Source organism: Talpa occidentalis, unplaced genomic scaffold, assembly GCF_014898055.3.
Source record: "Talpa occidentalis isolate TD23 unplaced genomic scaffold, MPIMG_talOcc4v2.1 talOcc4.16, whole genome shotgun sequence".
Taxonomy (NCBI): Eukaryota; Metazoa; Chordata; class Mammalia; order Eulipotyphla; family Talpidae; genus Talpa; species Talpa occidentalis.
In genome coordinates, this window is record NW_023601653.1 from 38,778,550 (window position 1) to 39,355,265 (window position 576,716).

A 576,716-nucleotide genomic window follows, 5' to 3' on the forward strand; every position below is an offset into this window, starting at 1 on the left:
AGCAGACTTTCTTGCATTCTGAAAAAGAGAAAACAGAGAGCAATATGGAGTTACTTACATTTTCAAAGCAAACAGCAGGCATGTGTTTATTGATGGAAGTAGTAAGGTGTGATGGAAAGAACCAGACTTTGATGTCAGACTTGCGTTAGCACCAAAATTGTGTGGAACTGGACAAACGACCAAGCCCTTCTGCGTCTCCCTTTCTTAATTGGTAGCATGAAGATTACAGCAGATAAATTAACCACTTGCTTGTAGTAGAAGCTCAGCATACATTCATTTCTGTGAAAGAGAGTGACTCTTGGTAGCAATGATCTTTTTTTTTTAAGATTTATTTATTTATTTATACAAGCACTGGGTACAGTCAGAAGCGCGGGAGGGTGAGAGAATTCACCAGAGCCAGAGTGGGGAGCAGAACAGGCAGACTGACGAAATACACTGCTGAGGGAAGTAGTGGGTGAGGCAGGAGAGGTCTGTGAACCATGGGGGACCCTCACCTGGTGACCGGGGATAGAACCGGCGCTGCAGAGGCTGCGGGCAGCTTCGCAACCAAGCGCTCAACCGCTGCGCCACCGGGGAGGCCCAGCATTAATCTTATAAATGAATTACCCTTAGAATGTGTGATATTATAAATATTCCTGCAATAAGCATAAATAATTATATAATTCTCCAATTTTTTTCTTACTATGTTCCTATCTGGGCATCCCTGGTGGCACAAGGGTTAAAGTCTCGGCTCTCTCAAGGTATTGCCAGCCACTGCAACATGAGTTCAATCCCCAGCCAGGGAGCTGGCCCACATGGCACAGCAGACCTCTCCTGTCCTGCCCCCCTCAGCAGTATATTTCAGTAGATCTGCCTGTTCTGCACCCCACTCTGTCTCTGGTGAATCCTGTTATCCCCTGCACCTCTGGCCTGTACCCCAGTTCTTATGTGCATAAACAAATAAAAATAAATCTTTAAAATATACGTGTCTATCAGAAAAATCATGGGATCAAGCATACAAACTTTTAAAAACAGATTTTAATACATAAAAGCTTTTCTCGAAATTGATAACTTTCACTGAATAAAAGAAAGCCTTTCTAACCTATAATTCACAGGCATTCCACTTAATTGTTCTTGTTTAATACCATCTTTTATCTTATTTTTTTGTTTGACTGGCCTTTTTTGATTACCTGTGAAACTGAACTTTTTATTCATTAATCATTTGTATTAATCATATGTTTTCATGAAAGATTGATTTGTGATGATTCATTTCTCTTATGTTATTCTTATACACAGTAGGATCCAATTCTGAATCAACTATGTCTCCCATTGATATGTCTTTCTTTCTTATACCAGTTTCACATGGCTTTAATTATCATAGCTTTACTCCACATTGGAACATGTTTGGAAAAGGCTTAAGATCACTGAGCTCAAAAATAGCAAAGCATTGTAGGATGCTAAAGAAAAAGCAGCAGGGGGAAAAAAGAATTCAATCTAGACAGAGATAAAATGTTGGAAAACCTCAACAAACTTCACAAAAGCTTGTATAAGCCTAGAAATGAGATTTGGAAAGCCTCTAAATCCACTGTGGATCACAGTAAAGCTGGAAGGTTGGATAGGGAGATAGCTTTTTCTCTATGTCCTGATCCACCTAATGACTAGATGCCTGATAACGAATGGATTCCACTGTGATGCATTTTAGTTTTCTACAGTGGTTTTTTTATTCACCTGAAAATATGATTATGACCTTTTTTTTGGGAACTTTACCAATGATCAAGTTTTTTTTTTTAAAGATTTATTTATTTATGCATACAAGAGCTAGGGTACCCACCAGAGATGCGGGGGGTGAGAGGATTCACCAGAGACAGAGTGGGGAGCAGAACAGGCAGACTGACTGAAATACACTGCTGAGGGGGGCAGTGGGCGAGACAGGAGAGGTCTGCTTCGCCATGTGGTTTCTCCCTGGCCAGCTGGGGATCGAACTCGTGCTGCAGAGGCTGCAGATTGCTTCATAGTGCATTGCTTAACCCCTTGTGCCAACAGGGAGGCCCCAATGACCAAGTATTATATGAAGATTAAATCTAAACACAGCTTGTAAGGCATTGAATGACCATCCCTGCTGGTCTATCTAGTCCCTTCTCACTCCCAGAGCTCCCACCTGAATTGGCAGGAGGGGATCTGGATTTCCTTGATAACCAAACTTCGTGTCTCTGAAGCTCCTGCCACAGCAGCATGCCCACCTTATCTGTTCCCCTGACTTTATCTGATCAATCCCCATAGTCCTTTACATTTCACTTCAAGTAGACTCTCCTAATCAAGTCTTCCCAGACTCTCCCAGACACCCTCTTCTGTGTTTTCTACATCCTTTCATCATAACGACTATTTTAAGTATATGTGCTCCTTAGGGCAACGACCATATTGTTTTATCTTTGAATCCCCCAAATCTAGTCTGGTTCCTGGCACAGTGAGTAACACAAAGTTCTCGAATAAATAATGAGACAAAAATTGGATCTTGGATGTAGTGTAATAGATAGAGCCACTTCTTTTTTTTCCTCCTGTGGAGTATTCCAGGGATAGAAAGCAGACACAACTGCACGCACGCATACGCGCACACAAACACACACACTCAATAAAATCTTGAGCACTTTTGTTTGTTTTTTGCTCTTACCAGGAGGGCATATTGGAAGATTCTTCTCCACCCATCTTACTGAGGGCTGTGGAATAACCATAAAGTTCTTTATTAGAGAGGAAGCATGTGACTGGCGTAATCCAAAAAAGACTGGTTAATCCAAAAAAGACTAGAGATAGTTCTGAAAAGTCAGGGAACCCTCACAAAGCCACCCACTTATGAAAAATGCAAGTAGAACAGAAACTATCAGGACCTTCTAAGCACGCAACTAAATTATAACTTTTCAGCTGTCAAGCATCACTTCAGATAATGTTCTTATTTGTAACTTTTCTGAAGCTCTTACACACATCTCAACTTTGGCTCTAAAAAAATAAGGCACATCTTAGGTCTATAGCTGAAAATACCCCTCCTGCCCCGCCCCCCTTCCAGCCTCCAAGTCCAGTGCTTCTGGGGACAATCCCTGGGAAGTGGGCTAGACAGGAAGCTGAGCTACCTCTCACTTCCACAAGTTGTAATAGCCTTCCAGATCATGTCTGTGGTCAATGACTGGCCAGAACTGGCCCGCCTCCAGCAGGCTTGTTTAGACTACTTGATGAGTTGACACAGCAATGACTCTTTCCAGTGCTATTAGTGTCTGAACATTAACAAGCAACAGTGTTCAGTAAGACTAGTAAAGAGAAAAGGCATTTTAATCTTTGTTTTGGAAGTGAGCCCTCCAAACAAATCCGTGATGAGGGAGCCCTTTTGAGCGAGTGGCCGGATGGCAGCAGCGGTCAGCAGGGGAGGAGCTGAGTCATCGCAGAGATCCTCTGCTCGTGTCAGATAACTGGAGAGTGAAGATGGGAGGGGACAACCCAGCCTGCCACCCTTAAAGAAAGACAACGTTCCCTACACCATGTGATGAATTTTCAGCACTCTGTCAGCAATACTATACTTTTAAATTCCAAGCAAATGGTTCACAAAGGACTCCCCTACCTTTGCTAACTGCAAAATAAACAAACCTCCAGGAGAGAGGTTTCTCACCTTACAAGGAATCCCTTGCAATTTGGAGACATCCAGGATGGTATTTAGAGACATGGTCCTGGGAACTGGTGTGGTTCCCAGGTGTCTCGCCCTGTCAATGACAATCTCCACTCAAAGTGGAGAGAGGGTGGCAAGAATGTGACACATAAGGCTGTCTCTGTCTCCAAGAGTGGGCACCCCAAGCCAAAACAACGGCAAATGGTTCACACGCCAAGGAAACATGTGTGCTCTGCTCTGTTTCTTGTTCTTTCGTCAACAAACATGAAAGCAGAGAATCATAAAACTCAGAGTTTGAAGGGAACTCAGAGGGCTTCTGCTCTAAAATCAGTTTATATACCATTAAAGAGGGGAGTTCAGATAATGAGGGTCCCAATCATGGTTTTCATCATATAGCAGTAACTATTTCATTTCCTCCCCCTTCCTCCTCACCCCACAGCCCCCAGAGATTTATAAAACTAAAATGAGAAACGTTGAGTCCCTTGGCATTCATGAGAATGAGTCAAGAATGACTGGTTGTATCTATGACACTTATACTAAGTGCATAGAGGAAACATTAGTGTTTATTTTTAATCATTCACATGCAGCATTTGCAAACAGCAAGAAATTATTGACTGTTCCACAAAATCTGTTTCCTTTCAATCATTCAGTTAACCGGGACCATCATCATTTGCTTTATACAATGGGACTGAAATGAAAAAAAAAAAAAAAAATGAGGTTTAATTACAGACTATCACCCACCCACATACAATAATGGTATGTTAAGAGTGATAAATAAATAAAACCATCATATCCTATTCAAGTCGAAGAGGAGAAATAAACCTACTTATCCATCTACCCTTCCCCTCCATCACTGAGGAAAATATAAACACTGAATTGCAAAATCTCACTCAAGGTAATTTTGTGGAAATTCCTCATCTTGGGGAACAGATAAAGGAAGAAATGGCTGCAGCCTCAATTATATCAGTGATTACTACAAGTGACTTCAAGCCTGTTGCAAATATTTCTATTGTGACAACACCAAGAATGATGCAAGAGATATCTGGTGCCTATTTTCCCATTTTCAAGATGGGGAAGTTTATCTGTTTGGGGTGGGTAACCTCAGCTGCTTTTTGCTTCAGTTACATTTCTCTCATGTATATACATTAATATGTTGCAAAGCTCATGATCCTCAATTTTTAATATAATGGCCCCTGTCTTATTCCCAATTTGGAACTAGAACTTCAGATCACTAGACACCTACTCAAGTTATGCATTGTTTTTTTCAGTGGGGTAGGCTGAATAATATCCTTCAAAATGCCAAGTCTTTGTTCCTAAAACCTGTGAATGTTACCTTGTATAATATAAGGTATGTTGCAGATATCATTAAGAGTCTTAAGATGGAATTCCACTACTAGGAATCTACCCAAAGGACATAAAAACATTAATCCAAAGGATAATTGCACCCCTATGTTTATTACAGCACTATTTACAGTAGGTAAGATATGGAAACAACCCCAATGCTCAAAAATAGATGACAGGTTCAAGAAAATGTGGTATATAAATGTGGTTTTCAATGGAATATTATTCAGCAATCAAAAATGACAAGCCTATGCCATTTGCAGCGATGAATGTAGCTGGAAGGGATGATGCTCAGTGAAATAAGCCAGAAGGACAAAGAAAAATATCGTATGGTTTCAGTTATAGGAGGAATATAGGGGAACCAAATAAGGAATCAGGAAAAAAAAATAATTATAATTAAAAAAATTAACAGGCAACTATAAATCAGAGACATTTTGTAGGGGAGGGGGAGGGAGAGGGATGAAAACGGGGGAGGGAAGAGCACAAGGGACTATAGTGATGTTGCACAGGAGAATTGGTGGTGGGAATCTTACAGGGACTACACCTGAGAGAAGAAAGCATACATTGTACAAAAAGGAAGAATCATGTAAAATATATATAAAAGGAAAGAAAAGAAAAAGGATTCTTAAGATGGAAAGTTCTCCTGGTATGTTCTAAATGCAATCACAGGTAACTTAAAAGAGGGTGACTTGAATATAGAGGCAGAAGAAAAAGGTAATGTGACCACTGAAGCAAGAGGCTGCTCTGTTGATTTTGAAGACAGAGGACAGGGTCATGAGCCAAAGAGAGTAGAGTGCATGTCTAGAAGCTGGAAAAAGCAAGTCAACAGATTCTCCCCTGGAGCCCCCAGGGAGCATTCAGCCCTGCTGACACCTTGGTTTCAGCCCAGGAGAGCTATTTTGGATTTCTGGCCTCTAGAACTACACAGAAATTAATTCCTATTGTTTTCTGTCACCAAGTTTGTGGTAATTTTGTTACATCAGTAACAGAAAACTCATACAATCATCTTTCATTTAACTGCCTTTGTGAAGCACTCATAAAATTGACTTTTCCCATAGAGTTGATAAATATTTGAAAGCTAGGCTGCATAAGTTGTGTAATAATGCAACATTTAAAATGAGACACTGTCACTTTTAAATCAGTCACACTTGGAAGGACAATTTGGCTCAACTATTTTTTGGCTTACGATTTACCACTTATATGACACAAGCCAAATGGTATGTATTTCTAAAAATTAATTTATTTTTAAATATGATTTTTATTTAACCCTTCATTTTTATTACCCAATATTTAAAAGTTTTCAGTTTGGATTCATTGTTCTTTTTGAAACAAGTTGACCTTTCCAATTTAGGCCTTTATTCCCTTTTGAGAAATTAAATGAAGCAATGATGACAATTTGTGTTGAATTATTTTGCCTTTAAATAATTTCTTTAAGTCTCTGGCATGGTCACATTCTAAGCATCTGAAAAATACATAGGACAGTGGGGATAACTACTAAGGAAGTGATTCTGGAGAGAATAACTAGTAACACTGGTATTCTATACTTCATTCCCAAGCTTGATTTGGAGGTTAGAGACCCTCTTCCTGGCGCACTGATATTCAGCTATGACACCTGTATCAAAGTATTTTCTCCCCTCTACATGCCGACTCACCTCCCAAACACTGAAGGAGAAAATGGTGGTAAAAGAGCACATCCTACCCAACCACTAATACTAGAGACAAGGAATCTGATATTCCAAATGGACTTGTTTTCTTGTTTTAGGAGCAGAAGAGAGATCAGAATCATGTCACCTGCCTCCTATTCCAGCATCTTTCTCACTTGCTAATGAACCTTTTAATTGATAACTTTCCCTCTCATAACCTTTGACAGGACTCAGTTAACCTCAGAGAGGTCCTTAGAGTGTAAGTATCTCTTAGAACCCCAGGTTTCAAAAAAAAAAAAAAAAAGAAACTTCAGAAATAATCTATTGAAGTGTCCCAAATTCCATATAAGAATACCAGGGCCTCCCTGGTAGTGCAGGGGTTAAAGTCTCGGCACTATTAAGCTATCACTAGTCACTGTGGCATGAGTTCCATCCCCGGCCAGGGAGCTGACCCACCCGTTGCTCCCCTCAGTGGTGGATTTCAGTCAGTCTGCCTGTTCTGTTCCCCACTGAATCGTCTCACCTCTGCCCCCACACCTATGGCCTGTACCCCAGTTCTTGTATGCATAAGTAAATACAAATAAATCTTCAAAAAAATACTGATCCTGGTGAGTTGTTCAACTTCACACAGTTTGTCAATGATAGGAACATGGATCATAGGCCTTCCAGTTTCCTGAATGTGAGAACCTCTCAGCTTCATTCATTTTGTCCATTCCACTTCCTTCCTGTGATCTGAGACAACCCTTGAAACTTTTATTTTACAGTCTTTAGTTAGACTCTCCTTTCTTTTTCGGGGTGAATTCTGACCTTCCTCAATCTCATCCTGTTCAGAGTAAGTTGGTGGAGTAGAACATTCATTATTTTAGAACTCTCTTCCCTCTGAGTAGAAATTAGACCTCAAAGAAGAAGACAAGAGACTATGGTGATGGTTCACAAGTGTTGTGGTGGGAGAACTATGGGAACTATACCTGAATGGGTTACCAATTGCTGTACAAAAATGAGCAACAGTGCAAGTAAATATAAATTTAGAAGAACAAAAAAAAAAAGAAATAAGCTAGAGAGATGGGGAAAAAAAAAAAAGAAATCAGACCTAAAGTACATTGGAAAGTTCTCCACTGTGGATTTAGGGGTGGAGATAGTTTTCCTATATGAACTATCACATGAATCAGTTGTTTGAAATGTGAAAAAAATGAATTTCCAATAGCCCACCACTATCTATGGGCTCTCTGTGTATAGTGACTTGGAAAAGCCATCAAAATCACCTCATTCTGTCAGGATTACCTCCTCTGAATCATTTCTCTGTGGAGTGCAGTCATCAAGATTGAATTCCATTCCTGGTCCTGAAGTATACGTTCACTATTGTCACTATTATCTTATGTGAGTTCATTAATTCACGGAGCACATATTAATTAGTGCCAGACAATGTAATAGATAACAGGAAATTTGTACTAAATTAAGAGAATGGTCCTTGCCTCACACAGCTCATTTTCCTGCCTTCTTGAATCAAGTTTAAATTCCTCATCATTAATTTTAGCATGTCTCCAATGTTATGATTTATTTTTCCCTTTCAGTCTAAGGACATACCAGCTTCAATATAAATTGGCAGAGGAAATCATGTGCTCTACATATGAAGAGTTGTAGAATTTTATAGAGCTTGAAATCTCACATATAGTTAATATATTTCAACCTCTCGATCCCACCAGCACCTTGATACTAAGTCATTCTTACAGTTGCCTCCCAAATAATTCTGCAGCTGAGTACACTTCAAAGCTCAAGGAGTCAAATCTTGGAAGCGTGAGTGAATTTATGAGTATTTTCCTGGTCATTCCAATAGGGTCAGAAGTTAAAGGTGACAAGTCTATGAGATGACAAGGCAAAGTTTTCAAAGACAGAACAAGAGATAACTGCATATCCTTTCTTACACATATATACTTGCACTTATTCCATTATATACTTGCACTTATTCCATAGTGTTTATGGTGACAATAGACATTATTGAACCTCACTTGGTAGTGGGCGCTGTGCTCCCCATGAAGTCGAGATGTCCTGTCTTCAAGTAGCTCACAGACCATGTATTCATTCAGAGTCTCTGGGATAGTGCTATCCCTCTTAATTACCATAACTTGAGTGCTTAATAGAAGATCTCATGGATATTTGAATTTATAAACAATTGTCTGCACTGTAAACAGTTTCTTAGATGGCAACAAGGCCCACAGTGGCAAGGTTCAAACATCAGATGGTTATTAATCCCACTGTTATTTCATTTGTTGCTTCTTGTCTTGGTGAAGAGTGCTGCTCAGAACCTACTAACACCTGTGTTTTTCCTGCAAAGTTCATTGTGTGGTATTTATATTAATGACTTTGAAATGGAGTGGGAGGGGCAGTATAGGTTTTAGGAGTCGAGCAGACATGCTATTTACTAACTGTGTGGTTTGATACACATCTTAATTTGTTGCCATCTTCATCTGTTAACTCAGACATAATATCTCTTTATAGCAAATTTTTAAAAGGGTCAAATGAGATAACACACAAAGAATATCTCTAACGAGACCTGGCCACCATTGCACTAGGTGGAGAGACAGAAGATGATGGTACCTGTTGGGATGGTGTCACCATCGCACTGGAGTTCTTCAGGAATACTCTACCAGTGGGCTCTGGTTCTGCAGTACTTGTTGCTTATAGCTGGAGTCCATTTTGATTGGTGGGTGCTTGCGCTAAACTGAGTATAAAGGACTCTGAATTTCACGATTGTCTTGCAGGACGTTCTTCTCAGTATAATACCTATAGTGTGTTACTTGTTAGTATGGTGGTTTTAAAGCAGTTGAAACAACCCTATAAAATTTTATTATTCTAAAATAAATAATACAACCTGTCTACCTACAGTACAACATTTCATTATTATCTAAAGGAGAACACAGGGAAAGTAATTTATGATAAAAATCATATGTGTCTGGATATGTAAATGCATGGGTATCAGCGCACTAATAGACATAATAAAGAGGTTATATACTTGCACTTATTTCTAATGAATAAGGCCAGTGTTAAGAAGGTCAGGCGATATTCTGTACAAGAAGTTTGGGAAAATTAAAGCAGAAAATTAGAAATGAATAAAAACAAGTGTTAGAATAAGTAATAAGAAGTCATATATATTTGCATAGCATAACAAAAAAGAATATGAACCCTAATTTATGTGGGGTGAAATGCCAAGAAGAAACATAAAATCAAGTTGTGGAAAATGAATTTCAATATTCTTACAAATGAACTGTGTTCTCTTTCATAAATGTAATATAAAAATAATTCTTGAGGTTATAACATGGATTATGATAATGAAAAAATAGCAAACAAAATTCTACTTCTTCTCTTGTAAGGTAAGTGTTGAATATTTAGTCTCTAGTATTTTAAAAGACATGTGAATCCATATTTTTGATAGATGGTGAAGAAAAGAAGGTAAAATGGGAAAAGGAAGTGTAATTCAAGAAAGATGTTGAAGAGAAGTTTTTTTTTAAGATTTATTTATGCATATAAGAACTGGGGTACAGGCCAGAGGTGTGTTTGGTGAGAGGATTCACCAGAGAGAGAGTGGGGAGCAGAACAGGCAGATCTACATGGCCAAGGGGAGCAGCAGGCCAGACAGGAGAGCTCTGTTGTGTTATGTGGGTTGCTTCCTGGCCAGCCAGGGATCGAACTCCTCCTGCAGTGGCTGCCAATAGCTTGATAGCACTGTCTTTAACGCCTGCACCACCAGGGCGGCCCTGAGAAGTTTTTGTGTACACCTCTAGGGGCAGAATCAGAGTGAGACTGGCACAGTCCCCCAAATTAGTAAATACTTTCTAAATGCATTTTCACAAAATAGATTTCTTATTCTTTTTTCCTCAAAATTCTTTTTTCCTCAAATTGAATATGTAATATTACAAACCAATAGTTTTTTTTTTGCTTGAATCATAATTGGATGTCCATTTTATCTGTACCTGCTATTAAAATTTTGATATTAAGTCCATTAAAAGACATCTTAGGTCTCTTTTATTAGGATTTTTGGTGATCTCTACAGAAGAAACTACAACAAATTTGTTGTCCAGGCTGTTGAAGACCATGAACAGCATGGCAACTGGTGGTCTCTCAAAATGGCAAACCACTCAGTAACATTCTGAGCAAAGCAAAATATGGTCTTCCTTTGCTTTACATGGTCAATTGCTTTCCTGGAAACCAGCATATATTAAAACTGTGTCTAGGGTCTCCCTGGTGGTGCAAGGGGTTAAGCACCACACTATGAAGCAGTCCATAGCCTCTGCAGCACGAGTTCAATCCCTGGCCGCCAGGGAGCAACCCACATGGCGAAGCAGACCTCTCCCGACTGGCCTGCAGCTTCCCTCAGCAGGTGTTTTGGTCAGTTTGCCTGTTCTGTTCCCCACTCTGTCTCTGGTGAATCCTCTCACCCCCGCACCTCTGGCCTGTGTTCCAGCTCTTGTATGCATAAATAAATAAATCTTAAAAAAAAAAAACAAAATAAAACTGTGTCTATATATAAAGCAGGTTTCAGGCTCAGGTAATTATAAACAAATTTCTGTTTATGGGATGATTTGCTGAGAATTTAAGATGGATGAGACTCAGCTACTTCAGCGGGCAGACTATCCCCACACTGTATTGTATTTCGCAGGCTTGCTCCATCAAGAGCTAGGTGTAGCCTCTAGTCATTGGGAAATAAATACCCCCACAAAGGATGCCCTCTAGGGGGAGGTACCACTTCTGTTGAGAATCTATAAACCAGACGCAGGAAGGGGGAGTGTTAGACTGGCTGTTCTCATTGTTTCTATGTGGCATTGTACAGGAAATCCGATAGACTTTCCCAATTGTACTTAGAAAAGAAGTACAGGGTAACTAAATATTTCTTAAGGTAGTGCTTGGCTAGAAGTCCAATTTGGTAAAACCCTCTTACTATTCTATCTGATAACACACATGATCAGATATATGTAGTGCATAGCATGTCGGATCTACCGAGAGAGACTTCAAAAGGCCTATCTCTGAGTATAGGCATAGAGGAGATGAGGACTGTGGGTTTCCTGATGTTCAGAACTTGTCTTTTTGGGTTTTTTGCCACTTAATCCACTGGGACAGTGCCTGGCACGTCATCAGTGTTGTTCCTGTTAGATAAAAGTTGAATGAGGTATGCTGGCACACACGTTGCTATGAAGGGTAGGGGGATGAGGGACAGAGTCCAAGTGTGGCTCTAGCCTCATCCATTAAGAAGCTTGTTCATTTGTGGAAAAAATGAGCAGACCCTGTCATAATCCTCGAGGATGTTTAGCCCAGGGAGGGTGTGAGATGGGTGGGAAGAGAGAGGAGTTAGAAGCACACTTGAAGATGAGGTTCTAACATCTGAGGGCATTAACACAATTGGAAGTCTTAGGGAAACAAGTAGACAAGAAGCAAATTGCTCTGCTGGTTCACATGCCCTGTAACCAGGCTGAGATCTCAGGGTGAGACTGCTGATCCTTTTGGGAGAGCCTTCAAGAATACAGTGCAGCGGCTATTGTATCAGACTGTTTACGATTGTACCCTAGGTCACAAGGAGATCTGAGGAATCCAGCAGGGCAACAGGCTGGAAATTGTGGAATAGAGTTAAAAGAAGAACCCCAGTGCCTTGGCCTGGTTGGGGGTGTGTGGACTAGGGGTGGAATGAGTTGCGCTGGGGACACTGTGGACAGCCATGGGACCTGATCTCAAGTCTTAGATATGGATGACGGCAAAGGGGAGTTTGGGAGTAATGTAGTGTGACAGTGTATGCTGGTTGGAGGACATGTTGAGCTCCAGTGAAAGAGAATCTGAGGTTGTTTCAATAATTCCTGGGTTGATTTGGATTCTAGGGTCAGACTGGTCTCCACTTTGAAGAGCTGGATAAAACAGAGGATTGGAAACTGGCTGGGTGGGTGGTAGAAGTGAGGTGGGGTAGGCAGCATCATTTTTAAGTATAAAGTTGAATTGGGTGATGTATTTTGACCTATAAAGTACTATGAGGTGCTTGAATTATGGTTAGTTTTTACTATATAAGTAAATCACAGGAACTTACTAAGAAAGGCTTAATTCTTACTGCCCCAACCAGAGGGCAAACAGACCAAAATTTCCAGGTTTATTTTCAGTGACTCAAATGTTGGGGAAAGGTCTAAAGTATTCCAGATGGAATGTAACTTGAAGTGGGAAGCAGGAAGGAGGGATAAGTGTGCGCCATTTCTCACCTTGACTTTACATCTGTTATTACTTTCTTATTTCCCTGAAATACTAGGCTTGTCTCCACAAAAAACAATTCCTTCTTCATACACACTAGCTCCTCTCGCCTGCCCTCCCATAACAAAAAAGAAGGCAGTAATATAGCTGTGAGGTTCTTTTGTTTCTAAACCTATCAGTAGGATTGATTTGATTTCAGCATTAGCTCTCTTAAATTTCAGTATCGTCTTATCCTCCACAGAGTAACGACTGCTTTGTGTCGAAACAAACATCACGTCACTGCTTAATGAAAGGGGTGTGATGACAGGTCATTTCACCATAAACAAAAATCTCAGTAGAACAGATTTCATGTTACTGAAGTCTCAAAACTTTTTAGCAACATGGTCTTGTATGGTGAATTCTTAGCCTGCTTTACTCCTGGGAAGGATACAATGGGCACCATAAATTGTCTATAAAATCAAGTAGAAGTAGTATTTCAACCTAAGCTTTTTGTGTTGATTAAAATAAAGAATTAAAGACAATTGTTTAACAACTAGAGAGAGCAAAGCAAGCTGATGAAATTTAAGCCAAGACCCCCATCTCAAGGTCTAGTAAGCCATGCTAATTCGAGAAGAGTATCTTAAGACCTTTGTTGGTCTGTTTGTGGATTAGATTTAGAAGAAGTATGTTTAAATTCTGGGGTATTTATGAAGTAAAGATGAGATTTTTTTATGCTGTGTTTTCTCATATTTCTTCATGGTGATCAAATAACTATGGACAAGGAGCTATGACGAGATGCTGTGAACATCATCAAAAAGCCTCTGGCAATTGCTCCGTGCACCTGGACAACGGGGGAAAGACCAGGCCACACTGTGAGGGTCAGTTGTCTGTCTTCCTAGTCCTTGTTCACATTAGTTTAGATTTAGGTTAACCCACAGGAGCAAGAAAGCTTTCCACACTTAATAAGAACCATAAATGGAGAGATGGTAAAAAGATCCTCACCAGGTTGAGTAAATTAGACCCATCCTTGCCATTGTGCAAAGAGACTGTTTTCTCTTCCTCTTACCTAGAGCACCCTATTCACACCCTCACTGATCTAAAAGCCATGCCTGGGAGCCAGCAATCAAGTCATTCATCATCCCAGCCCTGGGCCCTCACTGAAGCCTCCTGAGGTACTTACCGTCTCAACTGCATAATTCAAATGGCTTTCTTTTTTCCTTCCTTTCTTTTTATTTTACTGCTTGCTGTGGATTCTCATGTTAATTTTGCCTCCTAGGCCAGGGCGGATAATCCCTGAAGGCAAGCAAGCTTCATGTGGTAAGCATCTCTTGCTTCAACTGGTACAGAAGTGAGATGCTATCCTTGGCCAAATTAGTTTACAGTTTATAAAATGCTTTCCAGTATATTCTTCCTTAATCCTCTTGATCATTCAGTGAGGGTGATCCTATCATTATCTTTATTTGATAGGCGAGGAAACAGGCTTGCAGAGGTCAATTAATTTGCCTGAGATCACATTCTTAGGCAAAGGTGGGACTGGCTTTGAGTTCAGTGCTGAGACTTCTTAGTAATTTACACTCAAGCAGGTTGTGCAATGAAACTAGAATTATCTTATAGGTGAACTCTGTTATATGAGGGAGGGCAGCATGCTTGTGATTACTGTGGCTTACGGGATGAAATTTAGTCTGCGAAAATTCACAGCTGTTAAAGGTTTATGTTTGCATCAATATTGTGGGAAAAGATGGGTGTGAATTCTGTTTCTATAATTGCCTGAAGCCACATCATTGTATGTGTGTGTGTGTGTGTGTATATATATGTGCACATATATATGTGCGTACATTCATTATAACATGCATGCATACGTAATGTGAACTATATATGTGTACAGTATATTTATAACATAATAGATTTATATAATATAAAATGCTGAATGAAATGAAACTGTAATCTCCTTTGACTTGCTCAGAGAGAGAAAACTAACAAATTTTATTTTTCTAATTTTTAGAAGTATTGCAATGCATCTAAATGTGGTTGCAAACCATGCAAAGCCCAAAAAGAAATATTAGTACTCTGGGAGACTGTAAAATAGAAATATCAAAAAAGGAAATGGTATTTTCTAACACTGTTTCTAAGATGTAAATAGTTGTCCATTCACTCTTTTATAACATTTTTACTATAATTGATGCAGTCATTTATAAAATTACCCATATTTTATGATCTCATCATAAAATCAAGATTGGGAAGTGATGATAAATATCAGTATTACCAAGCATCAGAAAATGTACCATCTTTTTATAAAGCATCATAGCACTGCACTTTGAACTGTGGTATTCTGAATATAGATAAAGCCAAGAGAGTTTCTTTTTGTTTGCAACTCTTTTAAACAAAATTTACATATTTTGACCTCTTAAAAAAAACATCCTGTGGATATGTCCCATCTTCCATGCCTGCTTGGGGTTAGGGATGGCTCTTTTCAAGGGGAAACCTTAAGAAGAAAGTAGTAGTGATATTTTCACATTTTTTCAAATGATAAAATAAGATTGATGCTACTTAGAAAATAACAATTTATCTTTCGGGGAGCTCTTTTGACATCTTTTATAAGATAGGAGCAAAAGTAAGCCTCCCAATTGTGTTTTATGCATAGAATAATCCTCTTGCTGAAGATGCCCGATCCATTGGTTTGTAAAGGTATATAACCTGGGATTGCTTATGCTGAAGACTTATGTATACCTAATACAGTTACAAGCATAGCCAGATACAGATTTACATGTAAATGTTATATATACAAAGTTATCTATTCTACTTATAAGCAGTTTCCCAGGAAGAATTTTGCCTTTTAGAAATAACTGAATCAGGTTGAGGGTCTTAATAACAAAGCAATTGTATTGTGTGTCCAGCTCTACTAGTGATAGACAAAGGAATAGACAGATGTAGGTGTTGATAAGTCCAGAGTACATAACATACCAAGAAGTAAATATAGATATGCAACTATAGATATAAAGCTATAGAAATATACAAACATAAACAAAAATACAAGTCCTCCTTGTCTTAATGAATGCATTTCAGACACCTTAATAACAGCAAATCGTTACTTTCATCTTGGTTTATTTTTCCAATATATATTTTGGCTCTCCCAAGAATGAAACCTAAGGATTCACATTAGCATTTCACATTTATTTCCTCACTATTTTTTTTCTTTAATTCTAACTATGTTCCAGATACTGTGCTAGAAATGGCTGAGAATATTGTTCCACAGAGCCAAATGTGAAATGGAATATGTTGCTTTAACAGAAGTTAACTTCAACTGGGGCCCCTATTCTGTTGGGCAGTGGGAATTTTAGCTTAGTCTCCTGGGGATTGGATGCCCTGTTCTTCAGAGTCATGCCTCTATTTTCAGGGTTGACCTGTGTGAGCGAGGAGGTAGGGTTTGGTGTGGTCGGTTCTGCATGGTGGCATCTCATGAGGTATTTTTCTTCCTGTCTCCGTCATTGGTCTACTCAGTTCCCCTTAGCTCTCTCATCCAATCCCTGACTACCTGGGCGCATAACCATCTTCCTCTCAGGTCAAGCTGACACTAGGAAACATCTTCCTTGCCTCCTTCAGGGACTTGAGGCCATTTTGCTACATTTGAGAAGAGAAGGTAGTGCAGAGGAAAAAGGTGCTTTTCTTTCCTAAGGTCTAGAGTGTTAGAAGTGGTCAGAAAATGTCAAATGGCATTATGGGAAACAAAGAAAGAGTGGGTGCTATGAAAGAGAGAGCACGTCAACAGTGTCAAACACCAAAACAAACCAGTTGGAATGGTGGGAAAAAGCCCTGGAATCCTCTCCACAAGATGCCCAAACAGTGATTTTTCAAAAAGAAGAATAAAAAGAAACAGACAAAACATTTATTTTGGACATTTTTTCTTATCAATAGGTTTGGAAGTTTTTCTGTAGAAGCCCAATAAGTGAATGCTGGTTAAGGGTGACTTTTCCTTTTCAGTGACAACATCGCTCACGTCTGTGACCACTGGTTCTTTCTCCTGGGCCCCTGATTTAAAGAACTTGGAACACTTCAAAAACCTTCCGTGTTGCATCCTAGATGTGTGCTGTCTCCTAAATGGCAATGATCTTTTGTTATGGTCAGTTGCTGATTTTCCTTCTGTCCACCCTCCCCCCTACCCCCCAAAGAAAAAGGTTTTGTAGAGGCGTTACACAGAACAGCTGCTTGGAACATGCACAGGCCAGTTTACATTAGGCTTTTTTCCTTGAGAAAGTCATAGTTTAAACAAATGGTTGTGTCTATTTTAATCATTTTTGCCCTCTTTTGAAGTGTTTTTTCAAACATAAGTTTTTTTTTAGAATAGAGTTTTGCATTATAAATTAGTCTGCTCTGTCATATTCCTTTTAAACACAGCTGTTACTACAATGTAAACAGAGTTTTAAAAATGTAGATAAACAGTTACAAGAGGAAGAGTTTCAAGTGTCTTTAACACATGGTCAGTTTTTGCTTACTTGATTTCTGTGGTTTGAAAGTTGAATTCGAAATACACTTTTGATTTCACAGATGTCAGGCTATTCAATACAGCTGTTCAGAGATGCCCTAAAAGGCATTTGAATTTCACAGTCAGCATAATTTTGACTATCATATTTTTGAAATTGTATCAGCAGTAAGCCTAAGATGGGTATGGAAATTCTATAATGGTGTACCACATAATATTTTTTGAGGCATTAATGTGAAGTGGAAATATTATCTAGTGTGCCAGAGCTAAAATATGAAAAGATTTTGCATGGAGATCCCAACGATGTGACATATAAAACACATTTTAGTATCTTTTTTTAAAAAAAAAAGATTTATTTATTTATGCATACAAGAACTAAGGTACAGGACAAAGGTGGAGGGGGTGAGGATTCACCAGAGACAGAGTGGGGAACAGAACAGGCAGATCTACTGAAATACACTGCTGAGGGGAGCAGTAGGCAAGATAGGAGAGGTCTGCTGTGCCATGTGGTTCAGCTCCCTGGCGGGGATCGAACTCGCGCTGCAGTGGCTGGTGATAGCTTCATAGTGCTGAGATTTAACCCCTTGCGCCACCAGGGAGGCCCCACATTTTAGAATCTTGCAAGAAGTTACAGTTTTAATCTCCGAGAGAGAAATAAGAATGTTCTAATTCTTCAGTGGAATAATCTTTTAATTACATTCTAAGAATATGTGACTAAGCCTACCCCTTAAAATGTGAAAAATTAGTCATTGTTTGCATATTAAGCTATTGATTGATCTAAGTTTACTCTTATAAAAAATTCAAATAAAGGGTCTTGATATAGCCTGAGCGTCATGTTTCCTGGAGCAAACTAGATTTTCCAAGCACACAAGAAAAACATTTGAAACTGAGTGTATTATAACTAGAAATTTTAATGATTTATTGGGGGTAAATGACAATACAGTTGAAATCAATATTTTGTGAAATATCTAGAAATCTATCAAAATACTCTAATGGATGTTAAGAATATCGTGGTTTAAAATAATATCTAGAATTCCACAATTCATTGTTTATCTACAATAACCTGACTTAAATTACTTAAGTGATAAATTTTGGGACCACATATTTAGATGATTATTTGGAAAAATGTTCTCCCAGGCAATGTCACATAAAATAAAAATGAAAGTAAAATTAATTCTATCTAAAATACAGTCCAGTTATAAATGCCATTCATTTAAATGTCCAAGAAAAACATACATAATTTCTACCCATATTGTTCCCAAACCACCATGTCTGAGTTATGGATCTTAGGGAGGAAGCCATGTTACTAAACCTAATTACTCTGTGTTTAGCTTGGAAAAATAGTTAACTGATTATTTAGCTATATCACACAACCCAACATGACCTCATTTTCAATAAAAACACATGATTTGATCCAAAGCCTTCTGCAGTACTCCATAATTAGACACCTTATACATCAGGCTGCAAAGAAACCTTGGTAAAGACTAAAACAGGAATTTTCATGTGTTAAGTTATACAGCAGAGGGAGTCCCATGAATATAATACAAACATACTGATATTGCCAAAGAAAAGTCAATTAAAAATTATATGCACTCTAAGAGTTACAAAGCTCAAAATGTGTTGTGTAATTCAGGTCAAATAGCCCTTGAGTACAGGTATTCATGAAAATTAGGCTTCATTTATAAGAGTTTTCATCTCTAAGAGCTTCTGAGACTTTCCTTAAGTGAATTTTGGAACTTATCTAAAATGTATAAACAACATAGTTTTTCTTCTCAGAATGTTCAGAAGGTGTTTGTATGTCTGAGCACACATATTATATACTTGCAAGTAATACCATGTTTGGAATCTCAATATGTCTTCTAACATGTGATTACATATCTGATCTTATACTGGTTTTTACCTCCAAGTGTCCATAAAAACAGGAAGAGTCATGATACAGATTCTCCCTTAGCAGTTTGTTACAACAGTCACAGAATGCCAACAGACTTAGGAATCAAGATCAAGATTTTAATTCATTAGTAATCTTTAAAAGTCAAATTAGTGCAAAAAAATCCATCATAAACAAAATATCAAAACTTTAAAAACAGGCTGTCTCAGAGTCCTATTTTACTTCTTTGCTCCCTATTCCCCACAGCAGATCACCCAACTGTTCCTGTGGTCTGTGATAGTATGATTTCTCGGAACTCTTTTTACTTGTCCTTCCAGTGGGGCCATTTTTCTGCAGGAGTGGTTGGAAAGGGTATTTACAGTGAGGTAATTGAAGGTCCTTTCAGATTTGACCAAATGTCAGCACATAATATTGGCCCTTTATTTTAAGGCTCGCACCCAGTTCTCTCCATTAAACACAAACTGCTTGGAAAAATAAGGAGAGAAGATGAACAAAGATACTGGACTAGAAAAAAGCAAGTATGTTTGGAAAACTAAGACTACATGAAAAGGAAAAGTATTAGATGAGAGAGGAAATTGGTGGCCATTTTTCTGAGGGCCTTAAGAATCCATTAAAAAAAAACAAAACCTTGAAGATTTTTGGATAGAAAATCTTTAGAAAAGGAGAATATGACCCAATATATATTTTAAGAAAACCTCTCGGGCCTCCCCTGGTGGCGCAGAGCGCTGGGCTGTGAAGCTGCCTGCAGCCTCTGCAGCTCCGGTTGGATCCCCTGCCCCCAGCGAGGGTCCCACATGGCTCGCAGACCTCTCCTGCCACACCCACTGCTCCCCTCAGCAGTGTATTTCGCATGTCTGCCTGCTCTGTTCCCCGCTCTGGCTCTGGTGAATTCTCTCACCCTCCCGTGCTTCTGACTGTAACCAGTGCATGTATAAATAAATAAATAAATAAATCTTTAAAAAAAATAACATTATTTAAAAAAAAAAGAAAGAAAGAAAACCTCTCATAGTGAGGATAGCTTGGAGTGAGGGAGAGAGGAGACGCTGGCAGAGGAGATTACTGTTTCTTGAACTCATTAACAGTGAGAAATTATAAACATTTGAAACTGGAAAAATGGCCCCACTGGAAGGACAAGTAAAAGAAAGAGTTCAGAGAAATCATGCTATCACTGACCACAGGAGCAGTTGGGTGATCTGCTGTGGGGAATAGGCAGCAAAGAAATAAACTAGGACTCTGAGCTTGTTTTTAAAGTTTTGATATTTTGTTTATGATGGATATTTTTGCACTAATTTGATTTTTTTAAATTTTTTTTAAGATTGATTTATTTATTTATACATGCACTGGGTACAGTCCGAAGCGTGGGAGGGTGAGAGAATTCACCAGAGCCAGAGTGGGGAGCAGAACAGGCAGACCAATGAAGTACACTGCTGAGGGGAGCAGAGGTCAGCAGGAGAGGTCTGCGCGCCATGTGGGACCCTTGCCAGTGGCGGGGGATTGAACCTGTGCTGCAGAGGCTGTGGGCAGCTTCGCAGCCCAGGGCTCAACCGCTGCGCCACAAGGGGAGGCCCCACTAATTTGATTTTTAAAAATTAATACTGCATTAAAATCTTGATCTTGATTACTGAGTCTATTGCAGAGTCCCTGCTCATCCCTACAGAATTATTCAGCCAGCCAATCATATTCTCCTGTGGGAACCAGGGGAAGACCACTCCTTTTTGTTACAACAGAACTTGCCTCTCACAGCCTCTGCCTATTCACTCTGTTCCAGAGTGTTCCTCATATGACCCTGCATGGTATCCAGTGAGTATAGGTGACTAGTAAACTGTCAATTCATTTGTCCAGTGTTGAATGTTGTATTTTCAGTATCCCCTATAGCCCTAGGGCGGGGATCCCCTCCTTACCACTGGGGTGAATAGGAAACAATTAAAACAGACATTCATGTCTACGTCCCCATGTAACTCACTATCTTTGTTACTTCAGGAAAGTTAAAAGGACTGGAGAGTCATTTTAAAATTAAACAAAGTCATAAGCACTACCACCATGTTTTTATTAAAAAAAAAATAAATAAAACCTGCAAAGAAACTGCTTCAAAGTTCAAGGCACCGGGACTCTACGGGGATGACAGTATCATGTAATGGTCAAAAGTTCAGGTTCTGGAGTCAATTTGTCTGAGTTCAAATTTGTGGCTGTACCACTTATTAGCTGTGTGACCTTGATCAGATCTCTTATTCTCCCTAAACTTTCATTTGCTCAAGTATTGAGACAATGATAATATATACCGGAAGTGGAGTTGTATTATCCATATAAATGACATAACCCACGTAAAAGCACTTACACAGACTCTAGCTCTTAAGTGTCCGGTAAATATTAGCTTTTATGATTATTCGTATTCCAGCATGAGCCAATGTAATAGACATACATGACTCTGCCACTAAGATCGTGTTTATTTTCACACAGTGAAGCTCAAAGTTCTCCTAGAGTCTTGATCTTATGCCTCTTATGCCTGACACTTTACACATTGCCTTAATTGTAATAAAAGGGATTTTGTAAGAATTCTGTCAGGTAGCCCTATGTGGCATACCCCCTTCTCTGCTGAGAGCTCCCCTTTGACACTCTGGAGATTCTGGAAGTGGTTCTTCTCAGGTTAATCCTAAGAATTACTCAGGGGACCATTCCGGCCCTTTATCAGTGCTCCCTTATGAACACCTTGCAACTGTGTTCAGATCAGGGGTGTGTGGGGTCGGGGCCGAGGGGGGAGCCAGTTTGCATGACACAGCATATACCTGCCCCGTGAGTTTCTCTCATAGACACAATAGAACGAAGACATCTTTGGAACTTAGATTTTCTGTGTGTTGTATTTTGCCAAGGTGCCAACTGCTCTAGGTAAACAAGATCAAACTTCATGTTACATTTAAATTGCAATTAAGAAACTTTGACTCTGAGTTTTCAGATTGCACCCCAGAATGCTGCCTGCTTCTATGTGTTTTTGTTTTCTTTTCATCTCTGCGAGTGCAGTTCCATAAGTCCTGATTGTCAGTTACTCCTCGTGTAAGATCCCATTCCTGGCCCCTGCAGCACAAGGGTCTACAACAGCCTTGGAGTTCATCTCACCTTATAGCCTTGGGTGAATAAATCCTCTCAAAAGAGAAGTACGAAGCTGGGGAATGTCTTCCATTCATAAGGGAGAGGGCTAGTTTGCCTGTGAGCTTCAGTCTCACAAAATCAATTTCAGATCCGGTGTTGGCTGGTGGTTGGTTTATTGAGGAAGGAGAAGGCACTTCAGTTCCTTTGAACTTTTTATTTGGAAAAACCTCCATGGTATTCCTGCCTCCTTCACTTTCTATTTCCGCCAAGAAAAAAATCCTAGGGAAGCAGACTGGATAGCAGGTGACACAGGCGTTGTACTGTGGTGGTTACTTGTGGTAGGAGTAGGGAGGTGTAGAAAGAGAATAGCATTGTCAAGAATAAAGAAAATATAATGGAGGTAAATGTCCCAGTCCTATTTTTCTTCAATGTAATATTAATCCCTGGCTAAGAATTAGTATGCATTTGGTGAGTCAGTGCTTCTGTTTGTTGTTGTCTCTGCAATTCAGCCATGAGAATATATTTCATAGGACCATTGCATTGGGTTGGGGGTGAGAGAGGGAGAGAGAGAGAGAGACAGAAAGAGAGAGAGAGAGAGAGAGAGAGAGAGAATTCCATACTCATGACAACCTGTCCCTTGGGCAAACAGGAAGAAACAGTAAAATGTGCAGTAAGAGCTACAGCAGTGACTGGCAGCATTCACACCGCCTAAGACCTAAGACACTGCTGTCTGTCTCCTGGGCTTTTAGGAGAGAAGTCTCACACGGGAAAATTTGCATAACCCACCAGAAAGAGCAGCATCATGGCCAAATAACTTCAACAAACACAGAACACCAAACTGGAGACGGGGCCTGTCACAAGCCAGTGTTTTGGCATCAAGTGCAGCTCCTGCCAGCTGTGCACGATGACAGGCTGTACACATCTGTTGTTTTTGTCTGCCCAGCATCCAGCTCCTCTTCTGGGAACAATACCTCCAGTTCCAGTTGGGAAATCACCCGGCCACCATCACATGCGGCTTTGACAGACCCAAGATTTGATTAGCCAAGGAGGGGAACAAGACTCAGACCAGGACTCTCCTATTTTCCCTCCTGATAATTTGACCACCAGGTAGAGCGACACAATGAAGGAAAAGGAGCTGAGCTGATTTGTCTTGGCTTCGGTCCCCTGACACTGTCTATTGACACTTGTTCCCTAAATGCTCAGAGTCACTCTAGTTTCTGTCTTTTCTAAAGTCTAGGGTAGTAGATTTCCCCTTAATCCTGGGAACAGACTAAAACACTATTGATCATTTCTTTGTTGTTGAAACTGCTCAGTTTATGAACTTGCTGCTGAAGAAACTGGGACATAATAAGACAAAAGGAGGAGCAATGGACTTAGAATCAAGATATTGGGGTGTACGTGTATCAGGGTCCTGATTCCTCTTTGAACTCAGGGTCCCATTAATCCTCTAAAACCTCACTTTATTCATCAGTAGTAATGAAATGACTTGTTTATTCTGAGTAGATTCTAAGGTCCATTTATCTGTAATGTTCTGGAATTCTGGATTTTTTAAAAAAAGATTTATTTTATTTTATGCATATAAGAGCTGGGGCACAGGCCAGAGGTGTGGGGGGTGAGAGGATTCACCAGAGACAGAGTGGGGAGCAGAACAGGCAGATTGACCGAAGTACACTGCTGAGGGAAGCAGCGGGCGAGTCAGGAGAGGTCTGCTGCGCCATTTGGGTATCTCCCTGGCTGGGGATCGAACTCATGCTGCAGAGGCTGCGGATAGTTTCATAGGTTGCGTCTTAACCCCTTGCGCCACCAGGGAGACCCTCTGGATTGTTTGTTAAAAATCTATCTTCAGGGCCTCCCTGGTGGCAACTAGGAGTTAAGTCTCAGCACTATGAAGCTATCGGCAGCCACTGCAACATGAGTTCAATCCCCGGCCAGGGAGGTGAGCAACATGTCTCAGCAGACATCTCCTGTCTTGCCCGCTGCTCACCTCAGCAGTGAATTTCAGTAGATCTACCTGTTCTGTTCCCTACTCTGTCTCTGGTGAATCTTCTCCCCCGTCCCCAACACCTCTGGCCTACACCCCAGCTCTTATATGCATAAATAAATACAATAAATCTTTAAAAAAAATCTGTCTTCATAGAGTTGTATTCATTTGTAAACATAATTTCTTAATGTTGTAATAGACTGGTCACTGGTGCTACAGAAGTGAACCTGGGATACAGAGTTTATATCTATCAAAGGAGCAACCATACATAAATAAGCAAATAAAATAATTACAGACTGTAAAAAGTCCTTTGCAAACAACAAACTAATTGACGAGCAAGAGAATCAGTGGGGAAGGCCAGTTTAGACAGCATGGTCGGGGAGGCCCTCTGAGAAGGTGAACTGGAATGGAAGCCAAAGGGTAAGAACAGGCCAGCTATGTGAAGAAGTGGAGAAAGTGCATGCTGGGCAGACAGACAAATGCTGAGACCAGGGTGAGAAAAGGGGTTGGCTCCTGTAGTGAAGTGAGGAGCAGAATGTAGGAAGAGACTGAGAAGGGAGAAAGACCAAGACCTCAGGGGCAAAGGAAAAGAATTTTAATTTTAAAATTAAATAATACTCTTCTTTTTAACCAAGCACAAAGATTTTATTAAAATGAAAAACTATCTTTAAACGAGTAGAATGAGAAAATGAAAGACAAACCACGGAGTGGGAGAAAGTATTTGCAAGTCATAGGTCTAGTACCTCGGTCATATGTAAATGATGAGAATAATATCGACATGAGCTTTTTCATCAGTTTCGCTAACTGCAAGAAGATATCATCCTAATTGGGAATATTTAGAAGCATTTTCCTTTTAAAAATGGAATAGGAGAAATACTGTGCTCTCATAAAATGGAAAATTCATTCCAAATTAATATGTTGATTCAGGGCAATTTCAATTAAAATAACTGCAGAACTTTTAAAATAATTCTGAAATTTTTTTTTTTTAGTATTTTATTTCATTTAATATATTTTTACATCATTTTTCATTTTTGCATGATGTATGCATTTTCATCGTGGTTATGTTCCCCATACAATTCCCACCCCCTTCTAAAAAAAAAATTAAAGAATTCAAAAATTCCTCAATTTTCCTAAAAGATGTAACATGTAGATGAAGAGAACGTCTGTGGAGCATTGTGGGGTCTAGAATGCTATGGGCTGGGGCAAGAAGAGTTAGATCATTGCCATAATCTAGGTAGGAGGGATCATGGCTTAGACCAAAAACGTGGCAGTGAAAAATGGAAAGAAATGGGTGAATTTGACATAATTTGAAAGTAGCACCCAGAGAATGAGTAGTATAGAGGTTGAAGAAAAGAATCTAAGATGATCCATAAATATTTGGTTTGACTGTGTCGGGGGAGGTGGCATACTTTATTGAAAGGAGCCAGGTGAGTAAGAGGTGGTGCATGCAGCGGTAAGGGAGTCATCAGATTCCTCTTGCACACATTAAGTATCCTTATTAGACTGCCAAGCAGCTGTCATATAGGAAGTTGACTGTACTTATTTGGGAGGCATCATGTTTGGAGATAGGTACTTGAAATTCAGTAGCTTAAAGATAGTATTCAAAGCCATTGGCATAGATATGATTCTTTAGAGAGGGCATATAGGGCTGTGTTCTCTAATCTTCAAGATCAAGTAGCCAAGGAGACTGAGAAGCCACCAAAGACGGAGGAAGAAAAAAAGTGTGGTGTGATCAAACTTAAAGAGGAGAGTGTTTCTTGAAGGAAGTGTGGTCTTAGAGCATGTTTTAGCAGCATGGAAACCACTGGGAACCCTGGCTAGAGCAGTAGGATTCTGGGAATAGAAGCCTGACTGCAATGCCACAAAGGGTGAATATAGGAGACGAGTACAGACAACATGTTTAAAGGTCTTTAGAAGGATTTTGATCTAAAAGGAAGCACAGGAAAGGGGGAATGGTTGAATAGTTGAATGGAAGGATGATATTAACATGACCGAATGGAACAGATTCAGTGAAATCTGGCTGATGCATAGAAGCTAAAATGTCCCTGAAAAATGGAGAAGAGATGGTATTTGAACACAAATGAAGGGACTTCTTATCTTTTTAGGTGTGGAGGTGATTTGTCTACTACATAAGCAGGAATTGTGCTTTACTGGGGCACATCAATGTGTAAATGTATAGGCGAGGGGTTACAATGAGAGGGAGTTCCTTTTCTCAGTCAAGTATGAGATATCAATATCAGAGGTGGGAGGAGAGACAAGGGGGAGACCTGAGGCAACAAGAGAGAGTATTAAATGCTAAATTAAAGAGCAGGAAAGCAAGTAACACAGGAAATAAGTCAGAAATATTGGACAGTGATCCGCACACTTGGGGTGGAGGTTGTGACTTAGGGAATAGGTCTTTTTGGAGGGATCTAACCCAGCAAAGTGTAATGAGGGGTCACGTGCAGAGGTGAAGGAATGGGCAGAAGAGCTAAAAAGAAACTTCTCTGAAGAGGAAATGCAAATGGCCAACAGACATATGAAAAAATGTTCAACATCACTTGTAATCAGGGAAATGCAAATCAAAACTACCATGAGATACCATCTCACACCAGTGAGAATGGCACATATTAAAAAAACTAGCAACAACAAATGTTGGCGAGGGTGTGGAGAAAAAGGAACTCTTCTGCACTGTTGGTGGGAGTGCAAACTGGTCCAACCACTATGGAGAGCTGTGTGGAGATTTCTGGACCTACTAAACATAGAGCTTCCATATGATCCAGCAATTCCACTCCTAGGTATTTACCCAAAAGACACAGAAACATCAATTCCAAAGAGCACCTGCACCCCTATGTTTATAGCAGCACTGTTTACAATAGCTAAGCTTTGGAAACAACCCAAATGCCCAAAAATAGATGACTGGATCAAGAAGATGTGGTACATATATACCATGGAATATTACTCAGCATTCAAAAAAGATAAACACATGCAATTTGCAGCAACATGGATGGCGCTGGAAGGGATCATGCTCAGTGAAATAAGCCAAAAAGAAAAAGAAAAATACCGGATGGTCTCACTCATAGCAGGAATCTAGAAAACTTAAATAAGGGACCAGGAAAATGAATATAAGAAAGTGAAAATCAAAATCAACAAAAAACTATGAACCAGAGACACTTTTTGGGGGGTGGGGGGTGGGAGGGGAAGGATTGGGGTCAGAATGGGGTGTTTGCAATTGTATGGGGGAATATAAAAATAAAATTTATTATTATAAAAAAAATAAATAAATAAATAAAATTGTTTTTGTTTTGTGTTGCTTTGCTTTGCTTTCACCCAAGTGTGTAATGAAGGAGAGAGAAAGAAAGGGGTTGAAGATGTTTGCATGGCAGACAATGGAATTTAAACTGAGTAAAAAAGGGAAGTGGTGATATGAAGGGTCATAAATAATGTGACAGCTATAGGATAAATAATCAGTGAAAAAGAAGTGGGATCACTGAAGTGGAAAACTGTTGCAGAGGGAAGGATCAGAGTAAGTGAGCTGGAAGGATAGGAGACTTTAGGGAGTGTGTGTGTGTGTGTTTTATTTTTTCAAATCAAGATTCTGTAGGCGAGATGTGGGAAGACCAGATTTGTGCTGGGGGTAGGAATGGAGCACATAAACAGTAAGAACAGTGCTGCAGAGAGAAAGGGAGGCAGATGATTCCCTTTCTTCATCTCATCACATATCCTGTGCTGCCTGTTTGTGAGTAAACCCACCCAGTGAGATTTTGACCTGCTGACACTAAAGCCCTGAAAATGTCATTCCAAACTGAAAATGGTTTTGAGAGTGTCAAGTTAAGCTGCACTGGGTATGGTCAGTTAGGAGCGCATTTTGCTGGCGATACTAGTAAACTCAAACAACACTGACATAAACATCTAGATGATTATTTCCCAGTATAACTAGAAGTTTGGAGAGAGGTGATGACTGGCCTTGATTTAGTGCCTCTATAGGATCTGTGATTCTTTTGGCCTCTTCTTCTTGATAACAAAGTGCAGCTAAATATATCTTAACTTCTGGGTTCCTTCTCTGCTGAGACCAGGTGGAATCATTTCAGACTCTGGGGAGAAGATGGGAGAAAAATGTTAAACTGGGAAGTCACCAGGCAGGCCTTTGGTTTCTGTTCCCATTCATCTTCTCACAGAAACTTCACTGCCATGCTGGAACTGGAACTGCCTGGAACAGTTGCATGAATGCAAATGACAATGTAACTAAACATGTTTTCAAGCTGTCTTCAGATGTTTTCTTTCCTCGGCATCTCCACCTCTCCCTCAAAGATTTGTATATAAGTATACACACTGGATTCATCAGAAATCTGTAATTTGGGCAAAAAAAAAAAAAAAAAAAACTCCTCTGTACTTATTGTTGAGATTCTAGATATAAATATAGAATTACAGACAGTCAAAGAAATATGGGTTTCACCTACAAGGATTTTCCGGCCATTTCTGAAACCTCACTTTAGGCAACCTCCTCCCATCCATAAATCCTAAAGAATATCAAGTTTCTTATTGGAAGCAGATGGGATGTTTTCAGGAGTTGCCACCTCTAAGTCAATGAATAAGAGTTTAAGTGCTCGGGCATCTGTGGAATTCTAAAATGGATGAATGGGCTAATGAATGAAAAGTAATTAAAACACCATATATAAAATATTAACCACCCAACTTCAGGGGGATTATTGAGCCATTTCAAATTCTTCTAATCTTGTTCATCTCAATAAAAATCATAGCTAGATAGTCTCCATTACAAGTTGTTTGATCTTTGACATTTATTATTTTAGAAATGTTTTATTTGTTAAATTATTTGGAAATATTTTATCATATTTCATAAGTCTTTCATGCAAGTCCATTATGAGCATTTATCTTTGCTGAATAGAATATTCAAATCAATATGTTGCATACCTCCATTGGAAGGGATGACTCCCAGGCACCTATAAGTCTTCTGTTAGTAGTTGCTACATATAAAATCTATTCTTTGCAATTTCCCTTTAAAAGTATAGATGAGGGGCCTCCCTGGTGGCGCAAGGGCTTAAGCACTGCACTATGAAGAAATCCACAGGCTCTGCAGCATGAGTTCAATCCCCGGCTGGCCAGGGAGCAACCCACATGGTGAAGCAGACCTCTCCTGACTTGTTCGCTGCTCCCCTCAGCAATGTGTTTCAGTCAATTTGCCTATTCTGTTCCCCACTCTGTCTCTGGTGAATCTTCTCACCCTCCCGCATCTCTGCCTGTACCCCATTTCTTGTATGCATAAATAAATCTTTTTTAAAAATTAAAAAAAATAAAAGACACTTTTAGGGGGGCGGGGGTGGGAGGGGAGGGACTGGGGTCAGAATGGGGGGGCTGCAATTGTATGGGGAATATAACAATAAAATTTATTTAAAAAAAAAAAAAAAAAAAAAAAAAACAATGGACAAGTTAAATATACATTTACTTTTGACCTTAGCATTGACCAGTGAAGACTTTAATTATTTTCCTGTATCATAAAGGGGAAAGGGAGGCCTCTCTGATTTATAGTGTCCTTAATTTAGTAACACTGCTTTCTCAAAGCACTATAGATCAGTGCACCATCAGCATTGTCATTGCCATAAATAATGAACAAAATCTTCTGAAATTGCTGAAATATATGCCCATTATTTCACTTTGATCTCTTTTTCTTTACAACATAAATGACAGCATCTACTTTATGTACCATCATTCAAAAGAAAAATAAAAGACTTCTAGGAGCCTGTAATGGAATGACCCATGATGTGGACATTTATAAGCTAATATGGAAATTATTCATAAGTGCCCAGCAAAATGCATATTTCCATTCACTGCTCTATATCTGTTCTTAGGATATCGGAGTGAGTTAAAATTTTCCTATATCCAAAGTTGCAATGGACAGTTTTCATGTTGGTTAAAATTCCACTAATTTCTGCCTCTCTATTTTTTACTATAAGGACTGATTTAATTGCTCATGACCTTGTTAAGAGATGAGGAGACTGAGCTTTTGTGGTAGAGCAGATGGATGGTTGTTCAGAAATTAAGAAGGTGGTTGTTAATATACAACTAAATAAAAAGTACTGAACACCTATATTGGCTACTTAAATAGCTGACACTGCAGGAGGCAAACTTTTCTTGCATTCTTATAGCTCATCTTCTAGTGGAGGCTTTCTCAGGCATGAGAAGAATTAAGATAGCACAGGAAGAAAGAGAAAAGATTATTTCTTAATGAAAGGACTTTGTTGTTGCATTTTGCCACATCAGAAGATCAATGGCAAAACAAAGTTTTAGGTACTAATTGCTCTTTTCAGGATGCAGATGTCTTTAACCAAGTCTTTAGACTACTAGAAACAGTTATCACCCTAGAAGACTAATAGGTCTGGCTTTGTTGACAAACCATTAGATCTATTACCAGGTGTTTAGTGCTGTCTTTCAGTAGAGTAGTACAAAACTTAGCAGACTCAAGAAAGTGTTAATAGCTCTTTTCCCATGCTTGGTTGGCATGCCAGATTGGAAGGTAAGAAAGAGACTCAGCCTTTCCATTCATATTAATTGAATTCAGTAACATTCAATTCCTTTAAAATGAATTTAGATATGACTTTGCTTTACGTTTCTGGAAACTACTTCATACCATGTCTTCCCGCTAAATCTGGATCTAGCTGACTTCCTACTGGGTTTTTCCACATAGATTTCGCACAGGCACCTACAACCCAACATGTCTAAAATTTTTTCCTACGTCAGGGACCAGAGCATTGTCATCTCAAATAGCCAAACCCCCAAAATGGGCATCTCCTTCTCCTTCAACCTTTTATCCCATCAATCCATACATTCACTTTGAACATTCACTGAGGAGGTACTAGTCCAATCACTGGGATGGAGCAAGGTATAAAACACATACCCTATCCTCAAGGAGCTTACATTCTGCTAGGAACAGACAATAAATAGCATAAAAGATGATTAAGATTGATGGAAAAAATAAAGTACAGTAAGATGGATGGAGGTTATTGACTATAAAAATGTTTAACTATCTGGTCAGGTGATGCTGAGAAAAGATTTTCAGATGGTAAGGAATGAAGCCAAGTTCATATCTTGGGGAGGACCATTACAGAGTGGGCATGGTGGGGTGGAGGCAGGTGCATGTTTCAAGAGTTGAGGTACAGCCAAGAGACCAAATGGTTGGAGCTAGGACCAGAAGAAGATGGTTAGAAAGGAATTGGGGACCAGATCATACAGGGCTTCGTAGGTCACTATGAACACTTTGACTTTGAGTAAAGTGGGAAATGACTGATAGGGGTATAGGTTTGAGTAGGGGACTAGAACATGACTTGATATACATTTTTTTAAAAGATTTATTTACTTATTTATACAAGCACTGGGTACAGTCAGAAGCACAGGAGGGTGAGAGGATTCACCAGAGCCAGAGCGGGGAACAGAACAGGCAGATTGACAAAATACACTGCTGAGGGGAGCAGCGGGTGTGGCAGGAGAGGTCTGTTGCACCATGTGGGACCCCCGCTCCACCAGGGGAGGCCCTGACTTGATATAAATTTTATTATTTTTAAATTTTTTTATTTGTTTTTTTTAATTTTATTTTTATATTCCCTATACAATTGCAACCCCCTTATTTTGACCCCATCCCTCCTTTCCCCACCCCCCAATCCCCATAGTGTGTTTCTGGTTCATAGTTGTTTGTTGGTTTTGATTTTTTCTTTCTTATAGTTATTCTTTTTCCTGGTCACTTATTTAGGTTTTCTAGATTCCTGCTATGAGTGAGACCATCCGGTATTTTTCTTTTTCTTTCTGGCTTATTTCACTGAGCATGATCCCTTCCAGCTCCATCCATGTTGCTGCAAGTTGCATGTGTTTATCTTTTTTTGTGATATACATTTTAAATGAATCATTCTGTGGTAATTAAGCAGAATACATTGAATTAAAAATAATCTATAAGCTCACCCTGAAACTCAAAAGAAGAAACAGGAGGAAGGAGTGAGGAGAATGACAAGGAGGAATAGAAACAAGAGAAAGAATGTAGAGGGGGTAGAGGAAGAGAAATAGAAAAACATTAATAAAAAATGTCTGCTAAAAATAGGAGTGGGGTATTTTTAAATCACCATTTGCAAAATTCAATGTAATAAATAATCTAGAAAGGTTAATAATATATTCTAAAACCATTGGATATAAACATTATTGTAGATATTTAGAAGATGCTAAAAGATCATCCCAAAATTTCCTACTGATTCCAAAATTGAAATTTTACTTATCATCACAGTGGTAAATTCTGGTGACTCACCACTTGAACTAACTGATCAAACAACATCACTAATATTAGGACAACCTGATAATATAGCAGGTGATGTGATAAAATCTAGAGTATACAACATCATCTACAAGGAAACTAATAAAATCACAATATGCGGGACATTCTATATGAAAAATTAAAGTTCTTTTTAAAAAATCATGTGGGTTGTAATAGATTAAGAGAAACTAAAAAAAATATGCTGACTAAATGAATGTGTGAATCTTGATTGGATCAGACAAAAAAGCTATAGGAGACATTTTATATTGTATTATTCTTTCAACTTTTCGGTGTGCTTGAAACATTTCAAATAAAAAGTTGGCAGGGTGACATTTAATCATTCTGGCTGCTATATACAGAATAAACTGCAGAGGCAAGGGAAGAAACAAGCAGAGTCAGGAAACTATTATAAATAGGCAGCAGCAGAATTACAGCAGCTTCAGTTAGAGTGGCAGCAGTGGAGGTGCTGGGAAGTGGGCCTATTCTTCATAAATCCTGAAGTAAAAAATCAAAGGAATGTGCTGAAGGGCTAACTATGAAGTATGAAGCACTTAAACATTAACAAAATGGAAAGGGGCTTCAGAGAAGCTCCGACACTCAGATTGGAGCATGTTAAGTTGACTATCTTTACTAGACATCTACCTGGAGATGTAACATAAGGCCACTGGATATTCAAGTCGAGAGTTCAGGAAAGTGTGAACTAGAGAAACACTTGTGGGAATCATCACAGATGGTTGAGTTTGCCAAGGGAGTAAGTGTATCCATAAAAAAAAAGAAGAGGACCGAGAATTGTGCCCTGGGGATGGAACAGGGGGTGGGTTTCAACACTGAGTCTGACTCCCAGACCTCTAAACCAGAGTCCATAGTCAGTTGCCAAGTCCTACTCTGTTCCCAATTCCACTGATTTTACTTTCATTCCTCTGAGTCTATACCATCTTCTCCTTGTATGACCATGAAGGGTTCCTAACTCTTCCATCTACTGCAGCTTATATCACCTTCATCCACTCTCTCCTTAATATTTTTGAAAATTTGCTGGTGTCGTGATTTGGACTTCCCAGTCACCTGAAACTATAAGAAATTAATTTCTATTATCTATAAACCACTCAGTCGATGGTATTTTGTTATAGCCTAAATGGACTAAGACTTAGTCTTAGTCTTAGTCTTTGGCCTAACACTTAGACCAAAAGCGGAAAATTGTAGGTCTTTTAAAATAAGAATTACAAACCAATCTAGACCAGTTTGATTATAACCCTGCCAAGGCCTGGGAAAGGATGACCTCAGGAAAAGTCAATTTCAAAGCACTGATTACTTGTTTCCTGCATTTCTCCCTATGTATTAAAACTCTGAGAAGCTGGGTGCCACATTACTGAATTTTAAAAACTACTCTTTGGTGATGCATAACAAGAGTCCATGAGTCAGGTGATGATCCATTCATCAGTCATAGGAAATATGAGGCACCAAAGATTAAGTACAAAACCCCAAACCCACAAAAACTAGCCACAGTTTCCTATCACAGGGGATGTGACTCATATCTCAGCAGGGGTACACATACCTTATTATAGTCACAAAAGAGAATGTTTCTCAAACAAACTTTTTCCCCCCAACATCATTTGCACAGAGCAGTAATTTGGTGAAAATCTTTTGAAACTTACAAAGTAATTTATTTCTTTGTGGTTGGCCTTTATTGCTATGCTTGCTTCTTACCACAATGACTCTTAATTTAGGGAACAAAATGATGGGCAATTAATCCTTTAACTATATTCAGCTGAATCCAGAGTCAAATTGAGAATGAATGGAAAGAAAAAGCCCTTGGCTGACCTAAGCTCTGGACCTCCCAGGGAGTGCTCCCACATCTAGGGATACCCTCGAAGCACTCTTGGGCAAGAGCTCCTAAGGGGACCTCTCTGTCCAAGTAGATTCAGCTAACTGCTTTGCCTGGCTGTGGATGAGGTAGAGGTGCAGAGGAGAAAGGTGTGCTGAAGGCTGGAGCTGGGGCAAAATTCATGTTTAGCGTGACCTGAATTTAGCAAAGACCTTTTCTTAAAGACATCTTTAAAGTGGCAGTGCAGATTTGATGATTTGTTTATAAATAATGAGTGGGATGAATGAGTGGGAAGCATGGAGACATCACTTGCACATCTACTCAATTATTCAGCATAATACATTGTGTTTATTATGTGTCAGTGATTTAGTAACAAAAGGACAAAAACATGAGCCACACCCTAGAGAGATTCAGGATATAGTGCATGAGATAGTCATGTAAACGAAGAGTTATGACCATAGAATAGAAAGTTCATGAATGATCAGAATAGAAAGTTCATAAAAGATGTCTAAGGGAACAGAGAGGTTTGTAAAAATACCTCATTATGCCTGGAAGTCAGGAGATACCAACCTAAAAGTGATGTTTGAAGTTAAGGCTTGCAGAAGTCCTGAGTTCTTCTAGAATATGAAACAGAGAAGGGAGTAGTTGACAGAAAAACTTGCAAGCTGAAAGGTAAAATGCATCCCTTGTCTTCCACAAAATGAACAGAGAGGGGTCACAAAACACAACTCTGAGGATGTTTGAAGCCTGAGGTTATGAAAATAGGCCTTTAAATAGCAATAACACCACAGATGCATTTTTGTTCAAAAAAGCATTTTCTGTAGCAACTTTCCTTAAATCTTGATTCATTCTGTGATCAGTTAAGCCATTTACATATTTTTCCTTTTCAAATTTTACTTAAATTTTTATTGGGATCAATTCTTCTCTGGGCAAGTATTTAGCACATTTATCCATCAGCTTTTTGAGTGTAATAATTCTATTAATTCCAGGAGAGGGAGAGGAGGAGAGAATTACTTCAGTAAGTACAACTGGGACAATTGTTGCAAAACTAAATTTTACCAACTATCATTTCACTTGTTGATTTTAATTTGTTTTTATTATTTCCTTTAATTATATTCATTAGAAGTGGGATAAAAGACATCCATTACTTTTTTTTTTTTTTAAGATTTATTTATTCATACAAGAACCGGGGTATAGGCCAGATATGAAGGAGGGTGAGGGGATTCACCAGAGACAGAGTGGGGAACAGAACAGGCAGACTGACTGAATACACTGCTGAGGGGAGCAGCGGGCGAGACAGGAGAGGTCTGCTGCGCCATGTGAGTATCTCCCTGGCCGGCCGGGAATCAAACCTGCACTGCAGAGGCTGCGGACAGATTCGTAGCACTGTGCTCAACCTGCTGCACCACCAGGGAGGCCCCATCCATTTCTTAATTAACCAGAAAAACTGAAAGAAGCTCCTTTATATGGACTGAAACTGCTCTATTAGATTGTTTTTCTAATTTTTTGATAAACCTATGTTTACTAACAATCTGTCCCATGTTGGGTGCAAACAACAAATAATAAATGTTGGATGTAAAATGTCCTGCTTCAGAAGGAGCCCATTCAGGACATGTCACCACTCTGCTTCTACCTCCTGGATTAATCCACAAATGAACTACTAACTGCCAGATTGATTTTTGAGAATGTTATAATCCCCTAGAACATAATCACTCAATTAAATAGCATATACTGCTGGCAAAAGTATTCTCTAAAACCATATCAATCATATTTCAGTCTTAAGCTGAGAATCCTCTCTCCCTTGGTTTTCTGGATTCTGTCTGTGTGTTCCAAGTGTCATTTAAATCACTACATTAAACCTCTCTGTGTGTAGTGTACCTCCTCCATAGCTTCTGCTCTGTTCTGGACTGTGTGAGTTCACTCATTTTCTGGGTCTCAGCCTTTATAGCTCTACTGTCTTTCTTATAAAATTGATACTCTTCAATGTGATATTAAATTTATGAGTTATTTAGATCTTCTTTTTTTGCTCACATTATTTCAAGATCATTACCTTTATAGTTGGTTAAATTTTTATTGTCAGGAGCTCCTAGCATTTAGCATTCTGATTAGATATTTATTTATTAAGAAAGCCTTTCAGTGAATTAAAGTATCCTTTCTAATGTGAATTAGTAACTCCTAACTTTCAATATGTCAGGATGTTAAATATGATAGATATGTTTATATTTGCTTACTAGAGAATTAGGTTTAATGTTTAAAATCTGTAGTTATATTTTCACCTAGAATTCTTGACCTAAGGACATTCTCATGTCTCTAGGTTGATGTCATATGAGGAATAAAACACCATCACAATTCACTAGAATTCTTTTGTGTTTGCATTTGAGGATAATTTCAGGCCACCCCTTGTTCTCCTTTCTGACACATCCCATACACAGTCCCAAATGTCTTGAGACTGGTGGTCCCTGATGCAGAAAGTATTGAGGGTGTCCAGTTAATTACTTTGACAAAAATACCTCATATAACTTCTTTTTTCTAACAGTCTCCATGTAGACAGTAACAAAAAAAAAAATCCAAACTAACATCTTCGAGATGTTGTTGGACTTTACCTAAATGGTCTCAAAACCCTTAGGGAGAAAAACAGCAAAAAGAAACAAGCTGATAATCTCCAAAAGACATAGCATAGGCATATCTACATTATTTTAAGGCATATCATAATTAAAAAGCTAGGGGCCTCCCCTGGTGGTGCAGAGGTTGAGCTCTGGGCTGCGAAGCTGCCCGCAGCCTCTGCAGCGCCGGTTCAATCCCCGGCCACCCAGCAAGGGTCCTACATGGTGCGCAGACCTCTGCTGCCATGCCTGCTGCTCCTGTCAGCAGTGTATTTTGTTAGTCTGCCTGTTCTGTTCCCTGCTCTGGCTCTGGTGAATCCTCTCACCCTCCCACGTTTCTGACTGTACCCAGTGCTTGTATAAATAAATAAATAAATAAATAAATAAATAAATAAATAAATAAATAAATCTTTAAAAAAAAGCTAGTGGACATTTTTGTTATCTGCATATTAATTAATAATGTAAACATTGAAATCTTTCAAAATAGGCTATCTTACAGTTTGAATTGGTATCAGGATTTACTATGTTGTTTGTTCTCGTTTTGCTTCAGTGAAAGAGATTCTCACTGATCATTCTCCAGGGAGACAATGGGAGAGAGGATGTAGCGTGATGGTGAGAAATGGAGGATGATTCCTCCAGTCTTGTCGTGTTGTGACTGGCCCCATCAGTAACGTGGCTGTCCACAAATCAACTATTTCTACAGGGTCCATAGGGCAACAAAAAGAATATTTGTATATTCCCAATTCACATGCTTGTGAATTAGGAAGTACCATGTAATACTCTATAAATGATTGCAGCACACAATAGCTCAATTTTATTGATTGCTACAAAAACTCACTCAAACAACAAAGTTTTGGAAGAAGAAGCACACCTCTCTGAACCCTTTGATGGGAAGTAGGGTGGCTCCCTTCCACGTTGTGGTGTTTTTTTCCCCTAAAACTCAGAGCTCAACCCACACCTAATGACCCTAAATGATTTTGCATAGTTCTTCAGGCAGTTTAAAAGCAGAGGCTCTCAAACATGGGCCTGTATCAGAATTAGGGCTTGTGAAAATCCAAACTGCTGGGTCCTTCCTCTGGGATTTCTCAGTTATGGGGCAGGACCTGAGATTCTAACCTCCCAAGATCCTTGAGTCCGGCTCAGGGAGGACCCTTCGAAAACCACTGCCCTAGAACATTCATGACAGTATGTACATATATATCGTTTAGACATAACATCATTATTACAGAAAAGGAATCATAAATGCAAGATTGTGTATTTATTGTTACAAAGAAAAATGCTCGTTCTCATTCTAGGCAAAGACTAAAAGAACAATAAATTAGGTGTCATCTTCGAATTGGACTTTTGAGAGGGGCTTTCAATTCTAACTTATTAAAACACATACCTACATATCCTTCGATGTGCACAGGAATATTTGGTGATCTTATTAAAATAGAAATTGATTTTCAGTAAGGATTTCTGGGATGTGACCTGAGATTTTGCGTTGACAACAAACTTCTGGTAGCAAAATAACCCACGTAACCAAGACCAGCCATATAAATTCTTAAGACATGAAAATCTTCTCCATCTCTAGTCCTAGCCCTTAAATATATGCCAGTTAGTTAAAAGATGGTTTTCTCAATATGTACTAATGTGTAGTTTGGAAATGGCTTGCCACTTTCTTGCACTGTATTCTCCCTTGAAGACTGGACTCAAGATAAACTTCTTGGCAAATTAATTCAGATTCCCCAACTATGTGTAAAACAGAAACAAGTGTTGATGAAGATGTGGAGAAAAGGAACCTCTGTCCACTGTTAGTGTGAATGTAGACTGGTCCAGCCCCTATGAAAGATAGTATGAAGTTTTCTCCAAATACTGAAAAATAGACCTACCATATAATCCAGCAATTCCATTCCTATATACCCAAAGACTGCAAAAACACTAATTCAAAGGAATATGCACACTCTTACATTCATTGCAGCACTATTTACAATAACCATCTTATAAAAACAATTTAAGTGCCCACTGACAGATGAGTGATTAGGAAGATGTTTTATATATATATATATATATATATATATATATATATATATACACAATGGAATACAACTCAGCTATTTAAAAAACAAACATGATAAATTCTTGCCATTGCAGACAACATGACTGGAACGAGAGGGGATAATGCTAAATGAAATAAGTCAGAGGGAAGTTGGATGGTTTCACTTATATGTGGAATATGGTGAAACAAAACAAAGGGTCAGACAAAACCAAACCAATAACAACCCTTAGAAATCTGACTATAGAATAGAGGTTCCCAGAGGGAAAGAGGGAGCGTGGGGAGCAAAGTGTGGAGGGTGCCCAATGGATAGGATGGAGGACCATGGTTTCCTTGGTGGTAGGTGTGGTGTGGTAATGTACATCTGAGAGAAAGCCCTGAGGTCTAAACATCTGAATCACATACAGAGTTGTAAGTCAATGTTACCTCAATAATAACAACAATAAAGCAGTAATTTCTGGTATAATGACATTTAGCATACCATGAATTTTTATGAGTATATTCTAATAGTGGCCACGCTGACTCACTGTTCCTCTTGAGCTAAAAGTTACATGACTTAAGAGAAGGACTTAATGGGAGCTCTCTATCACAGTCATAGCTGGCCACCATTCCTGAAAAATCCCTGGTTATTTTGTATTAATATGCTGCAGACCAAGTTCTTTAATCAATTTCCTTGAGTGAAAATGTTCCACTTCAACCTAACAAGGATGGATCTCTTAATCTACAATAAATGAGTCGGAGTTATACAAAGGCAGAGGAAATTCTAGTGCATCTCATCTTGTGATTATTAACATGCGTGGATAGTCAGTCAATGTTGAATTCAATTTAGTGTTGAATCACTTCAGGAAATCCAAATAACTCTCATTACACATGGTGAGTGTGCGTTCTCAAGGAGGGCCAGTACTTGGCATCTCCTAGATGAGTGTGAGTCACCACTTTGTCTGGCGGCAATACAAGTACATATTGTTTTATTGAATAAGAGGGTAAAAAGTCACATAAAACATCGCATACTATGAGTGGCCAGGGAATAATTTGACTTGACTTGGTGCAACTTAATTTACACATTGAATTTCTAGAGAAAAAAAAGTTCTGGTCCATAAATATAGCTTAGTCTGGGCACATGAGCCATGAAGGGCTTTATTTTTTAGTTGAATTCCCCATCTTGTATTCTTTGGGGGGGATTATAATATTTTTAAGTTAAACTACTTGAAAACAGGTAGAAATTAGGGCAAGCGGTGTTTCCAATAGGCAAATTAGAAGACGAAGACAAAGAGCAGAGATTTATCTCAGTTTCCCAAAAAAAATACCATTATATTTCCAACTCTACTGACTCTAACATACTTTCTTCTTTGCAAGGCTGAAGTATTACTCCCCAAGCTTCTGATTTGTAGCCATGTTTAGGTTTGACATGTTGTCTCCAGAAAGAAATTAAATGAAATTTGCTTTCACTCAGACCGCACCCAGGGGATATTACTTTAAATGGAAGATTCATGCTGACTCTGCAAATTATGCTTGTTCTACATGACATCAATATTTCTGAAATTTTATACATAGAAGAATGTTTGGATAAATGCTGTATACAGAGATCCTGATTTGAACATTTGTATTAGTAAATGGAAACTTTAGACAAATAAAATATTATCTGGAGATATTTCCAAAGATTGCTTGCATTTGTCCTGAAATATCCAGCTAGGCAGTACTGGAATGTCTTCTAAGGGGGGAACTGAGTTACTTGGAACATCACCCATGAATCATAGATAGGCACGGATATGGATATATACATACACCCAGTCATTGCTGGGTCGTAGGCCACCTGCACTAAAATACAGATGCTGGTCTTGAGGCCTTTTGGCATCTTGAGCTTGTCCATTGTGTCTTCCATATGCAGAGGCAGGACTTTGTCCCTTGGAAGCCACTGCCAGGTACGCTTGTGAGCAAAGAAGGCACACAAAAGAGCTTGTTTCTGCTCTCCCAGCTTTTCAGCACATCCAATGGGGGGACAAAGAGGGCACGCCATTGTGCAGGAGATCCTCTGGGGAATCTTGGGGTCGATGATCAAGGTGGTAGGCAGGAAGCCTCCCACTTGACCCACACCAGTTCTTGGGGCTCCAGGGGTCTGGGGTCTTCAATAGATATCAGGAGGCTTTGCCTGCACCTCTATAATCAGAATCCCTACTCACACCATCCAGGGAGGGCTCTTGAGACAGGCCTGTTTTCCCTCCCTCCATTTGGGAGGTGTAACACCACTACAAGCTTCACATGCCAGTCCACCTCTGAGACCCAAAATACCTCTGAGTCTGAACTGCTTTCATTGTGTTTTCTGGAGTTATGGGTCACAGCTGTTCTTTCAGCCTGTTCAGAGACTGTTCCCTGCCACTCTCACTTCAGCCCCTGCTCCTTGGCCGCTCATCCTTGATGCTGGTGGGAGAGACCAGAGAACCCACGGCTCCACAGTCCTTGCCATCCTTCAGGGCCCTCTTTGGGCTCCTCTGTAGCTTACTCCCACTCTTAGCTTTCTTGAAGGGGACTGACATGCGTGGGACAGTGGCAGGAACATCAGGGGCCACAAGGGAGAGTATGTGGATGCGATTGCCACTGAGCAGGCACTGCAAGGGCTCTCTCCCTAGCCAAAGAGGGGCCTATTCCAAGAGCTCATCGTTTTCACCTTTCTGGACTTTAGCAATTGGTTTGTTAGTGTGCTGTCAGTGATGGGTTTCAGAATGGGGGGAACTAGAGGGCATTCAAGCTTGGACATGGCGGGTACAGGCCCAGGGGGTTCAAGGGTAAGAGGAAGTAGTTGGGAGTCATCTCTGGCTCCATTGTTTTCTGGGTCCTCCTTTGGGGCCTGATCCAATATGGCTGCCTCTTTCCAGGACTCTGCTGGCAGCTTCCCGTTGGACGCAGACTTGTTCAGTGATGTTGGCTGTGGTGGTAGGGACCACACCTGCTTCTGTCAAAGAATCATGGGAACTGGAAACCAAGGGAACAGGTTTCAACCACCAGCCCTGCCACACACTTCAGGGCTCCAAGGTATGGGAGGGCCAGTTGTGGACCAGGTTGGTGCAGCCCAGAGAGAAGAGCCAGGTGTCCTACGCTGGGGATGCTGCTTTGCCCCCTCCAGGCTCTTGCTTCCCACCACTATCGCTATTCCTAGAGGAGGGGGCAACTCTCTGTCTTTGTTACTTTCTTCTTTACCTTTCCTCCTTTCTGTTGTTCAGAATGTGGATGCAATGGCTGGATGGGAAGTAGCCATTTTGAATCACAAAGAGAACTTGGAGGCCATGTGTTGTAAAACATCAAATAAACCTGAGTTTCAAAAGACTTCATTTCACCCATGGACCATACTTACCCAGGACTTCCTTGGGTGATAGCCTCTTCCTAAAGAAAGCACTCTCCTATCTCATTTCCTTTTTTCTGGATGCATATCCATGCTGAACTCTTTGCTATTCTTGAATTCATCATACAATCCTTTGCCACTTGGGGCTCCTCTGATTTATGCTTTATCTTTCTGTTCTTTTTCCTCTTAAGATCCACCTTCTTTGAAAGATTTTTCATTCACAGATAGGCAAACTTGATAATCCTTTCCTTTTGTCATCATTACACCTAGTGCAGCTGCCTAATAGCACTCACCACATGCCACTATCAATGTTATAGTTACCTAGTTTTTTTCTACATAATAGATAGTGAGCACCTGCAGAGCATGACTAGGTATAATTTTTAATATTTGTCTACCCACTGCTTCGTACATCATTTGGTCCAAAAGTATAATTATTGAATGAATAAGCAATTGAATACACTTCTCTGAACTTTCATGTCCTCATCTGTGAAATGACAATAATAATTCCTATTCTATAGATTTTTTGAGCATTATATGAGATTAGCAATGACATGTTCATTGTAAACTGTAACATATGAAGAAAACTAACATGTTATGTGCTTATTCAAATTACTATCAGCTCAATCACTTTGCAGAAATAGAATTTCCATTGAACCCAAGACTGGTCTACTTTAATCTACAGGAAATGGGGGAAAAGGATAAATTAGCAAGAGGGGACACTTCTGATCTTAGCAGTGTAAAAATAGTAAAAAAAAAAACAAAACTAAGAGATCTTAAAGCTAATTTCTATTGCTAGTTAGTCTGTAGTAGCCATTTTGTACTATTATTAAGTCTATTTTGAATCCAACTCTCTACTGAGCAAAAAGGAAACTCTTCAGCCATTAGACAAACATAGAGCTGTACTAAATAGTTATGCTCAAGTTAAAACAAAAATAATGCATGTCATGGAGCTCCACTTTCTTGAATCACCTCTAGAACCAGAGTAGGCATACAAGCTCAGGAAGTTTGCTGTTTCCTCATGTCAGTTGCTTTGACAGAACATGAGGTGGTCTGAGCTGGAGTTGCAGCAGAGGCAGGATGTACTGGCTTCTGCCAGATGAATCCAAGTGGTGAGGAAACTCTGGATTGCCTTTCAAGAAAATGGACCCTTTGCAGTGATGGGCCTGCTCAGTTCATGCTCACATCCCTTTGAGGACTGGTATACCAAGCTCTGCATCCACATGAAGTCACGCACCAGCACCATCATGTGATTCTGATTCCACTATGGTTCTTCTACGGGGTACCAATCCTAAGTCTTTGCTTTGGTCTTTTAAGACTTCCCAGCACCAAGCTTTCCTGTCTGGAGGTCTAAAAGCTCCTTTTTACAGCAATCAATTTACTCTCACCACTCCCATGGAATCCAGTCTAATTTTTGCCCATATTTTCCTATCTGTGTGGGGAGCGGGAAGTTAGGGGGGATACATTTTATGTCACCTCTTACATTATGAATCAATGACATAAGCTGTTAAAGCCAAGATCTCCTTTTAAAAAATATTGAAGGTTTAACTACCTTCACTCTTCTATTTAAACTGATTTTAGAAGGGTTCAAAGTGAAGTTCGGGCCCTTCTCTGTATATTTACAAATGGCACAAAGCTGGGTCTGTTATGTCCTGTCTGAAAGGCTATCTATTTGTACAGCTTTATGCATCTCTTCACAGAACACCCATGAAGTCACAGCTCATATTTCTGCTTTAAATATTCGATCTTTTGGCTTTAAACACCCATAAGGGTTATTTGTCAAAACAGATCTTAAGCCTCGTCCTCAGCTCTGTAGCAGATCTTTAAAGTAATGCTATAGGACTGGGAAGGAAAGGGTGGGGGAGACGGGAAAGCCAGCCATTCAGCAAGCATTTATTGAGTGCCAAGTATGTGCAGAGCATATGGTATCTAGTAATAGGTTCTGTGAGGGGGATAAAAAGAAATGGAATAAATGTTCTTGCCCTCAAGATGAAGGAGACAGAAACATAAGCACTGTCAGTTCAATCTCAGATCCGGTCATTTTTAACCTTGTTTTCCAAAGACGTTTGTGTGAAGAGCAAGAGACGGCAACCCAGGGCAGATATGAACGTTTTAACCTCAGGCATGTGTGTATGTGTGGGAGAGACAGTGAGACCAGGAGAAAGGGTGTGTGGGCATAGGGATAGCAGTGGGGGTGAAGAGAGAGTCTTGCCTCATGCTAAATGTCCTTTTTTGCTGTGTTTCATCTTCTGACCCAAGATGCCTTGATTTTGTCTTCCGAGATCCCAGCAACAAGCCCTCATGTTCCCTTTTGAACACCAATGCACTTGTTTCACCAACTTCATGACCCCAGACTGTTGGTTTTTCCAGCTTTGTGTTTGTTTTGGTCTGATAGGAAAATAAACTTGTCTTGCTTCTCCCAGCCATTCACTCCTTCCTCTTGGGTTCTGAACTGTGTCGTTACCAGACACTTGGAGGAATACTTATTGTGTGGGGGCTGTGTGAACCCACAGGATTCACGACTGCCCTGGCCCTTGTGCTGAGCGGAGACTTGGCTCCTACTATAACGTGCTGCTTGTTGAGGTGCGCAGAGTGGTGAAGTGTCTGAGAGGCATGGATTTGAATCCTACCTCGTCTCCTTACTACCTTTTAAAACCCGTTGGAGCTCTATTCCCCCATCTGTCAAATGGAAATACTACAGAGGATTATTATGACAGTTAAATGAATTAATGCATATAAAGTGCTCAGCATAGGACTAGGAAAAGAGTAACCACTCAATAAAATTTTAGCTAGTATTATAATATTAATAGGGTTTTCACTTATATTCATGGATTGGCCTTGAGACTTTCCTTTGAGGCCTAAGATACATTTGTTCTCTCCTATGAAGTGTTTGACTAAGAGAAAAAACAGGAAATGTGATTTACTTCATTCATTAAGTAAGCTTTTTGAAAGCACTGACTGCACTGCCAAGTCCTCCCCTACCTTCTTCCCTTCATCCTTCCACACATAAACATTTATTGTGTGTCTATGAGGTGCCAGACATTGCATTAGATTCCAGGAAAATACAAATGTGGTAGACAGATATGTTTCCTCCATCCCAGAACTTGTGATCCAAGGGGAAAGACATATATTACACAAGTAAACCCAGGTGCAGATCCAGGGTAAGTTGTAGGTGCTACAGTTGATGTTTGTGGAACATGAGGGAAACTTATCAGATCTGCAGGGTCAGCGAGACCAGCATATTATGAGTTTCTATTTATAAGACCTAAAAGAGTTCTAAAAGAGAAACTGACTTGGCTAGCCTTCGGTCAATGGCATTTTCATTATGTTTCTGTAGACAAAGCTGGCATTTTCTAATGAGGTATCAAACAAAGCCATGAATTTTCTCCAATTTCAAGTGACAAAGTGTTCTCTGGTAGATTTCAACATAATGTCTATTGGAAAAAAAGACTTAGAGAGCAACAAGATTTAAATGATTAATCAGTTGGTACAAAGTAGTGGTGTCTTACTAATCATACTTAATGTCATGCATTTTTATTGCTATTTCAATTCTGAACTTAGTCACCCAGTCTGAACTTTTCTAGAATATTTTCTGGGTCTATCATCCTCCCTTGATTGGGACAAAAGCCAGGTTATGAACATGGTTCTACTTCCCAAATTACACCTGTGACTTTCTTCCACAGTGATTAGCTTCAAGGCTATAATAGAGAGGGCAAAGGGATAAGAAACTTATGCTCATTAATTACCAATAATAGATTAATGCTAAATGTAATCTCATTTAATTCTAACAGGGACCCTGTAAAATTATATGTTATATCTAACCCTTTTGCATATTAGGAAATTGAGACTCAAAGAAGTAAGAAATTTGTCCAAATTCGCACACAGTGTTCATGTTCAAATACAAGACTACTCGATTCTGAATGGGGTTTAATTTGAATCCCAAATTCTCAGTTTAAGCATGAATAATCTGACCATTCCAGAAAATCATACAAAAGAGCTTATTTCTACCCACTCACAATATGCTTTTATTTACATAATCACCACAAGGCTGAACAGTCTTGTAGCAACCATAGTTTAATTTACAAAAAATTCAGTTACAGTCCCTATAATTCAGTGTGTACAGTGTATCCTGAGTTTTATCCAGCACTCCCTTTACATTTTTTGCCCCAAATCTGAATTTTTTCCATCCACTATAGCTGAAAATAATAAGATAAGAAAGGCTGTTCAAGATATCACAAGCAGAAAAATGATAATTAAAGTATCATTCTTTCTCATTATAATTTTACTTTCCTGTATTCATTAAAATCTCTCTTTTCAGTATATCAAACTTACAAAATGTACCCTCGTTCTATGTGCTGAAAATGAAACCAATTATCTTCCTTCAGAAAGGGATTAATCGTTCCTCTTTCCTATTGCTTTCCACAGGGCATCTGTTTTCCCCAAGACCTGGGGTCAAAGCCTGACGGCCATCTTTGACTCCTCCCACTTCCTCTTTCTCTCACATCCAGACAAGCATCAATCACAGTAAGAACAGCTTCTCTGTTTAGTGGCAATACACCATCACTCTCTCATTTGAGCCGTCTTTCATAGAGATCCCCAAAGTAACTATTATCAATTCCATTTTACTTCAGAAAACACAGAAGCTGATAACCAGTGGAGATTTGAATCCAAGCATTTATTGACTACAAAATACCATCCATTCTCCCTTTGCTCATTTTCAGCTCATCTAATTCCTTACATTTCCGATGAACTCACTTTGAGTCGGACTTGCATTTGTGTTCAGATGGTCCTCTGGATAATAATGTGTCAATTTTGAGGGTGTTTTTGAATGAGATTAACATTTAAGACAGAGAATTTTGAGTAAACATGTTGCCTTTAATAACATGGGTGGGCTTCATCCAATCAGTTGAAGACCTAAATCCAACAAAAAGATCAGTCTTCAACAAAAGGGAATTTTCAAGTAGACCACCTTTAGATTTTGAATCTCTTCTGAATCTCCAGCCTGCCAGCCTCCCTGTGGAAGTCTTAAGCCTTCTATGTTAACTTGTCTCCACACTACTAAATTTTATAACCACCCAGGCAGTAATACCAGAGAACAGCAGAGCCCATGGGTAATAAAAGCCTGTGATAGAGAGAAAGTGGGTAGAGAGACACTGGCTGGTAGTGGTAGACAAGTTGGAGCAGCCTAGAGTCCTGCAGTGGTGGTTTCTAGAACAGTGGAGCATCTGGATAGGAAACAGGAAATATTTGTAGCTAGGGGAGAAGAATGAGCAGGTGACAAGAGGCTCCTTTTATTCCATAAGACCTGACTACAGGGCCTCCCTAGTGGCACAAGGGGTTAAATCTCAGCACTATGAAGCTATCTGAGGGCACTAGAGCAGGAATTCTAACCCTGGCCAGGGAGCTGACACACATGGTACAGCAGACTTTTCCTGCCTCACCTGCTGCTTCCCTCAGCAGTGTATTTCAGTCATTCTGCCTGTTCTGCTCCCTGTTCTGTCTCTGGTGAATCCTCTCACTCCCCCTGCACCTCTGGTCTACACTTTTGTATGTATAAATAAATAAAATAAAATCTTAAAAAAAAAAAAGACCTGACTACATAATTATGGTTTGTGGAGGATTAACGATGACCAGCTATGCTTGGCCACTCCTTGCATGAAGGTGGAGAATCTGTTTCCCCTCACCATGAATCCAAGCTGCCCTGCCATTTGCTTTAACCAACAGGACACTGCAGAATTTTGGATACAGTACTGGAAAAACCACTTGTGGGGGCCAGGGAGGAGAAGGAGAGTTGGGGAGTTTAGCACTTACTGTCCCCACTGAGATCGCTGCATGTGAGTGAAGTCACATTGGATGTTCTAGCTCAGTGGAGACTCCAGATGAAAACAAACCAGGCAAGACCTGCAGAAGTACAGCCATTCCAAAAAGAATAATCACCTAAGAAAATGTTGTCGCTTTAAACCACTAATGTCATTTCCTAGCACGAGATGACTGATAAGGTGAAGCAGCTGAAAGAGTCTGAGAGTAGTAGCTCCATTGTGGGCACCAGGGAAGAAAGCTGGATATGTCTGTGGCTGGGGCAGCAGGAAGCCTCCACGAGATGACACAAGGTACTTTTTCCCAGTTTCCACTGTTTCACAACACTAACATGTGTCACTTCACAAAGGAAACAATCTGTGCCCTTCTGAATTAAGCTTTACCCTAGAATCTTTTCCAGACCTTTCCAACCCTCAAACCGAAGTTTGTGAACAGTTGATTGAGTTCCCATGCAAAATGAGTCATGTTTGTCTTCGAAATGCCTGTTGCCTTACTGGAGATCTTAGATCATCAAAAGTCCCAGGCCCTGAGGCTCATTTATTCATTCAGGGAACCAAAATACAATATATAACCTCATCTCCGGCAAGGATTCTCAACACGTGCCTGACTATGTGCCTGCAGGATGCCAAATCAGTGAGTCAAAAATGTAATAGCCCAAAACCAGTGTGATTAATTTTATTGACAGAATTGATGGGTCATGATAGGTCATTTAGTTGTAGCAGAAACTGGACTTAAGATTGATAGTACAAATACTTTTTTCTCTCTTTTATAAGTCAGGAAACCAAGAGGGAGGTGGAGGTAGAGATGGGGAGAGAGAAAGGGGGTGAAGGAGGAGAGAGGGCAAGAGGGGCGGGAGAGAGAGAGAGAGAGATCCCATGAATTACCAGAGTCACTTGTCAAGTCAAAACTAAAGATAGGGACAAAATCCAGGACTCCTGAGTCTCTTTCAGGGCTTTTCCCACTATTGGCAGCTTTCACTTCCATTGATATGTTTGTATATTTCTCTGCTGGAGCATGCATAGGTACAGCCCAGCAATTTTTTTTAATTACCTTAAGCAAAACATATTTCCTCTTTGTGATATCACTGTTTTACCCTGAGCACTTGATTAGTTTCTTATGGGCAGTATCAAGCATCTCTTGGGGGAAAAAAGTCTGGTAAGAAATACAGTCCCAAAGGATCATGTGTTCAGAAAGAATGTATAAGCCTAGCCAGCTGAGGGAGTGTGGAGAGACTCTCTCCCTGTGATGAGCTTGGGGGAAAGAATCGCCTGCTTAGAAAGATGACATTTTTCTAGGCTACCTCATTTCATCTGATTTTAAAAATGCCCACTTTCCAATATATTCACATCAAATTAAAGAAATGAAAACATAGCTAAGATGTAGCCTACAGTGGTAAATTAGCCAGTCAAATCTACATGTGCGTTTATCCACTCAGTAGAAACTATTTATTTAGGGCAAATGGACAATTCATCTATCCATTCATCTATCCATCCAACTGTCCATCCATCCATTCATCCATTCATCCATCCATCCTCCATCCACCCTCCACCCATCCATCCTTCCATTCATGTATCCATCCATTCAACAGACATTGATTGAACACCTACCCTGTGCAAAGCCCTGAGGAGACATGTGTCACCAGACTTTCTACTCTTCAGAGACTGCTTTTACAATATCAAAAGGGAGATAAGACAAGACATAGACACAAAGAACTAGGGTCAAGGTAATGAATGAGTACGTACCATAGGAGAGAAAAATAAGGTGAGACGAAAGTTCAGAAAAGGGAGATATCACTTCTGGCCAAAGGAAATACAGAGTAGAATGATTTCTTAAAAGTATAATCTATCACCCTCCAACTCCTGGTTTAAAAGCCTCACACAGTTATTAGCTATATGACCTTGGGCAAATCATAAATTTTCTGTGTCTTGGTTTGCTTATCTTTTAAAAGGAAGGGTTGGACTAAATGATCTTGAAGGTCCTTTCCGCTCTAAAGTACGAGGATACATAATTTTTCATGAGAGGGTCCAGCTAAATATGTGACAATCTATTCTTTATACAACCAGAGTAACTTTTTAAACCTAAATAAGATCATGTTACCGTGACTTAAAATCCTTTCATGGCTGCATTTCAAAGAAAACCCAAACTCCTTTTGATGGCGCAGGAGGGTCTCCAGTGTCTGCCTCTCCACCCCCACTGCCCAGATCTCCTCCTCTTGCCTCTGCTCTCCTGTGACAGGACTTCTTCTCTATTTCCTGAATGCACCAATCCGACCTGCACACATGCTGTTCCCTCTGCTGGGAATGCCTATCCTCTTCTCCTTTTTTTTTTTTTTAAGAGGCATGTATTTTTATTTATTTGTTTGTTTGTTTTTTTATTTATACATGCACTGGGTACAGTCAGAAGCGCGGGAGGGTGAGAGAATTCACCAGAGCGGGGAGCAGAGCAGGCAGAAGGACCGAAGTACACTGCTGAGGGGAGCAGCGGGCAGCAGGAGAGGTCTGCGCGCCATGTGGGACCCTCCTCCTGTGGTGGCTGGGGAGCAGCCGGGGATCGAACCGGCGCTGCAGAGGCTGCGGGCAGCTTCGCAACCCAGAGCTCAACCTCTGCGCTACTGGGGAGGCCCTCCTCTTCTCCTTTTTATTTTTAAAGATTTATTTGTTTATACAAGAACCAGGGTACAGGCCAGATGTGCGGGAGGGTGAGAGGATTCACCAGAGACAGAGTGGGGGACAGAACAGGCAGACTGACGAAATACACTGCTGGGGGAGCAGCGGGCAAGTCAGGAGAGGTCTGCTGCGCCATGTGGGCCCCTCACTGGCCAGCTGGGGTCGAATGGCATTGCAGAGGCTGCGGACAGCTTCACAGAGCAGCGCTCAACCACCTGCGCCACCAGGGGAGGCCCTCTTCTTCTCTTAAGAGAAAAAGTAAATGCCTATGTGTGCACAATTTTTAATGAAAGGTGTGAAAGCACACAAACTAGAAGAATCACTTGGTACTGTAGGATGATGTCCCAAACCCAGAGGATTGTGTGGCTGGGAAGAGTAGAAATTATATCGACTTGTGCTTGAAACCTTGCTCCCCCCATTTCCTCTGAACCTGGCATCCTGCCTTTGGAGTCACTCCACTTTTCCATAGAACGAAAGTCCTCTGGACTCATGGCCTGGTGAAGGAAGGACAGTCGCCTAGCTAGATGGGTGAAGAAGGGAATCTTGTGTCTACATGTGATGCATGCTGACTTTCAAACCATTCTCCTGAACGCTTGCTCACAGCTCCAACCTCCGTCTGCCACACTTTGCCTGAGACTTTTCTGGGAGGTTAAATGCTGTGACTAGGTTCCTCTTATATCAGCATTCCTTTTGCAAACACTTGGTATTCAACATCCTTATTTTTACAAACTCCTTTCATATTTATCTTCCAAAAGATGTATTCACTCTTTCCAACATAAGTGTCTCTCTTCTCCCACACTCTGTCCTTCAGTTTCCTTCTCATTCCTTATTTTTATACTCAAAAACCTATTTTAATAGATTTTGTGGAAGGAGTAAGAATAAAATGTCTGACGTCTTCCATGTTTAACTAGACCATCAATTTATTATCTCGTTGTAACACTTTTCATTCTTAAAATATCAGGTTCAAAGTCAGAGGTAGACTTCACGAACCTCAGGTCTAAGTAGATCCTCCTGGGATTATCTGTTGGAGGACCATTTTGTTTCATTTATAACATTTAATGCAATTTAAAGTTATATTCTTATACATCAATTTACTAATTTTAATTCCATCTAGTGACCCTCACTAGAATGCAGACATATCTGTTTTCTTCAGCCACTTTCTACTGAGTGCTTAGCAAAGTGCTACCTGTATGTCCAAAAGACTCATCTGGGAAACCAAGTCACTCTGTATATTTCTTTGTAGCTTGTGAGTCAGAATTCTGCCAGTAGCTATTGCTGGAAACTCCTTACTCATGCTCCCCTCTATCTCCTTGCACACACACACACACACACACACTCACACACACACCTGTTTTATACTTATACACACTTCTGAATTGATTGTGAATTACCTGAGCCTTATGGTTAGTTATTTTATTGTTATTTAACACTTAAATTTGTTGCCCAAGTTACTGTGAAATCTGGAGAGGATGAGAATAGAGAAAATTCTATGGTCAGGAAGAAACAATGCCCTTGTGAAGGTAGGTGAGGTCTTGTTCCAGCTGGCAGTTTGCAGAAAATGAGACAGTGATCTTAAAATGGGCCTCAGGAGAGAAAAAATGCATGCCCAGGAATAAATCTCTGCTAGTTTCTCATAGGTTAACAGGAAGGATGCCTTATTTTCCCAGCAATAATACATTTCCTTCATTGAGATAAGTGACCTCTAGTTTTATTTCCTTGCAAACTAGATTATAACCCTCTAAAATGAAACACCTCACCCTATGATATTTTCATAGAATGGTGTGGACAGCTGTTGTATTTGTCTGCCCAGTATCCATTACCTGTTATTCTGATAACAGCCCACTGGGTGTTTGGTGGGGGTAGGTGGGGGGTGGAGCTTACTTCATGCCTGGATCCAGGGGTAGACCCAGAGCTCAAATTGTGTCAGACTTTGCTACACTTGAATTAAATCTTAAATAAAGGGTCAAAAAAGTCGATACAATTCTTTTCTCTCAGCCTCAGTGGCTTGAAGGAAAGTGTCCATTTTTCCTCTGGTCCTAGATTCTCAAAGATGTTCCAGTAATAAAAACTGGTTCTTTCATTTTTACTTCCATCCTACAGGCTATTTTCTTTGTTTCTTTTTCTTAAGCGTTCCAGTTTCAGCATTTCTGTAGTCTGTAGTCGAAGAACCCAGGAGAGACAGATAAAGAGGACCAAAATTTGGGACCAGATTCAGTTATAATGCTATAGTTGTAATAAACTTGCTTCTCTGCCCATTTCTTTTCCATTTTCACCTTGCTATAAAACCACACACTTTCATCCCCACACCATCACCTCCATGCCACTCAGTGCCAGGGTGCCTACACTCATTTCTTCCAAGCAATATCTGGTCTCCGAAAAGTCACTGATATTGCTCATCATTTATTTGGTCAGTACTTTGCAAGCACCTATTATATACGTTAGGCATTGCTCCAGCAACGTAATCTCAGTTACAGTGAATCTTTCAGTCTGGTGGTGGAAAACAGACAATAATTAAAACAAATAAATTAACAGCATCACTAGGCAAAATGATAAGTATCATGAAGTATGACAGGGTAGAGGATGACTGAGTGTTCTGGAAGGATTTCCCTAAAGAGCAGACATTTGAGCTGAGAGGGGAACCATTTGTGGGAACAAGTCACGTGAAAGTATAGGTGGGGGACAAAACTATCTGGGTAAATCAAAGAGCTAATGCAAAGAGCCTATGATGGGTCCAACATGGAGTGCTATGTGCAAGGGGTAGAGGTATAAAGATGAGGACACATGGAGAGGCCATGCTGAGTTTTGTAGACTAAAGTAAGAAGTTTGTATTTTATCCTTTTTTGTCATATAAAGCATTCAGGGGGGAGGGGGTAGCATGATCTGATGATGTTTTTAAAAGACAACTGAATGCAGTATGGGTAATCAATTAGAGAGCAAGAAACCATCTGAGACGCCATAACCACAGTTATTGTAAGAGATAATGAGGCTTGGGCAAGTGTGGAGAAGGAGAGGAATGAAGGCTACAAGATTCATTTTGAATATAAGCTATGGGCCCTGGAAAAAGATGGGTGACCATTTAAAACAGAAAGGAGATATTTCTACAATCAGTTGTTATACTAATGAGTTCTAGAATAAGACAAATTCTCATTTAAAATTTATTTTCCTAATATAGGTAAAACACTACAAGACATACATCACAATAACATCTTTAAAGACTCATCACCCAAAGCAAAGATAGTCAAGGAAAAGATAAACGGCGGGGATTACATCAAACTGAAAAGCTTTGTACAACGAAGAGACATTAACCAAAACAGAGAGACAACCCATGACTGGGAAAAAATCTTTGTACTCCAGTCAACTGATAAGGGACTGATCACAAAGATATACAAAGAACTCACAGGGCTCAACAAAAACAAAATAAACAATCCAGTCAAGAAATGGGCAGAAGAACTTAAAAGACATTTCTCCAAAGAGGAAATGCAAATGGCCAACAGGCATATGAAAAAATGTTCAACATCCCTTATCATCAGGGAAATGCAAATCAAAACTACATTGAAATACCACCTTACACCAGTGAGAATGGCACATTATCAAAAAAAACAACAAATGCTGGTGAGGATGTGGTGAAAAAGGAACTCTCCTGCACTGCTGGTGGGAGTGCAAACTGGTCCAACCACTATGGAAAGCTGTCTGGAGTTTCCTCAGTCTACTAAAAATGGAGCTACCATACGACCCGGCAATTCCACTACTAGGGATCTACCCAAAGGACACAAAAACATTGATTCAAAAGAACACCTCTATGCCTGTGTTTATTGCAGCACTATTTACAATAGGTAAAACCTGGAAACAACACAGATGCCCAAAAATAGATGACTGGATCAAGAAGATGTGGTACATATACACAATGGAATATTATTCAGCAATCAAAAAAGATAAACTCATGCCATTCGCAGCAACGTGGATGGAACTAGAAGGAATTATGCTCAGTGAAATAATCCAGAAGGAAAGAGAAAAATATCGGATGGTTTCACTTATAGCAGGAATATAGAGGAACTAAGTAAGACATCAGTGTAAAAAAAATAATAATGATACAAAACACAACAAAGCAAAAATGGACAACTATAAACCAGAGACATTCTGCAGGGGAGGAGGAGGGAGAGGGATTAGAGGGAGGGAGGGAGGAACAAGAGGACTGAGGTGATGGTGCACAGGTGCATGGGTGAAGGAAACTCTACACCTGAGGGGGTGGGGGGAAGCAAATATTGTTTAAAAATGAACAATGATGTAAAAAAATAAAAAATTAATAAAAAAATAAATACAATTTATTTTCCTAAATCACTATACTTCTCCTGTATTATCTGACAAATGACCTAAGTGTAGCTACTCCCCTAAGGTTATCTAGACACTCGATAAATATTTGAGCATTAAAAAAATAGTGTGTCCACCAAGGAATTGCTTCTTTTATAACATTAGCTCATACACTCATTTATTTATTCTGTTTTAAATTGTCACACAGGTAGGTAAGAATACTAGTCTCAATTTTCTGTTCCCACACTATAATAGCTTTCTGGATACATACTCCTCACCACACAACTTTGTGGTGCCTCAGTGGAGCAAGCAGGGAGTTCATCTCTGACTTTGGACTTTGCATCTGACTTGCGGTGGCCAGTGGAAAGTTTGAGGATGTGCTTAGCACAGGGACTTTCCTTGTGCTCGCATGGTTTGTCTTGTCTTAGGATTTTGTCAACTGCTATGAGATAAGCAAAAGTCCCAGGCAGCTGCTGGTCCCAGGAGGAGAGACAGTAGAGTCAACTCCACCCATAACCTGAAACTGAAGCGTCCCTGTCAATCAACAGACCAGTGAGCAAAACTTTTGCTTTTTGCCCTAAGCTATTGACATTTAGGGGTTGTGTGTTAACCAAAATTAGTACATTTAAAATGTGACTCATGTAGTCACAAAAAACATAATGAAGTTAGTAATAGTGGTTCTCCTAGCTGGAATTTAAAATGGAAAGAAAATTCCAGCTCCTGCTAAAATCAGAGTTTGAAGGCATTTTGTGGCTTTTCTAAATAGCCATGGAAGGTGAGCACACTACAAACCAAAAGTGAGTCATATTTCCTAAGGGAAACATGATTTAAGGTGCCATTGTAAGGCAGGCAAAATGATCTTGCAATGAAAGAATGCAAGCATGCAGCAGAAAGATATGTCCTAGGAGAATATAGCCTCTCTTCCCCTGAGTGAGTGAGAAAACTTGAGTACCTGAATGTTCATGCAGTCAACAAATGAAGACATCAAAGGAGATGATTGCTAAATAGCTTTCTGCTCTAACATCAAGTTATCATTCTATTGTAGAAGAAAAGTTATTCTGTAGTAATAAAAGTAAAGTACAATGTGATAGGAACATTAAGAATTTTTTAAAGATTAAAAAAAATCCCATGCAATTGAAATCTTCTAATAGTATAAATAAAATTTTAAAAGTAAATGGCAAGGAAAAAAGGATATCCCCAAACTGAACTGGATCAAAAGGATAAAATTCTGTAGTTAAGACAGGTTATTCTATAGCTAGACATTTTTCATTGGTAAGCAAATAAGTGGAGAAACAGGTTATCATTTTCATTTAAGGAAACTAAACTTTGAAAAATAATAATACACCACTAGAAAGTAAACAAGTTGAATGTTGTTCTCATTGAATCTTTGAAACATAGCAAATACCTGCCAAGTGTCCAGGTTGCTCTCTGTAGTATCTTACTCACTGTTCTTAAAACATTGTTCTAAAGGACCTCCCCAGTGGTGCAGCGGTTGAGCGCTGGGTTGTGAAGCTGCCCCGCAGCCTCTGCAGCGCCGGTTCGATCCCCGGCTGCTCCCCGGCCACCAGAGGAGGGTCCCACATGGCGCGCAGACCTCTCCTGCCGCCCGCTGCTCCCCTCAGCAGTGTACTTCGTCACTCTGCCTGTTCTGCTCTTCTCTCTGGCTCTGGTGAATTCTCTCACCCTCCCGCGCTTCTGACTGTACCCAGTGCTTGTATAAATAAATAAATAAATCTTTTTAAAAAAGAAAAAAAAACAAAAAACATTGTTCTATGTTCTTCAGAACAATGCACTGACCTTGCCAAGCTTCAGTCCAGGTTATAGTCAACATTTTGTGGGCAGAGGCAAAGTTGTAGAAAGGTAAATTTTATGGGAGGAATTTCTTTTTAGTTGTCTCCCCCCATGCTCCCCCAAGTCCTCTATAAGAAAAATCATCTGTCTCAGTAAAATGTCTTGTCTTTTTCTGATCACTTTGCACAGTCCCCCTTCACCTAGCAATTGGCTTCAGCAATGGGCTTTGTTCCCTCAGTGAGCCCTGTCATCTTGCAAGGCAGAGAGAATCATCAATGGCATCTCACTTCAACAAATTAGCCACAGTGTTTACACTGCAAATCCTGGGGGCTGAGCTTTCTTGCATCTCAAGAAATTCCCAGGATTCTAATGTTTTTCCAAGGGGGAGGGCTTTTAATCCAACAAATTCTACTTTTTTAGCTTTGCTTACATTATTCTCTATTATTCTCCCTCTTCCTTGCCCCTTCTCTCCCCTTTATCCTTCTGGTCTTCTTTCCCTTTCTCCCTCTATCTCTTCAGTTGATGTCAAAAAAGGAGGAGGAGGAAGAAGAAGAAGAAGAAGGAGAAGGAGAAGAGAAGAAGAAGAAGAAGAAGAAGAAGAAGAAGAAGAAGAAGAAGAAGAAGAAGAAGAAGAAGAAGAAGAAGAAGAAGAAGAAGAAGAAGAAGAAGAAGAAGAAGAAAAGAAGAAGAAGAAGAAGAAGAAGAAGACAATGACGACAAAGAAGAAGAAGAAGGAGGAGGAGGCAGACAGTATGATGCAAGGGAAATAAAATGAACTATATCTTAGGAAACCTAAACTTGCATACTCTTTTCTGTGTTGTAAAATGAAGACTGAACTAGATTTTCCTGACAGCTTCCAGCAATAACATTCTATAACTCTTTATACTTCTCACTGGTAACTACTGGTTAGGCATGAACTTTGGTAAGACAAGACAGTAGGAGACTAGCACGAATCAATTCAATCATCAGCTTTCATGTCAAGCACACAATGGGAACAGATCAACAAGGTAGCCCTGAGACACACAATACCCTGCCTCAATCACAACTACGTATACAAGGTTATTTCTACCGATGCCACCACTGTATTTTATTGTACTGGTTGTCAGAACATAAAGGACATGGGCTCAGTGTTTGAAGACCTCATATCATAGGACCCAGGCCAAGGGAAAAACATAGAAAAACATCATAGTATAGACAGGGGTGCCCTAAATAACTTCCTGAGGTCCCTTTAGGCTCATGAGTCAAACTATAGGAAGAATGAGCTTATTAATCAAAGGGCTGATCTGCTCTATGTCTAATTATACCTGTCACTTTTGTAGCCCACACCCCAGCCTGACAGGGTTTCTCTCTCTGAAGTCACATAACTGATTTGCAGACCAGTTTTTAGTTGATCTGTGTATTTTCTGTGTGACACGTCTCTACCACGTGACAGTTCAAAATTGTCCAGAGAAATGCTAAAACCCCTCCAGAGCACATCCCAGCAACACAGACCACACAAACCCTTGCTCTCTTCTTCTCCCCCTGCCCCCCAACTTGAGCCTCCTGTTAAATTCCCAGTCATCTTTCAAGGCCAAGCTCAAATCCTTCCTCCTCCGAGAAGCCTTTCTTGATCCCCTCCCCAACAGACTTAATCCCTCCATTCCTAAAAATCCCCAAGCACTTTGTACCTTTATTATTTTAGCACTTACTTACCTGAGTCTGTCTTGTATTAACGTTATTTTATGCATATGTGCTTCCTATGACATTTTGAGCTCCTAGGGGGGCAGAAACAGTCTCATTCTGATTTCTATTGCCTGCAGCATCCAGTAAAATGCTTTGCACATAGTAGGCCCTTGACATTGTTCCATGAAGCCTGGGGTAGAAAATGAGTGAAGCAGGATCTGCCTTATCCCTTCTTTTATTTTCAATAACAAAATGTTTTTTATGTAGTGAATTCTTCAAATTATTGGATCACTTACAAATGTATTAAATAATGCTAAAATACTAAGGTAGAAAACCAATTAGCTTTGTAATTTGTTCATATTGCACATTAAAATAAATTTAGTCTATTTAATTAATGTCAAGAATGAAATTTGCCAGTAATATTCATTTAGAAGTAAATGCTCCTTTTATTCATCCAATGAATTTATTTATAATGAGTTTCTACACACTTTAATTTGGAAGGAATGCATACATTTAATGAAACACTCAGAGTATTTAATTAATCATTTACAACAAGCCATAAAAGACATGAAAACCGTCTTTCCAGTTAAATGACTATTTCCTAGTATAACAAACTTTTCCACTCTACTCAATGCAAGCTACAGTAATTTCTGTTACAGTATTTTACATTAGTCATTTGTCAATTTCTCCATCTCCTTATTCTTTTTCTCCATTTTTTGTGCACTCAATCAATTAAACTAAATCAAAACTGTTCAAGAGATCTTGGCCTTTCTCAGCCTCTCGTTGCTCCTCCTCTGCTTCACCTAATGTCATAACATCCTTCACATACACTTCTTAAAATTCTCAAAAGTATTCTATTAAGTTTGAGTTTTATAGACTTGTAGAAAATTGCAATATCTTGCCTAATTGCTATTTTTCACACCTCTTTTCTCTGTAGGGTTCTGTGCATTTCACTAAAACCCGACGCTTTTTGGATTGCCCATGTTCTTGGGCAGAGTTAAGCGAGAAAAAGTGCTCATTGACTATAGCAATTATGCTTTGTGTCCCCTCCACAACAGGGCTATTGTAACTGGTGAAGCTAGTTTAATAGAATCTCATGCTTAACCTGCTATTGATCAGTTCCATTGGAGGAGGGTTCCATTTTGCTTTTTTTTTTTAATAATAATTTTTGAAATTTTTTTACATCATTCTTCATCTTTTTTAAAGGATTTATTTATTTATGCATGCAAGAACAGGGGTACAGGCCAGAGGTGCGGGAGGGTGAGAGGATTCACCAGAGATAGACTGGGGAGCAGAACAGGCAGATTGATTGAAAACACTGCTGAGGGGAGCAGTGGGTGAGACAAGAGAGGTCTGCTGCACCATTTGGGTAGCTCCCTAACCGGCTGGGGATCAAACTCGTGCTGCAGAGGCTGTGGATAGCTTCATAGCACTGTGCTTAACCCCTTTCACCACCAGGGAGGCCCCTCTTCATTTTTTTTATAATGTCTGCTTTCTCATCTCAGTTATAGTCCCTGTAAAAATACCACCACCAATTCACCTGTGTACCATCACCATGGTCCCTTGCGCTCTTCCCACCCCATTTTGATCCGACTCCCTTCTCCCCACTCCTCCCCCCCGCAGAATGTCTCTGGTTTATAGTTGCTTGTTGATTTTGACTTTCCTTTCATTATAATAACTTTCTCCCCCCCGAGCCCTTATTTGGATCCTCTACATTCCTCTTATAAGTGAAACCATCCGGTGTTTTTCTTTTTCTTTCTGGCTTATTTCACCGTGCATGATGCCTTCCAGTTCCACCCATGTTGCTGTGAATGGCATGAATTTTTCTTTTTTGATTGCTGAGTAATATTCCACTGTGTATATGTACCACATCTTGTTGATCAAGCATCTATTTTGGGGCATTTGTGTTGTTTCCATAGGTTACCTATTATAAATAGTGTTGTGATAAACATAGGGGTGCAGGTGTCCTTTTGAATTAATGTTTTGTGTCCTTTGGGTAGATACCTAGCAGTGGAATTGCTGGGTCATATGGAAGCTCCATCTTTAGCAGTTTGAGGAAACTTCACAGAGGCTTCAAATGTTTGACAAAGACCATTCATTCAACAAATAGTCATTCACCATTTATTGAGCATCTATTATGAGATAGGCAGTGCTCTAAACAGGTTTATATTCTTGTTGGGGAGACAGATCATCAAATTTTTCAATACAACGTAGTCGATGTTATAACAAAAGTATATGTGAGAGTCCCCATAGGGAAACAAAGACAAAAGTTTAAATAATCTATTAGTTGCAACAAAGGAATTGTGCAAGATTTTATGGAGAATAAGTACAAAGATAAAGCAGACCTTGAAAAGGAGAGTTGGGGCTTGTGCTTACATAGCAATGACAGAGTAGAGAACCTATTCACTATCAGAAGGACACGGTCTTGCCTTAGAGAGATTGCCTCCAGAGGAAGATAGGAAGGCGGTTTTCAAGAAGGAAGTGGCATTAGAGTTTACTCTGCAAAGGTGAGTAGAACGTAGATACATAAGTATGATGAGGGACAGAGAGAAAATGAAAATTTGAATCTTGATAAGAATAGGCCATTAGGTGACAATTGTCTGCTCCTTACTTCTGAGAGCGGGTACCAGATGCTGTAATGTTGCTTTTCCTTTTAAAAATTGTTGAGCTACCAAATATGCATGACCTAACCAGCACTTGGTCTCTCCCCTTTGACCTCATCTACTACTATTTGTGAGAAAACTCTTATTGGTGATAGAGCTTTATGTAGTCCTTCTTAATAGCCAAGAAATAAAAGGGCAGTGGCACCACCTGAGTGATTTGCTCCTTTTCTCACATAAACTTACATCCCATATTGTTTATCATAATTAAACAGCAATGTAATGTAGTAGGCTGTAACTCTGTTTTACCAAATAGTCTCTATATTGTTTATCTTCACTCTTTAAAAAGAAAACTACAGCATAATAGGTCAGTGGCTGTGAGGGTTATGGTAACCACCAGCTACCCACCTGTGACTACTTACATTTAAACTAATGAAAATTCACTAAAATTGAAATTCACTTGGTCACACAAACCACATCTCCAGTGCTCAGTAGCCACAGGGACCTGTCCTGTTGTACAATGGTGGTAGAACACTCTTCTGACATCAGACAGACCAAAATTCTATTGGACAATATAGTTTGTTCTAAAACCTTAGTGTTTGATGACCTTGGGCAAATTACGCTATGCCCAAGTTTTCAATTTGGGCATCTGTAAAATCTCCTCAATTTCCTCATCTGTAAAAGGGATTGCAAATAGTTTTTATTGGAAAAGATTCCTATGGGGATTAAATGAGTTAAAATTTGCAAGGAGCATAGATTGTGCATTGCACATAGTAAGTGCTATATGTGTATATTAAACAAATGAAAACAGAATTTATATATCTGCTATATAGCAGCCAAGTGCAAATAATATCCAACATGAATAAATGGAGGGTGAGGTGGAGTATCAATTCCTATATTTTCCCACCAGCTGAGGTTCTCCTTCCTACCTCTTCCTTGGCCTCTATTCATGTTTGTTTTGTTCATCTGGGAAGACCACCAAGCAGGAGCTCTTCTCTATTGCACAGTGAGTGCTTGATAAATATTTATACTAGAAATAATAATGATGTATATGGAAAAGAATCGTTCCATCATCTTGGAATTGCAGCCACTGCCAAAAAGTAGATGACTTCAAGCAACTCGGCTGTGCTCCATGGCAGATTAGGAGAGGAAGTGAAAAACACAACTTGTTTGGGGATTTATGATGAGAAATAGTTCTAGTAACTAAAGTCTCTTGGATTCATCCCAGACTGGTAATCCCACTTGGATATATATTTGGGTGTTTTATCATAAATACAAAAAAAGTCTCTGCATGAGAGACTCAAAGTGTGTGTTGTTGAATGGAATTCTTCTTTACTCCGCACCATATGAGAATGATGGACAGATTGTGAAGAGAGAAACTGATGTCATTAGGGTTTGTACCCAAACTACAGACATCAATTTCTCCTTGCTTGGGAAAGTTTTGGATCTCTGTAGAATCTATTATGTGCCAATTATAGCTCTTGTTGACAAAAAATAATTTGCTTTCTCTCATGCCATCCGTAAACTAAGTTTGCCCTCTATTCCACCTCTTACTATCCAGATTCTCATCATTCTTCTAGACACTTGCAAAATATCTTTCTTTCTAAGGGGCATTCGCCCCAGCTGGGCATACTCAATTTCTCTTCCAAAACCTTTGTGTCACTAACAGATTGCTGCCATTTATAATGTCAATGTGCTTTCCCCATTGATCTTTACATCCTTTGCATCTAAGCCCTATATTTTAAATGTAGCGACTTGCTCAATGTCTCAGACTGCTTGCTGCCAATTCCAACATCCTTTCTTTTTGTTTAGAAATAGAACCTTGGTTTTGAGTTGGGCCTCTCTCTATATATTTTAACTTAAAATAAATTAGGTAAAATTTTGCCAGAGTCCTTGACAGACGAGTATGGTCATTTGTCTAAGTGTCTGATTGATGAGATAGGAACAGAAGTGTAATATGGAACTTCCAGTAACTCTCCATGGAAAAGAGGAGATAGATCATTTTTCTCCCCTTCCTCACTCTCTGCTTCTTGAAACACAGATGTAATGGCTGGAGCTCTGGCAACCAGATCAGACCATGGAACGGTAATTAAGTGCTGAGATTAGAGCCTCAGCAAAGCCTTTGGCCTACAAAGTCTCTATGCTGTCATGATTCCAGTCCAGGACTGCCAAATTCTAGGCTTATTTTACATGAGAAAACAATATTTTTCTATCTTTATAACCCACCATTTTAGCAGAGATTTTGCTGTTATATATAGCTGAACCTAATCCTAACACATTTGGCAATTATTTTTTAATTTGTATATTATTATATGTGATTTCCTAATTAACCCGGTGGTCTTTCAGTAGCCTATTGTTCAGTCTCCATGTAATGAGGGACCTCCTTGCTTTCTATTCATGGTTGATTTCTAGTTTGACACCATTCTGGTCAGAGAAGATATTTGGTAGGATTTTGATCTTGATGTCTTTGTTGATGTTTGTCTTGAGACCCACTGTGTGGTCAATCCTATAGAATGACCCATGTGCACTTGAGGAAAATTTTGTGTATTGTTTTTTGGGTATGTTCTGTCCTATAGATGTCTGTTAGGCTCATGTGGTTTAGATTTTTGTTTAGGGGTATTGTGTCCTTGTTTATTTTCTGTCTCATTGATCTGTCCATTGGTGAGAGTGGAGTGCTGAAGTTTCCTACCATGTATGTATTTTCTCCAGAGTCTGTTTTGTTTTTTTTTTTTTTTAAAGATTTATTTATTTATTTTATATAAGAACTGGGGTACAGGCCAGATGCACGGGAGGGTGAGAGGATTCACCAAAGACAGAGTGGGGAACAGAATAGGCAGATTGATGAAATACACTGCTGAGGGGAGCAGCAGGCAAGGCTGGAGAGGTCTGCCGCACCATGTGGGACCCTTGCCGGCTGGCTGGCATCTGACCAGTGCTACAGAGGTTGCGGACAGCTTCACAGCATGGTGCTCAACCGCCTGCACCACCAGGGGAGGCCCTCTCCAGAGTCTGTTTTCAGAGATGACAGTAACTGTCTGATGTATTTTGTTTTCCTTCATTTGGTGAGTATATATTGATGTGTGTTATGTCTTCCCAATGTATTGTCCCCTTGATGATTTTAGAGTGTCCATCTATGTCTCTTGTCACCTTTTGAGCTGGAAATCTATTATATTTGATATAAGCATGGCTGCTCCTGTCTTCTTTTGGGTACCATTTGGTTGTAGAATTGTTTTCCAACCCTTTAATTTCAATCTGTGTTTATCTCTAGAACTTAGGTGTGTTTCCTGGACACAGAAGATTGAATTCTGTTTTCTAATCCAGCATGCTACTCTGTCTTTTTATTGGTAAGTTGGGTTCATTAACATTTGGGGTGATTATTGATACTTGGAAGTCTATTATTGACATTTTGTTCATAAGTTTGCAGTCCTATTCAATTCTTAAAGGTTCTTGTAATATTAGAGTTGGGATTTTTTTTTTTTTTAGTATTTATTTATTTATTTATTTATACAAGCACTGGGTACAGTCAGAAGCGCGGGAGGGTGAGAGAATTAACCAGAGCCAGAGCGGGGAGCAGAGCAGGCAGAAGGACAGAAGTACACTGCTGAGGGGAGCAGCAGGTGGCAGGAGGGGTCTGCGCGCCCTGTGGGACCCTCCTCCAGTGGCCGGGGAGCAGCCAGGGATCGAACCGGCGCTGCAAAGGCTGTGGCCAGCTTCGCAACCCAGCGCTCAATCGCTGCGCCACTGGAGAGGCCCCAGAGTTGGGATTTAATAGTAGTGAATTTCCAAAGATTTTGTTTGTCTGAAAACTTTCTTATTTTTTCCTCAGAAAAAGAAGGAGAGCTTTGTAGGCTGGAGTATTCTTGGCTGTCACTTTTTATCTTGGAGGTTTTTAAATATATTACTCCATTCTCCTTTTGCCCATAGTGTTTCTTCAGAGAAGTCTGATGCCAGCCTAATTGGTTTTCCTTTATAGCTTATCTATTTCTTCCCCCTTGTCAGCTTCAATATTTTTTCTTTGTCTTAGACTCTTGGAAGGTTTACTACTATGTATCTTACTGTAATCTTCCTTTCATTATGATAGTTAGGCATCCTAGCTTCCTGCTTATCCATTTTTACTTCCATCTTCAAGTTTACGAAGTTCTCAATTTTTTCCTAGAATAGCTTGCCAACTGCCTTGTCTCTCTCTTCTTTTTCCGGGATTCCTATGACTCTTCCGTTTCCTTTCTTCATGGTGTCAAGTAATTCTCAATGTGTTTCTTCATTCTGTTTCCTTCCTTTGTATTTCTCTTTCCTTTTCTTTTTTGGTTCTTTTCATCTCTGTATCTTTTTGAGAATACAGATTCATCTTCCATATCGTTTATTCTATTTTCATGGCTTTTTCCAGAATGTTTTTTAGCTCTCCCATTGATCTTTTTACATCTTGCAGGACCTTTATTTTCTCATTAAAAGTTTCAATCTTGATCTTATATTGATTGATTATGTTTCTCATAGCACTCTTTTCCTTTTTTCCACTTTCTTGTACATCTGATTTGTTTTTCTGGGTTTTGTTTGTGTTGCTTGAGTTCTTTGATTTTTTTCTTAATTGTGGCAAATTTGAAGATTTCACCTGATAAGAAAATGAACCTCTGTATCAGTATTGTTGCTTCTAGAGATTGATCTTTTCTCTGCAGTGTGTTGTTCCCCTCAGGGCTTCCTTGGCTATTTTCCTTCTCCCCATTGTTTGCTTTGGGTTTGCTCTGCTATAGCTGGTGCTCTTGTGTAAGAGTCCTTCTTCCCTAATGTTCTGGGTGTTTGCTTGTTGGTGGGCACAGCTACTGAAGTCTTGTAGGATCTGGGGTGGTGCTAGAGCCTCCACCAAAGCATTGCTGGGCCTTGTTCTAGTGGCTGGGAGGGCTGGGGGGAATGCTCGGTCAAGAGGTGAGTTGCTGGGACTCACATTGCCCAGGAGTGGTGGCTTGTTTCTGGTGGCCAGGAGGGCAGAGGGTTGCTGAAGATTCTTAATTTAGAAAGAGTCGGGCCTCCCCGGTGGCACAGCGGTTGAGCGCTGGGTTGAGAAGCTGGCCGCAGCCTCTGCAGCGTCGGTTCGATTCCCGGCTGCTCCCCGGCCACCAGAGGAGGGTCCCACATGGTGCGCAGACCTCTCCTGCTGCCCGCTGCTCCCCTCAGCAGTGTACTTCGGTCCTTCTGCCTGCTCTGCTCCCCGCTCTGGCTCTGGTGAATTCTCTCACCCTCCCGCGCTTCTGACTGTACCCAGTGCTTGTATAAATAAATAAATAAATAAATCTTTAAATAAATAAATAAATCTTTAAATCTTTATATATATAGAGAGAGAGTCCCTATGCAGCTGAAGGCTGAATGGGATGCACTTCTCAGAGGGGCTGGGCCACCACAGTGAGTAGCTAGGTCCTGGAAGTTCACAACTTGGGCCTCTGTCTGCTCCCAAGGAGCTGGCCATGGGGCTTGGACTCAGTGGTACTCGCTGAAAGTTGCTTAGGGTTCATGATATAGAGCAAGACCCTGATCTGCTGGGAAGCACCAATAGCTGAATGTTAAGTGGGAATGTTAAGCACCAATAGCTGATGTTAAATTGTTGTTTCAATTTATAATTCTCTGATGACAAATAACATTTAACATCTTTTTATGATTACTTAAAAATAAATCATTCCTTCTACAGCAGTGTGAGGAAAGGTTGGTTTGTTACCATTTCTACTTGGCAGCAGAGGAAATAGATCCAGATAGCTCCCTGATTAATTTGTAATCTTAATACGTAAGAAATGATAAACCATAGACTCTTCAGCCATCCAGCCAATGGGAGGCTTCTTTGAACTTCCAAGGGTTTTTCCCTTCATTTTATGAGTGTCAAGAATCTTTCTCAACCATGTAACACACAACGAAGGTGCTGGTTGGTAGGTAAATCAACAACTGCCAATGAAAGAACAGTCCCTGAAAAGCAAGCACACACTCAACTGCCAGGAACTTGCCATGCCCAGCAGGCCCATTCTTTTTCATTTTCAGGCAAATAATTTTTTCATCTGAGAATTCAGAAAAGTCTTCAGACAAAAACAATGAAAGCAAAATAACACAACACAAGTTATGCTGAGACCCTCATATAATGAAACTCTTTAAGAGTACCCAGCAGATCCTCATAGGTGCAAGCAGGAGAGAGAGAGAGAGAGAGAGAGAGAGAGAGAGATCAGGTATTGTTCGTCCTCCAGAAAAATGGTCCTCCAGAAAAATTTCCTATACATTTTTTCAGTCCAGAAATCTGAATGCCTTGGTTACTAAAACTCTAATTCTGTGCTTTCATTCAGGACAATATTACTATTAATCAACAATTTGTTGGGATTTTAAAAGTGCATATCTTCAAATTAAGTTATAAAATATGGCACACTGTAGCTCCCTTTTTATGTATAATGAAAACCAAACTCTTCAAGAAGAAAAATCATAGCAGGAACTTCTGAAATAAACAAAATTTTGAATGGATTTCTTCTCTTAGAGCAGAATTTCTACCTGGCCTTTGAGTTTTACCATTTTTAGTAACAATAATTTTGGATGTTTTTGCCTTAAGATATACAGAATGGAAGATATATCAGTTTGGGAAGACACTTAGTTACTAGTAAGGGAGGATAGAAATTTGGGCAGTGATGGTGATGGGGAAGGAGGAGGGTTGAATTCTTTTGAAAATTAGCTAAATTTCTGCCTGTTTAGTACAGCATGCCCTAACATTCCATACATACATTTTTAGCACTCTGAGTCAACCAGCCGACTTTCTTTTTATTTCTTTACCATATTATAGGTATAACATTAGAATTGACAAAAAGGAAAAATAAGATAAATTCTCTGTGGTTAAATAAAAAAAAGAAAATATAAGATTGTGGGAAATAAAAAAGTAAAGAAACAATGTATAGAATATTAAGTAAAATCCTCCTTTTCATTCTTATGTTAAATTGTAACATCAGTGAGGGCTTCTTCCTCAGTGATGATGTGAGTGTTTGTGTACCTTAAGCTCTGCCTACATTAGCCAATGTATTCATGGATCACAGTCAGGCAAGTCCTGTTTTTCTGCTTTTTCCATGGGGAACATGCCAGACTACACATGTAAATATCCAAGATTCCAGAGGACCAGCGGCCAGAGCAGGTTCATGCATTTCTTCAGGTTTCTGCTTTCTGGAACACATGTCCACTACTTCACTGGATGTATTTAATTAGACGTCTTTGGGCTATAATGGAATAGCCATTCTCAAAATGACTCCAATAAGACACCAAGAGATACATGTTTCCAGGATTTAATAGTGACCAAATGATAGTCCAAGATCTTGATCTTGACCTTCTATTTTGTCAGTCCTTCCTTTTGATCCTCAACTTGTCATCTCATGATCACAAAATGGCTGCCACAGTTCCAAGCATCACATTGTTTCACAAATATATCAAAGAGTGTAAGGGCAGCAGAAAAAAAACAAAACAAAACTCTCCTCCCAAATCTCTCTCCTTTTTATCAAAAAGGAAACTATTCCTAGAATCTCCCAAGCCAGAGATGATCAGAACTGAGTCACATAGGCAAACCGATTTTCAAGATAGTTCTGACAAAACAGATGAGTATCTGAAATGCTAAGTTTTTATCATGAGAAGTGGACTCTGCTAGGGAAGAAGGGGAAGAATGGAGTTATACAGACAATAATACATGCGATTGTCATGAATTTAGAAAGACTGATGTTTATCAAGAGGAAAAACTCTCCTGACACAATGATACTTATGGTTTTTGTTGGGATGTAGGACTGTCACACAAACAAGTAATGCAGAGTTGAGAAGAGTCAATGAAGTTCTTACAATAAAAATGAAGGAGCAACTGGTTATAAGCCAAAAGATTTTCTTTACCATGAGGCTGGCTTTGCTATTCTTCCTGTTAACTCTCTCCCATAGTTCTGCTTCCTAATTCTTTTGGTCCCAGATGGGATTCCCTCTATAAAACTTAGCTCTCATTGATTCCCTAGGGCCTGAATGTTTTTCACTCAATGACTAGGGTTGAATATTTTCACAAAACTTCCCAGAGAGAGATGGAGCCTGAAAACCCACCCAGCCCAATGAGATCTGCCCTCCCCTCCTCCACGACCTTCAATCATCACCAAGCTCCAAATACTACAGCTCAAAAACACATTTTACTTTTCTGTGTAAGATGAAAGGAATATTTTGAAATATCCATTACTCCAAGGTTGGGTTCATCCTTGCTCAAGCAACTCAACTGGTTAAGATAGTCTTACTTTACCTTGTGGAAACTTTCCAGTTCTTTTTATTTTCTTGAACAATGTGTTGGTTGGGAATTTTAAATTCTTCCCATGCCAGGAATGCAAATATTCTTAGCTCTCATAAAATGATCTTCCCTTAATAAAAGAACAGAGAGATCACCCACAAAACAAAATACTTAGTCTGGGTTCAACTTGAAGAATTGAAAATATTTGTGTTATCTTGGTTTTCAATAGGAGTTACCCTGTGGGATCAAATCGCTATTTGTCGGGGCTAATACCCCCACCTCCTGTTTAGCCAGAATCAGATGTACCAGAGAAAAGGAAAAGGAAAATAAAGAGGGAAAGTCAAACCTATTGCACCTGGCCCATTGTGCAGTATCCCACGCTGGACTGTGAGGTGGGAATTCCTTCTTGCCCCTCCCTCCACATGTGATCAATTTACATCCTGGAACATGAGATTTCATTTCCTTGTATCTTTTTTGTTCTAGCTCACATAGCTTTAAAATGCTAGTCAGGCTCATAACATTGTTTAATCCTTCCTCAAATCCTACTCTCCCCTGCCTTAGCGTCCCCCTGTGGTAATAAATGCCACAGTTTGACTATGCTAGCTGGGTCGAATAAAGTTGGTTGATTTTCATCTCTTTCCTCCTGTTTATTTATAGCTTCTACCTTCCAGTGTAATGAATGTACCCTGTTCTGATTTGGAAGAAGCTTAAAAAGAAATGCTGTTTTTATTCATTTTTTAAAAAAATTTTACGTCATTGTTCATTTTTAAACAATAAATGCAATTTTAAAAATGCCCCTGGAAGTCGTCCCCTTTGTTCTTAAACAGGTTCATTTGAGAAATTTGCTTTCCCCAACATTGACTCAGAAACAGAGAGGAATTAAACCAACTAAACTAAAATGGAAGCAGTTGCAATGGAGAAGCGAGAAAGTTATCTGCAAGTCTTTCTCAAGGTGTGCTGCAGCGTAACTGACTTGTGATGACTGTCCCACCACGAGAGTTCTGGAGTCAAACAGAAGGGACACATTGCAGATCTCATTCATATGAGCTTCTGGATCATATTTAAGACTCTGAGGCTTATTAGTAAACAGAAAACTTCTGGTCACATTTGTTTAACCCCTTATGTCCCAAACTCATTTGCCCTTGGAACTCTATTTCTTGGGACATGTACTACCCTCCCATTTCAATGGTTGAAAAATACTGCTTAAATAGTTTAGGCAAAGCATCTTCTTCTATATTAGTAATTTAATCATTAGTCACTAGTCACAATGCTTGTGATATTTATTTCTAGAAATAAAAGTCAGTATGCAATAGAGGGAAAAGCAGTGGTTGGACTGAAACAATCTGGGTTTACCTTAGGCTGAAGGATAATGTTCAGTTTCTGAAATCATGAAGACAAGGAGAGATATATTACTACCCATCAAGATTTCTAGAAGTTTTGGGTAAAGCAATGAAGCAAAGGGTCTTAGGGAAAAGTAAAGTATTAGATAAACTTTTTTTCATTAAATTCTATTTACACTTAGAATATGTTATCTTGAACTCTTCACTACATATATATATATATATAGATATATACATATATACACATATGCATATATATTATTGGTTGGGGTAGGGCTATTGTAGGAACAATTAAACCTCAAATCTCAATGCTTTGATACAAAAATTCTATCATTTTTGTTGACACTGTTCATTTCAGATATGTCTGTTGAAGTAATTCTCTTGCAGGAGTTCCTCAGAGACCCAGGTCTTTCCATCTTTTGTACCATATTATGGTTTCAAGGTCACATTGACACTATCCAGCCAGCAGACAGCCAGGGAAGCAGGAGTTCATGGAGGAACACACAAAATGATTTTGGGCATGGAAATAACAAACATCACTTCTCCCATTTTATTGGTTATAACTAATCATGTGGTCCTTCCTCAATGCAAGGAGCCTTGGAAATGTGATATTTCTGCATTGCAGGAGGACATGAGATAGCTGTGTAAATACATACTATTGCCTCAGGCACAAAGTCTGATCCCCAATGGATAGATATGCTCCTCCATACATAATATTTAATTCATAGCTTCAAATAAATGTTAATGCTAATAATGAAACAATTTAAGCAAGTTGGTTTTTCTCCCTGAATTATTTACAATGACCTCAATCAGTTAACATTTGGGACAAGTCAGTGCCCACAAGTCAGTGCCCACAAAAAAGGGAAAATACCCTTGTGGAAATGTATCTGATGAGGGAGAGAGAACCCACATAAATATATCTAAACACCAACTACAGAATCTGCCAAATATTCAAAACCAACTGCAGCTGTGCAGAGGAAACATAAATCTTTAGAGAGTGAGAAGGGCTATAAAGGAAGGGTATGAGCTGGATGTTTGAATTAATTGGAGCCAAGAAGAGATCAGTGGAAAAGGCTAAACTTTATACAGTATTTTTCAATAGCATATAATTTTCCTTATTATAAGAGTTGCAAAATTTAGAAAATACAGAAAAATACAAAACATTTTTAAATCATCTATAATCCAAAAACCCATACATACTCTGTACACATTAACTCTGTGGAGATGATTATAATTTACTTTTTGATAGAGGTTCTTCCAATCTTTTTCCAAAGTAGACATTTCCCCCTAATTATCATACTCTACAAATTTTGTGGTTCAGTTTTTAAAAGCTCAACCAACATAGTCTGAATTGTTCCCAGTATTCAGACCATGACTTTTAACCTGCTGTATACTCAACTACAGTTGGGCATATGTTGTTTCTAATTTTTCACTAAAAAAAAAAAAAAAGGTGTAGTGAACATCTCTATGTAGTCATCTTTTTAAATAACTCCAAATATTTTTGCATGCCAAATAACATGGACCATCATTTGTTGAAATTTATGATATCAGTTTGCCCTGAATTAAGTTCCTTAAATGCAATACTTCATTTAATCCTCAGAACAACTGTTATGCCAGAACTATTAGTGTCATATTCATTTTACAGGTACGGAGGCAATGATTTAGGAAGGTTAAGTAGTTTGCTCAATATGGCATGGCCAGTACATGGCAGAACTGGGATTTGAACCTGGACTGACTGATTTCTGAGTGTAAACTCCACACACAGTGAGAAGACACTGCCCCAGGAGTCCACTTAAATTCTCACTAGTAGATTAACCTCCATGGAAAGTTGACAGAGTAATGGATACGGCTTGAGAAGAGGCGTGTATAATCAGGAGGAATGGTTTATGTGATGGCTTAGAGAAAAGAGAGAGTTAAGTTTTATGAGGGATAATAACTTTTGCCAGGTTGAAGTAAAAAAAAAATATGAGCTAGTATGTCCAGGGAGGTAAATTGGTTTCAAACAAGGGTCTCGAAGCCAAAGTTCAGGCGTGTTTAAAAATTATTTAAAGAGACAATGGGAGTGCCTGTCCAATCACACAAAGGGGAGGGATGTCAAAACAATACTTGATAAAGATGTACTTTGCTTCATTCTTTGATTTAGGAAACTGGCTTTTGGCTTACAGAACGGAGATAAGATCCAAGTTTCAGAGGTCTTTTGGAGACCTTTTGTCGTAATTTTTTTCCAGTTCGACATGTTCTCTGTGGGAATGCAACTTTCCTCACAGTAGCTGTAGAATTTGAAGGGAGCCTGAAAGGCACGACCTTGGATGCTTCTTTCATTTCCAGTCTCCACACACAGTCACTTCTCAGCATGCACGCCAAATCCCAGAAGGAATCAGGGCAGGAGCAATGATGGACAAGAGATAAGAATGTTGACTAAAAAATGTCAGGGTCAAATATAACATGAGAGTTATGAGCAAAAACTTTGTCTTCAGACTACCTGTGTTCAAATACTTGGCCCACCACTTACTAGCCACATAACTTTGGGCAAATGATTTGTCTTCTCTGTTTCTGTAACTGTAAAATGGGTTGATAATCACACCTACTTCTTTGCATCGTGATGAATAAAAACAAGTTATAGGGCCTCCCTGGTGGCGCAGTGGCAGCACTATGAAGCTATCCTCAGCCACTGTAGCACAAGTTCGATCCCCGGCCAGGAAGCTACCCACATGGTGTAGCAGACCTCTCCTGTCTCCGCCCGCTGCTCCCCTCAGCACTGTATTTCAGTCAATCTTCCTGTTCTGTTCCTCACTCTGTCTCTAGTGAATGCTCTCACCCTCTCACACTTCTGGCTGTACCCCAGTTCTTGTATGCATAAATAAATCTTTTTTTTAATGATTTATTTATTTATTCATACAAGCACTGGGTACAGTCAGAAGCGTGGAGAGTGAGAGCATTCACCAGAGCCAGAGCAGGGAGCAGAACAGGCAGACGGACGAAGTACACTGCTGAGGGGAGCAGCGGGCACGGCAGGAGAGATCTGTGCTCCATGTGGGACCCTCACCCGGCAGCCAGGGATCGAACTGGCGCTGCAGAGGATGTGGGCAGCTTTGCAACCCAGCGCTCAACTGCTGCACCACTGGGGAGGCCCTGCATAAATAAATCTTAAAAAAACAAGTAATAAATATGAGCAATGATTGTCATCCTAAGGTAATCACTTGATAATTTTTTCACTTGACCTTTGACCCCTAGTTCTTGGTATACTGTAGGTCTTCAATAGCTGTATACAAATTCAGAATGAAATTCCAGTGATCCTGAAGTCAGTTAAGTCTTGTCCATGAAGAAGAGAAAGTTATGTGTCATATATCCTACCAGTACATACAATCACAGATTACCCATTAACATCTTTTCCCTTCTGAAGTTTTTGAGCAGTTATATAACAGTTCTCTCAGTTACACAGAAGACAGTTAATATCAAAATACATTTTTTTCATTTTTTATTTTTTATATATTTCTTACATAATTTTTCATTTTTGCACAATGTATACATTTTCATCTTGGTTATATTCCCCATACAATTGCACCCCCCTTATTTTGACCCCAATCCCTCTTCTCCTTGCCCCCTGGCCCCGTAGTGTGTCTCTGGTTTATAGTTCCTTGTTGATTTTGATTTTTTCTTTATTATAGTTATTCTTTCTCCTGGTCCCTTATTCAAGTTTTCTAAACTCCTGCTATGAGTGAGATCATCCGATATTTTTCTTTTTCTTTCTGACTTATTTTGCTGAGCATGATCCCTTCCAGCTCCATCCATGTTGCTGCAAATTGCATGAGTTTATCTTTTTTGATTGCTGAGTAATATTCCCAAATGCCCAAAAATAGAAGACTGGATCAAGAAGATGTGGTATATATACACAATGCATTTTTAATTCACATTAACTTCATGAATAGTGCAGAGAAGTCTCAGACCAATGTGCCTTAACTACCTGTCTTGTGTGTGCCTTATTCCCCTCCTCTCGTTGGTCACCTCTTAGGTCCTCTCTGCACACACAACGCATAATTTTAACCTCTGTGCTCTTTTCCTTCTTTGCCATTTTTTGTCCTGTTATCTTGATGTTGGTGGATATTGAATGGGGACCAGGAGCCTTTCTCTCTCTGTTTCCACCCTTAGTCATAAATGATCACATGCAATTGGACAACTAGAGACATACTATCAATCTATATTTATTTTTTTAAGATGTATTTATTTATGCATACAAGAACTGGGGTACAGGACAGAGGTGTGGGGGGGGTGAGAGGATCACCAGAGACAAAGTGGGGAGCAGAACAGACAGATTGACCAAAGTACACTGCTGAGGGGAGCAGCGGGCGAGTCAGGAGAGGTCTTCTGACCATGTGGGTCACCTCCTGGCCGGGGATCGAACTCGTGCTGCAGAAGCTACAAGAGCTGCAGATTAATTCATAGTGCTGACGCTTAACTCCTTGTGCCACCAGGGAGGCCCTCAATCTATCTTTAGTCTTGAAAGGATTCCAAAGTCTTCTACAGAAATTACTTAAAAGTCTCCATCTATCATCTTAAAAATCTGTAATTGATACTGGTCTTCTTAGATGTTAGCATTTAAAATATTGTGTAAATGAGTTAATTATTTCTCATACAAACAATTAAGAATGTTAAACTTAAAACAATCATTTAAAAATGCACAGAATCTGCTACACCATGGGTTAAATAATGCTTCAAGGGTAGTCTGGGAACCAACTCCTATGGGTGACATTGTTTCTATGGGAAAATGCACTCCAAATTCCAGACAACCCATTTACTCACTAACTTTTGGGATATGACCCTTTTGTAAGTTGGAGACTGACTAAAAATACCAAATATTTTTATGTATTTTTTATCAATGCATTAAAAACACATTCTTTGGTTTTATCTTAATAGATTGAAGCAAATTCTAGACTCTTCCTGACCTCCAAAGTACAATTAAAAGAGGGCTTGTAGATTTTCTGCAAAGAAGGGACCTGGTTATTTTAATTAGCTTAATGTATGTAAGATCAATTATTTTGAGACAGTAGACAAACAAAATCATTCATATTGTTGGCAGCTTTGGGCAAATGATTTCACAAGAGTAAATCACTTTTAGATTACATAGGACAGATGCACAAAGTCGATGTGAGATCATGTAGAAACTAATTTGGACTCTTTTTCAAAGGCATGCACTATGTATGGAAGTAGCAGGACTCTGTTTCTTCAGTTATTCTTTATTACCCACACAATAATGATGGTCTCCTACTCACAGGGTGATGTGATATTTATATATGATCTTGTTTTTCTTCCTTTGACCATTTAAAGGAGATAGTATTTTTTTTTCACCACTAGAAGTTGGGTTCCCTGTGAGATATTACACAGAAGAATGAGGTGAGGGAATACATTTATGGTGGATGGTCTGTTTGAAGCTTATTTTAACTGATACAGAAAACAGCATCTTATGAAGTACTAAGAGCCCAGAACTGGCCTGAAGACTTGAGTTTGACCCAGACTCCTGATATGAGCAGCTTTGTGCAAGTTACTAACCTCAGAGAGCCTCGTCCTCTTTATCTGCTCAATGAAAGGTTTGACATCTGACATGAAGCTCCTTTCCAGCCCTCTATTTTGTTTCTCTGACAGATAGTAACAAGGATTTGGGGCACCCTCACTTCCTCCTCTTTGCCTTTAAGTGGTGGACACACAGCTTTGTCTTGGGCAACCAGCTCCTCAGGTCAGGCTTTAACAAAGGGAAACTCCCCATTTGCTGGCAACTGAAATTCCAGAAATGGGCCATTACGAAAGCTGAAGTACCGCTGGAGTGAGCCAAGGAGGCACTTGTAATTCCAGCCAATTGTTCCCAGTCCAGACCATTCACAGGGAAGAGTTTTGCTGGTCTCCTGCCTCCAGCTGCCCAATCTGGAGCTGCTCTACCTGCTGAGGAAAGCTATAGCATGTGGGCAAATGACTGCTGAGAAGGCCCCATATTTTCTTTTTTGGCAAAGTTCTCACAACCTTCAATAATCTTGCCCTGGATTTTGAAGTTCTGACTATTTGAAAATTGCTTTTATATATTTAGTTTCTCCCCAGTTAATGTGTGTTGACTTTTTAAATTCATGATAAATGGGAGGGAGGGAAAGTGGAGTCAGGAATGAGATGAGGTAGGATTTGGAAGGGTATAATGGGATTGGGTGGAAGATAATGGTAGGATGGAATGGGAGGGGAGGGGTAGAGATAAAGGAATGATTAAACAAATGACCAAATGAAGGAGCAAACAAGGGAAGGAAGCAGCAGAAAATAAGCAAACAAAATGAAATATTTGTTAGATGCTGTTTGAGGCACCATGTATATAGCTCTGATGGTAACAGTGTCATCTCCACAGAAAGGGGAGGTTCCAGGGCCCCTGCGTCACCCAAGGAAGGGTGGAGCTAAGTGGTGAGTGGAAGCTAGAAAGGACAGGGAAGAGAACTTGAGAAGAGAAAGGGCATGTGAAGAAGGTGTGCTCGCTTCTTGGCTTTGGACTTGCACCAGGGACTTGGGGGACATGCAAGGAGATACTTGGAAGAGATGTGTGTGAAAGACCCTCAGGGAGGCTGACAATTGCAGCCTTTATCTTGACTTGTAATTTGATTTTGTTCCTTTCATCCCAAACTTGCTTGGCCCCTTCTGTGTGTTTCCTGGGGGTCCCCACCAGAAGATGCTTTAGATTTATGACAAGCTTTGGGGCTTCATTGGTCCTGCTTTGAGCCAACCCTATTTGGCTGGGCATTTACCCACAAGGGAATGCGTAACTTTGGGTGCTTGATTTGGACACTATATTCTTTTTCTTTCTCCTCTTTCTATCGCACACTAATTGTACTAAAGTTCTTTTCTATTGAAGGTCTTACACACTAGAGTATGTTTTGCTTGACACAGTGGATGTGGAACCCATTTAGAGCAGGCATGTTTGGGGGTCCTGGGGTACCCCTGACCCTGCCTGATAACAATCTCAGGATCCACTCCCTGGATATTCAGTGGTTCTTACTCCATTCTGAGCGCTCCTTCTCCTGCCTCCCAGGCTCACTGTAGAGCACTGCCAAGAGTTGGATGGACATTCCCATAGCCACAGTACAATGATTTTTTTTTTTTTTGTGGGACCCTCACTGGCAGCAGGGGAACGAACTGGCACTGCAGAGGCTGCGGGCAGCCTCACAGCCCAGCGCTCAACCGCTGCGCCACCAGGGGAGGCCCACAATGATGTTTTTAAAACTTGAATATTTGCTATTTTTTGAAAACTGAATGAATAGATAATCAGTTTTTAAAAACAAAAGAATGAATGAGTAAAGCAGCAGGCAAATGTGCAAATGAGACAAAATCTTTCATTCACTGTCTTTGGCATCCAGAGTGAATTAAAAAAGACTCCAAGTTTTCTAGGAAGAATGACTTTCTCTAGACACTTTCCAAGATTTGTTTTTGCAAAGCTGCCCAGGAGAATTATACACAATGAATTGGAACTAAGAAGTCTAATAGTGACATCCAAAGTATTTTAAATCCAAATCTCAGGTCTAAAAGTTTCTAAGACAATAAATAAAATCAAAGGAAAGACAACCACAATGGCAAATACAGATGCTAACATGTCAATATTAACCCTAAATGTAAATGGACTAAACTCTTCAATAAAAAGACACAGAGTTGCAGCCTGGATTAAGAAACAAAACCCAACCTTTTGCTGTCTCCAGGAAACACATTTAGCTACAAAAGATAAAAATAAACTCGAAGTTAAAGGATGGAAAACAATCCTACAAGCAAATGGACCAAAAAAGAAAGCAGGAACAGCTATACTTATATCAGATAAAACAGATTTCAAACTCAAAAAAAATAAAAAGGGATCCCAACGGTCACTACATTATGATCAAAGGGACAATACTTCAAGAAGAAATAACACTAATTAACATATACTCACCAAACGAGGAGCACCAAAATATATCAGACAACTGTTGTCATCTCTGAAAACAGACATCAGAGAAAACACATATGCAGTGGGAGACTTCAACACACCACTATCAACAATGGATGGATCAACAAGACAAAAAATAAGTAAAGAAACTAAAGCTCTAAATAAGGACCTAGAGCATCTGGGCTTAACAGACATCTATAGAACACTGAACCCCCAAAAAACGGAGTACACATTTTTCTCAAGCGCACACGGATCATTCTACAGGATCGATCACATACTGGGGCACAAGACAAACATCAACAGATACACCAAGATTGAAATCATACCAACCATCTTTTCTGACCATGAAGGCATCAAGCTAGAAATAAACCATAAAAAGAAGGCAAGGAACTTTCCTACCTCATGGAGACTAAAAACCACACTACTGGAAGACCACTGGACTAATGAGGAAATCAAAGAGGAAATTAAAAAATTCTTTGAATTGAATGACAAGGAGGACACCAATATCCTAAATGTATGGGATGCAGCAAAAGCAGTAATAAGAGGAAAATATATAGCAATAGAAGCTCACATCAAGAAACAAGAAAGAACTCAAAGAAACAACCCAATCTCGAAGCTCAAAGATCTAGAAAAAGAACAAAAAAACCCTAAAACCAGTAGAAGAAAAGAAATAATAAAAACCAAAGCAGAAATAAATGAAATTGAAACTAAAAAAACAATCCAAAAGATTAATGAAACCAAGAGCTGGTTCTCCGAAAAAAATCAATAAAATAGACAAATCCCTAGCCAGGCTCACAAAGGAAAAAAGGGAGAAAGCACAAATAAACAGGATCAGAAATGAAAGAGGAGAAATCACAACGGACACAGCAGAAATAAAAAGAATAATCAGTAACTACTATGAAGAGTTGTATGGAAACAAGTTCAACAATCTAGAGGAGATGGACAAATTCCTACAACTCTACAATCACCCAAAGCTAGATAAAGAAGAAATAGAACACCCAAACAGACCAATTACAAGCAGCGAAATTGAAATGGTAATCAAAAACCTCCCCAAAAACAAAAGCCCAGGACCTGATGGATTTACAAACGAATTCTACCAAACATTCAGAGATGAATTGGTGCCTATCCTTCACAAACTCTTCCAAAAAATTGAGAAGGAAGGGACAATACCAAACACGTTCTATGAAGCCAACATTACACTAATACCAAAACCGAATAAGGACAACACAAAAAAGGAAAACTACAGGCCAATCTCCCTAATGAACACTGATGCAAAAATCCTCAACAAAATTTTAGCTATCAGAATCCAACAATGTATCCATAAGATAATTCACCATGACCAAGTAGGATTCATTCCAGGGACACAAGGATGGTTTAACATCCGAAAATCAATCAACGTTATCCAACACATCAACAAAAAGAAATATAAAAACCATATGATAATATCAATAGATGCTGAGAAAGCTTTCGACAACGTGCAACACCCATTCATGATAAAAGCCCTTGAAATTCTTGGGATACAAGGAACATACCTCAACATCATAAAGGCCATCTATGACAAGCCAACAGCCAGTATCATTCTCAATGGTGAAAAGCTGAAAGCAATTCCATTAAGATCTGGAACAAGACAAGGATGCTCACTCTCACCACTGCTTTTCAATATAATACTGGAAGTCCTAGCCAGAGCAATAAGACAAGAGAAAGACATAAAAATAATCCAAATAGGAAAAGAAGAAGTCAAACTATCACTATTTGCAGATGATATGATAATATACATAGAGAACCCCAAAAACTCCACAGAAAAACTAATTCAACTCATCAATCAGTTCAGTAAAGTGTCAGGATACAAAATCAACACGTGAAAATCAGTAGCCTTCCTATACACAAACAATAAATCTGAAGAAGAAGAAATTTAAAAAAATCCCTTTTATTATCAAAACAAAAAAAATCAAATACTTGGGAATAAATCTAACAAAAGAGGTAAAGGACATATCCAAAGAAAACTATAAAACACTGTTAAAAAAATAGAAGAAGACACAAAGAAATGGAAAGATATCCCCTGCTCATGGATTGGAAGAATAAACATTATTAAAATGGCCATCCTACCAAAAGCAATATACAGATTCAATGCTATTCCAATCAAAATTTCAATGTTATTCTTCAAAGAAATAGAACAATTATTGATGAAATTCATATGGAATCACCAAAAACCCCGAATAGCCAAAGCTCTCCTGAAAAAAAAAAAGAAGGGAATGGAGGCGTCACACTCCCAGACTTCAAACTATACTACAAAGCCATAATCATCAAAACTGCATGGTATTGGAACAAGAACAGACATACAGACCAATGGAATTGAATAGAAAATCCAGAAATAAACCCACAGATTTATGGTCAACTAATCTTTGACAAAGGAGCAAAGACTATGCATTGGAGCAAAGAAAGTTTGTTCAATAAATGGTGCTGGGAAAACTGGGTTGCTACATGCAAAAGAATGAAGCTTGACCACTACCTTACACCATACACAAAAATCAACTCAAAATGGATTAAAGAACTAGACATAAGACCTGAAACCATAAAATATATAGAAGGAAATATAGGCGAAACACTATGTGATTTGCACATCAAAGACATCTTTACAGATACATCACCCCAAGCAGTGATAGTGAAGGCAAAGATAAACAGCTGGGACTACATCAAATTAAAGAGCTTCTGCACAGCAAAAGAGACAATAACAAAAACAAAGAGAAACCCCACTGACTGGGAGAACATTTTTGCACCCAACACTAATGATAAAGGACTGATCACAAAAATCTGCAAAGAGCTGACGAGACTCAACAACAACAAAGAAAATAACCCAGTCAAAAAATGGGCAGAAGAGTAAAAAGAAACTTCTCTGAAGAGGAAATGCAAATGGCCAACAGGCATATGGAAAAATGTTCAACATCACTTGTAATCAGGGAAATGCAAATCAAAACTACCATGAGATACCATCTTACACCAGTAAGAATGGCACATATTAAAAAAACTAGCAACAACAAATGTTGGCGAGGTTGTGGAGAAAAAGGAACTCTCCTGCACTGTTGGTTGTAGTGCAAACTGGTCCAACCACTATGGAGAGCTGTGTGGAGATTTCTTGACCTACTAAACATAGAGCTTCCATATGATCCAGCATTCCACTCCTAGGTATTTACCCAAAGGACACAGAAACATCAATTCCAAAGAGCACCTGCACGCCTATGTTTATAGCAGCACTGTTTACAATAGCTAAGCTTTGGAAACAGCCCAAATGCCCAAAAATAGATGACTGGATCAAGAAGATGTGGTACATATACACCATGGAATATTACTCAGCATTCAAAAATGATAAACACATGCAATTTGCAGCAACATGGATGGCACTGGAAGGGATCATGCTCAGTGAAATAAGCCAAAAAGAAAAAGAAAAATACCGGATGGTCTCACTCATAGCAGGAATCTAGAAAACTTAAATAAGGGACCAGGAAAATGAATAACTATAAGAAAGTGAAAATCAAAATCAACAAAAAACTATGAACCAGAGACACTTTTTGGGGTGTGGGGGGCGGGAGGGGAGGGATTGGGGTCAGAATGGGGGGGTTGCAATTGTATGGGGAATATAAAAATAAAATTTATTATTAAAAAAATAAATAAAAGTTTCTAAGACAATGCTTATAATTAAATTGTTCTTATAAATGACCGCCTGATAACTTATTGAACAGTCTATGTTAGTAAAGTACCTATAGCATTAAGATAACCAGTTGTTGTGACTTATGTGGTGGTCTAATATTGTAAGTGTTCCAAAAAATTTTAAATGTATGAGGTTTGTCATTTGCAAATCACCATAAGGCAAGATATCTTACCATGTATATAAAGATAAAGTTGAGACTCCACTTCCCACTTGCATGAGTTATCCCTTTTCACCCAAAACTTTTCCCCAAAGGAAAAAATCAGATAAGGAAAACTCACATCCCTCCCTCCGTTCATTTCATTTCATTTAAATATTTATTGATTATCGACAGTGGTGATGTGGAGCTGAAGCAAGATTCTCTTCCAGGATGTTTGTGACTACTTAGAGGAGGTGGACAGCAGATGGCAAGAAACTGGAAATGACAACAGTGGCTAGTTCTAAATACTGTCTAGAAATACAGAGAAGCACTGGATGTGGAGAATACTGCTGAGGGGCTTCTGACCAGAGGAGAGGACGAGAAAGTTTCCAGAAAAGGTTAGAGTATTAAAGTATCAAGTACTTTGCTATCTGAAATCTGGATCAACCCTATTATTTATAGTAAAAAAAAATAAAACAGAAAATCTATTTTAGTCTCCATAGTTTAGTGCAATTTGGTTTATTGGCATGCTTTCTTAAAAACCTTTAACTTTCTGCTTTCTACTTCACCAAATTTCAATGAGTCTACCTATTTTAATTTGCCCACCTTAATCTAATTCTCTCTTATGTCTCCAAATTTGTTTCTTCCTACTCTTCAATATGCACTGTCTGTCACTCAGGTTGGTTTGTTTTACAGATCCACCACCTATGCGCTTCTATTTGCAAATATTCCTTGTTTTGGTTTTCCTCACCTGGATTCACTCTGCTCTCTCCATCCCCTCCAATCTGTTATTTGGCAGGCTGAGGGACATCCTGTATGCTCTAAATGGGTTCTGCCATGCTCTGCATCAAGACCATGAATTCGCTTACTGTGAAAGAACTTTAATATGATTAGTGTGCATAGAGAGAGAAGAAAAGTTAATAGTTTTCCAATAAAATACCCAGTTACTCATCTCCTCATGGGTAAATGTTTAGCCAAGTAGGGTTGCCCTAAAATGGGGCCACTGGGGCCCAAAATTTGCCACAAGTCTAAGGCACCTTCTGGTGGGTACCCACAGGAAAGGGGCAGAAAGGGCAAGACAAGTCTAGGATAAAGGGAGCAAAATCAAAGTACATGTCAAGTGAAAAAAGCCTGCCATTGTCAGCCTCCCCGCAGGTCTCTCATCATGTATCTTCCAAGTGTCTCTGCATTTCTCAACTCCATGTGTCTCCTTTCATGTTCCCCAAGTCACTGATGCAAGGTCAAGGCTGAGAAGCAAGCGGGACTTCTTCACATGTCCTTCTGCTCCATGTGCCTCCTCAAGTCTTCTTCTGAATCTTCTCCCAAATTCCTCTCCAGCTTCCCCTCCCCATTCAGCTTCAGCCTTCATTAGGTAGGGCAAATAAGATGGACACTGCCTGTTATGAAGATGAAACTGTTCCAAACCCACACCTCCCTCAGGTCTATATAAATTCTCACCATTCTTCAAGAACCATTTGAGCTCACCTTGCTCTGCCTAACTAGTTCTCTCTCTCTTTCATATAATTTTATAGTTTATGTCACATTAATATGACATAACCCCTCATCACATAACCCCCTTATATCTTTCATTTTTATGGGTCTCAGTCTTGTCTTCTCAAAGAGACTTTAAACTCCTAGTGGTTATGGTTTCATCCATTAAAAAAAAAAATCCTCTCTTGGCTGGTACAGATATTCTGAAGATGGCAGTGATGTAATAATTAAGAGTGGAAGGCAAATTGGGTCCAAATCATAGACAAAACATTGACTGCCAGGTCAAGGGATTGACATTAGCATTCAGGTAGAAATAAGAGAATGTTCCTCCATATCAGTTAGAGGAATGGCAAATCTTTTCAAAAAGTGTCCTCTACTCCATAAATACATCACCATTATTTGCCAAGTGATTACCAATCATTCATTACAAAGAAAAACTGTGAAGATGAAGATGGAAACATTTAGGAATTACCTTCTCTGGTTTGGCATCTTGATTTCCATGTTCCATAGAGTTTTCCAAAAATGATTATGTGTGCTAGTGAGTTAACTAAATAGCTTACACTTAATTCCTCTTACCTCTATTATTAAGAAATATTGAGTCTGGTTGTTCCCAAGAGGCTTCAAAGGAGCTGTGTTCCACTCAAGATTTGGACAGCACAAAAATGGCCACTGGTACTACTCTTTTTTTTTTTTTAAGATTTATTTTTATAGAAGAACCGGGGTACAGGCCAGATGTGTGGAAGGGTGAGAAGATTCACCAGAGACAGAGCGGGGAACAGAACAGGCAGACTGACAAAATACACTGCTGAGGGGAGCAGTGGGTGAGATAGGAGAGGTCTGCTTCGCCATATGGGATTCTCACCAGCGGCTGGGATCGAACCCAGGCTGCAGTGGCTGCGGACAGCTTCACAATGCTGCACTCAACCACCTGTGCCACTGGGGAGGCCCCGCTGCTGGTACTACTCTTAACTGAATTGATCAGAGCACCTACCCAGAGGCATTTTAAAGAAATGATAAATGCATTTAAAAAGTAAAATTAAGTATTACACTTAAAGAATATTTTGTTTACTGAGCTCTCAAAAGGCAAATTTCATTAAGAGCTTAATTTAAAAGAAAGTTAAAAAAATTCTAAAGTAAATGCTCTTTATAAATTTTTCTTCTTTGTGGAGCAATGCAATAATCCAAAAGCTGTATCTCTGGACTCAGAAGTCAAATGAGCAAAAACTAAAGACAAGTATTTAGCAATTATATGATTTATGCTTTTAAACATTTAGGTTGAAAGAACAATGTTTCATTTTTTTCTCTGAAAAGTGGAATTTCTTTGCCTGAACTAGTTTAATAGCTATGTCAGGAAGTAGTTGATCTGCATTATTCATGGTCTTTAATTACAGATTTGGCCACTCACTAAAATTTATTTGCAACCCTAAAATCAATATTCAAATAATCAACCCTAAAATCAATACTTTTACAGTGATATGGACAGGAAAGAGAAAAATTTGACATACCAAACACACTCATTCTCAACTGAGGTATTGAAATAGATGATGCTCTACTTAGTTTAGTCCTCATACAATTGTCCTGTTTGCAGTCTGTGTAATGCATGCTATTGCATTTTTGTTCTTTTCATTGGTGATTTCGCTTTGTAAAATGGCCCCCAAGTTTCCTAAGTTCAAGAAGACTGTGAGGTGCCTCATGGAGAAAATAAGTGTGTTAGATTAGTGTTGATCAGGCATAAATTATGTGCTATTGGACATGAGTCCAACATTAATAATCAACAGAATATATTAAATAAGGTATCCTAAATAGAAACAGGTATAAACAAGGTTTTGTATTGATTTATTGACTCACAGGAACCCAACCCTGCATTTCTGTTAGTAGTACTGGTTCAGTAGTCACTGATTCTGTGTTTGTGGTGATGCTCAGTACATAACTACTGTGAATAATAAAGATAAACTGAATATGTATTTAAAAGCTCCATAATTCTTGATTCCCATGATCAAGACTAAATAGTTGAAAAACTGTTAGTGCACAAATATATAATTTAGTATCTAAATCTAAGCTTTTGTTACAGGGCAAACCCAGGGGGAAAAGGGGATGAACTGGGTGTGAGTCCTCACCCCCACACTTCAGAACTTGGAATAAAACCCCAAATCAGGCATTCAGAGAGAAATTTTTTTAAGTTTTTTTGTTGTTGTTTTGTTTGTTTGTTTGTTTATTTATTTATTACTAGGGAAGAATGAAGAGGGAGAAGAGAGATTAATTGGCCAACACTTCCTAGCAGCACTGTAGTCTAATTTGAGACATTAGGGTGGAAGTCAAAGCCAGAAAAGCAAGACAGCAAGAGCCCCCACATGTTCAGGTTTCAAGCCAAATTAATGCTGCTTAACTCCTCACTAGTTCCCAGTGGCCCCAATTCAGGAAGTCAGGTTCATGGCATGCTGGGAGTTGTAATCCTTAGTTGTAATCCTTAGTTGTAATCCTTAGTGAGATCTTATTGGTGAGCAGATGGAAGTAGAGTCTATAAAGATGTCAGAGAATGGAGGTCATTTGGGACAGTATTCACTGGCTCAGAGTTTGTTCTTGATTGTTTCTCTAGCAATTTGATGTCAGATGGCTTTGGGGTTAAAACTGAGATTCTCTACCCATTAGCAGAATGACTTTTCACAATCACCCTACCTTTACCACCTCAGGTTACATTTCAAAGTTAAGAGAATTAAATGAAATGATATACATACAGCCTAGCACAGTTAGCATGTGGTGAGCCCTTGAAACATTGTTCCTCTCAATGGTTCTGCGGAATTTCTTAATAAGAGTATAGGTAATGCATTTTAATTACTCATGGATAAAAATTAATTTATGTTGATAGTACTCTTTACTTTGCAGTGGGGTTCACAGAGTCTCACACAGAACCATACATTAAGAACCAGACAGGAAGTTGGAAAGCCAATTTACCAATATCTGTTTATAGTTTTAACCTATTCTCAGGCACTTTTCTGTCAAATTGTGGCCTGATAATTACCACGTGTTTGGCACTATTCTAAGCTGTATCTACACTTAGCTCCTTTAAGTACAGACATCCAAAAAAGTGTTCCCACAGTCAATGCCCAGTCAAAAATCATAGTCCTAAAAGTTGTTCAAGTAGTCCTGTTCAGGTTTAAACATTATACCCCAGTCCCTCCACAACTAGAGTGCCTGAGACCTAGGAGTGACACCTCTAGATTATTCAACTTGACCTAGTGTTGTGTCCTCAAGGGTGAGGCATTGGTGTTGTATTCCAGGAAACACCACCAGCCCATGCCTTTGACTAATAGAAAGCACTTTTCTCTGAGATCAAGTCTCTCCACTGGCCGCTGGCATGACTATTGGGAGTCATGCCCAGACAAATTCAAATCCACTCCTCGCTGGAGAGGTAGAAGTGAATTTCAGATTCTGCTGAGAAAGGGAGGAAGGGAAGGAATCCATATAATGTATTGCCCTCAAAGGGAAGCATCTAAGAATTAATCATGCCTTTTTCATCTTTTCATTTATGGCCTTATTCTAAAAGAATGGATGAATCCTTTCTAGGCTTGACTTGACTCCAGAGTGGTTCTTCTCTCATCTTACCTCCATGATGAACAGTTGCCAGGAAAGCCCATTCTACCTTGGTTGCTGTTCAGAGAGTTGGGAAATTGTTACTGAAAAAAAAAAAGCAACAACCTTGTTTTCTTCTCCCTTACCTGGTACAATGAAGTCTTGCTCTTATTTGAAAGGAAAAAAGAGAGATAAGTAGACCCTAAGAATAGGGAGATATAACACTTAGAATCCCAGAATCTCTACTGATTGAACACTGCTGGGGATATTAATCATGAGAGCTTATTTTCCAAAGAACATCAGAGCACATCTGGAAATTAAATAAAAATAATAGGAGGGTTCAAGTCAACTGACATTTTCCAGAGAATTCCTCAAGACAATTAATAAGATGCTGCCCACAGAGGCACAGGGAAACTTTGGTTCTGTTCTGCCTAAACAAGCCTTAAAAAAATAAGTATCAAAATTCACCTCAAATAGTTTGGTTTTTATTAACTGTCCTCTCTTGTGGGGCTTCACATATAGAATTGAAATCTGCCTTCTTTGTATTCATTTCATTTGGTTTGTTTTTGTCCAAACTGAATGAGTGGCTATTTCTAAGTGGTCTTTTTGACACAACATAATTCTGACAGCCCAAGTTACTCTGAGCCCTAAGGAAGGAGGCTATTTGCTGTGGGAGGCAAGGATGTGGAGACCACAACTCTCCTGAGAAATATTCTGATTAGGTGACTCTCACCAAAGAGCCAAGGTCAAAATTAACTGGATTAGGCTCTCCCATGACAAGAGTGAGGCATTCATTTGGAGAAGATCTTCTTTGTTCGCAAGATGGTTGTGAGACAGTGCAAAGGAAGTGACTTCAACCTTTTCCTTATCTGTGAAAAGCAATGATTACTCCCTGTGGTTTGGTACAGCCAGTTTGTCAGAAATTGTGGAGTTGGGCCAAATGGAGGGAAGTGTAGGGAAAGAGCCAAATCCAGTCTTTGCAGCCCCTTCCCCTCCCTTCCTCTTCCCTTGCTGTCTCTCCCCATCCTCCTGCCCCTTCCAGGACACAGGAACCTCCAGCAAGTCTCCAAATGCTCTGAGTCCTTCCATTCTAGGTTGAGTGTTAAGAGTTGAATTGTGTCCCACAACATTCTTATAATGAAATCCTAAAATCCAGTATTTCAGAATGTGCCCCCCTTTTTTTGGAGCTAGGGTCTTTATGAGGGTAATCAAGTTAAAATGAGGTCATTAAGGTGGGCCCTAATCTGACTAGTGTCCTTTTTAAAAGGCAAAATTCAGAGACAGGCATTTATACACGGAGAACATCATATAATCATGAAGACAGCTATCTAGGGCCAAGGAGAGCTGCCTGTGATAGAAATTTCCCTCATAGCACTCAGAATGCACAAACCCTGCAGACTTGTTGAGTCAGACTTCCAGCCCCAGAACTATGAGAAGACAAATTTCTATCATTTAAGCTACTCAATTTCTGATGCTTTGTTACAGCAGCAGTAGCAGACTAATACACTGGACTACACAGTTCCAAATGCTGTACATTTGGTTCCCACTGGGTGCAGTTCCATCCTGAGTGAGTCTTGGAATTCTTGTTAGGGTTTCTAAGATTTATACAGCCACTTGTTGTTAATTTAAAGCCAAGTGAATATGCTATGTGTTTCTAGATTAAACTCTCATCACTTTCTCTCTCGTCTCTCAATTTTAGCTGTACTGATCTACTCATTTCCTAGAGGGACACCTCACTCACCTCAGAAGCTTTGCACATGCTGTTTTCGACACATTCCAGGTTCTGGTCAACTGCTACTTACATTTTGATCTTGATTGAATTACCACATCTTTGGGGAAGTCCTCTCTAATCTCAGTTAAAACCGAATTGGACATCTTCCCTAGGTGACCCACACCACAGAGAAGTGAGTTCACTTCTCTCAGTGAACAGTCTTCAGTGATTGCCTCTTTATTTAGTCATCTCACCCACTAGACTACAGGTGAGGCTACTTTATGTTCAAACTCTTATCCCCAGCACCAGGCACAGTGAATGTCACAAAACCATTTTCACATCTTATAATAATAATAAAGTATCAAGACATTTTATTTTTGTGACTTTTCTTAGTCAATAGATAGGAAACTACTATATTTGGGAGATGTCACTTTTTTATACTGAAAAGCAGTTCTCATGCTTGAACCATTGCTTGAGCCAGAGGTCCCACAAAGGCTGTCCAAAGCATAATATAGTGAGAAGATGGGTTGGTTCAGCCAGCCCAGGGTGCCAGTGTATCTTTGGATGTGGAATTCTTCAGGGGGCATGGGGTGGGTTGGGATTGCTCCCTGGGGCACCTTAGGCTACCCATTCCCACTGTCCAGCATTTATCTCTTTGTATGTCAGTGTTATTTGTGTCGACTCTGAGATACTGATTCCTTGAAAACATCCTCCATACTGTCCCCTTGGATTCTTTTTAGCAGTATTTTTTTTCTTTTTAAATTTTGTTTTTTTAATGTATTTTTAATAGATTTATTTATTTATACAAGCATTGGGGTACAGGCCAGAGGTGTGGGAGTGTGAGAGAATCCACCAGAGACAGAGCAGGGAGCAGAACAGGTAGAAGGACTGAAATAGACTGCTGAGGGGAGCAGCGGGCGAGACAGGAGAGGTCTTCTGTGCCATGTGAAATTCTCCTGGCTGGCCGGGAATCGAACCAGCACTGCAGAGGCTGTGGACAGTCCCACAATGCTGTGCTCAACCCGCTGTGCCACCAGGGAGGCCCCCCCCTCAGATTCTTAATCAAACTTTGCTTTTCTGATATTCTCCACTTTTCAATCTTGTTAGTCTAACACACACACAAAAAAAAATGCTATCTTTTTTAGTTAAAGCCATATCTTATCCAGAACCTGTGAAGGGGATTATTTGGGGTGTACATGGGCAGGGGATTTTTCCCTGTATTCCTACAAAATGAAATACTTGAAGAAAGGTAAACAGTTACTCAATCTGGAGTTTGACCTTGTTTTGTAGAAAGTATAAAAGTACAATATCTGAAAACTAATTATTTTTGGTCTTCCTTTGATTTTCCTTTCTGGGCTCAACCAGAGACAAACAGAAAGGAACAATCAATTTAGGAGCAAGAATGGTGGTGGATGGCATGGGCCACATGACTTCCAGTCAGAATTGTTGCTCTCTAGGCAACAGAATATTAATTTCCGAATGCAGGACATAAAATGCCATTTTATAATTTTTCTTCCTTGTCTTTTTAAAAAACTTCAGAAAGGGGAAAAGGCAGTTTCATCTCAGACTATATCCAGGTTGCTCGGGGTTCATGCTATGCTAGTTTCATCTCAGACTATATCCAGGTTGCTCGGGGTTCATGCTATGCTAGGGTTTACAGCAGATAGAATTCCTTAATGAATTTGAGAGAGTCAAAAAATGAGAGAGAGAAAGAGAGAGAGGGGTGTTCTTTGTAGCTCCTGCTGCTGCCCACCAAGATGCGATGATGCAGGGTCTTCCATGGATATGTGACGGGGAAGTCCCCACCAAGAACTTGTCTGCTCGAGGTCCAGTTCTCTTGAGTTGTCTCACCTTCCACCTCCCACCCAATCCCAGGCATGTAAATGTCTCGGGGAGACACCTTTGGTGTTTTTGGAAAGCCCCCCTCGCTCCTGTGCCAAATGCAGCTTCTCTTCTGATCCCTCTTAGGATGCTGTTTTTAAGGCTGATACATTTCTGTTCATAGTTAGCCTTTCTTTCCTCCCCTTCGCCAGTTTTGAGTCCAATATGCCAATTGTTCTAAACTTCCATGACTTCAGACCCAAAACATTTTAACCGACACTGGAGAGTTCTGTGGAGCACTTTCTGAAAAACTCAGTCTATAATCTCCTCCCTTCCCCCAACCAGCTCACTGGGGCAGTGATTTCCTCAAAGAATTCCAACAAATTAGTTAGGCACGACTCCCCTTCCTGAAATGATGTTAGCTGTCTTTAATCAGGCTTGCTTTTCCAACTGTTCCCGATTTGATACCTTAAAGTAGTTACAGAGTTCTTCCCCTGACTGAAGCTAAACTGACCGGCTTATCTTCCTATTGCCAGCATATCCACAAATACAGATAATATTTCAGGGAAGGGGTGTGGGTGATGAAGAGGGAAAGGATCTATTATATCTTTTAACTTATCTTGCTCATTTCTTAGACAGAGACTTTTTTTAAGCTCAAAGATAAACGTTTAAAATCAGAATCCCAGAAAAGGCATCTCAGAATCAGTCCTGGTGTTTTAAACATGTCTGTACTTCCTTTACATAGTTGAGCAAATATTTAAAGTCATACCATCTTAATTATTTGATGCCAATGGCATGAATTTCCTGCATGAATCGTGACTGGTATTTACTTGGTGTTTGCATTGCCAAATCACAACTTCAAAAGTCAAGAGGTTAAGTTAGAAATACCCACTATTAGATAGCTGTAAAATATTTGCCTGAAGGCCTTGATAGTTTAAAGCTTTTCTTCCTACGTATATACAGATATGTATATTCTTGTAGCTATGTGTATTTTAAGATACATATGTATCTCCACAACACCTCATGTGTGGTCATGATACCCATCACATAAACTTCTGCATTTTCCAAACCCTGGGATACAATTTCAAGCCCTATATAAACTGACTTTATACCACACATATGCACCACACGGGACCCTACTATGTGGATGGCATCATTATTTCCACACAGTCTGATTCACAGCCCAAACTCAGAAGAGGGTCTCCCTAAGAAAAAGATGTTTTAGGACCAGGTTTCCAGCTTCAAACTCTCCATGGGAATTTTCAGAACAGCTCTGATAGTTCAAAAGGGAAAAAAAAAAAAGTGAGGAAGAATTGAAAACCAGAACCAAAACCAAACAAAAGGAGAAGCATTAAAAGTTATGTGATGAAGTGGGATGCTGTAAAGTTTTTATTATGACTTGTTTGGAAAGAGCTTGCTTAACAAATGCAGTCATCCTCTATTCAAATGCAAGGCAGTAAAAATTTTTATAGCCCACTATCACATACCATAATGTGCATGGAATGGCTTAGCCCAATCAGATCTTGGAAAAGAACATTGCTCTTCTAGGGAAGTTTGCCCTTTCAAAGAGAAGAGAGAGAGAGAGAGAGAGAGAGAGAGAGAGAGAAGGAAGAAAGTTCTTTGGTGATGGGTAATTGTCTGGAAGTGATATTGACAGTAATGGGTGCAGAAAGGCAAGCTATCTCTTCACCCAGAAAGAAGGAAACTAATGAGGAAATGAAAACTGTCTTCATGTACTTTAAGGACAATTTTGTAGGAGAGTTACTAATTTTAGAGTTATGATGTGCCATTATAAAGGATAGAACTCTATTCAATTGGTTAATATTGGGGTGAAAGGGGAGGAGTAGACTTCAATCCATAAAGAAACTTCTGACATGAAGGCTTTTCAACAAAGAAATGATCTGCTTGGAAATTACTGTGTTCCTCAAATCTAAGTCAAGCAGGCACACAGTTAGCACCAAATTGGGATGATAGACAGGTGAGGATTCCAGCAGCCGGTGAACTCTGAAAACGTTGCTTGGTAACAACCACAGGTAGGTGTCTGTAATTCTAAGATAGAAAGCCTGATTAAGGGACCAGGAAAAGAATAACTATAAGAAAGAAAAAGTCAAAATCAACAAACAACTATGAACCAGAGACACACTATGGGGGGGGGGGTGGCGGAGAAAGGAGAGATTGGGGTCAAAATAAGGGGGTTGCAATTGTTTGGGGAATATAAAAATAAAATTTAAAAAAAGAATAACAGCAAAGATCCATAAATATAAAATCCCTAATCATTGTATATTGGGACTGTAACTTATTTTAAAGAAAAATTCATAAAATAAAAAAAAAGAAAAGAAAATCCAAATTGATAGTTGGATAGTTGGAGACATTTCCTGTCCCCTATAAATCTGTGTATGCATCTGAATAGGATTTTCATTAGAAAGTATTTAAAGAATAAATTTTTTGCTGTTTAGCGTTGCCCATGAAAAAGAGTGTTTTTGAAAATAGGAAATGTCCAAAAGTAGTGTCTTTTTGTTTTTACCTCAAGTTCGGAGCACAGTGTTTTTCTCTTGCTTATTCATAACACTTCAGTCAAATGTTTTCAAGTTGGGATCACAATATGTTGCAAGACTGGGGAAATGCCAAAAGATTTAAAGAAGTCAGGACTTCCAAATCTGAACAGAGATAGAATGTAAAAATACCTTCATAGGTTCTTTTCCTTCCACACTATCACCTCTGGTTCCTACTTCTTTTTCTTTTTCTCTTTTTTCAAATCGCACATCTGCCAAAGGCCTCCTTACCACCTGACTCCTTCATTTTTCATCTCTGGTTCTGTTCTTGCTTCCTATAACATATTTTCCTTCTGAGGTAAAACAAAAGAAAGCTATTTCTGTACCTCTCTCCTTTACAGGAGAAACAAAATAGGCTCTCTGAAGGGACAAGAAAGAGAATTGCTGAGCTAGTCTCATTATCTCACTCCTTGTTTATTCTCAAACTTGCCAAAAATTGCCCAGGAACAGATTTCCTGCTTCATCATTTAAAATGATTCTCCTTTTCTTCTACTTTCTTGCCAAACTTTCTTCGTGATACAAGAGACTCAGAGACAGACGAGGGCAAAGTAATAAACCCAGGACGAATTTTATCCTTATTAAGTACCTTTCATTCCTCAGGATCCCAAAAGACCTGACAATCTATATTTCATGCCCTTCTACCTCACCACAGAAAGTTGGACTCTACACCGTGAAGGGGACACACAATAAAAGCAGAGGTAAACTCCATGCACGTCCAATCATCACATTCATTATGCATTAGTGTTTCTGTGACACTCTATATTGGTCGATGTTATATTACTCAGTCTAGACGGAAGGGAAGGGGGTCTTCCTGTAAATGGTATTTCCACACGTTTCCTCTCTTGACTTACCTTCTTTCATGGGTTCCCCTTTTTGAGGTACTAAAGTTTCCCTCTCCCATGGAATTCTTATTTAACTCCATCAGAATCTGCTTCAGAAAGTTCTAAGAGGACAACATCTGTCTCACATAGCATAGAGTTAGAAGGAAAGTGAAGTTTCCTTTTTAAGTTTATTACATAGAAAAAAGTTCTGAGGTAAAATACTCTGTGAACAGCATGTGATTCCACCTCAAAGGAAAAGACATCTCGCAGGAAAGAGGGCCACAATAGTTAGGCAGGCCACAATTACACCTGAAAACATTAAAATAGCTAATACATAAGGCATGTTTTTAGTAGGTGGTTCATTTGCCATGTACTGTGTCATTTCTATCCCATAACAAACTTTTGAGATGACACTCTTGTTTCATCACAAGAGAAAAATAGCAATTAGAAAAACTAAGCAAGAACACGTGCAAGTTCATGCTAATTCTTCAGTGGATTCAAACTCACATGATTCTGACTCCAGAATCTAGTCTCTGAACCACTTTTTTCCATTCTGCCTCAGGTATTTCTTCAAGGATGAACATGACGATAGAAACCATTTCCATCTGAGGGGATTCTTTTAACTGTTTCTAGCTCCACTTAGAATTAATGCAAACTTTCTCTACTTGTAACTTTGGGGGGTGAACCCCCGAGCACTTAGAGTTCTCTATTGCTGGGTAGCTCCTAGCCAATGGAAGTGTCATTCGTGTTCATTCAGTTTTTCACTGTGCTTTCTGGTTCATCCTTCTCTAGAGAGTTTGTGCTTGAACTTGGGCAGGAGGCGGGGACAGTGAGCAGAGTGCCGTGCATTCTCACTGCAAGGGCAGCTGTCCACTGAGTTCACATAGTAACTTGAGTAGGTGTGTTACTTAATACACCACGAGAAAATGCCCACCCCGAGAGTCTAAAATTGTGGATTTAATAGGCCTCCTGCTGCTGCTCGGCTGTCTTCCAAAGGCCCTCTGAATTGCTTCCTCTGCAAGCAAGACCTTCTGCCAGAGACTTGGGTGGGGGTGGGAGGGTGACTGTGGTGTTTGATCTGTGGTGAGAGGTGACAGGTGGCCACTCTGCAATCACGGGATGTTAAAGTTGATATTAAAATATTTTTTTCAAAAGAGCGACGAGAGACCAGGTTAAGAAAGAAAGGCTGTTTGATACTGCACCCTAATGTTTTCTGTGCCTCTGGAGGTGTGCTGGCTCCCAACCAGTTTTCCACACTCAGAGACCTAAATCCTCTAAAGACTCATTCTGGGAAGATCTTGGCACGAAGACACAGGGGTTGTGCCTAAGCTGGGCCTTTGCAGAACCTTCTTTAACCGGGACCCCTCAGCCAATCTTACCTCCCCACCAGCTTCAAGGCAGTGGCCCCATGAAGATCGTAACTGTTCCTTTTACCGAAACGCTTGCTTTTTTTCCCTGTTCTCAAGAATAAAAAGCACAAATGGTCTAGGACATAACAATTTGAGAGGCAGAAGGCCTCCCTGTTTTTGATCCAAGGCACGGAAAACGTCACTGAACAACTAGGAACTTTGGATAACTGACCAAATTAATTTGGCGCCGTGGTGAACAGTGGCAGGCGCCAGTTCCACCCCCAGGTCTCCCCCCGTATTAGAAGTGCTTTCTTCATAAAGTTTAAGAATTGGAATCCAGGTCTCCCCTGCTTTTTGAATGTTTGGCTACGTGAATTTGCTCTTATAAAAGACCTATTTTAGTACCTATTTTCACTGACTGAAAGAAATCTGAAGAGGGTTTTCACTTTTTTTTTTTTTTTTACAAAAATGAAAGTAGCATTCAACGTTTGTTCTGCACTAGCAGTGGAGGCCGCCTGCACCCCGAGTGGGAGAGGCGCCCCGAGCTCCTTCCCCAGAAACTCCTTTACACAGGCGACGTATTTATCATATCATTCCTGCTTTACATGTCAGTGTTATTTTTGGTTTTATGTGCTATTTGATATGGTGTGGTAGGTTTTTTTTTTTTGGTCTGGGAACATTCAAAATTGTTTCCATATAAATTAACAGTAATTACTTCTTTGCTTTCTGCCATTTTGTCTCATGAAAGTTTTCATAGAATGGTTCTACTTTTGGATAGTTGGGAAACGGCAGCCTTTTGATAAAATTCGTCTCTTGCTAGAGACAGTCATTTTTAGAAATGTTGATTGTTTTTTGGAGAAAAGTAAAAAATGTTTTGATAGTCCAACTAAACACCTGTATCAAACGTTTTTTATCAGTGGTTATACATCTATTCTTTAAGCAGGTTTCTGTTGTTTAGACTTTCATGGAAACAGGAGCTCCTTAGCCTGAGCTGTGTTTTCCTCTAACTATTGTAATATATTAGGGTATTCCTGGGATACTGTGCAACTACTTGTTCCTGAGGTGGGAAATTCACCCTTTCTTGAATGTTCCTTAGAGAATGGAGCCAGGCTCAGCCTCCCATCTTTTCAGCTGGCATCCGTTAGCAACGTTCTGTCATTTGGACATTTTTAACTCTTTTTTGTTAAGATTTATTTATTTATTCATAGAAGAGTTGGGGCACAGGCCAGAGATGTGGGGAGGGGGGCAAGAGAATTCACCAGAGACACATTGGGGAGCAGAACAGGCAGATCTACTGGAATCCACTGCTGAGGGGTGCAGTGGGCGAGACAGGAGAGGTCTGCTGCACCATGTGTGTCCCTCCCTGGCTGAGGATTGAACTCATGCTGCAGTGGCTGCCATAGCTCCACAGTGCTGGTGCTTAACCCCTTGTGCCACCAGGGAGGCCCCTGGACATTTTTAACTCTTTTCTGTTGCCCAACAGGCCTCTGAACACCTTATGCACCTCTGGAGACCTCTTGACCTTTGGATTTTTGGTGGAATACTACATTACAAACTACAGAGAAGCTGAAAATGTTGCAAATTTATCATTTCCCAAATTTCCTTAGAGCTAGAGGCCTATGCATGGGACCCACACTCCTCCAATCAGATGCCTCATCTCAAACGTAAACTCTGGAATTAGTGATACAAGGAACTTGGAAGGCCAGGGAGATCTGACAGCAGAGACAGTTGCAGGGTGACCAGGGGCCTGGGCCAGCTGCAGTGCCAACACCAGAGGTGGCATCCAGCTTAGAGCTGACAGCTTAAGGTTACCAGCTAGCGATGGTCCCAGCTTAAGGGTACCAGCTTAAGGGTACCAGCTAGCGATGGCTGGGGTCCCAGGTAGCGATGATATCCACCTCTGGCATTGCTCCTGGTTGCAAAGTTCAGAATGTTGTATTCTAAGTTTCCTGACAATTCCGTGAGCTACTCAATAAAGCCTTTTCATAGCATAGCTTACAGCTAAAAATCCAGACTAAATAAATAACTTTAGAATAGATGAAAGTTTTAACCTTTCATCTTAAGGCATTAAATTATATACTAGTATAATTCAAAGCCTGCTGAACTTTATAAAAGATGTGTTGTGAATACCCATACACATGTTTACATATTCATGCAAAGATCTATGTAGAGAAACATGAGCATGAATGTTTGCATATCCAAGTCACACAGTCCAAAAAAGTCACATTTAAAATGGGAAGCTAGGGCCTCCCTGGTGGCGCAAGGGGTTAAGCACTGCACTATGAAGCAATTTGCAGCCTCTGCAGCACGAGTTCGATCCCCGGCCGGCCAGGGAGCAACCCACATGGCACAGCAGACCTCTCCTGGCTTGCCCACTGCTCCCCTCAGCAGGGTACTTCGGTCGATCTGCCTATTCTGTTCCCCACAATGTCTCTGGTGAATCCTCTCACCCCCCCACATCTCTGGACTGTGCCCCAGCTCTTGTATGCATAAATAAATAAATCTTTAAAAAATAAAATAAAATGGGAAGTCGATGGCCTCCAGAGCCAAACTTTAAATTCCCTTTGTGATTGTTGGACTACCCTCCTTTTCCTCAGTCAATTTCTGTTCACTCCTCTCTTTGTTGAAAGAATTTATTTAAGTTTTATCAAGCAGAATATATTCTCTTTCGTTCCCAACCAATTTCAACTGTGTTAATCACTAACGCAAAACGCAGTGTGAGATACCCAGCCAACACCACCTACAGGGTGGCATTCATTTTGAAGCAGAAACACTGAGCATTAAGTGAAACATGAAGCTGTTAAAAAGGGAGTGTGCACTGTGCACCCTCTGGGACATGCGCTGTCCCTACTAAGGAAGTCTGGGGCTCTGAAATTCTGCTTCACAAAGCACACACTTTATTTATTTATTTATTTTTGCAACAAATCCAATAATGCAGAGGAAACTGAAGCAAACTTCCCTGGAATCTCCACTTAACTAGGCTTTCCAGAACTCTTAGCCAGAGACTGGTAATGTTTTCAAAGCTTTCTCCCTCCTGTGGATTATGTTATTTAATTCTCACAATGATTGGGGGACTTAACCAAAGCAGGTAACTCTAGCTCCATTTTATAAATCCAAAAGCCAAGGCTTAGGGTTGCCCTGTTAATTAATGGCTGAAACTGGATCAAATCATGAGCTTCTGACTTCTAGTTCATTGCTTTTCCTTTTCCACCATGCCATTTCACAGCTGATTTTCTCGTTGCTTGCTTTTGAATGGAGACGCTCTCTCTCCCTCTCAAATACCACATATATATATATATATATATAATTATATTATTTATATATTTGTTAAAATATTTAAATATAAATGACATATAAAAATCCATATAATCAGGGCCTCCCTGGTGGCGCAGGTGGTTGAGTGCCACGCTGTGAAGCTGTCCACAGCCTCTGCAGGGTGGGTTCTACACCGGTCGGCCGGGGAGAATCCCACATGGCATGGCAGACCCCTCCTGTCTCTCCCGCTTCTCCCCTCAGCAGTGTATTTCGTCAGTCTGCCTGTTCTGTTCCCTGCTCTGTCTCCAGTGAATCCTCTCACCCTCCCACGCATCTGGCCTGTGCCCTGGTTCTTGTATAAAAATAAATAAATCTTAAAAAAAAAAAAAAACTATATAATCAGTCAAAAGAAAAGATCAGAAAATTGACAACAGGATTTTCTTCCAAAAATGGTGGGTAATTAACCCCCAGATGAGCCAACTTTCAGCCTGCTCATGATCACTGCTCTTGTTCCCCAGGGTAATACCTATCCATCTTTCATTGCTCAGCAGAAACATCTGGGCGCATCCTTGGTCCTGTCAGTCGAGGTCAAGCTTCTTTTACTACACGTATTTCTAAGAGTGTGTACCTTACCCACTGTCAGGATGCAGTATGATACTTGTTGAATGCCTGTTTTATTTTACCATTCTATCTCCAGAGCCTAGTCCACCCACTGGAGCTGTGTGGGTGCTAAATGAATCTTTACTGAAGGATGACCTGAGGTCACAGTGAGAGGCACTAATGAACAGCAGGTCTTCTCAGTGGGTAGAGTGTTGTAGTTAAGACAGTTTCTGCAGGGGCCTCCCTGGTGGCGCAGCAGTTGAGCGCTAGGTTGCGAAGCTGCCCGCAGCCTCTGCAGCACCGGTTCGATCCCCGGCTGCTCTCCGGCCACCGGAGGAGGGTCCCACATGGCGCACAGACCTCTCCTGCCGCCCGCTGCTCCCCTCAGCAGTGTACTTCGGTCCTTCTGCCTGCTCTGCTCCCTGCTCTGGCTCTGCTCCCTGCTCTGGTGAATTCTCTCACCCTCCCGTGCTTCTGACTGTACTCAGTGCTTGTATAAATAAATAAATCAATCAATCTTAAAAAAAAAAAAAGACAGTTTCTGCAGTCAGAGAAGCAGCTTGGAATCCTGCCTCGGTGACTTGCCAGCTGTGTGACTATACAAGTTGCATGGACTCTGTGTACTTGAATAGCTTCATCTATTAAATGGTGACATACAGTTACTTATTTCACAGAGCTGGTTGAGAATTGTGTTCATAGATGTACAATACTGAAGACATTGCTTGTAGCATAAAATGCTCAGTAACTATTGCCAGTGATTATGTTTTAAACAAGGTGAAAAGAGTGGATGTGGATCAAAACAGGTTTAGAGATTTAGTGGTAAAGAATCAAAGAAGTTCCAATATGAAGACTTCTATTTTTGGAGCAAGTTAAAAAAGGAGAATAAAAGGATATTTCAGTGTCAGAGATTGGGAGGAAGTGATACAAATTAAATGGCTGCACAGAAACCCTGCAGACTACCAGTCGCACTGTGGAGACCGCCTCTCACCACTTTCCACAGGGTGAACAATCAGAACCATTTTGTTAATGCTACTTTAAGAGTGGAAAGGTCAAAAGCCTAAAGCATGGGATAGCTCCCGCACTAACCTAGTTAGCAACACCAAAGTTTGTGAGCTGCATGTGAATCTGGAATGCACCAGATATACAATTAGGAAATAGTTTTTGTGTTCTGAAAGAATCTGGCCCTGCTGCAGTAGTTCTTAGGTCCTTGATGTTCTGAGATTTTATTGTATCCTTAGGGTGATCAACCCTGTTTCCTTAATGTGTGCAACTGCAGACATCCGTCCGCTGGGGCAGATGAACTAACCTGTCACTGGGTGATGGATGTTTTCCTATTGCTCTGCTGAAGAGCATTAAGTTAAGCCTTCACTTCAGCTCCACAGATAGTTGAGACAACAGATGGCCTCCCCCCACCCCCCAAAATTCTAGGGAATTGCTGCAATAGGAACTTCAGAAGAGTGACTTCTATTTGTTGATGGCTTAAAATAGACGGAGCAGATAAAGAACTGTTATTGTTATGTATGCCAGTGAGTCTAGAGGCTGAGGGTGGAGTTGGTGGAAGGGAGGTAAACTTGGTCCAGTTGCCTTCCTGACCTTGCAGGAATCAATAAACTTAGATTACAAGGTATATGAGGGGAGCCAGAGTAGCTTTGAAGAAATCAAGTACCACCTAAAATACTTGCAGATGTTGAATATCTTTTCTGGGGACAAAAATGTCATCTTAGTCAAATAAGTACAACTAGAAGACAGACAATGCAAATCCACTTTCAAGAATTACTGGTATCTTTAATGAATATTAATCCCATGCATTAAAGAGTATTGATAATCAAAGCCTGGAGACTGTGCTACTTTTGTTTGCTTGATGGCAGTTTGGAGGCATAAGGATAAGCGTGATATCATTATCCTGTTTTTTTTTTTAAGACAGCTTTTATTTTATTTTTAAGATTTATTTATTTATTTATACAAGCACTGGGTACAGTCAGAAGCGTGGGAGGGTGATAGAATTCACCAGAGCCAAAGCAGGGAGCAGAACAGACAGACTGATGAAATACACTGCTGAGGGGAGCAGCGGGCGCAGCAGGAGAGGTTTGCATGCCATGTGGGACCCTCTCCTTGGCTGGGGATAGAACCAGCGCTGCTTAGAGACTGGGGGCAGCTTCACAGCCCGGCACTCAACTGCTGCACCACCAGGGGAGGCCCCATTTATCCTGTTTTTAGGTATTCCTATGATCAGGAAAGTCCTTCAAGCTCTCTTGAAGCAAACAAAATTAGAGTATCTTAAGTATATGTGTACTTTGCTACTGACCATCAATGTGACTCCAACATTAACCAAAATAAGATGTATTATGCCTTACATAAGAGTAGATTATTTGATACTCTTGGGATTATTAGCTGTTTACTAACTAGCTGAAAACAGTCTTTGTTCATAAATATAAGCTCTATAAAAAGACTCAAAAGCCTGGCTGGAAGTTTTTCTATATATTTGATATTTCTCATGTTGCCGCCATCTTGATAGTGATTTAGGAGACTCTTGATGGCATGTTGTAGGATGACCTCAAGCAAAATGCACCCATTGATTGGAAGTGGTTTGTTATTTATAATGGTCTCAGAAAAGACAATGACACTACACTGCTACATGTATTAGAAATTAAAGAGACAGCTTCTAACATAAAAACTCTACCACATGTGGCTAGAGAGAATTCACTAATTCCAAGGGCAAAAAAATCAGACTCTATAGTATCTGCAGATGATTCAGGCAAAACCCCCCATACTCAGGTGGCAGAGGATTTTTCTACAATCTGCTGGCAGATCAAGGATACAAAGTGTAAATGACCTGAACAGATGCTTTGAATCATGAAGGCACATGTTCATACTTCTTTAAAGAAATCTCCAAAATGCTGTATTAGTTCAAATCAACTGGCATCTGGGAACCTCAGTTCCTTTTTTCATATGAAAGTAAAACCAAGATTTGGGTCATAAAAAGACAATCCAGTACAAGGTGGTCAGCAGTTTATGCAACAGACCTTGAATTCCTTTAACGTGAGTGCAAGGTAAGGATAATGATGATAAAGTATAAAAAGAAAAATGACCATGGAGCCATCCCCAGTCTGGGTAATTACTAAAGGGAGCCTGGAGGCTGCTGAGGGTCAGGTCCCAGCACGCCCAGATGACTAGGCATGTTTGGGCAACCCTAGACAAGTCCACTATCCAGAAGAAAAGGAAACCAGGATTGAAATTCCACCAGTCACTTCTTCACAAACTTTCTACCAATCAGAACTGCACTGGCTGAAAACTTCATTTTATAAAATGGAACTAGCCCTACCCCTTTTGTTTATATCAGCACATTCTCACCACCCCCTCATCCCCCAAACTCTATGGCCATAAGCTCAAGTGCACTTTGAATCTCTATCCCCTGAACTGAGAGAACGCATTACTGCTTTAGAACCAGAATACAGTTGCTACTGTTGCTGTAACATAATTAGACTCATATATCTCCTTAGACTGGATGATAAGGAGGGACATCTGCTCCAATGTGCAGTGTCTTAGTAATTGGCAGAGTAACACTTCATGGTATTTTCTTTTTTTTTTTTTAAAGATTTATTATTAATGCATACAAGAGATGGAGTGTAGGCCAGAGGTACAGGGGGTGAGGGGATTCACCTGAGACAGAGAAGGGAACAGAACAGGCAGATCTACTGAAATACACTGCTGAGGGGAGTAGCAGGTGAGACAGGAGAGGTCTGCTGCACCATGTGGGTCACCTCCCTGGCCGGGGATTGAACTCGTGCTGCAGTGGCTTCGGGTAGCTTCATAGTGCTGCGTCTTAACCCCTTGCACCACTAGGGAGTCCCCCAATTCATGGTATTTTCTAATGAAGTATTTATTTTTCAAGTCTTAGCACCCCTGCAGCTGCCATGCCACTGGAAGTTACAGTGAATGTACTTTTTGACTTTATACACCCTAAAAAAAGTTAACATAAAAGTTAACATCTTAAGAATATTGAATCTTAAGACCCAGGACAAAGATATATCTCTTTTAAGTCATGGTCATTTCCCACAGAAATATTTTGTAGTTTTCTGTGTGCACGGATAGCCAGTCTTTAGTCAGATTAATTCTTATGTGTTTTATATTCTTAATGCTATCCCAACTGGTTCTTTCATTTCAATTTGCAATTGCCAGTGTATAGAAATATAATTGATTTTGGTGTGGATATTTTATCCTTCAAACTTGCTAAATTTACTCATTACTTCTAGACATTTTTTGTAGATAACGTCAGATTTTCTACACAATTATGCATTCTACAACTAAAAATAATTTTGCTTCTTTTCCAAAATGATTGCCTATTTTGCATAGGAGTGTGAGAATGCACATTTTTTTCTTCTTGAACTTAGTAAGAAAATATAAGTCTGTCATCATTAAGTATGATGTAACCTTTATTGCATTGAGCAAAAATTATCTTCTATTTCTAGTGTGCTAAGAGATTTTAATAAGGAATTAATGTCAGATTTTGTCAAATGCTATTTCACCATATATTCAGATATCATTATTTTGTTTATAGTGTGTTAATGTGATGAATTACACTGGTTGATTTTCAATGTTAAGTCAAATTTGCAATCTGGGATAAACATCCCTTGATCATGATTATTTATGCCTTTCATATGTGCTTGGATTTGATTTTCCAAAATTTGACTACAATTTTGTTTATGAGAAATATTGATCTGATATTTTATTTTGTGATGTTTTTGGTATTAGTGGACTTATAGAATAAAATGCAAAGCATTTCCTTACCTCAATTTTCTGGAAGAATGTTTCTAGAACTAGTTTTACTTATTCTTTAAATATTTGGTAGGATACATTAATGATGCCACTCAATCCTATAAATTTCTTTATAGAAAGGTTTTGAGCATTAAATTCAAATTTTTAATACATATATTAAGCACACAATGCCATCTCTTCTTTGGTGAGGTTTTGTAATTTGTATATTTCAAGGAACTTAGCCATTTCATCTATGTTGTTGAAGTTATTGACATAATTGTTAAAAATATTCACCTATTATCCAACTCTGTAATATGCTTCCATTTCTCCCTTTCCAATCTTTGTTATATATTTTTTCATCCATTTTACTTTTACATGTCAAACCCATAGTACACCCCTCAAATATTTATTTAATAATTTTAAATAAATTTAAATAACAAGACAATAAATTGTATTTCCCCACAGTTTGAATTTATGGTTCTTTCTTTTGAATACTTACTGCTTGACGACTTCCTTTAATATTAAGCAAATCTTTTTTCACTGGATCTAGAATTGTAGCTTGGTAGTTATTTTCTCTTCAATATTTAAATATGCTGCTCCAGTATCTTGCCTGCATAGACTCAAATGAGTAATTATTACTTTCTTATCCTAGTTCCTCTGTATGTAATGTAACATATCTCTGGCTACTTTTAAGATTTTCTATTTGTTGCTTTCTGAGAATTTTCACTATCATATGTTTTGGTGTCATTTTCTTTATGTTTCTTTTACTTAAGAGTTCATTGAGATTCTTGGATCTGTGGGTTTATAGATATCATCAAATTTGGAAGATTCCAGTCATCAAATGTTTTTTTGTTTCACACCTACCTCTCTTTGGGGGGCTCTGATTACAGGGATATTAGGCTGCTAAAAGGTAACTCACAGATATTGTAAAAACAATTGTTTTCTCTTTGTATTTCTATTGCTGCATTTTCAAACTCACCAATCTTTTTTTCTGTAATATCTAATCTGCTATTAATTCCACCTGGAGTGTTTTTCATCTCACACATTCTAGTTTTAGTTCTAGTTGTTTGACTTCTCTGTATTTTTTTTTTTAGAAACTTTTGCATTTGGGAATGCATTTATAATAACTTTTTTAATGTCTGTGATAACTCTAAAATCTGTGTGAGTTTGGGGTAGGTTTCAATTGATTATTCTCCTCATTATGGGTTGTGTTTCAGAAAGATCACGAAGGGAATGGTGATGACTTCAAAAGGGGAGCAGGTAGACACAAGCATCTGTGACAGCAGTCATAGTACCCTGCCAATTAGTTGCAACATACAGATTAATAAGCCCTCTCTTTTCTAGAACTGATCTTAACTGAATTTAAACAATTTGTGGAGAAGACTCGATTCAAGCTACCCATGTTTTCTCATGTCTCTGTATTGATCAAGCTAAAAGGATGAACCAGACACCAAGATATTCCAGTGTGGATTATTAAAGACACTGACCAACAAGACTTGTCAAGTGCTGAGCATGTTCAGTAATAGTGTGGGAGACATGGATGATTGTCTTTCAACATCTTTTTCACCCTTCGGTGTAATGGTTTTCAAACATTTTAAAAACTCTGCTGCCAATAAGGAAAATATCTTGCATTGCAATCCAGTATACACGTGTGTTGCATGAAAAAGTACTTACCCCTACTGAGTAGACACCCTCTAACATTTATATTCTGTTCTACTTCACTTCTTTCAGTGCTTTCATCATTAACTAATGATGCATCCTGATGCCCAGTGTGAAAAACCACACAGCTTTATTGTGCTTTTTTGTATGAAAGAGGCTGGAAAGCTTAAGATTACATTTTCCCACTCAATTCAGCTAAAGTTCCAGATGTTTTAGGTTCTATAAAGCAAATGCCTTCATATTGCTTTTGTTATTTCTGCTGGCATCCATGTTATAGAAGCGCTTGGTCTTTTTTTTTTTTTGGCAATGTCAGCAGAAGTGTAGTTACTAGCATAGGTGATTTTCACAGGTATTAAGAAGAAAGGCAAGGGTCTTACCTCCATTCTTGCTGGTGAAGTTTGTATCAGTCACAGAATGGTTCTGGATTTTGTAGCATTAGTGGCTTTATAATCATGGTATTTTCTTAATCAACAGTTTCTGATTACACTGAATTCAAGAACAAAGCAACAACAACATGGTGCTGGGAGCTGTGAAGTCCTGATCCTATAGTGGTAGCAGTTGCTTTGGCACCCCGCATGGTGATGTGACTGGAAAGATGGGAGGAAGGTTGCCAGAAGCTCAGTTAGAAAATGTTTTGTCTGCCCTTGCAATGAGTCTACATTCCACTTAAAAAAACTGCAATAAGTATCTACCTACCCAAATTTCCTAGAGGGGAACTGTAGCCCCTGTAGTGGAACTCTGGACACACAGTAATCTGTCCTGCTGAAATACTACATGGGGGATGTTCAGGTCTTGCCTAACCCTTCTCCCACCAAAACTAAGCTGACCACAGTCACAACATGAATAAAGGACAACTATATCAAACAGCATGGATTAATCTTAGAAAAATAAGGTTAAACAAAAATAGCAAAACACAAAAGTATATGATTCTCTTTACATAAATTGTACAACACAGGCATGTTAAATTACACTGCTTAGAGATCCATATTTAAGGGATAGCTCTGTAAAGAAAAGAGATGTTTACCATTAACATTGGGATAGTGGGCAAATGTTCAGTATCATGAGGGTATTTCTGAGGGGCTTGCTGGTTCTATCTTAACCTGAATGATGACAGGGGAATGATGACAATCAATCACAGGTGTTTGATTGATGTCTTTCACACACACCATATGAAAAACTGCAATAGACAAAAATGTTGCTAAGATTTACACAACTTCAGGATTAAAAAACAAGGCATGATCACCCAGCCCATCTACTCATTTGTTACTTGGATCTCCCTACAACCTGTTATTTCTTCTTCACCTCTTCCAAAGCATTGGAATTTATAGATGTCACCCATGAATGCAGTAAAACAACCAGGTATGGAAGAGGTGAGCCTCTAGCTTTACTGTCATGTAGTAGATTATCCACCCTCTTCCCTCAACCCCAACTGCAAGACACTGTAGACCATATTGAAAGAACCTAAGATGATCTGCAAATTTAACATTCAACTTTAGCACCCTCAGGACACAATTTTCCTCCCTTTGACCATTGTTTCAACAAAATTTCTTTATCCATTTGTTGTCTATTATTATTGCTTACAAGAAACAAGACAGAAATTATCAGTACCATAAACTTATGGGTTTCCTTGAAATAGAAATTGCTTTCTTTTTTGAGAAGGGGAATTGGGAGAATAGAAATAAGGGTGAGCCAGAAAGAAAATTCCATTCTTCATGTAGTCTCATTTTGTACTTTCAGACTCTATTTTGTACTTTCAGACTTTCAAAAGGAAGGATAAGTTGAACAGGCAAGAGACAAATGACCTGAATCAGTTAAATCATCATCCAATTTAGAAAAAGACACAATGTAAAGGTTTCCATCCAGTTTAAAAAAAAAAAAACAATACAATTTAGGGCCTCCCTGGTGGTGCAAAGGGTTAAGCACCGCACTATGAAGCAATCTGCAGCCTCTGCAGCATGAGTTCTATCCCTGCCAGCCAGGGAGAATCCCACATGGTGCAGCAGACCTCTCCTGTCTCGCCTGATGCTCCCCTTAGCAGTGTACTTCAGTCAGTCTGCCTGTTCTGTTCCCTGCTCTGTCTCTGGTGGATCCTCTCGACCCCCGGTCTCTGGCCTGCACCCAGCTCTTACATGCATAAATAAATATTTAAAAAAAAACACAATTTATTTTGAAGAGACTGACACAGTCAAGATTTAATGTTATGACTACAACCCTTTCAAGCAAAAGGTGCTATCTAAGTTTCAAATAATACCCTTTTTTTGTTTTTAAAGAAACTTGTCATTTACAGGAAAACTTTCCCAAAAATGTTTCACTTTTTCCTGGTGCTTCCTAACACTTATATATATATATATATATATATATATATATATATATATATATATTTGCTTACTAGAGTTCCTCAAATAAATGCATGATATAAGGATACTGTATCTTCGTTTTGTTCAATAACTATTTGCTAAATGAATCACAATGAACAGATTAATAAAAGTATAAAAGAATAACCACGTGGAAATAGATGGTTCTTTTTGATTTATATGTATATAATACTCACACATTTTCATGAAAATGATTTCTGAGAATTACAGGTAATTACCATAACAAAAGACAAACTACTCCATGAAGGCAAAGGAAATTTGAAAAGGAAAGCGATTATCTGGATAATTTAGACAAAACACCAACTATTGAAAGAAAGAAGGCCCTTTTTTCCTGGCCCAAATTCATTTGAGCCATCCAATAACATGACCCACTAGAGTGGAATTTGGCATTAAAGAGGCTTGTCTTGGCTTCCGTCCAGTAGGTTTTAGTTACTGAATTCCTTAAAGGACACTGTTCAAACATGGTCTCCCATGTAACTAGGTTCTAAGGCCTGAGTTGCAAGAACCTTGACATCCCCACGTGACTCCAGGGTATTATTCATTGGATTGAGTTGTCCAGAAAATCATTCTCATTCCAGTTTACCTTTCTGAGTTAGACAAAAGCAAAATCTATTGCCCAAGATTTGCTATACAATAATTACATGCAAATACCTCAAAGTTTTGTCTGCAAAGTATGTTAATAAATATGATCCCAAATCCTAGATTGTGTAGCTGGAAAGTCATGGGTGAAATGTAGCAGTGATTAGTAAATCTTACTCACTAGTCCTGCCTTCCACATTCTTGGTTATTCTGAACACACATTTGATTGTTGAAATAATTATGTTGATTTATGAGTGGTACAAATCGCAACACTTGAATTGTCTATCATTCCACCATCCTTTTTCTCCCTTAGTACTTATTTGCCAATTGGAGGAAAATACAGAGGTCTTGCAGACAGGAGCTATGTTGCAGAAACAGCAACTCTGGTCTTTTGCTTGTTTTCCTAGGATTTTGACAACTTTGCCGGCCACATCTGAGCAAGTTGGGGTCTTTTGTTTTTTTTTTTTTTGACCTGGAGTTGGGCATTGTGCCCATGTGCACACCTGGCAGATGGAATCCTCCTATCCTATCCTTGGGAACACAGATGCATGCTGAGTTCCCTTTTTCTTTGACTGCAGAACAGACAAGGACCAGCTGGTTAGTGCTGACATGCTCACACTATTGGCGGGAACACTACTTAAGTGTTCTGCATTTGCTCATTATTTATCAATGGAGAGATATTTCTCTGGAGTAAGGCATGTCCTTTGTCTTTTGACAGAAAGTTCATTCTTCCAATGGGGGATGACCTAGGAAGGAAAAATTGATAAATCATTTCCCATGCATTAAGTCCCATGTGTAAGTTTTCATTTTAAAGGTTTGAGTTCAAATATAACACACGAATGGTGGCCCTCAAAATACCAGATTTTTTCTGTAGTAATATGATTTTTAAGAGCTGAGTATGCTATCTTTCTTCAAGCAGGTTAGTTTTTTCACATATTTGTAGCATAAACTATTGCTAAAAGGACTATTAATTATTTGATTATAACTTCACACTGGAAATAATTTTTAACATCATTGGCCTTAAGAAATCTCCTGATGCAATCTCGTGTTTAGGGTAGACAAAGCACTTTTCTTTGTGGATACAAAGACCTCACATGAGCATGGAGACTGGGAGATAAAAAAATATAAAGTCAGGCATTTAATTCATAAAACTTAGTGAAGAGTCTTCTGCTGCCTGTCCCATCCTCTTTCCACTGTCCCGTAGATTTCCCAACATTAGATGAGATAACAGAAAAAAAATGTAAAAAAGGAAAATCTCTACATATTTTTTTTTTTTAAATACTAAAATTTTATTTTTATATCCCCCCATACAATTGCAAACGCCCCATTCTGACCCCAATCCTTCCCCTCCCGCCCCCCACCCCCCAAAAAGTGTCTCTGGTTCATAGTTTTTTGTTGATTTTGATTTTCACTTTCTTATATTCATTTTCCTGGTCCCTTATTTAAGTTTTCTAGATTCCTGCTATGAGTGAGACCATCCGGTATTTTTCTTTTTCTTTTTGGCTTATTTCGCTGAGCATGATCCCTTCCAGTGCCATCCATGTTGCTGCAAATTGCATGTGTTTATCTTTTTTGAATGCTGAGTAATATTCCATGGTATATATGTACCACATTTTCTTGATCCAGTCATCTATTTTTGGGCATTTGGGTTGTTTCCAAAGCTTAGCTATTGTAAACAGTGCTGCTATAAACATAGGGGTGCAGGTGCTCTTTGGAATTGATGTTTCTGTGTCCTTTGGGTAAATACCTAGGAGTGGAATTGCTGGATCATATGGAAGCTCTATGTTTAGTAGGTCCAGAAATCTCCACACAGCTCTCCATAGTGGTTGGACCAGTTTGCACTCCCACCAACAGTGCACAAGAGTTCCTTTTTCTCCACATCCTCGCCAACATTTGTTGTTGCTAGTTTTTTTAATATGTGCCATTCTCACTGGTGTGAGATGGTATCTCATGGTAGTTTTGATTTGCATTTCCCTGATTACAAGTGATGTTGAACATTTTTTCATATGTCTGTTGGCCATTTGCATTTCCTCTTCAGAGAAGTTTCTTTTTAGCTCTTCTGCCCATTTTTTGACGGGATTATTTTCTTTGTTGTTGCTGAGTCTCATCAGCTCTTTGCAGATTTTTGTGATCAGTCCTTTATCATTAGTGTTGGGTGCAAAAATGTTCTCCCAGTTGGTGGGGTTTCTCTTTGTTTTTGTTATTGTCTCTTTTGCTGTGCAGAAGCTCTTTAATTTGATGTAGTCCCAGCTGTTTATCTTTGCCTTCACTATCACTGCTTTGGGTGATGTGTCTGTAAAGATGTCTTTGATGTGCAAATCCCGTAGTGTTTCGCCTATATTTCCTTCTATGTATTTTATGGTTTCAGGTCTTATGTCTAGTTCTTTAATCCATTTTGAGTTGATTTTTGTGTATGGTGTGAGGTAGTGGTCAAGCTTCATTCTTTTGCATGTAGCGACCCAGTTTTCCCAGCACCATTTATTGAACAAACTTTCTTTGCTCCAATGCATAGTCTTTGCTCCTTTGTCAAAGATTAGTTGACCATAAATCTGTGGGTTTATTTCTGGAGAAAATCTCTACATATTTACCTGAAATTTAAAACTCCCAAGCTCTGTTTGTCTCTTATTTTTCTTTTCTTCCCTTTTATGTCTCCTCTTCTCTTGTCCTTTTTGGTTTTGTTAGATTGAATATCAGGGTCTTTTAGCTTTTGAATTATTCATGTCACTGATTAACATGGTATCCATATTCATAATCATCAAAGGAAGCTTATTTTTGCTAAGTTTTCCAACCAAGAAACTAGTAGAGCATAATGGAAATGTAACTGATACTTAGCTATTGTCCTGGAAGTAGATCTCATTAAAATTATATGTAAGAGATATTCAAAAATAACTGTAAAACAGGAGGCATATTTATGCTCTTTTGAAGATGAATAGACATATTTATAGGTGGGGAGACATTCCATAAGATAAGCTGCAATTATTCATATTGCTGAAGTTTTCAAAGAAGCTAGAGTCCAAATTAAATATAGAAGGGCAAACCAGTTTCTTCTTCTGGCATATTTTAATGAAGACTAGCAAGGCTGTAGAAATATTTATATTCCTTTATTCATATTTTCAGGATTGCCTCATGTCTTGCTTTTTTTTTTTCCAAATCTCTCATTTAAGTGAGGGTACTTCAAAGTGAATATGGGTAGTCTCAACTCCTCATATCTTAAAAAAAAAAAAAGGAGAATTAATGGGACTGCAAATTTAAAAGCAACAGATGTCCTAGAATTGTGATTACTGCCATGAGTAAGACATGTGGGGGAGTTCCACTCTTTTACGGAGCTTTGGTTGAGGATTGATGGTATCAGAGAGAGGCTGGGAACCAGGAGCAGCACTAAGACCATCTCTAGGAAACAACGGTTGATTTTTCTTGGAGTGCAACAGAAAAGGAGCTGTTTCTCTCCAACCCCAGCCATCAGAAGACTTTGTGGTGAACAAGAAACCCAGCTAAGAATTGTGGGAAATTCATTTAAGGATGGATATTGCAATGTGCCCTGCGCTAAGGATGGGAATCATGCTCCTATCGCTGTGTTACTGATGGACTCCAAGGTCGAAAAGGAGAGGTGTCCCAGTTTGAGTTCTCTGGCAAGAGGTGGCAGACACAGAAAAGGGAGCTGAACTCTGGAGCCCAAGGCCAGAGACTCAATCTTTCCACTTGTGCAGAAGTGAGATCTCTTCCATTCTGACCCCCGATTTTATTTTTCTCTTCACAGAGCTACATAGCTCAGTCATGATGCCTTGGGCGAGAAAACATCTTCAGATAGTGGCTGAGATAAGAAAAAGGAAGCGAAGCTGAATCCCGGGCACAATGGTGTACATGTTGATATCACTAAGTTATGAACTATTTCCTTTTAATGCAGTTTCAAGAAATGACTTCCTCCATATGCAATTAATTCCACATATAACTACAAGGAACTGCATATTTCAGAACAGTTGTGTCATTAGTATGAATGTTTAAACAATCTCTGTGGTCTCTTTCCCACAAACTGATTTAACATGTATATAAAGAGGCTTTGGAATGAGCACTTTACATTTGCTTCTCAAACTTCAGCGTCTGTTTTCAGTAAATATTGAAGATGAAACTTCCCTCATTCATGCCTGGAGCACTGGCCAATTGCAACTAAGGAATGCAGTTCTTGGGCTTCTCATGAATAAATTCTCCAGTTGTCAATTTAGTCTTTCTCAGGCCATGTCTACAGGACCACAACAGAGTGGATGTGGGATGAAACATTCATGACAGTTGGTTGAACTGGCTGCAGATTATTCTAATCAATACCAAAATAGTGGGATTCACACAGATCTGGGTTCAAATCTTGACTTCATCACTTAAAGATATAAGCAATCTTGGAACCCTTCTTGCCCATGATGGTCCCAGTTCATTCTCACTGTTCTGCTGTAATCACTAATAATGTGTCCTACTTTGAGCTAGAATGTATATATTATCCTCTTTCTAAGAAAAGCACTCAGCTTAGGACTCCATGTTTTTTATGGGTGCAGCAGTATATGCTGGTATTTTGCTCTTAGCGACCCATTTCATATGGCAAAATCATCAAAACTGACTATGAAAATAACTTACAGTTAATTTAAACACAACTATATATATATAACAAAGTCATTCATTGAAACATTAAGTAAGGCACGATTTTTCTCCCCACATATTTTTTCCCCTCTGCTTTTCCCATTTCTAGAAGGAACCAGTCCCTTAGCCTTCCTTGCATCAGGGATATTTGCAGAAAAGGAGGCAGAAAATCCTTAATTCTGTGACACTTCCTACTTCTTAATCAATGCCTACGGTGATTGAAGAAATCATGTTAAATGCCCCAGACCCTAAGGAAGAGGGCAAAGAACGGGCAGCAGAGTTGATTTTCTGCCTAGTAGGGCAGAAGAGGAAGACTGCAGACTTCTTGGAGAAAAGTTGAGCAGAGGAAGTGGGGCAAAACCCACAGGCAAGATCAGTTATACAACGTGTGGGGCCCAATACAAAATAAAACTCTAAGGTTCCTTGTTCAAATTTCAAGATGGCAAGAGCAGAGCATTAAACAAATTTGGGTTCTTCTGGGAAGGGGACCTTTGAAACTACACTGGCCACAAGGTCGTGCAGTGAACCCTGCCGGAGGAGATGACTTGAGGACCTCTACAAGCTCTCTGACCCTGACGGCACCACTGAAATCCGTGGCACTTCTGTGGGTTTCACTTTGCATGTGCCAGTGGTTGCTTTAAAAGACTAGAGACAGCGGGTCCTTTCTCAATTGTCCTCATTGCAAGTAAACCATCAAGGTTCTGGGGTGCCCCAGGAAGGAGTGGGGAGCCCAACAAGGATGTTCTTGCCATCTTAGAGGAAGAAGGGAGGCTGAGAGTCAGAAAACGAAGTTGATTTAAAGACATAAAGAAATTGATATGTTTTGAACACTTCAATTTGTGGACTAAAATTTATTCCACATATGCTTTTATAAATATTTAAGTATATAAAACCAAATGTTTAATATAAGATCCACATTGTAAATATTCCTTTGAGAGTACTTTTCTGCATGGACTGGAATGGCTGAGCTTCTTAAAATATAAGTCCATGAGGTGGAGGGAAGAAGCCTGCTTTCTTGGTAAACCTCCCTGAAATACCCACAGGCTTTCTGCTGCAGGGACCTTTGATCTACATTTAAAATTCAGATTGTTTGTCTCTACCATTTTCCTTATCCATTTCATGTGCAAAAATGCTCTGAGAGTCACTGAATGGTAGGTTCTGTGGGATGAAAAGTTTCCATGGTTTTGGTTAACTGATTGTGTATTTGAACATCTTATTTATGACAGTAATTTTTTTTAAGTTATGATTTTCTGTCATAGTGTGTGATATTTGAGCAAGTTACTTATCCGGTTATAGTAAACTTAACTATAAAGCGCAGCCCAGACCCACCTCTTCGGGCTTTCTGAAGACTGAATAAGATGGCATGCAGAGAAGCCAGCCTGGCCGAAAGGGTGGGCCATTGGCTGCTGGGTCCCAGACGTGACTCTCCTCTGTTAATTATACGATGGTGACCCAATTTCTAGTTCATGGCTTACCTCAAGCTTTTTTTGGTTATAAATAAGAGAACCTTCAATCACCATGAAGCTCTGGGAATTTCTTTGTTTTAACATTAAGAAAATTGTTTTGTTTCCCAAAGGGCAAGTTCACGCCAGTCTCCTCAAGTGTCCAGGACCACGAAGCAGATTATTTCATGCTGCTGCCAACCGGTCCTGACCCTGAGGACTGGTATTGTATCTTTGAGGAAGAGAATCAAGAAGGACCAGGGAGATTATAGTCTTCAGTGGTGGCTTTGGGGCTCTCAGGGGTGGCCTAAAGGACCCCCTGAAGCTGTAGTCTCAGATACCTGCTCCTTACTTTACTGGGGTTAATTCTCATTCTAGCTCTGATATATTGGCCACACATGTAAGACTGGACTTAACCAAAGGGATATGCAGGGTTTTTTTGGTTTTTTTTTTAAGAATGTCTGCTTCAGCCCCTTAATATTAGAATTGATAAGATTTAGAACTAGAAGAAAAGTGTTTTAACCAACACCACACAGCTCTGTAGTGGCAAGGGCAGGAGGGGGCTGCCCGGGGCCCCACCCAGCCCCATGCGGTTTTCCTTTTAGCAAGCTGTCTCTTGCAGAAAGATGGAGCTAATATCCCAGATGTTGCCGGGTCAAGATTTACACCTTACAAATCAGATGTACAAAAACAGTGGCTTATTTGTCTTCTTTAACTGATTTAACCTTCCTATGAAACTCTCCTTCCTACAGATGTTGGAAATAAACTTGCTAAGTAACGGCTTCTTCCAGGGTGAAAAAAAGGAAAGGTGGCTTAATTTACTCAAAACATTAAAATTTCCTATTAGAGCTAATTCTCTACCTTCTAAGATCTCCCTTTTTTGCTTCTTCCTAAGATGGCGTCTAGATGTTGGAGAAGTTCGTGGAGCCGACAGAGGGATGTGTAACTTGCAGGTTATCTTTCTCTGAAGGCTCCTGCTGCCCTATAGCTGAGATGGGACCCTTCTCCTTCTTTGTTTGTCAGCCTCCGCCTACCCTACACATGCCAGGTATGTCAGTGTCTGCAGTTGGTCTCATGTGCCATCTGCTCTCAGCATGGCGATGGACGGTGATAGCTTCCCAGGAGCAAAGCCGTGTCTCCCTGGGAAAACTAAGCAGGCCCCAGTGCCATGGGAAGGTCAGCTTTAGGTTGGAACTGACTCCAGCCCAGAGCAACTCCTCTTTATCAGATACCAGGACACCTAAAGATTCACTAGAGTGTATACATTCCTCCCTTCACGTTTTTCTTGAAGTGAACAAATTCAAAGCAGACGCATACTTATATTTCAAAGTGGGTCTTCTTGTTAAAGACACAAAGTGAAAACATGTATGTTTGTCCCCTTCCTAAAAATCTCATGAATACAAAAAAAGGAACAAAAATAGAAGGACAAACCTCCCCATCAAGAACGAAGCAAGCCAACAGCCACAAGTTCAAACCACAAACCATGAGGAACACCTGCCTGGTGTTGTAGGCATGGGTGGAGACCAGGGAGGCCCTGAAGGCTGACGAGGATCTTTGGATCTTAAACCAGCTCTGTATTTCTCTACAGTTAAGTGAGAGAGACACAGGCAGTAAATGAGACTGGACAGTGATGGGGACTGTCCTTGAAGATGCTGAGTTTGGGGTGCTACAGACTGTTCACATCTTTGTACTTTCCTGAATTTAAAAAATTTTGTATGTACTTTTTGCCCAAAAAAGCCATTCTATAGTCATTCCTGCAATGATTAAAAGCTAAAAACAAAACAAAAAACCCCAAAACAAAGCAATTGGTTTTATAAACTGAATAGAAGGGGTAAAGCAGCTATATCAGAACTCCTCTAGGAAAGGGCATTTATTATAAAACCTTGGTAGGTTACTGAGTATAAATGGATAAGTGAGACCCTGCGTCTGGAAGAAGAGGAAAGAGTAGAATGAAGTCCAAATGGTTCTGCATTCGAATATGGTCACAGCTAGCGGGGCTGGAGTGAAATTGTTACTTCTGTGAGGCAAGTAGGAAGAGGAGAGAGGGATCCAAGAACAATGAAAGTGAGGACGGAGGTGTTTGTAGTGTTAGAGCCCTAGTTCGCAGAAATAGCCAAGAATCCTTCAAAACTGGAGAATGCTGGGGTTTTTAAGCCATTTGCATGACTTTGATACAAAGACCTCCTTAGTGTAACCTCAGCCTTCTGCTAACACCCACAAAGGTCTTGGTTTTATTCATTTGTTTCTTTACATATTACATATTTATTTCATGAGGTTGGGTGGCAATGAAAGGGAGCAAAGGATGAGGCAGCAGTTTTGGGTAGGAAGTGACCAGCACGAGTAGGCACTTTGAACCAGAGCTAGTTAAGACAGATGCAGCCCACCCAGCTTCCACCCTGTGCCCATCCAGCGCTTGCTCCAAACTCCTTCCCCACACCTAAAAAGGGTTTGATACACCCTCATTTGTACCTCAGCTGACCTCAAGATTTATTATGCTATAATCTTTGGGTTGGAAGGGAGAAGATCAGGCCATTCTGATGGAGTCCAGGTAGAAAGCTACTGTAAGAAGTGGTGGCGAGGGATGAACAGAACAGGGAGATCAACATGGTTTCTACACAGGTGACGCCCACCACCTCAAGTGGCCACTTCTAGCCTACCTCACAGCCACTTTAACTCTTTCTAGGCCACATCCTATCTCCAAGTTCATCAACCACATGCTGAAAAAAATTCCACTCAATGAAAAAAAGGATAACACAATGACCCTTACCGGTACCTGGAGACCCTAGAAGGTCTCAGTCCTTGCTACTCAGTCCTGAGTAATATTTGGAGTCCAGAACATATTCCTTCTGATTCTAGGGTCTTTCTCCCCCTGAAGAATCCTTTAATTGAAAAGGTAAGGGTTTGTAGCAATACTGATTTTTAAATACTCTTACTTACAGAAAACCCAAAGCTCAGACAAGTCATTTCCCAATACACCAGTTTATGGAGGTGAAGAAACAGGATAACCAGGGTCTTTTGTTTGTGTGGGTTTTTTTTAAGGTCCAGTTTAAAACAGAGGCATGAAAAACATTCAGCAATAACAAATAGCAAAGTTTAATAATGACACCCAGTCCCAACACTTACTTGTTTGGTGATTCCAGAAGCTGCCCTTTGGGTTGATCCCCTTGTTAATAATCCCCCATGAAATTGTGCTTGGTAGGGGTTTTGCAGCCGTCCCAGGCTGGATAGTCTCACCGTCAATTCAGGCAGCTTAAAGGGGAAATTCAGAGTCCTTGGCATCTTCCCCACAGGCTTTTTATTAGTACACAGGGGAAAACAAATCAGCAGGGAGACAGCAACTTGGGCCGCCCGTGAACCTCTACGTGCTCTTTCCTCTGGGCCTTCTTTGGTGTTCTCTCGTGGCCTGCCTCTCTGTGGTCCCTCATCCTCTGGGACCCATTTATCCATAACTGTCTCTGAGTGACGCCACCCTTACAGCCTCAGCCTCCAGGCTCGGCTGTGCCCACTCACGCACGCCCCCATCATACCGCAGGTGTCCACAATCAGGCACGTGTGCCCGCACTCACGCTCCCGAGCACCTTCTGGATTCAAGGCCGCAGGTGATGGCCACAGAGGCCAGCAGTGTAAAAGGCTGACCAGTTCACTTACCCTATAGTAGGGAATAAAGTTAAGACAGCTGCAGCCCACCCAGCTTCCAACCTGTGCCCATTCAGTGCTTGCTCCAAACTCCTTCCCCACGCCTAAAAAGGATTTGATACACCCTCATTTGTACCTCAACTGACCTCAAGATTTATTATGCTATAATCTTTGGGTTGGAAGGGAGAAGATCAGGCCATTCTGATGGAGTCCAGGTAGAAAGCTACTGTAAGAAGTGGTGGTGAGGGATGAACAGAACAGAACTGTGTACTTAGGAAGTGCACAGTTTCCATAAACCTCCTCACATTTGTGTGGATCTCAAGGCTGGAGGTTTGTTAAGGGTAAAAGCATAGATGGCTGCCAGGCAGGCTCGAGGTGTCTTTGACAATGTGGGCTCCTAAAACCCTAGGTCAGTTTCTCTTCTGTTTTTTCCCTGTTAGTTGCATGTGTGATAGCCAGCAACCCTGTGGACAGTTTTTAAACTTAAAGATTCCCTCCCTTTACTTTGGACTTTAGTGATCTGTCCTTTCTGAATCCTTCTTTAATCTGTGACACTATTTGAAACCATAACTTTTGATAGTATGATATGCCACAAACCTAAACTTTTCCAATGGACTTGATCAGAGTATATTGCTGAGTCTGTTAATTAATGGTAGAAAGTGCCAGAGCCTTTCTAACTAAGGCTACAAGTTTGAAATCATTGTTTCTTTTTTATTTTTAAGATTTATTTATTTTTATACAAGAACCAGGGTACAGGCCAGATGTGTGGGAGGGTGAGAGGATTCACCAGAGACAGAGTGGGGAACAGAACAGGCAGACTGACTGAAATACACTGCTGAGGGGAGCAGCGGGCAAGACAGGAGAGGTCTGCCCTGCCATGTGGGATTCTCACCGGCCAGCTGGGATCGAACCCGCACTGCAGAGGCTGCGGAAAGCTTCACAGCACTGCTCAACCGTCTGCGCCACCAGGGAGGCCCTGAAATCATTGTTTCTAACTACTTCTTTTAAAAAAGGTCAACAAAGTTAGGCTTTGTCAGCCTCCTGAGTTCCTCATCACAGGGCTTCTCTTTATCTTTGGTGGTGGGATAGCACCTCCTGGGGAAAGCAGTCTTGGTAACCAACCCTAGTCTTTGGTGCATGACAAAGACATTTTGCTTCTACCCAACTGCAGTCCCTGCTCCCTAAACTCAATTCCACATTTTTGATTCTATTGAGAATCTAAAATTAAGAACTACTTTCATGGGACCTTTTTTTTCTTTCTCTTTCCTTCCTTTCTTCCTTGTTTGTTATGAGCTATAGCATTCATCCAGGCTGGTTTAAGCTGAATTGAGAAAGAGTCAGTGGCAATTTGGGAGGTCTGGTCCAAAATAATTTTGTGGCTAGTTATGCAGCCCAGAGCCTCACACAGACGTGACCTGATAAGGACATCACTGCCACCACTATTCTTTGCCGCCACCTCCATCTAATCATGGATTCATTGTGCTCAGACCCACTCTGTTTTCTTAGGTGGCTACCTAGCTTCCAAATCAGAATTGTTCATGTGTGTTTTGAGTGGTGGATCTTAGGTCACATACCTGTTCCCTAACTGCAAAGGACGCTGGGAAATTCTTGGTGAGAAAATAAGACAATGTCAGAAGCTATGAAAATGTAGAACAGGGTTTAATAGAATGACAGGTATCTTCCAAAGAGGATTTTTTTTTTTTAAATGACCAATTTTCCTCATTAGAGCCTCAGAAAGATTCAGACCCTAGAGACACTAAATCCTGTAGAAAGGGCGGGTGAAGCATATGGCTGAGTATGGTTTGGTTCTATAGATTACTATAGATCTATAGTAATCAGACCTCTTTTTTCCCTCCTCTCCTTAAAGGACTAGATGGGTGTTCTTGGTTTAAGTTCCAACATGGGCCAAAACAAATTGCCAGACTGAAAACAAAGAGAATGGGTTAAATTCCAAAACGCCAAGCTGTGCTTTTAGCCATCTCTAACTATATTCCAGAAGCAGGTACTCTAGGAAATGCCTCTCCAATTCCAGACATCTTTGTCATGGCCTGGGAGAAGGCGAATGGAGTGGATTCTAATGATCTTTTCTCTTAGAAAACATAGGGCTGCTGTTCTCATTCTCCTTTAGCCAGAATTTATTTGTTGCCTCGCCAGCATTGCCATTCCAGAGTGTCCTATGAGAAACCCAAGGCTACCCTGCACAACTTGAGGAAAATGGCGAGCCTTAATCACTCCGTTTTAAGTAATGACGGAGAAGGTGTCTGGATTGTATTTAACTTTCTTTGCATCAGAAGTAAGTTAAACGACATAGAAAGACAAAACCAAGTTATTAACCATTACAATATTTAATAGCGAAAATAATAACACTTTTATTCCTAAGTTTAGATGTTTGCGGTAGAGAAAAGATGGCTTTCCCAGACTCCAAGTTTCCCTTGCGGTCCATTCTATTCACGGCCCTGACGCCACACGCCATCTGCTGGTCGTAAGTTGTGTAGCTCCCGAGTAACTCCAGAGGCAGCGGTGACAAAGGGGCCCTCCCTCCTTCCTCAGGCCCTCTGCTCAGACACAGACAAGTCCAGACCACAACCTTCAAGGGGATGAGGAAAGCGAGGGAGATCCCATTTTGGCACGTATCTCAAAAGTATTACTCACTAACACTCGTAACCGCAAAGGCATGCTCAGTAATTTTCTCAGGTGTTTTGAAGTTCTGACAGGGAAGAAAATATGACTTCTAGAAAGACAGACTAATTCTAAGTGCTCTGATTTTCACACCCATCATATTCTCACAACACATGCCATCTTCTGAAGAATCATGTTTCAGAGTCTACCAGTCCAGGTGTTGCAAAAATGTGTCCTACCTGATGCCTTTTTTTGGGTTCCAATCTTTGTTCACTCTTGGGGCTTTTTCAATAGCTGCCAAATCAGTGGGAACTACACATTTGACATAGAAAATATCACTGCATAATTTTAATTAATGGATACCAATTCCACTTTTCCCCACTCCTTGTATTAAATTGCCTTCCATCAAAGCTCCACTCTTTAAGGAGCGCAGGTCTGACCCGTTCCCCTAGAACACCCTCATACAGTGGCAACAGGTTTACTCACCAACCCTTTATAAACCAAAAAAAAAACAAGCAAATGTGAGCTTCACAGGGCATACATTCATATTTGACCCAATAACCCAGTAAAATGAGTAGTAGAAAAATAACACAAGATATTCTTGCTTGTTAAAAAATAAACAAGTCTTACCACAGTTTATAGATTGTAGCACCAAGTATACTATAAATGCCAAAAAAGGGGGGAACGGCAGAAACAGTGTTTTCCTAGAATCAATGACCAAGATATATGCAAAGACTTAGAATTCCAGAAGCCGATCCCTTTAGCCAAGAGTGGAGAAAATTTCTGAGTCTTGCTCAGTCAAGTCTCCCCTGTGCTGGGTGGTGTAAAGCTGAACTCTCCAGTGGATTCTTTCCCTTACATCTTGAACAGGAATACAACCAACTTTTAATTGATGAAACAACTGGTTTGGCATCTATCCTGACTATTCTCTGCAAGGATGGGCAGGTCCAGAAAATACCACAAGAAGACTTGGGAGGTGAAAGGGTGAAGGCGTGGAGGACACAGGGTGGCATGTGGGTGTTTTCCAGCCCTCCGCAGGTCACCGGTGGAACCTTCAACCAGCCATGTGTTTGTTTGACTCTCGATCTATGGCAAGCCACATACGGCCAACATTTGTGTATTCCAAATTCTTAGGTCAGTTTTTCACATTTAGGTCTCCACATACAGAGCAAGATTGGCAGGGGAGGTGAGGTATTAAGAGAGGCACTGAGACTTCATCTGGATATCCTTAAGCTGAGTTCAAGACCCAGCAGGGCTGGCAATTAGCTAGGAACCTTTCATCAGTGGATTTACTTTCCAAGCTTCAGTTTTTGCACCTCCCAACTCTACTCTTTACTGCCATCTTACCTTCCCCAGCCCACCCCAGGCCCTGAACAGGGAGCTCCCTCCACAAGGAGCTAAAATAGTTGCCTCAGTCCTAGCTGCACAAGGAGCAATTTTTAAATGCACATGACTGACCCTCTCTATTCCTGAATTCTGGCCCCCAATATTTTCTCCTCTCCTTTCTCCTTGTTTTCCTTTCTCCTTGTTTTCCTTTCTCCCTCTCTTGTTTTCTTGCCAGCCTCTCTCTGTTCTCATCAGCCACCTCTTTTTCCTGGTAACTAACCAATTTTCCAATCCTGTTTCACGTTATTGATCTAAAATGATATGTTTCCTTGTCTATGGTTGTTCCTTTTTTTTTAAATTTTAAATATTGTGTGAATGGATAGTTTGACTTAGTGCAGAAAATTCTGGAAAATATAGAAAAGCACACAATAGTAATGGTGGTGATGATGGTGATGCTAATAATGATGAAAACAGCTTTGGCTTATTGCGTCTTTGTTTCTTGCCAGAAAATACAGAGAACACATCACATGTATTCATTCATTTAACACACATGTATTCATTCATTCATTCATTCATTCATTCATTTAAGAGCCTCACGAGATAGGTACAATTATTATTTCTACTTTGCCGATAAGGAAAGTGAGACATAGAGAAGGCAAAAATTACCCATAATATCACGTTGAGGATAATTATAACCAACATTCAGAACCTTTATTTCTGAATGAAGGGAAGACCCCTTGCTTTGTACATGCGTTTATTCATTTGAAAGCCATCTTGCTACACTCTAAGCTATCCAGGGGTCATTGTGGTAAGCTGAAGCATCTTTTCCTATTAACTGCATTTGAAGCGTGGCCTTTTGTCATTGAATGCAGAGACAGCTTCTGGCTAATGGAAGGAGAAGCAGACTGGAAGTCACTGTCATCCTGCATCACAGCTCCCAGGGCCAGCCATACCAGAGATAAAAACCCAGACAAGAACTTAAGGCCTTGCCAAGACCAGCTCTGGAAGTGAGGGGATTAGAAACAACCACCTTTTGGTGGTTGATACTTCAGCCCTGAGAGCAGTCAGGCCCTACCTGACATACATCTTGGAAAAAGTGTCATCTTACTAATGGGCTGTCATGAGTGATGGCAGTAACTACGAAGCAGACACACACGAGCACATTTAATGACATGGGAAAGTGTCAGTGATGTATTAGAGGGGAAAAAAGAGCCACAAAACAGAATATGTGATGGCACATCAATGGCACATAAAAGAAAATAAAGTTCCCGTGTGCATTGACAGATACTGGAATTAACAAAAAATTATTGATGCTGCTTAAAGAAGGGTTATGGAGAATTTTTTCCATCTCTTCTTGTTTCTTTTCTTCTTGTTCTCTAAAATTCCACAAAGAACAACTGACATCTCAGAAGAAAAATGAATAAAGTAACTTTTTAAAAAATAACTGTACAAGTGGATTAGCATTTGAGAGCCAATTGATTATATTCAGGTAAAATTCAGAGATCTGAATTTTTTTTTTAAGGGAAAGCTAATGTTTATTGGTTGAGCATTTTCTGACATTTCTTTATACAAACTTTATAAGCTTTGAAAGTTAGTATTCTGTTGCTGTACGGACGTGAAGTAATGTCCATACCCCGTGATACAGGATAGCATGCTCGATGCTGGCTGACTTCCAAATTCAGATTCCCTTCTGCAGATCAATGGTGTTCCATCATTTTATGTTCTAACATGAGCATGATAACTTACTTTCATCTGTGGCTCTTTGAAGCAATAATGGAGAGTAAGGATGGGGAGGGAGGCAGGGGGCATCCCAGAGTCCTCTGAAGCCCCCCAAGTGTGGCCAGTCTGCTCTCACTCTGTCCTCTCTCCCCGCAAGGTGCCAAATTAATGTCCCTCTACCAGGGTCAGCAGCACGACTTCCAGGAGAGTGAGACTATCCATCACACCAGCAAAATCCCTCTCTAGAGATATCTTTTGGCTTAAGGTTCTCTGTGCCTCTGGCTAAAATGCAAATGGCTGTGAGCATAAAATTGCCTTAAGCCACATTACTCCTGAGTATAAATAATTTTGTCAACTTTTCTCCCAAGTGGAAAAGAAGATGACTGTGAACCCCCAGAGAAAGAAAGATACACAAGAAGGCAAAAGGGCACTGAAAAGCCACTAAAGCCTACGGACCCTCCTTCATGGTCTTGCCAATGACTGGCCTTGATTATAATATTTAGGTTTCTATGTTTATATTCTGTCAAGGGAAAGCAGAATATCACATTCTATCAAGTCACTTGAAAAGAACCACTGATTTACAACTCCAAGGCACTAACAGAGTGTTTGATTTAAAGGAGTGTATCTATGTAACTGGAATAAACACACCACACTCCAGATAACTTCTCTCTGAGTAAATGCAAAGAAGAACTACGACTTGTTTATATTCCTTCCCTTCCCCGAGGGTTATCAGGGCCTTTTTCATCACCTTGGAGGGAAAACAAATGATCAAAAGATGGATGACCCTTGTCCCTTCCCTATCTCCTTCTTGGTATGTCAAAAGGCTTTCCAGCAAGGCAGGGCAAGCTAATTATTTTCTTCTAATCAATCAGCTATTTTAATGATGTGTGACACTCCTGATCTATCAGTACCATTAAGATAATGTCTGCACTGTTGGGCTGCAGCTAGTTTACAGTTTACCAGTCAGCCTGGGCCATACAAAAATCCAAACTCATCTGCATCTTGGTATGTGCTCCAGGGCTTCAGAGGGAAACTCAGAACTGAATCAACGTGTAGATGGACTTGAGTTGAGGAATTAGCTGAAATGCAGGCTGCCCCCAAAGCCTACCACAGAACCTGGCTTCTTTCTGAGTTTTCTAAGTCTTCAACAGTCATCCATGAAATTAATTTTAAAAAGCAACATTATCCCTGAACATAGCTAGGTGCTACCACCTATTTGCACAGTATTATTTGCACAGAATCACTGTCAGACCAGCTGCCTTTGTCAGAATAGAAAGATGCGTAAAGAAAGATCTGAATACGGTCCCGGCTCTTCCGTTGTAGGGGGCGGGGTAAATTAGACAGGGGAACATTAGGGTCTTTAGAAAGGAGATGAAAGAGACAAATGTTAAGAGAAGTTCAGAAATCATGACAGGAACATGGACCTAAGTTAATGAAATCAGTTTTTGCTCTCCACGACACCTAGAATCTGCCTACTAGAGCAGAAAGCTGCTCCTCATTCTCAAGGGCCTGAGTTCACAAGTAAGAGCCAAGCAGAAGTCTAATGGTGACCTCCAGGAAAAGAAAGAGCCCGGCAGCACCAAAGGCCCAGAGCAATTCCTAACATCCTCACCCAGCGCAGGCCGCTCCTCCTTCTTACTTTCTGGCTTAGATACCTCAGCAGTCTCAAGAAATCAGATGTGGAACACACTGGCCTTGGTCTCACCAGCTGACAGTGACCCCCGACCAGATGTTTCACAGGAAGCCTTCACACACCTCTCTCCCATTAGGCAATAATGGCACCAGGGCTGCAGTGGGCGGGGCAGGGGGCTGCTGGGCCACAGCTGGCAAGCAGCTTTTGTTCTGGATGACTTCAGCCTGAAAATCTGTCTTAAGAATGTTCTCTCAAAGGAAGGGAAAACCCTATAGAGGCTTGGACACTGGCAGCTTTCACCTCAGAATGGAGCTGATGGGGAGGAAGGGAGCATCCCATCCACCCTGTGCATAGACAGCTCTTTGTTCATCCGGAAGAAGGGATTTTGGACACCATCGCCAACCCTGCCACTTGGCGGGATCCATCAGGAGAAGCCGCCTTCCCTGGGCCCTGCCTCTTCCTACGCAGCCTGTATAAAAATCTACAGGCTTCCTGACAGATACCTATCGTGTGTGTTTCTTCTCAATACCACACTGATACTGAGATGTAGCAACCTGTGCTCAAAGAAGTCACAATGGGGGGAGAGGGGAACAGATATTTGAGCCTGTAACTACAGTATGATGCCATAATGCTAATGGAGTTCTGTAGGGGTGGTGAAAAGACAAAACCAAGAGAAGAGAACTTCACAGAAGAAAGGGTGGTGTTGAGTCTTCAAGGAGGATGAGCCGGAACTTGGGGATCAGTCAAAGGGAAAATGTGGTCAAGACAGAAGGAGCCACATGTGCAAAGGTGTGGAGATGAGGCGGAAATGGTGACACAATTACCTGTGCTCTCTGTAAGAACTCTGGGGAAAGAAATTCAAATTTGTGTTTATTCCTTTGATAAATATTTGTTGAACATCATCTTATCTTTTAAGTGCTAGGGTATGGTGAGAAAACATCAATGAATTTAGCCTTCATCAATGAATTTAGAGCTTAGTCATGGAAATAGTAACAAGTAAGGATATCAATTACAAACTAAGATGATGGCTTTAAAGAAAATAAACAGTTTTATAAAATAGAGAAAAAGAAATCAGCACTGGGTTTACCTGAGACAGAATTCTAAGGTGATCTCTTGGTATTGAGGGGAGAATCAGCCAGGGAAGAGCCTTCCAGGCTGAGAAAACAGCCTATGCAAAGGTCCTGAGGCAAAAACTTTGGGAATCTGGGAAATCAAAACAGATCAGTATGACTAGGAGGGTAGGGAGGGGAAGATTAGGAGGTAATTTTGATGAGATTTTAGGGGCCAGATTATGCAGAGTCCTGTTGGCAAAAGAGTCTGGGGTATCTTTCAGATGCAAGAAGAAGACAAAAAAGTATTTTGCAGGAGGCAGACATAATCTGAATTTAGTTGGAAATTAAACCATTAACATGCATGAAGAGCATATTGGAAGAAGTCAATGATAAATTTTAGTAGCTCAATAAAGAGGCCTTTGCCCAGAAATATGAAGATTTATGTCTTATCTCTTATCAAATGTCATCATTCCTCAATCCTTCACTAGGGTTTTCAGTGTCTAGAAAACAATTGTGCTAATGTGTGTGTGTGTAATTTTCAATATGTATAAACCATTAGAATGTGTAAGGCAGTTTCTCATGCAATTTCTCCTTTAGTACTAACTACAACCACATTTTTTTTTTTACAGATTTATTTATTTATACAAGCACTGGGTACAGTCAGAAGCGCGGGAGGGTGAGAGAATTCACCAGAGCCAGAGCGGGGAGCAGAACAGGCAGACCAACGAAATACACTGCTGAGGGGAGCAGCGGGCGTGGCAGGAGAGGTCTGTCACACCATGTGGGACCCTTGCTGGCGGCCGGGGATCGAAATGGCATTGCAGAGGCTGCCGGCTGCTTCACAGCCCAGTGCTCAACCACTGCGCCACCAGGGGAGGCCCCTACAACCACACCTTACAGGTTTAACAAGTCTTGAAAGAGGTAAAGTTATTTGATGATAGGCATACAATTTATAAGTTACAAGAAAGTAGAGGCTGTGTCTACATTATTTTCCATTATATCTTCAGAGCCTAGAACAGAGCCTGACACGTAGTAGAAATTTGATAAGTATTTGTGGAATTAATTAATAAGTACATTAATGGTACCTTAACACTGCTGGTATTTTAATCCTCAATTCTAAACTCTCTATCTACCAGATATTAATTTCCTCTGGTAAAACTATGGGTAGATCTATAGAAATCAGAATAAGTCAAACCATTTACTCAATGAAGTTTCACAGCTTAAAAATATTTTTGCCCAATACATATCATGTTTTAATGACTCCACCTTTATGGCTTATCACAGACTAAATAAGGTCATGCAAAGAAGAAGTCTCATACTAAGCGGTTTCTCACTGTTCTTTAGTTCAATGACCGTTTGTGGGGCTACATACCCCTCCCTCATGGCAACCCCCCAAATGCATATGTGTTCACATACATGTTTTGCACACCTTTTTAAGGAGTGCACAGCCAAACTCTCTACCAAAGTTCAAGATTGTCTTTGGGGCCTTTCTGACAAAATGCATGTTTTATGGCTAGTGAGTGTCTTTAGTAAGCTATACACCGGCACATTGTACACAGCTACTGTTTGGTTTCTGAGAGCAAGAAAGAAAGGAAAGAGAGACACAAACTCGCAAGAAAGGGTGTTCTTTATTACATCAACAGAGGACTAGCAAATCAGCTCACAAGGATTTCTAATTGACTAGGCAAGCTAAAGGATAGCACATGGTTGGAGCAATGTTTTTTTTCGACCCTCCTATTCAAGAAACTTTAAAGCAGACTGCCAGTTAGGTGACTAGTTTTTCAATTATTTCTGTGGGATGAGAGAAGATTGCTTATACATTTAAATCCTTGCTAACCTGTGACTGGTAGCTGTTACATTCCATAAAGCCTTAGTTATTCCTGCACATACGATCTACTTAATGATTGATTTATCCTCAGAGAATTTTGAGACCCAGGCCATCTTTTTTACCCTCCCCCCTCCAATATTCTTGGTAAATACAAATAGAATGGTTTTATAAACACTCTTTTAATAAACCCCAGAAATCGAGCCAAGACTAGCATCCACAATCCTGCTTTCGGGAAAAGACTCCTTCCCTCAGATCATTATTCCTTGTGAAAATACCACATTGAGTTAAACAGACTTGCTGGTGTGGTCAAATAAAATGGTAAAATGCAAAATAAAAAACCTTTTGTATGGAGGAATGAATGATGTAAAATAATTCTCCTGCCAGCTCAAATACATCTAAACATCTCTGGAGTTCCATGACCTTCAAAATAAAGATGGATATGTAAAGATTAGCAGTGACAGCCATGGGAAGTAGAGAAGGACAGCAGAGCCCAGCCGAGGTTTTAATGAGGAAAAAAGAATTCAACCATTGAGAAGTCAGGGGCCCCAAATTCTGTATATAGCAGCTGAATATACTGTAAGCTTCCAATATCCTGCTTGCTACCACTGTGCCTTCACTTTGGAGCGGTCACATTTCTCTAACAGAACGAAAATCTTGTGTGATCTATATATAGCATATATTTAAGTGCATAAATGAAAATATATGATAAATTTTTATGTACGCAATAAAATATATGTACTTAACAAAATAATATCCAGTTAAAATGTGTTAATATATGCCTACACATATAATGTATTACAAAAATTTTTATTTCTTAGATAAGCTTGAAAGTGAGAAATGATAATAAACACCTATTTAATGTTTGCCAGATGCCAGATATTTTTTAGTTCACTTGATCCTTATAATTCCCTGAGCAAACAATCAATTATTATCCCTACTTTTTCAGCTGAGGAAACTAAGGCACAGAATGTTAAGGAACTTGCCTGAAATTATAAAGCTAGTAAGTGACAAAGCTATATTTTAATACAAAGTTGTCAGACTCTAAACACCATGCTTTTAATTTCTACTCTACACAAGAGTTTAAGGGAGAAATTGAAGATGAAATTCCCCATGGGCACGTTGGAACTGGAACACACTTGGAGCTGGTGAAGCATCCATGATGCAGGACAAGAGTTGAATCATGTATTCCACATGCGCTGTCTAAAGCCAAGCACTGGGCCCTTCTGTCTTGATGTAGTACTAGGAAAAGTCTCCACCATGTTAAGTATATGGCACAGAGGATGGGGAAAAGCCATTTACTAGAAACAGTAACCAACCTAATGCCACTCTGGCCAGGAGTGGGATCCAAATTCAGACTACCTGCATGATACAAAGTTGTCAGACTCTAAACACCATGCTTTTAATTTCTACTCTACACAAGAGTTTAAGGGAGAAATTGAAGATGAAATTCCCCATGGGCACGTTGGAACTGGAACACACTTGGAGCTGGTGAAGCATCCATGATGCAGGACAAGAGTTGAATCATGTACTCCACATGCGCTGTCTAAAGCCAAGCACTGGGCCCTTCTGTCTTGATGTAGTACTAGGAAAAGTCTCCACCATGTTAAGTATATGGCACAGAGGATGGGGAAAAGCCATTTACTAGAAACAGTAACCAACCTAATGCCACTCTGGCCAGGAGTGGGATCCAAATTCAGACTACCTGCATGATATGGGAGTGAGAAGTTAACAAAAAAATCTGGTCCACAAGCAAACTTTGGAACTCCCCAAAGAGGTGGCTTCATGGAAAATAACTCCCTGAAGATGAGCTCAGAAGCATGTAAGGAGAGAAACTGCCATGAAAGACATTAGAAATTGCATAAGAAAAACAGTAACCGGGCCTCCCCGTTGGTGCAGCAGTTGAGCGCTAGCTAGGGTGTGAAGCTGCCTGCAGCCTCTGCAGCGCTAGTTTGAGCCCCGGCCGCTGGCAAGAGTCCCACATGGCGCACAGACCTCTCCTGCTGCCTGCTGCTCCCCTCAGCAGTGTATTTCATCAGTCTGCCTGTTCTGCTCCCCACTCTGGCTCTGGTGAATTCTCTCACCTTCCCGTGCTTCTGACTGTACCCAGTGCTTGTATAAATAAATAAATAAAATAAAGATTTCTTTAAAAAAAGAAAAACAGTAACTGAGCAATCTGAAAGAGGTTTTTAAGTAGTATTTTTAAATACCCAAAAGAAAAAGACAGAAATGAGCAAAAAGAAATACTGTGGGGAAATAATGCCAGAGTTTGCTAATTAAAAGAGGCAAATAGAGATTTTAGTTATGAAAAATATAGTCATTAAAATTTTAAGCTTTAATATGTGAATAACAGCAAAGTAGAGTTGAGAAAATTAGTAAATTAGAGATACATGTAAGGAAATCTTCAAAGTGCAGTTCAAAGAAATAAAGAGATGAAACATAAAAGACAGGAAGATAGAAGGAGAAATTTCACATGAGCAAGAGAGGTATTCTTTGAGGAGATGGTATTAAAATGCTGAAAAGTATTTTGAGACTTAAAGAATATTATGAATCCTCACATAGAAAAAGAACATGGAATTCAAATACAATAATTATGATTTTTTAAATTCTATTTCATATATATTTACATCATTTTTCATTTGTGCACAATGTATGCATTTTCATCTTGGTTATAGTCCCCATACCCCACTTGTTTTGATCCTACTCAGTTCTCCCCCCCCCCATAGTGTGTCTCTGGTTTATAGTTGCTTGTTGATTTTGATTTTTACTTTATTATAATTAGTCTTTTTCCTGGTCCCTTATTTAGATTTTCTAAATTCCTGCTTTGAGTGAGACCATCTGGTATTTTTCTTTTTCTTTCTGGCTAATTTTGCTGAGCATGATCTCTTCCAGCTCCATCCATGTTGTTGCAAATTGCATGAGTTGATCTTTTTGATTGCTGAGTAATATTCCCTTTATATATGTACCACATCTTCTTGATCCAGTCATCTAAATACAAATCCATACTTGAATACATACTCTGAAACTACATTGCATAAAAATAAAGGTAAAGGCTACCAGAGAGAAAAAAATAGATAAAGCATGATAATCAGAATAGCAGCTGTCTTATCATCATCATTAATGGATTCCAGAAGACAATGGAATATCTTGTAAGTGTTGTTAGGACATAATTGTTATTTTAGCTTTTTATAACCTGCCTAGACATCACCCCTAAATGATAGCAAAATTAACTGCTTTGCAGAAATCCAAAACTAAAAAAGTGACTAAGAACTTCCTGGAAAGAATTACCAAAGGATGCATTTCAGCAGGAACAAAATTTAACCCAGAGGAAAGAGTAAGATGCAAGAAGCATTGGTGAACAAAGAAATAAGCATAAAAGAGAAAAGAGTAAATAAGATGCAAGAAGCATCTTAATGAACAGCAAAACACATTGGGAAATTTAAGTAAGTATGGGCAGTGGAAAACAAAGCTCTGGCCAGCAATAATACAGAATTCACTTTGGAATTGGAGGGTTCTGAGGAATTTGTCTAATTTAGAAGGAAAATATCACTAAATTTCACACTGAAAATTATATCATAAATTGTGGAAATTTAAATACATACACCCATATTTTCCATCCCACTGAATGATTCAGTGTATCTTGAGGAAGCCTTTGTTTTTGTATTTTTTAAAAGCTCCCCAGGAATTTTGGGATGCCATGGTTATTGTTGACGTAGCTCAGTAGGATACATCTTCTGGTTCTAGCTTCTTGGATTTCCAACATGGAAAGACAAGCTGTGAACTAGAACCCAGTGGGAAAAAACAATGCATCATAACAACAAGCTCCTGAGCAAGTGTCCTGGGATTGTAATGAGAAAATTCTCTTTATTCTCCCTGTCATATAATGTTTTCCCAGGCGACTGACTCGAGGAGGTAATTTAGTGGATTCTGATAATCAGAAACAATTGATTTTGAAGTAACAATTTAAATTATGTATGGCAGGGGTTGAATATTTAGGCATAATGAGTATGAGTATCAGGAAGTATTATTTTTATGATGATACAATAACTTTTAACATTCTGTATGCAATAGCAGTGAGGTTTAAATGTTAGAAGTAATTAAAAAGTGTTTAAAAATATGTACATTATTAACTCCTTCTTTAGCCTGCGTAAGAAGCAAAGGTCAATGTTTAAAAATCCATAAAAGCATAGCTTGGCTTTGACAAAATGGCCGCCACTCATTAGTTCTTTTATTTGAGGTATCATGGGCTATTTCTGCAAAATATTTGTCAGTAGGACCCAAATTCACCAAACTCAGCAATGTATACCCTATATATAAAGAACTTAAGTCTATCAAAATGCAAATTTACCTCCTTTCTTCACACTTTTTTCTAAGACCTAATGCCAAATTTAGGTTTTTTTTCAAAATGTAGAGTATATTATGTTGCAACTCTTTGCTTTTGTTTGAAGGCCTTGGGATAGGAAAACAATTGGAATTTAGGAACTATGACCTTCATCTGTAGAGTTGAAGTTACCCAGGGTTGAGTTAGAGGAAAATTCTTTGGTTCTTTCTATTGACAGCAACTCTAAAAGAGGAAGATCTGAGGTGCCAAGAGTGTGTCACCTCAGTCACACACTGTGTCGATAATACACCTCTGAGCCTGTTCCCTTCGTTAGACCATGAAGACTTCAAGAACAGGATTTTGGTCTTGTCCATCAGGGAATTTCCAAGTGCAGTCCCATGCTTGGCACATAATAGGCATCCATATTGTTGCCTTTGAGAGAGTGAATGAAGGAAGTACCTGAGATCAATGAACTTAACATCAGAAAAACATTTCCTCCCCTTTTAAATGACCCGCTACCTCATGTAACCTGGACTGGTTGAGCACATGGTTTATTTAGATCTATACTTTTCAATATGGTAGCCACCTGTTGCTGTTTACTTTTAGATTAATTATGATGAAATAAAATTTAGTTCTTTGGTCATATTAGCCACAGTTTAAGAGCTCAGTGGTCATATGTGGTTTCTGTCTTGGACAGCACAGCTATGTAACATTACCAGTTATTACCCAGGCAACATCCATGCTATTCCCTCTGCCTGACATTTTCTTCCATCACATAATAGCCTTGTTCATTACTTTTCATCTTTCAGATCTCAGCTCACTTATAATAACCCCAGAAAGGTCAAGGCCTTGTGCCTTGTACAATTCCTTTTATGTATTTTAATGTGATTACTTGATTAATATCTGCCTTGCATAACAAACATGTCTGGTTTTGTTCAGCATTGTACCCCCACCTCAACCCATCTTGAGCTTGGACAAAGTGAGTGACACAAAGTATTTTCCAAACAAATCAATGAACGAACCATCAGTTTCAGTGTCTTTGCCGCAGCCATTGCAGGTGGCTGATGCTCTGCTGGAATAATACTCAGCTGAGAGGCACAGGTAAGGTCATATCTACTGTTCACTACTGACATCCCTTTGATTACTAATAAGTCCCATTCTAGTTCCTTGCTGCCAGTGCTAAATACATTGGACATCACCCATGGTAATTTTCCAGCATAAAACTTTCAAGGCGGATAGACTGATCATGCCAATTGAACATTCACAAAACAAGAGAAGAACACAACTTTCCATTTGGGCTTTGAAACAAACACTATTAACCTTCACACACAGGGGCCAATCATCCAAACTATCCATTTAGACAAAAACCTGATGCTGAAACCCTTATGGTTTTCTGGATGGTAACTGTACTCTGGGAAGTTCCCCACCTTCTGGGTTTAACCTCCAGCCCAACTCTCAGGATTATATATGGGAAGTTATTGTCACCGTGTGATATCCATAGAAAGGGGAGGGTCCAGGTTCCTTGCCCCAAGGAAGGGTGGAGCTGAGCAGCACGGGAAAGCTAGGAAAAGACTGGAGGATGAGGAGGGGGCAGAACAAGGAGGAAGAAGAAGAGGCAGGACCTGGAGGAAGCACATGGAGGAGAGAAACATGTGAAGAAGCTGCACTTGCTTCTCAGCCTTGGACTTGTAGCAGGGACTTGTGGGACATAGAAGGAGACAAAGACATAGATGAGAGACCCATGGGGAGGCTGATAATGGCAGCCTTTTTCTTGACTTGGATTTTGATTTTGCTCTTTTCCTTCCAGACTTGCCTGACCCATTCTGCCCTTTCCTATGGCTTCCTACCAGAGGCTTAGACTTGTGGCAGGCTTTTGGGCTTCCATGGCCCTGCTTTGGGTCAACTCAGCTTGACTGGGCATTTATCCATGAGGGAATGGGTGACTTTTGGTATTTCATGGGAAAACTTTTAAACTATATTCTTTCTCTTCTCTCCATTGTACACTAATTACATTAAGGTTCCTTTCCATTGAAGGTTTTATGCACTGAAGTATGTTTTGTCTTGATACAGCAGATGCAAGAATCTATTTAGAGCAGACAGGTTTGGGACACCCAGGATGACCCTCATTCTTCCCTATAATATTAGGAAACACACACGTGAATCCTCCAAAACCCTAGTCACATTTGTCTTGAGTACCCCAGAGGTTTGCAACTGTCCCTATGATGCTGAGCATCATCTCAGGCCTTTTATTTCAGTGGAAACTTCAGAAAGGGAAGCTAGAGCCAGCTGAGTGTCCCTCAAAGCTGCTCAGTGTGGCACATGCCGCCGTGAAGTGCAGCCGACCCACACGGCACCAGAAAGGGCCGCTTGCTCAGGCTCCTGTGAGCCTTCATGTCTCAGTGTGTGTAGCTCTCACTCAGAAACGGAAGTGGAAAACCAAATAAAGTCAACTCCGTGGAGGTCCTGGGGACTTAACACTGAGCAGCCACACAAATACCAGAGTGATGCATCATGATTCATGTCCTTACAATAAATGCCTAGGAAAGTAATAAGGATTTGGCACTTAGTATAAAGCGTTGGCAAGACAGCTCAAAGTTTTCTGCCTGTTATAAGTGTAGCCTGGGACATTTTCTCTCATTGAGTAATATGCATTAGCCACGTTATCTATAGAAGCTAAGGAGTTACTCAAAGCTTTATTAAGTGATGTCGTTTTTTTTTTTTTTTTTTTTTTTTTTTAAATGTTCTTTGCTGTTCTGGGAGAGGCTTTAGAAAAGGCACTGAGTTGTTTTTCCCAATGTGTGCATAGCAGTCAATAGTAACTGATGAAACACATACCTACGGGATTAGGAATCCAGAAATCACCCTTTCCAAACTTCAGGAAAGAAATGCTGAAAAATGAAACAAGTACCCTCTTGATTTAATTCCATTCATGTTTGCAGAACAGAGTCTGCAAAGGACAGAAACAAGTTAAAGCAAAGCGCATTCCTTATAGGGCAAATATTTAGGGAATAAGAAAAGAAAAGGAAAAAAATTTAAAAGACCAGAGAGTTGTCTAGGTCCTCACAAGTATAGGAAAGAGTGTGATCCCTCACCAAGAAAGGGACTTTTTCATTTAGAAAAACAAAATTAACTTGCATGTCCATGGTGGCTCAGCCAGCGAGGAGCCCAGTCAATGTATCCATTGTGGGCAGCTTTGAGACAGACACATCCTTGCTGGCAAGTCAATCGGGTGAGGATCCTGAAGGCAGCTGAAATCAGTTGTGAAGGTGCAGGCCACGTATCTTACACACAGAAGTACAGGTCCCTGGGTGACAGCCTGATGGTGTGGATTTCAGAGGAGTTGGAAGGGATTCTGGGAAGAATTCATCTTCTCTGCTCTCCTGCTCGATGGGAGGTGCCTACATAGAAGCTCCAATAGTTTTCCTGATCCACACTTTCTAATGACAGGAGTGGCAGGGGTGATGAAAGAAAGTGGGACATGTTGGCAAAGAAACACCTGTCATAGCCATGGAAGACTTTCTACCATCACTGCTGAGACACCCCACTTCCTCATGGTCTCTCTCACCTTTACGTATTTGCACAATTTGGAAACTGTCTATCCCCCACCCCTCATCAACCTTGCCTGGCTAACTCCTGCTTATCCTCATAGGTCATCCCTTCTGCCAACAAGCCCTCCCTGACTTGGCAAGATTAGTTTGGGTGGTGCTCCCCTGGCTCCTCCACTAGGATAACCAGCCATCCATTTTGCCTTGGGCTAAGAGGTTCCTGGCATGCTGAACTTTGAAGTGCTAAGGTCAGGACAGTCCCAGGAAATCAAAACAGTCACCCCTCTTCTCATGCTGCCTGTTCTTACCTCCCCCAGACATAAGGTCTTCTGTTGGAACTGCCCTCTCACTTGTAGTGGGGAGATGGTCAGTCCCCAGAGGGAAGGGGTGGGGTCACTCGTGGCTTTCATCCTGCTGTGTTTAGCACAGGTCTGATATATGGCATGTAAACAAAAACCGTAACTGGAATACATACTCTGTGCTGAATGAATGAATGAATGAAAAGTTGACACTGATACTCGTGTGTCTCTAGTTTCCATTTCTGGCAGCCCTCCCAGTCCTTTCTTGAGTCAGGCATGGATGCTGAGATTTGCTGCAGGACCACGCCCACCAGCACCCAGAGCAGCTTCTGTATGCCAGGCACCAGCTCCCGAATCCAAATTAGTGCAGACTTCTTTTCCACTCCTAGTCACCATTTACCTTTAGTTACTCAAATGAAGAGACTAAGTCCTGGGAAACATATTTCTGTTATTGTTGTAGATTTCTTTGGTTACCACTAATTTCTCAATTAATTTGGTTACCACTAATTTCTCAATCAATTTCTCAATTGATGTTTTAAGCACTATGCTAGGCCCTTTCATTCATTTTCAGATTTAATACTCAAAATATCCCCATGAGATATTACTGTCAACATTTTCCAGCTGAGGACCCTGAGGCTCAGAATTGTTAACTAACTGGCCTAAGATCCCACAATTGGTTATTCTGGGATTAGAATTCAAGTAGAAAGTTTGGCTCCCAAGTCTGTGCTTTAGACCACTATCCTATCCTGCCAGGGCCTCTCTTCAGTGCCAGAGGAAGGCAAAATAGGCTTTGCTGTCTGGTTCACAGCACAGTAAACTGAGGCAAGGGATCCACTTAGCTGTTTCATTCTCTGTCTGTCATCCAAACTGAGCCTGTTCCCTTCTGGAGGAATGCAAGCATGAATCAGGAGATTGTGTCACTGAATTTCAGAAGAATGTGGCCCAGTGGTTCCATGAGAGAGCTGAATGAGTAGGTGGAGGGCCAGTAAACCCTTTATTTGACAAATAAGAAGCCATATCAAGAGGAGGTAATACTCTTGTCCAAGGTAACACAGCCAGACAGTGGCAACACCAGACTGAAACCCTAATTCCCTGACTTCCCGTCCATGTTCGCTCTCGCTTCCTCCCCCATTTATGACTATAAAAAACACACAAGGCTCTCTTTACACATTCCTTGGTTTTTAGAGTCACTGCTCCTGCTGCCTCCCTCCCAGACCATAATAGTTTTTTCTTTCTTTTTAATATTTGAGGAAGAAAGCATTACGGATAATGGTGTTTGAATTCCACAATGTCACTGTAACATTCAATAAATATTTTTTATTATTTATTCCCAAACTGCTTAGGGGTCAAAGAAGACTAAAGACTATTCTGTTCTTTCTAGGCAGCTCTAACAAATTTACTCCAATCATTGTGTGGGGGTGGGGTGGACACAGCTAGATTTGGTGATTTAATCTTCTCAATGCCACAGACTGTGTCTCTATGATTATGTTATAATTGTATGTGACTGGAAGATTTGTTTTAGCTCAGTCTGCGGCACTGCAAATGGCAGGTTTCCAGAAACACCTATCCAGTCAGCCAGGACCAACTGAATGAATGAGCTAAGAAGGAAAGCGGACCAAGTGTCTGGGTCACTCCTGAGTCCACAGGAATCAGAAAATCCCACCCCGCCAGAAGAGCTGCAGAAAGCATTGAACCTTCAAAGCCAGATGGGCAAACTAACTTTGGAGGTATTTTTGCTGCTTCATAAAACTGTGGCTAAAAGACATCCACACGCCACCCTGATTGCCCACTAAACCTGCAACTCTGGAATTTTGCTTGCACTAAAAAGACATCTTCCTAGAGGACCTATGAACTTAAAACAAATGCTGTTTAATTTGCCGTTCATTAGGGGTGTATCTGGATTGATTTATTGAGTCCTTCTGACCCCAAGTCTTTGGAACGGCATTCCTTCACGATTAAATAGGGGAAGGATTCAGGCAGGACTTTCAAGGATAAGCGTAGAAGGCTACAACCATACTTCAGATTGCTCTATATCAGGTAACCCAAAGGAAATGCACGATCCAATTCAGCGTTGAAGGCACGTGAATCAGGCAAGAGTTTGCAAGTTTTTTGACCCAGGTTTCCCGAGCCTTTCCTAAGGGATGTGGCCAGCACAGACCACTATTATCCAGATTATGGGCTTTTGAGTACTTCCACATTCAGGATATTCTGAGAATGTCTAACCACATACAATTGATCACAGAAATTGCAATCCCTTTTGATCCTGAGGAAGTCAGCTCTTTCTGGTAACTACCCAGCAGCAGGGGGGGGGGGGGGGGGAACAAAAAAAAAGAGAGAGAGAGAAAAAGAGAGAGAGAAAGTGTGTGTGTTTGGAAGGTGGGGGCGGGGGGCGGGTGCTGAAGGGGTAGTGCACCAGGGAGAATAAATTTCTCCTGGCAGCTCAAAAGGCCAGTGGTAATCAGAAAATGAGAAAAATCCTTGTAAAGTGCTATGAAGAGTGGAGCCTTGGCGATTGCCCTTTAGAAATGAGATCAGCAGCCTCTCTTGTGGGTGGTACAAGTATAATTACAGCAATTAAGAGGGAAGACTACAGTCCTTTTTTGCTCTTTTTGTGTAAACAAACAATCCGGGGACTTGTAAGCCCAAGAGAATTGGTAGAGCAGAATTTTATCTACTACTGTGGCTCTCCTTGCTTTAATTGGCTTTCAGGAAAATTTCAAGGGACTAAGCCTTTGTGGTTGTGGTTTTTACATAAATGCACAAGTTTACCTGGAGCCTGGGTGGAGGAGGAACAGGGGAGTGTTTTCACTGGATACTCAATTCCCTGCCAACCTATGAGGTCCCTGGCTACCTGTTGAGAGTATGTGGGGCCAGAGGGAAAGGGATTCAGGCTAAGGGTGCCCTGTGCTCCCACTGCCTGGGAGGCCCTAAAGACTCCATCCGCCCCATCCTCCACCCCCAGCAATCACAATTTGATCTGACCTCAACTTCCTGAATTCTTCTCCCTTCTCCCTTCCTTGTACCTCAAAGTGGCATGTGTCAGGGTTTCTAACAAGCATCCTAGTTCTGTTTTGTTTTCCCATTGAAGCCCAGCGGCCATAGAAGAAATAACAAGCAGTTTGTGGTAGTAGGCTGGGAATCATTCTCTGTGATTTGGGGCTACTAGGAAGCCCTCATCAGGTTCCAGTCTCCTCACCCAAAGGCTGATGTCCTACCATCTGTGAGTGGCTGGCTTCCTTAAGGATTGCTTAGGATTTATTAATGCAGCTAAATAAATGAATCCCTGGGTATTCACCATGGAACTAAGCACCAGAGAAATGCTATTGTGAAAAGCAGCTTGATTGTAAATCAAGGCCTGAAAATTCTATAGAGGATGACTTCCTACCTCTCTCCAAAGAATTTGATGAATGCTTCATAGTTTAGCTGAAGTTAGGCCTTCCTAAACATAGCTTCTGAGCATAGTAAAAATCCACCTGGCTATTTTCTCATGATGCAACAGGCCCAAGACAGAAGCCTAATTTTATTGATAAGGAGTCATTTCTTCAGTTTAAGAACTGCCTTCCATAACTTTTGCAAACGCAAAAGATCTTGCTCCTCTATTTTGGTGTGCATGCAAAATGAAAGGATCTCTTCTCAAGATATGGATGGCAGGGGAAATGTTCTTGGCTAGAAGTAGGGAGAGCTAAGCTTTCTAAAAAGCTCTGTGGCTATTTGGTTGGAGACCCAAGAAGCTACCTCCTAGGTTCTACCATCATGTTTATCTTTCCAGAATTCTCTGGCTGCTCTGGGTTCGCTTCCATATCAGAAACTCTTAGCATTCCCTCATAGCCTCAGAAACCCACCTGATCTAGCAACAGCCCACCAGGGGAGCTGGTGAAGGCTGGTAGACAGCTTTCTGGATTGAGTTGAAGGGCAAATCAACATAGCTCACCTGAAAGTTCAGTAGGGTGGGTGTTTGTAGAAGCTTTTATCTTCATACAGAGGCCGATTATTAAAGCTACTGAAAGTCTAGATCCAGGGTAAGAACTTGGTGCTAAGCTCACTGCTCAGAAGAGAAACCAGAGGTCCAGTTAACATTAAGAGACACCCATTAAAAGACAATGTATTTATTGCCATTCATGAATGTAAATGACTCTGTGACTGATCAGTTCAGTCTGTCTGGTGGCCACTGTTCTGCAGAGATGACTCAATTTGGTAGTCAATGGGGGAGTGGGAAGAAAAAGAGGTGGAAGTAATAGAAGAAAAGCAGCAGAAATTTGCATATGAGGCTTAGAAATTAGAGTGGGGCCAAAGGGAGCTTAAGTAGAGAGTATATTTAAGAGGTTTGGAATCTTAAAAAACATCTCTACAACTGTTCAGTAGGATTGACCCTGGTCGCTCCTGGTGAGCACTCCTGGCTGAGGAATGGAAGAGCTTAGTAGTAGAACTCTGCTTTCCAAACTTACTCTGAGGCTGGTGTGGAGCCTATGTTGGTGACCTCTGGAGCACATGATAAGCTTTTGGCTTTAAGTTGACCTGCACTTCATCAAACAAAGGAATACTTAATACAAAGTGAAGGGACAAAGCTATTTAGCGTCAGGTTTTTGCCAGATTTTTCCATTTTGAAGCAGAGCTTTGATTCAGGGCCAGAAAGAAAAGAATGGTTGTCGGGTGGGGATAATGCAATGAGGAAACAGAAACATGGGCTGCAATTCTTGCTATATGACCAATTCGTTGTGGGATAATGAATCTCTCAAGGTCTCTATTTCTGATGGCAAAGTTAGTGAGAAAAATATTTTGTCCCCATTAGAAGCATGACCATTCCAAATGGTTTATGATGATTTTTCTGGGAAAATAATGTGCAGTCAAAATAATTCATAAGAGTCAATGGGAAACTGTATAACTATACAAGACAAGACTCTTCACATCCCCAACACTGTGTAATGTCATATAACATCACAGAGAAGAAAATAGAAATAATAATGTGTCTCTAGAGAGTACAATATCTCAAGCCCATTTGTCCCATGAACACTAATGTTTACATTGTCTAGCCAAAGTGCCATATTAGGAAGTTGATTTTCTGCAAGGTCTTCTCAACTGGGGAATGGGCAAAAGGGTCCAAATGATATGAAAAAATCATTTCTGTGGTTCTTCAAAACTTTCTTCTAACTTTCAGTTCCCATCTCCTTAATGTGCAGTCAGTGTGGGGTGACTGATTCCTCTTGATAAGAGGAATCTGTAGGTAAGTTAACAGTGTCCTGGATCCCTATTCAGGGAGAGGCTCTGCTCAGCTTGCAGACCTTTCCAGTGACCATCTCAGTAACCAACAATTAAAGAGATGGTTCTGTGTCGATGAAGAGAAGGGTGTATGGGGCTCCTCTGCTGGGTGTGAATCTGTCTCCCTCAAACATAATCAGCTGCAAGTGATTCTACAAGTCTCTGGCAAGTGACTAGGTCCAAGTTAACCTGAATGTAAAGTGGCTGATAGTACCTGCCTCATTAAGTCACTTTAAAGATTGAGTTAACAAATATAAAGCACTGATAACAGTAACTAGCAACTGTAAGAGTGACTTGCCTATAATATGTGTTCCACAGATGTTAGCCATTGTACTGTTATTTTCACGACTAAGACTAGTATTCTTCTTACAAAAGTGTAGTGGCTTATCTTCCAAAATGTCCAAAATTATGTTTTAAAACTTTGAGTTGGGTGTGTCTAAGGTAAAAACATGAAAGAGGTGAAGGGGGTGTCTGGGTCTCCTTCATTGGAGCCAAGTTTTATAAAACATGAGAGACCCTTGACAGACTCTAAAATCTCTTTAAGCCACTAATGACCCCGCCTACTCCCTCCATCCCAACCACAAATGCCACCACCAACTACTACCACACAAAACACACCCAGTAACTTATTCCCAGTCAAGACCTTTGATTTCTTCCCACTCCTGACCTGACCAACTATGGGAAACAGTGAATTCAGGAACTGGCCTTTATGGGAGTGTCCACAAACCATAACTAAAGGCTTCTTCATATACAACCATCTCCCACCTTGCTGATATCCAGAAGACAGAGGTTTGGGACTGGCCTCTGGTCTCTCCTGGCACAGAAATCCTCATTATGGGTTTACAACTACTTTCCCTGGGTCTGGCATGTTCTCCTCTGCCAACAGAGAACATCCCTGACCAGCTCCTTAGCATCACCACCAGTACCCCCCACAGACAGATTTTTCTCCTTCACACTCATGAAATTGGGTCTGGTGTGCTTTTTACATACAGAATGCTCTTCCAGGGAAACTCTTTCTCAAAGCTACACCCCTGGAGCGCTCTCCTAGCTTCCTTGGGAAGTGGTAGACACTCACACTGCCCCAATACCATTTATTCATCTGTATGTTTGCTTTCCCAATCAGATCACTTCTTTTTTCCCAATTTTACTTAGGTATATAATGAACATATGGCACCATGTATGTTTAGAGTATGCAGTATAATGATTAGACTTACATATATTGTGAAATGATTATCCCAGTAATGTTCGGTTAATTCCCATCTTCTCACATAGATACAACATGCACGCACACACACACACACACACACACACACACACACACACATTTTAGTGTAAGGAGAGAGCTCAGAATCTGCTATCTTAACCACTTTCATATATATCATTCGTCAGCACTAAATACAGTCAGCATGCTGTGCATTACATGTGTTGTGTTGTATGTGTTGTCTTATAACTCCAATCAGATTATTTCTTGATGCTTATTTCAAAACCCCACAGTGCCTACTAAGAATATAGTAAATGCTTGCCAGTGGTCAGTCCCTTTTCACATTTTCCTGAGTTTGTGAGACCCTACAAATTAATATGGGGAGGAAGTGGTGGGAACCCCCGATTTGTAATTAAATCAGACAGAAGTGGTAGGTAACCACTCCTGATCTCTGTTAATGATACTTTCTGGAATTACCTGGTGCCTAGACTGTGTGGTTGTTTAAAGAAACTCCTGGGGACCTTACTGGCAACTCCTAATGCAACACACAGTAGGCATCTCTACTTTTCATAAGAGAAATCTGTGCAGACAACATGCAGCCTGCATTATGTACCTACAGCCTATACATAGTGACGTTCTGACTCACACTTTCTCACTTTCAAAACATTGCACTTAGTGACTGTAGGCTAGAAATGAACTCTGTCAAATTAAATTTTTTCTCTTTCCCTGTTAAATATTTCATTTTCAAGTCTTTTATGACCACAGAATGGTTACCTACCACTTCTGTCTGATTTAATTACAAATTGGAGGTTTCCACTACCTCCTCCTCAGATTAATTTGCTAGAGTCTCACAAATGCAGGAAAATGTTTACCTAGGTTTATCAATTTATTAATAGATTTGATGATGGATACAGATGAACAGCCAGAGGAATAGATGCTAAGGGCAAGTGAGTTCTGAGAGGGCCCCAACCACAAGAACTTCTGGAGTTGGGGGTACTTCACTCCCCTGGTGAGGATGTGTTCACCGGTCTGGAACTCTCCAAAATCCCTACCATGGGGAATTCGTGGAGGTTTCCTCATGTTGATATAATCAATTTTATCTGATTGTTAATTCCATTTTCAGATTCAGTGGGGTTGGGGTGAAAATTCTAAGCTTCTAACCATGGCTTAGTCCTCCACTGACCAGCTCTCATCCCGGAGCCCATCCATGATTGCTTCCTTAGAAAGCAATTTCCTGGCTGTCACCTAGGAAATTACAGATTTCAGGAGCCCAGTATCAGGAACCAGATTGAAAGATCAAATATTAGAACCAAAGATGCTCCTACTTAGGAGATCACAAGGGTTTTGGGGTCTGTGTCAGAAACCAGGGGCAGAGACCAGCAGAAATAACAAAATCACAGGAAACCTCCCAGCACACACAAAGGAAGAGACACCTCATCAGGAGAAACTCAAAGGAGCTTGACATTTTTCCTCTAGACCAAGCTGGCCTGCTGTTCACAGAGCAGCACCAAACTGAGGTCAAAGCATGGTGTTTTCTGTGAAGAGAACGTGTAAGTGAGAAGAGCAATGTCAGACACAGCCCAAGCATAGCTGTGCCCAGCTCCTGGTCTCAGGGAGTCACCCTGGAGGCCCTCAGAAGAAACACTGGAGGAGCTGCCCATGTTTGGGGCTCCACAAGCATCCTGTTACTATTGCTTTTAGCAAATCACTCCAAAACTTAGTGGCTTAGAAATCATTTTTTTATTATCTCCCAAGCACCTGGGCTCAGTTCATCAGTTCTCACAGTTTCCCTCATGCACTTGCAGTTTGGTGGCTGCTGGAAGGACCACTTCATGGGCTTTCTCTCTCAAGTCTGGGATTGTGGGCTGGGTCCTCAGGAGGGGTGGGGAGGGGCAATCAGCTGAGCACCTCCACATGGCCTTTCCATGTGACCCAGGCTTGTGCTTAGCATGGTGGCCGGATTCCAAGAGGAGCATCCACAAAAACCAGGACACACAGAATGAGTCACTTCCACACATCATGGGTCAGATTCAAGAGGAGAGCACAAAGGATTTGCAGACATTTTCAAAGCAGCACAGCTAAGTAGAGGAAAGCGTTAAGCTATTCTGGGAGGCCTGTGACCAAATGAGCAATTTTTATGTAATTGGTAAATCAAAATCAAAACATACTCCTGCAACAGCAGTCAAAAATTTTAATAGGTTATAATCCATGGTCATGAATTCTGGCAAGTTGGACAATGGGATGAGTACTGGACTGAGAACCAGAATGTTTTGGTTCTCCAACTATACCATTTACATTTACTTTTAGTTGACCTTGGGCAAGTTACTTAATAGCTCCAAACCTCGATTTCCTCATCACATTGAAAGAATATTCATGGATATTCCCAAGAAAGCAAGGCAAAAGAATTCAGAAGGACCTTGAAAACTGTAATCACTAACTGAAAGAAGGTTTATAAATATTATAGGAATTTTACTTATGCCTTTCTAGGTTTTGGTTTTCTAAGATACTGGAATTATCTCTCAAACTTTATTGACCAAGAACAAATTTTAAGGGGTATAATTATTTTAAAAATTATTTTTAATGCTATTTTCTTTTTACATCATTGATCATCTTTAAACAATATTTGCTTCCCCCAACTCCCTCAGGTTTAGTCCCCATAGAATTTCCTTCCCCAATGCACCTGTGCACCATCACCTCAGTCCCCTGTGCTGCTCCCTCCCTCCCTCTGATCCCTCTCCCTCCTCCTCCCCTGCAGGATGTCTCTGATTTATAATTGTCTGTTTTTACTTTGTTGGGTTTTGTACTGTTATTATTATTTTTTTTTTACGTCGATGTCTTATTTGGTTCCTAAGGAGTACAATCCTTATAGATTCCTGATCTATGGGACTCTCAAGTCTCCCTGGACCTCAGTTTAACAAACAGTGCCTTACAGAACTAAAGCCTTGCTCCATGAAATCTCTGTCAATTGTAAACTGTTAGTGTGAATGAAAGGGCTTTTGCCCCTTTATAATCAGTTAAAATATGCTGTAAATTTTAATTGGGATGAAAACCACAAAATTAAAAGATAATTACTATAGATCTCCTTGACCCTGGAGAACACACATCTGTGAGCCTGGACCATAGGACCCATGTAATATGCTGTCCATCCCTTTGCATGAGTCTGTGGTTTGGGGGTGACTCACAGAGCCAGTTCCTCTACTGAGTCATAAGCTGTTGGAGAGAAGGGCTATGTCACTGAATCTTCCAAGGCATTTTGTATATAAAATAGACTGAGTAATTTTTGATTGAATGGAAGCATGAATGGACAATGATAGTGAACAATAAACAAGAAAATAAATTCACATGTGTATCCCATTTGTCTGCCAAGCGTGCACTTTAATGTTGATCTCCTACTCCACCCCTGCAGTGGAGGAAGCCAGCAGCTTGGCAGTGACAGGTCTGAATCCTAATGGGCTATTTGATGATCTAATTAGCTGAGTTACTGGAGTCCTTGCTTCCAATCAGTCTGACAGTGGTAGAAAGCAGTTTAAATAAAACTGGTCAGGAGAATTCACAACACAAAGTTCTGCTCTTAGACTTAGATCCTGTATGATTTCTGCTCTCTATTTCTCAAGCCTCCACGAGGCCACTTTCCCTCGCCACTGTTATTCCCTCTGTCTGGAACACTGTTCCCCCAGGTTTTTGCCTGGATCTCTCCTCTCTACCATTCAAGCTGGTTTCAATATCCCTTTATTGGCATTTATTAGAATCCTTTAATCTCGGTCAAGTACCTAGTATGTTCCTTCTTAGCCCGTGTAGCTTTAATTTACAACACTTACTTATATTCATTTTGAACTGTTGAATTTCCATCTTCCCCACTAGACTGTAATCTTCATGAGGGTAGAACTAAGTCTGGTTTGCATGTGAATGTCTCTCTAATACCTAGCACAAAGCCTGGCTTAAAGCAGGCACCTAAGTAAACATTTGGTGAATACATATGAAACAAGCAAATGGGGATTATTTTTTCAAGCATTTCGTGTGTGTTAGCCACAAGCAATTGGTAGCACTGTGCTAGCCACAAGCAAGTGGTAAGTTTCTCAGAAAAAAAAAATCTTGCCTTGAAACTAGGATATCGTTTAAAACCAGCAGCCCAGCCCCTGTTGCCTGTCAGCATGGCTCATAAGAATGACTAAAACCAGATCTACTCTAGGGCCCTGTTTCACACCATTTCCAATAGGATATGAATCAGACAAGATACCATCAACTAAGCATTCCATCAGGAAACAGGACCCTGGTAAACCTTTCTCGAGGTGACCCGCCTTACACTGCCAGGATCCAGCCCTTCTGATATCTATTATAATGCAGAGGAATGGAACTCACTTAAACCCCACAAAATGTGCTTTGGAGCTAGGCGGCAGGCAACCACGGAAGTGTGCTAAGTGTGCAAATTCCCTTCAAGCAGCTCAAAGCCGTGAGCTAAGGAGAAACTCCAAAGAGAAATTCCACTTCTCTTCCTTAGCCTGATCTTTCCCTTCCAAACAAAGTCTTGCTGGTGTGAGCCACTCCATGAATGTGGGGTCGGTAGTGTGGGTCCTGCCATGATTTTTCTTAGGTTCTTAAAACACACACACACACACACACACATACAATTTGGCATACATGTTCTTTTTCATTCTCCCTAAAGAAATCAATATCCCAGTCTGGAGTTACCAGCTATGGCCCCCATTTAGCCTGAGGTATAGCTGCTTTATTTTATAGCTGCTGACATTCTTCTCTGGAGCCCCAAACCCTCTCTCTGGTCCAAGCTAAAAGATGGGCTTATTATGGAGGCCAGTGCTTTGATGAGATCCTTCCTTTTGTGTCGTCACAAGAACTTGCCAAGAAGCCAACCTCCAATCTCTGTTCCCTCATACCATTTCTAAGTAGACAGAATGCTAGTTTGCTTTATAAATTCAAGGAAATTGAAACTTAGTTTTGCTACTAGCTTTGCCACTAACTGTGGACTCCAGGTAGGGGTTACTTTATCTCAAAGCCTCAATTTCTTTATCTGTGAAATGAAAATAATAATTGTATCTACATATAGGACTGTCATAGGATTTAGAAAAATACTGCAAGTGAACCACTCAGCATGCTTCCAACATACAGCATGGTAGAGTAATGGTGGCCACAAGCCTTTTTCATCCCTTCCATTCCTCTCTCTTCAAATATGGATTGGTTCAGTGACTTGCTTGGTGAATAAGATGTGATCCAATTGATTTCTAGAGACTTCTAATGTCAAAGCATAAGAAATCATCTTGTTTCTGACTAGCTGATTAGAAGTCTCAGTCTGGGCAAAGCCAGCTGCCATGTAAGAAGTTCAATTACACTGAGACCACCATACTGCAAGGAAGCCCAAGCTGGCTACATGCAGGGACTGTGTGGAGACAGAAAGGTGCCTGACCCAGCTCATCCAGCTCTTTAAGCCCAGGCAGCTTATCCAGCTTTTTCAGACATATGAGTGAACTGATGCAGAAGTTGAAACTTGGAGAAGAACCAAGGAACCTAGACAACCTCCAGAATCAAGTCTGCAGATGCGACTGTAAGCAAGTCAACCATTGACTCACCAGATGAGGCCCCAGTGAAGCAAAGATAATAGCAGTGCCCTGTCCAACTTCCTGAGTTGCTAAATTGTGTTATTTTACACAATTACATTTTAGGGTGGCTTGCGAGCAACAAAAGAAAATCAGAGCATGTCATAAACTGCCAATAAATGGTGATTATTACCTTAAAAGTTATTATTAGCATTTGAGAATGTTGTTATTGGTTCATTTAATCTGACCTTTGTTCATTACAGGACATGGTAGCAGACTTGAAGTTTTGTCTTGAATTTTCTCTCAGATCTAGGGTCTAAAGCAAGGGAATCACCACACAAAGGACCAAGGTTTTGCAAAATATAGTCTCACCTAGTTCTAAGGACAAATTACTTGACTTCCTCTTGCTGGTTGTTTTTTAGTTATAGTGCAAGGGTAAAGAAAGAACAGTGTTGCATCGTACAACACCACACTGGCAAACGGGAGTTGTGGAGCAGGCTACACAATGCAGGATGCTGCTGAAGAGCAAGATCCTGGCCCTTTTATTGACACACGTAATTGGTTGTAAGGAGATTAAGGAGATTAAAGAAATGGGAAGGGTGTAGAAGATTAGGGATTGTGAGTCTGCCCTCCAGGCACTTCTAATCTACTTGATGATACACCCTAATCCCCAGCCATGGTTCTAATCTTATCAACAAGGCGCTCCACTGATCAGCTTCTGGGGTCCCTTGTCATACATTGGTCCTCGGCCCCCCAGGCATTCCTGGTCATACCTCATGATGTATAAATCGGGAGTATGTGTTATGCATCATTCCTCAGCCCCCTGGGCATTCTGGACATGCCTTGTGATGTGTAACCTTCCCAGTGTGATCCAGCTTTGTGCTCTTGTTTGATTTGAAGGGCTTAAGGGTTGGGCTCCTGTTCCTAACTAGCCAGGCCACTTTGACCTTGTTTAGGTGACAAAATGGCTGCCGAATAGCTGCCTAGGAGTAGCAGACCCACAGAACAGAACTATTGTCAGCTTTAGTAGTTTAATGAACAGGCTGTTTCAGGGTCTCTGTTTCAGGCTTAATAGAGTTACTCACCAAAGGAGTACGTGGGCTGCTTGGAGCAAAGTCAAAGGCAGGAGCATCCATGAGACAATAAAACAGAACTGATATAATAGGCCATGGGTTATTCGGCTTCTCTAACAAACTCAATATTACTGACTTACAATAACATGTTATTTCTGATGGGTCTTCAGGTCCACAAGGATCATCTGGGTAGTTCTCATGCTGTACCATCCCACTAGAATCATCTGGGCTCAATGGACAGACATACAAAATGGCTCACTCACATGGCCACAATTCATGCAGGCTGACAACTCAGCTGCTCACAGTCAACTGCAGTATCTACTTGTGACCCCTCCTCATGCCTGATGCTTTCTAGAGCCTAGTGACTGCATACCTTGCTATGCAACAATCAGTTATCAGAGATACAGGAGGTAAAAGCTGCCAATATTGTTAAGGGCTAGGCACAAAATTGGTACAGTATCACTTTTGCTATATTTTATTGGTCAAAGCAATTTCAAGTTAGCTCATAGTGTTAGGGGGAAAGGATGTCCTGCGCTAATCCCATACAGGCTTTGTGGACTCCACCCCCACTCCAGACTAAAGCCATCAAGACATTGGGAAAGACAAATCCTGTCACCACCAAAGGGAAGGTGGCTGGGACCTGAGGGTGGAGTTAAGCAGCCAGGTTGGGTATAAAAACCGAACACGTGGGCCTTGGGGGCTTACTCGCTGTCGTGTGCCTCCTGGCTTCACGGCTCCTGGCTCGCAGCCAGCTCTCAGAGCGCCATTTGGGATTCAAGATCAGCAGATCGGGTAGGACACATTTAAAACTTTGTCTCCCATTTTTCTCCCTGAGCTGTACATTTCCTCATTTGCCCTTCCTTGTAAATAAACCTTTTATTAACCTTTCGCGTGTGCCTGCAGTAGAGTATTGATAAGTCCTTTTAAGCGCCAGGTGAGGACCCACAGTCAGGCACCCCGTTTCGTATCAGGGCTGCCCTATAACAATAGTTTAACAGATGGAGGACAGAAAGAAGGAGTTGATGTCAACTGATTACTGAAGATATGAAGTATCTCCAAAAAATAACTTCTAGATTCGCTGGGAACAGCTGGGCCCTATTGAATGGACAGGAATTATTGTCAGGTAATTGGAGAATTATGGAGGAGAAAAAAGATAAGTTAAAATAAGCCTATATGTTTAAAAGAAAAAAAACACCTTCACTTTCCCCTTGTCTTTCCATTGTTGCTCCACACATACACCCGGAGGCTAAATAAAGTGGTTTAGAATTCAAGCAACCCAGCTGGTGGGGCTGAGCTGTGGAGTAATGGGCTTATGTCATTGCCTTATCATTAAACAATTCCCATAGGTTGGTATGGCCTGGAAAATTACCTTTTAAACATAAGTAAAAATGCAGATTCAAAGGACTAAGATTTATCTATCATCAAGGCAATTCAAAAGAATATGCTGTAGGTTTGAAGACAATTTCCAGAGAGACAGGCATTCTCAGAATGTTTTTAGTAATGGCAAAATCATTGGAATAAGCAGTTGACCTCCTCCCTGGGGGACCATGCTCATTAAGATGTATGCATTCAGAGCTGTTAAAATTCCAACTCATTACCTAATAGTTGCACCTTATGCTCTTGGATACCTCTGAAAATGCTTCCAGCCCTCCCATTTCATTTATAACAACCAATTGACAGTCTCCTATACCTTTGAGAGGCTTTAAGAGAATGTTGCTGTAACAAAGTTTAAAATTAAAAGGAAAATAACTCAAGGAAGTACCATTGATAATCCTTCCTTTTAATTTACTTTGAATTAATCTAAGTACATGAGGAAAGAATGTTTCCCAGCTTTGGGGTCAGTGCTCAAATCTTCATTCATCCTTTTCACTCATTAATTTCTACATTCCACTGGGGAAAAAGATAATCCAACCTCAAGAACAATTCCAGAGCCCAAGCCAACAGTGCCTTGGAGGCAATGTCAACCAATGTTCGTTGATTACTAACACTTGTCCTTCAGGGTCTAACTCATATATCCATGGATACATGAGTTTCCACTGGAAGTTTCCTCTAATGCTTTTTTCCCTGTGGTAGAATCAAATCATTTCTATCACCATGATCCATTCACTCTTCAACTGAAACATTTAAGCCTTTATGTGTGTGTTTAACTCTTTGTTTCCCTCTGACTCTCTTAGCAAAATTTGAGCAGTGTGATAGCAGGGACTACATTGCACTCATCTTTGGATATCTAGTTCCTAACACAGCTTACTGCCCAGAGGAGCATGTCGTCAATGTTTGCCTGTGAAATTGATATGATGTGTGGTACTACGATCAATATGTCCATGAAGTGCACATCAGCTGAGTGATAGCCAGAATAAGAGGCCTGGCTTTAAGGCCTCAAGAATGAGAAAACAACATCTGTATGCAAATCATTATAGTAAAAAGAACGAGTAGAGTGGAGTATGGTACACAGAATGTATACTGGCTAATGAGGTTTGGGTTCCATACCCAGCTGAGAGTCTAAGGTGTGGTGGGACCTTTTGCTTGTTCATTTAACTTCCATAAACTTCCATAACTTCCTTTCCTCATTTAAAAACCTTCATTTGTTCCTGAAAACTCTGACATTAAAGAAAAACTATTAGATAAAAAAATATTTCCATTCAAATTAAAGGGAAAATCATGATGTATTCTACTTCTATCTAAGATATCAAACAATTTTCAAAGATAAAAAATAAACAATTGAATAATGAGAAGAAGTATTTGTAAGTAACAAACTTTGAAAGGAAATAAATGCATGGCGATGTAAGGATTGTACTGTAGTTGGTAGTATGGGGCAATCATTCTTTTTGCATTTTAATTATCAACTTTTCCAAGTTTAGAGGCATATGAATTTTCTTATACTCAAACCACAGTTACAAATAAAGCTTTGTCACAGAAAAACATTGGGGAGGGGGTACAATTTTAAAATGACAAAACACAAAAGAACTTCAAGGAACACAGAATGAAGGCAGGTTCACAACAGACTGAAGAGCTATAGGTAGCAAATCAGCTTAATGACAGCCATTGGAATAAGCAGTTGGCCTCCTAGCTTGACTTGAGTATGGAAAGAAAAATGTCTCTGTTCACCCAAACATAGCACACAATTCAAATCTGCCTGTGTGAGATGTGATATCTCCTAACTAGGTACTGTTGTGTTGAACAAGTTGAGATCCCCCCACCGCCAAAAAATATTATAATGTTGAAAAGCACTTCTTGTGGTGTTTCATTATCTTCTTGCAGGGAGGGAGGCACAATAGCAATAACAACCACCTGGCAGTTGTAGTATACAACCCAGTAGGGCATAACAAATCACCTCAAAGGTAGTGGCACAAAGCAACATATAAATTTTTAAAAATAGATATGAATCATCTTACACAAGTTCTGTGGGCCAGGAATTTTAACTGGATCATTCTAGCTTGCAGTCTGTCAAGAAGCTACAGTCAAGACTTTGGGAAAGAGAGTCTCAGACAGGAAGAAGAAGAGCAAAGATCCTGGGGCAAGCACATGTATGATACATGCAAGGGAAGGACAGAAGGAGCAAGGGGAGTGAGAAGGGCAGTAATAGGAGATGGGGCCAGAGACACAGATGTGGTCAGAACATTGCACGTCGTTGGACAGAGTCTCTGAATTCTATTTTAAGTGTGATGAGAACACTTTAGAGGGTGTTCAGGAGGTAAAGGATGTAATTTAATTATCTGCAAACCACTTCATCAGGGAGATGCTTAAAGAGTCAATTGTAGGCCTCCCTGGTGGTGCAAGGGATTAAGCACCACACTATGAAGCAATCTGTAGCCTCTTCAGCACGAGTTCGAACCCCAGCTGGACAGGGAGAAACCCACATGGTGCAGCAGACCTCTCCTGTCATGCTGTTGCTCCCCTCAGCAGTGTATTTTGGTCACTCTGCCTGTTCTGCTCCCCACTCTGTCACTGCTGAATCCTCTCACCCCCCACATCTCTGGCCTGTGCCCCAGCTCTTGTATGCATAAATAAATAAATCTTTAAAAAAAAAAAAGAGTCAGTTGCAATAATTCTGGAAAGATGATAGGTTACATGAAAATAATAAAAGGAAATGGGAAGTTGGTAAAATCAGTAAATATATTGGATGATGAATTAGGTGCAGATTAGGGAGAAAAATCAATGAAAACTCCTTGGGTTTTTGTTTGAAGCACAGTCAAAACATAAAGTTTACAAAATGGGTAAGAGTAGTGGATTAATAGGTTTTGAGGGGAATATCAAGAATTTTTTTTTGAGTATGTTAATTTGAAATACCTAGAAGCTACCCAAGTGGTGAAGTCAAGTAAGATATTGGATAGGGATATACGGAGTACAGGAGACAGACTTCTGGAAGTTATCTTCATACAAAAGGTAATATAAATCTTAGTACTATGAGTTCAGAAGAGGAAAAATCCCTCTCTTCTGGGCATGTCCTGATTCATGAAGAAATGGTAGCATTAATCTGCTCTTTCAAAGGCAGTTCCACCAGGGGGGAAATGAAGAAAATTTGAAGGACAGAGGTACAGTTTGAAGGCAAAAGACGAGAGGCTGCTACAATAATGTATTTGAGGGATGGTGACAGAAGAAACAGTATATGTAGTCAAAAAATAACATGGTAGTTCACTGGACCAGGAGGTAGAAGGAAGTATCAAAGGAGATTGAAACCCCCAACCCTACAAATGAAGACAATAGTGCAGAGTTAAGGAACTGCTTTAGGGTTTTTTTTCTGTTCATGGATGAGAGATAAGAAGAAGCAACAGGGGGAAGATGATGAGTCTAAGATGCCAACAATGGGCTCCCTAGTGGCGCAGGGGTTAAGTCTCAGAGTTATCACCCCTTTGGCCTGAGCTTGATCCCCAGCTTAGAGGTTCACATATGGCTGCACATATATGGCTCAGCAGACCTCTCCTGTCTCACCTGCTGCTCCCCTCAGCAGTGTATTGTGGGTCTGCTACTCCTAAGTGGCCTGTTTGGTCACCATTTTGTTACCTACAGTTCTAATTCCTAAGCAAGGTCAAAATGACCTGTTCAGTTAGGTACAGGAGCCCACCCCACCAAGGTGCCTTTCAAATCAAACAAGAGCACAAAACTGGATCACACTGGGAAGGTATGCATCATGAGGTATGATTGGGAACATGGGTGGGCAGGAGGCGGGGTGGGGGGGGGTTCTGCTGATGACCAATACATAAAACATACTCCTGACTTATACATCATGAGGTATGACCAGGAATGCCCTGGGGAGGCAAGGACGGATGTATAACAAAGGACCCCAGAAGCTGATCAGTGGAATGCCTTGTTGATAAGATTGAAACTATGGCTAGGGAACTAGAGCCTGATCTCAATTACAATACCAAGTCATCAAGCAGATGAGAAGTGCCTGGAGGGCAGACTCACAACCCATGATACTATAGACAGAGCACCTTTTCTAGTTTCACCCCTCCCTTTTCTCTTTGTCCTCCTTCCTCTCAACTGATGCTATAAAATTCTTCTATCAAATAAAAGGCCAGGATCTTGCACTTCAGCAGCATCCTACATTCTGTAGCCACTCCACGACTCCTGTTTCTTTATCAGTGTGGTATTGCCCAATGCAACAGTGTATTTCAGTCAATCTGCCTGTTCTGCTCCCCACTCTGTCTCTGGTGAATCTGCTCACTCCCCTCCTACACACACACCTTTGGCCTACACCCCAGTTCTTCTGTGCATAAATAAATAAAAATAAATCTTTAAAAAATAAAAATAAAATGCCAACAAGATATCTAAATGGAATGTCCACTTCTCTTCTAGAAAGAGTACTGGAAATACTAGTTAGGGTTTTTGCTACCTAAGGATAAGAGACAGGAGAAGGGAGAAAAGGAAAAGCTAATGCTGGTGGCAATGACTCAAGTTCATAGATGACAATTACATCTAAAGCTTGATTTGGCTCTTCCTTCTCTGGAACTCATTCTCTTAGCAACTATTTGGTGGTCAATAAATGAGTTCCCCTGATAGGTGACTATCTCTTATGTAATTATACTTGTCACCCAGAGTCTCCAGTCCTCAGTTGTGACTTCTGTTGTCCCTCCGAGGCTACACAGCAATTTGCCCCCCTGTATACCTCAATGTTGCCCTTGGCCTTTCTTTAAAGCTTCTCCCTTCTCTTATCACTGCTTCTCACAGATCTGGATTCTCTCTGAGCAGCTTCCTTCAGCATCAGTAGGGGCATGGATACTTGCTGTATATTTAGACACTAATCTCGCCTGTCTTTTTTTGTTTGCTATTTGTTCTATTCCTAAAGCACTGGACACACAGTCAGGGATGGGGGGATCTATAAGTTATGTTGATAAAGAGAGGCCTAAAGTCATGTTCTGTGTACTGGGCCCACCTTGGGGACATATCGGAGACCTACACATTAAGTGTGTGTATGGGTAGGAAGATTTATCCTTAGTAGCTTCACAAATTTCTGTTGTTTACATGAAAATGAAAAAGAGAATACTTTAGCAGGAAACGAACCCTCAGTATATCAAAAAACACCAGGGTGAATAAGGCAATTTCATGAAATGTTTTACTTTAGGGAGATGGTTTGGACATTAAGATAGTGCAGCCCCTGCGTCAGGCCTTGGTTAGCTCCCCAACAGACATGATATGCTATAATATAGTATCTGTCACTATATGACTTGATTTGCCCCCAGGAAAATGACTGGAGCGTCACCTCACACCCTGCAAGTTAAAATTGCTCATGTTCTTGGTTCTGACCCAAAGCCGACGAAGCCTTCCTTTCCAGCGACGTCAAGCTGTGAGTTTGAGGTATCACACTCAACCCTTTCTCGCAAATTCCCATTTTGGGCTTCTCAGGGGGCAAAAAAGCAGGCTTCACATGGCTTGCTGTTTAGTTTCTAGTCTCCAAACATGTGCTGCTTCTCGCCTCATTTTTCTTCCTTCTGGGCTGTCGTGTGACTGAGCTACTCTGATTCTTATCAGACAGTCGATCTCTATTTTCATTCCTGAGAAATAGTTTGTCTTGCTTTCCAATGGCATCTGTGCACCAGAATCAAAGGAGCAGAAGGTGTCTGTCCCATTTTCTTGCCTTTGAGGCTCCTGGCACCTGGGATCTTCAGTCCATTCTTCCTCTTCTTTGCGTGAGCGTAAACTTGTCCTGGTAAACTGACTTTCTGCTTTTCCTCTGGCCTCATTTCCCATACTCTCTCCTGAGGTCAAAGGTTAATCTCCACTTCTCTGGGGAAAGGAAAAAAAAATGTTCTCTTGCCCTGCTCACCACTGTTCTAAGGTTAGGAACAGGGTGGGCTGGATCCTAACTCTAAGGAACATGAGCAGGAAGGGCCTTACACTAATTAGTCTGTGTGGGCTGGCCTACAAAGCAGAAGCCAGGTAGCTTAAACAAAAGAATTTTCTCACAGTAACAGAGGCTAGAAGTCCAAGATCTGAAGGCCGTAAGGGAAGAATCTATTCTAGTCTTTTCCTTTTGGCTTGTAGATGCTTGTCTTCTTACATCCCTTCACATTGTCTTCCTTCTCTGTGTCTCTATGTCTAATTTTCCTCTTCTGATAAGCACATCAGTCATACAGGATTAGAGCCCACTCAAATGACCTCACTTTAACTTGATTACTTCTGTAAAGACCCTAATTCCAAATATAGCCACATTCGAACACACTGGGGACTAAGACTTAACTTATGACTGTTTTGAGGGGACACAATGCAGGCGGTAACACATCCCCATTGCACAATGGCTCTGGATCTGGGCCAGGCCGTGCAGGGGTGAGCTCTGGCACCACCTCCACAGCGTGCAATGAGTGCACTGGGCTCTGCGCCACGGTGGCCTCTAGACTGACACTTCTCTCTGACAGCTGCCTTCCAGCACAGACACATTTCTGTGCTTTGTCTTCTTTCAACTTGGCAAAGTGGAATATATCTCACACACATGGAATAATTACGGCTGCTTTAGCAGTACTCAAAGAAGTGGTGAATGAAGAAGGGGGAAGCCGTGCAAATATCACATCCCTCTGAGCTTCTGTTCATCCTTTTTATTTATTCTTTGGGTCACACTGAAACTAAGGCTCTGTGGTGATGGATCACGAGTGCTGTGGTGGTAGGTGAACTACGGGGACTACAACTGGTGGAAGAAATCAAATACTGTCCAAAAATTAACAGTGATGTAAGAAAATAATTAAAATAAACATGCTGAAATAAAAAAAAAGAAGTGTGAAAAAGTAGGACGTATGTATTTTGCAGAGTTCAAATATCCTTTAATAAAGTCTTTCCTGTCCACACATCTTTTCTCCCCCTACACTGCCTCAGTCCTGGCAGAATAAAGTACTTCCTCCTCTGAATTTTTGCATCCCTTACATGCATCCTTACTGGCTTATTAACCAATTGCTATGATTATTCGTGCATGCATCAATCAGTACACAGCACTTGTGAGCCCATCAACAAGAGTACCCCAGCCCATTTTGGCTGCTATAACAAAAAAAGTCTTGGACAAGGTGGCTTATAAGCTATTGTTCTAGAGGCTGGCAAGTCCAACATTAAGGAATCTGGTAAAGGCCTCATATTCTGTTGCCTTAGGCCAAAGCCTCACAAAGCAGAAGAGAGGGAGAACTCTGAGGTCTCTCATAAGGACACAACTCATGAGGACTCCACCTTCATGATGAATCACCTTCCAAAGGCCCCACTGGGGATTAGGTTTCAACACAGGATTTGGGGGGTAAGGGGACAGGATATAAGCATTCAGGCTATAGCAGAGATGGACCATCTCTGTCTCTAGTAATAAGCATTCATGGCACATTTATTCAATGTTTTTAACCAAGGTCAAGTGACTGAGGAAAAGTGAACAGATGTTCTTACTAAACGAGTTTCTAGACAGCACAGTACTGTAATGGCCAAGAATGCAATTAATACATGTGTTAGTTAAGCCCCCTAAAAAGCAAAGACAAAGACAGGGATTTAAATCCACAGTAGATGATTGCTGCTATTTGAGGGTGTGTCAATTGGAAAAAGGCAGGGGGGGCCTCCCTGCCAGGTCTGGCGGCGCAGAGGGTTAAGGTGCAGCTCTATGAGGCTGTTCGCAGCCGCTGCGGCACCAGTTCGGTCTCCGGCCAGTCAGGTGGCCCACATGGTGCAGCAGACCTCTCCTGTCTTGCCTGCTGCTCCCCTCAGCAGTGTATTTCAGTAGATCTGCCTGTTCTGTTCCCCACTCTGTATCTGGTGAATCCCCTCACCCTCCCACCCCCATTTCTGGCCTGCACCCCAGATCTTGTATGCATAAATAAATCTTAAAAAAAAAAGAAAGGAAAAAGGCAGGATGAGTCAGGCCTTCCCTGGTAGCGCAAGGGTTCAGCGCCTCGCTGTGAAGCTGTCTGCAGCCTCTGCAGCATGGGTTCAATCCCAGCTGGCTGGAGAGGGTCCCACATGGTGCGTTAGACCTCTCCTGTCGTGCCCGCTGCTCCCCTCAGCAGTGTATTTCGTCAGTCTGCCTGTTCTGTTCTCTGCTCTGTCTCTGGTGAATCCTCTCACCCTCCTGCACATCTGGCCTGTACCCAGGTTCTTGTATAAAAATAAATAAATAAATCTTAAAAAAAAAAAAAAGGCAGGATGAGTCTTCAGACCCAGTGCTGGTCTGTGAGAGATGGAGTGGGAGAGGCTCAGGCAGCAGCCCAGTTCCCAGAAAGATTGAGCTAGGCTGAGCTCCTGGAGAGTCTTTGAGCTAAAGTTACTATAAGTGGAAATCCAGGTCTCTCAGGAATGAGCCTTTGTGACCAGTCTGTCCTCGGTGACGTGAGCAGCCTGAGGTGAAGCATGACCTTGGTACCAACACGGTACAAACGTGCAATTAGAGCACAGCGGCTGAGGCCACACATTGTGTATTTTTGAATTTTATTTTTAATATTACGATGTTTTGATATCTTAAAAACCTTTCCTGATTGGAGAGGGGCTGCTCCTCCAGGGGCTGGCCACTCCAGGAGATAGCAAAGGGCTCACCCAAGAGCACGTCTTTCATGTGTATACTAACCAATAGAGCCACACCTCCTTTCTTTAGTGCCTGGGAACCAGGAGGCAATATTTTTCTGTCTTAATTATGCTGGGACCTATACCAGGCAACTCGAGACCACTCCCATGCAGGTCGTAGTCTGCTAAAATGACTTATGTATGACAGTCCTAACCTGTTTCCTCTACCCTGCCTTGCCATTCCCACAGAAACCCCTATAAAGACTGTGGCCTAGGGCCTCCCTGTTGGCGTAGCAGGCTGAGCACAGCGCTGTGAAGCTGTCCACAGCCTCCGCAGCACTGGTTCGATTCCCGGCCGGCCAGGGAGATTTCCACATGGCACGGCAGACCTCTCCTGTCTCGCCCGCTGCTCCCCTCAGCAGTGTATTTCATCAGTCTGCCTGTTCTGTTCTCTGCTCTGTCTCTGGTGAATCCGCTCACCCTCCAGCACCTCTGGCCTGTACACCAGCTCTTGAATAAATAAAATCTTAAAAAAAAAAAAAAAAAAAAGACTGTGGCCTTTCCCCGCCACCTTGCCTTCTGCCACTTGAACACAATCTGGTTCTTTCCTTGTGACCCTATGGCATGCGGTGACCCCTTCTCCAGGACCTGTGGATAGAGCAAACTCTTTTTTTGTGCCTTTCTTGTGTCCCTTCTTATGGCCACACTTGGCTAACTATCACATGGAAGAAACGGAACATTGCATCAGTCAGTTACTCTCCCCGCAGCAAGAGGGATGAGTGGTCTTGGGAGGTAGAGGAGGAGGAGGAGGTAGTGTGTATTGTCACTGCGTTACACATTTTCTGTACTTAATCTCAGCACTACTCACAACACTCTGAGGCAACCTCGGTCAACAAATGTGGAAATGGGGGCATTGAAGTTGATATTTTCCCTTCGGTGCATTCTCCACTGAGAGAGCCAGTTGTCGGAACCCAGCTGGCATCTGGGAACTGCTCACCTCCAATGCAGGGGCAAATTGGGGACCCTGAATACCCTGCGGCCAGTCTGGGCACACCCCCACGGCTCTGCTCTTGAAACAGAACCCCACGTGCTGCAGCCTGGGTTCGAGATTAAGCGCACACCTTTTGTGTGGATGCACATTTATGCTTTCCTTGGGAATGAGCCTTTGCCCTGCAGCAATTGGAAGAGAGGGCCCTGCTGCCTGCGCTAACAGGATTTAGCTTTATGTGACAGGAAGACTAATATCGGCCCCCAGCCATGTGCTGCTGGCGACAGAGTGTGGATGCTCTTTGTTAAGCTCCCGGGGTCTGGAAGGAAGCAGCTATGCTCTTGTTTAATTCCATATGAGCAGCTTTTTTATTTTTACAAATAGTCCTCTTGCTGTTAGGGAGTGAGTGAGCGACATAAATCATCATCATGTCTTTGGCAGCCAGGATTTCTTGGGCATGGTCCTCATTAAAGTCTTTAGTTGCAGGGTTCCTGGAGACCTTCCTTTGATACCTAAAAACATCAAACTGAAAAGGCCGTGGTGAGGAGGAGGAGGAGGAAAGGGGGGTGAGGGATGAGGAGGCGGAAGCTCAGGAGGACCCCAGAATTGCTGTTGGGAAGCAGCAAGGCAAAACGAGAATGATTATTTTTCGCAGCTTAAAAAAAAAATTTGTTTTAGGAGCACGAGCAGCAAAAGCGATTAAACTTCCCCGCTGAACAGAATCCAACATGCCCAGACACTACGCGGGCGGAAAGAGTGGCTTCTCGGGGGTGATTCCCAGAAAAGGAAAAGTTCTCCGAGCCCTTTCCTCCCCAGACCTCAGCTCAGCAGGCTGTGGCAATCAATGAACTAACCTTTTCCTAAGGCCTTGTCTCCCTGCTGGGCGGGAATCCAATCCCCGGGCAAAGGTCACTGGGAATACCAAGGGGCTGTTGGCAGTGGCTGTTCATTCACAAAATGAGCTCCTTTGTGATAAAAGGGAGGGCGCGCCGAGCGGGTGTGCATTCCAGGCTGGTGGAGGAGAGCTGCCAACACGCTCGGTCAGTGGGAACCCAGCAGCACATGCATCTCAGTTTACAGGATTGATGTGGCCCTGCAGAACCGAGTACATCGAATTCCTATAAATCAAGCTGCATTTAAATGCACCAGGGGAGCTGGCCATTTAAAGGAACCCTGCAGTGAATCTTTTTGAAAAGTGAAAAATCACTGCTGAATTGATCTCTTTTGCCGTGAGGTAATGAGGATTTACTGAGTGCTTCTCATGAGCTGGCCAAAGTACTAGGTGCCTCAAGCATGTCTTAAAATGCAGTGTCCCTGGGCTTGAGAAAAACCTTTTGAAAGGGTGGTTTGGGTTTTGGTGAAACCAGGGGAGTTGAGTTACAGAAGCAGGAGGAGACTGACTGGAGCCACATCCTGTCGCTGCCACAGGACACCACCAGTCGGTCCCCCTCTGAGTAACCAGGCAATATTTCTCTTCCTGAAGACAAGCAGTGCTCAGTGTCTAAGGCCTGAAGCAATGGGCAATAGCCAGGGTCTCAGGGAAAAGACCAGAACCTCCTATCAGGGAAGACAACTGAGTCAGGTTGCCAAATAATCTTTCTGCAGTTCTTTCTAGGAAACTCAGGCTCTTGATTATATAGTTTGTGTTACATAGATTTGTATACAGCTTGGATCAAATCATATTTCCAAGACATATATGTAAGTTTTAGTCATGAACATTCGAGAAACTTATTTTATGAAAACAGATCCTAAAATAATTGGAGCTGTGGAGAAAGTTTAAAAAAATGTTTGCATGGATGCAGATTTAACCTGGAGACTAAAAGCATAGACTTAGTGACGCATATTGGAATCCCCATTCTACCAGATTATTATATGACCTCGAGCAAATTATTTATCAGTTTTATGTTTTAGTCTATCTGTAAAACAGGGATAAGTAATAGAACCTACCTCAAAGGGTATTTGTGAGGATGAAATCAAAAGTGAGTTTATACTGAGAAGGTCAGAAGACTAGCTAGAAAATAGAAATAGAGCATACTCAGTAAAAGTATTTATGATGATATTGGAAGTCATTTAAAAAATAACACTAGACACACACAGCATAGTTGCAGAGACTCATCTGTCTGGTAGTAGCTGACTGTCAACTAGATGGAGTAATGTAAAGGGATGGGACACGCTCTCTAATCTTATCGCTATAGGAAGCATATCACATGTCTGCAAGGGATAGGGGCTCCACTGTAAACCAGTATGTCCTTTGCAGACACTACTCAGAAAAGCAAGCTTGCAAGTGATTTTTTTTTAACACAAAAATTTGAGTCTCTGATCTTCCCACCCAGGATGCTTGCTTCCCAAAAAGAAAGGCATTTCATGCACAGTTAGAATGAGATAGGAAGTGCTTCAACAGAGAAGACGGTTATCACCGTCTAAAGAGAGGTGAGGGGAGGGAGTAATAAAAGACCCTGTCCAAAAAGAAAGGAAAGCAGAGAAGCCACAGGTTTGGTGATAGAGGCTTTGTTTTTAGGGGTAAAAGTTCCAAAGTTCTTTGGTGACCACTGAGAGTAACCATGTCCTCATCTGACAGGGAGCTGTGGAAAGTACAATGAGAGGTGTGGGCGCCACTGACACAGCGGTGGCATTTCTCATGCCTGGAGGGAACATGACCCTGGACAAACGTAGGTGACGCTTGGGCACCACCACAGCGGACTGGTGATCATGGACGAGAGATCTGGGACGTGCCTGCGGCAGAGGCTGCTGGTTCTGCTCTCCCCAGCCATTATAGAGGCGGATTGTTCCTACTCCTCTTAAGCCTCTTACCACTAGCAGGGAAGATTTAATGGTAATAAATCCACATTGGCCAAGCAATTGCGGATTTACCATGAGCAGAAAGAATTCTTTTTACCTATAGCAGCTCTGTAAGCAGCACATGCTCCCCAGATACCATCTCCTTAAATGCTCTTTATTAAAACAGAATGTACTGAGATGATGTCTCCTGGAAACCTCTCAGGCAGGGAACCTCTCTGGCAGGGAATTCCCGGAGACCTTCCCTTGCATCTGGGTAGAATCCACCCTGCCTTGAGTAATCTCCCTTCCTCTCAGCTCTTCTAAAGCATATCTCCCCCCAGCTCTGAAGCAGAGACTTGAACTCATTCATAAACCAATGACAAGGTCATCTCTGTCCTGAGGCTGCCCCAGCATGTGGAGCACGCCTGCATCTTAACAGCTCCCCCACAAACGGCCGTGTGAGTCACCGGGAGACTGCCCCAGCTCTTGAACCATGTCTGAAAGTTCTGGCCACAGGGCCAGGGAATAAGCTTAGTGAACAAAATGCAGAAAGATGTTTTACATCAAAATAGAAAATATACGAATCAGATGGTCCCCCAGCCCATGACCCGCCTCAGGCCCTGCCTCCGGTAGGTGTAGCAAGAAGGCACCTGTGTCTGGCGGAGCCGGTGCGAGACGGAGAGACGACCCTGCCTGTGCCCGGAGAATCAAGAGTGGCCCAGACCTTGGGGAACACGCCGAGAGTGAGGAGCCGGACGAGAAGCACAGACCCTGGCTCTGAAACGGATTAATAAGGAACTTAGTGATTTGGCCCGTGACCCTCCAGCACAATGTTCTGCAGGTCCAAAGGGGGATGATATGTTTCATTGGCAAGCCACAATTATGGGACCTAATGACAGCCCATATCAAGGCAGTGTATTCTTTTTGACAATTCATTTTCCTACAGATTACCCCTTCAAGCCATCTAAGGTTGCATTTACAACAAGAATTTATCATCCAAATATTAACAGTAATGGCAGCATTTGTCTCAATATTCTAAGATCACAGTGGTCTCCTACTTTAACTATTTCTAAAGTTCTTTGATCCATTGGTTCACAGCTATGTGATCCAAACCTAGATGACCGCCTAGTGCCAGAGATTGCACGGATCTATAAGACAGACAGAGATAAGTACAACAGAATATTTCGAGAATGGACTCAGAAGTATGCCATGTGATGCTACCTTACAGTCAGAATAACCTGCATTAGAGCTGGAATAAACTTTAAATTACTGTTCCTTTTTTTGATTTTCTTATCCAGCTGCTCCCCTGTCAGACCTCATCTTTTTTAATTTTATTTTTTGTTTACCTCCCTCCATTCATTCACATGCTCATCTGAGAAGACTTAAGTTCTTCCAGCTTTAGACAATAGCTACTTTTAGAAACTGTAAAGTCATTACAAGAGAACAGTTGCCCAAGATTCAGAATTTTTTTAAAATGGAGCATGTGTATTATGTGGCCACTGTCTTCACTCTAACTTGGTTATGAGACTAAACCATTCCTCACTGCTCTTATATGCTGAAGAAGCCATCTGAGGTGGGGGAGATGGTGGATGCTCAGTGGTCACATCAGAGGAAGAGCATTGTTCTAGCAGCATCCATTCTTGTTTAAACCTTCCACTGTTAGAGATTTGAGGTTACATAATATACTTTATGCTCATAACTGATGTGGCTGGAGAATTGGTATTGAATTTATAGCATCAGCAGAACAGAAAATGTGATGTATTTTATGCATGTCAATAAAGGAATGACCTGTTCTTGTTCTACAGAGAATGGAAATTGGAAGTCAAACACCCTTTGAATTCCAAAATAGGGTCTCAAACATTTTGTAATTTTCATTTAAATTGTTAGGAGGCTTGGAGCTATTAGTTAATCTATCTTCCAATACACTGCTTAATATAGCACTGAATAAATGATGCAAGTTGTCAATGGATGAGTGATCAACTAACAGCTCTGCTAGTAATTAATTTTTTTTTCTTCAATAAAGTTGCATAAACCAATGGGGGAAAAAAAAAAGAATCAGATGACTTGGTTCCAGAGTGAAATGAAATTGGAGTACAGAGGACAGCATCCAGAATTGGACAGACAAAAAGACAGGACGATTCCAAAGTGTACGTGATAAAACTTCAAAGGCAGTTAGAAATGCCATGGGTGGTGGCAGGTGGAGGAGTGAGCAAGAAAGTAATGCAGTTTACCTTATGGGGGCAATGAGAAGGCGACCAGTGCGACAGTTGAGACAGGAAATGGTAAACTGCATCCATCTCTGTCCCTCTGCAAAATGATCCTTGTAGGAAAGCTTGAAATTGGGAAACAGGTGGAATAATATGGCCACCTATCAAAAAGACAGACAGAGAGATAGTTGGGCAATAAAATGTGGCTGTGAAATTCTTTGGGTTGATAGTCCAAGAACAAAAATCATAGGCAGTGGGATGTCAGTGCTGACATTGCAAGTAGGAGGGTAAAATGTACTAAGGTACCCACGCGGACCTTAACCCTGTGGAGAAGCGTGGACATCCATGGATTGAAATCAAAGCTGTAAATTCAACAGGAAAACCAGACTGAGGTCCACACTGGAAGACACACAGTAGGTCACAGTTCCCCAGGGTTCTTGCCTTTGTCTCCACCTGCCCTTTGGAGAAGGAATGATCCCAGTAGTAAGGGACTCAGCATCTCCTTGGAGAAGACAGAGACCCAGCTTTAGGCAACCAGTGCAACAGTTGAGACAGAGAAATGGTAAACTGTGTCCATCTCCCTCTGAGAGACACCAGTGGTGAGGCTCTCAAATCCTCAGAAGGGGCTTTGATGTCAGATGGAATGGGCTCATGCAAAGAAGAAACAGACATGAGGTCTTCTGGAAACACCACTGAACTGCAAGCTTTGGGAAAGTAAGACTGGTGTCTCTTGATTTTGCATGCCCGTGTCCTATCATACCTGCGAGAAGCTGCTGGATAGAATGCAGCAGTGGGACACTGTGCCTGGATCTCACTGGTAGTGCTTCGAAGGTCGGAGTTTCTCTGCGCTTACCAGCTGCCTCCAGCAAGCTCCTTCCTCGCCAAGCCTCGACCCACTCATTGTCAAAGTATCAACAGCAACCACTGCACAAAGCCGAAGACTTTTATTTATAGTTCTCGCACATGGCCTGGCACAGAAAGTGCCAGCGGTAGCCCTCCTGTCTTTATTTCATCATTGCCACCCCCTCTCAGTTCTCGTTCAAATGTGCCATGGATACATTTTTGGGCAGTGAGTGAAATTTCTTTCCACCAAGGTATCCACTTCCTTGAAATAGCATGTACTCTTTAAAATAAAGAAAACCCAGAAATCTGGGTAATAGCTTGTTTTCTAATCTGCTGTTGAGAATAACTTAATCGCAAGGAGAAGAGGATCAGTCCACAGGCAGTGCCTTCCCCCACCGGTGTCATAACAATACTAATCATCAAGAACTCCACCACCTCCCCTGATGGGTTCTAGAAGGAATTTTCCCTCGCAGAGGGTTAATGTCCCTCCTCCCTGCTTTAGCCAGGCCTTCCCTTTCTGCTGGGAACCATGAACCCTCGGGGAGCCCTGCCCCTCCAGCCCACACCTACTAGGGGGCAGGACTAGCAGCGAAGGGGAAGAGAAGCAGGGAAAAGCTCTGGAAGGAATAATCATCCTGACTAGCCCAAGCCCCTCTTCTGCTGCGTGGCAGAGCCTCCCACAGGCTGGCTTAGCCTGTCTTCTCACTTAGTCCTTCACTCCCACAAGCCCATCCACTCCATGGCTGTGGAGTCTGGTAGTCCCCTAACCAGTCCTGTCTGCAACTCCAGGCCTGCCTGTCTCCAGAACCTACTGCTGTTCCTCAGTTCACTTTTCTCCTTGTCTAGGGGGGCTGCATGAAAAAGAGAAGTTAATGGGGGTGAGGAGGAAGGCTTCTCTCGCCTTGTCTGTTTCCTATTTGTGTTCAAGGTACCAGACCTGACAGAAAAAAAAAAAAAAAATCAGCAGTGAGCAGGTTCTGTCTCCTCCACAGGGAGGGAGAAGAGAACAAGCCTGCACCCTTCTGTTTCTCCTCACCTCAGACCAGGGTGAAGTGATGTCAAGGATACCTGTCTGAAGCAACAGGTGGGCCAGAGAGAAGAGGAACAGATAACTCAATCCTTGCAATATTGAGGACGAAGGAGAATAGGGGATAGGGCCTTGCAGCAAATTCACTTCAGCAGAGTTCTCCTTGCCCCTTCCACCCACCACTGTCTTTGCCCCATTGGAGTTTCCATCGAAAGCCCATGGATTCATTATTCAAGCCTGCAGAGATACCAACCTCATCATCCACTTACACAAAGGGAGAGAAGAGGAGCCATCAATGCCTGGACCAAGGGTGGGAGTTGGTGGAGGCAAAGCATATGCTCCTGTCTCCTGGGAGGAACCCAGCAACACATTTGCCCAGATGCTGGGAGTCACGTGATTAGTCTCCAGGGCCAGGATCCCCAGAACCTGGAAAGCCAAACATCGTTGAAATAGCCTGTATGCTAGAGAAATAAAGAAGACCCAGAAATCCATGAAGGATCGTGTTTTCTCCTCTGCTCACGATAGAAATTTAATCACAAGAAGAAGATCCACAGAGATTTGGGGAAACAAAGACGGAGGGAGGAACGCTGCCTTTAAAGCCTGGCACAGTCGCAGGCCCACTTCTGGGAATCTGCAGGCAGTGAAGAGTCAAAATCACACAAAGAATGATAAAAGAAGAAAGTCATTGGATACAATGGTTCCAGTTTGAGAAATTGCCCCCTAAGAAAAAACTCGGAGATGCCGCACATACATAGATACAAAGAAACGCACCACACTGAGTTGGATCATAGCCAGGTACTAGTAGCACTGGAACACCAGGTCCAGTACCAGGAAGCCTGTTAAATAAACAGAAGTATATCAATTTGATAGGCTATTTCCACAGTCACTAAATATCATAGTTTTATAGAATACTCATATAATGTCATGGGAAATGGTTATGATTAACTAGAAAAAGGAAAAAGCATAATAAAAAATAGTTTTATTTTATTCCATAACCTACAATGACAGACCCTGGTTATAGTCTCAAGGCAAGAGCTTCTGGCCATGTGTTTGCTTTCTCAGACAGAATTAGATTAAGGGTCTGTAAGGGCAGGACTGACCATTGAGCAGGTTATCTAATCCAGCAGATGGGGTAAAGGAGGAGTCAGAGTCCTCAGTGGCTTTTGCAGGTCTTTTATTGGGATTACCAGGTACACGGCAGGCAGGGGTGCTGGGGGGCCGGGAGGCTGGCAGGCCTCCCAGCCCCCAGCAAGTCTTCACTCTATCTGGGCTCTCCGGCCTTCTCTGCTTCTCTCTCGGCTTCTGTTCGTTCTCCTGCTTCTTAGCTTCTCTTTTAGCTTCTGCTTTCGGCTTCCTCGGCTTCTCTTTGGGCTTCCACTGGTGTCCCCATGATGCCGCCCTTAAAAGCCCAGTCTCAGCCCAGGTGAATCCCATCTATCTATGTCCACACCCCGATGGCAGGTGCCTGCCATCAGGCATGCATTCAGGACCGCAAGGATCCATCATCTGTCCTGATGGCGGAAGGACGGAAAAGCCTGACATTTTTTCCTTACCCTACAGGGTCAGTGGGAGAATCTTTGAAAAGTGACATATGTATATTCTAACAGAGTAGATGGGAGAAGCACAGATGACTAGGATCATTGTAAGACGTTCAGAAATCCAGGAGAAAGAACAAGAAAGAAAGACGGCGTGATGCGCTAAAGATGGCTGACTCTGGCCTAGCTGGCAGGGAAATGCACTGTGATACACTAGCAATGTCCACAAAGGACTCCAGAGACTGTGCTGGCTGCAGGGGAGACATATTTTGCCACCCCTGAGACTAGTAATGAGGTCACCAAAGAATAGTGAATTTATCCAAGAAAATTTTCTGGGAAGTTTCCAGGTTCTTAATGCAATCGGTCTAGAAACTTTAACTTATATCACATGTGATAACAAAACATGGGTGGCAGTCAGCAAAGGATTGATTGGATAAGGAAGAAGACCCAGGAGTAAAATGGGCTAGAGATAGAAAGTGAAGGCCTAGACCACATTTGTTCACTCCATTGGTCAAGAGGTTGTACTAAACCAGGACCTGGGGAGATCTTAGACAAGGCAAAAGTGGATGCTGCTACCAAGATTCAAGACAAAGATTAGCAATCCTTAACCCATTTAATCCTCCAAACTCCCTTATATTGTGGGAAACATGCTCCCTATTTTACCAACAAGGAAACTGAGCCTCAAGGATTTTAGGGTCACACAGCTAGAAATGTGCAGAGCTCCCTTTAATCACAGGTTGGTCCAAACCTTTAACCCACCTCTCTGGCAGTAAGGTGAAACCAGCTACCCTGTAGATTATAGGTGGGTCTACCATAGGAAGAAAGCAGAGATAAATAGATTCCCAGTTTGACTGTTTCTCAAATTTTCTCTCACCCTGTTTGCTTATCAGTGTTACATGATTTGGCTGAATCAATTACTAATGATTTTCAAATAGACAAACACCGAGCTAAAAAGTTATCTCGGGGCCTCCCTGGTGGCACAGGGGTTAAAGACAGTGCTATCAAGCTATCAGCAGCCACTGCAGCTTGAATTCTATCCCTGGCCAGCCAGGGAACAATCCACAGGGTAGCCTCCCCCGCTGTTCCCCTCAGCAGTATGTTTCAGTACATCTGCCTGTTCTGCTCCCACTCTCTGGTGACTCCTCTTACCCACCACCTCCCCACACCTCTGGCTTACACCCAGTTCTTGTGAGCATAAATAAATAAATCTTTAAAAAAATTTTAAAAGTTATCTCGTCCACGGCTTCCAGAAGTGGTACAGTTATCACTGTGTCCATTTTGCAGATGAGACTTTCGACAGTCTTCCGCAAAATGCCTGGAGGCATAACCATGGTAGTAAAGAACACACTGTGAGGGTTTTGTTGTGCAGGGTGGGAGGTGAAATATGTACTAAGAACATCCAAGGGAGCCCTACATACCACAGGAGCTAAACAAGCCCAAGACAGACCTGAGACCTGGCCCACCCCCAGGTTTTTCTCATGTGGGCTCAGCAGCGGGGTCACAAGAGGCCAAATCCAATTCAGTAAACACAGACTTCTGGTAAGCAAGTGCTTTTGCTTGTGCTCAGTGTCAGCCGGAGGTTGTCTGTGCCTCAGGTACTAAAAATTCTGCAGAGAGGCCAAGTGCAGAAGTCTGTGCTGAGGTTTTCTACTTTTACAAGAAGAATGACCATGTGGGGCGCTCAGCCAAGGTCAATCTGGAATTGGAGGCAGAGCCAAAGTGGAAAGCTCCAGGCGCTGGGAGGGCAGGGATTGGCGGCTTGAGTAAAAGGCCAAGTGTGGGAATGTTTATTGAAAAGAATATGGTGGGGAGAACCCAGCCCTCACACCTCGGGGATTTGGGAACTGGCCGTCGGCAACAGAGAGCCGGGCCAGATGAGCTCAGCCATTTCCACTTCATAAAGTTCTTGGTACAAAAGTGAATGGCAAACCCAGCCTTGACTGTGATTTCTGAAAGGAGATTATTGAAAAGATGGTTCTGTTTTTTCAAACTTCTATTCTGGTGGTTAGGAGGAGGGAAGTAAGAGGAAAAGTCCCTGGACACTTGCAAACATCCCTATTGCATTCCAGAAACCACTATGACCAAAGCAGGACAAGGTGGCGCCATAGCTTTTAAGATTTCTCAGAAGAAGAAGGCTAAATTCTGAGCCTAAATGGAGCTCGTTGCCAGAAGAACGTGGAAGAATGGCAGGGATGGCTCGGGGGACAAGCCCTACTTTTGTGTCTTCAGACACTGACCCTGAAATAGCATGACCCCAGATTGCCCTCTGGGTGACAGAACTTCAGGGCTTACATTAGACAGGCAGCTCAAGGAGGAGACAACAATGACCACATATGCAATTTGCTGTCACTCTCCTCATCACATCATATAAGTCACTGCAGTTTTTCTGGGTTACCCTCAACTCTGAATACTCAAATTTATATCCCCCAATGAGTCAGTTTGAATTTTTTCTTGGCCCTAGTTTCTTTTCATTTTCTTACATTCCATTGAAATGCTTACTTAGAACTTTGCAGGTGTTTTTGGTATCTCCCAACTTCCAAAATCTCTAGGAGCTTTTTGCAGACTACAGTATCTTCTGGTCTTCTCTCCTGATCACTCAGAATGATTATCACTCAGAATCATGCCAAATTACCTGGCATTACTGTTTCTGGATACATACAGCCCAACTTGCTACCCCCTCCCCCACCCTTGATATTTTTCCACTGTGTTAAGGGATAGGGTAATGTAAAGTTATCACAATTGCTCTTTCAATCTTAAGGAATTTGATCGATGAAGTTGTGTGGAGTCCTAGCAGACAATAAGCTTGAGCAAAGAACAGAGACCACCTGTGGACCAGTCCCCTTATTCCTTTATTATAGGTACATATTTAAGTTCAAATTGCCTTGTTAGGCTTCCTTTTGTGTGTCTCACTTCTTATATTTCAGCTTCATATAATTACACCCAAATCTTCCAAACTAACAGTGAGGGTGAGTGCTCAACTTAAGGCTTGGAAGGTGCGCACCATAGCTGCACTTTTCTAATGTCCAGCCATCCACTCTGTTCTCATGGGCTTTTTTTTTTAAAAAAAAAGATTTTATTCATTCATGCACACAAGAGCTGGGGCACAGGACAGATATGTGGGGGATGAGAGGACCCACCAGAGACAGAGTGGGGAACAGAACAGGCAGATTGACCGAAGTACACTGCTGAGGGGAGCAGCGGGCGAGTCAGGAGAGGTCTGCTGCGCCATGTGGGTTGCTCCCTGGCTGGCGGGGATCTAATTTGTGCAGCAGAGTCTGTGGACTGCCCCATAGTGCGGTGCTCAAACCCTTGCACCACCAGGGAGGTCCTCTTATGGACTTTTCAGAAACAAAGTGGATGGATAAGTATAATGACTGGTTCCATCAATATTCTTTTTTTTTAAGGAATAGAACTTTTTTTTTTTTTAAAGATTTATTTATTTATTTATACAAGCACTGGGTACAGTCAGAAGCACGGGAGGGTGAGAGAATTCATTCAGAGCCAGAGCGGGGAACAGAACAGGCAGAGGGACCGAAGTACACTGCTGAGGGGAGCAGCGGGCAGCAGGAGAGGTCTGCGCGCCATGTGGGACCCTCCTCCAGTGGCCGGGGAGCAGCCGGGGATCGAACTGGTGCTGCAGAGGCTGCAGGCAGCTTTGCAACCCAGTGCTCAACCGCTGTGCCACCGAGGAGGCCCACCATCAATATTCTTAAACCATACTTTGGAATTTCTGCCTTTGGACATTTTAGATTTTAAAATTCATTCAGCATCTAGCAAACTTTCCAGAAGAAGGACACATAGGGCATTTTCTCAAAGATTTTATGATCTAATTAAGGACAAGGAACAGGTACATATATTTTTCTATGTAGAAGGAATGACTAGAAGAAAGAAGGAAGTTAGAAAATGAGAGGGAAATAGACTCTTCACAGAAACAATAAAATCTATGAAGCATAGAGAAACAAATTTAACAATAGTTGGGTAATATATATACATGAAGAAAATCATAACACTTAGTAAAGGACAGACTAGAATCCTTGAATAAGTTGAGAGTCATGTCATGTTCTTTGACGGGAAACCTCAATGTTGAGGAGATGCCAGTTCTTCCCAAAGAATCCGTTAATAAAGTCAAAACATAGCCAGAAAGTTGGCTACATAGATCCAGAAACAGTAATGCCAGATAATTTGATATGATTCTGAGTGAGATCATTCTGAATGATCAGAAAAGAAGACCAGAAACAAAATATATATATATATATATATATACACACACACACACACAAATTTTCAAATAAAATATCCTATCTTGCTATGTGGGGAGCAACTTTTTCCCCCCTCTCTGAGAGGAAAAAATATCATACTCTTGTGATGAATACAAGAACTTAGGGACAGTTCAGATTCTAACTGCTTCAGTGAATTTGGCTTAATCTGCAAAGATTTTGGTTCCTGCACTGCTATAGCCATCTTACTATCTCAAGGCATTACTGGCTGACAGCAGAGTTGTTGCAGTAAATGACTTGAGATTTGCATTGCCATCTCTGGTGGAACCAAAGCTTCAGTTGTCATCCTTTGGAATTGCAGCTCTGCCATTAGCCCCCAAAATTTGGGGGGTTCAAGTTTTGTTTTTATCATCCAACACCTTTTTCTCTCTGCCAGGAAAAGCAAGAACTACTCCTTTCTTGACTGTATTAATAGGTTCTTTGGGAAGAACTGGCATCTCTTCAACATTGAGGCTTCCCATAAAAAAACATGACATGACTCTCAACTTATTCAAGGATTCTAGTCTGTCCTTTACAAAGTATTGTGATTTTCTTCATATATATATATATATATATATATATATATATATAACCCAATTATTGCTAAAATTTGTTCCTGTATACTTCATAGATTTTATTGTTTTTGTGAAGAGTCTTTATTTTCCTTTACATTTTTTTTAAAGATTTATTTATTCATACAAGAACTGGGGTACAGTGAGAGGTGAGGGAGGGTGAGAGAATTCCCCAGAGACAGAGTGGGGAGCAGAACAAGCAGATGGACCAAAGACACTGCTGAGGGGAGCAGCGCATGAAGCAGGAGAGGTCTGCCGTGCCATGTGGGAATCTCCTTGGCTGGCCAGGAATCCAACCTGCATTGCAGAGGCTACAGACAGCTTCACAGTGCAGCGTTCAACCCGCTGCACCACCGGGGAGGCCCTCCCTTACATTTTCTAATTGAGCATTGCTATCAACCAGCTATATCTGACAACATTTTTTAGACTGTTTTGTTAGTTCTAATGTTTTTTCACTTGAGCTTCTTGGATTGTCTAGGTAGTGTTCTCTTTATTGCTAATCTTAATACATTTATTTTTCTTGTCTTATTGCAATGGCTAGGATCATCACCACAACATTGCATAATAGAAGTGATAGCTGACATCACCATTTCATTTCCTTATTTAGAGATCTGCTTTAGTATTTTAGTGATAATCATAAAATGTCTCATAATTTTCTATGCCAAGCTTCTAAGATTTCTCACCAGGAGAGATGTTGAATTTTATCAAATGCAAAATCTCATGAAGTACAGAGTTTTCATAACAACTGTTGATAATTCAGAATAAAACTTATCACAGCTTTTATACTTTTTAAATCTTTCCACATCAATCAATATCATAGCAAAGTATTTATAAATGTTTTTCTTGCCTTTTCATATCATGGTATAACTCCATTCTTAGAGTTGTTGGAAGAGCATGATGTAAAATATGAATCTTTGTTTTAAATAAAGTCTATGATAATAGAATATTTGAAAAAAATTGAAATTATGAGGCCTGAAACCCAAATTATAGGTGTTATTTTTCTTCTGATGAAGAGAAGAAAGTCTCAAATCCTACCTTTATAAATCTAAGTCTTAAAATATTTCCCCCTTTCACAATATATCTTGTGTCCCCCAAGCTCCTCAAATTCCTGAGACCCAGTCTCAAAAAAAGACCAGTTACAAAGAAAAATTGTAGTTCTCTCTCATACCTGGGAGTCATTCTTCATTTAAAACAAACAATTCTTAAAAATCCAGACCCAATAGGGATGGAACACTCAACAACTTTGCCTTTCATGTGGAGAAGAGGGAAATAGGCTGTTTTAGAATGGGGACCAATATTGTCTGGAAATGTCAAAACGATTAACATGAAATACTAAACTCATGTGAAACCAGTGCTCTAATGGTGGAACTCCTGAATGTTCTCTATACCATATTGCACACCAGGATTAAGAAAACAGTCCTTGAGTGTTTCACAATAGTGCCCTCTTCATAGCTGACCTCATGTGCTTTCTAAAGTCCTTAATTCTGCCACTTTCAGCATCCCTGTCTCTGTGGATTTATGATGTGTTGCCAATATTATTACTTTCCCTGCTTCCACCCCTTCCACCCCAAATATTTTAGGCATTGTAAGTAACACATTTCCACATAAGGGCGCTGAAAAGTCAAGAAGCAGAATTCCTCAGTAAGAGGAACTGTGGGTAAAGGGCCCCCCTCCCTTGGCTTCCAAGCTGGCACCCAGCAGGCTTTGTGCACTCTCAAGAAAGATGAAATGGTGGGTGAGAGGGAGGGAAGGAGAAAGAATATTCCAAGGGAGAGAAAGGCTGCTAAAGGGAAGAGATTGGCCCTGCTTTCCAGCCTGGTGAGCTCCAGGGAAGTTCTGGGAGCAGAGAGCTCTTCTGACTTTGCAGGGACATATTTGGTTCCTTTAGAAATAACCACAGCCCTTACCTCTGGAATTGTAGGATACTTAGTCACATGGAAAAAGGTTTTCTCATACACACAATCATATGAGAACCTGTACATTGGAGAACTAAATAGCCAGTCCTTCTAGTCCATCATCACCTTTGTGAGAAGTAAAATAGTGACAGATTATGACATGGTTTTTTATAACAAATGGTTTTTTGTAACAAATTTCCTCTACTCTTCTGGGAAAGAACTGCTGTTGTCACTCTTCTGTCTCTTTGATTATGTAAACATGGGCTCTTTTGTACCCTCTCTGCATTAAATAAATAACTTGTTGACTGACTGATTATTCCTCCCTTGCTGATAATGCAAAGTGAAAGTAAGTCAAATAATGACAGGTTCTCATCTGATAGATAATCTTAGCCAGAAACCATCCCAATCCCTGCATCAGATTTTAGCCCTTGTAAAGGATACCAGATCATAATTCTGTTTACAGTCAAGGTTTTCAACCTCCCAGCTGCCAGGAGTGTTGGCTAGTAACTACTCACAGATGAGTACCTCTGTCAGCATTGCCCTTGGCTAACCTCACCCAAGGTTACAATGGCTTGTCCATGGGGTGGATGCAAAGGTCTGTTTCCCTTGCCTCCAGCAAGACAAGTCTGAGGACGAAGCCCAGCCCCAAGACTTCCCGTGGGATCCGTTAAGTTCTCTGGTGCAAAATACATTGCAATTCAACTTCTCCTTTTGTCCCATTCTACTTCTCTTTCTACCTCACAGGTGCAGATCCTACAACACTCCCCAGCATTCATTGGCACATAAATCTCTGCCTCAGAATCTGTGTCTCAGAACTAAGCATAAACCCCTTTCTCCTTCTATTTGGTTTCTAATTTGTTGTCTTGTTTATTGATTCTTCACATAAATAGCACATGTACATATTGTCTATTCGCAAATGTGTGAGTTGTCTGTGCCTGTATAGCAGAAGCCTACAGATCCTTTTCATATTTAGTCTTTGTCCTGTCCTATCAGAAGCTATTTTCAATGACAAATAACTGACCTGAGATGACTTAAGTAAAAGCGGCTCTATTGACTCAAAGGCTGGGAAAGTTCAAGAAGCAATCTGGCCCTAGGGACAGCTTGATTAGGGGTTCAAACATTGTTACTGGGACCTATTTTATTTCTCTCATTCTATTCCTTAGTCCCATCATTGCCATGTCACCTTCAATCTGAAAGAGGCTATGATAATTAGCAATTCTCAAAATGATGCTGCCTAACCCAAAAATATCAGAGGCCTCCAGCAGTGAGCATTTCTTTTACATGTCTGCAGCTCCATTAATGCAACTAGGCTTACTCACCTCCCTTTGGCATTGCTGCTAAGGCTCTCATTGGCTCTGCATCACCTGGGATCCAGCTAAGCTTGGCTCCTCAATGCCAGGCAGGAAATCATCTTGAGGCTGGGCTGAGGGTGCAGCAGCTATGCTGGGAGATTCTCTCATGGCCACAGTAGAAGCACAAAGAGCAAGCCCAGCTGCACAAACACATTTCAAACCTCTGTTTGTGTTACATCTGTTAACATCTCATTGGCTAAAGCAAGTCACATGGCCAAGCCCAAATTTAAGGGCTGTTCACTGTAAGGTAAGTCACATGGCCAGGCCCAATATCAGTACAACGAAGATGTACACTCTTCTCAAGGAAGTAGGGGAAGGAGGGTGAGTTAATATTGAAACAACAAACAAACCTAACACAGTTATTTCTCCTGTTAGTGTTTCAATATAGATACGATCTCTTCAGTATTTATTTCTTCCCAACTTCAAGTCCAAACATCCCCACCTCAATTGCCAGCAAAGTCTCACTGTTCCTCACTGCCCTGTGAGTTCTCTCCTATCCCTGCATCAGTTACAGTGCAAATAGAATCGCCTGCGTTGAGCAGAGCTGGGTCACGGCTAACCTTGTTCAAATTGCACAGGCAAACTTCCAGACAGAAACTGGGCCAGTACAAGCAAAAAGATGAAGAGAGTTTGGGCTGCAGGGAACCATGCATTAAACTGCAAGGACCTCATTCCTCCTGCCTCCTAACTCCTGCCTCTTCTTGCTCTTAATGCTGGAGCTGTTTCTCACAGGCTTACACCCATGACACTTCCTGTTCCTCTCTGAGGTTCCGGGCACAGAGGCTCCTGGAGCTGGCCTTAGTCTCCCTCTTGCTTGCCTCTCAGGCTGCTGTTTATAAATGCTCTGGAAATTACTCTTTCTCCTAGAATGAGTCTCAGGACACCCATTCCTCTGTGGCTCCCAGTCTCTGGGATCGAAGACCTCACAGGCATCACCCTTCTCTTTCCTGGGTCATGCTGACACTCTCACCCTCATGCCATGGCTGGGACTGCAACCTCCCAGGACACACACTGGCCGCCCTGAGGGCCAAGCTGCTGGACCTGATGGATCTCATGCGGCTGCCCTGGGGCCCCTCTCAGGTCTGTTCTACAGGAGAGAGATTTATTTCTCTGAAGTTTTAGGGCAGGAAAAGACTCGCTTCCTGGAGGCGTGCCAAGAAGGAGGCAATCCACCCAGGAAACAAACAAGACCCTTTTCTCTATAGTCTTTCCTGCTTCCCCATGTCAAGCCCTCCCTGCTCCCCCTGAGTGAAAGGAAAGCTGTCAGGATCAAAGCCTGCTTTGTGATGAACTGCTGCTGGCTGGACCCGCACAGGAAGGACAGTCGGCACGTTAACTCCTTCATACCCACTATGTGCTAGCTGCATTCATAAGACTTCTGGAGTCACATTTCAGTAAATGAAACATCTTTTTATGAGCGGAGAGCCATGCCAGCTAGAAGGTTTGAAGGAATGAGTAAGGACTCAAAAGGCAACAAAATCTGTCTGGAATATTTCTTGATCTCTTCAATTGCTTCATAATCGATGATCTAATATATTTGCTCCCGGAGAGTAAAAAGACCAAGAGCATGGATTCTGGAGGTCTAACTGGTAGTATTATTTTTTCTGTCCCCTCTCTCTAGATAGGAGATCTTGAATAAACTACTTAGTGCTTTTGCACATCAGTTTCCTCATCTGTAAAATGGAGAAAAGAATTATAGGGATGGCATGGTATTATTGGAAAATAAGATAATGTATATGATGCACTTAACCCAGTGTCTGCCCATCTTTAATGTTCATCGTGGTTATGATTATTCCTAATTTTTTATTGCAAAGTAGGGGGGAGTGGTCAATGTCCAGGATTTTTGGAGACCAAGTGTCTTAAAAGTTACAAGATGTGTTCTGCATAATCAAAAATCACACATGCTCAGAGCCTCTGTGCCTTTGGGTTCTATTAAATAATCTGTGATAGAATCTTTGCCACATTTCCCACAACAATAAAATGTGATCATTTTCTAAAGGAAAAATGAGTTAGGGCCTAAGATTACTTAGCAATCACGTGGGCAGAGCTGAGAGTAAGAACATAACATGGGCTCGCTCCAGAACTTACTTTCTTTAAATATCTCCAGAAAGCCTGGCTTCATGATATAGCAGTGAAGAATAGGGGTTTTCAAACCCCTATTGGGAGACAAAGATACACATTGCTAACTATTCATCTGTGGTGAGTGTTAAAATATATAAACAGAACAATCTGGAAGGATTTTGTCACTCTGCACTTGCTTAACTCCACGCTTCCTTATGGACATTTCATTGTGAAACCTATGTCAAATTATTTCTAATTTATAGCAGAGTTGTCAAGAGAATACCCAGTGCTTTTGAGATTCTAGATTGTTCCCTTGAATTAAATAAGAACAGACTGGGACTTTGGAAATTCGGCCTTGGTGACTTTCAAGACATTTCATTTCTTGCCAACTAAGTTTAATTATTTAAATAGATAGTGTTCCAGCCATGAAGACTTTCTGATAGCTACCCCCATTCCCCAACCTGGATCTGGAACCGTTATAAACCATAACACCCCAAATGAGGATGGCCACAATGCCTGAGGAAACCACAGTGAAAAATGTGTCACTTGTGGTTTATTTTCCTAGAGCCAAATTAAGGAGAAACAGGATGGTTTCAAGAAATAACTGCTAAATTTATAGAGTGAAGAAAAAAATCTTAGTTTTAATTATAGTCTAGACTGCCTATCTTGGCAACCATCTCGCCCACCACAGAGTAATTTATGGAAATGTGGGGTCAGTAAGAAAGCAACAGATGAGAGGTAACGTGTCTTAGCCGACATAGGAAACCCACTTCCTCTCTGCTTGCCAAGTAGATAGAAAATTAATGAAGGGAAAATAGTGAGATAACGCTCTTATCTAAAACTCCAGTAGAAATGGAAATATAGTACTTCCAGATTCTTTCTTTATCCCTATGATATTTCTATGAAAGGGAGAAGTGCCATCATCACTGGACTCAAAATGCTGTCAACTAGGATCACTTTGTTGTTTTATGAGGAAACCACTGGGCTCTACTTTAAGACCTTCCAATTCTCTTTTGTGCATATGAGTTTCAAAATGTTACAAAACAAAAGCGATTGATCTTTCTAAAGTATTCTGGCAGAAGGTCAGATTCAAAACAATTTCACAGTTCAAAAATAGGATTTGATAAAAAGCAACGACGGCACTGAGAAAAGTACATGACACATTAAAATGGAGGGGAAGGGACAGTGGAGGAGACCAAAAGAAAGTAGAAAACATAGAGAACTTCAAATAGACTCATAATAATTAAGCCACAAACACCTTACAGTAGTCCTTTTTTTCATATTACTTTAAAAAAAAAGATTTATTTATTTATTTATGCATATAAGAACTGGCATGTAAGCCAAAGGTTCAGGGGGTGAGAGGATTCACCAGAGACAGAGTGGGGAGCAGAACAGGCAGACTGACTGAAATACACTGCTAAGCGGCGCAGCATGTGAGACAGGAGAGGTCTGCTGCGCCATGTGGGTAGTTCCCTGGCCAACTGGGAATCGAACTCCTCCTGTAGTGGCTGGCCCTACCTGGATAGCGTTGACTTGCCAGGGAGACCCCATATTACTGTTTTAAAAGTGGAAAGGATATGATGGAAGTTACCAGGAAGTAGCTCCCTGTAGTTACTAAAGCAATCTTTTGCAAATGAGACCTATGCTTTAGAATGGGAGAGATGAGCATGGACTTACAAAATGACAAAAAGTGAGCCAATGCTGATTGAATGTTGCCAGAGAGTCAGTCAGCACTATAGTGGCAAGAGAGGAGACATCTGGTAATGCCAAAGCTCTGCACTGACCACATGGATCAGAAATGAAAGAAATCTTACTCAGAACTGCTATCCTAGCAGGACCTGAAGCAAGAGTACACACAGAGGCACATCTACCTTAATATAAATATTTTAAAGTCATAGGAGAAGGTCATGGACTCAGAATAAAACATTTTCTTCATGTAACAAATTATTTCTATTTGACAATTCTATTTCTTCATTACAACACAAACAACAGCTATAAATAAATATGATGTTCTGAAACTCTTAAGTCTTATTCAACATATTTCTAAAAAATAAAGCTATTTCAAGTTCTATCCAATCCAACATCCATCAAATGTTAATGTAAATAACAACTAGATCTAGCTAGTTCTATTAAAATTATATATACAAATATATATACACAAAACAAACACTATATGAGTTATTTAATGGCACATGATTGTCCTTAACCACCACGTGCACTGTAAACACATACTAATTCAAGTACCTCTAGGACTGTTCTTTGGTGAAGCAAAGAAAATAGACCCTCAGAACTATGAATGAGATTTTATTGCAAAATCTGTTGTATTCATGCAGAGAAAGAAGGCTTTGACAAGTTAGTAAAAATCATGTTTTCTGGGCCTCCCCAGTGGCGCAGTGGTTGAACACTGGGCTGCAAAACTGCCCACAACCTCTGCAGGGCTGGTTCGATCCCCGGCCACCGGTGAGGGTCCCACAAGGTGTGCATTCCTCTCCTGCCGCCCGCGGCTCCCCTCAGCAGTGTACTTCATCAGTCTGCCTGTTCTGCTCCCCGCCCTGGCTCTGGTGAATTCTCTCACCCTCCTGCGCTTCTGACTGTACCCAGTGCTTGTATAAATAAATAAATAAATCTAAAAAAAAAAAAAGTCGTGTTTTCTCTTATCTGGGTGCCTCTGCTGCCCCCGTGCTTGCTACATCAGAGGCAGTGCCCGCCTCAATCCCAGCAGCAGAGAGAAACAGACTTTCCCAGCACTCAGCTGCCCCCGTGGTCGATGACCAAAGGGGAAAAAACATGAAAATCAACTCTCTGGGTCCTAAATATTGTAAGTCATGAGAACAGGCTTAGTTTGGGGAGGTGGATTCTGTTGTGCAAACTCTCAGGCCAGATTCCAAGCAACCAAAGTGAATTATTTGTGACATGTGGCGACTTCTAAAGCCTAACACCATCTCACCTAAGCGTAATAAAGGTGCTGCTTGTGATTCATCCTCAAAGCAAAGCAAAAGGAATTTAGGTTAGATTGTAAAATTGTAGTTAATAGCACAAATGCTGTATTGCCATCTAGTCTTTTGCAGTTCTTTATACTTTGATCTTATTTGTGTATTTTTTTACTATTTCTTTTTTTTTAAAGATTTATTTATTTATGCATACAAGAATTGGGGTACAGGCCAGAGGTGTGGAGGGTGAGAAGATTCACCAGAGACAGAGTGGGGAACAGAACAGGCAGACTGACTGGAAAACACTGATGAGGGGAGCAGCGGGCAAGGCGGGAGAGGTCTGCTGAACCATGTGGGTTGCTCCCTGGCTGGGAATCGAACTCGTGCTGCAGTGGCTGCAGATAGCTTCATAGGTTGTGTCTTAACCCCTTGCATCACCAGGGAGTCCCTTTACTATCTATTTCTTACAGTGAATATTTAATATGTGAAATGATGGCACAGCGTGGGGTCTGCCATTTTCTCTGTTTTCTCATCTGTAAATGGAGGGAGGAGGGCTGTATAGTTTCTGCCTTAAGATGCAGTTCTTCCTTGTTACCTTCTTACTTAAGGAAAAGGAGGCTTTCAGATAGAGGGGAAGATTTTGGAGTCATCATCTCTGGAGTCAGTAAGAACTGATGAGCTGTTTTTGGAGCAAGTTAATTAATTGCTCTGGACCTCATTTCTTCACTGGTAAGTGGAGGCAATTATAAACTGTTTTATAGGATGGTGTTCAAGATTAAATGAATCAATGCATACTAAGTCCCCAGAAGAGTACCTTATGTACAAGAAATATTATTACATAAAGCTGAACTCACATTTGGAAGAGAAGCAAGAGGGACCATATGTACGCATGTGTGCCTACGCAAGCACAATTTTGGAAAAATTTAGGATATAGCATGAGATCTGAGATTGGAATGTTGGAGAACAGATTGCAGTTCTTAGAACCGGAAAAAGAAATTCTGAATTGTATTTGGTCATTGGAGAAAATGACCAGACTTTTTGAAATGTGGGGGCAATACACATTTTGAGAGTAATATTTTTTTTATTTTTTTAAACAATATTTGCTTCCCCCCACCCCCTCAGTTTGAATTCCCATAGAATTTCCTTCCCCAAGGCCACCCATGCACCATCACCACAGTCCCCTGTGCTCCTCCCTCCCTCCTTCTGATCCCTCTCCCTCCTCCTCCCTCCCCTGCAGGATGTCTCTGATTTACAATTGAGAGTAAATTTTTTAAGCATAACATACACATACAAAGTTAATGATTCATAAGTGTTCACTTCAAAGAATTTTCACAGCATCTAATGAAGAAATAGATCATAATGAGCATGCCCACAGTCTCTCCTCCTACCCAATCTAACCAGCACCACACCCCTACCAAAGGGAGCCTCTTGTCTGATGTCTAGCTCAAGGCTTACTTGGCCTATTTTTCAAGTTTATAGAAGTGGAATTGTGTAATATGAGCTCTTTTGTATCTAGCTTGTCTCTCTGAAAATTGTGAAGCTCAACTGTGCTGCTGTATGCAACTATAGTTTGTTCCTTTGCAGTGCTGTCTAGTATTTCAGTGTGAATATGCCTCTATTTACTCATTCCACACTTGATTCTAGGAACTTTCTAGTAAATGCCTTCAGTGAGCATTTCTTCTGGGGGTATGCCTAGGAGTGCAATAGTCTCTTCCAGTTCCTGAGTTTGGCTCCCTAGGCAATGTAACATAGCAAGGCCTTCACTACAAACCTTCCCACACCCTCTCAATCACTGTCCACCATTGGATGTATTTGGCGTGTCTTTCTTCACCTTTCTAAAATTGAAGGTCCTTTTTGATGATTGGTGTGAACTGATGTTCCAAACTGACATTTATAGTTAAAATACATTTATTCGTATGCAAGTGGAAATGACCTTGCACAAAGGAATGTTGAATAAAGGCATTTAAAGGACAACCTCACACCAAGCACAACCTCTTTTGTCTACAAAGAGTGCATTTTTGGCCCAAAGTTCCCCCATTTCCCTTTCCTCAGTCATGATTTCTCTGTGACTATACAGTGCCATGGGTTTTGCCATTACTGTAGCCCACATTGAACTCTAACATGACCCCAGATCAGCTCCCTTGTTGCTGTGTGAGAAATGCTGAAAGAAACCAGCCATCCCTCACCCATCAGACGCTAGATCCTTGAGGACCTCTGATGCCAAAGCACAAAGCTGACACTGTGTAATTGTCTTTGAGCAGCAAAGTCTGAATGACTGCACTTGAATCTCTCACACTCATGTGACAATTGGAATAGCAGGCCGTTTGCACATGACTGATAGAGTGCAAGATTTTCTGTAAATGTTGTTTATATTGCTTGGGGTAGATCAAATGACTTGAGGGATTAACATATCAGAATAAAAAGACTCAGATGCATGAGGAAAAGCCAAAAAATCCCATTCTCTTCGACACTGAGTAATTTTCAGACAGATTCAACTTGGCAAATAAAAAAATGAGGTTGGGATATAGTTCCTGCTCTGTTACACGAGACTGTGTTTGAAAGCAAAATATAAAAAAACAACTATTGCATGAAACCATCAGACCTCAGATCCATTCTCTTCCTCTGTGAGCTCTCTCGGGCCTCCCCAGGTGATAAGGCTTGTGCCCAGAGATGTAAACTTCTGGCCATTTTTTTTTCCTTCTTACATTTTTATGGAGGTGGATGCCAAGACTTGGTACTACTGTTTGGGTTTGGTAAGTGGGTTTGGTATATGATTCTCTCTGAGAAAGGTTTCGGTGAAGTTTCCCATTCAGCCACCCATGGAGAGTTTAAGGAAAATAATTTCGGCATAGACGCAAACTGTCAAAAATTGCATTTTAAAGGGTAAGTGTACTAGGAAAAGGAGCCACCTGCATAGACACAGGTGGGGAAAGAGCCGCACTTTGAAAGGGGCTGGTTTGCTAAGAAAAAGAGACGCCTGCATAGATGCACATGAGCAGTGACCTGTGTTTTGCCAGAGCAAGAGGGATCTTTATATACTGTTCTTTGTGGGGATTCATTCCTTTATGGAATTTTATTGCTTTGGGGTCGTGTTGGTTTGGTTTTCTGTAATGACAGATAATCCTTTCTGACCTCACCTCTGATTCCTGGAAACTTCCATAGCCAGTTTAATGACTCATTAATCATCCCTACCCCCACCTCTGCTTTTTGACTTAGTGAAAACTTTCATCCTAAATTTTCTACTCTAAGCTTCCATCACTGCATCCTGCTAATAATCAGCAGCACATGCCTGAAGGTCTAAGTCAGTCCTCTCAGTGGCACATTCCCACCATTTACACACCTATACATAACTGCTGGGCCAATGTGAGGAGCACCTTGGAGGATCATTTCCAGAGAGTCATCCTCCCTCTATATATCATGCTTGTCTGGATATTCCAACAGTCAGTCCCAGGCCTAATATTTATGTTCCCTTTCAAATCCCTGTGTCATATTACAAGTAGCACTAAATTCCTACTGCTGCTTTTTGGGGGTAGGGGTTATAGTATTTTTCTAGCACTGTTTATTTTAAATTTTGAGTTATTATTGTTATTTCTTCTTGGTGGTTAAAAATCCAGTTGGAAAGGCTTTCCACAAGAAACTGAGAATTCCTGAGAAACTCTGACAATATTCAGCATTCAGGATTACCTAGACAGACATATTTTATAAAAATTGCATTGCCTTTGAATGCCTTCCTATGAATGAGCTCAAATGTTGGGATTCTGTTAGATTAGATTTCAGAACATATTTAACATATTTCCATCTGGCAACCTTTGGATGTTCTTCAATAACAGTGATTATGAAAGGATTGTTATTTGGTATGAAAACATTTGCTCAGGATAGACAGGCTTCCTGAAAAATGTTGTACATCTTTATAGCTGACATTTTGGTTGTTTTAAATTAGGTGGGTTTTTTTTTCACTGTGAGTTTGAAATATTTCACTATAAAACTCTTCTCATCCTACCTCAAACAAAACTGGTGATTTTTCTTCAGCATTGTAAGAACTCAAATTAAGTCACATCCATGAAAATACTTTTATTTGCAGGAAGCCCAGGTGTCTCATATGTGTATAAATACAACGATGTTTATATAGTTTCTCATTAATTAGTCTGGTGATTTAGCTGGTGAAAACCAAGAATACGCCTTAATACTTAAATTTTTAATAGTGGATTTAATCCTTAAAGGAAATCAAGATTTTTTTTCTTTCAAGTCCCCAAAAGATTTCTCAAATAATTTGTGAGTGTTAAAGCACTTAGAAATATATAAATAAAACACACTAGGATTAAATATTTTCTGAAGAGAAGAGACACATTGGCATGAAGAGGCAAAATCAAATTCAAGGATGAGTCAAGGATAAAAGAAATAAAATCCTGGAGAGAGAGAGAAGTACTTATAGAAAACATCAAAATTCACTCAGGGAAAGTGTGAGTCTTTACTGTAGATATCTTTAGAGAAAGAAAGCCAAAGGTTGAGAAGATGATAATTATATGGAATATTTCCTTGAAGGACAATATTTATTCTGGTTTCTCTTGTGAAGTCTCTGTCAGCATTGGCCAGTAAGAGATATCTAGTGTTGATCGTTGGTCCAAATGCATAAAATCTGGAAACATGAAATTTTCTAGCAACCTTGCCCCTGATCTGGTGGGCAAATGAATAAAGTCATACTTGCAGGCTCCCTCTTGTACACAGGTATCTGTTGCCTGAAGGTCTATGTCTTTTCAGATAAAAAAGATTTAACAATGGTGTGACACCCAGCCTTTGTATCTTGACAGTGCATTCATTTGGTTGGAAGAAATGAGATCTTGCATCATCTACTGTGAGATGAACAAAATGACAGAACTAAACTTTGTTTATAGGGATATGTAAATTGGTAGGTGGATGATCAATATTAAATAGATTAAGGTTTTTAGCTGATTTGATATTTAAAAACTTAAACAGTGTTAATTATGCATGGTAAATTCCAAGGGTAACATTGTAAAAACAAAGGCTCTGACTTCCAAACTAAAAAAAAAAAAAGAAACAAAAGAAAAAGAAACAAAAATCAATTCACAACAGAGGAAAACATAGACTAAGCAAGAAAAATAGAAAGCTAAAGCAAGATGGTATAAATCCAAATACAGCAATCTTTGTTTTACACACATACACACACACACACCAGTTTAAAAGTATGTGGCTAGATATTTAAAAAGAAAAATTACAATGCACTACTTAAAAGAGACCCACTAAATTACAAAGTTGAATATAAAAGGTTGACTATAAAAGATACCTTTAAAGATAAATATTTATACATATATTTATACAAACAAAAAAGATTTGCTATATTTTTTACCAAACAAAATAGACACTAAACAAAATCACTATTAAAGATAAAGATCACTGCATATTGAGATAATTTAATTCACCATGCAGAAATAATTACTTTCACTTGTATCACCAAAAATTAGCCTCAAAATATACAAAATTTCAAAAGATAGAACTGCAAGAAGATACTGACCCACTCACAAACATGCTGTGAGATTTCAAACTTCGTCTGTAAATTATTATAGGTCAAGCAGACAAAAACATAGTGAAGATATAAAGAACTAAAATGATACAGTTAACAACTGTATATAACAGATCTAGTAATTAGAATATCAGATTTTTCTCAAGTGAACAGGGGACATTTATAAAAATTACCGTAATCTATGGTATAAAGCATGCCTTAGAGTATCAGACAGGTTTTGTTTTTTGACCACAGTGAAATTAAATAAAAATCAACAATAAAAAGTATAAATAAGAAATTAGACTCCTAAATAATTCATTGATCAAAAAGGCAACTACCACAGAATTTCCTTAAGGAGAAGTGACTGATCATGTATTTACCAAATATAAAAAAATTCATAGGACAAAAATTAAACTTATTGAGGAAGAATTATAATACTAAATGCTTATGGTAGAAAAGAGGGAAGGAAATTACTAGCATCCATTTTAAGAGTTGGAAGTATACACCCAATTAAATTAGAATGAAGGATATAATAAAAAATAAGAACCAGAATTTAATAACTTGAAAACAAAGGTACAATGCAGAGGAACACTAAAATCAAAACTTGATCGTTTCATAAATAGAATAAAATAGACAAATCTCTGGTTGTATTAGTCAAGGAAAAAAAAGAAGGAACAATTAAAATGTAACAGGGGTGAAAAAGGATACTTAGCATAGATGTGACAGACATTAAAAGGGTTAGTGAATATTATGAACAACTTTATGTTAATTTTAAAATAATCACAAAAACAAATTCTTTGTAAAAGTAATCCAAATAAAATGAAATCAAGACAAAGTAGAAAGTCTGTAGAGTGTTATAACCACTGAAGAAATAAAATCAGTAGTTAAAATGATCCCACAAAGAAAATATTAGGTCCAGATGTTATTACAGGTGAGCTCTATTGAACTATCAAAGAACAAATCATTTCAACTTAATACAAACTCTTCTGAAGAATTGAAAAGAGGGGGAAATACTCTAACTATGTAAAATCTGTATAGTGTAATTGCAAAACAAGTTAACGGCAGGTTTAAAAGGAAAAATTATCAGGTACTTTCACTCATGAACCCAGAAGCCAAACATTGAGAATCCAGTTCTATCAAGTTGAGTTTATCTTGAAAGCAATGGTTTAACACTAGGAATATAAATTATAAATGTAAATTGCCAAATATGCCACTACTAAAAACTAAAAGGATACCACAATTTTCATAGATACAGAAAAACCATTGAATAATATTCAACACCAATTCATGATAAAAAAAAAAAACTATTACCAATGAATAGACAGGAGTATCCTAAATTGATCATCTTTCTAAAACCCACACAACAGCATTCTTAGAGGTGAAAAGTAAGAACTGTTTTCCTCAATTCAAGGACAAAACAAAGATTTCACTTAACACTAGATGTTCAACCACGTACTAGGCATCTAGTAAAGAAAAAAATGGTAACCACAAAAAAAAAGATTGATAAATTTGACAATATTAAAATTAATAAATAATATTCACCAGAGACAAAGCATAAAAGTCACCATAAAGAAAGTGAAAAGATAAAGAAATATTGACACAATTTAGGAGAATGAAGATTAATATCCAAAATGCTTATCTTTCTAGAGTTTCCATATGATCCAGCAATTCCACTCCTAGGTATTTACCCAAATGACACAGAAACATTAATTCAAAAGGGCACCTGCACCCCTATGTTTACAGTGGCACTATTTACAATAGCTAAGCTATGGAAACAACCCAAATGCCCAAAAATAGATGACTGGATCAAGAAGATGTGGCACATATACACAATGGAATATTACTCAGCAATCAAAAAAAGATAAACACATGCAGTTTGCAGCAACATGTATGGAGCTAGAAGGGATCATGCTTAGTGAAATAAGTCAGAAAGAAAAAGAAAAATACCAGATGGTCTCACTCATAGCAGGAATTTAGAAAACCTAAATAAGGGACCAGGAAAAAGACTAATTAATACAAAGTAAAAATCAAAATCAATAAGCAACTATAAACCAGAGACACTGGGGCGGGGTGGGGGGGGCAGGGAGAGGAAGGATTAGGGTCAAAATAAGGGGGGGTGCAATTGTATGGGGACTATAACCAAAATTAAAATGCATACATTGTGCAAAAATGCAAAATGATGTAAGAATTATATAAAATAAAATATTAAAAAAATGCTTATCTTTAAAAAGATAGGCAATAGAAAAGTAGCCAAACATCATGGATAAACATTTCACAGTTGAAGGAACACATAGCACCATTCCATAGGAAATAATGTCCTTTTTTCCTTAGTATTAAGGGAACTTTAAGTTAAATCAAAATGCTTTACACAGACAAGAGTGGCAAAAAAACAAAACAAAACAAAACAAAAAAATCCAATCACACAAAGTATTAACAAGGAAAAAGAAATTTCTATATATTGTTAGTGGAAGTATAAATTAGTACAACCATTTTGGAAACTATTTTATCTTTTCTTTGTGTGTGTGTGTGTGTGTAAAAAAAAGAATTGAAAATGTGCATAGGGCCTCCCTGGTGGCACAGGCAGTTGAGCGCCGTGTTGTGAAGCTGTCGCAGCCTCTGGATTGCGGGTTCGATCCCGGTCGGCCAGCGAGGGTCCCACATGGCGTAGCAGACCTCTCCTGTCTCGCCTGCTGCTCCCCTCAGCAGTGTATTTCATCAGTCTGCCTGTTCTGTTCCCCGCTCTGTCTTTGGTGAATCCTCTCACCCTCCCACACATCTGATCTGTACCCCGGTTCTTGAATAAATAAAATAAATCTTTAAAAAAAAAAAGAAAAGAAAATGTGCATATACAATGACCATCCGAAATTTTATTCCTACAAATATGCCCCAGAGAAATATTTGCACATTATGGAAACAAATAATGGCCCCTACCCCAAAATGTCCATGTCCTAATTCCCAGGACTTGTGAATATGCTACCTCACATGGTAAAAGGAAATTTGCAGATGAAATTAAGGGTAAAGACCTTGAAATGGAGAGATTATTCTGAATTAGCTGTATGGGCCCAGTGTAATCACAGTCCTTACGGTTTTATTTATTTATTTATGTAACATTGCTTTACAACACTGTAAATGATGCAGAGGTATAGGACACCCATCTTCAGAGACTTATTGCCACCCCCCCACATACCACCAAAGCACCAATGATCCTCTACTGTGTCCATTGGGTCCCCTCCTCATTTTGCTCCCCAATACCCACCAGTCCCTTCTAGTAGCCTCAGTTCTGCAGACAGATTCTAGGATTTATTTTGGTTTGTTTTTTTTCTGTTCCTCTGTTTTGTTTCTCTATATCGCACATAAGTGAAATCATCTTCCATTTTTCTTTCTCTTTCTGACTTATTTTGCTTAGCATAATCCCTTCCAGTTTCATCTGTGTTGTCACAAATGGCAACATTCCACTTTTTTTAATATAATTGAGTAGAACTCCATTGTGTATAAATATCACATCTTCTTAATCCACTCATCTGTCAATGGGCACTTAGGTTTCCATAACTTGGCTATTGTAAATAGGGTTGCAATGAACATAGGCGTACATGTATCCCTTTGGATTAGTAATTTTTGCATTCTTCAGGTAGATAGGAATAAAACTGCTGGGTCATATGCCAGATCTATTTTTAATATTTTGAGAAACCTCCATGTTTTCCATAGGGACTGGGCCATTCTAGATTCCCACCAATAGTGCACAAAGGTGGAACAGGGGATTTTAGAGGGGTGTGTGTGTGTGTTGGAAGATAGAGGAAGGCTTAACTAGAGAGTCGATGAAAATTAAATGAAGAATTGAAAACATGAGAGACAATTATCAACTCCACGGAAAACCAAAAGTTGTACGGAAAGAGAAATGTGACAGTGTATGCTATTCGGTTCAACCATAAACAATGGTTTTCATTGTTATAATAGTGAAGATACCACATGTAGACATAACCAAAACTGTGTTATAACTAAGTTAGATGGATGATGGGAGGGAAGAGGGAATTAGGATAGATGACAACATGTAATATTATTTCAAAACATGGATTAAATGTCAGAAGAAATAAAAAGAAGGATTAACAATGACTGAGCATGGGGAATAGATAGAATGGGAGGAAAGGCCAAGGGTTGTTTTGGTTAATAAATCTTTCAGCATGGTTTTGCTTTTTAAATTTGTACATATCGTTCTTTCATTTAAGAAATATCTTAAGGAGTATGTCATAGGCTAAGTCACAACAAAATAATTGAAGTTCAGAGACATGAAGGTACTTTCTTAAGATGGTGATCAGAAAATAAGGTGACCAGGATGTACCTTTGTCCCCTCTTGGATTTGACTGATTCCTTTAACAGCCCTTATTTTTCATGTTTTCCTGCATCCATCCCTTTTGCTAGAGTCTGTATACATTCGTTCTAGGTATGGCCAAGGTGACTGGCTTTTGCCAAAAGGACAGTAACAAGTGACACAAGCAGAGGTTTGAAAGGGCACTCACACATTTCCTTCTTTCTCAAACCCTGTCAGAGCCACAAGAACATGCCCAGGGTAGCCCATTGGAGACAAGTGAGAGGCTCAAGGGGTAGGGCTAAGTTGTCCCATCCTTGGCCATGTTAGTGCAGCCAGCCTCATTTGACTATGGACACATGAACCCAGCTAACGTCAGCTGAGTCTGATCAAGATCAGCAGAACCTCCTAGAGGATGCATAGACTCATGGGAGTAATAAATGGTTGTCATTTTAAAACAGTAGTCAGCACATTTTTTCTGTAAAGGGCCAGATAGTAAATATTTTAAGTTTTGTAGGCCATATGTGTCTGTTACCATTCAACTCTGCCATTACAGTGCAAAATCAGTCACAGGGAACACACAGTGGTTGGGTGCAGCTGTGTTCTAATGAAACTTATTTCAAAAGAGAAAGGAAATAATTTGCAGGCCAGATTTGGTGTATGGGTCACGGTTTGCTGATCTTTGTTTAAAACCATTATATTTGGGGATGGTTTATATGTCGCAGTAACTAAAAGACTCACTACCATCTCATAGTCCTAGAGTTCTGGCTTATACATGCAGAGGAAGTCATAAGGAAACAAGCCTCAGGATTTGGGTGAAAAATGTTATCCAAAAGACTCCATTAAAATGTAAATTATTCAATAGAGTTATCGTTATTATCACCTTTGTTATGAAACTCAGTTGGTACATATTGTGCCCAAGATAGCACACTTCACATGAGAATGTATTAGCACAACTGCTCATGACAGTGTACTGGAATGCAGGGAAAACATTAAAATTGACTATTATTATTATCATCATCATCTAAAATAAAAAGAAATAAAATAATTACAAATAGTCATGGCTTTGCATGTTTTAACATACACAAATTTTAGTGACCACATTTACTTAAATAACAAGTACACTACCACACTAACTCAAGTAACTCCAGTTCCCCAATAACACAGCTCAGATTTCAATTACCACAGTATATAAACTGTCAACAATTGCCCCAGAGAGCGTAAGTGAAGCATGTGCACACACCAATTGTTTTTGCTGCCCTGAAATTTGCTCACCAAATTTCACAGTTAAGTAAATGTTTGGAAAATCAATGAGGAAAAAAAGTACAAATACGAAAATGCAACAAGGAAATGGAAAGTGATAACACTAGACATCAAATAGAATAAAATGTAAATGGAGTACTAGAAGGAACGGCTGACCCTTCTTGCATTCTAGACTGTAGGTGTACAGGCTAATGCACGCTTAATGAAGGCAAACTTACTGACATGGATGAAAAAGTGATTGTGATAAAAAGGATAAAAGGGTCCCAGAGGAAGTGACATCAGCACAAACTTCACATTAAAGGAACTCTAGGAAATATTTCACGATAATTCAAAGAGCAAAGGATGGAATGTGGGAAGCTGGCCTAAACATATGATAATTCAATGTGGCATGGAAAAGATGCTCTCTCTTTGCGCATCTTAAAAAACAAAAGAATGCAAGCAATATTCAAACTATTCTTGATTTGTTTTTTACAGAGAAACAAGACATTTTCATTCTCAATGTTTGTAATGTTTTAAATTACAACATACAGAATAAGTATTTGTCTTAAGTTTTTTCTTTCCCTATAGATTTGCAACACCATAAGAGAGCTTTAAATGTTTTTGACCAAAATTTTGTTTTAAAGTTTTACCTATTTATGCATACAAGAACTGGGGTATAAGCCAGAGGTGTGGAGGGTGTGAGGATTCACCAGAGACAGAGTGGGGAACAGAACAGGCAGACTGACTGAAATACACTGCTGAGGGGAGCAGCAGGCAAGTCAGGAGAGCTCTGCTGCACCATGTGGGTAGCTCCCTGGCTAGGAATCGAACTCATGCTGCAGTGGCTCCAGATACCTTCATAGGTTGTGTCTTAACCCCTTGCACCACCAGGGAGGCCCCTGACCAAAATTTTTAAAAGTCACTCAACAATTGAAATTTTCCCAATTGATTATTAAGATTGTTCGGTATGGTTGCCACTTGCATGGTAATTTCTGTGGTCTCACATAACAAAGTAAGGACTATGTGTGTCTGCTGTGTGGACTGACCCGGGATTCATGGGTCCAATGGCCACATGTTACACACAGTACCATGGGGAAGAGTGGGAGGTCTTCACCCAGGGTTGAGAGGTAACTGCAAGTGTGCCTGCTCAAGATGATATATGAGGGGCCTCCCTGGTGGCGCAGGGGTTAAAGTCCCAGCACTATCAAGCTAACAGCAGCCACTGTAGCATTAGTTCGATCCCCAGCCAGGGAGCTGACCTACATAGCACAGCAGACCTCTCCTGTCTCACCTGTTTCTCCCTTCAGCAGTGGATTTCAGTAGATCCGCCGGTTCTGCTCCCCGCTCGCTCTCTGGTGAATCCTCTCATTCCCTGCCCCTCTGGCCTACATCCCAGTTCTTATATGTATAAATAAATAAAAATTAAAAATATTTTTTGAAAAAAAGATGATGTATGAATAATCCATAGTTAAGCAAATGAAGCCTTATGATACTGACAAGTGTGTTGACACTTGCCACAACTAAAGTGCCAACAAAGATAAACTGTAAGCCCAATAAGCCACAAGTGACAGATCAGCCACTTCTGATAATCTTGTCTACCGTATAATGAAGTATACGCAGTAATCAGATGCATGAAGGAGTCAGAAAATATCTGAAGTGAATACGATGAGTTTATGAAATGTCAAGTTATACACATTATTGTCAATATTGAACTTATTCTAAGTATATAATTGTGTCTTGAGTGATTAGCAGCAGATAATGAGACCTTTGCAGTGAACCCAATATTTAGATGCCAGGTGAACAGAAGATGAAAGCAATATTTACGGTTAGGTTTAGTAATAGTTACTCAACAGACGACTTCATCGCTTTCAACAAACAAAATAATTGCTATTTAGGAAATGACAAAAATATCATACACCAATTGTTTTTACTGTCCTGAAGAAAGTTTCTAAAGGAACATGGAAAGAAAATGGTAACACACTAAAATGCATTTATGGAAGGTAGATGCTGTTGGAAGACACAGAAACAAGCATGAAACTACATGCCATTCATGAGACATCTCAGCTCATCATTTGCTAGTCTTTGCTTCAATATTGAAGTACTATATTTTGTTTGTGAGCTAATAAAGAAAAAAAAATGGAAGTAACTGATCTAACCACCACAATTTTTTTAAAGATTTTTTAAAGATTTATTTATTTTTATTTATACAAGAACCGGGGTACAGGCCAGATGCATGGGAGGGTGAGAGGATTCACCAGAGACAGAGCGGGGAACAGAACAGGCAGACTGACTGAAATACACTGTTGAGGGGAGCAGTGGGCAAGACAGGAGAGGTCTGCCTCGCCATGTGGGTATCTCCGTGGCTGGTGGGGATCAAACCAGCACTGCAGAGGCTGCAGACAGCTTCACAGCACTACACTCAACCACCTGCACCACCAGGGGAGGCCCATTAACCACCATAATTTTTTATAGCAAACTCTGTAAATATGTCCACTGATATGATAGCTGCTTTGACTAGAGGGTTGAGGGAAAAACAGATTTCACAAGGTCCCAGAAAAAGAACTGCACGTGAAGTCAGCCCCTCACTCTCTGCATAGACCAGCCCTCACTCACGGACTAAAGACAGTGTGCTACAGTATATCATCCGTGTGATTCATTTCATAAAAATAAGACATGGAAAGAAGTTCAATCTTTATAATGCTTTGCAGCGAGATAGATAACAGCTATGAAAATGTTTTATACTTGCTGGCTGTTTCATGGAAAGGTTATCAATCTTAAAGATGAGGTGTTTTTGGGTTTTTTCAGCTCCAAATTTTCCAACATTTTGTTTGATGACAAGCATCTGTTAGTAGTAAGCGATCTAACAATTATCTTTAAAAATATGTATTCAATCCACCCCTTCCAGGTAAATGTGACATCTCAACAATAAATAACTGCTTTTAAAAAGAAATTCAGGCTCTGGAGGGAGCATTTTGAAAATGGTATTTGGAACTGTTTCCATTGTTTTTGCAGGATCTTTTATTGCCAAAAAAGATGTATGTGTCTTACTTATGTTAAAGAATCATTCTCATCTGAATCGTTAAAAAAGCAGGATCAGGGGCCTCCCAGGTGGTGCAATGGGTTAATATGAAGCTGTCTGCAGCCGCTGCAGCATGAGTTTTCGATCCCCTGCCAGGGATCTACCCACATGGCACAGCAGACCTTTCCTGTCTTGCCCGCTGCTCCCCTCAGCAGTGTGTTTCAGTACATCTGCCTGTTCTGCTCCCCACTCTGTTTCTGGAGAAGCTGCAGAAGCTGCTCACCCCCCACATCTCTGGTCTGCACTCCAGCTATTGTATGCATAAATAAATAAATCTTAAAAAAGTAAATAAAAGGAAGGATCAGAGCTTTAAAATCTGTGTTCAACACCATTCAGTAGATTGATATTTGCTAAGCATTTTTCAAATACTTGTATAATTTGCAATAAGACTGTATTGACATATGAGAATATGAAGGTGCAGTAACCTGAAGTGAGCACATCATGTGCTTCCCACTGGGATGTCATAGTGGAAGATATTTCTCAACCACTGGTTGAGTATTATTTCAATACTTAAGCAAGTATTGAAATAAATTGAACATAGATTCAGACCTTCAAAATCTGTATAACTGTTAAACCCAGATTCTTAAAAATAGTTATGCTTTCAAATCATATTACTATCACTTAAAAATTACTAAAAATCTTAATATTTTAGTGAGACAAAATATTTTAGTACCATTAAAATTATATTTAAACTTGTCTTTTAAAACTAATTTTTTTTCAAAATTTAATTTTTTCATTTTTGTATATATTTTAGAATGAGTACACTATATTAATAAAGTAGTAGATGTACACAGTTTAAAAGCCAATGTTGAATTTATGTTTGTATGCTCAAGAATTTCTTATTTTGAAAGCTGCAAGAGCAAAAGTTTATAGAGCTGCAGGATCAAAAGTTTCCAATTAGAGCATGAGCATTGGAGTCAAATGGTTTTATGCTTTGCCCTGAAACTTTCCAGAGACATCATCATGCTGAAGCTATTTAACCTCCCTGTGCCTCAGTTTCCTCATTTGCAAAATTAATTTAATTATATTACTTATCTCAAGAGTCATGAACTAAACACCTACAGGAGATAGGCAGGGTTTTAAAGAAAGTCATATGATCTTTATAGCCTATATTTTATTTTCCTATTTTGACAGAGGCAGGGATACAGAAAAACAATAAATAGCACACATATGAAAACCAATGGGAGATTGCAGGAAGTGGTGAGGCTGGAAATATCCTTCTCACCTCAAGTTCAGCTGCCTCTCAGCACCAACTGATAGCTCCCCAGAATTTCCAGATTTTCCCTGTGCTCACAGGAAATCTGGAAATTTGGTTTTTTATGTGAAATCTCCTGATTTTAAATATTGATGAAAAATAAGTCTTTTAAAAGGTGTGGACAAAGAAAACTCACCTTCAACACCAGTTTGTGATTTCCTGCTATCTACCCCAGAAGACTAAATAAAACAATGGGTTTTAACACCAAGTCTAGCCTCTAAAACATGTTGGGAGTGGGTAGGAGTTGCTACCTGTCTGACTAAGCCCTAGAAGGATCATGAAGGGGAAAGAGGCTTGACAGCATGGTGGGGACATGGGCTCTGCCCAGAGGACTGATCTAGGTAACTGCTAGAAGAAAAGATGCGGTAAGGCAAAGAAAACAAGGGAAGAGTGGAAATCAGTCTCACCATCTGTTTTGCTTATTGCTGATTCTTACTACCTTTTATTCCAAGCATTGAACTACTAAAATGATTTACTCAAAGTCTGTCCTTAAGAGGAGTTCCAAATCTGGTGAGGGAGACAATATTCCATGTGATGAACTCTACAATCAAGCCTTAGACAAATGATAGTGGGTATCCATTTGCACTAGGGGATGAAAGGAAATTGGGAATGTACTTCATAAAAGAAATCCGTTGCCTGGATTTGAGGGATGGCTCGATCTGCCACCCAGAAAAGGCAGGAAGGACATTTCAGACAGAAAGTACGTGCCCCACAAATGTGGCAAGAAGTCTACAATGGCTGGAGATAGGGTGGGGAAGAGTAGGTAAGAGATGAGGCTGAAAGAGGCAGGTTGAAGCCAGATTGTGAAGGGCCTTTGTAGACCCTGATACAGTGTTTGCAGCACATCCTAGAATGGATGCAGCCAGATGACCAGATTTATACTTTCAAAAGGAAAGATCACTAGCTGTGTACTGGAGTCTGGAAGGAAAGGAGCCAGGAAACCAGTTTGGCATCTGCTGCAGTGGTCCAGATGAGCTCATGATGACCTGCTCTTGAGTAGAGGGAATAGAACAGAGGTTGAAGCAGAAGCAAAGATTTTGGAGAGCCTGTTTTCTCCTTAGCTGTACTATACATAAGGAAGGCAGAAATGACTATGAAATTTCTTTTTACGATTCTCTTCCTCCTCCTCCTTTTGGTTTTCTCTCCCTTCAGATGTATATATGTATATACAATTTTCAAATATATGTATATATAATATCTGTGTGTAAGTGCATGTGTGCATACATATATTTTTAATGGAGAATAAGATTTGAAAAAAGGCAGCTGAGGGCCTCCCCATTGGCGCAGCGGTTGAGCGCTGGGTTGCGAAGCTGCCCACAGCCTCTGCAGCACCAGTTCAATCCCTGGCTGCTCCCCGGCCACCGGAAGAGGGTCCCACATGGCGCGCAGACCTCTCCTGCCACCCGCTGCTCCCCTCAGCAGTGTACTTCGGTCCTTCTGCCTGCTCTGCTCCCCGCTCTGGCTCTCGTGAATTCTCTCACCCTCCCACGCTTCTGACTATACCCAGCGCTTGTATGTATAAATAAATAAATAAATAAATCTTTAAAAAAAAAAAAAAAGGCAGCTGAGAAAAGCATCTTATCACAAGAAAATGTTGGAAAATAACTACTTATCAAAATAACCAGAAATATATTTGAAAACCTTACATCCCACACAAATCCCTTACTATTTCATTCCCTTTTTTTTTGTTTTATTCTCTTCTATATGAAATGCCAGCTTCTTCAAAGCTCAGCTTATGTTTCATCTCTAAATGAAGTCTTTCTTGACTGCCACTCTCTCTACTAAATCCCTTTCCCGGGATACAATTCATTCTTCTCCCAACTACTTGTGCTATTTTGATCATGCCTGTGTAATCCTATGCAGGATTCCATTGATGCCAATGTTCTGTGTAACTAGCTGCTTGCACCGAGGCTTACCCTTGTGCAGTGCTGTACTAAGCCCACAGCGCTTGGTGGCACCCTTGCTAAGTACTCTATGAATATATAAAGAATGGATGAGGTCCGTATAATAAGGAGGTTAGTAGGAAATAATAGAAATAACTTGTTTTTATAAAATAACTTGTTTTTATAATACTTGGTAAGGTTTGTCATGGTACCTAGTAGGGAAAGAGTAGGCATTTATAAAATTTTGATATGACCTGTAATGCATATTAAAATTTGGGTATTTGGTACTGAGGAAAAAAACATAGTGATTGACTAGAGGGGCCTTTAAGACTTTTTCCTTGAAGTCTTCTTGCTTTCTCCCCAAGGGCATAAATAGAAATCTTGGGTGTACAGAACCAGAACCCCCACTGAGACCACGTGTGGAGAAAAGGCCCCTCCTATGTAATTGGATGTGAAAAAAGAATTTTTTTTTTTAGACAGGCACAGGATTTTGGCTGAAGTTCAGCTACATACCTATTCTAAGCTGAATTTGGGTATAGCCCTAATAATTACAGTTACTCTTTAGAAAAAGAACCCAAGAGGTTTACCTGGAGATTTTTTCCAGATGTAAGCAGGTATGTGAGAAGTGCGGTAATGAAGATGTAAACCGGATGAGGCCATTTTGTGCCCCATAGTCTTCACTCCAATTGCTTGAATGCGAGGAGATGTTCCCCAGCAATCATAAGCATGATGCAACACAGTCATCTAACAAACACCAGATGCCTGCCGAGCCTTACAAGCTGTAGTGTTAAAGAGAAGGGGGGTGGGGGGCGAAAGACCAAGTTTGAATGCCTTTGCAGTTATCAATCTGTCATGAGTTGTAATCAAACAGAAACAAACCTCTTTATTTCTTCAGTTCCTGAGATAGGTTCATCATCTGCCCTGCAGACCTGACCTAGGTATGGCTGCAGCCTCAGGAATCTGTCCCCCTCCTTCAATCTCCAACTGCAGAGCCTCACTGATGGCAGTAATGCCCTAGGCAGGACACCTGGTGTCCACTCTCTGGGGTTCTACATCTTTCTAACAAGGAGAAATTAACTGGATCCATAATGCCAGAAAAAGAGTATTTTGATATTGTATCTATAGTGTCACCTTCAGTCTTCCTTTCACTTGTGTGGATGCAGAATATGGTAGAAGTTTCTGTGGTTAAAGTTTTTAGGTGTTTTAAAGTTAGCCCCTACAGAAAAAAATGAGTATCTCCGTCCCTGAAGTGTAAAAAGTTAAGGTGTACAATGTTTAATTAGCCCTCTCTGAAGCAAGGCTGTTACACTACAGGATATATTTTAAAAGGGCAAAATCACAATGAAACACTATCCAAATAGCCAGGGCCCTCCATTGCAGGCAGCCACAGTGTTGATTAGGAAGCAGTCTTTGAAGCTTTTGAGCAAAATTGGGTTTTAACTTGGCCATATACTAGTATGTAACTTGCCTTAACTGTTATGAGTTTTAGCTCCACCATCTGTAAACCAGAACAAGATTACCTAGCTCACCTTAGAGGTAATGGGTCAAGTGTCTGACAAGTCATTTAAGACACAATATTATTAAGGTGAAAAGTCCCATGGTGAGATTAAAGCCTTTCAAAATTATGACTCTCTCCTATGCTAATAAATATAACCTCTCTTATTTTGCTTTTTAGTGATTTTTTGCATGGTACCCTGTTATTAAATGCTGATGTAAGCACTTAATAATTACTAGTTGACTCACCCTTCTGAAAGTCTGTCAGGTTCCTGCCCAATCTCAAAGATAAAATGGGCAAGTATGTATTTTCTGCGAGTGCAGTAGCTGACACCACAAGAGGGGAATTATAAACCTTTAAGTAAGAATGAGATTCCAGGGCCTCCCTGGTGGCACAAGGGGTTAAGCACCACGCTATGAAGCAATCCACAGCCTCTGCAGCATGAGTTCAATCCCCGGCCAGCCAGGGAGAAACCCATATGGTGAGGCAGACCTCTCCTGTCTTGCCCGCTGCTCCCCTCAGCAGTGTATTTCAGTCAGTCTGCCTGTTCTGTTCCCCACTCTGTCTCTGATGGATCCTCTCACCCCCCGCATCTCTGGCCTGTGCCCCAGCTCTTGAATGCATAAATAAATAAATCTTTAAAAAAAAAAAAAAAGAATGAGATTCCATAGCATCCATACCCTGAGAAGTATGTGTGGTTCTGTAATCAACCTAAAAATTGGGAAAATCTCATGTGGGCCTGAGGATCTGATTTGGTTCCAAATCTCAGGTCAGAATGATCTTCTCCTACGATGATTCCATAAAAACCCCCTTATTCACATGACAGACTTACAGGTTTTTTTTGGGGTCAGGTCAAAGCTGCCTTGCAGTGCACAATAAAATCTAGAAAGAAGTCAGTATGGCAGGTTTGTGTGCCTTCCCAAGGGCAATCTTTAATGCAACTCTTTTTTGTATGCCAACATCTTCTAGAAGTCAGTTCATTGTTAAGATCTGAGTAACAGCAGCAGTTTTCTGACCAAAAAAGTCATGATTGGGCACATGGCAGCTTTGTAAAAATCTCTTGATGAGTTTAAAAAAGAAAACCATCATGATAATGAGAGGTACAGGTACAAGGAAATGGAAGAAGTGGGAGAGGTCATTCTGAAAAAGTATGCACCGAGAACTGTCCTCTGGTTTTTGGAATTGCCTAGATGGACCTGCCATGGACATCCCCCAGTTCTAGAGAAGCTTTGGCTAGTACCACTGTACAACCCAGAAAGGCAAAAATGTGGTGCCAGTTGGTGAAGACAGGGTTGTCCTTCAGAATGAGACCATTGGGTAGCCAAAGACAACAGTAGCTGAAAGGCATGAAGCTTTGGGAAAACTGATCCATCAGTATAGAAAAACAACTAGTGATGACAAAACAGTCATTTTTTAGTGTCATATAGAAATGCTTTCAAAAGGAATGTGAATTGAAGCTTTCTCAAAGTTCTAAGGCAGAGGTTCTGAAACTTGACAAAGCACCAGAATCACATGGGGGCTTGCTGAAACATAAATAAAATATAAACATAAGACATCACCCCAGAATTTCTGAAGTAGTAAGTCTGGGAAAGGGCCTGAAAACTTGTATTTGTAGCAAGTTCCCAAGTGATGTGGATGCTGCAGTCTGGGAACCACATGTTGAGCAGCACTGTTCCAAGATATACCACATGAAATTGCTATCCTGTGAATTTTAGGATCCGAGGAATGTGACTTAAAGAATTGACTTGGAAAAAAAAGGTAGTCATCGGTTCACTTATCCTCCTCAAAATAATCAACAAAACCAACCAGAACAGTTGAAAATTTCAAGAACAAACAATACTATGCCAAAGTGCTCTGTAGTGGTGACTTTTAAAGGTGAATTGATCTCTGAGCAATTCTGAATGCATTTCCCTCGAGGCACTCCTTCCTTCGGCAAGAGTATGTTTCCTTTAGAATTCTTCCACAGAAGCCTAGGCGACAGCATGGGGTCTTCTTAAATTTTCCCTTAGAGTTATCATGATGGGATTCCCCAAAGTCCACATTTTACATGTATAACTATACACCGGCTGTTGAAATTTTGCTGAAGTGAAGTGAGGGTTGAGGAATTCTGCACATGTTTCCTTTCCCAACTTTGGGAAGCCTGGAGGAGATTCCCTGGATTAGGTGTGTGGGGAGCTGGACTCCACGTTACTGTCAGAGTCCCAGCTTGCCTAGGACACATTGGATAAAAGGCCTTCTAGGTAGGCAAGTCAGCTGCTCAAGAAGGTAAACAGTAGTCTGAGGCAAACTCCAGTGGAAGATCCATGTAAAGGCGCTCAAACTAAGAGGAGTCTTTAGGAGTCAGAGAAGAAAGTATTTCTATAAAGAAATTTTATTGTATCATTTCTGTATACAATAAAGATAGGAAAAGGTTTTTTTCATGAAAATTTCATGTCACTTTCCAAAAGTTTTTAATTGTTTGAAGAAAAGTTATTACAAAGCTATCTAAGGCAAAAATAATATTTGAACTTCAGAACAAACAGTAATCTCTTTCATCATATTCTGTATTTAAAAGCAAGGCATTTCAATTCAGTTAACATGAAGAGGCTTTTAAATCTCTATGTCTTTTGCACTAAGCATTTAAATGCATCTAAGAAGTGAAAAGTTTAAACATATAAAAATGTTCTCTAACACAATATATACTGCTGCTTTCTTCACATCCAGCCTGCATCACTGTAATGATGTACTTCTTACACACCAGCAGAAACCTGCATATTCTAACGTGTAGTAAGGGCCAGAGTGCAGAAAGGGAAAGTTCCATGCATTTCCTATGTTAAATGGCATAACTCCCACAGATCACATACACCTCACCATATTGACTCAGTTCATTGCATTCCATATCCTGCAAGAATAAATCTAGAGCTCGACAGCTGACATTATTGCTCACTGACGTTTTAGTAATATATTTCTTTAACATAAGACAGAAATATACTGAAATTTGATCCCACTTAAACTCAAAAGCAATCTGGAATTAAACCACATGCATACACTCCACTTTTTTTTCCAGTGGATATTGCTTTTTTCTTAAAGTTGATGCTGGAAAGCACAGTAGAAAAAAACTGGCTTTCCTTGAAAGAAAGACTAAGGATTAGAAAAGGTGGGTTTTTGAGGGAATCCATGAACCCTGAAGCCAACCAATACTGTACAGAACTTATGCCCAGTGAGAAATGCTGTGCGTCCCGAAGGACAAGCCGCAGAGAGCGATGGGAAAGTATTGGAGACCCACTTCTTTAGTTTATCCCACATGGGATCCCTGAGGGGCTAGCAAAAGTTGGGGCTCCCTAGGTGAGGTCAGGAAAGAATTCTGGGATGGTCTGGATTCTGAGGCTTCCATGATTTCAATATTGCATCTTATTTCAGAAGCAAATGAAACCTGTGAAATGCAGAGTGCCCCCAGGGCCTCTGGGGTGAAAGAGTCTGGGAATGGAGAAAGAGTGTAACTTATCTAGAATCAGAGTCACAGCATCATGACAACAAATAGACTCCTACCAGAAAGAATAGACATGACCACCCACTGACATTTTGCTTGGTCACAACTTTTTGTTTTAATTTCTTATTATTTCTTTAAAATTATCAAGTGTCCTTCTTTTATATTTTTGTCTTGGTGCTTATAAGGAAAGATGTCAGTCTTTACAAACTCTCAAAGAGTTATACAAATAGTATTTTTTAAAAACTCCATCTCAGGATCAGCATTCAAAGTTAGAAACAGAATACATATCATCATAAACCTTATCAACTTACATCACCACCCCAATGCCTTAGTGTGCACAGTGACAGCCATGCCACTAGGACATGTGTGAGACAGCAACACAATGGAGCTGCTCAAAATAAAAACCAGCCAAATTGCTACAAAGGAAACTTTCTGGCTCTTGGCCCAACTCTTTCCTTACCAGTCAGCTAAATCGACCTCCTTTCCATTTCAAATACCTCAGCTTTAGCCTTTGAGGCAATTAGAAGCAATTCAGTTTAATTCCAACAATGTTGATCTTAATTGTATAGCAATATAGTAATATTGTCCTGAGAGTGTTGATTATTTTACAAATAATATAAGTCCCCATTAAACATGAAGAATAGGTAAGGAGAGGTCAAAATGGCTTGTCCCTTATCTCACAGCAGATCAATGTCAAGGGTGGGACTTGAGATCCTGGATAAATCTAATTTGACCCCCAACCTTTTTTTTGTAGAGGTCACTGGCAGCTCAAGGTTCCCACTTTGGGCGAGATGTTAGTACCCAGCACTTCCTCCTTGATCTTCTCTGCTCTCTCTTATTTCTTCTACCTGATGAAGTGTATTGCCCCTCACTATCTTATTTTACACAGTGTTATTCATCAAAATGCCCTTCTGAGCTACAGCTGGTATTAGGTGTGTACAGACAGACCTTAAAAGGTAATGGCAGGTATTCTGCTTTGTGAACTTTGGACAAAATATCCTATCATTGTCTTATATTCCAATGTATTTGATAGAAAATAAAATAAAATAAAGGCTTAGCCTTGAGGTAATGTTTACTTCTCTACAACAACACTTGGTTTGCCCCTCAGATCTGGCAACAATTTAACATAAGGAAAGACTTCAGACCTTCACACCTTTTTAGTGAGAATAATGGATCTTAGCTCAAACTTCGCACAAAGCTGAGAGGTCTCTAAAGACATCACTCCATCCTTATCTTTGGTGGATTTGCACCAGTGCCTTCCATGTGTCTCCAGGTCTGGTCTCTGTACTGCATAGGAGAGCTCGGTTTTCACACTAGAAGACCAAGCATCTTCTGCCTCTTAACCAAGTGGGGGTATAAATCTCAAAGGAAAAAAGCTATGTGCTCAGAGAATGCCAAATGGTACAGAAGTGGCGAAAGAAGTTTCACAAAGCTTATCTCCATTTACTAAAGTTAGAAACATTTCAGGATCTAGACAGTAGCAAAATACATTGGCAGCCAGGGCCTCTGTTTAAGCAAAAGAAGAAAAAATATCAATAGCACAAAACTGCCCTTATATCTTTTGAAAAAATATATCTAAGATAGACCATTTTGATTTTTTTTCAATAAGCTGTGCATTAAGTACACTTATTTGCATCACGTTCCATTACTCTACAGCTCCATCTTGTCTGTCTGGGCTGGACTGCCCACTCCACTGCCTCCTTCGGCACCACTGCTATCTGCAGGTGTGAAAGAAAGGGAAGCCGAATTGATGCAGTATCTTTTCCCAGTTGGACGCGGTCCGTCATCAAAAATATGCCCAAGGTGAGCACCACACTGAAAGAGAAGGGCAAAATGTAAGGAAAAACATATACAAAGTAAGCTCTGAGAAGAACTCACATGAAGCAGTTTAAATGGATGACCAATCTGTGGAGAAATGATGGAAACCATCGGGGATGATTTCTAATCCGCCTGTCAATAGAGGCAAAGATGGTTTCTGGCAGGCACTGTACCACATGCTGAGAATAAAAAACACTAGAATTGTGCATATCAGAAATCATTTAGGAGCCACTGTATTTTTTGATCTGTGAAGTCTCTCAGCCAGCTGAAAAATGACTGTAGTAATTTTATGAATTGAGTTGACCCTTAATCTCCCCCTTGTAAGAAACTCGGTAGACAAAAGCTCTCCCTGCTGGCATTACTGTTGGCTTTGGATGGGTGGGTTTCAGATATGCAGAAGTCCATTGTAAAAGACACTGCTTAACTAGCCATGACGGAGGTGATGTTTGCTTTCATGGGCAGTAAAACTTAACATCAGACAAGCATTGGATGTTCTCGGAACCTAGCAAAAGCAATGGCAAGGCTCAATAGATTTTTGTCATGGTCACCAGGCCGGCAAGTGTGGTAAATGGAGATGTCTCGAGCTCACACAATCATTTTTCTCTGGCTTCCAATAGATGGAGTGCCTTGATGGCTTCTTCACCTGTATGAACTACATTATGTGGAGAAGGAAAAGCTGTTCTGTTCAAATTCATGCTATTGGCAATCCACACAGTTGGGGAAGAACAACTCCAGAATCCAGACAGACAGAAGAAGGGACAGTTGGTTGTGATGGTATTTAAGAGAAATCTAGCATTGACAGTCTCCAAAGCAGGCTGGCTCACTGAATAAAGCCTGGCCCTCATGGCTCCAAGGATGAGCACGACTCCAGAGACAATAGCATGTGTCACACTTACCGAACTCCCACCCTCTCTCAGCAGGGACAGGGTGGAGGAAATGGAGACATTAGTGCACCACATTCAAACAGACTGAAAAGATATCATTATCATCTGGTAACAGAGAAAAAGACTGAGGCAAATGACTTCCATTTATTCAATTAGCAAATATTTTGGAGGGCCTGCTCTATACAAGGCGCCATCCCAGATTCTGGAGATACAGGCAACAAGCACGGCCCTCATGGAACTTACATTCTGGTGGGAGAGACACAAGAAGGTAAATGAACTGTGGCGTGTGGTATGCAGAAATAAATGCTAATGAGAGGAGTAAGAGGAAATGACATGAGCATTAAGGTCAGGGGCTGATGTTCTGGGTACAGTGGTCAAGCAGGCATCCTGAGGTGGCTAGAATAAAAGCCCGAGGGAAGTAAAGGAGTGGAGATATAGGGGAACATTACAAGCAATGAGAGAATGGAGATGTAGGGAAGAACACAAGATAAAAGTTATTTTAATTCTTCTCACTGTGCTGGTTTGATTATAAAAGGACTTATAAACTGCAGGGAAAGTTACAATTGACAAGGGAATGGGACTGAGATACCAAATGGAAATGATGAGAGATGCAAGGGAGGGGTGCTCATTACAACGGCAGAACCAGAATCTCAGTTTCCCCAGTGAAAGTGCTAAGGTCAACTCTTGAGGGGTTTCTAGTCATTAATAAATAGCACAAATAGCAACTCTGACTATATGGCACTTCCATGTTAAAAATACATTCTTATTTTACTGCCAATATATTGTGTCAGCTTATTAAAGCACTGAAAATGAACCCTGAACTGATTTGATCTATTGCCTGGAAAATATGAAACAGGCCTAAAAAACAAATCTTGCATTATTTTACCACATTCTATGCAAGTTTAGTTAATATCAAGGCTGACAGCTCAGACTGCTTTTCCTTTCTATAAACAAATGAGGCCAAATTTTCAGGTCAGCAGCTAAGATGCACCAGTACAAATACACATGCTTACCCAATGGAAACAGGAAAGCACCTATTTCTACCTGCCAGAACAGTGTGCAGGTGAGCAGGGACTGGTACCCTCAGTGACCAGTGTGTGCGCAGTGACTGGTCTCAACATGCAGCACCAGCGTCTGATCGCTTAGCATCTGAGTGGTGGAGTTCTCACATAAAGCTTCAGCTAGGTTTTATTGTGTTTTTCTTTTAATTAGAGAATACAGGGAAGTTGGGAAAAATATTACCTTTATTAATCATTGCTTGGGCAGAGTTGAGAAAATGGGTCTATTTACCTTATTTCAAAAAAAAAAAAAAAACCCATAGTAAGGATATACTTGAAGTCATTTAGGGGTATTTTCATAGTCTTCATTTCTCAAATTGTTTTGTAAAAATCGAAGTTTGAGTAATTTAATCTGTTGAACTGAGTTGGTTTATAGTCTGTAATTGCATTTACTGATCTGGAACTAGCATTTAAATTAAACAGAGAGGGAAATACTGATTCTAGATGTCCCTAAGCCAGTCAAGAGAAAAGGGGGGAGTGTAAGGAAGAGCAATTATAGTTAGAAAAAGTCAACAAAAACTATTTGCAAACCACTATGTAGGCTGGAATGGAATAGGGAAACCCTCAGAGAAGGTGTGAGTCCCCTAACATGGAGAGTGATGGCTTCATCATGCTTGCCACAATGTGTTCTGGAAGGTTCAACCAGACAACTAAGGAGGAACATGTGGAAACACAACAAGGTGTTCATTAATATCTGTGAGGCTACATACGTGTCCACCCACAGCCTGCAAAGCTGAAGGCTGTTTGAGGAAAGCATTCTGACAGCACCATTTGCGCTCCCACCAGATATGGCCAGTCTCCCATAAAAACCTGTTACCCTGTTTCTTTCAAAAGTGCACAAGCCCTGAAGGCTCCTCCCTGTGGGGAACGCACATGGAGCCCATTCTTTCCAGCTTTTACCCCTGGTGGAAGACTAGGATGATGAATGGATGTTGTCAGTGATGCATTGTTTCTTTAGCCGCCTGCGAGCTCTGCCTCCCTAGCTCCTGCCAACTGGCAATGTGTTAGGATTGCTCTGCACACCTGGTTGTAACTGAAACAAACTGGTTGTCCAATGAAGAAATCTCTGAAACCTGCTATAAGTAATTTATTTCAGGGTAGAATCCTTGTGTGCGTATTGAAAGTTGCTTAAAATGGCTACATATTTCTTTATTTTGCCTATAAAATACAAACTATGACTGAATGTATGAGCTCTCATTCTAAGGAAGCAAGAGATAATTATTCAAAAGAAAATATTTTTAATTCCCACAGAATTTTTTTATCATCTAAGTGTCCCACTCAGAAAACTTGGCAACTAAAGAACCTGCAGAGAACCAAGGGAAAGGACAAAAAAAGTGATTGAGCAGCTAATTTAACATAATTCCTTAAAATCTGACTGCAACTCTCAATCCTGTACATAAGAAACACAAACAGTTCATTCAACACAGTTACATATTTCTGCACTGATGTATTTTCAACTGTCTTAGAAGGTTTTCTCCCAGCTATTCCTAGGATGTTTTGGGCTTTATTATTGTCACTTTCTCCAAAGTGTTTATCTACAAGATGAAGCAGTTCAAAGCAGGGCTTGTACACTTGGGAACATGGGGCAGGATGGGAAGGAGAAAAGAGTTTTAAGAAGAAAAGCAATTTACTTTGCCAGTAGTATCCTGTTTTCTCCCACCGTTATTGAAGACACTTGTGTATAAGTAGGGCTCTTTTCCTCTGTGCTTGTGATAGTAATCTTTTGCCAAGGAAATGACTGTGAAGTCACCAGTTTAGCATTATGATTTTACTGAAAGATCAAGAAAAAGAGAGATGGGCTGTGAGTCTGAAACCCTATTGTAACACATGGGTATCTTTAATCATCAAGCAATGTATGAGTTGTCATCTGCAAAAGATCAGTAAGGTTTGGGGTTTTACCAAAAACTGCTTAACATTTGAAAAACACTTTGTATTTGGTGGATATTTACCTTTCTGTTGATTTGGCTAACTTAGAACAAATTAATAATGATCTAAAACTAACTTAAGGGACTACCACAGACACAAGCATTAGCAGCACCAGTCATAAATAAACTCCAACTTGAGTAAACTCAGGGATCTGATGGTTTCCTTAAAGATTATCTGAAAAAGTTAAGTGATTTATTGGTCTCCCATTTGCTGCAGATGCAAAATTTTGATCTAAAGAAGGACGAATTCCCCAAGTATTTCCAGGAGGAACTGACTTCACTGAACTACAGCTTAAACCATGCAAATCTTTCCTCTTTGCACTGAATTTAAACTCCTGACAAAGCGTTGCTTAACAGACTGGGGTTGGAGGATTAGGAAAAAACTGTCAAGCAATTATTCACAGTTGTCAGTAAAACTCGAATAGTGATAAGCAATATATCTTATCACTGGTTAAAAAATTGGAAATAAAATAGAAATAAATTAAGGAAAATTTTTACTAACTAAAAATTGTTATGAAATTGCTACAGCCAGGGAAGATATCTGTATCCACCAAAGTAGGCAAAATTAAGATCCTCTTTGGAAGAGATAACTGGAATAACAAAGGTGGTTGCCGTAAAAACCAGAATGTAACAGGACAGCCTATTTCCTTCACAAGCAGTAATCATAATGAAGATAGTGAAGAGTCCGGGCCACCCTTGTCTCTTTTCTGTGCTGTTAACTTAAAGATCAGGCCATGTGCCAGCTATTTTATTACACAGAAATCCTTTTACAGGGACCTGACTACAATGTTTCTCTGAAAAATATAATAATACTGAACCAATCTTCATTTTCAATTTTATTAAAATATAAATATCTGGGCCTCCCTGGCAATGCAGGCAGTTGAGCGCAGTGCATGAAGCTGTCCGCAACCTCTGCAGTGCAGGTTCGATCCCGGCCGGCTGTGGAGATACCCATATGGCGCAGCAGATATGTCCTGTCTCACCTGCTGCTCCTTCAGCAGTGTATTTCAGTCAGTCTGCCTGTTCTGTTCCCCACTCTGTCTCTGGTGAATCCTCTCACCCTCCCGCTTATCTGCCTGTACCCCAGTTCTTGTATGCATAAATAAATAAAATCTTTTATATATACAGATATAGATATATACAGCTAAGATAGAGTCCTTCAGTCATCCCAAGATGAGTGCCACAGCCACATGGGAAAACTACAATGTAAAGAGGTGGCAGGTTCATTCACTGCATGGTGTGATCTACAACACAGTCTCAAAAAAGGAAGAACTCTAAGCACTAAAGCAAGAATTAGACCAAAAAAGTATTGCCATATTGCCAGGCGAGCAGGTCTTGAGTCTACTGTTTTGTCCATGGAAGCTCAGTTCATCTGTACAAGATGGCTATGGAATCTGTTGATTAAAGGGTCTTCACGTTTAGTGCTCCATCTTACCATAAGGAAGGCTGCACTCTAAATAACATGTCCAACTGAGATTATCTATGAGATACTAAAAGTACTTAATAGAGTTTTCATAATAAAAACTACATTGATGTAATTCCATCCAGAGAAAAGGAAAACTATGTGAATACAAAATACAAGAATTTTAGAAAGAGAAGTTTCCCACTTCCTGTCACCATAAAAAGGAAAAGAAGAAAGATGACAAGCATTGCAAGTAGGGGAAGAGACTACAGAAACTTAAGGAATAGAAAGCAAAAGAAGATAAACTGATAATGAAAGTCTTATGAATGAGAAATTAGAAAGCAAAACAAGTGGTTACTTGAGTATGGAAATGATTAAATCGTTAATTTTTTTTCAAGTCAAGATGAAAAGGATGAAAATGGAAAAGAGATAATTAAAGAAAAATGTAAAACAAAAGCAAAATAAACATGTGAAAGAAACAAACTAAAAGACAAAGAAATAGGAATGAGCGCTGCCCAGCACACTTGAGGCAGTAAGCTACCTGGGATTGCAGCTGTGTGGTGGGCACCTACCCTCCATCACGGGGGAGAACCCAGCAAGCTATCACTCTTTAGGGCTAGAATTTGATTCTTTCTACATGGAACTTACTTAGCAGAACATGTATTTTCACACACATCTTACTGGAACGAATTTCTCTTTTCTGTTTAAGACTTTTGTTTATGAAATGGTCAAACGCTTCTAAATAGGAGAAGCAAAGGTGGTGGAAAGAGAAGCAAAAAAAAAAAAAAACAAAAAAAACAAAAAAACAAACCAACAACAATACATCAGTGTCAGTTCTTCACCCAACTGTTAGGAAAGCAACAGAGAACAGGAACAGGCACTTAGGTCTTTAACCAAATGGCCAAGAGCTATGCCTTTAAGCTTGATGACCTTTTATGAATGTCACCTAATTTTGGCACAGTCTGTGGATTTCATTTCTCTTTGGTCACAGTAGGACTCCTTCATAATGGTCTTTTCTTCCATGCTACTGATATTACCTCTGACTGGCACAGAGAAAGGAGGAAGTTGATTCCAACTGTGATTTTTAAGAAGTAGTTGCAAAGATATCAGAGAGCAGGGCCTTAAGGAACATTATTATCTTACGCCTTACGTTTTCTGTGCTTTTTTTAAATTTGGTTTTCATGGGACCTAAGGTTTGAATGTGGATCCTGAGTAAAAAAGGAAAGCAGTGGCCTTTTTTTTTTAAGAAAAGAAAGAAAAAATTAACTGCTAGCATTCAAAGAGATTTATGAAGTAGTAAGTACTTAAGTACTTAAGTTACAAATTACTATGTACCATCCTACCCAGAGTGGCTTCTTTGTCAAATATTTCAGATTCCTGGATAGGTAATCTCAATTTGAAAAATATCAACTAAAATTCAACTAAATTTAAAATTTAATCCAACTGAATTAGACTAAGTAACTTCTGAGAAATCACAAGTTATTTTTCAATGTGACTCCTTAAGGTGCATCCATCTATATGTCTATCTGTATGTCTGTCTGAACACCACAAAGATCTCTGGGGCCAAATGCCTAAATTCAGCTTTCAATTATATCATTTAAACTTATGTAAATTTGTACAAGTTTAGCTGTCCTCCTTCTACTTCAGTTTCCTCAATTATCAAGTAAGAAAGAATTACAGTGCATATTATACTTCATAAGGCTATTTGAGCATTAACCAAGGGAGTTTTGAAACTGAGGATGTATAAGCCTCACCCAGACCCATTAAAGTAGGATCTCTGGGGGCGTGAAACCCAGCATCACAAAGTTCCACTATCTTGCTCAGAGATTCATATCTGAGAAACTAAAGTGAAATGAGAATGTGACGTAGATAAAATATGAAGTCTATTTTTCAGGGAAGAGAGTAGTCTTCATATTTGGAAGACTATAAACTTGCAAGCCTTATTTGAAAAAAAAATGAAAACAGAAATTCATCAGATGGTCAGGTTCAAACCAATCTCCCTCCCTACTTGGTAGTAAATATGCCACCTACTCCCTAAAACTCTTATGCCTGATGAAGGAGGTTAAAGGGCAGAAAGAAGAATGCTGAGGGAGGCCCATGTGGCAATCACTTTGCTATTACAGCTGCCTGATTGTGCCCCTTTTACCTCTGATACATGCAGACAGACATCTCCCAACAAAATACTCTTCAGTATCAATGAATTTCAGTGCCAGAAAACCCAGACTTTATGTATAACTTATTTAAAGCAAAATGGAACAGGAATACCGACTGCAGAATAGAAGAGTACAGCTGCTTTTATTCTTTGTATAAGGAGGTTCTGACTATGTCTCTGGGCTAAAACACAAAATACTCACAGGTTCAAGTCTTTGGATTGGGTTGACAGATCAACTGTTTCTAGGATCTTTGAACTCCATGTTTGGATCATTACAGTTACAAGTATTATGACTAAATAATGGGTGCAAAGAACTGTAGGCGGGAAGAGACTAAGTAAACATTATCTAAAGTCATATAAAGAAATCTTCCTTCATATGCTCCAATAGCCTCTTTCCCACTGTATTGAATCAAGTGAAGATGATTTTTCCCACCAGTTTTTTGTTTAACAGTATTGAAGCCAATGGCTGACATTTAACTTGACTTGCTGAGCACCTGAGGATTGAGCTATCACTGAGACTGTACATAAACTTCACAGTGTTTCTCTGTCTCTTTTGTGATCAGTCACTTGGCCTTACTTGCCCTATCTGGCACAACCAGGAGTCTTAGAAGTGTCCCCAAGGCAGAGTGGGTAGGACAGTGAGTGTCCAGTGGGATAGCTAACCTGAGAGCAGCTTGTTTCCACCCTGTGCATTCCATAGGAAAAGTCATCTGTGAAGGTGATGGCATCAGAACTGATCACATCGTGGAATGACGGCCAACCTGGGCAGGGTAGGCATAAAACCAAAGCAGAGAGCAGAAATCTTAAGTTAGAATGTAAGTTAAAGAAATGCTAAACACAGAATAGAAATCCTTATTATATGAATCATGCTTAACTTTTTCAACCTGAAAAAAAGGTCAAAAAGTTGAAGGATAATAACGTATTTTGAATAACCTTTTTCCTCACATTCAGATTACAGTTGCATTGGGAATTTATGTTTCTTGAAACAATTTTGGTCCATCCAGTAGTTTTTCCAGAACATCCCTAAGCTTGAGGAGACTCTCTGTTACCGATTACCACTCTCTTATCTCTTATATTCAGAGTCACTGAATATAGCGCTGATGTGCTAAGAGTCTTAACATGTGATGTTTTCCAAAAACCACACAGTCAGGCTGTTACCGTTTCAAATATTATATGCCTCTTTAGGAAGCTTACTTTCAGTACTTAATTTTGACTGTTAAAATATTTAAAATTGAATTTTTTGTTGTTTCCATCTTAATCCAATTTCTCAGGCTGAGGGTGGGGACAGTGTTTATCTAGAAAGCATAGCTTCTATTTTATGGGCAAGAGGCTTGCTTACTTCATAGGATAAAGTCACAAGCAGTGTTCCACAGGCATCTTCAGGTAGCACCTTCTCTCAAATAGCATCTTTCCCCCCAATTCCCATTTATTCTAATGATTCTAAAAATATGTGCACAGCTTTAAGAAAGTTGATGGTAAGTGGCCATAAGATTGTACAAATGTTTATGAGTGTACAGTCTGGTTTTATGTTCAGTACTTCTGGGCATGTTTTTACATGTTGCCAGAAAGTATGTCTGGAGTTACTGAGCTGAAGCCTGCATCCCAAAATGATGAAAGAGGTGCTATGTTGCTGAATTGCTGGTGCATTTTTTTTCTCTTTCAGAAGCTAAATTTATTCCTGCAGAAAGAAGGAAGTCCCTTAAAAATATGGTACTTTTAGTTAATTCACCTAACTGAGGAAAACCAGAATGCAAACTTCAACAATACGATTTCCAGTTTCAAACAACAAATTAGTTCAGTCCAGGTTTTTGTAAAAAACTCAAGCTCCACACTTCCACCAGGCAGAAGAATAGCTTTCCTAGGCAGTGCTAGATTTAACACCTGAGTTTAAACACTTTCCAATTCCTTGTTTTGAGTTCAAGATTGCTACAAATCACTAGGAAGACCTAAGACTTCTAGATATAAGGTAACATTCTGCAAAAGTGATACTGAGACATATGGGTACTCTTAAGAAAACCCAATTTCTCTCTATTTTCTAAAATTATAAAGAGAATTTGAACATATTCTAGGATACATTGTTTGGTTTAATATTTACTTGACACATTTAAATATTCTCTGTTCCACAACAGAAAACTATTAGTAAAGAGAGGTTTAATGGTGCTACGTAAGGACACTGAAAAACCAAGTCATTTTTCTATGAAAATAAATCATTCTGTTTTGTTGTTGTTGTTGCTTTTACCTCTCATGTCATAACTCATTTGATTGCAGTTTAAGGCAAACACATTTATGGGGGGCATATTTGACTGTAATAAATTGGTAAGGAGTTAGGAATTTTGACTTTATTTTCAATTTACCATAAAGCTACGCCCCCCACCCCATCACCACACTCATTTTCCTATCTCAAGAATTCCGTATAGATTTAGAGAAACACACTTACATGCAGATATTCAGATAGATATCATACACACACACACACATATACACACGAGTGTGCCAAACACTAGCACAATTGTCAAAAATCCACATATAACTTATAATTGGCCTTCCATATATTCAGGTTCTACATCTGTAAATGCAACTGACAGAATGTAAACTCATGGGCTGAAAAAAACCTGGGGTTATGTGGACCCTTTCAGGTCAAACCTGTGTTGCTCAAGGGTCAACTGTATGCACCTGTACATATCTGCATATTCCTCCCTCTGCCCCCACATTTGGCCTCTGCATCTTACACTTAACACACTGGGTTTGTGATTATTTTTCACACTTTCTCCCTGTCTAGGTGGTAAGCACTCTGAAGGCTGAGTCTGCGCTCACTGACTTGACCACTTCACTGTCTACCATGGTGTGTAGCACAGAGGCACAGCACAAGCATTTTTTAAATTGATTTCCAATTAGCCTTCAACAAGAAAGCGGAATGAATTATTATGACACATCACAGACTTTCACTGGAGAAAGAGTATCATCATATTTCTTTTTTTATAGATTAGATTAAGAAATATCAATGCTAATTTTTCACAGGAGTTATAATGCTCAATCGCTATAATTATGCCTTCCCATATATAGGTGAAGTAGCTTTATATTTTATTTAGGATGGACAAAAACATGAATATGATTAGGTAACTCACTTTACAGAATTTCTGTGGAGGGGAGGAAAGTGGAAATGTACATTACTTGCTCATGTTACACAAACAATTAAGTGACAGTCAAAACTCTATTTTAACTTTAATACAGGGCTTCTTCCATATGTTCCACTTTTTTCCTCAATAAAAAGCCAAGAGGTTAGTCAATTGAACACTAATAAAAAGGAGGTTGCAGGTTTTAAGAAACAAGTTCACTCCCATGTCTAGATCAGTTAGTCTTTACACTGCTGCACTTGGGAGCCTCTCTGTGGGAGCAGACCATGAACGTACCCTAAACAATACTGATTCTCTCACCTTCTAGTGACTACATTGTTCAAAGGGAAACCCCAAAAGTTGTGATGTAAATGATAAAATCTAGTTTGGGACACAGATAAATTTTTATTCACTTATATGAAACACTAAGACTTAGACCCTCACCCTTAGGATATAGTATTGAGGAAAGATGTCAATTCTATTTGGCATTTCTTAATTCTAATTCTTCCTTAATAAGTGAATTAAAGTATGGCCTACTAAAGATTTTGGGGAAGGGAAGGAACTGCTTTTGAAAGAGCTATTTTGACTCCATGAATTAAACATTCATAGAATTTTCCAGAAGACTAATTCAAGAACAAAAGAGGTGACATGAAGTGATGCAATGGTAGAGGATCTCAAAAGATTTCAGTGTTTCTGGGAAATTTAACATCTGAATAGTTTTGTTTGCTGTTTACCAAGATGCTACTTAAACATAGGAAGAGGTACTAAAAAAAAAAATCTCAAAATTTTCCAAAATTCAGTGTCCCTTCGCACTGCAGAAGAAATGCAATTTTCAAGATGTAATATGTTACCCAATCCTAATCAGTGGCAACAGACAAGAAAAAACATGTTGAAGACTATGACCACATGTGAGGGAATACATTTCAAGAGACCCTCAGACAACTTCACCAATAGTTAACAAGAGAGAATGTTGAGTTTTCTAGGTTTCTCAGAAAAAGCAAAGAGAATCCATCAGAAAGGTAAGTCCTTATTGACAATCAAACTAAGAAAGACTTTAACCCAAGAATAAATTGTCTTATGGCAGAGAAGCCACAGTGATGACAGCACTTTGAAAGCGGAATTCCCTCATCATGTGAAAGTATTTAAAGGAGGAACTCTTCAGTGCTGTAAAAATCCTCAAAGGAAACCCTGCCCCCACTTCTAATAATAAGGAAAGTGCTTCAAAGGGTGATAGGCAAAGACTGAAGCAATCTGGGTCTTGTTGAGAAAATTATCTTGAGCAAAAGGGTGGGGGGGGTATGTGTTTATGTCAGTTTTGACATTAAAGAAAGATCATCCATCCTCCTTTCTCTAGGATTTCCCTTTTGGTCTTCTCATCTAACAAAAAATTATTTGTTTTGGATGCATTCCATGCACTTTTTAAAAGAAAAGTCATGTGAAAACCTGTATAAACAGAGTTGGCTCACCCCATTCCCAAAACATCCCTTTGTTTCTATTTAATGAGATTGGATTGGGGCCTATTATCATTACATTTCCAGGAATATAAACTGTATTTTTAGGTATTACCCTATTATTATCAAGAAAATCATATATTCCATAAATAGGTTCTCTCCTCAAACAATCCTTACTCCAGATAGCAAATAAATGCAGTACGACACCTAAAGCAGACAAGTTAGAATATGGCAGTTCTGCTTTAATCTCATTCTAATTATCAGGCCAAAAATTCGCAGACATGACTTGAAACTGCTGCTGTAATATGGAGCAATTCTAGGATATGCTCGTTTAAAGTTCTCAAAGAGAAGAGCCAGTGATCCAGTTTATTAATTGTAGATCTTCAGTGCTTGCTACCATATATGCTAGAAAGGACTGTTAAAGAGAGCAGTAAAAAAGGATTATTCTTCCTCACTCATAATGTGGCATTATAAAGCTTCTCTGAGCTTACTGGAACCATAACTGAATAGTGTTTCCTGAATAGTGTTGTAGCATTCCACAAGTAGTGTTTTTTTTTTTTGTTTTTTTTTTTTTAAAGATTTATTTATTTATTTATACAAGCACTGGGTACAGTCAGAGTGCAGGAGGGTGAGAGAATTCACCAGAGCCAGAGCAGGGAACAGAACAGGCAGATGGACAAAATACACTGCTGAGGGGAGCAGCAGGCTCAGCAAGAGAGGTCTGTCGCGCCATGTGGGACCCTCGCTGGTGGCCGGAGATCGAACCAGCGCTAGAGAAGCTGCGGACAGCTTCGCAGCCCAGCGCTCAACCGCTGCAACACCAGGGGAAGCCCCACAAGTAGTGTTTTGTTGACAAAGTTTAAATGCTTTACTCCAATTGCCTTTTGAAAAAAACTTTCTCAGCTCCCTAATACTGCCTTTTCCTCCTTCCTTTCAAAAATCTTTGAAACAATTCCTAAAACTAGCAACACATTACAAACAAGTTGAAGCCAAATTTCATCTGATTCATATTGAGGAAATAGGGTCTCATTGTTCTATTCTTAAATTTTAAAATTGCTTATACAGTTTCCACTTTCCCTACATCTTCCCCCAAAACCCCAACAAAAATTAGAAACCTCAATAAGCAAGTTATATAACCTATCAGTAGAATATCGCAGAAACTACCGATGACCAAGAATTCATTGAAATGAAACATTCAATAAATGCTGTATCATGTATTTAAAAGTTGCTGAGAGTAGATTTTAAAAACTCTCATAACAAGAAAAACAATTTTTGTAACTATGTAGGGTAATGGACATTAACTAGACTTACTTGGGCAATCATTTCACAATGCGTAAAAATATCAAATCATTATGTTGTACACCTGAAACCAATGTAATGTTACATATCAAATTATAAAAAGATAAATGTAATTGTAAGTATTTTATATCTTCAAATGCAAAATATGTTTGAGCACAATATATCCCAACTGGACTTAGGAGATGGTTTAATAATGATGATACAGGGCCTCCCCGGTGGTGCAGCAGTTGAGCACTGGGTTGCAAAGCTGCCCGCAGCCTCTGAAGTGCCGGTTTGATCCCCGGCTGCTCCCCGGCCACCTGGCGAGGGTCCCACATGGCGCGCAGACCTCTCCTGCCACCCGCTGCTCCCCTCAGCAGTGTACTTTGGTCCTTCTGCCTGCTCTGCTCCCCACTCTGGCTCTGGTGAATTCTCTCACCCTCCCGCACTTTTGACTGTACCCAGTGCTTGTATAAATAAATAAATCTTAAAAAAAAATAATAATGATGATGATACATATTTGAGCATGGTTTTGGTAAGATAAACTGGAGATTTGTGGAGCAATATTTTTGTGTATGTACCAATTCTCATGGCTATACAATTCTAGGACCATGTTTCAAAATTTGTAGCTTTTACCTTCTCTGTAGCCAGAATTTGTAAAACCCACCACCAAAATTTACATTTTTAGTTACCTCAAGCCAAATAATTAAACTCTCTATGAAGACCCATTGCTGACAAGAATTGTTCAAAACTGAGAAATCTTATTCTTGTCTAATTATTCATTTCAATCGACACTTCACGTATAACTTTTATCTCATTTCTAAAAGTATGATTCCATCAACAAAAAACTATGAACCAGAGACACTTTTTGGGGGGTGGGGGGCAGGAGGGGAGGGATTGGGGTCAGAATGGGGCGTTTGCAATTGTATGGGGGAATATAAAAATAAAATTTATTATTTAAATTAAAAAAATAATAAAAGTATGATTCCATACTGCCCTTCAAAAACCTATTTAATTGCTATAAATTCTTCAATAATTTAAGTAGTAAACAACCAATACATGCATGTAATAGGAAATCAAATAATGCAATATGACTCATAGTGAAATACCCCCTTTCAATTCTCCCCACCCCCACAGATAATTTTTTTTTTGTTTAATTCTAAAAAAAAAATACTTATGTTGTTATCTTTGATTCCTTCATTTAAAATCCATTTTGTTCAATATGGTAGCTACCAGCCATATGTTACATTTTATATTTAAATTAATTAAATAAGACTAAAATTTCAGTTCTTCAATCACATTCACCACATTTCAAGTTCTCAGTGGTCACCACAGATATACAGGACATTTCTACCATCATTTCCACAGATAAAGATAATTTCACCATTGCACAGTGAAGTGATTCCCCTCTTGTGAAAAGATTGAGAATTCATACTTAATCTCCCCTCACTTGAATATCTGGTAGTTATACTATTTTTAATTCTTTTAACACCTTGCTCAGTAATATCTGCCCCTTGAACTAGAATATAAGTCCAGTGAGAACAAGGAATTTATTTTGGTCACCAATATATTGCCAAGTCCTGACAGAGTTTGCTACATAAGAGCTGATGCCAAAAAACCCACTCTAATGGAGCTTCCATGTGATCCAGCAATTCCACTCCTAGGTATTTACCCACAGGACACAGAGACATTAATTCAAAGGGGCATCTGCACCCCTATGTTTATAGCAGCACTATTTACAATAGCTGAGCTATGGAAACAACCCAAATGCCCAAAAACAGATGACTAGATCAAAAAGATGTGGTACGTATACACAAGGGAATATTACTCAGCAATTAAAAAAGATAAACTCATGCAATTTGCAGCAACATGGATGGAATGGGAAGGGATCATGCTCAGCGAAATAAGCAAGGAAGAAAAAGAAAAATACTGGATGGTCTCACTCATAGCAGGAATTTAGAAAACCAGAATAAGGGACCAGGAAAAAGACTAATTATAACAAAGTAAAAATCAAAATCAACAAGCAACTATAAACCAGAGACACACTATGGCGGGGGGGTGGGGGGAGTAGGATCAAAACAAGAGGGGTGGGAATTGTTTGGGGACTATAACCAAGATGAAAATGCATATATTGTGCAAAAATGAAAAATGATGTAAAAATGTATAAAATTAAAAAATTAAAATATATATATAAAATAAAATTTAATAAAACGCCCCACTGTAAGACCACCTGAGCACCCTGACCCTTCCTCCAGCTACACTTGGCCTCTGTTTCAATGCCTCACCATAATGAAGTCTTATGCTTTTCTGTAGATCAAGTCTAAGAGCTGAAAACTAATAGACAGCACTCTATTACTATGGCTATAACCATGTTGCTTACTTACTGAAAAGTTAAATAATATTGGGATTTGTTTGTCCCTGTCAGTTTCTTAAACACAAACATACAAATTATGGATCAGTTTTATTTCTATTTTAGTGGGTTCTGTAGATCAAGGAAGTCTTATTTTATAGCTAATAAACTGATATATTCATTTCTTCAACAAATACATAGTAAGATTTAACTTCAAACTTAAAAATATTGTCACTATTTTGTCAGCCATTCAAAACTTTGCTTAGTTCACAAAGTCACTGGATAAAGGAAACAGGATTTAGGAAAAAAATACCAGGATTATATTTTCTTTTCCAAAGGCCCAATTATCATAATCCCAGACTACCTAAAGTCAAATAGATTTTCCTTTTATTTTTTTGCATTGTATCATATATTAAAAGGCTTATCTTTTCTTTCATTTCTTATTTGAATCATGATTTTATTATATAGTATAGTTTTTCTGTAATACAACATTTTAATTTTTTAATTTTTAATTACAAATAGTTCAAACATATGCAGATGTATAAAGAATAATAAGAAGCTTCCATAATTGACCAGATATTAGCTACCCAGATACAACAGACAAAAACATTTCTTTCTATATTTGCTTCAGATTTTTCTCTTTCTTAAATAAAATTAAATGTTACAATTACAGCCAGATCTGCTTCCAACTTTCTCTTCTACTACTAGACCTCCCGGTGACCCAAAGATGATTGTTTATGAGTCATTCCCACATTTGTTTTGATTAATTTTCTACATGTCTATATTCATAAAAAAATATGTAATGCTTTAAATGTTTAAAAGTGCATATAAATGGCACTGTGTTGTAGACATGTTTTGGCAACTTATTGTTTCAAATCTTACTTTATAAAGTATCATCTTACTTTATGAAGTATCATCTTACTTTATAAATAAAATATTTCAATTATCTCTGAGAAATTAGAGTTGTTTCATTTTAGTTTTTTCTCTCATTCTCTAAAAGTGTTTCTGCTTCCCCTGGGACAATTTTTCTCTTTATCTCCTTGATATTTGTCTTTCATGCTCCTGGTCTCCTTCCTATTTCTCTGGTGATCTTTGATGGACCATTTCTATTTAAGAAAAGAGGTCTCGGTCAGCCACCCTATGCAGTTGGTAGAGGTTTCCTCTGCTATCAGCTATGGTATGGGTTTATTTCTTTACTCAGACTTTAACTCTGAACAAAAAAGCCAACTGGAAGTTTGGTGAATGTGGCCATAATTTGCTGATGGTATCTGAATCCTTGACCCTGGAATACAACACCTCAAAAGCAGCCCCCATTCTGCCAGACAGGCTGTTTAACATCTTAAGAGAGCAGTTTTCCATTTTTTGTTTCTTCCTGTGAGTAACTGATGACCTGTTATTCTAAATAAGAAAGTGAGGACAATGGAAGGCCTAGCTGTTCTTTAGACTTTCAACTGAACAGCTAATTGTCAGTTCCCCATCTTGCTCTTGAGCATTCTGCACTTTGAGCCTCTCTGTAGTTCCACTGGGCATCTCCACAGCCACCTGTCCATATTTTGAGCAGCAATTTTCTCTAATAAGTCATAACTTTCATGCATTTCCAGCCATTTTTTTCTTAGAAAAATTGATTAAAATTTCTTGTCTACTTTGATTCTTTGCAATGTGCTTATTTTCCATTTTTTATTCTTCCTCCTTTCTCCCTTTCTTCTTCTTTATCTTACTGTCACTTTAAAGGGCTCTCTTGGGAGAGAGAGGAAACAAACACATATGCTCCATCTATCATTGTGAACAGTAGCTGATATTCTTTTTAATAAACTACAAGTTTAGTCTTTTGATCTACTATTTCATGGGATGAAACAATATATTTTAGGCATTATAATTTTTCTACTAACCACAATTATATTTTTACAAACCACAATTATATTATCTTTTACTTTGCTAGGAAAACATATCAAAATCAGTACAAGGTTTAGCAGATTTAATTCTGCCTAAAAATTGATTATGATACTTACTTTATGACAACTGCAATGCTTTCTGAATTAGAATCAAGGCAGGTTACGACAATCTCCACCCTGACTGGTTCAATAGGGAAAAACTTCTTAGACCATTTTTCAGCTTTGTATTTGATTGTATGATATGGTTTGAGAATTCATTGTATTTCTGCCCTCCTACCATTACAAATTAAGGACAACTATCTCCCTATACATATACTGATGATGTGACTTCGTTACTACAAAGATTGTTCCGTGCTTCATTCAGTTTTACTAAGTATGGAGGTTACTCAAAAGACTAAAAATGGATCTGCCACACTACCCAGTAATTCCACTCCTTGGTATCTAACAAAAAAAAAAAAAACCAAAAACACCAATTTGAAAGGAAACCTGCATCTTAATAATTGTAGCAGCACTATTTACAACAGCCAAGATGTTGTAAACAGATGGAAACAACCTAAGTGCCCCCAAACAGATGAATGGATCAAGAAGAAGTGATATATATCTCCACAGATGATACATACAACCATATATAGATATATGGATGGAACTGGAAGGGATTATGCTAAGTGAGTTAAGCCAGAAAGAAAAATACCAGCTGATGTCCTTATATGTGGAATATAGAAAAATCAGGGTCAAAGAAAAACTTTAAAATCAACCCTTAAAAGCTGACCATAGACATCTGGCTTTTGGCAGGGGGTTGGGGGGAGGATGAGATGTGAGAATTTGGGTGGAGATGAGTATACAATGGACTTCTGTGGACTATAGGTGCTTCCATGGCAGGAGTTAACTATAGTATAAAAGGATATATAAATGATGGTACTTCAGTAACAATAAATAAATTTAAAAAAATAGTAGCTCAAATAGAAATGACAATTAAAATACTTACCTGGAAAATCAGAGCATTTAGAATGTATATATACATATATATAAATTAGCATAGACTCTAAATTGGCTTAAAACATTCACAGAGATAAGATGCACTGATAAATTTAAATGCAATCTACTATTCAAAATTAATTTTATTTTGGTTAGTAGTTACCATATCTCTTCATCTGTTATCAAGTAACCCAGTGATTCTAAATGGGAGGTCATGGATGATATTTGGGAGCCACTTGAAGGTTTATAAGCAGATTCGTAACACAACCACATTTGTATTTTGGAAAGGTGACTCTGAAAAGTGGCTGGAGGGTGAGGGATAAGAGAGGATGAAAACAGGTAAAAGAGATGGAATACCCAGAAACTGAATTGATGAAACTCTGAATGAAAACATTTGTAAGGGTGTTGATGAGTGGGGAGGTTATAGAGAGCTTAAGAAAGCAGAATTCACTGATTTGGGTGACTGTGGTACCTGTGGAGAAGCAAAGGAGAAGGAAGGAGTCAAAAATTAATACAGTTTTCCAGCATGTATGACTAGTTGGGTCACTCTAGTCATGCCTTTTCCAGGGAAAATCATAAAGATCAGTTTAGTATGGAATTATTTAGGAGTCAGAGGGATATGTAGGCTCTAAAGTGAGACCTAGGCTAAAAATACAGATGTGAAAGTCATCAGAGCATAGAAGACAGTAAAGTTATGAATGAGAATTGTAGGAGGCAAATATAATAGGATTGGAGAACCAGACAGGTATTTATAAGGAGTAGGAGTCAGTTAGGGAAATGAAAGAGCATTTTAAGAAGGAGGACAAGAGAACCAAGACAAAGCAGGCTAATAGAAAACTGGTGGGTAGACAGCTGTGACATAATCTCCAGAAACGACAAATCAAATAAGGTCTGCGAGCAGACTACTGATTCAACAAATAGGAAGCTCTGAGGACTTTAGGAAGGGCCATTTCAAAATGAAGATCACAGAAACTGAAGTGCGTTGGATTGAAAAGCATGTGAGAAGTGGAGAGAATGAACAAAGACTATTTTTGCATCACCTGACAGGGAAGGAAAGTAAAATAGGCTGATGGCTAGTGGAAGACAATAATAATGTTTGTGCTAAGACATGTGGATCCTGGGGGTTCCTTCCACTCATCTTCCCTTTCTCTGCTCTCTGAAGGCTTAAAATGTTACAGCAGGGCCTCCCCAGTGGCGCAGCGGTTGAGCGCTGGGTTGCGAAGCTGCCCGCGGCCTCTGCGGCGCCGGTTCGATCCCCGGCTGCTCCCCGGCCACCAGAGGAGGGTCCCACATGGTGCGCAGACCTCTCCTGCCGCCCGCTGCTCCCCTCAGCAGTGTACTTCAGTCCTTCTGCCTGCTCTGCTCCCCGCTCTGGCTCTGGTGAATTCTCTCACCCTCCCGCGCTTCTGACTGTACCCAGTGCATGTATAAACAAAACAAACAAACAAATAAATGGATAAATAAAGCATGCCTCTATAAAAAAAAAATTAAAAAAAAAATGTTACAGCAATGCTTTTCTAAATGAAAGTTTGCAATAAATGAGTAATATGAAACTATTTATACAACATGCTAAAGAACCTTAAGTGTTATTAAAATGCTCCAAAGGATACTAAACAAAAGTTATACTTGAAGAACAACTAAAATAAAATTCCTTCTCTAGAATCTTTAATTTTAGCTTAAGTTGTTTGCTGTTGTTCTTAGTATTTTTCAGTCTACCAAACTGAAAGGCATGACTGTAATGATTTAAATGACCATGATCACCTGTGTTACTTTTTGACACAAAGTAGGTGACTAGAGGGGTGAAGTAGTACTCCCCAAATTATGCTGTTACGTAAATTATCAACAAATTAAGAAAAAATCTTTTTAAAAAAGTGAGGTTGAATAAATGAATTCAACACTCTAACTGTCTGGGTTAGGCACCAGTATCAAACATGGCGACAGCACCCAGAATTTTCTCTTCAAAGTATGGATCACAGTTTATAATTACGTATTCATGTGCATATTTTTTATTAATATCTATTTATTTCAATGAATTCCATGAGACCATAACTGCTTTGAACATGTTATTTCTCATATGGCTTTTTTTATTTTATTATTATTTTTTAGAGATTTATTTATTTATTTATACATGCACTGGGTACAGTCAGAAGCAGTGGGAGGGTGAGAGAATTCACCAGAGCCAGAGCGGGGAGCAGAGCAGGCAGAAGGACCGAAGTACACTGCTGAGGGGAGCAGCAGGCGGCAGGAGAGGTCTGCGCGCCATGTGGGACCCTCCTCCGGTGGCCGGGGAGCAGCCGGGGCTCGAACTGGTGCTGCAGAGGCTGCGGGCAGCTTCGTAACCCAGCGCTCAACCGTTGCGCCACCGGGGAGGCCCAGACCATAACTGCTTTGTTTACTACTATGTCTTCAATACATAGCTCATAAAATATTTATTGAATAAATTAATAAAGAAAATATCCTGATATATTCTGTTATTTAACAAAATTGGATTTAAAGTAAATCACTTCATTTGGCTATATCTATCATTAGGTCAATAAAAGAAAAAATAAGCAAAGAATTTCTACTATTTTGCTCTAGGCAAATTTTCACAAACATCAAATTTAATATAATGTTTATTTTTCTTGCCTATCGAAACTTGTGCCATTTTTCAAATTGATTGCTAATCATTTCCTATGTAAAAACCACATAGCTTTATCACCCATAATCATTTCAGGCATTTGAACCCATTAAAGGACAATATGACTGAAGACTGTCAAGAACCTTGAGGTATCCTTTGGGCAGCTTGAACATCTGGTATCTATTCTCTTTGGAGATTAATAATGTAGCTGTACTGCAGCAGGCTTTACTAATTCCTTTGAGCCCTGCACAGCATTTTTAAATGGTTCCAAACACACAAGATCTCTAATTAGTATGGATTTCATCCACAGTTTTCTTGCAATCTCAAAATGTCTCAGACACTCCTAAGCAGGAATTGACAGGGGCAAGCTTCTCTATTTCCCTTTGTGGAGACAACTATTAATAATTCTTTTTCAGGTTCAATAAAATTGCTGCACTCAAATCATTTCAACGAAAAAACTAGGGAAGAAGACTTTTTTCTCCCTGGCTTGAAAACTATCTCTTGCTACTTAAACTCACAGTTAATGTTTTAAAAACTGTATCTTACACATACAGCAGTTGTAGACTGTTAGCATCAAAGGATCTGAGCAACATCACATGTAATAGCCTGACCTTTAGCCATAATTTCTAAGTGCCATTAAAAAATGTCTCTCAAACTTGTTTTAAATTTAGTGTTGACCTAGTAACCTTGATCCAAAAACATTCAACTTTAGATGATTATTTTATTTTGCTTCCAAAAGCTCTTTAGTCCAGTGAGGCATCCATTAAGATACTTCATAAGGAGTTTAGAGTTGGCTTAGAATTTATTAGTTACATCAGACAGGAAGATGGTGATTTGGGTTGCTTGCTGAGTGAAGATTATTTACTGTGCTAAACTGACCTTAAGGATACCGGGAGGGATATAGGACAGAGAAACTCAAAGAAATATAAATTCTTTGCTCAGTGACATGCAACCCAGACAAAAAGTGAAATCATATTTCATTCAAGTGCAATCCTGAATTAGGTCTATTCACTATATAGCACTATTTAGGGCTATCAGACAACTAAACTTACCTATCAAAAATCTGAGTGATTCTTCTAAAGATATCTGCTATTAAAAATGTATGATACTTCTAAGAAAGCATTAAATCTCAAAATTCTTTTACTTTCTTAATTGTCTCCTGATATTTTTCTCTAACTAAAATCTCTCTAAACTTTTGAATAGGCTTCAGATCTTTATTATGCAAGGTTAAGAACCATAATCTGAAATAAATTATTTCCTTGTTTTCATAAACCATCTATGATCCTTCATCGGCCCATTTCACCTTTTTATGATGCATCAAAACTTAGTTCACCTACTACAATCTAAATTTCTGACAACCCATCCTGAAAAAAAAAGTTGGAACATAGCTGACTACTAAGAAAAGTCATTAGACACAATTATTTTAGAACGAAATAATTACTTAGAGTTGTTTACATTATGAAAGATGTTTTGCCTTTGTAGCAGACACATAGGAAGTTGAAGCAATTTCTCATACACTATACAATCCCTAATACATTAAAATTTTAAATAAATTACAAAAAAGGCATGAAGCAAACTACATCAAACCAAGACATGTTCTAATACTATCCATTCTTTTAAAAATCTTTAGGACAACTGTTTGCCAGCACCCACTTTCCATTTCTATTATTCTTTTTCATATATTTAATTATGTTCTACTATACTCTAACTTATTGTTTGTTGGCTCTGTTCTTCCAAGTAGAATGTAAGCTCCATGTGGGTAGAAATATTTTGTTCCCAATGCATTTGAAACTCCTAGAAGGGTGCCTGCTATTTAATTCATTTTCATTGAATGAATTTTCTAGATATATTCTTAATATTCTGGAAATCTGGTATTTAAAAATAATTGTTGCTTTAATTTTACAGTATAGCCACAAAAGTTTTTGCTATAGAATTAGTTAGAGAACTCTAGGTCACACAGAAATAGTTCTTAGAGACTTTGGCACCTGGCTAACTCTCTATCTATTCCAAACTCTTGCCCACATTCTAGGGATTTTCATAAAGGTAAACCATTTAATATCAGTCATATTAAAAACTCCACAAGTACCTCTCAGAGAGTTGTAATTAAAGTCCATGGAAGTTTATAGAATTGTCTCTCCATCCTTAAAGTACATAGTGTCATCTAGCTGGGCTTCAGATGCCTACACTCTTTCAACAATCCTATGTGGAATTTGGTAAATGTGTTCCATTTGCAGATGATGGGGTTCAGGACATGCTACCCCAAAATAAGGCAACTTGGCATACTGAATATTTTAAGTTGAAGGAATGTGAGAAACAACATGACCTTTTCCTGAAGCAGGTCATAAAACCTTCACATGAGAGGTGCCCTCCCTACTTGGAAAAAAGGAACATCCTTATCTCCAAGGAATGAAAGGAATTGTAACGAACAAGCCTTGCTGTTTCCCCCAATTTACTACACTTAACTCACATAATTTTTTGTCCTATCACATTTTGTACAACTCTCCACTCTTCATCAAACCTGCATGAAAATACTCAGTTTTAACTGCTTCTTTAGATTTTTATCCCTGCTTAAAGGCTTTCATGTCATATAAAACATTAAATCAATTTGTTTGCTTTTCTCTTATTAATCTATTTTTTTTTTGTTACAGGAACACCATCTCAGAAGTTAGAAGGATAGAGGAGGAAAGATGCTTTTCTTCCATTTCTATAGAGTTCAGTTTTTCTTTCGATCAGGAAAAAAAAACGCTTTTTAAAAGGTTTAACATACTTAGTTGTTCAACCTCCTAAAGGTAGATGCCAAACCTCTTGATTTTTCTTTTGTGATAAGGACCTTTCTGTTCTTACGATGCGCTTTCTGACGCTTCTTCTAATGTGGGTCCCAGCAGTAATTTCCTTCAACTCACTGAATTATTTATTTGGGAAATCATGATATTTTCAAATCATAATTATGGTTAAGGGCTAAATATGCATTCCTATATCTATTATGGGTCAGGCAGAATATCTCAGTTGCAACAAAGGGGTGACACAAATAAAAGAAGCTTTAAAAATAAAGGAATTATTAACTCTTATAACAAGGAGCCTAAATTTTGCTGGTTCCATATTGGTGAAGTAAGTGGTATAAATACCTCATAAAAACTAATGTGGGGCCTCCCCTGGTGGCGCAGTGGTTGAGCGCTGGGCTGTGAAGCTGCTACAGCCTCTGTAGTGCTGGTTCCATCCCCAGCTGCCGGTAAGGGTCCCACATGGCGCCACAGACCTCTCCTGCTGCGCCCACTGCTCCCCTCAGCAGTGTATTTTGTCAGTCTGTCTGTTCTGTTCCCTGCTCTGGCTCTGGTGAATTCTCTCACCCTCCCGTGCTTCTGACTGTACCCAGTGCTTGTCTAAATAAATAATTAAATCTTAAAAAAAAAAAAAAGACCAATGTGTTTCCTTTCTGTCCCCCTCACAAAGTCCATGATGTGTCGTCTCATGGTCAAATGGCTGCAACAATTGTGGACACTACAGGCAGCTATGATAACATCCAGTGAAAATGGAGGTATTTCAGCCAGTATGTCCCTTTTTTATTAGTCAGGAAAACTTTTTTTTTTTTTAGATTTATTTTTATTTATTTATTTTATTTATTTAGACAAGCACTGGGCACAGTCAGAAGCACGGGAGGGTGAGAGAATTCACCAGAGCCAGAGCGGGGAGCAGAGCAGGCAGAAGGACCGAAGTACACTGCTGAGGGGAGCAGCAGGCGGCAGGAGAGGTCTGCGTGCCATGTGGCACCCTCCTCCAGTGGCAGGGAGCGGCTGGGGATCGAACCAGCACTGCAGAGGCTGCGGGCAGTTTCGCAACCCAGCGCTCAACCGCTGCGCCACCAGGGAGGCCCAGTCAGAAAAACTTTTACCAAAACCCTCCCATTGGTATTGGTTATCCCTCAGAAGCAACTGAATAGGACAGGGGCATCTGTCCAAGATGAAATCAACCACTGACAAAAGTAAGGGGAATTTTATAATTATATTAGGTCAATTATTATTCATCTGAGGAGGAAATTAGCCTTCCCTGAACCAAAGTAGATGAATATAACCAATTTAGGTAACCGGTGTCATCATAGTTGCCTTTCCTTAGTGGCTACACGTCCCCAGAAGTTCTATTTGTTTATTTGTATGGATTGATCCTCTCCCTGGGTGCTGGACTCTTCTACCTTTGTTGTTACTTTTGTCAGTTCACTTAGGTTCAGGAAATAATCCAAAATCTGGTGGTTATTGAAGTAATCCAAAATCTGGTGGTCCTGTCAATGATGGAATTACAGATATAAAGAAGTAGTCAGATCCTCCTGAGGGAATAAGAGAATAATAGAAAGCATCCACATATGGAAGACTTCTCTGAGGGTCAGCGACTCAGCTCAGATGTCTAGCTTCTTAGCCTTTTGAGAGCAAGAAAGTCAGGTACACTTGTGAGTGGCTATGTTAATCTTTACCCTGGAGTCTATAAAATTCTTTAAGCCAAACTCCTGCAATGATCTACAATATTCAAAGTCTCACCATCATGCTCTGTGACACTGTTCTCTGGTCCCTCAGTCCACAAGAGCAACCCAAGTTGTTGCTGCCAAGATTCCCATCCCTATTTAGCTCAGGTGATTCGGAGAGGCTAGAATGAAGAATATAAAGGTAGGAAGCCATAATAAAGACTAACTTCAATGAATGTTATTATTTGTCAGATGTTATATTAAGTGATTGAACATTTCTTGTATTATATATACCTCACACCAAATCTATTTATTGCCATTTTACAAGTGGAGGGATTGAGACGTAGAGATCAATAAGTATCCTTCTCTAGGTCACTTTACCATGCACTGTTAAGTTGTGAAGCTGGCATTTAAATCCAAGACTATCTCCAAGGTCCTTGCTCTTAAATACTAATACACCAAACCATCTCTGTAGCAGCCCAAAGAGTTATCTATTTGAGACAGTCTATGACAGAATATAAGTAGTGATGAAAAGAAATAAAATAGTAAGAAGCTACAAACATTTCCTCAAAGCCAAAAGGTCCACATTCTACCAGATGATTAATGATTTTTGTAAATTTTCTTTTCAGTAAGTAATATTATATATATGAAATCCTGAACTGCGTGTCCCATGCTTAGTACACTAAAAATCTTTTGGAATATTTATTCACTGCTGGTGGGAATGTAAATTGGTGCAGCCACTCTGGAAAACACTATGGAGATTCCTTTTTAAAAAAAAACTAACTAAAAATGAAAATACCATAAGATCCAGCAATATCACTTCTAGGCATTTATCCAAAGTGTAAGAACACACTAGTATGAAAAGAATTATGTACCCATATTTTCATCGGTGCATTATTCACAATAGCCAAGACATGGAATCAACTTAAATGCCCATTGATGGATGATTGAATGAAGAAATTATGGTATATATACTCAATAGAATCCTACTCAGCTATTAAAATCATGCCTTTTGGGACAAAAATGGATGGATCTTGAGGTGATTATGCTAAGTGAAATATTCAGAAAGTGAAAAACAAATACTGGCTGATTTCACTAATTTGTGGAATATAAACAAACAAAGGAACTGGCAAAAACACAACAAAAATATGGTGGTTGCCAAAAGGGAGAGAGGCTGAGGAATGAGGAGAAGATAGAGGGGTAATGTAATAATGTATTGGCACTGGAGCTTTGGGGGAGAGTAAGGCATGTATATATGTCGAGTTGTGAAACTGTACTCCCCAAATTATATAGTTTTGTAAATGAATGGCAAATCAATAAAATTTATTTTAAAAAGAAACTTTGGAAATGATGATGTAACATCCAAAGCAGGGTTTTCTTAAACTTTTTTGTTCCATGGGCTTTTAGAAGTCTGGTGAAGCCTATGGATTCCTTAGGATAATGTTTTTAAATGCATAAAAGGAGATAAGTGTTATTACAAAGAAGAAACAATCTTTTAATATTATTAAAATGATGAAAACAACCCAAGTTTCTGATATAGTAATAAATGTGCTTTTTAAAGAACACATTAAATTATAAGTTCAAATGGTGATTCTTAAATGCCCATAACTTTGAGTTTATAACTGTTATTTTGAGGTATCTGTGACAACTATATGATATGATAATATGATTCTGTACCAGTGATAAGGTTGCAAATGTCACTGTGAGTTGTTACCTACATTCATACTTGAAATTGTGGTTAGTGAAAATAAATATGGATTTTTCTTCATTCATATTCATGAACCCTCTAAATTCCATCCAAAGACTCCCAACTTAAGAAAGGATCAAATCCTTGCACACTGTTGGTACACTATTGGTGGGAAGGTAGACTAGTGCACCACCTCTGGGAAACAGTCTGGAGGTTCCTCAAAATATTAAAAATAAACCTGTCATGTGACCCAGAATTCCACTTCTATGTACCTACTCAAGGAATATAAAAACACTAATTCAAAGTGATATATGTACCCCTATGTTCATTGCACCCCTATTACAATAGCTAAGTTATGGAACAGCCTAAGTGCTCAAGGACAGAGAAGTGGATCAGAAAAATGTGTATGTGTGTGTGTGTGTGTGTGTGTGTGTGTGTGTGTATAGACAGAAAACATACTTAGGAAAGTAAAAGTATCTCAAAGAGCAAAAATTCTCCACTACTGATGATTTTCAAAGGAAATGTCAACATCTTTGAAAACAGTCTACAGAAATGATTGTTTCTCCCTGCTGATAAGGTGGCCCAGAGAGTCTGATAAGCCACATTCAATAAGGGACCAGGGCAATTCAAGTGGAGTGGATCATTTCTTTTGGGCTATGGTGTGCGAATCCAAGAGAGACTATTGGTAAGAAATAAAAGCAAAAGGGAAAAAAGAAAGGAAGCAGCCCAGATGCAAACTTAAAGATTTCCCTCCAAAAAATTAAATAAAGTATGTTTTTGAAAAGCCAAAGAATATTTTTTCAGTCCTAAAATGCAGGAAAACTATCAACATCATACAGCAACCTTTGATAAATGTTATTGGTGAAGAAGAAGAACAGTGATGAAATTCAGAAATGCCCCAAACACCCCAGTGATGGTACTCAGGTGTGTGGGTTATGGTTGAGGAGATGGAAGCACACAGTCTGCATCTTGTTCAACACACAGTGGGTGAAAGGAAAACTGATATGGGAAGAACTGCTAAAATTTGACACTAAAAATTTCTGTGAATGTTACTGGGACTTGGAGCACAATTTAGAAATCATTAATTGTTCTCACTAAAAATAAAGGCAGGGGGCCTCCCTGGTGGTGCAGCGGTTGAGTGCTGGGCTGCGAAGCTGTCCACAGCCTTGGCAATGCCAGTTCGATCCCCGGCCATCGGAGAGGGTCCCACATGGCGCGCAGACCTTTCCTGCCGCGCCTGCTGCTCCCCTCAGCAACGTATTTCGTCGGTCTGCCTGTTCTGTTCCCCACTCTGGCTCTGGTGAATTCTCTCACCCTCCCGTGCTTCTGACTGTACCCAGTGCTTGTATAAATAACTAAATAAATCTTTAAAAAAATAAATAAATAAAAATAAAGGCAGGGCTAAATGGGAGAGCATGAATAAGAGGTACTCACTTCCCCAAATATGGAAAATAATGGACTGCATGAAATTTGTTACCCAGGTTTATGGAGGCTTTGTTTCAAAACACCCAATGGATCAACTGTGAAATGGAAAAACAGTTTAAGACTCAAACTCAAAAGTGCTCCCCAAATCAGTATGCCTAAAGCATTGACTTCTAAAATGAATGCAGAAGACTAAATACAAACTTCAGTCACAGCCTTTAGACAAAACCCATCATTGCTCCTCCCCTAGTTCCCTCAACTGCTAGCAGGTGATAATGTATGTTTCTCATGCTCGTGTGTGAAAGCAGAAAACAGACAGAGCCCAGGAAAATAGGAAAGAAGGAAAAACCACCTTGCACTATTCTGGACAAAAAGAAACCTTTATAGTTGCCTTTCATAAATGAGTAAGCTAAAAAAGAAAGGGGAAAAATTCTAACAAAAGCATTTTAAGGACTCAAAAGACAAATAATGTCTTTTTTTGACCTGTGAGAATCCCCACCCCCCCCATCCCACACCAGAAGAAAGAAATTAAGCCACAAGCTTTACAACTCTCAAGAAAATTAAAAGAAAATACAAACTCTATAACAATTTTTTCCCAATTATGGTTATTGAGGTAAATTTGGTTTACATCATTGTATTTGTTTTAGAGGCTATAGATTCAAACCTTTACAAATGTGTGACTTCATACTACACTCCCCACCAAAGCCTTAATAGTCCTGCACCAGCTCCATTGGACCTCCTCCTTTTCCCACTCACCTCACCACCCTCTCTTCCTAGTTGCCTAGGGTTTTCAGTCAGATGTCAAGGGATTATTATTAGTTTGGTTTTGTCTATAAGGAATTTTCAAAGGCATTAAGTGGACAGCAAAATAAAATGAAAAGTAATTAGCAGAATCAAGGAAAAATAGGGGGAAAAGTCATATTTCAAAAATAAGAAATACACTAGAAATAATCAAATAACAGATCTGTATCTCTGAAAGAATAAATAGTTGAAGAAAAAGTATAAAAGGGCCTCCCCCGGTGGCACAGTGGTTGAGCGCTGGGCTGCGAAGCTGCCCGCAGCCTCTGCAGCGCCGGTTCAATCCCTGATCACTGGCAAGGGTCCCACATGGCGCGCAGACCTCTCCTGCCGCCCACTGCTCCCCTCAGCAGTGTACTTCGGTCCTTCTGCCTGCTCTGCTCCCCGCTCTGGCTCTGGTGAATTCTCTCACCTTCCCACGCTTCTGACTGTACCCAGTGCTTGTATAAATAAATAAATCTTTTTAAAAAAAACAGAAGCAAAAGTATTGAAGAAAATAGACAAATTAAATATATGTACACATATAAATATAAAATAAAATACATTCATATTTTACGTGCATATATATGACTGCATTTGGAGAGCAGACAACAGAAGCTGGAGCCCCAAAACCAGAGAGCAAAATAAAAGACTAAAAATTTTCCAAGTTAAAACAGAAGATATAAAGATTGTAAATCTATAGATTGTAAGGGTTCTTGGTGTTTTAGGAAAAAGTAATAGAGACTACCAAACAGAATTACACTGAGGAAATTACTTAACATTCAAGATATAAACTCCTGTGAAAAATAGCCCCAAAACTCAGTTGCCTACAAGAAAAAAAATATGTAATTATAGTTCTGTTCACTTTAGAGTCATTCAAGAAGCTCTGTTTTAAAAGTTGTGAGGATTTTTGCTCTTAAAAGGAAACAGTTTATATGATTTTTTTCCTTTCATCAACTGGTACCACAATTTACTTTCTTATATTTTGCTCAGATACCTTTTTTCAATATGGAATACTTTGCAAATGTGTGTGTGCTGACCTCGTGAGGAGATGGTGCTAATCATCTTGGTAACATTCCAATCTTAGTATATGTACAGCCAAAGTGGGCACTGTTAACTTTTCTTTGGGTACTTGAAAAGAAGTTGGTTGTATCCTCTGTAAGGTACAAAATCATGTATATATCCACACAACAACTTTGTGAATTATGCAGAGTACTCAGATTCCCTTATCTTTTTGCTTTGAGTATACCTTTTAAATAGAACACCCATTTTAGAAAGGTTGATTCTTTAAAGTTACCTAATACTTTTATTAAATAGTAGTTATTTTTTGAAAGTTCTATGTAAGAATTTCATCAAGCCACTATAACTAGAGATTAAGGAGAGGAAAAGGGTCCTTTTCATTTGTTTACAATACAGAATATTTTGTAGGTTTCATGACTGTTAATTTCCCACATCAATAGCAGAAGCGTACGGAGGCCTGCTACAGGTACCAAATTAATATGAGCAATTCTCCTTCCATTCTTTCCTACCCACCCATGGACTGTTAGAAGTCTCCTCTTACATGAAGAGCTAGAAACTTGACTAACTTTTATTACCTGTTCAGTGATCCAATACACTGAGGGAAATAGAAGAAAATAAGTATTACAGGTTGTCCTCATTGGGGACATGTGTCTCTGTGTTCGTATTGCTGTGTTTGGCTAATCTTTTATGCCAAACTTGTTTATTTCCAAATGTAATTTACTCTTTGACATGGAACTGTGACTGGTGTTCATCTGGTTGCTACTATGGTGTGGCCCAGAAAAGGAAGGTCAAATTTTTACCTGGTTGTGTAGTGTAATGATAATTACCTCTATACCTCTCCACTCAGTTGCTTCTGAATGTAGTTGTTCCACGGTGGTGAAAGGATTTCCAAAATAGATAAATATCCCCCTCTTCCAAAGACCAACCTAGCATCTAAGCTCTCAACTCCTCAATTTCAGAAATATTACTCAGATTCTAACACTGATAGGATCACCCTAACCTACAACTATGCATTTTCTAACAAACTTACATTTTCTAACTTACATTTTCTCTTGAAGGAAAATGCCAAATCTTGCCTTAATATCATATATTAATCACATCCCAGTCTATTTTATCTGGCAGAAATTCTCAAAGTAAAAAGTTATTTTACATTCCTTTGAGTAAAATATTTTAGTTGAGATTCTGAGGAACAGATATCTTTACATATTACCTATGCACCTCAAAGTCTAATTGTCCCTCTTTAATCTCTAGTTATGATAGTTTGAAGAAATTTTTAAATAGGACTTCTTAAAATAACTACTATTTAATAAAAGTATTCAATGATATATATTTCATTGTGATTTATAATAAGAAATAAATATCAATATTTATTTAGTCTTTGTCCCCATTCCTGGCACAGAGCTCCTAAAATCCTTGAATTTCCTAAGTGTTTAGAGCAACAATGTGTCTTTCATCATTCATAATATGCCCATTTCAAGCACAAGGGATTTATGTTAATGAGGTCACTTATGGAAAGTCCCTAGGTAATCCAAGGATGGGGACTAGATGCCAGGGAAACTAATCTTGATTAGAACGGGAGTTTTCAGCCTTACCTTCAACCCCAACTCCCTCAGAAAAGAAGGGATAGAGATTGAGTTCAATCTTCACAAAAACCCAAAAGGACAGGATGTGAACTTCCTGGTTTAATAAACACTTGGGAAGGGCATGGAAGCTCTGTGCTCCTTCCACATACTTTGCCTATGCATCTCTTCCATTTCACTGTTTTGGAATTATGTCCATTTACAACAAACTGGTAAGCTAGTAACTATGTAAACTGTTTTCCTGTGAGCCCTCTGGCAAATTTTTCAAACTTGAGGAAGGGAGGTCCTCTGAACCTTTGATTTGCAGTCAGAAGTACAGGTAACAATTTGGATTTCTGACTGGTGTTGGGGGTGGCAGTCTCAGGGACGGATCCCTTAACCCTTGGAATCTGGCACTATCTGCAAAATTGACTTAAATTGGAGGACACCCAACTGGTGTTGCAGAATTGCTTCACATATGGAAAACCCACATTCCTGGGTGAGAGGTAAAGCAGTATTGTAGGAGAGTGTTGAAAGTAGAGGAGAGACACACAGGAATGTGTTTTTTCTTTACATAGCTTGAAATGAGCAGAGCTGCCTATATACAAATAGACATGACACCAGAGGAATTAACAGAAGACTTAATGGAGATGTGTGCTTCTGAACCAGTGCCAGATGGTGAGGAAGAAGACAGAAGCAATTGTCAAAAAACAAACTGTCATTAGGCAATCTGGCAGAAAGGTTCCAATGATTCAGGTTTGCTTTTTATTCCTATGACATGGACATTTCAATGATACTTTGTCTATGCACATACTTATTTATCTATGCACATACTCGTTTCAGTTTTAGGAAATGAAAAAGTAAAGTCAGACATATTATGATGTGTTTCGGTAAAAGTCACACCAAGGGTGCCTACTTTACTGCCTCCCCTTTTACCTCCAACTCCTGTCTCTGCCACCTCTGAGACATCAAGACCTTCCTTTACCTCCTCCTCCTCCTCAGCCTACTGAATATAAAGACAAGAAGATGAAGACCTCTATAATGATCCATTTCCAATTAGTAAATAGTAAATGCAAGATATGTGTTAGCTGGCTGTTTAAGTTATGGTAAGGATTCCAATAAACAGCAGGCCAGTAATAGTTAAGTTTTTGGGTGTCAAAATTTTATACTTGGATTTTTAACTGCCTGGGGATCACTGTATGAAAATACACTGGCTACTGAGCATGCAGCACTAGCATCATTAGCAGCGTACTCATAGTAATTAAGCCAGTAGGCTATAACCTATAGCCTTCATTGACTGGTACAGATATGCCTCTGTTAGGAAAAACAATTGTTAAAAACAGGCTACAGAAGAGGGTGGGAGAAGAGGTTGAGGTAAGGTTACAATGTGAGACATCTTTGTTCTGTCTACACCTGCTAAGAAGGTGAGTTAGTTCATTTATCTGAGTATCAGAAGAGCTAGAGATGCAGAAAAAGGGCATCAACTGTTTTAAACACCAGTCTGTACTAGCATATATATATGTCTAACTTCCCATTTTAGTTCTCTTACTTTATTGTGGAACCATCAAGCTTTAATTTTTTTTTTTTTTATTTTGGAACCCATTCATCTTTCCTCACCACAAAACTGTCCTATGCCAGAATCTAGTTCTTTTCTCATGGGTCTAACATTTCAACTTGGTATAAACAGCACATGGATATAGATTATGCAGTGATAATGTGTGCTACATTCCAAGGACTTTTATTTTTTGTACATATGTGAATAGCAAACAGTTATTGCATTGATTTTTTCTCTACTCTAAAAATAAGCAGTATTCATATCAACCACGTAAAACACTAAGCTGGTATATATATTCTTTTTTTGGTTTATAAGCAGAATTCCATCTTTTGATTCAAAAATTCTTAAAAGTCCTAAAAAATGTGAAAGTAGCCATAAAATAAATATTATATAAATGCCTGATTTGAAGGGGATAAAATTCTATGTTTGCCCTTTAGACAGCAAACATATTAAAGTCTAGTAAAAGTTTTCCTAATAATCAATTTCTGAATAACGTATATTAGTGTTGATGTTCTACTAGCCTTTCAGTTTTTGCTCATCCCATGCTAGATGAATCTTGTCAAATAGCATATCCAGACTTAGACTCCAGTCTCCTCTGTGCATGCTCAGCTGCCATTTACTATCAGGACGCAGTTAGGCATTATCTTCAAAAACACACAAAGACATGCACAGGCAGAGGGAGTGCACAAGCACACCAGCAAAATGTGTATTAACAATAATCACTAAGAATTTCTGAAACACACATGTCAAAAAGCATCATCTTCACTTCCCTGGACCTCTCAGAACACACAAGGTTTCTAGCTTTCCACTATAACCTGACTTTCACCTTCTTTCAAAGAGCTTAAAAAAAGAGAGAGGGAAAAAGGATATCCAAAGGCATTTCTCATCAATTGCTAAATGATCCAATATATCTGTAACTCTATCTCCTTTTCCTTTACACCAAGTGAGTGATGAAAACCTGATGGAGAAGTAAGCAGCAAGTAACATTAAGTCGCAGAAGTAGACCAAAACTAAGTGGGCACAAAAAGATTGATGCTGGGGACTGTATAAGCGGGGAGTAAAAACATCTCTGTCATGAGAGGAAGAGGTTAAAAAGTTTAAGAAAATTTCTGAATAAAGTTACTAAGACAAAGGCAGTGAAAGGGATTAATTTTTCAATTTTTTTTGGAAAACAGGAGTCAATCTGTGACCCGGCTCCCCAGGTATTACATACAGACCTCAAGAACACAGTTATTTAGAAAGTAACTGCTTCAAGGAGTCCGGTTAAAACTACAAAGACATGAAATTCCAGGCAGACACAGGACATTCTTTGGGGAATAAAAGAATTTTATGACTCATAAGATGAAAATCTCCTGAATACTCACTACAATAATCTAATGAAGTATTGCCACCAGGAAAGGAGTTTGATGAATTTATGTGTTGTACAAGAAAATTTTAAGCAAAACAGGAAATTGAACAAACCTGAACCTATATTCATTTATAATTTTTCCTTTCAGGGTAAAACTAACTTCAAGGACACCAGAATTTCTTATACAGTGTAACATTTTGTAGAATCCCACATTTTTAACTACTGGAGCAATATTTCATACCCATATTTAAAAAAAATAGATCAAGTCAGTCCCAGAGTAGGTCCAGGATTCCAGGTTCATTTTGAAGGCTTTTAGTCTACAAAAGTAATATAATTTGAAAAAGTTGTAAGAGCTAAAGGTGACAGTTTGAGCCAGATATCAATATAAAGAAAAAGGAGGTCAAGTTTTTTTCTAGAGTGAAAACCACCTCAAAAACTTGAGACAACATTGTTTTCTTGACTTTGGACAATGCTTAGGTATAGAAGAAATCATCAAAGAGGCTACACTTACCCTAAAAACTTTTCCCTTTTTTTCAAATTAATTCTAATTAAAAATTTTGCCTGTTCTATATGAAATTCCCTTCTGGTAACAAGTTGTAAAAATAGAGCAAGCAATGAAAGTCCTCTGTTTAATCTTTCTCAGGGACAAACACAGTGTAATGTATGATATGTTATTATGAGTTAGGTTGCAAATTACTTGTATTTAATTTAGTCTAGTGCTTAGGTTCACCTCTGAAATATCAGTCTGCATCCTTCTATTTTGGTTAGATTCTATAGTCCACTTAAAACAGTAAATGTTTACATTAAAAGGACAAGAGAATGTGTGATGTATTTTAACTGTCAAATGTGTTGTGAACAGCAGCAGCTGGAAGAAGAAAGTCTAGTCCTCTTCACTGTTATCCTGAAACCTTTGGATTCTTCAAATTAGCAGTGACATCCTTCAATGCTTGTATTTAAAATAAAATAAATTCAACTGCCATCTCAGAAAAAGAGAGCAAAATGTCTTGCTTTCTTATATGGTCTCTGTATCAGGTTCTACACTAATTTTCTGCTAGAGAAACAGAACTGGAGCTTTTGTTTTGTTTTTTAGCTCACTGGTTTAGGTGAAGATAAAAACCATGGGCAAATGCAAGGAGTTCCATCCTGGGTATTACTTAGAGGTCTTTATGAACTATATGCTGAGTTCTAGGTCCTCTGTACTTGCGCACATCATCCTGACTCATTATGATATGACTTCTGTCAAATACCTGTTAAGAAGATCAAACACTGAAAACAAGTTGATTTCCTTAATGTTTCCAGATCTGGTTAAAATTCCACCAATAAAAGTGAAAAGAGAAATGTATACTGCTTACTCTTACTGCAGTGATTTTAAGCCTGGTTTTGAGAACACAGCTATGAGAAGTAAAGCCTGTGGCTATGTCAGAGAATGGGGGTAGCCAATACATGCATGATTGCACTTCAGGCTTGACATATGCAACAAACATGTGAAGGTGGACAAAAGCATACGTGATCCAACTCCTACCTACCTCTCCAAACACATTTTAAACCTCTCTCCCTACTGTGCTCCAGTCACATTGGTCTTCTTTCTGGTCCTCCAACATATCAAGTTCATTGTATTGTCTTTCACCGCTCCTTAGAACAGCCCTTCAAACTCTTTTGTTGAACTCTCAGAAACTTTACACTTTACTCAAAATATCACTTCCTCAGTGAGGCTTACCAAGAAATTCCTATCTAAATTAGTACCTCCCCCACTGATAACCACCATTCCCTATCATCTGATCCTTTCTAGTCTATTTCCTCCATACCTCTTATTAGATGTCATCATGTTTATTTACTTGTTTAGTGGAACAGGTGTGTGCACACACTCATATATTCATATGTTCACACACACATATGTTCTAGAATATAAAATTCCTAAGAATAGCAGTCCTGCCTATCCATTCACCACTGTTTTATTGTTCTGAAAGCAGTAAATATTTAGTGAATGGATGTGCTTAACACTATAAGCAAGGCTGTTGTTAAAACAACATGAAAAGATAGTCTAACCATCAAAGAACTTATGAAGACTATGAACACTGGCAAGTTATAATACAGTAAGGTAATTGTGTTACATGGTACACCTAAGTCTAGTAGAAAGATTCCCCCATATGTCTAACTTATTGAAAAAGCAAAATCTATCCAAAGTGAGTAGATTTTGTGTGCATAGGTACAGGAAACCATCACAGCAGCACACTTTTGTTCTGAGTGGAATTAGTTCAGGTACTATAAAAATACAGAATACATTTAAAAAATGGCTAAGAATAGGGGTAGTGAGATGAGGAACTAAACTTGGACAAGAGGGGTCCAAGTTCTACACCATGCAATAGCCAAATGGGAAGCCACTGGTAAAAGAACTGGGCAGAATGGTCACATGGCCAAATATGCATTTTAGAAAAGTATCTCCAATAACAGAATTATTTGATTGAGAAAATCAAATTATAAGCAGGTGACAGAGGGACAAGTAACAGTTTCACAATAAATAGGTGAAAATGAGGCAGATCTAACCTAATGCATTCCCTGCATGTAATTAACTTCTCTCCTAAGCATCTAGAGTGGTAGTTATTATGCACCATCCTTGGAAAACACAAAATAGTTACTCAAATCATTTTCTACCATAAAAAAGAGTGCAATAGCAGGAAAGGCTCAGACAAGTTTTGCTGAATATCCATCTCCTCTCTGGAAGGTCTTATAAGGCCACCCTTATATGCTGTGGCATTCACCCAGGACCAAACCTGACAGGAAGCTCTAGATACTAGAATCTATTTTAGTAAGTTTTGTCTATAGGGTCTAAGCTAGTCACTGGAGAGTAGGTATTTAACAGTCCCAGACATTCTACCTCCTAAACATTACAGGGTTTAGAGGTAGAATGCTGATGCTATCTCCCAGGCCTATGGGGTGTATTCATGAGTGTGTGAACATGCCTCATCCTTCGCTGGCCCCAATGCTAGCAAGAGTAGTATAACTTTACATGATGTGTTTAGGTAAATTTCAAGACATTATGGAGAGTCAAAAACTAGAGGCATGAAGATTCACAGGAAAACCAATGAAACATAGCATTAGCTTTAGACACTTGAGTTCACAAAAAAACATAATGGGTTGTAAGCACCAGACACCTGTCACAGAATTGCTGAGGTTGCCAAGCAGACTGGAGAGGAAATAATGCAACTTCTAACTTAGAGAAGAGCTCTAGTCATGATCTGTTAGAGGTGATCCCCATACTCACTGCCCTTCTCAGAGAGAAGTAAGCCTGAAAACCCTATGGCAGGTTTAACCTAATGTATCCCCTGCATGTAATTAACTTCTCTCCTAAGCATCTAGAGTGGTAGTTATTATGCACCATCCTTGGAAAACACAAAATAGTTACTCAAATCATTTTCTGCACTTGTGTTCAGATGAGCAGCAGGAATACTGCCATGTTCTCTCTTGACACAGTATATTCACTTAGTCTTATTTCATTGCTAATGGTGTGATTATTCTCATCTAGCCAAACCTCCCTCTTGCCTAACTCTTTTCTACTCTTCCTACAGGTTTCTGCTTAAAGCCAGAGGGATTTCTTGCCTTCTATGAAGTGAGTATGCCTTGAACTTGGACAGAGAAGAGCCGACATCATGAAAACCATGTCATGTCATGCAAAGGGAGAAAGATCTCATCCTTAATCCAGGGGAAGCCACCCAAAATTTCTGGGGACACAGGTGATATGACCAGATTTGTGAGTTCCTTAAAACCTCATACCTCTTTTTTGCAATTTTCTTGGTAATCTTATAAAAACTTAGCAGGACCTAAGTCTATGCTATACCACACATAAGCAGTAGCCATCCTATTACAGCACATGTTGAATTGATGTTTAAAAGAATGAATGAATGAATGAATAAATAAAGCTTGATCTGATTAAGTAAATGTGCATTGACTAGAAGGTAAGAAGGGGGCATTTTAGCAATGTTCCCCGCCCCCCCCCAAAGAGTGTCTCTGGTTCATAGTTGTTTGTTGATTTTGATTTTTTTTTCTTTCTTATAGTTATTCTTTTTCCTGATCCATATTTAGGTTTTCTATATTCCTGCTATGAGTGAGACCATCCGGTATTTTTCTTTTTCCTTCTGGCTTATTTTGCTGAGCATGATCCCTTCCAGCGCCATCCATGTTGCTGCAAATTGCATGTGTTTATCTTTTTTGAATGCTGAGTAATATTCCATTGTGTATATGTACCACACCTTCTTGATCCAGTCATCTATTTTTGGGCATTTGGGTTATTTCCAAAGCTTAGCTATTGTAAATTGTGCTGCTATAAACATAGGGGTGCAGGTGCTCTTTGGAATTAATGTTTCTGTGTCCTTTGGGTAAATACCTAGGAGTGGAATTGCTGGATCATATGGAAGCTCTATCTTTAGTAGGTTGAGGAATCTCCACACAGCTTTCCATAGTGGTTGGACCAGTATGCACTCCCACCAGCAGTGCAGGAGAGTTCCTTTTTCTCCACAACCTCACCAACATTTGTTGTTGCTAATTTTTTTTTTTTTAATAGAGGCATGTTTATTTATTTATTTATTTATTTTTATTTGTTTGTTTTGTTTATACATGCACTGGGTACAGTCAGAAGCGCGGGAGGGTGAGAGAATTCACCAGAGCCAGAGTGGGGAGCAGAGCAGGCAGAAGGACTGAAGTACACTGCTGAGGGGAGCAGCGGGTGGCAGGAGAGGTCTGCACACCATGTGGGATCCTCCTCCAGTGGCCGGGGAGCAGCCGGGGATCGAACCGGCGCCGCAGAGGCCGCGGGCAGCTTTGCAACCCAGCGCTCAACTGCTGCGCCACCGGGGAGGCCCCGCTAATTTTTTTAATATGTGCCATTCTCACTGGTGTGAGATGGTATCTCATTGTAGTTTTGACTTGCATTTCCCTAATTGCAAGGGATTGGGGTCAAAATTGGGGTTGCAATTGTATGGGGAATATAAAAATAAAAAAAAATTAAAATAAAATTTAAAAAAAACCAACTCCAGCATTTATGCTTTAATTCCAAACAAACAAATAAAAATATGATCATTTAGTTTTCATTGATGATCTCAAATAAATTACTGTGCAAAGTTAAAAAAAATAGAGACATTGTTAACAAATGGAAAACTATCAAGTCTACTTACTAAAAATAGAACACTTTACAAAAAGTGGGGAAAGAGAATCAGCATTATCGATGCTCAACACAACTCAACAGATATAGCTGAGATAGCTGCACTTTTAATATATTTTTAAATGAAAAGGCACAATCATTGAAGCATCATTTTCAATGCTAACTATTTAAACCTATACAGGTAATTTGATGGTCTTGGGCTTCTTAGAAATTGAGCACAGCACACAATTTCAAAGCCCAGAATAGGCAGAAGGAAAGGTAGTGGTGGAGGCAAAAAAAAAAAAAAAAAAAAAAGGTAACCACTTATTCTTCCATGAGGCTTTTAGATGGTAGTTTATACTACATACTGCAGGTACTTGGGTAGCTGCTTTTGAACATTTTCTGTGAGAGCACCTGTATTTTTTCCTTTAGTAGGTTTAATGTTATCTCAGAAGTCTGCTTCCTAATATGTTTTTTAAAAGATCTTTTTAAAAGAAAATCTGACAAATTACTAGACAGGAATAAGTGAAAAGCCTTTTCCACAGTACATACATGCAGACAGGCAATGTTTTAAAATAAAAAATAAAGTTTAAATAAAAAAAGATTTGGAGTTGAAAGAAAATATGAGTTCAGTGACGGTATCATGAACACAGCTCTAAATTCTTGACTAGATTCTCCTACCTGAGACCTGGGGTAGGCCATGTGCTGTACTTAAGCTCACATTATTTGTAAAATGAGAGCATTCATCTTTCATGTTCCTTTCTCAAATGCTAACATTCTGTTCCTTTAAAATCAGTTCATGACACTGCTTTCTCTCTTAAATATATATATAAATCTAAGTTTATATTTTTTAAATATTAAACAGATTTTGTATACACCAAATATAAACATATATTGTAAATAATCTAATTTACAATGACTACATCAACAGATCATGCAGTGACAATACACTGATCCTTTCTTTCCTTTCATCAATAACCATACTTTTGGCCTTTCTAAAAGGCATGTATGATTGAATATCTGAAAACTAAAAACAGCTTATAAAGGGAATTTTGCAAGAATTTAAGCATTTGCCAATCTAATGATCAAAAAGATATGGTGATCATTACAATTTTTCAAAGGTAAAAGAGTACAAAGTTTGCATTCATTTGTACATGTGGGATTTTAAGAAGGAGATCTGAGTATAATGGGTAGCATATGTACAAAGATTGTACTGGTGACCATAGAGAGGACATATTTTATTCAATCACAGAATAGACACATATATAAAACTTATATAAAAAAAATAACACAAGTAAGACTTCCCCATGGAAAGCTCACTTTCCCATTCCTCCAAGACTTTGGGAGAGAAAAATGTTGCTAATCAAAAAAGAATTAGTCTCCCAGGCATATTCAGAGCTAGGAACACCCTATTGTTCACCTGATACATCTTTTACTCATATAATTGACACATTTATTTAAGTAGGGAAAACTGACTTAATGAAGTAGATACATTGTATTTCAAAACAATATTCTATTTCACAGAGTTTTATTTCTTTGAAAAGCTTACTTAATTGGAACCCTATACAAACAACACCCAAGAAATTCCCAAGTTGTTGAAACAAAATAAGGAAATTAGGTATCAAATATGCTACCCCATAAAAAGGAGAGAAGGTACACTGGCAGTGGTATTGATAAGTAGGATCCAAATGCCTCAGTGTAAAAAAAAAGATCTACATCAAGCTTTACCTGGGGGAAAGGTCAAAGGGAAGAAACCAGGTAGGGCAGCAAATAAACTCCTATTCTCATTCATTCCACAACATTCACTCTATCTCTACTTAGTTCACCTATTAAAACACACACATTGTGCACATGCAAATTCTAAGAGCCATGTAGGATAAATTAATCAATCTGGCTTTTTTTAAGCCACTAGCCTCTGTGGCTATCACCTGTGGCCTTGGTCAGGTTAATGCAAAAGGGCATGTGGGTGTGGGGCACACGTGCCTGATTGTGGACACCTGGAGCATGGGTGTGCATGCATGTGTAAGTGTGCACACCTGAGTCTAGAGACATGGATAAAAACAGCAGTGACAGCAGTGAGAGGAAGAACAGCTTGACTACAGATGAGGCAAGGCCACAAGACAACGCAAGAGAAAACAGCAGAGAGAGCCCAGAGAAAGAGCTTGAAAGATTTGTGGCGGGCTAGAAGTGTCATGACCTGCCTGCCTCCTTGCATGCCAGCCTCCCTCCCTGGTGCGCCTATGTATCTGAGAGAGCATTAAAGCCTAAAAAATCCACCGAGGGCTCCAGGACTCTCTTTATCCATCTGCCTCAATTGATCATGAACCTGCCCTGTGCATGTTGGCACAAGTCAGAAATGATAATTTACTAAATTGTAGAAGGCATTATGCTAACTTCAAGTCATTTAATCCTCTTACTAGTCCCATGAAGTTGACACTATTATTTTATGTATTAGCAGTAGCTAAGAGGTTAATTTCCTAAGATTACACAATGAACAAGTTATTGAGCTGGGATTTGAATCCAGAGTCTATGGTCTTGGCCATCTTCCTAATGAAATCTCAACAATGTTAACCTGGTGCCAACCAGAAAAGAGCATAAATAAACTGAAGAAAATATCAACTGGGTAAGTGATTTGTAATATATGTAACAACTAAGAACCCTAATATATAAAAAAGACTTACAAGGCCATAAAAAATAAATATCCCAATAGAAAAATAGGCAAATGACATAAACTGGCAATGCATAAAAGGAAAAAATAAGTAAATGTTCAATGATTATATTTTAAAATTTAAGCAAATTAAAGAATGCAGATTTTATAATTAATGAGACACTAGGGTTTGACTATGACATACATTATTAGGTATAAGATAGAACAAAAACAAAAACAAAAATTCAGTATTTTAAAAAAAGAGCATGGAGAGCTCAGTGAAATAAGTCAGAAGGAAAAACAAAAATATTGGATGGTTTCACTTATAGGAGGAATTTAGGGGAATGAAATAAGGGAGAGGAAAAAATAATAATAAAAAACACAACAAAACAAAACAACAGTAAAAAGACAACTGCAGGGGAGGAGGTAGGAGAGAGACCAAAGGTAGGGCTGGAAAAACATAATGGACTATGGTGATGAATTGGTGGTGGAAATTCTGTGGGCACTACACCTGAGAGAAGGAAGTAAACATTGCTAAAAAAAACAAACAAACAAACAAACAAAAAAAAAAAGGAACAATGTTGTAAAATATATAGGAAGGAAATGCCCACCCAAAATCCACACAGAAGTTAAATCAATACAAATTTTCTGAAAAGCAAGTTAACAATAACACCAATATTGCATTTTCAATAAAAAAAAAAGTTATAACCAAGTCATAAAAGATTAGTTATAAACAAACAAATAACATGTAGGAGGAAAAATACTGAATTGCTCTAGTCATTAAAAAATGTAAATTAAATCAGTGAGAGCCTACTTTTCACCTATCAAATTGATAAGGAAAATAAGTGGATAGTAATTCTACTCAGTTAGCCTTGTGTCCAGAAAAAAAAAATGCATACAGTTGGTAAAACTATCAATTGACACAATTTTTCTGGAAGGCTATTTTACAATAAAACTTAAGTCTTAAAAATGTGAACACTCTTTTATTTTCATTAATTTTATTTTAATTTATTTACATTGCCAAACCTTTCCCTTATTTCCTTTTCTTCACTGTCCTCCATTATCAAACTATATTCTTTGTGTCATGATTACTTGCTGAATGCTCTAAAAGTCTCACTCATAGCAGGAATTTAGAAAACCTAAATAAGGGACCAGGAAAAAGACTAATTAATACAAAGTAAAAATCAAAATCAACAAGCAACTATAAACCAGAGACACACTGGGCGGGGGGAGGGAAGGGGAGAGGAAGGACTAGGGTCAAAATAAGCAGGGGGGTTGCAATTCTATGGGGAATATAACCAAAATGAAAATGCATACATTGTGCAAAAATGAAAAAAAAATGAGGTACTGCTGTTGTACTATAATACTGCCATTCACTAGCTTTACACATGTATACCTGAACATTGAAATAATGAGATAAACCTGAGAAATATCAGAAAATATAGTCATATTAAAGGTACATACATTTGTATAATAGATAATTCTATTCCTTCACTTATGACAAAACTGACATAAAATGGCTTTGCCACATTAATCTTTGTAAACTAGAAAAGCCAAGTGAAATTTTCTCGACCCTTGAATTGTTAAAGTTGTTAATTTAGTTAAGAACTAAGAATTGATGAGATTTAAAAGTGGTACAACTTATATACTCTGATTTGATCGAAAGTGATAATAATTTACTTTTTATGTATTGAGTTTCAAAATACTCTTTTTTTAAAAAGATTTATTTATTTATTTATTTATTTATTTATTTATTTATTTATTTATACAAGCACTGGGTACAGTCAGAGCGGGCGGCAGGAGAGGTCTGCGCGCCATGTGGGACCCTCCTCCGGTGGCCGGGGAGCAGCCAGGGATCGAACCGGCACCGCAAAGGCCGCGCGCAGCTTCACAACCCAGCGCTCAACCGCTGCGCCACCGGGGAGGCCCTTCAAAATACTCTTAAAGCAAAACTCAAGAACTATATTATGATATAGCAAATTTAAGCTATATCATAAAAATGCATATATTAATACTTTAAGTCAAGCATTGTATTTTATACATTCCTCCTTGATACTGGGTATTTTTTTGCATAAGGAGGGATACTTATTAAGTATTTGATAATACTGAATTACATATTTGGTAATACTGAAGAATGTGTGCATATTGAGGTGTATATTTTCAATTGTATGATTTATTTTTAGTTTCAAGAGAAATTTCTTAGAAAATCAGGTATACACTAAATTCAAATCATACCTGTAAAAATGTTTAGAATTTAAAAGAAAAAAACCATACCTTTAATGAAAGCACATGCAAAGATACTAGAACTATGTAAAGACCTCTTCACTGCCTTCCATGCTTGAAGAATGAATGAACAATGCTATTATCTTCTGTCTTTTTTATTTTAGAAGTATATAAAAATAACCTACATACTGTAACTCAGAGACTTCAGTATCTAGAACCCTTTCTGGAAGACTATCTAAATAAATGCTACAGAAAGATGAAATCTAGGTCTAAGAAAGAACAGGCCAAAAGAATAGTAACGAGTGAATAAATAGGTATAGCTAAATAGTCTAAATGGTAACTAAAAATGTGACTATAATGTTTAATATAATTCTTAGGAAAGTAGAGACATATGACAAATATAAAAATTCCACACTGGAGATTATCTAAGGTATAAAAGTCAGAAACAAAATTATTGAAGTAACTGTATTTGGGAAAAATGGAGGGAGGTTATAGATTTTCATTGATTCCCAACATTAACAGAAAAATGCAATGTCAAATATGTTTCTTAAAATTAAATGTTAAACAGAATAATAGAAATGGTACTTTTAACATAACTCGAAGTTCTAAATTTAATCAATCCAACTAAAGGGAAAAAAGCACAACAAACTTTTCAAAAAAGAAAACAAGGTAGGAGAAACAATACCAAATATGTTTTCATAATAACTAATTAAAAGTAATTAAAAGATAGAACCAGGATCCAAATGATCCAGTTCATCTTCTTTGCAGCATACATTTGGTTTGGTCTTATCCATCTTCCTCCTCCTCCCACCAAACCAAACTCATATCACAATACTTTCAAAGGCAGACCAATGTGTTTGTTTAAGACGAATGGTATCTTTAGACAAAACAGACTTTCTTCCACTTGCCATTTTATGTAGTATTTACACATTACTCTAGAGAAGAAAAATGAGGGATTAAAAAGACTTCCTCTAGGTAAATACGGCAGAGACTGAATACACATCATTATCTCTGGATTAAAAAAGACAGAACAAGTAAAATCAATGGGCAAAATTCCAACATTAATAGTTATATTTGCTACCTATTTATATACATAGAAAACATGGACAGTTGAACTTTCTAAAATGGCCTACTTTCAAATGATGAAAATCTGTCCAGTGTTAAGGATAAATTTAAAAAGTACATACTGACTGAAGTGTTATCGCTGCCTAATTTTAGAAAACAATAATCTTAGCTCTTTTATGCTGGACCTAATAAATATTAATACTTTAATTAATGTATTTAAGAATAGCAGCACAAAAGCTATATTTTAGTTAATACTTGTTTTTAATTTATGCTTTGGGCTAAAAAGCAGGCACAATTTGATAAGCAAGACACAACTTCAAATGGACTATGAATGATATATTTTTCCTGTAGTATTTTACTAGTTATAAATTTTAGAGTAGGAACTTAAGATAGGAGTCATTAAAAACAGAATGTGAAAATATTTTAATCTTCTTCAGTCATTAATCATGCCATTTTTACCAGATTGCCCTGCAAAATTATTTGAAACAGATTAAAACATTTTCTAAACCATAGCATTCCTGTTTCTGGTCATCCTTTATAAAACCATCTTATTGACTCCTAATAAATATAGATAATAGAGAAATATAGAAGCTTTCATTTTTTGTTGAATAAGACCCATGACTAGTGTGGTAACACATTGTACATATCAGACTTCATGAGTATTGGGAAAATATCTTTTTGAAAAATCATGCCAAAAAAGAAAGATTATTAAATTTAGCAGTAAGAAGATTAAAGTAGAAAAATAGGTAGTTAGCAATCATTTTATAAAAAACACCACATCTTTTAGATTTCTAATGGAGAAATCTGAAGTATTTAAAAAGATTATAAAAGGTTGCTTTCTTATAAATAGGTACAAAATAAAGGTGAGATATAATCTAATTACTTTTCAGCTAGGAATTTCTAAAAGGCAATTAAAAATATAATTGCCAAGACACAATAGACTTTGGATTTCTATAAAACAAATTATTTTGAAAAAATAATTTTTACCTCATTACAAAATAGGGATAGAATTAACCACATGTAAGACTACATAACAAACAACAATATAAACTGTTACCTTTATTTTTAAAAAAATACAGTGGTCATTCAAACAATATAACATACACACACACATAATTCAGCTGTCTTTAAATATTTCCCTCAAATCTAGAGTCACATTTGCTAAGTAATGAAGTTGATTGTTTTTGAACTGTGAATCTTAAATTTAAAATAATCAGCCCCACTAACAATGTATCTTTGCTAGTTTATATAATTTTCTACTTTAGGAAAAAATATTTATCATCACTTTATTGTCACCCATATCAACAAGAAGTTTGTAATGGTTAAAACATCATGAACAGTAACTAGCTATTGAATCAAAAAAATGGAAAGCATAATGCAGCTGACATTGGGACCTATAATTATTTTTTCCTTTAGTATGTGTAGGCACAAAACAAAGAAAAATCAAAAACCTCCACTAGCCTTGCTAACTACAAAATAAATAGGCAATAGAGAGAGGTGATTATCTTTCAAACTAATCATAATCAAATAAGAATACCCTTATAAGTAGTATATATATTTATGGTGAGAGCTCTTTCAGTTACAATCTTATTTATTCTAAAATAATCTACAAATTGTTTGTTCAAGGCAATGTGCTAAGTTTTACCTGAGTGTGTAATCAACAACCACTTGCAACAGAACATGGTTACAAAGAACTTCCATATTGATGAAATGATATTTATTTTGATATTAAAATTTTTCTCCATTCATTCATTTAACCATAAAAGTTTACAATATTCTATTGAAAATTCATAATGTATTGTTCAATGAAGCTGCTTCCCTATATGACCTGACTATAGTTGCCAGTTTATAAAATTCTTCAGTCACATAAAATATACATTAGTTTTACAAAGAAAACTTTTGGGAAAACTATACTTCAACATGAATTAAACATAATTTATAACTGACTTTAGGGGAATTACTTTTATTCTTTATACATTAGATATACACTTCAAATTATAGGCTAAGTTCTAGATATTTTTCAACAGTTCTGAAAAAATATAAAAACATAATGCTATAAAAATAAATTTAAAAACCAACACATTTCCCCTCTCCTGCACTGCTGGTGGGAGTGCAAACTGGTCCAACCACTATGGAAATGCCCAAAAATAGATGACTGGATCAAGAAGATGTGGTACATATACAACATGGAATATTACTCAGCATTCAAAAAAGATAAACATATGCAATTTGCAGCAACATGGATGGAGCTGGAAGGGATCATGCTCAGCAAAATAAGCCAGAAAGAAAAAGAAAAATACTGGATGGTCTCACTCATAGAAGGAATCTAGAAAACCTAAATAAGGGACCAGGAAAAAAGAATAACTATAAGAAAGAAAAAATCAAAATCAACAAACAACTATGAACTAGAGACACACTATGGGGGGTGAGGGAGAAAAGAGGGATTGGGGTAAAAATAAGGGGGGTTGCAATTGTATGGGGAATATAAAAATTAAATAAATAAATAAATAAATAAAATGCAAACCAAATAAATAAAAACAAAACTGGCAAAAAAAAAAAAACCAACACATTTCCCAATTTAAAAAAATCAGCAAAGATCATGTAAATAGACAATATTTTCAGGAATATTGCTAGCTAAAAGGCGGTCATGATAAAAAAATTAAAGTGAATTCTTATGTGGTATACTTAAAAAGGAAATAAAGGAAATATGCAAATAAAAATTCATATGACATAAGCCATAATATTCAATAAATTTGAATAAATTCCTACAGAAATAACTAATGTATTAAGAATGTCAATGTCACTTTCATTGATGCAGTAAAAGCATATTTCACTATTAGTACACAACAACAGAGTGAAACTGAATTAATTTTAATAGAATAATTTTAAGCATAAGAACAAATTTAAATATAAGATATTAGAATAATACCCCAAATTCTATTTGGATTGGGTGGGGAAACTGAGGCTTGTTAGTTTTGGTAAGAAAACTACCAGTGACTATAAAACTTGAAACTTTGCATTGTTGCTTTGTGTTTCTCTGCTATAAAATATTTTTGTTAATGAATTGTTTTGTTTTAATGCAAGGAAAACAATACACATTTAGAAATTAAAATTTTGTATCACCTGAAAAATCCATTTCTGAAGACTACTGAATCTATTTTCTTGGAGAAAAATTTCCACAACCATGTATGGCTGCAGGTATAAGAATGTCATATGGGAGTAAAGCAAGTAAAAAATTGATAAATTTTTTATCACATAAATTCATATTTTAGGCTTTTTTACTGCGTAATGGTTAAGTCTATGGACTACTGAATCAGGCTATGAGTATCAAATTCCAATTCTATCACTTAACTAGCTATATGACTTTGGGCAAAATATTCAACTTTCCTGTGCCTTAGTCTCTACACATTTATGAAATAAATAATCTATGCTCCTTACAGATTGAATGTGAGAGGTTCAATTATTAGCTCCTATACTTCTTTCCTTCCTATATCCACACTCTATCGTGTGACTTGGCAGTTCTTCCCCACCATAGGAAAGAATATTTAACATAAGCACAATTAGCACAAAGGATCCTTTCCCCCTCCTTTACTTTGAACTTGGACATGTGACTTACGTGTGACTACTAGCAGACCTGATGCAAAGAGAGACTTAACATGTGTTTACAGAAGTGGAATTGTCATCTTGTCTTTTATCACCAATGACAAAACTCATGAACCCAACCTGTGACCAGCCTATGTCAGCCAACTCCCAACTAAATCATAGATATGTGAGTACAATAAAGTATTGTTGTTTTAAGTCACCACTTTTTGAGGCGGTTCCTTACACTCTATTATTGTGACAACTGCTGATAAGTTTGGTGATTATATGGAATATGTATTCTATATTTGTATTATCCTTAGTTTAAAGATCATCTTCAGGTTAGATAATATAATCCCTCACCATTAATTCTATAATTTACCAAAAAATATCAATGATGATGAATTATTTGCCAGAGGATATTCTACACACTGAACTAACCAGAGTATGCAACACTGGGTGCCATAAAAACAACAGCAAAATCACAGGGGCTTATCACAGTACAGGTTTTGTTCCCTCCACATAAAGTCCAATAAAGATGTTCTTAATAAATGGTTTCCCTGAGTAAATCTCTTCCAAATATGACTCGGTATCTAGACTTCTTCCATATTGTGATGCCATCATGTACAACATGTACCTCTGATGTAAGCCCAGAGAGGAAGAGAGATGTGGGAAAGCATATTGGACACTTAATCCCTTAACCCAGAAATGACAAATACTCTGCATTGGGAGAATTAGTCATATGTCCCACATAGACGCAAAGGGGCTGGAAATTGTATCTCTGGCAAACGGCGCCTTCCCAGCAACAACTATGAAAGGGAAGGATAAGTCTTTGATCATTAGTTAAGAATTTTCCTTACACATGGATGTCAAAACAGACAATTCTCAAACTCATGAAACTTTTGTTTGTTGATAATTATTTCCTAACCAGTAACACTGTTATAAAGGTAAATGAGACTTGATTCTTGCCTTCAAGAATTCACATGCTTGGAGAGAAAGAAGAGAGCCACACAAGTACTCATAGCAGATGATAAAAGTTGTAATAAATGCATTACCAGATCCAATTTTGCAAAGAGGAAGGGATGATTAACTTCTGGGAAACCATTAAGGAAGACTATATACAATTGAGGGGGCAATACTTGAGCTGAGCCTTAAAGGAAAATAAAATTTGCACAGATAAAAGAGTACAGTAGGATGCTGAGTAGACAAAACAAAGGTTTACATTATATAATGATTCAGAGTCTCTTTCCTTATAGGGCAGGATTGAAAGCAGGAGGCAAGGGGAGAGCACTGGCATTTATAGGTGGTAAAACAAAATCATGCTTCAAATAGGAATTTGAAATAATATAAATGTCCTATTTTGAGCAGCCTTCATTTTCATGAACACTGCTTTTATTTCTCACTTTTTAAAATGTCTTTTTTTATTCCTTCTGATTTTGTTGTTTATGTTAACACGGCTTAAAATACTAGAATTTCCTTTTTTTTTTTTTTTTTTTTTTTTTGGTTCATTGGTGAAGGAAATTCTATGGGGACTACACCTGAAAGGGGTGGGGGAAGCAAACATTGTTTAAAAATGAACAATGATTTTGTGTCCTTTGGGTAGATCCCTAGTAGTGGAATTGCTGGATCTTAATGTATCTCCACTTTCAGCAGACTGAGGAACCTCCAGACAGCTTTCCAAAGTGGTTGGACCAGTTTGCACTCCCACCAGCAATGTAGGAGAGTTCCTTTTTCATCACATCCTCGCCAACATTTGTTGCTGCTTGTTTTTTTGATATGTGCCATTCTCACTGGTGTAAGGAGGTATCTCAATGTGGTTTTAATTTGCATTGCCCTGATTATAAGGGATGTTGAACATTTTTTTATATGTCTGTTGGCCATTTGCATTGATGCAAAAGAACAACTGTACACCTATGTTTATTGCAGCACTATTTACAATAGATAAAACCTGGAAACAACCCAAATACCCAAAAATATATGACTGGATCAAGAAGATGTGGCATATATACATAACAGAATTTATTCAGCAATCAAAAAAGATTAGCTCATGCCATTTGCAGCAATGTGGATGGAACTAGAAGGAATTATGCTCAGTGAAATAAGCCAGAAAGAAAAAAAATATATCGGATGGTTTCACTTATAGCAGGAATATAGGGGAACAAAATAAGACATCAGTGTAAAAAAATAATAACAGTATAAAACACAACAAAGCAAAAATGGACAATTATAAATCGGAGACATACTACAGGGGAGGAGGAAGGAGAGATATCAGAGGGAGGGAGGAGCATGGGGGACTAAGGTGATGGTGCACAGGTGCATTGGTGAAGGAAACTCTATGGGGACTACAGCTAAGGGGGTGGGAAGAAGCAAATATTGTTTAAAGATGAACAATGATATAAAAATAAAAAATTAATATAAAAAATGAACAATGATATAAAAAATACATAAAATATAAAAAATAAAAATACACTGCTTTTGAATAACGTACTCTATAAGAATTCAAGCACAGCACAAAACCCAAGTGAGATGACTAGAGTCAGAAATTATAGAGTCCATGAAGCTGCCAACCCAGGAATGGTAATAACTAAATAGAATTCAGGTTAAAAAAATTTAATGACAAACTATGTCTCCTATCAAGTCACTGTCAGATAAAATAGAAAACAAATAGATGATATAAATTATTAAGCAGATTGATCTAATAAATATTCATCAAAGCCCTTTACATTGCAGAGAATAGTTTTCAAATCAACCTCAGAAGCATTACAAAAATTAAATATATATTAGACAAAAATAGCACTTTAATACATAAAATATGCAATAAGTAATAGACTTACTAAAAAGTAGGAAAGCCACATTCCTTGATAACCAAGAAATGAAACTGAAAATTCTAGCGAAAGTAGAAAGTTTGCAAATTTAAAAACACTTTCCTACGTAATCAGTGTGTGAAAAAGAACCAAAACCACGACTATTTAAAATATAATATAAAAAATCTCTAAGATTTAGCTACAACTTTAATGAAAGAAATTCAAAGTTTTGAGTGCTCTAGAATTCTAAAAAAGGGGAAAATAGAAAATTTAAGTATGTGACATATGGTATACATGACATCCAAAAAATCAACTGAAAATTATTAGAAGAAGAGACTTCATCGATCCAAAACTTCTGCTGCACACGACTATGCCTTGCTGCTTCCAGGTCTTTAAATTAGTTTATATAAGGAAATGGACTCAGTCCCCTCTAATCACTTGTAAACAATCCAGTAAGACTGTTATAGAGAAAGTTGTCTGCTTTTTCAGGTCAACCTTGAATAGCATCGAGTTCATATGTGTGTGTGTGTGTGTGTGTGTGTGTGTGTGCCCGCGCACATATATATACATATATGTATTTCATGTGTGTATGAAGAATAGAACATAATTTGCAAACATTTGTCATTGTTCTAAATTAATCTCTTTTAATGATAATCAAATGTGAAATGTCACTCCTTATTAAAAGCTATAGAAAAACTACACACTAACCATTAGTATTATTAAGCTGTTCTCTTAAGAGTCAAAGTGAAAACAAAGTGATATGGTTTGAATAAAGTAAAGAAAGGTGAAACCGAAAAGATAGCTTATGTTTAAATATCATGAGTTCTTTAACTTACCATGTGGCACTAACTTTAACCTTGTTAACCCTCCTTAGCTAAATATGCAAAGAAATCCATGTTAATTTGTATAATAGACCAACTAGCTGTAAAATTCCATAAGAAAAGGAACTGTATCCACCCTGTTCAGAGTTCTCACCTCAGCATCTGGCAATATAGTATGTTTAATAAATATATGTTGAATGAATAGTCATAGTCAAGAAATTTTATATCTGAGTGACAGATTTCAATGTTCTTATAGGTCTTTTTATTTCCTTGTTCATTGTTATGAAATCTTCAAAAATAAGAAATTTGAAATGACAGGACTGATTTGTAGCAGCTAAAAAGTAATGTCAACATATTCTTACATTTATAAGATCAGAAAATGTTTTCTTTATTATTTCCTGAGAAAGGCTTACTATGTAAGGCACACTGCCTCATTTGTTAATAAAGTTTTAAAACTCTAGTTCTACTATATTCAAATTCTTCATTTCCTTTCACCTTAGTGACTACCATTATTAGTCCACTCTTATTTTTCCCTGCCCTATGTTTTCACCCCAAGCTTTAGCTGATCATATTCTTTGATTTCCTTATCCTGGTAGATTCCTTTTTAACCATGGAGCTTAAAAGCGACACTAGCTGCTTTTTGTTCCCTCGAAGTTTTTTTTTCCTTTCTTCAGGATAATTATATTCCGTTGTGCCTTTTATTATCCTGTCTTTTAGGATCTCCTAACCTTGTACACTCTTGGGCTTTATTTAATAGTGAGCTCCCTCCTCCACACTAAACCATGCTCATGCTCATTAGGTTTCTTAATCCTCCATAATTTGCTTTCATGAAATCTTATACCTTTGAGTTGCTGTGTTCTATGAGCCCATTTCCTTAGTACAGCTATTCCAAGCAGCCCAGAATCAACAAGCACTAAACATAAGCTTATTCACTTTCTCAGCCAACATGACTCTACAGAAAAAAAAAAAATCTTTGTTTTCAATGTTTATGGACCATGAAACTATACCATTTAACTTGGTATTTCATTTTCTCACCCAAACATTGCCTGAGAAGGTTAGGACCACAGAATTAGACTCCAGGCAGTCCTTAACACAATTATTAACTTACAGACTTCAGATTCTTCTTGGTCAGAAAACTATTCTATTTTAATAGAACAGTAATAACAATATCCTGTTGTTCTGTAATGACTAGTAAATTCCAACTATATTTTTTGCCTTATACCCAGAATTTGGGAAAAGAGAAAAACATCTTTTTTTTTTTTTTTTTTCAGTTATTCTGCAAAACATCTCCTTTTCCGAATGGGTTATATTTAAAAGACATGTGCGTGTTCTTGAAATCTGACTACACAGCCAACTTTGGTCTTTTTAGTAGTAGTTCATCCTTTTTCTCTTCCATTCTACTCATCACTAGCACCTTGTTGATGGTTATATACAGAAGGGCTGAAAGAGCATATATTTTGTTTTTGGTTTCTAAATTTGTAGGTACTTTGATCAAAAAAATAAAAACCAAGAAACTTGGTAGTGAATTGAAAGAGTTAATAAAGTTTCCAAAGGTGCCTAGCTTATTCAAGCAAAGTTTACACTTCAACTCTGTGCATGTTAACTTGTGATCCTCCCCATCCAGATGATAGAAAGCAAAGCCAGTAAGTTCTTTCTTTAATTGGTTTGCATCCACACACTGACCTCCAGGGCTCTGTTTACATAGCCTATCATGCAATATGTTCCACAGTTCTCTGCCTCTTTCAAAAGCATGTTTCTCCTGAGATTTGATATATGGCTTTCATGTTTAATCACTACATTAAACTCAATGCTCTGCTTCCTCCAGCATCAACTAACTTTAACTTCCCTTCTTGGGAGGTGGGGAGAGGAGCACAGCTTCTTGCTACTTCTGAACATAAAAGGAAGTCTGTTTTACTCTATTACTAAAATCACCAACTACATATGATCACAGGTAAGCAACATTAGTATATCAATCAGTAAACAGTATTAAAATGGAAACTTTAAAGCCCCTTTTAAAAGAAGGTAGACTGATTGTTCTCTACTGGCAGAGCTGAATAACTTTAGGTGATTGAGTTATAAACCACCAGAAAAAGAATTTAATTAGTATACAACTCAGTACAAAGAGTAGATACAGCTAGATGACAGATAAAGTTTTAATCAAATTAATCTTGAGGGTAGACTATTACTGGGGTTCTCAGATCAGAATCAATTCAGGGCCTCTACCTTCTGGTTGAAGGTTTTCTTAAGCTTCAACACAAATAGAACCTTCAGAATCCCTTTAACTGAATGTGATCATGGTAATGCCACATTACTTATGCATCCTTTCCAAGAATTGTATGTCCCTAGTTTCTGAGATAGATGAAAACATCAAAAATTAACTAAGTTGAGTCAATATGTAACTTTCAGCCTTAAGAAATTATATAACATGTATGTATTTTACTTTAAAATATTTCAAGCAAAAAAAAGAAAAATGAAACAAATATGGAAAATTACTAATGAGTAAAATTTAAATGATGATATTTTGCATACTAATTATATTATCCCTCTACATCCATATACAGCTCCATATATAGTTCTATTTCTATATACAGTTCAAGTTTTATAAAAAACTTTTGGAACATAATAAAAACACAAAGAGGTTGTAGGTTTGTTTTTAAAGAAAAAACTTAATCAATTCTAATAAGAAAAATTTTAATCTTTTTCTAGTTTGATACTTTTAGTATATATTCAACAACTGACATTTTTTATCATGTGCTGACAATGAAAACTCTCCTTCCTCCTAAATCCCTCACTCACAACTGAAACTTATTTATACAAACTGCAAATGTATAATAAACTCTGCATAAATTAGATACTTTCTGTGAAATATATATAATTTCACTTTGAAATCCTTTCCTTTATAACAAGTCACCTGACCTTAGTATTTATTTCTAAGGTTGGTTTTTGTTTTTTGCCTTAGTGAAGTTGGCATCTTTAATTTAAAAAATTCTTACTTTGCCAGTAACACTACAGCTGTACACAACATCAAACAGAGCTAGCTTACTTTCTGTACTTGGTGGATAATAGAAAATCTGAATCTATTAAAGTCAATGATTTAGTCATTCCAATGCTAACTTTTTTCTTACCAAAATTTGTTTGATATAAAATATCAAAAAACAAATTTCTAGTTTACTTTGTCATGACTCCCTCATTCAATAGTAAGCTGAAAAAGCTCTTAAGGAAAAAATAATTACCTGTTCCTCAATTTGAAACCAAATGAATTCTTAATACAACACAATTTAATTCAAAACTTTAAAATAAACTTTTAGCCAGATTTTCCAAAAAAATTTTCAGTGTACAGAACTTTGTAGTTTTCAAAGGGATACAGATGTTGTCTATGATAGAGATTCTTTCAAAAATTAAGACTTGAAAAAAATAAGAGTCATGGACAAAATCTTTGGTCACAAAAGTGAAAGATGTGTGCCTGTACAGATGGTATAACTATTTTCATGATAAATACTAACCTTCACTACAGGAATTTAACAGTGCACTTTAATTTGGATTTGAAGATTTAACATAAATTTCCTGACTTTGACAATAGCTGCCTAATATTTCAGTTTCCTACACTATTTCCAGGTTTTACCTTCAAAATGAACCTAGTAGACTTTTTTATTCTAAAAAGCTATATTCCAGATCCTATACCTTAAAACCAGTTTTTGACTTGATTTAAATCAGAACATAACATAGCGAGTTCAGAATAAAAATTTTGTAACTGGCTGGCAATGATAAAAATGGTTACTTTTATGTAAAAATTCATTTTCCATCAATTTTGCCCATTTCTTTTCATTATACTTAGAAATAATAACTATTAAAGTATAAAAAAGACTTTTCAATTGATTTTGAATCATCTATGAATTCGTAACAGTCAAATACAATGTCCCTATGCCTTGACTCTCCAAATCTCAACATTGTAAAACAATGCTTATTGCATCCCTGACACATGTATTCAGAGGCTCAAGAAAACTCAAAATGGAAAGAATTCTAAAATAATGGTTCTCAAATTAGGTGAAATTGTTAAGTCAAATGTACAGACTTCACATTTTAAATGTCTCACTAGCTTAGAAAAATTCATAAAACTATGCAATAAAAGAAAGATGAAGCTTTCGAAGAAGAAATGTTGGCTCCTTAACAGTAGTATCAAAAACAATATACAGCCCTTGGTTCCTTTGGGAACACAATAAACAAAAACATTTTTACATTAAAACATAAAGTAACCCAACTAGAATAATAGTTTTAAATTCAATAAGTTATATATTTTTCTACAAATTATTTTCTACTGGAATTGAAAATTAATGTTTATCTATTTAACAGTTCATCAGAGGGGATAATTCCATTACATGAGGTGATTTTTGTGCTTTAATTGTAAACACCATCAGAAACTTTGAAGCACGTAAATCTCAACAAGTGATATAAAGACACAGCCAAATCTGAGGATTATATAGCTACATTCATGCTTAATGAGTAGAAAACATCCAATGAGGCTGATATGCCACTGTTTTTGAGAATGTAAAATTTTATCTTAATAGATACAAAGTAATGGTGTAAGGTGATCTTAATTTTCCATTATTCCCATTCCCAATAAAGCAAAATTTTTTTAGAAAACTATATGTCATAGACAAATTTCTCTCTCTATTGGCTAAAACTCTTTATAGTTTGCTGGAGTAAGTGGCTCTATTACCCATATTTGATGACAAGTCACTTGCAGAGAATTTTCAAATTATTCAGGATGTTTTGTCCACTGAGAGAACAATATCCATTTTGCGCAATGAGTATTGTAAAACCCCCAACTCTGCTTTTAAAATGAAACTCTGCAGATATAGAGCGTTTAATGCTTATTGCAGAACTATCAAGAATCCCAAAGTGAACATCTCAAGTTATGCTTCCAAGCAGCCAATAGCTCTGCTTTGAGGTGGGGCTCATGTTTTGAAAAGAAACTGCCTAGTCTGTTTAAAATCAAAATGGTTCTTGATCTGATGAATTACTCCTCAGAGAATAATGTAAATAAAATATACTCAGAATAACATTATTAATGTAAACATACCTGAACCAGAGTCAAATTTGGTTTCTGACCTGCAAAAGGAAAGAAATTTTTTAACAATACAAAAATATGCTTATAAAGGAATAATAGTTATTTTATGGGGAGAAAAAGATGCAATAGTTACAGATTCAGTACATTGATAAACAAGTAAAACAGCTTTTCAAAATGTAAATTCATATTTATTTTAACCATTTTAAATGTATGCATTACCCTAGGTCCCCTAAATATGTACCTATCCGTAAAGATGGCAGAATATGGAAAAGATATTAACTTTTTAAGCTTGTTTTTGAGAGGAAAGGGATATATTATGTTTTTTAAAAAAACACCCAATCTCTATTGATTAACTTGTTCCACTATTAAAATCAAGCAATAAAAATCTCCAATTTAAAATTATCCTCTTATTATAAAAAAATTTCTAGTTAATCAACACCAAGAAATTTTTCACTGTTTTTCACAGAGTAAATGAACCTAGTAACCCCATACATCTAATAAGAGGGAGGAAAAAAATCTGAGCCCTTGTGGGAACATTATGTTTCAGATATAGGTTAATACTGGTTGTAAATTCAGAAGCCTTTGAAGCTCTCAGCTCGGCTGTGGGAAAACTTCTGTTGGGTAATTACTCTCAAGATGCGGCTGATGTGCTGTCAAGCAGAATTAACCCTATGACTAGGCCTATCTACACAAGCTACTATAAGACAGCATTGTCTATATCTAGCTCTCAAACCAATTAGTAGGCATGTTCCAGTCGGGTTTATATCACACATTAACAATCAATAGTATATATGTTCACAGCTGCCACAGCAAGATACAAGAACCTACCAGCAGGAGTCCTGTTAAAGGATGTTACATTGACAGAGATTTTTTTTTTTTTTTTTTTCCTGGGGAAATGTAGTTAACTAAGTGGGAAAGGAGATTTCTTTGAAATCACGCCAGGGTACCAAAGCACTTTTGGTGCGGTGGCTTTCTTTACCCAAATTAGCTTCAAGAAAAGTCATCAAAGCAGGGGAAGGGGAAAGGACAAATAAGAACAGCTTTCTTTGTCATAAAAATTCATTTTCTTGAAATAGTCCCAAATTAATTTTCACCTGATGCTTATGTAAAAATCAATAATTGTAAAAAACAAACAAAAACTAGACATGATTATAACCACAGTTATTGATAACCACCACTATAATCCAGTTTTTTCCAAGCTCTGGGTCCACCAGAGTCTCCACCTCAGTGTTTCAGGTGCTAATTCCTTTTCACTGTTTGTCCTCTCTCCTGTATAGGAAGGCCTTGCCTCATGCCCTCTTTTTTGTTTCCACTATCTAGAAGAGGCTTTTAATCTCCCGCCAAAACACCTACAAAGTGCCTGGTGCTTATACTCAACAATGTTTGTTGAGGGAAATTTCTCCACTCACATCCTCATTTCTTTCTTATCTGTATGAGGTGTACTTGCTTCTAAGTTTCCTCTATCTATGTCCCAAAATACATTCTTTCATCACTCCTAAAACCAGAATGGACCAATATTTCCTTCATTCTGCTGTTTCTATAACAAATGGGTCTCCACAGGTGCCTTGCAGCATAGAAGTACTCCAGAATTAAATAAAGACCCTCCAAATCTCTGGCCTACTTTTGTCATCCCCTTTCTCCCTGCCTTCACAATCAAGTTTATTGAAAGGATAAGGTATATCCTATAATATATGCATTGTTTCCTTGACCTCACAATATATTTGCTCTTTGAACCACTACAATCTGTCCTTGCTAAGGGTAATCAGTGGTTTCCCAATGCTAAATCCAAAAGCCCAGTTATAGTCTCCAAAGCTCTCCAACTAACAAATAATACTACCTGAATGGTCTAACTGTGACCTCAAATGCCTCAGAAAATAAGGTGAATTTATTTTCTCACTAGCTGTCTGCTTGGACCAGTGAGGTTCTGAATTTGTGTCAGGGAAGGATAGGAACATTCCCAAGTCTCACAACATCCCATGAGACCCCCACCAGCTGACCACCCATTCCAGTGAGACACCTGACTACTGAGAGGGGAGGAGCCATGCTCAGCAGAAGCCCCATCTACAGCAGCTGGATCCCAAACCAAATAATAGGGAGAAGGAGAAACCCAAACAAATGGCCACATGAATCCTTGGGGGGAAAATACAACATGGAAAGAGAATAAATCTTCAGAATCCTATCAAAGACATCCATTTGTGATGAAAACCCTAAAAAACTGGGGATAAACAGAATCATACCTTACCATAATAAAGCCATCTACAACAAACCCACAGATAATATCACTCCCAATGGTGAAAACCTGAAAACTTTTCCTCTAAGATCTGGTAGAAGACAAGATGTCAACTCTTTTTCTTTTTTAAGATTTATTTATTTTTTTAATATTCCCCATATAATTGCACCCCCCTTATTTTGACCCCTCTTGCCACTATTATTCAACAAAGTATTAGAAAGAGCTGCTAGAAAAATTAAACAAGAAAAAGATATAACAGGAATTCAAATTGGGAAAGAAGTAAAACTATCATTATTTTCACATGACATGATAATATACCTGGAGAGCCCTCAAGACTCGGTGGAAAAACTAACAGAAACAATCAGTTTTGCAAAGTGGGAGTATATAAAACAATACACAAAACTCCACTGTCTTCCTATATACAAACAAGAGATATATACAAAGAAGAAGAAATTAAGAAAGCGATCCCATTTATAATTACAACCCCCCAAAAATTAAATACCTAGGAGTAAAACTAATAAAGGAGGTAAAAGATGTATACAAAGATAAATGTAAGACATTGTTAAATAAATGTGGACACAAAGAAATGGAAAAATATTCCCCACTCGTGGATTGGAAGAATCAACACTGTCAAAATAGCCATCCCACCCAAAGCAATATATAGATTCAACACAATTCCAATAAAAATATCAAGGGCATTTTTTCAAAGAAGTGGAAGAAACAGTTCTGAAATTCACATGGCTCACAAAAGATCCCAAATAACCAAAGCAACTCTGACAAAAAAAAAAGTGGAGGTATCACATATCCAGAGTTCAAACTCTATTACAAAGCTGTAATAATTAAAACAGCCTAGTACTGTAAAGAAAACAGACACACAGACCAACTAGAAGAATTGAGAGGCCAGAATAAACCCACACCTATATGGACAGTTAGTCTATGACAAAAGGACCATAGCTAGGAAAGCCTCTTCAATAAATGGTATTGGGAAAACTAGACAGTTGCATGCAAAAAGAGTGAAATTAGACCACGATCTCACATCATGCACAATAATCAATTCAAAATGCATTAAAGATTTGCATGTAAAGCCTTAAATCATAAAATACATAGAAAAAACATAGGCAAAATACATCATGGATAAGTTCAATGATGTCTTTAGGAATTTGCCCCCAACAATAAGGAAAACAAAAGAAAATATAAATAATTGGGACTATAGAAAACTAAAAAACTTCTGCAAGATGAATGAAACCATAACTAAAATGCAAAGACAGCCTACTGAATGTAGGAAAATAAATGCACACCATATACCTGACAAGGGACTGATAGTGAAGATCTACAAAGAACACAGACAGGAAAGGACAGGACAGGACAGGACAGGACAGGACAGGACAGGACAGGACAGGACAGGACAGGACAGGACAGGAAAGGAAAGGAAAGGAAAGGAAAGGAAAGGAAAGGAAAGGAAAGGAAAGGAAAGGAAAGGAAAGGAAAGGAAAGGAAAGGAAAGGAAAGGAAAGGAAAGGAAAGGAAAGGAAAGGAAAGGAAAGGAAAGGAAGGAAAGGAAAGGAAAGGAAAGGAAAGGAAAGGAAAGGAAAGGAAAGGAAAGGAAAGGAAAGGAAAGGAAAGGAAAGGAAGGAAAGGAAAGGAAAGAAAGGAAAGGAAAGGAAAGGAAAGGAAAGGAAAGGAAAGGAAAGGAAAGGAAAGGAAAGGAAAGGAAAGGAAAGGAAAGGAAAGGAAAGGAAAGAAAAGGAAAGGAAAGGAAAGGAAAGGAAAGGAAAGGAAAGGAAAGGAAAGGAAAGGAAAGGAAAGGAAAGGAAAGGAAAGGAAAGAAAGGAAAGGAAAGGAAGAAGGAAAGGAAAGGAAAGGAAAGGAAAGGAAAGGAAGGAAAGGAAGGAAAAGGAAAGGAAAGGAAAGGACAGGACAGGACAGGACAGGACAGGACAGGACAGGACAGGACAGGACAGGACAGGACAGGACAGGACAGGACAGGACAGGACAGGACAGACTTAAGACTTCTCCTAAGAAATATAAACTACAAACATGCACATGAAAAAACGTGCATCATCACTTATCAGGGAAATGCAAATCAAGACCACAATGAGATGCCATCACATTGCTTTTCTCTAGTTGCTTTAAAATTCTCTATCTTTAGTTTTTGCCATTTTAATTATAATGTGTACTGGTGTATGTGTTTGGGTTTATTTTGTTTGGAACTCTTTGAGCTTCCTGGATCTAGATGGGTTCTGTTTCCTTCCTCATTATGCAGGAGTTCCCAGCTGCCACTTCTTCAAATAGGGTTTCTGCCCCTTTCTCTCTTTTGTCTCCTCTGGAAACCCTTGGATGCCTATGTTGTTTCTCTTGATACTGCTCCATGAGTCTCTTATGCTGTCTTTATTTGTTTAAATTCTCTTCTCTTTTTGTTCATCTTTTTAGATGTTTTCCACTTCCTTGTCTCCCATCTCATTGATTCATTCCTCAGTCTCACTGAATCTACTGTTGAGCCCCTTTACTGTATTTTTTAGTTCAGCTATTATATTCCTTTTTCTCTGAGACTTCCATTTGGAGCTTTTTCATGCTTTCTCTGTCCTTAGCAATCTACTACAGTACATTCCACACCTGTTGTTCATCCATTGGTCTCCTAATGTCACTAAAACTGTTGTTCTGAAGTCTTCCAGTAATTTGGTTAATTCTATGGTACTGGGGACTTTTCCCAGGATTTTATCCTGATCCATCAATTTGGGTGAATTTTTCTGCCTCCTCATTCTGTTTGATGCTCTGTGATTATTTTTATTGATTAAGCTAGACTTTTATCCTTCCCAGTCCTGCTGTGATTGTTTTGCATTAGACTTGCATGTCACAAGGTATTGCCTAGGATATTGGTTTTAGATTCGATGCTTTCTGCTGTTGTATGGTTGAAACCTCATTACCAATCAGGATGACTGGAACTTAAGAGTCAGCATGAGGTGGTGATCCAAGAACCCAGACTACATGTTGAGGGCTGAATGTGTGTGAGAGAAAGGAGGATTAAGGGGGTGATATGGAGGTAGCTGCTGTAACTTCTAACGGCATAATTCTCACTCTGTGCTGCAGTGACCTGAGATGAGACAGGGATCTGCAATCACTATCCATTCAAGGCAGGTTAAGGCAGATTCAATGGTGGTCCTTTCCCAGAATCCCCAAACTGAAACTGAACTTTAGACTGCAGCCTAGTTCTGATTCAGTAGGTACTGCAGGCAGCTCCTTTTCCCTGACAGTCAGACATAAGCAGACTAGCCCAGAAGCTATGGGACTGAGTTGCAGGCAGGCAGCATGGAAGCAGCAGAGTGCACAGTTGTTGGCTGTCCAGATGGCTACCACATCCAGACAAGGAGGTGCTGGTATCTAGGGCAAGCTAGCCAACAATAGCCCCAGGTTTGTCAGCTCAACTCCCACCCACCAGTTAATGTTCTTTACTTGTGCCATTCACCATGCAGTTGCTATGAACAGAGGGAAACCCGAGGAGTTCATACTGGAGGGACATGTACATTTTAGGACCTCCAGAGACTAGCAGTCCCAGGTAAGTTAGTTCAATGCCCAGCAATGTGATTTTTCCAGGAGGCAGTACTCACTATTTACAGTGGGCAAGGAGCTGAAAAAAGCTCTGGGAATTTGGGCAGGGAAAAGTGGGTGCCTTTCCTGGGGCCCTGATATCATTCCTGATGTAACCATTTCTCACACTTTTCTACCCTTTCTAGCGGTCTCTATCTCAATTCCTTGTGGAGATGCTGATCAAGTCTTCAGTTCTCTTCCAAGTGCAGTTTCTCCTTTGCTGATACTGGTATGCTGTGTCGGTGGAGGAAGAAACAACTCCAGACTACTGTTGGTCAAGGTGGTCTACTATTTTAGATCACATGTCTGAAAACACAACTTTTTTTAAAATAAATTTTATTTTTATATTCCCCATACAATTGCAACTCCCTTATTTTGACCCCAATCCCTCCCCTCCCCGCCCCCCACCTCCCATAGAGTGTCTCTGGTTCATAGTTTTTTGTTAATTTTGATTTTCACTTTCTTATAGTTATTTTTTTTCCTGGTCCCTTATTTAAGTTTTCTAAATTCCTGCTATGAGTGAGACCATCCGGTATTTTTCTTTTTCTTTCTGCCTTATTTCGCTGAGCATGATCCCTTCCAGCGCCATCCATGTTGCTGCAAATTGCATGTGTTTATCTTTTTTGAATGCTGAGTAATATTCCATGGTGTATATGTACCACATCTTCTTGATCCAGTCATCTATTTTTGGACATTTGGGTTGTTTCCAAAGCTTAGCTATTGTAAACAGTGCTGCTATAAACATAGGGTGCAGGTGCTCTTTGGAATTGATGTTTCTGTGTCCTCTGGGTAAATACCTAGGAGTGGAACTGCTGGATCATATGGAAGCTCTATGTTTAGTAGGTCCAGAAATCTCCACACAGCTCTCCATAGTGGTTGGACCAGTTTGCACTCCCATCAGCAGTGCAGCAGAGTTCATTTTCTCCACATCCTCGCCAACATTTGTTGTTGCTAGTTTTTTGACTATGTGCCATTCTCACTGGTGTAAGATGGTATCTCATGGTAGTTTTGATTTGCATTTCCCTGATTACAAATGATGTTGAACATTTTTTCATATGCCTGGTGGCCACTTACATTTCCTCTTCAGAGAAGTTTCTTTTTAGCTCTTCTGCCCATTTTTTGACTGGATTATTTTCTTTGTTGTTGTTGAGTCTCATCAGCTCTTTGTAGATTTTTGTGATCAGTCCTTTATCATTAGTGTTGTGTGCAAAAATGTTCTCCCAGTCGGTGGGGTTTCTCTTTGTTTTTGTTATTGTCTCTTTTGCTGTGCAGAAGCTCTTTAATTTGATGTAGTCCCACTGTTTATCTCTGCCTTCACCATCACTGCTTTGGGTGATGTGTCTGTAAAGATGTCTTTGATGTCTGAAAACACTACTTTTTAATGTTCAACAGTATTAAAAAATTTAAATGGGAATCATGTAAGTATGAGCAACAAGTTGATGAAGTTAGTCTTCATAAAGGTTTCAGACAACCTAGAGAAGAGGAAGGGTGCTGTTCTTATTTTTAACTGATGTCAACTAGAGATTCTGACTGCGGAAAATTATTAGAGTAAAGGAGGAGTGACACACTGATTTTTGCCTATAAATGCATTATATATGGCAACTCCATAACAAGGATTTTCTAAGTCAAGTAATCTGTCCTGTTGTCCCCTTAAAGCATGGACAATTTTCAGAAGAATCCAATGTCTCAGGATCCTACTAAAAAGTTTAAGAATTTTTTTTTCTTACTTACAAGTAACTCAAAACCTTTCGTCAAACTAGAGGCTACTGATAAAAGCAGTATTTACAAGCCTCCTTTCTGTTGTATAAACAGAATACACTTTCTCTGCTTGAAATGCTCCAGTCTCTTCTCCATCACCTATTTTACTATCCCTTAACTTCTTTCCCTACTAAACTAAATCTCTAAAACTCTACACATTCTAACTCGATTATAAATTATCTGAAGAAGAGCGATTAGACTAGGTTAAATCCCTTTAGTTTATACTTTATGTTTTAGCACCAGCCTCCTTCTTTGCACTTGTCAGAGTTGTAATTCCACATTTGTTCATGTAATATTTGATTACATTAAAAGAGCTTAATAATTTTGCCAGACACATAATTTTCCTACCTAATGGTCAGTATCCCTTTTCCCTGATAACAGAATTTCAGTTTGTGCTAAAAATGTGTCTACCCAACAAATGAATCATTAATAGGCTAAGTCAATTGTAGCAATCCTATTTTCTCCTTTATCAGTAACAGCATGTAACCCAGGTCTGAGCAGTGACAGATAAAAGGATGTGTGCTGGAAATACTTCTTGGAAAAGTTTTCTCTATTAAAAGAGGAGTGGTGATTTAGAGAGAAGATCCCTTTTCTATTTACTCTCTGTTTACTGTCTTTGAAGTTATTATGTAAGAATATGACACTTAGAACTGCTCATGTAATCTTGCAATCAGGAGGGAAGGGCAAAGAAAAATCACAAAAAGGGAACCCAGAACTCTGATATCATACCAATGTCAGAACAGACATTCTCTAATGTTCATGCTGAGTTAGTCAAGCCTGACATTGTTAGGTCACTGTTAACTGGCCACTTCTATTACTTTTGACCCAATGCATCCTAACTGATATTGTTACCATAGTAGAGTTCTATCTATTCACTGTGTTTAAACTTCAGCTTTTATACTACATTTTGATGATACTGTTGCCATAAATACAAATAACGTAAAAATATATAGTTAGCTACCACAACTAAAAACTGAGAAAAAGGTAGAACTAAAAGGTCCCCTTAATTGCATGTTTAATTTTTTAACTAGTAAATATAAATAAAAAACAAATTTACAAATCAAGATAATCATGAGCAAAAGAACAAGAATTCAGCCAAGACACTTTGAAATCATGCTACAATTGCAAGTACTATGATGAACGTGATTTCTAACAAAAAAATTGTTTTATAGATCTTATCACTTTTGTGTGAAAATCAGATTTATAGTTGCATGATTAAGAAATATTACCAAATCACCCCTATATTTATTACAGCACTATTTACAATAGGTAAAACCTGGAAACAACCCAAATGCCCAAAAATAGATGACTGGATCAAGAAGATGTGGCATAAATACACAATGGAATATTATTCAGCAATCAAAAAAGATAAACTCATGCCATCTGCAGCAACATGGATGGAGCTAGAAGGAATTATGCTCAGTGAAATAAGCCTGAAGGAAAAAGAAAAATATTGGATGGTTTCACTTATAGCAGGAATATAGGGGAATCAAATAAGACATCAGTGTAAAAAAATAATAACAGTATAAAACACAACAAAGCAAAAACAAATAGTTATAAATCAGAGATATACTGCAGGGGAGGAGGAGGGAGAGGGATCAGAGGGAGGGAGGGAGAAGCCCAGGGGACTGAGGTGATGGTGCACGGGTGCACTGGGGAAGGAAATTCTATGGGGACTGCACCTGAGGGGGTTGGGGAAGCAAATATTGTTTAAAAATGAACAATGATGTAAAAAATTTTTTAAAATTTAAAAAAAATAAATTTTTAAAAAGTATTACCAAATCAAAACAATCCAAAACATCTTAAAATTTGCCAATATTAAAATAAATCATGTTCCAAAGAGAAGTCTAAGTTCATTACAAAATATTAATATATGGGAGATCAAATTGAGACATAAAAATGATTCAAAGAAAGAGCAAAAACTATAGAAAAACATATTTAGAGGTCATGTGCAATATTCATTTTCAACTTTCAACAAATATTGATTGAGCTCTTAGAAACTTGGCTTTATGTTAGATACTGGAAGTACTCGTGGTAAGCAAACATTAGTTAGCAAGGTAACAATGGCAGAAAAGGGAGTCAAAGAAGCTAGACAAGTGTCTAGTCCCAGCTCTTGCACTTTCTATCATATGAAACTTCAGAAAAGTTGATGCTCAGTCTTGGTTACTTATTCAGTTAACTTAAGTCTCAGTTTCACTATCTATAGAATGGTGGTAATATATTTACCTTTTAAATCTTTTAAGTAGATTACGTGAGATTCCATAAAGTGCCTTGATCAGGCCCTGGCAGATATTAAAGGTGAATAAAAGGTAGGTTTTATCTAAACAATTATATTAAGAGACATATATAATTAGCAATATTTTAGCTAAGTAAAAAAAAATACTATATTATAAAAAGAAAGACTGTCACTGAGATCTTATTTGAGGCACAATTTCAATATGGATGTCAAAATGATATAATAAAAATAAGAGAGGAGAGCAATAAAAATAACTGATTAACTAGAAATATCTAAGAGGGAACGATAATGGAAAATAATATAAATGTCCTGACTACATATATAGAAAGGAAATCTTTAAAATTCTCCAACTAAAAGAGTGTCACAATGTACTCAAGAGTATATTGGAGTAAGAATCAGAACTGGATTCTAGTTAAGAAACCAGAACCAGTATATATACACAATGGAATATTACTCAGCAATCAAAAAAGATAAACACATGCAGTTTGCAGCAACATGCATGGAGCTAGAAGGGATCATGCTCAGCAAAATAAGTCAGAAAGAAAAAGAAAAATACCGGATGGTCTCACTCATAGCAGGAATTTAGAAAACCTAAATAAGAGTCCAGGAAAAGACTAATCAATACAAAGTAAAAATCAAAATCAACAAGCAACTATAAACCAGAGACACACTACGGCGGGGGCGGTGGGGGGGGGAGCAGGGAGGGGCAGGGAAAGGAAGGACTAGTGTCAAAATAAGTGGGGGGGGTGCAATTATATGGGGAATATAATCAAAATGAAAATGCATACATTGTGCAAAGATGAAAAAAGATGTAAAAATTATATAAAATAAAATATTTGAATAAAAAAAAAGAAACCAGAACTAATCACTAACTTGAGTGCCATTATCCACTCTAGTAAAATGAGGAATTTGAAACAGATCAATCTTGCCCCACGAATTATCTAGTGGAGAGGTAAGCTATGCAAATTTTTATGTAGTTCCTAAGAAGGAAAAAAGGAGAATAGGGAGGGAAAGTAAAAAAAGAAAAATGAGTGAAGGTGATAAAAATTTGCAACTGTAGAACTCAAATCTATAGCTGGATAAGACTGGAAGAAAAAAGATAATCTTTAGGCCATTTTTGGCTCTCAGGTCCTACAATTTTTCTTCAGCCCATACTAGTAACTACCTTCTTTGAATTCCAGTATCATTTCACTCAATCATGTTTCCTAAAAAAAATAACTAGAACTGGAAACAATCTCAGTGTTTATCAACAGATGAGTGCATAAAGAAGTGTTATATATACACAATGGAATACTAAGCTATAAAAAAAAATGATGAAATCCTGTCATTTGCAACAGTTCAGATGGACCCAGAGGATAATATGCCTAGTGAAATAAGTCAGATGGAGAAAGAGAAACACAGTATGAATTCACCCAAATGTGATCTAGAAAAGCAAAACAAATGAACTAAATAAAACAAAAATATACTTTTAGACTATAAGACCAAATTAGTGGTTACCAGAAGAGAAGGGAGATGGACTTGGGAATAGGGCATAAGGGGTCAATTATATAGTGAAAGACAGGACCTTTACTAGTGAAATTCATGTGGTATATAGAGATGCTGACTTGTAATAATACACACCTGAAATTTACATAATGTTATAATGAATTATTACCCCAATAAAAAATTATAAAAAGACTTGTTTCCTGTGCATACTAATTCACAGAGATACTTAAACTTTTAAACTAAATATTCTTTAACTATTGAGAATAAATTCAAAGTGCTAAAAAAAAACACTAAAAAAGAATAAAACACCTTCACATTATGTGCTGAAAGAACATCCTCCCAAAATTCATAGGAAAAAGTTCTAAACCTAGTACCTCAGAATGTGACTGTAATTAAAAGTTTTTTTTAATATTTTATTTTATATAATTCTTACATCATTTTTCATTTTTGCACAATGTATGCATTTTCATTTTGGTTATATTCCCCATATAATTGCACCCCCCCCTTATTTTGACACTAGTCCTTCCTCTCCCCGCACCCCCTCGTAGTGTGTCTCTGGTTTATAGTTGCTTGTTGATTTTGATTTTTACTTTGTATTGATTAGTCTTTTTCCTGGTCCCTTATTTAGGTTTTCTAAATTCCTGCTATGAGTGAGACCATCCGGTATTTTTCTTTTTCTTTCTGACTTATTTTGCTGAGCATGATCCCTTCTAGCTCCATGCATGTTGCTGCAAACTGCACGTGTATATCTTTTTGGATTGCTGAGTAATATTCCATTGGGTATATGTACCACATCTTCTTGATCCAGTCATCGATTTTGGGGCATTTGGGTTGTTTCCAAAGCTTAGCTATTGTAAATAGTGCTGCTATAAACATAGGGGTGCAGGTGCCCTTTGGAATTAATGTTTCTGTGTCATTTGGGTAAATATCTAGGAGTGGAATTGCTGGATCATATGGAAGTTCTATCTTTAGTAGGTCAAGAAATCTCCACACAGCTCTCCATAGTGTTTGGATCAGTTTGCACTCCCACCAGCAATGCAGGAGAATTCCTTTTTCTCCACATCCTCGCCAACATTTGTTGTTGCTAGTTTTTTTAATATGTGCCATTCTCACTGGTGTAAGATGGTATCTCATTGTAGTTTTGATTTGCATTTCCCTGATTACAAGTGATGTTGAACATTTTTTCATATGCCTGTTAGCCATTTGCATTTCCTCTAAAAGAGGGTTTTTTTTTAATTCATTAATTTTTTTCACATTTTATTTAAATTTTTTTATATTCCCCATGCAATTACAACCCCCTTATTTTGACCCCAATCCCTCCTTTCCCCGCCCCCCACCCCCTGTAGAGTGTCTCTGGTTCATAGTTGTTTGTTGATTTTGATTTTTTCTTTCTTATAGTTATTCTTTTTCCTGGTCCCTTATTTAAGTTTTCTAGATTCCTGCTATGAGTGAGACCATCCAGTACTTTTCTTTTTCTTTCTGGCTTATTTCGCTGAGCATGATCCCTTCCAGCTCCATCCATGTTACTGAAAACTGCATGTGTTTATCTTTTTTGAATGCTGAGTAATATTCCATGGTGTATATGTACCACATCTTCTTGATCCAGTCATCTATTTTTGGGCATTTGGATTGTTTCCAAAGCTTAGCTATTGTAAATAGAGGTAATTAAGTTGAATTGAATTCATTCAAGTAGGCCCTAATCCAACATGACTGGTGTCCTTATAAGATAGGACACTCACATACACACACAAGGAACACCATGAGAAGACAAAGGGAAAAGATGTATCAAAAGACACCCACGAGTCTAAAAGAGAAGCCTCAGAAGAATCTAACACCGCCTTCACCTTCTTACCTCTAGAATTGTGAAACAATGAATTTCTGTTGTATATGCCACAGAGTCTATAGTACTTTGTCATGAGAGCCCGACCACTACTACACTTCATTTCTTTCACAGTCAAATATTCAGGAAACTCAAGCCTTCAGTATAAGTCAAAACCTAGAAATTAGGTATGAATACAAATATCAATAGCGTTACCACTTTAACTCATTTTAGGTACAGTATTTTATTTTTCTATCCTCCCTCACTATTTTTAACCATATTCTGCCAAAGTGCCTTACCTGCATTCTAATCACTGTGAAACTACTTCTGGGAATTACTGGAGACCACCAGTATACACAGCATAAGATCCTGATCAATGGGTTCTTTGTCTATCCATGTTGGTGAGGGAGAGAGTTTCCAAAGGATTTGCCTGGTCCTTTAACACTAGTGTTGTGTACATACTTGTCATGTGCTCTCTGGGGGATAAGGCAGACAGACTAGAGAGGTAGTAAAATTTATTGCCCTCCATCACTTTTATACACAACATTTGTTTTCTTATTTTTCCTAAAAAAATTTAGTTCTATTCTAGGTTGTAATTAGAAATGGAATAATAGAGTACCTAGCAGGTTAATGCTAAATGACAGTTTGTAAGTTTAGAGGCATAAAAACAAAAAGATCAAACAAGAGTAATCAAGAATTGACTAATGTAGAGGGAGAATCTAGATACTTCTATAGTATCTAAGGATATCAATGATGGAGGAAAAAATAAAGGAGGATCATCCTCTATCTGTAGGCATTCTTTCCAGGGATAAGCAAAGCCACATGGAGTTCACCGGGTGTAACCACACCATGGTTTTATAACCCAGTTTAACAACTAATATTAATAATGATATCTACAAGTCATGAGTATAATTATTTAATTATGCTATTTAGTAAGACATGGAAATATACATTTAGATAAGATATTTTTTAAATAACTAATAATTTTAAGGTTAAAATAAATGGTTTGATTGTCTAGAGAATATGTTTCTCCAAAGCTATTCATTTCCTAGATATGACTGTACATAAACAAAATAACACAAAATTAAGAAAAGAAAGCATAAGTTGAGGATAAAGAAACTGGAGAAAAATCTAATTTCCAATCTTAAGGTTATTCCCTATTTCTCCAAGTCCTAAAAAGAGTCATCTAAATCTTACAAGGTAGGTTGCTTTTATTTGTAAAGGATAATAATACCTGCTACTACATAAGTTTCTTTGAGAACAAAATGAATATTGATTGAAGCACAGGAAAATGTTACAGGAATGAATTTTCCTTAAGAATGACCAGATTGGGCCTCCCCTGGTGGCACAGCGGTTGAGCACTGGGCTGCGAGGCTGCCCACAGCCTCTGCAGCGCTGGTTCGATCCCCAGCCACCGGTGAGGGTCCCACTCGGCGCAACAGACCTCTCCTGCCATGCCCGCTGCTCCCCTCAGCAGTGTATTTTGTCAGTCTACCTGTTCTGTTCTTCACCTCTGGTGAATACTTTCACCCTCCCACACTTCTGACTGTATCCAGGCTTATATAAATAAATAAATAAATCTTTTTTAAAAAAAGAATGACCGGATTATAAAATATAATAATTAAACTGAGCATAGGAACTATTTTTCATGAGAATACTAGGTTCATTCATTATTTCACTTAAACTGTTAGCACTTTTAGTTGGGACAAATAAAACCCAACCTAGGGTGAACTTTGAAGAGCAAAGTGGATGAGAAAGTGATTGTTTCTATTTTACATGAATCCAGTCAACACACACATTGAGCACTCACTATGTATAGGCACCGTTCTAGGTTCTGGGCGACAGCAGGGAGTAAGGCAGATGAGGTACCTGTTCTCATGGAGCTCACATTCTGGTAAAGACAGTCAAATGGTAAACAACTACATAAGCCAAGTTATTTCAGATAAAGATTGAAATAGAGGGCCTCCTTTGGTAGCACAGCGGTTGAGCGCTGGGCTGTGAAGCTGCTCGCAGCCTCTGCAGCGCCGGTTCGATCCCCAGCTGCCGGCGAGGGTCCCACATGGAGGACAGACCTCTCCTGCTGCCCTCTGCTCCCCTCAGCAGTGTACTTCGGTCCTTCTGCCTGTTCTGCTCCCCACTCTGGCTCTGGTGAATTCTCTCACCCTCCCACGCTTCTAACTGTACCCAGTGCTTGTATAAATAAATAAATCTTTAAAAAAAAAAAGATTGAAATAGAGTATCTTCTGCAAGTAAAATCTAGAGGGGCAACAGCTAGCGAGTTTTGGAATGGAGCTATTTTACATGAAGTGACCAGTGATATGCCATTTAAGCTGACCTCTAAATAATGAGAAGGAGCCCTCAAGCAATGAGCGTGCAAAATGGAAATTTTGGTAGAGATTTCACAGGAAAGGGCACATGCAAAACCCAAGATGTCTTGAAGAAGAAGAAGGGTGGGGCAGAGAGAGGTAGGAGATGAAGTAGGGGAAAATAAAAGCAAATGTATCTTGAAAGAAGTGTATAAGATACTACAAAGCCATAATCATCAAAACTGCATGGTATTGGAACAAGAACAGACATACAGACCAATGGAATCGAATAGAAAATCCAGAAATAAACCCACAGATTTATGGTCAACTAATCTTTGACAAAGGAGCCAAGACTATGCATTGGAGCAAAGAAAGTTTGTTCAATAAATGGTGCTGGGAAAACTGGGTCGCTACATGCAAAAGAATGAAGCTTGACCACTACCTCACACCATACACAAAAATCAACTCAAAATGGATTAAAGAACTAGACATAAGACCTGAAACCATAAAATACATAGAAGGAAATATAGGCGAAACACTACGGGATTTGCACATCAAAGACATCTTTACAGACACATCACCCAAAGCAGTGATAGTGAAGAGAAAGATAAACAGCTGGGACTACATCAAATTAAAGAGCTTCTGCACAGCAAAAGAGACAATAACAAAAACAAAGAGAAACCCCACCAACTGGGAGAACATTTTTGCACCCAACACTAATGATAAAGGACTGATCACAAAAATCTGCAAAGAGCTGATGAGACTCAGCAACAACAAAGAAAATAATCCAGTCAAAAAATGGGCAGAAGAGCTAAAAAGAAACTTCTCTGAAGAGGAAATGCAAATGGCCAACAGACATATCAAAAAATGTTCAACATCACTTGTAATCAGGGAAATGCAAATCAAAACTACCATGAGATACCATCTCACACCAGTGAGAATGGCACATATTAAAAAAACTAGCAACAACAAATGTTGGCGAGGATGTGGAGAAAAAGGAACTCTTGTGCACTGTTGGTGGGAGTGCAAACTGGTCCAACCACTATGGAGAGCTGTGTGGAGATTTCTGGACCTACTAAACATAGAGCTTCCATATGATCCAGCAATTCCACTCCTAGGTATTTACCCAAAGGACACAGAAACATCAATTCCAAAGAGCACCTGCACCCCTATGTTTATAGCAGCACTGTTTACAATAGCTAAGCTTTGGAAACAACCCAAATGCCCAAAAATAGATGACTGGATCAAGAAGATGTGGTACATATATACCATGGAATATTACTCAGCATTCAAAAAAGATAGACACATGCAATTTGCAGCAACATGGATGGCACTGGAAGGGATCATGCTCAGCGAAATAAGCCAAAAAGAAAAAGAAAAATACCGGATGGTCTCACTCATAGCAGGAATCTAGAAAACTTAAATAAGGGACCAGGAAAATGAATATAAGAAAGTGAAAATCAAAATCAACAAAAAACTATGAACCAGAGACACTTTTTGGGGGGAGGGGGGCGGGAGGGGAAGGATTGGGGTCAGAATGGGGCGTTTGCAATTGTATGGGGGAATATAAAAATAAAATGTAATTTCCCCTAAAAAAAAAAAAAAAAAAGAAAGAAGTGTATAAGAGACAGGTGAGAGAGGAAGTCAGAGATGTAGCTAAAGGTGAGGTCTAGCTTTAAAAGTCATTGTAAGGAGTTGTGATTTTTAAAGATACAAAGATAAATCACCAGACATCTTAAAGAACAAATTATAACGTAACAAACTATTTAAATGTCTGTCCTGTTATGTAGCGACTGAACTACAGAGAGACAATAGCCAATCCACAACAGCCAAAGCCAGAGTCCACCGAGCAGTACAGCAGGTACAATCTAGATCTTGGGGTTTTTTTTTTAAAGATTTATTTATTTATACAAGAACTGGGGTACATGCCAGATGTACAGGAGGGTGAGAGGATTCACCAGAGACAGAGTGGGAAACAGAACAGGCAGATTGACTGAAATACACTGCTGAGGGGAGCAGCAGGCGAGACAGGAGAGGTCTGCCCCACTATGTGGGTATCTCCCCAGGCGGCAGGGATCTAACCCACACTGCAGAGGCTGCAGACAGCTTCACAGCGCTGCACTCAACCACCTGCGCCACCAGGGAGGCCCATGTTTGTTTGTTTTTTTTTTAAATATCATTCTCTAATTAAAGGAACTAGGGCCTCTTGGAGAAATGGCTGATTTTAGGACTGGAGCAGGAAATATGTAAGATAAATCTGAACATCAAGTAGTGCCAGAAAGTAAGGAAGTGTTCAAGGAAAACAAAACACTCTACATAGATAGGAATAGGTTAAAGGTGGGGAATAACCCAAAGTCAAAGAAAAAGAGCTCCCAATAGTCAAAGCTGGAACAATATGAGCAACAACATAAATTTAAATTTAACCCAAAATATAAAATAAATATCCATAAATGCATATAATATAAATAACTGTTAAAACAAATACATAGGAGAAAAGGCTCACATCTCTCTTGCAAAAGATTTCAAAATAATTTATGTAGAATCTCTGCCCTCAAGGGTGGAGAGCTTAACTTTCCACTTCATTAAGTGTGGGCTGTGCGTAGTGACTTCCTTTCAAAGACTACTACCTCAGTCATGTGACCAGTCAGTATCAAAAGTGATGTCATGCTAATAATCTGTACTCTTGATATAATGTGGTGATCTCTATCACAAAAACCCATAACCTTAGTCTAATCATGAGAAGACATCAGACAAAGCCCAGTAGAGGGGCACTCTACAAAATACCTGACCAATACTCCTCAAAACTGTAAAGGTCATCAAAAATAAGAAAGTCTGAGAAACTGTCAACAGTCAACAGAAGCCTAAGGAAACATAATGACTGATTGTAATATGGTACCTTGACAGGATCCTGGAAGAGACAAAGGACATTAGATAAAAACTAAGATAAAATCTGAATAAGGCACAGAGTTTTGTTAATAAAAGTGCATCAATAGTAGTTCATAAACTGGGCAAGGGAGTATGTGAGTATGTGGGAACACAGTATAAACAATCTGCTCAATTTTTCTGCGAATCCAAAACTTTTCAAAAAATAAAGTCTATTTTAAAGTCAGGGTAAAGAGATCATAGTGGTTCACGTGACAAAGATGATGGCAAAGCACAGCAGATGGTGAGGAGTCAGATTCATAATATATTCTAGAAAGTGCAGAGAGCAAAATGTGTTGGTAGGTTACCTATGAAGAGTGTGGAAAGAAAATAACCAAGAATTACTCAGGGTTTTTGCACAAGTTACTGGATAGACACGGTGACTTAGTATACGGGGGTGGGGAAATGAGAGAAGCAAACTCTATACTTGCTTCTGAGTCATACTGCCATATTGATTTGTTACTAATACCTGATTTATTCCTGTGAGCTCGTAGTATCAATAGGAAAGCTTTAAACTGTCCTACACAGGATCTCAGATAAGAATAATTTTCTAGGTTTTTATTTTACCATAAAGATCCTAAAAGCCTAGGTTATAATAGAAAAATACAGAACAACCTTATAGTGATGATATAAAGTATTTCTTGACCCAATTGGGAGACAAAAATTACTACTAAATCACTGGCTCCTAGTCCAAAATCAGTGATTCTGGAAGATAATCTAATGATTATCTGAATCATAGCAACTTTTTTTTAAGTACAGATTAAAAAATCTGGAAATCTATACTTAAGTTCTCCAAATGATCTTGAGAACTACTGGCCTGGATGATATTCCTTTAAAGCAAAGAAAACTTCAACTTAAAATAACAAATCTTCCACCTTCTAATTATTTTCATTTGTTTATATTAGTAATCTCCAAAGTAAATTTTTGCCCAATGATGGAATTTTTAAAATTTCTGTCACATTGTGTAAACTTCCACATTTACTGGTTTTATATATCATTGTTATAAAATTATCTATGTGGGGAGCACTGAACAAAGCACCCAAACAAGTGAAAATATGTCAGAAAAGAGTCAGTCCCAGAGCAAAACATGATAACTTGCCACTTTTTTGGTGAACTTATTAAAACTATTATTTGATTTTATAGCAATTGTTTCTGCCACATGATTCAAATGATAAAAGCTTAGATTTTATACTCAGACTGGACCAAGAAATAACCTAAAAAGATTCATCACTAAAAAGATGTGTCTTGTAAGGTCAGCAAATTTACACTCAATCAAACCCCCAAAGCAAAATAATACTAAAGACAAAGATTCAATTTCAAGAAGACTTCTCTCAAATCTGGAAACCATGAAAAGAAGTTCACGTAAAGATTTGAACTTTCATTAAGTCATAGTCAGCCAAGAGCATTTATGGAGTGCTCACTATGTGCAAAGCACTCTATTTGAAGGATGAGGTCTTGTTTAAAGTAGCCATAATTCAGCCCATAAAGCCCTTTACGGTTTAAGATCAACAGATTGAACCTCAATCAGAAACAAATGGGTTGCTGGTTCATACTGAAGGATGCAGGTGTAATTTGGTCAGTACTGCTTAGTTTCTTAAATTGAATGGGCCTTTGCAGTTTGTGTAAATTTCACCTTCTGGGTGGTCTTCCAGAGCAATCTCAAAGAGGGCACACCACAGAAGTACTGGAGTTAATTTATGCTTATGTAGACTATGAGTCATGCAACCGCCATTAACACTAAAGTGAGTACATAGAAGTAAAATGTGCAAATCTCTAGCAGCATAAAGTTAACTTTCCTTAAAGCAGAAAAATTGCAATTACAATGACCACTGAAAAATAGGTCAGGACATGAGTGAACCAAAGTACAGTTCGCACCATGTACAATGCAAGATAATAAATTATAAATAGTAGAAGGGATCATGGGTTACAACCAGCTAATCCATAATCACGAAATAAGGGAATGATAAATCAAATATAGTTTCCCTGGTTTAACTTTAATTGATTCTTCTTTCCTTTGTCTACTCATTGGTGATAGACAAAAAAGTAAAGAATTCAAATAGTGGAAAGAGCAACACTAATAAGAGACACCATGCATTACTCCTATTTATGCCAAGCATACTTGACACACAAGAATCTAGTACAAAAAAATGCATTATTATAACTTATCTCACAGGTGAACAATTATTAATCTAAAATTTCTTTTACCTATGTCCCAAAAGAGAAAATTTTATCTTTTTTTTCTAAATCTTATTCTATCTGTTCTTTAGATTTCCCTAATCCTAATACTATACATTGTATCCCATTTTGCACCTTTCTTCAATTTATGCAAAAAGATAACAATAAAGTTTTCCCTTGTGTTTGCTTTCCCTCCAATTATAAACCTTTAGCTTCATCACTCATGTCTAACTAAGATAACTGATTTCTGGTATTATTCTAATTTTAAGTATTTTACTACATTTCTTCATTTTAATTGTTGGTTTGGAAACATGAGGTTGTATCCTAAAATCATCACACCCTTACTTTCACTACTACTTCTACTGAAATTGTTCTTACTCCTCTGAGTCTCTGCAGCATTTCACAGCCTAGGTCATCCCTTCCATGATATCTACAAATCTAATTTTGGCCCTCATTTAGACTCTATCTATATTAGCATTTCCCAATGTATATTAACAATAGCAGCCTCACAGTATGTCCCTCAATTAAGAAGATTCTGTGGTCCAAAATATTGAAAATGCTACTTACTGAATTGTTCTCTACTCCTAGAGCTCTACAGTGAACATTTAGTGTATTGTGAACTCCTTAATTTTGTGAAAGCAGTAATCCGATTTATTTTAGTTCAGTGTTATCCAATGAAAAATGCTGTGTTTTACCAATCCACAGCATATCTTTTTCCGAACCATGGAACACATATTAAGATGTAATGGAACTCGCATTATGTAAGAACTAGTATTGCTATATACAACTTACAATGGGGAGTATTTATACACCTGAAATTTTAGGTTAAAACCTGAAATCTATCAGGCTGCAATTATCATCTTTCCTCCCAAGTCAGGTTATAAAGATTAAATCATTTGTGGGGTTTGTTCCCTCCTTTACATTGCTATTGACAACACCCTCAGGCAAACCTTCTTAAACCTCATCTAGACTCACGGTAACCAAGCATTAAGAATTAGGTTAAAACACAGATTCTGGGCTCCACCACAATCTTACTAAATCAGAATTTATGGAAAGAGAAGAAACTTGGATTTTGCGATCCTAAAGGACAGTTAGATTTGCCAGCTGCTACAACTTTGAAGGTTCTATGACTTATCTTTCCCCATGAAATATTTTCAGTTCTATTCCATTATCTTTTCAAGTGGGATGGCTTTGAGTTTCCTGTCAGCTGCTCTTCTCTGAACATGGTCTATTTTGTCCACATCCCTTTCAAAGTAGGTCTTATACTGAACCACAAAATGATCTGGATATAGGCTGACCAATATGTAAGAGCGGGATTATCAATTATCTATTGTATTCTGGATTTCTCTACTTTATGCTGGACAAGCAAATCACCGCCCCCCCTTCCTTGCAGCAAATTACTACTTATTATCATCAACACCAATTTGCAGTAACTACCAGAATATGAATTGCCCAAGAGACAAAACTTCCCAGAATTTTAAAGCATTACTCTTACCTAATTGACCTTCTGGCTGCTGTTCTAAATAACTAGCATGCTTCCCTTTCTCTAATGAACTTTAGTTCTGAAAGTTGAAATTTATGCCTGTTGGGCTCATAAAAAAAATCAAGTTCTCAGAGTTTCTCAAGCTGTTCTTTTCCATGACCTTCCAGAACAGGTGGCCTAGCAGATAAAGTGCAGCCTTGAAATGTAGTCTGCATGTGCAGGAAAGCAGTAAATAATATGTAACCTTGGTGTATAGTTCACATGCGCGAAAACATACTTATATAACCTAGGCCTAAATTTTGCCCTGTGTCAAGTTTGTCTATAAAAACTAATAGATTTGGGGGGGAATGGGCAACTCACTGACTACAGTGGCTACCAGAGCCCATGGGGGCTGCTTCTGCCACCACTGACTGCTGCTACTACCATTGCTGTTGCTGCTGCTGTTGCTATTGCTGCCAGGGCCAGGGCCAGGGGCCTGTGGCTTCTCAAGAGGGCCAGAGGGGGCCACCCCGGGGGCTGCCCAGAAGCCACCACTGCTGCCACCCATGTACCATGCCCACCACCCAACCAGGGCCACAGATGCTCTGAATGTTGCTGCTGTCTCTTCCAAGTTGTTAGCCCTGCCTAGCACTACCTGACTTTTCTCTTGTCTGCTGGCATAAACCCAGACAAGCTTCGAGCTGGTGCCAGACAATATCAATCCTTACAATGTTTTAGTGTCAATTCACATTTACAGTGTTTTTTCTACTTACAAATCATTTCAACATTACTTATTTAATCCTCTCACAAGTGACATGGGTATTATCCTCATCTCATAAATGAGGAAATTAAGACTCGTAGTGGTTAAGTAGCTTATTCAAAGTCATGTACAGTAATTGGGGAAAGTTGTGACTTAAACCTCACAAATCTTACACCTTAATCATAACTTTCTTCACTTTAAAACCCAAGTACAGTCACTTGGCCATCATGAGGAAATTAGCACAATTAGCACCAGAGAGTGATAGATACCAGATGGTGAGTTACTCAGCACAAAGAATAATCAGTTAGCATACAGGGAGACATTATTAACATAATAAAGGAGCTGAGGAGCTGGTGCCTTTGGAGACCAACAGACCTGAATTTGTGTCCTAGTTTGACCTCTTACTGCCAGTATCACTTTGAGTGATCTTTGACTTTCCTTTTAAGTTATAGAGAATAAAGGAGATAATTTTCTTTAAAATGTTTAGTATAATGCCTGGTACATGTCCTCAATCAATGGGTTTGTTCTTAATCCCTATTTCAAACCATGATAATAGTTTATTAAAATAAGCCTATTTGGAAATAAATGCAAATCTTTTGACTTTGATGTCCTATCCTTCAATTGCCCCCAGGTTTCTGGGATTAGGGTCACACAGGGACTATGAGAAGATGGAAGATAGGTGGAAGGAAAAAATTTTAAATGATGTTTGAAGTGTAGCCCAACAGAAGGTTGATAAAGAATAAGAGGTTTGAGATGAGCCTCAGCCACCAGTGGCAACCTTTTCTTGGTTATAATCACCATTCCCAGTCACTTAGACATAACAAAAAGAAAAGAAAAAGTAGCAATTCTGAGAAGACACTGAGTAAAGTATCTATTTGGGGTGTGAGTGGATTATTAAAGGACAGGACAAATTTGGGCTCTCAAAAATAAATTTGGAATTACATTTCAATTCATTTTTAAAAAAGATTTATTTATTTATTTATGCATACAAGAACTGGGGTATAGGCCAGAGATGTCGGGGGTGAGAGGATTCACCAGAAACAGAGTGGGGAACAGAACAGGTGGACTGACTGAAACACACTGCTGAGGGGAGCAGCGGCGAAACAAGAGAGGTCTGCTGCTCCATATGGGTAGCTCCCTGGCCAGGGATAGAACCAGTGCCACAGTGGCTGTGGACAGCTCCATATGCTGCGCCTCAACCCCTTGCACCACCAGGGAGGCCCTCCAATTCATTCTTTAAAATTATCATTTAGGGCCTCCCCGGTGGCGCAGCGGTTGAGCGCTGGGTTGTGAAACTGTCCGCAGCCTCTGCGGCGCGGGTTCGATCCCCAGCTGCTCCCCGGCCACAGGAGGAGGGTCCCACATGGCGCACACCTCTCCTGCCACCCACTGTGCCCACTGCGCCCGTTGCTCCCTCAGCAATATGCTTCAGTCCTTCTGCCTGCTCTGCTCCCCGCTCTGGCTCTGGTGAATATTCTCACCCTCCCGTGCTTCTGACTGTACCCAGTGCTTGTAAAAATAAAATAGGGCCTCCCCAGTGGCGCGGTGGTTGAGCGCTGGGTTGCGAAGCTTCCCACAGCCTCTGCAGCGCCGGTTCGATCCCCGGCTGCTCCCCGGCCACCGGAGGAGGGTCCCGCATGGCGGCAGACCTCTCCTGCCGCCCGCTGCTCCCCTCAGCGGTGTACTTCGGTCCTTCTGCCTGCTCTGCTCCCTGCTCTGGCTCTGGTGAATTCTCTCACCTTCCCACGCTTCTGACTGTACCCAGTGCTCATATAAAAAAAAAATAAAATAAATAAATAAATCTTTAAAAAAAAAATAAAATAAAAAAAATAAAAATAAAATAAATAAATCTTTTAAATAAATAAATAAATAAATAAATAAATAAAATTATCATTGAGAGTTCCTTTTTCTCCACAACCTCGCCAACAATTGTTGTTGCTAGTTTTTTTAATATGTGCCATTCTCACTGGTGTAAGATGGTATCTCATGGTAGTTTTGATTTGCATTTCCCTGATTACAAATGATGTTGAACATTTTTTCACATGCCTGTTGGCCATTTGCATTTCCTCTTCAGAGAAATTTCTTTTTAGCTCTTTTGCCCATTTTTTGACTGGATTATTTTCTTTGTTGTTGTTGAGTCTCATCAGCTCTTTGTAGATTTTTGTGATCAGTCCTTTATCATTAGTGTTGTGTGCAAAAATGTTCTCCCAGTCAGTGGGGGCTTCTCTTTGTTTTTGTTATTGTCTCTTTTGCTGTGCAGAAGCTCTTTAATTTGATATAGCCCCAGCTGTTGATCTTTGCCTTCACTGTCACTGCAGAGAAAAAGGAACTCTCCTGCACTGTTGGTGGGAGTGCAAACTGGTCCAACCACTGTGGAGAGCTGTGTGGAGATTTCCTGACCTACTAAACATAGAGCTTCCATATGATCCAGCAATTCCACTCCTAGGTATTTACCCAAAGGACACAGAAGCATTAATTCCAAAGAGCACCTGCACCCCTATGTTTATAGCAGCACTATTTACAATAGCTAAGCTTTGGAAACAACCCAAATGCCCAAAAATAGATGACTGGATCAAGAAGATGTGGTACATATACACAATGGAATATTACTCAGCAATCAAAAAAGATAAACTCATGTCACTTGCAGCAACATGGATGGAGCTAGAAGGGATCATGCTCAGCGTAATAAGTCAGAAAGAAAAAGAAAAATACTGGATGGTCTCACTCATAGCACGAATCTAGAAAACTTAAATAAGGGACCAGGAAAAAGAATAACTATAAGAAAGAAAATATCAAAATCAACAAACAACTATGAACAAGAAACACTCTTTGGGGGTTGGGGGACGGGGAAAGGAGGGAATAGAGTCAAAATAAGGGGGTTATAATTGTATGGGGAAGGGAATATAAAAATAAAATTTAAATTTAAAAAAATAAAAATAAATAAAATTATCATTGAGAGATCACTTTCGGGATAGAAAGATGATGTCTGTAAAGTAAGTTCTTAAAATAAATTGTTCAGTGTTTCTAACACATTCAGTAAAGATATCAAAATATTTTTATCACCCAATAAATACATGTTCATTTAGCAAAATTTAAAAATCCAAAGTTTCATAGTTCCACAAATGGCCTACAGAAAATAGTTTGTAGGATGTACAGGTGATAAGGGAGTTCAAAATTATTCTGCCACCATTCTCATATCAACTTGATTCACTTAATCCTTCTGTGTTCTTGACTTACCAAATTAAACCATTTATTTAACCAACAGCTAAGTAGTTAGGATATGCAAAAGTCCTATATCCCACATCCCAGGTACACTGGGGTGGGGAATGGGGTTTACCAAAGTCCTAAATCGTGACCTATTCTCTCAAGATGTTTATAAATTTGATAGTGAGTGATTTGAGATAACTTATGTATTAAAATTTTCAGCTACTCATCTGAGCCACATTACTAGGAGAATTTAGAATCCAGATTAAATTTTCTTTAATTCAAAAGAAACTGATGGGAGCTCCACCTACAACATGGGGGGAATAAAGAGGTATGCATCATCTGTTCCCCTAAACACACTGTTAACAAAATAATATTTGCTCAAAGGAAGATTCAATGGTTTGCCGACATAGGGTCCAAACTGATGATGGTGGCTTGCTGTAGGACAGAGGGAGAGAAGTTACAGGGATAGCAGCCTAGGCAGCAGATACCTAGGTTTACAGAACAGCTGGGAGACTACTACATGTGTCTCAGCCAAGCAGAGTGAATTTTAACAGAAGAACATTTTGGAAAGGGTGTATGCACAGGCATTGGACTGGCCTAGGTCATGGGGAGTTGTGCACCTAGCATCAGCAAATAAAGCTTCCCCCAATTTCCTTCAAGCATTGTGAGAGGATAAGAAAGAGACTCCAGGCGAAGCTGCACTATGCTTAATCCACAGAGACTGGCAATGCACAGATCCAAGTGAGTGAGTCACAGCACCTGACAGTCCCTCACCCAGTGGCAGAGGTGGTAGCCACCATTACTTGGTGACACAGGGTACACAGGCCACAGTGAATGCCCCCACAAGGCCCATTGAGTCCCATAGCTCAAGCCCCGTAAAATATGCCTAGCCCTCTGCACTGCTCGGTAACTAAAGCTTGGTGGAAGAACTGAGGAGCAAGATGTCAGGGCAGGAATTTAGGATTCCTAAAGCACTAAACTGAGTTTGCTTTGGAGTAGGCAGAGGTGACCCATGAGCCTGGAGCTACTCTTACTCCTCGCCAAGACTGAGGCCAAGTATTCAAGCTCAAGCCTTCCCTCCTGCCCTCACTTCCCACCAAGGTGGAAAGAGAAGAAAGAAACAAATATAAAGCCACTGTGCCCCAAATGCAAAAGAAAAAAGAAAGGCAACACACCTAGGAAGCAAGAAACATCTGAATACAAGGTAGAAAAGCAGAAAGGGATTAGAAATCCAGAGAGATATACAAAGACTACAGAAATAGAGGATCTAATAGAGACTTTAAAATAATAATTTTTGAAATGCTAAATTGAAAGTCAGTCAAATGCAGAACAACATATATAAGATCTCAGCAAGGAGATCCAAAAATTGAAAGAGTTCTTCACTAAAGGGATTAAAGATACTAAGAGAACACCAAAAAATATTTTAAATGAAATGAGGATGAATATGGAAAGTGTTTTAAATAGAATTAAACTGCCAGAAGAATTCAGACATAGAAGACTTAAATGTACAAATCACACAAGTGAAAAAAGAGAAAAACAAGAATTAGGAAAAAAGAAGAAACTCTGTGAGAAATATCAGACTCAATTAAAAGAAGGAACATGAGGATAATGGATATTCCAGAAGGTGAAGAGAGAGAGAAGGGTACAGAGACCTATTCAAAGAAGTAATAGCTAAGAACATTCCAATCTAAGGAAAGAAATAAGCAAGGATGTCCAGGAAGCAGAAAGAACACCCTTATTTCTAAACACAAAAAATCCTTCACCAAGACACATTATTGTTAAATTATCAAAAATAAATATTAAAGCTGGTGGTGGGGGCAGAGTAAGTAACATACAATACAAAGGCATCCAGGTCAGGCTCTTCTCGGATTTCACATCAGTCACCCTCAAAGCAAGAAGAGAATGGAATGAAATGTTCACAATACTAAATAACAAATACTGCCAGCCAAGAATACTCTGTCCTGAAAAATTATTCAAATATGAAGATGAAATAAAAGCTTTCCCACACAAACATAAAATAATGGAGTCTACCACCACCAAACCTACCCTACAAGAAATGTTGAGATGAATTCTTCTACAAGAAAAAAAAAAATCTTGAATAAAGCAACAAGAACACAAAATCAGAAGTATGAACAAGATTTCTGTAAGTCAACAATAAAGCACTAAAGGAAAGGAAGAAGAGAGCAGAATCTGTGCAGTTAAGTGATAGTAAAAATCAATACCAGCTCATAAAGAACTTTTTAGAGGGCCTCCCCGGGGGCGCAGTGGTTGAGCGCTGGGTTGCAAAGCTGCCCGCAGCCTCTGCAGCGCAGGTTCGATCCCCGGCTGCTCCCCGGCCACCGGAAGAGGGTCCCACATAGCGCGCAGACCTCTCCTGCCGCCCGCTGCTCCCCTCAGCAGTGTACTTCGGTCTTTCTGCCTGCTCTGCTCCCCGCTCTGGCTCTGGTGAATTCTCTCACCCTCCCGCGCTTCTGACTGTACCCAGTGCATGTATAAACAAAAAAAAAAAAAAAAAAAAACCACAAACAAATAAATAAATAAAAACATGCCTCTATAAAAAAAAAAAAAGAACTTTTTAGAGAGTAATTTTATTATAACCTTTGTGGTAACCACTAAGCAAAAATCTAGAATGGAAGCACACAGAAAAAGAAATAAAGAAATTGAGAGAATCACCAGGGGAAGTCATCTAAATGAAGGAGCAGAATGAATCAAATGGGAAAAAATAATAAAAAAAAATCAAAAAACAAAAACACATTGCAGTAAATAAATCACATACATCAATAATCATCCTAAATGTGAATGGTTTGAAATTACCAAGTAAAAGACACTGAATGACAAACCTGGTTAAAAAGTTTCAGCCATCTATACTTTTGCTTACAAGAAACTCATTTAAAACCTAAAGATAAACAAACATAAAGTAAAAGGTTGAAGCAAAATATATCAAGCCAATAACTCAGAGAAAAGCAGAAACTGCTGTTCTCGTATCTGATAAATTAGACTTTTAGTCAAAACAGGTAAGCAAGTACAAAGACAGGCACTCTATTATGATCAAGAGGACAATCCATCAAAAAGATATAACTGTCATTAATATTTATCCACCTAACACAGGGCACCTAGTTATGTAAAGCAACTAGCAACAAACCTAAAACAACATATAGACAAAAACACAGTTATTATCAGAGACCTCAAGATATTACTCATACAAAGAGATGATCCAGACAGAAAGTTAACAAGGAAATAAAGGCCTTAAATGAAGTATTAGACATGATGGACTAAACAGATATTTACAGAGTTTTCCATCCCAAAATAAATAAATACACATTGTTCTCAAATGAAGATGGAACATTCTCAAGAGTAAATCACATGCTGGGACAAAAATATTTCTCAAAAGCAAAAAGAAAATATATTATACCAACATCTCAGGACACAGAGGTGAAAAACTAGAAATTAATCACATAAAGAATCCCAGAATAAGCCAAAACATGTGAAGAATAAACAAAATGTTATTGAATAACTCCTGGGTTAATGATGAAATCAAAGAAGAAATTAAAAATTATTTGGAAAACCAACAAAAACGGAGAGACAAGCTACCAGATCCTATGGGATGCTCTAAAAGTGGTAGTACAAGGGAAAAAGATAGCAATAAAATCCCACATTTAAAAACAAAAACAAGGAAAATCTCTAGCAGTCTAACTCTACAATTAGAAGAACAAGCGAATCCAAGAATAAGTAGGAAGAAGAAATAAATTAAGCGGAGAACAAAGAGAGTTCAAAAGATCAGTGAAACTAATCAGTGAAACGAACTAAACTAACTAATTGGGTCTATAAATAAATAAATACATAAATAGATAAACAAATAAAATTGACAAATCCTGAGCTAAGCTCACTAAGAAGAGGGAAAATCCAAATTAAAAGAATCAGAATAAAAGGGGGAAAATGACAACAGATGTTGCAGAAATACAAAGGATCGCAAGAACCTACTGTGAACAACTCTATTCAAACAAATTGGACAATGTAGAAGAAAAGAGGGAAAAAACTGTTTCATTGAACCTTCCAAAACTGAACCAGGATGAAATAGACAACTTAAACAGTCCATTCACAAGTGCAGAATTTGAAACAGGAATAAAAAGTCTCCCTAAGAACAAAAGCCCAATGAATTTCCTGTCTTTGTTTTCTGCTTCATAATATCTATCCAACTCAAACTCTTCAAAAAAAATGTGAAGACTTTGGAAAGTTCCCTAACACATTCTATAAGGCCAACATTATCCTGATCCTAAAACCAAACAATAATAGCTCACAAAAAAGAAAACTACAGGCCACTATCCTTGATAAAGATCAATGTAAAAATCCTCAAAAATGTCTTAACAAAATGAATCCAGCAACATATTAAGAGAATCATCCAACATGATCAAGTAGGTTGCATTTCAAGAATGTATGGTTGGCTTTTTATACAAATCAATGTCATTCATCAAATCAATAAAAAGGAAAATAAAAAAATTTGATGATCATTTCATAGTTTCTGAAAAAGCATTCAAGATTCAACACCAATTTATGATAAAAACTAACAAGAAAGTAAGACTAAACACATCTTACCTCAACATAATAAAAAACCATGTACAACAAATTCTGTGAACATCGTAATGAACAAGACAAGGATGACCATTTTCAGGTCTACTGTTCAACCTGGTATTAGAAGTCCTAGCCAGAGCAATTAGGTGAGAAAGATATATAAAAGGAATCCAAATTTGAAAAGAAAAAAATGAAACTATCACTAATCCCAGATGACACAATAATATACATAGAAAATCCAAAACACTCTACAAAAAAAACTAGAAATAATATATAGTATAATGGCTGGATACAAAATCAATACACAAAAATCAGTTGCATTTCCATATGAAAACAAAGAATGAGAAGAATTTTTTTTAAATCCTATTTACAATCACACCAAAAAGATGAAATACCTGTGAGTAAGCTTAACAAAATGGGTGAAGGACCTATATATGATAGCTATAAGCCTGTGTTAAAGAAAATAAAAGACACAAAGTCATGGAAAGATAGCCCATGCTCACGGATTGGAAGAATAAATATAGTTAAAATTCCCATACCACTTAAAGCAATTTACAGGTTCAACACAATAGCCACCAACTAACTGTATGTAAAAAAGAAACTAGATTCCCACTTAACTCCATACACAGAAATTATTTCAAAATTTAAGACTTGGATATATGACCTGAAACCATAAAATACTTAAAAGAACACATAAGGGATATACTACTGGATATCAACCACAAAAATATGTTTGGGGACACAAGACAGCAAAAGTAAACAAGAACTTTTGTCCCTCAAAAGAAGCTATCATAAAAACAAAAAGGCAACCTACAGATGGGAAGAAAATACTTAGAGATCACACATCTGACAGACAGCTAATTTCCAAAATACATAAAATACTTACAATTGAAAAAAACTCAATCAAGGAAAAAAATAACTCAATCAAGAAATGGGGAAAAGGCCTATACATAGACATTTTTCCAAAGAAGACATTCAGATAGCCAAAAGGCACATGAAAAATTCCTCAACATCACGTATTATAAGGCAAATACAAATCAAAGCCACAGTATCACCTCATCCCTGTGAGAGTGATCTATATCAAAAAGAATGGAAACAACAAATGTTGGCGAGTTTGTGGAAAAATAAACACTCATCCACTATTGGTGGGCATGCAATATGGCACAGGCTCTATGGAAACTGGTATGGACATACCTTAAAAAATATAAATGGAAATTCCACATGATCCAGTAATAGCATATCTCAGTATTTGTACAGCAATATGAAAATTCTAGTATAAAAAGACTCATGCACTCTTATGTCCATAGCAGCACTATCCACAATTGTCAAATCATGGAACCAATCTAAGTGCCTAATGACAGATGACTGGATAAAGAAATTATGAAATATATACTCAATGGACTATTACTCAGCTATTAAAAAAGATGAAACAGTGCCTTTTGGGACAAAATAAATGGATCATGAGGTGATTATGTTAAGTGAATTAAGTCAGAAAGTGAAAGACACCAGGTGGTTTCACTTATCTGTGGAATATAAATAACCAAAACATATAATAGTAAAACATAGCAAAAACAAATTTTAGACTTTCTGAAAAATACATTGCTTATCTGAAAGAACAAGGGGGAGGGAGGAGGAGAAACAAGAAGGGAATAAGGCATTGTCATGGGAGGACTGGGGTGAGGGGGTACAAGTGAAACATGTGCCCATACCCCATATGGAAGTATAAAAATATAACTCCAATGTTACATAAATACATAAATGACAGACAAATTAATTTCAAGAAGAATAAACAAAATTGCCACCATGGAAAAATGTCTTCTTACTAAAAAAAAAAAAAAGAAATTGAAAATATTTTCAATGAGATGGATCTCTGGGGTCAAACAATATATTATGAAACATATGGTAATGTTTTATTACTGACTTCATTTTAATATTTTAACTGACTTAATTTTGAGAATTTAAATTTGCCTGCTGCTGTTTATAATTTACCATGTAAATTTATTTAAAGCTGCACAGTTTTTACAAGCCTTACTATATACTTATATCTTTATATCTTTTAAAGCATGTTTGTATAATTTCATTTGTTAAAGCAGTGTTATGAGTTACAAAGAGTTGATGTTATTCTCACCATTTTACAGATTAGAAAAATAAGATGGAATGTTATAAGTAACTGGCTTATGGTTATGCAGTAAATTCATGTCAGAAGTTTATAATACCACATTTCCCTTGATACTATGGATGGTTTCTGCATTTTCACTTGATAATGTCTTGTGATGGGTCACTTATTGTTTGAGGACATGTATCTGAATGAAAATTTATGCAATTCTCATTGAATCAATGACCATGTTTTGAAAAAAAATTGTTCATTATTAAGAGTGGCTTTGTGAACAGCATTAGAAATATTTGTTAAAACTTGTACATAAACTTGTATAAACTGTTCATTTTAAAGTATAAAGCTGAATAACAAATATTAATTTTCTGATTCATTTTTATATAAGCAAGGTAAATTTTCATGAATTATAGTAAAAGCTTTATTATGCATCCTGATTTATGCTGACTGTGCATTCTAGTTCACTAAGTATAATTTAAGTTATTTCTATGCACATGTGGAAGATTATTGAGAACCAGGATTTTGACCTAGGTAATACAAGGCAAGATTGCTCTTTCCTCACTTTCTCCTCCTAAAGCACACATGCATACACACACACACTCATATTCACACATTTTATGTACAGGGATTTCTTTCTGTCTGTATATAACTTTTAAATAGGAAAATACAGTAAGTTATCTTTGCATATTGTTAAACTTTGAATCATGGCTTGCTATCACTTTGTTTTCTCAAAATTGTTGTTTCTTCTATCTAATGCCACACTTTCAAGCTTTCTTTTTTCTGTTGTTTTTTCATGAGTGAGGCATTAATAATGTCTTTTGTTCCCTATCTTGACCAATAGCTCCAGGAAGTTCCATAAAAAGAAAGCTTGAAGTTAAGTTCATATTAACTCTCCTCAGTAGAATTCAACAGCGACTGGAATGGTTTATGAGTAAATATCGTATGGACAGATTTCAAAAGATTTGAGGAAATAGGATATGAAGAGAGGTAAGAATGGAAAACTCTGTCTCTCCTGCTTTTTCATCTACTCTATACCTCCTCCCACACATATAACATTGTATCAGAAGGAAGAAAAGTTTATGTTGAAAACCTCTTTATTGGTAAATGGTCTAGTATATATGGAACAGCATAGTTGAGTAAATCGTGTGTGGCATTGAACTAGAATTTCTTCAGTGAAAGGGTTTATGTTCTTAAAGAACTGAAAAACTGCTTAATTTCCCGGTAGCTAGAATAAAATTGCAGTGAGGATTATGTGAAATGTAGCACGTGTGAATAGTTTTTGGAGTAGAGTTCCATTTGAAATGTAGCAACACAGCTGGACAGTGCCTCATCACACTAATATCTACTGTTAACAGACAGACTCTAATAAAGCCTGCACTTCCTCACATTATAGGGAGTTTTCTAAGTTGTTGTGTTAGAATGATATGTTCCCAAAACTTGGTCAGGGCATTGCATTTAACTTTAGTTGAATAACTGCCATACACTAAGCATTTTTCTGCCTTTAGTTCTTACACCTGTTTGAGTCCCCCCTTTTTTATAGGTAAAGAATCTGACAGCACATGTGGGATAATATTCAACTGGCTCAACCAGTTGCTTTTAGCCAGTGCCTGTCCTGATTATTTGGTGAAAATGAAGATACAAAGAAATTTCCAGATAGAAGAAAAAAGATTTAAGATAGTTCATGTCAGATAATCTCAAGCTTCTCAGAAATTTAGGGGAAATTTAAAAAAGAAAGAAAGAAAAAGAAAAGCTGGTGAAAATACTTGAGAAAATATATTGAAGAATCGACAACTGAAAATAAAATGATCTTCCAGAAGGTTTCCATAACTAGAATTCTGGCCATGAATTCAGCTTCTAGACTGCATCACAGAAGTTGAATGGCTTGATGGCTTCCTGAACATCAACTACATCTTCCTGTCAGGATTCCAAGGACTTCTATGAATACAATAGCCAGCCTGCAGCCAAATCCTCCTTGATGACCTATCATGATAGGTACTTTTGGTTCAGGCTGACCTAGATTGAAAGGGTCTTCAATTTTCAACTTCAGTACTATGACAAAGATTTCCTCAAGGAATTGAGGGGGTGTGTGTGTTGCATTTGTTCCAATTATGCTGAGCAAAATAACCAAACTATTGTGACCCAAACAAAATATTAAAACTTTATTTTTCAATAATTATTTAACTTCCTTATTTTCTAAAAAGTTAGTTCCTATTCTAAATCCATTTGTTTACTGGTTATATATCTTTTCAAGATACTTAAGATCTCTCAGTTTCTTAATCTACCAAATATGATGTTGTGAAGATTTAAAGTTAATATAAACAAAACACACAGAACTGTGCATGGCATATGGTAGGTGCTGTATATATAAGTATTACTTCTTGTTTTAATATTATTGTCATCATCATTATCATTAGTTAATCTGTATGAAATGAGCCCTTAATTCAGTGCAGGCCTGAGAAGTAAACATATAAGAATAAAAACTATCCCATGTGGTTCTTAAAAGTCTTAAGTAAAATTACCAGGTACCAGTTCTACGTGGATAATGTTGAGTTTAGCAGCTAACAAGGAAAAAATGTTCCCATTGTGACTATTATTCCCTTCTCTTTTCAATTCCAGAAATCTACCTTGTACATTTATTGCTTGCTTCCCATTGCCATCATGCTACTGCCTATTCAAAATTTCTTCACAATCTAGCCAACAAAGTTCAGATATGCATGTAATTTACAAAAATTCAGTTATTAACTGCAGGTCTGAGGCTATATATAGATAGATATATAGCATGGCCATGTTATTGTAGAGTTCATGAACTAACTGGGCAGACAGGCATATAGATAGATAACTAGAAAGCAAAGTACAGAGTGCAACAATGGAGGTGCATACAGTTGTCATGGAAGAGAAGTAAGGGACACCAATGTTCACCTTGGAAGGCTCAAACAGTTCTTTCAGGAGGAAAAGATGCTAAAAGTTGAAGAGATTCAAGTAGGAATGTCAATGTTTTCTCTGGCATCCAAGGGTTTCCCTAAATGGTCGCCTTAACCTTCCAACTCTATTTCCCATTACTCCCAATATCCCACCTCCCCAATCCTACCAAACCAGTCCCCTATTTCCTTGAAAAATCCACTTTTGATACTATCTCCTGTCTCTTCTCACAATGGCATTCTCTATCAGACACCCTCTGTTGGGAAAAACTAAAGCTGTCTCTTTGGTTGCTAAAGAAGGTGTGGTCTCATCTGCTATACGAAACTGGTCCTAATTTGATGCTGTCCTATACCTTCTTATTACACATGGAAACATTTCAACAAGGCACATTCAGAGAGATGCTAACATTATTTTTCCATATTTTGTAATTGTTTACTGTGTTTTTTTTTGTTATTCCAATACAACTCTAAGTACCTCAAGAAAAAAAGTAGTTCATAAATTTATTTGTTTTACACATGGCAAAGCATCATCCAAAGCAAAATATTAGCAGTCAAAATGCTTTCTGATTATCTCATCAATGCGTTCTCTGGTTTATCTGGTGTGCAATAAATTCATGTTATGAAATTCTAATAACCAGAAGACTGAACATTCTTATTTCTGTCAGTTAATTTACTAACTGAAACTCAGTACTACTATAAGAGAAATAGACTAGCTTGGTAAAATTTGTGAATGTGAAGAAAACATGAACCATGGAATAAATTACACATTTGGTTTATAAGCAGCCTGTGAATAAGGTTCTTGTACTTAGAAAGCAGTATATTGTTGAGGGGGATGTATTTAGGATACAGCACAAGTTTGAAAATAAAATGAGTATAACTGAATGCCCTATTTTGTAAGGAAGTATAACCAGTCAGTAAGAAAAGAGGATTACATACATATGTGATATACACACTCACGATGAGTGTGAATAAGATAACAAAAACAATCTTGGTTGTAATACAATTTTTCAAACCTCTAATGTTAGGCATTTTCAAATTCATCACGTTATTATTTCTTATTGAAACCATGCAAACCCGGGGGATGTCACGGTTTGTGGTCCTTACCCACGCGCTTACAATTGCAAGACACGAATCAGACACAGAGTGCAAAAGTAACAGGTTATATTTACAAAGAAGAAATTGGGAGAGATTAAAAAGGGAGTTACTTAGGTCACAAGTGGTCCTCTGTCCTACTCCAGTTGCTGTCCACTGTGTCCAGTAAGTTGTCAGGGACCCAACTCACAGTGGCAGCTGGAGGTGATCACAGGTGGCACTAATGAGGCAGGACCACAGCAGCCATTTCATTCAGAGGCCAGGCTGGGCAGCACTGGAGGAAAAAGGCACCTCTAGAGCACGAGATGGCTCTAGAGGTGCCAAGGGCATGAGCCAGCAGCACGGATCTGGCAGCTGCATTTAAGCTGTTGCAAATAGCTCTTAAGAGATGGTGCAGGCACAGGCCAGCAGCACAGATCAGAAGGCAGCAATCAGCTTACAAAGGCACTACTGGTCATGCCAAAGGCAGGACTGGTAATCAACAATCCAAAGCAATGAGTCAGAGATCAGAAGCCAGGTGAAAATGTCCCATGTGAAAATGTCCAAATCCATCTGATGCCCAGCTTTTATGGCTTTCATGGCGCTTTCACTCCAGTTGTGCAAGTTCCAAACCTAACTGGTTCATTTTCAAAACTGGCACAGGTTTCAAAACCAGTTGGCTCCAGCACAGGTTCAAAAGTGATGAGCATGTATTCAAAACTGATCTGTGCAGTCTCACACTAGGTATGGCAGTGGGCACTAGTGGGGCATGCACAGCAGAGCCAAGAACTCGCCACTGTGCCCCATTGCTAAAGGAGGCCCTTAGACAAGCTCATCACACCCTGCTGTACCACCTAGCCAGAAGCCACGGCGGTCCTCTTACATTATCTTTTTGCCCTTCCACTGTTATTTCTCATATTGTTCCTCTACCTAGTTTTTGTTGCCTTATTTTCTTCCCTCACTCCCACCTAACAAACAAAACTCCACATGCTTTCTCACACACATACATACACCTCAACGATTTCCTACACTTTGTATTCAGAGAATGAAATCAACTCTCTGATAACAATGCCATTAATTCACAAGAATAGTGAGAGGTTTGTAAACATTTGCTTAAAATTTTGGGAAAAAAATATGCAGACTGTGTCAGTTATCAATTTATTGCCTCTCATCTCTAAATCTATCTTCCTCACCTGCTCTGCTAACATAGAGCTGGTCCCTTTAATTATTTTCCCCCCTTTTTGGCGAGATGTTACACTTTGGCATTAGAAAGCATAGGAGAAAAATAGTAGGTGGACAAGGTTTTCCTTCCGGGTTTCATTATGCTTGCTCAATAGGTTCCTGCAGAGCTCACAGTTTCTCTAGCATCTGCTCCTAAAATGCTTTTAGTGTCTCTACTTCTAGGCCCTTGTAACCAGTGCGACTTCTCCAGTATTAGGCTGCTCTTCTCCAACACCCACTTACATCAGGGTACACGGCTTCTCCAGCACCTGACTCCTCGCAAAGACAGCTTCTCTGGCATCCAGCCTCTGTGGTGTATACTGCTTCTCTGGTGACGGGCTCCTGTAGCCCAAGCAGCTTTTCCAGCACCCAGCTCTGACAGTATGAGCAGCTCCTCCAGTGCCAGCACTGCCTTTGGTGCACAGGAATCCACAGCACCTGGCAGCCAGGCTCCCCTGGTACTCCCCTCAGGTAGTTTTGTAGTGGAGTGCCTCAGGTGAGACACCTCCAATAAACAGCTTTACCCAGGACCCCAAAGGCAGATTTCCAAAAGGTTCCAGAAGATGGCTTTCACAATCATGGCACCACAATGACTTGTCTGCCATTTAGTGAGCTACAGCCCTACCTTGTCCTATAAAATCTATATTCAGTCCCAGGAAAAGGCAGGTAGGGAAAGGAAAGTGGAGAAGTTTATCAATTACTCTATCTCAGTCCGTATAGTTGCTACTTCTGCATTATTGTTTTGTTTTTCTTTTTATTGAAGTAACATTAGTATAGGTTGCAGGTGTACAGTTTCTCACTTCAGCTACTGAACATATTTCTTCAAATTCATCATCAACCAGTGGGTTCCCTCGACCTCTTCCTTCCCTCTTTTTTCCTTCTGGTAACTATTATTCTGTTGTCAGTGTCTAAGAGTTTGTTTCTACTCTGCTTACTTGTTTGTTTTGGTTCTTTCCATTCCACAAATGAATGAAATTATATGGGGTTTGTCCTCTTTCTGACTTATTTCCCTGAACACACATAATGGATCCTCAAGGTCCATCTATGTTGTCAAAAACAGCAAGATTTCATCATTTTTAAATGACTGAGTAGTATTCCATTCTATTTATATACCACATTGTCTTAATCCACTCATCTATCCTTGGACACCAGGTGGTTTCCATAGCTTGGCTATTGTAAATAGTGCAATAATTAATATAGAAGCACATATATCTTTTTGAATTCATGCTTTCATAGTTTTTGAGTAAATACCTAGAAGTGGGGTTACAGAGTCATATGGTGGTTCTATTTTTAATTTTTTGAGGCACCTCCATCCTGTTTTCCATAGTGGCTGCACCAATTTACATTCCCATCAATAGTACATCCAGGTTCCTCCTTCTCCATATCCTTGCCAACACTTGCTACTTAATGACTTTTTGATAACAGGCATTCTAACTGTGTGAAGTGAAATCTCATTGTAGTTTTGATTTGCATTTCCCTAATGATAAACAATGTAGAACATCTTTTTGTGTCTGTTGGTCACCTGTATGTCTTCTTTGTGAAATGCTAATTTAGATCCTCTGCCTAATTTTTAATCATGTTGGTTTTCCTGTTGTTGTTGCTGAGTTGCATGAATTGTTTATTTAGGATATTAACCCATTATCTGATATATGGTTTGATATATTATTTTTCTGTGCAGAAACTTTTTAGTTTAATGTATTTCCATGTATTGGTGGACTCTTTTGTTTCACTTGCTGCTGGAGACAAATCCACAAAGACATCACTAAAACCATTATCAAGAAACTAATCACCTGTTTTATTCCATGCATTTTATGGTCTCAGGACTTACATTCAAGATTTTAATACATTTTTAATTGATTTTGGCAATACATTTAGAATTAGTAATCCATTTAGAATGGATAGGGTATAAGACAGAGGTCTAGTTTCATTCTTTTGCATGTGGCTGTCAAGTATTCCCAGCAGCATTTTTCAAAGAGACTTTCCTTTCTTCATGGTTTGCTCTTAGCCCTCTGTCATAAATTAGTTGTCCATATATGTATGGACATATATGGTTTTATTTTTGGGTTCTTGAACTATTCCATTGATCTGTGTTCCTGGGTTTTTTTTTTTCCATACCATAGTTTTGATTACTATAGCTATGTAGTATAATTGAATTTAGGGCGCATGATACCTCTGTTTTTGTCCTCATGATTGTTTTGGATATTTGAGATATTTTTGTAGTTTCGCACAAATCTTAGGATATTTTGTTCTATTTCTCTGAAGAATGCCATTTGGATCTGAATAAAGGTTGAATTGAATCTATATATTGCTTTAAGTAAAATGACCATGTTGACATGTTAATTCTTCTGATGCATTAAGTACAGTATGTCTTTCCTTTTCTTTGTGCCATCTTTAATTTCTTTCAACAGTGTCCAAGCCCTTCATTTCCTTTATTAAATGTTTTATTCCTAAGTATTGTATTCTTTTTGCTGTGATCTCAAATGGTATTGTTTTCATCAGTTCTCTTTCTGCTGTTTCATTGTTTGTGTATAGAAACACAACAGATTTTTGCACATTTATTTTGTAGCCTACAAATTTACTGTTTGTTCATTATTTCTAACAGTTTTTTGGTGGAGTCCCTGGAGCTTCCTACATATAATATCATGTCGTCTGCATATAATGACAGTTTTACTTCTTTTTTTCATTCTGGATACTTTTTGTTTCTTTTTCTTGCCTAATTGCTCTGGCCAGGACTTCCAATACTATATTAAATAACAGTGGTAATATTTCTATTTACTTCTTACTAGCTAGTCTCTCATCACTGCAATCATTGGTAATAGTTAATAATTCTGTAGATTAATTTTTCCTGTTCCTGTTACTGTGTGGTTTCCATATTCAGACTGGGTACTGACTGATATACACCTCCTCAGATATTTTAAATTGACAGCTAAAATTTCTTATAAACAATTTAAATAACTGCAAAAGATGGACTTTTTGGTATTCTGTATATGGATTACACACTTAAAATATATTTTATCAAAATCTTAGAACTATATATTTAGATCAATTAATGAATGGAGATACTACCAGATAATCTAATTTACAAAGCCACTCCTCACTATTATACCTATCCACCAAATCAAACTTATTCTCTATGCCAAAAAAAAAAAAGACTTTCATTTTTTAGATCTGAACACATATGTTGATACTTATTGTCATGATGACTATCACACTTAAGTAAACTGGTAGAAAACAGATAGAGAAGCAACAGGCAGAAAAATATACATAAGCAGATAGTAGACAGGCAGACTGAAGCTTGCCACAATGAAATACTATTTCAGTTTTGTTCCAGTTCTTTATTTTTTAGTATTTTTTTGGCCTAGCTTTTATGAGACTTTCCTTCAGAAGTAATACATTCCTGAGATGTCATTTTGTTTAATACCTTAGAGATATTATTCTGGGGAAGAAATCATAGTAAAATTTGGGATGGGAGAAAGGTATGGCATCTTTTGTGAAGTGAAAGAAGGGCAATTATGATTATAATAGAAAAGATGGAAGGAAGAAGTGGCCAACTACAGACTCTTTGACACATCAGTTTTAGAAAGTAAACATATAACTTGAGAACCATAAAACTGATTTCCTCAAAATTGTCAATGCCCTGTGGCTCCTGGAAAGTCTTTGTGGACACCCAGGATACAAGTTCTTCAGATAAAGACCGAGCACTGGACCACTGAACTACTGTGTTCTACAATGATGGCTACAGCAGGGATATTTTTCCCCTAAAATCGACAAGAAACCAAGTAAAGAGAGGCAAACAATTGAAAAAGAGAGGCTTTCCTTACAAGAATGCTAAAAGTATTAGAGGTAATATTACAATCAAATGTAAAACTCCCTAATCTCCACGAGTACCCATGTCTGGATAAGTCATGATATTATTAACAAGTATTATCACATAGTTAAATCCTTCATTTACAGTGGTTCTGTTTCTTATTTAAAACAAATTTTCCTTAGACTCACTGCTTCACTGAATCACATGATAGGGAAAGAGATGGAGAATCTTAAAAAACAAAGAGGACGTGGCCAATTTTTACCATTTTTTATATTAACAAGTTTAACATGGCTCAGCACTATCTTAAAGTGTTATATCAACTATTATGACACAAGCTAAAGGTGTTGATATATAAAGATGTGGGTTTTTCTGAGAGGAAATGGTGACAATTTGAAGGACTGGTTTTTTAACATGAAAAATCAATATGTAAGAATTCAGAACAGACCCCAACCAAGGCTAATGTTTAATAAGGTTTATGCAAGTTAAGAAAGGTTTTAAACTTTTTTAAAAAATTTGTTCAAGGAAACTACTGTTTCCTGTTATTTCTGGGAAATCTGTAAATGGTCTTGTTTTAAAAGGGAAACATTTATGGAAAGATATTAAGTGTGTTTTACATGCTACAAGTATCAGATTCTTTTTTGTTCATAACCCTAGGAAATTTGTAATTCTGTTTTAAATAAGTTATATATATATTCTCAATTAAGCTTTGTCTTTTTATTCCCCCAAATTAGCAACTTCATGAGAAATATTGGTAGAAGGTTTCTAGGATTTTCTCAACCCAGATCAATTTTTGGTAAAGATTTCCTTTCTTGGGCCTCCCCGGTGGCACAGCGGTTGAGTCCTGGGTTGCGAAGCTGCCCACAGCCTCTGCAGCACCGGTTCGATCCCCAGCTGCTCCCCGGCCACCGGAGGAGGGTCCCACATGGTGCGCAGACCTCTCCTGCCGCCCGCTGCTCCCCTCAGCAGTGTACTTCAGTCCTTCTGCCTGCTCTGCTCCCCACTCTGGCTCTGGTGAATTCTCTCACCCTCCCGCGCTTCTGACTGTACCCAGTGCTTGTATAAATAAATAAAAATAAATCTTTAAAAAAAAAAAAAGATTTCCTTTCTTGCATAAGATGCATAATCTCCAGAATACATTGTCTAACTATTTTCCTGGAAAAGTCTATGTACTACCATTTTATAGTAAACTATTGACTAGAATCTTTAAAAAATATATTAGGTAATTTGCTCACAAATGTATGACATCTGTCATAATTTCCAAGTTATTCTCAATATAGGTATTGCCCTTTGATGCAAAAGTACTAAAAATCTACTGTGGATACTATTCAATCTGATGGATATACATGAAGAGTTATGGCCTAATAAATAAATAAATTTATGACATTTGCTTTATATAAAAACCAATAAATACATTTCTATACTCATCAAAATCTCTTTCATAACTGTTAAGCTCCCTGGCTATTGAGATGAACATGTTAATATTGGTATTTTAAAGATCCAAATAGTGAAAAATTAGGCAGTATATCACACTGGTAATTTACCATGAAAGTCAGCAATGACTTCTTTTGGAGGGCTGGGAATGAAAGTAACAGGAGTAAAAAATTTTAGTGATGGTGAGATGCTAATATGAACAAGCAATAACTAGTGTGTTGCCATCTGTGATAGTCCTGTAGTCACAGGTTTTTTAAATACTTACTTGAACAATGGAGTGTCACAAACAACACATTTATATATTCCAGGATCTTTGTGATGTGTATATTCTCCTTCAAAGGCACTGATAGACAATAAACAAAAGAATGAATTAACGTTAGCATTATTTTTTATAGAACATATTTGGTTAAAATATATTTCTTTAATAAATATTTTAAGGGTTTTGGTCCTAAAATGAGAACAGACCAAGCATATGGAAATTTGAACATACTAATATATTTCCAATCTATATAATAAAATGTGCATATAACTACTCCAAACTAGTGCATGTTAAATAAAAAAAAAAAATGTGGCCATCTAGTTATGTAATGCTTAGAGAAAAAATTGCTCCTATTTAAAAAAAAAACAAACCTGTAGTTCAGATTTACAGAAAAGCATTATTACATAAGATTTCTGCTACTCTACAGTGTCCAAGAGTGTATACCAGAAAATGCACAATGGTCCAAGACTTCAAGTGGAAGGAGTCTTATTTTTTGGTTTGAAAAGGAATATTGCAGCTTTAAGGGAATATTTTTCTAAGTTAACAATCTTAAAGGCTAGGAGGTCATTCAGCTAATACAAATCAGCTGTGCTAGCCCAACAAAAAGTCTATGTGCTCTGCAGCTTGTTTTTATTATCCTTTCACCCTCTTTATGAGGTCCAATTTTTTTATAAACAGAATTTTTAAGAATGACCTAATCTCTAGTTGTTTGTGTGCATTAAATCATTTGGCTAGTCATATACACAACAGTATGGGTAGAAGTCATCCTGGGCTGAGGCTGAAGCCCACCACTAACTCATTGTGTGGTGAGGGTGGACTTTGTCAGAGATTCAACATTTGGTAAATTGAGTAAACAGTATATACGATGACAGGAAGAGAGTGTTGCCTATTAACAAGGACCCCATGCGTGGTAAAGAGCTCTTTCAGTTCATGAATGAAAACAAGAAGTTACATCATTAATAAATTTGGATCAGAGTTAAGTTACGGCCTTATGCCAAGCTCCTTGGTATAAATTAGACAACAAAATGGTTGGACCTTGGCAAGTTACCTTTGAGCTGGAATCAGCTGAGAGAGATTTTATTCACTAAAAACAGTCTTGGAAGTGAACAAACTCTTTTTTTTTTTTTTCCCCAGAATTTAGGGCGAACTTCCAAGGCCCAAAAAGCCATGTGAGGGCAGTTATTGAAAATTTTTGACATTCCAACCACAAATGAGCCAATAAATACTTTCTCCACATGTGCTTCAAAAAGAAATTGGAGTGGGGTAGAAAGGAACTAAATTATGCTACCTTCTTTTTGCAGCCAAAACGTCTATACTTACAATGGCCACCTTCAAAATTTCAGCATCCTGGCACAGCGCCATGCCCCTCATGGTTTTGCTTACTGTGATGTCTTCCCAAAAAATGTACCTAAATCGCTATTACTTCCACACATTTTGTAGTAAACTAAAAACAGGCCTTAACAAAAGCCTTGTGACTGTACATAAGATAGTGTTCATTAAATGGGGGGAAGAATAAATAAAACTTCCTCTTAACCTAAACATTACCATTTTCAAGAATACTACTTTGCAGACTTTAGCAAACAGTGTGTAGAATTCTTTAAATTAAATGTCAAGGAAGAGGACCCAAAAAGGTGGAGTGGGAGGTGATGAAGAAAACTCTTGCTTAATGACTTTTCTTACGATTCACCTTACCTTTCCGTCCCTTTCTCCTGAGTGACATGGTACTGCAGGGGTGTTAGCCGCTTCCTCAGTTCCTGCTGGGAAAAGACCACCTTACAGTTCTTTTTATCCCTACATGACCCTGGAAAGAGAGAGGATAAGGGAGAAGAAGGCTTTTTAGCTTGAATCCTAAATAATTGCTTTGGCTGGCTGCCACAGCACAGCTTCTGCAGTCACTTGTCAATGACCAGATCAGTCCCTAATGCAGTAGACAAACCTACCTGAATTGCAGTCGCTTGCTTCTTTCTCTAGGACTAGAAAGAATGTTTCTCAGGATTCAAGTGATTCCATTGGAGCACTGAAATGCACTGCAGCCAAAGCTGTGTGCCATGTAATTGTAAAATACACATCATCCTGTCTGCTTCCTAATACCTTGAAACTCTTTTTTTCAAAGGCATTCAGAAAAACACAACTCTAGTCACAAGCATTTACACTGTATGTATAAGATGATGGGCACATTATGTTAAACAATAAATCTCCATTCAACAATTCTGCAATTGAGTAGAATAGCTTAAAACCTTCATCATTCAATTTCTGGTTTGTGTGATTTAACTACCATCTGCTTTATTTAATTTTGAATCCTAAAGATGTATTTTTCCATGACTAGGAATTCCTGTTCTCGGTGATTCTGTTAGACACTTCACTGGATTCTGTAGAGGCCTTAAAAACAAATGTCTCTTTAAAGATGGTCATTTACCATGTTAAACAAGCAGCAAAAATACTTTTAATGGATTCCAGGAGAAAGCATTTACACTAATGCAGATTCAAGAAGTCCAAAAATGGGTGAGAAAAATAGGGAGGGGGATGACAAAGAGAAGAGGAAAAGTGAATGTAATTTTATTTAGGGACTATATTTCTTTTTTGCAAAGTATTTCTAGGAAGGTTTCACTGATTAAGTGTATGTGGATGGTGAAATAATTTTAATGTGATTCTAATAACAATGGCAGCTTTTATTTCAACCTATACAGACTGTAAGGAAATTTTCAGACAACACCTGTTTATATGTAGTACTTTATTTTATCTGCACAAATGACTGAAAAAGAAATGTAACTCTTACACAGGGCAACCTTACTCACTGCAGTGAAAGTGTTTTTCTCTACCATTCATCACAGTGGGAGAGGACTGAAGATGCCCCTACATGCAATAATGTCTTATGGTTGCTTAGTTTCCTAAATAATAAACTCAACTGCTTTTAAAATATAAGGAAATATGATTTAAGAGTAGAAAAGCTTAATTTTTGAGGTACCTAATGTCACAGTATGTAAGTTCACTAAAATTAGTGTAGAAGAAAATTAATCACTGATCCTGATTATGGGATTGAAGGAGCTTAGTTAGCTTCCAGAATACAGGCCACCAACACAGAGTAGTTAATTCTCTCAAAAAAAATATGGAGGAGGGAAAAGAGCAAACTAGAGTCCAACAGAAAGGTGTACCTTGGAGTAGGCCTGTGGGTTGTCAAGGAGCACCTCCTCTGACCTTCTACAGAGTATGCCGGCCCTGCATTGGCCTGGAAAGAGCCCACAGGAACAGCTGGCATAGCAGTGAAAGATGTTGGCCTCTCATCCCACTGGGCCCCATATTATACAAGGATTATCCAAATACCTACGACTTACATTTTTAATATTTTCCAAGGGGGAGATAGAAATGTTTCATTGAGAAATGTCTGTCCTGTCAGAACAAGCCTTTCTACAACCTGAATGCAAAACTGCCCTTTTTTAAATAATCAGCTGTGATAGGCAAATTTCCACCCAATTGACTGTGGACTTCTTGAATGTTATCTTTTGTTTTTATTTCTTTATTTGTTGGAAGGGTTATATCTTTGTTGATTTTTGCCCAAGAAATCTATCAATCACCAATTTAACACAACAAAATATCTTGGTTAAACTTATTCCTTCCAATGGGCTGGGTAATTAAAATCTTCACAATTAGAATTAAATAATTCTATACAAAATATTTTTGTTCATATATGTTCATTCATACAAAAAGACCAATTGTGTTCCCAAAGTTGAGAAAACTAAGCTACCCATCTGTATGTCATTTAGTACAAGAGAAGCAACTGCAGGTTTAAATTACATGGTATTGGATTGCAATTTCCTAACATTGGATGCTTTTCTGCTTTTTTACCTTGAGTCATTTACTAAGGAGTGTTCATAAAAAGTAGCTTAAAGCACAGATGCTTGAAAATCGTTTAGGCAAAGATGTTTCTCTCTTTTTCATTCTCCCTCTCTCAAAAATCTTTTTTCTGAAGAAAAAGAATAAAACTGTTGGTCAGTATTGACGAACCATGTCAAGTATTTGTACAAGAAAAAAAAGGTAAAATTGAAAACATCTGATTGAAGTAAATAATACAAACATAAAAGCTTTACTGGTGAATGAAGGGTATTGAAGAGACTTTATTTCATAGATTAGAAATTACTTTTGATCTAAACATTCTTAAAAACAGATTGTTTTCCACTATGAGCCATCTCATTAACTGTGCTACAGAGACCTCATCCTAATGGCAAGCTTTGAAAGAGTGCTGCTGTACTCTTTTGTTAGTCCCCGTCTTATTTGGGAGGGGGATAAAGATTTCATTCCAGCTTTCTTTGTTTGTCTTTCAAGAACCACTAAAGCAGTATTCACACAAATTTTGTAGGAATGTGCCCTATGTCATAGCCTACAAATTATTTGGTTTTGGTGCACTTAAAGGTCATCTTCCAAATTAGCAAAATTTTCCTACATCCTGGCTTTTCAACCTTAAATATAAATATTGTTTCCTAACTGTAAGTGAGGTTTGTTCTTTAAGAAATGCTAGTGCTTATTTAAAGTTGTCAAACTTTGTACATTTTGATTCTTTGGTCATACCATGTTCTCGAAATAATTAGGCTTTTAAAGTGTATCTAATAGCAAAAGGAAATACATGTAGACTAGAAAACAACTATTGGGATTTTACATTAACTCAATAAGAAGTTAGTCAGATTTCAATAAAATTTTTTGCCACATAATTTAATAATATACATTGTGGACAACAGAAAGCTTAACATTAGCTTTTCTAGCATCATAACCAAAAACTGGTGTATAAACAAACATAGAAAGGCTTCGTTTTTGTCTGATTTTCTTTCTCCTTATCAGACTCACTTTTCTAAAGTCATTTGGTGCCACCATTAATTTTCAAGAAATGATTTCATTTTGAAATTCTAGAATAATTCATTGGATGGTTTCTCTTTACTATCTTCACTTAGGTACTGTAATTTTCTTATTACACAGGGTAATTTAACATTAGTATTATATGACATCTGTTCAATGACCTCTAAATTGGCTTAGAAGTATGTTAGAGAAAGATTTTCCCCTGTCTTTAAATGTTTAATAGAGTACTTAGAAGGCACAAATGAGTGTGTGTGTACACATGCAACCAAGTATATTTGAGAGGGTAATATTGCCACTTTGGTATCTATTTATAACACCATTCCCTTGAATCCAACCCAAGGCGATATACCCAAAGATTTTTATATGGAGGTTTGTTCCATGCTGTTGCCACAAAGCCATTATTATCTTGAAGTTCCAGTGGCAATAGGGTATTTAGAAGGCACACATGAGCGTGTGTATAGAAATAAACTTAACAGCAAGAGTTCATATTCTGGCTTTGATTGCTTCCTACACATGTGACCTTAGTCAAGTTGGTTTCTCTGATTATATACCATAACCCTCACAAGTCTGCTATAAAGGTCACAGGAATTAGTATTCAGAAACACCATCAAAATATATGCAATATCACATTATCTTTCTGATTACAGTAAATTCTGAAGTTAAAACTATTTAAAAGGTAGGAGTTCAGGTATTCCAATATGCTGCAATATTTCATTGGTAATTTTCTATAATTTCCTCAGAACAGTATTATTCTTACAAGTTATCTTTAACAATAATAAAGAGAGAAATTGAAAGGACAAATTTTAATGACTAATTATGTGCCAGGCTGATTTCTAAGCACTTTTACATAACCACATTTTATCCTCTCAATAATCTTAGGGCAAAGATGTCATGCCCATTTTACAGATAGAGAAACAGAGGCTCAGAAAGATTATAACATAACTTACTAAAGATAAATAGCAAGTAGATATATTGACGCAAATCCAAAGCTCTCTGTCTACAAGTCTATGGTCACAATAGCTTCTGCAAGGGAAAAATTATGCTACAACTTTCTCCTCCCTTCTTAAATTACACAATAACTTTCATTATCACTAACAAGATAATAAGGGAGAAAAGCAAAAAACACCAAGGTACATCCAGAGAAGTAAATACATTTTTCTGTTGGCCAATATCTGTCTTCTCTTTGTTCATTCCGTCAACCTAAGGTCAGTGACAAGGTTCAAACAAGACTCTCACAAAGTCTATAAAACGTTGAAAGGCTTTTTAACTTCCTGTTAAGAAGTAAATCAGATCTGTTACCTAAATCTTAGAGTACTTTTAAGTCATAAATCTTATATTTCAGTGTGAAAAAAATCAAAACAAAATCTAAAGATCCCATAACTTTAATTTTCATTCTAGGATCAGGAAAGAAAAAGAAACTATTAATTATTTTCCCAAGATAATAAATGAATGAGAAATGATCAGGCTATTTTGTTCAGCTTAGGGTTTACTAGGTTAAAACAGTAAAATTCATATTGAAATATCTTGCTCCTATCTTTTAAAATGGTATAAATTTTTACTAAAAATTTAAATTTTCATATGGTTATTAGTCTGTCATATTGGAAAGTTAAACATACTTTAGTAGTCTTTAGAATTTCTAAAAGTGGGCATTTTGAAAAAACATCTATTTCATTTAACAATGGTATATGAAATATATATCAGGAATGGTGTTATTGTGTATTTTTTTCCATGCTAGAAATTAATAAAGATTAAGGGGAAAAATGCAAAGCACAGGGAAGAAAAGTTCCATACCTCTAGAAGCAAACCCAATTCTATTTTTCTCTCAAAGTAGACCTATATAGAAAAAGCACTCCTGACGTTAACATCCAATCTAATATGTCATGACGCTTTTGCTTCAGTCCTCTGTTTTCCATGAAATTAGGGCTGCAGGGTTTACTTAAATTCTTACTGTTTTCTTAAGGCATCAAAACTGTTGACTATTTACAGAGTGCCAGGCACTGTGCTAAGTAAAATACACTCATTCTTTCATTCAATAATTATTTATTGAGTACCTCCTATATACTCACATTACTCTACTTAGGAAGTACAAGTGAAAAGAAGAAATATCCTACTTTCATGTAGCTCTCATTCCACCAAGAGTAGTGAAAGACAGAACACAAATAAGTAAATTGGACAGCCTTCAAGAAGGTGGTAAGCACAAAGGAAGGAAAAATGCAGATGAGCAGGGCAAAAGGGATTTGGGAATGTTTGAAGTAAGGGCTGTAACTTAAAAGGAAAAGTGGTCTCACTGAGAAGATGACATCTAAACAAAGTCCTAAAGGAAGCGAGGACTTTGGCTGTGCTGATTACTATAGAAAGAGCTCTCTGAATTCACAGAAGAAATGGCCAATGGCAGAGATGAACATCCTAAGACACTACTCCAGGGTTAGCGTCAGAAACAGGTAACTGCAATGTAAGTGCTAAATTCTGAAAATGGAGTAGATGAGTAATTCAAACATGCAAAGTATATACTTTTAAACCAGGAAATGTATATACCTCAATACAGACATTGTCTGGCAGTACCTTCTTTACTTTCAAAAAGAAATCTCAGTGAATACCCTTTTAGTAAAGTTCCCTATTCAAAACAGTTCTCAGAGTACTTGTTAGTACTGAACTTTCAACACAGAATCAGAGTGCAGGCTCTGCTAATTTACTCTCTTCTTTAAAAAAAAAAAAAAATATTTATTTATACAAGCACTGGGTACAGTCAGAAGCATGGGAGGGTGAGAGGATTCACCAGAGCCAGAGCGGAGAGCAGAACAGGCAGAGTGACAAAGTATACTGCTGAGGGGAGCAGCGGGTGGCAGGAGAGGTCTGCGCGCCATGTAGGACACTCGCCGGGCAGCCGGGGATTGAACCGGCACTGCAGAGGTTGCAGGCCACTTCACAACCCAGCGCTCAACCGCTGCACCACCAGTGAGGCCCTAATTTACTCTTTTCTTAATTTCATCTCTTTCAGACTATAGATCAACATTCCCAACCTGGAATCATGTGTAAGAGGATACACAATATATGTTTTCGGTGATAAATGTTTGATTGACCTAGCAAAATCCACTGAACAGTCAATGCTTTTACCCTTTTAAATACTTTAGTAACTCTCCCCTTCAGAGTAATCTTGTGATGGCAGGAACATTCATAATTAAAGTATAAAATTAGTAACTCAGTTCAGTTCCCATGTTTTTCAAAACATACTTAATTCTTATGTTTAGGTCTGGTTTAATTTCACCTGTCCTTCAAGTCCTAAATAAACACACAGAAAGTAAAAATCGAAGTCTTAACAGTCAAATGCAGACAATTGTTTCTTTTTTAGGTGAAGATTATTTTTTTCTTTTCTCTACCTGAGAATAATCATATCTTTATTCGTCAAAGTAATAATCACATTTCATGCCTTCTGATTGTTCTTCTATTACTTCACAGAAGACAGTTCTACAGATCAGTTTCAGTTATAGTCTATTGATACATTCAGAGTTCTAATTTACATCAATAGACATAAACAGGCCAAGTCAACATGCCATTTTAAATGTCTTGAATTAAATAAGACCATATGTTTTAGTGGTGCATAGTTGAATGATAAAATTGGTCTTCTCGTTTCCACAAAAATATTTTCAAGCAAATTTTCCTTACAAGTCTACATACTCTGGTAAATTCGCCCAACTCTGATCACTCCTGTCATCTGTACTCCCTTAGTACTAGTATATTTTCTCCACAAGGCACTATTTACAAAATGCTAATAGAGCATTTGCAATTATTCATAAATGTCTTCAGTAGTTTCTGCCTTTTTCCCCAAATTTGTAAATTCTGATGATATAAACTGTTGAGCTTAATATGAATTCATACTTTCCACAACTATTTATTATTAACAGTGAATCAAAAACAATGAGCACCGGAAAGTTAAAAATGAGTAAGTCAAGGTCCCTTCCCTAAAGAGCACAGTCTTAATACAGTAAAAGTATATGTAAAATTTTGCATAGACACGTTAACAAAGAGGATGTTAACACTCTTTTTTTTTTCAAATTCCATGAGAATTTTTATTTATTTTTTTAAAATAAATCTTATTTTTATATTCCCCATACAATTGCAATCCCCTTATTTTGACCCCAATCCCTCCCCTCCCTGCTCCCCACCCCCCATAGAGTGTCTCTGGTTCATAGTTTTTTGTTGATTTTGATTTTCACTTTCTTATAGTCATTCATTTTCCTGGTCCCTTATTTAAGTTTTCTAGATTCCCGCTATGAGTGAGACCATCCGGTATTTTTCTTTTTCTTTCTGGCTTATTTCACTGAGCATGATCCCTTCCAGCTCCATCCATGTTGCTGCAAACTGCATGTGTTTATCTTTTTTGAATGCTGAATAATATTCCATGGTGTATATGTACCACATCTTCTTGATCCAGTCATCTATTTTTGGGCATTTGGGTTGTTTCCAAAGCTTAGCTATTGTAAACAGTGCTGCTATAAACATAGGGGTGAGGTGCTCTTTGGAATTGATGTTTCTGTGTCCTTTGGGTAAATACCTAGGAGTGGAATTGCTGGATCATATGGAAGCTCTATGTTTAGTAGGTCAAGAAATCTCCACACAGCTCTCCATAGTGGTAGGACCAGTTTGCACTCCCACCAACAGTGCAGGAGAGTTCCTTTTTCTCCACAGAGGATGTTAACACTCTTAAGCTTGGCCAACCTAGACTGACTAGCTCCAGTCATATCTGGGATATGGAAAACTCATCTAATGTATAGAAACAGTGCCTATATATAGTCAGAGAGCCAGAGAAGACTCAAAAGGAAAGAAAATTCCATGTAGACAAGTTGAGAAATACAGTGTGATTAAATGTGTATGATGTCAAGGTGGTAAGAATTTTATCCTGATGAAAGTACTTCAGTCTTTCATGCAAGTGGTATCAGCTAATATAGTAAAAGATAAAATGTAGATTCAGTTTTAGAAAGGAGAAATTGGGGAGCTGAGAAATAAGACAGTTTTAAAATTAAGGGGGAAATGTGCAAGTTTTTTTTTCCCCTGTAATTCAATGGGAGTAAATTTATTTCTTAAAACATCTGAAGTCTATTAATAAGTTTTAAAATTCTAGATTTAATAGTAACTTCTCTGTGAGGCTGCTTGATTTTCTTGAGACAATAGTGAGGTTTACTACTACATTCATCCTGACAGAGCATTCACCTGAATGATTCTGTTAAGATAAAAACCACATTTTACATTTCTTTTACTTTGTGTTACAAATTTTTAGTTACTAAATTCATGTGCAGTAGATGTTTTATCAATATTCTTTAATTCTAAAGTAACTAAAGTGTACTTGATCAACTATTCAAAATAATGCAAATACCAAGAGCAATGATTTTTATATTAATATTTTAAACATGTCTTGATGCAAAAAGCACTTTCTAGCTTGCAGAGCATATGAGTAAAAAGAGAATTTTGAAAGCACTGCCATCATCAAGTGACAACAGTGGAAGAGAAAGTCACTTAACTTCAAGTCTATCTGATTGCATGTGAAATGTCTGACAAAGTTGAAGTTCCCTGTTTTTAATTTTTTTTCCAGTATGGGTCTTCACTAGAACATCATAGCCCATACAGGAAAAAAAAAAAAAAATTGAAAACAGACAGGCTCATTTCCATTCTACATTTCACATGCAATCAAAAAGACTTGCAAAAAATAGCTTTCTTCCACCCTCCCTTGCCTCCATGGGAGCACAGACTACAAGGGAAATGAGAGGTACCACCCACAAAAAGGAAGGAAAGGAGCCCTCCCTAGATTAGCAGACAGAATTTTATTTAAATGTAACATTAAGTATACTTCATTAAAAAATAAAATTTATACTAAGACCTCAGCTTTATGAATTTCTAAAATTACCTTATCATCCAAATCAAATATAAGATCTAAACTAATTAAGCACAATGGGCAGCAAACAAGTCTGCAATTGCCACCCAATGGAAGCTAAACCCAAATCTATGCATTCCAGAAAAAAATCTGAGATACTATGCTTGATCTTAGCCAAAAGGTCGAGAAGCAATAAATCTGAGAGACACTAGTTTACCACTCAGATAAAAGACAATGTACAGGCATATCCTGCATTATTCAACATCTCTTTGAGAGACAGTACACAAGTAATATTTGGTCATTTTTGCATCCCTGGTACCAGAGTAAACACTAAAGATGTATGTGTGTGTGTGTGTGTGTGTGTGTGTGTGTGTGTATATATATATATATATATATATATATATATATAATATTCCCCCAATTTCTCCTTTCTAAAACTGAATCTACATTTTATCTTGACTGATTTTGCTTTACTATATTAGCTGATACCACTTGCATGAAAGACTGAAGTACTTTCATCAGGATAGAATTCTTACCACCTTGACATCATACACATTTAATCACACTGTATTTCTCAACTTGTCTAGAGAATATATACATATATATATATATCCCATTTAAATACCTATTCAATGCTACACTTTAATAATTGTTATTCAAATTTTCCTCTAATTTGGAGGGTGAATGAAACATGCATATGTGGAAGACTAAAAAGGTAACCCCAAAGTTATTTAGACATGTAAACAGCTGACAAATTAAGATAAAATAAATATTCCTCCTAAAAGATGCTTTCTAAATGATGCCTTTTCTATGTATCTTAGGATATAGTTTTTTTTTTTTTTTTAATAGAGGCATGTTTTATTTGTTTGTTTGTTTGTTTTTTGTTTATACATGCACTGGGTACATTCAGAAACGTGGGAGGATGAGAGAATTCACCAGAGCCAGAGCGGGGAGCAGAGCAGGCAGAAGGACCGAAGTACACTGCTGAGGGGAGCAGCGGGCGGCAGGAGAGGTCTGCGCGCCATGTGGGACCCTCCTCCGGTGGCCGGGGAGCAGCCGGGGATCGAACCAGCGCCGCAGAAGCTGCGGGCAGCTTCCCAACCCAGCGCTCAACCGCTGCGCCACCGGGGAGGCCAGAATATAGTTTAAAAACTGCAACAATATTTGCTTAACAGATCAGTAAAATTTAAAAATAGATGTATTTATTTATTTTTTTAATTTATTAATACTCTGTATCTTTATTACATCTCTAGAGTTCCACATTCAAACACTTTATTATAACTAATATTCCACTAATTCTCTGAGCTTGACTTTGAGCTTATCAAATCTAGCATTCCCCAAAATGTATTCTTTACAACAATGACTTAGAAGAAAAAAATGGCCAACAGGTTGTTCCTTTTAGAGGATGAGGTATCAAACCAGATTAGGAAAATCTAGGTTACATGGGTTTCTTAGTTAAGACATTTTCAGAAACTTCCTTATGCTGTTGTATATTATCAAATGTGTGGTATTTTAACACACCATTATTTTATATTCCACTGGAAAAGCAAAAAAAAAAAAAAAGTTGCCAATCAATGACACAATATTTTCTAATCACTTTTTAAGCTACATCCTGTCTGCAAAGATGATAAATGTAAAACCACTACATCTTAGAATTTATAAAATACAATACGCAAAAGTTCTCAATTTGATGATGGGATCAGCGTTACGAGGTAAATGGTGTTCCTCATTTGGGAAAGCAAGCACTTATAGTGCAAAGTCCTCATGAGGAAACAAGGCCCAAAGAAGTTACTTGAGGTGAGGGGGAAGCAAACATTGTTTAAAAATGAACAATGATGTAAAAAATATATAAATAAAAAGAAAATTAAAAAAAAAAGAAGTTACTTGACATGGTCACACACCAGGTTAATGACAGCCAGGTTCTCTTGTCTGCAGCTTTCCACCTTTGATTTATTCATTCATTACATTTCTCTCTTGAAGCCATGCTTTGTTGTACTTTGAGATGCCCATCTTTTCACTTGATGGCCATGGTCCATTTCTACCTCCACACCGCTAACTCCCATCCATACCACCTCCTACTAATTATATTTATGCATCTCTTCAACATGCTTCAGAAGAACTACCATGGCTTCAAATTCTATTCCAAGAAGCCAGTCTGCCATTCTGAACATAAAGCACAACACTTCTCACTTCTTTTACTTCCTCTCTCTATAGTAAAGCAAAGGAAGAAGTGTTTATATAGAATCATAAAACCATCAAGTGCATAACTTCTTTCATCCTATAGATAACAAAACCTGGCTCCAAACCTGGATCTTTCTTACTAGAATGCACATTCCTTAAAGACAGAGATCAAATTACTTACAATGTGACATAATTTTGACACCACTATTCACAACCATTCATTTATTCATTCCACAAATATCTGTTGAACATGTGTTCTGTGACCACACGATTCTAGTTGTAAACAGGTGATAGTGAACTAAACAGATTAAAAAAACTCTGCCTTTCCAGAGCTTTTCTTGCAGGAACCAAAGATTTTCCTGAAAATAGATTTTGGGTGATTAAACCCATCACCTTTCCCAAAGTAATTTGATGCCTCCATCCCTTTTTATTTTTATTTTTCCAGGTTTATTCTCTTTTACAAACAGAAATTAAAGTTGCGCAGAATAAACTTCTGGAAAATATCAGATAACATTTACAGCTGAAGGTTATATTTATTATGGAAGATTTAACAAGAAATTTATATCATTCTCAGCTTATAGATAAATAATAGGAATAAAAGGTACAAAACAGATTCTTCAGGTCATGAAATAAATAAACACAAATTAAATTAAATACAAATTAAACTTTCAGTCTATTTCTTCATCAATACTGATATGATAGCAAGTTCTGAAAGTGGATGTGATATTATCTGAAATTGGTACTATATTAAAATAGTAATCAAAATGGAATATAAACAACTGTATTGTTCTATGAGCAGCACACGTCTGCAAAAAAACAAAATCTTAAAAACTACAAGTATAGAGTTCTGAATTTATTTGCTTGCTAAAAATTCAAATAATCTAATGATTTAAATTAACATTCCTTTCTGTGCTTGCAATTCCACGATTGAAAACAATAAATATATCTAGGATTGAAGTAAATGTTTATTGTGGTAATTACTGAGTAAATTTAAATTCTCTAAGTGCATATTTATAACAAATTACTTAAATTTCTTTGTCATTTTTTGGTGTAACTTTTATAACATGCATCTTTAAGTGATTAGTATAAATGCAAATATACAAATATTTAAAAAATAGGGAATTGAACTAAAGAAATACCATTTTCAATTTTTCAAATAAATGACTTGAAATGCAAAGGCAAATAAAGTAATGAGAGATAATTTGCCATTGCATCTAAATAAAATCTATTTATAGCATTTTAAATTAAAATATAAGCAAAAGCAGTCATAAGAAATTCAATCTCTAAATAAAATATTTATGATTAAGCTATAATCTAGAAAAGACTGATAATGAATATTCATCAAGTATCTAGCCTCTCTACACAGGCTGAGTCTTTGTAAACTGTCATTCCTGCCTCATTTCTTCATTAAACATATATTTTTAAGAGCACGAGCTGGCTCATTTTAATTAATCCTTCTATGATCAGTTAGATGACACTATTGTGAACATCTAATAACACTACTTATATGGTTCCCCAAAAGTCCATATTGCCTAGCTAATTTAACCCTGTAGAATTACTTGTTTCCAGAACTCATAACATGCTTTATATTCTTTAGGTCACTGTAAATTAACAAGTAAATTTCTCAAACAAAGCTAAAACTTAGAGTGTTTGTTGATGCCCAATTTATCTGTTGCTACTAAACATTTCTATGTATTTTACAATTATTAATGCATAATATATTTAACATAATAACAAAATTCACATTTAGCCAAACATATGCCCAACACCTTATTCATACAGAAGTACTGTTCTATAACAATTCAGCTTTGTGTGCAAATAATTTTTAAAACTCAATGTGGTAATTAGATGCTGTACAACTTTCAACATTAACTAAAATTTTAGTATATTTTGTGTTAGAAATAAAATAGCTGCATCAGAATAAACAAGTAGACACTTTTAATATAATTTTTCTTAGTTTCTGAAAACAATTTACATAAAAATTACTTACATTGAACAGTCAACATGTTAAACTAATGACATTTTCAGTATTCTATAAAAACTCAAAACATAGCAACAATACAAAATGTGAAATTTTCTTTAAATTCTTGGGTGGTCCGCTGAAGAAAATTTAGCTGCATATAAAACTATAAATTACTGTTAAATCAGCTATTTTGGGTGCGAGATAAGTTAATTTATGAAAACTTGTTTTAGTTTATAGAAAGTCTACAATGAAAGACAATTTCAATGAGATGTCCAAGCATAAGGGAGTTGAAATCCTACTGAAAATGGAAAAAGGTTTTACACTCTACAAATATTGTTTAAACATTATATAAGCAGAAAAATTTGTGGTTTGTAAATCCATATGTTCTTATCTGGATATTCTTTACATACTTTTGTTTAAGTTTTCACAATGCACCTATGTGCTAGTGCTATCAGTAGCCTTTCATGCTGTGAAAAAATGTAAATCTAGTGCCATCTACTGGAAAAAGTGAATACCATTCAATTACATGCAAACAACTTTATGAATGTCAGATGAAATGTGCTTTTTGAAAAAAGATTTCTTTACAAAAAAAAATTTCCCCAAACCATTTTTATATAATGGAAAAAAATGGGAAAGACTAACATGTAAGAATGGTGTGGTTGAATTCCACTGGTGATATCAATACAAAAATCAGATATGCTATGTTCTGATCAGAGTTTTTGTATGAGTTTCATGTGTATCATTCACAACACAGATTCTGAACCTGCAGTTAAAGAGTTTTGCCTTAGGGTTTCAGAATATCTAATAAAAAAATTTTGAAATTATATGAAAAATTGTGAAGGTGTACATATATATTTTCTAATGAGGAGAGTCATAACTTTAATCTAAGACCTGGGGAGATGGCTCATCTTTTCATGAGCCAAGTTTTGGAAAAAAAACAAAAACAAAAAACTAAGAAACCGATCTATTCAGTAGGTCAACAGCAGCACACCTATATTTTTTTTTTTAAGATTTATTTATTTTTATACAAGAACTGGGGTACCGACCAGAGGTGCAGGAGGGTGAGAGGATTCACCAGAGACACAGCGGGGAGCAAAACAGGCAGAAGGACCAAAGTACACTGCTGAGGAAAGCAGTGGGCGAGTCAGGAGAGGTCTGCTGCACCATGTGGGAATCTCCCTGGCCAGACGGGAGTTGAACCTGTGCTGCAGAGGCTGCAGACAGCTTCACAGCACTGCACTTAACTCCCTGCGCCACCGGGGAGGCCCCGATAGTTATTTTTTAAGGTAAAAATATTATCAGCTACAATTAATGAATTATTGAATAGTAGTATTTCAAACTTGAATAGTAGTATTTCTAATTTATGGATGTTGTTTTGATGCATATCTCTAGTATTTCCTCTTTACAAATGGACATTTTAAAGCATAAAAAATATTAATTTGCTCCAGAGGAAAATGATCCAGAGTGATCAAGAGAGCCAGAATTCTTAAATCTCATGTTTAGTACAAAAGGTACTTATTATTCCCTTCGTCAAACAGTTTATCTATCAACAAAACTCAAATTGAAAAATTGGAATAATATACATTGAATGTGTGTTACCATTTTTTGTTAGTTCCATGATTTATAGCTAAGATATCCACTTACATTATATTAATGCAATAAAGTGAGAAAAGAGAGGATAAATTGTATTTCACAATATTATCAAAAGGCAATCAAAGTAGGAACTTTACTTTTAACCTTCCCTTACAAAAGAGTCTCAATAAATTTATACCGTTAAGCTGTCACTTCACCAACATGTTAACTTTCCAAATGTTTATCCATTCATTGAACAAATATTTATTAAGTGCCAGGCACTGTGCTAAGCTCTGGAGCCACAAGTCCGTGATTTTCACAGAGTTCTAGTTAAACATGATATTCTATGACTTATAAACACCATTTGCAAATTATCTGCCTTTAAGTCTTCTTTGAATATTATGATATAATTTCTTTACAAACCACCTAACAGCCATGTGGCTCTTCAATTTATGCACACTGTTAAATATGCCACTAAAGTCAAGTAACAGTAACAGCCATATATTATGTGTATGATGCTAGAGAAAAGTGTAACTAATTACAGCTGTTTATACAAATGCTCTTACTTGGCTGAAAGCTACCATAATATCTAAACTACAATTAGACATAATTTTTATCAACCACTGAAACTATGTATAAAACTGTGCTTCCCAATCCCTCCTCAGATAATACTTCAGTTGACTTAGAGGGAAGGAATTCTAATGTTCAAATATGGAAAATATTTCTGTCCTCCCACCACAACCTAGCAGATTTTTCTGTAAATTCCAAGACATTAATTAATACTGAGCTTCATGATTTGATTAAGTCAAAGCCAATAGTGAAAACAAATTCCAGCCAATAAAATCATAGAATTTCAATACTGAATAGATTAAATTGAATACCTCATTTTAAAGGTAAAGAGACTGTGATCTAAAGAGATTTACTGATATGTTCAAGGTCGAACAAGTTAAAGACAGAGCTGTGGTGAGTTTTCTGACTCCTAATCCAGTGCTCTCTTTAATACATAAAAGAAACTGTTATAGGAAATTAAGAAGAAATTCTGAGAGAGGAAAAAAAAATACCTTTAATTACAAACATGAGTGAACCATAACTCAGATGCACTTAATAAATTCTAAATTAAAGTGATACTTCGTTAAAAAAATAACAAGAAAGTCAAAGCTGAAAAACAATATATCACTCTTCTGAGATATGGCCTTTATATAGGTCAATCCAGTTATAATCAACTTTAAGAGCTCATTCCAATTATTTTTTTTTTTAGTTCTGGAATTATTTTGCATTGAATAATATCCAGTTAGTAGAGTACTAGCTAGGGAGGAGAAATCTTTTTGATTTACAGAAATTTTCTAGTAATGGGTTTTAATCAAGGAATAGTAAATTAAAGCAAGACTTCAAACTTTCATCTTAATTTCCTATATCTCCAATTTTGGCCTCTTTTCTCCCTACTTGTATGAAGTAACAGGGATTAAAATTCCCACTTCAATTCCACCTTTAGATTTCAAGCTTTAAATGGTTTGTTTCACTATTTTTTCAGTTAATATTACATCTTTAACATTTCTCTATTATTAAGGATAAAATTCAGAGAAATAGATGCCAAATACTAATATTTGAGTTATAAAATATATAGAAACTGAAAGACTGACTTTCATTAACACTTCAAAGAGTAAGGGATACTTAAATGGCCAAGAAACTATGCAATACTTACGTAGCCATTTTGTTTATCAAATTAAAATGGGCTTACGTGCCCTAAGTAAGAAAGACAATTTCTCTGAACTTCCATCAATACAGGAAAATAAGAATTTTTAAAATGTGTGTTATATTTATAGGACTTGAATCATGGCTTAGCAGATATATATATGTAAAATAAAGGCATCAAAACAACAAATTCAGATGGTTATTTCTCAAAGTATATCTATGATTCCTAGTAAAACAAAAACAGTTAAAAGAAAGTTTGAAAAAGTTAGAAATAAATATATACGTATCTAATTGTTCTTAAAAGACTATTGTACTAGAAAAATGCAAAACTAAATATCTATGTAGATACAGATATCTACAGTGTACTTAATGAGCATTTACTTAACGTGAGCATTTACTTAAAAGTGGTGTTTACTACATGACAACCACTGTTCTAAGTGCTTTGAAACTCTTTAATTCCATGATTGTCGGATCTCGAGGAATACCCTGTTAATTAATATGTTCTTTCTAAAATTACTTAGGCTCTTCAGTAAATAGCAAACTTGTTAAAAGAACTATGCCGGTGTTTTCACACATCAGGGCTTTTTTTTTCCAATGAAAAACATGGTTATATATGAACAAAATGACTTCCGTACTCTAACTGCTATATGAAATATGGCTATGAAGAAGTTCCCTATGATACAGAGACTACACTGGCTTTTGTCCCTCAAGTTCATATGCAATGCAACAGATAAGCATTGTCAGTTCTACAACCAGAATCTCGCTCTGATCTATCCATTCCCTTTTTGCCAAATCTACTGTAATGACCATTGCTAAGGTTCTTAGCACAAGAGTCCCTCCAGCCCCAAACCCCTCCTACTCTTTGGTTGCAGTGCAGGGGAATTGTAGGGCAAGGGAAGCACAAGTATTGAGAAGAGCTGCTGGGGTCTCCATACATTAATTAAACTTCATTAGCATCTCAAGTCACCACATATAGACATAAAATCTATTTTTATAGCATGTTTACTATTCAAATAGACCTTTAAGACAAACGCCCTATCCTCCTTTCAAATCAAGTTGCCATTCCAGTGGCTTCATAACATATCTAGAAGCAGCACTGACCTTCCACCATATGAAATCAATAAACCTTATAAAATGCAATTCAAGTCAAGTTATTGTCCCATCAGCCCTTCCCCAAGATTTAAATTCTTTAAAGCATCATATAAAATATTTCACCAAGTTTGTTTTCCTTCCTGATTCAACTCTTCTACTTGCCCTCATCCATTCAAGCCAGCCAGATTAAAATACCTGCATTTCTCTAAACATACCTCGCTCTTTCAATCTTCATGCTTTGTTCTTCCTCTTTGGTGTCTAGCTGCTGCTTATAGACTGAAATTCAGTTCTAGCACTATATCATCCATGAATCCCTCCTTAAGTTCAAAGACCTTCCCTGCCTTCCAGAATTTTTTCCCGTAAGAAAAGAGGCAGTACCCATTCTCCTCAGGAGCCCCCTAACATCCCAATGCAAAAATACCTTCAGTTTAGTCCCATCATCACATGGTTCAATGATTCTCACAAAGTTCTATCTCAACATCATACTTATTAAAGAAATCAACTTAATCTTGTTTATCATTCTATCCTCACTGCTTCACACAATGCCAGGCACCACAGTTAATACTGAATGAATGTTTGAGGAGTTGGAATTAATTTCTCTATATAATACAGGAGTGAAAATATGTGCACTAATAAAACTATAAATAATATTGACAATAATCACAGAAAATACCTTACATTGTGATTTTCATATAAAATTAAAATATTAAACTTATAGACACAATGAAATGTTGGAATTTTATGCCTCAACTGCTTAAATGCTTAAAATCACATTTTTAAGTGTGTGGTGGTTCTAACAAGAACTATTTGACACATGCTACATCGGTTGTTTATAGTTGACCCTTGACCAACACAGGAGTTAGGTGTTACAACACCTGCACAATGCATAGTCAAAAATCCTTGCAGGGGGTGGGGGGAAGCAAATATTGTCTATAAAAATGTAAAAAAAATAATAAATGTTAAAATTTAAAAATTTTTTAAATAAAATATGTAATGCATTGCAAATAGATTGTAAATGAAAATTAAATTGAAATGATGCCTAGGGAAAAAAAAAAATCCATGCAGGTTTGCAGCAACATGGATGGAGCTGGAAGGGATCATGCTCAGAGAAATAAGCCAGAAAGAAAAAGAAAAATACCGGATGGCCTCACACATAGCAGGAATCTAGAAAACTTAAATAAGGGACCAGGAAAAAGAATAACTATAAGAAAGAAAATATCAAAATCAACAAACAACTATGAACCAGAGACACTCTATGGGGGGTGGTGGGCAGGGAAAGGAGGGCTTGGGGTCAAAATAAGGAGGTTGTGATTGTATGGGGAATATAAAAATAAAATTTAAATTAAAAAAAAATCCATGCAGAGCTTTTGACTCCCCAAAAACTTAACTACCAATACTGTGCTGTTGACTAAGAAGCCTTATCTATAACATAAGTAGTCTATGAACCACATATTTCGTATGTTATAGGTATTAAATGTTGTATTCTTATGATAAAAAAATGAAATTAAGAATAAAAAAGGAAAAATAACTTTATAGTACAGAACTGGATTTAATGACAGTATAAGTTTATATCATCTGTTTATTAATAAAAACCTCACACAGGGCCTCCCTCATGGTGCAGGGGGTTGAGAGCAGCGCTGTGAGGTTGTCCACAGCCTTTGTGGTGCGAGTTCAATCCCTGGCCAGCTGGGAGCAACCCACATGGCTTGGCAGACCTCTCCTGTCTCGCCCACTGCTCCCCAAAGCAGTGTGTTTTGGTACATCTGCCTGTTCTGCTCCCTGCTCTCTCTGATGAATCTTCTCACCCCCTGCGACTCTGGCCTGTACCCCACTTCTAAAAAAAAAAAACCTTACACATAAATGGACCCATGCAGCTCAAACCTGTGTTGTTCAAGACTCAATTGTATTTGATCACTGTTAAGTAAAACACCTTTTTTAACTGCAATAAATAAGTCACTCTATTATACTAGAGTTGATTTTATTTTTTTTTCTCAAGGAATGGTCACATGTGGAATGCAAAGCACTTTAATTGCTTTTTCAAAATGAATGTCCCAATTTATGTGATTTGGGACAGCTTCTTATCAAGATTTCCAGACTTTCATGAACCTTCTGACTTTCAGATGCATAGTAAGCATTACAGAAAAAGAAGATAACATGAAATATTAGTGACAATAATATACTGAGCAAGAAAACTGCACAATGTTTCCAAAGTCTATAAGGATTGTGGAAATGAATGTAACTAAAAGTAAAGAGGTGACTCATAACCAATTTCCATCTTCAAGTTAGGTTCCAAGTAAAAGAAAACAAAATTTAGCAAAGCATTATGGTATATCATTTCCTGCAGCAGAAACACCCACCCGGACCAGCGCCCTCGCTAAGCATAGAGTACAAGAAGTAGCAACCTGAGGGAAGCCCACAGGCTCGAAGGGCTACTGGCTGGCTCTTTGTCACCAAATGCAGCAGGTTGAATGCAGACATCACTGTGATATCTTCACCAATAAAACGAGAGGCAAAAAACAGGGGCAAGAGCTAAGTAGGAGAAAAAAGAAAACAAAAACAAATTAAAACATCACAAAGGTTAAAGACATTCATTGCACAATTGATGGCTACAGCTTTATCTGGAACTGTACACACACAGTGTTAATAAATCTCAAATGTCTATTTGTCAGATGGCGGGCTTACTTTCAACCCAGACTTATTTATATTTTACTAATAAAATACACACATATAATAGCAATGTAATCTGTGAACATATTTTGCAAGAAGTTGAGAAAAGAGATGAAGTTTAAAACAGTTGAAAGGAACAAGGGTTTATTGAGTTTAGGTATCATGTGGCAGGAATTTTCTAGGGTCTAATCTATATATTGCATCATTTAATTCTTCTAATAAATCTAGGAGGTAGGTTTTATCCCCCAAATACACAGGTGAGGAAATGGACTCAAAGGTGCAAGGGCACAAAGCAAACAATGAGTCTGAAAAGGATACAGAAAGCTGTTCAATCTGAATGCAAAGCCCTTCTCTTTCCCATACCACACTGCTCTCTTTCAGTGATTATTTGCAAATCTCCCTCCACAGAAAGACTGTAAGATACTGTGAGATTAAAATACTGCAAGATAAGTTTCATTTGTTTAAAAATAGAGAGTCAAATAACTTAAGGATAGGAGACTTCACTTTAAGAACAGTGTTAAATTTGAAGAAGGCATAGAGAATATAACTTTTCATTTGATTTTATGATTTATATTCTCTAGATCTATTCTGTAATAATATACACAAGCTAGCCTTTTAAGTGCAAAAATACTTTTTAAAATTGTGGACATGAATTATGTGCAGGAATAAAAAAATTGTGTGAATCTTAAACTTCAGAGAAAAGTTCATTGCAATTTTCTTCAATATTCCATACAATCTTTCAACTGATAAACATTAAATTTGAGTGAAGATAGAAACAAAGTAATATTAACTTTTAACATTTTTTTCAAAATTAGCATTATAAATCCAAAAATGGATATAAAATTAATGTCTTATTCATTTCCTGGCCCTCATCTCCCTCAAAATAAAAGTCTGTTCCTAGTCTCTTCGGAGTTCCTTGAAGAACAAACATATAATAAACAGTAATATGTTTTACCAAATCACTCTGGAGTACCTCTGACAGAAATCTGCTTGTATTAACATGCCTGAACTATGACTCTAAACTAAATTCACTAGAAAACTAAAACATTTTTGTGTTACTAGAGACAAAAGAGAGGAAGAGGGAAGGTAAGTATCACAATGCACAGCCTGAAAGAACCATTAAACATAAATAAACATGTCATTTTCACGAGTGACTGCAGAGCAGGAGAAAGAAAGCATTCCTTTGGAGCAGACTACTGACTAATAAAAGATCAAAGGTCCATACCTCACAACACTATAAATAAAAATGTATTTTCTTCCTTGTGACCTTTTCTGTGAGGAATAAAGTGTGCACGGTAAATGTAATTACTTAGCAAAGCTGCAGCCTCATTGTGCTCCTGCAGCTGACCATAAAACGTCTTCCTATTCTGTTTCATCAACTGCTGTACCAGGCGGCCTGTGCGCCTACCGATGGCCATGGCCATCTGGCTTGTGTCAAAGCCAGCGTGCAGGAAGAAAGGGAGTGATGTCACGCTGCAGGTCAGGCAAAGAACAAAGATGCATTCTACAATTAAAAGCCGAGGGCCTCAAATACCAGGGTCTCCACCATGATATGATTGTGATTTACTGTTCAGACAGTACTGCATTTATTTCTACCCAAAAGCGAGCGCTCCATCTAGTGGCAAATAAGTTTTGCCCAGTTTTCTTTAAAAGCAAACAGAAAGTGCTACAAGTTGCACCAATAAAGCAGAGCAGCTAAAGCGATTACTTTTAGAACAGACTTGTCCTTATACACTAAAGAATCTAAAAAGCATAATTTGTCACAATGTTCTCCATTTTCAAATTCTACAAATCATGCATTTCATAGGTTAAGATTTGATACAGCTTTAATCATTTTAATGTTTGCAAAGAATTAGCAAAATGAATGCAAAGCGACATTATTTAAACAACACCTTGAAAATATGTAGCTGAAATGTAAGTGAAAAAAGTTTTGGCAAATTAATTCATGCATCAGGATGCCTTTGGTGAAATCAGAATCTTATACTCCCACAGAACAAAAGAATCAGAGTTTATATGACATTAACATGTAACACCAGAAGCAACTCTTTTCTAGAACAGAAAAAGCAATTTCTTTATGCTCAAATGATTTTTTAAAAATTAATCAACTCAAATTTTCCACTTAATTTGTTTGCAATGAATGAATTAAAATACTTCGACAAATTGATCTGACATACAAAATACATTTGCATGAAAAATGGAATATCAGAAGTAGATTGGATGTTTGGTGAGCTCTGGGGTCAGATGACCTGGATGTGAATCCCAGTCCTGGCCCTATCTAGCTGTGTGACTTTTTACAATGCACCTATCCTCTTTTAGTAGTTAGATTTTCTCAGCTATAAAACAATAATTAGATAAGTTAGTAAAAAGCACTTGGAACAACTCCTGGGATATAATATAGACACAGCAAATGTTATTTACTATATTGAAATGTACAATAATTTGCTTTTTTTTTTTAAATATATAAATTAGAAATTTATAACAATCTGTTTATGCCAAATTTTACCTAGAGTTACCAGGTCATTCTCCAAATATAGATCCTATGTAGGCCAGAAAATGTACTAGTCTTTGGCGGATTTCCAATGTTAATTATCCTAACTGAAATGATAGAGTTAAACACACCCTAATTTAACAGTTGATGAAACCTTTAGTGTATGTCGGGTTCTATTCTAACTTCACAATAATTATAATTACTTAGCAAAGCTGAAGTCCTACTGTATACATCATACATAGCAGCTATTTTAATCTTCATGTTCTTATGAGGTATATGTTATCATTTTCCTATTTTCATATGAGAGACTGAAAAATAAGCAGGTTAAGCAGTTTGCCCAAAATCGTAACAGCTAGTGGAGCAGGTCCTGAAGCAACTGAATAATTCAATAAATTATTACCTAGGCCATCCAGCTCCAAGGTCAGCTTTTGATCACTACACAAATGGCAATGAAAAGACTGAGGTTGTATCAACCTCAAAACACTCTGATTCTATATTCCCCTGCTAGATAATTTGGCTAATAATAAACACTTAATAAAAATTCTATTAAATCAAAAAGATTGAATAAAAGTAGGGAGTTAAGGAAATGAAAATTCTGAGACTTATATTTATCAGTTTGATCTTTCTGTTCCATCAGATACAATTCCCTTTCCTTTCCACCTTCAAAATTTTTCTCTCCTCGAATTTTATACTCCTTGAATACACCTTTACAATATATATCAAAGATGCCTACAACTAAGATCACTTTAATCTATAAAAGTTGAGGGCCAAACAAACCAGTAACTCCCCTACCACCACCATCCTTCTCAATTCAAGTTTCAATTTGGCTGCTTTCTTCGCAATGTACTCCCTGAACTCCCTGGATAAAGAACCTCACCAGAAATAATCGCAGGCCAAAAGAAAAACATACTTCCGGTTGCTAGCAATCTCTGAGACAAGAATTAGCATTAAACAATCTGCTAAATCATCACTGAAAACATCTTTAATTCTCCAGTTTGTCCTCAACTTTCTCACTTATATGTTGCCTTTACTCAAATAATTCAGACAGCATTTTACAGATCATCAACATGTTATTTTTTGAATGTCCGTATCTATGCATCTTGCTAATCAAGAAGAGCTAGTTCATCATTTTCAAAATATCTGCTGTTAAAAAATACTGACTGAAGAAAACCTAATGAAGAATATCACACTGTGCTGAGAATATAATTAGATTACATAATTGTCTATAAATTTCTGCTTAAAACTTTTGGATGACACCCAGCTGCTTATTTCAGGTTTTCACAAACCACATTGAGAAATAAGAGACACCCCTTCAAACACGTTTGGTAGTCAAACAGTTATTGAAATGTTTCCCAATATAAAGGGTCTGAGAGATTGTACAATAAACACACCTACTTAACTTTGTCTTACTTGATCCTTCTCAAATGTTTTTCACCATATTTAAAAAAAAAAAAAAAAACTCCCTCCATCCTATCATCATCCCACAGAACACATTTTGGTAAATCCTTTGGATAAAATTCAAAATCCTAAACCAAACTTCTAACATTCTATATCTAGCTGCTGCCTAACTCTTACGGCAATTCCACATCCCACTGCACCCTATACCATATCAATGGGCTGGTATTTTCACTCAAATAGGTCTGCTGTTTCCTACTCCCACCCACCACATTTTTCTTCATTTCTCTCTCATAGTCACCACTCCCAAATCTCCCTACCGCTAACAACTCCTATTCTGGTATCACTTGTAGTGCCAAACATGCTATCACATCCTCTATAAGAAAATTTCAGGGCACTGATTTGCTTCTTACATCTCTTCCTTTGGAAGAAGAGGGAGTTCTTATGAAGTTCTTACGAGGCACTTCTTATGAAGAAGTGGGAAACTAAAAATGCATTCTGACTTGACATTCAAAGACAATTTAAATGCCCTTCTTTGGTTAAAAAAAAAACAAACAACTTTCACTTCTCCATCATGTTTCCCCCAGAACTCTGACTTTTATTGAAATTTGACATCTACAAAATTCTACTAAAATTTGTTAGTTTTTTGGTTTACGTTTATTTTTATTTCCTTTCACTTTTCTCCTTGCTGTTAAATAATAAGCTGCCAAAAAAGAAATAGGATAAAAAGGGAATCCAGAGAAGTCACAAACTTGATAATTAGCTCGAGAATAAATGAACTGATTGTACTAGTGGATTTAAAGTGTCAAACCTAAAGGTCAAATCCCTTCCCAATAAATACCAAATAAATGTCTTACATCACTGGTTTTCCACAAATTAGTAAAAGGTGCCCTTCCAAAACTACAGGGACTAAGAGACAGTTTACAAACTTGAAATTTGTGAAAGACCAAACTAAAACCAAAAAGACCCAAACTCTTAATTCACCATAATACCAGAAAAGAACAATTATACTGTATTTGGGCATTTAGGAGCCACTAACCTAAGTCTATTGCACGGTTCTACAAAGATATTGGTGCTCTTATCAGCACAGTACCAAGCATCAAGTTTATACTCAATGAAATGTTTGTTGAATGAAGTAATTAATCAATATATAATTTACTTCTTGAAATCAATAGGCCATTGCCTAGAATTGGGCATCCTTTTGCTTAAGCAGAGATCTTTTTGTATTTGTTGTAAAGAAACAAGAGAACCCTGAGTATTCAGAATCCTCAGTCAATCCTCTGAACCATTTACAGAGAATAACTTTCAGGATGTGAAATTTTTAATACATGGAAAGCAATGTATTAGAAGCTGATAAATATGCAAAAACGTAAGATACCATCGGAGCTGTCAAAGACATACTAACCTAGATGGAAACACAAGATACCTGTTTCATAAATACTTTAATAGGAATAGAAATAACTGCATGGGAACAGAGAACTGCTTCCAGCTCTAGGGGGAGAGAGTGGCAAGGATACATGGGGAGTTGCAACAAAGGAAAAGTTGCATGAAGAAGGAGACTTTTTTTTCTTCAGGTTTAACATTTTCAACATTTAATGTCAGGATCTATTTACAATCCCAAAAATTATCAAGAACTTTGTTTTGAGGTTATAGCTATTAGTATTTACTATATTGCAAATCATTAGAAATTTTAAAATATTTGCTCATTCCATGAAAAACAGCAATAAAAATATTAATTATGGGCATTTTAAAGAAAAATAACTATTGACTTCAAACTACACTACAATGTTATAATAAAAAAACAGGATGGTATTGGAGGAAAGACACAGAAACCAACAGAATCAAACTGAAAGCCTAGAAATAAGACCATATATGGTCAACAAATCTATGACAAAGGAGCAAATATGCACTGGAACAAAGAAAGACTCTTCATTAAATTTGTGCTGGGAAAACTGGGCTGTCACATACAAAAGAATGAAACTAGACTGCTATCTCACACCACACACAAAAAATCAACTCAAAATAGATAAAAGAATTGGATGTAAGACCTAAAACCATAAAACACATGGAAGAAAACATACGCAAAACACCCCATGATATAAACCTCAGAAACATCTTGGAAGACACCTCCAGAAGCAAGGAAAACAAATGAGAATATAAATAGTTGGGATTCCATTAAACTAAAAAGCTTCGTACAACAAAAGAGAGTGCAACCAAAATGAAGAGATACCCTACTGAATGGGAGAAATATTTGCACACCTTACACCTGATACAGGACTGGTAACAAAAGATCTACAAAGAGTTTACACAACTCAAAAACAAAAAAGCAACACCACACTCAAAAATTGGGCAGAAGAGCTAAAAAGATATTTCTCCAAAGAAGAATGCAAATGGCCAATGGGGATATGAAAAAATGTTCAACATCACTCATATCAGGGAAATACAAATCAAAACTACAATGAGATAACAACTTACACCTCTGAAAATGGCCCATATTAAAAAAAAAAAAAAAAAGAAACAACAAATGCTGGAAAGGACACAAAAACACTAATTCAAAAGAATAGCTGCAATCCTATATTTATTGCAGCACTGTTTAACAGCCAAGATATGGTAACAACCTAAATGTTCCAAAACAGATAAATGGATCAAGAAGATGAGTGTGTGTGTGTGTGTGTGTGTAAAATGGAAAACTACTCAGTAATCAAAAAAGATAAACTCATGCTATTTGCAGCAGCAGCAGCATGGATAGAGCTGAAAGGGATTAGGGATTATGCTAAGAAAAAAAAGTTAGAGGGAGAAAGACACTATCTTATATGCAGATACAGAGAAACCAAAGGGTCAAGCAAAAGACAAAACTGGTCACATACATGAGGCACACAGTGGGAGAGGGGGAGGGAGATGGGTCAAAACAGGTAAGGGAAGAGTACAAGGGATGCTGGAGATTGATCACAGGTGCTCTGGTGGTGGGAGAACTATGAGGACTTTACTTGAGGGGAGAAAAATAAATGTATTACCCATAAAAAACACACACAGGCACACAATGGCAAGAATCATACATTTTTGCAAATCTCTTTAACATCTGGCTTTACAGAAAAAGCTAAATTCTCATTTCACCAATACTACTACTAGAGGAGCAGATGGCACATGGATTAATTATACCACTAAATTAATATTGTCCCTCCTTTAAATAATATTCCCTACAGAGGATATGTTAATATCCCCATGGTACTCACAGAGCTGAAAATCAATGCCTCCTTGTGACATTTTATATGGTTGGTTTATTTCATGGAAAACATTTCTCTCTTGGCTTTTTTACTCCAATATTACACCACATCATTTTCTTTCTCGCTTTCTGGAAATCACATCTCTGTCTCCTGGATATTTCCTTCTGATTCCCAAACTATGATTATGTTCCAGAGCTACCCCTTAGTACCCATATATCTCTCACTACTTAATCTCCTCAGCCATCATTTCTGGACAGACAAGCTCTAATGCTATAATTTATAATATATACTGGATCATAACATCAACTTACATTTGCATAGCATGTTCTAATTTACAGGGCATTATAATACACATATTGAAATAGCCTAATATAGCTTATAAGAAAATAGCTTTAGGGCCTCCCTGGTGGGGAACAAGGGGTTAAGACACACCTGTGAAGCTATTTGCAGCCACTGCAGCAGGAGTTCAAGCCCCAGCCAGGGAGCTACCCACATGGCACAGCAGACCTCCCCTGTCTCGCCCGCTGTTCCCCTTAGCAGTGTATTTCAGTCAATCTGCCTGTTTCGTTCCCCATTCTGTCTCTGGTGAATCCTCTCATCCCCCAACTCCTCTGGCCTGTACCCCAGTTCTTGTATGCATAAAAACTAAATCTTGGGCCTCTCCTGGTGGTGCAGCAGTTGAGTGCTGAACTGCGAAGCTGCCCACAGCCTGTGCAGCGCCAGTTCAATCCCCGGCTGCCGTGAGGGGCCCACATGGCACGCAGACCTCTCCTGCCGCCCACTGCTCCCCTCAACAGTGTGATTTCGTCAGTCTGCCTGTATTGCTCCCTGCTCTGGCTCTGGTGAATTCTCTCACCCTCCTGTACCCGCACTTCTGACTGTACCCAGTACTTGTATAAATAAATAAATATAAATAAATAAATAAATAAATAGATAAATAAATCTTTTGAATTTATTTACAATAAAAATACATTTTACTATAATGATATCATTACTAATAATAATCATTTTGAGCATATGATGTGTACAGATACCATTTATTCCTCACATCTACTCTGAGATAGGCATTCCTGTATTTGGTAGTTATCAGTACTATTCACCCAACATTTCTAAATCTCTATTATTGAGGCACATGGTAGGTATACAGCTTCAGGAACCTTTGTGAGCTCTAGTCTAAACTAGTTCTATATAATAATTTGTGAATAGAAATAATATGTGTCATCTCTAAGCCACAGCACTTAATTGCTAGAGGATACTCTCCAGAACTTTCTTTCCCTTTCCAATAGTGACCAACAATGCTGTATAATTACCTGATGGCTACTCCATTCCCATGATTCTGCAGTAAGGAGACATGGAGCAGAGCTCTATCTGACCACAAAGAGCACACAACACAAGCAGGAAATAATCCTTCAGTGTTTATAAGCCATTGGAATTTGGGGATTATGTGTTCCAGCAGAAACTGAGGTTCAGAGAATAACTTGCTTGATATCACAGCCAGTAAATGATAGAGTCAGAGTTTGAAGTAAAGTCTATTTTAATCTCCTCTACTGCATTAAAAATTCCTAAAGGGCACATACCCTTGCGCCTCAGATTGCTGTCCTTGTTTAGGAAAAATGGGTAAAAGACTATGGGTGCAAAGCAGTGATAGTGAAGGCAAAGATAAACAGCTGGGACTACATCAAATTAAAGAGCTTTTGCACAGCAAAAGAGACAATAACAAAAACAAAGAGAAACCCCACCAACTGGGAGAACATTTTTGCACCCAACACTAATGATAAAGGACTGATCACAAAAATCTGCAAAGAGCTGATGAGACTCAACAACAACAAAGAAAATAATCCAGTCAAAAAATGGGCAGAAGAGCTTAAAAGAAACTTCTCTGAAGAGGAAATGCAAATGGCCAACAGACATATGAAAAAATGTTCAACATCACTTGTCATCAGGGAAATGCAAATCAAAACTACCATGAGATACCATCTTACACCAGTGAGAATGGCACATATTAAAAAAACTAGCAACAACAAATGTTGGCGAGGGTGTGGAGAAAAAGGAACTCTTCTGCACTGTTGGTGGGAGTGCAAACTGGTCCAACCACTGTGGAAAGCTGTATGGAGATTTCTGGACCTACTAAACATAGAGCTTCCATATGATCCAGCGATTCCACTCCTAGGTATTTACCCAAAGGACACAGAAACATCAATTCCAAAGAACACCTGCACCCCTATGTTTATAGCAGCACTGTTTACAATAGCTAAGCTTTGGAAACAACCCAAATGCCCAAAAGTAGATGACTGGATCAAGAAGATGTGGTACATATATACCATGGAATATTACTCAGCATTCAAAAAAGATAAACACATGCAATTTGCAGCAACATGGATGGCGCTGGAAGGGATCATGCTCAGCGAAATAAGCCAAAAAGAAAAAGAAAAATACCGGATGGTCTCACTCATAGCAGGAATCTAGAAAACTTAAATAAGGGACCAGGAAAATGAATAACTATAAGAAAGTGAAAATCAAAATCAACAAAAAACTATGAACCAGAGACACTTTTAGGGGGGCGGGGGTGGGAGGGGAGGGATTGGGGTCAGAATGGGGGGGCTGCAATTGTATGGGGATTATAACAATAAAATTTATTAAAAAAAAAAAAAAAATTAAAAAAAAAAAAAAAAGACTATGGGTGCTTTGGTGTTGGGTGTGTTGTAGTGTCATACATCTACGGAGGTATGAATCTCGTCCCCTAAATCATACACAGTGCTATAAACCAATGTTACCTCAACTAAAATAACCAACAAAACAACAGAGCCTAGAAGGATGAGAAGTTAAGTGCCAAAGACAATAAGACTATCTTGAAAAGTCCACAGTCCCTCTCTCATTAGTCATTCCTTCTATTTTTAAATGTCCCAAAGAAACTCTGACCTTGATCAAAAGACATGACTCTCCTCTCATTCTCATTCAGATATTAAAGGTTGGGAGAGAGCTACTTGACCTTGGGTCACCTGGGACTAGCAAACTGGTACAAACCCTTTAAGAGCTGAAGATTTTATTCAGTTGCAAAACTGACAGAGTAGCTTCTGGTTACAGTAAAACTAGAAAATATCTGCTTATCTACTGCCTATATATTACATGCATTTCATTTAACTTTACTGTATATATGGTATATATACTAGACAGTAAAACAGCTGAATATGAAGATCTTATTTCCTAAAGTGGCTGAAAGCTCCCTGAGTGCTAATCCAACATTGGATGCAGCTTCTCTTACTGATCTAACAAGTCAGTGCCCGAATGCAGATTTCACAAAGACAGTTTACTGATTTTAGCCAATCTATAAATATATGAAAAAACAATCCATTTGTCATGGTGCCAGAAAAATACCAAGTTAGGAAACTACCACCAGATGATGATTTTATTTTTTTCTTTCTTTCCTCCTTTCTTTCCCTCCCCCAGAATGATTTTAAAACTTTTCTTCAGAGGAGACAGAGATGGGGAGGGGTAGAGTTGGGAGTTGTTTTTCATCTTGATTCCCCTATATCTAAGTAAGTATTTACTAAAAAATAAAGCAGATACAGAAAACTACAATACACATCAATATCCCTGATGAGTAATAGGGAAATCTTCAACAAGATACTAGCAAATCAAATTCAACAATACATTACAATATTACATAGCATGTCCAAGTGGAATTTAATGCAAGGATGCAAGAATGGTTTAATATATGTAAATCAATTAAAGTAATATATTATAACAAAAGGATAAATTTGTCTGGTAATATCAATAGACAAAAAGAAAGTATTTAGCAAAATGCAGCACTTATTTATACTATTTGTATATAGTAAAAACTATTTAAAAGATGGGAAGAGAAGGAAACCACTTCAACATAATAGACTATACACAGCCAATATAATACTTACTGTTGAAAAACTGAAGATTTTCCCTTTATGATTAGGAACAATGTAAAGATACTCATTGTTACCATTTCTGTTTAGTTTAGTGTTAAAGGGTTTTAACCAGAACAATCACACAAGAAATAAAAGGATTTCATATTGGAAAAGAAGTGAAACTATCATTACTTGCAGACAATACGATACCATATATTGAAAATGTTAAAGACTCCAACAAAAAAAACAATAAATGGATGTAGCAAAGTGATAGATTACAAAATTAACATATAAAGCCATTTTAATGTACAAATAAGTAAGAAAAAGAAATTAAGAAAATAATTCCATTCACAATCACATCAAAAAAATAATCAAAAACCTGGTCCTAACTTACAGGTGAAGGATTTATACAGTCAAAACTATCAGACTCAATAAAGGAGAGAGTACAAGACATAAAGCGATGGAAAGCTATAGTATATTCATGAGTGGGGAAAATCAACATAGTCAAAAGACTATTCTATCAAAAGCAATATATAGGTTTAATGCAATCCTCACTAACATCACAACAATATTATTCCCAAAAATACAACAAAAATAATTAATATGGAACCATAAAGGACATGGAAAAGCTAAAGCAAGATGAAAAAGGAGAAAAATAGAAGTATCAAGTTACCTGATTTTAAACTATGCTCTAAAGCAACAGTAATTAAAGTAATATGATATTAGAATAAAAAATAGACAAATGATCAATGAAACAGAGTTGAAAGTTCTGAAAAAAAATCCATGCATGTATCAATACCTTGGTTCATGAAACAGGAGCCATGACCATAAAATGAAGAATGAGGAATCTCTTTAACAAATGGTGCTGAGAAAACTAGACAGACATATGTAAAAGAATGAAGTTGAAAGTACAAAATCAAAATAAAATAGAATTAAATTAAAGACTTAGATGTAAGAGCCACAACAATAAAATACATAGAAGAAAACATTGGCAGTACATTTCATGACATCAATGAAAGAGATGTTTTCAGAAACTTGGCCTCTCTGGCAAGGCAAATAAAAGCAAAAACAAACAAGAGATTACCTCAAATTAAAAAGCTTTTACAGGTGAAAGAAAATATAAGTCGATTAAAAAGTCATCCTATTGAATGGAAGAAAATAGCCACACATTAGATAAATGACAACATGTTAATAATTTCCAACACATACAAAAAACTTATTCAACTTAACAACAAAAGTCAATTAGTAAGTACAGTTCTGAATAGACAATTCTCCAACAAGGATATTCATATTGTCATAATTCATATTACTTATTTCATAAGTAATATGAAAAAAAGTTCAAACATAACTTTTGATAAGGGGGATACAAGTCAAAACATGAGATTTTATTTCACACCATGAGAACAGCACATGAAAACGACCTCCCCAACAACAAATGCTGGAAAAGAAAAAGAGGAACCCTAATATGTTGTTTGTAGGAATGTGAATTGGTGCAATCATTTTGGAAAGAGGTCTGGACCTACTTAAAAAAACTAAAAAGGAATATACTATGTGACCCAGCATGAAACCATCCACTCAAAAAAATCACATGATCCACAATGTTTATTAAAGCATAATTTACAATAGCTAGGACATGGAAACAACTTAAGTGTCCATTGATAGAAGACTGGATTAAAACATGGTATATCCACACAATGAAATACTATTCAGCTATAAGAAAGATGCAAGTTGCCACTTACAGCAAAACAGAGGGAGTCTGAGCAAATTATGTGTAATAAAGCAAGTCAGAAAGATAAAGATTGGATATTTTCATATATGTGAACAATATAAGAAATTACAGCAAATTAACTGACAAAGAAAATAAATAAAAACTAGTGGACACTCATAAACAAAGTGAGGTTTCTGAGGTTAAGAGGGAGGCAACAAGAGTGAAAGATACACGGGACAGTAGTGGGGAATAAAAAGAACGCAATACAGTTATAGACTAAATAAATAGCTAAGCTCGCTTTTCAATAAAGTTGAAATAGGCAAAAAAGATGTAATGCTTCCACGGACCGTTGTATTAAACTACTTTTTATTATATCCAAAACTCAATTTCTTTCTTTCTTTTATTTACCAATTTATTATATTTTTCAGTATTCCTGAGCTTGTTAAAAAGTGCTCCTATCCACCCAGCTACCAAACCTCAAGCCTGGGTGTCTCCCTAAAATATTTTCTAGTTTAACCATTCATACCAAACAGCACTAAGTGCTATTTTATTTACAAGATAATGCTCAAATACATCCATTTCTTTTCATCTCTCATCTAGAATGGACCAAATGCCTCTTATTGGTCTTCCTGGCCCTAACCTGACTCACCTACATCTACCTTCCATACTGCTGCAAAAGCACCATTAAATAACTCTGACTACATCACAAGCCTGCTCCTGTGCTTTCATTACTCATTAGCACCCATAGGGGGAAAATCCAACCAATCTATCCTGGCATTCAAGACCTATCAGGTTTACCTCTTTTCCTATCATTTAACTTCACTCCCAATGCTCCCTGATAAACTATACACTTCAGGAACTCTCTTGTCCTTTACTTTATCTCTAATACCTTACATAGTGCTAACCCTTAGTAGGCATTCAACAACTGTATTCTCATCTGTGGATAGACAACTATTTATAGTTTCCCACACATCTTTTCTGCCCTCATCATACCACCCATATATGCCATAATACATAAAGAATGAACTGTTGATTTTCAACCTCCAGGACCCAGTTCTTCCCTGGGAAACTTTTACTTTACAGCTTCTCCCTCTTTTCTCCCCATCTACTCTTTTATTAGAAAATGAATCCATGAACAATTCTTCCCCTATACTATTTCCTACTTCAGTACTTCTATTATTATATCTATTACTGTATGTTAGAATTTTAGATTTATATATTTCTGCCTCTCCTATAAACTCCTTTTGGGTAGTCAGTGGGATTCATTTCTTTAAAATAACGGCTCAATAAATTTTAATAGAACTGAACTCAAATGTCACTTCCTATTTCTCTCCATCTCTGTGCATAATAGGGTATTCCCCATACCCTATTACAGAGTCCTGTTCATTGTCTAGGCAGTGTGGGTATACAGAAAAATGTCAAAACTGGGCTCATATTTTGACTCTATCACTTAACCAGCTGATAAATCGTGAGCAAAGTAGTTACTTTATTTGATCTTCGGTTTCCCTATCTGCATCAGTTTGGGAAGAATTAGATGAGAAATGTTTTTGAAGGTATCTAGCAGAGCATGCAGTTAATTTTACTTCCTTTGCTGAAAAGAAAAAGCAAGAGAAGGTTGGAGATATACTATAAAAATGACAAAGACAGAAATGGAGAAGGAAAGGGAAACATGGGATGGAAAGAGAGAGAGAAAGAATGTGTATATGTATTTCTGTATGTATATATGCATGTGTCTCTGTGAGTTGTGTGCTTTCGATAGTTTAAGTAGTTTAATTTTTGATCAGAGTAAGAATGAGGTAATTGTGCAACAGACAACCCAGCTAAGATTAATTCAGGAGTAATTGTTCTATTTCAGCATTTATGTTTTTGTGTCTGTCAAAGAAATCACTATCTTTTTTTTTTTTTAAGAAATCACTATCTTTAACAAAAAAGAAAAATTTCAAGTTCTGCAATCAGTTGTCTCAGTAAAATCATACAGATTCAGATTCAACAATTAATTCGATCAATCATTTACGCATGCATGATACAAATACATGACTAAAATAGGAATTTGATTAAGTAAACTTTTGGTCAAATCTATTTTGAACATTTCAATAGGAGTTATATATTTTTACAGTTCAACTAAAACTGCCAGTATCACTCACTCTCACGCCAAGATAAAACTGATTTAAGACTTACAACTAATTTTTCACCATCACCCTGAGAATCACCTACATTAGAGGTATTGAATTCCCAGCACTAACTTTGTTACCAATATTAATCTGTCATTTGGATACCAGTAAACTCCATTATCCTTAGATTTTTTTTCACATAGAATGCTAACAATTATCTGTTTTTATAACTACACTATTACCTGGTTATTTAATTTCATTCAGGTTATTCTCAGGCATTTTGCAATTTCCTAATTATGCTTTTTTAAAATTGCTCTTATCAATTAAATGCTGTTTGCCAAGGGAGAGTTAACATACTATATACTAGTCTATAATTCCCTGAGGTAACAGAAAAGCCCAGGAAACATGTATGATTATATTCCTCCCTATCAAAAAAAAAAAAAAGTATAAAAGGCATGGAGTCAATCACTGAATGCAGTAAATGTTTTTATGTAATTAAAAGATAAAATAATCCCTAAAAAGGAGAATATGTACTATAAAACAATATAACCATAATCATGTGAACCTACAGGTCCCACTTTTGTTAACAAAGGCAGAACACAGCAAAGATAAGAGTCTTAAGTTCCTTCCATAAAGAAAAGTCAAATGCGGGCCTCCCCTGGTGGCACAGGTGGTTGGCAGCGCTGTGAAGCTGTCCACAGCCTCTGCAGCGCCGGTTCTAGCCAGGCCGGCCTGCGAGGGTCAGAAATGGCGTGGCTAACCTCTCCTGTCTCGCCCACTGCTCCCCTCAGCAGTGTATTTCAGTTAGTCTGCCTGTTCTGTTCCCCACTCTGTCTGTGGTGAATCCTCTCACCCTCCCACTCATATGGCCTGTACCCCGGTTTTTGCATAAATAAATAAATAAATCTTTAAAAAAAGAAAAGTCAAATGCTATTACAATTATTTTTTGTTTTTAAACATTTTTTGAAGGCAATAGAACCTAAAATATAATGTCAATGTCTCAAATCCAAATGAAAGATAAAAAGCAAATAAACCATAGAAACCAGATGGCAAAAGATTGAAAACCAAGGGGGAAAGATTATTTAAAAAAAAGGATAAAACAATAGGATAAGGAGAGTCATCGAAGATGTCCATAATGACACATCTAGTCTTTCAGACATTTAGAAGTGCTTGATATATTTAAAAGTGTAGTAGAATATTGCTTATAACTGATGGGAAATACTAACTTTGAAAGTGGAATTGTTAAACCACCTCTTTAAACAGTATATTATCTATACCTTTTCATTGGACTGAGGGAGGTAGGAAGGAAGAAACTGCAGATGTCTTGCTAGTGTGAACTAGAAAATATCTGCTTATCTACTGCCTATATATTATACGCATTTCATTTAACTTTACTGTATATTTGGTGTATATATTAGACAAATGGCTCCTAACTTTCTAATATCTAGTCTCTAGATATTAAAGATATTGCAGTGTATCACTAATGTAAACTTAGTAAACCAACACTTAAAAAAAGATTTCAGAACTTCATCCTAAAAAAGAAAGGTAAGTAGGGCCTCCCCGGTGGCACAGTGGTTAAGCGCTGGGTTGCGAAGCTGCCCGCAGCCTAGGCGGCACTGGTTCAATCCCCAACCGCCGGGTGAGGGTCCCACATGGCGCGCAGACCTCTCCTGCCGCCCGCTGCTCCCCTCAGCAGTGTATTTCATGAGTCTGCCTGTTCTGTTCCCCGCTCTGGCTCTGGTGAATTCTGTCACCCTCCCGCGCTTCTGACCGTACCCAGTGCTTGTATAAATAAATAAATCTTAAAAAAAAAAAGAAAGGTAAGTAATTAAAGGAGAGTAATATGATCAGCTCAGCAAATTTAGATTACTATGACTGAAGGTGGAAAATGTATGGGGGTGGCATAAAACCAGAGGTAGTGAGACTAATTACGAAGCTATTGAAACAAATCTAGGGAAAAGACTGACAGAAGGCATGGGATAGAAAAAGAAAATTTACAACTTCAAATATGGGTCTAGCAACTAGACAAACAGTAATACCATTTACGAAGCTCAAGAAGAAAGTAAGAGGAGGCTTAAGCTTAGGTTTTACAAAAAGGTCAGTTTTTGATCTCCTAAAAGTGCCTAATTACACAGCTATCCAAGTGGAGGTAACACAGAAGCAAGTGGATAGATAGGACTGTGGCTTAGGAGACAGAACTGGACTTACAGGTAGATTTGAGAGGAATTAAACTTATACAAATGGAACTGAAGCCACAGATTACCTAAGAAAATATGTAAATGAGAAAAGAAAATGTCAGCGTCCTGAGTAACTTCAACTTTCAGGGAGAAATTAATGGAGAAAGACCTAGCAAAAAACAACGGTGGCCAGAGAGGAGAGAGAGCAGGGAAAGGTTTGTCCTAGAATGACAAGAAGGATGATGACAAGGATTATGGTGTTGCTAGCTAACATTTAATGTGAATTAACTCTGTAGAACACACTAGGCTAAGTAACTAACATATAATATCTCAATTAATAACTACAATGACCTATGTAGTAGGAACATTATTCCCAATCTATAAGTGATTAAACTGAAGCACAGATAATATTATTAATTTGCTAAGATAGCACATTTAACAATAACAGAGCTAGAAACCAAGAGAAAAGACTATTTCTAGGAGTGAATAGTCAATGCATTGAACACTGTAAAGTCAGGAAGACAGGGACCAAATTGAATACACTGGATTTAATTATATGGATATTTAATGATATGAACACCATTAATGGAATAGTGTGGCTCCGTCTTCTTATTTCCTTAGACCCTATATCTAATCCATCAAGATCTCAGTTCTCCCATCAGCACCTAGTCCAAATCAATATCAACTGAACAACTGAAATAACCCTAAAGATTTACCTGCTTTCCCATCTGGCCTGCATAATCCATTCTTTCTCCACATTGAAGCCAGAGTGATTATTTTAAAATGCAAATCATATTTTGTCACTGAATGCCAAAAATCTTCTACAGGATTTCATCACACAGAATAATAATCTAAACTCCTCATAATGGGGCCTCCCTGGTGGCACAAGGGATTAAACACCACACTATGAAACAATCCGCAGCCTCTGCAGCATGAGTTCAATACTCAACCCACCAGAGAGAAACCCACATGATGAAGCAGACCTCTCCTGCCTCGCCCGCTGCTCCCCTCAGCAGTGTATTTCAGTAGATCTGCCTGTTCTGTTCCCCACTCTGTCTCTGGTGAATCCTCTCATCCCTGCATCTCTGGCCTGTACCCCAGCTCTTGTATGCATAAATAAATCTTTTTTTTTAAAAAAAAAGAAACTGCAATAAAAAAATAAAATAAACTCTTCATAATGGTCTAAAAGCCCCACAGGATCTCCTTACCCTCAACTTTAATCATGTTCCTTCTCGTTCCTTCCATAAAACGGTCTTTTTGTTCTTCAAGAAGAACAGGCAGTGCTAGTTCCAAACTGAGAATGAAAATCTCTAAGAACCAACCTTCAGTCTCTCTGATTCATACTTCACCAGAATCTGAATGAGTTAGTGCTTGACATGTTAGATGGGCTCAGACATAATATTGGATGGGTGGCAGAAAAGAAAGACTAAAAGAATGTAAACAACTTATAAAACAACTTGGTCACAGAGAATGTCAGGTTGAGCAGGTTGTTTTTTTTAAATGAGAGAAATTTCAATGTGTTTAAATAACAGATAATGGGAAGACACCATAAAGTCAGGGAATGTAAGAAAAAACATTAATCAGCCATGGGGGGTGGGGGAATACAGCTGTACAAGAAAGTTATAGTAGAAAGAGAAGTTATAGTGTAAAGGGATTTTATCTCTCTATCCCTAAGTTAAGTTGTTCTGTAATTTGAGGAGTTTGGTTTGTAATACCTAAATATAAAGAAATTGATCCAAATTAGCACATAAAATCTATTACAAACCATAAACAAAAAGAAAAAATGGAAAAGTTTTAGGTAATGCAGAAAGGTATACTTTCTCCTTCTAATTAGAAAAAATAATAACAAATCTGAGAGAATTGAGAAAGTGTTAAAAAAAAAAAAGTAATGATTTAAGCATGAAGCAAATTAAACTGTGGCATCATTCTAAGCTAGTGGTGATATACAGGGGAAACACTGTTACCATACCAGAGTCATTTTCTCTTAAATGTTATAAACATCTATACCTTAAAAAGTTAAATGGGGGGCCTCCCTGGTTGCACAAGCGGTTAAGACACAACCTATGAAGCTGCCTGCAGCCGCTGCAGCGCGAGTTCAATCCCTGGCCAAGGAGCCACCCACATGGTGCAGCAGACCTCTCCTGTCTCGCCTACTGCTCCCCTCAGCAGTATATTTCAGTCAATCTGCCTGCTCTGCTCCCCACTCTGTCTCTGGTGAATCCTCTTAACCCCCGCACCTCTGGCCTGTACCCCAGTTCTTATATGGATAAATAAATAAATAAATCTTCAAATGTAAGACTTTAAAAAAAAGAAAAAAAGGTAAGTGGGGAAAAATACAATTAGAAGAAAAATCCTTGAGTTAGAATAGTGTGATAATCACCAGAGACTGAATGAGTTAGCACTTGACATGTTACATGGGCTCAGACATAATATTGGATGGATGGCAGAAAAGAAAGGCTATTGGTTGGATGCCAGAATGTCTAGATTCAAATGAGTCTCACAAACTACTGAATGCCTCTCTCTGGCTCAGTCCCTAATCTTAATATCTGAATTATCATACTACTGTATTTCCTTGATATAGCTATCATGAGCATCAAATGACTTAATATATGTAAATATTAAATACTTAGTATAGTGTCTGGTCCATAAGAACATCTATATGCAAATATTTGATGTTGTTATTATTACCATTATTATTCTTTAGTTTATGAATGATGAAGGTTAAAAGAACGGGTAGTAAGTAAAAAGATTTGACTCCATATTAAAACACAAAAATCCTAATGGATAAATGTGCAAGAAATAGAAAAAAATGAAAAGTAGAAAATACACAGATATATAGACTTTTAACAAACCCTACATTACAGAATCTTAAACTAAGAGCAACATCAGATATTACCCAGTCCAATTTGTTCATTTTGCAGATGTGAAAACCAAGGAGCTTTAAAAGTCTGCAACAAGAACAAGACTAGAAAAAGCCATTCTTCCAATTCACTACTCAATATTCTTTTCCTCTCACTACCCGGATTCCTTTGCAACATGAACATAAACACAAGAATGCAAATATGCTAATGAATATGCAATTTTTCAACTGATTCTGCACTGAGTAAACATCCTCTGCCTTCAACCAATCCTCCTCTGAAGGCAGTATGATTGGAAGGCATGTTCACACACCTTCTAGTTACAGTCAAGTCACAACTCCGACCATGAACGGATTCTCTGACAACCAAACAAAAATATAAATGAGAAATGAAAGAACAAATATAAAATCTGCTAATTTATACAAGGGCTACCCTGATATTTTTAAAGACTTAACATGTAGCACAAGTTTATTTTCAATGTTGCCATAAGTTTTACCTTTGTACTGAAGGATTGGTTGATTGTGTGTGTGTGTGTGTGTGTGTGTGTGTGTGTGTGTGTCTTTAAATAACATGAGTGAACTAAGAAACCATGAAGATTTGTTGTATAACTTATAGAGACAATTGTCATGGCCATAATAGGTACTGCTCTAGGTGGGTAGGGTACTTGTATGCAAATCATCTACTAATTTTCATTTCAAAACAGCACTATAGCCTAAGAATAATGCTTATATATTTGAAAAAAAAAATTTTTAAGTATTCATACACTAATCCCTGAAATTGTTTAATAGTCCAGTCTTGCTTAGCATAATGTATACGGTCTGGCATAGAACAGGCAATTGCTATGTAAAAGGACACTAAGTTGTTTCCCTGCCATGCCAAAATTTCAGCTTTGGCTCAAATGTTCCAACAAAAGCTTCCTCCACAGTCTAAAGTGAGATGATAATGAGCCACTGAAAGCTGAGACTAGAACCTCCCTGAGAGTATCCACAAAGCAAGAAAATCAGTGTTGTCTATAAGATCTGTAAGTCATAATTTCTACATATGTATACTTTCCAAACATATGGGAATGTTTTTATATTTTAAAAAACTCACTTCAAATTTTTATAGTGGTAGTTTGCTGTAATGCATGTTCTCAGTCAACAACTACTAAAAGCACAACTACTAGCATATGGGGGGGGGTCTCCTTTTTAAAAATGAATTGAAACTGCTCTTAAAACCGTTTACTGAACATGTCACTTTAGACAAATGTTATGAATATTACTAATTTTAGAAACTCAGAATCAGGATATTTCTGGTCAGGAAGCCAAGCCCTGACAACATATTTCCTACACCAGCATTCTTTCTCCATTTCACCCATAATGGCCCTCATGTTCCACAAACCTCCATGGTCTGTGTAAATAAAGCCCTCTTAGTGAAATTAATTCCCTTTTTCCTTTCCTCACTTTCCCAGTATCAAGAAATTGTGCTGAGGTTTCCAACTCAGCACACAACAGGGTAAATCAGTCATACAAATGCCAAGTAACTGTGCTGCTATTGGTTACCCGGCCAAGTGTCAGAGATCAGAACAGAATAACCAGGGTGGTCATCTCAAGTGTATGGGAGGTTAGCAGTTGACCCTTGAAGAGATAAGGGAGGAAAGGTATTCTGTAAGAAGGAGGAAGGAATGCAATTTATAATATTTTTTTTAATTACAGAGTATGAAATTGTGGACAATTATTAATATTTTATGGATAAGAACCTGACCATGGCAATTAAAAAAGTGTCTGCAGGGACAAAAAAAAAAAAAAAACCACCAGCGTTCTCCATCTGGTAGGAACTACATCTGCTTCACATTCTCAAAAAAACGTGAAGGGAAGAACAGGGAGGAAACAGAACAGAATGTATGCTCAAGGCCAACTGAAAAACTTGTAAGCCCAGCACACAGAGGCACAGAGGCACAGAGGGAAGTAAGACTTGGTGATGATGAAGTTATTTAAAGATTTAGACCCTTATCTTAAAAAGATAAGAAGTCATTGAAAGAGGTTAAACAAGGGCCTCCCTGGTGGCACAGCGGTTGAGCCCTGGGTTGCGAAGCTGCCCGCAGCCTCCCCAGCCTCTACAGCGCTAGTTTGATCCCCAGCTGCTCCCCAGCCACCGGAGGAGGGTCCCACATGGCGCCCAGCTGCTCCCCAGCCACGGGAGGAGGGTCCCACATGGCGCGCAGACCTCTCCTGCCACCCGCTGCTCCCCTCAGCAGTGTACTTCGGTCCTTCTGCCTGCTCTGCTCCCTGCTCTGGCTCTGGTGAATTCTCTCACCCTCTCGCACTTCTGACTGTACCCAGTGCTGGTATAAATAAATAAATAAATCTTTAAAAAAAAAAAAAAAAAAGAGGTTAAACAAGAGGTTAAGCAAGGAAGTACCAACAATTTTGCAGTGTAGGTAGGTCATTCTGGCACAGTATCCTTGGTTCAATGTTTCCTATGCATTGTTGGTGAAGCGAGTAAACATGGTGTCTCCTAAAAGAGGGAGAGGACTGTGCATACTGATTGGGTATCTTTCAAGTCAGATCATACTATATCTTCTTTAAGATCTTATCCTGTGCCTTCCCTCTTACTTCAGGCAACAAATGTTTTATCTCCCCTTGATTTTTAACCTTCCTTACAAATGCACATTTCATCTCCCAGTCACAGCCTTGTATTTCTGATTCTACTGCACACCCCCATGTGAATATCCCACCAAGCACCTCAAACACAACGGATCTAAAACAAAACTTACTTTTTAACCTCACCACAAACCTGCTCTGAGTCACATTTTCTTAATCGCCTGGCTTAACATCTTACATCCCTCTCATTCTCCACATCCAACTGATTATTTCTGCCCTGTCTATGTCAACACTCCTCCAATCCCATCAGTACTACTCTAGCACAGGTCTTCATTTTCTAACAAAGACTCTTATAAAGCTTCATTATTGGTCCAATGGTTTCTTGCCCAATTCTATTCATCCTCAGTATTACTAGATAATACACCATATAATTCAACTCTGACTATGACATTTCCAGGACCAACAAAATTCAATCTAGCAGTTTACTAAACCAGTCCAAATTCTCTACCTAGCATTAAAAGTCTTCCCTGTTCTAGGCCAAAAGTAATTTTTTACTTAATCTTCCTCCTATTCCCCTTCATACATGTTTAATTTTTTTCCCTACCTCTGCCATCTCCATCTCATCTGGTTATGTATTTTCAACAAAGCCAATTTCCTTCCATCTGCATTTATTATCCTATCCTTCTCCATGCCATACCAGTTTATTGGAAAACATCCTATTGGAAATAGGAAACATCCTATTTCCTCACACAGGAAATCAGAACATTCATGGGAAGTCCTGTAAAATCTAGAAAATAGATAAGGATGGGAAAGACAGTACTGTTACTGAACTCCCATGTCAAAAGAAGCAGCAGAATGCCATAAAAGCTTTTCGGAACATTTTAAAAAAACTGGAATCATACCTGGGATAATGGATGCTAACAGCTTATCAGGATTTTTCTAGATTACTCATGGATCTAACAGACCTTATGGTCTAGTGAAAATAAACACACATGAACTTTATAATGCAAGCTGGTAAAATCACACTCCAATCAAGGTACAAAATGTTTAGAAGCACAAGAAAATGACAGTTCTAAGAGATGAAGAAAACTTCACAAAATACCAGCTAACAGAGGCCTTTAGGACTTCAGTGGGTTATGAGTAAAAGTATATCAGGCAACAGAAGCAGTCTAAAGGAAAGGTAGGTAGAAAATGATAGCAATATAGGAGAAATAGAAAATGAATTCATGGTCCCTAAAATATTACTATTTTTAATGTCTCTAATCATTACTTACATAGTTTTAATGAATTTGCCCTTAAGTGCTATTTGAGCTCAGCATTCTGAGTCAATGAATTCCTGAAAATATGCAAGTGATCATCACCAGGATGGATTAACAGTTATTAAACAGGGTTTTCACAACTCTGTTGGATCCCAAGCTATATTATAATTCCTGAATGTGGTGTTGTACAGAGTCTACTCAACAGGCCGCCTCTTCAGCATTCCTGCAGCAATAGGAACAAAGTGCTTTTAACATTTAGGATCCCACTGAAGGTGTCACACACATTGTAATCAAGAGAAAATTAAATAAGTTAAGGACGAATAACCCCATAATACAAAATGTAAAAGGCAAAAATCAAACCATCTCAATGTCTAGTCTACATCTCTCAAATAGCTCGTGTATTAGAAGTCTTAGGGGAAATCTAGATGAACCACATGATCCAAACTGTTTCTATCAGGTTCCTCCTCTCAAGAATTTAAGATCAAGGCTTAATGATTTAGTCTCTCCCTATGCTTGGTACCAAGAGACATTTAAATGCTAAGGAGCTACTGAACAGTCACATTCAATGATGCACAGGAAAGCAGGGGGAGAAAAGGTAAGCAGAGAGAACAATGAAGCAAAGAAAGGCAAAGGGAAAGCTTCAGGTTTTCCAATCCCTGACGCCTAATAACTTTTGTCTGCATTTGGCTTCCATCAAATTCCTTTCTTCTTTTCTTTTTCCGAAAACTACTAGTTCAAGTTCATTTCTGTTAAAGAGGCAATAACCAAAATCCTCCATAATGGCAAATGGTTGACTTATTACAAGTCTACCTTTTCTAGACTTTCTTCTCTCTCTATTTGTATTTCTTTAAAAGCCATATGATTTTGACACCTATAGAAACAAATATATAAGCAGAAATCCGGGATCATGCTGAGCATTTTAAAATGAAAATCTATTATGCCCAATAAGGAGAAAACAGGAATATTCAAGATAAAACCTCAAGATATCTATCTGTACAGCAGTCATATGCTAACTGGCAAACTGAAAAGCAGATTACCCTACGCTCCTATTCAAAGCTAATTTAATTCTGAATAAGGTAGGTAGGTCCAATTCATTCTCCTCTGAGGTATGACCAAAATAAAATATAACACAGTATGGGCATTTTGTATGGAATGCTCCCAAGTAACTAGCTATAGGCCTCCCAATAACAGAAAGTGTTGGATGCTCTCCAATGGGATCCCTCATCTGGATCCAAATTCCAAAACTGAATACTAATCTAACTTAGGACCTGAGCTTAACTTATCCCCAAAGACCAATTAGGCATTTTCCCTATGACACAGCCAACACTTTCTGCTATTGAATGAGAAGAAAGTTACAGAAACTTAAAATCATGGAACTCTGTCCAGGTTTACGTGTCTATATGCACTTGTCAGGTATCAAGACTCTCCTAAGGCAGACCTAGGCTCCCCAAAGCTGGATCCGCACCCTTGAGAACTGACTGCAATAGACCAGTTTAACATGTATAGCAAGTCAGAGTTGACAATCTCATGTTTGAACCAATGTAGTAGGCGGCTCTGCAGGATTCTATAAACAAAAACAATATAGCATTCTGGAATTAGAAGGGACATGGAGACTATGTCCAACTTCATCATTTTACAGAGAAGGAGGCAAACATCTGAGCCAAATTTTCAAACAAATCCCTAACTATAAGTAACACCAGTAAGAACATAATCAAAAGGAGTAGAACCAGATTATGATAAAACCAAAAAGCACTTTCTAAAGATTCTTTAAAGGCTGAAATTTTAATTTTAATTAAAAATGATAAAAGCATTAGAAAAATCTACCAACAGTACTAATGGGATATTTTTTGGATATTCGTGTTACTTGAGGTTAGCAAGAAAGTAAAGATTTGGGACCTATGAGTTAATATCTTAGTTAAAATATATGAAGAAGCACATTTATAAACCAAAAAACATGTGTTGATTCAATCTAAACAATGTTGCATGGTTGCAACCTTGGCAGACAGGTAGTTTAGGCACAGTGACAAAATTCTAAATGGCAGAAAGCTACTTATTTTAATATTAAAAAACAGTCCAGACATTCGCATAGGGTCTTAATTAAAGCCACCAGAAATTAGACCTTGGATGTTAGCTGGTACCAAAATTTCAAGAATAGATATTTAAATGGACCAAGTATAAAAGTGGTGTTCAAAATAGGTGGCAAAGGATCACAATATGGTGGATTTTGGTCTTCAAAGGCTGCTTAACCCCAAATTTTATAGATAACTCACGAAGATCACTGATAAAATGTGAACTCAGAATGCGCTGTGTTTCCCAAGAAGTGCTAATAAAGTTACTCCTAAAATATGAATCCATAAAAAGTAGGTCTTTTTGAAAAATAGTACTAATCAGAAACATCAAATTGATATAATTAATATTTATAAGCTGTACATTTAATAAAGTTACACATTGTAAAAATCTTTTTAATCTGATTTGAATACTGAATACTGAAATATTAAGTTACCTGAATACTGAAAATATCTTAACAGACAGAACTATCTTTTAAAACCTATTTGCCATCAATGCCGTAAATGGCTATATGAAGGACAGACCAGAGATGCTAAGTATAATCTCTACTTAACAGTTAGCTTTCAACTAATTCATAAATCCCAGTTATGAGCCATCTCTTGACAGTTTAGTCTATTCGTGGCAAAAACAAAAGTAAACTAAAATTTCCCCCAAAATCTCAATTGTTAGAAATTATCATTTTCCATGGCCTATTCCCCATGACATCAACCAAGAAGCTATATAGTTAGGGACTAATCACAACTATAAAAGTTTATGCAATTTCACACTTACCTTAAACTCTACTTTCATAATACTTTTTAAAATAACCTTGGGGGGAGGGGTGGGAAACTTATGGGGACTATGACCAAGATGAGGGTGCATACATTTGCAAAAATGAAAAATGTAAAAATATATATAAAATAAAATTAAAAAAAAAGAAAAAGAAACAAAATGAAATAACCTCACGTTAAAAAAAAAAATTCCTCACTCTTTTCCACACGAATGAAAGAAAACTGTCTACAAACATCATTTAAACATCATCCTGATACCACTTTAGAATTACCTCCCTTGATAGCTTCTAGTCCTCAACCAAATAAGGCCGAAATGCCACCTTTCGCTGCCACAGTTTGAAGTGAAATCGTGCAATGCAAAACTTAAAAAACACACTTGGATGCTTTTTTCCGCGTAATAACAACATAAAACCGGTACCTGGCGAGCCCGCGCCCCTCGGGGTCTTGCTGGGGTTTGGCCTCTTAAATGCCAGCGGGGCCGGCCGGAGCCGCGGCGGGTGCGCCCTGGGCGCGCCCCTCCAAGCCGCCCCCGCGGCCGCCGGCGCCGCCCGAGCCGCCCCGCGCCCCAGCCCGGGATGCGCAGCGGGAGGTGCGGGCCTGGCGGGCGCTTCCCACGCGCCGGGGCCCGTTATCCGAGCGGCCACCTCGGCGGGGCCGACCTGCGCAGCGCGAGGCGTCCCGGCCCTGCGGCGCCCGGAGCGGGGTCCCCCTCCCTGCGCCCCGCGGGCCACCCCGCCAGGCCCCTCCCTTGGGGCCCGCGCCCGGCGAGAGCCTCCCGCGGGCTCAGGTTCGCTCCGGGGACGGGGTAGGGTGTCAGGCGAGCAGCCAGGCGCCGCCCGTCGGCGGGGGCGAAGCCAGCCTTGACCTCCTCCCTCCTCCTCCCGGCGGCGCCCCGCGCGGGGCGGGGTCGCGCGCCCCCCCCGGACTCTGGAAAGGGGGTGTCCGCGCAGGAGGCGGAAGGGGGCTCGGCGCGCTCGGAGGGAACCCGGGGTGAGGTCACACCCCAACTTGGCAGCGTCGGGAAGGGAGGGGTGAGGCGCTGCGGGGAGGGAGCCCAAACTTACCGCGCTGCGGGGCTCCCCGCGCCGCGCCGGCGGCCAGGCACAGGCAGAGGCACAGGCAGAGCGGGAGCAGGCGCGCGAGGGTCCGCCGCGGGCGCATGGAAGGGCCGGGAGCCGCTGTCCGAGCTGCTCCCTCCCTGCGCGCTCCGGGCGACGGACGGGGCGGCGGGAGGCATGACGGGAAATTCCTGGGCACGGGCAGCCGAGTCCAAATATGAGCATAGGAGCCGCGCGAGGGAGGACGGCGGAGCGCTGGCCGCGGACGGGGCGCGCTGCCCGGGCCTGGCGGCCGCCAACTCCCCCCTCCTCCTCTTCGGGATCCTCCTCCGCGGCTGCCCGGGGGCCGCCGACCGCCGACAGCCACGGGGGACCGGCGCCCTCTTGCCCGAGGGCATCCCGGGGCCCGAGAGCTGGGTGGGCCAAGCATCCCAGCCACAGGTCCCACCTAAGACCCCCTGAGGGTGGAAGAGAGACCACCTCGGGCCTGGACAGCGAGCCAGGGACCGTGGGAGGATTTATGAGGGATTTTGAATACTCTTGCTTGCGCTTCCCCTAATAAGTTGAACTCTTTGGCAAGGGGATGGAGAGGTCTGGCGGGTATTTTCCCTCAATGTGGGAGAGCGAGGCTGGAGGGCGCCCATTCAGGTGGACGCGCTCTGGAGAGTCTCCCCTTGCGCAAGAAACAGGCGTTGTAATCCATAAAGCCACCCTCCTGCGCTTCAGGTGAGTGCGCATTCTACACCAGGTGTGTGTGTGTTGGCAGGTGTGGGGTTTTTTAAGCCAAACTTGCAGGCAGATCTTCCTAAATTTATATCAGAACACCATAAATGGAGTTGGGGCAAGCTGAGGGACGATAGTTTTCACGTTAGCCAAATGCTGTTTAAACTAGTCTTTCCTTCCACCTCCAACCTCTCTTCATCCCCTTTATACTAGTTTATATTTGTAAAGGGCAGTGGCCCTTAGCTTTTTAAGACAACATAAGTGTGCCTTAATTACTGTAATTTTTTTTTTTTTCCTCACACTGATGGGACAGTCCTTGGAAATGTAGGATGTTAGGCTAATGCTTGTGAACATTTTAAGATGCTACAGGAATGATTAATGGATGCAAAATACATAGGGGTAAATGTCAAACAGATTTAGAGTGTCGATTATTCTAATATGAACTGAAGTGACGGTAATTTGTACAACACACTGTTTGTTTGAAAATGCTATATCTGAAAATCAGAAAGTTGATTTCAAAACAAATTCAATTCTGGCAAAGTATTAAGGCCTATAAGCCAAAAACCAGTCCATTTGCAAGTAGCTCCCCTTAAATCATCTAGTACTGAACAACACAGCATACCAAGAATTTCATCTGGTATACGGGGAGATTTCACTCTCTATGTATTGGTAGTGATAATGGAGCTAAAGGCAGATGACCTAACTTAACTAATGGGGAGTAAGCAGTAAATGAAGGATTTAAAAGACACATAACATTGCTATTCAATTAGGTACTCAGAAGCTGAGTAGTTGGGATTCTCTGGAGACTCTTCTCCCTTCCCTCTTTTTTATATTTTTAACTTTGTGTTACATAAGCATCTGTTTTTCCTTACTTCCCCCACAACACCTAGCATAGTTCTTTGCCCATAGTTGGAACACTTGTTTAAAAACAAAAATAAAATAAGCACAGTCTGACATGTAGGAGATCCCTAAGTGTAAAGAAGTTGGTTTCAAAAGAATTATAGTAATTACAGCTATATTTAAAATGTTTTTGTTGAGTACAAAAACATAAAATTATAAAGAATTATTACTAGTATGAGGTTGACTGTTATTACAAATTAATATAAGTGACAAGTTAATTGACAGAAACATTAAAGGCTGTTCTAAAGACTTGATTAAGTATATTAAGGGGGGGCAATTAAAGTTACTGAGTCCATAGTAAGTGCCAAACACTGTGCTAGATGTCACTGAGCTTCTTAGTTTTTCATCCCTGTTTTACAGATAATAAAGGCATAGACAAAAAAGTTATGCTACAAGAAGTGGGTAAATACTATTGAAGTTCAGACTTCATTCCTAAGTGTATGTGTACTCTTTTTACCATACTAATCTGCCCCATTTTCTTTAGATTTAAAAATGGGGTATTAAAAATTGTATTCATTGGGCTTTTGTGTGCACTCAGGTTACCTCAAGTAATAGGAGTAAAGAATACTTGTGGAAATTTGACCAGAGACTTAACTGGCTCAGCAGGTCATCCTTTGTGGGCCTCAGGGTTACCAGGAACAGGAAAAGTACTACCCTCTGACCACATTCCAAGGAGTTTTGTACTTTAACCACATATATTTAAGTCATATATTTCACAATGTTTTCTCTTTTTTAAAAAATTATAATCTGAATAACAATCATGTTAACATATCACCTTAAACATTGTTTTTAAGACAAAGGACCCTGGTGCTTATACATCAAGCCTCCTCCAATCCAAAGGTGTGCTAGTAACTGTTTAACCAACAAAACTGGAAAAGGAAGACTTGATTGTAATTTAAAAAAAAAAAAAAAAACAACTTCTGTAGTGTATATACTCCCACCACTCTGAGTATCTGAAGGTAGAGTTGGGAAGAGACACACACAACCAGTAGTCGAGACCTGTTCAAAGCCTGTCCCAGCACACCTCTGCCCCAGATCCTCATAAAATGTCTTCAGAACACAGTGATAATTCAAGCTATACAAACACAGCCCTTTGTCTCTATGCCTGTCTTTCCACTTTTGCTCCCACTACTAGCTGCCAATTTACTCTAACTCATAATCAAATGCCCCAGAGGGGAGAACCTGATTCTGTCACCATTGTTTCTCTTGGGGAAACTTCTTGCATGAGCCTATCTCAGAAGCCCCTGAGCAGCCTATTACCTCTGAACCCAGTGTCTTTGCTTGGTCCTTCAATTCTGGTGGTTTGGAAGGCTCACATACCACACCATGCTAAAGAAACAGATTGTTAACATTTTTAGGGGCCTGGGGTTGTGACAGTCTCTTTCAAAGGGAGTCTGTAAGTATGATAGGCATCTAAGTTGCAACCTCTCCAACATACTGTTCTCAGATCTCTAATAAAACCCATTCTGCCAGTACACAAAGCTTTGGGACATCTCCCCACTCCATATACCCCAAGGAACATTTTGGATGGATGCCAACAACTGAAAATGGGATGGACACAACAGGACTAGATCCGATTCAGAAGTTACCAGTCAGGGGCCTCCCTGGTGGCGAGCAGTTGCTGGGCTGCAGAGGCTGCCCACAGCCTCTGTAGCGCAGGTTCGATCCCCAGCTGCCCAGGTCCCACATGGCACGCAGACCTCTCCAGCCGCCCGCTGCTCCCCTCAGCAGTGTACTTCAGTCCTTCTGCCTGCTCTGCTCCCCGCTCTGGCTCTGGTGAATTCTCTCACCCTCCCGCGCTTCTGACTGTACCCAGTGCTTGTATAAATAAATAAATAAATCTTTAAAAAAAAAAGTTAAGAGTCAGGGCAAACACTCTAAGTTAGTATCTAAATTCAATGAACACTGATCACAATTGTTATAAAGCTGTGATGATCAATTGGAGGGTAAGGCTAATACACCTTAAGAAGATATAATATTCTCCAGAAGAAAGTGTTTCAAACTACACTCAATCCAAACATGCAAAAATATTGCTTTATCTTGGGAAGTGAATGTTGTCACCTACACTGTTTTATGCTGATGAAAGTTTTACCACATGCCTCAGTATGTGCTGGGGTGGGAATGGGGTGAGAAGAACTATTCTCAGCCACATGAAAGATGCAAAGTCAGTGCTGGCTGGCTACACCTGACATTTTATCAGATACAGAAAAAGAATTTCCACTTTCATGACCCCCCGCTCACCCCCAGTCACCAAATGCACTAAAATGACAAGGACTCTCTACCAAGGCATCAACTGGGACCCCCAAAGACAAAAGATTGGATTAAGGCGAGCATTTTCCTTCTTTTATAGAAATGGTGCACCTGTATCTTAGATGGCATGTTTTAAAAAAAATGTATACAGTTGAAGCCATCCCTTTTGTTAATTCTGGAGAGATCTGAGGTATGTATGAATTTCAGTGATTGATGTGCTGCCTGATTCTACCAGTTTGGGCTTGTAGAATTATTAATGTTACAATTAATAAATATTTAACAAGATTTTAATATTATAGAGAATTAAATCCTCTTCTCTAGGCCAGCAAAGCTGCTTGGCTTTTGACAAGATTGCATCATATTAAATGGTATATGGAAAATCACCTACATACACAAAGAATAATGGGGAGAGGAGAGGCAAGAACAAACTTGTTCAGTGGTACAGGTAAATTCTTTTTTTTATTTTTTATTTTTAAAAGATTTTTATTTATGTATTTATACAAGCACTGGGTACAGTCAGAAGCGCGGGAGGGTGTGAGAATTCACCAGAGCCAGAGCGGGGAACAGAACAGGCAGACTGATGAAATACACTGCTGAGGGGAGCAGTGGGCGGCAAGAGAGGTCTGCGCGCCATGTGGGACCCTCGCCAGTGGCCAAGGATTGAACTGGCGCTGCAGAGGCTGCGGGCAGCTTCGCAGCCCAGTGCTCAACCACTGCGCCACCAGGGGAGGCCCGGTACAGGTAAATTCTGATGGGAGACTTGATTCTACTCTTTCACTCAGTCTCACCTCCAAAGTACTTCTGAAACCTTGCAAACCAGGAGAATGTCACCATTCGTGGTTCCTCAAATATATGCTTACAATTGCAAGACATGACTCAAACAGAATGTAATAACAGGGTTTATTTACAAGGGAGAAATTGGAGGGGGGTGAGAGGAGAAAAGGTGGGGGGGAGAGAGAGAGTTTCTAAAGCTACAAATAGTCCTTTGTTCTACCCCAGATAATGTCCACAGTATCAGATAGTCCAAACCAAAAGCTGTTGATGAGAGCCTTGAGCTGGTGGCACACCAATAAGTGATGGACCAGAAACCACAGTGGCAGCTGGAGGTGATCACAGGTGGTGCTGCCAGGGTAACACTGCAGTCCAGAAGTCAGGGCAGGCAGCACAGGAGGCAATTACAACAGGAGACAGCTCTAGAGGTAGCTGGGTGCAGGTCATTGGCACCAGTCAGCAGGCAATGTCAAGGGTCAGAAGCCAAGGTCTTCCCAGGGGATAATGCCTGAACTCATTTGCTGGTGGATTTTATGGATTTTCAGGGTGCATGGGTTTTAAAACTAATTGGCACACTTTAAAACCCTAATGGCACCTGGAGGCAGGGGGAGAGGGGAGATGAGAAGCTGGGGTGGAGTACAGCTAGAAATCCAACATTGTACCACCTCCATTGTACAGGAGACATGGAGCTCCTCTTATACCAAGAGCATTTCACCCCATATTATGTGTGTCCTGTGTGTAAAGGTATTTTTCACACGTTTTCTCTAACTGTAAACTAGTTCCTCATATGCCATTCATCCAAAGTGGCTATGAACTGATCCAGTTGTAGAAAAAATTCAGGGTGTATTGGGTTTCCTGGAAAATTCTATATTACTCTCCAAATAGTGGCTCCTTAGTGGATGTTCTGGAGTGGTTTTATCTCTGCTTAACTTTTGCCCTGTGCCCGACTATTAGAACCAACCTCAAGATCAGCTACAACTCTACTCAGAGGGCAAAGATGGGATATTGGCGTCAGACAGACCTAAATTCCAGTGTGACATCTACCATTAAAGCTAGCGGGACAGTGAGTAAGTAACTTTTCTAATCCTTGATATTCTACTGGTTCTACCCATTTCTTCCTCCTCAAGTATCTGGTGTAGTTAATTCATAGTATCATTGCTCTTGGTAATGGTATTATGTTGCTCTTGTCTTTTTGCTAAGGGGTTTGTGCTTCAGTTTTTCTTTTCTTGTAGAAGAACTCCTTTTAGTATTAGTTGAAGAGTATATCTGGTTGTGGCAAATTGCATTAGCTACTGTTTGTCTAAGAAAACCCTTATTAAAATAAAACACCAAGCCTTTGTTGTAAAATGGAAAAAGCACTCTGGTGCTTGGTACTTAGACCTTTGCTAGCATATCTAAGTCCTTTATAAATACCAATTTGGAACTAATATTATTAACTTTAATCATTGTTTACCAACTTTCAAGCACCACGAACTCACTCTTTGACTTTAAGCTTTATCTGATATGATTTCCTGTCTGAAATGACTCATAGTTTCTCTTCACAGTTCAGAGTGCTACATTTGTATTCATAATCACCTCTTAAGGAAGTTTGTTCATATTTAGTAATCTCTTCAACATAAATTTTCTTCAAAATTACCTTTTATATATCCAAGTTTTCTAATAATTTAACTATGTTTTGAAAAGTTTTTTAGATTTTAACTCCCTCACAATAATCACATTAGGTTACACACATATATGAATAGTCAAATGATTTTGTGAAAATCATTTTTTAAATTACCAGACATATAATGCAACTTTATTTTTTTAAAAGATTTACTTATTTATGTATACAAGGGCTGGGGTGCAGGCTAGAAGTGCAGGAGGTGAGAGGATTCACCAGAGACAGAGTGGGGAGCCGAATAGGCAGATTCACTGAAATACACTGCTAAGGGGAGCAGCGGGCAAGACAGGGGAGGTCTGCTGTGCCATGGGGTTACCTCCCTGGCAGGAGATCGAACTTATGTTGCAGTGGCTGCAGATAGCTTCATACTGCTGAGACTTAATCTCTTGTGCCACCAGGGAGGCACCTATAATGCAATTTTAAAAATACCTACAACACAGGAATATCTTTGCACTTATTCAGCAAATTTTTATCTATTTATTTATTTCAAGATTTTATTTATACAAGAATTGGGGTACAGGCCAGATGCGTGGGAGGGTGAAAGGATTCACCAGAGACAGAGCAGGGAACAGAACAGGCAGACTGATGAAATACACTGCTGAAGGGAGTAGCGGGCGAGACAGGAGAGGTCGGCTCGCCATGTGGGTTTCTCCGAGGCTGGCAGAGATTGAACTGGCACTGCAGAGGCTGTGGACAACTTTACAGCACTGCGCTCAACCACCTGTGCCACCAGGGAGGCCCTCAGCAAATATTTACTAGAAACTTAATATGTGATAGACAATAAACAATTTAAGCCAGTAAAATATTTAGTATGCTAGAGTGTAACTGCTAACACAAGAAATAAGGCAGAGAAGGTTGTTCAAAGTGTTAAAGAAGTAAAGAAAGAAGGAAACAAGTAATTGGGAGAGGAGGAGACAGCAAGTGGTAAAGGTCCTGCCCAAGGCAGAGGTAGGGCAGTCCTGTTGGAGGCCAGGATGAAGAGGAAAGGTTAATAAAGGGGTGGTGGTGGGAACATTAGGAAATGTGACATGAGAGGCAATCATGGAGGGTGTTATGATCATTAGGAGGATGTTGGCTTTTATGCTAAAGAAGATGGGAAACTATGATAGGTTTTTAAGCAGAGGAATGACATGATCTGATATATTTTAACAGAATTAACTTTGGCTGTTCTGTTCAAGCGTGCAGATACAGAAGGCGAAGCCAGTTAAAAGTTCTTAAAGTGTTCAGGGTGAGAAAAGAAGGTGATTTGGAATAAGAAGCAGACAGTGGAAGTGGAGAAAAGTGATCAAATTACAGATATATTGGGAAGAAGGGGCCCTTAAGATTAGCTGATAGACCAAATACAGTGTGTTAAAAAAATTAAGAATGTGTCCACACCTTTTTTTCTTTTTTTTTTTTTCTTTTTGCCAGAGTATTATAGAACTGTCATTTCTGGGGAGGAAGGGATTTAAAAGTAGGTGGTGGGTAGTATATTTAGCAGCTCAGATTTGAACATGTTAAGTTTAAAATGACTTTTAGACATCCAAGAAAACACTCAGCTAGACCATAAAATATAAATGTCACATGAATAGGGGGAGGGGTGTTTGGGCTAGACAGAGCATATATATGATATTTAAATAATCAGTCCATGAACTGATAAGAAATGAAAGAGCCAGGATCACTAGAAAGGTGAGGCTAAAGAGAGCGAGTCAGGCAAATATGGAGGCCACAGAGACAAATGAAGCTTTTATTACTTTTTTTAAAAAGATTTATTCATTTATTTATATAAGCACTGGGTACAGTCAGAAGCATGGGAGGGTGAGAGAATTCACCAGAGCCAAAGCGGGGAACAGAACAGGCAGATTGATGAAACACACTGCTGAGGGGAGCAGTGGGTGCGACAGGAAAGATCTGTCGCGCCATGCGGGACCCTCGCTGGCGGCTGGGGATCGAACCGGCACTGCAGAAGCTGCGGGCAGATTTGCAGCCCAGCGCTCAACCGCTGTGCCACCAGGGGAGGCCCAAAGTTTTTACTACTTTTGTGAATGCTTTTTGATATGTGGAAAGAGCAAATAAATAATTTAAACTTTTTATGCTTTTAAATGAGTGAACATAAAATATAAAAATGATTTTTTGTTACTTACAATTTGTGCCTGAAATTTACACTTAATGGTTGTCTCTAAATATCTGAGGAATAGCAGCACTGGAGTAGAGATATGTTCTATCATTGTGACCATAGTACAAAGCCATCCCTAGAGGGCCAATAGCCCAAGACCCATTATTTGTGGTATGTAAAGGTCAGTCAAGTGGCAAGGTCTACTAGACAGATGAGACTAAGAACGTCTTTTCAGAGATGGAAAGGAAATTTTGTGATGCTTGAATATATACAAAGCAGTTTTAAAATTGTTTTGTTTAAAGTGTTGTACAAATGTTGGGTTGTTGGCATTTGTTTGCTTGCTTTTAAGCTGGAGGTCATGTAAGTGGAGAAACTTGTAACTGATAGAGTTCTATTCAAACTCTATACCATGTTACAGTTGTGTATGACTTGACAATCCACTTTACTCTTCTGGAATTTAGTTACCGTATCTTTGAAATACAAGTTTTAATACTTGTCCCATCAATACTACAAAAGCTGATGGGAGAAAAATAATATGAGAGCACTTTCAAAGTATTGATGTCTCTGGCAAAGTCATGATTGAAGTGAAGTGCATTTTTCTAATTTCCTCACTTTTGTTTCTGTATATAAGACATAGTTCATGGCTTGATACGTATGTTAAGATACCTTCTTAAAATTCTGATAAAAGTAAAAATGTTTCTCCAAAGAAAATGCATTATACACATACAAAACTTGGTATACAATTGCACACTAAAAATCACATTGGAAAGCAACACGAGTCATCATAATTTCCTGTATAAAAGAGAAACTTTATGAAAATAGCATCTAAAAAAATTTGTGTGCAGTGGGCTGTGGGGTAGAACAGAAGAGGAGAGTAGTGTTGTGAAGACCATCCAGGTAGCTACAGCTATCCAGGCTCAAGATAATGAGGGCCTTTGATCTAAGATAGCAGCAGTAAGTCTAGAGATGAACATGCAGATATGGGAGAAATAAAACTGCAAGATAAAATGCAGGATGCCTAGATAATTTTGAATACCAAACACCAAGTAAAATTTTAGTGTATCTTAAAATATTGCATGGGGCATACTTAACACTGCATTTTTCATGGCCAATCTGAAACCCCAGTTTGACTAGATACACTGTATTTATTGATTTGTTTGTTTGTTTGTTTGTTTATACAATCACTGGGTACAGTCAGAAGTGCAGGAGGGTGGGAGGATTCACCAGAGCCAGAGAGGGGAACAGAACAGGCAGACTGAAGAAAGACACTGCTGAGGGGGGCAGCGGGCGAGACAGGAGAGGTCTGTGCACCTTGTGGGACCCTCACCGGTGGCAGGGATCAAACTGGCACTGCAGAGGCTGCGGGCAGCTTCGCAGCCCAGCGCTCAACCGCTGCGCCACCAGGGGAGGCCCTGTATATATATTTATATATGTATATGTGTGTGTGTGTATTCCAGATATGTATCTGGAAACCCTAGAGAAGCTTGTGAACTCATTCTTACCCCTCCCTCCATATTTCTTTGAAGCAGATTCTGAAACAACCCGAAAATGTATGTGCAATACCACTCTTGTTAAATGGTAAGTCATTAAAAGCTAGTCCATTTAAGTTTTCTAGATTCCTGCTATGAGTGAGACCATCCAGTATTTTTCTTTTTCTTTCTGGCTAATTTCACTGAGCAAAAGAATAACTATAAGAAGGTGAAAATCAAAATCAACAAACAACTATGAACCAGAGACACTCTATGGGGGGCGGGGGACAGGGAAAGGAAGGATTGGGGTCAAAATAAGGGGTTTGCAATTGTATGGGGAATATAAAAATAAAATTTAAATTAAAAAAAAAAAGCTAGTCCAGCTCTTTTGTGGCTCAATAAAGATGTCAAATAGTTCTTTACAGATGTGAGCCTGATATTGTGGCTGTATTGTATTCACATTACATGGTTTTGTACTACCCAGCACAATGTATGTGAATATGTGTGTCTCCCATCCAAGTACTAACCAGGCCCGACCCTACTTAACTTCCGAGATCAGACGGGATCTGGCGCGTTCAGGGTGGTATGGCCGTAGACGAATATGTGTGTCTATGTGCATGTGTGCTTAATGTATAGGTTAACTGGCAAAGGAACCAGAGGTTCATCACTGCCCTAAAGAGAATAGTGAATAGGAAACATGAATTGGAGGAACCAGTCAGTTCTCCTGTCATCTGCAATCTCACACAAGTAGGGACTTGTGTGAGAAACTAGGCAAGCCAAGACTGTGGTCTAATTTGTTTGGACAATGTATGAAATGGGTAAGGCAGCAAGAAAGGCCCAATGATGAACCTTTTAGTGAAGGAGTAGGGGCAGTTAAAAATTAGGAGAAAGGAATCCATTTGAGATGGTAACAAAAAAGCAGAGGCAGGACAACAGGAACATTCAAGGTCACTCTCCCCATCTAGAAGTTTAAGATGGACCCTTGGGTGATGCAAGTGAAAATAGAAAATAAGAGGCATAGAATTTTAACCCGTATCTCTCTTACTCTGTAATTCTGAAATTTAACCCTTTATCTTTTCTATTTTATTATAAGTTCTGAAATTACCTTCACTGGGCCCTGGTCTCATTTAATGGAAAGTGAAAAGTCAAGGTAGCAAGGAGAAAAGGGGCTGGTTTCAACCCACTCCTTTTGTAGATATACGGACAGACTCTTCAGATAAGGATCAGCAGTATCCAAGAATGGCCCACAGGGAAGCCAGAGGCCACAAAAATCCTACAACACACACCTCAGGGGAGCATTTTGGTGAAGACAGCTAGGTCAACCTCATGAATGGCCTGTAGCTTAGTAAAGACTGCCCCTGAGTAAAAATGAGTATTGCTAATTGGGAGTGGTAGAGTTGCAGAGTGAGACTTGGCAGGATTTGGGTATCAATGGAATTTTCAACATTAACAGAGAAATTTGAAAAGGGAGCTAGATTCTCCTAGCTAGAAGTTAGACTCCCCACAGTACAGCAAATGCTTAATAAATGCCATTGACTGACCCTTTTAAACTAGGTGAGGGGAGAAGCAGAAGGGAGATGACTAAGGAAGGCTTTATGTATTTTTCAACTCTCATAATTTTTCAACTCTCATAAAGAAAACAGATCAAAAATGAGTTAAAAAAAAATCTATCAGCCATTTTTCCTCCGATAGTGTCATAAAATGAATAGAAATAAAAAACAGTTCCTCCTATCTCGCCCGCTGCTCCCCTCAGCAGTGTATTTCAGTCAGTCTGTCTCTGGTGAATCCTCTCACCCCCTGCATCTCTGGCCTGTACCCCATAGGCATAAATAAATAAATCTTAAAAAAAAAAAAGTTCCTGCTAAAAACCCTTATAGTCGGCTCCCAGTGGTAACAATAACAAATAGAACTACAAGTAAAATTGTTTCACATTAATGAAAATATGTAACTATACCGCAACTAAATTGCTGAAAATACAAGCTATTTAGTGGAAAGAAACCCTAGACATTTACCAGTGTTTGAAGTAGAAGCAAACCTGAAACAAAATCTTTTTCCAAATGAATTAAATGATGTTTACCTAATTTCATGTTATATCAATATGGAAAAATACACTGGAAAATCTATATATTAAGTGTTGTGTTAATAACATGCATAAAATAGCTGGGAATTATTTCCAACTTTACATCTAAAAATTCCTTTGGTCTGACAGCATGTATTATTTCCTGTTCTTGTATTCTGTGGAAACTAGCACATCCATTTCAACCTCTGTCACTTTCCCCCTCTTATCTGTATTCATGGGAGAAATTGTTTTATGCTGCCCTGATAGTTATTCCTAGGTTGATCTCAGCCCCAGAAGTCATATTGCAATGGACATCAAATTGAAATATCAGAATTACCTAGAAAGCTTGTTACTATCCTGGAATCTTTCCCAGATACAGTGATTCTGCAGATCTGGTGAACAAATCAGGAATCTGAATTTCGTACAGATACCCCCAGAAAATTCTAAGACAGATGATTCACAGATCATTCTTTGAGAAACTCTGAGTTAGAATAAGTAATTTTCAAATTGAGGCGGGTAAGCCTCAATCTCTTTTTCTGTAATGCCCAAACAGGAATGGAAAGGATTAGAGGAAAATATGTCAGTGTATATGACACAGCTTTCATGACCTGTACAAATACACAAGCTTAGTATAATACAAATAACCAGGAAACTCAGATTTTTCAGTTTTCAGCCCTATGTCAGGCAGGGTTCATTATTAAATAAGGCACTGCAAGATTGAGTTGCAAAAAATAAATGCATCCAGGGCCTCCCTGGTGGCACAAGGGGTTAAGACGCAACCTATGAAGCTATCCACAGCCACAGCAGCACGAGTTCAATCCCCAGCCAGGGAGCTACCCACAGCACAGCAGACCTCTCCTGTCTCGCCCACCGTGCCCCTCGGCAGTTTATTTTAGTCAATCTGTCTGTTCTGTTCCCCACTCTGTTTCTGGTGAATCCTCTCACCCCCCACACCTCTGGCCTGTACCCTAGTTCCAATAGGAATGCATGCATAAATAAATCTTAAACAAAAATAAAAATGGGCAAAGGACTTAAAAGCCTATTTCTCCAAAGATTATGCAAATGCTGCTACACATGGAAAGATGTTCAACATCACTAGCCAGCAAGGAAATGAAAATCAAAACCACATTAAGATACCATTTCATATGTTTATTATAGCACTATTTACAATAGGCAAAACCTGGAAATAACCCAAATGCCCAAAAATAGATGACTGGATCAAGAAGATGTGGTGTATATATACACAGTGGAATACTATTCAGCTATCAAAAAAGATAAACTCATGCCATTCGCAGCAATGTGGCTGGAGCTAGAAGGAATTAGGCTCAGTGAAATAAGTCAGAAGGAAAAAGAAATTGGATGGTTTCACTTATAGCAGGAATATAGGGGAACGAAATAAAACATCAGTATAAAAAATAATAATACAAAACACAACAAAGCAAAAACAGACAATTATAAACCAGAGACACCTTGCAGGGAGGGAGGGAGGAGCACAGGGGACTGAGGTGATGGTGCACGGGTGCATTGGTGAAGGAAATTCTATGGGGACTAAACCTGAGGGAGGGGGGGAAGCAAATATTGTTTAAAAATGAACAGTGATATAAAAAAAATTTAAAAAAGTATAAAAAGATACCATTTCATACCCAACAGAATGCCTTTAAGGAAAAAAAGAAATGTGTCAGGCTGTCGGAAAAGTAATGACACATTTTTGTTTGAAAAACAGAAAAAAAGCCTCATGACCTTTCCAACAACCCAACAGCATTGTGGATTGTAGAGAAATAGTACCTTTATTATATATACTACTGGTGGAAAAGTTAAATGGCATAACTGCTTTGGAAAAGTATTAGGCAATTCCTCAAAAACTTAAACATAATTACCCAATGACCGAGCAATCCAATTCCTACTTATACCAAAGAGAAATGTGACCTATGTTTATAGAAAACCTTGTAGCATTATTCCTACTAGCCAAAAAAGTGACAATAACCCAAATGTTCAACTTACTATAGGATAAAATGGTTTATCTATACAATGGACTATTATTATTTTTAATTTTTTTAAAACAATATTTGCTTCCCCCACTCCCTCAGATTGAGTCCCCATAGAATTTCCTTCCCCAAGGCACCTGTGCACCATCACCAGTCTCCTGTGCTCCTCCCTTCCTTTGATCCCTCTCCCTTCTCCTCCCCTGAAGTATGTCTGATTTCTAATTGTCTGTTTTTGCTTTCTTGTACAATGGACTATTATTCAGCCATTATAAGGAATGAGGTACTGATTTCAAGGGTGAAACTTGAAAATATTATGCTAACTGAAAGGCCACAAAGGATGACAAATTGTATAATTCCATTTATGTGAAATGTACACAATAGGAGAATTTATAGAGACAAAGTAGATTAGTGATTAAGCAATGGCTGTGAGGGCTGAAGAGGGTGGGGGGCATGGCTAGAGGGTATGGGGTTTATTTTGTGAAGTGATAAAAACATTCTAAAATTGATTGATTGTAGTGATTGTGCCCAACTCTGTGAATTTTCTAAAAACAAATTATGCCCCTTAAATAGATGAATTGTATGGTATGTGAATGATATATCAGTAAAGCTATTATGAAAAGACAAATTAAGAAGCCCTATCAATGAGCCAGGCAGCATACACTATTCTCATTTATGTTCAGACACTCACCAGGAATTCCTGCAAGTAATTCTTCCCTACTTTGACGAGTAGGTCAGTTATCAACCTTAGTTTTAGGCATTAAGATTTTTCACTTTCTGAGTTTCCATTGGTATTTTAGAAAGAGGGTGGGAGACAATAAAATGTGAATTGTTAGTCAGACAATATCATGACCTGGAAGCATCAAGGTAATCTTTTTTTACAAAATTTTTAAGTTTCATTATACTACAGATACTTTTAATTTATGTTATTTTCCCTAGGTGTAGCAGGTCAGTAAGAGACTGTATGAATCCTAATATGAAGGAATCAAGGTTCTTTTTTCCAGAGTGACTGGAGATTTCAATTATCTGCCAAGATGGCGTGACAGGGGTCAAATTTACCTTCTTATATGAAACAACCAATTAAAAAAAAAAGACAAAATAGACATCAGACACCAGTTCAACAAAGAGAAAACAAATAGCAAGAGGACAGACTTTAAGCTTAACCCAAATCATATTATATGTAAGTAAAATGTACACGCTAAATTAAAAGGCAGAGATTAAGAGATTGTCAGATTGGATAAAAATGTCCTAATTAAATACTGCCTACAAAAACAAACTTGTAATATAAAAATACAAACTGGTTAAAAAATGATGGAAAAAATATACCATATAATCACAAGTCAAAAAAAAAAAATGCTGCAATGGCTATGTTAATATCAGACAAGTAAATTAAGTATATTTAAGAGCAAATAATATAACTATGGATAAAGGCCATTTCATAATGATAAAGGGGTCAAAACAGAGAATCATCATGTTTAATAATAGAGCTTCAAAATACAGGCACTCCCTGGTTGGAAGTTTCAATACACTTCTCTAACTGACAGAACAAGTAAATAGAAAATAACAATACAGACGATATTGAATCCCCTAAAACCAAAATACACTTATTTTAGACCTAGAATAACAGTTTTTTTTAAATAGGTGTGTGTGTGCTATTTGATTCAACACTAATTTTAAGTCACATACTTACCCTAAAAATCTAGTATTAAACATCAAAAATAAGAGCCTATTCTTATGTAATTTGTATCATAGCAAGGTATACAGGTAATAAACACAAACAAATAAGATACTTTCAGACAGCAATCAATTATAGAGTAATTTAAGAGAGGTCAGGCAAGTGCATGCAAAGATCAAGGCCAGGGGGCCCTGATTACAGGCAGAAAACAAGTACGAAGGCCCTAGATGCATGCATTGGGGCAAAAGAAAGCAGACTAGAGTGGGTGGATAAAGTGAACTGAGAGGCATAACAGGAGAAATATTTGAAGAAATGGGTCAGTTCACAAGCCTTGAAGGCCAAAACAAGAAATTTGGACTTTTATTTTTTTTTTCAAAGAGGCATGTATTTTTATTTATTTATTTGCTTGTTTTGTTTTGTTTATACATGCACTGGGTACAGTCAGAAGCGCGGGAGGGTGAGAGAATTCACCAGAGCCAGAGCGGGGAGCAGAGCAGGCAGAAGGACCGAAGTACACTGCTGAGGGGAGCAGCGGGCGGCAGGAGAGGTCTGTGTGCCACGTGGGACCTTCCTCTGGTGGCCGGGAAGCAGCCGGGGATCCACAGGGAGCTTGGCAACCCAGCGCTCAACCGCTGCGCCACCAGGGAGGCCCGAAATTTGGACTTTAATGAATAATGAATCACTGGAGGATTTTATTTTAGATAGTGATGTTTGAAGATTTTGATTCCTGCACAGAAAATTGAAATTGAGCAGGAAACAAGAAGACCGGCTTAGAAGTTTTTGCAGTAATCCAGGCAGGATATAATGATAGCATCAAGAGAACAGAGATTGGGGAGGGGTGTAAGAGAATGGATAGATTGGAGATTATAAATATCAATGTATTATGTTATATATATTTTAAAGGCTCAAAGAACCTAATAGCTAACTCAATATAGAAATTGAGAATAAGAGAAAAAAAGAACTAGGTTCTCATCTTAAGCAGCTGATATATGTTTGGAAGCGAGGCATGGAAATCAGTTTCATTTTGCTGTATAAAATTTGAAGAATGTTATCCAAATGGAGATATCAAGTAGTAAGCTGAATATGTAAGTCTGAACCTAGAGGACAATCAGAGCTAGAGGTACGATTCTGGGAGTCCTTCATTAGGCCTGGGAAAGGGAAGCAGTGCAGTTTAGTTGGCGTTCAACGGCTGAGTGAGAACGAGGATTTAGCTAGAGAAGTACAGGCTATTCTATACCTGTACTGCCAGCTTGGTGGCAATGGCAGCTACATGTGGCTATTATCAATTCTTTTTTTTTTTTTAAAAAAGCATACAAGAGCTGGGGCAGAGGCCAGAGGTGTGGGGGAGGGTGGGTAGAGGATTCACCAGAGACAGAGGGGGGAGCAGAACAGGTGAATCTACTGAAATACACTGCTTAGGGGAGCAGTGGAGAGACAGGAGAAATCTGCAGAGCTATGTCAGTTAGCTCCCTGGCCAGGGATCGAACTCATTCTGCAGTGGCTGGCAATAGTTTCATAGTGCTGAGACTTAACACCTTGGACCACCAGGGAGGCACTATTATCAATTCATAAGTACCTGTTTTTAAGCATCCTTTCCAAAAGTGGGGCTGCCAAAATTCTGCTTGATTTAGCATCCTCTGTTTAGTCATCTGGAAGTGAATTGCTGAGATAAGTCTAGGAAAAAAGGGCAAACAAGCCATGCAGGTGACCTATAGTGCAGTTAGGTTTTCCTAATACCAGAGAGTGAGAACTGCAAACTAAATCTTATTAAAGGAAAATGTTCTGAGCACAAAATAGTGCTGACTTGTAAATCGCAATTTGTCATTCAAACAGTGACCGTCATACAAGGAAATATATAACCAAGTCCACTATCAGGTACCAATATTCACATCATATGCAGGAATAGGCAGACCAAAAAGAGCATGAAAATGGATTCTGTAATAACCTATGCACCATACATTAATTTTTATCAGCTCATCACAAGAAGCTTTCCTGAGAGCCCATGGGAAAGGAGACGTTTATCTTTTTATGTACACTAATTAAAAAGTGTTTAAAGTATCACCAACTGTGTCAGATGTTGCTGAGAGGTTAAGGAAGGTGGGGACTGAAAACTGACTTTAGGATTTGGTATTGAGTAATTTGGTCACTGGTGACCTTGTTAAGAACTTTTGCAAGTAGAGGGAATAATGATAGTGGAAGGTGAGCATGTGGAGACTAACTTGTTCATGCTAGTTCTCTTTCATATGGGGTAGAATAAAATGGGAATGTCTTCAAGTGGATGATTTTTAAGCGGGTCCAAATGTAATATAGTTCACAGTTGATAAGAGTATCTGGATAATTACCATGTTCCAAGGACACATTGTTAGGAGCTCTATTGTAATTAGCTTTAAAATCAATAAGTTATTTTCTGAAATGTTCAACATCACTTGTAATCAGGGAAATGCAAATCAAAACGACAATGAGATACCATCTTACACCAGTGAGAATGGCACATATTAAAAAAACTAGCAACAACAAATGTTGACGAGGATGTGGAGAAAAAGGAACTCTCCTGCACTGCTAGTGGGAGTGCAGACTGGTCCAACCATCATGGAAAGCTGTATGGAGATTCCTCAACCTACTAAAGATAGAACTTCCATATGATCCAGCAATTCCACTCCTAGATATTTACCCAAATGACACAGAAACATTAATTCAAAATTAATGCACCCCTATGTTTATTGCAGCACTATTTACAATAGCTAAGCTATAGAAACAACCCAAATGCCCCAAAATAAGATGACTGGATCAAGATGTGGTACATATGTACCATAATGCAGTATTATTCAGCAATCAAAAGATAAACTCATGCAATTTGCAGCAACATGGATGGAGCTAGAAGGGATCATGCTCAGCGATATAAGCCAGAAAGAAAAAGAAAAATACCAGATGGTCTTATTCATAGCAGGAGTTTAGAAAACCTAAATAAGGGGCCAGAAAAAAGAATAACTATAATAAAGAAAAAATCAAAATCAACAAGCAACTATAAACCAGAAACACACTGGGGCGAGGCGGGGGGAGAGGAGGAATTGTGGTCAAAATAAGGGGGGGTGTAATTGTATGGGTAATATAACCAAGATGAAAATGCATACATTGTACAAAAATGAAAAATGACGTAAGAAATATATAAAAAAATAAAAAATATAAAAAAGATATTTTCTGTCTTGAAAAAAGTGTTTTAATAAATGTTAAACTGAATTAAAATATGGCTTAGTTGTTATCTCATCTACCCTGTCTCCTCCATTTATTAAGGTGTATAAGATGCCGCTCTGTATTACCAGAATTTCTTCTGCTATTTTCCACTCTATTTCCTATACTATCTTTTAACTTATCTGGCCCTTGTTCTTTCCTTCAGGGTGTGATTATCTTGAGGGTAGGCCATGTCTTTTTCATCTTTGCAGTGCTGACATTTGTTAGCAATAAGTCTACCTCAATGACCAACTAATCAAGTCTTCCTTATATGTGTCTAAAACATAAAGAAATTTTAACCAATGCTACTTAAAGTAGCTAGCCCATAAACTGTTTATGATGAGATAGGAGTTTGAATGTGTTAAAAAAAAAAAAAAAAAAAAAAAAGCTTTCCTTTTTCGAGGAAGCCCTGCTATGAAAAAATGTCTACCTAAACTAATCCATGCTTTAGTGATAGAGCTGATTTATGTTGTTGCCCCGCTTTATCCAAACACTAGAGAATTAGATAAAGACATCCAATGAAGAATGGATGGTTAAAATTAAGTTCCAAGTCTCCATCCATTTGTTCCCCATCCATCTTTATAAACATACAAACATTTACAGATCCTCAAAAAGATAATCCTGTTTTCTTTTGCTGGTAAAAAAATATAAAGACACAGGGCACTTAAAAAGTTTTTAAAAGCCAAGACACATTAAAAAAAACCTAATAAATTTTTAATTAGAATTTTTCCCTTTTTTAACAGGACAAGTAACAGATTACATCAAACTTCAGAAATTCTCAAATATCTACTTATTATACACATTCCCATCTGTCTTGCAGGGAAGGATCTTGGTCAGCTTAACAGTTTCCAGTAAAATAAGCTGCATAATTGTATATATTACAATAATAAATGTACAGTGTTTACATGAAATATATTTTAGAAGCGAGGAAAAGATGCATCTGCATCAAAAGGCGACCTTTTAAATAAAATGCCACAACTATTTTATACATTCACTCTTGCAACAGGTCACAAGATGGGGTCACTAAGCTCAGATAAATCACTATGATGCACATAAAATACAGAAAGATTGGTTATGTTATATATATTATATATATATTTATATTTTCACACTTTAGCATCTGAGACATAAACTGAGAATTTAAAATTTATTCTCTTCAGATAACAAATCATATTTTATTCTTCATAAACATGGTGCCCACAAAAGCACATAGGTAAGGCACAATAGGGTTTTCTGTTACAGAACAGTGTGCATCATGTTTACTTAACCAGAAAACGTGCATTATCTGTGCAAGTTCATGCTGCAAACCCAACACATATACAATTAAACAAAAAAGGAAACTGAGCTTTAAACAAATTCAAAATTGATACAATTCCAGCTGTTTCACATATTCATTTGGACTAACAATGATATATAACAGGTTATTTTTTCAAAAAGCCAATTGTTACATCACAAGCAAACTTTGCTCAGCAACTACTTTAATCTGAAATCAAAAACAGTAATAAAATAACTTTATTGAAACAAAGTAAATGCTGAGGCACAAAGCGATGGTCACTCATGCACGGTGCAAGGTCACTCGTGCATTTACTATATTGCAAACTTTCATGACCCAAAGTTGGAAATATAATTTTTCAAATACACAATTTGCTGCAACAATGTGCCCTGTTACAAATTTGATATAACAGGGGAGTGAACATTTCCTTAAATTATAAAGATTGGGAAATGATTTCATCCCAATGGTACTATGCCATAGCCCTAGTATTTATAATAAATACAGCTTTTCACAAAATACCAATATCTGCCAATTGCTTCTTTATTGCTCACATAAATCTGAATCTATTACAACTGGTATCAGAACTTTCACACAAAAATCATACTCAGACATTTTAATATAAAACCTATAAAAGTTATTTTAAACTTGTATCTAATACTTCCAGGTGTCTGGCTGTTTGATCTATGTGATAGTACAACCATATGTATATGTGTGTGTATATATACACATATACACATACATATATATACATACACACATATATACACATACATATATATACACATTAGATTATGAATAAAATAGGAAGCTTATTTTACTGCTTTTCTGCAGATAACCTCAAAAAACAAGACTACTTTTGCCACCACCAGCATTTATACATATATACAAAAGCCAGTTTAAGTACATGTACATCCACGTATACTTATATGTAATCACTAAACCCAAATTAATTTTCCCATATTCCAGCTGTAGCAAATTAATCTCTCACAAGCAATAGAAATCTAAGGTTAAATGGGAAATAAACAATTTAACCACATTAGCCTGTAAGGAACCATGGAGGTGACTGTATACAAAAATTCACAACATTAGTTCACAGGAAATCATGGAAATACAAGAAGCCTCTTTACCATGCTTTTGTGTGGTTATCCAAACACTTCTTGGTGCAAAAATACAATTCACCACATCTGAAAATGCTTAATAAAGTCAATGTTCCTCATGCAAAACTTTAAATGCATTGCCTTTACTGAGCTCCAAAAACTGAACGAAACAATTATTCTATCTATTCAGCATTGCTGCCTCACTGCTAAGTCCCGTTGGAACCTTAAGATTTCTGGAACGTTTAAACAGCTGTATTCAATAAAAATATTACATACAAAAAAGCATTTAAAAAGGAAGACAGGAAGCCAAACAGGAATTTTCCTATTGTAAATTAACAGTTCTAGGAGTGGAAGAAAGTCTTTTCAGGAACCTCCTTGAGAATTGGCTAGGCCAGTCCGAAGACGAAGATGAGACATAGAGTTCATATGTTTATTTGATGGCTTCAAGGGAGTGTTGCAAGTAAGAGCTTGGGGAAAGCGATGGTGATATCTATCTAGTCGTAAATATTTTACTGTAACCAACTTCCCTGTTGTAAAATAAAAATATTTTAGATATATAAAATATGCTTAGTGTTTATAAAAAATAAACTGTGGTAAAAGGCACATGAATACAAAATGCAAATAAAATCAAAAGTATCACTCTAAAAATTCTAACTTAAATTTTTAAATTTAAAATCTAGTATAATTTAACAGTAAGTTATAATTTATCTTTTCAAAATGTTTATAATACTCAAATTTCTTACCATCAAACCAAGAGCCATGCAATGCCTTAAAAGCTTTTCCAGCATATTCTGGAGACAAACATTTAACATATACACAACCCTGTGATATTTTTTTAAAAAGAAAGAAAAATAGTATTAGTTTAATACCAACAAATCCATTACATAGAATTAAATATAAAATAGTACTTTACCTCACGTGAATTTTTGTCTACTGCAATGTGAACAATGCCATCATTATCACTGCATTTTTCTAAAATTGCTTCTTGAATTGCCAAGTGCCACTGGTCCCCTATTTCCCTAAAAATTGAATGAAGACCAAAAAAATCAACAACCATATTCCTACTCAGTAAGATGTTTTTGTCTCATATATTCATATATATATATATATATATATATATCCTGTAAGAATGGGGACAATTTAAAAACCACATATTGCTAAAATTAGTAGTAAATTAATGTTTGCTACTAGCAGTACACAGATTTAAAATATATTAGCTTTCAGAAGTCTCCATCTTTCTCTCATTTTCCAGCTTTGAATACACAAAGATGAGGCAATGTAGTATTAGCCCACCATACAAAAGTGTACTGCTTTTAAAATCCTATGTACCTGCAGTCATTTTTTTTTATCTTAGACTAATAACAAGGACTTTAGTAACTTGTAGTGAACTTGTAAAATTTGAATATGATTTTATTTTTAATGACACTTTCAAATCCTTGAACTTAAGGGAAATTCTTAGTAAATAGCATATTCTGAGTTTCTCTTTTACAAAATAATGGAAGAGTAAAACAGGGCAAACATGCTGCACAAAGTTACCTTACTATCTATTAAAGCATATCTGTCTTACTTGTAAGATATAGATGGTGGGGCAGAAGGGAAGGTGATTACACTTGAAATGGTAAATCTTCATTTTAGGTAATTAAATCCTGAACTGTCATTGATTTCCTAATCCCTAAAGCATGATGTAAAGCTCCCAAAGGGATCATCACACTGTTAATTGTTTCTAACCTCTATAAAATGGAGTGGGGGTCTACTTGTATATTGGCAGTGCTCCCCCACATGTCCAATATGCTGTCACTTATTTGGAAACTCATATCAACTATTCACTTAAATAAATGAGTTATTAGATGGGCGTTCAGTTATATAACAATTGAATCTCCCGTCTCAGGATTTTAAAAAACAAAACAAAACAGAATTTGACCTATCATATCATTGGACAAATAGCAGTGACCTCTAAAAAGCAAATTCTAAAGATTATTACACCTTACCTGTGAAATAGTACAGATTCTAAATGATCCTAAAGTAATAACTTTGTACTATTCTCTTGATGCATGTCCTACTTACAATTATACACAATTATATATACAATTATATGTGTAATTATATACACATAAAATCTTAAATATTACATGGACAAATAAGACAAAACTTGTATAAGAAAAGGTGCATCTTTGTAGGGAATTTTTTGCAGTAAAAAAACTGGAAATTTTTTAGTAACAGATATTTTAATATATATTGCCCATTGCAAAGATCGTTAGCAGACATTGCTTATACATTTAAGTAAAAGATACAGTTCACCATATGTGTCATTAATTTGACTCAAGTAATTAATTTGCTGTGAGAATTCACAGTGAGCATGAAGATTCATAAAAGTTTTACAAATCATCATATATCTCTTTGCTTGGAAAAGTAATTTTTCAACTTTAGACATAGTATTACAAGAATATACATTTATCAGTCTAATATTCCAATTAAAAATGACATGTACCTCTAATCACAATACTTACATAACTGGATCAAACATATTTCGAATCTTTAGACACGGTGTCAAACTATTTGGTGGTGAATTTCTTCTATCTAAATGAAATGCTACAAAAAATAAATTAGTTTTACTATGTGCCATTGTTCCATTTTGTTGAAAGGTATTAAATCATTCAGTCCATTAAAAAATACTGTGTTTTAATTATGAGCCAGAGCCCTGTATATTATGGTGAATAAGAGTCTGTCATTGTTCTCACAGAGTTCACAAGTTTAGTTGAGGAGAGATGAAAACAGTGTCATCCAAGAATCATAATTGTGGTAAATACTAAAAGAGAAGGGTATAGAAAGCCATCAAAATTATTTAAGCTATTAAGGGGTATCAGATTAGAATTCACCAAGGAAGTGAAATTTATGGTGGATCCTAATGAATAAATAAAAGGCAGAGTGAAGAAAGGTGTAAAGAACATTTCAAGCAGAAGTGATGATTTGTACAGAGCCCCTGAGACAAGAAAGACATTGTTATGCTCAAGTAACTAAAAGACAGCTAAGATGGCTGGAGTGGGGACAATAGAGAAACGTGAAGAGGAAGGTATCAGATTATCAGGACCATTAAAGTATTTGGGCATTATCATAAAAGCAACAAAAAGCTAATACAGTGTTTTAAGAAGAGGAATAATATGAGAACTGTCTTTTAAAATTACAGATGTTTTGGGCCTCCCCGGTGGTGCAGCAGTTGAGTGCTGGGTTGCGAAGCTGCCCGCAGCCTCTGCAGCGCCAGTTCGATCCCCGGCTGCTCCCCGGCCACAGGAGGAGGGTCCCACATGGCCGCAGACCTCTCCTGCCGCCCGCTGCCCCTCTCAGCAGTGTACTTTGGTCTTTCTGCCTGCTCTGCTCTCCACTCTGGCTCTGGTGAATTCTCTCACCCTCCTGTGCTTCTGACTGTACCCAGTGCTTATATAAATAAATAAATAAATCTTTAAAAAAAAAATGCATCTCACATGTCAATAAAAGAATTCTATAAAAAAAATAAAATTACAGATGTTTTAAGATGGACTTTTATGTGGAGACTCAATCACGTGGAAGAAAAGTAAATGCAAGGAGACTAGTTAGAAGGTTATTTGTTTGCCTAAGGACTTATTTGAAAATTTAGAATGTATTGTAATCAATTTATTTAGATTGTCATTAAAATGCCTTATCAATACCAAAAAAAAGAGGAGATGATAAAGACATGGATAAGACATTCCTATAATCAAGAAGAAAATGGAGAGAAATAGGATATATGGAGCAGATTTAACATAAGTTGTTTAAAGACTGTATATGCATGGGAGTAAAGGAGAGATTAAAATAAAAATGACTCCAAGGTTGATGCCAAAACCAACTAAGAAGGGATATCATCAATTAGACAGGAACACTTGCGGTCAGCTTGAAGAAAGAAGAACAGAGTCTGTGCAGATGCTGAATTTGTGGTGCCTAGCTCCTAGAAATAAGTACACAGCTGGGAATAAAAATCTGAAAACCAGAACATAATACTTAGTTTAAGATGTAAATTTGAGAATTATCAATATAGAAATGGTAAATGAAGTCACAGCATGAGATCTTCTAGGGAGATAAGACAGAATGAAAGAAGGATGATTAAACTCCAACACCTACAGCTCTAGGAAACTAAAAAATCTAGAAAAGATGATTAAATAAATGTTCAGAGATAGAAGGAAATTCAGAAGAGAGTGGCATCTCCAAATCCAAAAGAACAAAGTCTCAAAGGAGATTTAATTATTAACAATATTAAATAAGGACAAGAAACTCTCCATTGATTTGGTAATAGGGAAGATAAGAGCTATTTCCTTGGAATAAAGGGAATGACAGGCAGATTGGAATTAGCTGAAGAATAAATGGGAGGTGAAAAAGTAAAGACAAGTATAGTAATGGCTGTAATAGGGAGAGAAATGGGGTATAACCACAAAATAATGTAGAACTTAAGTTTGCAGAGACTTCAACAATGTGTTTGGAGAGAGATTACAGTATGCTTAAATGCTAATGAAAAGATCCAACAGAGGCAAGAATTTAAAACACAGCAAAGGAAAACACCTGAGAAGACTAGAAGCATTGTAATTTTAAAGATTTGGTGGTGAAATACAAGGTAGGTACAATCTGACTACTTCTATTTGAATCATCAGCTTAGAATTAGGGGAGAGAGGGAAGGCCAAAGTTTGAAAAGAGGACAGCAATCTAAAACTGTCACTGAGTAGGAAAGTGAAGTGTCTAGTACATTATAGTGAGAACATGAGAGTTGGATAGTGCTGAGGGTCTGTATCTGATTAGAAATATCTGAGGTATGATTGAAGTAAGTCCGGATAGTGCTAACATAGCGTAAAGGAACAGTCACTGGACATGAAAAATCTTTGCCAAACCCCAAATCAAGAAGTGTATAATCTAGTACCTTCCAGATTTCTTTAGCAATATGTAAATTCCATTCTTAGATGGCCTTTAAGTCACAGGCATTCTAACTTCCTTGAAATTCAATTATTGGTCTGGGCCAGCAGAGGATGAACCAAAGACTATGAATGCATTTCATACCACCTATCCTAAACTAGACTCAAGTCTCCCTGAAAATAGGATGCCTGGGAGAAACTATTTCTGGCCAATTCTAGTCAGAAAATAGCCCAAGACCAAACCAATTTAAGATATATGCTTTGTTTCCCTAACTGTACTCACTACCTGGGTCAAGTAAAGATGTAATAGTTAATGAATCATATATTTCTAATACCTCAAGAACAACCTTTGGATCCTTCAAATGACTGCTGCTTATTCCAAACACTACATCTGTCAGAAGCATAAGTAATTCACTGGCTCTGCTGTACATAGTGTTTAATTTTTAACTGGTGCTTTAAAATACTTTTAGAGAGACTAACTTTATATAATCATCCAATTTACATTTAACTATCTCTAAGCTAAAAATTCAAACAGGTCAACATGTTTCACAATTACTTGGGAAAGAAAATAGTAAATGACAATTGCCTGCAATAGTAGTTAATTCAAGGACTATTATAATTGCCAACCACCTACCCATGTACCTTTTAATTAAACCACTGCACTTGCAAGGTGAGAAATATTAAGCCTATTTATTAATAGGTTAGACTATTTTTTCACATAAAACCACCACCAAACCCTCCAGTAGATACCCATATTTATATAGCATAACATCTGTGTTTAGAGCTTTAAATGAAAGCCAAACTTCTGTATGATTATAATCAACCTAAAGTTGTGTTTTTAATCACACTTGCAGCCTTTTCCTTACTAAAGTGAAAACAATAGCCCGAGGTTTAAAATCCTATAATTCATATAGTATTCAATTAAACTCAAAGTAAATCATACCACTACAAATTGGTAAGAACAACATGGATTAGCTAGGAAAAGAAATTGTCTTTATATTCATCTTGAAAAATTTTACATCAAAAATGGTAAGACAACTGTGCAAATAAAAAAATTCACATAAACACAATAATGACCTTTCCTAGAACTTCAAGTGCACACATGACCACCAACTGCTAGCTCTATGAAGAAATTAGGCTAAGACTCCAAACCCATTACATTCAAGTACTATAGTAATTAGACCTGAATGGCTTTGAAACTTTTTGTTTCATAGGACTCTACTATACGAATCCTTTAAAAAAAAAAATTTATTGTTTCGTATCACCTCTGGCAACATGGAAACTTCATTTTAGTACCATTATCATAAAAACTCTTTGAAAGTAAAGAGAAAAAAAAGGGAATGACTGGATTTCATGGCAATTTCATAACAATTTACTTACTTTTAATTATAAATGCTATTCTTAGCAAACACTAATAAATATACTTTTGCAGGGCCTCCCCTGGTGGCGCAGTGGTTGAGCGCTGGGCTGCAAAGCTGCCCGCAGCCTTCGCAGCAGCGGTTCAATCCCCGGCCACCGGCGAGGGTCCCACATGGCGCGACAGACCTCTCCTGCCACGCCCGCTGCTCCCCTCAGCAGTGTATTTCGTCAGTCTGCCTGTTCTGTCCCCCACTCTGGCTCTGGTGAACTCTCTCACCCTCATGTGTTTCTGACTGTACCCAGTGCTTGTATAAACAAACAAACAAATAAATAAATAAGTCTTTAAAAATAAAAAAAAAATAAATATACTTTTGCAGAGAAAAGAATTTTATATTCACAATTTTCTGATATATTTTTCTACTTTTATGTGGAATAACAGTACCAATTCCTTAAGCTTTGATACTATAGTCAACATCAAACCATGTAATAATAGCAAATGATTCTGCAAAATTTTAATTTACAATTTCAGATCCCATAAATATGCAAGAAAAGCTTTACAAAACCATGCAGTATTACAAGAAATATCTAGCCTCTACAGGTGGCTTCACTAAAGATCAAAAATAAATGTGATGTTACCAGAAAAACTGAAGAACGAGATATTTGCAGAAAAGTAGAGCTAAACATTTGGTATGGGTCAATACATCACAACTCAAAGAAAAAAAACAGAAGGTAAACTTTCAAAATAAGTAACATCACACTCTTGGAATTGGATCTGAGGTGTTTTAAAAATGTTTTTTAGGTAAAGAAGCGACCACAACCACCACTAAGGATAAAAGGCAAAAGTAAACGTACCATTATATATATGTATGTGTGTGTCTATACATATATATGTATATATATATATATAATTCTATAATTCACATATATATATAAATAAAAAGAACACTAGAGTAAAAAATAGACACAAATTTTCATTAGCTTTCTACTACTGTATTCAGGTAGCTTAAGATAGTTTTATTAGAACCTCCTATAACATTCCACAATATTAATAGGGGAATTGTGCATAGCCTCACTGGGTAAAAAAGTAAACATTATTATCTGGCCTAAAAAAGATTAATTATCTTAAGCAGTATTCTCACTTTTCATAAAAAGAAAAAGAGACAGAAATTATCTCTAATAAGTTATTGACACTGACAGTCTAATAACTATGCCAAAATATCAACAAACTTGTACATGTATATAAAATTCTAAAAACATTATTTTTAAATGTCTCTCTCGTTAATATTTCTTTCTTTCTCTTTAGATGTACACTCATCTTCCAAACACTATTCTAGGCACTAGAAACAAAAAATGAGTAAAGCAAACAAAAAAGTAAAAGCCATACTATATATGTTATAAATATTATACAGGCACTATTATCTTACAATACAGTATTACATATAGCATAGTGCATAATAAAATATTGTAAGTTGTTTACTATGTAAGTACTATACAGTATATATAGACATATAAATACATATATACACACACAGTGTAATTATAAGAAAAGGCATCAAAAAATATTTTTTAAAGCTATACTTTTAAAGACTGCAGAAAAAGCAAAGTGAAATTATTAATGTAAACATAAATCACCAAATATTCCTTTGGGGTTTGGTGTAACAATCTCAATTTTAACTTTCCCACCTAGAAAATAATGCATGAAAATACTACATGTTTTATTAGTAAATACTTATGTCAATTACTGGAGAAATTATTTTTTTACACAATACTGCCCATCAGAACATACAATTAATAAACAAAAAGGGTAAAACCCAGTAAGAAAAATGATAGTGATGGTGTTAGTCATTATTTTATACTGTATATACTAAGTGTTACATATGTAGAGAGGTACCAGGTACTGTTTCAAGACCTTTACTAATAAACCTACTTAACCTTCCCAATAACTATGAGACAGTTCTTATGAACCTCATTTCACAGATTTCCGAACCTCATTTTAAAAAATGAGGAATCAGAGCTAAGGCACTTGCCTATCATAGAACCCTTTTCTATACAAACGATTTCAAGGACAGTAACATGGTCTAGTAACTGGGAAAAGCCTTTGAGCTGGACTCAGTGATTAGTGACATCCCCTCAGTACAAAAAATAGTCTCCTGAATAGTAGTGGCTCTCTTTTGCAGTTTTGATTTCCTAACAAATTTAGAGTGTCAAAAGGTAAATGTCAGTCAGCTTTATAGCATGATTAAAAATATGATAAAAAGTAATACCTAACTTTTACTATTTTGAACATTTAAAAATAATGGGATATGAAAGAACAGTACAGCTGATATTCATAATACTGTACACATTTGAGGGAATGGGTTTAGAATTTTAAAGTAGCTCAATAGGGGCCTCCCTGGTGGCGCAAGGGATTAAGTCTTAGAACAATGAAGCTATCCACATGGCACAGCACACCTCTCCTGTCTCGCTAGCTGTTCCCCTCAGCAGTATATTTCAGTCAATCCACCTTTTCTGCTTCCCACTGTCTCTGGTGAATCCTCTCACGGCCCCGCACCTCTGGCCTACATCCCCCAGCTCTTGAATGCATAAGTAAATAAAAATAAATTTTTAAATAAAAATAAAGTAGATCAAATATTTTTTAAAGGAAAAGAAAAATTCAAGAATAACTCCTTTAACTCTTATGCAAAAGTGACAACAAAAAAATAAAATCAAGCATATTATCGATTTTCTAAATGTAGATGAGGTGACTGGATAAAAAGAAAACCAAGTTGATGCTGTTTATAAAAAATACGCTTATCACTAAATAATAAAATAGTTGAAAATATAAGAACAGGAAAAGAGAAACCAGTTAAGAGTAAATGAAGAGAATACTGAATCAATACAGAATATAAAATTACTTGATCAAATAAATAGGGAACAGAAAAAGGAATTCAAAAATAGATTACAATAAATAAAGTGGGATTTCAATTCAAATCATGGAAGAAAAAGTTGGGCTCCTATAATGCATAGTATACAAAAACAAAAACCAGTTGAATTAAAAACTCAAGTGCAAAAAAAACCTCATGTACATCTTAGAGATGAGGAATACCTTAACCCAGCATGGAAACCCAGAAGTACTGGGGAAAAAATAGACACATTAGTTTACATGAATATTTACTTATTTGAATGGTGAAAGATAGACCCACAAAAATAATAGATTTAAGGGAAAAAAATACATGCTGTATAAATAATACATTAAAAAAGTAATATGAAAAAGTCACACAGAGAAAGATATGTTCTGTATATCACTTTTATGTGGAATCTAAAAGTCAAACTTGCAAAATAAAAGAATAGGTGGTGGTTACGAGGGGATGGAGTTTGAGGAATAAAACTTACACTGGGTAGTAAACAAGCCATACTGATCTAATATACAGTACAATGAATATAGACAATAATACTGTCCTTTATACAATGTGATAAATCACTGCAACGATATTACAATATATAAAGTATTGAAGACAACACACCATAAATTTAACTGTGTCAAATAAATTCAATTAAAAAAGTAGTATCTATAATACAGAAAGGTTTTCTATTATTTTATATTACAAGAACAATTTTTTTTTAATCAATTGCTAAGAAAATACACAACCAAACAGAAAGATGGACAAGGAATATAGGTAATTCACAGAATGAAAATCCAAAAGAAGATTAAAAGAAACTCAACTCACTGCTAGTCCTGAAATACAAATTAAACTAAACCATGAAATTTAATTTTGCAACCATTATGACACCAAAAAAACCAAATGAGGAACAAATAATAACGAGTAGAGGTTGGGTACATAAGGTAACCTATCATCAACCCTCCTATATATGCATATATGTTTTTGTGATTATGCAAGCTGTGAGAAAAACAAGGAAAGCTATCTATGTAAGCTACCTGAAAGGGTGGATATGCAGGTGGAAAGACCTCAGTAAGAAAAAGGCAGGTAAGCAAAAACTGGAAAAAGGAGCAGTTAAAAAAAAGGATCCAGTTGTGATTCTACCTATATATGTTTTATATTATGTACAAAAAACAAATTGTGTCTTGTTTGCATAAGAAATTAGGAGGAAAGAACAGATGAAAAAACGCTAAAGCTGCTTTGCTAAGTGTAAAGAAAAAAAATCAAAGTAACGTACATACTACTCTATTGCAGTGAAATCAAAATATGCTCATATTAGCAAGGAGAAAAGGGGAAGGCTGTTGGGAAAGTCATGACACATTTTTGCTTAAAATGCAGAAAAAATATATCATGACTTTTCTGACAACTCAGTATAAGCAACTAATACTGATTCCTTCTATGGCATGGAACTGGAACGAAAGCTATACACCTTTCAATTGTAATACTTCACTTAAACAGATGATTTTTGTGATTGTAAAAATTAGGAAATTAGATTTATAATTTTTGTTGTTTAAAAATACATACCTTGACCTTGCCATACTTTGGAAGGTATTACTAATATTTTGTCACACGATGCAGAAGGCTGGATCCACCGCCAAACTAGAAAATCTGCACCACCTATTCTCCGGGTTTCCGTGCGAACTCTAGATTCATTAGCAGCAAGGAAGTCAACAGCTCTATCCCAGACTTTCTTCATTTTTTTCCTATCATGTGAACAAAATGACATATTTCTGTTCCCACAGCTTGTCATCCTTTTCAAATATGAGTAACTGAAAGTAGTGGTTATTGTTAACTCTGGCTGTTATCACTGCTTATGGAGTTTTTTGAAAAAGATTTAGATACCTAAACCTCACCTGAGATTTACTACATTTCCATCTCAGAGGTGGAACTTGAGCATCAGTTTTTGGTGCCTTCCCACCCCAAGCTCCACTGGTGATTCTGATGTGTTGTTAGGTTAAGAATGCTCTTTTAGAATATAGCATCATCTTTTGTTTTCAGGAAGTTACTATTTAGTTCATTTTAAAAGCTTTGTTGACCAAAAAAAAAAAAAGTATTTGAACACTGTTGGTAAAAAACCCTTCCCTACTGCCTGTCTCCATATCTTTATCAAGATAAAATTAAAGGAAATATCAATAAGATGGAGATTGACAACAATGAATCAAAACTACACAGGAATGAGAATGATTTAGAGAATCTAATTGTATGTCAATCAAAAATCAAGAGAATAGAAGATTTTAGAAAGGAAAGCTTAAATTACAAAAAAAAAAAAAAAAAAAGCCTGTATTATAAAAAAGATCTAGTTGAAAAGGGTTACAACTCTTAACCTAATTTCACAACTGCAGAAGCCACCCACATTCTGATTAACTTCAACTCATAATGCTTTAAACATACCTGTCATGAGGCTGTATTAAAGAATCTCGCACATGTGGAATAGGCATGTAGGGCTGTAAATCTTTATTTTCCTGGCAAGCTTCATTGTGACTTCGTAAAACATCTGAAAATAAACCACACACAAATTTACAAATGAATCACTCACTGGACATGAAGTTATAGTATACCTATTTTAGAAACAGATTAGATTTTTACAAATACTATACCTATTATCTTTACCACCATATCATACATCTGTCTCGTTTCTTCTTCTTCTTTTGTCCAACGATATTTCATGTAACGCAGAACAACACAAACCATCACCACACCTGCAATATTTATATATTTTGTGTTTTACAAAGTGTGGTCAATGACACTCAATAACATTCAATGCAACAAATTAATGGGCAGCCAATTGCTAAATCTGGGTATTAACAAAGCCATAAAAAACAAACCAAAAAAGTTGGGTTTTTGCAGTGATTGTTTTAACTGCCACAATAGAATAATGGAATGAGTCTTCAAAACAATGTTGATATAGCTACATAATTTAAACTACGGAGCAAAAATAAATATCAAATATTTTCTAGAGTTTCATTTAATGTCTCTAAAATAAACAATTTCTTCCACTTACAGTGACAAATGACCATTATTTACTAAAAAAAAAAAAAAAAACTTCAGCTACTATTATACCTTGGTAAAGACTTTTGGATGTGATTTATAATGGCAACTACAATATAAGTAAATTCTTACCCCTGGCATTTAGTGAAATAGAGACATGAAAAATCTAGACCAAATGTATTGTCTTTTTCATCATAACAACTTACCTAAACATAACAATAATAATCTGTGGGTAACAGTAATAAAAGCACGACGAAAACGACACCAGAAAGACATCTGTGGTCTTGTGGATTGTAAAAACTGGACATGAGTTATATTTGTCAATTCTTCCTCAGGGCCATTACCGAAACACCTATTTGAAAATCAGGAGAATGCAGAGTTAAAAACCACTTCTTATAGTACAAAATGGTCAAAGTGGATATCAAATCCTTTACCTTATTCCAACATCTTTTCCATTTTCCAAAATCCACTGCAATGAAGTATTAAATATATCTTTATATTCAGGACCTAAATCCTAACAAGAAAAATAGACAAAATAACTAGCTGTTATTAATCCACATTCACGTGACTTTGTTTAAATTGTCCCATATGTAAAATTTATACAACAGTTTCAACTATGTAACATTAGTATAAGATTATACTATTAATTACAGAAAAAATAAAAGGTGAAAATGAAGTAAGGTGCCATTTCCCCACCACCCTAAGGTAACCAGTTAATATTTTTACAGTGTTTTCTTAAAGTTTTTATATGTCCATAGATGTTGGGGATTCTTACTGTCATAGCTTGTTTTTTAAGTATCATCATGATAAGAATGAACTAGTCACTATTTTTTTTTTTAAGATTTTATTTATTTATTTATTTGTTTGTTTGTTTGTTTGTTTGTTTATGAAAGCACTGGGTCAGAAGCACGGGAGGGTGAGAGAATTCACCAGAGCCAGAGCAGGGAGCAGAACAGGCAGAGGACCAAGGTACACTGCTGAGGGGAGCAGCGGGCGGCAGGAGAGGTCTGCACGCCATGTGGGACCCTCCTCCGGTGGCCGGGGAGCAGCCGGGGATCAAACCGGCACTGCAAAGGCTGCGGGCAGCTTCGCAACCCAGTGCTCAACCGCTATGCCACCGGGGAGGCCCTAGTCACTATTTTTGCCCCCAATTATCCCCCCCCACTATTTTTATTGTTTTTCAATTTCTTAAGATTTATTTTTATTTATTTATGCATACAAGAACTGCGGTATAGGCCAGAGGTGTGGGGAGTGAGAGAATTCACCAGAGACAGAGTGGGGAACAGAACAGGCAGATCTACTGAAATTCACGGCTGAGGGGAACAGCGGGAAATAAGAAAGGTCTGCTGTACCATTTGGGTCAACTCCCTGGCTGGGTATCATTTCACGCTGCAGTAGCTGGCAAATTCATGCTGTGGTGGCTGGAGATACCTTGATAGCACTGACACTTTGCCCCTGGGCCACCAAGGAGCACCCCCCCCCCCACTATTTTTAGATGAACAAATGACAGACTCTTCTCACTTGGCTGCTTCAAAGACATTTTATTCAACAAGTGGATAAAGTAAGCCAATCAAGTCAAGAAAAACAACTGTCTGTGTTACCAATGATAAAATTTAAATTTTTAAGAAAAAAGTAGATTTTGCATCCTTTGCATTTTGGAAGCTTGACAGCTTCTCAATATTTAAAACCTTTACAATGATACTGATGCGATTTTAATGAATATGACATTTTTGCTTAGCATAACAAAATGTGTCAACATTTCGAAGATCTGAATAACTAGTAAACCAATATTTTCCAAATGACCAATGCGTGAGTTATGAAATCTTTTAAGGTTAAAAAAGCCATTCAAATGTGCAAAACAGGACTTAATAAGACATAGTAGGAAAAATTTGCTGATAAGTTTTCAGATTCAACACCACAACTATTTTTAAGAAACTACCTTGTAGTTTTGGTGTAGTATTAAAGAATACTTACAATAATCTGTAAAAGCTATGAAAATGCTTTTCCCTATTTGCCTACATAACTGTGAGGCTGAATTTTCTACCAACATCATCATCAAAGCAGCCTAGATATAGAAGCAGTTATAAGAATCCAGTTGTCTTATTAAGGTAGACATTAAAGAGATTTGAAAAAATGTAGAACACCACTTCTCAAAGGTTTTTTATTTTGGAAAATGTAGTTATTTTCATAAAAATATATTATGTTAACACATAATAGATTCATTACTATTTAAACAATTTTTAATTTCATTTTTTAATATGATTTGTATTTATATGTAAACACAAATGAATACATACATACATACATACATACATACATACATACATATGTATGTATATATCCTGCAAGAGTCATTTGGTATCCTCAGTAATTTTAGGAGTGCAAAAGAGTTCTGTAACCAAAAAGTTTTTAAGAACTGCTGAGCACAGACTGAATATGTAATTTTTTTTAAATCAGTGTTATTCCAGTCAGTCTGCCTGTTCTGTTCCCCACTCTGTCTCTGTTGAATCCTCACCCCCCACACCTCTGGCCTGTACCCCAGTTCTTGTATGCATAAATAAATAAATCTTTTAAAAAAAGAGTACTACAGTATTATAAATCATATTTTTTAATGATCTGTCCTAATTAAATAGCTCCTACTGTTATAGGACAGGGAGAGGGGCAGCCCAAACCCCGCAAACCTGCCTATTCTAAATGGGTTCTGCCATCCGCCGCATCAACACAAAACATAGGAGACTTTAATGGGAAGGATCTTTAATAAAACTAGGAAACAATACAGGTAAGGCAAAGAGTCTAGTTTCTAAATGAAGCACCCAAAGTTACCCGTCCCCTCGTGGGTAAAAGTCCATCCATATGGGATTGGCCCAGAGCAAGGCCCCAAAGCCTGCCACAAGTCTAAAGCATCTTCCAGTGGGGACCCACAGAAAAGAGTCAGAAACAACCAAACAAGCCCGGAAGGAAAAGAGCAAAATCAACATCAAGATAAAAGCTGCCATGGTCACCTCTCCACGGGTCTCACCCACATCTGTGTCACCCAGTCCACGACCAAAAGACAAGTGCAGTTTCTTCACGTGTCTCTAGGCTCCACGCGCCTCCTCCAGGTCTCCTGGCTCCATCCTGCTTCCTTCCTCAGTCTCTTCTGCAGCTTCTTCTCTCCCTGCTCAGCTCCACCCTCCCTTGGGTGGGGCAGGGAACCTCCCCCTTTCCTGGGGACCACCCTGTTGCACTACTAACACTGTAGCATCTATTTCAGGGATCTAAAGTGTTTTATTATGTACTTTTGTAGGCACCTAGAAAGCTGTAAATAGGGCAGAGGTAGGCCATCTTCTTACATAAAGGTTTAGAGAGTAAATACTTTAAGCTCTGCAGCCATCATTTCTGGCACATTTCTGCTGTAAGCAACATTTTAAAATGCCATAAAATCACAACCATGAGACCACACAAAAATAGGTGAAAGGGTGTTTTCAGCCCAAGGATAGAATCTGCCAAGGCCATTATAAAATGTCCATTTACAAATAACTGAAGGTCAGGAGGAAGTGATGATCAGGAAGAAATCAAGTTTTAAATTCAAATCAGTCCTGTTATTACTATTTAATGATAGGCAAAAGATAGATCAACTTACTATTTATTGACTGCTTCATATAAATCTTTGCAAATTCAAATCTTTCCAAATAAAATGGATGTTACAGAACTACAAAATCTTTAAAAAACTTAACACATTGTGTGTGTACACACATACCCATGATACACAATTCTAAATTTACTTTACTTTCAAATAATTGGTAAAAAAAAAGTGCAGTTTAAACCCATGCCAGGGCCTCCCTGGTGGTGCAAGGGGTTAAGAGACAACCTATGAAGCTATCCGAAGCCTCTGCAGCACGAGTTCGATCCTCAGCCAGGGAGAAACCCACATGGCGCAGCAGACCTCTCCTGACTTACCCACTGCTCCCGTCAGCAGGGTATTTCAATCTGCCTGTTCTGTTCCCCAATGTGTCTCTGGTAATTCCTCTCACCCCCCCTCACCTCTGGCCTGTACCCCAGCTCTTGTGTGCATAAATAAATAAATCTTTTAAATAAAGAAATAAACCCATGTCAGATATTTTGAAGTAGGATGACAGTTTCAAAGTACAAAAATAATATTGTTTTATGTAAAAGACTCAGTCATGTGCAAAAGAGCTAAAGACTGTCACCTTACACCATGCACAAAAATTAACTCTGAAAAGATGAAAGATTTAAATGTAACACCTGAAAAAATAAAATTTCTACAAGAAAACATAGGTGGTAAGTTCCTTGACCATCCATGTTGGCAACGATCTTTCGGATTGGACTCCAAAAGCAAAGGCAAAAAAAGAGGCAAAAAAAAACTAGTGGGGCCCTCCCTGGTGGCGCAAGGGGTTAAGCACTGCACTATGAAGCAAGCCGCAGCCTCTACAGCACAAGTGCAATCCCCAGCTGGACAGGGAGAAAAAAGCATGGCGAAGTAGACCTCTCCTGTCTCGCCCTCAGCAGTATATTTCGGTCAGTCTGCCTGTTTTGTTCCCCACTCTGCCTCTGGTGAATCCTCTCACCGCCCCCCCGCCCCCCGCATCTCTGGCCTGTACCCCAGCTCTTGTATGCATAAATAAATAAGGCTTTAAAAAATAAATAAACTAGTGGAAACTACACCAAAGTAAAAAGGCTTTGCACAGTAAAGGAAATCATCAACAAAATAAAAAGGCAATCTACTGAATGGTAAGAAAACACTTGCAAATCATATAAAGGATAAATATTTAGGGCCTCCCTGGTGGTGCAGCGGTTGAGCGCTGCAGCTCTGGTTCGATCCCCGGCCACCGGGCGAGGGTCCCACATGGCGCGCAGACCTCTCCTGCCGCCCGCTGCTCCCCTCAGCAGTGTACTTCGTCACTCTGCCTGCTCTGCTCTCCGCTCTGGTGAATTCTCTCACCCTCCCGCGCTTCTGACTGTACCCAGTGCTTGTGTAAATAAATAAATAAATCTTTAAAAAATAATAATAATAATAAAATAAAGTTAAGATTTTAAAAAAAAAGGATAAATATTTAAAATGTATAAAGAACTCATACAACTCAATAGCAAATGACAAGGGTCCAAATAAAAAATGGGCAGATCTGAATAGACGATTTTTCAAGAAAAACATACAGATGACCAAAAGAAAATGAAAAGATGGTCTCTCTTACTAACCACCTGGAAATGTAAATCAAAACCACAATGAGATGTCACCTACAATTGTTAGAATGACTTATCAAAAAGGCAAGAAATAACAGGTATTGGCAAGGATGTAGAAAAAAGGGAACGCTTGTGCAGTATTAATGGGAATATAAATTAGTGCACCCACTAGGGAAAATAGTTTGGAGGTTCCTCCAAAATTAAAAATAGAACTATCTGGGCCTCCCTGGTTGCTCAAGGGGTTGGGACACAACCTGTGAAGCTGTCCGTAGCCTCCCCAGCATGAGTTCGATCCCAGCCAGCCAGGGAGCAGCCCACATAGCACAGCAGACCTTTCCTGACTCGCCTGCTGCTGCCCTCAGCAGTGTACTTTGGTCAGTCGGCCTGTTCTGTTCCACACTCTGTCTCTAGTGGATGCTCTCACCCCGCTCTCCGCCCCACGCCTCTGGCCTGTACCCCTTGTAAGCATAAATAAAACTTAAAAAAAAAAAAAAGAATTATCGTATGATCCAGCAATTCCACTTCTGTATACTTATACAAAGAAAACAAAAAAACAATAGTTCAAAAGAAACGTGCACCCATATGCTATTTATGATAGGCAAGATATAGAAACAGCCTAGTGTCCAACAATGGATGAATGGATAAAGAAGATATGGAACTAGTGCTGCAGTGGCTGCGGATATACTACTAATGAAACTACTAATAAGCAGTGGTGGTATCAGAGGAGAAAGAATTTTAACTATTTTACTTGTTAAAAATACTTAAAATTTTTTACAATAAATGTATTACTGCAAAAAAAAAAAAAAAGATATGGAGTTTGTGCACATGCCACTCCCTCCCCTCCTGTGCACACACACATATTTATGTGCACACATACAGAGAGAGTCACGTATCGCTTAACACCATTCCTTGGTCAGTAATGTACTGCACATACAATGGTAACCCTAATAGGCTATACTATATACCCTAGGTATAAAGTAGGCTATACCACCTACACTTGTGTAATTACACTCTATGACATTCACAGAACAAAATGGCCTAACAAAGCCTTTCTCAGAACATATTTTGCTTATTAAGTGACACATAATATACTAGTCAGCAATTAAAAAAAAAGGAAACCTTGCCATCTGCGACAACATGGCTGGATCATGACGTTACTATAAAAGAAATAAGTTAGGGCCTCCCTGGTGGCATAAGGGGTTAAGCATTAGCACTATGAAGCTATCTGCAGCCACTGCAGCACAAGTTTGATCCCTGGCCATGGAGCTGACCCACATGGTGCAGCAGACCTCTCCTTCTCACCCACTGCTCCCCTCAGCAGTGTTCCCCCAGAGGGACCTCTTAACTTATAACAAATCAAAGCAAGCTTTCAATGTTAAAAATGAATTAAAAACTCAAGGAAGACACTGCCTGTTCTGTTCCCCAGTCTGTCTCTGGTGAATCCTCCCACCCTCCTGCACATCTTGTCTGTACCCCGGTTCTTGTATAAATAAATAATAAAATATTTTAAAAAAAAGTTAGATGGAGAGAGACAAATAACCATTGATTTCTCTCAAAGTCTAAAACAAAACAAACGAACAAACCGAATGAAACAAATTGCATAGATAGAGAAAATGGCAGCTGCCAGAGAAAAGGGGATTCGGAATGGGCAAAATGAGTGAGGGGTGGCCAAGATTCCAGTACAAAATTCCAGTTATAAATTAGGGAAATAACCATGAGGAAGTAATGTTCAGTATAGTGACTATGATTAATAATACTGTAGTGCACATGAAAGTTGCCATGAGAGTAAATCTCAAAAAAGATCTCATGAGAATAAAGAATTTCTTTAAGTTTGTGTTGTTACAGATGGTGACTACACTTACTGTGATGATGATTTTGGAGCATATAAAATTATCAAACCATTATGTTATACACCTAAAACTAATATAATCTTTTATGTCAATTATACCTCAATTAAAAAAAAAACTATTGGGGATAGCTCATAAAATGGACAATTTACATAGTAATAGGTATGTGATTGTCCAGTTAGTGACTATTTTGATCAATTGTGAGATGATATGTACTATATATAACACATGCCATCTTTTAAAATACTTGAAATATAACATACAGAAATCAATACAATATTGATTTTCGGGAACTTAATCTTTCACCTTCAGGAATAATGGAAAGAACATGGTCCTGAGAATCAAGCAGGCCTGGACTTAGGTCATGGCTCCAATACTGATTAGCTGTATGTGTGACTTTTAGTAGAGACAAGAAATAATATATCATTTATGCAGATGCATCTACATAGATCACTTCTTCAGATCTTTACTCTTATTTTGGGTTAAGAGGCAGAACTGCAGGTGAGAAGAACAAGAATTTCCATTCAATCTCCAGTTCTATTATATGACCTACAATATATTTGTTCTATGTATTAGTGACTAATAATTAAATCTCTCTGCACTTTGGTTTCCTTATAAAGCAGGCCTGATACCACCTACTTTGCCAAGATCACTGTCAAATTGGAGGTAACAAGTACATAGTACAACAATAAATCATACTTGATAAAATGTATTAAGAAATTTCCCGCACATTCCATTTCTTAAAAACATTGTTTTTCCACAAAAACAATTTTATTAACAGGCCATTTACGTAGGCCATTTTCCAGCCCTATAATTTGGCATATTTACACCTATCTTCTCTTCGATTTTTTCCCTCACAAATCTTAAACGTATTCATTGTGTTAAAGGTTAAACAGGGTTTGAAAGCAACCTAGGAAATTAAAGCTACCCTACAATACTCAGACCACAAAACTTAAAAACCAATCATGTATTTCCATGAAAATACTGTATTTCCTAAATGTTCCACCAGAGGGACCTCTTAACTTATAACAAATCAAAGCAAGCTTTCAATGTTAAAAATGAATTAAAAACTAAAGGAAGACACTAGGGGAATTAGAAAATCATTGTTTAAATTATTTAATCTAATTATTGTTTATTTACATTTCCTTTGAAAGAGAAAGTGGGAGAAAATAAAAATGGAATGTAAAGAATCCAATTCAAGAAAATAAATTTTACTGAGGCTTATTTAGTCACTCATTTTACTACCTCAAACTACATATCAAGAATCTACTACTATGCTTAAAATGCACTAGGGGACTCCCTGGCCTAAGGATTGGGTTTCAGAGCTATCACCACTAGGCCTGAGTTCCATCCCTGGCTAGGGAGCTGACCAACATAGGGCACTGCAGACCTCTCCAGTCTAGCCTGCTGTTCCCCTGCAATGTGCTTCTGTAAATCTACCTGTCCTGCTCCCGACTCTGTCTCTGGTTAATCTGTCTCCCCTGCTCCCGACTCTGTCTCCCCTTCCTGCAACTCTGGTCTATGCCCCAAATCTTACACCTTACACACACACACACACACACACACACACACACACACACACACACACACACACACACACGAGAGAGACAGAAAGAGAGAGAGAGAGAGAGAGAGAGAGCGCGCGCGCACACAAGGGTGCAAGAGCGCGAGCACACTAGAAGTATCGGGGAATGTAACTTTCTATAGGAATTCTACATATTCTTTGGATCATATGCTCCTAAATGCAAAAACTTAATTATGTGCTGACGAAACCATAGTAGAAATACATGAAAAATGTATGTATAATAGCTCTCTTTCCAAAAGCAGAAAGCCTATAATGTACATATTATCATCATTATTTCATACCAGCTTTGTAGTGAGGTTCTTCCATACTTATATGCTAGTACTTGGGTAAAATATCTAATTTTGGCTAGATTGTGCTAAAACTGTCATTCCAATTAGAAAGTAATTTGGCAACATATATCTAAATCATTAACAAACACTCATGCTCTTTAAACAAGTAATTTCCATTCTAGGGCTCTTTGCTAATGAAATGATTAGAAAATCAAAACTATATGCAAATATTTAGTGTTTCCCTAATACTAAAAAAAAAAATATTCAAACCAACACAACACAGCACAATCATGTAAAGAAATTTTATCCAGTAATGTTAAAAATTTTTCCAAACCTGCTCAATGATACAAGGAAACACAGTAACTTAAAATATATATATACATTTGTAATATAAAATATTCACAATATTTATAGCAATACAAATTTTAGGAGGAAATAGATTAAAATGGGATAAATTGAGTGGCTAGCCTTAGACTGTGAATTTGAAATGTTTTTCTTCTCCTTTTCATGTGAATGAAAGCATATGCAAGTATTAATGTTAGCTTAAAAAAATATGCATCATTAAAAAGAGTACTTAAAAGCTTTTATGTAGGCCATAAAATTTTATTTTGGGGGAAAATATCCTGCTTTGTGCTTTATTTTATCATTATTATACATATATATAGTTTTAGCAGCAGTTCAAACTGCATCTCTGGTGGTGACAAGCCCTACCAGATTTCACAGCATTTCAAAATCTGAAAATGGGATTCCATAAAGAAAAGGTTATCAAACACACACAAACACACAGAGCTAAATGTATTTAGAAGGGCATAAACATTTCTATCTAAAAAACTTCACTTGGCTTACTCAGAAATGAAATTAAAATAATTGAGAATCTTATGTAAAAAATATACTAGAAAAAATAGTAGAATTAGAAATTCTACTAAACTAAAAAATAAATAAAGGCAAGCAAGCAAAACCCAATCTGAAACAAAAAAATAATTCCAGGGGAAAAAAATATGAGAGTCTTTTAAGAATGGAGTTCATTATTATCAGTCTTTTTTAAACCCCCAAATGCAGGCAGTCCAGAACACAATACATGCATTGGGGCTTTTGCAAAGTTCTTTGTAGCATCCTTAGTAGAACTAATGTTTTCTACTTAACTACTGCTGGCTCAGCCTCCCTACCTGTCCCAACTCTGATTCTGTGTCTCGTGCTTATGCCTTATCCTACTGGTGATCCATAGCTGCAATCAAATCATTAATAAAGGAGGAAGAACAGAGGTTAAATCCTCCCACACCAAACACTGCCTCTTATTCAGCTCCAGCGGAACTACTGACCAGGTCTATCTGGTCCACAAGTGCTATCCCATTCCTTTCATCCTTCAAATATAGTATAAGAGATATTAAGAGACTCAGGGCCCTTATGAAATGTAAGTAACTTGCTCCAGAAATTGATAACCATAACACTAATCTGTGTCACTAACACTCTAAAAATGTAACTGAGGGGGAGAAAAGGTGGGGGACAGAAAGCAGGAAAGTAACACTTACTGGGGTCAGTTTTTCCCACTGTTAAAAGTAAAAACATTTAAATATCTCTTAAGGCACCACATTCTCTGCTCTCTTCTTATGTTTATTTCTGTGTCCCCTACTTAATGCAGTCCTTTCTCTGCCCCTGCCATCTAGCAATTCTTCTTCCATCTGTAAGCCAGAGTCCCATAATCATAACCCCTCCTTAGTCAAGATCTTTTTGGAGCCTGATTCTATCCACTAACATGTCATTAATGTTATTTTCATCTAGGTTAAAATTGAAAAAAAAAAAAAAAGATTGAGAGACAAATCCTGTAGCATGTTATTAAAAACCTCTCCAGAGTGACCACCAATTAGCTGGGAAACACAGGAGAAGTAAAACTTACTGGACAGTTACCATAATCACCAGGCACTGAGTTACTACATACACACACACACGCCCACACGCGCACACGCACGTCTCCCAACAACTCCCACAGTTATAAATAACAGTCTCAATTTTGCAGTGTGAAACAGGTACAGAAAAGCCGAAGGACCTTACTGAGACGCACAGCTTCTGTGTAGCGGTACTAAAACCGACCTCCACCGCTAACTTCCATCACATTAGACTGCCATCTTTTGGGTATTTACATAAGTCATGAAGTAAGTTAAAAACTGAGTCTATATTTCTCTTTTTTGACAGGCGTATCTTGAGAAACAATCACTGAAACCTTGTTGAAAGACTCGGGATTATACTAATGGGCTGTCGGAAAAAGCATGACAAATTTTTTCTGTTTTCTATACAAAAATGCGTCATGACTTTTCCTACAACCCAATACATTCTAAATTAAAAAAAAAAAGGATATAAGCAAGATAACAGAAATGTTGAATATGTGTCTCCAGGTGGGTCTAAACAATCTCCCATGGAAACACAATAATAGAGGGAATAATTCAGATGGTGAGAAATCTCAAAATCAGTTAAGAGACTCCCTACCCTTACTCAAGGCAAAAGCAAATTCCTGGCACGTATTCACCAAAGCCCCTTCCCCTGGGACAGCATGGTGTGGTCAGAAGGAAACTCCCAACTTTTCTGGTTTCTTTTTGAGAAGGGGAAGAGAAGGTCGGAAAAATTATCTAATGTTCAGATTTGCGGGGGTGGGATGGAGGGCATCCTAGAGGTACTAGTTTCTGTCTTGCCTGAATCTAATCACTGACAGAAATGGGCACCAGGTTGTGCATCACCAAAATAGACGGTATGAACTAGCACACAAGTATTAGTCAATTCCCTTCTTCCCAGCTCAGCACAGAATGAGCAGGAGAAAAACCAACTTCTGGCTTCTTCCTAGGGAGGGGAAGTTAGAGCATACCATTTGCAACAACACAGATGGAGTTGGAAGGGATTATACTAAGTGAAATAAGTCAGAATGAGAAAGATAAATACCAGATGGTTTCACTTATATGTGGAATACAGAGAAACCAAACAAAAGGTTGGACAACAACAAACATTGAAAGCTGAACAAAGATCTGAGGCATCCAGGAGAGGAAGAAGAGGGATGAAAACAGGATGGAAAGAGGATATTGGACTATGACTAAGGTTACCAGAAGGGGGATGTGCTGGGGTAGGAGGAAACAAGAGGGGGTCTAATGGAGGATTACTGGGGCTTTGGTGGTAGTTATGGTGAAATAACATTCAATTGTAGAGGTGTAAATCTATACTCCCCAGACATATACCATGATGTAAATCAACATTACCTCAATAAATATAATTTTTTAAAAATCCCATTTATAACAACATCAAAAAGAATAAAATACTTAGCAATGCACTTCATGGAGGAGGCAAAAGAATTTGATACTGAAAATTACAAAACATTGCTAAAATCCATGATGACACAAAATAAATGGAAAGGCATTTTGTGTTCATGGATTAAAAGGTTACTTTTAAAATGTCCATATTATCTAAAGCAATAAACAGATTTAACACAATCCACATCAAAATCCTATTGGTATTTTTTCAGAAATAGAAATATCAATGCTAAAATTCATGTGGAACCTCAAAGGACTCTGAATAGCCAAAACAATTATGATCAACAACAACAAACCTAGAGGCCTCAAGCATTCAACTTCAAAACATAACACAAAGCTACAGCAACCAAAACAGTATGGTACTGACAAAAAGGTTTACTTACAAACCAAGGGGAGAAAAGAAGAGAAATAAATTTATACAATCAACTTTTCTTTGACAAAGGTGTTAAGAACACACAATGGGAAGATAGTCTCTTCAACAAATGGTGTTGAGGAAATTGAATTTCCATACTCATAAAAATTAAATCAGATCCATATCTTACAGCATACATTAAAATCAATTCAAAATGGGGTCTCCCCGGTGGCGCAGCGGTTGAGCACTGGGTGGCGAAGCTGCCCACAGCCTTTGCAGCGCCAGTTCGAACCCTGGCCGTCGGGTGAGGGTCCCACATGGCGCGACAGACCTCTCCTACTGCGCCCGCTACTCCCCTCAGCAGTGTACTTCGTCATTCTGCCTGTTCTATTCCCCGCTCTGGCTCTGGTGAATTCTCTCACCCTTCCGCGCTTCTGACTGTACCCAGTGCTTGTATAAATAAATAGATCTTTTAAAAATAATGATAAAATAAAGTTAAAAAAAAGCAAAATGGAGTCAAAACTTATGACATAAGACAAAAATGCTACAAATCTAGAAAAACTAAGGGAAAAGCTTCAAGGGATTGGTCTTGGCAATGCTTTTCTGGACATGACATCAAAAACAGGCAACATGAGCAAAAACAGATAAATTGGATTACACAAACTAAAGAGCTTCTACAGGGCCTCCCCGGTGGCGCAGCGGTTGAGTGCTGGGTTGCGAAGCTGCCCACAGCCCCTGCAGCGCCGGTTCGATCCCCGGCTGCTCCCCCGCCACCGGAGGAGGGTCCCACATGGCGTGCAGACCTCTCCTGCTGCCCGCTGCTCCCCTCAGCAGTGTACTTCGGTCCTTCTGCCTGCTCTGCTCCCCGCTCTGGCTCTGGTGAATTCTCTCACCCTCCTGCGCTTCTGACTGTACCCAGTGCTTGTATGCATGCATGTATAAATCAATCAATCAATCAATCAATAAATCTTTAAAAAAAAAAATAAAGAGCTTCTACATAGCAAAGGCAATCTATGGAATGGGAGAATATATTTACAATCCATTTTCTGATAAGGGTTTATCTACAAAATAAGTAAAACTTTACGACTAAAAATGACAACAAAACCAATCAAATTAAAAATAAAACATTTCTCAAAAAAACCCACAAATGTCCAATAGGTATAGGAAAAGATGCTGTACATCACTAATCATTAGGGAAATGCAAATTAACACCACAGTAAGATTATCACCTTATACCTAATAGGATGGCCATTTTAAAAAAAAGTGGATGTAAACAAAAGAAAAAGGAAACTTTTCTGCCATATTGGTGAGAACGTAAAATGGTATAGCTGGTAAAAAAACCAGTATGGAAGTTCTCCCAAAAATTAAAACTGGAACTATCATATAACCCAGCAATCCCACTTCTGGGATTTTATCCAAAACTACAGAAAATAATATCTAAGAATTATCTGTACTCCCATGCTCACTGCAGTATTATGCGTAATAGTCATCGGTATGGTTAACAACCTAATGCCATCAACAGATAAAGAATAAAGAATATATGATATATACACATGTCCCAATTAACAATGTTCTGGCTGACAGATCACATACATGATAATGGTCCCAGTAGGTTACACTACATAGCCTTGGTTTATAGAAGGGTATAATTATACTCTAAACTTTCACATAATTACAAAATTTTCTAATGATTCATTTCTCAGTACATATCCCTGTTATTAAATGACAAATGGTATATATTCTTCAGCTTTAAATTAGAAAGAACAAGTCAAGGATGCCCACTGTCACCACTTCTGTTTAGTTTTAGAGGTTTCAGCTAGAGCAATCAGACAACAAATAATAAAAGGAATTCCTATTGGAAAAGAAAGTAAACTATCATTTTCAGATGATGTGATACAATACATAGAAAACCCTGAAGGCTCCACCAAAAACTATTAGTAACAATGATTTAATGTAGCAAAGTGGTTATTTACAAAATTAACATACAAAAACCTGTTGCATCTTTATATACAAATAATGACAAGAAAAAAATTAATAATCTCACTCACAATTGCATCAAAAACAACTAAATACGTAGGAATTAACCTAAAGAGATGAAGGAAATACAACCAAAACTACAAGACTATACTAAAGGATATAGAACAAACCATAAACAGATGGAAAGATAGTCCATTTTCACAAATGGGGAGAATCAATGCTGTCAAAATGACTATTTTACTAAAATTAATATACAGATGTAATGCAATTCCCATTAAAATACCAACATATTCCTGATGAAAATAGAACAAAAAATATTAAAGTTTATATAATAGAGCCATATAAAGGCTCTGGAGAGCTACAGTAATCCTGACAAAAAGAAAAATGGAGGCATCATGTTAGCTGATTTTAAGCAACTGTAATTAAAACACTGTGGTACTGAAATCAAAATAGACACATGGATCAAACAGACTTGAAAGTCCAGAAAAAAATCCATGCATGTATCAACACCTAATTTATGAGAAAAGAACCAAGACCATGCAACAGAGAAAAGGACAAGTCTATTTAACAAAGGTGCTGGGAAATCTGGAGGGATATGTAAAAGGATGAAATTGGAACAATCTAACTCCATATACAAAAGTCAAATCAAAATGGATTAAAGACTTAAATGTAAGACCCACAACAGTAAAGAGAACATTGGCCCAGATGTTTTTAGAGGTTCAACCATTATGGCAAAGAAAATAAAGCAAAAATAAACTGTGATTACCTCCATTTAAAGAGAAAACAGAAAGAGATTAGAAAGTCATCATACTGAATGGGAGAAAATATTCACAAATTACACAATTGACATGAGGTAAATATACAAAAAACTTAATTTAACAACAACAACAAAATAAACACTCCAATTAGTAAATGAGCAACAGATAAGCACAGTCAATTCTCCAAAGAGGGTATCCAGAAGGACAATGGATATATGCAAAAATGTTCAATATTACTTAAGGAAATTACTTACAAATTCACAATGAAGATGTCACACTTCTGAGAATAACATGTATTATAAAGACCCCAACAAGTGCTGGAGAGGTATTAGAGAAAGGGGAACCCTAAAATTTTGTTGGTGAGAATATATACTGGTATAGCCATTTTAGAAGGCCATCTAGGCTTATCTTAGAAAAATCAAGAATGGAAATACCATATGACTCAACAATCCCACTTTTGGGTATCTATCTAAAGAACATGAAGCCATCAACTCAAAAAAATTATATGTTCCACAATGTTTACTGCAGTATTATTTATAATAGGCAGGACTTGGAAGCAAGCTAAGTGCCCAGTGATAGAGGACTGGATCAAGAAGATGTGCTACAGACACACAATGGAATACTGGTCAGCTATAAAGAAAGACAAAATATAATCATTTATAGCAAAACAGTGGAGCTCAAGAGAATTAGGTATTGTAAAAAAGCAAGTCAGAAAGACAAATATATGTATCTTTATTCATATATATGAATAAGACTAATTACACAATTAACATGGGGTTAATATCCAAGATACAATCAGGAAATGAAATGACAAAGCAAAATAAATACAAACTAGAGGACATTCATGAACAAAGAGAGGTTTCTGAGATTAAGAGGGATAGGGAGGGAGAAAGGGTCAAAGAGGTATAATGGAAGGTGGTTGGAGAAAAGAAAACTCATCTTCCAAGTTTTCAAAGATGAAATTAACCTGAGGCGGAATATTTGAAATAAATGACAAGATGTTTTCTTACATGCTACTTACCAATACTGCTTATTACCCATTCCACATCAAGATGCATTCTCCTTTCAAAGAGAATGTTTTAAAACAAAAATGTGCAATTGTGCTTTATCTGTTCATATTATAACAAATAGTAGTCCCAAAGCTTTTAACAGTACAATTGAAGTAATCAAGTGTATGGTTCTGATTTATATAAACTTTATAAATAAAGCTATTAAAATTCTAATTTCACTGCTTACTTTTAAATATGCAGCTGCCTCTTGGACAGAAAGGGTTCTCTGACTAGAACTGCCACATTCATGATCTCCTGTAAAGATTGGCATATTATTAAAGTTAGTACTACAGTAAACAGAAGAAAATACAATTTATCAAATATTTTACAAGTTACGTAACTATAGGCTATATCATAATCAGTAAAAAAATGAGCAATGTTATTTATATTTTCTAGGAAACAAATCCAGTAAATAATACAAATAAACAATTATCTTTACATAAATGACAACCTAAGTCTATCTTTAAGCAAGGGGTACTACAAATTTTGTAAAAATTATTATAACACAGATCAACAGTGAAATTAAATAGAAGTTCCTAGTTATAACTTGGTTTCTATGAAAGGATGTGCTATGAACAAAAGTTTGAAAATTAATTTTCCTTTTCTTGTAACTATTTAGTAAACAATCCAAGGCCTTTTCTTTCAGGCTATCTGTAGTTCATAGAGCTCAATTATCCTTATATTGAACTTTAATTCTATTATTAGTTTATCCTGCACTCTTTTTAAAGCAGTTTTTAAAAAATGACATAACAGTACAAAGTAAAAATCCGTGGCAAATGTTTCTATCATAAAAGTAATCATATTCCAACTTAATATTTTTGCCAGATTTTAATGGCCATAGTTATAAAAAGGGAAGAAATACCAATTAGATGAACAAGTCTTTAAACCTCATAATACACCCTCAGAGATTTAGATTCCATAGATCTACAGCAGTCATTGGCAAACTACAATCCATAGGCCAAACTATGTCTTTTATAAATGAAGTTTTATTGGAACAGACACGCTCTTGTGTTTATGTATTATCTACGACTGTTTTCATGCTATGTCAGAACAGAGACAGTCTAGCCCACAAAACCTAAAATATTCACTATCTGGCCCCTTCACAGAAAAGTTAGCCAAATCTGTTTTAGAGGAAAGAATTTGTATCTTTAAAAGCATCCCAGATTATGCTGAACTAGCAAACTTCATAATACAACGTGATAAAGACAGGTATAAAAGCTGGGGTGGCAACATCAAGAATTCTTAGCTAGAGTATATATTTGACCTATTTCTTGGTCCTAGGGCATAGCAAGTAAATGTCATGAGTTTGCAGTATATGAATATGGAAGTCTGTTAGCCAATGCAAAGGCAGCTTTTAGTGGTATCAGAGAATTATGAACCTAAACACTGACCAAAATTAAGAAACCAAAGGGAAAAAAAACAAAGTTTAATAAGAGGATGGGGAAATCTCGGGATCCTACATGCCTCCATTCAACCAGGGAAGTTCTACACTTACCTACTTACTATTGGTCTGGCTTCTCCAAAAATATTTGCTACATATGAAAGTTTAGAAAACTATGTTTTAATTTTTTTGGTCTTATTAGAAGACAACCCAAAGTCTCTTCTTTCAGATTATGTTAAGAAAGAATAACTTAAAAATGCTAAAAGGTAATCAGAGATAACCTGCTACTGCAGCTTAAAGATGCTGAACTTGATACCAATTCACCTAAATAATTATTATTGCAGATATGCTGATACTTGAGAGCTCTCAAAAACTTACTAAGAGCAGAATATGAGGAAAATACAATAAGCTAGGAGAAAAATTCTTGGAGAATATATTTATTTTACCCAAGGGGATGAAACCTAAACAACCAAAAGAAAATTTGCACTATTTTAGTTAATCTAGAATTTAATTCATTGATCACCCAATTTAATTGCTATTTAAGCTTTCAGAATGTTACTACTAATGAAAAAAAATTTTTGTTAACTTTAAAATTACATAATACAACACACACACCCACACCCACACACACACACTTCATCTAATACATACAGCAGGCAGGGAAAAGTCCTTGATGAAATAGATCTATAAAAATAAAAACCCACTCCATTTAGGTAATCAAACATTCTAAAGAGAAAACATTCCACAGATATAATACTGGACTTGAGAAAAACTTTTTACTGATAGGGCATGCTACATATTTTTAAAAAAATTTGTAGACTATGAATGTTAAAAACAGTTTACCTGCAAGCTGTGCCAACCGATCATGAAGCTTGTATAAAGTGTTCATCATGAGATTTTTCTCACTTTCCTAAAATTAAAAGAAATTATTATAAAATATCCAATTGCAAAGAAATAAACATGCACCAAGTAATTATATTATTTTTTAAAAGTAAATAAATTTAAGATCACAGAAGCGACCTAATCTGAAAGACAAATGCATATATAAACAATGACTACCATATTTTAAAGAATCGAATCAAAGAATCTAAATCATCACTCTAAATGGTTTATTTTCTTGGGCCTCCCTGGTGGCACAAGGGGTTAATTCTCAGCACTAGGACGCTATCAGCAGCCACTGCAGCACAAGTTCAATCCCTGGCCAGGGACCTAAACCACATGGTGCAGCAGACCTCTCCTGTCTTACCTGCTGTTCCCCTCAGCAGCGTATTTCAGTAGATCCCCTCTCTGCCTCTGGTGAATCCTCTTACCCTTCGGCACCTCTGGCCTACACCCCAGCTCTTGTATGCATAAATAAATAAAATAAATCTTTAAATGGTTTACTTTCTTGACAATGCTTGGGAAATTAACACTAAAGTTAGTGCTAAAAAGAGTCCCTATGCACAACAAATTTCAACTACCAAAGCAATGCTTCCAATTTCCCTCTACACAATATATACACATGTATATTGTTGTTTTAGAACTGTTTTCTTCAAGGCTTTTCTTTGTGTTACATGATTCAACCACATAATAATTAAGGAAATTAGTATCGTCACTTTGTCCCTCAACCTCCTGTAGGCCCCCAAAGTAGCCCTGAGTAAACTCAAGAACCATTAAACCGAAACAAGCATCTTAATGAGCATTTACTAGGATTTAAGAACTGTTGTCAGCAAAGCAAGAGACCCAATGCACAAGATGTTGTCTGTTCTCAGACAAAAAACATATGGTGTTCACTGCAGTTACAAAGTATAAAGTATACAGAAGAGGAAGGGAAGATTCATTTATGGAAGAATATTAAAGCTGAGTTTCACAGAACGAACAGAACTGAACTATATCCAGGCAAAAGAAAAAATGTGAGCCAGGATATCAAGGTATAAAAGCACTGATTATATTTCTTACACAACCAGTAACCTACACTGACTCAGAAAAACACTGGAAAAGTGATTTGAAATCAACCACTAGAGTCCCAGACAGCAAAAAAAAGATTTGGCTTCCTTCTGAAAATTTAGAAGTAAAAAGACTGGTACATAAAGAATATTACTGACAACTTTGAAAAAAGGGGACCAGAGAAGAGATTATGCAGTAGTAGAATTTAAGCACCCTGTTAGGGTGCTTAAGATAATCACAATAAAGAGGAACCAATATAAGCAATGAGGGAGGAAGGATAGGAGAGGAAAATAACTTTTCACACTATTACACATAAATTCATGATTCATCAGGGGCTATGTCTTTATTATTTCCTTTCTTCCTGAGTGTCTAACAGGACTACTGAATGAATATTACCAGGAGAAAAATCAGGCACGCCCAATGACAATGCAATCTCATTCATTTGTTTTCAGGCTGTATTTCAAGAGACAGAAGAGACTCATGTCTCTTTTGCACACTATGGGTGGCACCTTTTTGTCAATGTAGCTTAAATCGCTGACACTAGAAAGAATAAAACTGACCAACAGCTGAGTCCTTAGTTTTATGTAAAAGAGTTTATAAGTAACATTCCTTCAGCTGATTATTTGCCTTCCACCCCTTTTGGTTTTTCACCCAACAACTCTATTTCAATTAGATTCTAAATGAAGGCAATACTTATCATAGAGTAAAGCTTAAAATTCAAACTGCCAAAATCAGACATCAAAAATTACGATAGGGCCACCTCAGTGGCGCAGCAGTTGAGCACTGGATTGTGAGGCTGCCCGCAGCCTCTGCAGTGCCAGTTCGATCCCCGGCTGCTCCCCGGCCACTGGAGAAGGGTCCCACATGGCTGCAGACCTCTCCTGCCGCCCACTGCTCCCCTCAGCAGTGTACTTTGGTCCTTCTGCCTGCTCTGCTCCCTGCTCTGGTGAATTCTCTCACCTTCCCGCGCTTCTGACGGTACCCAGTGCTTGTATTAATAAATAAATAAATAAAAATAAATCTTAAAAAACCAAACAAAAAAAAAAAGAATGAAAATGTAATTAAAAAAAAATTACTATAGGTGCTGAAACCCAAGATTCTGGAAGTTATACATTTGTGATGTATTAAACCACAAAATCAATATTAATAAATGTTTAACATAATGGGATGAGCAGTTCCCATGATAGTGCAGCTTATGGACTACATACATAAAACCAAGGTAAATTTGATTAAGCTTTGGGATTAAAGGAAATTTGTTTTCTCTCTGGAAAAAGAGATTTATCTTGAAAATGAGATTTCCTTTGTTTCATATGTCCTGATCATGCCCATTCCCTTTCTCCTTTCAAAAACAAAACTACATCCCAAAATCTGATGTCCACCCTATGATTATATCTTTAGTGACTATTTATTGGTAATAAATAAACGTCATCTTTCAATTCACAGATATTTTCACTGGGCTAGGTAACATTCTCACACAGAGAATTAAAGCACCCAAAAAGCTCAACTACATTTTTTTTCAAAAAGTATTTTTTTAATCCCAATCTTTTAAAAATTGTCATTTATACATTGCAGGGGTCTCAAATATACAATCAATGAACTAATGTATGAACTAGATAGTTTTCATGGCATGTGTTATTAATGTGAACCAATCAATTTTGAGAAACAGAATGGCTTTGGGTTCAATTATTATTAGTAGCAGTATACTAAGTTAGAAGTGAATCTGAAAATTATATAAATCAAAGTTTAAAGTACTTTCTGATTGACTTATACTTTCAGTCTTCCATTCAGATTGCTTTTCAGATTGTTTCCTAACATTCAGTTCAAATGTGTCTATCTACTGGCTTCCCTAATCACCCTAATCATTTAATCTATAACTAAATCCTTTAAAAAAAAGAAGATTTATTTATGCATACAAGAACTGGGGTGTAAACCAGAGGTGTGTGTGTGGGGGGGTGGGGGGGAATGAGAGGATTCAACAGAAACAGAGTGGGGAGCAGAATAGAGGATTGACTGAAACACACTGCCAAGGGAAGCAGCAAGCCGGACAGCAGAGGTCTGCCGAACCATGTGGTTTAGGTCCCCCACCAAGGATTGAACTTGTGCTACAGTAGCTGCCAACAGTTTCATTAGTGCTGAGTCTTAACCCTTGTGCCACCAGGCAGGCCCAATAAATCCATATTTGATGCAAGCTTTCAAATAAACTCTCATCAAACAAAAATAATTTTGTAATTTGAAATAGCTACCTGTTCTGGCAAGGTCTAGATTATCTTTCAGCAACATGTAATATTCTCTGAAGCAATATACATAGTCACATTTATATATTTCCCTCTTCTATTCTCAGCCAAGTTTCTCTTCAAGGATATTTTCAACTATTTGTATCAAGTCTCTGATTAAATAATAATGGAATTTAACTTGGCATGGTACCTGACACAGAATAATATAAGTGAACTGCTTTTATCTTCGTTACAATTATTACTATTATTCAAAGGTTCAGAACTTCATTTCCCCCCCATGGGGGGAAAACACAGACGAAAAAGCCTTACATTTCCAATATCCACTGAGTAATCATATAAATTCAAATTATGATGCCAGCAGCAGTGTTACACTTAATGTTCTGACAATCAACTTCTAAAAAACAAGTATCACTACAATAAAATATTACTAAAAATAATCATTACAAAGTTCCAGTCTAACAATCTAAAGTAATACTCTATGAATCTCATTATACATCAGTATACATCCTTTAGTAAAACAAATGTTTTCTATATAGGACTATATTACAATTAGTTTCTATAATAAAAAATCAATTGTTATTATAAAATAAGCTAAAGTATCTTTATCTTTGAAGTGCCAATAATGATATAACTAGAAAATATTTTCATGAGTAAATGTGGCTTAATATTTTAGCACCTTCAGAAAGATTAAGGAGTGACAGGTAGCCTAAGGGATATGATTCCTTTTAAGTCCTTTGCCTTCCTGATGGTTAAAGAGGCATGCCAATGAGCAAAAGACACAAAGAGAGCCAAGGACAAAGAGGACAAACACCACTTGAGTATCCAAGAACTTAAGACAATAGGGTAAAATCAGATTTCCAGGTGACATGCCACCTCCATTTCTCTTGGCAGTTGGCTTTCACATTAAAGTGATACATAATTTAGCTCTTAGGAGAAATCTATGTCAGATTTAATTATGCATTAATTAAGGAACACTTAAAATAGGAAAATACTGCTTTTGTCTAAAAGAAACTTTAAAATTCTATTTTTAGTTGATAGTCATCCTATCCCTTTATTATATAAAACAGACAAAATATCAGTATTATGATTTTTTACTTACTTGTATTTTTCCAAATGTTTCATCAACAGGGTTTTCTACTATCAAGGAAAGAAAAAGAGAGAACTATTAGCATCATTTAAGAATGAGAATTAGAACCCCCTTAAATATGCACCCTGAAATGCCAGTATATACTATGCTAAACCTGAATGTAAACATGAAAACAAGCTTGATGATGATAAAGATTGGAGAAGTAATTTTTCGGATTTACAACACTTACCATTCTCACTTTGAATTAAGGGTTTTATCTGTAAAAACTGAGAGCAGGTGTTCTGATTGATGTCAGTGACAGTAAGTTCAGTCCCAACTCTATCACTTATTAGCAACACGAGCTTGAACTAACATCTACTTAGTCAATATAAGTTGTAGTTTCCTCTTCTATAAAGGAAGAATGCTACAATGATAGCCACCTTATATAGATGTTGTGTTATTGAGATAAACCATAGAAAATTCCACACATCATGTCAAACAAGTTACCTATTATTGGGACTGTTACTATTAATTACCTTATCCTTTGTTTCCACCTTAACCTGTTTTCTCTTCAAAATACAAACTAAAAGCAGTTAACTGCTTGAGGAAATCTGTAAGATGTTTTAAAAATGAATAATTCATTCAGAATTTTTACTTCTGGGCCTCCCCGGTGGCGCAGCGGTTGAGCGCTGGGTTGCGAAGCTGCCCGCGGCCTCTGCGGCGCCGGTTCGATCCCCGGCTGCTCCCCGGCCACCGGAGGAGGGTCCCACATGGCGCGCAGACCTCTCCTGCCGCCCGCTGCTCCCCTCAGCAGTGTACTTCGGTCCCTCTGCCTGCTCTGCTCCCCACTCTGTCTCTGGTGAATTCTCTCGCCCTCCCGCGCTTCTGACTGTACCCAGTGCATGTATAAACAAAAAAAAAAAAAAAACGAACAAACAAACAAATAAATAAATAAAGCATGCCTCTATTAAAAAAAAAAAAAAAAAAACAGAATTTTTACTTCTGATGATTGAAAAAAAAACTACTTCCTAACTATGCTAACATCTGGGAAGGTAGCAAGAAACAAATTATGCAGATCAAATAAATCTTAGTATTAAACAACTTTGAAGTTTCAAAGTTCCAATAAATATTATAAGGAAAGGATTTACTACCTTTTATCCAACCTCCCTATTTCAGTCATCCAAAACACAAGTTTATGGCTGAATCTGTAACATCATGTTATTATTTAGAGTCCCTCTCTCTTTAAATTACATGCAAAAATATTCAAAGTTTTCAGATACCTGGATCTCTATAATCGAGGTCACACTAAGACTAACAGTCTTCAGAGTTAGTTCACACTGGCCAGGTTTCCTTTTTGAGATGCTTTTCTATTTTTATTTGAGTAAACAGGAAGACCCTTAGGAACCAGGAACTGGCTGATTCTAAGAAAGTTCATGTGTGAGACCAGTTTAAAAGTACAATAAAAAAAGCAAGGGAACAATGTACCCTGCTATCCTCTAAAGAGATTTTACTAATGGATTTGTAGACATTTTTTCAATAGAGCAACAGGATTTTAATGCTGGGAAAGAAAAATTTTGAAAGACAGAAGATCTAAAAACCTCAAAAGAGAAACAGGAAAAAATATAGTTTGAAGATTTAAAAAAAAGTTAAGAATCGGAACATGCTTGGACTAAAAAAAAACCAAAAAACCAAACCTTTAATGACAGTTATTACTATTATATGTAAACAATTTAAAATAAAGCTATATGCAATACCCTGGCCAAAATACCGTGTCAATCTATTTACAACTGTCAAATACTAAAAAAACAGTTTATTAATAACTCTTTATAAGAAGAGTAATTCTGAAAAAGGTAAAAGCATTCAATCCTAAAAAACAGGTTTTAATGTCTATGGAGAAAAAGGATTGCAATTTTTTTGTGATCATATACACAAAAATTTTTGTCAAGAATAAGAAATAGGAAACCAAGAAGGGAAAGAGAATGACAATGGCAAAAAAGCAGAACAATAATTCTGCTGAAAAACACTGGTTTACCCTTTCTTTCTAAATTTCTGCTTCTTGTCTAATAGGTTAAGATACCCATTGGCTAAAAAGGCAATAATTAAATTTTCTGCCTTACATGTATACCTTCTATTTAAAAAACTTTTCCCCAAATGCCTATGACAATTGTCATCACCCATTAAATTAACAGCAGAAGTAAAACGGAGCGTTAAGATTAAGTTTAACGAAGGAAACTCCATCTAAAAATACTAATTCTAACAAACTAAAAGCCATCAAATTTCTAAAGGTATCTTTATACATTTTTCTACCCCCAAATCATTTCAATATTTCTAAAACCACACCAGTAGCTTTCATCTCACCCAAAATTATGCACAATCTTGATAACTCTGGTGAAAATAATCCAACCTCCCTGCCAAGAAGGAAACTGTAGAAAAGATAAATTCCAAAAACAACCTGAAGCAAAAACTTGTGGCCTCATGTATCAGTGAGCGTCATTTCTAGGTATGGACCTAGAGTAAATGACAGTTCTTATCCCTTATCCTAAAGAAATAATAATTCCAAGTTGGTACTTCAAATGTTCACTTCCATCCCCTAAAAGACACAACAATTTTAGTCCTTCCTATATACCCCGCATCCCCAACAGCATCTCATTACTCCTTTTTTCCATCGTTATTTGTAAATGTCCTTAATAGTTTGACTTCTTGGGCCTCCCATGATGGCTCAGCAGTTTAGCGCTGGGCTGCGAAGCTGTCCGCAGCCTCTGCAGTGCCGTTTCGTTCCCCAGCCACAGGCGAGGGTCCCACATGGTGAGACAGACCTCTCCTGTCTCGCCCGCTGCTCCCCTCAGCAGTGTATTTCGTCAGTCTGCCTGTTCTGTTCCCCGCTCTGGCTCTGGTGAATTCTCTCACCCTCCCGCTCTTCTGACTGTACCCAGTGCTTGTATTAATAAGTAAATAAATCTTTAAAAAAAAATAGTTTGACTTCTCATCCCTTTAAGCTATCCTAATGACTATAAAAGTCAAATTCTAAAACTCTTTCAGTTTACTACTAGTTCCCTCAAAATTCACCCAACGACTTCCCATCACCTTTTGCTACAATATTTTGGCTTCATCTTCCAATATAAAATATCACAAACATACCAAGAGCCTACAATATTGGTTAGTCCTGTCCTCAGGAATTTCAGTCTGCAGACATGGGCTCTCAAAGGCAATCTTTTATAAATTCTGAAATTCCAAGGCTAAAACCTAAGGCTTGGTTTTAGTCTTGGAAACTTCAAGTCATCTCAGAAGTTAAGGCAGCAGATAAAAAGCAATTACCTCTCTGAGTTGCACTTTTGTAAACAGACATTCAAATTCTCAAATGCCATCTTCCAGTATTAGTGGTTTAAACAGAGCATAATTATATGTGAAGAAAGGTGTCAAATATTTCTAACAGCTGCAGAACACTGCACCTGTGTGGCCAACACTTCTGCTTGTCAAATTCAGTCAGTCTGCTCTAAAAATGGACATAGTGAATCAAGCAGTGCATTCTTTTGCAACACAGCCTGTTGTCCATTTGTTCTCTAAAAGTACAATTATTTCACAGCTCTATTAAATAGTCACTATCTAAAAGACAGAAAGCGTTCACTTTGTGTATACTAACAAACCACTGTGAATATTGAGTGCAAATCAGCAAACAAAACAAAGTCTTATAGACAAAAATCATTAGCTATAAAACTTGCCTAAGGTAAACACCTGTATTATATTCCCTCATGTCACTCTTGAATAACCTTTCATTTTTTTTTAAAGTGTTGATATTCTCTTTTTTTTTTATAAAGATTTATTTATTTATTCATACAAGCACTGGGTACAGTCAGAAGTGTGGGAGGGTGAGAGAAATCACCAGAACCAGAGAAGGGAACAGAACAGGCAGAGTGACGAAATACACTGCTGAGGGGAGCAGCGGGTGCTGCAGGAGAGGTCTGTCGCACCATGTGGGACCCTCGCCGGTGGCCGGGGATCGAACCGGTGCTGTAGAGGCTGCGGGCAGCTTCGCAGCCCAGCGCTCAACCGCTGCACCACCAGGGGAGGCCCTAACCTTTCATTTTTAATACCATTTATCTATCTGTAGACAGACGTACTATCTAGATAGGGAAAATGAATGAGAAGGGAAAGTGAGCAAAAGCTCCTCCACTTCCCATATCCCATAGGACTCCCAACTTTTCATTTGCCCCATTATGAGAGCCAACAACCCCATGCAACTTCCAAACTTAAGTTATCCTTAAAGAATGATAGAACAGGGCCTCCCCGGTGGCGCAGCGGTTGAGCACTGGGTTGCAAAGCTGCCCGCGGCCTCTGCGGCACTGGTTCGATCCCTGGCTGCTCCCCGGCCACCGGAGGAGGGTCCCACATGGCGCGCAGACCTCTCCTGCCGCCCGCTGCTCCCCTCAGCAGTGTACTTTGGTCCTTCTGCCTGCTCTGCTCCCCGCTCTGGTGAATTCTCTCACCCTCCTGCGCTTCTGACTGTACCCAGTGCATGTATAAACAAACAAACAAACAAATAAGTAAATAATAATACATGCCTCTTTAAAAAAAAAAAAATGATAGAACACAAGTGATTTTTAAAAATAAAAATAACAAGGGGTTGAAATAAACATATCAGTGTTCTAAGAATATAATGAAAACTGAAAATGTATCCAAGAAAATAAAGGTCAAAATTCAGAATTAAATTGGCAATAGCCTTATTAATTAGTTGATTCTTATTTCTACATATGATAAAAAACATTATTTAATGTCTCCTTTAATTTTGTGATGATTAGAAGTCTCACATTCACTCATCATAAGAATGAAGAAACCCTAGGGGGAAAACAACTGATAACAGATTAGAATCGAAATTTTGTATTTACTCAAGCACTGTTTTTCACATTATAATTATATCCCAAGTTTAAGATTTCTGTAACTACAGGGCCTCCCTGGTGGTGCAAGGGGTTAAGACGCAACCTATGAAGCAATCTGCAACTACTGCAGCATGAGTTTGATTCCAGGCCAGGGAGCTACCCACATGGCACAGCAGACCTCTCCTGCCTTGCTCCCTGCTCCCCTCAGCAGTGTACGTCAGTAGATTTGCCTGTTCTGCTCCCCACTCTGTCTCTGGTGAATCCTCTCACCCCTACACCTCTGGCCTGTACCCCAGCTCTTGTACGCATAAATAAATAAATCTTTAAAAAAACAATTTCTGTAACTACAACCTTAAGACAGACTTCTAACTATAAACTATTCAACAAATATTTATAGAGTATATGTTATGCATCATATTCCCAGAACATGGTACATGTAATGGAGATAAACAGTGGAGATAAACAAGTAGCAACAACAAAGAGATCAATAACCACGTTAGAATTTAATGTTCGGCACTTTAAGAATTCAGGAAGGGGCAAGTAATTTCTTCCTAAAATATATTTGAGTCTTAAAAAGAAAACAAAAGTAATAAAACAGAATGAACTCTGGGAAAATACAACATTGATGAATCTCAAAAATAGTCTAAGTAAAGAAAGTGTCATACAGATATTCTACGAATCTACTTACATAAAGTTTTATTACAGGCAAAACAAATTCATGGTGAAAAAATCGAACAGTGATGGGATATTTACTAGGCATGAGGAAATTTTTGGAGGGGCAGATAATGTTCTGTATTTATAGGGATTTAAGTTACATAGCTGAATGCATTTGTTAAAACACATCTGATGTTACATCAAAGATTTATGCAATGACTGTCAAATTTTACCTCAAAATAAATAAATAAAAATCCATTTCACCTTAGTTAAAAATATGCATTAAGTATGTAAAAGTGAAGAATCCTATTGTTTCAACTTAATTCTGAAATAATTTTTTTTAAGATTTTTATTTATATATGCATATAAGAACTGGGATATAGACCAGAGGCGTAGGGGGTCAGAGGATTCACCAGAGACAGAGCGGGGAGCAGAACAGGCAGATCTACTGACGTACACTGCTAAGGGGAATAGCAGGTGAGAGAAAGGAGCGGTCTGCTGTGCCATTTGTGGCTTAGTTCCCTGGCCAGGAAGGCCCCCCTCAAAATAGATTTTTAAAAAAGAATGATGATAGGCAAACTAATAGATAAGATAAATAAAAAAACAAATACAAAAAATGCTAGAAATGTAGAATATGGGTGGCACATATATGAGTGTTTATAGCACAATTCTTTCAATTTTCTGCTTGAAATTTTTCAAAACAAAATGCTGGGGGAAAAGTATGAAAAACAAAAGTTTGTTGATGGTGCTAATTCCTATCAAAGAACTGGTGAAAGAACACTTCAATCCCTGTATACTGTATATAGAAGTCCCAATTTCAAAAGCTACAACATACCATACTTGGTCTCAAAATGCAAAAAGCAATCCTGAGAAAAATTGGAGTATCACAAAGCCTGACTTCAAGCTCTACTACAAAGCAACAATACTAAAAAATATGGTATTGGCATAAAAACAGATCACTGGAATGGAATGGAAAGCCCAGAAAAATCCATGAACATATGAGCACATTATCAATGACAAAGCAGCTATGAGCATGCAATAGGAAAAGGATAGTCTTTAACAAATGGTGCTGGAAAAATTGGAAAGTCACATGTAAAAGAACAAAGTTGGGGAGGTCTCCCTGGTGGCACAGGGGTTAAAGACAGTGCTATCAAACTATTGCCAGCCACTGCAGCATGAGTTCGATCCCCGCTCAGGGAGCTAACCCACACGGCACAGGAGACCTCTCTTGTCTCACCCTCCGCTCTCCTCAGCAGTGTATTTCAGTAGATCCACCTGTTCTGCTCCCTAGTCTCTCTGGTGAATCCTCTCACCCCCTGCACCTCTGGTCTTCACCCCAGTTCTTGTGTGCATAAACAAATCTTTAAAAAAAAAAAAAGGATAAAGTTGGATCACTTGCTAACCCCATGAATAAAAATAAATGAATTAAAGATTTAGATATATGACCTGCAGCAATAAAATAATAGGAGAAAACACTGGCGATATATTCCATGGTATAAACAATAAAAATGTTTTGGTGATTCCACCCCTATGCCAAGGAAACTAAAAATAATTGAAAATTATCTCACGTTAAAACACTTTTATACAGTGAAAGAAAATGTAAGATGATTTTAAAAAAACCCTATTGAATGGGAGAAAATATCTGCATGATCTATAATTTATGATGATTAATATCCAAATATTAAAAAACTCAATTTAAAAATAAAAAGCAATCAATTAATAACTGGACAGCATATATGAACAGACAGTTCACCAGAGGAGATATCCAGAAGGCCAACACACATGTAAAGAAAGGTTTAGCACTTCCAAAAAGAGAGATGCAGGTTAAAACCACCATGGTTAGATACCATTTCATGCCTAAAAACAGAAATGCAGTTATGATCCAGCAACCTCCCTCTTGAGATATATCCAAAGTATATGAAACACAAAAAACCCTTATGTTCCACAATATTCACAAGCAGCATTATTTATAATAGCTGGGTCACGGAAGCAGCCTAAATTCCATCAACAGACAATAGGATCAAGAAGATGTGTTACAGGCCTCCCCAGTGGTGCAGCGGTTGAGCGCTGGGTTGCGAAGCTGCCCACAGCCTCTGCAGCGCCGGTTCGATCCCCAGCCACCGGCGAGGGTCCCACATGGCACGCAGAACTCTCCTGCCGCCCGCTGCTCCCCTCAGCAGTGTACTTCGTCACTCTTCCTGTTCTGCTCTCCGCTCTGGCTCTGGTGAATTCTCTCACCCTCCCGCGCCTCTGACTGTACCCAGTGCTTGTATAAATAAATAAATAAATCTTTAAAAACAATTTTTTTTTGAGTGATCAGCTTTTTCAGTACTTTCACAGATTTCTTCATGAAAACTATCTTTACACAAACGCCAGTTATAAAGAATTATGCTACTGCACAGTGACAAGTGAATAGAAAAATAAAAGCAAGTCAACCCACAAAGGTTAGATATAAACCTATAAATAATACCAAGCATCTGTGCAACAGCTAACTTGGCACCCAAAAGAATCTATGCTAATATAATACTGTAATTTATTAAACATGGTGACAGCTCACTGGCCTAAGAGATTTTAAACACTAACTGTTACATACTGGAGACTGGCTACAACACTTCCTCAAGCTTACAGTGCCAAGAATACAAGTGAAATTGTATTATAACAAGGTCTGTTCTGAAAGAAATTGCCAAATGAGGATTTGGAGATCCAAAAGGGATCCAAAAGGGATCTGTGATATACTGCACAGTCTATCTCCTCTGCCATGCAAAAAAGCAACATATATTTCCCATACAAAAGGTCTTTTACTTAATAATATTCTTAATTACAAGTGACCAGAAATAATAAATGCTGCCACCAGTTTAGTTTTGTGTAGCAGAAAGACAACATGTAAAAAAGGAAACTGGGGTCTCCCTGGTGGCGCAAGGGGTTAAGACGCAACCTATGAAGCTAGCCACAGCCACTGCAGCACGAGTTCGATCCCCAGCCGGGGAATAACCCACATAGCATAGCAGACCTCTCCTGACTTGCCTGCTGCTCTCTTCAGCAGTGTTTCAGTCTATCTGCCTATTCTGTTCCCCACTCTGTCTCTGGTGAATCCTCTCACCCCCTGCATCTCTGGCCTGTACCCCAGTTCTTGTATGCATAAATAAATAAATCTTTAAAAAAAAAAAAAAAGGAAACTGAAGGTTGAAAAGGTACAATACAAGAAAAAGGTGAATGAAACTAAGAAAAAAAAAAAAGGAAATGATAGTAGTCCTCATTCCAGGATTCAAATGGAAACAAGGAACAAAGTTCTGACAAAAGGGAAACGAGCATGATCTATCTAGACAAAGCATGAAAAAACAAAACAAACATATAAACTGAATTTGCAGCTAAAATGAAAATCCCCATCACTGACTTAATGAGCAATGTGATGAACAATTACATCAAAATTACATCTTGAATTTTAGCTCTGGAAGAGACAAAACAGAAAAGTCACTTTAAGAAATAAAAAAATTTAAGTGTGTTATCACTAAGTCAAAAACAAAACCATTAAAAAAACAAAACATAAGCAGTTCTAACATGTAGTAAACTAGGCTAAACACTTGTTTTTGCTGGTTATAATGAATGGGATCTTAGAAGTAAAAACCATACTTCTACATGAACACACTGGACAGAAAATATACATACACTAGTATCACACCAAATTCTTACCTAATGGCTACTTCTAACTTCGACAATGTCTACTTGTAACTAAGGAAAATACGAATAAATATATGTGAATGAATAAAAAACAAATGATGCATGCAACTTCCCACAATCATTCTACTGGCTGTTAGAATCAGTAAGCATGTGCCCTAGACAAACTGATATGCTGTTCCTTCAACTGGTGTTTCCTTGTGGCTCTCTTACTGTGAATACTTCAAACATTATGATTCTAATGTTTAATGGTACTTAAGGACTTTTGATCTTACGGCTCTTAATGCTTTATCAGGTACTAAAATAAGTGTATTGTTATACTAGAGGGGGAAAAAACGGCCTTTTCAAGAGACTACAAAGCAGTCTCTAAGGTAGTGAAGAACCGTAGTACCAGTACTAGAGTTAATGAGAGAAAAATATTTATGTGTGATGTATGGTTTTTGAAGTCAGAGCATCAAAGCAAAAACTAAGTAAGCATGGTCAAAAAGCCACTGAAAAGTACCTTGGACTTGGGGCAGACACAACACCCCACCCAAGTCCAAGGTACTTTTCAGTGGCTTTTTGACCATGCTTACTTAGTTTTTGCTTTTATGCTCTGACTTCAAAAACCATACATTACACGTAAATATTTTTCTCTCATTAACTCTAGTACTATGGTTCTTCACTACCAAGCAGTTACTAATGAGCCTCCATATCTTTTATTGCACATTATAATCCTTACAAAAATTTTAAAGAATATGGGAGGTGTTTGCTTAAACAAAAACAAGCATCTAAACCAACTTAACAGAATATTACACTCCTACTTTTAAAAATGCATTTTGAAATGATAATCTGCCTACAACAAAATTCAGGCATGGGCACACCATAGAGTTCTCTCATTCTTTAACCAAAATATTATGGAATTTTTTAAAGGGTACTAAATATTTTCAAAGCAATTGGATGATAGTTTTATTCTTTTTCCCTCTTAGATGATACAGCATTAATGTAGTTTTTTTCATAGATTGAAAAAATTTAAATACATTCCAAAAAAATCCGCAAGTTGCTATAAGTCACACCTAACCTACTGAACATAACAGGTTAGCCTTGCCTACTTTAAATAAGCTCAGAATAATTATACTAGCCTGGAATTGGGCAAAAGCATCTAACAGTAGGTCTATTATAAGCAAAGTGGCAAACACCTCATGTAATTTATTGAATACTGCACTGAAACTAAGAATGTACGGTATCAGTTGCTTTACCCTTGTGATGGCGTGGCTGACTGGGAGCTGTGGCTCACTAACACTGCCCATTATCACAAAAGAGTATCATGAAAGAATATCACTAGCCAGAGCAAAAATATCAAAATTCAAAATTTGAAGTACAGTTTCTACTGAATAAGCACTGCTTTCACACCATCATAATGTCAAAAAATAGTAACTTAAAACTCATAAGACAGGGACCATCTATAAGATATAACTTTTCCTCTAAGTAATGCTTACTTTTGAAGTTATATCATTTATATGAATAAAAAGTATCTCCTCAACATTGAAAGACAGTGGGGTAAAATGGGGAAAAAAAAAAAAACCAACTCTGGAGCAAGGAATACAAACTCCAATATTTACCATGTGTGATCTTGGGGAACTCTCTGTAAAATGGGATGTTTTGTGACTACACATCAATGTAAGAGGGAAAAGGATTAATCTTAGCTTTTTCCTCTTTTCCTAATTCTAGCATAAATTTAAAAAGTAGACAGTATTTAGTTTATAAAATAAGACAAAATACTACCATTTCATCCCTATTTGTCTATGCCATGGAGCTACTGGGAAGAAATGGTAAGAGTTCTAAAAAATATCTGTGAGGGGCCTCCCTGGTGTGCAAGGGGTTAAGACGTAACCTATGAAGCTATCCACAGCCACTGGAGCACAAGTTTGATCCCAGACCAGGGAGGTGACCCACATGGCACAGCAGACCTCTCCTGACTCGCCTGCTGCTCCCCTCAGCAGTGTATTTCAGTCAATCTGCCTGTTCTGTTCCCACTCTGTCTCTGGTGAATCCTTTCACCCCCTACACCTCTGGCGCCTGTACCCCAGTTCTTGTATGCATAAATAAATAAATCTTAAAAAAAAATCTGTGGGGCAGGGAAATATAAAAGAGAAGACCTCAAAACAAGACTCTGCCAAAAACCTTGTATGGCGCCTGAATTTCTCAGTATCAAAACTTTCATGCCTCGGAACTAGAATTTGGGCTAATAAAGATACTGCATTTAAAGTACAATCACCGGGCCTCCCTGGTGGCGCAAGGGGTTAACCACCACACCATGAAGCAATCTGAAGCCTGAAGCCTCTGCAGCGGGAGTTCAATTGCCAGCCAGCCGGCCAGGGAGCATCACACATGGCACAACAGACCTCTCCTGTCTCACCCGCTGCTCCCCTCAGCAGTGTATTTCACTCAGTCTACCTGTTCTGTTCCCCACTGTCTCTGATGAATCCTCTCTCACACACACACACCCCCCCCCCACACCTCTGGCCTGTACCCCAGCTCTTGTATGCATAAATAAATAAATCTTTAAAAAATACAAATTTCTTTAAAAAAAAAAAGTACAATCACCTCTAGGAAGATTAAAGAACTTAGCAGTTGGTAGGTGGGTCAGTCATTTAAATTTACGACTGACCCCCTCCATCACTATGAAATCTTGAAAACAAATTCCAAAATGTAATCAATATATATAATTCCTTTTAAAAATTCAAAATTAAGGACTGTCCCCTTTTCCTTTTGGAAATAAACAACTTGTCTTTATGAGCAAACATTCTTTAGGGATCCAAATATAATTCAAATAAATTATATTCAAATTCATTAGATGTTGCTAAGTATATATCCACCATAAAATAACACCTTGTAAAATAACAGATTTTTTTTTTAAGTATTTATTTATTTATTTATTTGTTTGTTTATTTATACAAGCACTGGGTACAGTCAGAAGCGCGGGAGGGTGAGAGAATTCACCAGAGCCAGAGCGGAGAGCAGAGCAGGCAGAAGGACAGAAGCACACTGCTGAGGGGAGCAGCGGGCAGCAGGAGAGGTCTGCGAGCCATGTGGGATCCTCCTCCAGTGGCCGGGGAGCAGCCAGGGATGGAACCGGCGCTGCAGAGGCTGCGGGCAGCTTCGCAACCCAGCACTCAACCGCTGCGTCACCGGGGAGGCCCCAGATAATATTTAAAACTCAAAGAGCTAAGCAAAAAAAAGCTTCCCCAAATCTTTCTGAGTGAGGTACTGAAAGCATTAAAAATATTTTTTTTTCTGGTCATTCTGTTTTCATTTTTCTCAAAAGGAGCTGACCTTCTTATTTCACAGAGTTGTCATGTGCCAAAGTAAAAAAGTCACTTCTGCTTCCTACGTGAAAATTTGAAGAAGAAATGGTGAAAAGAATGTGAAGGAATAGACCAAATAAAAGGTGAGAATTTAGAGTATACCATTTAAGAAGCTTTTATACCTTAAAAAAAGGAGTAACAAAATCATAAGTAACTGCAGTGACTCAAAAATTGCTGAGCAGTGGCAGAATTAAATCTCATTTACCTATATGCCCTAAGTAAATGTCCACATTTTAAAACAGTGCAATAGAGAACAAGAAAAGGGATTTAGTGTCAGATTTAGTTTTTTTTTTTTAAATGTTTGCTTATTTATTTATTTATTTAAGCACTGGGCAGTCAGAAGCACGGGAGAGTGAGAGAATTCACCAGAGGCCAGAGCAGGGAGCAGAGCAGGCAGAAGGACCGAAGTACACTGCTGAGGGGAGCAGCAGGCAGTAGGAGAGGTCTGTGCGCCATGCGGGACCCTCCTCCGGTGGCTGGGGAGCAGCCGGGGATCAAACCGAACCGGCGCTGCAGAGGCTGCAGGCAGCTTTGCAACCCAGCGCTCAACCACTGCGCCACCGGGGAGGCCCGTGTCAGATTTAGTTTTAATTCCCTATTCTGCCAGATTACCTGTTGGACCTTAAACAAATCAATGTTTCTATACCTCACTATACTGATGAGAATAAAACCTCCATCAGAACCATAAGATTAGCTGAAAATATTACAGAAAACACAATGCATGGCACAATGTAAGATTCAAAATTTAGTAGCCATTAGATTTCATCAAACCAACAACTCAGGGCAGTCTAGACCTTTGTCGTCTGATAGAGTAGCCACTAGGCACATATGGGTTACTGAGGACTTGAAATGTGGCTAGTCTGAATTGAGTTAGGTCAGAGTATAAAACACTTACTGGATCTGAAGCTTTAGTACACAAAAACAATGTAACAAATATCAACACTTTTTATACTGCAAGTATGCGAACATACCAGTGGGTAAAAAATGATAATAATCTAGATATGTAGGGTTAAAGGTCTAAACATTATGTCTGATAAAATTATAAATACAAAATGGGATAAAAATGTCAGTATTTGCTTCATATGAATTATCTGATGATCCTAATGCATTTTAAATTCCGTGTAATGTAAGTAGCATAATCATAATATCCTGTTTATCAAAATCATTTTGTTATTTTATACCACCCAATCTCCTGACTACCCTAATTATTCCCTACTCATAGAGACACTTATCTTCCCACTTTACCAGCGAAAGTACTCATAGTACCTTACAAACTAGAACAGCATGTGACAGGCCATCCTTCTCTACCAGCTGCAGGTACTGTCTGTTCTTCAAACAATGTTAAGAACTTAACCCTAAGAAAAAGTTTTTCTGTCTCAAATTCACTGTTATTTGGATTAAAGCAATGGATACCATCTCTTGACTTTCCTATCAGCAATTCTACCTTCTGTGGTCAGTGAAGCTAAAATCTAGTTTCAAACTATTAAACTCATAACCTATCAAATTAATATAACTGCAAAAAGAAAAACTTTTTAAAGTCTTTTTTTTTTTTTTTAAAGATTCATTTATTTATTTATACAAGCACTGGGTACAGTCAGAAGCGCAGGAAGGTGAGAGAATTCACCACCAGAGCCAAAGCGGGGAACAGAACAGGCAGAATGACGAAGTACACTGCTGAGGGGAGCAGTGGATGCGGCAGGAGAGATCTGTCGAGCCATGTGGGACCCAGCGCTGCAAGGGATGTGGGCAGCTTCACAACCCAGCGCCCCAGCGCTCAACCACTGCAACCAGGGGAGGCCCAAAAAGAAAAACATTCTTTTTCAGTGCTTGGAGATAAGGTATGAAATAGGTAATGTAAAAAGATGACGCCTTTTATCTACACAGACAGTTTAAGAGAAAGGTTTTAAAATACTATTAAGGACTATAAATTTAACCAGCTCTTCCTTTATTTATTAACATTATTGACAGTACATGTCATAGTGAGTCTTGCTTAAATTAGACTACCATAGCTTACTATAGACTTTATAGAAGTCCTAACTTAGAGTATTAAAAATACACAGTTACCTAGGACTTCAAATTTCTCCAAAACATTTCCATGGACACTATCACATTAGTTTCCTAGAAGTCACTGGTTGAAAGTACAGCTGATTTTACTATTCCTGTATTTGACAGATGTAAAAACCAAGCCTCAGAGATTATGAATAAAAATATACCACTAGTAACATAATTTTCATAAGAAGCTACCACTTGTTTACCTTATATTTTAGGGGAGACTTCCAAAAGTTTAAGGTATACTTCATTTTTAAACTACTTATAAACCAAATTAAATATATTTTTGAACTTAGGTTAGAAATATCTCTTTGCATTAAGATCCCTTTTATTTACATAGAACAGTGCTCAGGCAGGTAAAGCTAATACAGAACAATTAATAGGCAAGTAGAAGGCAGCTTTAAAGCCTCAAAATTTTACTGAGGAATCATAAAAATATCTAATTTTTAAAGTATCTCTGAAATCATTAATTGCTTCACTCATACTGAAATAAATATAGAGAAAATACCTATAAAATTTATTTTTAAAAAGCAAAAAAGGGAGAACAAACATACTATTAAATGTCTTTACCTCTTATATCTTGAACAATGGAAAAAGTAAGTTTTAAAGTAGCGATTCACAATACTAATGATAAGGGACCGATCACAAAAATCTACAAAGAGCTGATGAGACTCAACAAAAACAAATGACCCAGTCAAAAAATGGGCAGAAGAGCTAAAAACAAACTTCTCCAAAGAGGAAATGCAAATGGCCAACAGGCATATGAAAAAATGTTCAACATCACTTGTAATCAGGGAAATGCAAATCAAAACTACAATGAGATACCATCTTACACCAGTGAGGATGGCACATATTAAAAAAATCTAGCAACAACAAATGTTGGCGAGGTTGTGGAGAAAAAGGAACTCTACTGCTAGTGGGAGTGCAAACTGGTGCAACCACAATGGAAAGCTGTGTGGCGATTCCTCAGTCTTTTAAAGATGGAGCTTCCATATGATCCAGCAATTCCACTCGTAGGTATTCACCCAAAGGACACAAAAACATTAATTAAAGGGCACCTGCACCCCTATGTTTACAGTAGCACTATTTACAATAGGTAAGCTATGGAAACAACCCAAATGCTCAAAAATAGATGACTGGATCAAGAAGAGGTGGTACATGTACAAAATGGAATATTACTCAGCAATCAAAATAGATAAACTCATGGGCCTCCCTGGTGGCACAAGGGGTTAAGCACCGCACTATGAAGCAATCCACAGCCTCTGCAGCATGAGTTCAATCCCCGGCCGGCCAGGGAGAAATCCACATGGTGTAGCAGCCCTCTCCTGTCTCACCCGCTGCTCCCCTCAGCAGTGTATTTCAGTCTGTCTGTTCTGTACCCCACTCTGTCTCTGGCAAGTCCTCTCACCCCCCACATTTCTGGCCTGTACCCCAGCTCTTGTATGCATAAATAAATATTAAAAAAAAAAAAAAACTCATGCCATTTGCAGGAACATGGATGGAGCTGGAAGGAATCATGCTCAGTGAAATAAGCCAGAAAGAAAAAGAAAAATACTGGATGGTCTCACTTATAGCAGGAATGCAGAGGATCCAAATAAGAGATCAGGGGGAAAAAAACTAATTATAATAAAGTAAAAATCAAAATCAACAGGCAACTATAAACCAGAGACATACTGCGGAGGGTGGAGAAGGGAGTAGGATCAAAACAAGAGTGGAAAGAGCAAAGGGGACCATGGTGATAGTTCACAGTGAATGGGTGGTGGGTATTTTATGGGGTCTATAACCAAGGAAAATGCATACATTGTACAAAAATGAAAAATGATGTAAAAAATTATTAAATAAATTTCAAAAACAAACAAAAAAATAAAGTGGTGATTCAAATCAGAGGGCCATTTTCCCTACTTGAGGCTGTGCAAATCTTTTAAAAACTAGAAACTGTAGTCACATCTTATTGTTTTACATACTGTGTCATAGTTTGTGTGATAATCCCCCAATATATTAATAACTTAGTCTAAAATTTTAAATAAGGATAGTTCCACATAATTCCAAATTGTTGAGTGAATATAAATTTGTAGTGACTTGTCCTAAAGTTACTTGATTTCAGATTATTTCTGGCACTTCTAGGACTTTATGCATTAATCTACTTTACCCACGCATATAGAGACAGCCTTCACAGTTTTCTGGGTAACAATACTACAGAACACATACAAAATACTTATATATTTACATATATTAAAAGCAATTTAGCAGGAAAAAAAAATGCAATTTAACAGAGTGCTTATCAGTCACTGTCTCCAAACACTGCCTCTGCACTTACTAGTTACATGACCCTGGCAAATTACTTTTCTTCGCCATGCCTTAGTCTCTTGATCTGTGAAATGTGATAAACACTTAACCAATGATGATTACATAACACCTGAAATTGTTTAGATCAGCACCTGCCAAAAAGTGCCACCTAAAGGTTAGATGCTACTGTTATTACTATGTGTCATACACTGAGCCAAGTACCTTTCACTTATTTCATTCAGTTCTCACTTGTCTCTATTTCACAGATGAGGGCATTGAGTTTATGGTGATTCAGCAACTGCCTTTACTTAAAAAAAAAAAAAAAAGTACGTGCATGGGCCACCATTCAAAGCCAGGGGAGCATCTTTTTTTTTTTTTTAAGACACTTTTTTGTTTTTTTTTTTTAAAGATTTATTTATTTATTTTATACAAGAACTGGGGTACAGGCCAGATGAGCGGGAGGGTGAGAGGATTCACCAGAGACTGAGTAGGGAACAGAACAGGCAGACTGACGAAATACACTGCTGAGGGGAGCAGCGGGCTGCAGGAGAGGTCTGCGCACCATGTGGGACCCTCGCCAGTGGCCAGGGCTCGAACCCGTGCTGCAGAGGCTGTGGAGAGCTTCACAACCTAGCGCTCAACCACTGCACCACCGGGGAGGCCCCACTTTTTTTTTTTTTTAAGATTTCTTTCTTTATACAAGAACCGGGGTATGGGCCAAATGCACGGGAGGGTGAGGGGATTCACCGGAGACAGAGTGGGGAACACTGGCAGACTGATGAAACACACTGCTGAGGGGAGCAGTGGGCGAGACAGGAGAGGTCTGCTTCGCCATGTGGGATTTTCACCAGCCGGCGGGGATGGAACCTGCGCTGCAGAGGCCGTGGACAGCCTCACAGCGCAGCGCTCAACCGCCTGAGCCACCAGGGAGGCCCAGGGGTGTACCTTAACAATGCAAGTTATAGTATATAAACCAATGTTTCCTCATACTAAGCTACAAGGATATACTCTTGGGAAATTCACAAGCTTTCACTCTAATAATTATTTTAATTTAGTCTAGAAATAATTCTCAAATAAATAACATTTTCACAGATTTTAATTTTTTTAATCAAACTTGGATATATAAACCCCTGGGGCTCCCAAGAATATTTTTAGAGGTTGATGATTTTTTTTTCTGCTTACATTGTAATCAACTTTGAAAAACTTCAAACATAAATCTGTTTTCATTCTTTAAGAATGAAGGCAACAACTATTTTTCAAAATCTTTACCGCCTATAATCAATACAGATACCAAGTTTTGAACTTTTTGGTTAGTCTATTTACTTGAAAAAGTAAAAATATATTTGAAAAAACTATGGTACCTCTTTGTAATATTTACTCGTATCTCTAAAATCACATTTAAAAAAACCCACAAAAGTTAAAAGTATTTTTATTCCTTCAGTAAATAGTACTAGTAGTATTCACATCAAAGTGAGTCTCTCACCTTTAATCCACTTATGTAACAGCCTACAGAATATTTCCACTTGAAAAAGTCAAGCAATAGCTCCAGTTAAACCCATTTTTCCTATATTACTTTTCCCCAAACACAATCCCTTTTCAACTCTCATTCCTGTCAACAGATCTCCATTCCCTCAGTCATCCAGGCTAAGACCACAGAATAATCTTTGACTAAACAGTCACTAAGTATTATATATCCTTTTCAAACAGATTCTCTCACTCACAGAACCTACTTCATCCCCACAGTTACCAGCCTCCTTCAGGTTTTCAGCATACTATTTGTAGTCCCTATCACCCCACTCTTTCTTTCTAATACGGTTACTCCATCATTTATACTGTCATCAGTTTATCCTTCTTAAAAGATCAATTTGATCATACTAGTCCTCTGCTTCAAAACTTTCATGAATTCCCACTGTTGTACCTAATCAGTAGTTAGAATCAGGGCCTTCAATGATTTGAGACTGATCCAGATCACAGTGAATTTCTTCCCTTTCATAAAAACGTCGCACTTGTCATATAATATCCTGACATGTGACCATTTAACCAACAAGTACTAACTGAATAATTTATTTGCCCCAAGGATATTAATATGACTTACTATACTAACTTACTATACAACAACACTAAACACTATATATATATCTATATATATCTATATATATATCTATATAGATATATATAGAAATTTATATATAGATATCTCACCTCAGATGTGCTTAAAGGTATTACCTTTCATTTTTAATGACACAAATGGATTATATAAAAAAGTCAGAGTTAAGAGATTCAAACACAGACCTGAGTGAAAAGCCTGTGCCCTTGAACTCAGTAAATTCAATTTAATTCAGTTCTTGTTAAAGAAATAGTACCTCAAGGAGCTGTAATCTACCTAGCACAATGACATACATGTTATAATGTGCTGTAATAAATGCTATGAAGGATGCATAATATGATCTTATTTCAGCAGAGAATGATGGGCCAAACTGTACAGATAGAGAGCAAGAGAGGATATCCAGAGATGGCACTTTTAAGAATGAAGAGCGGTTAGAGAAGACAGAGGAAGAAACAGTATTACCAAAGAAAGTAATAACATATGCAAAGGCATAAAAGCATAAAATTTCATGACTTATTCAGCGAAAAACAAGTAGTCTTACAGAAAGCTCCAATGTTCCACAAAATAAAGTGTGATGAGAAGAAATAGTAGAAAATGAAGCTATAAAGAGCAGGGATGATCAGATCATGAATAGGCTAGCCAAGGAATTTAGATTTTATCCAATATGTAAGGAAAAACCATGAAGTCATTTGAAGCAAGAGTGTGAATTAGCACATTTTTGTTTTAGAACTACTGATCAGACACTGAAAAATGGACTGAAAGAGAGTCTAGAAGCTGGAGCACTTGTTAGTTCAGGCAAGAAACTATGTTAGTATAGTAGTGATGGAAAGAAATAGACTGATTAAAAAGATATGAAGGAGGCAGAAACAGGATTTGGGCTACCTATTAGACTGAAGTTTGAGATTTGGTAGGACGATAAAGGAAAGTAAGGAATCTTGCCAAAGTCCAGGTTTCAAGCTTAAGTTCTGGGTGGACAGATACAGCATTAATTAAAACAGGGAACACAGGGAGAGAAACAAGGTAAAGAAAGGTAAGTACACAGTAGGGCCTCCCTGGTGGCTTAGGCTAAGGCTCAGCACCACCACAAGCACAGACTCCCTGGCCAGGGAGCTAACTAACCCACATGGCACAGTAGACTGCTTCTATCTCACCCACTGCTTCCCTTAGCAGTGTATTTCAGCAGAACTGCCTGTTCTGCTCCTCACTCTGTCTCTGGTGAATCCTCTCACCCTCTGCACCACTGGCCCACATCCCACTTCTATGCAAAAATTAATAAATCTTAAAAAAAAAAAAAGGTAAGTACACAGTATTGGTATCTCTGATCCACTTGTTAGAAATTGTCTAAGATTACCCCATCCAATATTAGAATGATATTTGACATGGGCTAGTAGATTCTTTTTTGAGTCCAAGAATTGTATAATCATTAATTTATATGGACAGTTTTGTATCAGCATTCCCAACCCCCTCAAAAAACCGACAGCATCATACCAAATAGGAACGTTCTACTTTTGAACAGCAGGGAAAACCTGTAAGCAAACAGGTAAATCTAGATTTCAGGAACGTGATCTACGGTGAAAATAAAAAACTGACAAGGGCATTCATCAGGAGTGGATGAATCTGTCTAAGGAAATTGTACAAAAGGATAAAGTCAAAGGTAATAGTTTCAGAGATCACCCATGTTTAAAAGGTAGGAAGACAGGAGTAAATAAAAACAGAGTGGTGATACAGAAGTTTCGAAAAAAGAAGGAGCTGAAAATAGACATACAAGAAGCAAGAAGAAAACCAAATTTCCATGATGAAAGGAAAAATACAGCAAGACACATACTAGTAAAGCTCCCAAGAATCCAAGACAGACGTTTCGAAAAAAGTGTTTCATGAAGAATGGAGCTATCAATGTATTGAATGTACCAGAGAACTAAAGATAAAAACTTTAAAGTCTTGGGCCTCCTCGGTGGCACAGTGGGTTGAGCACAGCGCTGTGAAGCTGTCCACAGCCTCTGCAGCGTGGGTTCGATTCCTGGCCAACCAGGGAGATACCCACATGGCGTGGCAGACCTCTCCTGTCTCGCCCGCTGCGCCCCTCAGCAGTGTTTTCGGTTGTCTGCCTGTTCTGCTCCCCTCTCTGTCTCTGGTGAATTCTCTCACCCTCCTGCGTCTCTGACCTGTACCCCAGTTCTTGTATAAATAAATAAATAAATCTTAAAAAAAACTTTAAATAGTCTTTCTTGAATTTGGCAGTTGAGTAATTGGTGGCAGAGACATTACAAAGGAATGGATGGTAAAGAAAACAAAACTAGACAGGGGTTGAGTGAATGGCTGAAAAGAGTAATGAATAGCTACAGAATAGAGGGATGAAGAACATTTTCAAGATGGCAGAGACGGGTAAGGAAGGAGTGGAAAGTGAGATTTTAAAGTTATGCCTTTGTACTTATACTTCATAGATTGAAAGTTGCCCATGATGCAAGGTCACATGAAAAAACAGCTGCAGAATGCTAGTAGGATGTTACTTAAAATTCAGACTCTTTACTATGGCCCTCAAGGACTTTAAGTCCTTTATGATTTGGCTCTGCCTACTTCTTACTTCTGACTTCATCATATGCAATTCTCCCCCTACTTTACTATGTCCCAAACAGACCATCATTCTATTCCAACACTTCAATATGCCAGGCTATTTCGTGCTCTGGGATTTTGCACTTCCTGTTACTTCTGCCTAGAATGCTTTTCGTCCTTTCAATGTTCCTTCAAGACATTTGGCTCTCAATTCAAACATCACCTCCTTAAAAGGTGAGCCCACCTTGTATGTGATACTGCATACCACTTCATCCCAGTTCCCAAAAGTTACTAATATGATCGTGTATTAGCTACTGTCCCTATCTAAAATTATTTACCTGTTCATTTTCCCTGCTAAAATGTAAGCTCCATAAACAAAATATTTCCTCTCATTCACAATATATTCCTGATACTTAATGTATTGTATAAAACACAGAAATCACCTTATCATTGAATAAAAGTGTATATACACATACACATGAATGTGCTGTTACATGAAAAACATTAAGAAATTACTTAGTATTTGAGTTAATTTCTACCAGGGTTGAGCGTGAGACTATAGGAGGAAAGGTATAAAATCCCTATGTATCTTTTACTTTATAGGCCTCTGTTCAAATTTTCTACAGAAATCATCTTTAACTTCTTTTTTAGATTTATTTATTCATGCATACAAGAACCAGGGTACAGGCCAGATGCAAGGGAGGGTGAGAGGATTCACCAGAGACAGAGCAGTGAACAGAATAGGCAGACTGACTGAAATACACTGCTGAAGGGAGAAGCAGGTGAGACAGGAGGGGTCTGCCGCACCATGTGGGATTCTCGCCAGAGGTTGGGATTGAACCCACACTGCAGAGGCTGTGGACGAATTCACAGCACTGCGCTCAACCGCTTTCGCCACCAGGGGAGGCCCAGGAATCATCTTTTGTAATTGAAAAATAAATTTTAAATAGTGATCACATGAGCCAAAGATAGTCAGTCTATTCTGCCACTATTTTCTTTTTGTGGACTGTCATGATAAATCTGATTGCAGGCTAACCAACCCTTGAGCTGGTTGAGTAGGACAGTTCAAAATCATAATCTTAAATGTTGAAGCTAAAAGTAACTTAAGATCACCCTAAATCCAGCCTCCTTGTTTTATAGAAGAAATGGAGCTCAGAGTAATTTAATCAATCAAAATTTAATTAATAAAACTACGGTAATGATGAAAAATTTCTGAAGACCAAATGATTAAGAACTACTTCAAAGGTTAACCTAATATAACTTACAGGTGACTTAAATGATAACTAATAAAAGCTTGCTGTTGCTTACTGTCACGTATAACCTACAATCTTCTGGTAAAATTATTACTCAAACCTATTTCCTTCAGCACACTACTTGGCCAATGAAGCATCAGTTAACCACTATAATAAATACAGGGAGTGAAAATTATTCACCGTTAGGTATGCAGACTAAATGAACTAGCAGGCACTTTCTTCTACTAGGATATACAGTAAGTCACGTATATAAAACATTTGAGGATTCATTACATTTTCAGAGAAATTTCTATCAATTTCTACAATATGCATTTAATGGAATGTAAAGAAATTAAATGTTGAAAAGGTAAGATACACACTGCTAAATATCATTTACAGAACCAATTTAATTATATATATATATATACACTAGAGTTTACCAGGAATACAACATTTTGCCGAAACTTTTAAATAATACCATCTTTTGTCTATTTAACAAACTATTTCGTTTGGTTCTCAACAATAACCTCACAGACAACAGGAATTATTAGTCCCATTATCATATGAGAATTGAGACTTAGAAGTATCTGTCTGAGATCCTAGGATTACAAATCCTGGGACCCAGATCCTCTATCTCTTAGCCTTTGTTCTCTCCATCACACAGGCTAGCTCACATTTACCATTTATTGAAATGCAAAACACTACCATTTACTTCCTTTCATATTAGTGGGGCAGACCTGACCATTTTTACTTTACTTCATTTGAAAGTTACTACCAAGATAAGTAACTAATATTTTCTTGCCATTAAGGAGAAAGATGTGAAAGTGACCTTGAAAACCGTGCTCCTCAGTAATTCTACATGAAATCCTACCAAATATTCAATTATGTTGTATTAATAAAGGCAGTCTCGTATCTAGAAAGCTCTCTATAAATGTAGAGAGTAGTGTTAAGAAAGTAGTATTAAGAAAATGGGCTTTATTTGAAAAAAACCTGAAATCAAATCTGAGTCCTATCAGTCACGAACTGTTCAACATTGGGCACCATCTTTCAGCTTCCTTGAGTCTCATGCTCCTTTCCTACAAACTGAGAATAGCTCAACTACAAACCAGCCTTTGTGGGTTGGTGGGAAGAGCCAATGAGATAATACGCATAAAGCACTTAGCTCTTAAAAAAGGGCCATGTCACAGAGCTGGTGTTCTGGTAGAAAGATATCATTTAGGAGAACTTTCCCAATTTCACTTCTAGCGTTACCTTCTTTCTTTCTTTCCTTTTTTCTTTTTCCTCACAAATAACCGGGACGGAACACAACATAACACTCTTGCTCTCAGGAATCCAATTAAAGTAAGTGCTGGACTTCATTATTCTTCAAACCCTTCTAATCAAATAAAACAGTAATAATCTATTATTTGACTTTCTTAGACTTGGTTATATCCAAATCAAAAATTACCCCACTTTGATTTCTCTTTATGAATCTGGTAACTGCATCACTCACTATTTTGAAACAAAACTAACATAATACGCCAATTTTATTAAGTACAAACCACGATATTGTAAATTCATGATGCATGAAAAGAAAACTTTGGGGGGACTAGGGAGGGGAAGCTAACACTGAGAAGTCACCTTCTTTTAATCTCTGCAAGCATCATTCTGGTATTGGCATCAATTACAATAGACTAAGCAGTTCAAACTCTGGTTCACTCCTCCTCCTCCTCCTCAGTGCTCTTATCACTCTAACCTACAGGAAGAGACTCTTACTCAACCCAAGACCTTTCTGTACTCTCTGCCCAGAATGCGCTCCAGTCTTGCTGTGTCTCCACCTCCTGCTTCATCCCTCACATCTGAAATAGTACCTCCCACCATGCACTCTAAAGTAGTATTCACCAATGACTGCATCCTTTTCTTCTTCTTAGAACACACAACCATCTATCTTCATCTTCCTGTGTTGAAGGGCAGGGATACTTTAGATTTAACACTACTGTATTCTGGGTGCTCAGCTGGGCAGAGGATGGTGGTCTTGTGATGAATGAACACACCTGTCTACTGTCATTTAAATGGCAGGGCATGCAAATCAATCCGGATAAACCTGAGGGCAAGGACCTGCACTGCCCTACAGCTAAATTTTTCACTGGGAGGGGAGGCTTTGAGCTGGGAACTCAAATTGTGCATTCCTGGTTTCCATATTCATTCACTTTTTTAAAAATTGCAGAAATACCTACAGGGGCACTTAATACTATAAATTATTTAACCAGAACTTCAGGAGAGCTTACATATCAATTTGAAAAATCAGTGCATGCCTGATGCCCCTTAACAATCCAAATACTTCCAACTATTAACTGGCATCTGCATCTCAGGCTAGGAGAAAATTTAAGTCACACACATAAAAGCATTTCACTAACAGATGTACTATTTTGGGTTTTTATAAGACGTACTGACTTCCCCAATTTATCACACAGAAAGAATTAAAAACCAGCCACGCGATTATCATTTTGATAATGATACCAATGATCTTTCATAACGAAAGACAAAAACACCCACGCTGTTGCACTTCGCTGTTTTTCGCCATGTTCTTGTAGGTAGAAGTCAACTCAAGTGAAATGCCAAGTGCGATTCAAGCAGACCATTCACAAAATTCCCTTTGTTGCCTTACCCACAGGGTTTAATACTTACTGCTGAGTCCTCCATCCTCAGGTACTCCAGTCCCTCTCATTCCCAGGTAAGTCAGCCCCAATATTAGGAAAAATAAGCAGGCAGCAGTTAAGAGAAACATGGACAAGTAGTGGGCACTGAAACCCCCTGTCGGGGACACCTCCTCCCGTTTAAATTGCTGGAGAAGTTCCTCCTCGGGTTCGGAAAGCTTCGGTTTGCTGTAGGTGTTTTTCAGGTAGGTGTGATTGGAGCCCGTATGATTGGAGTGATTGATCCTGAGTGAACTGGAGGCGGCCACCGGCGCACCGGGGGGGAGACTGTTGGCAAAAATTCTGGGGGAGTCCACACTGAAGGCCCCGCCGCCGATATGATTGTTAGTTTTAAGAAGGGAGCCCGTGGAAGAATCCAGGCTTGAGTCCAAGTCAGTCAGCGGCGGGGGCAGGAGAGGGGCCAGTTTCTTAGTGCTCAGTCGGTATCTAGGAATGGGGCTGGAGTCCGGCTGATCACACCCTCCTCCCTGCTCCGCCGCCGCCTCTTCGAGGTTTCGGCTCCTGTCTAGACTCCCGGCAGCCGCCGCCCTGTCATTCATCGCGAGTCCTCCCCCTCCCGGCACCGAGGTCTCCAGGCGGCTGCCGGCAGATTTCGCAGTCAGCGGGGAGAGAGGCTTACTGTGGCTCCGTCTGGGCCGGTGCCGGGAGAGGGAGTCGTCCTTCAATACCTGCCGGGGGGAGGCCACGTCGTCGCCCTCCTCTTCCTCGGAGTCGGAGTAGTTTTCGCGGCAGCTGTAGGGGAGAAGCCGGCTGCCGTTCACGGTCCGGCTCGGCCACAGCGGCTCCTCCGCCTCCGGCTCCTTGTCCTCAATGTCTTCGCCCTCCTCGTCTTCGCCCTCCGCCGCTCCATCTTTGCCCGACGGGGTCTGCAGCTCGGGAGCCGCCGGCCTCCGGGCCCCCCACCACGAGTGGGGCTTCCTTCGCTCGGCCGAGTTGCTGTTAGTCACCTCGCTGGCGACCAGGGGCGCCGACAGCGGTTTGAGCCCGCGGAACTGGAGCGAAGCCCGGTCCTTCCTCCCGCCCGCGCCGCCGCCGGCGCCGGCCTGGTCCCGGGGACTGGCCTCCACGTCCGACTCGTCCGAGCTGAAGCCCAGCAGCACTTTGCTGCCAGCCGTGGGGGCGGCGGAGGCACCCCCCGGCCCTCCCAAGGGGCTCTCCGGGCCCGAGGCCGACATTCGGCCCAGGCCCCCAGGAGTCCGTAAGTAGGAGAGGTCGCCCGAGACCGGCCGGACCCCCATCCCCACGGCCGCCGCCGCCGCCGGTCCGCGGCCACGACCGTGGCGGCTGCCGTGTTATTGTTATTACTGTTCCGCGTCTTGTTGCCGCGGCCCCCGGGCCGGTGCTGCTGCTGCTGCTCTTCCTCTCGAAGCTTCTTCAGCTTCTTGAGGTAGACGGGGCGGGTGCTCTCCGTCACCGGGCCGGGAGACAGGCCGTAACGGCGCAGCTGAGAGAAAAGCTCCTCATCCGAGAGCTGCTGAGGCGCCGAAGCCGCTGCCGCCGCCATTTTCTCTCCAGGGTGTTTTACAAGCTCCGCGCTACCGGAAGTGACGCGCGCCCTAGACCCTGAACTAGACCGGGCTGCGTCGCCCTCGCAGCGCCACGGGCGCCCGGGCCAATGGGAGGCGCGGGAGGAGCTCACCTGAGCGGGAAAGGCCACCTGAGCGCCGCGCGGCTCCCGCAGCGGAGGGGTTTTCTGCGCGCTCGGCCCCGGGTGCCGGCGCCTTCGCCCCTTGCTCTCTGCGGCGCTCGGCGCTGGGCTCTGTCTGTCCGAGGGCTGTTCTTGGGCGCTCCCTCTGGCTAAGCCGCACCTTGACCTCTTCGACCCAAATTCCTGCCCAAATTTCTTCAAGGAACTCTACTTTGGAGTTCACGGCTTTAGTTTTCTTTCTATACAGATCCCCGCTGCGGAGGGGAACCTCCAAAGACTGAAAGAAACTTCGATGGCCGGGCTAGATTGGCAGTTTCCTTATCGGACTCCAGGTTCTGCCTTTTCACTTTGTCTTTCCAGTTGACTTACAAATAAAATGAAAGAAAAGGAAAGTGAGTTTCTTTCGCTGTTCCTTTTAACAAGGAGAAGAGATGAAGTGGATCTGTCACTGTACAATGAGTAATGGCTAGTCATGGCTTAGTTTTTTGTAAGGCATTATCATTTTTTTTTTTACTTCTTAAAATCTGAAATCTGATGACCCCAATAGGTTGTCTTTTTTTGGTTTAAACCTTGTTTGCTTTGTGCTATGACTGAAAACAATAGAACACGCCATGACTCCTTATTTCCTTCTTAGCACACACTAACCTATAGTTACTTATTTAATTAACACTTTTTAATGGTGGTTTTATGCATTTATTTGTCTAATTATATCATTTAATATAAATTAAATTATTTTAATTATGTATTTACATTTTTTATGATAGCATTTATTTATTATTGTTTTATGCCTTTGAACTGTAAATTCCATAAGCACAGGATCCTTGCTTCTATTATTTTCAACTTCAATCCATTAGTGTCTGACAGGAGTTCAACAAATGTTTGTTGAGCTAGTCAGTAAATTGCAAAACTAGGATAGTATGAGATGACTATTTTGACATGGAATAGTGGCCAATGAGGAAGAGAAACCTTCACACAAAGTCAAAAAACATTTACAGAATAGAAAATAAATACCAGGGATAAAATTTGCCCATTTTGGTAAAGATGTTTTTTCCCTAAAATCCCAGCAGAGGTGACACTTCTTGAGTACTCAAATCCTAGCAGCTACAGGCAATACCTAGTACAATCTAGCACATTATAATAATTTTTTGTCGAATGAATTATTTTATCCTATAACATTGTACACATCTGTTTAGAAAAATATGTTTATGAAAAATATATATACTACCTTTTCAACATCCTGAATCCAACAGCAGATAATAGTAACTTGAATTTCCACTTAGCAAAACCTTGCCATTGCCTCAAAAAAACTTAGGTGGGAGGGGCACATCTTAATCTTTTATCAGGAGACTTTAAAACTTGTAAATATTCATGAATATGACTATTAAGCACTTAGGAGAGTGTTCAACACAGTAAATTTTAGCCACTATGTTCATAATGACTCAATTTATTACCGTAATTTCCTGGGTGGGGAATCAAAGTATTAAAATTTTACTGGGCCTGTGTCTCTTAAGCTTTGAGCTTTGGCGTTAAACCTGGATATGAACCCAGACAGTCTAACTTTTATTCTTGATTCAACATTTGTGTCACACCCAACTGGCTCTTAGGGTAGGACTCATGGAAGTCAGCTAGGTCAGCCTCCAGTTTTCAGAGACATTTAAATAGCTACAAGGATTGTCAGATCATTTATATTTCTGCCAGTGACTTTGGGCAAGTTTTTTAATCTTTCTGAGATTTTTGTGTAAACAAAAGAGGGATGACATACCTTCCTCAGAAGGCTATTTTAAGGATCAAAAGAGTAGGTCTATGTAATGCAGAGTCACACCCCCGAGAACAATGTACTCTTGAGAAATGTTACCAATAATACAAATCCAAGCATAATCTGTGTATACATGTTGATAGCTTCTTCTATGGCTTCTGAGAATTCTATGTGACAATAATTAAAGAAATTCCATAACACAGACAGAATTAGAAATGGTGGAACTTTGCCCAAGGCATTAAATCATCCCACTTAATAGTTAATGAAGACAGAGCTTTGGGGTCAACAAGGTTTGGAAAGAACTAAGTGCCAAAGAACTCAAGTCTCCAAGTTATGTGACTTAAAGCAGTTTTCAGGCTCTCAGAACCTCAACTGATTCTTTTGTAACATTTTGATAACATTGCTTACCCTCTGTAAGTATTCAATAAGTATTCTTTGAGAATGATGAATGAACACTATATGAAAATGTTAGTCAAACATGTGGCTTATGTATTAGGTATTAGAGCTGGATAGTTTTAACAATGAAAAATACAATTAATAGAAACTTTGTACTTTACAAAGAGCTTTCCTATGTATTGTCTCATTTAGCGTACAGAAAACTTTCCTCTCTGAAGATACTGAGGGCTTGATCAATTGCAGGGAACTATGTGGGACTGTAATTGCTTTTTGTTTGAGTGTTTGAGCAGACCTGATACTTTCCTCAGGGGAACCTTTACTCTCCCAGCACCATCACTAACTCACTTCCAATATTCCCATTTACTTGTGGACCTTATTCCTGCTTCCTGAATGGCAAATTTTAAAGTACAAAATTCTATTTTTAATTGAAAAACTGCACCTACTTACTTGACAGGTAACACGATCTCAAACTCACTCCTGCTCTGCAGCTTCCAAAAATTTGACAAGGGGAAACATTTATGATAGATTCCAGAAAGATAGGCAATCGACCTCTTTCCCTACATGTTTATATTTTTATCTCTGTATTAAGCCCGCTGATGAGAGGCCACGCACATTACTAATACCACAATCCCCCAGGTCCCAGTAATATGCTTTTGAATACATTTGCTCTTCATAGTCAAGATAACAGCTTGTATTGAAGAGCCTTCTAGACAATGATATGAAACCTGACATGTTTGAATAAAGATATTTATGAGGGCTTGTATCCTTAAAAAATGTCCTTTCTGGCACCAATATTAGAAATAGTTGCACTTTTCCAGACAACTCATTTGTTAACTCTTTTGGTTTGGTTTTGCTTTCTTCTGTTTTTTGAGGTGAAATTTACATAACAAAATTAATCATTTTACAGTACACAATTAGTGGCATTTAGTACACTTACAATGTCATGCAAACATCACTTCTATCTAGTTCCAAAACATTTTCGTTATTCCCAAAGGAGATCACGTAGACATTAACAGTCATTCCCAATTTATTCCTCTCCAACCCCTGGTAACTACTAATCTACTTTTTGTCTCTATGGATTTTGCTATTCTAGATATTTCATATAAATGGAATCATATAACCTGACATTTTGTTTCTGATTCCTTTTACTAAACTTGCTATTGCCAAGGTTCATCCACGTTGTACCATGTATCATTTCATTTCTTTTTATGGATGAATAATATTTCATTGTAAAGGTATAGCACATTTAAAAAATTGTATCCATTGATAAATTTTTTTTTAAGATTTATTTATTTATGCCTACAAGAACCGGGGTACAGGCCAGAGGTGCGGGAGGTAAGAGGATTCACCAGAGACAGAGTGGGGAACAGAACAAACAGACTGACTGAAATACACGGCTGAGGGGAGCAGCAGGCAGGACAGGAGAGGTCTGCTGTGCCATGTGGGTAGCTCCCTGGCCATCTGGGGATAGAACTCGTGCTGCAGAGGCTTCAGATAGTTTCAGAGTGCTGTGCTTAACCCCTTGTGCCACCAGGGAAGCCCTCCATTGATAAATATTTTAATTTCTACCTTTTGGTTAATGTGAATAATGTTGCTATGATCATTGATGTTCATGAACCTCTTTGAATACATGTTTTCAATTTGGTGGGGAGTATTACCTAATAATTACAGATCATATTGTTACAGGCCAGGGAGAGGGGCACCCCAGAAACCCCAAGCCTGCCCTCTGTAAATAGATTCTGCCACCTGCCACATCAAGACAAAACATAGGGCATCCGTGGTGGCACAAGAGGTTAAGCATAGCACTATGAAGCTATCCCCAGCCTCGGCAGCATGAGTTTGATCCCAGGCCAGCCAGGAAACTACCACATGGCACAGCAGACTTCTCCTGTTTAGCCCTCTGCTCCCCTCAACAGTCAGTCTTTCAATCAGTATTTCAGTCAGTTTGCCTGTTCTGTTCCCCACTCTGTCTGTTGTTAATTCTCTCACCTCCCACACCTCTGGCCTGTACCCCAGTTTCTTGTATGCATAAATAAATAAATCTTTAAAAAAAAAAAAAGACAAAACTTAAGACCTTTTACGGAAAGGAACTTTAATGCAATTAGTGAACAGTACAGAAAAGACAAAGTATATAATTTCTAAATCAAGCACCCAAAGTTACCCATCCCTTCGTGAGTGAAAGGCCACCCAAAGGGGACTGACCCAGAGCAAGGTCCGAAGGCCTGCCAATAGTCTAAAGCACCTTCCAGTGGGGACCATAGAAAAGGATCAGAAATAGCCAGACAAGTATGGGAGGAAAAGAGCAAAATCAAAATAAAGATAGGGGCCTCCCTGGTGGCCTAAGGGGTTAAGACGCAGCCTATGAAGCTGTCCACAGCTACTCTAGCATGAGTTCAGCAACCCACATGGTGCAGCAGACCTCTCCTGTCTCGCCCACTGCTCCCCTCAGCAGTGTATTTCAGTCAATCTGCCTGTTCTGCTCCCCACTCTATCTCTGGTGAATCCTCTCACCTCCTCACCTCTGACCTGTACCCCAGCTCTTATATGCATAAATAAATAAATCTTTTTAAAAAAAGCAATATAAAAGCTGCCATTGTTAACCTCTCCACAGGTCTCTCATCCAAGTCTCTTTCAACCAGTTCAGGACCAAGAAGCAAGTGCAGCTTCTTCACATGTCTCTCTGCTCCAGGTGCCTCCTCCAGGTCTCCTCCCTGCTTTCTATCCTCCTTCCTTCCTTCCCCAGTCTCCTCTCCAGCTTCTTCTCCCTGTGCAGCTCCACCCTCCTTTGGGTGGAGTAGGGAACCCGGAACCTCCCCTTTTCCTGGGCACTACCCTGTAACAATATGGTATTTCTGTTTAACCTTTTGAGGTACCCCAAAACTACTCATTTATTTTTAACCTTATAAATGGACACTATTGATCCATGACCATAGCAAGTGCTTAGGGATCCATGGCATGTATTTTATAAATTAATGACATTTGTGACTTTATCCAAATTTCCTAACTTTATTTTCATATGCCTCATTTTAAAAAATGACTAATTTTATAATGCTGATATGTGTATCTTTTTAGCTGACTTTTAAATTATGTTGGGGATACCATACAATTCCTCTAACCATCGAAGAAGGGAGGCTAATAAAGCTACTTTATTCAAGTTTCAAAAAGACCCTGATGGGAAACTGAAAACCATGACCTCAGAGTCCAAATTCCATATTCTTTCCTTTACAGTGTATCACCTCTTGAATTGTACAATAATAGGTGTAAAAACAAGCATTTTCCTTTTTGCTTTCAACCTACAGAGGAAGAAGTCTGTATAGGGGCAAGGAAGAGAACAAAAACATTTACAGTTAATCTAGTTCTTAGTTTGTTACTGCATGCAGCAAGTAGAAAGAAAACTCAGAAATATAAAACTGATTATATCATTTAACTTTCTAGCGATCAAAGAAGTAATACAATATTTTCATAATGTTATCATGTAACTTTCCTTTAAATTGCCTCAAGGATGTGTTCACTCATTCTGATCTACAAAGTTCATGATGTGTTTTTTTTTTTGATTGCTTAACTTTTATTCAACACTAATACTGCTTATAAGTAAGGAACTAGAATAAACAGGCTGAAAATACAACATGGTATTGACAAATGTTGGACAAAATTTTTATTCTATGTTATTTTGAGAATTAGTCAAGGAAGATTCATAGCAAGGACATGATTTACTTTCTGTACGGAACTCAAACAGGAAAGGGAATAGTTATAAGATTCAAGTAAACAACACACAGGTGATTGATAATTATATTCTACTCTATACAAGATGGTGATTTGCTAAATCATAAAGATAGTAAAAGTCAGGAGAGCATTTTGCAATAATACTTGACAGACAGAGCCTCCCCTGGTGGCGCAGCGGTTAAGCACTGGGCTGTGAAGCTGCCCGCAGCCTCTGCAGTGCTGGTTTGATCCCTGGCCGCCGGTGAGGGTCCCACATGGTGCAACAGATCTCTCCTGCTGTGCCCGCTGCTCCCCTCAGCAGTGTATTTCCTCGGTCTGCCTGTTCTGTTCCCCGCTCTGGCTCTGGTGAATTCTCTCACCCTCCCACACTTCTGACTATACCCAGTGCTTGTGTAAATAAATAAATAAATCTTTTAAAAAAAAAAAATGATGGACAAAGGGTCTTGAAGTTAGATTCTATTCTTAGTTCTGTAATTAATTGTAGTAACATTTTACATTTTTATATTGCCTCATAACTTCAAAGCCATTTCAGGGTCTCCTGGGTGGCGCAGCGGTTGAGCGCTGGGTTGCGAAGCTGCCCGCAGCCTCTGCAGTGCCGGTTCGATCCCTGGCTGCTCCCCGGCCACCGGAGGAGGGTCCCACATGGCGCGCAGATGTGCTTGTATAAATAAATAAATAAATAGATAGATAAATAAATCTAAAAAAAAAAGAATAAAACCCAAAACCATTTCATTGTCTTTTTAAATTGTGTTTATTGAGGTAACATTGATTTACAACACGATATATTTTAGTGGTATAGGTTCACACCTCTACAAATGTATGTTATTAAACCACACCCACTACCAAAGCAGCAATAATCTTCCATGATAGTTAATTGAGCATGTTTTTCCCTGTGCTCCCTCCACTCTCCTTTTCATTGTCTCATTTGATCTTTTTTTTTTAAGACTTTTTTTTTTTTAAGATTTATTTTTATTTATTTACACAAGCACTGGGTACAGTCAGAAGCTTGGGAGGGTGAGAGAATTCACCAGAGCCAGAGTGGGGAGCAGAGCTGGCAGACTGAAGTACACTGCTGAGGGGAGCAGCCGGCGGCAGGAGAGGTCTGCGCGCCATGTGGGACCCTCCTCTGGTGGCCAGGGAGCAGCCGGGGATCGAACCGGCGCTGCAGAGGCTGCGGGCAGCTTCACAACCCAGCGCTCAACCACTGCACCACCAGGGAGGCCCTCTCATTTGATCTTTACACTAACCCTTACATGCAATCATTATCTTGGTTCTATCGGTGAGAAAACTAAGTCACAAAAGCTTCTATCATCTGTCCTTCATAGGAGCTAGTAAAGGCTGAAAGTTAAAACCACTCCTCGGTGGTCTGGCCTGAAGTTCACTCTTCTTTCTAGCCTACCATGATGCCTCATATGAGTAGATTGTACTACACAGAATGAGTCATCTAGCTTTTTTGTTTAATTTCTTCATCTCTAAATGAGGAAATAGCATACTTGGCCATTCAGATCCCTTACAGACCCAAAACTTTCAGAAAGCATGTTTATATAACACTTACGTGTTTTTTTTTTTTTTACTCTTTTTTTTTAAAGATTTATTTATTCATGCATATAAGACCTGGGGTACAGGCCAGAGGTGTGGGGGGTGAGAGGATTCACCAGAGACAGAGTGGGGAGCAGAACAGAGGGGAGCGATGGGTGAGACCGGAGAGGTCTGCTGTGCCATGTGGGTCACCTCCCTGACCGGGGATCAAATTCATGCTGCAGTGGCTGCAGATAGCTTCATAGTGCTGCATCTTAACCCCCTACGCCACCAGGGAGGCCCCAGATCCTAACTTATTGTTGACTGTGCTGAGTGATAGTAAAATAATACCATATGTCATAAAATAACATTAGGGACCTCCCTGGTGGCATAGGGGTTAAAATCTCAGTGCTATCAAGCTATTACCAGCCACTGCAGCATGAGTTTGATCCCCAGCTAGCAAGTAATCCACATGACACAGCAAACCTTTCCTGTCTCGCCTGTTGCTCCCCTCAGCAGTGTATTTCTGAAGATTCTCCTGTTCTGCTCCCCACTTGTATCTCTGGTGAATCCTCTCACACACACATACCTCTGCACCTCTGGCCTACACCCCGTTCTTATATGCATAAATAAATAAAAATATCTTCAAAACATATAACATTAGGAAGACTTGAAGGTAACTCAAAGAAATACATAGAATAGGATTCCTATGTCAATAGGATTATCCTGAAATAGGAAAGAAATGTGAATTTACAAATTCAGCAGAAAATTGAAATGCACATGCAATGATCATCATGGTCTGGGCTGCTCTAGACACTTGATTTCTCTAAACAGCAAAAAACATTTTAATACCAATGCTTTCCTGTTCTACATCATCTGAACAATCATGTAAACAGCCATCTGAACACCTCAGTTTATGGTTACTCATTCTTTTCAAAGCAATCCTTTCTTTAAATGCAGTTTTATTTGTTGCAAGAGAACTTCATCTGAAATGGACCTAGAGAATCATCAAGTTTATGTTTTATATATCCTTTGATGTTCCTTATCTGCTCTTCCCAGACTCTTAAGCATAGACAGAGGGGGTAATAGGAGAAGGCCACTTAGATATTTATTGATGGGATAGAAAGCTTTTTCTCCCATTGCTCATGATTGAGACTTGCTTGTTACCTTTGCAGCTTGCCTTAAAATGAAAATATCCCCAGACCATCCACCCAAGAGGAACATGTCTGAATGGTGTATCCTTTCTATGTCCATTTGGTTCCTGAAGAACACAACAGGTCACCATGAGAAGCAATGATCATCCTGTTCCCCTCCCTGTTACAAGGTGGAAACTTCCAGACAAAGCCCTGGCAATCAGGCTGTCATTTGTTTCCCTTTCCTCAGGGATCATTGTCCTTCATTGCTGTATATCCATTGTCTTAAGCTGTCATTGTAGTTTATTTTCAGTTGTGTTAGACTAGAAGGTAACTCTAATCACTGTTATTTCATTTTGACAGAAACAGAAATCCCAGTACACAGGGGTTTAATATACTAACCTCTCTATATTTTTTGCATGTTTGAAATTTTCATAAAGATTTTTCTTTTTAAGGTGAAGACCTGATGCCTGGTTGCCCAGAAGGCTTTTGAGGAAAATGTGGTATCTAATGAGAAAATATTACTGAGTTATCAATTCTCTCCTTTGAAATCTATTATGGATCTTCAGTAATTATACATGACGATGTTTTTATTTTAATATATAAAAAGTTATCTAATGAACATCTATGCCCATATTACCCCCCTCATAGAGCCATAATTTTGTCATCTGTATTTGATATTATTCTCTTTCTATCTCTACCATGTGTGTATACATATATATGTATGTATATTCTTCTGCAACTTACATGTTTGCCCAACATTTTAGTTCCAATATTCAGTCATATGTAACTCTAGTACAATCATATTTACTCTCTCCAATCAATGAGTGACATTTACTATTTAGTTACTCCTGTGTATTTTGTCAAGTCTCTGATTAAGACTCTCTGGTTTGTTCGTTCATTTGTTCAATAGATACTTATTGTGTGCTTATTGTGGGTCAAACATTGTTCTGGATGATGAAGATACTGCAATGAACAAAATAAACGTAGACCTCACATTTTAGTTTAAGAAGATAGGCATTACAGAAATAAATGTAATATGTCAGTTAGTGATAGTTGCTAGAGGAAAAACAAAGCAAGGTAAAATAGGATAGAGAATAGGGTGAGAGGTAGAGAATGCTATTTTATATAGGTATTTAGGAAGACATTTCTGTTGAAGTGACACTTGAAGAGGTATCTGAAGAAAGCAAGAACTATGGGAGGGGGTGATGACAAGGACAAAAACTCAGAGTGGCAGTGTGCAAGATGGGTGCATACTTGGAACAGAAAGGCCCATGAAGCTAACATAGGGAGTGGGATGGACGTGAAAGAGGAGATCAGATCTCTAGTGGGGGAGGATCACAGATCCTGTAGGGTCAGGACTAGGACTTTTTTAAAGATTTATTTATTTATGCATATAAGAACTGGGGTACAGGCCAGAGGTGCGGGGTGGGAGGGATGAGGTGAGAGGATTCACCAGAGACAGAGTGGGGAACAGAACAGGCAAATCTACTGAAATCCACTGCTGAGGGGAGCAGTGGGTAAGACAGAAGAGGTCTGCTGCTCCTTGGGGGTAAGCTCCCTGGCAGGCTGGGGATCAAACTCGTGCTGCAGAGGCTCACCCCCTGCACCTTTGACCTGTACCCCAGTTCTTGTATGCATAAATAAATAAATTATTAAAAAAATAAATATAGAGCTAAGCAGGATCTGCTTACAAATTGGATGTGAAATATGAGAAAAGGAATCAAGAATCAAGGTTTTTGGGCTAAGTATCCTGGAGAGAGAGAATGTAGTTAGTGAATGTAGCTGCCTGGGGACATAGTAAGTTTCAGGAGGAGTAAAGAGATTCATTTGATTATATTATGTATGTGATTTCCAAGTAAAGGAACATGGTAAGCAGAAGTACATATGACTCTGGAGTTCAAGGGAGGAGCCCTAAGTTCAAATTAGAAATGTGAGAGCAACACATAGATGACATTTAAAGCCATGGAAATTAGCAAGAAGGAAAAGAGAAAAGATATGAGAGCTAAGCCCTAACTACTTTAACATTTAGGAAGAGAGAAGATAAAAAGAAATATACAAATGAGGATGAAAATAAGTTTTCCATGAGATAGAGGAAAACCAAGAGAATGTGATATCTTGGAAACAGCAAAACCAAATTTTGTAAGATTCTTTGCAATCATGTATTCTCTTATGAATTGCAGACTCTTTCCATGAAGGTCAAAGGCAATTATTCCCAAAAGGTTAAGGAGCTCAAATAATCATTGGTAAATTAAGATATAATTAGAAAACAAATATTCAAATGGCATTGATGTGTAACAGTTTGTAAACTTGAAGCATTAGCATTGTTTTTAGACATCTGTATATACTATATTATGATCATCACTGAAAGTCTAGTTTCCGTCCTTCACCATGCAATTGTCCCCTTTTACCTACTGGTAACCACTGTATTGGTGTTATGGTTTAAGAGTTTTGTTTTGTTTTATTTCTTTCCTTAGTTTTGCTTCTGTATCTTCCATATATGAGTGAAATCATATGGTGTTTGTATATCTCTGTTTGACTTATTTCACTTAGCATAATACCCTCTAGATCCAGCTATAATATGTTTTTGCAAATGGCAGGACTACATCGTGTTTGTGTGTGTGTGTGTGTGTGTGTTTGTGTGTGTTTGGGAAGGATAGGCATTAGATCTTAAGAATGAATATTTTCTAAAAGTTGCATTACAGTAGTAGGATTATGAGTAATATGATATTACTATTTTAATCATCTTTAAAATTTAATCATGTTTTCAATAAAGAGAGAATTCACAAAAAGAATTTCACATAAATATTCCAACTTGTTGTCATTCTTTTACCTTACTCATATTAACCTGTATTCTTTTCTTAGATTTTTGATTTTTTTTTGATCATGCATCAACCATTTTATTTATTTATTTATTTATTATTTAAATTTTATTTTTATATTCCCCTTACAATTACAACCCCCTTATTTTGACCCCAAGCCTTCCTTTCCCCACTCCCCATCCCCCATAGAGTGTCTCTGGTTCATAGTTGTTTGTTGATTTTGATATTTTCTTTCTTATAGTTATTCTTTTTCCTGGTTCCTTATTTAAGTTTTCTAGATTCCTGCTATGAGTGAGACCATCTGGTATTTTTCTTTTTCTTTCTGACTTATTTCACTGAGTATGATCCCTTCCAGTGCCATCCATGTTGCTGCAAATTGCATGTGTTTATCTTTTTTGAATGCTGAGTAATATTCCATGGTGTATATGTACCACATCTTCTTGATCCAATCATCGATTTTTGGGCATTTGGGTTGTTTCCAAAGCTTAGCTATTGTAAATAGTGCTGCTATAAACATAGGGGTGCAGGTGCTCTTTGGAATTGATGTTTCTGTGTCCTTTGGGTAAAGACCTCGGAGTGGAATTACTGGATCATATGGAAGGTCTATGTTTAGAAGGTCAAGAAATCTCCACACAGCTCTCCCTAGTGGTTGGACTAGTTTGCACTCCCACCAACAGTGCAGGAGAGTTCCTTTTTCTCCACAACCTCGACAAATTTTGTTGTTGCTACTTTTTTTTTTAAATATGTGCCATTTTCACTGGTGTAAGATGGTATCTCATTGTAGTTTTGATTTGCATTTCCCTGATTACAAGTGATGTTGAACATTTTTTCATATGCCTGCTGGCCATTTGCATTTCCTCTTCAGAGAAGTTTCTTTTTAGCTCTTCTGCCCATTTTTTGACAGGATTATTTTCTTTGTTTGTGTTGAGTCTCAGCAGCTCTTTGTAGATTTTTGTGATCAGTCCTTTATCATTAGTGTTGAGTGCAAAAATGTTCTCCCAGTCGGTGGGGTTTCTCTTTGTTTTTGTTATTGTCACTTTTGCTGGGTAGAAGCTCTTTAATTTGATGTAGTCCCAGCTGTTTATCTTTGCCTTCACTATCACTGCTTTGGGTGATATGTCTGTAAAGATGTCTTTGATGTGCATATCATGTAGTGTTTTGCCTATATTTCCTTCTATGTATTTTATGGTTTCAGGTCTTATGTCTAGATCTTTAATCCATTTTGAGTTGGTTTTTGTGCATGATGTGAGGTAGTAGTCAAGCTTTATTCTTTTGCATGTAGCGACCCAGTTTTCCAGCACCGTTTATTGAACAAACTTTCTTTGCTCCAATGCATATTCTTTGCTCCTTTGTCAAAGATTAGTTGGCCATAAATCTGTGGGTTTATTTCTGGATTTTCTATTCAATTACATTGGTCTGTGTGTCTGTTCTTGTTCCAATACCATGCAGTTTTGCTGATTATGGCTTTGTAGTATAGTTTGAAGTCTGGGAGTGTGACGCCTCCATTCCCTTTTTTTTTTTTTTTCAGGAGAGCTTTGGCTATTCGGGGTTTTTGGTGATTCCATATGAAGTTCATCAATAATTGCTCTATTTCTTTGAAGAATGACATTGAAATTTTGATTGGAATAGCATTGAATCTGTATATTGCTTTTGGTAGGATGGCCATTTTAATAATGTTTATTCTTCCAATCCATGAGCAGGGGATGTCTTTCCATTTCTTTGTGTCTTCTTCTATTTTTTTAACAGTGTTTTATAGTTTTCTTTGGATATGTCCTTTACCTCTTTTGTTAGATTTATTCCCAAGTATTTGATTTTTTTTTGTTTTGATAATAAAAGGGATTTTTTTTAATTTCTTCTTCTTCAGATTTATTGTTTGTGTATAGGAAGGCTACTGATTTTCACGTGTTGATTTTGTATCCTGACACTTTACTGAACTGATTGATGAGTTGAATTAGTTTTTCTGTGGAGTTTTTGGGGTTCTCTATGTATATTATCATATCATCTGCAAATAGTGATAGTTTGACTTCTTCTTTTCCTATTTGGGTTCCTTGTATGTCTTTCTCTTGTCTTATTGCTCTGGCTAGGACTTCCAGTATTATATTGAAAAGCAGTGGTGAGAGTGGACATCCTTGTCTTGTTCCAGATCTTAATGGGAATACTTTCAGCTTCTCGCCATTGAGAATGATACTGGCTGTTGGCTTGTCATAAATGGCCTTTATGATGTTGAGGTATGTTCCTTGTATCCCAAGAATTTCAAGGGCTTTTATCATGAATGGGTGTTGCACTTTGTCGAAAGCTTTCTCGGCATCTATTGATATTATCATATGGTTTTTATATTTCTTTTTGTTGATGTGTTGGATAACGTTGATTGATTTTCGGATGTTGAACCATCCTTGTGTTCCTGGAATGAATCCTACTTGGTAGTGGTGAATTATCTTATGGATACATTGTTGAATTCTGATACCTAAAATTTTATTGAGGATTTTTGCATCAGTGTTCATTAGGGAGATTGGCCTGTAGTTTTCTTTTTTTGTATTGTCCTTGTTTGGTTTTGGTATTAGTGTAATGTTGGCTTCATAGAACGTGTTTGGTATTATCCCTTCCTTCTCAATTTTTTGGAAGAGTTTGTGAAGGATAGGCACTAATGTGTTTCTCAATGTTTGGTAGAATTCATTTGTAAATCCATCCTGGGCTTTTGTTTTTGGGGAGGTTTTTGATTACCTTTTCAATTTTGCTGCTTGTAATTGGTCTGTTTAGGTGTTGTATTTCTTTTTTATCTAGCTTTGGGTGATTGCAGAGGTGTAGGAATTTGTCCATCTCCACTAGATTGTTAAACTTGTTTCCATATACTGTTCATAGTAGTTTCTGATTATTCTTTTGATTTCTGCTGTGGACACAGCAGTTGTGATTTTTCCTCTTTCATTTATGATCCTGTTTATTTGTGCTTTCTCCCTTTTTTCCTTTGTGAGCCAGGCTAAGGGTGTGTCTATTTTATTTATTTTTTTGAAGAACCAGCTCTTGGTTTCATTGATCTTTTGGATTGTTTTTTAGTTTCACTTTCATTTATTTCTGCTTTGGTTTTTATTATTTCTTTTCTTCTACTGGTTTTGGGTTTTTTTGTTGTTCTTTTTCTAGATCTTTGAGCTTCGAGATTAGGTTGTTTCTTTGAGTTCTTCCTTGTTTCTTGATGTGAGCCTCTATTGCTATATATTTTCCTCTTATTAATGCTTTTGCTGCATCCCATACATTTAGGAAATTGGTGTCCTCATTGTCATTCAATTCAAAGAATTTTTTAATTTCTTCTTTAATCTCCTCATTAGTCCAGTGGTCTTCCAGTAGTGTGGTTTTCAATCTCCATGAGGTAGGAGATTTCCTTGCCTTCTTTTTATGGTTTATTTCTAGTTTGATGCCTTCATGGTCAGAAAAGATGGTTGGTGTGATTTCAATCTTGGTGTATCTGTTGATGTTTGTCTTGAGTCCCAGTATGTGATCAATCCTAGAGAATGATCTGTGTGTGCTTGAGAAAAATGTGTACTCAGATTTTTTTGGGTTTAGTGTTCTATAGATATCTGTTAAGCCCAAACGCTCTAGATCCTTATTTAGAGCTTTAGTGTCTTTACTTATTTTTTGTCTCATTGATCTATTCATTATTGATAGTGGTGTGTTGAAGTCTCCCACTATGTATGTGTTTTCTCTGATGTCTGTTTTCAAAGATGATAATAGTTGTCTGATATATTTTGGTGCTCCTTCACTTGGTGAATGTATGTTAATGAGTGTTATTTCTTCTTGAAGTATTGTCCCCTTGTTCATAATGTAGTGACCGTTGGGGTCTCTTTTTACCTTTTTGAGTTTGAAATCTTTTTTATCTGATATAAGTATAGCTGTTCCTGCTTTCTTTTTTGGTCCATTTGATTGTAGGGTTGTTTTCCATCCTTTAACTTTGAGTCTATTTTTATCTTTTGTAGCTAAATGTTTTTCCTGGAGACAGCAAAAGGTTGGATTTTGTTTCTTAATCCAGCCTGAGACTCTGTGTCTTTTTATTGAAGAGTTTAGTCCATTTACATTTAGAGTTAATATTGATATGTTAGCATCTGTATTTGCCATTGTGTTTGTCTTTCCTTTGATTTTATTTATTTATTCTTTTAATAATTTTTTTTGGCCTTCTTTCATTGTTATTTGTCCCTCTGAGGTTCTGGCTTTAGGACTCCTTGTAGCATTTTTTGGAGTGGGGGTTTAGTTGTGATGAAATTCCAGAGTTTCTATTTGTCTGGGAAGGTCCTTATTCTTTCTTCATAGAGGAAGGAGAGCTTTGCAGGATAGAGTATTCTTGGTTGGCATCTGTTTTCTTGGAGTCTGTTGACTATGTCCCTCCACTCTCTCCTTGCCCATAGTGTTTCTTCGGAGAAGTCTGATGTCAGCCTGATTGGTTTTCCTTTGAATGTTATCTGTTTCTTCCCTCTTGTCAGCTTCATTATTTTTTCCTTGTCTTGGATTCTTGGCAGCTTTACTATTATGTGTCTTGCTGTGTTTTTCCTTTCATCATGGAAGTTTGGTGTTCTTCTTGCTTCTTGTATATCAATTTTCAGCTCCTTCTTCACGTTTGGGAAGTTCTCTTCAATTATTTCCTTGAATATTTTCTCTGTTCCTACATCTCTCTCCTCTCCTTCTGGGCTTCCTGTAACTCTTATATTTCCTTTCCTCATGGAGTCAGATAGTTCCCGAAGTCTTTCTTCGGTCTTTTTCCTTCGTACTTCTCTTTCCTTTTATGTTTTTGTTCTTTTTATTTCTGTATCTTCAAGATTACTTATTCCTTCTTCCATTTCATCTATTCTGCTTTTATTGCTTTCCCCAGAGTTCTTTAGTGCCCCCATTAATTCTTTGATCTCCTGCATTTCTTTTACTTCCCTCTTTAGGGACTCAATTTCATTCTTCTAAGCATTGTTTTCCTTAATGACTTCCATCAGTTTTTTCATCATGGCAGTTTTAAATTCTTTTTCTGGAAGGCTCAGAAGTTCTTCCAAGTCACCATAGTTGCAAGCTGGTGGGTGTTTTTTTTTTTTTTTTTTTTTTTTTTTTGTGGTGTGTCTTTTTCTGAGGCATTGCTACTTTGCTTGTAGTTTTTCTTTTCCCTGCTGCTTGTCTTCTCATTTGCCTTATGCATTGGGACACTGTGCCGCTGGTACTGGCTGGCATCTTTTTGGTGTGTTCTTTCAGGAGTTTCAGAAACTGGCAATCCAAATGAGTCAAAAATTGTTATGCCAGAAGTCTAGTGAGGCAGTGGTACTTTGAGTATGTTAATGGTCACTGTCACAGAATCACTCCTCCTTCTGTGTTACAAATGTGCATCTTGAAGTCCCACAGACTTCCCTGGAGGTGGGGCAGCTGGATTGCACTCTGGGTTCCAAATCTCTGGATCTCCCTCTGGGCTCCGACTTCCTGCCAGGTGGGACAAGGCTTTTGGGGGCCTTCAGCTCTCCTCTGACTGCACAGGGAACCTTCTCCCTCTGGCTCCACAGGGAGCCTTCTGCCAGATTCAAGCAGTCTTTATTGAAGAAAGATCCCTGTTCTAAATGGTGCTTTGGAGACAGGCACACTCTTCCGCGCACCCGGTCTGCCCTGGCCGTGGGTGCCTGCTCCCCCTCTGGGTACCGACTGCTGGCCTGAAGGGGCCTGGAATGGACAAACTTCCCAGCTCAACTCTGGCTCCTCCGGGAGCCTTCTGCCAGTTTCAAGCAGTCTTTATTGAAGAAAGACCCCTGTTCTAAAAAGGTGATGTGGGTATGCACTCCCCTGCGCACCTGGTCTGCCCCGGCCTTGGGTGCCCGCTACCCCTCTAGGTTCGGACTGCTGGCCAGAAGGGTCCTGGCCTGGGCGAACTTCCCAGCTCCCCTCTGACTCCTCCGGGAGCCTTCTGTCGGTTTCAAGCAGTCTTTATTGAAGAAAGGTCCCTATTCTAAAATGGCTATTCAGAGATAGGCACACTCTTCCGCGTGCCCGGTCTGCCCTGGCTGTGGGTGCCTGCTCCCCCTCTGGGCTCCGACTGCTGGTCAGAAGGGGCCTGGTGTGGGCGAACTTCCCAGCTCACCACTGGCTCCTCCGGGAGCCTTCTGCCAGTGTTGGTGATTTTTTTTCTGGTCACTAGGTGGAGCCAGAGATCTCTCCTAGTGTCCTTGGGGAGCTGTTTTTTTTACCCGGTGGGACAGGGGAACAGAGTGGGAGTGGTGGGGAAAGCCTCAACTGTTTTGGGGTGCTGTGTCTGCCTTGTGCCCCACCGTCATGGGGATCCCATGGTCTCAGTTCCAAAGCCCTCAGATCCAGGATGTGGACTGTAGCCCAGTTCAGTGTCCGCAGAAATGGCGCCTTTTGCACCCTGCTCCCGTGTCCAGGCACCTGGTTTCTGATTACTCAGTGAGGGACATTCACCTCAGTGAGGGCCCCGACGCGTCTCCCCGCAAGCCTAGATCGCAGGCGCGGGGACCTGCGCAGCCGCAATCCATGTATGCTTTTCAAGCATGCTGCTTTTCCGCACAAGCTTACCGGCTGGCCTGGGGCTGTGTAGGTCTCCCGGAGTCTCTGTTTTTCTCCAATGGCACCTGGAGCCGTTCGCTCACCTCTGTGGCAAATCCTGAAGGGTTCTCCACAACTGCAGTTCACGGGTGTGGTGGCTGAAATAGTTCCTTTTCATTCATAGTCCCGCTTGATGCATAGTTTGTTCTTGTTGGTTGTTTTAGTTTTTTTTGTTTTTAACTCCTTTCTGTTGGTCAGAGAGTGCCAACTTTGTGGGTGGGGGAGGGTAGCAGGGTTCTGAGCTTTCCTCCCTTCTAGTCCTCTTTTATAGCAACTTTCTTCTTCGGGTAGTTTGCTGGAGTCGCCCGTTTATCTTCCGTGTCCCAGTTCTCACTGGGACCTGCTGATTTTCCTCCCCATTAACTTTTTTTAATGGGAGATCTTACTCGCAGCATTTCCTCACCACCATGTTGATCCACCAGCTTTTTGATATTTTTGCCTGAAATTCCAAGAGGTACATTTTTTCCTAAAGAAGAAACACTGATTGCTAATGCCTTCATTTTTAAAACTTCGTATAAAAAGATTAACTGTTTTTATTTATACAAGATGTGTTAGTGTTGTTCGAGATTTTAGTAGCCATGGGTCTTGGGTGGAGGTCTGAATTTATAAATTCATATTAAGTAAGTGAATAGTCCTTTATAGTTTAAGTGTAGCCCAAGTAGTTCTTCAACTAATTGAATTACTTAAACCTTGCTGGTCTCAGTTTGGCATTTCAGAGCTCCTTTAAAAGCCTTTTACTCTTAAAGGCACTGTACCTCTGCTCCTATTTGAAATGCAGCAGGAGTATCTTAATGATTATTAAAACCTCCAGACATGTACCTTTAGGAAAGCAAATGTGCAAATCAGAGTATGCTTGAGTGTGGGCCTATATGACAGCTTTTTTTCCCCTCAACAAACTGAAAAGGGTCTTGGAAGGTACATAGGAAAATTCCACTGATTTTTAGGTTAGAAAAATAAAGCCTTTCAGGCTGTATCATTTGTCCAAGGTGTTTTAACTTGTATGTGAGAAAAGTAGGATTAGAACTCAAGTGTCCTAACTCTGTGATCAGTTTTCTATATTGCCGAGCTATATTTTAAGGGAAAAGGGTAGCAGGGTTAAAGAAGCCAGTCTGATTGTAACTTGCCTTAAGGTACCTGGTCATTTTTCTTGTTTTATATCAACAGACTTTGAGTACTTTTGTGATCTCATTGAATTTAAGATAACCTTATTAAATAGCAGATCCAATTTATAATCATTCTCATTTTTCAAATCAAGGCATAGATTTCATCTACTTCTCCAAGATCACCAGGCTAGTTACTGGGATAGTAACCATGTTTTCTGAAACCTATTTGACCTTTTTACCCTACAATTAGTCTTATCAAGAGAAACATTTATAGCTATAGCAAAACAATCTGGCCAAAAGACCACCAACACTTTTGCATTGCCCATCAGTTAAAATACAAGGGTGACAGGCTAATGATAGTAAGTGTAATGGCTGAAAAAATAGTAACAACTAGCAGTGTTGCCATAGTAGCAAAACTGTGCAATTAGAGGCATTGATGCAAATTTCTTTGAAGAAAAGAATCAAATTCTATGAGAGAAGGTCATTTTTGGTAAGTCCTTACATCGTTTCAAAAAACTATAGACTTGACTTGCCATCAGTTTTTGGATGAAGACCTGGGAATTTTCTTTCATTGCAAACAGAATGAGATCCAATGTCTGACATGACTATTAAAAAAAAAAAAAACCCTAATACAATCAGGTTGCAGTGATAGAAGGATAAATGGAGCAAGCATTTGTGGTGATACAAAAGTTGGTGTCACATTTTCAGAAGGACACTAAAACTAAAGTTTATATTAAAAAAAGGATGACCAGAATGAAAATCTGTAAGCTATTTCCTCAGAGAAACTTTGGAGAAGATAGGGTATTAATTTGAAAATAAGGAGAATTAAAGATTCTTTAAATTCATTCATTCAACAAAATTTAGAGTACTTTCTGTATGTCAGAATAGGTGGGGCCTTTCAAGATACTACAAAATTTTTGCCCATTACATGAGTTAGTTGGGGAGCCGTGGGGAGAATTTGTGATAGAGAAGTGACTATTTTCTGGGAGTTACATTGAGAACGGACCATTGGGAGTTGGGCAAGTGTGGAAACATGGATTGAAGTCAGGTCATTCATGTAATAATCTAGTCAGAACTCATAATCATTTGGACCAGGATGGTAATGGTGATGGAAAAGAGAAGTGACTGAGTTTGGGATATGCTTCATATAAGTAAAGAGTATCTGTGGGGGTCTCCCTGGTGGTGCAAAGGGTTAAGTCTCAGCACTATCAAGCTATCAGCAGCCCACTGCAACATGAGTTCCATCGCTGGCCAGGGAGGTGACCCACAGAGTGCAGCAGACCTCTCCTGTCTCGCCTTCTGCTCCCCTCAGCAGTGTATTTCAGTAGATCTGCCTGTTCTGCTTCCCACTCTGTCTCTGGTGAATCCACTCACCCTCGGCACCTCTGACCTACACCCAAGCTCTTGTATGCATAAATAATTAAAATAAATCTTAAAAAAATAAAAAAAGAGTATCTCCATGTATAACTCCCCTTGACCACACCTACTGCCCCTGGGGGGGATGTATAATTAACCTGCTCCTACCTCTTTCTTCCCTTTGACCAAGGGTGAAAAACAAACCCAGATCCAGATAATCTGTGAGCAGGTGAGATCAGAGAGCAAGACTTTCTCTGGATAATCTGAACTAAAAGATGGATTTGCAGTCACTTCATTGTAGTTCTAGTAAAAGATCATGAACAGTCAACAAAAGATAGTTAAACAGGAACCTGGCAAAAATAAGACACAAGAATATATACAGAAAATAGCAATGAAGCCACACAAAACACACAAATATGAAGGCAAACACTTGACCTATGAGAGATCAGAAGAATAACCACAGTTCCTGAATTCTTATTACCAAGTGTTACCCTGGGATCTTCCTGTCCTTAGTGTCTTAAAGCTTCTTTCGTTCTTTCAATAAAGCTCTCAGTTTTTGAGTCAGCTAGAGGGGATTCTTCCCATTGCAACCAAGTCATCTCCAACTAAGGTAAGCAGAGACGAGGCACTTAAAAAAAAAGCTAACTATCCCCATATTTATATATAGTGTTTTGTTAGAGATTTGAATTACAAGCATCAAAAACAAACTAAGAACATCAAATCATTGAAAGGCTTCCACGGGCACTTAGAATTGAGATTAGAATAGCAGGTTCTGAAATGAACAGTAACCAAGGTAACACAAATTGATTTGGAAGCAGAAAGTACAGCCACTGTCTCATAACTGGAATGTGTATTTGGCATGTGACCTCTGTGCTGAAGGACCTCTAATCATTGCTTCTATTCATGCCGCATTCTCTCAAGATGAAAAAAAAAACAAAACCTGAAGAGAAACTGTATCACCAGCCAAACCTAGGATACAAAACTATGCCTGGTTTTATGAGACCAAGGAAAAGGATTTGTCCTTTGTTTCCAGAGTGGGAGGAAAGCCCACAGGTCTTATCCTAGGAAAACCATACACCATGAAAAAGATGTCATTTCCTAAAAGAAAGTTGAGAACTTTGGGGAATGGGCATGGGTATCCACAAAACCTTGAAACAGAGGTAAATAAAAAAAGACACTGTGCCTAGTCCCAGAGAGAAAAATTGCAGAGAGATAATTTTGTATTTAACATAAAAAAGAATGTCCTGGTGATTAGAGAAATAAGACAACCAAGTTTGTGAAACAATGAATTCCTATCACTCAGTTTAAGCAAGAGTTGGATAACCAATCATCAGTTACATTGAGGGGACATCTAAATGGTCTGACAAATGGGCTCGAAGACTTGTCTGACTTTTTATGAATTCCTTTTTTTTTAAAGATTTTTTTTTTATTTATTCACACACAAGAACTGGGGTACAGGCCAGATGCGTGGGAGGGCGAGAAGACTCACCAGAGACAGAGTGGGGAGCAGAACAGGCAGACTGACCAAAATACACTGCTGAGGGGAGCACCGGGCGAGACAGGAGAGGTCTGCTGAGCCATGTGGGTCACCTCCCTGGCCAGGGATCGAACTTGTGCTGCAGAGGCTGCGGATTGCTTCATAGATTGCATCTTAACCCCTTGCGCCACCAGGGAAGCCCTTACATATAGCTTTAAATGTGTTTTTTAATATCTAAATATTTCACATTTGGGGGTAACAAATACCATATATTCACTAAATGTAGTAACTTTTTCTTTTATCAGCCTTGAAGTTATTCTTTTAAACTTTAAATAAGCAGGGCTGCTTATTTCCCTATTCGTGCTTCTCTCTCATCGTCGTTGCTTCACCTGCAGCTAAAGATATAGTCTTGCCCTGTGCTTTGAGGTCAAACTTGCTCCTAGACATAGAGAACAAGAAGAAGCCCAGGGTAGAAGTTTACCAACTCAACACATAAGCGGCATTACATACAGACTGCCCGAAATTGGGATGCCCGTTCCCTGATAACAAGGGTAGTGAGTGGTTTTGTTGTGTTGGAGACTCTGGCTCACCTACCTCCCCAAGGACTTAATTTCTTGTTCCTGAACTGCCTGTTAATCTTCTGATTACTGGTTACTTAAGTCCTGTATGCTGAATGTCTGTCTTCACCCCACAAATCAGGCAGAGTTCAATGCTGGAAAGATATGCCACCAACAGTATTTTAAGCAAGAAGGGATTTAATACAGAGAATTAGATCATTTCAAAATCACTGGAGAGATCCAGTATTGACGCTCTGCATACCATGAAACTGACTTCCCAGAGGCATCACCTCCTCTGCCATTCTCAGAAAGATAAGGAATCAGGAGTCTACCTCTAGAACTATTAAAGTTCAAAACAAACAAAACACTGTAGCCATAATCCACAGGTCAGGAAGCTGATGCTACTGTCACTGTAGCTGCTTCTTCTAGTTTCTGTGTACAGAAAATCACACAGTTCCACAAATGTGTTTTCAGTGGATAGTCAAAATTATCGGTATGTGGGCCAGGATATAAAGTCAATATTCAGGGCCTCCTAGGCACAGCAATATGAAGCTATCCATGTCCTTCATAGCACGAGTTTGATCCCCGGCCTGCCAGAGAGCTACCCACATGGTGCAGCAGACCTCTCCTGTCTTGCCTGCTGCTCCCCTCAGCAGTGGATTGCAGTCAGTCTGCCTATTCTGCTCCCCACTCTGTCTCTGGTGAATCGTCTCACCCCCTGCACCTCTGGCCTGTACCCCAGTTCTTGTATGCATAAATAAATAAATATTTTTAAAAATAAGGTCAATATTCAGTTGACTTTCTCCATACAAGCAATGGTCAACTGAAAAGTAAAAAACAATTTTTAACAATTTATTTATTTATACATACAAGAACTAGGGTGTAAGCCAGAGGTACAGGGGGGTGAGAGGAATCACCAGAGAGAGTGGGGAGCAGAACAGGCAGATCTACTGAAATACACTGCTGAGGGGAGCAGCGGGAGAGGCAAGAGAGGTCTGCTAAACCATGTGGGTTAGCTCCTTGTCCTGTGGGGGATCAAACTCATGCTGGCTATAGCTTGATAGCACTGTCTTTAACCTCTGCACCACCAGGGAGGCCCAAAAGTAAAAAAAAAAATTTTTTTTAAAGATTTATTTATTTATGCATACGAGAACTGGGGTACAGGCCAGAGATGCGGGGGGTGAGAGGATTCACCAGAGGCAGAGTGGGGAGCAGAATAGGAAGATTGACGGAAGTATGCTGCTGAGGGGAGCAGCGGGTGAGACAGGAGAGGTCTGCTGTGCCATGTGGGTCACCTCCCTGGCTGGCCGGGGAATCCAACTATGCTGCAGTGGCTGTGCACAGCTTCATAGGTTGTGTCTAAACCCCTTGTGCCACCAGGGAGGCTCCAAAAGTAAAAATTTTTGAGTATCATTTATAATAGCACTAGAACATAAACTACTCAGAGATTTTGTAAATATGTGTAATATTTTGCAAATATTTGCACACTGAAAACTGCAAAATATAGCTGAGAGAATTGAAAGATGACCTAGTAAATGGAGTTATATTATGTTCACAAATTGAAAGACTTAAGATGTACATCAATATGTGCATCCTCTTCAAATTGACCTTTAGCTTTTATGTAAGCATGATCAAAATCCTGCAGATTTTTTGATAGATGTTAATAATCTGATTCTAAAGTTTATATAGAATGCAAAGGATTAAACATAACCAAAACAAAGCTGGACACCTCCTACAAAATTGGATATCTTATGCTACCTGACTTCAAAATACATTCCAAAGTTGTTTTTTTTTTAAATATATATGTGGTGATCTGAAATATAAATGTTTTAAACTAGATTCACCTGCAAAAAGGTGTATAACTGACTTGATTGCTCAAATATTGAGTAAAAGAGGTTTGTCTAAAATGCTCAATTTAAAGGAAAGAAAAGAAAGAAAAACCAATAGATAAGACAGAAGGAACAATGAAGAGAATTGGATTTCACAGGAGTAAAAAGAGCAACCTTTCTAACTCGTGTAGGATGTGTGTGTGTGTGTGTGTGTGTGTGTGTTTGTGTTCGTTCATAGGCATGTCTTTCCCCATGCCTTTCTCCCAGACTTAAACTTGGGTAGTTATTTTTGGCTTCTCCTTTACCCTGACCATCATAATCATTTATAGGTCAATTGCTAGGTATTTTGTAATAGTTCTTGCATCAGCATCATTTTCCTCCTCTCCATCACTCTGTCGTTTTAGTTTGTTTGACCTCTTCCTAGTCTATTATAAGTAGACCAGCTAAGTCCTTAATTCTAGATTGTCCTTCCAAGCTAAACTGCTATCTTCTGTGCGGTTAATTTCTGCTATGATGGTGCTCACAGAGCCAACAACTAATAAGAAACAACAACAACAAAATGTCAGTGAACGGCTTGATAATAAAATCCCAACACCAGCACTCAGCATATGCCAGCATTGGGCTGCATCCTGCATTCCTAGACTTACATTCCATTATTTTCTTATATCTCCCCAGGTTGTATAGTGTAGTGGTTGAAAGTTGTTATTACTATCTTTGTAATAACAAAAGCAACATGGAAAGCCGAGTATTTCTTTTTCTTTTTTAAAGATTTATTTATTTATGCATACAGGAACCAAGGTATAGGCCAGAGATGCAGAGGGTGAGAGGATTCGCCAGAGACAAAGTGGGGAGCAGAACAGGCAGATTGACTGAAATCCACTGCTGAGGGGAGCAGTGGGTGAGCCAGGAGAGGTCTGCGGCGCCATGTGGGTATCTCCCTGGCTGGGGCTCAAACTAATGCTGCAGTGGCTATGGATAGCCACATAGGCTGCGTCTTAACCCCCTGAGCCACCAGGGAGGCCTTTTTTCCTCTTTTTAAATATGAACTGTCAGATTCATATTCTCTGAGGTAATTAAGAAGGAAAACATCCTGTTTTCTTCTTATGACTTCACTGTTAAAATTCAGAGCAACCTAAGAATTTTACTCCCCTTTATGAAAAATATGAAACCCAGAAGGTGAAACTTCTCTTGTGTTTTTCTTTTTTTATTTACACAGTGGTTGTAAAATTCATGTCTTTGTGTTAAATAGTCTGAATCAACTATTTCAAGCAACTTTATTTCAAATATGCCATTTGTATAAATTCAACTTATCTCTATATATCTAACTCACCTTTACTGATAGGCCAGTTCCCTTTCAGCTGCCACTTTTCTTATATCTAAAATTTGATTAATAGCTTGGGGCTCTGATGCAGGTCTTTAAGACATTTATTTAAGAAGACAATCTGATGTCTGAAATCTTGGATGCCTAAAAATGTCATTCTATGACATCCCTACCTGATAATAAATGGCCTAGGAAGCTCTGAATGGGTGGAATATCAGTGGCTTTGGTCACTGAGCTATGGTCACTGTAAAGAGCAAGAACAAGGTTGTTATATTTCATCCCTACTTCAGAAATAGATAGGCAGGATTTTTTTGTTTCCTAACAGCATCTGACTATAATTTTTATTTTATCATATGTTCATACAAGATCCCCCCTTCCATTTAAGTAATTTTCCTGGTTAATTAGGAGGGAATTTGAGAGAGAGTTTTACATTGTATCCTTTATCGCCACTTTAGGCAGTAAATGAGATTTATTGTGTGATTCTATAGCCAAGTCTGGCAGCTTCAGAATATGAGCAAGGAAAATAGATATCAGGGGGGCTCCCTGGTGGTGCAAGGGCACAACGGGTTAAGCTCAGCACTATGAAGCAATCAGCAGCCACTGAAGCAAGAGTTTGATCCCCAGCCAAGGAGCTACCCACATGGTACCACAGACCTCTCCTGTCCACCCACTGTTCCCCTCAGCAGTGTATTTCATTCAGTCTACCTGTTCTGTTCCCCACTCTCTCTCCGATGAATCCTCTCACACACACACCTCCCCCCACCCCCCCATCCCCGGCACCTCTGACCTACACTCCAGCTCTTGTATACATACATAAATAAATCTTAAAAAAAAAAAGAAAATAGACATCGGGATCTCCTAAGCTAAAGTCTGGCAAACAGGCTATGGCACAAGTTTATAGACCCAATGAGAGAGCTCAGTACACTTTTCAGACAAGAGCATTGCTGACAAGGTCAGCCACTGAGCCATCTTGGGCAGGAAGGTAAATGAATTTGCAGAAGATAAATTCTCTGAAAAAACAGGGAAAAGTAAAAAATGGAATTTATTATTTGGATACCTAGTGGGTTCAGTGAGAGCAAAAGAATGGTATGATTAGAGAACCAGGATGATGCTGTGATCACAGAGGGAAAAGTTAAAATTGGAGACTCCCATTCCATCGCAGTTGCTCATAGCCCTCCATTCATGTCTCATTTTTATCTTACATTTAAATTGTATTTGAATCTCTCAGTCATTGTCTATTTGATGACATTACTCCATTATTGGTTATCTTTTCTTCTAATGCATAATTAAAAAAATCATTGTATATATTACATTGCTTATTTTCTACAAGTTAGAGTCCTAAGAAGACCTCTCAGTTTTCAGTGGAAACATACATAACTAAAAGTCAGGCAAAAGAGAACCATTTTCCCCTCCAAGTATGCCCACCTCTGTTTTAACCATCAGCTCTAGTCTTTGAATTTTCATTCTCAACGTAGCCACTATGCCAACACTTTTGTAATTATGCACATGCAATGAGAACAATGTGTATGTCTGTTCTGAGGCAGAGAAGAATTAACGATAGACTAATGTTAACTCTGACTTGGTAAATACATACTTGCTATGCATGCCACAGAGCATTCAGACACTGATGAAAAAGCTTTTCATGATTCCCTGATTACAAAATTGAACTTTCTAATTTACGTTCTACTACAAACCCTGCAAAAGATTTCTTGGGCTGCTTAATTGTGGTTGCGACAAAGCTTAGTCTCAAACTCTGGTGTTTTAATTCCAACTTGTGTTCTTTCTACTATTCCACATTGCATCTTTATTTGTGTCTTACTCCTAGACAGTAATTTCCTTGAGAGCAGGCACTCAGTAAATATTTGTGGATTAAGCTTGTCTGAGTTCAAGGGCTTGAATGGAAGAGGTTGTGACATGAAGAACTAATTCCATTGCTAGAATGATTCCTATTCCTTCAGATTTAAGCACAATTTCTTAATTAACTAAAGTAAAATTTAAATTCACATTTATTAATATTATATTTTAATATAAATATAAATATATTTATGTAATATTAAATGTGATATTATGTGCTGAAACTATCTGCAAATAAAGGGGGGAAATTAAATTGGAACTAGATCTGTAGTTCATAATATTCAATTGGAAAAAAACAGCTATACGGGCAAATCAAGTCCTCCTCTGTTAACTATGTATTCAGTTATTTGTATTTAAACTACTCTTTCTTTCCAATTTTACCTCAATTAGAATGTTATGGAAGTCCATACATAATTACAAAATTTGGACATTCTCTAAGTATGCTTCTATTTCTTCTCTCACTTAAACATGGCTTCACGAGCATTTCCTAGGTTAGTTAATGTCATTTTGCACTTGTTCATAACTGCACAATCTTCCCTATTTCTCCTATTGTTGGACGTGTTCCTTATTCCTAATGTCTTCACTATTGAAAATTATGCTACAAAGAGCATTCTTGCACCTAAGTCTGTGTCTGCATTTTTGATTATTTCCCTGGGATAAATCTCTACCAGGCATAAATTTAAAATCTGCCAGGATTTTCCAGGAGATTGATGGCATAATCTAAGTCTGTTCATTCAAGAGATTTAAGGAAGGAGCTGATCACATGAAGTGTGTGAAGAGGTAAGGGAATAGGTGAAGCACTCAGAATGGTGAAGCACTCAGAGACTGTGAGCAAGCCCTTGCCTTGCCTAAATCTGAGGGGGAAAGGGTGGGTCAATGATGTTTCTGGAGGGCCTCCCTGGTGGCACAAAGAATTAAGTCTCAGCATTATGATGCTATCTGCAGCACGAGGTTGAAAAGAAAAAAAAAAAAAAAAGATTCTGGAATACAGATAAAACCTTAGCCCAGGAATTGAGACCTTAAAATTGTGCTTCTCAAACCGTGGTCCTTATACGATAAGCATAAGCACCCCCTGGAAACCTGTTGGAAATACAAATCATCAATGAGGCCTTACACCATCCTACTGAATCAGAAACAGGGGCCCAGGGTTTCCCTGGTGGTGCAGGGGTTAAAGACACAGAGCTATCAAACTATCACCACTCACTGCAACATGAGTCTGATCCCCAGCCAGGGAGCCGACCCACATGGCGCAGCAGACCTCTCCTGTCTCACCCGCTTCTCCCCTCAGCAGTGTATTTCAGTAGATCTGCTTGTTCTGCTCCCCAGTCTGTCTCTGGTGAATCCTCTCACCCCCTCACCTCCTACCTATACGCCAGTTCTTTTATGCACAAAAAAATTAATCTTAAAAAAAGAGAGAGAGAGAGAGAAACAGGGAACCAGAAGCTGCTATGTGCTAACCTTGAGAACCACTGGTTTAGAGGCACCAAGTCACTCACAAAACCATGTCTGTATGGAGGAAGTAGGGGTTGGGGAGAAAATATCCTCAGATCTCCCATCTTTGCCCTCTCTCATCTGCTGCCCATGTCCTCATTGGCCAAACTTAACGAGAAGTTAGAGAGCCAGGAAACCCTGGGATCTAATCCGCAGATGACTGGGAGTAGGATAGAAAGATGGAGCAGTGATAGGGAGGAACAAAAGCAGAATAACTCACCCACACCCTCATCTTACGTATAATCATTTTTGTACCTTTTGACACATATTAGCAAATTGTTTTTCATAATGAACTTGTTAATAAACTCTTTTTTCCTAGAGGCTAAGACTGCCAGTCTGGTGGAATTCTTTTTCACTTTGATTTAAATTTTTTTTTAAAAAAAGTCTGTTTTAGTTTTATGTTTAAAATGATATCTCAGCCTTGTTTAACTTGCTTTTCATTTCAAATGAGATTTTTTAAAACATATGTTTATTGCCATCTGCATTTTTCTGGGTGTTACCTATATACATCCTTGCTCACTTTTCCATTAGGATGCTCTTTTTCCCCTAATTTGGAAGGGTTTATTTCAATACAAAGATTGTTTCTTCTCAGTCATATTTGTCACAGGTATATTTTTCTTACCTAGTCATTTGTCCTTTTTTGTATATTATATATGGAAATTGTACAAAGTCAAATTAATAATATTATTCTTTGTGATATAAGTTTTCACCTTTTCCTCTTTAAAACCTATTTCTTTGTATGGTGAATGACTTGGCTCTAGTTATCCGTTTCTTATTGCTATAACAAATTGTCTCGTAATTAGTGGCTTAAAACAATACAAATTTATTGTTTTACCTTCTAGGGGTCAGAAGTCCCAAATAGGTCTCGGATGGTTAAGATCTAGGTGTAGGCATAACACTGCTTCCTTGCGTCTTTATTAACTGCTTATATATCTTGGCCCATAGTCCTTTTTTCTATATTCAAAGCACATCACTGTAATCTCTCTATTGTCAGGTCTCCTTCTCTAACTAGGACTCTCCTGCCTTCCTCTCTCACTATCAGGACCCTGTGATTATATTGGAACCGCTGCTTAATTCAAGATTATCTCATCATCTCAAGATGTTTAACTTAATTGAATTTTCTTTTTTAAAAAAAAGATTTATTTATTTGTGGGGTGTAGGCCAGAGGTACAGGGGGTGAGAGGATTCACCAGAGACAAAATGGGGAGCAGAACAGGCAGATCAACCAAAATACACTGTTGAGGGGAGCAGCCAGCAAGACAGGAGACGTCTTCTGCACCATGTGGGTCACTTCCCTGGCTGGGGATCGAACTTGTGCTGCAAAAGCTGTGGATTGCTTCATAGTGCTGGCACTTAACCCCTTGCACCATTAGGGAGGGACCCTTAATTGAATTTTCAAAGTCTCTTTTGTCATGTTAAATGTCTCCAGGTTCTGGGGATTAGGATGTGGATATCTTGGGGGACCATTATTCTGCCACAGCTCCTGCCATCCTAGCATGCTGCCCTGCATCTTCCAAAGTAGAAACCACCCATGTACACAGTGCTTAGTCTCCTTCAAGCAATATTTTTCAGGTGCTCTTTCCAGGTTGATATTACCCTTTGTTCAAGCTAGCCAGGGGGAAATTTAGGGAAGAAAAAGAAAGACCTGTTAGGAAAGGGGAGGCCTAATATTTAAGTCAATGTTTGCATTTTTTGAAGTGAAGCCTCTGTCTTTCCCCAAGATTTCACTGAAGTCTTATATGTCTGTACTTACATGTAAGTGTGTAAGTGGGGAATAAAGAGCGTATCACACAAGCCTATCACAAATTCATTTTTTCCCTGATACTTGAGAAAAGTGTCCTCGTGATAGCTGAGAAAAAATTACCAATGTCTATTTCCTAATATTGTGGGTAAAGATTAACTGTGAAATATCTCACATACAGGCTTTTCTGTATAGGTTTCCTGTATAGGGTTGTATTTATTTATTGCCCTGAAATTGATTCAACAAATATGCATAGAATGTGTTAGATCCTGGGGATATAGCAGTCAACAGAATAGACAAAATACCTGTTTGCAGAACTCAATTTTGGAGAGCGCTGAAATGGGAGCTAAGAGTGAATTGTAGATGCATAAACATAAGATGGTGATAAATGCTACCGAACAAAACAAAGCAGAGAAAGGAGAGGAGTATCTGAGCAGGTGGGGAGTGAGTATGATTTAAAACTGGAGAACAGGAACCTTTTCTTTTTTTTTAATATTTTATTTTATGTAATTCTTACATCATTTTTCATTTTTGCACAATGTATGCATTTTCATTTTGGTTATATTCCCCATACAATTGCACCCCCCCCCTTATTTTGACCCTAACCCTCCCTCTCACGGCCCGCTGCCCCCCGTAGTGTGTCTCTGGTTTATAGTTGCTTGTTGATTTTGATTTTTACTTTGTATTAATTAGTCTTTTTTCCTGGTCCCTTATTTAGGTTTTCTAAATTCCTGCTATGAGTGAGACCATCTGGTATTTTTTTTTTCTTTCTGACTTATTACGCTGAGCATGATCCCTTCTAGCTCCATCCATGTTGCTGCAAGTGACATGAGTTTATCTTTTTTGATTGCTGAGTAATATTCCATTGTGTATATATATGTACCACATCTTCTTGATCCAGTCATCTATTTTTGGGCATTTGGGTTGTTTCCAAAGCTTAGCTATTGTAAATAGTGCTGCTATAAACATAGGGGTGCGGGTGCCCTTTGGAATTGATGTTTCTGTGTCCTTTGGGTAAAGACCTCGGAGTGGAATTGCTGGATCATATGGAAGCTCTATGTTTAGTAGGTCAAGAAATCTCCACACAGCTCTCCATAGTGGTTGGACCAGTTTGCACTCCCACCAACAGTGCAGGAGAGTTCCTTTTTCTCCACACCCTCGCCAACATTTGTTGTTGCTAGTTTTTTTAATATGTGCTATTCTCACTGGTGTAAGATGGTATCTCATTGTAGTTTTCATTTGCATTTCCCTAATTACAAGTGATGTTGAACATTTTTTCATATGCCTGTTGGCAGGAGCCTTTTCTTACAGTGACGAATTTGAGCATAGACCTGAGAAAGTGAGAGAGCAAAACTGTGGCTCTTGGGGAGAAAAAATTTTCAGGAAAAAGGAATAGTAAACTCAAGGGTCTTGAACAGGGAGAGACTGATATTTTGGAAGGCATGTGAAAAGCCAGCATGGTTAGATAGAAACAACCCAGGGAAAAGTGAGAGAAGCAGTCAGAAAAAGGGGCAAAGTCTGGTGGTATAGCAAGTTCACTCTGTTGATAAGTTCTTGGAAATTGTGACTTTAAACAAAATAAGGTCACAAGGTTATAGAATAATGTCATTTGGTTCAATGAAGTCCTGGGTTCTTTTTTTCTTAACAGCATCAGAAAGAATCTACAATGAACTAAACAATGTTTTGGAGCACCTGCTGTATAGGTAGGAATCTGAACCATGACTACATGAGAATGACCCAGAGAGCCAGCTTGCAGCAGCCAACCCTGAAGTAACGGGGCTGGGACAGGACCTCAGCTTAGGCAGTTTGTAAAGAAATCCATGTGATCTCATATGCAGCCAGGATTAAGAACCACTAATGTGAGCGATAAAGCAACTGCAAAACTTCTTCCTGAGTTGGAGGGGAGGTTTTGGAGAGCTTTGGCAGAGGAGGGAGTTATGTGTTCTGATTTAGAAGCTGAGAGGATTCCTGGCTTGAAAACATATGTCATCCAGTTATAGTCAATGTATCTTTAAAAGCACTTTTAAACATTTTTTGAAGCAGTGTATAAATGAAAATAAATAAAACTGAGTTCGTGTTCATGAAAGTATCTGGCATATGACAGTTAATAAATAAATGTTTGTGTATTACCATGCGTAATTACTTCGTAAGGCTTCATAAAAATATGGTATCAAAATTACAATAAAAATGCTGCATGTTTAAGATAGAATATTTGTTAAAATTCTGTTTAATATTGTCCTTCAGAATCTGATGGAAATTTATTGAATGACAGTCAATTAGGGAAGAATATACATAGATATATTTTGTTTCTGATTTCTTAATATGAAAATAATAGCTTAATGCTTATCTACAGAACTTTACCTAAGATTGGAAATAATGCCATGTGTAATAAACTGTATAAAATTCTTAAACGGAAGATAAATAGCAATGGAGAAGATGGAAGTTAAATTAGCCTATACTAGGCTAAATTCCACTTAAAACAATTCTATGCAGAATATTTTGTTGTCATATAATTGCATACCACTTTAAATCTAGCAGCTTTTAAATTGCTTCTTTTCTTGCAAAAAAGAAAAAAACCTGCATTATCAAGGTATTGCCAGCCACTGGGGCATGAATTCAATCCGTGGCCAGGGAGCTAACCCACATGGCACAGCAGACCTCCCCTGTCTCACCTGTTGCTCCCCTCAGCAGTGTATTTCAGTAGATCTGCCTGTTCTGCTCCCCTTTCTGTCTCTGGTGAATCCTCTCACTGCCCTGCACCTCTGGCCTATACACCAGTTTTTGTATACATTAAATAAATAAAAAATAAAATAAAATTTAAAAAAAGAAAAAAAATATTCTGTTAATGGAAAGCAGTATTTTCAGTCCAGAGTATTTGGAAAAAAAATAGCTGTAAAATGTGAATTTTAATACAGTGCTTCAAATATGTACTAACTCTGGGAAAATTCTCTAAAACTGAAATCCAGGCCTCGCTGGTGGTGCAAGGGGTTAAGACGCAACCTATGAAGCTATCCACAGCCACTGCAGCACCAGTTCAATCCCTGGCCAGGGAGATACCCACATGGTGCAGCAGACCTCTCCTGTCTCGCCCCGCTTCTCCCCTCAGCAGTATATTTCAGTCAGTCTGCCTGTTCTGTTCCCTACTCTATTTCTGGTGAATTCTCTCACCCCCTCAACACCTCTGGCCTGTACTTGTATGCATAAATAAATAAGTGTTTAGGGAAAAAAAACCCTGAAATCCATCTATAACTTTCCAGAATATAAAACCAACATTCTCTAGGACAATTATTAACCTTCTCTAATACTGCTAGGTGTCATTTTTAAAAATTGTATTGTAATCATTATTAGAGAAATTAGAGTAATAGAAAAGGGAGTAAGTACATTTTTATGAGACTGGTAATGCAAACCCACAGCAAAAGTTATTTTTGTTTCAAAATGACTAACTGAATTAAGTAATGGGTGTATATTCTATTCAGTAAAATAAACAACAACAACACTTTGTTTTAACGCATATTTCTCCCTTTTCAATTTTTAACATTTTACTATGAAAAATGTCAGCATATATAAAATAAAAAGAATAGTGTAATGAACTACCAAATATCCACAATCCAGCTTCAACAATTATATCTGCTAATATTCCTTGTTCTGTAGTTATTTTTTTTCTAATATTGACACATATGTCCAGCTTTCTTATAAATAGAGTTTGCTTGGTATGAATTTTTCAATCTTTTTAATTTGAACCTACTTGAGCCTTTATGTTTAATATGCTTTTTTGGTAGATTATATTGTTGAGTCTTCCTTTTTTAAGCCTAACCTGATTTCTGCTACTTAAATATAGTGTTAGACACTTATATTTAATGTAATTGAAGATAAAGTTAGCTTTAAGTCTACCATTTTACTCTTGTTTTTGTAACAATTTGAATAGCTCCCCTATATTCACTCATTTCCCCCTCTTTTACTATTCCCTTTAATTCCATTATTAGTTATACCTCTTATTTTACTTTTTAGTGTATTTTCTCAGATATGCTATCTTCAAGTTTATCTTTTCTTCTGTAATATCTAACCTGCTCTTAAGCCCACTCAGTGAATTTTTAAAATTTTTTTAAAAGATTTATTTATGTACGCATACAAGAGCTGGGGTACAGGCCAGAGGTGTGGGGGGTGTGAGGATTCACCAGAGACAGAGTGGGGAAGAGAACAGGCAGACTGACTGAAATACACTGCTGAGGGGAGCAGCGGGCGAGACAGGAGAGGTCTGCTGCACCATGTGGGTAGCTCCCTAGCCAGCTGGGGCTCGAACTAGTGCTGTAGAGGCTGCCGATAGCTTCACAGTGCTGTGATTAACCCCTTGCTCCACTAGGGAGGTCACTAATTAGAAACTATTTTAACTATATTCCTTCTCTATTGTACACTAATTGTATTAAAGTTCTTTTCCATTGAAAGCATTATACACTAGAATATGTTTTGTCTGGATGTGATGGATGCAGAACCCAATTAGAGCAGGCAGGTTTGGGGGTCCTGGGGTGCTACTCACCCTGCCCATTAACATCTCCTCAGATACTATCTTGCTCTGCTTGGATTTCCTCTCTCTGCTTCATAATCAGGAAAATGCCTTTTGAAAAACTCTGGAGGATCACTGGACTTAAATATCTTCTTCCTTTTTTTTAGGGTTCACAATCTGTTGTCCAATGTCTTAAAACAGATATTTCTTATATTTTGTCCAATTTTCTAGTTGTTTGCAATGGGAGGACAAGTTTTCATTGCCAGTTTCTCTATCATAAGTAGTAGAAGAAGTTTCAGTGTCTTGTAGCCAATCTAATTTGATCTATACCTCCACCTTGAGTCTTGCCTTGCCTATATCACAGTAACTAAAATTTTGAATTTATTGTGTATGGGATCATTGCAAACCCAATTATGAGGGACTGAAATAGGAGTACCACTTGAAGTTTGATTGTGTGTGTGCCACATATGTTAGAATGTATACCTGTGAGCATAAGTAACTTCATGTTACCTTCAAATCCATGATTAAGTTTATAGTTATTAAAGGTGCATTTTTTAAATCATTTATAATCACACTCACTTTCAATGTCAATTACTGTGAATCAAATTTATTAAACTGACATTTATGGTTCTTCTTTTGAAAGCCAACATACTGGATTGGAATTAGAGATTCTTAGCACAGTACCAATTAATGACTATCTAAATGTTATATTCTGTTTACTTATTCAGGTAGCTTAATTGGTAGAATGTTCCTTGGCAAGAAAATTTAAAAAGCTTATAATTCATCATTTTGACACCTACTACTTGGATAGTATCCAAATTAAGGTATTTATTAAGTAATGTTCCTCCCCTAACCATTTAATCACTTATAATCAGTGAGCTAAATATTGCTACTTATTAAAATTTCCCAAAGCATTTTCAGAAGCCTGAGGAATAAACACTGTAAATGGCAAAAAGCCTTTAACACCCTAGCCAAAACACTCTTATTTTAAACACCTTATCAAAATGCAAGAGACTCACATTTTCTGTCAATAGAAGTGACATTACAGCACACATTTCTTCTAAAAATTTGAATGGTGATATTGTGTTATTGGGCAAAGGGTCTAAAAACCATCACTGGTCAGAACATCTCTCACTGGTTCTAGACCCAGCCAGTCACACCCACAAAGGCAAAAAAAAAAAAAAAAAAAAAAAAAAAGGGCCCTTGGTGCAGCAAAGGAGAAAAGATACAATCTATTTTAACCATAAGGGTAGTGGGGGAGGGAGGTCTAATTACCAACCAATGGTGCAAAGTAGAGTTGCAGCTGCAGGAACCGGCAGTATGGCAGAGGCCTGCTGCTGCGAAGTCAGGGGCTCCCCCTGCCCCCCAGGAAGAGGTGAAGGCCCACTGCCCAGTGGGGCACCTTCCACAGCAGCTCCAGCTAAAAAGAGAGCAGCCTACCACATTGCTCCCTTTTATTTATCGATCTAGCTATCTATTTATTTATTTATTTATAAAAGATTTTTATTTATACAAGAGCCGGGGTACAGGCCAGATGCGCGGGAGGGTGAGAGGATTCACCAGAGACAGAGCAGGGAACACAACAGACAGACGGACTGAAGTATACTGCTGAGGGGAGTAGTGGGCGAGACAGGAGAGTTCTGCTCGCCATGTGGGTTGCTCCGAGACCGGCGGGAATCGAACTGGCACTGTAGAGGCAGTGGACAGCTTCACAGTGCTGTACTCAACCGCTTGCACCACCAGGGAGGTTCACATTGCTCCCTTTGAAAGGCTCACAAAATGGCCACTGATTTGTGTCCTTTTCCCAGCAGAACCTTCACACATGGTGTTGGGGCGCAGTTCAGACCAAGGCACCATGCAGGCATTGTCCCCTCCAGTTTGGGTGGTGCTGAGCGTGGGAGGGGGGAGATCCTTTATCTGTACATGGCTGCTCCATTTGTATGTAGTTGTGTCTTTATCTCCATATTATGTTAAGTGAAGGGGAGCAGAATATAACACCCTAAAACGTGCTCTTTGGCCTAAAGATTATTTTGAGTTGGTTATTTTTAAGAAATGGTAGACATAGGGAAAACTTTGAAAAGCAAAGTTTACATTCCTATCAGACATATTTACATTTATAAGGGATATCTCCATTTGTAAGGGTATCTTCTCTCTGTACTAGGGTGAAAATTGTTATCAGTGGAGAAAGCATTGACTTAACTCCACTTCACAGCCTTATCCTTGCTTATTGTGCCTTTCTTGATATTCCATCATTGTGATACTGGAATGCCAGGTCTCCGTTCCTTTAGCCAATAAAAGAAACAGAATTTGAGGAGAAGGAAACTAATTTAATTTGTTGACAAATTGAGGAGGGCAGCAGACGAGTGTTCGAAAAACCAATGTCCCGCTGTTTAGCAGTGTGCAGAGTATTTATCTAGTCACTAGAACAAGGGGGAGAGTGGGCAAGGAAGGGCAAGGATCAGTGGCCTGTCCTTGAGACACAAGCATCTGGTGATTCTGTGAGGCCAGCTTTGCTTTTGCTATCACCTTGTGATCAATAATTGTCATGTTATTTTTTTAGCAAAGTGTTTTTCCTTTGCATGTAAAAAAAAAAAAAAAGCAGGATTTATTAAGCCTAGAGGGAAAAATAAAAGAAATGGGAGAGGTAATCTGGTGGGACAGAGAGAGACATATCCTTTATTGCTGTCAACTGTCCCCCAGCACTCTTTTTTTTTTTAATAGAGGCATGCTTTATTTATTTATTTATTTGTTTGTTTATGCATACACTGGGTACAGTCAGAAGCGCGGGAGGGTGAGAGAATTCACCAGAGCCAGAGCGGGGAGCAGAACAGGCAGAGGACCAAGGTACACTGCTGAGGGGAGCAGCGGGCGGCAGGAGAGGTCTGCACGCCATGTGGGACCCTCCTCCAGTGGCCGGGGAGCAGCCAGGGATCGAACCGGCGCCGCAGAGGCTGCGGGCAGCTTCGCAACCCAGCGCTCAACCGCTGAGCCACTGGGGAGGCCCCCCCAGCACTCTCTTGTGTCTGTAACTGAATATGGCATTTAAACTGGTGTTATCAAAGTCATCCTAAACTGGGTTCTTCTAGACAGGCAAAAAAATCATACAAGCATTGAACAGATTGATAAGAGGAAAACAATCAAAAAGAAGTTTAATAAGGACAGGTTTACCTCCCATCTACATGGGAGAGACAGCCTGACTAACTCCCCCATAAGGCAACAGATGCCATCTTAAACAACTTAGCTAAGACAGAAAGACTTTGGGGGTGAAGGGCTGCAAGGAAGATCAGTTAGGGAGTTTACAGAGGAAGGGAGAGAAAGCAAAAGGGATGCAGATTTTTAAGTTCTTCTTTCCCATTAAAAAGAGAAAGGAGATTAGGTCTTCCCTGATGTGACCTTACAGAAATTTATATGTAAATTTTTCCAAAAGCAACCTCCACCCAGCCTTCGGAGTCCCGATAAATTAATCTTTTGTCAAAAAGATACATCCTGGGGTAGCAGATTTTTGCTTCCCTACAGAGGCCAAGATAATATAAACATACTTTTTTTTTTTTTTTTTTTTTAGAGGCATGCTTTATTTATTTGTTTGCTGGTTTGTTTGTTTGTTTTTTGTTTATACATGCACTGGGTACAGTCAGAAGTGCGGGAGGGTGAGAGAATTCACCAGAGCCAGAGCGGGTGTAACAGGATGGTCCCCAGGAAAGGGGGAGGTTCCAGGTTCCCTGCCCCACCCAAGGAAGGGTGGAGCTGAGCAGGAAGAGGAGAAGCTGGAGAAGAGACTGAGGAAGGAAGCAGGATGGAGCCAGGAGACCTGGAGGAGGCACATGGAGCCTAGAGACACGTAAAGAAACTGCGCTTGTCTTTTAGTCGTGGACTAGGTGACACAGATGTGGGTGAGACCCGTGGGGAGGTGACAATGACAGCTTTTATCTTGATGTTGATTTTGCTCTTTTCCTTCCGGGCTTGTCTGGTTGTTTGTGACCCTTTTCTGTGGGTCCCCACTGGAAGATGCTTTAGACTTGTAGCAGGCTTTGGGGCCTTGCTCTGGGCCAATCCCATTTGGATGAACTTTTACCCACGAGGGGACGGGTAACTTTGGGTGCTTCATTTAGAAACTAAACTCTTTGCCTTACCTGTATTGTTTCCTAGTTTAATTAAAGTTTCTTCCCATTAAAGTCTCCTATGTTTTGTGTTGATGCGGCGGATGGCAGAACCCATGTAGAATAGGCAGGTTTGCAGGGTTTGGGCTGACCCTCTCCCTGTCCTATAACACGGGGAGCAGAGCAGGCAGAAGGACCGAAGTACACTGCTGAGGGGAGCAGCGGGCGGCAGGAGAGGTCTGTGCGCCATGTGGGACCCTCCTCCAGTGGCCGGGGAGCAGCCGGGGATCGAACCGGCGCCGCAGAGGCCGCGGGCAGCTTCGCAACCCAGCGCTCAACCGCTGCGCCACCGGGGAGGCCCTAAACATACTTTTTAATGAATATATCCTCCCTTTTTTTTTTTTTTGCTGAGTCCATAGCTTGGAGAGAATTGCTGAATTAAGCTTTGTTTATTAACAAATGGTTTTCTAAATGCGTGTACTGATTTGTACCAATAGTATATGCTTCATATACTTGTCAACTTTAGATATGCTTTCTCATTTTAAGAATTCTAATAGGGCCTCCCTGGTGGTGCAAGGGGTTGAGACACAGCCTATGAAGCAGTCCGCAGCCTCTGCATCACAAGTTCGATCCCATGGCCGGCCAGGGAACAGCCCACATGGCACAGCAGACCTCTCCTGGCTCGCCCGCTGTTCCCTTCAGCAGTGTGCTTGGGTCTGTTCCCCACGGTTTCTGGTGAATCCTCTCACCCCTCCATACCTCTGGCCTGTGCCCCAGCTCTTGTATGCATAAATAAATAAATATTAAAAAAAAAGAATTCTGATAAGTGTAAACTGGTGTCTAACTATGTTTTTTTTTTTTTTTCTGGGACCCTCGCCGGTAGCCGGGGATCAAACTGGCGCTGCAGAGGCTGCGGGCAGCCTCGCAACCCAGTGCTCAACCACTGCGTCACCAGGGGGAGGCCCTGTCTCACTATATTTTTAATTCACTTTTCTCTGATAGTGAAGTTGAGCAGTGTTAATTGGCCATTTAGATATACTCTTTTGTGAAGGGCCTGTTCAAGCCTTTTGTCCATTTTTCACTGGATTGTTTATCCTTTTTCATTTTTTTAAAGATTTATTTTATTTATGCATCCAAGAACTGGGGTGTAGGGCAGAGGTGTGGGGCAGGGGTGAGAGGACCCACCAGAGACAGAGTGGGGAGCAGAACAGGATGATTGAAATCTGCTGCTGAGGGAACAGTAGGGCAAGACAGGAGAGGTCTGCTGTGCCATGTGGGTCAGCTCCCTGGCTGGGGATCGTACTCAGTGCTGCAGTAGCTGTGGATAGCTTCATTGTGCTGACAATTAACCCCTTGAGCCACCAGGGAGACCCTTACCTTTTTCTCATGGGTTTGTAGAGAATTTTTATATATTCTGGATGAGAGTCTTACATCTAACTATCTTCTCCCACTCTATGGCTTTTTTTTCCCCACTCTCAATGCTATCCTTTGATTAAAAAAAGTTTTTAATTTTACGTAGTCCAATTTACCAGTTTTTCTTTTGTGTTTAGTGCTATTTTGGGCTCTGATGAATCATCAATCTTTTTTATTTTATTTATTTTTTATTTATTTTTTTTTAATATTAAATTTTATTTTTATATTCCCCCATACAATTGCAAACGCCCCATTCTGACCCCAATCCTTCCCCTCCCGCCCCACCCCCCAAAAAGTGTCTCTGGTTCATAGTTTTTTGTTGATTTTGATTTTCACTTTCTTATATTCATTTTCCTGGTCCCTTATTTAAGTTTTCTAGATTCCTGCTATGAGTGAGACCATCCGGTATTTTTCTTTTTCTTTTTGGCTTATTTCGCTGAGCATGATCCCTTCCAGTGCCATCCATGTTGCTGCAAATTGCATGTGTTTATCTTTTTTGAATGCTGAGTAATATTCCATGGTGTATATGTACCACATCTTCTTGATCCAGTCATCTATTTTTGGGCATTTGGGTTGTTTCCAAAGCTTAGCTATTGTAAACAGTGCTGCTATAAACATAGGGGTGCAGGTGCTCTTTGGAATGGATGTTTCTGTGTCCTTTGGGTAAATACCTAGGAGTGGAATTGCTGGATCATATGGAAGCTCTATGTTTAGTAGGTCCAGAAATCTCCACACAGCTCTCCATAGTGGTTGGACCAGTTTGCACTCCCACCAACAGTGCACAAGAGTTCCTTTTTCTCCACACCCTCGCCAACATTTGTTGTTGCTAGTTTTTTTAATATGTGCCATTCTCACTGGTGTGAGATGGTATCTCATGGTAGTTTTGATTTGCATTTCCCTGATTACAAGTGATGTTGAACATTTTTTCATATGTCTGTTGGCCATTTGCATTTCCTCTTCAGAGAAGTTTCTTTTTAGCTCTTCTGCCCATTTTTTGACTGGATTATTTTCTTTGTTGTTGCTGAGTCTCATCAGCTCTTTGCAGATTTTTGTGATCAGTCCTTTATCATTAGTGTTGGGTGCAAAAATGTTCTCCCAGTTGGTGGGGTTTCTCTTTGTTTTTGTTATTGTCTCTTTTGCTGTGCAGAAGCTCTTTAATTTGATGTAGTCCCAGCTGTTTATCTTTCTCTTCACTATCACTGCTTTGGGTGATGTGTCTGTAAAGATGTCTTTGATGTGCAAATCCCGTAGTGTTTCGCCTATATTTCCTTCTATGTATTTTATGGTTTCAGGTCTTATGTCTAGTTCTTTAATCCATTTTGAGTTGATTTTTGTGTATGGTGTGAGGTAGTGGTCAAGCTTCATTCTTTTGCATGTAGCGACCCAGTTTTCCCAGCACCATTTATTGAACAAACTTTCTTTGCTCCAATGCATAGTCTTTGCTCCTTTGTCAAAGATTAGTTGACCATAAATCTGTGGGTTTATTTCTGGATTTTCTATTCGATTCCATTGGTCTGTATGTCTGTTCTTGTTCCAATACCATGCAGTTTTGATGATTATGGCTTTGTAGTATAGTTTGAAGTCTGGGAGTGTGATGCCTCCATTTCCTTCTTTTTTTTTCAGTAGAGCTTTGGCTATTCGGGGTTTTTGGTGATTCCATATGAATTTCATCAATAATTGTTCTATTTCTTTGAAGAATGCCATTGAGATTTTGATTCATCAATCTTTTTTATTGCTTAAAAAAAAAATAGCTTTCAGGCCTCCCTGGTGGCACAGGGGTTAAAGTCTCAGCACTATCTATCACCAGCCACTGCAGCAGGAGTTAGAGCTCCAGCCAGAGAGCTAACTCACATGATGAAGCAGACCTCTCCTGTCTTGCCCACTGCTCCCCTCAGCAGTGGATTTCAGTAGATTTGCCTGTTCTGTTCCCCACTCTCTCTCTGGTGAATCCTCTCACCCTCCCACACCTCTGACCTATACCCCAGTTTTTGGATGCATAAATAAAATAAAAATAAATCTTAAAGAAATTAAACAGCTTTAATAAAATATAGTTGATCCGTAATAAACTGCCCATATTTAAAATAATAATTTGTTATTCTTTTGGGAGTGATGGATAATGTCCATTTTCTTGATTATGTCGATAGTTTCATGGTTGAATACATACATCACAACACCCGTTTCAATAATTCAATAATATTTCATTCGGTGATGGTATTCTAATTCTCATTTACTTTTCCATTTCTCTAATATTGGGCAATAAAATTGTTTGCCCTTTTTTCCCCATCATGAAAAAATAGCTCTGTTAAATGTCATAGGGATGAAGCAGCATGGATGAACAGAGGATAATCGATATAGTTTGTGAAAGACAAGATAAGCTAGGTTGCTTGGAAATGCCATCATGTGAGGAAAGAAGAGCAAGAGTGTGCATTGGGCTGATGAGGAATACTCAAGCTGAGCTGTGCTTCAGTAATGAGCTGTCAGTATTGTGACATGCAGTTCTTACACGATAAAGTATGCGAGCAGCATCGTGAGAGGTGCTGGGCTAGGATGGTGACAGCTGCTTACTTTGGGAGAAACTGACTGGAGCAGAAAAGAAACGACCTTTTTCTCTTAAAATGATTTTTAATTATGAGAGTTGGCTCATTTAAAAAAAAAAATCAGGAGATAATTGTGCATAGAGTAGTCATTTCCAAGTCCCATTCTCCATAACCAATGGAAATATTTTGGTGTGTGAACTGTGGAACCAAGCTTAGCCGAGGTTTCGCCATTTTGTATATCCTCCACCTTGCTATGTTAGTCCTTGTCCAGCCACATTCCGGAGATAGTTTCAGCAGTCACAACCCTCACTCCATTTGGTGACGAAAAAGCAGACCACCCCAGGCGCCAATGAGAGCAGTCCTGTCCATAAACGGGACAGCATCTCTAACCGTCCAGTCAGTTTGAAACTGTAACCGCGCGCCAAAATGCCTTTGTAGTAGCCAATGAGTAATTGCCAGCTTCTTCCAAAGTTCGCGCCACTCGCTACCCTATAAGATACCCCTGCTTCCTCTGTTCGGGGCTCTCGACCTCTGCCGTTGCATCAGTGTGTGTCGAGGGCCCAGTCTCGAGCCCGTAATAAACTCCCTTTTGCATTTGCATCAGCTGTCTTTAGATTCTTGGAGGCTATGCTCGCCGAGTCTGCTGATCTTGGGCACAACATTTGGGGGCTTGTCCGGGATCGGCTAGCACAGACCCCAACCACCAAACAGCTGAAGGGAGCCATTAAAGCGCTCAGGTGAGTGGTGAGGTTTTAGTCTGCAGACCTGTAGTATTGAGTACCTGTATTTGTATTTTTTGTGCTCAGTACCTGTAAAATTGTTTGCAAACCTGTAAAAGACCTGAGTACCTGTATTTGTATTTTTTGTGCTCAGTACCTGTAGAATTGTTTGCAAACCTGTAGAAGTACTGAGTACCTGTATTTGTATTTTCTGTGCTCAGTACCTGTGGAATTGTTTGCAAACCTGTAATTTTGGTAGCCAGACACTTAAGTGGACGCGCTGGTAGGCGTCTTGGCGTGGACCAGTGGAGACGTCCCCGGACCACCTGAATGGCTATCCCCTGTGGGGCAGCACTGGGGTAGCATTTGTATGGGGCCCGTTTGAAAAATTTGTTTTTTGGTTCGTTTAGTGTGTTTGTTATTCTTAAAACTTTGGTGTTTGTCTCTACCCAGGGACCTCTAATTGGTTATCCGTACCCCTTGTGGGGCAGCACTGGGGAAGGTTCCCCTTTTGGGGAAAGTTCAAAAAAAAAAAAAGAACTAATTTTGTTTTATTCCTGGTGTTTGTTGTCTTTGTTGCGTTTGTGTGTTCGTAACCATGGGTCAGGCAATGCCTACTCCACTGTCTTTGGACACAGTCAAGGCAAAAAGTAAAATACTGGGGACTAAAAAGTCACCACAGCTGGCTGGTAAGAAACGCTGCCTCTGATCTCAACAAGCAACTGACTGGACATTTTCTCCAGTGTTGAGATCACTGGTATATCTCTGCTGCCTTCCAGCTGTGGGAAAATTAGTCTGTCCCTTTGTCCACCTTAAAAAAAAAAACAAAAAAAAAAACTGGAGTTTACTAAATTGTAGTTTCTCAGTGTTTTTGCAAATATTGGTAAAAATAACTGTTTCTTAAAATTAGTGCACGTGGCAAAAAAAAAATTTCAAATGAAAATTAAGAGATCTCTTTGTTCTTGCTTTTTGCCTCCGGAGAATTAATTGTAAATGGCGCCTATAAAAAAAATCCTAAATTTTGAAATTGCGATCTAAAATTGTAGTAAACAAAAGCTAATTCAAAATTTAATGGTTTAGAGCATACATGCCTTAAGGTTTAAGTGTTAAAAAAAAAATTGGTGCTTTGCTTTGTTTAAATATGTTTACTTGTGCTGCACGAAAAAAATAATAATTAACCTGGCCTATGCTAACAAACAAACTTACTTCTAGGCTTTTATCTAAACTTCTCTTGATAAGATCTTGTTCCAGGAAGACTGATCTACTTGTCTTTTCCCCTTGGAAAAAAACAATATATTCTCCCAGTAAAGGACTAGACTTCTTTGCAAAATTCAAGGTAACATCTAAAGCCATATGGACAAGTTACTGAAAAAATGTATATAGTATTAGGTGTCTATTTTTTTTTCCTTTTCTTTCTTGCTTTTGTCAATCTATCTGTAACAGGGTGGTCCCCAGGAAAGGGGGAAATTCCAGGTTCCCTGCCCCACCCAAGAAAGGGAGGAAGAAAGCAGGATTAAAAAAAAAAAAAATCCAGAAGGAGACCTGGAGGAGGCCCATGGAGCCTAGAGACACGTGAAGAAACTGCGCTTGCCTTTTGGTCGTGGACTGGGTAACACAGATGTGGGTGAGACCTGTGGGGAGGAGACAATGGCAACTTTTATCTTGATTTTAATTTTGCTCTTTTCCTTCCGAGCTTGTCTGGTTGTTTCTAACCCTTTCCTGTGGGTCCTCACTGGAAGAGGCCTTAAACTTGTGGCAGGCTTTGGGGCCTGGCTTGGGCCAATCCCATTTGGACAGAGTTTTACCCACGAGGGGACAGAGTTTTACCCACTTTGGGTGCTTAATTTAGAAACTAGATTCTTTGCCTTTCCTGTATTGTCTCCTAATTGTATTAAAGTTCCTTCCCATTAAAGTCTTGTATGTTTTGTGTTGATGCAGCTGATGGCAGAACCTATTTAGAACAGGCAGGTTTGGGGGTCTGGGCTGCCCCTCTCCCTGCCCTGTAACATATCTAGTGCTTGCCTAAGAAAAAAAGACTTGGTATATAAAATTGTTACAGTGGCAACTCTGAAGTTGACTTAAAATTCCAGTTCTAAGGAAAAACTAAAACTAAACTAAGGTTTTGCTAAGTTTAATAATAAAAATTTGCTAACCATTTACTGAACTTTCAGGTTTACATTTTGTTCCTTAATGTAAGGAGACTAAAGTTTAATGTCATCTCAACTAAAAAAAAAAATTTTTTTTAATTAAAAATGTGTCTAAGTTGTGCATTCTAAAGAGATAATAAACAGCTATTATGGTGTCTTAAATGCAGAGATTAGAAACTAGGATGTAATAATTCTGAATACAAGTAAAGTGAAGGTAGTGCCTTATACTGTTGTGCGTGTTTTAACTTCTTTTCCCAGGAGTCCTGTATCTCTGTATTTTGGCCTTGACTCTATAAACTGTATAATGTTATAATTGTTTTTAATAGTCTGGACTCTGGTTAAAAATTAGTATAAAAATTTTAGCTTCTTAAGTAAATCTAAAAATTTCAGTTTTGTATTTTATGAAATCCCTTGCCTTTTTGGTAATGCATTGCTGGATTTTGGCAATTGCCTATTCATTGCTTGGTTGAAAAAAACCAACTATTTTATCCCATGTGCCCCTGGCAAAGAGGTGTTATATGCAAAAGTGTGTATGTGGAAAATAGTAGCATTTTAGACACAGGACAAGTAAACAAGGTGAAGTAAAATAATTTATATCAAACACCTGTTTTATAGTTAATGACAGGAATGGTGGAAAAACTAGTTAGCTTCTTCACAAGAGAGGCAGCATGATAACTTTTGTGTTTCCTGTATTTTTCTCTCCAGTATTATATGTAGACACTATATAAAAAAAATTTATAATGTTTAATTATTCAGAATTGGGAGAATATTATTCACTGTTTTGGTGTCACTTAATATCCAAGTGGTCTCTAGTCTCTATTTTATAGAAATTGTATAAAACGTATAAAAATGTGTAATTAAAATATGTGTCTTTTAGCCATCCTTGTTCTGACATCAGGTGCAGGCTCCGGAGACTAAATCAAGGGCCTAAAATCCTTTTAACACTTTTATTAGACATAGCCTTCAAGGCCTACAGTAATATGGAGGGGACTTGCTAAAAAAAAAAAAAAAAAAAAGAAAAAGGGAGAGAGGCAAGAAAAGGGCCCAGTAGATGGCAGTTGCCATCGCAGTATTCTGCCACCTCAGACTCACCCAAGGCCCCATGCGCCCTAGGGCATTCGGGACCTCAACCTCTCAATGGGCTGCCATCTTGCATCCACTACCAGCAACCAGGATACCTCAGCTGCAAAAAGCTGTCCCCAGGGCCATGCCTTCAGTGCCATCATACAAGGCTCTGAAAAGGGGGACTGTCCCACTCTCCAGAGAGGGAGGGGGCCAGCCCAAACCACGGGCCAGGATGGGAGGACAGGCTTGACGGTCAGCTGCCTCTGATGAAGAATCTAGTGCAGGAGAAGACCTTCTCTGAAGAAGCCCAGAGGTGAGACAAGCTCCCCTGTTTACTGTTTATATGGATAAGCCTCGGGTGACCCTAGAAGTGGCAGACAAAAAGATCATCTTTTTGGTAAATAAGGGGCCACTTGCTCTGCCTTACTCCAATTCTTTGGATTGACCTCCTGGTCGATTGTCCCCCTCACTAGTAAAGATGGCCAGACTGAGCCAAGACACTTTACAGCACTGCTACCTTTCTCGCTACGAGGCTACTTGTTTGTACATTCTCAGTGGTTAAATAAAATAGAGAATAGCTTTGTGTTTCTTTGTCATCGACAAAGTTGCACCAGAAATGTTTATGAAAGTATTTCTTTAAGACCGTTTTATAAAACATAAAAATATAATTGTGAAGAATTTTTGTTTGCATGATCATGGTTGGCCAGGTCTTGTTGTGCATTGATGTTGAGCATTGGTTCAAAGGAACTGTTCATTGCAGATTTTGATTGGTACCGGTGAGTCTGTGATTTTGCAACTTGACTGTTCACATTTAAAAAAATTATCATGTAAAATTTCCATTTTTCTGTAAAAATAGGTGCAATAATAATCAAAGTTTTGATGTCCTGAGTCTTCATCTTGGAGAATTACCTTATTCTGTTTAAACTTAACATTTTATGTACTAACATTTAGAGGGCCACATTTTGATAACTGCAGTAACATTAAGTATGTATAAAACCCTAAAGCCCTAGACCTGTTAATGGCTAAAGTTAAAAAAAAAAAATTTGTGACCTCCTTACTCTTGAACTGAAATCTTTTGTTTTTGTTTTTCTCTTGCTTGGGCCTTACATCCTCAATGCCTTCATCGAGGTCATTTCTCGCCTGGAGACCATTGAACTATGAAGCCTCCACTGTCCTTTCGAGGTCCCTTAGATCATCGTCCTGCGGTGGAGCCCTGACTGTTTCCCCTCATCGCCCACTTTCAGCAGGAAGCAGTTACTGATCAGAACGACGCCCCTTTTCCTAGCTGCAGTTAGGGGCTCCATTCTCAGAAGGGGAGGAATAAGACATAGGGCAAGTTAGGGTAATTAGGCAGTTTTAGGGACAGTGCAGGAGGGGACCTCTGAAGAGTTTAGGAAGGCTTCAGAGATAACAAATAAAGGAATGTGTTAACGTTGGCCTTGGTTTCCTTCAAGTGATAACAGAGAGTGTTTTAATTGGAGCAGCAGACTCATTTATGCAAGGAGGAAATGAGAAGGGGTTAGTATTAAGACTGGTGGGCAGCAACCTGTTTTATTCAATAGCTGATGTTTAGTGACCAAATGAATAACTCTGTGACTGGCTAACTGGAGAGAGATCCCTTGTTTGAGCAGAGTAATTCTCATTTGTTACTGAAGATAATACCTCTTGCTGACTAGATAGATGGTTTAGAGTCTGATTTTCAGAGGTCGTGGTCTGAGATGACCCCAAAAAAGTCAGTGTTTTGTATAAGGATGGCAATTTTAAATTTTCCTGTACCTATAAACCTGTGAACACATTACGTGGCTGAACTTAACCATAATTCTGAGACTGACTAATGGATAAAAGGCTTGGTAGCTGTTGTTTTCTTAGCTGACTAGCCGTTTTTCAGAAAAAAAAAAAAAAAAAAAAATGGGGGAATGTGGAACCAAGCTTAGCCGAGGTTTCACCATTTTGTATATCCTCCACCTTGATATGTTAGTCCTTGTCCAGCCGCATTCTGGAGATAGTTTCAGCAGTCACAACCCTCACTCCACTTGGTGACGAAAAAGCAGACCACCCCAGCCGCCAATGAGGGCAGTCCTGTCCATAAACGGGACAGCATCTCTACCCGTCCAATCAGTTTGAAACTGTAACCGCGCGCCAAAATGCCTTTGTAGTAGCCAATGAGTAATTGCCAGCTTCTTCCAAAGTTCGCGCCACTCGCGACCCTATAAGATACCCCTGCTTCCTCTGTTCCGGGCTCTCGACCTCTGCCGTTGCATCAGTGTGTGTCAAGGGCCCGGTCTCGAGCCCGTAATAAACTCCCTTTTGCATTTGCATCAGCTGTCTTTGGATTCTTGGAGGCTATGCTCGCCGAGTCTGCTGATCTTGGGCACAACATGAACGTTTAGACACCACCCATGCATGGCACACATACACACGTACTGCTTGTTTAAAAAAAAACAGGACTGCATAAAAAATAATGCTTGGCAATGTACTTTTCTTACTATCTTGTGGCTCCCTGTCCTTGTGATAGAGGGATATCTGCTCCCTTCCTTCAAACACAGCTCAGGGAACACCTGATATGTCCCATCTCTGTTCAGACACATGGAGTCCCCACGCAGTGCAGCGTGCAGCAGAAAGGCAGCTGGTCCTGGGGTGTGAGTAGCTGGGCTCACCAAGATCTTTCTCTACAGCTGTCTTTGCCTTTGTTCCCTTACAACCGCACTTCGCACTTCGAGGACGGGGCTGACTTCAATCCCCTCAGGCACTTTTTCCCTCCCACCCCCTTTGCCACTCTGCCAGACCTTGAATGACCTATAGGAACCCAGAAAGTCAAGTAGATGAGCCCTCTTTAAATGGCAGCTCTTGGCCGATCCTCTTGTTAGGAGGGAATCTGGCCAGATCGCTTAATTTTCCTTGAAAAAGTCATCAAAAACTAAAAAGGCCCTTAAAAAGTTAAAAAGACAATTTTTTTTTTCCTGAGAAAACTGACTTTCAAATGTCAGTAGGTTAAATGCTTTTGAATGCATCCAGGTCTTTACCTTTTACTTTCAAAATAAACTTTAATTTTTTAAATAAACTTTAATTTTTAGAACAGCTTCAGATCTACAGAAAAATTTCAAAGATAATGTAGCATTCCCCTACATTGCACACCTGGTTTTCCCCATTATTAACATTTTACCTAGTATAGCATATTTGTCACAATAAATCAAAATTGGTACATGATTATCAAAAGTTCACCCTGCTTTCTGTAGCTTTTAACCTGCTATCCTTTCTCTACTCCAAGGTCCCATCCAGGACACCACATTACATTTATTTGCCATGTGTCCTTATGTTACAGGGCAGGGAGAGGGGCATCCCAAACCCCACAAACCTGCCTATTCTAAATGGGTTTTGCCATTTGCCACATCAGCACAAAACATATGAGACTTGAATGGGAAGGAATTTTAATACAATTAGGAAACAATATAGGAAAGGCAAAGAATATAGTTTCTAAATCAAGCACCCAAAGTTACCTGTCCCCTCGTGGGTAAAAGTCCACCCAAACAGGATTGGCCCAGAGCAAGGCCCCAAAGCCTGCCACAAGTCTAAAGCATCTTCCAGTGGGGACCCACAGAAAAGAGTCAGAAACAACCAAACACGCCCGGAAGGAAAAGAACAAAATGAAAATCAAGATAAAAGCTGCCATTGTCACCTCCCCACAGGTCTCACCCACATCTGTGCCACCCAGTACATGACTAAAAGGCAAGCGCAGTTTCTTCACGTGTTTCTAGGCTCCCTGTGCCTCCTCCAGTTCTCCTTTTGGCTCCATCCTGCTTCCTTCCTCAGTCTCCTCTGCAGCTTCTCTCTCCTCAGCTCTACCCTTCCTTTTGGGTGGGGCAGGAAACCTGGAACCTCCCCCTTTCCTGGGGACCACCCTATAACACTTACACCGGTCTTGGCTGTGACAGTTTCTCAGTTTTCACTGTTTTTGATGACAGTTCCAACGATTATTGAACAGGTATTTTCTGGAGTGTTTTCAGTTGGGTTTTTCTGATATTTTTTTCATGAGTTATGGGCTGTCATCATGACATGTTGACCTTGATGACCTAGATGAGGTAATGCTTGTTGTATGTCACCACTGTAAAGTCACTCTTATTTCTCCCTTTTATAGTGAATTGTGAAAGGGCATCACTACTCACAGTCCACACTTAAGGAATGGAGTGTTATGTTCTACACCTGTTATAGGATAGAGTGAAGGATATCCCAGAATCCCCAAACCTGTCTGCTCTAAGTAGGTTCTGCCATTTGCTGCATCAAAACAATACATACTTGTTGCATGGACAATACTTCAGTGCACTGACCAACGGGAGTTGTGGAGCAGGCTACAAGATGCAGGATGCTGCTTAAAAAGCAAGCTCCTGGCCGTTCATTAATAGAATAATAATACAGCATCAGTTACACAGGAATAGGAGAACAAAGAAAAAAGGATAGGTGAAACTGAACAAATGTGCATATGTATATAGGGTTTTGGGGGAAGGTGAGTCTGCTGGCATCTGCTTGATGACTCAGTATTGAGATGGAAACCATACCCCAGGTTCCCTATTCATGGTTCCACTCCTATGGACAAGGCACTTCCGATCTCTCTGGGAGGGCAGGGTTATGCATCAGTCAATGGCCGCTGAGCAGTCAGGTCATACCTTGTGATGCAAACCCTTTGTTCCAGGACAATCAAGCATCCTGCTCTTGTTAAATTTGAAAGGAGACTTGTAACTAATTGACTGGTCTGGACTGACCTGGTATTTGAATGCAGAGTTCTGCACATAACCAAGATGGTGGCCGAGCAGGCCTTTAAAGTCTTGCAGACCCACACATACTCTAATGTGTAAAAACTTTAATGGAAAGGAACTTGAATACAATTAGAGTGTGATAAAAAGAAGGGAAGGAATAAATAAAATAGTTTTCACATGAAACACCCAAAGTTACCCACTCCTTTGTGGGTAAATGCCCAGCCAAACAGGGTTAGTTCAAAACAGGGCCTCTGAGGCCTGAAAACCTGTCATACTCTAAAGCACCTTCTGGTGGGGACCTATACATAAAGGTCAGAAACAGCTAGACAAGTCTGGAAGGAAAAGAGCAAAATCAAAATCAAGATCAAAGCTGCCATTGTGAACCTTCCCACGGGTCTCTCACCCACCTCTGTTTCAACCAGTCCAGGACCAAGAAGCAAGCAGATTCTTCACATGTCTCTGCTCCATGTGCCTCCTCCAGGTCCCCCTCTTGTTTGCCATCCTTCTTCCTTTCCCAGTTTCTCTCCAGATTCTCCTTCTCCCTGTTCAGCTACACCGTCCCTTGGGTTGGGCAGGGAACATGGAACCTCCCCTTTTCCTGGGGACCACACTGTTATAGGCTCATATTTTGTCTTTTGTGTAGTTTCATATTTTTCACCACCTCTGTCTTCCCAGTAGTTTTTAGTACCATGTGTTGCACAAAATACTTGTTTAATAAATCTTTGTTAAATGAGTTGAAGAACAAGTATATGAAGCGGCTTGCAAATGTAATTGATGAGAATGAATTACACAAGGGAAGGAAGGATGGTGGAATAGAAAATAAATGGTGGAATTTTCAAATGAAACAAAATTGACTTGTAATAACTCCTAGAACTTTATTTCCAAGTTTTATGTGAAATACTGTTGCATTTTTGTTCAAATAGAGAAATCTTAAACAAAATAAAAGGTGACTTTATTCTAAATAAATAGGCAGTTTGCTCTAAGAAGGAGAAAGAAGAATCAAGTCTCATTTAGCTTTCAGAGGGATCTTTCCCCCCAAAGAAGCACCCTGTTATTAAAAATAGCTGGCTGGCATATCATATAACATATTAAAAATTAAAAGAGCTCAAATACAAGAGTTTTTAAATAGTATTTTTCTTTACTTATTGTAAAATTTAATATTTGTTATTGTCCATTACTGGGGAGAAGTGAAGAGAAACCAATTACTGGGGGGTAAAAATATCCTTACAGCATGCTATGTTACCATTATTCTCAACACCAAATTCAGCTGCTGCAGACCAAGCTCAGTCAAAGGAAGTTGAATTAGGAAGGAATTTAGTCCCTCTTTTTCTCTATCCAAAAATACATTTCAAGTAGGCTTATTTCTTAATTAGTATTTAATTAGAACAGCCTGTAGAGGGCGTCCTTGCACCAAGAGCCATAGGATTTTGAGCAACACAGAGGTGAAAACATCTTCAATTAAAACCATGCTCTCTAGAGTAAAAAAAAAAAAAAAGAGTCTGTTGTGATGTGAAATTATAATCTTTAACTGGGAGACAATTGGTATTACAATATTAAAGTGCTCTAAAGGTTGCCTGATGTATACGAGTACGTTATATATAAATGAACGCTCACTGAAATAAACGACTGAAAAGTCTGAAAAGCAGTAAATATTTTTAAAGAAGCATGGTGTGAAGCCTGGGATGTAAACAGATTTAATTATGATTTACTTATCACTATAAGGTATAGTGGCTAAGAAAATAGGCTTTGAAGTCGGAGTGCCTGGAATTTCAGCCTTGAATCTTCCACATTCACCAGCTGGGTAACCACAAGCAAGTTGTTGGACCTTTTTGAGCTCTGTATCCATCCGTAAAATGGGAATAATAATAGTACCGACTTAAAAGAGTTGTGAGAATTAAGTAAGCACTTAAAACAAAAGTACTTTTAAAATTAAGACACTGCAAATTCAAACCAGTCGTAATCAGACAGCCTTCTTGTCTAATTCCTTTTAAAGATCAACAGTTGTACAGCTGAAAATATTTCATAATTGAATGCACATTCTGTTCTGTTTAGTAACTTCTCACGACCTAACATTTATTTAACTTAATGCATGCACATGTTCAGCGGCCCTTCTGTTGTTTCTGCTTGTTTTTTCCTCTTGAGGTGTCCACTATTCTACAAAGGACTCACTGAAGCGCCACGCCCAGCCGCAGGCCCTTGATCCTTGAGGCCTTTGTCGCAGCATCTGGGTGCTAAAGAATAAAGAGAAGTAAACAACCCTTTTCTGAGTCTGGAATCTAAGTTTCTTAAAAAAAAAAAAAAACACACACACACACACACACACACACAACAACAAAACAAAAACCTCTTGCTTCCGTTTTCTTCGCTCATCCAAGGGATTAAGCAGAAGGCACGTTAAATGCCCTCTGCGGATCGGGCGGGTGCGCGAGGCTGTAGCCCACTGACAGCCAACTGCGCTCCCCTAGCCAAGGCCACAGCCCAGATTCCAAGCGCCAGGGAGCTCAGCACCGGCGCTCACCGCCACATACATTTCTTGAAACACCAATACAAAGATTTTTACACTTTGGGGAGCCCTACCCAGGGTATCAAGGGATTCCTATCATCCAAAACCAGAGATGTCTCCCAGGCTCTGTAGGATTAGCAGAGAGACGGGCCTCCCAACTGGTAAAACACCCTGTGCGGTGCCTGACAAGTGCAGGATGAAAGCCCAGCGCCCCAAGCGCCTGCCATGCGGGCACCACTGGACAGTTGCAATCAGGTTTTAAATTGATGGGTGTGCACGAAGATCGGAGAAGGTAGGATTAGGGGCGCGAGGAATGGTAGCGGCAGATGACGAGAAAGGGAGTGGTAAGTGCCTTAGTTTAGCGTAGCGCACACGTGAGTACCCTCCTGGCTCTCCTTTGCGCTCAGTGAAAACTTGCCGCGTCAGTTCACTCCTTTACCCTCCACCCATGCCTAACTAGCTGAAGGCAGACCAGTGACATGCCAGGGGTCCTTGGGACCGTAGTTCGCCGCAGCAGCCCCCTCCACGCGCCCGCTTGGCGCGTGCTCGCATCGTGGCGTGAACGCGGCCTCTGGGGGTCCCGCGCGGCCCCGCCCCTGGCGCCCCCCAGTGGTGGCCAGCTGGTCTTCGTCACTCCTCGCTCGCACCTCCCTTACGCCAGCCCTTCCCCGCTTTTCCTCGCGCTATATTTAACCCTCTGACTGTTGGCCTCGCAGCGCATGCTGGCATCTCCAGCTTTGCCAGCCTTGCGTCTCTCCCGTGCCCTCTCCCTCCGGCGCCCCTTTTCTTGCCCAGCTCACGCCTGCCTTCTCCCTACCCTCCTGCTCTGACTCTCTCTGGCTCACTCTTGTACCCGAGCCGCGAGGCTGCCCGCCCAGACGTCCAAGCCAGAACAGCTCCAAAGGAGAGAGCGGAGAGCCGCCTGCCTGCACGTTGGGTAGGTGCGTCTGGAGTTGCAACGGCGAGCATCCCCCGCGAGGAGGTCCCGAGCGGCATGGCCCGAAGAAGCTCCTTCCCTGGCGCTGCGCTCGCGCTCTGGAGCATCCTCCAAAGCATGCTGGTGCTGCGCGCCGAGGTCGGGCAGCCGCGGGAGGAGAGCATGTACCTGTGGATCGATGCTCACCAGGCGAGAGTGCTCATAGGTAAGTCTCCCGCGCCCAGCACCTTGTCCTGCCTGCGTCTCCACTGTCTCCAGTGCTTCTGCTAAGGGAGGATGGATCGTTCAGTGTATTTTTAAAACTTAATATTCAAGGAAGATTGAATTATCTATTTTTTCATCTGAAAGCATATAACTCAGGAAAGGAAAGCTGAGCTAGTGTTCTGATCATGTGGTTGCTAGTTTCTACAAGCCTACGTTTTAGGTGGACCCAGCGTTTGTATGTTTGTATGCATTAGTTAACTCCATGTGCGCTCCTTTTCCCTGAAAACGTGTGTCTATTGGCATCATTGTTACTGAATAGAGAGGAAAATTAATCCCAGCAGCATTGTCTGTACCAAGGCAGGTGCTTTGTGAACAGCAGTGACATTATTTCTTTGGTGTTCTTTTTGCATGCAACTTCGGGCTTGAGTTCTTTTAAGTTCACCTAGTTTGATAGTTTTATTTTTTTAACCAGGATTTGAAGAAGACATCCTGATTGTTTCAGAGGGGAAAATGGCCCCCTTCACACATGATTTCAGGAAAGCACAACAGAGAATGCCAGCCATTCCTGTCAATATCCATTCTATGAATTTTACCTGGCAAGCTGCAGGGCAGGTAAGTTCTGATAACCAGAAAGGTTGAAGAACATTAACCCCTCAATATTTCCACTCCCTGATGACAGGTAGAGTGTGGCAGGTAGCTGTATAGTGTGTAGCTGGTACATGTTACAGTTTTAATTGTAATTTCTCATCTGATCTCTAAAGCAAATAAATAATTAACCCCCGTTTATTTAAAGTTGTCCTGTGAATTAAAGACTCCCAAAAGAAAAGGGGAAGCAATAAGCCTAACCTCACTATAATGATAATAGTGTCTTCAGGCTGCTGGAAATGTAAAGATTCCAAATGCCAACATCCTTTCTTTTTTGATCATTGACATTAATCATTAATATAATTTTTAAAACACTTAATATTATATACTAATCATTCGTGACATTTTACAACACATTTTAAAGTCTGTAAGTATTGACATTTTGCACTTGAAAAAATTGGTATGTTGACTGTTTTCACTGTATTGATGTGAATATCATATTTCTGGTAGAGTTTGTAGACTCAAAGAATGTCATGTAAGAATGTCTGTAAAATATTGCAGGGTATTGATTTTTTTTGGTTACCATCTTAAATACTGTCATAGGAAAAAGAAAGCTGCAGTATATTTTTATGGAGAAGCATTCCTTTTTCTTCCTAGCACATTAGCATCTTTCATATATTGACTTTTTATATAGTTTTGTTATTACATAGATGATCTCTAATTTTGGAAAGAAAGGGAGAATAACAGGTTATGTGAGTTTAATATCTTTTGTGTAATTGGTGGATTTGTTCTAAAGGACAAATGGTAAGTAATAAATTCTCTTGCTTATTAGTTGGTAAAATGTATCTACTAGGAAAATCATTGTAATTATAATTGAAATCACATTTCAGGTCTTTTTTTATTCTAAGATGCCTTAAATGTCTATTTCCATGAAGAATGTGATCCAGAAACACTTTATAAAAAGTAACTACTTTGAACTGAGAAACCACTTTGGTTCTTTCTAATTACCTGTTATAGTAGGGACATGACCATTTTAGATGTCTTTTTTCCCTCAGGTCTTTTTGTTCTCTCTTTTTTCTAAAATAGAACAAATCTAAGCCTTGCAGCATTTCCATTGTCATAAAAAGTAGTTATTTTGGATCTACTAAAGTTCATAATAGGAAGGTCATCCATGCTAATAACCCCCCCCCCTTTGCAGATAAGTTCACTCTCACTAGAGGCTCCTATTACTCAATAAGGAGATTATTCCCCTTTCTCTCCAATTCCCTCTCCAAAGATATATAACGGACAATTAATTTTGAAATATTGTGAAGTCAGTAATAAATCAACTGTGTTTGACCACTTGTAAGATGTGACCAATCTTAATGTTGTGTTTTTAAAACTACATATACTTTTATGGACTTTTAAGAACCATTAGAAGATATTTTGACTTGCACTCCTAGTGAATAGGTTTGGTAACTATAGAAGCAGAACATGCTGATTGTTTGCATCTTTTTATTTATCCTATTAATTTATTATTTATCTTCATTTCTCATATAAACTCATGAGTTTGTGTTCTGATGAGTAACATTTGAAGCAAAGCCTTTTTCTTAAAGATTTATTTATTTTTCTATAAGAATTGGGGTACAGGCCAGAGATGCGGGGAGTGAAAGGATTCATCCAATAGAGTGGGGAACAGAACAGGCAGATGGACCAAAGTACACTGCTGAGGGGAGCAACGGGCGAGACAGGAGAGGTGTGTCCGGCCATGTGGGCTTCTTCCTGACTGGCCGGGAATCGAACTCGTGCCACAGAAGCTGCGGATTGCTTCATAGGTTGCGTCTTCACCCCTGCGCCACTAGGGAGGCCCAAGGCTTTAATTCCATCTTATCTCCCCTGTTAACTTTATAGTCTAGCGCATGTTCACAAACATTGGCATATGGTTGAGTACGAAATGAACTGACCTATGAAACAATCTCTGGGTTTTTCTGGTAGGAAATTAGAAGAGATGGTGCAACTGACATGGAGATGAAGTTTCTAGAATCTCCTGTTAGGTGTCAGCTGACCATGTAGATTGTCTCATTATGCAGGACAATGTTAGCACCTCAGTTATCTCACTTTCTAATTCTGCTCTGCTCTTGAAGTTTACCACAGGTAACCATGTGAAATCCGGTGTCTGTTTTTCTTGGGAGGGAGGGTAGCCAGAAGGGGATGGGTGGAATCCATACAATGCCAAACAGCAAAATGTTTTAAAATAGCATTTAAATTTGGTTAATGTTACTCAATAAAGTCATGTGATTCCAGCACCATAATTTTTTAAATGCATGGAAATTTTGAAGATGGGAAAAATAATTACTTCAGTACTAATTAAGTATTTTGAAAGGCATATATGGCTAAAGCCAAGCCACATCAAAACATCTACATGGAAAATGAAAAGTTCATTCCATTATCTAGTTATTTCATCCAAACATATCAAACATTTAGGGATTGCAACACAAGCAAAACACAGCTGATAAATGAAATTTTAAGCAATATTTACGTGTTTTTGCAACATATAGAGAAAGTTAAAAAAACATTAAGATTGGAGACCTAGTAGGGCTAGTAGGTGTTAACTACTTCCAAAGTATTATTAATCCAGTAGCCCAAGGTGTTCTTGGGGCCATTTAGAACATTTCATGTTCTACTTTGAACATATGCAAATAAAAACGTCAGTAAGACTCATTTCCTCACATCAAGTTGGTCAAAAAAAAAATGTTCTTTTTAAGTTTTAGTATGTGAAGAAATGGGCATCCTCATGGGTGCCTCTGCCCAGTTATCCTCTTTACGAACAATTTGACTCTGATGGCAAAAGATTCAATATAGACCCTCTGACTGGGAAATTTCAGTTCCAGAGATTCATCCCAAGATAATAATCATGGATATGCTACTTATAAAAGTAAAATTTAAAAAATGGTAGGTCCAGCAGTAGTTGGAGGAGAATACAATGAAACATTTATAAGAATATTCCAGACATCCTTTTGATATCAGAAATTAAGTCAGTAGTCCTTAGCAGTATATTCTGTTTGATTCCATTCCAAACTATGTGAGTAGAAGTAGGAGAAAAGTCTAATTCTTTAAAGTGTAACATTAGTTTCACCTGCATATGTTACACTTTGTTTTTTTCCACAATGAATATGTATTGATTTGTAATTTTAAAAATATTTTACAGTAAGTATATTTTCATGGCTGATTATAACTATGGAACCCAAAGAATTCTCTAATGCTTATCTGATTCTTACTATCTTCTTTTGAGATCTCGCACAATCTACTTTAGAAGGCTTCCCTTCCAGAAGTCAGATTAGCTGAACTGTCTTTCACTGAAATCCCCATTTTCCATGGGAAACCCTGTGTCTACTTTATCTCCCATTTAAAATATTTCTTTTCTAACATGTCCTTCTTAAGGCTTTTGGATGAGAGAAGAATTTCTGCTAAAGAGGTTTAGTTAGGTTTTAATGATTTTTTGTAATTAAGGAAAAATACCCTATTATTATATATAACTTCTTAACTGTTGATATTTTTCAATGTGGCATTCCTTATACTAATTTTTCCCTAAATTTGAGACAGGTAGGGGCCATGAGCTACCATTTTTGTTTCTTAAACTAAACACTAATTAAACATTTTATTTGGAAAATAACCTTTTCTAAACCTAATGGCTTTCAAATAAAACTTTAATGAGGAATTTTGTTAGACAAATCTAATATGACACCACTGTTGACTTCTGTGTGAACCAGTTTGGTGAAAGCTTGAACATTTTTATTTATACAGATCTCATAAATAGATCTTTATAAAGATCTTAGTAAACTACCTGATCTTAGTAACCATAATATATTGTATCACCTGCCATGAGATGCTGCAGTACTATGGATCTAGTGCTTAGTTAACAGGGCATCTCTTTTTATATTGACATTTTATTGACTTTTTTTTTAAAGCAGTGGTTATGGATTTATGCAGCCACGTGTACTACTTTCCCAACCTGCTTGTGACCAAATGCCAAGATTTCAGGAATGATTGGCAAGGCTTAGGGTGAAACTGTTGTGTATGGAATAGAAATTCTCTGAGTAAAGATAACCAGCCAATATCAACTTCAAATCCAGCACCTGGATTACTAAACAAGCTCTATCCATCCTTACTAACAGGTCCAGATGTTAGGAGCAAGCTCTTTGTCATACATAATGGTCACAGTTCCTTTAACCACTAGAAGTCAAGGGAATCACTTTATTTTTCTGAGTTCCAAGTTTGAAAACAAAGCCTAGAAGTGTTATTCTGGATATGGGAAATGAAGAGGAGAATTTTGTCTGCTGTTTGGGGATGTGGGTGGTAATTTTGAAAAAAGTGATGTTATTGGTATTTGGTTAAGCTGCGCACATGCGCTTCCTTGTTTTTTGTGTGACCATCCAGAGTAGTGCATATAGATATATAGGTAATACAGTGCAGCAAGTGAAATATTTTCCAATGTGTAAGGTTAATGATAAAGGAGTTCATACCCTTACCTGTTCCGTATCAATTTTAAAAAGCTCCAATTATTGAAAACTGCCAGAAAAGGCAATAATAACACAAAATCAAGTTCAAGGAAAGCTTTGGAATTTTGTCTGCATAGTGACCTTTGTGGATGGGTCTAGTTAGTAGCACCCAAATTCAGTTTTAAAGTAAGAAAAGCACCTACTAGGGGAAAAAAGAGAAACCAGAAAGAAGGCATTTCTCTGATTCAGATTTGTCCAAATTACTAAAAAAACAACAGAATCACTCCACTGACAGAATCACTCCACTGTTTCTGTAATATCATGTGAATGAATACATTTCTGTCATTGAAGTGACACTAAAGCTCTAATTAGCTCCTGTTTTATTGTAGTATTTAACTAGTCCCCTTACACTGGCTACAGTTTTCAGTCTCAAATTTCCCATTGAAATGACGGAGTTAAGCATTTGAACGCTATTCAAATGCTTTTTTCTTACTTTGGTCCCTTGACAAAAATCAAATAATAACAATAGAGAGTGGATTTTAATTTATGTACTTCCTCTCCCTTTTCAAAGGAACACCCAATACCCTTAAACACCTCCTTCCAATTTTGAAGTTATGGTAACACATTCTTATTATTTAAATTCCTTAATGTGAACTGTCCACATTTTTTCCTAATGGAGTTATGATTGTGTCTGTAGTTACAACTCAAGTGGTCACATACCTTCGAACTCCAGGGGTTTGCTGCCATACCTTTGCGGTGGTTATATGTCACCAAATGAAGGAAATGCCTCCTTTTCTGACCCCTGTTCCATGGTTTCAAAGTGGGAATGTGAGTATGTTTACATACTATGGCCATGATTTTTAAAAGAAGGTACTCATATCAAAAGCATGGCTTTAAACCTTTAATGTTTAGATTCTGCTATGCTGTGGTATTTTGCATTGTGGTGTTGTGGACATGCCACTAGGGATCAAAGAGTAATTCTACAGAGAGCCCATTTCATTTAGCAAAGCAGGCATGTGCCAGCCATCTGTTGTATCTGCTGATAGAAAACAGCAGTTAAGTTTCTCAAACTTTTGCCAGGAAAAAAGGCTTTATTGCTTAGAGGAGATGAGTTACAAGGTACCTTGTAACATCTGGTTCTATAGCCATGTACATGGCACCAATGTAAACTCCACTATGTCTTCCTTACACGGTGGTGTAAAGGCTTGTAAACAAATCCTCACCGCTGGCCTATCCTCTGTGTTTTTTCCTGACTTTAAATTACTTGGACAAATAAAAATCATTTAAATTGTTGTGGTGAAGTAGAAAGGAATGATATTCAATAAAGCATTTTGTTTTGGATTAAACTCATTTAATTTAAAATGTCCCTGATGAATAGCATGGGTGTTGTGAGGGGGAAACTTTGGGGATTAAGAGTTTGGTGAAAATGTCCTTCATCCCGTAGCTGATTCTGCAGGGGCCACTGTCAGAAGGAAGGCTGCTTTTGCTGCAGTGAATTAGCCAATTTGCCCTATTTGCCTAGTGGGGAGAAACTTGTCCATTCCCCTTAATCCTTAGTGAATGTGGAGTTGTTCTCTCCCACTTAATAGCCTTTTGCTCTGTGTCAAGTACTGTCAATCAACAAACACAGACACTGAGTTAGTCACAGAGCATCCAAAGAGGAATAAACACAGTCCCTGACCTTAGGGAGCTCATAGTTTAGCAAACATACATGCAGGGCTTCCCTGGTGGCACGGGGGGTTAAGACGCAGCACTATGAACCTATCCACAGTCACTGCATCATGAGTTTGATCCCTGGCCAGGGAGGTGACCCACATGGTGCAGCAGACCTCTCCTCTCTTGCCTGCTGCTCCCCTCAGCAGTGGATTTCAGTATATCTGCCTGTCCTGCTCCTCACTCTGTCTGGTGAATCCTCTCACCCCCATACCTCTGGCCGGTACCCCAGTTCTTGTATGCATAAATAAATAAATCTTAAAAAAAAAGAAAACATATTCATCGCATTCATCCAAATGAAGCAGGAGGTACACGATTGCCTGAGGCACAAAGAAGACAACTTTTCCCCTGCCTGGAGGAGGAAGGTAGCCAAGAGCACTTCACAGAGCTCACTGAGCAGGTCATGTCTGAATTAATTGCTGAAAGATGAGTGCTCATCAGACCAGCAAGAGGAAAATGCCTCCATGTGGGGAGCTCAGGACTTACATGCATGGAGGTCTTAAAGGGGTCGACAGCTTCTGGGAGATTGTGAGGGGCCTATATCTCATCTGCGAGGTAATGCATGTCCAGTAAAAGGAATGTCAATTTCAATAATGGAGAAAGCTTCTGGAGAAGGAAAAGAAGTTAGGAATAATTCACAATGGTTTCTTTTTTCTCTGCTGTGAAGAAAATGGGCTCAATATTTTGTAGGTTTGTCCCAGGGACGTATTAAGTAAATCCTCGGTTTGTGTGTTGGGTAGGCAGTGGTTTTTCCACAGCTATGACTTTTCTCTTCTTATTAAACTTTCGGGGGAATCTGTAATGATTTGTCCTCAGGTTATTTTTGGGGGGTGAATAGGGCATTGCACCATGAAAAAAATCTTTGTGAATGTATAGGATTAAAAAATTCATATAAACTTCTAGTGTAATCTAGAACTTTGAACTCAATGTAAAAGGAAGTTTAATAAAACATAATGTATTTTGAAAAATAATTATCACCAGTCTCAATTACCATACTTTTTAAAAAAAAATATTTATTTATTTATGCATATAAGAACTAGGGTTTAGGCCAGGGTGAGAGGATTCACCAGAGACAGAGTGGGGAGCAGAACAGGCAGATTTACTGAAATCCACTGCTGAGGGGAACAGCAGCTGAGACAGGAGAGGTCTGCTGCGCCATGTGTGTCACCTCCCTGGCCAGGTATCGAACTCGTGCTATAGTAGCTGTAGATTGCTTCATAGTGCTGATGCTTAACTGTTTGCACCACCAGGGAGGCCCCATACTTTTTTTTAAGCATCAAGAAAAGGACACTAAAGGTATAGAAATTACACTTGACAGGTGATCCTTCAGTTTAAATAATAGATGGATGAATGCAGGAGGTAGATTTATTTAAAGTAAATCTGCTTCTTTAAATTTAATTTCCTTTTAAAACTTATTATTAGTTAAAATTAAAGTCATCTGACAATTTCTGTTCTTCCCATTTTTTCCTCCAACATATGGATGTCGCCCCTGAGTTGTTCATTTTGTCTTCTTTTTGAGTTTAATGAACGAATGTGATTAAAGAATCTAGATAATTGTCAGGTGTCTGTTGAAACTCATTCACTTGAACAAAACCTCACAGGTGTAAGTCCTGGGCCTGTGACAGGACAGATTAGGGAGGGAGTTCTTAGCTGGCTACAGACAGAAGATAAGTACATCCTTGCTTAGCTGCTCTTAGAGAGAACTCAGATGATGCCCTGGGGGTAACATATGATTAAAAACTAATTCCCTGCCTTTGAGAAAATTGGTGGCTAACTGGAGAAGCAGAGATGTACAAACAGATCGTCCTAATAATTCTTGGTAAGTTGTATTGTACTACGATATTCCTAGGTTATAATGAGAACACAGAGGAGAAGTAACTACAGAGCTGAGTCTGATTATCGAACTAGCCAAACAAAAATGTGGAAAGAGAGAATGGTCTTTAGAGAAAGGAAATAGCTTGAGACAATACATAGAGATTGGAAATACATTATCTGGGGAATTAGTATTTTGAAGTGGCCGGAATGTATGCGCAAGGTAAATAGTAGAGAGGTAGGCAGGGCTAGGTCCTAAGGGGTTTTGTCTACTATGCTGAGGCATCTGGGACTTACTCTATAGACAATGTCAAGTCAATGAAAAACTGTAAAGAAAAAAATAGTAGGGTCAGTTTACATATTTAGATCATCCTGTTAGCACTATGGAGAATAGTGTTGAAGGGAGTTTGACTACAATCAGGGGCAGAAATCGGGTAATGAGAGAGCTCACAGATGAAAAGGAGGAAGAAATGGATTGGGGAAATAGTGCAAACATCTGAATGCCTTGGTGCTAGGAATGAGGGGTGCTTCATTTCTTTCACTCTCTGCTTCACTAACTTGACAGTAGCTAAGTAGTTAGCCTTCCTGTCCCCTACTCCCAAGCTCATCCTTCCTGCTTCAGGGCCTTTGCACATGAAGTTTCCTTTTCCTGTAATGTACTCTTGCCCAATTTTGCTCTCTGCTTCCCCTTTGTCTCTGATAAAATGCCACTTCCCCTAAGAAACTTTCTCTGACTCCTCTTTCTGAAACATTTTTCCCTTAATCACCGAGTAGCCTTCTCTGATACATATTTTTCATAACATTTAGAATAATGATTAATACTTGATAATTTTTAATTTTGACTGTTTGACTCTCCTATTGAATGTGAGCTAATGAGAGCAGGACTTTGTCCTGATCACCATATCATATAACTCCAGATACTGGAACAGCTTCTAAAATATAGTGAGCAATGATAACTACTTGTGGAATGAATGAATGTATAAGATAAATCTCTTTATTATTCCCATTTCATAGAAAAAGCAACTAAAGTGAATAAAGGAAACACAGGCAATAAGTGAAAGAATGGGATCAAATTTAGGCAGTTAAGATTGATCAGAATCCTTGCTTGGATAAGTGGTCTGTAGAATACAGTGAGCGCTGGGAACATGGAGGAAGCTTCTAATTTTGGTTAAAGGAGTAGGGGAAGGCTTCACAAGGCAATCAAACTGGGACTTGAAAGACATGCATGAAGCTGTTTTACCAGCTCAGATGGGAGCAAGGCACAGGAAGAAGAGCTGTCCCAGGCAGAGGCAAAGGAGTTGCATTAGCACATTCTGTGAAAGGTTAATGGTACCTAAGTCTAAGACTTGATGCATGGAATAGAGACTATTGAGGACCAAGGAAGGGGGAAGATCAGAGACGAGGTTGGACATTTGGTAAATGCCAGTTGGAGAATTACTAGAATGCATTGAATGTGCACTTAACCCAATTCTCATATATATGTAATATATATATATTATATATATATGAAATTTGGATTATCTCTAAATTTCTTCTAAATTCTAGAGTTGAATGATTCTGTTAAGTAACTCCTCTTCAATCATTTAACATTAGTGGTAATATTTTTATGCTAATTCACCATCTATTTTTTTAAATTAAAGCATAAGGATTGTGCCTGCAAAATTTTTTTAATTGTCACATTTCAAAAAGAGTCATCTTAGAATACTCCTTAAGCCTATGTTAACAATAACATTTAGTATTTACATAATACATACTCTGGGCTGAGCACTCTTCTAAGAACTTTACAGATATTATCTGATCACATCCTTTAGCAACCTTAAGGTAAGCAGTATTACTAGCCACAATTTATAAACTAGGGCATGAGGAAGTCAAGTTACTTGTCCAAGATTGCACAGCTGAAAACACTTATACACACATTTATATATCATAGGTCTTCCTCTAATAATTTCTGGAACATCACCTTGTTTCAAAAAAAAATCTTTCAAAGAATAATTATTGATGCCTACTAGGTTCTGAGAAGACAAATTTTAATTGATCTGCATTTTAGGAATTCACTTGCTGCAAAAGAAGACTGTGACATTAATAAGTCATAATAGTGGTGATAAGTTGGTGGGGCCAACACATACAGTTGATCAGGGATTTTCATAGCGTAAGGGAACATGATCAAAGTATCCGGTGGAGCTGCTTTCCAGCTCACATATCATGTGTCCTATTGTATAGCCTGACACAGAGTTGCATCTGCCCAGAAGGGACACATCTTCCTAATTTGTATAGAGACTTGATATGAACTAGCTGCAGACCACATTAAATGCCCTAGAAATGTGCTATGAGAAGGTAAAGTCAGCATATTTTGCCATTGACAGGGTATATTTTCAACCACTTATGTGCTGGAAAGGATGTCACAGGGGAGGTAACATCTAAATCAGGTCATACAAGATGTTCAGTAGGCAGAGCTTTGCTAAGGCAGGTGGGTGGGATGGACGTTGTAAGTGCACTGAATGACTCATAGGGAGGTACATAGGATTAAGGACTAAGAACCAATTAGGAAGATATTTAAGACACCACAAGAGATGACAAGGGCCTGAACTGAGGCAAGCAGTGGTGAGAAAGAGAGAGGGAGGAGCAGACTCCAGAACTCTCAGTGTAATTGGCGGGACCTATTAAATGTGGGTGTTAAGGAAGACAAGGGAATAGAGGATGATTCCGAAATGGCTGGCAGGTTAGTTATGTCTTAAGTGAGAATTTAGAGGAGCAAGAGCATAACAGTTTGGGGTGCAAAGACAGTTGAGTCCATTTGGAAATAATAGTGAGGGGAGCATTCATTCTGTTGGGAGAGGAATCAGTTATCAGCATAGGGTTCCTGTATTCTTCAGGGTGTGGGTGGAGATCTGTAAACGTGATATGTGCACATTTAGAACAACTTTTCTTTGCTTAATTTCATGGCTTTTGTGTACTTGAGATAATGTGGCCTAATGTATCTGTTTTTGACATAATTTTTTTTTGGATATTAATTTTTCATGACTGATGTCACTCTGATACTAGATGAGCCAATCAGTTTTCTCAAATGAAATATCTAGAACTATGTTTAGGAAACAGGTTTTGGGAACTGAACAGGGGTTGAAAAGGTTACGTCTGAAAAGTTGTTGTTATTTCCTTATTATTTCCAAGGACTATTTTAGTATTAGTCATGGATGTACCACTGGGAGGATTCCCATCAAAGTCAAGTCCAAATAAAACATTTCCTACGTAAGGCACTAACCAGATGGATCCCCAGCAGATTTGTAGAATTACTCTGGTATTTGGCTTTTGAATACTTAGAAATTTGATTCTTATAATTTGTATGTTCAATCAGTATTCCTATTTCCAATTGGAACTTAATTAGGATTTGCTATATTTATATTGCAGTCACTTATAGCAGTAGCCAGCAGATGGCAATGTAAAAGTTACTTCTTTGTGGAATTTTCCACATCAACATTTTGTAAGCCTGCGGGGGTGCTCTCTGTCTAACAAAGTCCCATTTGTGGGGCCTGTGATCCTTTCAGTAACTCATTTCAATAGACCATTAATATATCCAGCAAGTAAGAAAATAACTTACTTAAATTCAAAGCCACTGAAAACATTAGTTTATTATATGTTTGAGAATTCATCCTAAATAGCTAGATGTGTGAGTGGTTTTATTACACACCAATTGCGTATTTCTTCCTTTTAAACAGTTGCTTGATTTCAGGCAGGAGTTTAGCTTTGTATTATTTCTCCATGTTCATCCAATTTGTCTTTGCCCTCTCTGGCTGTATTTTTAGAAGTCACAGAATAGCAGAATTGGAAGAGCTCCCATGTGCATCTACCTCAAGCCCAACCTTTCTCTGAAAAATACATGAATTGTGGTCCCTTAGACTCTAGTTGAACACTTTCTGTGGCAGGGAATATATTAAGGCAGGTTTTATTTAGTATTTTTGACTGTTAATCATAGAGCGTTGTTCTTCATAATGGACTAAACTCTGCCTTCTTGGTGTGACTTAAGTATTACAAGGCTCTGTTTGTTCATGGGTTCACCATTTGGGCAGTCCTGCCTTGCATTTATACACTAAAATTTGATGACTTGTCTCCTCTGTTGTAATGTGGGCTCTCTGGTTAATGTAGCCCCATTTCTTCCCTAGCAATGCCCAGCTATTTCTCTGAGTTCCTAGAAGGGCACTGTATGCATGATCATGGGGGAGATATCTTGACCTCTGCTGCTACAGTGGGGTCCTGATGAAAAGGCTGCTTTACAAATAGAGGCCCAGCCTCTCCATGCTCCCTAAACTGTAAAGACTCGGGAGCCAAGCAAGGCAATTCCTCACCGGTATAGTTTTAGAGCAGCTTAGTATTCCTACAGAAACGGGGAGAGTATCCTTTTCCTCAGTCTGATTTTGAAATTTGCCACTTGGTATCCAGAGCAGCGTAGTTTAATTCTCTGACCCGAAGACACATGGGTGAAGCCCATGTCCCTATAGAAACCAGGCCTGAGAGCCATGACTTAGAAATTTTTGGTACAAATGTTCAGCCCCTTGACTTCCCAGGCCACTACACAAACAGATTCCCTCTTAGCAGATTCCCCTCCAGGCCAAGGGTTGCCACAGACCACCAAAGACACAGAAGAAACCCAAATCCTCTTTAAGGCTCTTGTGGAATACTTGGTCGTATCTATAATACTTGGCCTTCGACCTACCTCTCCCTGACCTTTGGAACCAGAGGGAATATGTTTTACTCTCCTTCTGATTGGCAGCCTCCCTCAGGCATTTGAGGACAGGTCACATCCCCTTCAAATTGTCTTTTCTCTATACCAAACACCCCAACCTCTTCAGCCATTTCATTTTAAAAAAAGATTTATTTACTTATATATACAAGAACTGGGGTATAGGCCAGAGGTGTGGGGGGTGAGAGGATTCACCAGAGACAGAATGGGGGACAGAACAGGCAGATTTACTGAAATACACTGCTGAGGGGAGCAGCAGGCGAGACTGGAGAGATCTGCTCCACCATGTGGGTAGTCCCCTGGCTGGCCAGGTATCGAACTCTTGCTGCAGAGGCTGCGGATAGCTTCATAGCACTGTGCTTTACCCCTTGCACCACCAGGGAGGCCATCTTCAGTCATTTCATATAAATTGTCTTGCATTTCTTCAACTTTAACTGCTAAATACTTATCCAAAGTATAATAAGATCACAGATGGAATCACTGGTACTTGACTCTTTTACTTGAGGAGGAAAGAGTTCATTGCTAGACCTGGAGATTAACATTACTTTTTTTTTAAAAAAGATTTATTTATGGGCCTCCCCGGTGGCGCAGCGGTTGAGCGCTGGGTTGCGAGGCTGCCCGCGGCCTCTGCGGCGCCGGTTCGATCCCCGGCTGCTCCCCAGCCACCGGAGGAGGGTCCCACATGGCGCGCAGACCTCTCCTGCCGCCCGCTGCTCCCCTCAGCAGTGTACTTCCGTCCTTCTGCCTGCTCTGCTCCCTGCTCTGGCTCTGGTGAATTCTCTCACCCTCCCGCGTTTCTGACTGTACCCAGTGCATGTATAAACAAAAAACAAACAAACAAATAAATAAATAAAATAAAAACATGCCTCTATTTAAAAAAAAATTATTTATTTATGCATACAAGAACTGGGGTTCAAGCCAGAGGTGTGGGGGATGAGAGGATTCACCAGAGACAGAGAGGGGAACAGAACAGGCGGATTGAGTGAAATGCTCTGCTGAGGGGAGCAATGGGCGGGTTAGGAGAGGTCTGCTGCACCATGTGGGTAGCTCCCTGCCCAGGGATCGAACTCATGCTACAGTGGCTGTCAGTAGCTTCATAGGTTGCAGGAGGCCTGAAGATAACATTATTACTTCTAGAATTGTTAAGTCATATTTTGATCTGTAGTGTGATAAATTAAAGAAGGGAGAGGAGGGAAGGAGATGAAACAGCTGAAGAAGAAAAGGAAAATGGCTAACACTTATTAAGTATATTCTATGTGCCAGCCATGGTGCTAATCATTTTTCATCATTATCTAGTTTAATTCTCACCATAATCCTGTTACATAAGAACTGCTAATATCACTATTTTATAAAATTGGCAATTGGGTCACAAAAAGGTTAGAAAACTTGCCTAACATCACACAACTAGTAGGTCTTGATACTAGGATTTAAATTCAAGTGGTCTGACTCCAGAATCCATGATGAAATTGTAATTTGAACTCTTTGAAATGAAGATTTTCCTGAATCTGCATCTTTATTACTTAGATATTTTCTTGGAGCATGTGTTACATAAGGACCCTGGACAGTAAGTGTTTACACTATTAGAAGAGGTCAATGTTGTATGGCTTTAGTAAATGTTAGGTTGACTCACTGAAATTGTCATTCTTAGTATGGTTGAATGTCATGTGATTTAACCTAGTAATGAAGATGATATTTATTGGACATGTATCAATTCTATGTGCCAGAGATCTTCTAGATAATTTACATGAATTTTCTCATTAATACTTGTGCTACTTCTGTGAGCCAAAGGTACTATTTCTGACTTCATTGAACATATGTGAATACTGAGGGATGGCAAAATTAAGTAACTTGCCCAAGATTACACATGAGTTACCAACAGAGCCTGGGTTTGAACCAGAGCAGTGGGATGCCTCAGTATGTACAACATGTATATATTATTTATGTTTTACAAGGATAGGGCAATCTGTCCATCAGAATCAAATTTTCAAAAAGCAGTTTCATTTGGAGAATCTCACATTATAAGGCAAATATCAAATCATCTAAGTCAACATCTAGTTGGGAAGCTTAATGACACTGAAACAAAATCCACTTGGCTCCAGACTGGCTGAACGTCTTCGGTTCCCAAAGTAATCATTAAACTTATCTGATTTCTTGGATATCTGCAGACTTCTGTTTGTAAAATTATCCTTCCATGCCTCATGTTGTCCAGGGTTTGAGGAAACATATAAACTGAGGGAGGGAGTGTAAATTGTACAGCTTCTTGAAATGAGGTAAGAAGTTACTCTGTCAATCAGCTAATAGCCATGATGCCTTTCTTTATTTCACTTAATAGTTTAAAATGTGTTTTTTTTTTAAGATTTATTTATTTATGCAAACAAGAGCTGGGGTACAGACCAGAGGTGTGGAGGGTGAAAGGATTCATCAGAGACATGGTGGGGAACAGAATAGGCAGACTGACTGAAATATGCTGCTGAGAGGAATAGCGGGTGAGGCAGGAGAGGTCTGCTGTGCCATGTGGGTAGCTCCTGGCCAGGGATGGAACTCATGCTGCAGTGGCTGCAGATAGCTTCATAGGATAGCTTCATGCGTCTTAACCCCTTGCATCCCCCAGGGAGGCCACTAAAGCATGTTTTTATATATACTGTGTTAGGTTCATTTAGTCCTCCCAATAACCATGAAAAATCATGCATTAATGAAATGATAGGTAACTAAATAGGAAGAATAGGTTCTATAATTTTCAGGGTTTGCCTTTAGCTAAAAGTAAAGTAATTCAAACCTGATCTTAATAACCACACTTTTCTGTAACGCACAAAAATTTGATTATTTGTGCTTTTATAGAAATGGGTTTGCTTTTCACTAAAAATAAGAGCCCAGGGCCTCCCTGGTGGCGCAAGGGGTTAAGCACTGCACTATGAAGCAATCCACAGCTCCTACAGTGCAAGTTCAATCCCCGGCCGGCCAGGGAGAAACCCACATGGCAAGGCAGACCTCTCCTGTCTTGCCCGCTGCTCCCCTCAGTGGTGTGTTTCAGTCAGTCTGCCTATTCTGTTCCCCACTGTCTTTGGTGCATCCTCTTACCCACCGCATCTCTGGCCTGTACCCCAGCTCTTGTATACATAAATAAATAAATCTAAAAAAAAATAAGAGCCCACTCAATCAGTACCATTTGAATTATAAGGAAATATTTTCATTGGAAAACATAAGTGGATTTCTATTCCATTGCAAAGTAAGTAATTAGAAGTATATAGAAGTAATTAAAAATACTTATCATATTTTCATACTCAATATTTCAGATTTTTTTTGCCATTAGTTTTTGGAGAAATTCTGCATACCTAAGAGTTTTCTAGAATGGTATTTACATGGCTGTAGAAAATTGTCCTCTTCTTCCCCCATATAAGACACTTCAAGTTGATTTAATCTCCCTTCTTGAGTAGGACATGGGCCACGACTAGCCACTCAGGATGCATGTGTGAACCTAACAGTGAGCATATTTGAAAATTTGCCCCACGGGTGTCTTTTTTACCTCCCCCTGTCCAGGCCCTGAATATACTGGAGAACATAATGTGTGATGGTTCATTGTATGTATCAACTCTACTGGGCTGCAGGGTGCCCAGATATTTGTCAAACATTACTCTGGATGTATCTATGAGGCTGTTGGTTTTTTTTTCATTTTATTTAAATTTTATTTTTTATATTCCCCATACAATTACAACCCCCTTATTTTGACCCCAAGCCCTCCTTTCCCCGCCCCCACCCCCATAGAGTATCTCTGGTTCATAGTTGTTTGTTGATTTTGATTTTTTCTTTCTTATAGTTAATCTTTTTCCTGGTCCCTTATTTAAGTTTTCTAGATTCCTGCTATGAGTGAGACCATCCGGTATTTTTCTTTTTCTTTCTGGCTTTTTTCACTGAGCATGATCCCTTCCAGCTTCATCCATGTTGCTGCAAATTGCATGTGTTTATCTTCTTTGAATGCTGAGTAATATTCCATGGTGTATATGTACCACATCTTCTTGATCCAGTCATCTATTTTTGGGCATTTGGGTTGTTTCCAAAGCTTAGCTATTGTAAATAGTGCTGCTGTAAACATAGGGGTGCAGGTGCTCTTTGGAATTGATGTTTCTGTGTCCTTTGGGTAAATACCTAGGAGTGGAATTGCTGGATCATAAGGAAGCTCTATGTTTAGTAGGTCCAGAAATCTCCACACAGCTCTCCACAGTGGTTGGACCAGTTTGCACTCCCACCAACAGTGCAGGAAAGTTCCTTTTTCTCCACAACCTCGCCAACATTTGTTGTTGCTAGTTTTTTTAATATGTGCCATTCTCACTGGTGTAAGATGGTATCTCATTGTCATTTTGATTTGCATTTCCCTGGTTACAAGTGATGTTAGACATTTTTTAATACGCCTGTTGGCCATTTGCATTTCCTATGAGACTGTTTTTGGATGAGATTAACATTTGAATTTGCAAACTGAGTAAGCAGATTGCCCTCCTCCATGTGGGTGAGCCTCACAAAATCAGTTGAAGGCCTGAACTCAAAGAACTCAAAGGCTGACCCTCCCAGAAGGAATAAATACTTCTCTTCCATTGTCTTAAGCTTTCTGAGTTTCACAGTGAAACTCCTACCTTGAGCTCTCTTCATTCTTAGACATTTGGACCCTGACTGCAACTTCACCATTGGTTCTCCTCAGTCTCTGGTTTGCCAGATCTTGGGAATGGTCAGCCTCCATAATCACACAAACCAATTCCTTATAATAAATTTGTCTATCTATATCCATCCATCCACCCATCCATCCATCCATCCATCCATCCATCCATCCATCCATCCATCCATCTGTCCATCCTATTGGTTCTCTTTCTCCGGGGAACTCTGACTAATATGCCATGTGTTCTAGCTTAGCTGCCTAACCGTAGGAGAAGTTACTACCAAAAAGCAGCAAAAGACAGCACAGGTCAAATCATGATCAACTTAAACTCTTGAGACCTCAGTTTCTTTAAATGCTTAAAGGAAATAATTAATTTACTTTTCACAATAGCAGCAAAATGCAGTTGCATAATGTGTACTAAGTACTTGACACATAATAGACACTGAAAAAGTAGAGTCTTTTCTTCCCTTTGTATTAATGAGCTGTTAGTGCTAAGTGGGAGTCATGAGGCCAGAGGAAGGTAGTTGCCAGATCCCAGGCTGGGGAGCATGTTGGCAGAATGCCCAAATTCCACTCAAAGTGATGGTGTCCCCTTCTCCCAATGTCACACTGCGCCGGCCTCAGGAGACCTGGCTTCCGGCCTGGCTCCCACACCATCTATCTGGGATCTCTGACAAGTATTTCATTTTCTTTCTCATCTGTAAAATAAGGGGGTTCCTTTTACTTCTAAAAAGTCTGATTTATTATTGGTCATTATCATTTCCACATTGTTTTTTGTTTTGTGTTTGAATTCAAATCATAGAAAAACAGCATGGATGATACAGTTTATTGTATAAAACTCAATCAAATTTTGAGCAAAATTAACTTCAAAACCCTGTTTGCCTGAATAGTGCTAATAAACTCTACTAAAATCTATTTTAGGCAGATTTTTTCCTATCCGCTTGGTTTCAATCCATTCAGTTTGACTAATAAGCTAACTTGAAGAGTCAAATTCTGAGGTAGGCAGATAGGACAGCTACAGTTAATAATATCCAACCTTTAAGACTTCCAAATAGTAGCTCCTTTCTAGCTATTCATAACATTATTCCTGGCTTGGCTCTTTACAGGGAACTGAAAAATCAGTCCTGAGACTTTGTCTCCCTGTTACCAATTGAGGTTTTCACATTGTGAGCTGTCTTTGTAGTAATTATAACTTGCGAAACCCATTACTCATTCAGGAACATAAACTGGACTTCATTAGAGTTTGCAGTACTTAATTTCCTGGGTATAAGTATTCCTTTTTCTTTTTTATGAATCCTTACAGAATTTTATTTTCAGTTCATTACTTTTTTCCATCATAAACTAGTACACCCTCTAAAGATTTGTGGAAAATACTGAAAAGGAGAAGGAAGAATGGGCGAGGGGAAGTCATATATATTTAACTCACCTAAGAAAATGTTTTTCTGTTTTTTCCATCTAGTGTTTTTCCATTGAAAGAATACTTTGTGTCCTTTGTTGTTGTTTGTTTAAGGACAGTAGGGCAGTTTTCTGTATTATATATTCTCTAAAGAGGATTCTTAAACAGCTACCCAATATTTTGTGCTCTACTTAAACACTCTTTTATTTAAATTCTGTCTTTTTTTTTTTAAAGATTTATTTATTTATGCATGCAAAAGCTGGGGTGCAGGCCAGAGGTGCAGGAGGTGAGAGGATTCACCAGAGACAGAGTGGGGAGCAGAATAGGCAGACTGACCAAACACACTGCTAAGGGGAGCAGTGGGCAAGGCAGGAGATGTCTGCCTTGCCATGTGGGTAGCTCCCTGGCCAGCCAGGGATCGAACTCGTGCTGCAAAGGCTGTGAATTGCTTCATAGTGCAGCACTCAACTCCTTGCGCCAAACAATTTTTCACTGTTTTGCATAACACTGTGAAGAACTTGATACATAAAACTTTTTCCATACTAGGATTACTTAGGACTGAGTTCCACAAGTGGAATTTCTGAGTCAATGAGCCTGATCATTTTATAGGCTCTGGGCATATACATTCTGGCTGAATGATTTGTGATGACTACTCCACACCGCCAATGGAATTATGCAAGGATATCCTTTGTAGTGTAATTTTGTGGCTTTTTAAAAACCTCCAAATGATGCTTTTCAAATGATACTGTTGATTTGTACTGGCATTTTTAAGTTTTGACAAGTTTATCTCAGTGGGAATTTCATACTGTAGGGGGCAGTGGGGGATCAGTGAGTGGCTCTCAGAAAGAAGTTAAGGTTCATCAAGGTAATAAAAGGCTACACAGAGGGATGACCTCTTCAGATAGGCATTGATCATAAATTATACTTCTAGTCTATAACTCCCAAACTGCTATGTGATTTATAAAGAATACTGTAGGTGGTTCCTCTTAAGCATAGCAAGGGAACACATTTTCTATTAGTTTTCAGTGAATACGAACAAACATTAATGAGCCTTCCTGCATGCTTCATCAACACACGTAGATATATTTTTCCAGAAGTATTTTGTTCTTTTTTTTTTAAGATTTATTTATTTATTTATACAAGCACTGGGCAAAAGCACGGGAGGGTGAGAGGATTCACCAGAGCCAGAGGGGGAACAGAGCAGGCAGACTGAGGAAATACACTGCTGAGGGGAGCAGCGGGAGGCAGGAAAGGTCTGTCACACCATGTGGGACCCTCGCCGGCTGCCAGGGATAGAACCGGCACTGCAGAGGCTTGGGCAGCTTCGCAGCCCAGCGCTCAACTGCTGCGCCACGAGGGGAGGCCCCAGAAGTATTTTGAAATAACAGTGATTAGAACATTTATTATTGTAGACATGATCTTTAAATTTATATAGATATAAAATAAACAATGTATGCTCCTAATACTCCATTGTGTAATCTTCTCGATTTTCATAGCAACACGGTGGAGTGGGATTAGCAAGTAGATCAGCCTCAAAGCTTCAGAAGTTATTGTCGGGCCTTCCTGGTGGCTCAAAGGGTTAAGACACAACTTATGAAGCTGTCCACAGTCACTGCAACATAAGTTCCATCCCCGACCAGGGTGCTGCCCACATGGCGCAGCAGACCTCTCCAGACTTGTCCGCTGCTCCCCTCAGCAGTGTATTTCAGTAAATCTGCCTGTTCTGCTCCCCGCTCTGTCTCTGGTGAATCCTCTCACCCCCAACACCTCTGGCCTGTACCCCAGTTCTTCTATGCATAAATAAATAAATCTTAAAAAAGAAAAAAAAGAAAATTATTGTCATTGGGCCTCCCCAGTGGCGCAGTGGGTTGAGTGCAGTGCTGTGAAGCTATCCACAGCTGCTGCAGTGCTGGTTCAATTCCTGGCCAGCCAGGGAGATACCCACATGGCACAGCAGACCTCTCCTGTCTCACCCGCTGCTCCCCTCAGCAGTGTTTTCTGTCTGTCTGCCTGTTCTGCTCCCCGCTCTGTCTCTGGTGAATCCTCTCACCCTCCCACGCTTCTGGCTTGTACTCCAGTTCTTGTATAAATAAATAAATCTTTTTTTTTAAAAAAGTGAGCAAATCTACTGTGACTTTTTTTTTAAAAATAAAAAAGGCAAAAAGAAAGTTATTGTTATCAGTGACTAGAAAATGGCACTTTCTAAAAGGGAGAGTGATCCTTTAACAAAATAAGGGAACTCTGAGGAAATAAATGTACTTTTTGGGTGTTCTGTAAAAAGGAAGACAAATTAACTTTCTCATTAGAGCTGCCAGAGAAGTACATGCAAATGGAAGAAGGGGAAAGAGTTGACTTGGGAGAATCTTTTAAGAGAAAGTACTCAGGCAGCGGAAGAGCTGGTTTCACTTGAAGAAGCAGTTTGATATCTGAGTAAATACTCTACATTTTAGCCTTTGAAGTGTCTGCTAACTTCTGCTGAATTTGCTTTCTGTGGAATAAAATGGTTCGGGGGCGGGGGGTGGAAAGCCTGGTAGGTATACACAAATTACTGTTTAGAAACTGTTGGCTTCTGTCCTGTAGAGCATCTTCTGTAGCCACTTCAAAGACAGGAGCCCTCATGAGCTTCTTTGAGAAAAATTTCCTGTGGTGAACACGTGGCAAACAGAAAGGGGTATGGGCAGGTCTGGTGGAGGAAAATCACTTTCAACCATCCCCTTGGCTTGCTCTAAGTAATCTCATGAATAGGTTATCAAAATGTACTATGCATTTTTTTTAAAAGATTTATATATTTATACATACAGGAACTGGGGTACAGGCCAGAGGTGTGGGGGGTGAGAGGATTCATCAGAGACAAAGTGGGGAACAGAACAGGCAGATTGACTGAAATACACTGTTGAGAGGAGCAATGGGCAAGTCAGGAGAGGTCTGCTGCGCCATGTGGGTCACCTCCCTGGCTGGGGATCGAACTTGTGCAGCAGTGGCTGTGGATAGCTTCATAGGTTACGTCTTAACCCCTTGCGCCACCAGGGAGGCCCTATACTGTGCATTTTAAAAACATCAGAAATTAATAAAAGGCAAAATTGTGCACCCAAGGATATCTATGCCCTGAATTTCTAAGTTCGCGTGTGTTTCTGAGATTACCCATTAAGTCTTAGATCACTAAGGGCACAGAGCTAATATTATGAAACATTAACATTTAGAACAACTCTGTTGAGTCCAGTTCCTGACTTCATTATCTATGCCGAATGAATTATAGTCTAGAATGCTTGGAAACCTATTTTAAACCTTTGGAGGATCTGTCAAGGGCTGCCTCCACTTAGAATTATAAACTTTTCAAAGGAAAGAAATCTTAAAATTTCCTTCAACCACCTTACTTTGCAGATGAGAAAATCCCCCAAATCTTAGGCTAATATCAGTGTTGGCTTTTTTACCCTTTAATTTCAACATTAGCATAATGGAAATAGTGGGTAGGGAATCAGTGTGTTATCACGGAAATCATGCAGGGCCAGTCCTACCCGGTAGGCCTTGGAAATACAACTTAAACCTTCTTGTGCCTCAGTTTCCCCACATGATCACCTAGAATTTCTCCATTTCTAAAGTATCGTCTTCTGCCATTTAACCTTAAGAGGGATTTGTGAAGACTAACCTGTTTACATACCACTCTGAGATCCCTTATGGTGGAAATTCTAACAGCATCAAAAGGAACTACAGATACAGATTTTTTCAGTGAGAGTTGGAAAGTGTTTGATGGTCAGATAATATATATCTTTTAAAATAGCACTGTTTTGATATGACTTTGAAAAGCTGGCCTGCCCCCATGCTGACCTGTTTCTAAAAATCTGGATTCATGGATTGGCTTTGTATTTTATCTACTGCCTAAAGAAGAAGAAAGGTATTATTGTTAGCACACAGAATACTGACCCTCATGTCCTTCTCTTAATTTGTTTTGGAACATTGGCACTTTCTTAAAGATTCTTCTTTCAACAATCTTAAAGAAGATTCTTTCCCCTAGAATCCATCAATCCTAGAATTACAACCTCACTCCCTTTCCTTCCATCTTCCATTTAATAAACATGATTTTTTCCTATGGTACTAGAATGTCTATTACTTTAATTTCCTCTAACAATATCACCCAAAGTGATATGACACAAGCAAATTGTGGGAAAATACTAATGACAGAAATACAGGAGAGAGAATGCCAAGGTGATACTAAAAAGGGTTGATACTAGAGTGCTGTGGAAATATTTATTCTCCGGGAAGGAAATAATTTAGAAATAAATGTTAAGGGAAGATTTCGTTTTTAGAACAAAAAATGATTTTTAGAGGGATCAGGAAAAGTAATGTTGAGTAACATGAATGTCATATAAGAAAATAAGCTATAGGCAACACTGAAATTGGAAAAGTAATCAATCTGAATACTTGATTTTCTTTTATTTATTTATTTATTTATTTATTCATTCATTCATTCATTCATTCATTCATTCATTCATTCATTCATTTATTTATACAAGCACTGGGTACAGTCAGAAGCGCAGGAGGGTGAGAGAATTCACCAGAGCCAGAGCGGGGAGCAGAGCAGGCAGAAGGCCGAAGTACACTGCTGAGGGGAGCAGTGGGCGGCAGGAGAGGTCTGCGCACCATGCGGGACCCTCCTCCGGTGGCCGGGGAGCAGCCGGGGATCGAACCAGTGCTGCAGAGGCTGCGGGCAGCTTCGCAACCCAGCGCTCAACCGCTGTGCCACCGGGGAGGCCCCTGAATACTTGATTTTCAAAAAGACTCCCCCATAAGACTTTTTCAATGGTTGCAATAAATTTTTGACATGTTTCTCTATATTCTTCTGATTCATTCATGTCATGTAAAATAAAATGTAGCATAAAATTACTAATTCATTCAGTTTGTGGTAAACTGAGTTTTCAGATCTCTTTGTCTGGTTTCAATTGACCTTTCAGTGGTCAACTTTTTGTCTTTGTACTTTTATTCTAGTTTTTAATTCAAGTGTCATATTTTAATTAGCTAAGAATATTTGCATACTCTCTCTTCCACAGTATGAAAGCCTATTTGATTTAAGAGAGTCTTCAGCTTTTGTGAACATCTTTATATTTTTGTTTATAAAAGTGACTAACAAGAATATTTAATAGATTGGTTTCCAAGACCTCTGAATGAAGCATCACCCAGTATGTACAGGGTTGACAGATGTGTGTTTTGGGTGTGCATGGGTTAGCCATCTCAGAGAATGGATGGTTAAGGTTGGACTTTGTTTTTGGGAAGGAATCAATGGTGATTTTGAAATAGCAGTAGACTCTATTTTGCTTTCTGTCTTCTCTTATGAGGAAGGCATCAATTTAGGCAATCACTATTTGTTTCTTTTGCCTTTCTGTTGCTGTCTGGATTATTCTTCCAGGTGTTAAATGAGCAATGAAAATAGATTGATGCTGATCAGTATACAGTTTCCATGAACCACCTTTTTGGTTTATTTGCAAGATTAAAAATAAGGTGGACACAGGAGACCCACCTCTTGGTGCCTTTATTTTCCACACATTCACACAAATCATCATTCAGATCACACCGGCTTTACTGATCTGTGTACAGCCAACTTCCTTATTGGTCTGTTACTTTTTCTACCTTATGTAGCCTCTTATCCTGTCACAGCTAGGGGCCAAACCCAGCTCTTAAAAACAGTAAAATTGAAGATGTTGACAACGATCTGTCTCCATGTTGGGGTTACTGTTTCTCTTTGATCACCCTTTTTGCATGCAAGACATTTTAAATTACTTATATAGAGTAAAGTTGGATATTAAAATTAGATTGGTAGATAGTTATGGCCTCTGCCTTTAGAAATAATAATCAAATAGAGGAGATACAGCACCAAATAGCATGGTTTGATTAGATGAATATAATAAATTTTGAGTCAATTTAAATTTTAATTTGAAAGCTAGTAACATTTATAAGGGGAGAAGTTCTATATAGTGTAGGTACAGTCCAAAGTTTACTTTGGCAGTGCTCTTTTGAACTTAAGGAATCTAGACATATATAAATTTGCTGGAAATCAACTTTGGCAATTTCCAAATATATTCCAAAAGAAAAAGCAATCCATGATAGCAGGTAACAAAGCTGAATGAGGTGATGGGTGGGAGTGGGGAGAGTCCTAGTCTTTGTGAGGGAGGAGACCAAAACGCAAAAATAACTCCTTTGATATGTTCCCATTTTATTTATTACTTTTGGCTTTCTGCTCATCTTTCTTTAAAGATCTGATGTTCATTCCAAAAAGATGGGACTAATCTTTTTTTGGATATCTTTTATTCTGTCATCAAGTGTTCCTTCAATTCAGCTTCTTCTTTGTCCGCATAGATCAGAACATTCTGTTTGTCTGTTAGCCCTGTGTTTGGTACTTCCCAAATCTTTTCTTCAATGCTTACTGCCCTTCCTCCCAAAGGGAAGCCAATTAAGATAAACTAAACCCCCACTAAAAATAAAATTTAGTAAAAATGTTCATTTAGCTTAATGAAAGAGAGAGGCAAATACAATTTTTTTTAAATGTAGATAATGACATAATAGCTTCCTTGCCAAGTCCCAATCATTTGAGAATGTCACATGAGAGCATACCTTTCCTAAATAAGTATTTTTTCCACTTATGTTTTTAACAATGATTTATTGGAGAAGTCTTTTTTCCCTGATATATATTTTTAAAGCACACAGTCATGCAATTAAATAAAAAGTTACTGGCTTTGATTAAGTTGCTTTACACAAATGAGTATCTATTGAATTAGGGGGAACTATTTATTTATCCTTTTAAGCTTTCAAAAAATCCTGCCCGTAGGTACCCACACCCAAGCTTAGGGGCCTGGAGAGTTCAAGGCTGACAGTAGCTGTGAAAAGTTTCATAGCCTTTTAAGAAAGTTCAGCGGCTGTGTTTGGGGAAGAGATATATGTATTATGCAAGACTGCTAGCTAATACAGAGATTGCAACATATGGAATTCATAAAGGTCCAATTACAGGACCGTCACTGTTTGCCATGGTTTTAACTTATGTAAGTTATTGATTATACTTTCATGAGATCATAATCAAAAGGTTATTCTTTGGTAATGGTGTGTTAGAAGAGCTTTATCCTGAACTTCAAAGCTATCCTCTGAGCCCCAAGAACAAAGGCTTAGAAGTTTGAACCAGGGCCAGAATCAGTCTGTATGAGTTAACGATGTTCCAGACCATCCGGGAGCTGAATCTACCCATCCACGTGTGTGAACTTTCTCTCATCACATCAGATCAACAGTCATCACTAAAAGATGACAGTAGATTCAGTTTTAATGTGCCTTTTTTTCTTTAAAGTGAATCAGCTTAACTAACTATGGTGTTGGCTCACATCTGCCTCATAACTGTTTATTTTAACTGTAAAGCACTGTCATTCACTGTGCTTCCAGAAGAGAGTGATTATCATTAACTAGGTTTACATCTAGAATGGTAATTGCAAGTCCTGAAGAATTTACAGGAAATAATTCATAGAAATGAGAGAGTTAACAAGCAACATATAACATTTCAAAACTAATAATGAGGGTTTCTATTTGTCTGAATGTTTTTGCCTTTTTTAAGTGGCCATATAGAAAGATTGTGAAATTGGCTAATATTACAAATGGAAAAGGATAAAATCCTTATATGAGGATCTACTCTTTGATTCTTAAAATCATTATATAAGGATCTAAGGGCTTAAAACTATTAGACTGTGTAAGTGCAAAATGCCATGGTATATAATCACACAGAGCAGGGACTTCTCATAAAAGTCCCTGCAAACCTACCACATAGGTTACTTTCTCCTTGGGGCTTTGGGTGAATCCTCAGGCAGATCCTGGAATTTCTCTAGTCACCTGCAGATAATAAAATGACTTCTGATTATTTTAATGCTAAAATTATTCACTTTAGAAATTAAAATATGCTTTATGTGCAGTAATTAAAATCCTGGCCCTCATTCATAGTTAAAATTCCTTCCATCCCTTTGCTGCAGCCTGGTAGATTTTATTTATTTGTTTATTTATTTTAAAGATTTATTTATTTATGCATATGAGAACTGGGGTACAGGCCAGAGTTGTTGGGGGTAAGAGGATTCACCAGAGACAGAGTGGGGAACAGAACAGGCAGATCAACTGAAATCCACTGCTGAGGGGAGCAGCGGGTGAGACAGGAGAGGTCTGCTGTGCCATGTGTGTAGCTCCCTGACCGGGGATCGAACCCTTGCTGCAGTGGCTACAGTGAGCTTCATAAGTTTTGTCCCAAATCCTGCGCCACCAGGGAGGCCCAGCCTGGTAGATTTTAAAGTAGATCCTGGCTTCCCTCAGTGCCATAAACTTGTCCAAGTCCTGCTAGAGTTAATGTGTCTGCTCTTTCCTCAGTTAAAAATGCTGTTCCCTGGGCCTCCCTAGTGGTGCAGCCGGTTAAGTGCAGTACTTTTAAGCTGTCCACAAACTCTGCAGTGCCAGTTAGATTCCCGGCCAGCCAGGGAGATATCCACATGGCACAGCAGACCTCTCCTGTCTCTTCCACTGCTCCCCTCAGCAGTGTTTTTGGTTGTCTGCCTGTTCTGCTCCCTGCTGTCTCTGGGGGATCCTCTCACCCTCCTGCACCTCTCACCTGTACCCCAGCTCTTGTATAAATAAAATTTTAAAAATCTTAAAAAAAGAAAAGAAAATGCTGTTCCCTGCTTTCACCTGTTTAACCTCTGCTCTTTAAGTAGATCGCAATTCTGCCATTCTTTCCAGGCAAGTCTTTCTTGACCCTCAAGTTAAGTCAACTTACAAATTCTTAAAGCACTCCATAGTTGTCCTTTGAAGCAGTTTACCACAGTCTTAATTTTTTAATTACTTGATTAATGACCCACTCTATTCTACCCTCCAAGATCCATAAGGACAAACACTAGGTCTGTTTTACTCATCTTTGGCATCTGAGGCATCCACAGCAGCTACTGCCTGACACACTCAAGATGTTTGTGTTGAACGAATTAGTGGCTAAGAATATGCCCAAGATCAACTACTAAGCAGTGGAATTCAAATGCAAGCCACGTTGGTGTGAATGTAGCCCACATTTCACCCAAATTCACCCCAGCCTTGTGGATATTGTTATTTGGACTTTTAGCTATTTCCATGGGGAGAGCCAGCTCAGGACCAGTTTAGTGTCTTTGAGCTTGGACTCATTATCTTCCATTTCCTGCTGACCTGGAATGGAATCTCCCAGTGTTTACCTCTCTCAGTCCAGGCTTTGCAAGTGTTCTTACACTTCAGTTTCATTTAAAGTCAGAAATTTCATGACCTGGAATGGACATGGCAAAACATGATTTATCTATTTTTTAGGGATATGACTAACTTGACTCAAAGCTTGCATTCATTTTTTTTTATAAACAGTTTGAGCCACAAAAAATATGTTAGTCACTGGGGCTTCAAATAAGAATAGACAAAGTTCCTTTCATAGAGGAGAGTTAAATGGGGAAGACAAGTAAATTGACTGTTACTGTAAGTACAATAGAAAAGATATGGAAAACAGTGCAGGAAAGAAACATCTGGAGTAGGAAAAGTTTTACCAAAGAAGTGACATTTCACCAGAGCCTGGAGAGGTAAGTCAAGGTTGACTTTGTGGGTAAGGGCCGGGAATGGACATTCCAGGTATGGAGTAGGAGTAGGAGAGCTGGCTGTAGGCTAATCAAACACTTGTGAGGAAAAACTTGAGAGAAGAGGCTAGTGGGCAGAGTCAGATATAAAGCTGTAGCTAAACTCGTCCTCATGACTAGAACATTAATGGTTTAAATGTGAATTATGATGTGGTCCAGTAGGCATTTAGAAAACTGGATAATAGTAAAGATTGGAGGGCATAAATCTGGAGAGCATGGCTTACTAGAAAGACAGGATAAGGCACAATGGCAGGAGTATAGGTGAGGAAGTGTCTGGATTTTGGTAGTGACCATGGGAAGAAGGGAATAGATTTGAAAGTCATTGAGAGTTTGTGGAGTTGGATAGTGTAACTTTAGTTAGGAGTCTGGAAGTACTGCCAAGTTTATATGTAATCACCTATAGAGTGTTATCTTTAAAAATATGCAAGCAGGTTCATTGGGAAAATAATGGTTTTATTTAAAACATGTTAAAATGGCAGATAATTGTCAATCCAAATCTAGGGCTCAAAAGTAGAGTGAAAACTGGAGCAAAAATCTGAAGGTCATTAAAATGTAGGTGTCTGAAATTGAAGTCATGTAAATGTAGAGGATTCCCCAAGAAGAGAGCAGAAACAAAGAGGGCAGACCAGCAACTTGTTTCCTAGAAACATCGACATCAAGGCAGATTATTAACTATTTTTTTGAGTCATGCACTCCTTATAGAATGTGATGAAAACTATGGTCTACTTTTCCCAGAAACACAATCATACGCACATAAAAGCTATGGATTTCCTAAGGGCCCATGGGCCCACATTCAGATTTCTTTTTAAGGTGCACAGAGAAAAAAGAAACATGTGAAGATAATTACAGAAATATTAATTAGAGAAGGAGTAGGAAAACTCAAAGAGACTGTTGCTATATATAGGTCAAGAAGAGAAAAGTTGGTTGTAATAAAAAAAATTCCTTTATTTTTGTTTTTGGTTCCCTTACTATTGGACTTGAGACCCCAAAGAGATTTCTGAGGCCGTTGATGTCATGGAGGCTGTCACCTATGTTTTCTTCCATATGTTTTATCCTTGTTTTTAATTTATTTTTAATTTTTTTGAATGGTGTTAGGTGGTGATCTAGTTTCATTCTTTTGCATGTCATAGTACAGTTTTCTCAATGATAAAGCAAAATAATTCAGAATGATTAAGACAATTACTGAATGGTTTCTCTTATGTGGAATATCGAAAAGCAAAACAAACAGACTCAGAAAATGCAACAAAAATAACTCCTGGACTCTGATAACAAAATAGTGGTTACCAGTGGGAAGTGGAGAAGGAGTGGAAAAAAATGGGGAGAGGAAGTCAACTTGATAGTGGTGAATGGTACTAGAAGTTTGGTGGTGGGTGTGTTTTAGAGTAGACATTTATCAAGGTATGAAGCTGCACTAGTGAAACTTACACAGTTCCTTAAACAAATGATAAGTCGAGAAAAAAAATTTCAAGGAATATGGGAGAGATTGAGATGGAAAAATGCTGGAGGTCATCCAGCAGTATTTTATGAAACCATTTTCATAAATGCTGTCATGGGGATAAAAATCTAATTGACAAGAAAAGAGGCCATGAAGAGGCCAGACTTCTCTGGCAGCTTTATAAATGCCAGGAAGGGAGAAAGATAGCCATGTAGAGACAGAGTTGAGTTGTTAGTTAACCTTTCATCACATTAATGTACATGAGAGAAGATGATAGTTGATGGAACCAATCTCAAAAGATATGGGAGGGAAGCAAGATTGAATGTGAATGCAGGATTGAATGTGGATGTGGTCTATTTGTAGGCAGATGGAGGAAAAGTTGAGATAATTTATATCTAGCAATTTCTTGTTTTCTTTGTCAGTAGGATATTTTCATCAACTGAGTGAAGATAGCAGGAATGGGGCAGAAGACTGGGGGAAAGTATGAAATTAGTGGTCATGGAAAGGAGAGACTCAGGATATTTAAACAAATTGCCCAAGAGCACATTATTAGATGTAACCAGTCCTCAGATTATGGATTTTCTTTTAAAGATTTAATTATTTATTCATGCAAGAAGTAGGGTACAGGCCAGAGTTGTGGGGGTGAGAGGATTCACCAGAGACAGAGTGGGGAGCAGAACAGGTGGATATACTGAAATACACTGCTGAGGGGAGCAGCGGGTGAGACAGGAGAGGTCTGCTGTGCCATGTGTGTAGCTCCCTGACTGGGGATCGAACTTGTGCTGCAATGGCTGCAGCAAGCTTCATAGGTTGCATCTTAACCCCTTGCGCCACCAGAGAGGCCCAGATTATAGATCTTTATCATCAGTGTTCTCCAGGAAATTGCTTAAATTCTGCCTCAGTTTCACTTTTTCTTGAAAAGGATGCATGATGTATATATGAATAACAATTTAAAATGGCAAATATCTAGAGATTATAGAATATTGAAAAGTTAATGTGTGGGTCTCCCTGGTGGCACAAGGGGTTAAGCACAGCACTATGAAGCTATCCACAGCCTCTGCAACATGAGTTCGATCCCTGGCCCCAGCCAGCCAGGGAGATACTCACATGGCACAGCAGACCTCTCCCGTCTCGCCCGCTGCTCCCCTCAGCAGTGTATTTCAGTATATCGACCTGTTCTGCTCCTCACTCTGTCTCTGGTGAATGCTGTCACCCCCTGTACCTCTGGCCTGTACCCCAGTTCTTGCATGCATAAATAAATCTTTAAAAAAATTAATGTGCCCTATGTTCTTGGCAATGGCTTTTTATGAAGTATTTAAAAAATTATAGTGATGACTGTTACTTGAATCTTTTTTTGGTAAAACAAATCCCTTAAATTTTGGAATTTGAAAATCTGTAATTGTGAGGTTATTGACTCTTTTTTTCCTGTTTGGCTCTTACATAAGTATAGAATAACTGATTGTTGGAGGATTTTTTTTTTAATTTTTTTTTTTTTTGTGTGTGTGTGTAGAAGGATTGGGGTGTAGGTCAGAGGAGTGCGGGGGGTGAGAGGATTCACCAGAGACAGTGGGGAAAAGAACAGACAGACTGACTGAAATACACTTGCTGAAGGGAGCAGCGGGCGAGACAGAAGAGGTCTTTTGTGCTATGTGGGTCAGTTCCCTGCCCTTGGATGGAACTTAGGCTACAGTGATGATAACGCTGAGATTTAACCCCTAGGCCACAAGGGAGGCCTGTTGGAGGATGTCTTTTAATATAATATTTTGATATATGAAATTACAACTATATGAACAAAGAAGTCAAATTCAGAAATATCTCATAATCTTTACCAAAGTAGTTTAATGCATTTTTTCAAATCACAAAGTTAAAGGGAAAAGTTTGGTTTTTTTCCTATTTTTTATCAAAGAAGTATGTTAGTACTGTGCATGTGGATTCAATAGAAAATGTATTCAAGAATTTTAGAAAATTACCTGAAGCTAAAACTAAGAAAATATGACCTAATGTTAAATTAAATATTTTGAAAGCCATCACTGAGCATATCTTCTAACATTTCTAAATCACTTAAAAATTTTCAGACACTTTTTATCAATAGAATGAAATATATACATGCCCCCCAGAGAGTACTATGCATCATAAAGAATTCATAAAGAAATGGGACATTAATCTTGCCTCTTTTGAGCTACTTATATGTATTTACTCAATTTTATTTGTATATTTTGTACTTGTTATCCTGTCCTAAAAAAAATTGATGGGCAGAAATATACTGACATGGGAAATGCATGGAGAGAGAGCCAGGGGTTGAGGTACTAAGGTGTAAGTATAATCAGTTTGCTGAAAAAAAAAATTATTATTAAAGAACTAGCTCTTAGCACAATTCTCTTTTTACACCATATGAATGAATACCCAGTAACTACTTCTTAAGCTTTAAGAAATACTCAAATATAAATGTTACAATAAGAAGAAAAAAAATGGAAAAAGTATTCCTATTCCCTTTTCAAAATGGAAATCTCCCTTGTCTATTTCCTCTGAAACATTTGTTTTTATATCACTGCTCTATAGCCTTGCCATATTCTCAAATAATAAACTTTCTTGGTAACTAAGAGAAATCCATAATTTGGCCCCCAAGTTCTTCCACATTGTTTCTTTCTTCACACCTTCTATTTGGACCATTCTTGGTCCCCAACTTGCCAGCTGCACCATGTGTAATGAGTTTCTTTCCTTAGTCCCCTAGCCAATACTGTGCCCAATTTGTAAGGTTGCATTGACCCATAACTTTGTGGATGCTTGAATTAGAGCAAGTTTACTGTGAGGAGGAGGAGATATTTGGCCTAGAAGCCTTGGGGAATAAAGAGGAATGAAGTTTTCAGAAACCTCAGTGCTGAAAAGAAAAGTTGACAATTTGCAAAATTGCAGTGTCTTTCTATTTAGAGTCTTCTTTGTCTTTATACTCATTCCCTTTTTTTCCAATCTTTAAAAGATCTGAAAAAAAAATTTCTCCATTCCCCAAGGCTTTTCTTTTCTACTTCCTTGTTACCCTTCCTTAAAAAACAAAAACAAAAACAAAAACAAAACTAGCTTTTGGTTATCTAAGTCAAAATAGCAATATGTTACTCTGTTGCATAGCTTTCCTATCTTTAGGAATCTTAAAAGAGAGTGACTAGCCAATCATTTGTCAGATAGCCAGGTCTGTGTCTGGTTTGCATGAGCAATGATGATTCCAAACCCTCAGAGGAAAAAATGGAAAATGTCTTAGATATTTTAGATTCATGGGAAACTGAACTGTGTGATCTCCTGCCAGTTATAGTTTACAAAACTCGTGTCATCCCGATGTGTTTACTTGGACTTTAAAATTTAATATTACCATTATATTCCAATAACTTACTCCTTCAACCCAGCCCTGACTGTGGTCTAGTCTAGGGTGTATAAAAACTATTACCAGAATAGAAGAAATAGGCCGATTGAGATTCTGTCTTCATTCAATGTCGGTTTAAGCCAAGACCAGTGAAATAATTAAATAATACTCTGCCTGAGAAGGTGCTTTTCTTTCATGTTTCTGAAAGAAGTTCTTCTTAGAGCCAGTTTCAAAAAAATGGAAAGAAAAAGGTAATAGTTTGTATTTCATTTATGCAGTGTAATATACAGGAGACAAAATTTATGTCCATTTACACAATTTTATACAACTTATAAATTTTTTAAATTATATAAATTACATATATTTACAGTTATATCTATTGCATATAAGGAGGCCCAAGCGGGAAATATGAACCAGCAGAGCATTGGACAACATGATGTTTCAGAACTGAATCTTGTTTATGTACTCTGTTTACATTCTTTCTGGGAGCCTCCTTGCCAAGGTTTTGTCCGGAATAAGCATAAGACAGTTACAAACTACACACAGATTGGCTGGATATCAAATGTCAGTGCTCTTTTTAAAAAAAAAAAGTTCTTTATTCTCTCTCTGTGCTGTGGTAACTGACCACATAGCAGGGAAAAAGAGTAACTTTTGACCTATAAAAGCAACTTAGCAGTCGCCAAAACAGAGAAGCTGCTGCTTGTCAGTAGACTCAGAGGCCAGCACTCTCGCACCCCAACCATGTGTTCGGGAATGCAGGGCTCACATTGCTGAAGCTTCTTAGTAGATCATTCATTCATCCAGCACATATTTATTAAATATTTTGCTTGTGCACAATGCTGAGTCAACATCCAATAGCGTGTCAGAAAAAAATATAGTCCCATCGTAACAACAAAGAATTCAAAATGCATATGAGGATACAGGATCTTCACATATGAAAAGTGTAATAATACATGGCAGTGTATGTTTAAGGGTAAGCTGGTTTAAGTCCTGTTGCAGGTAGTACAGGTGGAAACACTGGAATTGAGACATGGCTAGGGTGTGTTCAGAGCAGCTGGTTGAGCTCAGAAGAGAATCACTAGTGGAAAAGAAAGTAATTAAGGATATTTGGGCTGTGGAGGGCACTTACCAGGATAAAGACTTTACATGGATATAAGGAGTCACAGGAAAATACTGTGACATGGCAAAAAGCGATGTTTAATTATATATATTGATTTATATGATAACAGATGCTATCAAAAGGCAGACAAAGGGGTATTTCAAAAAATGCTATAATAATATCAACATGAGGAGAAAAAAGTTGAATTAGGCTGGAAGCAGTGGGAAGGAAAAAAAGGGATAGAATCAAACCATATTATAAGAGAAGAGGATACAATTTGGGGTCTAGGCCTTAGGAGAAGAGGCAAGGCAGGGAACAGGGATGAGTCTGAGGTCAGTACCATTGCTATTGAAAAATGATAATACTGCTGACAGATATAAAGAAATCAGGTGGGGAAGCTGGTCTGGGAGGACAAGGCACTAGACCTGTGCACACTAGCATGGCCACGAGGCAGTGGGAATAGTTCTGAGCACCGTTGCCCGCAAGGAAATAGTTCAATCTTTTAGTGTGTGTGAGTTCTATGACAGAATAAAGAGAAGAGCAGAATAAAGAGAAATGAGCTGAAGCCTGATTTTGAATGACTTGCTAAGCTCGTGAGCTGAAAGGAAGAGAGTTAATGAGGAAATGCAGGAAAATCAAGACACACGAGATCAGCAGAGTGTCACAGAATCCAAGGATAATGAGTTTTGAGTTTGAAGGATGAAATTTTGCAGAGAGGTGACAAGAAGAATGCTGAGGAAGAATGTGAGATCTGGCAATTTTGGGTCTAGACATTCAGGCGTCAGATTATTTTAAGCAATGGGCATGCTTATTCGTTTTGTTTGGGACCATAACATTGAGCTATTTTCCTTTCTCGCTTATTTTAGTATATTTCTTCTTGCCCTTCACACAGTATAAGAGCTGTTTTATGTCCTTTAGTAATTCTCAGTGTCCTGCTAATCTGAAAACTCTTGTATTCTCTCATAGAAGGTTGTTGTAAGAATTAAATGAACAATAACTGGAGTATAGTAAACACTCAAACAAAATTATTTATGAATTTTCAACCTGTGTGGTTTCTATCTGTAAACCACCTGAAATTTTCTTAAGAACAAATATGGTACCTTTTTGTTTTGTTTTGTTTTGTGTTTGCCTATGAACATTTAGGTCAGCATCATGATACATGAAGTTAAAAGAGGTTTGAGAGCCATGGTTTTATGAAGAACCTTTGATTTTTAACTGAGAGGTTCCTACAATTATTGCACTTATTAGATTAAATATACATCATAAACCCAGAACTTCAAAGGTGGAAAGAAATACTGGATTCTCTCCATTCCTCCCAAAAGTTAATGCAATTCTCTGCTTCCTTTCTTCATGTCTACCCAAAAACGAGTGCCAGAGTGAAGCCCTTATAAGTTGTCCCATTTTCCTGTGTAAGTGATGTCTTCATCTTTTCTGGAAGGAACAACCCTCATATTTAGCCAAGCTGCTTGGAAGCAAGATAAACGGCCTCCAGCACTCCTCTCTTGATAATATTTGGGTGTCTTTTCTACTTCGCCTTGAAAAGAAAATTTACTGCATGGCTAACCAGGCCAGCAGGAATTTTTAGGAACTTAATTTAGAAGTGAATTATTCTCCTGAACAAACCCATTCTTTGTTTGACTACAAGGCAATCTTTTCATGTGTTTCCCAAGTAAGTACTCTACATACTGCTACCTGGGTTTCCACTAGTGTCATTTAATGAAACAAAATGTACTTTTTCCTAATAGAGGTTTCATGCTCTCCAATATGCCACCCTACCAATTACAGTTCATGCTCTGAATTCCTTTTATCTAAGTAATAAGTCTACAATTTGTGAAACTGGTTCCCAAACTTTAAAACTAGCTCTCTCTGTTCTCCTTGGCAATAGAATTTAGGTTTTATTTGTCCCCAAATTAAGTTTTTCCAGTAGAGAGGCTTGGGACTAAGAATATTTATTATATCATAAAGTAAAAACATAAAGTCCTGTCTAGAAGTTAAAATATAATAAATCTATTGTTTATTTCATAAGTCATTTTCTAGGACACTCAGGGAAATATTTAAGCTCTTAAGTTAAATGATGAAAATATTTCATGTCTACCTTTTGATGGTGATAATTATTTGTAGAAATATTTATATGCTATTGGTGATGTCAGTAAATACCTTTAATGACAAGGTGAAACTTTGAAAGAAGTCAGTGTTAAGCTCAGACAGACAAAAGGCTGGTCAAATCTTAAGTGGTTTTCAAGTTGGAATTTTTAAGAAGGCATTCAAAACAGTACATGAACAAACCTCTTTTTAAAAAAATATACCAAGTAAGAAAGAAGTTATATATTTCAGAGGTTACAACAGCATTTAACAAGTAAGACAAAGACAACTACCTTTTGCTAGTAAGATCCAAGTAAGAAACTGTTTTAAAGCATAGCACTGTGAAGCTATCCGCAGCATCACAAGCACATGTTCAATCCCTGGCTGGCCAGGGAGCTACCCACATGGCACAGCAGACCTCTCCTATCTTGCCCACTGCTCCCCTCAGCAGTGTATTTCAGTCAGTTTGCCTGTTCTGTTATCCACTCTTTCTGGTGAATCCTCTCACTCGCCACCTCTCACCCTGCCCTGTGCCTGTACCCCAGTTCTTGTATGCATAAATTGTTTTAACCCATTCCTGCCCTATGATGTAGTCATCAAATTACACTAGAAAACTGTTGTTTACTAATTTTTGAAGAAAGCAGAGAGCGACCCTAAACCCTCCAGTGGGAAATTTGTTATTGACAAGATCAGATCATCTGCTGTTCAAAGAAGTCCATTAAACCTACCTGTATCTGGCCATCCTGGTGGTACAGGGGTTAAAGTCTCAGCACTATCAAGCTATCACCATCCACAGAGGCTGGCTGGTTTTGATCCACAGCCAGGGGATCTACATGGCTCAGTAGATCCCCCTATTTTGCTCCCCACTCTGTCTCTGGTGAATTCTCTCACCCCCCACACCTCTGTCCTACACCTCAGTTCTCGTATGCATAAATTAATAAAAATAAATCTTTGAAAAAAACAAACATAGCAGTATCATGTTGAGTAGTCATGTCAGTGCTAATGATAAACTCTCCATTACTGATGATAACCAATTCCAAGCTTTCGAGCCTTCTCCTCTGACCATACTCAAAAGCAACAACTGTAGTCCTGAGGGCTATATAGGACCTTATGTTTCTGGGCTCTGAGTGAAATTCTTTAATTTCCACATTCTTTGAACATTATCAAAAAGTTTTGAAAGAGACACTCAGAAGCTACTTTAATACTGATGGTTATTTTCTTAAAGCATGCTTTCAAGGAGACACGCAAGAAATTAAATCAAATTGTGACATAAGCACAGCTCATGTGCTTATGTAAATTTTAAGAAAATTTCATCTATGAGCAGAGAATAATAAAAATAGAGCCAGTGATTAACATCAGTCATACGGAACTGAAAGAAGGGTGCATTATTAATTTTTAAAATAAATGTATTGATTCTGTGCACGTCAGTATAAAATATATAGAACTACATGTAGAAAATTTGGAAAAGAGAAAAAGAAAGTAGTTACCATCAATCCTATTCAATCATTGTTTTAATCATGGCATCTTGTCTTATCAATACAAAAACTGATTTTCAAAACTTGCTGAAATTAGTTTTTATCAAAATAATTTTAAGATATCATTTTTAATGTAGATTTAATTTATAATGTGATAAAGTTCAAAGATACAATTATAGAGCAGCAACTTATATATGGTATCAAAAGCAAAATAGCCACAAACTGTTTTAGTTTCAAAATATTTGTACTCTATTTACTCAGTTCTTTTCTGTCTATCCTCACATGTATTGTTAATACAAATGTTTTGACTAAGTCCTGGCACGTGGTATGCAATACATAGATATATTTTGTGTTATGGTTGCTAATTGTACTTGCTAATTATACTTGGTAATATAACTAAGCCAAGTTATTCATTGTACAAACACTCAGTACTAAATAAATCCTTTTAAAACTCCAGTTAAAGTTTAGAACAGAATCTTAAATGATTAGCATTATTAAAGCTCAAAGAAGTGTAGCTGGTAGAACTCATTTAAAATACATGGGTTCTTTTTTGATTGCTGAATAATATTCCGTTGTGTATATGTACCACATCTTCTTGATCCAGTCATCTATTTTTGGGCATTTGGGTTGTATCCAGGTTTGACCTATTGTAAATAGTGCTGCAATAAACTCATGCCATTTGCAGCAACATGGATGGAGCTAACAGGAATATAGGGGAACCAAATAAAACAACAGTGTAAAAAAATAATAACAGTACAAAACACAACAAAGCAAAAACAGACAATTATAAATCAGAGGCATACTGTAGTGGGGGAGGAGGGAGAGGGATCAGAGGGAGGGAGGGAGGAGGATAGGAGACTGAGGTGATGGTGCACGGGTGCACTGGGGAAGGAAATTCTATGGGGACTCAATCTGAGGGGGTGGGGGGAAGAAAATATTGTTTAAAAATAAGAAAAATTAAAAAAAACAATTTGAACATAAAAAAATACACAGGTACACCAAAGAACACAAAAACATTGATTCAAAAGAATACTTGTACTCATATGTTTATTGCAGCACTATTCATAATAGGTAAAACCTGGAAACAACCTAGATGCCCAAAAATAGATGAGTGGATCAAGAAGATGTGGTATACATACACAGTGGAATACTATTCAGCAATCAAAAAGATAAACTCATGCCATTTGCAGTGAAATGGATGGAGCTAGAAGGAATTATATGCTCAGTGAAATAAGTCAGAAAGAAAAAGAAAAATATTGGATGGTTTCACTTATAGGAGGAATATAGGAGAACCAAATAATATACATGGGGTGGGGAATAATAACAGTTCAATACACAACAAAACAAAACAAAACCAAACAGACAATTATAAATCAGAGACATCCTGCAGGGGAGGAGGAGGGAGAGGGATCAGAGGGAGGGAGGGAGGAGCACAGGGGACTGAGGTGATGGTGCACAGGTGCACTGGTGAAGGAAATTCTATGGGGACTACACCTGAGGAGGGGAAAAGGAAAAAAGCAAACATTGTTTAAAAATGAACAATGATGGGCATCGCCGGTGGCACAGCGGGTTGAACGCTGCTCTGTGAAGCTATCCACAGCCTCTGCAGTGAGGGTTAGATTCCTGGCCGGCCAGGGAGAAACCCACACAGCGCGGCAGACCTCTCCTGCCTCACTTGCTGCTGCCCTTAGCAGTGTCTTCGGTTTGTCTGCCTGTTCTGCTCCCTGCTCTGTCTCTCACCATCCCGCGCCTCTGACTGTACCCCAGTTCTTGTATAAATAAATAAATCTTTATAAAAAAAGATGTAAAATATATATGAATTAAAAATAAATAAATAAATACATGGGTTCACTAAATGCTAAGATGTAGTCCACTTTGATAGTTATTGGTTTTCTTGTAGGGACAGAAATCATATTCTCATTTTTTGAGGGATTCATTACAAATAGAATTATCTTTCCTGATGACATTCCTTTCAACAGACTTCTGGCAAACCTCTATCTTCCCTTAAGCAGGGCAGGAACTAACTGTCTTGTACCCCTTATCCTTAGGACCCTCTGAAGGAGTGAATTTCATAAATTTACTTCATGCAGCTCTGCTCTGTTACAACTTAGGGAATCCTTCACAGTAGTCTTCTGAAACCACCATCACAAGTCAAAGAAGGGGCTGCAGTGGAATTTGGTCATTCAAGGTGTTCCTTCTGATCTAATGAAACCGGAAGGGATTTTGTTTTGGGAGTGTTTTTTGTGTTTTTTTTTTTTTTAACTCTGCACATATAGATGATGCCCTGAGGCAGCTGAGATGACCACTTGGCATTACCCTCCTCATATAAAGTCCTTAACACCTAAAGCATTTGATACTATGGCTTGGTTGTGTGGCTGTCTACTATGTCTTAATATCTTCTATGTTGGAAAATACATTTTATACTGCATATTTTTAAACCTGTTTATTCATGTTTATGTAATTAAATTTGTTAATTAACCCATCCAAATTCTGAACATATCAACAGGTAACTGCAGAATCACTCTCTTTTTCTAACTCTAATGTTAGCATCTGTGCTATTGATTATTCGTGATTCCTAAGCAAAAAACAAACATCGCTTCCACTGAAAACCATTTTCACAATCCAGATGAGAACCAGCTTAGCATCAAAGTTCTACAGTAAGGGGCCTCCCCTGTGGTGCTGTAGGTTGAGCACAGCACCGTGAAGCTCTCTGCAGCCCTCTGCAGCGCCGGTTCGATTCCCGGCTGGCCAGGGAGATTCCCACATGGCACAGCAGACCTCTCCTGTCTCCTCCACTGCCCCCCTCAGCATTGTCTTCAGGTCCATCTGCCTGTTCTGCTCCCTGCTATCTCTGGTGAATTCTCTCACCCTCCCGTGCCTCTGACCAGTTCTTATATAAATAAATAAATCTTTAAATTTTTTTTTTCTACAGTAAGATTATTCATCACTTCTTTGAAGATTTCATGGTGTTGAAGTAGCAGGAATCATTTTCTCAACTAAGTAGAAAAATGGACTATTTACAATATAAAGTTTTATGGCATTACCCTCTTCATATGAAGTCACATTGTATATATGTCATATTGCAGTGATGGGTTTTGCATTTTCAGGCTTTTCTCACCATGATAAAGTTGATCTTAAATAAAAACCTTTCAAAGACTACAAGGCTGAAAAATAAATGTTCCCAGCTACATCAGTGAATTTTGTACTTTAATATCTTTTTTTTCCCCAATTGGTTGCTGCTTTCATTATCCCTTACTTATAGCTTCCAAATTCTGTTCAAAGGGCTCTGTTCAGGTTTGAAAAGAAAGAATTACCCACGGAGTTGAGATGGATGTTCTGAGCACAGCTGGTGATTGTTGTTACATCACTTGTTTTGTTAAGAGCATTTCTTCTCAATCCTTTTATGAGATAGCAAATAAGTGATACTATAAAAGCCTACCTTGTGAATGTTTTAGATAAATCTTATTGTTTTTAAAGGAGCACTTTTCAAATAGACGATCTCATTCTAGAGTTCTGAAAACCAGAAAGGGGAGTAATGCCACACAGCATTTAGGTGTATGCTTCAGAATCCCTGTAGTGAAACATGTCACCCTCCCATCAGAGGGGTAATGACTTGAGAAGTGCCTTCATGCTCTCTTTGGTTTCCATGGTACTCATTGTCAATGCCTTTTGTCGTAGGCAGAATACTTCTATGAATTCCTGTCCTTGCGCTCCCTGGATAAAGGCATCATGGCAGATCCAACCGTTAATGTGCCTCTGCTGGGAACAGTGCCTCACAAGGCATCAGGTGGGTGGTCTTCACTCAGAGAAAGGTTTACACTTAAAATGTAATGGTGACGGGACCCTTTTTTAAGCTCCAGATGTCACCCATCGGAAGGAATATGAAAGGCTTTCCTGAAGAGATGTTGATTTTAGGGCAACTCAGTTGTTGTCCCTTCATCCTTTAGGCAAAAGGTGAGCATGGGAGTGAAGAAATGACAGTTTGATAATGTCCTACTTACTCTATGTAGTCCTAGTTGATGAATGATACCAGATTAACAAGAGAAAGTTGCCAGGTGAGATAAATCTTGCCAGTAATGTGGATTCATATAGTGAACATATACATGGCAAAGAAGCCAAGTAAGTAAGTAGGAGCAAATGGGATGTCAAGAAAAACCTTGTATTGTATTAAATGGGAATTTGAAGGCAAGAAGAGACATGGAAAAAGAGGGAGAAACGGGTTCAGGCTATTAGATTTAATCATCCTTTTTGCTAAGAAGATAATAGTATGTGATGTTTATTTACAGCTTTTCAGCTTGCAGAGTACCTCTTCATTTGGATCTGAGTTATTTGAATGAGCCAAGGTCCAAACTTACAGCTCCTTTTTAAAAATTAAAATATTAAGGTGCATGAGATTAAACTGACCTTCCCACAATCATTGGTAGTAAGTGGTGAGTTGAGAATAGAGGCCAGGATTTATGACTTTTGGAAAATACAGAGATCAGTTACATAACATGTTCAAATATTTCTACAAATGCACATTTCACATAATTGTGGCAATATTATGTATTTAGTTTGCATCATGACTCTTTTGTTCCTAACACTTTAACATAAGCATTTTCTCATGTCATCATAGATTTCCCCAAAAGTTGTTTTTATTGCCCTTAATAGTATTCCATTTATAAACATATTGTCATTTTTTTACTCACCCACAAAATAAGTGTCTTACTTAGAGTTTGCAGGGTTTGCGTGTGTCAACGATCACCGTAGGCATCCTCTCTAAGGTCCCAGGCCATTGTTGGACAACTCCTCGCACAGTAGCCCAGCACAGAGTGGCTGTGCAGAAACCAATTGTCTGTTGCTGAGTGTACCGAAATCATAGAGCTCATCATGTTAAAATGGATTCTTAGAATTATTGTGTCAAAGGACATAAACTATGAGGATGTAAATTATGAACTTTTGAAAAGATTCTTAGAATAAATTGGAAAAATTTCCACATACTTTCCACCAAGGTGGAGCCCAATTGTACCCTGGTTAAAGTGCGGGGAAGAGCTTGCCTTACTGTAACTCATCAACATAGGTTATTAATCAGGTGAACTATTTTGCTGACTTCAAAGTGAAAAGTGGTTTCTCAGTATCCTTTTAATTTGATTTTTTAAATTCTTATTGAGGTAGAGCATATTTAAGACAGTATAAGATGTCTATGTACTATGCTCATTTTTATGTTGCTATAAGAGTATTTTAATTGATTGGCAAGTTTGCTTTATTGAGCTTATTGTAATTTTTTAAATTTACTGCTTATATTTTATTGGGGGGGAGGAAATGCAGAGGCTTTAAAATCCTATGTCATCATGGGCCTCCCTGGTGGCACAGGTGGTTGAATGCCACACTGTGAAGCTGTCCATAGCCTCTGCAGCGCGGGTTCGAACCTGACTGGCCAGGGAGATTCTCTCCTGTCTCACCTGCTGCTCCCCTCAGCAGTGTAATTCAGTAGATCTGCCTGTTCTGTTCCCGGCTCTGTCTCTGCTGAATCCTCTCACCCTTCCGCGCATCTGCTCTGTATCCTGGTTCTTGTATAAATAAATAAATCTTTTAAAAAAAATCCTATGTTATCAAAAGTATCTTTTCCTTTGTGATTTTTCCCCATTATTTTTATGCTTGGAAATTATTCCTATTCCAGAGTCCTATTCCAGAGGGCAGTTATCATTTATCATATATCAGTTATCATTTATACACATGCTTCTAGTATTTTATAAAAATTTACTTTAGCAATAGTATGAGATAGGGCTCTAATCTGAATTATTTTTCTGAGTCAACAAGTTTTCCAGTGTGAGAGTTTGACTTGATTCAAGATATTCCTCGTATTTCACATTAAGTTTTTCTATAACGTAGTTTTATTTTTTTTTAAAGATTTATTTATTTATACATACAAGAGCTGGGGCACAGGCCAGAGTTGCGGGGTGAGGGGGCATGAGAGGATCCACCAGAGACAGAGTGGTGAACAGAACAGGCAGATTGACTGAAATACACTGCTGAGGGGAGCAGTGGGCGCGACAAGAGAGGTCTGCCTCATCATGTGGGTTTCTCCCTGGCCGGCCTTGGATCAAACTTGTGCTACAGTGGCTGAGGATTGCTTCATAGTGAGGTGCTTAACCCCTTGCACCACCAAGGAGGCCCCTATAACATAGTTTTAGAGCTCATTACTTGTTCTGATATTGTAATATTTTACTTGTATAATTTTATAATAACTGATAGCTTAATACTGTCTGTTTTATTAAAAACTAATCTTGTTCTTCTACAGAAATTTTAGAATAATCTTGTTAGTTGTACTGAAAACCTCACTATGAATGCTTTAAATCTACAAAATAATCAGAAAATCAGGCATGCTTACAAAGTCTACTTTGTGGTTATCTACTACTTCCAACAACACCCTGGCACTCTAGGAGTTTGGGCCTTAAATTAGCATAGAGTTTTTCCCATTTTCTGGCATAAGTACCAATGTGGACCTAGACAGGAGGAAAGCAAATTTTAGTCTCTTGGGTCATCCCAGTGATGCTGACACAACTAGCAGTCCACACAGAGGATTTTCATCTAATCTAGATAGGCTTGAGTATATTGAAAGAATGAGGATGTCTTGGTTCTGGAGATTGTAGTATTCACCTGAGATATGTAGTTCCAAGGACGTGAATATTCCCATTCCAGAGACATGGATAGCACAGTCCCACTCAGTTGTTACTGCTGGATTTCACTATTTCATTGATAAGAAAGACAATCTGGCCACCAAATTCTTGGAATATGGTTATTACTCAGTCTCAACTGTGTCATATGGTAATCCTTTTTTTTTTTTTAAGATTTATTTATTTATGCATACAAGAGCTGGCGTACAGGCCAGAGGTGGAGGGGGGCAGTGAGAGGATTCACCAGAGACAGAGTGGGGAACAGGGAGACTGACCCAAGTACACTGCTGAGGGGAACAGCAGGCAAATCAGAAGATATCTGCTGTGCCATGTGGGTAGCTCCCTGGCAAGGTCCGGGATTGAACTCGTGCTGCACAGGCTGTGGATAGCTTCATAGGTTGCATCTTAAGCCCTTGTGCCACCAGGGAAGCCCTGGTAATCCTTTTTTTTTTTAAAGATTTATTTATTTATTTATTTATTTGTTTGTTTGCTTGTTTGTTTGTTTGTTTATTTATACATGCACTGGGTACAGTCAGAAGCGCGGGAGGGGGAGAGAATTCACCAGAGCCAGAGCGGGGAGCAGAGCAGGCAGAAGGACCGAAGTACACTGCTGAGGGGAGCAGCGGGCAGCAGGAGAGGTCTGCGCACCATGTGGGACCCTCCTCTGGTGGCCAGGGAGCAGCCAGGGATCGAACCAGTGCTGCAGAGGCTGCGGGCAGCTTCGCAACCCAGTGCTCAACCGCTGCGCCACCAGGGGAGGCCCCCTGGTAATCCTTTTTAATCAAAGATACAAAGATAATTTTCTATAAAATTTCTCTTGATCATATTTTTTGCTTTTCTTTTCAGAAGCAGTCAGGAATAAAACAAATTCCATTTTATATTTTCTTTCATCATTTTCTGATCATTAAAGCTCTGATAAAAATGCATTAACTAAATTAATTACACAATTATGCTTGTTTACCTTCCAATAAATCTTGCACATTTTTGGATTTTTAACTTAGTGATTATACCCCAAATCTTCCCAGTTTTTTTTTTTTTACTTTGTGTCTAATAAAATAAGCTTGCTAAAATTCTACTTATTAGACTATTGAAACAACAAGATTTTAAAGACTATTTTAAATGATGTCTAGATAAAACATTTTTTTAAATGTGAAGTCTTTACATACTTCAGAGGAAGAGGAGGGAGAGGGATGAGAGGGAGGGAGGGAGGAGCACAGGGGACTGAGGTGATGGTGCACAGGTGCACTGGTGAAGGAAATTCTATGGAGACTACACCTGAGGGGGTGGGAGGAAGCAAATATTGTTTACAAATAAATAATGATATAAAAAATAAAAAATTAAATTAAAAAAATAAATGTGTAGACTTTATAAATAATGCATTTTCGGGGGAAAGTGAGTGATGCTTTTGGCAAAGTGAGATTAAGAACAATTTTCTTGAAGTTACTTGTGTATGTGCATATATACACAAATACACCCCCTTTGCATGTACAAACCCCCTACACACACAGACACACACAGACACACAGTCATACACACACAGGATTGTGGAAGCAGATGTAGGATTATTTGCAGAAATGCAGGTGCAAGAAGTTTATGGGAATTTTAGCCCGTCCTAGGGCAGTTATTCATTAGCCTCATTAGCTCAGTCCCCACAGTAGGAGCAGTGAGGGTACCTTGAATTATTAAAAAGTAACCAAATCAGTGTGTCTTTGCTCCTAAGCATCCAGGTAGTATTCATTATTCTACTGGGCTATTTTATACCCCCAAGCTGCTAAGCTGTTCTTTTATCCCAGACTCCTATACGCCTAAACATTGCAAGAAAAAAGAAAACTCTTGATCTTTAACAGTTATGAAGTGCCTGCCTTCTGGCATCTGAAGAGAACAAAAACAGGAAATACAAACTGCAGGGTGGTTCAGTAAAATTACTGAGTTGTATAACAAAAAACAGTTTCCATAAAGCCAAGGCTTTGCCTCTTTGAACACTCTGTCTCTGTCATACCATGAAATCAACAGAGCAGAGGTGTTTCTCAGCCAAGACTCGGAACCCAATGCCTAGAAATATTTTAAATAGGCACCAGTGCTGGAAGGACCATCTTTTTCTCAGTGACCCCCGTCCTTAACAGAATGTGGGGCCCAGAACACATGCTCAGTTTGCAGAGAGAATGAATGGCTGTCAGCACAGCTTCAAGGACTGATGCTTATTTGTGTTTGATGATTTGAAATCATATAGCAGTTTATATAATCATGTGTGTGAAGTGTTGAGCATGAGCCCTCGCCCGCTTTTCTTGTCTCTTTCCTCTTTGTGAGGACAGTGACTGGCATCACCAGAGTCTTAGGCTGTATGAGCACCAGGCCCAGGTCAGTGTGGGCAAGGTATCAATCAGCAGCTTGCTGTTTATTTCTATATGAGTTAGTTTATGTGCAATCAAGTGCACACCAGTGTGTATTTGAATGTCATGTGAGTTATACTCCATCTGCTATAGTTTTTCTGAGTGGTTTTAATTCACCTTGGTTTAGATTATACAACTTAGACTGCACTGGAACTCACATCTGGCTGAATGTCATCTAGTCTTTGGTAAAAATACCTCTCTCCTTATATGCTTCTTGCAAAAATACAACATGAATTTCACATTTCTATTATCCCTTAGAAGTATGTATGTCTTTCCTGCCTTGGATGATACCTTTTTTTGTACATGTTAACATTTTATTTTCTGTATCTCCCACAATCTATGGTGAATTTGTTTATTTCTGTGTTTGTGTGTGTGTGCACATGTACATGTACAAGTGTATGCCGGTGTGTATAAAGGCTTATGGGTGTATCTCCCATAATTATATCTTTGTGTCTTTCAGTTGTGTAGTTTGTGACAGACAATATGCCAGGTGCTGAGATTATTGAAACAACTAAGATGCGGTCTTTGCCTTTGAAAAGCTCATCTTTAGCAAAACCAACTAAAATCATTACAGTGCAATCACATAGAGGTCTTGTGAGTTACATAAGTGAAAGAATTTAGGCATGGAGTGTCAGGGATGGCTACGGGGAGCAAGTGTTATTTGCTTAAAGAGTGAGTGGGAAGATGCTGGACAAAAATGAGGAGAAAGAACATTCCAAGCAGCTGCATGGAAGTGCAGCATCAGGCTACTGTGGATGTGTACCATATGTTTGGGAACTGAAAGAAATCTAGTTTGGATAAAGCACACATTTTCACAAAAATAAATTACTGAAGACGAGGCTAAATAAAGTCTTTTAAAGCAAAATTCTTTAAGAAGTTTTAAAAGGTGTTTAAAGCTCTTATGACTTGAGTCTTAGGGATAAAATTTATAAGCAGAAAGGAGGACAAGTAGAGCTTGCATAAGATAAAATTAAATTTTAATTTTATGTTTTAAAATTGAAAAATGGGCAAATATAATGGAATTTCCTATACATATAATAAAATCTTTTTAATTTAGCATCCAAGACATGCCTTGAAATTTGACAATCTTGAGAAACAGAAATGAAAAATTGTTTTGAAACAAATATCTTCTCTTTCATGCTAAGATTCTGAAAGTTAAAATAAATATGCCCCCCCCTTTTTTAAAGATTTATTTATTTATACAAGAGCTAGTGTATGCGCCAGAGGCGCGGGAGGTGAGAGGATTCACCAGAGACAGAGCGGGAAGCAGAACAGGCAGACAAACCAAAAGCACTGCTGAGGGGAGCAGCAGGCGAGATAGGCGAGGTCTGCCACAGCATGTGGGTATCTCCCCAGTCGACCAGGAATCCAGCCAGTGCTGCATGGCTGTGGACAGCTTCACAGCACTGTGCTCAACCGCTTGCACCACCAGGGAGGCTCAAATAGGCCCTTTTAAAAGAATTAAGTGGATTGAAAAATAAAGGCTGAATGAGGTCCAGGAAGAAAACATACCTGGAAAACGATAGTTTAGATGATGATGTGATAAAGAACATTCTAAAAGTTCTATCTTTATTCTTTCACATTGTTCCATCATTTCTATGCTTCAGGGAAATAAATCATTGGCCTACCCATTCATGCAAAAGACTCATAAGAAAGATTAAAAAAAAAGTTGTAATTGAACAAAGTATAAATGCACTGGAAGAGCTAATAAATTAAAAGAATTGTGAACTCCTCTACTTCCTTCTTTTTTTTATTTATGTATTTTTTACATCATTGTTCATTTTTAAACAATGTTTGCTCCCCCCACCCCCTGCCAGGTGTAGTCCCCATAGAATTTCCTTCACCAATGTACCTGTGCACCATCACCTCAGCCCCCTGTGCTCCTCCCTCCCTCCCTCTGAGCCCTCTCCCTCCTCCTCCCCTGCAGCATGTTTCTGCTTCCTTCTGAAGTGGAAATCCTTATCAATGAATTTTTGTTTTGTAAACTTGCATTTTGATGTAAGATTTCATTAAACCAAAGCTTTCAAGGGGGACAATTTTACTTTGGAACTTCAGGCATTATTTTGCTTTTGTTTTTTTATTATTCCTGTTAAAATATTTGTATTTTCTTTTCATTTCTTAATTTATAATGCTCAGATCTCAAAGTTCAGGGGAACTGGAAATCCACGTTATTTTGGGACTGGCACAGTAATGAATACTGTCAATAGCAAAGCCTTGAGAGGGTTTTTTGGTTGCCAAGTCTGTTAAGAAGATTGTAACACCAGTTTGTATAAGTGCTTATTGAAAAAAGTGACCAATTTCAAGTTTATTTCTTCTTTTGAACTTAGGGGAAAGATTTATGAAAACTCTAAAGGTTTATGATTTTCCCAAATTTGGGAGAACCATCACCTACCACACGAAAACAAAATGAAGCCAAAATGTGTATGTGTACTGCTAGCAACATTTCTTCTAATTAATAAGGGAGAATTAGAATTTAGAGAATTAGCTTAGAGGATTGGGCTTCCCCAGTGGATATGGTATGGTAATCCAGTGAAATACGGAAATTTATATAGTCATTCTCTCGGCCAATGACTTGAGCCACTTTCCATCCAATGGCTTGTGGGAATTCCACGGTGACTTAATTGTCAACATCTGTGTACCCAGGTGATCATTAGAGTCATAAAAACGATGTGACTCCTCCTTAGGAACCGAAGCCATTTGGGCCTCCCCCTGTGGCGCAGCAGTTGAGCACTGGGCTTCGAGGCTGCCCGCAGCTTCTGCAGCGCCGGTTTGTTCCCTGACCACCACCGGCGAGGGTCCCACAAAAAATAAAAAAATAAAATAAAATAAAAGAACCTAAGCCATTAAATATAAGCCTATCATGTGATTATTTCATCACACCAAGCTCTCTTCTAGATCCCCAAGATATAGACATTTCTAAATATTAACAAATAGCCTGAGAAAATATAAGATTTATTAACTCAATCCAGTGATTGGCATTTATTCTGAGTTGTAGAATATTTTCAAAAACCGTATTTTGTCACTTTCAAGCACACAGAATAAAAATAAATGAATGAGGTAGTGCTTACTGGGCTTTATTTAGTGGAATCTGAAATATCAAATTTTAGCTCTTTGGGGATTATATGAAGGCAGGCAAAGTTGTGTGCAAAGTGTCTTTCCCCAATTAATTAATCTATGCTGCCTACTTGCACCTCTAATTTTCAGAGATCCTTTTTTCAAGATAGTACAGAGCCAGACTATAAGCAAATATCCTGAATTCCACATTAGGTAAGGTACAAATTAACGAGAATTATTCATTCACTCTCCACCAAGATATACAAGTTCTGTGCAGAATGCCCAGAATATCATAATGCTGATATGAGGAGTGGAGACACAGGAATGTCAGATAATGACATCTGAACATTTTTGCTTTGTTCTATGTCTCTCTTACCACGATGCCTGTAAAATTGGTCTCAACTAAATAAACTCCTTCTACCTACTTTCTTTTTCTTTAGTTGTTCAAGTTGGATTCCCATGTCTTGGGAAACAAGATGGAGTGGCAGCATTTGAAGTGAATGTGATTGTAATGAATGCAGAAGGAAACACTATCCTGCAGACACCCCAAAATGCCATCTTCTTTAAAACATGTCAACAAGGTAAATGGTGATTGTGATTCAAGAGAAGGCTAAGTCTTCCAGGTGTGATTTGGGCAGAAGAGAGAGAGAGAGAGAGAGAGAGAGAGAGAGAGAGAGAGAGAGAGAAAGAGAGAGAGATAGAGATATATAGATGATAGATACATAATTTTTTGTATAATTATAGCCACACCTGTGGGAAGAAAGCGTGGTAAATATGGGATCCTGTAAAAGCACAAGATATACTTTCTCTGCTTTGAGCCCACCCACAATTTTAGGAACTCCAATAGCCTTCAAAATGCTCTCCCCTTCCTCCAGCACAGACTTTGGAAGTGCCCAAGGCATCTCATCTTGCCTATGGTCAACGAAGAGCCCTTTCTGGCTCTGGTTCCTGATACAAGGTTGCCAGTCATTTCCAGTCACATAACACAACACTGTCCATACTCCCAGCTGAAAGGTTGGTGCTACTGACTTCCATGGAGAACCAGGTGCCACCATCATGCCAGTGATTCCTGGAAGACAAAGTCACCTCACTGCCACATTCAAAATGCCTATTAAAAGTATAAAGGCCTGGTTCCACTCCCATCCTCACATAAGTACACAAAGTTTTCCAGCACAGAATTTAAGCTCTGGAGGTTTTCAGTGCTCTGGAAAGACCCTGAAGGGTCATCCCACCCTCTGTAAATGAATATTAAGGGCAATATCATTCATTCATTCCAAGTAGATATCAATTTTGGATTGATAGGTGGGGATGAAGGCAGATTAAAACTTGTTTTACCCTCTTCCATGAATGCTCCACTGTTGGAAGTAAGATTGAGAGAGGCAAAATTTTACTTTGAAAACTTAGTGAAGTACAAGTGGGCTGGAAGGAATGAGCTAGAAATATTGGTGTTCAATAAATTACAATAAATTTTGCCCAATGATAGATTGGGTCAAACCATGATCACTAACCCCTTTGTGCTCAATGTAATTCAGCCAACATGAATTTAAAGGTGTCCGTATAAACCTTGTTTCTCTTTTAAGCTGAATGCCCCGGAGGGTGCCGAAATGGTGGCTTTTGTAATGAACGACGCATCTGTGAGTGTCCTGATGGATTCTATGGACCTCACTGTGAGAAAGGTAAAGAAGAGCTGCCCTTGAATGTGGTCACATCACACAGGCGCCTATGTGTCTCTCAAATACACCTCCTGAAATTATTTTCTGGTCACATTATAAGGATTGGTGAAATCTTAAAATCCACAGAGGAACTATATATAGTGATGGGCACAGAGAACTCTGGTACATGTCTACACTCTTTGTGGCCACTTCCCACTCCCTGCAAAGTCACTGTTAAGTACACTATTCTTTTTTTTTTTTTTAAGATTTATTTATTTATGCATACAAGAACTGAGATACAGGCTAAAGGTGTGGCTGGTGAGAGGATTCATTCACCAGAGATAGAGTGGGGAACAGAACAGGCAGATTGACTGAAATACACTGCTGAGAGGAGCGGTGGGCGAGTCAGGAGAGGTCTGCTGTGCCATGTTTGTTGCTCCCTGGCCGGGAATCGAACTTGTGCTGCAGTTGCTGCGGATTGCTTCATAGGTTGTGTCTTAACCCCTTGCGCCACCAGGGAGGCCCCTAAATACTCTATTCTTGAACACAAGCTTATCAAAGTTGTCAGTTTCTTTCCTTTGCTTGAACTGGCTTTCAGACACTAGCGTTATGATTGATTTGAAAATATCTGCTCCAATTAAAAGCCACTTGACTCACAGTTAAGTCGACACTCAAATTAGGAAGTGGTGCAAAGGCAAAAAAAAAGGATGAAAATAATTTGTTTAGTAAGTATATTCATTCATATCAGTGGAATTATTATTAAGGAAATTATATGGAAAAAGAGATAAATAATAAAATGTGTATCAACCATAGGGTGCATAAATACTAAGAACTAATTTGACCAGAGTAAGCAAAATATTTTCTTGTTTGGAATTAGAAGATCAAGGAAATAGGGCAGGAAAAGATATTTTACAGCTGTAAGACCACATCTTAGTCAAAATAATGACTCTGGGCTTAAATTTAATCAGCCATTCAAATGGAATAAATCCAAAAATCTTTCTATGAAATTGGTTTAAAAATAGCCTCATTTATACCACAAAAGTAATTCTTAATAAAGCAAACTTGTATATCTGAAGATTGAACATTTTAGAGTCAACCACAATACTTGAAAATGTAGACCTGTTATATTTTTGACATTTCCATAATGGTCCTGCTCCAAAACCCTATTTGACCTTAATGGAGTTCTCTCTCTCTATTAGCCCTTTGCACCCCACGATGCATGAATGGCGGGCTTTGTGTTACTCCTGGTTTCTGCATCTGCCCACCTGGATTCTATGGAGTCAACTGTGATAAAGGTAACAATTTCTTTTTAAGAACAAGGATTTCTTTTTATTTTACTTTCGAAACATTTGTTTAAAATAAGTCTACTTGTACATTTTTTTAAGATTTATTTATTTATGCATACAAGAGTTAGGGTATAGGCCAGAGATGCAGGGGGTGAGAGGATTCACCAGAGACAGAGTGGGGAACAGAACAGGCAGACTGACTGAAATACACTGCTGAGGGAGCAGCGGGTGAGACAGAAGAGTCTGCTGCACCATGTGGGTTGCTCCCTGGCCAGCCAGGGATCAAACTCGTGCTACAGAGGCTGCAGATTGGTCAAAGTGCGGTGCTTAATCCCTTGTGCCACCAGGGAGGTCCCAACTTGTAAGTTTTTTAAAAGATTTATGCATACAAGAACTGGGATACAGGTCAGAGGTGTGTGGGGTGAGTGGATTCACCAGAGACAGAGAGGGGAACAGAACAGGCACATTGATAGAAATACATTGCTGAGGGTAGCAGCAGGCCAGTCAGGAGAGGTCTGCTGTGCCATGTAGGTTTCTCCCTGGCCAGGGATCGAACTCGTGCTGCAGTGGCTGCAGATTGCTTCATAGGTTTCATCTTAACCCCTTGTGCCACCAGGGAGGCCCTACTTGTAAATTTAATTAAAAAATATATGTATGGGGAAAACTAGTTAGGAGCTGAGAACCTTAATATCTGCTTAAAGACAGTGTCCACTGCCTTACATAAGAATCTCCAGAACAGCCATTCATTTCCCTGAACAAAAAATAAAAATAACACACTTGTATTTCCTGGGAATGTAGTAGATATTCTTTGATAGGAAATTTAAAATAATAGTGGCATAAAAACATAACAGAATATATATAAAAGAAGTCTACTTACTATATCATTACTCTTCATAGCAGCTCTATAAATAGAGTGTACCACTGAGCTGACTGCTGTAATAACTTGAATCACAAATTTGAGTGTAGCTTAACACAGAAGCTTGTTTTCACTCACAGAATGCTCCCGTGCAGGATCTTCTGGTCAATGAACAGGCCTATTCCTCCACATAGTGACCCAGAACCTTCTGGCTAAGCTCTTTGGAGTTTTGGAGCTAGTTCACTGGATCCAGCCAATAAGCAGAGAAAGAGAATCAGAGTAGGCACTGCTTTAAACAAACAGAACCAAAACCAATCCTGGCTCAGAATTAGCCTTAAGGTTCTTTCTGGATGCAAGCAGAAGTATAATCGCTGGCTGGACAACTGTCTGCTTCTGACTTTAGGGGAGGGAGCATGGGATTTGTCAATATGTAGTTGTCCCTGCCACATGAGGTTCTGGCATTTCCTAAATCAGTTTTGTGGGTGAGCTGCTAAGACAGAAATGAAACAACCTGCTCTGAACTGCCTGACCAAGAAATTCACTAAACCCCAAGTCAGTGCTTTGCTCACAGATCACATCCCTGAGAGACGGGGTTTCTCCCTGGAGTACTGCAGCATCATGGCCAGATTTTACTCTCAGAAGGTGGATTCAAGCTTGAACCTAAAACATTGATTCATATACTTTAGAAGATACCTGTCTGTTTTTCCCAGTTCCCATCTTTTATGAAAAAAAAAATTTAGTGAAATTATACTCATGTGAAAAATGCCAATGTCATAAGTAGAGCACTGTTTTTTCAAATAAGTATAAGCCTTAAAATAAGACAATGTGTTATTTTTGAGAAGTGTCTGTTTAGTGATAATGCAGTTAACACCAATTAATATTGAAATAAGCATTGTTTAAAAAACAGGAAAAACTGAAAAATAAAAGAGACTTTAGCTGGAGTCAGTGTAATAATTTATGGTTGTCTGTCATTTCATGGTAGAGTACTTTCAGATAATTATCTAATTTTATTTTCAGCAACCCTTTGGAGCATATAAAGTTTTATCCATCTCATTCCTTGATAAGCAGAATGAGATGTCCAGACCTCAAATCACCTGATCTCACTGTGCCGTGTGGCTGCTGGAGCCACCTGTTCCAGATCCCACTTCCTCTACAGTGACTTTGGGTCCAGGCAGGAACTGGAGCTCTCTGGGCATCATGCTTTTCCCATCTCTAAACTGGACTCTAAGCCACTGACCGCCCCCACCCCCCAAAGCCCTAGCCCTAAGTTCTTTGAGATAATGTGCCAGGGCTTCTCTACCTTATATTCAGTAATCTTTTTAAACTATAGCATGAGGTTAAACACAATTAAAAAAATATATTAATAAAGATTATACATTAACAACACTGTTAATAATTAACAGCCAGTGAGTAAGATTCTTTCATTGTAAAACTTCCTTTTATTGGTCTAAATTTAGCATTCAGCATTCTCTGCTATTTCAATATTGAGCATTTCTTGATGCAGAACCAAATTCATATTATATCAAAACTATTAAGAAATTGAGCAAAGCCTTCAGAGATTTGGATGAGGAACTCATATAGGAACATATTTAAAGAGCCATGTGTGGGGCCTGCTCACGTGGACATGGCTGTTAATTGGTGTTGCTTGCACAGTAGCGTGCCAATTATAGTGTTTTTCTAGTTCTGGTGCACACACGCTGCCTGGCCCCTGTTGAAGGAAAAAGTTTTGTCTGTATTCCAATATGCTTTACATTTTGTAATATTTTACTTTTCTGATGGAAGAGTTTCCCACTTGTTAGACTCTAATAATTTTCAAAAATTCTTTTGGGGAATATGGTAAAATTCTACTTGGTCTCATTGGAAATCTGGGAACATTAAAATATAATATTGTTCACTACTTCAACAAAAAAAATGCATTCATTATCCAGAAGGGAGAATAGATCTTCTGAAAAATAGTTTAATTACGGGCACAAAGCTAGACCATAGCATTATATATCTGAAGACACCCTAAGAATGAACATTCACTGGCTCTTGGGCCATCTGTCAAAAACTTGAGAAATTGAGTAGTTCAGCATTGGCCTAATATCCCCTCAGCCCCAGTGACAGTTACTTAGTGTGTCTGGCTCATTTCCCTATTTAAGAATTATTGCACAACAGGAATGTAGAGAAAATCAGCCAGGATGATAAAGTATACAAATATTATGAGTGTGTCCAAGCTCTGTAACTTTCACTATGCTCTCAGGCTCACTGTGTTCTATACATCTGTAAGGGACGGTCCCCAGAGGGCATCAGCCAAGGGGGACTAATCTTGATATTTTCTCATCTCTTCTTATCTCCAGTAGAAACAGGGGCAAGTGGGGAGACAGGACACACTCCCCAAAACAACAGTCTGGCCCTCATTAATTGTAACAGCAAATAGCAAGGAGGAATCCCAGAGTTGTTTCTCCTAATCCTAAATCCCAAGTCCTATCTCCAAAATCTCAATGCTGCTGCTCCCCTCTATCGAGAGGCTTAATTTTGCCAAAGGTACAATATTGCCTTAAGCGGGAAGGAACTTATGATTATAAACAAAAATGCTTTATCATTTAAGAAGCCTGGAATTCACAGAATATGCTAGTTGGAGCTCTTTTGCACAAAGAAAGCATACACTTATTGCTTTTGGATTTCCTTTCTGATTTTCCTACAGGAAGCTTACTTTAGCTTTTGTTCATCTATGGCCAACTTTGGCCTATTTTATATGGGACAAGAACAAATAGGCCATATAACTAGAATTGCCAAGAACTCAAGTTCTTATTTTAATCTCCTTTATAGAATGAGCCAACTTGTCTATTTTTAGATATTTGTTCTCCCTCTTTCCCTGTTTCCATCCTTCCTCTAGTTAGGTGCTAGTGAGTTGTGAAATTCCAGTCGGCATTCGGCATTCGATACCAAGAGAGAGGGTTCAGGGTGGGTTGCAGACAGTATGAATATTAATTGGATAATCCAGTTAATTGGACTCCCACAATAATATATCCAATTTCTTCTGGCTCATGCTGATGTGACTCCCCTGACTGTGAGGTCTCAGCCTTCCTTGTTCTCAATACACTTACACCTTCCTCCAAATGTCAGTAAGTCTATTTTTTAAAAAGTCTTAGTCCGTAAGATGAATGTCTGTTCATCTTGTTTTGAAAAAAAAAGTTGCTCTTTCTTTTATTGGAACCAAAGATTTTATCTGTTCCAAAGTAAGTTTTCCCCTTTTCCTTTATCTTAAAAACAATATTTCCTTGGGTTTTTAGTGGTGTCCTTTTAAAAGCGTATTTACAAGCTAATGAAAAAAAATACTTTCACACATTGTGCCTTTTTTTACTAAGATGCCAACCACTTGGGTGGATACTGGTAATGTATGTGGTATCCCATTATGTTTGTGAAAATCTCAAGTGGTCAAGGAATTGGTTATGATTTTTGTATTTATAATGTGATTTATTTACTAAATAAGTAGAAGGCAAGTAGCAGATGCCACAGAGGTATTACTGCACATTAAGTGAAGTTTCTGTTTTTAAATTGAACCTGCCTAATGCAACACCCTATTATTCATACTAACAGCAAACTGCTCAAACACCTGCTTTAATGGAGGGACCTGTTTCTACCCTGGAAAGTGTATATGCCCTCCAGGACTGGAGGGAGAACAGTGTGAAATAAGTGAGTACTGATTGACCATCTGCTTTCTTGTTTTCTGGGGACCTTAGGAAATCCGCTCTTTTTTTTTTTTTTTTTCCAAAGAGGAGCCAGAAGCCCAGAGTGAATGAATAGCTTGTCTAGGGTGTGAGCCATGTGGTTTCTTTCCATAGATTCTGCCACTGTCATTCTGATTAAAGGTGGAGCAGAGTGACATAGCTCAGCTCAGATGACTCAGAGAAAATGCCTCTAACTCAGATATATCTGGATTTGGGTTATTTTAGCATGTTGTTTTCTTTCTTGTTAGCATTTTTGCCCCCTTATCATCCTACAGAGCCCACAGTTTTAGCCTAGAAATGTAGACCAGAGCTTTGGGATTTATTAGAGGGTTTCTGGCTCTGCCATTTGCTGCCACATCCCCTAAACTAGACTGAGCCTAGAAACCCATCCAAGCGTAAAAAAAGAGACTCAAGAAAAGGAAGGTTGGGAATTTGCATTACAATGACAGAAAAAAAGAATGAGTAGCACACATAACAACATGAATGACTCACACAGATTCTAAGTAAATGGAGCTAGACACAAAAAAAGTGTAGAGGGCATGATTCCATTTTTATGAAGTAAAAAAACAAGCAAAATCTGTGGATGCTGGTAGAAACCAGGGTAGTGGTTGGGACACAAGGTACTGAAAATGTCCTATATCTCGATTAGTGAAGGGTCACACGAGCATTTATATAAAAAAAATAGTTGAGCTGTAAATTACAATTGCTGCATGTTATGCTTATCTGTGTATTTGTCATGCTTCAATACAAAAAAAATAAATAAATAAAAATTTGAGGGTGGAAGGTGGTAGATAATCATTGTTTTAGGAATCAGGATAGCAAAGTACTTGTCCAGGCTCTGCCATCTGCCAGCCACTTATCCCTCAGCAAGTCACTAAGCCTCTCGATTAAACCCACAAATGAGTCAGCTCCAACCTAGATGCTTTATGACCCAGAAGACAGATAACACTGAAGTTCCATTTGGGAAGTAACAAAAGGAATGTGAGCAGGTCTGCTAAGGGTGCTGTATCCCTGCCTTTCTGAAAGTTCTGGAATATGACATTCTCATTTCCAGCTGTACCATATCTGTAAAACACCAAGTAGTAAATAGAGCCATAGTTTCTGAAGTTGTAATGGATTCCAAATTTAATACTGACTTCCTATTTTAACTTTCGACCCCTAATTTATTTGTGGGTTTTTGTACTTTAATGAGTAGTAGGTGAAGTAACCATTTTTTATAGAGTTCAAATGAAATACCTCTGAAGTTTCCATAGAACATGTAATTAATTGTCAGGATGTGGTTTCTGTTCTTATTAATTACCCTTCCCTGATAAAGATATCTCTGAACTAACTCCCCTCAATTTTCACCCTGTGCTTACTCTCAGACTTTGCATACTTAGTTGATTCATGTTTATGAATCTTTGTTCATGGACTCATTTCTCTTCATCTAAGTATGCCCTATCATGCCCTTGTATTTATCTCATTACCATTGGGAAAGCCAATGTTTTTTATTTCTGATTTTGGATTTTTCCCCCCAAAGTGCACCAAAAATGTGGGCTCTTGAAAGCTTCTGATTGTTCTTATTCCAAGTTATTCTCAAACTTTTTAAGGAAATTTCTTGTTTCTAGTACAGGAACCAAATTAACAGGAGAATGAAGAAATGAATTGAAAATTGTGTCTAAAAGTAATGAGATAAAAGGTTTAATTATGTATTCTTATTTCTTAATTGAGCTATAATTCACACACCATAAAATTCACCAAAGTATACATTTCAGTTTCTCCTTAAGGTCGTGCAAAGTCACTTCTATCCCTTTCTAGAACATGCCATCATCCTCAGAAGAAACTCGGTATTCATTAGCAGTTAGTCCTCCTGCCCCCCCTTGCCCCCAAAAGCCTGGAAACCACTAATCTACTTTCTCTTTCTTTATTTGCCTATTTGGGACTTTTCATACAAATAGAATCATACAATACATGATCTTTTGTGCCTGACTTTTTTCACTTAGCATAATTTTCAAGCTTCACCTATTTGGTGGCACACATCAGTACATTCGTTTAATTGTTAGATCATAGTCCATTATATGGACATGCCAACCACATTTTGATTATCCATTCCTCAGTTGATGGACATTTGGGGTTGTTTCCACTTTGGGGCTACTAAAAAATATGCTATGAACATTCATGTACAAGTTTTTGTAAGAACATATGTTTTCAGCTCCCTTAGGTCTATACCTAGAAGTGGAATTGCTAGACAATATGTTAACTTTATGTTTGGTTTTTGAGCAACTGCCAAACTTTCCCAAAGCAACTGTGCCATTAGATGAAATATGTATTCTGATGTTATTTATATTTTCATTTCTCCTGGCCTCTAAATTTCATTCTGACTTAATTGTGAGATATGCTGCAAGTTAACAGGAAAATCATGGTTAGAGGAATCTAGATGTATGGTTATACATTTATCTTGTTTTGAGGCTTATAGATTTCCCAAGAATCTTTAATGAAACTTCACTTATAAATACCACAGAAATTATTTACAGTGTATTGTAAATGGGTTTTAAAATAATGAGTTATTATTATACAAGTTCTCTGTATAAAATATTCCCTGTAAAGAATTTAGAATATTGGCTAAAACCATTGAATTTACCCGTTAGCCTAAAACCCAAAGACTATGGTTATTGGTACTTACTGTAAACCCTACCATTTTTCTGTGTGTAGCAGAGCCACAAATTCAAATTATCCTACAAGCTGATATGTGAAGGAAATTTAATGTCTCTATTTTGTCAATATCTTAGCTCATTGTTCTAACTAGAATGCCAACAAACCTGTTTGTCTTAGTCTAGTTTGGTTTTCTAACTAGTAAAAATGCCAACAAAACTGTTTGTCTTAGTCTCTTTTAGGTAAAAATGAATAAGCTCTCAAGTGACTCAGTTTTCTACTGCCCTGTGGATAGAATTTGGTTGCAAAATATTTTTAGGGAAAGGAAGTCATTAGTAAAGACACAGGATTCAGAATTTTAAGACAATCAGCTCTTCAGGAGGTTTTGACTTCACGTGGTTTGATCTAGGGATGGACTTCCGACAGTCCCCTGCAGTCACATTTCAGTAGTGTGATAAATTAGGAGAGAGTCCTCCTTCCTGGCTGCAGCAACCCTCTTACCAAGAAAACAGCATAAGGACTCATTTATTCAGCAAAAAGTTTCTCTGTACTAATCATTCTCTGCGTTTTCCCTGGTTATCAAGTTCACCTCCCATAGAACATGGGGAAATTTGGGCTCACCAAGTATTTCACAACAAGTACTCTATCTTTCTGCTATGTAATTATAGTACCGCATCTTGCTTACTTGAAAAACTCCAGTGCATTGCAGAGTGCTGTGATAGGATCCAATTTTGTTCATATTATGGAGTCAGATGTTTCTTTGATGCGAATGAAAATTCAGAGTTACAGTCCTTTCCCTTAGGTTAGAGTTCAGATCTTGATGAAATAATAAATGCTTTTCTTTGTATTAAAACATAGAAGAAAGGACCCTTTTAGATTTTCAGTGGCCAGTGAAAAGGTGATAGTCTATTATCAGGTTTTTCTTGAGACCTGTTTTAGAACAGTCATGCTTTAGATAAAACTTAAGCTCTAATGGTATTCCATGTTTATGAGAGACTCTTAAGATCTCAGTGTTTTGCCTACACTGTCTTTGCAATGACTAGTGCTGCTTTGGTCAATTTAATATGAAGAAAACCCTTGAAGATAAGTAAAGTGCTCTTAGCAAAATTATTTTCATATGGGAGTCACTTCACATTTTAAAAGCATAGTGCTTGTTGGCAAAATGCACAGTAGTGCACATCTCTCAAAGCTTCATTTGACCATTTAAAAAAAGAGCTTAGGGAGTGAAAGGTGGGTGAGTTTAGGATAGAGATTTCATTTCTTCTCCTTATGTACTAAGATCTTTATAATGAATGTTCTGCTAATGTAGGGGAGAAAAAAAGAGAGCAACAACAACAAAATCCAGACTCCTCCACTACCAACATCTAAAAGCTGTTCGCTCTCTGTGGAATATTATTCCAGTCACAGGATGTGGTTTCAGCTTTGGGTGAATGACCCTCTGTCTTCTCAGCTTCAAAAAATTCAGCCTAGCAAATTCTAGATTGTAGAGAGGGAAAATAAATAGCTTCTGGAGCATGAAAGCAGAAAATGATATAATATTTACACGTAAGACCCTATTCCAGCTCTAAAATCCTGTGATCCCAAGATCTATGAAAACATGAACAACACTCCTTTGGCGCAGAGATAAAAGAAAGAATGATGTGTATCATTAGGAGCTAAGACTGTTCAGAAAAATACATAGGTGTAGTATCAGACAGACAACTTTTATGCCCCACCTCGTCTCCGACTCAGCCAACATTTCACTCCGGCCACTGCCTGGGCAACCTCGTTTGCATAGGCAGGGCCTGAGTGCACCTCCATTGGACTGCCCCGCACTTGTCTTACTTCAGCTCCCCTCCCTGAGTCTTAAACAACACAGCTTGCACTCACATCGTTGCAGAATGGGTTGTGAGGAAACTCACCCATGGGGCAACTCCTGACCAGTGGGACACAGCAGCCCAAGAATAAATGCCTCCTTCACCTTTCTTAACCACAGCTCTGTGGTGCAATCCAGCGGCTCCTTAGGACGCAGCAGGAGAGAGCTGGGTTGCCCATAATGACGACAGCCCACAAACACTGTCAGCTTTCCCTCCTTCCTCATTCTCGTCTCTCCACTCTACATTTTTGTTTCCTAGGACCACTTCCCAAATAAGCTATCTGCCCACAAGTCCTGATTTTGGGAGAATCCTAAGCTAAGGCAGATGTCCTCAGGGACAGGTGTAGGCCTGCTTTCCATAAAAGTGATGTTCAAAAGTCATGACCCAGAGAAAAGAGCATTTAGAAATTTATTCATCGCTTAACTTTTCCATATCTTAAATTACTGTGTTTATGGATCAGTTAAAATATGATTCTGCCCATGGAAAAGTAACGTAAATATAGAGTGTTTGTTGCAGGAGATACAGATTTGGTTTTTTGTTTGTTTGTTTGTTTTTTTAGAATATTCAAGCTTATATGTATTTATTCATCTCATTGGAATCCAGATCTGTCTTATTATTTTAATTAATATAGCTTTATATTCTTGCAATCAGGCAGTGTTAGTCTTCCAACTTCATTCTTTTTCCAAGCTGTTTTTTGATATTCTAGGTTGTTTGTACTCTTACATGAATTTTAGAACCAGTTTGTAACAGTTTCTTCAAAAACTCCTGTGAAATTTTGACTGGGATTGTATTGAAACTACAGATGTATTTGTGAAGAACTGACATCTTAGTAAGACTGTTTTAAGTCTTTCAACCATGAACTCAGTAGATCTTTTCACTTCTTTATACTGTTAACATCTCCCAGCAATGGTTGACAGTTTTCATTTGTCAGATTTATCTGTAAATATTTTATGTTTCTGTTCTATTATAAATGGTATTGTTTTATTTACTGTTGCTTTATAGAAACTCAATCAATTTTTGTAGATTGATTTAATATTTTGCAAACTTACAAAACTCACACAATTAATTTTAAAAGCTTTTTGGTAGAGGCTATCAAATTTCCCACATGGATGCAGGAGATACCGATTTAAAACCAAGTAACAGTACTAGCCTGTTTGTAGTGAAAGTCACGTGAAACTCCAACAGCAGTAAAGCCAGAGAGGGTCAGAATTAAGTGGAAATAACTGCCATTGAAAAGCACTTATGCTCTCAAAGCCTTGCAGCTCCTTTGATAGATATACCACTGAGTGAAGCACTGAGTTCCTCACCTTTTTGCCTTCTGTATTTCAGGCAAATGTCCACAACCTTGTCGCAATGGAGGTAAATGCATTGGTAAAAGCAAATGTAAGTGCTCCAAAGGTTACCAAGGAGACCTCTGTTCAAAGCGTGAGTACCCCATGCACATAATGCGGGTCACGGGAGAATAAGCTGGCACTAGCCCCCTACTTCGTAACTTCTGTGCCTACTGCATGCTGCCTGGCCGTCACAATGAACATTTCTTCACTGACATATATGTTTCCTTTATGGAGTCGAAAGGAATTGTATGAAATCCATGCATGTAAAAAAATGTGTTCCTTCACACTAGCACCTGAACTTTTTTAATTTCTTAGGAGTTTTCTTTAGGAAAATAAACTTCCATTGCCCAGCAGTTTGAAAGTCCTGCTGAGCCCTTTTGTGAATAAGAAGCAGCAAGCTTAAAGATCACTCTGAGACTTTCTCAAGAAGTCTAAAACTGACTTATAATGAGAGATACTTAAAAAAAAAAATTAGGGGGTGAAGCCAAAACTAACACTTTCTAAAGAACAGCAAGAAAAGCAGCTGTGTAATTCTGTTGAAAAATGAAAGCTCTGGAAGCATTCTTTTCATCGCCTTTGATTCTAGCTGTCTGTGAGCCTGGCTGCGGAGCGCACGGAACCTGCCATGAACCCAACAAATGCCAATGTCAAGAAGGCTGGCATGGAAGACACTGCAATAAAAGTGAGTGGGAGCCCGCTGGGGAGCCAGCCTCTTTCACTTCTGTTTCTTGGCTCCAAAGGCTAATAGACAACCCATAACTCAACCCTGCTTTCCATTTCATTAAAAGCAATTTCTCTATCTCTTCTCCCTCCTTGCTCCACCACCTTCTCCAGCCCCTGAAATTCTTTCATCTTTGAGTCTAAGCTTGAGACTGTAAAATATCACATTTGTAGAATACCACCATGAATATTTTCTTGGTTAAATTAGTAATACTGGTTGATCCGGTAATGTAGTATGTTACCTCTGAGAGAAATGACAAGTGAAATTAAGATTTTAATTCTAATGTGGAATTATTGCAGATAATGTACAATCTGCTTAGCTCTGATTTTATCATTCCAAATTTATGGATTAGTACATAAGACATGGAAAGTTTTGTTCTTTAAAATCTTTAAATTGTGTTGGTTATGGTGTTTTATGTGAATTCTGAGAAAAAGTCCATGAAGTATGAGAGAGATGTTATAATAGAATTCCATTTTTCAGATTTGCTGACTGCCACCAATGAACTGGCTATACACAAAATAAATCAAATGCTAAATTCAACCTTTTTGTTTTGATTGGTATCCTCTCTGTGTGAAGCATGAATCCAGATATTGGGGGACACACAGGGAACGGACAGAAAAAGTTCTGCTTCCTGGAGCCCCATTCTAGTGAGGGAGGGTCAATTAGCAAGTGGACAAAAGAAATGGTGCAATTTCTGTACATCTTGCAGCTGGGACTCCTAAGCCTGCATTCACTGTCTGCTTTCCTTTGAGAAAAGGAAGGCTTCAGTCATACAACACCCTTCAGTAACAGAAGTCCAGATTGTGTCTATCGTATTGTGTCTTTCAAATAGGGGACATAAATTGAACAAATCACTTAGACACCCGATGTTTTTCTAGATTAGTGATCACCAAAAGGTGGTACATGTCACCCGCTGAGTGTGGAATGAGCTGCTGATTAGTTTTAAAGTACTTTTGTTTTATATTATTTACTTTATGTATATAAACATGTGTGAAATGTATTTGTTTCTCAAACTTTTGTGCTTATTTTATAATGTTTACACTATTTACATTTAGGTGTACATGTTTGTTTATTTTAAGGTAGGTTGGTATCTGGGCTAGACTACACTTTACCACACTACACTAGCCCATTGTATAGACCGCATTTGAGTCTGTTGCATCCACTGAATTGACTGGGTGGTAGACTGAATTGACTTTAGCTGGGCACAACTTAACAAGCTGTGCAGGTCCTTTGGTAAATTGCTCATTTACTCAGGTATTAATGGTTAAATGGTATCTCTCTTAGGATATACTTACAAAGAACCTGTATTTGAACTAAAAGACCTATAGAAAACTAACCAATTTTAGTGCCATTTTTGAAGAGTAAACTAAACTCTTTATGCCACCCTCAATTGGAGGCTCATCAATTTGAGGCTTGTCTCAAAATCAAAGTAACTTTCTAGAAGTCCTTGGGGCTAGAGATGACTTGAGGTCAGAACAGGCACCCCAAGACTCAGTCACAAATATCTTTTGGGACTCACTTCTGGGGCCTGGTGACTACGCAGAGGAGAGCTAAAGGGGCACTGCTCCTGTGGATACACCTGGTCACAATTACAGAAAGAAAAAAAAAGGCAAGTGAAGGACCCCTGTGTAGTATAGACAAGTAATCCTGACAGGTCAGCCAGCCCCCAGGTGGCACCCCTACCTGTTGACCAGGCTGCTGAAAGCTTTTGTCATCCATGAACCTCCTTCAGATGAAGGCATAGCATGTCAGGAAGATGCCCTGGGGCTTCATTAAAATACAAACGTGTTTTCAGGAGAGGCCACCCAGCCATTTGTGTATTAGCTAAGAGAATTAAGCTGAAAGAATGGGGTTTATTTTGACTAGAGGGAAGTGACAGGAAGTTCTGTGGCATGGAGCAGATTCCCAGTGGGGTGACACAATGGGAGGTCCTGAGCACCCAGACATCTTAGCGGAGAGGAGAATACTGGAGACAGACTGCCCAGCCTGGACTCACCCTCACCAGCAGGGAGGTTTGGGCTTCATGGGTGGCAGGGCGGGCAAGCAGCAGAGAAGGGATTTATTCCAGCTCATTGTTGGCTCATGTTTTGACTGTTCCATGAGCTACTAGCCTACATACTGACAATTCAGAGAAACACATTCAGGAAAAAAATATTCTGTTCTCACTAGTTATTTAATGGCATGCTTGCACTGGAAAATGAAATGCTGAACTAGAAGCTAATGCACAAGGAGATGGGGGCAGATTTTTAAAATGTGATTGCCCTCTTGGATTACTTTTAAGAAATCAGTAGAAATAGATCAGTGCCCCAGGCACCTCCAAAAGTTCACAAGCTAGGAGAAAGGAAGGCCTGAAGTTATGTAAATTAGTGTCACACTCCACTTAACAGCTGAGCTGGAGATGGATAGATGCTCACAGTTGCTGAAACTCACAAAATCCCATTGATAAGGAGTCAGTTCAAATCATAACCCTTCCTCTAACATGTGTCATTCCTGTATCCTTCCTATTATAGCTGCGCCAGAGCATGTGATCCAGATGAAGAGTGGGGTTATTGTATTGAACTAGATCAATACATTGAAGGCGGCTTTTGCAAAGCAGTGAAAAGGATCAAGGCACAAACCCTCTGCAGAAGCTCCCCTGCCTTTGAGACATTAGTGCTAGATCCTTACCAGCCCTTGGGTGGAGACTATCCTTTCATTCAATAACGTCCATCCAAACTTTGAATCAACAGGGCCTCCCCTGGTGGCGCAGGAGGTTGAGCACAGTGCTGTGAGGCTGTCTACAGCCTCTGCAGCGAGGGCTCAATCCTGACCAGCTGGCGAGATACCCACATGGCATGGCATATCTCCTGTCTTGCCCGCTGCTCCCCTCAAGAGTGTATTTCAGTCAGACTGCCTGTTCAGTTCCCTGCTCTGTCTCTGGTGAATCCTCTCACCCTCCCACACATCTGGCCTGTGCCCTGGTTCTTGTATGCATGAATAAATAAATCTTTTTTTAAAAAAACAATCAAACTTTGCATCAACAGTTTCTGCACAGCCAGGCCAGAGAGTGAGTCACGGATTCAGTGGAAGTCAGATTTGGTGGAGTTAAATGGGTTTCTTTTAACAGAGATCTTGAATCTGTAGCATCTCTTCATTCAGGTAGCTTTTTGTGGTCACTGTGGTCTTTCACTCTAGGTTGAAAAGGGAAAAAGGATTTCATTTGAATAGTTAATAATGAATCTGAAGAGCCTGTTTTTGTAGTTTCTTTTCTTTTAAGCTGTGAATAATTTTGCAGGATATGGAGCCAGCCTCATGCATGCCCTGAGGCCAGCAGGCGCCCGGCTCAGGCTGCACACGCCTTCACTTAAAAAGGCCGAGGAGCGGCAGGACCCACCTGAATCCAATTACATCTGGTGAACTCCGACATCTGAAACGTTTTAAGTTACACCAAGTTCATAGCCTTTGTTAACCTTTCATGTGTTGAATGTTCAAATAATGTTCATCACAGTTAAGAATACTGGCCTGAATTTTATTAGCTTCATTATAAGTCACTGAGCTGATATTTACTCTTCCTTTTAAGTTCTCTAAGTATGTCTGTAGCATGATGGGATAGATTTTCTTGTTTCAGTGCTTTGGTACAGATTTTATGTCAGTTGATCAAGTTAAAATTTTGTCTTTGCAGTGCAGTTGGCAGATAATTTCCAAAATTACAATGCATTCATGGTGTCGGGGGTTGGGGGTAAACATTAGAGAAGATAAATGCAACAAAAATGCATAAGTCACAGGGATTTGGATGAAGCACTTCAAGGTGCTGAAGTTACAAGCGTACAAATTTTATTGTCATGTATTTAGACATTGGTCACATTTTTTTCATCACCCTTATTTTAAAACTAAATACAATGTATTTTGACCTTATCATGACTCCAGAGAATTCACTATTAAAAAAAAAAAATAAAAGAAGTAACACTGTTGTAGTGGCATTTAAACAATATAATATATTGTAAACACAATAAAATAGGGAATATAATGTATGAACTTTTGCATTGGCTTGAAGCAACATAATATATTGTAAACAAAACACAGCTCTTACGTAATAAACATTTTATACTGTTTGTACGTATAAAATAAAGGTGCTGCTTTAGTTTTCTGAGTGTTGTATGGAGTAGTCTTTACATGTGCTACCTTATGGAAATAAAGTTTGTTGTAATCAGTGGTAGTTGAAACTTTGCAGTATCATAAAAAAGGCCAGGTATTCCATTCTCTGACCCTGTCTGAGCCCTCCAGAGCCTCGTGTCTCCCTCCCAGTCCTTTCTACTCCAGCCAGTCCACACTCCACTCTGCCTGCTACACTCCTATTTATGTCAGCACCCAACTTGGTTGTCATTTCTTTCAAGAAGTGCTCTCCAGGGCCTCCCTGGTGGCCTAGGAGTTAAGGCTCAGGGCTATCACCACGATGGCCTACCTCCATGGCCTAAGCTCAATCTCCGACCAGGGAGCTACCCACAAGGCGCAGCAGACCTCTCCTGTCTTGCAGCTGCTCCCCTCAGCAGTGGATTTCAGTCAGTCTGCCTGGTCTGCTCCCCACTCTATCTCTGGTGAATCCTTGCGCCCCCTACACCTCTAGCCTATACCCCAGTTCTTCTATGCAAAAATAAATAAAATCTTAAAGTGCTCTCTAACCAGGATGTGTTAAATTTCCCACTAATGGAAAACTTTCTAAAGGTATCAGTATGTCCCAAGTTTAAAGTGCTACCGGTTATTTAAAGCCTGTTGGTGGTGGGTGTGGTGAGGGGACATACATCTGAAGAGGTGTGACCTGTACTTCTGAATCATAAAATGTTGTAAACCAACATTACCTCAATAAAAAAATAAATTTATCCTATTGGTTCCCAAGAAGAACATTATATGTGCTATCTTATAATCCTATGAGGCACATGTGCCATCTTACGGATAAGAAAATTGAACAATGGAGATGTGAAGCAATTTCTGCAAGGCCACATGTGATATGGATGAGTCTGGCCATGTCATCCAACTCCGCAGGTGTAATGTTCTACTGTTCTTCCTCTCTTTTTCTCAGCAGATACAGTGGAACACAAAACTATACCAATCCTAGATAACACCTTTCCAACATAATTTACTGTCTTTATTTTCCTAAAGTAATATGGTCTTTAAAGTCTACACATTTTCTTATGGATGATCAGATGTGTGACTTAGGGAAGTAATGTGCATTACAGAAAATGACGAAAGGGGAGTCTGGAGATAGAGTGAATACATCTTGTTGAGGTCTCAGACCACAGCAATTTTTCTTGATAAGCTCTAGCCAGAGCCCAGAGTGACAGTCTGTGGTCCACAAAGACTTGATAAAGCAGGCCAAATGGCAGGGAGCTAATCCTGGAATGGGACTTTTATGTAAAGATCCAAATTTTATGTAATGAAGATCTAAGTTAATAATTTGCTAATTAGTAATCATAAGTGATTAATAATGCTTAGTAGAAAATTAAAGTTTGTGATAGGGTAATATTTATATCATGCTGAGTTTATTCTAAATGTTTTACTTGTATTAACTCATAGATGAAAAATATAAGGGTAGGTATGTTAGACTGAAGGCAGGGTGACACACAGCAATTGTCTGGGTCAGTCATCTCCCAGCCTAATTTTTTTAAAGATTTATTTATTTATGCATACAAGAGCTGGGGTGCAAGGCAGAGGTGCTGGGGGTGAGAGGATTCACCAGAGACAGTGGGGAACAGAACAGGTGAATTGACTGAAATACACTGTTGAGGGGAGCAGCAGGCAAGACAGAAGAGGTCTGCTGCATCATGTGGGTAGCTCCCTGGCCGGGGATTGAACTGGTGCTGCAGTGGCTGAGATAGCTTCATAGTGCTGAGACTTAACCCCTTGTGCCACCAGGGAGGCCCTCCAAGCCATTTTGATTGTACATGCCACTAGAAATTTTGGAGCACTTAGTCCCATATATAACTATTATTTATTTACATGTGTACTACCTATATGCACATTCTAAAAGCCAGAAATGTTAAGGAGACAAATGTAAATAGAAAGGCTACAGTTTTCTTCACTTACTCTAAAGACCATTTTATGTACACCCTGGAGTATACCCACCATACAGACCTTAAGTAAAGGTAAGAAAAAATAAGTTCTGAAATGACTTCAGTGAAGTTTTGACTCAGAAACTTCAAATCTAAACAGGGAAATAGATGACAGATTGGTAAGGATTAAGAAAAGGGAGGGATCTGATAATGATACTAATGACTAAGAAGGAGCAAGTGTGGGTTGGAGTGTGCATTTCCAGAGATGTTGAGTTGAGTTTGAAGTGTATTTGGGATATCCTGATGGAAATGCCTGGTAATCACTTGGAAATATAGTAAGGAGGTTAAGTTAATAGTTTGCTAATTAGTAATCATGTTTTAAATGATTAATATTAACTACATATATAATGAATATAATTACTTTTAATAGAAACATACATAATAACTTTATTTGGTGAGTTGTAATATGATTACTTGTGTTTTGTTTTGTCTTTAGATTCCATGTACAGTTAACATCCTTTGTTGCTGACCTGTGTGTATGTTTATGTAACAGTGTGATCTTTACTGTTGACAACTTGATTAAGCACCTCTCCCTCCCCACCTTAATATGTATTATGAATCTTCATCCAAAATATACCCTCTGGCTGCTTTGTTAATTTATGTATGATCATAATTATGGGGGTCTGATCTTCACATAAAGGTCAATAATATGGACAATGAAATAACTGTTGTTACTCTTATAAAATTACCATACAAGAAGAGGAGGATGAAGGAAGAGGAGCAGGAGAATATTTATATAAAATATCTTTAAATAATAATTTAAGTTAAGTCAGTCTGAGAAGATTTGTACTATTTGGCAAGATAAAATAAGTAGGGGAAAAAAAGTAGGAAAATGAGGCAAAAAGAAATCAATGTTAAGTAATAAACTTAGTCCGGGAGTAAAGTTGGATCAAAAGGCATTCAGAGACCCTTAAATTCTGCTCCAACCACCTGGTTGGTGACAAGCAAAGACCATAAATATAAAAACACTAGTTCAGGAGAAGTTATATTATACAAAAAACTTACATTAGGAATGGATCAAGACACGTAGGTCTGTAGGGAAGCTGCTTTTTTTTTTGACTATCCTTGATGCTAACAATCTTTAAAATCTCCCTGCCACATTTATTTACAGAGGAACTGAATAAATAAGAGGTGAGATAAAAAAAAAAAAGAGTTGTCGGCAGTCTCCAGCTTCTCATCCACTATCCCAAGTAATTTGTTTCTGAACCTCAAATTCTATCCACCGCCCATATGCAAAAGCTTTCCAGTTAAATTCAGCCAAGGTGTTTCAAGCATATTGCTATTTGAGTATACTCCTTGAAATTATTTTTATTTTTTTATTTTAAAAAGATTTATTTATTTATGCATACAAGAGCTGGGGTGCAGGCCAGAGGTGCAGGGAGGTTTGGGGGGATGAGAGGATTCACCAGAGACAGAGTGGGGAGCAGAACAGGCAGATCTACTGAAATACACTGCCAAGGGCAGCAATGAGCAAGACAGGAGAGGTCTGCTGCACCATGTGTATAGCTCCCTGGTCTGGGATTGAACTCATGCTGCAGTCACAGCAGATAACTTCAGGGTGCTGCGACTTAAAGCCTTGCGCCACCAGGGAGACCCCTATTTCTATTTTTTGAGGTAATATTAGTTTACAAAACTATATAGGTTTCAGGACCTTGGAATTCTTGACACTTCCCTAAGTGGCTTCTCAAGTACATATTCCCTTCTACCACATACAATTGTCCTCCTACAAGGAGTTTTGGTAATTCCATCTTTTTCCCATTTCATTCCATGTTCACTGAGCCATCTGACACAATGTGAGTGTGACCTGCTAGGCCTGGCCCCAGGTGAGCTAGCTCTTGACACCAGCGCTGATGGAGCGCACAGGTTACAGGGTCTCCTAAAGAGAGCCTTGTAATACACAAGGTCTTGTGACACAGAGGAGTAAAAGCTAGGACGGCTTCCATGTTCTCCAAGAAGGCACAAGTCATCAAAATAAAGTATAGTTTAACAAAAGCATTTCTATCAAAGTAGGGAGGGGTTAGGGCTACGATGAGGTGAACAATTTTTCAGTTGGGTAAATGAGGAACATTACCATTTCAGAAGAATTTCCTGAGGCAATAAAAGGGAAAGAAAACAAATGACTATCTAAAGACAGAAGTTTCGTCATTGTAATTTTGAGGCCATTTATGCAAGTGGTGCAAATATAAAAGTTTAATAAGCATATTGCATAAATGTCCTCCATATGGCTCAACATAAAAAAATAGAAACCATATACAGGAAACTGACATCATAAAACAAAGGGTTCAGGTGTTCAGGAAGATTTTTTTTTTTTACTCTAATATAAACTCTAAATGTAAACTGAATTTGCACCTGTTTACTGTTCTAATACTGTTTAATAAGAGTATTAAAATTACAAATGAAAAATAACTTTTATTAAGCTTAGGCAATGCAGGGTTTTTGCTTGGTAGCAATTTTCCCTCCCTAATCATGTCCAGTTTTCTTAACTCTTGATATTGCCTGGTATTTCTTGAGAGTGCAGACCAAGACAAGCTACTCTGAGATGACAATGATTCATAAAATCCACAGGAGATCACTGAAAGTTGACTCATGGTGGGATGAGAAGAGATGACACTCAAGAGTCCAGCCTCCAGCATGGTCCTGAGCTCAGAGCAAGAAGAGAGCAGAGAACCTTAGTCTGCTCTCATCCAGGAGAAAGACTATGTAACTTGAGAAGCCCAGAGCAAAATGAAAATTTCAGGTCCCTTGGTCAAAAAGCACTAAAAATTTCAAAAGGGTAACAGCAGATCATTACATCTAAGAGAAGGTCCTTGGTACAGCTGCACAGTTACACATCCATGAAGCTGGAGCATATTCTTAGGTCCATGGACAGGACATTTAGGTCAAACAAAACCTCTACTTCTATTAAGGGACTGGCCAAATGACCCAGCCCTTGACCCAACCTCAGAACTCGAGCCTTGAGAATGCAAGAATCATTAGCCATCAAACTAGTTAAGTCAGTGACCATTTACTGAATTTCTTCTGTATTATTATTATAAACACATACACACAGGAAACAAAATAGAGGGCAAAATAAGAGGACAAAACTTTGTGCTTCATGCTTCAATCCGCTCAAGTTCTTTTAACCTCAGTTCCTGCTTAAGAGAGAAAGAATTTGTAAGTCTAAGTTTATAGCTCACAGGGGAAAGATATTTTTCAGAATTCTGTGAAAAATCCATTTTCACCAAAAAGATCTTGTTGAGTTATTCCAACTTCTAACTGCTGTTCTTTATTAGAAGACAGAAAGGCAGAAACCTGGCTGGAGTTGGGATCTTAAACCTTGTGACAGAAATTAAGTTCATCCCCACCCAGGAAAGTTTAATTCAATGAGGAGCCTTATGACAGACTCCAGAAACCCCAAAGACAAATGTCCCTGAAGCCCAGATTAGTCTTGTCTCACTTCAAGGAAACACCCCAAACTAAAACAACAACAACAAGAATCTGTGATTTTTTTCCTCCTCTGTAAAGATAAATATCTGCTCCAAGTTTGCGTCTGAGTCTGACACGTAGCACTCTGGGAATGATCAAAGGTTGCCTTGGCAGGAGCAAGCCAGCCACGGACACCCTGTCCACTGGCCATCTTGTTGAATAATGAATCCTTAGCTTGTGTCACAAGAACTTAACCCCAAGTCATTTACCGGATTTTTAGTGGATTTACTTTTCAGTTAACTGGATATTCTGCCCTGGCTGGCTTATTTGGATACATACCACCTTGTCTTAAACCAAATCAGACTGAGAAGGCAGCTGCAGAGCAACAAGCCGAGGTGAGCAGCCCTGACCTGCAGCCACCCAGTCTCCACATTTACCACCTTTGAAATGATGATGTGAACATCGGATACTCTGTGACTCCTTGTCTCCATGTCAGCGACTATAAATACATGAAAGGAAATTATGATGGTCGCTGTCTTTAGAAGAAAAACAGACCATCAGGTCAAAACTGAAGCAAGCTGTGTCTTCCTTGGCTTTGCTGAGTGACCAACAGCGCTTTCCCGTGTGTGCCAACATGAGTCCAGCATTCCATGGGGTTGCATTCTTGAGACTTCTAGCAGGACACTGTAACAGGAGAACCCGGAAGGGAGCTTTCTGGTAATGAACATTAGCCCCACATAGAAGCAGCATTCCAAACATTTTAGAAAATCTTTCTGTGAAAATTTTGGTTCACAATATCTTTGTGAGGGGCTTATAAATTCAAAGGAGAAGGTGAGGTCCAAGGTTTGCTGAAAATCACAAAATAATTTAGAGATAATTACAACCATCATGCCCTGGAAAACTCTAGTTGTTTAGGATGTCAATAGGAGTTATATGAAAACAGGATTCTGAGGTTAAATAGAGGGAGTTACACTAACCAAAAGGGAGTTGTCAGTGGCGCCATCATGAGCTGTACATCTCCAAGAGGCGACAAATATGCAGAACTCTCCAACTTTATCTCATCAGAGACATTTTCTCCCAAAAGCATTTCACGGGAATAAAGTTCCACACAGCACACCTTGGGGAGCACAGTCCTAGTAGTCTGAGATCTCTGAAGTTAGCTCTTCACTATACTCTTTTTTCCTTCAGAATTTTAAATATTATCTTAATTGTTTGAAGCTAATATGAGGAAAACTGAAACTTGTAACTGACTACAGAACTGGTTTGAAGGATAAATCATTGGGTTCTTAAATTTGCTTATTTCCCCTGTTTACTCCAGAATAAATTGATCTGTTTTATTCTAACTTTACTCATTTACAGGTGCATTAGAAAATAGAGTAAATACTTTTAAATTTCAGAAGTAAATTTACAATTTATGGAATTAGTTTTATCAACTAAAGAATAAATGGATCTTTATTGTGAATTATTTTTCTAGATAAGTCAAGCAACATCCAACATTTAGGTAGCCTGTGTAAATTACCTGGCTATAGCAAGCACTTCATTCAGTAAGTGACTGTTTTTGGATGGTGTTTATGGTAATTCTTTATCTCCACATTGCTTCTGAAATATTGCTCATCTTTAAATCAGAAATGGAGGTGGTGAGCAGAGAACAAAAGCTCACCATCTAAAGACTATTTAATAGCAGCATAATGGACCAAGAGAGCAGCAGACTGGGAAGGAGGCGACCCAATCTTCAACTCTGCCACTTGCTTTTCTTACCCCAAATCTCCAAAATGGTGCTTCTTAAGTTAGATGGGACCTTACCCATTTCACCCTCTGCACCCTTTCTTTATTCCTACAATGGAATCAGCTTTGTAATTAAAGAGTTAGAACTTTCCCTCCCAAACTCACAGGTCTCAGGGAGAGGAGAGAGTTTGGATGTTGAATCACCAATGGCCAATGAGTTGATCAATCATGCCTATGTAATGACACTTCCATAAATAACCAAAAGGACTTCAGAGAGCTTCCAGATTGGTGAACATGTGGAGATTTAGGAAGAATTGCCCTCTTAGGAAGGACTTGCCTTCCTGCCCTATGCATGTCTTCTAAGTAGATGTTCCTGATTAATGTTCTTTGAAATGAATCGGTGATTTAGTGAGTAAACAAGTTTTCTGAGTGCTGTAAACCACTCAAGTAAATTAAGTGAACCTAAAAAGGGGGTTGCAGAAGCCTCTGAAATATAGCCAGTTGGTCAGAAGCACAGGTAACAGTGGGCTTGCTACTGGCATTTGAAGTGAGGAGTGATCTTAGAAGACTGAGAACTTTATCTGTAGAATCTGATGCTGTCACTAGGTGGACCATATCAGGTAACCCAACTAGGGTCCAAGAATTGCTTGTTGGGTATGGGGAAGTCTCTACACACACTCACATTGGAATTGGATCTAGGAACTCACCTTGTCCTGTGGCCCAGTGGATTTCCTGAGCTTAGCTTGGACCAAAGGTGAGTGGCAGCAAAACATGTCCTTTCTCTCTACTCCCACACACTGAACATTCAGTCTAGCTTGCTAGAGCCTTCTCTATCAGGTGAGGGAGGCTCTGGAGAATGGGATTGCTCAGCCCTCAGAGATCCAGCCCTAGCTTTCCAAAACAGAATAACACCTTTCTATGTCTCCTTGGATCCATCCCACATTTTCTATGGATTCACTCCTAGGTGAGTTGACAGTAAGGTGTAAGTTATTTAACTCTGATATATTATTATCATTATTGAAAACATTTCTTACAATGATGACTTTCCATGTGTTTGGGGATCAACCAGGCACTGAAATCTAACCATACTTAACCATCATACACCAAGGGTAGATATAATGAAGAAAATTTAGTTGTAATAAGTAAGCAGGAATGAATCCCCATTCTTAATAGAAAGCAGAGTAGAGATGAGCATGATCTCCTTTTGTTCTCTTATACATCTCTGTGGGCTTGGCTCTTATATAAAGCAGATACCAAATAGAAGCTTATGGGATTGATTCATTCAAAAGAACAACTACATTCCCTTTTTCTAAAATTCCAGACTCATATAATCACCAGCCAACTCCTCTTGGATCCTGAAATGTAACAGAAAAAAATCATTCACTGAACAAATATTACTAGGTTCCTTGAGAAGAAAATCCATCTTGAGAAATTTGGCATTTTCACATGTAAACTATTTCTGATATAACTCTAGACACAAGCAAAAATGCCTGCTAAGGTAAAAAGCAAATGATTTTGGAGATAAAGTCTAGAAATTTGTCTTTCAACTATAAGATTTTTTTTAATCTATGAAAGACCTTACAACAGACTTTAGAAATTAGATACCTACTGTTAAATTGCAGTTTAACAGGATTACAGGTTAGTATTGGGTCTCAAGTCACATGTTATAAAGATGTGAAAACCATCATTTGGGGAAATATAGTTTGCAACATACTCTGTAATAACCTCACTGTGGCCCCCAAATATGATGGTAACTATTTCATAAGGTTGATGATGGGATGACATGTAATAAGCTGGGATTGGCACATGAAAGTAGGAGCCAATAAAATGATGTGGTAATTGTGTCTATCACTCTTTAAATATTAGGAAAAAAAAGAAGAAAGACAAATAACAAATAATCATCCTAAAGGACAGTCAATCTCATTAGTTAGTAATTAGGTAAATGTAACTCTAAACCAAAATGGGATACCGTTTTGTAACTGTTCCAATACAGTGTGACACATTAGAAGCAGTGGGAATGCCCATCCTACGGCAGTGGGAATATAAATAAATACTATCGAGTTGGAAAGGAGTTTCAAATTATCTTGAAAAGTCGAATATACACATCCTCTATGATTCAGAAATTCCACACTTAGGTTCATACTCTAGAAGGATTTTACATGTCATGCCTCAGGAATCATGAGTAAGAAGGTAGCAGTGTAGTTTATAATATCAAAAAGAGTTAAAAACAATCCAACTATCCATCAACAGTACACTGGGTTGGAAAAATAAATGCTAATATGCACATACAAAAGAATACTATACAGCAGTAAAAAACAAATAAACTACAACTGCAGACATCTAACAGTGAATTTTAGAAATACAATGTTGAAGTGGAGAAAACTACACACAGTATGAAAAAAATAAACATATACCATTTGAGAATACATTTTAAAAAGTGATTTCTTTGTGAAGATGCTGGGGAATAGGATTGGGAGGCAATCATTGCAGTGTCAAAAGAATTAGCGATGTCCTATTTTGTCAGCTGAATGTTGGGCTCAAGAATGTTTATTTTATTTCTCTAAATGTATTCTCTTGTATGTACAAATTATACAAATTATTTCTAATAAAAATGAAAATAAATACTAATATTCACAACAGAAATTCAATAATTAATGTCATTAGGCAATCTCCCAAAGAAGAGATATCAATGACTACTAGATTTACTTGTAAATGTTCAAAGTTACTAGTAACCAAATAATTACAACAAGCCTCCTTTTAAACTTTGAAAATGAGTAGTTCTTTTTATCAAATTTGATTTTGTAAAAATAAATTGTGTGTTAATGCAATAAGATGAATGTATTGTACTCTGCTATTCAAAGCACAAATCAGACCAACTTTTCTAAAAATATATCAGGAAGGTTTAACATTTGCTTCTTTAACTCAGTAATTATAAATTATGAAGTTTCAGAAAATCACAAAAGATCAAAGATTTAGAATCAAGATAGCATTGTTCATAATTGTCAAAAATGCCAAAAATGTAACCATTCATTTGACTAACATTTACTGAGCACCCACTATATGCTAAGCAGTATTTAGGGTACCTGCAATACCTTGGTAAATGAAGGTACCCTAAATATTACTTAGCATATAGTGGATGCCCAGTATTATCAAATGAGCATCCACTATATGCTATATACTAAAAATTTCTACCCTCTTGGAATCCACATTTCAGTGGAAGGATAGGTAATAAAAAATTTAGTAAATGGAGTAAAATAATAGATGAGAAAAATAATGGATGCTGTGAGAAAAAAGAAAGCAAAATAAGGGATATCAAGAGTGACAGAAGGCAAGGTGGGGAAGAGCAGTTTGCTTCATTAAGAAGATGATTGACTGGGTTGTTTACTTTGTTTTTGTTGAGTCTCATCAGCTCTTTGTAGATTTTTGTGATCAGTCCTGTATCATTAGTGTTATGTGCAAAAATTTTCTCCCAATCCATGGGGTATCTCTTTGTTTTGGTTACTGTCTTTTTTGCTGTACAGAAGCTCTTTAATTTGATGTAGTCACAACTGTTTATCTTTGCCTTCATTATCACTGCTTTGGGTGATGTGTCTTTAAAGATGTTACTGAGGTGTATGTCATGTAATGTTTTGCCTATATTTCTACCTATATATTTTATCGTTTCAGGTCTTATGTCTAGTTCTTTAATCCATTTTGAGTTGGGTTCTGTGCATAGTGTGAGGTAGTAGTCAAGCTTCATTCTTTTGCATGAGGTGACCTAGTTTTCCCAGCACTATTTATTGAACAAACTTTCTTTGCTCCAGAAGAGCTAAAAAGGAACTTCTCCAAAGAGGAAATGCAAATGGGCACCAGGCATATTAAAAAATGTTCAACATCACTTGTAATCAGGGAAATGCAAATCAAAACTACAATGAGATATCATCTTACCCCAATGAGAATGGCACATATCAAAAAATCTAGCAGCAACAAATGTTGGAAAGGATGTGGAGAAAAAGAAACTCTCCTGCACTGCTGGTGGGAATGCATATTGGTCCAACCACTATGGAAAGCTGTGTGGAGATACCTCAATCTGCTAAAGATGGAGCTTCCTTATGATCCAGCAATTCCACTCCTAAGTATTTACCCAAAGGATACAGAAACATTAATTCAAAAGGGCACCTGCACCCCTATGTTTACAGTGGCACTATTTACAATAGCTAAGCTATGGAAACAACCCAAATGCCCAAAAATAGATGACTGGATCAAAAAGATGTGGTAGATATACACAATGGAATATTACTTAGCAATCAAAAAAGATAAACTC

At 38.6% G+C, this 576,716-nt stretch overlaps 3 protein-coding genes and 1 pseudogene across 7 annotated transcripts; 2 read left to right on the forward strand and 2 right to left on the reverse strand.

The window, feature by feature from the left end:
- Window positions 1-164,659: 164,659 nt before the first annotated feature.
- On the forward strand, window positions 164,660-165,310 carry LOC119247543 (ubiquitin-conjugating enzyme E2 D3-like; annotated as a pseudogene).
- A 41,101-nt stretch (window positions 165,311-206,411) lies between these two features.
- MSRB3 (methionine sulfoxide reductase B3) lies at window positions 206,412-357,868 on the reverse strand. 4 transcript variants are annotated; one of them, XM_054696255.1, is made up of 7 exons: window positions 357,693-357,868; window positions 329,847-329,973; window positions 309,926-310,034; window positions 308,240-308,317; window positions 264,914-264,942; window positions 214,730-214,827; window positions 206,412-206,642 (listed from the first exon to the last, which is right to left on the reverse strand). In XM_054696255.1, exons 2-7 carry the CDS (start codon window positions 329,920-329,922, stop codon window positions 206,478-206,480), a joined length of 555 nt encoding a protein of 184 aa, XP_054552230.1. In that variant the 5' UTR covers window positions 329,923-329,973; window positions 357,693-357,868; the 3' UTR covers window positions 206,412-206,477. The 4 variants fall into 4 exon arrangements, with proteins under 4 accessions (XP_054552230.1, XP_037369947.1, XP_054552229.1 ...); XM_037514050.2 differs by lacking the exon at window positions 357,693-357,868 and adding an exon at window positions 357,047-357,080; XM_054696254.1 differs by lacking the exon at window positions 329,847-329,973 and having other exon boundaries at window positions 357,693-357,825.
- A 19,299-nt stretch (window positions 357,869-377,167) lies between these two features.
- On the reverse strand, window positions 377,168-440,971 carry LEMD3 (LEM domain containing 3). Its single transcript, XM_037514051.2, is given in 14 exon segments — window positions 377,168-379,395; window positions 379,612-379,690; window positions 379,782-379,887; window positions 381,376-381,457; window positions 389,580-389,758; window positions 390,447-390,549; window positions 390,653-390,754; window positions 391,250-391,395; window positions 391,478-391,557; window positions 407,539-407,606; window positions 409,576-409,642; window positions 413,992-414,029; window positions 439,400-440,695; window positions 440,698-440,971. Coding segments are annotated over 14 exon segments (2,745 nt in total). The 5' UTR covers window positions 440,933-440,971; the 3' UTR covers window positions 377,168-379,231.
- Window positions 440,972-496,082: 55,111 nt separating this feature from the next.
- On the forward strand, window positions 496,083-565,326 carry WIF1 (WNT inhibitory factor 1). Of its 2 annotated transcripts, XM_037514052.1 has the most exons (10): window positions 496,083-496,595; window positions 497,067-497,206; window positions 538,727-538,835; window positions 547,589-547,729; window positions 548,729-548,824; window positions 550,000-550,095; window positions 554,525-554,620; window positions 560,472-560,567; window positions 561,063-561,158; window positions 564,472-565,326. In XM_037514052.1, the coding sequence occupies exons 1-10, from the start codon at window positions 496,448-496,450 to the stop codon at window positions 564,591-564,593; spliced, it is 1,140 nt and encodes a 379-aa protein (XP_037369949.1). In that variant the 5' UTR covers window positions 496,083-496,447; the 3' UTR covers window positions 564,594-565,326. The 2 variants fall into 2 exon arrangements, with proteins under 2 accessions (XP_037369949.1, XP_037369950.1); XM_037514053.2 differs by lacking the exon at window positions 554,525-554,620.
- The last annotated feature ends 11,390 nt before the right edge of the window (window positions 565,327-576,716 follow it).

Bases quoted from the DNA above. Each gene is read 5' to 3' on its own strand.
- MSRB3 (XM_054696254.1), bottom strand. From the start codon at position 357,789: ATGCGCCCGCGGCGGACCCTCGCGCGCCTGCTCCCGCTCTGCCTGTGC. The intron at 308,318-309,925 runs GTAAGGTGAATC...ATTGTCTATCAG, and splicing joins CAGGAGAAAGGGACGGAAAG to TGCCTTTGAAGGAGAATATA. The intron at 214,828-264,913 runs GTATGTTTACAT...TACCCTGCCCAG, and splicing joins CAAATTTGACTCTGGTTCAG to GTTGGCCGTCATTCCACGAT.
- WIF1 (XM_037514052.1), top strand. From the start codon at position 496,448: ATGGCCCGAAGAAGCTCCTTCCCTGGCGCTGCGCTCGCGCTCTGGAGC. The intron at 547,730-548,728 runs GTAAATGGTGAT...TTCTCTTTTAAG, and splicing joins CTTTAAAACATGTCAACAAG to CTGAATGCCCCGGAGGGTGC. The intron at 560,568-561,062 runs GTGAGTACCCCA...CTTTGATTCTAG, and splicing joins AGGAGACCTCTGTTCAAAGC to CTGTCTGTGAGCCTGGCTGC.